Source organism: Bubalus kerabau, chromosome 7, assembly GCF_029407905.1.
Source record: "Bubalus kerabau isolate K-KA32 ecotype Philippines breed swamp buffalo chromosome 7, PCC_UOA_SB_1v2, whole genome shotgun sequence".
NCBI lineage: Eukaryota > Metazoa > Chordata > Mammalia > Artiodactyla > Bovidae > Bubalus > Bubalus kerabau.
Genome location: NC_073630.1, coordinates 22,478,346 through 23,055,061, shown reverse-complemented (window position 1 = coordinate 23,055,061; position 576,716 = coordinate 22,478,346). Strand labels below are relative to the sequence as shown.

The window sequence follows — 576,716 nt, the reverse complement described above, 5'->3', positions numbered from 1 at the left end:
TAAAAAGTGTATTTAAAAAAATAAAAAGGTAAAACCCATATTTTCATGCAAATATGAAATGAAAACATCAAGTATTTTATTCAATTTCATTAATTAATGAGGGGACCAGTAAATTATTATAACCAGGTCAAAGAGTATTTGAGAAGCTAGTCATATGTGCAATTAATAAAGAATTGTTAGGATAAAATAGCTAGGTTAGAAATAAAACCAATTTATGTCTTACAGTGCAGTGAACCATACCCTTTGAGGTTGTCTCTTCCATGGGAAAGAAATGAGTTACATCTCTAGCAGACAAAAATCTCCAAGTTAACCTCAGTCCCACAGAGCTGTACGAGAACCCAGCCTCTAGACGGTCCAGCAGATAGTGGCCTGAGTACACCTAGCAATCTCTCCTGCCTGTTTTCAAATTTTAGAGAATGTTCCTGACAGCAACAATACATCTCTATCTAGCAAGCCTCTCTCCTTTCAATATATTTAATGAGTTCAATGTATATTTTTTCAGGATTGCTTTTAAGCTGAGCTTATTTATTTGGAAGAGGGATAAAAATATAGGATCAGAAAATACTAGAAGCTCCCAATTCCTCTCAATTCCTATACTTTTAAAATATAACTTCTCCTATTGTGAAATATTTAGGTCACACACACATACACACAAGAATGTAAAGTAAAATGTCTAAAAGACCATCTCCTCTGCTCTTATGCACTCAGGCTGTGTTTAGTAACACGTGACTAAACAAGAAAGAAGTAAATGTATTAATAGCATCTGAGGAGTGACTATTATCAACTTTCATCCACATCACTGTGGATAACAACTAGGCATTTCTCGGCCGTAGGGATGCTAAGATTTACACAGGCCACCTAGAGGGTACATGTACGTTAGGACTGGCAAGCTGTCAGGGCAAGACGTTCCTGGAGATGAAGTCAAGTCTCTTCCTCTCTCTCTCCCTTCTTCCCTTTCTTCCTTATTCTCATCTAATCTGTATTTCTTAGCCTCTCCTCCTCCTGTTGAGTATGTGATCTGTCGCCTCAAAAAAAAACCCAAAAAACCAGCTATTAAGCCACCACATTCCAAGTAAATTCCACAGAGAACTACAATGACTGGGATAGCTTATTACCAGGAATCTACTTTAGGAAAAGCCCTTTGTGCTTTGACAAGTTATGGATTCCCACAAGCCTGCACTGAGGACATTTGGATCAGCTGCATTTCCAGTCCAATCAGTGCCTATTCGTGCGCAAGGAAAGAGCGCTGCTTCGCTGAGACCCGGCGGTGAGGTGCACTGTCCGATAGAGAAGGACCAGACATAGCAGCTGCAGGACTGCTGTGCCCAGCGCAAAAATCAGAGAAACAGATTTCACTCCTTGTTACTATCTGCACATTTTAATAGTCTCACAGCAAGTATTTTATATCTTTGTGATTCCTTTCATTACAGACAAAAATACATATTCATTTTTAAAAATATGGAAGTTACAGATGAGTAAAAGCCACAGCTTGTAATTCTATTACATGGATACTGTCAAAAACTTGATAAAAATAAATCCATGGATATGTATATCTGTATATGACATATTACATGCATATGAATATCCACATCTATATATCATATAGATGTATATATCACATCTATATGAATGAGTATATGTATACATCACAAATCTAGTTGCTAACCTGTTCTTTCACTTAATAGTAGAATAAAAACCTTATCTCATTCAGTATTCATCAATAACATAATCTTAATCTCTAATAATATTCCCAATGTATGATTATAATTTGAATAACTTTATCAACCCTGTATTGCTGACAGGTAGTCAGAGTCCAAATTTTTGCTATTATAAAGATAATCTAACAAACAAAGCAACTGGCAGATATTTCTATACATTAATGATTATTTACTTAGGCTTTATTCATAGAATTGCTAAATCAGAAATAAATCCATTTTAAACAACTTATATATTTATATTGCTGAATTATCCTACAAGTTTATGCTGCTCTATATACTCACAGTGTGTAAAAATAGTATTTCTCACAAATGGTAACTTTTAATAGGCTTTACTTTTAAGCCTGAAATCTTTGATTAAAACACTATAAAATAAAAATGTAAAAAATAGAAATAATAAACTTGTGAAAAATACCCAGTTTTTTCTCTTGGATTTTTCTCTTGGATTGCTTAGACATAACAACTTTTTCTTTTTCACTTGTAAAAGGTCTATTTATTATAATGATAATAATCCATTATCTGATATTACAGCAGCATGCACTTTTCACAAATTATAATTTACCCTTTCATATAGTTATTATGAAAAGAATTTTAAACTTTTATGTAGTCAAATAAACCTGTTATGTTATGGGTTTTGTCTTTAGCATGTTAAAGGAACATTCTACTTTACTGAGCTTTTTAGGAATCACTATTAAATTCTATCAACTAATATATTTTTATTGAACCTATTAAAGTAATAAGTTATAATAATACAGATCCTGTTATGTATTAATTTTTGCATATCTTAAAACCAATCTCACTTTGTAATTCCTTATTTTTCTTTATATTGTTAGACTAAATATTTTTAAAATTTATAAAAATGTGTAATACGTGAACTTAAAAGTGCACAGTTCATAAGTGTACAGCTCAGTGAATTTCCATTTGCATCAGCTTTGTAATCAGCACCCAACTCAAGAGAGAGAACATTCTCCACATCAGAGAAGCACCTCCAAGTTCCCCTCCAACCTAGATAAATCAATTTCCTGATTCTAAGACTACAGTTTTGCCTATTTTTGTACTCAGATAAAACATTTTATTCCCCCATCAATAAAAGAAAATTTGTAAAATGATTCAATAATAAATAAGAAATTGGAATTTAAAAACTGAATGAGTAATTGAAATATTTTCACAAAGAAAACAATTGGCTTAGACCTAAGTTTGCAAAACAAACGGTAGTAAATATTGCAGGAACAGATAATCCCAATCTTATTACATTTTCCAGAAACTAGAAAAAGAGCAAAACACCTCAACTTATTTTACTGATACTCCAATTTTGAAAAGCAAAGCACATCAAAAAAAAAAAAGAAAAGAAAAGAAAATTAGAGGCAGTTCACTTTGATGAACAGATACAAAAATTCTGACCAAAATATCCTAAACTGAATCCAAAATTCTATAAAAAAGAAAATATGTCATGATCAATGTAATTTTATCTCAACACTTTAATACTGGCTTGATATCAGAATATCATTAAATTCACTAACAAATTAGAGGAGAAAAACTTAGCAATCTCAACAGTGCAGGAAAAAAGTGTTTGATGAAATTCAACATATATTCATGATAGAAACTTTGCATAAACTGAGAATTCAAAAGAAAATACTAATAAATATAAATGCTAATACTAAGTACTAATACTAATACTAAATACTAATACTAAAATACTTCTAATATAGATGCTAAATTACTTCTAATATAAATGTTAATACTAAGTACTAATACTAATACTAAACACTAATACTAAAATACTTCTAATATAGAAGTAAATTTATAAAACTCCCATAGTGAATATCATAATTGAAAATAAAATTTTTAAATAACAAAGAATCATCTTTAATATTAGGAATACAATTAGCATATCACTGCTCCTTTCATAATTGTCCTGGAAGCCCTGATAGAAATATAGAAACAGAGGAAGAAATAATAGTTGAAAGATTGTTTAAAAAGTTAATATTTTCAGTAGATATAACCAGGGATGTAAAGATTCAAAAGAAACTTGAGAAAATCTTTGAATACAAAAGGATTTATAAGTTTCCTAGACATTAAGGCAACATACAAAACCCACTTACATTTTTATATAACTTTAAAAATCATTTATAAAATGTCCTTTTACAAACATGCCATTTTTAAAATAACACAAAATACAAGGTAATAAAAAATGAATCTACAAAAAAACATGTTCATGCTTGTTATGGAAACAAACCTTACAAACATTATAAAACTTCATTAAAGGACATTTAAAAAGACATTATAAAATGCAGCAACATAACATACGATAAGATAGAAAAACTCTGCAGTTTAAAGATGTCAGTTCTTCCCAAATAGATCTTAAGATGCAGTTAATATTTCAACAGTGTTCAGATAAACTTGAAATTTTTAAATACTAAAATTACTGTAAACGAATTTCTAATAAGAACAAAAATATCATTAAAAGAGAAAGGATAATCTGAGGAGATTTCTCTTTCCAGATATGAGGGTCTATCTTCAAATTATTTTACATTAGACAGTGTAGTATTGGAACATGGCAAATAGAAAGCCAAAAGGCAGAATAAGGAAGAAAGAGTCATGCATACATGTAAACTTGGTTTATGAACAAAGCTGGCACTGTAGATCAATGGAAAATGGATGCACTATTCAATAATAAGGGTAGTAGATGACTATACATTGAATTTTAACATTATTATTAAAATGTTCAAACTTAAAAATTTTTTCAATAGTAAAATGATCACTTTTATCCCTGTATTAGTGATGGTTCTCCAGAGAAACAAAGTGAGTCCAAAATAGGATTGGGGATGCCAGAAGACTGGAAGAGTTGCAGCTTGAGTCCAGGGTCAGTCTGCTGGCAGAAGGCCTTCTTATTCAGGGAAAGTCAGTCTTTATTCTGTTAAGGCTTTCAACTGATTGGATGAGATCCACCCACTTCATGGTGGGTAATTTGCTTTTCTCAGAGTCCACTGATTTAAAGGTTCAGTTCAGTTCAGTTCAGTCGCTCAGTCATGTCCGACTCTTTGCAAGTTAAATGTTAATTGCATCCAAAAAAAAAAAAAAAAAGATCTTCACTGAAATATCCAGGATAATGTTTGACCAAATATCTGTGCAAATTGACATATAAAATTAAACATCCCTGTAGCCATAATCTAAATTTAACAGCTGTTAATATTTTGCCATATTTGCTTTGCTTCTTTGTTGCTTAAGTATTTTAAAGTAAATTTACAGACATCGTGATATTTCACCCTATATAATTCAGTGTGACTTTATAAAAATTAAGGATATTCTCCTCCATAACCACACAAACATTATTATACCTCACAAAATTATCAATAATTCATATTTAACATCTAATTCCAAGTCAAGTTTCAGTTTTCCCCAACTGCCTTAAAATAGTATTTATATTTGGTTTATTCAAATCAAGATCCAATGAAAAGTCACACATTGACTTCAGCTATTATGTCTCTTCAATCTCCTTTAATCTGGAAAGTCACCCAACTCATCTCATGTTATCTCATTGCTTCTATTCCTGTAGGATTTCTCACATTCAAAATTTGACTGATTGAAACATGAATTACTTTAATTTATTCCTCTGTTGTCTTTGTTTTCTGTAAAATGGAAGTTAGATTTAAAGATTAATTCAATTCAGATTAAGCATGTTTGCAAAAATATCTCATAAGTGATGCTTTGAACTTCATTTTGTATCATATAATAATACTCCTAATGTCAGCTTATCTCACTTGATCACAAAGTTAAGGCGGTGATGAATCCTTCCGCTGCAAAATAACTTTTCCTTATGTGTCCAGCTGAAATACATAGGCTGCTACTTTGGAAACATGAAATTATTCAGTTCCCTATCAGTGCTTCACCAAATAGTCTTTGCATCCCCTGATGATTCTTGCCTAAACCATTTAAACATAAGGGTTATAAATGGTGATTGCTTGACTGTCATTTTTTAGCTGACCTTTTTCTGTATAGAAGAACTTACTCTCATAAACTAGGGTTATTTATTTGATAAGTTCAAGATAAAAGTCTTATTAGAAAGGCTGAAGTGATGCTTATTGATTTCCCTCCAATTATAAATTTTTACCACAGAATTAATGTAACAGCAATCTATAATGATTTTTAAAGTCAGTTCAGTTCAGTCCAGTCACTCAGTTGTGTCCAACTCTTTGTGACCCTGTGAACCACAGCACACCAGGCCTCTCTGTCCATCACCAACTCCCAGAGTCCACCCAAACCCATGTCCATCGAGTCAGTGATGCCATCCAACCATCTCATGCTCTGTCATCCCCTTCTCCTCCTGCCCTCAATCTTTCCCAGCATCAGGGTCTTTTCCAATGAGTCAGCTCTTCGCATCAGGTGGCCAAAGTATTGGAGTTTCAGCTTCAACATCAGTCCTTCCAATGAACACCCAGGGCTGATCTCCTTTAGAATGTACTGTTTGGATCTCCTTGCAGTCCAAGGGACTCTCAAGAGTCTTCTCCAACACCACAGTTCAAAAGCATCAATTCTTTGGTGCTCAGATTTCTTTATAGTTCAACTCTCACATCCATACATGACTACTGGGAAAACCATAGCCTTGACTAGATGGCCCTTTGTTGGCAAAGTAATGTCTCTGCTTTTTAATATGCTGTCTAGGTTGGTCATAACTTTCCTTCCAAGGAGTAAGCATCTTTTAATTTCATTGCTGCAATCACCCTCTGTAGATTTTTAAAGTAAATTTTGTTAATTTGAGTTTTGCTGTTTATTTGCTATTGTTTACCAATTTTTCCTTTTCTGAGTATCCTTGTAGACTAATAAGTTACTATATGTCTGTTGTTTTGTCTATATAATTTTCAATATTCAAATCAAACCTCTTCAAAGTTGCTCTGGCATTCTTTCTGATGGAAACCCTTTAATCTTGGAAAGTTTCCTTGTTTTCTAGCCAAAAAGTTGGCTTGTCTATATTTCCTAGTCCAAACTTAAAATTAGTCAATTATCAAAAGGTTCTACTTCCTTTGCAAGGAATGGCATTTAGAAATCAAAATCTGGGCACCTGCAGAATTTACTGATATTGAGATGTCATTTCTCTAAGACTTTTTAGTGTACAGAACTGAATAATCTATACATTTAGAAACATGAGTTTATATTGTTATTTTCAACTCAGTTTTTTGTTTTTATATTTTAAAAAATTTTTATACTAAAAATTTTTGTTTTATTTATTTTGTAATGATATCAGCATAACTACTTTCTTGCATTATCCCACAAAATACATAAAGTAATTTCAAAAAATAATGCTAATATTATTGCTTTCCAGGTGCCACAGTAGTAAAGAATCTGCCTGCCAATGCAGGAGATGTAAGAGACCCTGTCTCAATCCCTGGGGCAGGAAGATACTTGGAGAAGGAAATGGCAACCTGCTTCAGTATTCTTGCCTAGAAAATTCCATGGACAGAGGAACCTGGAAGGCTGCAGTCCATGGGGTCGCAAAGAGTCAGACACAACCGAGCAACTGAGCAAATAATAAACCTGTTTGTAAAAGCTGAAAACTTGTAGAACAGTTTTTGTTCTTAGATTATATCCCACTAAGAATGGATAATGAAAAGTTATTTTTGCAACTATACCTTCATACATTACTCTGAGTTCCATTTTTCTTCACACAATATTTATTAGTTCTCTGCTATGAGCAACAAGTTTTCAGCTTATGAACTTTTTCTATTATCTACCTTCCCTTTGTCCATTATCTAACATCCAACATTCCATTTGAAATAATAATATTGTCTCAGTATTTTATTTTGCATTCTGAAATATGTTTGAGTTTCTTCTATTTGTCAGTTTTAAATAATATCTATTAATTTCCAATTTATACCTATGAGGCAATCAATTATCTTACTTTTCTCTTTCACTTTCTTTCTCTTTACCTTTATAAGTTGTTATTTTTATACAGAGTATATAATCAGATCAGATCACTCGCTCAGTTGTGTCTGACTCTTTGTGACCCCATGAATCGCAGCACGCCAGGCCTCCCTGTCCATCACCAACTCCCAGAGTTCACTCAGACTCACATCCATCAAGTTGGTGATGCCATCCAGCCATCTCATCCTCTATTGTCCCCTTCTCCTCCTGCCCCAAATCCCTCCCAGCATCAGAGTCTTTTCCACTGAGTCAACTCTTCGCATGAGGTGGCCAAAGTACTGGAGTTTCAGCTTTAGCATCATTCCCTACAAAGAAATCCCAGGGCTGATCTCCTTCAGAATGGACTGGTTGGATCTCCTTGCAGTCCAAGGGACTCTCAAGAGTCTTCTCCAACACCACAGTTCAAAAGCATCAATTCTTCGGCGCTCAGCTTTCTTCACAGTCCAACTCTCACATCCATACATGACCACAGGAAAAACCATGGCCTTGACTAGATGAACCTTTGTTGGCAAAGTAATGTCTCTGCTTTTGAATATGCTATCTAGGTTGGTCATAACTTTCCTTCCAAGGAGTAAGCGTCTTTTAATTTCATGGCTGCAGTCACCATCTGCAGTGATTTTGGAGCCCCCAAAAATAAAGTCTGACACTGTTTCCACTGTTTCCCCATCTATTTCCCATGAAGTGGTGGGACCGGATGCCATGATCTTCGTTTTCTGAATGTTGAGCTTTAAGCCAACTTTTTCACTCTCCACTTTCACTTTCATCAAGAGGCATTTGAGTTCCTCTTCACTTTCTGTCATAAGGGTGGTGTCATCTGCATATCTGAGGTGATTGATATTTCTCCCGGCAATCTTGATTCCAGCTTGTGTTTCTTCCAGTCCAGCGTTTCTCATGATGTACTCTGCATATAAGTTAAATAAACAGGTTGACAATATACAGCCTTGACAAACTCCTTTTCCTATTTGGAACCAGTCTGTTGTTCCATGTCCAGTTCTAACTGTTGCTTCCTGACCTGCATACAAATTTCTCAAGAGGCAGATCAGGTGTTCTGGTATTCCCATCTCTTTCAGAATTGTCCACAGTTTATTGTGATCCACACAGTCAAAGGCTTTGGCATAGTCAATAAAGCAGAAATAGATGTTTTTCTGGAACTCTCTTGCTTTTTCAATGATCCAGCGGATGTTGGCAATTTGATCTCTGGTTCCCCTGCCTTTTCTAAAACCAGCTTGAACATCAGGAAGTTCACAGTTCACGTATTGCTGAAGGCTGGCTTGGAGAATTTTGAGCATTACTTTACTAGCGTGTGAGATGAGTGCAATTGTGCGGTAGTTTGAGCATTCTTTGGCATTGCCTTTCTTTGGGATTGGAATGAAAACTGACCTTTTCCAGTCCTGTGGCCACTGCTGAGTTTTCCAAATTTGCTGGCATATTGAGTGCAGCACTTTCACAGCATCATCTTTCAGGATTTGGAATAGCTCAACTGGAATTCCATCACCTCCACTAGCTTTGTTCATAGTGATGCTTTCTAAGGCCCATTTGACTTCACATTCCAGGATGTCTGGCTCTAGGTCAGTGATCACACCATTGTGATTATCTGGGTCGTGAAGATCTTTTTTGTACAGTTCTTCTGTGTATTCTTGCCATCTCTTTTTAGTATCTTCTGCTTCTATTAGGTCCATAGCATTTCTGTCCTTTATCGAGCCCATCTTTGCATGAAATGTTCCTTTGGTAGCTCTAATTTTCTTGAAGAGATCCCTAGTCTTTCCCATTCTGTTGTTTCCTCTAATTCTTTGCATTGATCACTGAAGAAGGCTTTCTTATCTCTTCTTGCTATTCTTTGGAAGTCTGCATTCAGATGTTTATATCTTTCCTTTTCTCCTTTGTTTTTTGCTTCTCTTCTTTTCACAGCTGTTTGTAAGTATATAATACTAACATACTATTCTTCACATTTTATGCCAACACTTGTTTAAACCATTAATTATACATTCAATGTTCAACCAATTCTTTCAAATTTTTCCCAATTATCACTCTGCTACATTTCTCAGGAAAAGCTCAGAAGCATACTATTCCCCTAGAAACCCTGCATGTTTGAAATAGTTTTTCTCTGATCTCAATCCCTGAAGGATAGTTCTGTGTGTGTGTGCATGCTCAGTCATGTCCAATGCTTTGCGACCCCATGGACTGTAGCCTGCCAGTTTCCTCTATCCATGGAATTCTCCAGGCAAGAATTCTGGAGTGGGTTGCCTTCCCTTCTCCAGGGGATCTTCCTGATGCAGGGCTCGAGCCCACATCTCCCGCATTGAAGGTGGATGCTTTATGACCAGTGCCACCTGGGGAGCCTGAAGGATAGCTTAGCTACTGCTGCTGCTAAATCACTTCAGTCATGTCCGACTCTGTGCAACCCCATAGACGGCAGCCCACCAGGCTCCCCCGTCCCTGGGATTCTCCAGGCAAGAACACTGGGTTGGGTTGCCATTTCCTTCTCCAATGCAGGAAAGTGAAAAGTGAAAGTGAAGTCGCTCAGTCGTGTCTGACTCTTTGAGACCCCATGGACTGCAGCCCACCAGGCTCCTCCACCCATGGGATTTTCCAGGCAAGAGTACTGGAGTGGGGTGTCATTGCCTTCTCCATAGCTAGTAGATATTATATTAATATCATTAGCTCATTACTTCTTTGTACATCTTATAGATATTGCTAAACTATTCTGAAAAATAATCTTGTGGCTGAGAGGTCAGATGATAACCTCTTTGATTTCCTTTGAAAGAACTTAGTTGTTTTGTCAGAAGCCCAGAGAAGTTTGTATTTAGTGTCTAATGCCAGAATAAGGTCCAAGTTGACAATTCAGTGTACAGCTTCAGTGTTCTATAATTTCAGGATGATTTCCTTGAATTACATTTTGAAATGTTGGTTCTGTTTCATTTTTTTCTTTTTTAGGGTCTTTATTTATCTATTTATTAGATTTACTGTATGTGAGAGTTATAACCTAAAACCTATAAAAGTTCTTAATTTTCCCCAGATTTTTTGGTTCTCTTTTTCCTTATATCTGCATGATTTTCTTGACCTTCCTCATTTCTATCATCTGTGCCCCTGTATCATAAAGTCATATTCATTAATCCCTGTGTGTCAATAATTCATCCTCATTTCTGAGATGACTGTCCTTTTTGAAAATGTTTTCAGGTTCTCTCAAATATCCTTTCATAGCTTCTTGTGTTTAAATCATTTCTTCTGAGTTTTTGCGATTCTGCTAATGGATGTTTCCATTTTGAATGCTTCATTTTTTCACTTTGTTTTATTTTTGTTACAATGTTCTTACACTTTGTGGCAGCATTTCTCTTATGTACATTTATTTGCAAAACAATTTTGAACTTTATTATCTATTGTTTCCTTATTGTATATCTGGGGAATTTGCATATTAGTTTTGGCTTGTTGTCTTTTATTTTTAAAGCTGTTAAATATGTCTAGTATTTTAGTCAGAAGGGGGATTTATGGACTGAGATGCAGGAGGTGATTGAAGTGGCTTCTCTGATTTCTCACCTCAAGGTTTCCTCCTTTTGTTGTAACAAATAAACCGGCCATTGTTTTATTCTATGGTACCTTTTTGTGGCCAGCCTTTCTCAGGTTCTTCATTCCTATCAGTGATTAAAAGCCTACCTTTTAATCACTGACTGCCGCTTTCAAAGAACATCTCCAATTTCCAGATTTCTTCTCCTTTTCTACCCAAGAATTGATGCCTCCCTAAAACTATCAGTTCCAGTCCATGCTCTCTGAAGCCTGTTCCATTCAACTCCTCCATGTGAGTCCTCTGAACTTCTCACTTTCGCCTTCAGCAGTTCCCTTAGGCTGGGACTCCTTCCTTCACACAGTAGGGTCCTACATGTACTGATGTTATCTGGCCTCTGCCGCTGCCAGCCTGCCTCTGTACTTAACATTTTTCTGTGCAAATTTTTCTGGGTTCTATGCAACACTAGGGGTTCTGGCTACAACTCTGCCCATCTTATGTGTTTTTTCTAATTACATTCAAATTGAAGTTTATAGTCGTCTCAGTCTCCCAGTTATACTATGGAAGTAAGGTAAAAGAGTTTTAGCTTTAGTCCTTTTACTAAATGTGGATTTTAGTAGGAGGTTTCAGGTAATTCCAATGTAGATGGCTACCACAATCCTAGGGAGCCTGAAACTCCTAAATTTCTTCAGCTTCATTTAAATGATAAAATTCAAAATATTTAGAAGGAAATACAGGTGATTCTCTGTATGGATTTAGGATACAGAAGGTTTTTCTCTAACAAGACATCCTTTAGATAATTCTATTATTAGTCTTCTCAGGCTACCATAACCATAGGCCAGTTGGTTTAAATAACAAAAATTAATTTTTTCTGAGTTCTGGAGGCTGTAGGTCTGAGATTAGGGATCATCATGGTGAGATTCTGGTGAGGGTTCTCTTTCTAGCTCGTAAACAAATGCCTTCTCATTTGTGGCCTCACATGACAGAGAACATGAGAGAGAGAGAAACTCTGATGCCTCTTTCTACAGAGGCACTAATCCCATCATGAGGGCCCCATCCTGTGACCCCATGTAAACCTAATTATCTCCCAAAGACCCCCTCTCCAAATATCACATTGGAGATTGGAAACTCAACAAATGAATTTGAGGCTGGGTGAGACAGCCTCCATGGCAAAGTGGAAGTCATATAGGGTGAGACTGAAATTTTCAATCACCTTAGATTTTTGATCATTGAAGTCATCATAATCAAACTAAATAGAAGATAAAAAATTGGAAGAAAATATGTCTAGTACATATAAGTAACAAAAGGTTGGTATCCACAATACATAAAGAATATCAAGGAATCAGTGGGGAAATAGCAAAAAAAATCTGACAGAAAAATGAGCAAAGATATAAGTAAGTATTTCATAAACAAATCCCTTGGTCATTGAATATATGAAACAGATTCTAGAGCTCATTTAATGTAATCCATGTAAACTTCATCCATGTGATCAAGGAAATACTAAGTAAAACTACAATGAATATAAATATATGCCTACAAAAAACAGCAAAAATATTTCATAAGTCAGGCAATGTGCCATGAAAAGAAATGAGTTGTCAAGTCTCAAAAAGACACAGATGTGTCAGAAGTCAGGATAATCATTATGAGGTAAGGGTACACAGCAACAGTATTAAGATACAAGAATATAGTTTCTAGGATAATATTCTATTTTTCAAGCTATGTGTTGATTATACAGCTGTAAGCGGTAATTTACTTTTAAAAAATTTATTGAGTAGTAAAATATGAATGGAGAAGGAAATAGCAACTCACTCCAGTATTCTTGCCTGGAGAATCCCATGGACAAAGGAGCTTGAAGAGCTGAGGTCCATGGGGTTGCAAAGAGTCAGACATGACTGAGCAACTAAGCACACAAAATATGAATTATGCATTTTATATGTATGTTGTACAATTAAAAATGTTGAAAAATTTTAAGTTAATTTTTAAAAAAGAAGCAAAGTAGAAATCTTCAAATCCCCAAGGTTGGAAGGGAAAAAAAAAACACATAAATCCAACAAGAAATAATACAGAAGAGTAAAAAAAAGACAATCAGGTAAAAGTGAATATAAAAAAAATATGACATTAATGATTTTAGGCAAGCCAGTTATCACATGTTAAGCTGGGGGAAATATATTCTTATATGATTTGTAAGAGATTTAATTAAAACAACATGACAAAGAAAATTTTTAAATGAGTATACCACAAAAATGCTAAGATAAAGGAAGCAAGAGTGGCAGTCATGACCCTTTACATTTCAACAAAACAGAATTCAATTCAGTGTATGTTTAACAAAACAGAATTCAATTCATAACAAAATATTAAGTTATATTTTAATAAAACAAAATTTAATTTAAAATGTAAACAAAAACAAGAGAGCAATTGTACACTGGTGGATAAGAAGAGTCTACTAAAATAGTAATGATATTTCATTGTATGGGACAGCTCTATTTTTTTTTTTTTTTTTTTTTGGTGAGAACATAAAAGTTCTGCTGTCTCTGGACCAACTTGTTGAGGCTCAAAAGTGCCCAGTTGATAAAACCTTTCTCCTCTTTACATGTTCTGAACCAGTTCAAAAATAGAAAAGGAGTCAGACAAATGAGACTAAATTGGCAAAGCTGATATTAGGGGAAATGAATTTTTCCTGTGGACACATAGGCTAGTGAATCCTGCTAGAAGACACTCATATTAAATCAATCACTAGCATCAATAAACACCCTAGGCCTCTCCTGCAAGGGTGGGTTCTTCACCACCAAGTTCATCACGTATCTGTGAGCAACTGAGCACACACCATTCCTGCAGAATGGGCAGTAGTGAAAAACGGGAAGAAGAAACAGAACTGTGCATGTCCAGTGGATCCCCAAACCAGCAATTACTGAAGTTGCTCCCAGAGAAGGGAATGAGTTAAGAGAAGTAGAAGAAGGTCAGTGGTGATTTGGTAATGACTGGACCTCCACTTTGCCAACAAAGATCCGTCTAGTCAAGGTTATGGTTTTTCCAGTGGTCATGTATGGATGGGAGAGTTGGACTGTGAAGAATGCTGAGCGCTGAAGAATTGATGCTTTTGAACTGTGGTGTTGGAGAAGACTCTTGAGAGTCCCTTGGACTGCAAGGAGATCCAACCAGTTCATCCTAAAGGAGATCAGCCCTGGGATTTCTTTGGAAGGAATGATGCTAAAGCTGAAACTCCAGTACTTTGGCCACCTCATGCGAAGAGTTGACTCATTGGAAAAGACTCTGATGCTGGGAGGGATTGGGGGCAGGAGGAGAAGGGGACGACAGAGGATGAGATGGCTGGATGGCATCACTGACTCGATGGACATGAGTCTGAGTGAACTCCGGGAGTTGGTGATGGACAGGGAGGCCTGGCGTGCTGTGATTCATGGGGTTGCAAAGAGTCGGACACGACTGAGCGACTGAACTGAAGTGAACTGAATTGGACCTCCACTTGGCAAAACCTGCTAATTGTCACAAATATTCACACTCCTCTTCTTTAATAATAATTTTTAAAAAAATCATAGTTTTTACTGGGTAGATGGATATTCAAGTAGACACTACATTTCCAAAGTCTTCCCTGCAAGTTGATCGGGACATATAACCACATTCTGGCCAATGGAATAAAAATAAAAGAGATTATTATCACATAATGATCAAGCCTTTCAGTATTTGTGTACTCCACTGGCTGGGAGAGGATGAAAACTTTAGACTCAGAGTTGCAGTAGTCCTTAGGTAAGCAGCTCAGCTGTCTTCAGCTCTGCCTCCCTCAAGTCACAGATATAAGCCACTGTATTTCAAGCTGTCTTAGTTATAGCTACTCATCTACTACCCTAAGTAATACATAGTAAGTACTGGAAGTATAGCGATGTCAACATATAAACTGAAGAATATTAGATTAACTATTAACCTAATGATAATAGATAGTGTTGGCAAGATATTAATTAAATGATGGAGAGGTGATAATAATTATTGTGCTATGATAAACTATCATCTTCTATAGACTGAAAGGTGGACTATATGCTCACAGAGTTCTATAATTTTAGCAGAACATATTAGTGTGCATTGGAAGCTGCTTAATACTTTCAACAAATTTCTACTCAGGCTCATTATAAGAGGTGACTCTGGGGAAAAAACAAATGAACAAGCACATCTGGAGGCAACATCTCAGCCTTCAGAGTCTCAGGTTAACTGAGGAGGGGACAAGCTGGTGGGGGTGGGGGGTAGGAGGATTCTGTGCTTGTCTCCTCCCAAAGATATAGAAGGACAGACCCATGCCAGAACATACAATGACACAATGGCAACTATGTCTGAGAATGAAAGAACAGAAAAGATTTTCCACACCCAAAAAGAAAAAGTGGAAAAAAAAAAAAAAACACACTGAGACCAGTAGGAGGGCTGGAGATGCAGTCTGGCTAGTCCCCACTTTACTGCCCACAATATCAAATAAACTAGAATGGAGGGATTAAAAAAAAAAAAAAAAAAAAAGGAGGAAAAAGGGTCAGCTCACAAAGGCAACGGGATAAGGACAGGAGTCTAGCAACAGTGCCTTGAAAGCTGGAGAGCCATGGAGAGTGGCAACAGGCAGAGCATTCCTAAGTAAACTGAATCTTCAATGAGCAATGGGGGGATTGAAGCACATCGCTGTTGTTGCTGCAGACCCTCCCAGAAGGCTTAAGAAAATAGCTGAAGGATGCTCAGGACCTGAGGCTGAAGATGCAGCAAAAATGAAGGGTTGTTTTAAAGTCAGTTTTGGAAACAGCAGTTAGACTGGACAACCTCTTCCTTTGCTCCAGGTGGTGGCCAACTGCTCCCCTACCCAGTAAGCACCCTGGCTTCTCCCTACCTCCCACCTTTCCCTCTCCAATCAGGTCCTCCAGTAAAGACTGAAGGAGAGTGTGGTAGAAGGCCTCTAGACCAAGAAATAGTATTGTTGAGGAAGCAGGAGGGTTGTGTGCATTTACACCGGGAGTGCTGAAAACCACAAACTGCTTTTTACACAAAATCTTAGTCTCATAATGCTGCTACATCTTCTGGTTTATTTTTATTTGAATGTATTTAATAAATATATATGTGGACAGAAGTATATTTGCTTTTGACCCAAATTGAGACTTTTTTCCCATTCACACGCTGGCTTAATTATTTTTTTTTAAATAATTCATCTTACTAAACTTATATGTGACATATTTTATACATGTTTTTAATAATGCCTTGATGTTATTTTTGTGGTCAGTTTTCTTGTACACAAATTTGTATCTTTTTCCTCTATGTTCTGTTTCTATGAGGTGTGTATTCCATTTCCATTCTTTATTAACCTTAAGGCTATGAAAGGATGCATTAAATTTATATTGCAATTAAAATCAGAGTCAAGAGTAAAACAGCATAATCTGTGTATTGCTTCCTTCCTTCTAATGTGCTAAATTTCTGTCTGAACATATGTGCCCAGTTTTCCACTAATGTCCTCTTGATGTGAATTAGACTAAACTAGCATTTCAAATCCAGGTAACTGTTATATTTTTATATCATGTCTTATTTATATTTTGAGAATAATTTTGTCCTCTTCACTTTTTAAAAAGATTCATAACAATCTGAGTTTTGATTTTTATAAACTAATTATCATTCAGAGTTCAACAACAACAAAGAAAAGTAGAAACCACTTTGTCTTAAGACACAAAAAAAGCATCTTAGGATGACCATCTCCAGGTCCATCTGTGTTGCTGAAAATGGCATTATTTCACTCTTTTTAAGGTAATTCTCATTGTTTTAAAGTCATATTCCATTGTATATATGTACCACATCTTCTTTATCCATTTATCCATTCCTCTGTCAATGGACAGCACCATTCTAAGTGAAATGTCAGACAGAGAATGGCAAATATCATATGATATTGCTTATACGTGAAAACAAAAAAAAAATATGGTACAAATAAGCTTATTTACAAAACAGAAAACAAAAAGACTATGTCTTAAGAGAATTGGCTGCACAGATTAAGGCAGGTTGAGAAATCAAGTAAAAGACCATGAAGCAATCCAGAGAGCAGCAAAACCAAGGGGCCATTACTGTTCCTAGGCCAGAGGAACAAAAAGAAGAGGCAGTGACACCGGCCTAAGTCACCTGCAGTAACAATGGTCAGCCTGTCCAGAGAGGGCTGGAGCCACCAAGGAAATGTAGCATCTGCTAGCTATACTGCAGAGGAGCCTACTTTCCTTCATTCATTTAATCTTCCACTAGCACCTATTACTGAGCTTTCCTGGTGGTTCAGACAGTAAAGAAATCTACCTGCAATGCGGGAGACCTGGATTCAATCCCTGAGTTGGGAAGATGCCCTGGAGAAGGGCATGGCAATCTGCTCCAGTATTCTTGCCTGGAGAATCCCCATGGACAGAGGAGCCTGGCAGGCTAAAGTCATGGGATCGCAAAGAGTCAGAGATGACTGAGCAATTATGCACAGCATAGCATGGCACCTATTACTGGCTAAATCTCAGGCAAAAACCCACCAACAAGGGGGTATTGACAAGAGTTAGACCTGTGATATATGGGAGAGTAAAGAGAGGGCAAGGACTGGATTGAAGGGTTTTGAGGAACAAGGAATTCACTGTCCACATCCTCCTATTACTCAGCATCTACTCTCATCATCCATACAAGTTTAAGTACAAGTGGCTTCAGTCGTGTCTGACTCTTTGTGACCTCATGGACTGTAGCCCACCAAGCTCCTCTGTCCATAGGATTCTCCAGGCAAGATTACTGAGGTGGGTTGCCATGCCCTTTTCCCAGGGATCTTCCTGACCCAGGGATCGAACCCATGTCTCCTGTGATCCTGATTGGCAGATGGGTTCTTTACCACTAGCACCACCTGGGGAGGCCTACTCTCATTGTCTAGTCATATTCAATAACTACATGTTTCCACCTAATATCAATGCCTACCCATTGTATAAATATAGATAACATAACCCTCTTCTCCCTAAAAAAGGGAGGCACTAAGAACTGTTCATCCCTGAATCAAATTCAAGTTTAGGATCTCCAAGATAACCAGCTCTTAACCACTCAGATCTACATAGGGGCCTTATAGATGACAATTTAAATAAATTTAAGTGCTAACATCACATCTCAATCAAAATAATAGTGGTCAGAGAAGGGAAGACAGTCGTTGAGTAAAATGTATCTTAAGGTTACATACACAGTTGCTATAATTCTAGAGTTTGTACCTCGTTTCGAGGCTATAATCTTAAGTTTTTCCTTCCTTTTCTTATTTTGCTTCTATTTTCCTTCCTTTTCTTGCTCCAATAGTGCCTCTGATGGTCAGAAATTTTAACAGTGGATAATATAAGTCTTAATTCAGGATGTGTCTGAGTCCTTAGTGTTCCCACCTTTACTGGGCTGATCTATGCTTCCACTGACTATCAGACATGGAATTACTAGATACCAAAGTATCTAGACAGAGGAGTCTGGCAGGCTACAGAACAAAGAATTGCAAAGAGTCAGACACAATTGAGTGACTAAGCACATTGAGAACTCTGATAAAAGTATCTAGTGGCTTCCTCGATGATTCAGTGATAAAGAATCTGCCTGTGATGCAGGAGACTCGAGTTCAATCCCTGGTTCAGGAAGATCCCCTGGAGGAGGAAATGGTAACCCACCCCAGGATTCGTGCTTGGAGAATCCCATGGATAGAGGAGGCTGGTGGGCTACAGTGCATGGGGTCACAAAGAGTCGGACACAACTGAACACACAGAGTGCCGGCTACACTTCTCTCTCAGCACTCCAATATTTATGAGGCCATCAGTGTCGTGCCCCCATAGCATGATGTTCTGAATGGTGAAACGATTTGTGTTGGAGTAGGCTACCATGCGCTGGTTACCAATTCCAGGAAAGGACTCTGCGCATTGCCTCTTGGCATCAAAATCACCAAGAAGAACACAGTACAGTCAAGCCCTGAGTAGAGCAATGCTTTACTTACAGACAACAGAGCAGCATCAGCTTCTGCAGTGGGCATCAGTCATTCCCTGTGGCCAACGCAGGGCAATCTGTGCCATCGTAGAAAGACCCCTGTGCCCTCCTGGTACAGGACAGATATGACAGTTGACCAGAGGTTGACCAGGGGTTGACCAGGTGCCACATGAAGCACAGACTTCAAGAAAAGACAAAAGAGCATTCTTTGAGCCTGAAACAGGAAAGATATTCTTACACAAGGTGAAGAGCCTGACACAGGATATGTGGACTATTTACGTCTTGGTAGGGAAATACTGCAAGCCGAGAGCCCACTTTTGGATGAGTGGCGAGAGTGGAGGTGGGCGGGGAGTAGAAAGACTGGGTGTGTGAGACAGCCTCCCCCAACAATCCACTTCCCAGTAGGCTATATGAGTAAAAGGATTTGAAATGACATAACCTTGAGGTGAAAGAGTGAAGGTGCACTTCATGTCAGGTGAAAATGAAATACTGAAATACTTCGCATTATCCAGCTAATTCCTATGAGGTGGTAGGTTTCTTGCAAACATGGATCCAATAATTTCTCACATCCCTGTATGACACATCTAGGTAAAAGGACTTTGCTGTTATTTTTGTGTGAAAGAATCTTTATTTCTCTACCCTTGGTTCTGAACTGGCCTTGTAACTTGCATTGCCCAATAGAATGCAATAAAGTGATACTGTGAGACTGCCAAATGTTGGCTTCAAGAGGCCTTGAAGTTTCTGCTCTCACAATCTTTCTATCTAGTTGACTTGTGAAGAAGCCATAAAAAATTGTCCCAGGGGCTATAATCACCTTTTGTTTTGCGGTTTTGGAGGAAAGGGGCAGCTCCAGGGCTTTCTCTTGTCCTGCATTCCTATCATAATAGCTCTCATTTCACACACAGGGAGGCAATGTTGAGATTTTTCAGTGGCCAGAAATGCTTAATTCCAACTCTGCATTCGGGGTCTAAGAAGATAACCACAGAGAAGGCCTGCAGACCTACTGGGCGCTTTGGGAGATGAAATCAAGCTCGTAAAATTGTCAACACAGAAGTGACATCTGTCATGTCCACTTGGAGCCCAAATGCATTCCCATACCTAACTACAAGGGGGCTGGGACACACGCAGAAGAACACAGATATTTGTTGAGTAGTAAATTCTCTGTCTCAACTGTTGAGCACCTTTTGTTGGAAGACAAGAAACTGATTTCAGTATTATTCTTCTGTAGGTAACTTTTTTGGTTTTGTTTTATTTTGTTAGACGTTTTATGGTATTTCTTCCTTATCTTTGTTGTTTAAATGTTTCCCAAGGTGAATGTAAGTATAGATTTATTTTCATTGATTTTGCTGGGAACATAAGCTGCTACCATAAGTCTCTGACTATTTCTTACCAGATTGTTTTCTGAAAGTCACTATCTCTGGATGGCGGTGTCAGTAGTGAAAAAGAAGATGGAAAAAACCAAAGGGCAGAGGCGAGAAAGTATTTACTTTGTACAGATCAAAGCAGCAGAACAGAGGAAGAATAATACTTTCTTTTGGTTGGCTCAGACCTAGAATTTCTCAGTCCATTGACACGGTGGGAAAGTTATCATTCTGCTTTTTTAAAGTAGCAAGGCAAAATCTAAGTGTGCTATGACATCAAGCCAGATTGGGGTTTTTTTAATTTTGTTCTACCTGCCTTATAGGAAGGGAAGATTTTCAGAGTTTCCATCTTCACATTATTTGTACTTTTCAGCGCTATAAGGAGCTGTCATGTTTTCTTTCCCCACATTTTCTTCAGTTTTGTGGAAGGCTGGAAGAGACTGCACAGACACATTTCTTTTGATCATAGAGCACAGCATCCTGATTTAATATATTGTTGATCACACTGCATACTCAACACAGTGGGTATGCTGGCACTTACAGAATATGAGTATTAGAGTGGTCGAAGTATCCTGCTCTGTGTTGGTGGAAGTTTCACTAAATCTAAGGATGTACTCCATGTTTGCCGGCTCTCCTAAGCCTTCTGTAATATGCAGGATATCCCAAAGCCTCTTTAGAAATACCAGTTTACAATTGTACTCTCTTTCCTGCCTATATGTTTCCCAGTCCAATCTTGAATCCTACATGTCATGGAAACTCACTGGCACAACATCCAAAAGAAAAAAAATTAAAGAAATGAAAAGAAAACGAGTTCTTCAAACTGCATGTTTCTATTTAAAGAAGTTTGGAGGATATACTTCCTTACTGAGAAAGAAAATGCATATCGAACAAAGCAGTTTCCGACCTGTGTATTTTCTTTTTCTGTCCTCCCTATATCCTATCTATTTTCTCATCTGAGCAATTCACAGAGAATAAAGAGAGCCCAGAGACAGAAGCCACCATAGGCTAAGGCAGAATGAACCATGAAGATGTGTTCTGTTGTACAACTATCAGAATCCAGAGCTGTCCACTGGCTCCTAGCACACCAACATTAACATTTTCATATGAATAACACCTGAATAGACATTGGAAGTAGTCAAACTATCACCTATTGAGAAAGTCTAAGAAATTAGCTAAAATGATTTTTAAATAATTTTGAAGTATGTGCAAATGAAGTGAGATAACAAAAAATAATTGGCTAAAATTATGTATAAATACTTTTACAAGCACCAGTGAATGAAGTAAGATAATTTTTTTGCAAATTTATAAAAGAGAAAAATCATTACCTATCCAGCAAATCCAAGATAATTTGCTAAAAATATTTTTACAAAGAGACTTTAATGAGGTGATATGAAATAAAACAGGTATTTATTTAAACAAAAATACTTTCTGTGCACCTACAATAATTAGTTATTGAATATTATGGCAAAAAAGCCCAGATAAATAACACAGTTAAATATGCTTGTTTACCTCCACCTTCTCTCAAAATGGAAGTAATTTAAAAGTTTAGGGCATTAACTTGTAAGGACAAAAGGTATGAGACTAATGAGAAGTGGAAGCACACAAGAAAAACCACAGAATTTTAGGACTCAAGGAGCAGGTGATTCAGTCAAGGAAAGATTAAAAGCAAAGCGCCTCTATGAAGATAAGCCAAGAAATGAGGCCTGAAACTCCCTAAGATCAGCCAGGAACTGGAGGCCTAGGGGCCTCTAAAGTCGAGGGAAATGATAACAGATCTGACAGAATTTCTATTTTAAAAAATGGTGAAGTCCTGTATGTCTACTCCATCCTCCTATGCACATGAGACAGGCTTTAATATGAAAATGGACCCAGGAAAACAAAGCGGAGGCAGACAGGTAAAGATCTTTTCAAAGGAAATATTAATATCAATATCTTTAGAGAAACTTTTCAGAAACTTCAGTTCAGTTCAGTTCAGTCACTCAGCCGTGTCCGACTCTTTGCGAACCCATGAATCGCAGCACGCCAGGCCTCCCTGTCCATCACCAACTCCTGGAGTTCACCCAGACTCACGTCCATTGAGTCAATGTTGCCATCCAGCCATCTCATCCTCTGTTGTCCCCTTCTCCTCCTGTCCCCAATCCCTCCCAGCATCAGAGTCTTTTCCAATGAGTCAACTCTTCGCATGAGGTGGCCAAAGTACTGGAGTTTCAGCTCTAGCATCATTCCTTCCAAAGACATCCCAGGGCTGATCTCCTTCAGAATGGACTGGTTGGATCTCCTTGCAGTCCAAGGGACTCTCAAGAGTCTTCTCCAACACCACAGTTCAAAAGCATCAATTCTTCGGTGCTCAGCCTTCTTCACAGTCCAACTCTCCCATCCATACATGACCACTGGAAAAACCATAGCCTTGACTAGACAGACCTTTGTTGGCAAAATGGATCCTTTAAAATGAAGAGGATGATGTTCAAAAACACTCATGGAAAGTTAAATTACAATAAATAAAAATCAAATAGAAGAATAGAAAGATAAATTTGAGGAGAGCTCTCATAAAAATAAGGTATAAGGAAAAATAATTTTGGGTAGATTATTTTTTTTAAAGTCTATGACATATACAATACAATTTGAGAAAGGAAGCAGATGAAATAGAAATGGAAGAGAGAAAACTATGAGGAACTACATAAAATTTCCAGGTAGAAAAGACCCACCTAATACGCAGCACAATGAATGAGAAAAATTGTACTGAGGTACGTTATCATACCAGACCCTGATGCTGGGAAAGATTGAAGGCAGGAGGCGAAGGGGATGACAGAGGATGAGATGGTTGGATGGCATTACCAACTCAATGGACATGAGTTTGAGCAAGCTCTGGGAGTTGGTGATGGACAGGGAAGCCTGACATGTTGCAGCCCCTGGGGTCGCAAAGGGTCAAACACAACTGAGCAACTGAACTGAACATTATCAAAAAATTGGGCTTCTTTGGTAGCTCAGGGATTTCCTTGGTAGTTCAGCTGGTAAGGAATCCACCTGCAATGCAGAAGACCTGGTTTGATTCTTGGGTCAGGAAGATCCCCTGGAGAAGGGATAGGCTATCCACTCCAGTATTCTTGGGCTTCATTGGTGGCTCAGACTGTGAAAGAATCAGACTATAAAGGGATCCACCTGCAATGTGGGAGACCTGGGTTCAATCCCTGGGCTGGGAAGATCCTCTGGAGGAGGGCATGGCAACCCACTAGAGTATTCTTGCCTGGAGAATTCCGTGGACACAGGAGCCTGGTGGCCTATAGTCCATGGGGTCGCAAAGAGTCAGACATGACTGAGCCACTAACATTTTCACTTTCACTTTTCAATACACAGCACAATGAATGAGAAAAATTGTACCAAGGTACATATCATAAAATTTCAGAATATCTGAAGGGTGATACCTGTAAATCCAAAAATTTTCAGAAAGGAAACAGTATGTCATTTGCAAAAGAATGAGAGTAAAAATAGCATCACTTAATATTTTACTACAGCTATAATGTTGTTTCCATTGGAATGGATCAACCTCTCGACATTAGGGTTAGCTGGGAGAAGGATACATAAGACTCAACAATCTTCAACTTCTTGTAAGAATAATTATTTCAAAATGAAAAGTTTTAAGAATCCCATCAGACATTTCAACAACAACACTGAAAGCCAGAAGACAATGAACTAACTTAGAAAAGTTTTCACAAGTCTGATGGGAAATAATTTCCAGTCTAGAATTCTACACCCAAGTGTGAGAATAAAGTAAAGCTATTTTCAGATGTGCAAAGTCTCGAACAATTTTACTCCAATGACTGATTTCTTATATTACTGGAAGATGTCCCTCATAAAATCAAGGGAATAAATCCAGAGTAGAAAAGAAATCCAAGAAACATGTGATCCAGATGAAAGTCTTAGGAAATCCTCATACTGAGGTTGATGAAACAGCAGCTCTGGATCACACTACTGCAAAGCCAATGAGCAGAAATCCAAACTGAGAGGCCAGAAGGCTCCCAGAAGTGATAGCTCAATAAATAAGAAAATAGAACTGATATATTGCCTGATAACATTTGGACTTTTTGCAAAGAGACTCCTATTTCTGGTAAGAATCTGGAGATAAATTAATAACAAGTGTGTGAAATAAAATAAAGCAAAAGTAAAATGAATCACTTATCAACTTAAAAATATGACCAAGCCAAGCAATGTACAATGGATGTGTCAGTTATAGATAACATTAATAATGTTATAACAATGTAAAAATTTTTGCAGTGGCTAGCAGATGTAAGGGAGGTAAATACTTATCTTGCACAATAGGAATCAACATACAGTATTTGAAGTTCAAAGATCAAAAACAGCAATCTGAGCATGTCATTTAGAAATGTAGAAGCAAAAATAAAGAGCTAAAATGCTGAAAATGATTTCCAGTATGGTATAAGCATCAGAGTGGCCACTGGTGGGAAAGAATCTACCTGTCAATGCTGGAGACATAAGAGATTCAACTTCAGTCCCTGGCTCAGGAAGATCCCCTGTAGGAGGGCACAGCAACCTACTCCAGTATTCTTGCCTGGAGAATCCCATGGACAGAGGAGCCTGGCGGGATAGTCCAACAGGTCTCAAAGAGTTGGACACAACTGAAGTGACTTAGCACATAATAATCAGATTGTGGCAGAATAAAGCAGAGGGCTCTCATTTCTCATTAAAATCCCTGAAGAACTATTTGACTTTTTAAATTATATAAATGAAATACTTTGAATAAAATTAAATTTGAAATAAAAGATAAAGAAGGCTTAGATTCTCTTGACAGAATCTGAGCAATATCTAATTCATCCACCCTCATCTTCTCATTTAGTTATGAAAGCAGTTTCTTTTAAGATTCAAAATTTCAAAAGCAGTGGGTACAATTTGTAAATGCCACCCAGTTTCCACAAAGTCAGATACTAATGGGATTAGTGAAATCTTGGAAGAATCCTTCCAAGGGCAGGGAGTGGCGAGGGGAGAACACACAGGAGTGGAGAACACAGTGCAGATCATTTACATTCTGGACACAGATACCCTTTGCTTACCAGAAAGAGAGAAGCTTCCAACCTAAGGTGTGGGAGTTGCTTTTTAGTAGAATCACAGCTCTTCTATTAATAATAACCTCCTCTTCATCTTTCCCTTTAATAACTTTTTGGGCACCAATACTGAAAATAATTTTCCCAGTAATGCACTTAGTCTAAAATGTACTTGCATGTGGGTATCTGGTTGACCTAAGAAGATCCATGGAATGAAGGACTTGAGAAATTACAATTTGGTTTGTTTGGAGGGTTAGTTTGTTTTAATTCACCATTTCTAACAAAGAATCATAAAAAGCTTACAAATATTTTTAAACTAAAATTTCTCACTAAAATCAGCTCACAAAATAAAATCATGAATTCCTCCTTCTGTCTCAAATATTCAAATCAATTACTTACAGAATAGCAAAAATCTGGTTAGGGGCCCTAAGGTTAAAATAAAAGGAGGAATCTCTTCTCAGCAGGTCTTTCCTGAAGACCTTGTCAGAAATTACAAGCACCTTCACACCTCTCCCACTCCCTATACCATCACGTTATACTGTTTTTCCTGAACATGTACCATCATCTAACATACTATATAGCCTTCTCAGTGAGGCAGTGGTAAAGAATCTGCCTACAGTGCAGGAGATGTGAGTTCAATTCCTGTGTCAGTAAGATCTCCTGGAGTAAGAAATGGCAACGCATTTGCAGCTTCTCTGGTGGCTCAGATGGTAAAGAATCTGCCTGCAGTGCAGGAGACCTGGGTTTGACCCCTGGGTTGGGAAGATCCCTTGGAGAAGGGAAGGGCTACCCAATACAGTATTCTTGCCTGGAGAATTCCGTGGACAGAGGAGCCTGGCAGGCTACCGTCCATGGGGTTACAAAGAGTTGGACACAACTGAGTGTAGCATAGGAGCAGTAGCAACATAGTAGACAGCTTACTGATGTATATTGATTCTCATTCCCCCTCCTCTGCAACAAGAATATAAATTCCATGAGGATGGGAGATTTGTATTATGTTTTCCGGGATGTAGCCCAATGGCTAGAATGATGCCTGGCACACAACAGAAAATAACTGTTTGGTGAATCAATGAATGAATTATAACAGGAACCAGGTAGAGGAGGAAAGGAGCCAAGGGTAAGCCACACACTCAATCTATAGATCAGGCCTGGAAAGAACTTTCTTCACATCAAAATTTTAAAAAGAAAAAAAAAAAAAGTGAGACCTATAAAAATGGCTTATAATCCAAGGGACCAACTTTGTAACAGGCATTTTAAATTTTATCATATTTTTAATAGATGTATATGCAAATGTTTCAAAATCAAAACCATGTAAAAAGATAGAATCAGGGAAATCTTGTTCTCACCCCTTCCCCACCGTCCCCATTGTTCTCATTTATTCCTATTCATTTCCACTCTCCTTAGTTCCTGTGCTTTCTTCCCGTGTTTCTTTATACAAAGTGCTATTTTTCCTTATTTCAGAAGTACTTTTTTATTTATGTTTTAAAATATTTGTTCTGGTCCATGTTTTGCTTTTCTTCTTCAGGAATTTCAAATATACTCATATTAAATTTCTTTTGTCTATCTCCCAAAGATAAAATTCCCCTCTAATTGTTTAAAATCATTCTTGTTTTCTGCCTCATTGTGTTTGCTTTTACATTAATCCATCTCATTCTTGCCATGCTTTTTAAATGTCTATTCATTCTTATGTCCTGTAATTTATTCTCCATTCCTGAAATGATCTCATTTTCTTCTATTTCTTTCCTGAATTCTGTCACTTCCCATTTTTCCTTCTCCTGTTTTTCTGGTCTTGGTTCCCACCACCTGGCCATATTATCCACCAAATTCTTGTATTATTTCTTTCAGTCTGCCTTCTATAGCTGCAATTACTTCATTACATGTTTCTTATTCAAGTTACAATTAGGTTATTTTCTTCTACCTTGTGGCAATATTTTTCTGTCATTTTTTTCCCCTATGTAAAGTTTTTCTACATACTATTTGTTTATAGTTTCATCATACAGAAACTGGATTTATCCCTTCACATAATTCATTTCCAAAGGAGTTGAATTCTTTTACGCTATTATCAAGAAGTTCTTAGAACAGAGGAGAAAGGCCAAGTGCCTGCCTAGGTTTTTTCACTGGCTGAGGGATCTCTCTTTGGTTTCCTTAAAATATAACACCTCTGGGTCTGTGGGGGGTGGAAAATGGGGACTTGTTTTTTAATGTGTATGGCGCTTCAGTTTTGCAAGATGAAAAGAGTTCTGAGGATTGTTTGTGCAGCAGTGTAAATATGCCTAACGCTACTTACTCAACAGAAATGAATTTGAGCAAACTCCAGGAGACAGTGACAGACAGGGAAGCCTGCAGTCCATGGGGTTGCAAAGAGTTGGACACGACTGAGCAACTGAACTGCACACTAAAAAATGGTTATGACTGCAAATACTATGTGTATTTTACCACGATTAAAAGGTTCTTTCATTTTTAAGCTATATTTATTATACAGTTGAAATATATATTTGCTATATCACATTTTGAACATATGAATACTACATGTTTCCTGTGTAGTCCTGTGCTGCTACTTTTACATCCAAGAACCTAACCTAGTTCACAGGGCTTCTCTCATCACTGGCTTCCCTGACACTCTCCTGGGATGACATTATGAAGGGATACAACTTCTTTTCAAAGGTATTCCTTTTCTTCTAGAAGGAGATGCTCTCTGAGGTCTGCCATTTTAGGAGGTTTCCACGGACTTCCATTTCACTCTTTCTCTGCTTTCCCAAGTACTTATGACCTATGTTATTCCAATTCTGTCCACAGAAATTTCAACTTGGAAAGGGATAACTCTCATTCAGGAAGTAAATATTTGAAAGTCTGAGACCTAGCACTACGGAGTCTTACTTCATATCAGATTCTAGGTGAGGTGAAGTTGGGAGGAGAGTAAGATGATACTAACACTTCACTGGGGCTTCCCCGGCGGCTCAGCAGTGAAGAATCCGCTTGCAGTGCAGGAGCCACGGGTCAATCCCTGGCTCAAGAAGATCCCCTGCAGGAGGACATAGCAACCCACTCCGGTATTCTTGCTTGGACAATCCCAGGGGCAGGGGAGCCTGGTAGACTAGAGTCTAAAAGATCTCAAAGAGTCAGACACGAACTGAAGTGACTTGGCATGCACATAAGCAGCTAACTTCAATAATGCTCTTAGTAGTACACCAATAGGAAAAAAAAAAAAAAAACCCAAGGGGATCAAGGATTTTTAAAAAAAAAATAACAGTATAAAGGTGACTAGTAGAATCAAAGTACAAACTTTTCTAAGTATAAAGTGCAAGTGTACGTAGTAGTGTATGTAGAGAATGATTCAGAGAGAGAGACAGTTAAAGGTATAGGGACAATTAGGAGGTTTTATAGTAGTCACTTGGCATAGCGGTAAAGAAGCTCCATGCCAATGCAGGAGACACAAGAGATGACGGTTTGATCCCTGAGTCAGGAAGATGCCCTGGAGAAGGAAATGGCAGCCCACTTCAGTATTCTTCCTGAAAAATTCCATAGGCAGAGGAGCCTGGAGGGTTGTAGTCCACAGGGTCAAAACATTAGACACAACTGAGAATATACGCATAGCAGCCTAGGCAAGAAATGTTGGTGGGCTTATTTGAGAAGCTGACACAGGAGAGTAGCTGACAGATTTAAGATACACGGAGGAAAAGGAGTTGAAGAAAGCATTGCTGTCTGTTGTGGGGACATGAGTATGATGCCATAGACACCAGAGGAGAGGACAGTGAGACAGGAATGTGGATGCTGTAATGTGGCATTACAGAGTGATAGCAATAAAAACAGTTGCAATTGCATATTGGAGTTGCTTTCTAATGACTTATACTTTCTCTAAAGTTTTCATATTGTATCAGTGGGGAAAATATATATATTATTCATTAGAAACTGTTGAGTCAACTGCAAGCTATCTGGGAGCAAAATATGATTAGAGCCATACCTCAAACTATAGTCCAAAATAAATTTGGGGTATATTAAAATGTTATATATATATATATATATATTATAAAGAACAACAAAAACAAAAAGTTTAAAATGTATATAGTGAATATATTTCATCCTGGTATGGACAGGGAATAGAAGCAAAAGCAGAAGCCATAAAGAATAGTAAATATGACCACATAAAAATGAAATATATATAGTAAGAAAAGAATATTTAAAAAGTAAAAAATAAACCACTCGGAAAATAATTGCATCATATATGAAAAAGAGGTTTAACATCCTTGATTAAAAATTTCTTAGAAACGATTACAAAAAAGATGAGAATGCCTATTTTAAAAATAGGCCAAGAATATAAATGCTGCTGCTGCTAAGTCGCTTCAGTCGTGTCCAACTCTGTGTGACCCCATAGACAGCTGCCCACCAGGCTCCCCTGTCCCTGGGATTCTCCAGGCAAGAACACTGGAGTGGGTTGCCATGTCCTTCTCCAATGCATGAAAGTGAAAAGTGAAAATGAAGTCGCTCAGTCGTGTCCAACTCTTCGCGACCCCATGGACTGCAGCCTACCAGGATCCTCCGTCCATGGGATTTTCTAGGCAAGAGTACTGGAGTGGGGTGCCATCGCCTTCTCCGAAGAATATAAATAAGCAACTTTAAAAAAATAAAGAAAAACAAGGCCATTACCCTGTAGGGACAAATATGCATCTTCAATAGCAATCAAAAAAGTGCAAATTAAATAGTAAGGCACTCTTGTTATCTATCAATTTGTAAAATTTGTTTATTTAAAAGTTCAGTGAGGGTACATGGTAAATGGCATTTTTCAGTTCAGTTCAGACACTAAATCACGTCCTACTCCTTGTGACCCCATGGACTGCAGCATTCTAGGCTTCCCTGTCCATCATTAATTCTCAGAGCTTGCTCAAACTCATGTCCATCGAGTTGGTGATGCCATCCAACTATCTCATCCTCCATCATCCCCTTCTCCTGCCTTCAATCTTTCCCAGCATCAGGATCTTTTCCAATGAGTCAGATCTTCACAGGTGGCCAAATTATTGCAGTTTCACCTTCAGCATCAGTCCTTCCAATGAATATTCAGGACTGATTTCCATTAGGATTGACAGGTTGGATTTCCTTGCAGTCCATGGGACTCTCAAGAGTTTTCTCTAACACCACAGTTCAAAAGCATCAATTCTTCAGCACTCAGCTTTCTTAATGATCCAACTCTCACATCCATACATGACTACTGGAAAAACCATAGCCTTGACTAAATGGACCTTTGTCGGCAAAGTAATGTCTCTGCCTTTTAATATGCTGTCTAGGTTGATCATAGCTTTTCTTCCAAGGAGCAAGTATCTTTTAATTTCATGGCTGCAGTCACCATCTGCAGTGATTTGGGAGCCCAAGAAAATAAAATCTCTCACTGTTTCTATTGTTTCCCCATTTATTTTCCATGAAGTGATAGGACTGGATGCCATGATCTTTTTCACTCTCCTCTTTTACTTTCATCAAGAGGCTCTTATATGCTAAAAAATGGCATTTTATCATTATCTATATATATAAAGGTTACATGCAATGATATTTAGAACAACATTGCTTATAATGTTGAAAATTTTTTAAAAAAAAGGTTCTAAACTAAGGATTGGCCAAATTAATATTCATTAATGTAATGGAATAGAACGTTGCCATTAAAAATCAAGCCACAGAACAATGATCAATGACTTGAAAAACTGATCTCAATAATGCTAAATGGAAAAATGAAATTATATCATAGCTTATATAGTATGATCCCAAATTTACTTTTGTTGATATATTTAGTAGAAAGATATGTACAAAATATTAACAATGGTTACATAATTCATCTTTTTTTGTCTTGTATATATCCTTATGGAGAAGGAATTGGCAACCCACTCCAGTATTCTCATCTGGGAAAACCCATGGATAGAGAAGCTTGGCAAGCTACAGTCCATGAGGTTGCACAAAGTCAGACACAACTTAGCAAGTAAACAACAACATATACCCTTTTCACAGGAAAACTATAGTCTCCTGTCATTAAGAATAAAAATTACTGAATTGATACATAAAGAAAACCAGTTTCCAAATTTCCCCTTCATCATCCCTTTTTATATTCTATCCTTTCTATTGCCTTTCCTTCTCAACTAGTCTTTCCTATTATAAAGACTTCAAAGATCCATTTCTAAGTCTTAAAATGAAGGACTCATTGGAAAAGAGATGACACACGCATGTTATTGTTGTATGTACTTTTAGTTATTTATATTTATAAATTTTCCATATCATTGAAATTTATGAAACATGAACTCCTGAATTTTAAAGCATAATCTTTAATCTTACCTATTTTAGTTATTAATATTTTGTTAATATTTCACATGACTAAGGCAGTTTTTTTCTCTAAAACTGGGTTTTAAGTCTAATTGCACATTAGAATTACTGGAGGAACTTTGTAAATTATAAGCCGTGGGCCTACCCATAGAGGTTCTAAGTCAGCAATTCTGGGGTCTACTTAGAAAACTGCACTTCTAAGAATTCTCAGATGATCCAGATAAGCCAGGACAGGAAAACACAGCTTTGAGCGATTACTAATTCCATTCTTTGAACTTGTTCCACCTTTCACCTATGAATAATAATACTAGTAACTGTAGGCAAATTGTCAAGTGAAGTGTCTTTGAAAATTGACATAAAATAGCCAAGAGCTGACATCTATACTATTCTAAAAGTACATTGTTTCCTTTATTTTGGAAACTTTTATATTGTAAGAAAATTACACTCAACATTTAGTGGAATGAAAGGCCTACGAGAGATCTTAATCACTGAATCAAGAAAATATGATTACTTTTATTGAGTACATAAAATTATGTGGGTTAAAATTAAAAGAAGCATAATGAAATTATTTTCTTGTATACAGCCATAATTTCTAATAGAATTAATTCTAAATTCTTATAGAAAATATGCTGCTTAATATTATGCATTGGTGGGTTTTGTTTCTTTATATAATCTTTTAAAGTGTATCAGCAGAAGAAATGGTAGCAGTGGAGTCATATTTAGTTGATGCTTACTTAAGTAGGAATAATGCAGCAAGGTATTAAGACAGATTTTACCAGCTATTTGAGACTAGACAACTTGCACTCCAGGTCTGGGAGTGCGAGGTCTGGGATTAACAGAAGGTTTGAAGTATATGGAGAGAGATGATGTTAACGTTCAAAAGAAAGCTGCTGCTGCTACTGCTAAGTCGCTTCAGTCGTGTCCGACTCTGTGCGACCCCATAGACGGCAGCCCATTAGGCTCCCCCATCCCTGGGATTCTCCAGGCAAGAACACTGGAATGGGTTGCCATTTAGGGGGTGGAAAAGATTTCAGCTAAGTACTATGTCGCTGCTACACTATTTCGGAGAACTAATTTTTACAAAGAATCTGGAAGCTGAAAGTTGAATTTATCTGTGATGGGTGTCATTCATTTGCAACTGCAGTAACTAGAAAAGTGACTTACAATTTATTGTGTCATCTGGGAAAAAACTGTTAAGAAGAGAAGGAGGATCCTGCTTGGTATTCTGGAAAGAACATTAAAATTAAGTGACCTGAGAGCTTCTTCAACTCTCCCAAAAATCTGCTATTTGAATTTGAGGAAATCACTTACATTCCAGGAGCATTCATTTAGGAATCATGTGCAGAGATAGGACGGTGGTTCAAAGCTTGGATTGGAGAGCAAATGTGAATCTCAGCTACACCACACACAAGATTTGTAATCTTGCACAAGTTACTATTTCTGTGCCTTAATTTCCCTGTGTGCAAAATGGGAATATTAACAGCATTAACTTCATAGGGTTACTGAGAGAGTCAAATGATTTATTATATGGTGGCTCAGATGGTAAAGAATCTACCTGCAATGCAGGAGACCTGGGTTCAATCTCTGGGTCGGGAAGATCCCCTGGAGAAGGAAATGGCAACCCACTCCAGTATTCCTGCCTGGAGAATCCCATGGACAAAGGAGCCTGGTGGGCTATAGTCCCTGGGATCACAAAGAGTCAGACAGACTGAGCAACTAACACTAGACTAGACTAGAACCACTTAGAAGAAGGTCTGAAACACGGTGATTGTTTTAGCAATTATATGACGAGAACTTTGAACTAGAACTCTGCAGTTTCAAATTACTTTAAGCTATGGGACCCCAATACAAATGAAATGCCACATGGATGTCAAAATAATAAAATAGATGAGATTAGAGGTGTTTTCATGGACAGGCGCAGAGAAGTTGAGAATCATGCCTTCCTGCTTTCCAAACCTTCCCAGGTAACCCCTGAACAACATCAAAAAACAACAAAATGAGGGAGCACAGTTTAGAAACACTGATGAGCTTTTCCAAATCTCTCATACGCTGTGTATCAGTGGGAATTGTGACTGGTCATAGAAATATGACAACGGTGATTTAAACATGTATGAATTTACTCTCTCCTCTAGAAGTTCAGTAGTGGGCAGCTAAGACCTGTATGGCAGCTCACCAGAAAACCATGCTCTCTCTGTCTTCTGGAGTTCTGGTCATCAGATGAATGATCCAGACAGGAAACTATTAGAAAGGGCAAGGGAAAAATTGCTTTCTGATAAGCCTCATGCAACATTGTCTGTTAATATCTCAGTATTCAAGTGGCAACACACTCCAATATTCTTGCCTGGAAAATCCCATGGACAGAGGAGCCTGGCGGGTTACAGTCCATGGGGTTGCAAAGAGTCAGACACGATTGAGCTACTTCACTTCACTTATTCATCCTTAGACACAAAAGAGGTTGGGGAATGTAATTTTTTAATTGCATGTGTTTCTACTTGGAATTAAGTAAGAGTTCTGTTACTACTGAAAGAGAGAATAAATTATGCTAGGCAATCACTTTCTGCATAGTAACTTTAAAATGTCATTGAGTTTTATGAGTAAAAAGAATGTTAAAGCTGCCTAGTGTAGATCAAGAAAACTGGGGAAAGAATACTATATCAATCAAAATATGCTCTTAATTGGCTTTTAAACATAATTCATTTTTATGTGATTTCTGAAAAATAAGTATATTAATCCCTCTGGTGATTAAAATAATGTATGATTGTAAGTTTTAAAGTAGCTTCCTCTTGGCTGAGGGGAGCAAAAGGTTAACTAGATGTCCATTTACAAATGAAGGTTAACTTGAAATTCTAAAATAGATAATATATCCATAGGGCAGGGAATAATATCCAGCACATATTTAATTTACAATAGATGATAATTCTCTATTTCTCTTTATTACTCTGTATTTTAATTTCTTCCTCTACATTATGAGGAATTTAAGCCAAGTGATAACTGAGGTTTCATAAAACTGAAACATCCTGTTAAACAAAAGAAAACTCCAGAAAATGAAAAACATTTTAAAGGAGAAGTTCAGATACCTTAAAAAATAAGCATGAAGTACATGACATCATCAGTCTAACCTCTTATGTATAAAGCAGGCCAGAACTACTATCAGGATATGACCAAAGCTAATTAGTCCTCAAAGGTACACATTGGGAAGAGTATATTTTGCCCCACTGCTAAGCTCAATTCAAACAACTGGAAAAGAGAAGGGGCAACTTTTCCCCCTCACGCAATTTATTTTACCTAGATAATTATTATGATTTTTAAATATTTATTGATAAATCAATAAGATTAGAAAATGTTCAAGAAAAGTGGGTGAGAAAAACCATGACACTGGGAGGAGCTAAGATGGCAGAGGAATAGGATGGGGCGACCACTTTCTCCCCCACAAATTCATCAAAAGAACATTTAAACGTAGAGTAAATTCCACAAAACAACTTCTGAATGCCGGCAGAGGACATCAGGCACCCAGAAAAGCAACCCATTGTCTTCAAAAGGAAGTAGGAAAAAATATAAAAGACAAAAAAACAGACAAAAGAGGGAGGGATGGAGCTCTGTCCTGGGAAGGGAGTCTTAGAAAGAGAGGTTTCCAAACACCAGGAAACACTCTCACTGCCGAGTCTGTGCCAAGCCTTGGAAGCACAGAGGGCAACATAACAGGGAGGAAAAATAAATAAACAATTAAAACCCACAGATTACGAGCCCAACGGTAACTCCCTCAGCGGAGAAGCAGCGCAGACGCCTGCACCCTCCACTAGCAAGCGGGGGCTGGGCAGCGAGGCGCGGGCTGCATCGCTTAGAGTAAGGATCTGGCCTGAATGCCCCAAGCGCTATCTGAGCGAACTAATTTGGGCTAGCAAATCAGACTGTGGGATAGCTACCACGCGAAAAGCCAGCCCTAACCTAAGACACTGCCAGGCACCCCCCCACAGAACAAAGGACCGAACAGAGATGGCCGGCTGCAGACCATCCCCCTCCGGTGACAGGCAGCCAGAGCCGGAAGGGGGCATTCGCAGCCCCAGAGAGACATTATCTACAAAACTGTAAGCAGGCTTCTTTGCTAACTAGGACTTCTTGGGGTTCTGGACGGTCAACATCCGCCTGAGAAGGTGCGCCGGTTGTACACCCAGAAAACCAAGTGGCGGGGAGGCGATAAGTCACAGCAACAGCACTCGCCAAACACCTCATCACCTGATCTGCTCGGACCTGGGAAGGGCACAAAATGCAGGACCAACCGAGTCTGCGCCTCTGAGGGCTACCCGAGTGCCTGAACCTAAGCGGCTTAGACCTGGGAGGTGCAAGCAGCCCAGGGCTGGCCTCGGATGGCTCCCAGCAGAGCAACCTAGAGCCTGAGCAGTGTGGGCAGGGAGGCTATACGCGCCATGAGCGAGGACAGGCCCAGTGTGGCTGAGGTGCTGCAAGCACACGCTAGTGTTATTTGTTTGCAGCATCCCTCCCTCCCCACAGCACACCTGAACAAGTGAGCCTTAAAAAAAAAAAAAGTGTCCACTACCGCCCCCTTTGTATCAGGGCGGAAATCAGACACTGAAGAGACCAGCAAACAGAAGAAGCTATAACAGAGGGAACTGCCTTGGAAGCGACAGGCAATAGATTAAAACCCTGTCGTTAGTACCGACTACATAGGAAGGGGCCTATAGATATTGAGAAATATAAGCCAGACCAAGGAACTAGCCAAAAATGAACTGACCACACGATACCCACAATACCACCAGAGAAACTCCTAGATATATTTTTACTATTTTTACGATCCTTCTTTCTTTCTTTTTTTTTAATTTTTTAAAAAATTTTAAGTCCTCTATTATTCCTGTAATTTTCACTTTTATAACCTACTATTACTTTGCAAAAAAAAAAACACCCTATTTTTTTTAAAAGCAAACAATATATATACTTTTTTTTTATAATTTTTGTGACCTTGTTTTTTTTTCTTTTTCTCTTTCTTTCTTTATTTTTTTTTCTTCTTTTCTTTAACAGTGTATTTTTGAGATTCCAAACTCTACTCTAGATTTTTAATTTTAGCTTTTTGGTATTTGTTATCAATTTTGTACCTATATTTTTTAAATAATTTTTGTGACTTTTTTCTCTCTTTCTTTCTCTTCTTCTTTAACACTGTATTTCTGAAATTCCAAACTCTACTCTTGATTTTTAATTTATGCTTTTTGGTATTTGTTATCAATTTTGTACCTATATTTTCTTTATAATTTTTGTGACTTTGTTTGGTTTTTTTCTCTTTCTTTTTCTTCTTCTTTTCTTTAACATTGTACTTTTGAAATTCCAAACTCTACTCTAGATTTTTAATTTTTGCTTTTAGGTATTTGTTACCAATTTTGTACCTTTAAGAACCCAATCTTCAGTACCCTTTTTTTACCTGGGAGTGAGATTACTGGCTTGACTGCTCTCTCCCTCTTTGGACTCTCCTTTTTCTCCACCAGGTCGCCTGTGTCTCCTCCCTAACCCCTCTCTACTCTACCCAACTCTGTGAATTTCTGTGTGTTCCAGATGGTGGAGAACACTTAGGGAACTGATTACTGGCTGGATCTGTCTCCCTCCTTTTCATTCGCCCCTTTTATCCTCCTGGCCACCTCTTTCTCCTTCCTCCCTCTTCTCTTCTCTGTATAACTTCGTGACCATCTCTGAACGGTCCAGTTGTGGAGTGCACATAAGGAAGTGATTACTGGCTAGCCCGCTCTCTCCTCTATTGATTCCACCTCATCACATTCGGGTCACCTCTAACTCCCTCCTCCCTCTTCTCTTCTCCATGTAACACTGTGAACCTCTCTGGGTGACCCTCATGGTGGAGAAACTTTTCATCTTTAACCTAGATATTTTATAAATGATGCTGTATAGAAGGAGAAGTTTTGAGACTACTGTGAAAATAAGACCGATAACTGGAAGCAGGAGGCTTAAGTCCAAACCCTGACTCCAGGGAACATTAATTGACAGGAGCTCATCAAACGCCTCCATACCTACACTGAAACCAAGCATCACACAAGGGCCAACAAGTTCCAGGGCAAGACATACCAAGCAAATTCTCCAGCAACATAGGAACACAGCTCTGAGCTCCAATATACAGGCTGCCCAAAGTTACTACAAAACCATAGACATCTCATAATTCATTACTGGACACTTCATTGCACTCCAGAGAGAAGAAATCCAGCTCTACCCAACAGAATACCGATACAAGCTTCCCTAAACAAGAAACCTTGACAAGCCACCTGTACAAACCCACACACAGCGAGGAAACGCCACAATAAAGAGAACTCCACAAACTGCCAGAATACAGAAAGGACACCCCAAACTCAGCAATATAAACAAAATGAAGAGACAGAGGAATACCCAGCAGGTAAAGGAACAGGATAAATGCCCACCAAACCAAACAAAAGAGGAAGAGATAGGGAATCTATCTGATAAAGAATTCCGAATAATGATAGTGAAATTGATCCAAAATCTTGAAATCAAAATGGAATCACAGATAAATAGCCTGGAGACAAGGATTGAGAAGATGCAAGAAAGGTTTAACAAGGACCTAGAAGAAACAAAAAAGAGCCAATATATAATGAATAATGCAATAAGTGAGGTCAAAAACACTCTGGAGGCAACAAATAGTAGAATAACAGAGGCAGAAGATAGGATTAGTGAATTAGAAGATAGAATGGTAGAAATAAATGAATCAGAGAGGAAAAAAGAAAAACGAATTAAAAGAAATGAGGACAATCTCAGAGACCTCCAAGATAATATTAAACACTACAACATTCGAATCATAGGAGTCCCAGAAGAAGACAAAAACAAAAACCAAGAGAAAATACTTGAGGAGATAATAGTTGAAAAATTCCCTAAAATGGGGAAGGAAATAATCACTCAAGTCCAAGAAACCCAGAGTCCCAAACAGGATAAACCCAAGGCAAAACACCCCAAGACACATATTAATCAAATTAACAAAGATCAAACACAAAGAACAATTATTAAAAGCAGCAAGGGAAAAACAACAAATAACACACAAGGGAATTCCCATAAGGATAACAGCTGATCTTTCAATAGAAACTCTTCAAGCCAGGAGGGAGTGGCAAGACATACTTAAAGTGATGAAAGAAAATAACCTACAGCCCAGATTATTGTACCCAGCAAGGATCCCATTCAAATATGAAGGAGAAATCAAAAGCTTTACAGACAAGCAAAAGCTGAGAGAATTCAGCACCACCAAACCAGCTCTCTAACAACTACTAAAGGATATTCTCTAGACAGGAAACACAAAAATTGTGTATAAATTCGAACCCAAAACAATAAAGTAAATGGCAACAGGATCATACTTATCAATAATTACCTTCAATGTAAATGGGTTGAATGCCCCAACCAAAAGACAAAGACTGGCTGAATGGATACAAAAACAAGACCCCTACATATGTTGTCTACAAGAGACCCACCTCAAAACAGGGGACACATACAGGCTGAAAGTGAAGGGCTGGAAAAAGATTTTCCATGCAAATAGAGACCAAAAGAAAGCAGGAGTAGCAATACTTATATCAGATAAAATAGACTTTAAAACAAAGGCTGTGAAAAGAGACAAAGAAGGTCACTACATAATGATCAAAGGATCAATCCAAGAAGAAGATATAGCAATTATAAATATATATGCACCCAACATAGGAGCACTGCAATATGTAAGACAAATGCTAACAAGTATGAAAGGAGAAATGAATAATAACACAATAATAGTGGGAGACTTTAATACCCCACTCACACCTATGGATAGATCAACTAAACATAAAATTAACAAGGAAACACAAACTTTAAACAATACAATAGACGAGTTAGACCTAATTGATATCTATAGGACATTTCACCCCAAAACAATGAATTTCACCTTTTTCTCAAGCGCACACGGAACCTTCTCCAGGATAGATCACATCCTGGGTCATAAATCTAGCCTTAGTAAATTCAAAAAAAATTGAAATCATTCCAAGCATCTTTTCTGACCACAATGCAGTAAGATTAGATCTCAATTACAGGAGAAAAACTATTAAAAATTCCAACATATGGAGGCTGAACAACATGCTGCTGAATAACCAAGAAATCGAAAAAGAAATCAAAATATGCATATAAATGAATGAAAATGAAAACACAACAACCCAAAACCTGTGGGGCACTGTAAAAGCAGTCCTAAGGGGAAAGTTCATAGCAATACAGGCATACCTCAAGAAACAAGAAAAAAGTCAAATAAATAACCTAACTCTACACCTAAAGCAACTAGAAAAGGAAGAAATGAAGAACACCAGGGTTAGTAGAATTAAAGAAATCTTAAAAATTAGGGCAGAAATAAATGCAAAAGAAACAAAAGAGACCATAGCAAAAATCAACAAAGCCAAAAGCTGGTTCTTTGAAAGGATAAATAAAATTGACAAACCATTAGCCAGACTCATCAAGAAACAAAGGGAGAAAAATCAAATCAATAAAATTAGAAATGAAAATGGAGAGATCACAACAGACAACACAGAAATACAAAGGATCATAAGAGACTACTATCAACAATTATATGCCAATAAAATGGACAACATGGAAGAAATGGACAAATTCTTAGAAAAGTACAACTTTCCAAAACTAGACCAGGAAAAAATAGAAAATCTAAACAGACCCATCACAAGCACGGAAATTGAAACTGTAATCAGAAATCATCCAGCAAACAAAAGCCCAGGTCCAGATGGCTTCACAGCTGAATTCTACCAAAAATTTAGAGAAGAGCTAACACCTATCCTACTCAAACTCTTCCAGAAAATTGCAGAGGAAGGTAAACTTCCAAACTCATTCTACGAGGCTACCATCACCCTAATACCAAAACCTGACAAAAATGCCACAAAAAAAGAAAACTACAGGCTAATATCACTGATTAACATAGATGCAAAAATCTTTAACAAAATTCTAGCAATCAGAATTCAACAACACATTAAAAAGATCATACACCGTGACCAAGTGGGCTTTATCCCAGGGATGCAAGGATTCTTCAATATCCACAAGTCAATCAATGTAATACACCACATTAACAAATTGAAAAATAAAAACCATATGATTATCTCAACAGATGCAGAGAAAGCCTTTGACAAATTCAACATCCATTTATGATCAAAACTCTCCAGAAAGCAGGAATAGAAGGAACATACCCTAACATAATAAAAGCTATATATGACAAACCCACAGCAAACATTATCTTCAATGGTGAAAAACTGAAAGCATTTCCTCTAAAGTCAGGAACAAGCAAGGGTGCCCACTTTCACCGTTACTATTCAACATAGTCTTGGAAGTTTTGGCCACAGCAATCAGAGCAGAAAAAGAAATAAAAGGAATTCAAACTGGAAAAGAAGAAGTAAAACTCTCACTGTTTGTAGATGACATGATCCTCTACATAGAAAACCCTAAAGACTCCACCAGAAAATTACTAGACCTAATCAATGAATATAGTAAAGTTGCAGGATATAAAATCAACACACAGAAATCCCTTGCATTCCTATACACTAATAATGAGAAAATAGAGAAATTGAGGAAACAATTCCATTCACCATTGCAATGAAAAGAATAAAATACTTAGGAATATATCTACCTAAAGAAACTAAAGACCTATATATAGAAAACTATAAAACACTAGTGAAAGAAATCAAAGAGGACACTAATAGATGGAGAAATATACCATGTTCATGGATTGGAAAATCAATATAGTGAAAATGAGTATACTACCCAAAGCAATTTATAGATTCAGTGCAATCCCTATCAAGCTACCAACAGCATTCTACACAGAGCTAGAACAAATAATTTCACAATTTGTATGGAAATACAAAAAACCTCGAATAGCAAAAGCGATCTTGAGAAAGAAGAATGGAACTGGAGGACTCAACCTGCCTGACTTCAGGCTCTACTACAAAGCCACAGTCATCAAGACAGTATGGTACGGGCACAAAGACAGAAATATAGATCAATGGAACAAAATAGAAAGCCCAGAGATAAATCCACGCACATATGGACACCTTATCTTTGACAAAGGAGGCAAGAATATACAATGGATTAAAGACAATCTCTTTAACAAGTGGTGCTGGGAAATCTGGTCAACCCCTTATAAAAGAATGAAACTAGAACACTTTCTAACACCATACACAAAAATAAACTCAAAATGGATTAAAGATCTAAATGTAAGACCAAAACTATAAAACTCCTAGAGGAGAACATAGGCAAAACACTCTCCGACGTACATCATAGCAGGATCCTCTATGACCCACCTCCCAGAATATTGGAAATAAAAGCAAAATAAACAAATGGGACCTAATTAAACTTAAAAGCTTCTGCACAACAAAGGAAACTATAAGCAAGGTGAAAAGACAGCCTTCAGAATGGGAGAAAATAATAGAAAATGAAGCAACTGACAAACAACTAATCTCAAAAATATACAAGCAACTCCTACAGCTCAATTCCAGAAAAATGAATGACCCAATCAAAAAATGGGCCAAAGAACTAAATAGATATTTCTTCAAAGAAGACATACAGATGGCTAACAAACACATGAAAAGATGCTCAACATCACTCATTATCAGAGAAATGCAAATCAAAACCACTATGAGGTACCATTTCACACCAGTCAGAATGGCTGCAATCCAAAAGCCTACAAGCAATAAATACTGGAGAGGGTGTGGAGAAAAGGGAACCCTCTTACACTGTTGGTGGGAATGCAAACTAGTACAGCCAGTATGGAGAACAGTGTGGAGATTCCTTAAAAAACTGGAAATAGAACTGCCTTATGATCCAGCAATCCCACTGCTGGGCATACACACTGAGGAAACCAGAAGGGAAAGAGACACGTGTACCCCAATGTTCATCGCAGCACTGTTTATAATAGCCAGGACATGGAAGCAGCGTAGATGTCCATCAGCAGATGAATGGATAAGAAAGCAGTGGTACATATACACAATGGAGTATTACTCAGCCATTAAAAAGAATACATTTGAATCAGTTCTAATGAGGTGGATGAAACTGGAGCCTATTATACAGATTGAAGTAAGCCAGAAAGAAAAACACCAATACTAATGCTTATATATGAAATTTAGAAAGATGGTAACAATAACCCTGTATGCGAGACAGCAAAAGAGACACTGATGTATAGAACAGTCTTTTGGACTCTGTGGGAGAGGGAGAGGGTGGGATGAGTTGGGAGAATGGCATTGAAACATGTATAATATCATATATTAAATGAGTTGACAGTCCAGGTTCGATGCACGATACTGGATGCTTGGGGTTGGTGCACTGGGATGACCCAGAGGGATGGTATGGGGAGGGAGGAGGGAGGAGGGTTCAGGATGGGGAACATATGTATACCTGTGGTGGATTCATTTTGATATATGGCAAAACCAATATAATATTGCAAAGTTAAAAAATAAAAGAAAAAAAATTTTCCTAAAAAAGAAAAAAAAAGAAAAACCATGACACTAATGTTTTGCTTTTTATTTAAATTAGCATTAAACCACAAGAAGGCCCCAAGTTATTCAAAATTTGACTAAAATTCTGCTTGTAATGGCTGTAGATTATTCCATTGACTATAACTAGCTCTGCTAGTTAGAAATGATCAGTCCTCTCATTAGTCAGATTCTTTGAGCCCATATTATTTATAGGATCCCTGTAATCTATAGGACTTCATGGAAAATACAAATGAAATAGAAGATGAAATACCTGTCCTAGATAATCGTGATGCATGGCAGGCAGAGCATTAGGTCAACAAATATTCACTGAGCTTCTACAGTATGTCAAGTTCCATACAAGGAACTGGGTATTAAATGTTGAATAAGACCCAAGGCTTGATAGGTCTGCCCATCAGATGTTATGTCCAGGGTCACTGTACTCCTTGCACAAATAATGTTACATCATTACTCAAAACATACCCTAAAATATTATGAACCAAATAACATTTACTGTTTTACATGTCTTCTATTCTTGTTCATACTTAAGATGGACTTAATTTCTTTTAGACCAAGGAAACTTCCACCCCTGGGCAGAACAGATCCTTGGAGAGATTTCATAGGATATTGTTCTTACTAATGCTGAAAGCAAAGGACTCTACTGAATAAGGAAATTTCTCTTTCGAGCATTGTAAAAATCAACTTTCAGAATTTGTAGGAAAACCAAACTGGAAAAAAAGTCTGCCTAAATCTTGGAAAAAACTCACTATTTGACTAAATATTCAAGTATTTGACTATTTGACTTTAAAAAGTCAAATCTCAGCTTAAAAAATCAAAATGAGAGTTGAGATATTTGACAAGCTCAATTCTCCAATACAAGAGATGAGAAACAAACAGGTTGTGTGTTATGTTGAGCTTAGCTTTTCTCATTATCTGCTTTCTATAACATCCTCTGTCATTTCCTTTTCTCTTTTTATTTATGCAGTACTCAGCTCATAATTTAATATGCCAAAAGACTGCATTCAATGATTTGAAATATAACCATTTTAGTACTATGCAGAATATATAGATACATTGATAGGTACAGATATATATAAAATTCAATGAGCAGTTAGAGTATTATGACCATTCTAAAAACTACTTTAAATCCCCTTCTCTGTTTTGCCTTGAATTTCTAACTTTGGGTCTCCAGGAAGTGAAAAACTATGGGAGATGCCAGGCTGAGCATGTTATATTAATTAATTAATACATCTTAAGTTATGTACTAAATCTCAGAGGCTTCCCATTACCTACACTACAGTACCTTTGGGAGGCCGGGGATATGTCTTCATCACTTTCCTTTGATTTTTACCATGTATTTTATACTTTAAAATCAATACTTGAAACTCTGAACAAGTTTGAATGTTGTTTGGTTAAAGTACTCTAACGAGGACACAATCTATGTATGGGTAATGGGGAAAAGAGCCAAAGAAAGGAATTCTCCCTATACCAGAATAAACAGATCATCACCAATAAAGTGATCTTCTATTTACTGTTATCATGCACTGGACAAATCTAAATACCTTCCGAGAGCCACTCAGCTACCAAGCTCATGGACTGAGATATTATCTTGCACTTTCTAATCATATACAAAATTTAGGAGACTGAGTATATGGTAGAAATATATGCGTCTGTACTTCTATCCCTAAACAGAATGCCTAAGAGCTCAGTTCAGTTCAATTGCTCAGTCATGTCCAACTCTGCGATCCCATGAACTGCAGCACGCCAGGCCTCCCTGTCCATCACCAACTCCTGGAGTCTACCCAAACCCACGTCCATTGAGTCAGTGATGCCATCTAAATCATCTCATTCTCTGTAGTCCCCTTCTCCTACCACCCTTAATCTTTCCCAGCATCAGGGTCTTTTCCAATGAGTCAGCTCTTCGCATCAGGTGGCCAAAGTATTGGAGTTTCAGCTTCAACATCAGTCCTTCCAATGAACACCCAAGACTGATCTGCTTTAGGATGGACTGGTTGGATCTCCTTGCAGTCCAAGGGACTCTCAAGAGTCTTCTCCAACACCACAGTTCAAAAGCATCAATTCTTCAGTGCCCAACTTTCTTTTTTTTTTTTTTATTTTTTTGTACTTAATGATTTTATTTTATTTTATTTTTTTTAATTTAATTTTATTTTTAGACTTTACATAACTGTATTAGTTTTGCCAAATATCAAAATGAATCCACCACAGGTATACACGTGTTCCCCATTCTGAACCCTCCTCCCTCCTCCCTCCCCATTCTCTCCCTCTGGGTCGTCCCAGTGCACCAGCCCCAAGCATCCAGTATCGTGCATCGAACCTGGACTGGCAACTCATTTCATACATGATATTTTACATGTTTCAATGCCATTCTCCCAAATCTTCCTACCCTCTCCCTCTCCCACAGAGTCCATAAGACTGTTCTATACATCAGTGTCTCTTTTGCTGTCTCGTACACAGGGTTATTGTTACCATCTTTCTAAATTCCATATATATGCGTTAGTATACTGTATTGGTGTTTTTCTTTCTGGCTTACTTCACTCTGTATAATAGGCTCCAGTTTCATCCACCTCATTAGAACTGATTCAAATGTATTCTTTTTAATGGCTGAGTAATACTCCATTGTGTATATGTACCACAGCTTTCTTGTCCATTCATCTGCTGATGGACATCTAGGTTGCTTCCATGTCCTGGCTATTATAAACAGTGCTGCGATGAACATTGGGGTACTCGTGTCTCTTTCCCTTCTGGTTTCCTCAGTGTGTATGCCCAGCAGTGGAATTGCTGGATCATAAGGCAGGTCTATTTCCAGTTTTTTAAGGAATCTCCACACTGTTCTCCATAGTGGCTGTACTAGTTTGCATTCCCACCAACAGTGTAAGAGGGTTCCCTTTTCTCCACACCCTCTCCAGCATTTATTACTTGTAGACTTTTGGATCACAGCCATTCTGACTGGTGTGAAATGGTACCTCATAGTGGTTTTGATTTGCATTTCTCTGATAATGAGTGATGTTGAGCATCTTTTCATGTGTTTGTTAGCCATCTGTATGTCTTCTTTGGAGAAATGTCTATTTAGTTCTTTGGCCCATTTTTTGATTGGGTCATTTATTTTTCTGGAGTTGAGCTGTAGGAGTTGCTTGTATATTTTTGAGATTAGTTGTTTGTCAGTTGCTTCATTTGCTATTATCTTCTCCCATTCTAAAAGGCTGTCTTTTCACCTTGCTAATAGTTTCCTTTGATGTGCAGAAGCTTTTAAGGTTAATTAGGTCCCATTTGTTTATTTTTGCTTTTATTTCCAATATTCTGGGAGGTGGGTCATAGAGGATCCTGCTGTGATGTATGTCAGAGAGTGTTTTGCCTATGTTCTCCTCTAGGAGTTTTATGGTTTCTGGTCTTACGTTTAGATCTTTAATCCATTTTGAGTTTATTTTTGTGTATGGTGTTAGAAAGTGTTCTAGTTTCATTCTTTTACAAGTGGTTGACCAGAGTTCCCAGCACCACTTGTTAAAGAGATTGTCTTTAATCCATTGTATATTCTTGCCTCCTTTGTCAAAGATAAGGTGTCCATATGTGCGTGGATTTATCTCTGGGCTTTCTATTTTGTTCCATTGATCTATATTTCTGTCTTTGTGCCAGTACCATACTGTCTTGATAACTGTGGCTTTGTAGTAGAGCCTGAAGTCAGGTAGGTTGATTCCTCCAGTTCCATTCTTCTTTCTCAAGATCGCTTTTGCTATTCGAGGTTTTTTGTTTTTCCATACAAATTGTGAAATTATTTGTTCTAGCTCTGTGAAGAATGCTGTTGGTAGCTTGATAGGGATTGCATTGAATCTATAGATTGCTTTGGGTAGTATACTCATTTTCACTATATTGATTCTTCCAATCCACGAACATGGTATATTTCTCCATCTGTTAGTGTCCTCTTTGATTTCTTTCACCAGTGTTTTATAGTTTTCTATATATAGGTCTTTAGTTTCTTTAGGTAGATATATTCCTAAGTATTTTATTCTTTCCGTTGCAATGGTGAATGGAATTGTTTCCTTAATTTCTCTTTCTGTTTTCTCATTATTAGTGTATAGGAATGCAAGGGATTTCTGTGTGTTGATTTTATATCCTGCAACTTTACTATAGTCATTGATTAGTTCTAGTAATTTTCTGGTGGAGTCTTTAGGGTTTTCTATGTAGAGGATCATGTCATCTGCAAACAGTGAGAGCTTTACTTCTTCTTTTCCAATTTGGATTCCTTTTATTTCTTTTTCTGCTCTGATTGCTGTGGCCAAAACTTCCAAAACTATGTTGAATAGTAATGGTGAAAGTGGGCACCCTTGTCTTGTTCCTGACTTTAGAGGAAATGCTTTCAATTTTTCACCATTGAGGATAATGTTTGCTGTGGGTTTGTCATATATAGCTTTGATTATGTTGAGGTATGTTCCTTCTATTCCTGCTTTCTGGAGAGTTTTGATCATAAATGGATGTTGAATTTTGTCAAAGGCTTTCTCTGCATCTATTGAGATAATCATATGGTTTTTATTTTTCAATTTGTTAATGTGGTGTATTACATTGATTGATTTGCGGATATTGAAGAATCCTTGCATCCCTGGGATAAAGCCCACTTGGTCATGGTGTATGATCTTTTTAATGTGTTGTTGGATTCTGATTGCTAGAATTTTGTTAAGGATTTTTGCATCTATGTTCATCAGTGATATTGGCCTGTAGTTTTCTTTTTTTGTGGGATCTTTGTCAGGTTTTGGTATTAGGGTGATGGTGGCCTCATAGAATGAGTTTGGAAGTTTACCATCCTCTGCAATTTTCTGGAAGAGTTTGAGCAGGATAGGTGTTAACTCTTCTTTAAATTTTTGGTAGAATTCAGCTGTGAAGCCGTCTGGACCTGGGCTTTTGTTTGCTGGAAGATTTTTGATTACAGTTTCAATTTCTGTGCTTGTGATGGGTCTGTTAAGATTTTCTGTTTCTTCCTGGTCGAGTTTTGGAAAGTTGTACTTTTCTAAGAATTTGTCCATTTCTTCCTCGTTGTCTATTTTATTGGCATATAATTGCTGATAGTAGTCTCTTATGATCCTTTGTATTTCTGTGTTGTCTGTTTTGATCTCTCCATTTTCATTTCTAATTTTATTGATTTGATTTTTCTCCCTTTGTTTCTTGATGAGTCTGGCTAATGGTTTGTCAATTTTATTTATCCTTTCAAAGAACCAGCTTTTGGTTTTGTTGATTTTTGCTATGGTCTCTTTTGTTTCTTTTGCATTTATTTCTGCTCTAATTTTTAAGATTTCTTTCCTTCTACTAACCCTGGGGTTCTTCATTTCTTCCTTTTCTAGTTGCTTTAGGTGTAGAGTTAGGTTATTTATTTGACTTTTTTCTTGTTTCTTGAGGTGTGCCTGTATTGCTATGAACTTTCCCCTTAGGACTGCTTTTACCGTGTCCCACAGGTTTTGGGTTGTTGTGTTTTCATTTTCATTCGTTTCTATGCAAGTTTTTATTTCTTTTTTGATTTCTTCTGTGATTTGTTGGTTATTCAGCAGCGTGTTGTTCAGCCTCCATATGTTGGAATTTTTAATAGTTTTTCTCCTGTAATTGAGATCTAATCTTACTGCATTGTGGTCAGAAAAGATGCTTGGAATGATTTCTATTTTTTTGAATTTACCAAGGCTAGCTTTATGGCCCAGGATGTGATCTATCCTGGAGAAGGTTCCATGTGCGCTTGAGAAGAAGGTGAAATTCATTGTTTTGGGATGAAATGTCCGATAGATATCAATTAGGTCTAACTGGTCTATTGTATCATTTAAAGTTTGTGTTTCCTTGTTAATTTTCTGTTTAGTTGATCTATCCATAGGTGTGAGTGGGGTATTAAAGTCTCCCACTATTATTGTGTTATTGTTAATTTCTCCTTTCATACTTGTTAGCATTTGTCTTACATACTGCGGTGCTCCCGTGTTGGGTGCATATATATCCCAACTTTCTTTATAGTCCAACTCTCACATTCATACATGACCACTGGAAAAACCATAGACTTGACTAGATGGACCTTTGTTGGCAAAGTAGTGTCTCTGCTTTTTAATATGCTGTCTAGGTTGGTCACAACTTTCCTTCCAGAGAATAAGCATCTTTTAATTTCATAGCTGCAGTCACCATCTGCAGTGATTTTGGAGCTCCAAAAAATAAAGTCTGACACTGTTTCCCCAGCTATTTCCCATAAAGTGATGGGACCGGATGCCATGACCTTAGTTTTCTGAATGCTGAGTTTTAAGCCAACTTTTTCACTCTCCTCTTTCACTTTCATGAAGAGGCTCTTTAGTTGTTCTTCACTTTCTGCCATAAGGGTGGTGTCATCTACATATCTAAGGTTACTGATATTTCTCCCAGCAATCTTGATTCCAGCTTGTGCTTCCTCCAGCCCAGCGTTTCTCATGATGTACTCTGCATATAAATTAAATAAGCATAGTGACAATATATAGCCTTGACATACTCCTTTTCCTATTTGGAACCAGTCTGTTGTTCCATGTCCAGTCCTAACTGTTGCTTCCTGACCTGTATACATGTTTCTCAAAAGGCAGGTCAGGTGGTCTGGTATTCCCATCTCTTTAAAAATTTTCCACAGTTTGTTGTGATCCACACAGTCGAAGGCTTTGGCATAGTCAATAGGAGTAAACATCTTTTAATTTCATGGCTGCAATCACCATCTGCAGTGATTTTGGAGCCCCCAAGAAACAAAGTCTGCCACTGTTTCCACTGTTTGCCCATTTATTTTCCATGAAGTGATGGGACCAGATGCCATGATCTTAGTTTTCTGAATGTTGAGTTTTAAGCCAGTGTTTCCACTCTCTTCTTTCACTTTCAACAAGAGGCTCTTTAGTTCTTCTTCACTTTCTTCCATAAGAGCAGAACTAGTTTTTTTGTTTTTTTTTTTTAAAAGAAAAAACTTTTACTGAAGTATACTTGATTTGCAATGTTGTGTTATTTTCAGATATGTAGCAAAGTGATTCAGAAATAGGCAGATAGATAGATTTGTTATAGACAGATATTCTTTTTCAGATTATTTTCCATTGTAGGTTATTACAAGATATTGAATATAGTTCCCTGAACACACAATAGGTCTTTGTTGTTTGCCTATTTTATCTATAGATGTGTGTATCTGTTAATCCTAAACTCCTAATTTATCCCTCCCAACCTTTTCCCTTTGGTAACCATAAGATTGTTTTCTAAGTCTAAGAGTCTGTTTTGTAAAAAAATTCACTTGTATCATTTTTTATAGATTACACATATAAGAGATATTATATATCTGTCTTTCTCTGTCTGACTTACTTTAGTCAGTATGATAGTTCCCAGCTCCATCTGTGTTGCTGCAGATGGTGTTATTTCATTCTCTTTTATGGCTGTATACACACACACACACACACACACCTTCTTTATCCATTCATTTGATTTTGAAATTCTGCTTTTCTCTAGAGTTAGAAGGAAAAGTAAATTCTTAGAGGATAAGAGGTGCCAAAGAAATAAAGCAGTTCGTAATTCAATGACAAGTCATAGGATTAAAATTCTCCATGCAGAAAGTAGAAGATATGATATTACTAAATAAAAATTTAAGGTAGTATTAGTAACCTCAGATATGCAGATGACACCACCCTTATGGCAGAAAGTGAAGAGGAACTCAAAAGCCTCTTGATGAAAGTAAAAGTGGAGAGTGAAAGAGTTGGCTTAAAGCGCAACATTCAGAAAACGAAGATCATGGTATCTGGTCCCACCACTTCATGGGAAATAGATGGGGAAACAGTGGAAACAGTGTCAGACTTTAGTTTTTGGGGCTCCAAAATCACTGCAGATGGTGACTGCAGCCATGAAATTAAAAGACACTTACTCCTTGGAAGGAAAGTTATGACCAACCTAGATAGCATATTCAAAAGCAGAGACATTACTTTGCCAACAAAGGTTCGTCTAGTCAAGGCTATGGTTTTTCCTGTGGTCATGTATGGATGTGAGAGTTGGACTGTGAAGAAGGCTGAGTGCCGAAGAATTGATGCTTTTGCACTGTGATGTTGGAGAAGACTTTTGAGAGTCCCTTGGACTGCAAGGAAATCCAACCAGTCCATTCTGAAGGAGATCAGCCCTGGGATTTCTTTGGAAGGAATGATGCTACAGCTGAAACTCCAGTATTTTGGCCACCTCATGTGAAGAGTTGATTCATTGGAAAAGACCCTGATGCTGGGAGGGATTGGGGGCGGGAGGAGAAGGGGACGACAGAGGATGAGATGGCTGGATGGCATCACTGACTCCATGGACCTGAGTCTCAGTGAACTCTGGGAGTTGGTGATGGACAGGGAGGCCTGGCGTGCTGCGATTCATGGGGTCGCAAAGAGTCGGACATGACTGAACAACTGATCTGATATGATCTGATCTGAAGACCCTACAGAGACTGAGACAGAACTGTGTTTGAGTGTCTCCTGCAGAGATATGGGTCAGCAGTGGACTGTGCAGGGGCAGGGGCTCTGGGTGCAGCAGCCCTGGGTGTGGCATAAGCCTTCTTGGAGGAGGCCACCATTAACCCCACCATAGAGCTGCCAGAACTTACACAGGACTGGAGAAACAGACTCTTGGAGGGCACAAACAAATCCTTGTGTGCACCAAGATCCAGGAAAAAGAGCAGTGACCCCACAAGAGACTGAGCCAGACTTGCCCATGAGTGTCCAGGAGTCTCCTGCTAAGGCATGGGTCGGCAGTGGCCTGCTGCAGGGTTAGGGGCAACAAGTGCCTCAGTGTTCGCATGGGACCTTTGGAAGGAGGTAGCCATTATCTTCATTATCTCCACCATAGTTTGGCCTCAGGTCAAACAACAGTGAGAGAACACAGCTCTGCCCATCAACAGAAAATTTGATTAAAGATTTACTGACCTTGGCCCCACCCATCAGAACAACACCCAGTTTCCCCCTCAGTCAGTCTTTCCCAACAGGAAGCTTCCATAAACCTCTTATCATTCTCCAGAAGAAAGCAGACAGAATGAAAACTGCAATCACAGAAGAAAACTAACCAATCTGATCACATGGATCATAGCCTTGTCTAACTCAATGAGACTATGAGCCATGCCATGTAGGGCCACCCAAGATGGACTGGTCATCGTGGACAGTTCTGATAAAATCTGGTCCACTGGAGAAGGGAATGGCAAACCACTTCAGTATTCTTGCCTTGAGAACCCCATGAACAGTATGAAAAGGCAAAAAGATAGGACACTGAAAGATGAACTCCCCAGGTCAGTAGGTGCCCAGTATGCTACTGGAGATCAGTGAAGAACTAACTCCAGAAAGAATGAAGAGACAGAGCCAAAGCAAAAACAGCACCCAGATGTGGATGTGACTGGTAATGGAAGTAAAGTCCAGTGCTACAAACAGCAATATTGCATAGGAACTTGGAATGTTAGGTCCATGAATCAAGGTAAATTGGAAGTGGTCAAACAGGAGATGGCAAGAGTGAACATCAACATTTTAAGAATCAGTGAGCTAAAATGGACTGGAATGGGTGAATTTAACTCAGATGATAATTATATCTTCTACTGTGGTCAAGAATCCCTTAAAAGAAACAGAGTAGCCATCATAGTCAACAAAAGATCTGAAATTCAGCACCTGGATGCAGTCTCAAAAACAACAGAATGATTTTCAGGGCTAACCATTCAACATCACAGTAATCCAAGTCTATGCCCCAACCAGGAATGCTGAAGAAGCTGAAGTTGAATGGTTCTATGAAGACCTACAGGACCTTCTAGAACTAACACTGAAAAAAGATGTTCTTTTCATTATAGGGCACTGGAATGCAAAAGTAGGAAGTCAAGAGATACCAGGAGTAACAGGCAAATTTGGTCTTAGAGTACAAAATGAAGCAGGTCAAAAGCTAACAGAGTTTTGCCAAGAGAATGCACTGGTCGTAGCAAATACCCTCTTCCAACAACACAACAGAAGACTCTACACATGGACATCACCAGATGGTCAATACCAAAATCAGATTGATTATAATCTTTGTAGCCAAAGATGGAGAAGCTCTATACAGTCAGCAAAAACAACACTGGGAGCTGACTGTAGGTCAGATCACGAAATCCTTATTGCCAAATTCAGACTGAAATTGAAGTAAGTAGGGGAAATCACTAGATCATTCAGGTATGACCTAAATCAAATCCCTTACATTTATACAGCGGAAGGGACAAATAGATTTAAGGGACTAGATCTGATAGACAGAGTGCCTGAAGAACTATGGATGGAGGTTTGTGACACTGTACAGGAGGCAGGGATCAAGACCATAGCCAAGGAAAAGAATGCAAAAAGGCAATATCGTTGTCTGAGGAGAGCTTACAAATAGCTGAGAAAAGAAAAGACACAAAAGGCAAAGAAAAAAAGGCAAGATATACTCATCTAAATGCAGAGTTCCAAAGAATAACTAGGAGAGATAAGAAAGCCTTCCTCAGTGAGCAATGCAAAGAAATAGAGGGAAAAAATATAATGGGAAAGACTAGAGATCTCTTTAGAAAATTACAGATACCAAGTGAACATTTCATGCAAAGACAGGCAGAATAAAGGACAGAAATGGTACAGACCTAACACAAGCAGCAGATATTAAGAAGAGGTGGCAACAATACACAACAATACATGATACAAAAAAGATCTTCATGACCCAGAAAACCACGATGGTGTGATCACCCACCTAGAGCCAGACATCCTGGAATACAAAGTCAAGTGGGCCTTAGGAAGCATCGCTATAAGCAAAGCTAGTGGAGGTGATGGAATTCCAATTGAGCTATTTCAAATTCTAAAAGATGATGTTGTGAAAGTGCTGCACACAGTATGCCAGCAAGTTTGGTAAACTCAGCAGTGGCACAGGACTGGAAAAGGTCAGTTTTCATTCCAATCCCAAAGAAAGGCAATGCCAAAGAATGCTCAAACTACCATACAATTGCATTCATCTCACACACTAGCAAAGTAATGCTGAAAATTCTCCAAGCCAGGCTTCAACATTACGTTAACCATGAACATCCAGATGTTCAAGTTGGTTTTAGAAAAGGCAGAGGAACCAGAGATCAAATTGCCAACATAGGTTGGCTCATTGAAAAAGCAAGAGAGTTCCAGAAAAACATCTGCTTTATTGACTATGCCAAAGCTTTTGACTCTGTGGATCACAACAAACTGTGGAAAATTCTGAAAGAGATGGGAATACCACACCACCTGACCTGCCTAGAGAAATCTGTATGCAGATCAAGAAGCAACAATTAGAACTGGACATGGACAAAAGACTGGTTCCAAATAGGGAAAGGAGTACATCAAGGCTGTGTATTGTCACCCTGCTTATTTAATTATATGCAAAGTACACCATGTGAAATGCCAGGCTGGATGAAGCACAAGCTGGATTCAGGATTGCTGGGAGAAATATCAATAACCTCAGATATGCAGACAACACCACCCTTGAGGCAGAAAGTGAAGAACTAAAGAGCCTCTTGTTGAAAGTGAAAGAGGAAAGTGAAAAAGTTGGCTTAAAACTCAATATTCAGAAAACTAAGTTCACGGCATCTGGTCCCATCACTTCACAGCAAATAGATGGGAAGACAATGGAAACAGTGACAGACTTTATTTGTGGGTTAGGGTTTATAATTTTATTTATAATGAAGTCTGGATTTATAGTCCCCTAGAGTTAATATTAAATGTGAATTTTTCCTGAGATTATGATTAACTATAATGAGACAATTCAGAACTAGTAAAGTAAGAATCAGTAGAAAAGGCTAGATTCAGTGAGACAAAGAAAACTGCTATAAAGAAGTATCAGAAGAAAGAGCCATAATCACTCTTTAGACTGGAGATAATATTTGAACATCTTTCTAGCTCTAAAATACTGATGTTAAGTCTCTTCAGTCGTGTCCAGCTCTGTGCGACCCCATAGACGGCAGCCCACCAGGCTCCCCCGTCCCTGGGATTCTCCAGGCAAGAACACTGGAGTGGGTTGCCATTTCCTTCTCCAATGCATGAAAGTGAAGTCGCTCAGTCGTGCCAACTCTTAGCAGCTCCATGTACTGCAGTCTACCAGGCTCCTCCATCCATGGGATTTTCCAGGCAAGAGTACTGGAGTGGGGTGCCATTGCCTTCTCCAGCTCTAAAATGCAGGCCCATGTAAATAGTAAAGCATAGAAAATACTTAGAAGCAGAAAAAAAAATCAACTTTAGACAATTTTATAACATAAGGCTGTAGTCAAGAAGAAATCAACAAGGTAAAACAAGAATTCCAGGAGTATCACTATGTACCAAAAGCATGACCTGGCAATAAAGCACAAGAAAATCCTATGGCACCCTGATCCTCTAGGAAGAGCCAAAACAATTTGGAAAGAAGGGCACGACTCCCCACCACTAAGTTGAAACCCAGTGCAACAGTCCAGCACCCAGGTTGTTTCTGCTATAAATTACCCTTAATTAGGGAAGTTATTCTCTGGAAAGTAACTTCTGAAAAATGAAAAATTTACAGAAGCAGTCAGTCTTTCTTTACACGTCCACCAGGGTGACCTACAAAGAGCACAGATCTTAGAATCAGTCAACTTGGTTTGGAATGCAGCTTTCAACTGAAGGCAGTAATAGTAACTGCTGTCCAGAGCTATTCCCACAAAGAGCCTTTAAGTGCTGGGTAAAAACACCTGTGAACATCTCTTTTTATATTCTAAATTAAAGTTAGAATACACATTTCATTTGATGAAGGAGAAAGAGGGAGAAGAAGGATATTCTAAGTATGTTAATTAACTTGTTAGTCTTCTGAAACAGGAAAACTATGGACACTATGTTTTTGTCCTGGAATAGTAAAATAGATTTCTTCCACTTGCAAATAGAATAACTCTTCTTCTGGGAATGTTTCTAATGATAAACCTGCTGTGTTAATAGGAGTTTCAAAGATTGAAGAAAATATCAGTTTTAAATCGATCCAAGGCACTTAAATACACGTCCATCACTTCATTACTACATGTTCTCCAGGCAAGAACACTGGAGTGGGTTGCCATTTCCTTCTCCAATGCATGAAAGTGAAAAGTGAAAGTGAAGTCGCTCAGTCGTGTCCAACTCTCAGCAACCCCATGGACTGCAGCCCACCAGGCTCCTCCATCCATGGGATTTTCCAGGCAAGAGTACTGGAGTGGGGTGCCATCGCCTTCTCCGACTACATGTTCTAACTTAGAGTATTTGTGAAAATGATTATTTATAGCAAAAATATTTCTATAATTATAGTGAAATAAGAATCTAATTCTTTATATTTATAAATGACTATTACACAAAGAATTTAGAATACTATAAAGATAGTACATCATCAAATATTCACTATTTCCTCAGGTTATCAAAAATATTTTTTTGTCCTAAGGAGGAAAAAGAATACAAGTCTTACAAATTAATAAAATCAAATAAAATAACTGTGCTAAAGATAAATCAGTTTACATGTAGGAAAAGTATATATGTGTGTGTATGTGTGTGTGTGAAAGTCACTAGGTTGTGTCTGACTCTTTGCGACCCCATGGACTGTACAGTCCCTAGAATTCTCCTGGCCAGAATACTGGAGTGGGTAGCTTTTCCCTTCTCCAGGGGATGTTCCCAACCCAGGGATTGAACCCAGATCTCCCACATTGCAGGTGGAATCTTTTCCAGTGGAGCCATAAGGGAAGCCCAAGAATACTGGAGTGGGTAGCATATCCCTTCTCCAGCAGATCTTCCCGACCCAGGAATCAACCAGGGTCTTCTCCCTTGCAGCAGATTCTTTACCAACTGAGCTATCAGGGAAGCTTGAAAAAAGGGTTAAGTCATTTAAAAAGTAGATAAATAAAAGTAATACTCAGGGAGAACTAGGATTCCATCAAAATTTTACTTTCCTCCGAGAATTCTGTGAATTTCTAAGTTCACAGCCAAAAAAAAAGGAAATCTGGGGTTTCCACTTAATAGATGAGATGGCCCCCAAACTGACCAAGATATAGATAGAGAGATATGCATATCCATAGACAGATTCATAGATATTGAATTTATTATTTTATAAATAGATTAACTGAACTTAAAGATTCTCTTCTATCAATTTCACTGGTGATTATATAGGTTTAAGATACTTGCCAAGCTTCTGCCATGGATGATGCAAGCCATTTAGTAACTTATATAAAATGTATGATAGTATATCCAGTTAAAAGTTGTTACAAGTCCTACACACTGAACTTTGAAAGTAAATAGCAAAGGAATAGAGGCATTGCTTTTTGATAGACATTGGTAACAAGGTCCTTAATATCTGGGAGAAAAGCAAGGGTGAGGAAGTTCTTCAAAAGAGTAAAACAAAGAAAAGTGCAGCCTGACGATAAAACCATGTTAAAACTTTGAGAAAGAAGATGACCTCTAATGTCAACTGAGAAAAAGGGGGGAGGGATAATTCCTCAAACTTGGATTCTAACTACTAAAGTTGCAAAGTTCCTAGACAATTAAAATATACATGACTGATTATAATGCTGAGACTTATGGTATGAGTCTACCGCAGGTCTTACGAATTTTTTAGGAAGAGTGAAAAACCTAAATCTTATCATTTTCTAATCATGCTCATATGAGATCTTCAAAGCTGTGATTGCTTTGAACAACAGGACATCCAGAACCAGGGGGAAATGTAAGTGAAATGATAAAGAAAGAAAATATCAAGCAAGGAAGGAGTAAACATGATTGGCAGGGTGCCATATGGAAATAATAGCTTTGTTAGTAACAGATGAACTAAGTTTAACAGCGGTTTGTTAGAAAAGTAGCATCCTCTGAGTTACAATTATATTGATTTGGAGAGAAGTGAGTTACTGACTTTTAAATATTCACTCTCAGGCATACATGGGCTTCCCTGGTGGCTCAGACATTAAAGAATCTGCCTGCAAAGCAGGAGACCTGGGTTTGATCCTTTGGTAGGGCAGATCCCCTGGAGGAGGGCATGGCAACCCACTCCAGTATTCTTGCCTGGAGAATCTCCACGGAGAGAGGAGCCTGTGGGCTACAGTCCATGGGGTCACAAAGAGTTGAACACAACTGAGGGACTAACGCACAGCACAGCATCAGGCATACGTGGCCAACATCTTACATTAATTTACACAGTATAGCTCTGATAAAATATACAATTCAAAGTTCTCTGTGATCTAAAAATTGAGGATAGCTTATAAATACTTGCAGTTTTAACCCTGAAGATTCCAGGCAGGAAAGAGATAGCACAATAGGAAAGACCATACATAGTTTACTAAAGAAAAAATTTACAAGGCATGTATGTGTGTGTGCTCACTCAGTGGTGTCTCTCTCTTTTCTACACTATGGACTGTAGCCCACCAGGCTCCTCTATTCATGGGGATTCTCCAGGCAAGAATACTGGAGTGGGTTGCCATGCTTCTCCAGGAGATCTTTCAGGCCCAGGGATCGAACCCATGTCTCTTACATCTCCTGCATTGGCAGGCAGTTTCTTTACCACCAATGCCGCCTGGGAAGCCCATAGCATTGACAACCCTCTCCATAAAGTGGAGCCTGGAGGGCTATAGTCCATAGGGTTGCAAAGAATCGGACACAACTGACGCGACTTAGCACAGTTACAGGAGGCTACAGGGCTTGGTGGGGGAAATAAGCACATAGACACGTAATTCTTTTTCCTAAAAATTCCAACTGAAGATGCTTGTCTTAGATGGTGTGTGTGTGCGCTAAGTTGCTTCAGTGGTGTCCAACTCTTTGCAACCCTGTGCACTGTATCCTGCCTGGGAAGCATGTTGTAGATGGGAAGAGGTAGAAAATGGCCACGGCTGAGGATCATGAATATCTAAATCTGATTCAGCCACAGCCACCTTCCTCAAGTTCCCTGAGGGAGACTTATGGACAAAGAACATCTGACAAAACATTATAAAGTAACTCTACTCCCATAATGGAGAAGGAAAAGGCAACCCACTCCAGTGTTCTTGCCTGGAGAATCCCAGGGATAGAGGAGCCTAGTGGGCTGCCATCTATGGGGTCGCACAGAGTCGGACACGATTGAAGTGACTTAGCAAGCAAGCAAGCAAGCATACTCCCATAAAAATTTATTAAAAAATTAAAAAATAAAGCATGTAAAGGAAATAAAAAAAAGAACATCTGATGAGGAAAAAGCTTACTGAAAGCTTTGGCAAGCAAACCCCACTACGGAACCTTGGAAACATACCAGAAAGAATGAGGCATCTTTTGGCTACCCTAGGCAGGCCTAAGACTCATCCTGATACCTACAACTGATTTTCAAGGGGAGTGAGGGAGGCAAGGGAGCTACCAATTCTCAGAAGAAATCAGAGCTCAGTGCTCTCACACTATCAGACTAGACATAACATACCAGATGAGGAGAAGCAAACCTTAGACATGGGAAAAAACATCCAGACAAAGTCTCATAACATAAACCTCCTTTCTCCTCATCTTGACATTTCCAGTCTCTAATACCATATTGGGAACAAATGCTCCCGTTTCTGTCCTCCGTTGCTGTTTAACCAGCCACCCCAAAATCTAATGGCTTAAAACACTATTTATTTTCTCTCCAAATTCTTCAAGCTGACGAGGCTCAGCTAGGTAGTTGTTCCCTTCACCTGATGTTAGCTGGGGCTGCAGGCATTGGAGGGCTCAGCTGGAGCCTCCAAGCTGGCTCTCTCAAGTGGCTGGCAGTGGATGCCAGCTGTGGGCTGGGAGCAGAGCTCGCACTCTCAAACACCTGAATGCATCCTTCCTAGGAGGCTAGTGGCTTCTCCCAGCAGATCAGCTGGTGCCCAGGAGAATGTATCCCAACAGCATTCATTTAGAGAATGCATTTGAAGCTGCCAGGGTTTAAAGGCTAGGTCAAGAACAGACATCAGGTCACTTCTATGTCATTCTATTGGTTAAGCAGTCAGAGGGCTGGCCCAAATTCAGGAGAAAGGAAAATAAACCAAAGTATAATTCTCTACAATGCTCAAACGTAAAATATCCCTCTTAGCACACCCAAGAATGAAGTCAGAGGCAGTGATGAGGTAGGTGGTGGTACAGAGAGCAGCCATGAGTCTCCCTAGAGGCCAGCATCTTTAGTCTAGTGACTTTGAGTGGCAATATACAATGTTAATTGGTCCATACTGTCAACTAGTTAAGTACTGAAGACAGTTGCTCAGCTGCTGACTGATTAAATATAAATCAGAATTTGCAACTGGAAGAGTATAGAATAGAGAGGAGTCAAGGGAAATGGGTGCTCAAAAATGAAGTGAGTTTAGAGAAGGAGGTCAAGGGAACCTGGTTTTAGGCCTGACCTGATACTGGAAGGTAACGTTTCATCAAGAAAGTGGGAATAGGTTGAGAGTAAATGAAAACCCCATAGAATAAAATTCAGCATTGAGCAACATGCCTTTTTAGAGAATATGATATTGAACTATGGCTAATTCACTTTATCATTTAAACTGTTATTCCTGTTGTACTTCTGGGTAGCCTCCAGAAGCCCCCTTTCAACCCTTTTCAACCAGATAAGCATGTTCATTATTTTTAAAAGCAATAATGATAAACTAGGAGTTTTCTTAAACTACCAAGAAGTATAGTCTGTCCAACCAGAGGGAACTATAAACAACATTCTGTTACAGAATGTGAAGGAGTGGAGATGGAAAGAAGCTGAAAAAAATCTTTGAGCCAATTGTTAATTTTTTTTTTCTATCTGAACTGATTGATTTACTTTTCAAATGAAAGCCAACTTAAAAAACACAAAAATAGCTTTCACTGCTTCAAACTCATTTAAATGCTCATCTATACTGCATTAATCATTTTTAGATTTTTTTTTAATTGCTACTTTTAAATGTGTTTCTGTTTTCTTTGTCAGAGATTTTCTGGGGGAGCAAGCCTCCAATTTTATAACGGAAGTCAACAAGAAGATCAGCTTTCACATGGAGAGAACTGCATTCATAGGCAATCTTTATTTCCCAAAGAGAGGGCCATCTGTATTCTCTGGCTGACAGTTCAGAGCTGGTAGCTGTTCTTCGGGACTACTTTTCTGGTATTACCTTAACATCAATTACTTGAGACTAGTTTATTTGGATGGGGGGTGAGGGGGCAGAAAGAGACTGTGAAACAAATAATTTCTAATGGCTGAAACAGGAGTAGTCAGGCAAAGTTCCAGAGAGCAGCCAAGGCTATAACTGCCCCGTTCCCACTGACATCAGTGTGAGTAATAAAACTAAATCCTCTGGAGATACTTTGAAATTTTAGCCTGCAGTATCTTTGGAAATGCTTCACAGTCAAATTGTATTTCCAATTCCACAGCCAATAGTTGTCCCAACCACCTCCTTCCCATTCTCCCAAACATGCAATAGCTTCTACCTCTATTCATCTACAGTGGTCGCTTCAATTTATATCAACAGTGGACAGTGAAGGGTGCGTCCGGCAGCCACTTCTGATTTATTCATTTAAAAACAGTGCGGCAAAAGCTCTTTCCCTTCCAGAGGGAACTGTGCAAAGTCTTCTCCCAGTGTTCTAAACCCTAACCAAAGAATGTTCAAAAAGGATGATTGATAAACCCTGCAGGAGTGGATTTACTCTTAAGACTTAGCTTATGAACCTCACTCTTTTTTCATGGACAAAAGAAAAAGAAACAGGAAAGAACATACATGTGGTCTTTCTCTCTCCATTCCCTCTCTCTTTGGTTTTAAGTTATTTAAATCTTCTTCTTCCTCCAAAGGACCCAAACCACAGCTACAATAAAACAATATGTGCAACATGCTTATTTAACTCTTAGTACCTCCCTGTGTCTCATTTCATGAGGATGTATTCAGGACACACCCTATAGGGTGACTGCAAGGATTAATGAGTGTGAAATGCTTTAAAAAGTGTCAGGCATACAGTAAATATTCAGCACATGTTATAAGTGCTTACAAATCTCTCCACAGAATTTGGCTTAATAGGCTGTGTAGTCCAGCCTTGGTCCTCTTATGAGTTGGTAATTTATACCACACCCTCCCCTCTACTGTTTATCTATACACAAAAAATCATTAAGTCTTATAACCAAAATTCTAAAGTAGTAGGTAAGAATAATGGAGTCAGGGTGGTATAAGAACCTTTGGAAATTAACTACTCCCAGAAATGATGATGATGATGGTGGTGGCGGCGGTGATAGTGGATCACATTTAATGAGCTCTACAGGTTGCCCATGCATGGTGCCCAAGCTACACACCGGCCTTTTGTGTAAGTATTCTTGTATCTATTTCATAGATAAGAATAATAAGACTTAGGTTTTACAAATTTTTCTACTTCCTCTTTCTGGGGCCTTCAGTCCAGTTTTTAAAGTGATCTCTCTTAACTTGACTGTACTTTCTTAATACCATTGACTCATGAAACGAATCAAGCCCCACTTCATCACCAAAATGAAACAATCATCTATGGCCTCCTTATTGCTAAATCAAATTAGCCTTTTTTCATCTTACCTTATTGATCTCACTATGGCAAGTGATATGTTAACCATTTCCTTCTTTTTAAAAATGCTCTCTGTCCTCAGTTTTTATAACATTCTCCTGGTCTTTGCCTCTCTCTACTTATTATAGTCACTATTTAAGAGACCTATCCTTTTGGACCCATTAAGAAATTGGTTTCCAAATATTTTTATTGTAACCATGGGAGGAAATATATTTTTTGAATCACAAATCTGTATTTTAAAACATATTTATATAATTTGTTGAAATAATACTTCCTATGTGCAAACATATTCTGATAATTTTTATATCATTAAAAATAATGTTGGTCATAACTCATCATATTAATTGCCTGGTTTACACAGTTTTCAGCATTCTGTCTCAACATTATGTTTTTTCTTGCATGTGATTCAAACAAATCCTGAAATGACCAGTCTGCTTGGTCACAGCTATCCAAACATCTGTCACATACTAGCACATGGTGTAGGAAAACCCAAGAGACTGAGTAATTGTCTGAAAAGCTTAAAAAGGAATTATAATTAAGTCCTCAGAATATTTTTTTAAATGATTCTGTAAATGTCAGAGGCATTTTGCTAAAAGTTTTCAATTGAATGAATGAATATTACTATGCAGAATGGGTTTTAAATATTATAGGATAGATATCCCCTCTAATTTTGAATTACCAAAAAAAAAAAGACTTCTAAATATTAGACTAAAATAGGGCACTAGGGTTAATTAATTTTAATTTTATATTCTATTGCCCAATTTTAATCCTAATGAGAAAGCAAACAAATCTGTGCCTCCCCTGTCATCACTTCAAGCATCACTTGTCCATTATTAATTCATTTACTCAGCAATAGCCCTTTAGTGTTTTCCATGCACACGGTATTGTGCTTGAGACCACAGGATACAAAGAAAAATCACACATGGATTTGTCTCTCAAAGATGTTATTCATTCATTCATTTAATATTTTAAACATATATTGTTTTTGACTACTTTATTCTTGGAAAGATTGAGGGCAGGAGGAGAAGGGGATAACAGAGAATGAGACACTTGGATAGCATTACCAACTCCATGGACATGAGTTTGAACAAACTCCAGGAGACAGTGAAGGACAGGGAAGCCTGGTGTGCTGCAGTCCCTGGGGCCACAGAGTCAGACACAACTTGGCAACTAAACAACAACTAAACATTCATGAGTATATGACTCATTCACCTCTTAATTAAAGATCAATCATGTTTTCATGTTCAGTTCAACTGTTACTGTAAAATCAAATGCAAGTCTTTTATGTGAGGCTTTTTCTTTGTTTTGTTTTTTTCTGTGCTTTTTTCAAGTACTTCTTTCATTTTGAGAAAGCTTTATTTACTCATAAACAACATTTAGATGCCAATGATGAGATTCACTGATTCACTTGTGCTACATGCAATAAACATTAACCACCAACTAGATTTCAAAACTAGATTTAAAAATTCCAATAAAATGGATTTTGTTTATTTTTAGGATGCACTTTCATGACTTTAGCAAAACTCATTATTTAGATAACAACCTGCTACTCATTGGTCTCTAATCTCAAAGAAAATGACCGATCATGTTTTATCTTCTCAAAGCCTGCTGGGTAATAGTATTCTTAATCTAGTACAATTATTTTCCAGCCAAGATATATAAACCTTTACAAAGCAAATTAATCATGCAGGATGTTAATAATGTCAGGGCACTTTAGAATGACTGCACTGTGGAAATGATGACCCAGGGCAGGGTTCATGCTATGCTGTTGGCCCAGTAAATCATACTAGGTACACCTTACCCCAAATGATTTCTCTTTGTTTGGAATGGTACCAAGCATGGCAGCCTAGATTGGTAGAAAGAAATCTTAAGTTTACATATCATACAACATAGCAATTCTACTTCAGAATATACATTCTTGCATATATGCCAACATATATGTGTGAAGATGTTCCTCCCAGCATTATTTGTAATAAAGAAAAGCTAGAAAGAAGTCAAATGTCCAACACAAACACACACACACACACACACACACACACACACAGGATAAGAAGGTTCTATTGTATGAATACTACAAAATATATATCCTAGACCTCAATATATCCTTAAGTATTAATCTTGCTATTGAAAGACAAAAGTTTGATTCAGAGAGACACATATATCACATATGCAAAACCCAGAGGGATGGTATGGGGAGGGAGGAGGGAGGAGGGTTCAGGATGGGGAGCACAAGTATACCTGTGGCGGATTCATTTTGATATTTGGCAAAACTAATATAATTATGTAAAGTTTAAAAATAAAATAAAATTTAAAATAAAATAAAATAAAATAAAAGCACCGGATAGTATAACTGTGCGGTAAATTATAAAACATAGATAAAATTTAAGAGTTCCTGGTGGTCCAGTGGTTAAGACTCTATGCTTCCATAGTAGGGGGCAGAGGTTCCCTGGTTGGGGAGCTAAGTTCCTACATGTCACACAACACAGCCAAAAAATTTTTAAAAAGATACATACTAACTTTAGAAGCGAAGTTTCTTCTAGGTAAGGAAGGGGAGGAAAGAGTGGAAAAGGAGAAATTTCATTTGTACTTTTAACAATCTTTTTAAGAATTTTAAGTACATGTAGCCAAATCTTGACATTCATTAAATGTAGGTTGTAGATAATTTGTATTTTTTAGTTTTTTCTCTTTTGAACATCTTTATAATTCAAACACTACTGATTTTAAGCCATTTTTTAAAAGAAATATAAAAGCAACATGCAAATGTGGATCGGATCTGAACCTAAGTCAGTATCTTGTGTAAGAAAACTGTGGTCCCAATCAGGCAGTCTTTATCCATATCATCAAGTTGATGGTACAATGATTCTAGGAGGTTTGTCCAATTTGAAGTAGACCCTGGATGAGGGTATTTAATACCAGGGGCTGGGTAGATAGATCAGGGTCCCTGTCAAGAATGCTAGACTTCACCTACGATGAAAAAGAAAGACTAAAGAGGAACCTAGTTGAAAGTTAGGGCACTGCCTGGGCTTCCCTGATAGTCAAAGAACAAAAGGCGATAGGCTTACAAAAAACTAAATTGGGTAGACTGATCCTATCCAGTGTTTTTGACTGCATTCCTCATTTTTTACATAACTTTGTCAAACTACGTAAAGTGAAGTATTTTACCACATAAGCCCTTCCCATGTGTTACTTCATTCTGTACTTGTGCTTAGGTTTGACATTATCTAATTTTATTTGGAAGGGAACTGAGGCAATGTTACCAAGTGTTGAAACTGAAGTTTAAACTTAAATATATAAAGAATAAAAAGGAAAGAAGGAAAGGGGAAAAGAAGGGAGGAATAAGAAATTCCCTATAATATATTTCAGTAAAAGAAACATTTAAAACATTCAGGGAGAAAAAAAACCTTCAAGCAGTATAAGGCCAATAAATGCCTTTTTCCCCCCATAGCTAAATGCATTGTTCCTACAAATGCAAAAGGTGACCAACAATGTTTCTGCCTAAAGTATTGGTAGACACTATCCTGTGCAAACCACACTCTTGATTCTATTTCAGAGATTATTATATAGTCTTTTTTGTGCCTTAAACTGAAAATAGCAGGTGAATAAATAAAATAACCCTGAACCAAAAAGAAAAGGATAAGTGATTCCATACAAATTTAAATCAACATTCAGTTGAGGAAGCAGGAGAAAACTGAATATACACCAATGAGAATATTACTTTTATATTTTATGTTCAACATTGTCTTAAAGTGAAGTCATTTTGACATTTTTAAAAACAAAAGTTTTAAAAGCTATAGTTGGCTTGTGTTTTTGTCATTGTCTGATATTCTCATGAAGCGAAATGCAGTATAGACTTAAGAGTCTGAATAACCAAAGATCCTTTGGGAATACAATTATTCAGACAACTTGAAAAAAAAAATTAGGGCAAGAAACAATCTAGGGAATAGGTTCTAAGAAAAATAGCCAAATTGTAGGTGAATTATATTTAACTCTAAAGGAAATATTTTCTTAACTGGTGACTTTATTTTAATTATGGGGAAACTTTGGCTGTCATTGTATCGGAGAAGTGAGCATGTTTTTGTTCTCAATAGTTGAAAATAAAGTATCTTTGTGGGATATAAATAAAGGGCAACTCCTAAACCCCTTTTCGCTGTGCAACCTCCACCCCCAGCTCAAAGGAGAACCAATGAATTAAGCAAACACAGTTGAGACCTAAATCACTCTCTTGGTAACAGGAAGTGGATCTTTTTTATGATTCTGGCAGGCCCCAAGATAGAATAGAAAAGAAACCTTATAATCTTTGGTGAAATTATGGGGCCCCCTTGGCTCAAAGCTGTGCTAATTGTAAAGTGAGCCTTTTCTCAATTTAGGTTTCAAGTATACTTTTATGAGGGGGAGCATATTATTAAGCTGGGGCACCAAAGGAGGATAAATGTTGTTTTCCAAAGGAAGTGTTAGACAAAATGTCATATTTATAAAGCAGTTAAACTTAAAAAAAAAAGGTTACACGATTCTTGGACTCATCAACCACAATGATGTAATGAAAAAGGCAGGTTACATGAGGTATTTGTGAGAAAATTTTTTGGATAAAATACTTTGATGCTAAAGAGGGAATAAGCAACTAAATAAAAAAGCAAAGTTTGGGGATATTTCAAGTAAGAGACATCCAGAAATAGAGGAGGACTTACAAATAACCTATAAAAATGCTCCACAAAAAAAAAAAAAAAAAGAATCATCTTCAAACATTTGCCGGGAATAGATTGCACTGAGCCATGTTGTGTGAACACAATCAAAATAAGAAATTTTCTGCTCCCCTTTAACTACCTCTGTGTGTGTTCAGTAGCTCAGTCATCTCTTACTCTTTGCGATCCTATGGACTGCAGCCCGTGAGGCTCCTCTGTCCATGTCAAGAATGTCCCAGGCAAGAATACTGGAGCAGGTTGCCATTTCCTTCTCTAGGGGATCTTCCCAACCCAGGGATTGAACCTGCGTCTCCTGCTTGCCAGGCTGATTCTTTACCACTGAAGTGAAGTGAAGTGAAGTCGCTCAGTCGTGTCCGACTCTTTGCAACCCCATGCACTGTGGCCTACAAGGCTCCTCTGTCCGTGGAATTTTCCAGGCAAGAGTACTGGAGTGGATTGCCATTTCCTTCTCCAGGGGATCTTCCCGGCCCAGGGATTGAACCTGGGTCTCCCACATTGCAGGCAGATGCTTTACTTCGTGAGCCACCAGGGAAGCTCTGAACTACCTATTCCACCTCCTTTATGCCCACCCTGCCCTTAAACCCAACTGGGACAGAAGGAGTAGCCAGTAATTGGGATGGAAATAAGAAAAAAAGAGAAGTAACTGAACTTTCTCCCTTCCCAGCAGGCAGAGAATAAGAATAAAGAAGGATCATCAAGCAACAATAAGCAAGCAAAGTCAAATATCTTCTGCTTTCTGTCCCCTCTCCCAAAAAATAATGAGACCTCTTTACAGATCTCCAAATAAGTAGATATATTTTAGCTATCTTCATGCATTTATACAAATGTTTTTCATTTTTTTTCAAGTTATCAAATACAAAACTATTTTATTTAGTCTTTACCAAATCCCTACCTATCAGTTACTGACTCTATTAGGAAATCGACTCTTGTATTACTCTGTGTGTGAATAGTAACATGCTTACAGTAGGGATCAGAAGGTTTTTTGTTTTTATTTTTTGCCTGTGAACAAGAGCTAAAGATGCAAGAATAGAAATCTGAAGAATCTAAACATTGCCCCATTCTTTTACACAGTGCCATCTTTTCATTCCTATTGATCACACACTTGTAGTTGGGAGTAAATGTGAGCTAAAGAATTCAATTTCTTCATTATTCACTACATGGAAAAAGCAAAGGAGTTAAAGACCCAATTGTACATGTGACACTGACAACTCAAACCGAGAATCTGTACCAAAGAGCAATCAAGGGGAGGAGCCGAGATGGCGGAGGAGTAGGACGGGGAGAACACTTTCTCCCCCACAAATTCATCAAAAGAGCATTTAAACGTCGAGTAAATTCCACAAAACAACTTCTGAATGCCGGCAGAGGACATCAGGCACCCAGAAAAGGAGGTAGGAAAAAATATAAAAGACAAAAAAAGAGACAAAAGAGGGAGGGACGGAGTTCCGTCCCGGGAAGGGAGTCTTAAAAAGAGAGAAGTTTCCAAACACCAGGAAACCCTCTCACTGCCGAATCTGTGCCGAGCTTTGGAAGCACAGAGGGCAACATAAAAGGGAGAAAAAGAAATAAATAAACAATTAAAAATCGCGGATTGTGAGCCCTACGGTAACTCCCCCAGCGGAGAAGCAGCGCAGACGCCTGCACACGGCATTAGCAAGCGGGGGCTGGGCAGGGAAGCGCAGCGCGGGCTGTGTTGCTTAGAGTAAGAATCGGCCGGAATGTCCTGAGCGCTATCTGAGCGAAATAATTTGGGCTAGCAAACCAGACTGTGGGATATCTACCACGCGAAAAGCCAGCCCTAACCTAAGACACCGCCAGGCCCGCGCACAGAACAAAGGACTGAACAGAGATAGCCAGCTGCAGACCTTCCCCCTCCGGTGACAGGCAGCCAGAGCCGGAAGGGGGCAATCGCAGCCCAAGAGAGACACTATCTTTAAAACTGTAAGCAGGCTTCTTTGCTAACTAAAACTTCTTGGGGGTCTGGACGGTCAACATCTGCCTGAGAAGGTGCGCAGGTTTTACACCCAGATAACCGAGTGGCGGGGAGGCGATACGTCGCAGCATTGGCGCCCGCCAAACACATCACCTGAGCTGCTCGGATCTGGGAAGAACACAAAATGCAGGCCCAACCGAGTCTGCGCCTCTGAGGACTACCCGAGTGCCTGAACCTGAGCGGCTTGGACCTGGGAGGTACATGCAGCCCAGGGCCGGCCTCTAATTGTTCCCGGTGGAACAACCTAGAGCCCGAGCAGCGTGGGCAGGGAGGCTACACGCGCCGTGAGTGTGGGCAGACCCACTGTGGCTGAGGCACTGCGAGCGCACGCCAGTGTTATCTGTTTGCAGCATCTCTCCCTACCTCCCCACAGCAAGGCTGAACAAGTGAGCCTAAATAAAATAAAAAAAAATAGTGTCCTCCACCATCCCCTTTGTGTCAGGGTGGGAACCAGACACTGAAGAGACCAGCAAACAGAAGAAGCTATAACAGAGGGAAACGCCTTGGAAGCTACAGGCCATAGATTAAAACCCTGTGGTTACTATGAACTACATAGGAAGGGCCCTATAGATCTTGAGAAATATAAGTCAGACCAAGGAACTAGCCAAAAATGAACTGAACCCACAGTACTCACAACAAAACCAGAGAAAGACCTAGATATATTTTTACTATTTTTAGGATCAATCTTTCTTTTTTTTTAATTAAAAAAAAATTTAAGTCCTCTATTGTCCTTTAATTTTCACTTTTATAACTATTACTTTGCAAAAAAAAAAAAAAAAAAGACCCTATTTTTTTTTTCTTCAGCAAACTTCATATATATATTTTATAATTTTTTGACCGTGTTTTGTTTTGTTTTTTTCTTTTTCTTCTTTTCTTTAACATTGTATTTTTGAAATTCCAAACTCTACTCTAGATTTTTAATTTTAGCCTTTTGGTATATGTTATCAATTTTGTACCTATAGTTTTTTTCATAATTTCTGTGACTTTTTTTTTCCTCTGTTTCTTTCTCTTCTTCTTTTGTATAACATCGTATATCTGCAATTCCAAACTCTACTCAAGATTTTTAATTTATGCTTTTTGGTATTTGATATCAATTTTGTACCTGTATTTTCTTTATAATTTTTGCGACATTGTTTTTGTTGGTTTGTTTGTTTTCTCTCTTTATTTTTCTTCTTCTTCTTTTTTTTAAGATTGTATTTTTGAAATTCCAAACTCTACTCTAGATTTTTAATTTTTGCTTTTTGGTATTAGTTATCAATTCTGTACCTGTAGTTTCTTTATAATTTTCATGACCTTGTTTGTTTTTCTTTGTTCGTTTTTTCTCTCTTTCTTTTCCTTCTTCTTTTCATTAACATCGCATTTTTGAAATTCCAAACTCTACTCTAGATTTTTAATTTTTGCTTTTACGTATTTGTTACCAATTTTGTACCTTTAAGAACCCAATCTTCAGGACCCATTTTTCACTAGGGAACGAGAGTACTGGCTTGACTGCTCTCTCTCCCTTTGGAATCTCCGTTTTCTCCACCAGGTCGCCTGTATCTCCTCCCTAACCCCTCTCTACTCTACCCAACTCTGTGAATTTCTGTGTGTTCCAGACGGTGGAGAACACTTAGGGAACTGATTACTGGCTGGATGTGTCTCCCTCCTTTTCATTTCCCCCTTTTATCCTTCTGGCCACCTCTGTCTCCTGCCTCCTTCTTCTCTTCTCTGTATAACTCCGTGAACATCTCTGAGCGGTCCAGTTGTGGAGTGCACATAAGGAAGTGACTACTGGCTAGCCCACTCTCTCTACTATTGATTCTACCTCATCTCATTCGGGTCACCTCTAACTCCCTCCTCCCACTTCTCTTCTCCAGGTAACGCTGTGAACCTCTCTGAGTGACCCTCACAGTAGAGAAAATTTTCATCTTTAACGTAGATGTTTTATCAATGGTGCTGTATAGAAGGAGAAGTTTTGAAACTACTGTAAAAATAAGACCAATAACTGGAAGTAGGAGGCTTAAGTCCAAACCCTGACTCCAGGGAACTCCTGACTCCAAGGAACATTAATTGACAGGAGCTCATCAAACACCTCCATACCGACACTGAAACCAAGCACCACACAAGGGCCAACAAGTTCCAGGGCAAGACATACCAAGCAAATTCTCCAGCAACAAAGGAACACAGCCCTGAGCTTCAAGATACAGGCTGCCCAAAGTCACCCCAAAACCATAGACATCTCATAACACATTACTGGACATTTCATTACACTCCAGAGAGAAGAAATACAGCTCCATCCACCAGAACATCGACACAAGCTTCCCTAACGAGGAAACCGTGACAAGCCACCTGTACAAACCCACACACAGCGAGGAAACGCCACAATAAAGAGAACTCCACAAACTGCCAGAATACAGAAAGGACACCCCAAACTCAGCAATTTAAACAAGATGAAGAGACAGAGGAATACCCAGCAGATAAAGGAACAGGACAAATGCCCACCAAACCAAACAAAAGAGGAAGAGATAGGGACTCTACCTGATAAAGAATTCCGAATAATGATAGTGAAATTGATCCAAAATCTTGAAATTAAAATGGAATCACAGATAAATAGCCTGGAGGCAAGGATTGAGAAGATGCAAGAAAGGTTTAACAAGGACTTAGAAGAAATAAAAAAGAGTCAATATATAATGAATAATGCAATAAGTGAAATTAAAAACACTCTGGAGGCAACAAATAGTAGAATAACAGAGGCAGAAGATAGGATTAGTGAATTAGAAGATAGAATGGTAGAAATAAATGAATCAGAGAGGATAAAAGAAAAACGAATTAAAAGAAGTGAGGACAATCTCAGAGACCTCCAGGACAATATTAAATGCTACAACATTCGAATCATAGGGGTCCCAGAAGAAGAAGACAAAAACAAAGACCAAGAGAAAATACTTGAGATAATAGTTGAAAACTTCCCTAAAATGGGGAAGGAAATAATCACCCAAGTCCAAGAAACCCAGAGTCCCAAACAGGATAAACCCAAGGCAAAACACCCCAAGACACATATTAATCAAATTAACAAAGATCAAACACAAAGAACAAATATTAAAAGCAGCAAGGGAAAAACAACAAATAACACACAAGGGAATTCCCATAAGGATAACAGCTGATCTTTCAATAGAAACTCTTCAAGCCAGGAGGGAATGGCAAGACATACTTAAAGTGATGAAAGAAAATAACCTACAGCCCAGATTATTGTACCCAGCAAGGATCTCATTCAAATATGAAGGAGAAATCAAAAGCTTTTCAGACAAGCAAAAGCTGAGAGAATTCTGCACCACCAAACCAGCTCTCCAATAAATACTAAAGGATATTCTCTAGACAGGAAACACAAAAACGGTATATAAATTCAAACCCAAAACGATAAAGTAAATGGCAACGGGATCATACTTATCAGTAATTACCTTAAACGTAAATGGGTTGAATGCCCCAACCAAAAGACAAAGACTGGCTGAATGGATACAAAAACAAGACCCCTACATATGTTGTCTACAAGAGACCCACCTCAAAACAGGGGACACATACAGACTGAAAGTGAAGGGCTGGAAAAAGATTTTCCATGCAAATAGAGACCAAAAGAAGCAGGAGTAGCAATACTCATATCAGATAAAATAGAATTTAAAACAAAGACTGTGAAAAGAGACAAAGATGGTCACTACATAATGATCAAAGGATCAGTCCAAGAAGAAGATATAACAATTATAAATATATATGCACCCAACACGGGAGCACCGCAGTATGTAAGACAAATGCTAACAAGTATGAAAGGAGAAATTAACAATAACACAATAATAGTGGGAGACTTTAATACCCCACTCACACCTATGGATAGATCAACTAAACAGAAAATTAACAAGGAAACACAAACTTTAAACGATACAATAGACCAGTTAGACCTAATTGATATCTATAGGACATTTCACCCCAAAACAATGAATTTCACCTTTTTCTCAAGCGCACATGGAACCTTCTCCAGGATAGATCACAAATTGGGACATAAAGCTAGCCTTGGTAAATTCAAAAAAATAGAAATCATTCCAAGCATCTTTTCCGACCACAATGCAGTAAGATTAGATCTCAATTACAAGAGAAAAACTATTAAAAATTCCAACATATGGAGGCTGAACAACACGCTGCTGAATAACCAACAAATCACAGAAGAAATCAAAAAAGAAATCAAAATTTGCATAGAAACGAATGAAAATGAAAACACAACAACCCAAAACCTGTGGGACACGGTAAAAGCAGTCCTAAGGGGAAAGTTCATAGCAATACAGGCACACCTCAAGAAACAAGAAAAAAGTCAAATAAATAACCTAACTCTACACCTAAAGCAACTAGAAAAGGAAGAAATGAAGAACCCCAGGATTAGTAGAAGGAAAGAAATCGTAAAACTTAGAGCAGAAATAAATGCAAAAGAAACAAAAGAGACCATAGCAAAAATCAACAAAACCAAAAGCTGGTTTTTTGAAAGGATAAATAAAATTGACAAACCATTAGCCAGACTCATCAAGAAACAAAGGGAGAAAAATCAAATCAATAAAATTAGAAATGAAAATGGAGAGATCACAACAGACAACACAGAAATACAAAGGATCATAAGAGAGTACTATCAACAATTATATGCCAATAAAATGGACAACGAGGAAGAAATGGACAAATTCTTAGAAAAGTACAACTTTCCAAAACTCAATCAGGAAGAAATAGAAAATCTTAACAGACCCATCACAAGCATGGAAATTGAAACTGTAATCAAAAATCTTCCAGCAAACAAAAGCCCAGGTCCAGACAGTTTCACAGCTGAATTCTACCAAAAATTTAGAGAAGACCTAACACCTATCCTGGTCAAACTCTTCCAGAAAATTGCAAAGGATGGTAAACTTCCAAACTCATTCTATGAGGCCACCATCACCCTAATACCAAAACCTGACAAAGATCCCACAAAAAAAGAAAACTACAGGCCAATATCACTGATGAACATAGATGCAAAAATCCTTAACAAAATTCTAGCAATCAGAATCCAACAACAGATTAAAAAGATCATACACCATGACCAAGTGGGCTTTATCCCAGGGATGCAAGGATTCTTCAATATCTGCAAATCAATCAATGTAATACACCACATTAACAAGTTGAAAAATAAAAACCATATGATTATCTCAATAGATGCAGAGAAAGCCTTTGACAAAATTCAACATCCATTTATGATCAAAACTCTCTAGAAAGCAGGAATAGAAGGAACATACCTCAACATAATAAAAGCTATATATGACAAACTCACAGCAAACATTATCTTCAATGGTGAAAAATTGAAAGCATTTCCTCTAAAGTCAGGAACAAGACAAGGGTGCCCACTTTCACCATTACTATTCAACTTAGTTTTGGAAGTTTTGGCCACAGCAATCAGAGCAGAAAAAGAAGTAAAAGGAATCCAAATTGGAAAAGAAGAAGTAAAGCTCTCACTGTTTGCAGATGACATGATCCTCTACATGGAAAACCCTAAAGACTCCACCAGAAAATTACTAGAACTAATCAATGACTATAGTAAAGTTGCAGGATATAAAATCAACACACAGAAATCACTTGCATTCCTATACTCTAATAATGAGAAAACAGAAAGAGAAATTAAGGAAACAATTCCATTCACCATTGCAACGGAAAAAATAAAATACTTAGGAATATATCTACCTAAAGAAACTAAAGACCTATATATAGAAAACTATAAAACACTGGTGAAAGAAATCAAAGAGGACACTAACAGATGGAGAAATATACCATGTTCATGGATTGGAAGAATCAATATAGTGAAAATGAGTATACTACCCAAAGCAATCTAGAGATTCAATGCAATCCCTATCAAGCTACCAACAGCATTCTTCACAGAGCTAGAACAAATAATTTCACAATTTGTATGGAAATACAAAAAACCTCGAATAGCCAAAGCGATCTTGAGAAAGAAGAATGGAACTGGAGGAATCAACCTACCTGACTTCAGGCTCTACTACAAAGCCACAGTTATCAAGACAGTATGGTACTGGCACAAAGACAGAAATATAGATCAATGGAACAAAATAGAAAGCCCAGAGATAAATCCACGCACATATGGACACCTTATCTTCGACAAAGGAGGCAAGAATATACAATGGATTAAAGACAATCTCTTTAACAAGTGGTGCTGGGAACTCTGGTCAACCACTTGTAAAAGAATGAAACTAGAACACTTTCTAACACCATACACAAAAATAAACTCAAAATGGATTAAAGATCTAAATGTAAGACCAGAAACTATAAAACTCCTAGAGGAGAACATAGGCAAAACACTCTCTGACATACATCACAGCAGGATCCTCTATGACCCACCTCCCAGAATATTGGAAATAAAAGCAAAAATAAACAAATGGGACCTAATTAACCTTAAAAGCTTCTGCACATCAAAGGAAACTATTAGCAAGGTGAAAAGACAGCCTTTCAGAATGGGAGAAGATAATAGCAAATGAAGCAACTGACAAACAACTAATCTCAAAAATATACAAGCAACTCCTACAGCTCAACTCCAGAAAAATAAATCACCCAATCAAAAAATGGGCCAAAGAACTAAATAGACATTTCTCCAAAGAAGACATACAGATGGCTAACAAACACATGAAAAGATGCTCAACATCACTCATTATCAGAGAAATGCAAATCAAAACCACTATGAGGTACCATTTCACACCAGTCAGAAGGGCTGCGATCCAAAAGCCTACAAGCAATAAATGCTGGAGAGGGTGTGGAGAAAAGGGAACCCTCTTGCACTGTTGGTGGGAATGCAAACTAGTACAGCCACTATGGAGAACAGTGTGGAGATTCCTTAAAAAACTGGAAATAGACCTGCCTTATGATCCAGCAATCCCACTGCTGGGCATACACACTAAGGAAACCAGAAGGGAAAGAGACACATGTACCCCAGTGTTCATCGCAGCACTGTTTATAATAGCCAGGACATGGAAGCAACCTAGATGTCCATCAGCAGATGAATGGATAAGAAAGCTGTGGTACATATACACAATGGAGTATTACTCAGCCATTAAAAAGAATACATTTGAACCAGTTCTGATGAGATGGATGAAACTGGAGCCTATTATACAGAGTGAAGTAAGCCAGAAAGAAAAACACCAATACAGTATACTAACGCATATATATGGAATTTAGAAAGATGGTAACAATAACCCTGTGTACGAGACAGCAAAACAGACACTGATGTATAGAACAGTCTTATGGACTCTGTGGGAGAGGGAGAGGGTGGGAAGATTTGGGAGAATGGCATTGAAACATGTAAAATATCATGTATGAAACGAGTTGCCAGTCCAGGTTCGATGCACGATACTGGATGCTTGGGGCTGGTGCACTGGGACGACCCAGAGGGATGGAATGGGGAGGGAGGAGGGAGGGGGGTTCAGGATGGGGAACACATGTATACCTGTGGCGGATTCATTTTGATATTTGGCAAAACTAATAGAGTTATGTAAAGTTTAAAAATAAAAAAAAAATTTAAAAAAAAAGCTGTTACTGCAAAAAAAAAAAACAAAAAAAAAAAACAAAAAAAAACAAGAAAAAAAAACAAAGAGCAATCAAGAAGTAAAATTTGTCAACTGTCACTAACACTAAATACCTAATAGTAAAACAATGTTGGCCATGTTCACTTTGTAGAGAACTTTAGCTGAGTATAAATTATTTGGCACTTAACTTTTAGGATGCTAATTTAAGAAAAAATTTATTTATTGAATTAATTTTACTTTGATGTGATTCAATTTACTTTCCATTTCAATTTAAATTATTATTATTTCTAAATACAACATGCAGCACTTGCAGAATCATTCCATTTTTATAAGAAAATGGTATTATCCTGCAAATGTCCCTAGATTCAATTACCAAAATCTAGGTAGTCTATAAAAGGATATTTTGTTCTTTTTTTTTTAATTGATGGATAATTGCTTTACAGAATTTTGTTGTTTTCTGTCACACCTCAACATGAATCAGCCTTAGGTATACATATATCCCCTCCCTTTTGAACCTGCCTCCCATCTCCCTCCCCATCCTACCCCTCTAGATTGATACACAGCCCCTGTTTGAGTTTCCTGAGCCATACTGAAAATTCCTGTTGGATATCTATTTTACATACGGAAGTGTAAGTTTCCATGTTACTCTTTCCATACATCTCACCCTCTCCTCCCTTCTCCCCATGTCCATAAGTCTATTTTCTATGTCTGTTTCTCCATTGCTTCCTTGTAAATAAATGCTTCAGTACCATTTTTCTAGAGTCCATATATATGCGTTAGAATACGGTATTTATCTTTCTCTTTCTGACTTACTTCACTCTGTATAATAGGTTCTAGGTTCATCCACCTCATTAGAACTGACTCAAATGTGTTCTTTTTTATGGCTGAGTAATATTCCATCATGTATATGTACTACATTTCTCTATCCATTCATCTGTCAATGGACACCTACGTTGCTTCCATGTTCTAGCTATTGTAAATAGTGCTGCAATGAACAATGGGATATATGTGTCTCTCAATTTTGGTTTCCTCAGGGTATATGCCTAGGAGTGAGATTGCTGGATCATACGATGGTTTTATTCCTAGTTTTTAAAGGAATCTCCATATTGTCTTCCATAGTGGCTGTATCAATTTACCTTCCCACCAACAATGCAAGAGCATTCCCTTTTCTCCACACCCTCTCCAGCATTTATTGTTTGTAGACTTATTGATGATGGCCATTCTGACAGGTATGAGGTGATATCTCATTGTAGTTTTGATTTGCATTTCTCTAATAATGAGTGATACTGAGCATCTTTTCATGTGTTTGTTAGCCATCTGTATGTCTTCTTTGGAGAAATGTCTGCTTAGGTCTTTTCCCCACTTTTTGACTGGGTTTTTTGTTTTTCTGGTACTGAGTTATATGAGCTGCTTGTATATTTTGGAAATTAATCCTCTGTCAGCTGTTTCATTTGCCATTATTTTCTCCCATTCTGAGGGTTGTCTTTACACCTTGTTTTTAGCTTGCTTTGCTGTGAGAAAGCCTTAAAGTTTAATCAGGTCCCACTTCTTTACTTTTGTTTTTATTTTGGTTACTCTAAGATGTGGGTCATAGAGGATCTTGTTTTGATTTATGTCATCGAGAGTTCTGCCTAGGTTTTCCTCTAAGATTTTTATAGTTTTTGGTCTTACATTTTGATCTTTAATCCATTTTGAGTTTACCTTTGCATATGGTGTTAGGAAGTGTTCTAATTTCATTTTTTTACAAGTAACTGTCCAGTTTTCCCAGCACCATTTATTAAAGAGGCTGTCTTTGCCCCATTGTATATTCTTGCCTCCTTTGTCTAAGATAAGGTACCCATAGGTGCATGGGTTTATTTCTGGGCTTACTATCTTGTTCCACTGGTCTATATTTCTGTTTTTGTGCCAGTACAATATTGTCTTGATGACTATAGCTTTGCAGTATAATCTGAAGTCAGGAAGTTTAATTCCTCCAGCTCCATTCTTCTTTCTCAAGACTGCTTTGGCTATTTGGGATCTTTTGTGTTTCCATATGAACTGTGAAATTTTTTGTTCTAGTGCTGTGAAAAAAGCCATTGGTAATTTTATAGGGATTGCATTGAATCTGTAGATAGTGTTTGATAGTATAGTTATTTTCAAAATATTGATTCTTCTTACCCAGGAACATGGAATATCTCTCCATCTGTTTATGTTGTCTTTGATTCCTTTCATTAGTGTCTTATGGAGAAGGCAATGGCACCCCACTCCAGTCTTCTTGCCTGGAAAATCCCATGGACGGAGGAGCCTGGTGGGCTGCAGTCCATGGGGTCACTAAGAGTTGAACAGGACTGAGCGACTTCACTTTCACTTTTCACTTTCATGCATTGGAGAAGGAAATGGCAGCCCACTCCAGTGTTCTTGCCTGGAGAATCCCAGGGACAGAGGAGCCTGGTAGGAGGCTGTCTATGGGGTCGCACAGAGTCGGACACGACTGAAGCGACTTAGCAGCAGCAGCAGCAGTGTCTTATAATTTTCTCTGTACAGTTCTTTTGTCTCCTTAGGTAAGTTTATTCCTAGATATTTAATTATTTTTGTTACAATGGTGAATGGGATTGATTCCTTAATTTCTCATTCTCATTTTTCATTGTTAGTATATAGAAATGCAAGTGATTTCTGTGTATTTATTTTGTCTCCTGCAACTTTGCTAAATTCAGATTAGCTCTAGTAATTTTCTGATACTATCTTTAGGGTTTTTAATGTACAGTATCATGTCATCTGCAAATAGTGAGAGCTTTACTTCTTCTTTTCCAATATGGATGCCTTTACTTCTTTTTCTTCTCTGATTGCTATAGCTAGGACTTTCAGAACTATATTGAATAATTGTGGCAAAAGTGGACACACTTGTCTTGTTCCTGATCTTAGGGGGAATGCTTTCAGTTTTTCACCATTGAGAATAATGTTTGCTGTAAGCTTATCATATACGGCCTTTACTATGTTGAGGTAGGTTCCTTCTATGCCCATTTAGTGAAGAGTTTTAATCATAAATGGGTGCTGAATTTTGTCAAAGGTGTTTTCTGCATCTATTGAGATTATTATATGGTTTTCATCTTTCAATTTGTTAATATGGTGCATCACATTGATTGATTCACATATATTGAAGAATCCTTGAATTCCTGAAATAAACCTAACTTGATCATGGTGTATGAGCTTTTTGATATGTTGCTGAATTTTGTTTGCTAAAGTTTTGTTGAGGATTTTTGCATCTATGTTCATCAGTGATATTGCCCTGTAGGTTTCTTTTTTGTGTGTTATCTTGGTCTGGTTTCGGTATCAGGGTGATGGTGGCCTCATAGAATAAGTTTGGAAATGTTCCTTCCCCTGCAATTTTTTGAAAGAGTTTTAGAAGGATAGGCATTAGCTCTTCTTTATATGTTTGATAGAATTCTCCTGTGAAGCTATCTGGTCCTGGGCTTTTGTTTTTGGGGAGTTTGTTTTTTTTTTAATCACAGCTTCAATTTCAGTGCTTGTAATTGGATTGTTCATAATTTCTATTTCTTCCTGGTTCAGTCTTGGAAGATTGAACTTTTCTAAGAACCTGTCCATTTCTTCCAGGTTATCCATTTTATTACCATATAGTTGCTCATAATAGTCTCATAATCCTTTGTATTTCTGCATTGTCTGTTGTAACCTCTCCTTTTTCAATTCTAATTTTGTTGATTTGATTCTTGCCTCTTTTTTTTTTCTTGATGAGTCTGGTTAAAGGTTTGTCGATTTTGTATATCTTCTCAAAGAACCAGCTTTTAGTTTTATTTACCTTTACTATTGTATCTTTAATTTCACTTTCAATTGTCCTGCTCTAATCTTTATGATTTCTTTTCTTCTACTAATTTTGAGGGCTTTTTGTTGCTCTTCTTCTTCTTTTCCCGGTTGTTTTAGTTGTAAAGTTAGGTTCTCTATTCGAAGTTTTTCTTGTTTCTTGAGGTAGGACTGTATTGCTATAAACTTCCCTCTTAGAATTGCTTTTGCTGCATCCCACAGGTTTTGAGTTGTCATATTTTCATTGACATTTGTTTCTAGAAAATTTTTTATTTTCCTTGTGATTTCTTCACTAACCTGTTGTTTATTTAGAAACATGTTGTTTAATCTCCATGTGTTTCTGTTTCTTACACATTCTTTCTTGTAATTGATACCTGGTCTCATAGCATTGTGGTGGGAGAAGATGCTTGATACAATTTCAATTTTCTTAAATTTACTGAGGTTTGATTTGTGATCCAAGATGTGGTCTATCCTGGAGAATATTCCATGTGCACTGAAGAAGGTGTATTTTTCTGCATTTGGATGGAATGTCCTGAAGATATCAACGAGATCCAACTCATCCAATATATCATTTAAGACTTGTGCTTCCTTATTAATTTTCTGTTTTTATGATGTGTCCATTGGTGTGAGTGGGGTGTTGAAGTCTCCTACAATTATTGTGTTACTGTCAGTTTCTCCTTTTATGTCTGTTAGTGTTTGTCTTATACATGGAGAAGCTCCTCTGTTGGGTGCAGAGATATTTACAGTTGTTATGTCTTCCTCTTGGATTAATCCCTTTATCATTGTGTAGTGTCCTTCCTTATCTCTTGTAATATTCTTTATTTTAAAGTCTTATTTGTCTGATATGAGGATTGCCACTCCAGCATTCTTTTGCTTCCCATTTGCATGGAATATATTTTTCCATCCTCTCCACTTTCAGTCTATATGTGTTTTTAGGTCTGAAGTAGATTTCTTCTAGACAGCATATTTATAGGTCTTGTTTTGGTATCCATTCAGCCAGTCTGTGTATTTTGGTTGGAGCATTTAATCCATTTACATTTAAAGTAATTATTGATATGTATGTCTGTATTGCCATTTTCTTACCTGTTTGGGGTTGATTTCATAGATCTTTTTTCTTCTCTTGTATTTCTTGACTATGTAAGTTCCTTTAACATTTGTTGTAAAGCTGGTTTGGTGGTACTGAATTCTCTTAACTTTTTTCTTGATTAAAAATATTTTTATTTCTCCATCAATATTGAATGAGATCCTTGCTGGGTACAGTAATCATGGTTGCAGATTTTTCCCTTTCAGTACTTTAAATATATCCTTCATTCCCTTCTGGCCTGCAGAGTTTTTGCTGAAAGATCAGCTGTTAAGCATATGAGGTTTCCGTTGTATGTTGCTTGTTGCTTTTCTCTTGCTGCTTTTAATATTCTTCCTTTGTGTTTAGTCTTTGTTTGATTAGTATGTGTCTTGGTGGGTTTCTCCTTGGGTTTATCCTGTATGGGACTCTTTATGCCTCTTGGACTTGATTGACTATTTCCTTTTCCATGTTGGAGAAATTTTCAACTATAATCTCTTCAAAAAATTTCCTTATCCTTTCCTTTTCTCTTCTTCTTCTGGGACCCCTATAATTTGAATGTTGTTGCATTTGATATTGTCCCAGAGGTCTCTGAGACTATCCTCAGTTCTTTTCATTCTTTTTACTTTATTCTGCTCTTCAGAAATTAGTTCCACCAATTTATCTTTCAGCTCACTGATTCGTCCTTCTGCTTCAGATATTCTGCTACTGATTCCTTCTAGAGTATTTTTAATTTTAGTAATTGTGTTATTTCTGTATGTTTATTCTTTAATTCTTCTGTACCTTTCTTAATTGATTCTTGCATTTTCTCCATTTTGTTTTCAAGGTTTTTGATCATCTTTCCTATCATTATTCTGAATTCTTTTTCAGGTAGTTTGCCTATTTCCTCTTCATTTATTTGAACTTCAGTGTTTCTAGTTTGTTCCTCCACTTCTGTAGTATTTCTCTGCCTTTTCATTAGTACTTTTTTTAACTTATTGTGTTTGAGGTCTCCTTTACCCAGGCTTTAAGGTTGAATTCTTTCTTCTTTTTGTTTTCTGCCCTCCTAAGGTTGGTCCAGTGGTTTGTGTAAGCTTCATATAGGGTGAGATTTGTGCTGAGTTTTTTTGTCTGCCTGTGTTTCCTCTGATGAGCAAGGCTAAGTGAGATGATAATCCTGTCTGCTGATGACTGGGTTCATATTTTTGTTTTGTTTGTTGTTTAGATGAGGCATCCTGCACAGGGTGCTACTAGGGTTTGGGTGATGTCAGGTCTTGTATTCAAGTCTTTTCCTTTGTGTGAGTTCTCACTCTTTGATACTCCCTAGGGCTAATTCTCTGGTAGTCTGTGGTCTTGGAGTCAGTGCTCCCACTCCAAAGGCTCAGGACTTGATCTCTGGTCAAGCATGAAGATTTCACAAGTGGCTTGTTATGGCATTAGTGAGATTAAAACAAATACCCAAAAACGAGGAACCAAAGATGAACCCTATAGAAATGGCAGTGACAAAATCAGGCAAATAATAATTAAAATCATGGAATACACACACACACACACACACACACACACACATATATATATATATATATATATATATATATATACCCAACAGCAAAGTCTAAACAGTCCAACAAAAATAAAGTACAGTGGACTGGCCCAGTGAACAAAGGAAATAAAAAATTATACTTACCAGTTAAGACAAAACTAACTAAAGCACAAACTGGAAAACAAAACTAAAGCAAGGTGCCAAGTGAGGAATAAAGCAATGAAAACGCAAACAAAGGAATAAATGTAGAAAAACTAATAATAGGTTTAAAAAATTAAAAATCAAAATTAAAAAAAGAGAAAAGAAAAAAACGACAGGAAAACTCCACAGAACTGTAAAAACCCAATGTAGAGGCAGAGGTTTATAACAAGAATAAAAAATGTGACTGAGGGAAAAAAAAAAAAAAGCTCAAAGCTTAGTTAGATTTCATAGCGCCAATTATATCAATAACTACAATAAGGGTGGAGGGAGGAAAAAATTCAAAAGAATCTATAGAACAAGTCAAAACATAAGAATAATAAATGTTTTTCTTGAGTCACTGTTGTAAGTCCTTTCCCTTGCTGGGAGTCACAGTCCAGCTCACCTCCCTAGGATCCCCTCCAACACTGTGTGGATTCCTGGACCTGCTGTGGAGGCAGCTCAGATTTTAATCTGGTCCTACCCCTGTGTGTTCTTGCTTCCAATGTCCACAGCTATCAGAACTGGTGTGTTTTCTTTTGTGGGATCTCTCAATGCCCTCGTGTATATTCCACAGACACAGAGTCTGCCTAGTTGATCATGTGGATTTAATCTGCAGCTTGTAGAGCTGGTGGGAAGATTTGGGGTCTTCTTCCTTAGCCACACTGCCCTTGGGTTTAAATTGTGGTTTTCTTTCCACCTCTGTATGTGGGTCATCCACTGGAGTTTGCTCCTGAGGCTGCCCTGGAGGACTTGGGTTTGCCCCTGTAAGGGCCAGGTGTGGAGGTGGTGCAGCTGCTTGGGTCGCAGGGGTTCTGACAGCACCAAGTACTCAGGGGTGTTGGCAGCTAGGGCAGCAGGAAATATAGTGCTCGAGAAGGATATGGCAACCAGTATTGGCCAATACGCTTCAGTATTCTTGCCTGGAGACCCCCTCCTGACAGAGAAGCCTGACAGGCCACAGTCTACAGGATCACAAAGTGTTGGACACGACCGAAGTGACCCTGCACGCGTACACGCAAAAATTTTTTGCCTGTGACAGCTCTGCCCCAGTGAGAGTTGAGTGTGAAGGTGGTGCAGCTGCTTGGCTTGCGGGGACCCTGGTGGTGCCAAGTGTGCAGGGATACGAACTGCCTCCACCACAGGAGTTTTGAACCTAGCAGGGTCCTTTTTCCAGCCTTTTGTAGCTGGTGATTAGAAGGCCTCTTTGGCCAGTCTTTCTCCATAGCTCCACCCGTCTGGGCACTTAGAGGGCTCCCTTGCCTGGGGTCCTTCTTTATTGTTCAGTGCATTAGGCACATAGAGGGCACCCTCTGGCTGGGGCCCTACTCTGTAATTCAGTGCATCAGGTGCATTTGATGGGCCAGCCTCTCTATTGTTCAGCTGCCCATCTCTGCCTGTGGGGAGAGAAAGGCTATAGTAATGGGCCCACCCCTATGTGTGACTCAGCAGTATCGCCTTGCTTCCATGGCTATTCGACTTTCTTCGACAGGCTTTTCCCACCACAATCTCTTCTCCCACATCTCCTTGATCCATCTCTCCACAGTCAACAGCAGCCCTCACTCTGGGATTGCTTCACAATCCCTAAACTCCATATCCCAGCCACTTATGCCTTCCAGGGGACCTGCGTCCCTGTCCGTGGTATGTATGGTCGTGGCAAGGACTGTCTGATTCTCATTCCATTTAGGCTGCCACAGATCAGCTGTTTCACTCTCAGCCTTAAATGTTTCTCCTCTGACTCAGACAATTGCCCCTTTGTGAGGATCAGATCCCTGCTTCAGTTCCCCCACCTGCTGAGGGCAGGTCCAGTCCTACTAACACTCCTGTTTTTCCCCCTAGTTCCTTGGTCCTACTGAGTTTTGTGTGGTTCTATATATTCTTTTCCGCTGGTCAGGTAATCCTGTCCACTCTCAGCTGGTGTTCTGCATGCACTACTGTGTCTGAAGGTGTATTCTTGATGTATCCGTGAAGAGAGATGTACTCCATATCCACCTACTCCTCCAACATCTTGTTCTCCTTTGGATATTCTGTTCTTATAATGGTGCAATACTTAAGCTCATCTACTTGCCACTGAAAAAATTTTAAACATTCCAGCTCAGCCAAAATTCATGGAGAATTTATTCATTCTTGCATTCTCACTTCCTAGACTTTGTGTTAAGTGAAAATTTTATACACAAATTTTATACATAAATATTAGTCATTTACTATGAGCAGGCTCATAAGTCTTCTCTAGCTCCTAAGTTAAAGATTTCCTACAGTAAGACAAAGGAAAGGATATCCTTCTCAAGTAAAAGATAACAGTGTCAGGTTATGTGATGTTAGGTGATGTTGAGTGAGTGGTTTAGGGTTCTACCAGTTCAGTGAGAGATCCTCGTCAGGCTGCAGAAAGCTGAGAAGAGGGAATAAACAGTCTGTACACTCCTAACTATATCAGCTTAAATCTTCATCATAATTATCTGAGATGTTATAAAAACTGCCTTCAACAAGGTGCAATACTAAGCTTTACCATGCAAATTTCAGATAAACTGATGATTCTTGCCAATTACTGTATAATAAGTGGGCATCATGCATGTAACCACATGACAATCATTTAACAATAACCAAATGATAAACTGAAATGATAAACAAAGCTAGTCATTGCAAGGAGAGTCTGAGTGTGGGAAGTCAGTCAGTAATGATAGAAACCACAAAAGTTGTACGTTTAGGAAATAAATAACCTTACCCATGAAATCATTTTAAATAAGAAATGAGGGTTATGGTACCTCTTTGAGTCTCTGAAAGACCCTCAGGATCACAGATAATCAATTGAAGTGAAAGTCACTCAGTCATGTCTGACTCTGCAACCCATGGATACAAAGTCCATGGAAACTTCCTAACCCAGGGACTGAACCCAGGTCTCCCACATTGCAGGTGGATTCTTAACCAGCTGAGCCACAAGGGAAGCCCAAGCACACTGCAGTGGGTAGCCTATCCCTTCTCCAGCAGATCTTCCAGACCCAAGAATCAAACTGGGGTCTCCTGCATGGCAGGTGGATTCTTTACCAACCAAGCTATCAGGGAAACCCTACACATAACCAAAGCACTTTATTATTCCAGTGACCAAGAAGCCCTCGATCAGTAATTCCCAGCAGCAAGTCTACAACACAGGTCAAAAAAGGACAAAGTACAGTATACACAAGGAAACCCAACACCTTGAGAAGTTCTCAGAAGATCCTGCAAACAAAAGAATTTAAACCAACAGAAAATTATGAAATAATCTGAAAGGCATTTTTAAAATATAATTGACCCATGCAAAACATGGTTTTGAACTGTGTGGGTCCACTTATATTGGAACCTTTTTCAAATGTACATACTACAGTACTACATAATCCATGGTTGGTTGAATTCACAGGTTATATGTGGATTAATCCCCATAATTGTTCAAGGGCCAACTATAAATAGACATAGAATACTCAGAGATAATAAGGAAGCAATATCTTTGAAATAAATAGGAAATTATTTTCTTGTTATGAAGATAGTTGTGAAGAGAGTTCAAGCTGGATTTAGAAAAGGCAGAGGAACCAGAGATCAAATTGCCAACATCCATTGGATCATCAAAAAAGCAAGAGAATTCCAGAAAAACATCTGCTTTATTGATTATTCCAAAGCCTTTGACTGTGTAGATCACAACAAACTGTGGGAAATCCTTCAAGAGATGGGAATACCAAACCACCTGACCTGCCTCCTGAGAAATCTGTATGCAGGTCAAGAAGCAACAGTTAGAAGCAGACATGAAACAACAGACTGGTTCCAAATTGGGAAAGGAGTACGTCAAGGCTGTATATTGTCACCCTGCTTATTTAACTTATATGCAGAGTATATCATGAGAAATGCCAGGCTGGATGAAGCACAAACTGGAACCAAGATTGCTGGGAGAAAAATTAATAACCTCAGATACACAGATGACACCACCCTTATGGCAGAAAGCAAAGAAGAACTAAAGAGCCTCTTGATGAAAGCAAAAAAGGAGAGTGGAAAAGTTGGCTTAAAACTCAGCATTCAAAAAACTAAGATCATGGCATCTGGTTCCATCACTTCATGGCAAATAATGGGGAAACAATGGAAACAGTGAGAGACTTGTGCTCCAAAATCACTGCACATGGTGTCTGCAGCCATGAAATTAAAAGATGCTTACTCCTTGGAAGAAAAGCTATGACCAACCTCGACAGCATATTAAAAAGCAGAGACATTACTTTGCTGACAAAGATCTGCCTAGGCAAAGCTATGGTTTTTCCAGTAGTCATATATGGATGTGAAAGAAAGAAAGCTGAGTGCTGAAGAATTGATGCTTTTGAACTGTGGTGTTGGAGAAGACTCTTGAGAGTCCCTTGGACTGCAAGGAGATCCAACCAGTCCATACTAATGTAAATCATTCCTGAATATTCATTGGAAGGACTGATGCTGAAGCTGAAACTCTAATACTTTAGCCACCTGATGCAAAGAAGTGACTCCTTGGAAAAGACCCTGATGCTGGGAGGGATTGGGGGCAGGAGGAGAAGGGGACAATAGAGGATTGAAATGGTTGGATGGCCTCACTGATTCAATGGACATGAGTTTGAGCAAGCTCCAAGAGTTGGTGGTGGACAGGGAAGTCTGGCATGCTGCAGTCCATGGGGTCACAAAGAGTTGGACACGACTGAGCAACTGAATTGAACTATGAAGATGATGACATAGAATTGCTGAAAACTAGCCTTTGGAAATCTTGAAAAGTAAAAATTTACATTCACAAAAATTAAATGAAGAGTTAGCATATTTAAACTAGAATTTAAGAAATTACCTAGAACAGAGCAGAAGATATAAGAGTAGGAACGCCTCCAACTGGTTTCAGAACTCAAATTCCTAGACTCTCTTGAAGTTTGGACTCAGTTATATATATATATATATATATATATATATATATATATATATATATATATGTATATACTTTGCCAGGTGGCTCAGTGGTAAAGAATCCACCTACCAATGCAGGAGCCACAGGAGATATGGGTTCAATATCTAAGTAGGGAAGATCCCCTGGAGAAGGAAATGGCAACGCAATCCAGAATTCTTGCCTGGAGAATCCCATGGACAGAGGAGCCTGGCGGGTTATAGTCCATGGGAAAACAAAGCATCGGACATGACTGAGCACACATACACGCATGCAAGCCAAGAAAGGGAGTAGTCTGTTTATGCATCTTCCACTTGTTCTGGAATGAGTAGTAAGAGGACAACTGGTATTTGAGTGGTGAGAGTCAAAACAAGAGTGGTTTTCAAGCAGTTTCAAGTTGGTCATCGTGGTGCAGAGGGTCCCTGGCAGGCCACCAAGGGCTGCTTTTACCTCCATGTACACTGGAAAGCAGAGAAACGGCACTTTGCTCATTAGGCAAACTCTCTGATGTAGTTTTGGAAATTTTTTTTTTCTGCTTAAGACTGAGAACCATGATTACAAATGGTGAGCCAAAATACTGGAAAACTTCATTCATATCTAAATATTAATAAATGTTGTCAGCAAATCATAATAATATTAGTTTTATGTTTAAAACAGAATCAAATTAAATATCCTAAAAATCTACGCATCTAATTAGCTTAGCAGAATACCACTAAGTTGTTGAGTCTCAAGGTCAAGCCAACAATATTTAACCTGGAACAAAGGCCCTCAAAGACTTTTGAATGAATTTATTCTGCAGGAAGTTCCTTACTTAGGGACAAACTAGATCCTAAAAAGCATTTTAGATCAGATGTACAGAATATATATAATATATAGGACACACATGCATGTATGCTAATTTGCTTTGGACGTGTCCAACTCTTTGTGGCCCTATCTACTGTAGTCCACCAGTGTCCTCTGTCCATAGGATTCTCCAGGTAAGAAGACTAGAATGGGTTGCCATGCCCTCCTCCAGGGGATCTTCCCTACCCAGGGATCAAATACACATTTCTGAAGTTTCCTACATTGGCAGGCAGGTTCTATACCACTAGTACCACCTGGGAAGTCCTATGTAGGATATATATATATATACACATATATATGTGCTAAAAACCATTTTAGGAGAGCAGTTAGTTTCCTATGTTTAACACACAGATGTCTAATATAGTACATATGAAGAATAATATTACCAAGAGTAGAAAAAAACTAGCTGAGAAAAAACTCAGGATATGTGGTACATGATCAAGAAATATATTGAGAAAATGGTCTGAATCATTAGGCCAAAGCAAAATATATCTCTTAAATAAGAATACGTAAACCTTTAGAAGAGAGAAAAATGTAGCTTTATTTTTTCTGATAATTATAAAACATCACTGTAAATCTGAAATAGTTGACTAAAAGTATATTTTTTAAAGTAAAATTCCAATTCACAGAAATAACTCCTATAAAACAGAAATAGCTTCTGATTTATAAATGTCAATAATTTTTCTATGTATACATAAAGATATACATTAAAGAACTAGATCATAGCATTCATGCCACATTTAATTGTTACTAAACTCTTCCAACTATTGATGGTGAACAAAGACATGTGTGTGCGTTCTGCTGCTGCTGCTAAGTTGCTTCAGTCATGTCCGACTCTGTGTGACCCCATAGACGGCAGCCCACCAGGCTCCCCCTTCCCTGGGATTCTCCAGGAAAGAACACTGGAGTGGGTTGCCATTTCCTTCTCCAATGCATGAAAGTGAAAGTGAAGTCACTCAGTCGTGTCTGACTCTTCTTCCTAAAAAGTGAAATTTAATACAAAATGGAAAACGAAGAATAAGGAAACCAGGAGAGACGCAAACAATAAAAGTGCATAATTATATACAGAAAATATGGAAAAAGAAGCCATTTGGATCAGTTAACATAACTGAATAGTTTGACTTTTCCTTTCAAAATATAGAGACTTTCAATTTGCTTCAAATGAAGAAAATTCAGCTATTTACCCCGATAAGAAGCATTCCTAAAGTGAAGTGTCAAAAAAGGATAAGTGAAGTTAAATCAAAAAAGTATTTAATTGGAAATAATATTTTAATGATAAATGATATATCCAATAAGGCAAAACAATCATAAGCCTTTGCACCCCGAGAAAAGGAATGCTTCTAGAATTACAAAGAGAAATTGAGAAAATGATTACTGAGTATATTTCAACAACTCCTTCAGAATTTAAGAAACATCAATAACAAAAAATAAGCTACAACATACAAAATCCAAATACACCATAACAGAGCTTAAATTAATAGATATAATAAATGTTACAACTAAAACACAGAATACATATATATCCCCAGAACATGAGCTGATAAATTCAGGAAAAGCATAGATGAGAAAACCAACGGACAGGAAGACACAATTGGAACTAATATAGGAGGCAATACTCTATAATATGTAATGAGGGACATGCATATCAATAAAATGAAGAAAAACGAAGTAATTTTTGAAGCTTAAAAGGATCAGAGAGGAACTTAAGGTTTCCAGCTCCTTGTAACAAAGCAGCTCCATCCTAACGACAAATGAAAAGCTGAACAGATTGAACTGCTGCCCCAACCCTGGAGAGAGAGCGCGCCAGAGAGAGGCAGTCAGGGCTTACCAGAGAGCAGACTCGCGAGGGAAAACCCCTCGGGAACCTGTAGCAGGAAACCTGAGATGTGACTGGTGAGCTGCTGGAGACTCGGAGGAGACAACTCTCAGAGTTAAGAACTCGGAGGAACCGAGTCATAACGGGGCCTGCAAAGTATAACAGGATTTACCTCTCCTAGTAAAATCAGAGGAAAAAATTCCTTTGGGCTTCCAGGAGAGGGAGGAGGAAAGGTGCTATTTTGAAATACTCCAGAGCAGTGTTTTTTTTTTTTTTTGTTTTGTTTTTTAACAAGGCCTGTTTTAGGGGGAACTAATTAACAAGAGCCTAGCCTGCTGGAGCATTATCAGAGCCTAAATGATCCAGGAAAATACACAACTGGAGTGTATCCGGCCAATCTGTCCCACCTGAGGGGAGAAGAAAAAAAAAGCAGGACTCATGAAGGTCACAGTCCAGAGGCAAAGGCTCAGCTGAGGGAGGTATGGATGCTGAACAAACTGCACATCTATATCCAACACAGCATGTACATTTTCTGGGGGCTGTACTGTTTCTTCTACAGACGCTATGCCAAGGATGTTGTTGAACCACTGTGATTCCACTTATGTGGCAAGGCAGAGGGAGAAAAAAGGAATCATTTAACGGGTAGAGAGTTTCAGTTTTGCAAGATGAAAAAGTTCTGGAAATCTGTGTCACAATGATATGAATATACTTAACAGTACTGAACTGTGACAACTAAGAATGGTCACAATGGTAAATCTTATGTGATTTTAGCATAAGAAAGAAACTTAGTTTTGGATAATGTTCGGTCCCATCACTTCATGGGAAATAGATGGGGAAACAGTGGAAACAGTGTCAGACTTTATTTTTTGGGGCTCCAAAATCACTGCAGATGGTGACTGCAGCCATGAAATTAAAAGACGTTTACTCCTTGGAAGGAAAGTTATGACCAACCTAGATAGTGTATTCAAAAGCAGAGATATTACTTTGCCAACAAAGGTCCATCTAGTCAAGGTTATGGTTTTTCCTGTAGTCATGTATGGATGTGAGATTTGGACTGTGAAGAAGGCTGAGCGCCAAAGAATTAATGCTTTTGAACTGTGGTGTTGGAGAAGACTCTTGAGAGTCCCTTGGACTGCAAGGAGATCCAACCAGTCCATTCTGAAGGAGATCAGCCCTGGGATTTCTTTGGAGGGAATGATGCTGAAGCTGAAACTCCAGTACTTTGGCCATCTCATGAGAAGAGTTGACTCATTGGAAAAGACTCTGATGCTCGGAGGGATTGGGGGCAGGAGGAGAAGGGGACGACAGAGGATGAGATGGCTGGATGGCATCACTGACTCGATGGACGTGGGTCTGGGTGAACTCCGGGAGCTGGTGATGGACAGGGAGGCCTGGCGTGCTGCGATTCATGGGGTCGTGAAGAGTCGGACACGACTGAGCAACTAAACTGAACTGAACCTGATTACCATTCGCAGACTATTCAAAAGTGCAACAGAGGCCAAATCCAGTGTGAGTACACTCTTGGCAATTAATTTGGCCTGATCAAGCCTTATATGTCTACCTCCTTGGTATAACACTTCCACACACATTGCCCAGGCTTTTTCTAATAAAATCAATGATGTCTTTAAATTTTTTTCCTCCTAATTTTGTTTTCTCCTAAAAAAAGATCTTATACCCTCTATTCCAGTCTAGGCTATCTTGGAATCCAACTCTTAGACTCTCTCGTCCTGGAGGCAATGAGCAGATGAAGGTGGGCCAGGGAGAGAGCAGCCATCACCTTGAGAGAATACTGTGCCAGAGAGAGTGGTTGGGAACTTTTTATGTTGAGGAAGTCTGGTTCCCTTAGGTGGCAGAGATGCCCCATCTCTGCCAAAAATGAATTTGAAGGTTCTGGGAGAATACAAAGGTTCCAAGTTCTCAGCCTTACCCATGTCTGCTAAAAAGTTCCCATATCTGGGATCTGTTCCTTCCCCATTCATGCCTTTACTTCACCTTTTAAAACATAGCATTCAATGGTCACTACCATTTTGTCATCCTGATTGTCAGATAGACCCTAAGTGTGATCCTGAGCCATATCTTCCCTGCACCTACAGCAAATGCCAAATAACTTCAGAACTGCAAGGAGACCTGAAAATCTCCACATTTCTTCTCAAATGTGTATTCATAACTTTCAATATCTCTATTTACCCTACTTACATCTCTAGAGACCTAAAAAGGATCCAGTTGACTCCTCAATCTTTATCATTACTACTGTTGCCATAGAAGCTGAGAGCTACAGCCACTTGATCTCCTAATTCCTCCTACTTAATATGTGATATTATTCTGTTGCATCAGCATCACCTGGGAGCTTGTTACAAATGCAGCCTCTTAGACATCATCACAGATCTATTGTATCAGCAACAGATTTTAACAGGAAATTGCAGTGGTTTGTATGTATATTAAAGTTTCAGAATTACTGTCCTAATTTCATGCCTTCCTCAGGCACTACTGCTGATGGCTGTTTGAGTAAGTCTGACTCCACTGCATGTCGAAGATTTATTTGTTGCACGTTTCCCTCACCAGAAAGTTCTCTCTGCAATTTTCAATTTTATGGGCAACCCAATCTCGGATACCATTTTGACAGTTTATTTTCTGGGACCACTTCTGGTACCAACTACTTTATTAATCAGGCTCCTTCAGAAAACAGTTAACACAAAATTTATAAGTTAAGAATTGTTATAAAAGGACTAATCACAAAATATGGATAATAACTGAACAATATATTATGAAGTCATCAAAGCACACACACATGCACATACCAGAGAGTTTCTTTCTATATGAATTTAGCCCTGTTTAAATAACATTACTCTTTAAATGTCATGTAATTTTTATATATCTGTTTATTTCCTTTATCTATGTTCCTGCTTTGTTTCTGAAATTGAAGTAAGGAAAATGCACAAAATGAAGACAAAGTAAATTCACAGGAGAAAACGGACTGGATAAACAAAGACATAACACAAAGTCAAAAATGAGAAAAACGAGACCAGTAGGAAAAAACTGTATCCCATATACTTAGAACCAATAATGGCTATAAACTTCTAGCAATGAACAAAGAAATGTGCACAAGGCTAAATATTCAGGAGTAACAGCTTCTCCTACTTGAACACCAGAAATAAATATCTTTTATTCAAAGAGAGAACACTATGTAACATAATAGTCATGGCTCTTACTAATGACTTTATAAAAATTGCAAGTATCTCAAATTTGTAGATTGAAAGGTTAAATCAATATTGAAACTTTAAAGGCACTGTCTAGCACGTAAATCCTTTTTCCCAGTGTCAAATACTTAGCAAGTCAAAAAACAAACAACAAAAAAGGTATCTACAGATCCATAATCCCTTGCCTTAAATTTTTAGAAGAATATGTGTTTTGCATATAATTTAAATGTTTCCCAATTTTAGAAGTCCAGTACAGGGGACAAAGAATATATGAGAAGACATTCCCAGTAGGTATTCAAAGCAACAGCCCATAATCTAACACATCAATACATCAGTGAAATACATGAATATTCAAATGAAATGAGATAAATGTAGGCCTATAAATATCCTCATTTCAGTCCAAGGTAACTTTTACCACTAAACTTCATAGAACTTAGATTTTTGTTTCTGAAATTTTGGATTTTAGATTTGTAGTTAAGAGGTTATGGCGCCACATCAATATCTTTATTAACCAAAAATAGATTATAGTTGCTGTTTAGTCACTAAGTCATGTCCAATTCTTTTATGACCCCATGGACTGTAGCCAGCCAGGTTCCTCTCTCTGGGATTTCCCAGGCAAGAATACTGGAGTGGGTTGCCATTTCCTTCTCCAAGGTGTCTTCCCCACCCAGGAATCAAACCCACATCTCCTGCAATTGGCAAGTATATTTTTTACCACTGAGCCACTTGAGAAGCCCCGTATTATATTTACTTATATATTATTTGAGGACAGCAATATGAACAAAAAAATTCCAAGTGTTTAGAATGTTTCCAAGAAATAATATCCCCACACTGTGGAAATTAGTCAGTCATCAATATAGTAACCAACAGAGAAAGCCTCCCTAGGTGACATGTCAAAACTCAAGATCTGGAAGAGTTAACTACAGGAAATGTTTATTGACAGTATCCTGTCCCTGTGGATTGTGTGAAGGTGTGGAAGGGGATTAATTCTCTTTTCTATTTCTGGATCTCCAAACACAGAAGAGATAATCTGAACCTGATGCAGTGACTACTATATATCATCTAACAACCTTGTACTCTGAGCTACAAGCATTGACAAGATGAAGTATCTGAACTGAATCCCATAGAGAAGGATTGAGTATTTCTATATGCAGAGGGAATAACAAAAAAACCATTTTATTTTGTATCAGATGAGAAAAGCAAATGTCTCCCAAATCATTACTGGAGTGAGTGCCTCCTTCATTTCTCTCTTCTTCTGTTGCACCAGTGTTAGGAAACCCAAGTTCCAAAATGCTGTCCCTTATATGAAGGAAGGCCATTTCACTTCACAATGAACTTTTAATAAGAGAAAAATAACATATTACCATACATGTCTGGTAGGATTTGAGAGTTTCTATGGACAAGTGACTGCTATATATATATATATATATATATATTATTCTCTTTATAGCCAAAAGAAAACTTCATGGTGGTTAAGCCACTGAGATTTTAGGTCAATCTATTTGTGTTAATTATTATACAAGCAAGATAAGGAAATAAGGAAAAATCTGAGCTGCTAAGTATTTCCTTTAGGAAGACAGTAATATAATAGTAAGGGACATTTATATCCCATTTACATCAATGGACAGATCATCCAGATAGAAAACCAATAAGGAACCAAGGGCTTTAAACAACATATTAGACCAAAAGGACTTACCAGATTAAGTAGAACATTCATCTAACAGCAGAAGAATACACACTCTTTTCAAGTGCCCATGGAACATTCTCTAGCATAGATCAAATGCTGGTCACAAAACAAGCCCAATAAATTTAAAGTGAATTAAAATCATAACAGCATCTCTAGCCAACCAAAAACAGGATGAGACTAGAAATCAACTACAAGGGAAAAAAATGCAAAAGCTACAAACACATCAAGGCTTTAAAAAAAAAAAAAAAAAAAACACTACTAAATAGTCAATGGATCACTGAAGAAATCAAAGGGAAAAATTTTAAAAATACCTGGAGATGAACAAAAGTGGAAACACAATGATCCAAAATATATGGGGCACAACAAAAGCAGTTCTAAGTGGGAGGTTTAAAGCTATACAAGCCTACATCAGGAGACAAGAAAAATCACAAATAAACAACCTAATCTTACATCTAAAAGAATTAGCAAAAGAAAAACAAATAAAACCCAAAGTCAATAGAAGGAAAAAAAAATCAAAAATATCAGAGAAGAAATAAATGAAATAGAGACCAAAAACAAACACAAAGGATCAATTATACTAACATGCAAAAATTCTCAACAGAATATTAGCAAATCAAATTCAACAACGAATTAATAGGATCATACACTATGATTAAGTGGTATTTATCTCATGGATGCAAGGATAATTCACGATTCAATCAATGTGATACACCACATTAAAAAAAAAAACTGGAGGATAAAAATCATATGATCATCTCCTTAGATGTAGAAAAAGACTGACAAAATTCAACATCCATTTATGACAAAAATTCTCAACAAAGTGGGCATAGAGGAAACATACTTCAACATAACAAAGGCCATAAATGAAAAGCCCAAAACTAACATCATACTCAATGGTAAAAACTTGAAAGCTTTTCTTCTAAGTTAGTTCAGTTACTCAGTCGTGTCCGACTCTTTGCGACCCCATGGACTGCAGCATGCCAGGCCTCCCTGTCTATCATCAACACCCAGAGCTTATACAAATTCATGTTGATTGAGTCAGTGATGCCATCCAACCATCTCATCCTCTGTCATCACCTTCTCCTCCCACCCTCAATCTTTCCCAGCATCAGGGTCTTTTCAAATGAGTCACCTCTTCACATCAGGTGGCCAAAGTATTGGAGTTTCAGCTTCAGCATCAGTTCTTCCTATAGGATGGACTGGGTGGATCTCCTTGCTGTCCAAGCGACTCTCAAGAGTCTTCTACAACACCACACTTCAAAAGCATAAATTTTTTGACATTCAGCTTTCTTTATGGTGAAACTCACATCCATGCATGGCTACAGGAAAAAACATAGCTTTGATTAGATAGACCTTTGTCAGCAGAGTAATGTCTCTGCTTTTTAATATGCTGTTTAGGTTGATAATAACTTTTCTTCCAAGGAGCAAGCATCTTTTAATTTTATGGATACAGTCACCATCTGCAGTGATTTTGGAGCCCCCCCCCAAAAAAAAATATCTGTCACTGTTTCCATTGTTTCCCCATCTATTTGCCATGAAGTGATGGAACTGGATGCCATGATCTTAGTATTCTGAATGTTGAGTTTTAAGCCAACTTTTTAATTCTCCTCTTTCACTTCCATCAAGAGGCTCTTTAGTTCTTCTTCACTTTCTGCCATAAGAGTGGTGTTATCTGCATATCTGTTATTGATATTTCTCCTAGCAATCTTGATTCCAGCTTGTGCTTCATCCAGCCCGGCTTTTCATATGATGTACTCTGTATATAAGTTAAATAAGCAGGGTGACAATATACAGCCTTGATGTACTCCTTTCCTGATTTGGAACCAGTCTATTGTTCCATGTCCATTTCTAACTGTTGCTTCTTGACATGCATAAAAATTTCTTAGGAGACAGGTCAGGTGGTCTGATCTCTGGAAGAATTTTCCAGAGTTTGTTGTGATCCACACAGTCAAAGGCTTTAGCGTAGTCAATAGCACAGAAGTAGATGTTTTTCTGGAACTCTCTTGCTTTTACAATGAGCCAACAGATGTTGGCAACTTGATCTCTGGTTCTTCTGCCTTTTCTAAAACCAGCTTGAACATCTGGACGTTCAGGTTCATGTACTGTTGAAGCCTGGCTTGAAGAATTTTGAGCATTACTTTGCTAGTGTGTGAGATGAGTGTAATTGTGCGGTAGTCTGAACATTCTTTGGCATTGCCTTTCTTTGGGATTGGAATGAAAACTGACCTTTTCCAGTCCTGTGGCCACTGCTGAGTTTTCCAGATTTGCTGGCATATTGAATGCAGCACTTTAACAGCATTATTTTTTAGGGTTTGAAATAGCTCAACTGGAATTCCATCACCTCCACTAGTTTTGTTTGTATTGATGCTTCCTAAGGCCCAGCTGACTTTCCATTCCAGGATGTCTGGCTCTAGGTGAGTGATCACACCATTGTAATTATCTGGGTCATGAAAACCTTTTTTGTATAGTTCTTCTGTATATTGTTGCCACATCTTTTTAATATCTTCTGCTTCAGTTAAGTCCATACCATTTCTGTGCTTTATTATGCCCATCATTGCATGAAATGTTCCCTTGGTATCTCTAATTTTCTTGAAGAGATCTCTAGTCTTTCACATTTTACTCTTTTCCCCTATTTCTTCACAATGATCACCGAGGAAGCCTTTCTTATATCTCCTTGCTATTCTTTGGAACTCTGCATTCAAATGGGTATATCTTGCCTTGTCTCCTATCTTTAGCTTCTCTTCTTTTCTCAGCTATTTGGAAGGCCTCCTCAGACAACCATTTTGCCTTTTTGCCTTTCTTTTTCTTGGGGATGGTCTTGATCACCGCCTCTTGTACAATATCACAAACCTATGCCCATAGTTCTTCAGACACTCTATCAGATCTAATACCTTGAATCTGTTTGTCACTTCCACTGTATAGTCTCAAGGGATTTAATTTAGGTCATACCTGAATGGTCTAGTCATTTTCCCTACTTTCTTCAAATCAAGTCTAATTTGGCAATAAGGAGTTCATGTTCTGACCCACAGTCAGCTCTCAGTCTGGTTTTTGCTGACTGTATAGAGCTCCTCCATATATGGCTGCATAGAATATACTCAATCTGATTGCGGTATTGACCATCTGGTGATGTCCATGTGTAGTCTTCTCTTGTGTTGTTGGAAGAGGGTATTTGCTATGACCAGTGTGCTCTCTTGGCAAAACCCTGTTAGCCTTTGACCTGCTTCATTTTGTACTCCAACGCCAAATTTGCCTGTTACTCCTGGTATCTCCTGACTTCCTACTTTTGCATTCCAGTTCCGTATAATGAAAAGGACACCTTTCTTGAGTGTTAGTTCTAGAACGTCATGTAGGTCTTCATAGAACCATTCAACTTCAGCTTCTTCAGCATTCCTGGTTGGGGCATAGACTTGGATTACTGTGATGTTGAATGGTTTGCCTTGGAAATGAACAGAGATCATTCTGTCGTTTTTGAGATTGCATCCAGGTACTGCATTTCAGACTCTTTTATTGACTATGAGGGTTACTCCATTTCTTCTAAGGGATTCTTGCCCACAGTAGTAGATGTAATGGTCATCTGAGTTAAATTCACCCATTCCGGTCCATTTTAGTTCACTGATTCCTAAAATGTCAATGATCACCCTTGCCATCTCCTGTTTGACAACTTCCAATTTACATTTATTCATGGACCTAACATATTGTTCTTTACACATTGGACTTTACTTCCATCACCAGTCACATCTACAAGTGGGTGCTGTTTTTGCTTTGGCTCTCTCTTCATTCTTTCCTGAGTTAGTTCTTCTCTGATCTCCAGTAGCATACTGGGCACCTACTGACCCGGGGAGTTCATCTTTCAGTGTCCTATCTTTTTGCCTTTTCATACTGTTCATGGGGTTCTCAAGGCAAGAATACTGAAGTGGTTTGCCATTCCCTTCTCCAGTGGACCAGGTTTTGTCAGAACTCTCCACCATGACCAGTCCATTTTGGGTGGCCCTACACAGCATGGCTCATAGTTTCATTGAGTTAGATAAGGCTGTGATCCATGTGATCAGATTTTTTAGTTTTCTTCTGTGATTGCAGCTTTCATTCTCCCTGCCTTCTTCTGGAGAAGGATAGGAGGCTTGTGGAAGCTTCCTGATGGGAGAGGCTGACTGAGGGGGAAACTGGGTGTTATTCTGATGGTGGGGCTATGCTCAGTAAATCTTTAATCCAATTTTCTATTGACAGGCAGGGCTGTGTTCTTTCCCTGTTGTTTGACCTGAGGCCAACCTCTGGTGGAGGTAATGAAGATAATGGTAACCTCTTCAAAAGGTCCCTTGTTCCCACTGCCGCACTCAGTGCCCCCAACCCTGCAGCAAGCCACTGCCAACTCACACTTCCACCTGAGACTCCTGATACTCACAGGCAAGTCTGGTTTAGTCTCTTGTGGGGTCACTGATCTTTCTCCTGGGTCCTGGTATGCACAAGGTTTTCTTTGTGCCCTCCAAGAGTCTGTTTCCCCAGTTTTGTGTAAGTTCTGGTGGCTCTACGGTAGGGTTAATTGTGACCTCCTCCAAGAGGGCTTATACCGTACCCAGGTCTGCTGCACCCAGAGCCTCTCCCCCTGTGGAAGGCCACTGCTGACCCATACCTCCACAGGGGACACTCAAACACTCAACGGCAGGTCTGGCTCAGTCTCTGTGGGGTCTCCTGTTGTGCACAAGGTTTTGTTTGAGCTGAGTGTCTCTGGCAGGTAGGGAGTTTGATTCTAAACATGATTTTGCCCCTCCTACCATCTTGCTGGGGCTTCTACTTTGCCCTTGGATGTGGGGTATCTTCTTTTGGTCAGATCCAACATTCTCCTGTTGATGGTTGTTGAGCAGCAAGCTGTAAATTTGGAGAAGTCCATCTACTCTGCCATCTCGTTGTGGTTCCTCTAAGTACGGGAACAAAACAAAGATGCTAGGCATATATCACTTGACATCTGACATTATTGTTTTTCTTATTTTTTGAACTAAGTATAAATGGAATCATGGAATATACATTATTATGTGAGTGGTTACTTTTGAGAAATTTATCAATGTAATGTATATCTTCAGTTTCATTCACTTTAATTGCTGACTATTATCCATCAGTTCAGTTCAGTTGCTCAGTCATGTCTGCCTTCCCCATACTCACCAACTCCCAGAGCTTGCTCAAACTTATGTCCATCGAGTCAGTCATACCATCCAACCATCTCATCCTCAGTTGCCCCCTTCTCCTCCTGCCTTCAATCTTTCCCAACATCAGGGTCTTTTCCAATGAGTCAGTTCTTCACATCAGGTGGCCAAAGTATTGCAGCTTCAGCTTTAGTTTTATCATTTTTATTATTATTTCACTCTTTGTTTTACTATTGATGTATACTAGGTATGTTATCAGTTTGAGACTATTACAATGCTACTATGAATATTATGCATACATCTCCTTTTATATACATGTGTATTCATTTCCCTTCGGTATATATACCCGAGAGTCAATTGTCAATTGTATGGTATGCACATTTGGTATATAACATCAAGTTGTTTTCCAAAGAGGAAAATCCAATTTATGCATAGACCAGTAACATTGCCAATACAGAGTATTATTTGCCTTTTAAATTTTAACACTTAAGAAAATCCATAGAAGTGGAATATATTGTCTGTAACACCTTATATCAAGAAACTTTGCAAAATTCACTTATTAATTCTAGTAATTTACCTGTATTATTTTTGAATTGTTATATACACAAGCATACCATGACTTTAGGGCTACCGTTTGGAGAAGAAAAGAAGTATCAGTCCCAGGAATGGTCAAGGCAGAAGTCCAAATATTTATCCCTACTGTCCACCAGGGAGCAAATAAGAGAAAAATGATCCCTTCCTGGGAATAGCTCACTCCGTGGCCAAAGTCTTTTACTAAGGGATGTAGACCAAGAGGAGGTGAGAATAGTTAGAAAAACTTTTGAAACAAATTTTGAAAGGTCTTTCCAAGACAATAAAACAAGATGCTTGTGTATGGTAGGGAGTATGGAAGACCTATCAGATATTTTGACTATTGGCCCAATGTTGAGTGGCTTCTGCAATAAAAGCATACCACTGTCAAGATGTAAATGGTATAGATTTGTTTCATAGGCCACAATGGCTTGAATGGCAATCTGAAAAAGTGTCAACAGTAGTGAAAAATGAACAATAGTCCAAGAGTGGTCAAAGGTGTGATATAGCCAGTCTGTTAGTAATGCTCATGTTCAAGATCCCATTAACCTTCCTCCCTAAAAAACAAATGAGTCAACTTTGAGCAGATTCTTTAAAGGAAATAAAATAAATGTCAACCTAGAATTCTATAACCAGCAAAGATACCTTTTAAGCTTGTTGACAGAAGCAGAAGATATTAAGAAGAGGTGGCAAGTATACGCAGAAGAACTGTACAAAAAAGATATTCATGACCCAGATAATCACAGTGGTGTGATCACTCCCACTTACCTACAGCCAGACATCCTGGAATGTGAAGTCAGGTGGGCCTTAGGAAGCATCACTATGAACAAAGCTAATGAAGGTGATGGAATTCCAGTTGAGCTATTTCAAATTCTAAAAGATGATGCTGTGTAAGTGCTGCACTCAATATGTCACCAAGTTTGGAAAATCCAGCAGTGGCCACAGGACTGGAAAAGGTCAGTTTTCATTCAAATCCCAAAGAAAGGTAATGCCAAAGAATGCTCAAACTACCACACAATTGCACTCATCTCACACGCTAGTAAAGAAATGCTCAAAATTCTCCAAGCCAGGCTTCAGCAATGTGTGAACCGTAAACTTCCAGATGTTCAAGCTGGTTTTAGAAAAGGCAGAGGAACCAGAGATCAAATTGAACCAGAGATCAATTTCGATGATCCGTTGGATCATGGAAAAAGCAAGAGAGTTCCAGAAAAACATCTATTTCTGATTTATTGACTATGCCAAAGCCTTTGACTGTGTGGATCACAATAAACAGTGGAAAACTCTGAAAGAGATGGGAATACCAGACCACCTGACCTGCCTCTTGAGAAACCTGTATACAAGTTCGGAAGCAACAGTTAAGACTGGACATGGAACAACAGACTGGTTCCAAATAGAAAAAGGAGTACGTCAAGGCTGTATATTGTCACCCTGCTTATTTAACTTATATGCAGAGTACATCATGAGAAACGCTGGGCTGGATGAAGCACATGCTGGAATCAAGATTGCCGGGAGAAATATCAATCACCTCAGATATGCAGATTTCACCACCCTTATGGCAGAAAGTGAAGAAGAACTAAAGAGCCTCTAGATGAAAGTGAAAGAGGAGAGTGAAAAACTTGGCCTAAAGCTCAACATTCAGAAAACTAAGATCATGGCATCCAGTCCCATCACTTCATGGCAAATAGATGGGGAAACAGTGGCTGACTGTTTTTTTCTGGGCTCCAAAATCACTGTGGATGGTGATTGCAGCCATGAAAATAAAAGATGCTTGCTCCTTGGAAGGAAAGTTATGACCAACCTAGATAGCATATTAAAAAGCAGAGACATTACTTTGCCAACAAAGGTCCATCTAGTCAAGGCTATGGTTTTGCCAGTGGTCATGTATGGATGTGAGAGTTGGACTATAAAGAAAGCTGAGCACTGAAGAATTGATGCTTTTGAACTGTGGTGTTGGAGAAGACTCTTGAGAGTCAGTCCTGGGTGTTCATTGGAGGGACTGATGTTGAAGATGAAACTCCAATACTTTGGCCAACTGATGCGGAGAGTTGACTCATTTGAAAAGACCCTGATGCCGGGAAAGATTGAGGGCAGGAGGAGAAGGGTACGACAGAGGATGAGATGGTTGGATGGCATCACCAACTCAATGGACATGGGTTTGGGTGGACTCTGGGAGTTGGTGATGGACAGGGAGGCCTGGTATACTGCGGTTCATGGGGTTGCAAAGAGTCAAATATGACTGAGCGACTGAACTGAACTGTACTGAACTGAAGGTTGCTCATGATGATGTTGATGATGACATGAAAACTCTTTTGAAAGGAAATTCTTAAAGATATACTTCAAACAAAAGGAAAGTATGCCTGAAAAGAAAGTTTGGAATTCAAAAAGAAAAAGAGGAGAGAAGCACAAATATTATTGGATATTCAGGGGAAGATAATAACTACATACTTTACAGACATTAAAATATTATTTTTATAAATAAGTATAAATAAAGAAATATATTATCTTTATTAAAGATAATAAAAGAATATTATGAGCACCTTTATAGTAACAGGTACAATTTAAATAGATAAATTCCTAGACAATTTAAACAAACTAAGTAAAGATCAGAGAAATTCTTTCATTGCCTTATAATATTGATATTGATTAAAGAAATTGAGTCAATTATTGAAAATCTTCCCCCAAAGACATCTCCAAACCTTAGATGAACTCTAGAATCAATGAATTCTACAGACATTCAAGGGAAAACTAACTCTTGCTTTAATTATAGGGGATTCTATGAAATAGTTGGTGAATACCCTACAAAATTATTAATGTCACAAATACAAAGAAAATCTTGAGAAACTCTTCTAGAGTAACAATACAAAAGGGAAAGAACAACTAAATGCAATTTAGGACACTGGAGTAAATCCTTAACAAGAGAGAAAATATATATATATGTATATATATATATTATAAAGGACAATATTGGGGTAATTGGCTAAATTTTATTATGAACTAGTCAGACAATATTTTAAATATGTTAATTTTCCTAATTTTTCTGACTATACTCAAGTGATATAACAAAGCAGTCTTCTCAGTTAGCTCAATGGTTAAGAGTGGTTAAAAATCTGACTGCCAATGCAGGAGACATGAGTTCAATCCCTGAGTTGGAATGATCCCCTGGAGGAGGAAATGGCAACCTGTTCCAGTATTCTTGCCTGGAAAATTCCATGGACAGAGGAGCCTGGTGGGTTACAGTCCAGGGGGATCACAAAGAGTTGGACACAACTGAATGACTAAGTACACAGGCATGATATAACAAAATGATCTTCTTATGTAACATGCGGTGCAATTTTTAGGAATGAAAGTTCATGATATATGCAACCTATTCTCAAGTACTTTAGAAAAAAATAGAGAATGATTATGCTACTGTGGCAATATTTTAACAATGAGTGAAAGTAAACCTAGGTGAAGAGTATATAAGATTTTTTTTTGTTCTATCATCATAATTTTTATGGAAGCCTAGATTTATTTCAAAATAAAATGCTTTTAATAAAGAATTCCAATTTTGTCATCTGAACGACAAACAGGAGTTAACACTCTCCCAGTGTTAGTTAGCATCAATCCATATCTTAATGTGCATAATAACTTCAGTCTCAAAATGTGTGGTCAGTGTGCTCCATTGTTTCAGTCATGTCCAACTCTTTGTGACCCTAAGCCCTGGGGGTCTGTGACCCACAGCCCACCAGCCTCCTCTGTCCATGGATTCTCCAGGCAAGAATACGGAAGTGGGTTGCCATGCCCTTCTCCAGGGGATCTTCCCAACCCAGGGATCGAACCTGTGTCTGTTGTGTCTCCTGCATTGCAGGCAGGTTCTTTACCCATTGAGCCACCTGGGAAGCCCATAGTCGCAAAACAGCAGGAACAAAAAGGAAAATTAAAGGCCAATGTATGAATGTGAAGGGACAAATTTCTAATCAAAATATATAACAAATTGAATGCAGAAACATAGAAATGGATAGTGCATCATGAATAAATTTCACATATCCCATGAATCAGGGGTTAATATTTGAAAATCAATTAATGTAATCCACCATACAAACACAGAGATAGAAAAAAATCAAATGATGATATCATTAAATGACAAAAGAGATAAGGTTAAATATTGTTTTATGAAATAAATTCTAGCTAGCTAAGAATAAAGTACAATTTTCTTAAATCTACAACAATCAATATAGTTAATAATAAAGCATCAAAAGCTTTCTTTTGAGATTAGGAACAAAATCTGGATGCCTCTATCACCACTTCTGTATAATAGGCAAGTAATGTTGGCCTACATATGACTACCACAGACCACCACATAACAAGAGAAATACAGGTTTAAGAATTTGCAAGAAAGACAACACTGTCATTTGCAAATAATATGACTATGCATTTTTAAATCTTCAGAATAATCTGTATTATTATTATTATTATTAGGATTACTAACAGTTTACCAAGTTGTAACATAAAAAATTAATATATATCAATTTGCATTTCTATACCAGCAACAAGCAATTAGAAAATAAGGTTAAAATATAACATTTTCCACTACATTAAAACATATGTAGTATACAGAAAGTATAATATAAAGAATGAATCCTACTGTAAACTATGGAATTCTGGTAATAATGATCTGTCAATGTAGGTTCATCAATTATAAATCTCACTCTGTTGGGGGATGTTGATAATGGGGAAAGTGTTTAGTCAGGAGACAGATAGAAAATTCCTGTACCCTCTGCTCAATTTTCTTGTGAATCTAAAACTGCTCTAAAAATTAAAGTCTATTAATTTTTAAGGGCAGTATTTAAAAATAAATCTAGTAAGAGAAATACAAAACCTCTACAGAGAAAGTTTATTGAGGAATATTAGAAGAGCCCAAATAAGTGGAGATATACCATAAACATAGGTTGGCAGACTTAATATAAAGTTGTTAAATCCATTCAAATTGGTCTATAGATTCAGTGCCACCCAAATCTAAACCCTAAGCCCCAAACCCCACCCTTCATTCCCATGCTAGAATTTAATGAGCAAATTCTAGAATTTACATGAAGTGATATAAAGGACAAGCATAACTAAGGCATCCATGAAGAAGAAACATCTGGGAGAAGTTGCTTTACTAGACATAAATTTATAGAGGTGAAGACAGTTTCAGATTGGAACAAGGGCCATTGAATTGACTGAAAGACCATTAAAGAGAGCCAAGGATAAGGACACAAGTGAACACTTAACTAGGCAGTTCAGCAGGGAAGAATGATAAACAGAATTGTGACAGTTGGGTGCCTGAAAGGACAACTGGAGTCCTACCTTCACTAATACAACTATCCATCCTAAGAGGATGAAAGACAAATATAAAAGAACAAATGAAAAAAAAGTTAATAATAAAATCTAGCTTCATGACTTCAGAGTCGGGAAGGATTTCTTAAACAAGCATAAAGGAAATAATCATAAAAGAGAAAGATTTATAATTTAAATTAAATTAAAATTAAAGAACTTTGTTCTTCAAAGAGACCTAAAAAGATAAAACTCTATCAGACAGAAGTAGGGAGAAAATATGTACAACACATACAATCTACAATTATTTGTATCTGAAAACTCAATAAGGAAAGACAAGCATCTAACAGGAAAATAAGAAAAGAATATGAACCAGAACTCACAAAAAAGAAATTCTAAATTGCTAAAAAATGCAAATATGCTCAATTTCATTGGCAATAGAAAAATGCAAATTAAAACAACATAGTAACATTTCAAATTTCAAAATAACACACACAAATATATAATATTTATCTGAATTTTCAGAATATGTGTGTACATATTACACACTTTATTATTATTATTATACTATTACAGATCTGAGAGTAGCAAAAATTATCCAATCATGCATTATATGTGCTACAAGAAACTCACCAATTATTTGTTCCTTGTTTTGTTGTGATTTATTTGCTTCACTTTGATTTAATATTTATCTCCCCATTGTTTTCCTCACTTATATTTTGTTCTAGAGTTAGTCAAATCATTTTTACCTGACACAGAAGACTATAAACTAAAAGAATCCAGTAATAACAAAGGTTAACTTAGGTAGTCGGCTCCTACTGGATGTCACAAGCAGAGGATGGATTATCATTTTTTACGGTATGGTGAAAAGTCATATGTGTTAAGTGACTTCCCAAGACACTCCAGTGATTTCGTTTCACATAAGTCAAGCAACAGCCGAAGTTCCTTACCATTTCCTTGGGAAAACATATCCCTTGAACATATCCTTCCTTCTGTTTGCCTCCTGTAACTACGCCGGCAGCTACAATGGGATGTTGCCAAAATGGCAGCAGTAGCTTGTTGGGCAGGAACAAGGGGAGCTCTGATGCCCAAAGACCATGATACTTTTTCTAATCAAGGACTTGCCCAATCTTTATACGTATGAAAGAGCAGTTATTCTAAGCCTTAGAGCTGTGCTGTCCAATATGGAGCCACTAGCCACATATGGCTATTAAGCAATTGAATTGTGGCCAGTAAAAAGTGAAATATGCTATATGCATAAAATACATACTAAACCTCAGACTAAACACACAAAAAGAGAGCAAAATAGCTCATTAATAATTTTATAATGATTACACATGAAAAATGACAATAGTGTGGATAACTAGGTTAAATAAAATATAAAAACTAATTGTACATTTCTTTTTATTTTTTAATAGAGCCAGTGGAAAATTTTCAATCACACATATAAACTCATATTTCTATTGGACAGCACAGCCTTAGAGACTAAGGTAGGGCTCAAACCTGATCCTTCATAAGATAAATTCTGTTCACAGAAGTGTTTTGTTTGTCCCTTATGATAGTATTAAAATTTACACTTCATTGCTACCTTTGAAAAGTCATCTCCATGCTCAGAAAACTGAGAATTTTTTTTTTAATTAATTTTACTTTTCTTGAAAATCCAGGCGATCCGACATTTTGGAGGCTAGTTTATTACACGGCAACAATTTTTAGGAGTTGGAGAGCTGCTGACCCCTCTTTAGGCCAGACTTGCCACTTCACCATAGTCGTCCACATTCACTTAATTCCTTTCAACTCCAGTGTTTAAGTCATATTATCCACCTGAGCACTAGATGCTTTTGAGTTTGCAAGCCCTTTTAACATCAATATCCTAGTATTCAACCTAAAAGTGGGGATGGGATTGTTGCCACGTTTGGAGGATAGAAGAAGTGGCTTTCACTGGTGCATTATTCTACTGGCCCAGTTTCTGAATTGAGCGTTGAAAACTAGAAATCTGTATTTGCATGTGTTGAAATCACCTGTGGGAATAACTGTTGCAATGAAATCAGTGGAATGAATGAAGTAGATGAGGGTTCTCATCCACTTGTTGAAATGGAGGATTTTGTTCAAAAGGTGTATGGGGAATCCCACATCCTGAGATCAATAGGGAGTAGTGATGCATGCGTAAGCTAGAAAAGAACTCAATGTTAAGTGGTTTGTTGATTCTTCTTGAAGAGAAACCAAATGGCAGTCACCCAAGCCTTAGAAACAAAACTCAAAGGAAGCTACACAATCAGAACAAACAAGGAAACCCTAGGGAGGTAGAGCCTGAAATGAGAGAAGCCCTTGTTCCTGTAAGATAATCAGTTTACAATATGGCCACCAGGGGAGACCTAAGACTTCCAAACATATTGGTATTTACAATTCCCTTGTAGTCAAGATGGTCTGATAATAGTTCATTACATACGCTGTCCTTCCCAACATTTCAGTTTCTCCCTAATTACCAGTTGGCCTTTTGGAGAGCTGGTTTTCAAAAAAGACACAACTGTACATTGTTTTCTAGCTCAACACTCTTCCTGACAGAATTATTGAGGAAGCATTATGCAAATCTATTGTTTACCAAAGCCATAAAACCATCTGGTCCTAGGGGTTCATTTTTTGTGGCTGACTCCTGGAAACCAGCATGGATTTAACTTCCTCTGTTCTTCCTATTCTAGCTGCCAAGCCACTGTTGACAAAACACAGGTGTTTGGAGTTTCTCATTTTTGACTGCGCCTCCCATCCTGATCCTTGCTGTATTTACCTTTGTTCTATTTTCTGTACACGCACCTTATCTTCAGCATTTACACGTCGCGTCAGTTTCCACACATCATGGAGGTTTCTTTTGAAAACCTTCCGAGTATTTCCAAACTTACTCAAACATTTATATCTCAGAGACACAAAGCACATTTGTAGGAAGTTATGAAAATGACCTTGGAAATCAAACATGAGGGCAGAGACATAACATTCAGATGGCAATGTCTACATGCACAAAACATGAACCATCATCTGAGGAATTTTAGGTTTTCAAAATCAGTCTCTGATCCTACTCATAAATTTATGCATTTTGTATAACAGGAAATCTAAGACCATTGCCATTAAGCAGGCTTAATAAGGATATTTAACACTCAAGTTCACTATATAAAAGTATACTCTTTCTTTCCCATTTTCTATGAGACTTTGGGATATTTCTTTTAGAATTTCACTGTTGTTTAACACCACTGTTCATTCAAATCATAACAGTTCCTGCACCTAGCTAAGGATTCGAACTATATTTCTATCCACGGAATTCCTCCAACATAAAACTATGGAGGCTGAGGCAGATCGTCACATAAAAGCTAAATGATACTTCTTCTTAGTCCCTACATACCCTACTTTCGGGCAGCTGTTAATCTGGAGCAGTTGGGGCTGTCCCCTAATCTTTTTGTTAACTGTGTTAACATGAGCAGGAAGCCAAAAAAAAGTTATCTTGTTCCAGTGATTAGGACAAGTAAGGAGATACTTGCTACAATATTTATTTTCTATGACAGTTAAAATGTTTCCAACACTTAAGAACTTTTAAGACCATTGTAAACAGTGTTAGATCCACTACATTGTCCAAGTACTAGCAGAACAGGTTGAACCTTCTGTGTGCTCAAAGAGCTGTAAATTGAAGTCAACTAGAGAAGAAATTCCTATGGTATTTTGAGATAACAAAGGACAGATAACTTTTAACATAGGAAGATAAATGACTTGATTATCACTTCTGCTTGGTATCACCCTGCTAGAACATTCTGGCTAAATGAGCTTAGTTATTTGAGATTTCCCATGCCTAATATTTCCGTAATTTCTATGCCCTGTGCTCCATACTAAGATTATCGTAAGAACTACTAGTGAAAGAAGAGGGTATGACAGTAATACAAAGACAACATGAGCTTTTGGTAAACGTCAGAATCCTGGGAGTTGCCATCAGCTAAAAAAAGAACAAGTGGGAGGAGGATGTGGCTGTTGCTCAAAGACCTATAGTTCTGCTCTTGCAGCCACATCCTGCCTGTGGCTAGGTCAACCCAAGTACCACATCTTACTGCTTTCCTGACTGATAAAACAGCACCTGCTACTGAAGAAGGGGTCTCTCTTTGCAATAAACCAGTGTCCTTACAAAAGATGAGTAAACATTTAGGATTACGGGAAACTTGGCGTCTTGAGTATTTACATACACATGTGAAAATGTTTGTGGCCAAGATCTTTTATTGATAGTAAAAAATAACATGTCGTCATAGAAGAGAATTTGGAAAAGTACATAAAGATGCAAAGAAGAAGTAATTCAAAGTCATCTCCTCTGGTATACTGAGAATAGCATTTTGATCTGCCAGTATGCATGTTTATGTGAATATACACATATGTGAATGATTTTACTTTTAAGTATATGATATATATATTAATATTTACAAAATAGAAATCATGTTATACATAACTCCTATGATCATACTAAATGTGAACAAATTTTATTCTCCTTTTGGTCCTTTAATATTAGGTTTTACAAATTTTTCCATGCTAAATGTTCTTTGAAAACATTTTGAGTGTCTGTTAATATTCCAATACATTGGTGATTCTCAAGCCTTTGTATGCATCAGAATTATTCTGAAGGCTTTGTGAATGCTTGGTCTACCCTAGTTTCCAAGTCTGCTGCTGCTGCTGCTAAGTCGCTTCAGTCGTGCCCGACTCTGTGCGACCCCATAGAGGGCAGCCTACCAGGCTCCCCCATCCCTGGGGGATGGCAAGAACATTGGAGTGGGTTGCCATTTCCTTCTCCAATGCATGAAAGTGAAAAGTGAAAGTGAAGTCGCTCAGTCGTGTTCGACTCTGTGTGACCCCATAGACGGCAGCCCACCAGGCTCCTCCATCCATGGGATTTTCCAGGCAAGAGTACTGGAGTGGGATGCCATTGCCTCCTCTGAGTTTCCAAGTCAATAGGTGTCAAATAGAGCTAAGAATGTACATTTCTAACAGTTTGCCTGGTGATGCTGGTAGTGCTGGTTTGGGGGTTACACAGTGATTGATTAGATTATGTGAACATTTCTTATAATTGGATATTTGGATTGTTTACCACGAATAATATTAGAATAACAATATGCTTACACAACAGTTTCACTGGAAAGGTTCCTATAATGGGAATAACTGGAAAACTTATGAACTTTTTGGATATCTTCAATATGTATGGCAATTTACACTGTATGTGAATGTTCTTATTCTACAAATCCTAGTTACTTAGAATATCTATGTTTCCCAAATATTTAGTCAAAATAACATCTTATTCACAACAGAATGGTTCCAAATAGGAAAAGGAGTACCTCAAGGCTGTATATTGTCACCCTGCTTATTTAACTTATATGCAGAGTACTTCAAGAGAAACGCTGGGCTGGAAGAAGCACAAGCTGGAATCAAGATTGCCGGGAGAAATATCAATAACCTCAGATATGCAGATGACACCACCCTTATGGCAGAAAGTGAAGAGGAACTCAAAAGCCTCTTGATGAAAGTGAAAGTGGAGAGTGAAAAAGTTGGCTTAAAGCTCAACATTCAGAAAACGAAGATCATGGCATCTGGTCCCATCACTTCATGGGAAATAGATGGGGAAACAGTGGAAACAGTGTCAGACTTTATTTTTGGGGGCTCCAAAATCACTGCAGATGGTGACTGCAGCCATGAAATTAAAAGACGCTTACTCCTTGGAAGAAAAGTTATGACCAACCTAGATAGCATATTGAAAAGCAGAGACATTACTTTGCCCACAAAGGTCTGTTTAGTCAAGACTATGGTTTTTCCAGTGGTCATGTATGGATGTGAGAGTTGGACTGTGAAGAAAGCTGAGCGCTGAAGAACTGATGCTTTTGAACTGTGGTGTTGGAGAAGACTCTTGAGAGTCCCTTGGACTGCAAGGAGATCCAACCAGTCCATTCTGAAGGAGATCAGCCCTGGGATTTCTTTGGAAGGAATGATGCTAAAGCTGAAACTCCAGTACTTTGGCCATCTCATGAGAAGAGTTGACTCATTGGAAAAGACTCTGATGCTGGGAGGGATTGGGGGAAAGAGGAGAAGGGGACGACAGAGGATGAGATGGCTGGATGGCATCACTGACTCGATGGACGTGAGTCTGAGTGAACTCTGGGAGTTGGTGATGGACAGGGAGGCCTGGCGTGCTGCGATTCATGGGGTCGCAAAGAGTCGGACACGACTGAGCGACTGAACTGAACATCTTATTTCAGTTTACATTTCTTTGCTTACCAGTGAAGTGAAATATTACATCCTATTTGCAATATTTATTTGAAAGAACTATGAACAAAACTCTATGGCTATTTTCTTCAAGTTTTGGGGATCTTTTTTCTTACGTATTCTAGTAATCCTTTATATGTTTAGGCCGTGAATCCCTAGTTTGACATAGGTATTTTCTCACTTTGTCATTTGCTTCTTTCTTGACTAACAGTTTCTGACAGTGATTTATTTTTTCAGTTTTTCTGTAGTGAAGTCATTTTTTGTGATGTAGTTTGTTACTTAGAAAACAGGATTCGTAAAGTAAACACTTTCCCCTCTTTCTTGTGGTTTCATGCTTAACATTTGCTTCCCTAACCATTCTGGAATTTCTTACCTTTCTCTTCCTTTCCTTTCTTCTCTCCTTCCTTCCTTCCTTCTTCCCTACCTCTCCCTCTCTCCCTTCTTCCTTTTCTCATTCCTCCTTTCTTCTTTCCTTCCTTCCTTACTTCCCTTCTTTCTTTCTCTATCTCTTTTCCTTCTCTTCCCCCTCTTTCCTTTCTTTCTCTTCCCCACAACGTGAAGTCTAGCCCGAGTAGTTAATTAATTACCCAGCACCATTTATTAAATAACCACTCCTTCTCCTATTACACTGTGATGCACAATCACATTTAAAAGTTAATTTGCAAGCTGGGAGATTAGTTTTCAGTTGGTATTTGTAGGAAATGTGATCTGATATAAGATATTCTTTTTGGTAAGCACAACAGGAAACACATGTATGACATCTAATGAGAAAACCAGAAATCAAGCCATGGTAAGGCAATGGTAGTTCTAATTTCAATATGTGTCTTGGCTTCAGCTTAGATTCCCAATCAGGCATTTAGAGGGTTTCCTTGTTTTGCTCATTGCCTTAAATGTGATGCTTTCAAAGGGACAAAAAAACATTCCAATGCCTTCAGGAAATACTGAGAGTTCAGTGTGTTTTCCAGTTTGAGGCAAATGGGAGCTTTTATTTAAAAATCCCATTGCATCATTGCACAAAACATTTTTATTGTCTGGCCTTACTTTTTCTTTCCTTATCATTTAGTCTGCCAAATACTAAGTTTTCTCTCAGTCTATTACTTTTCCCATTCACCCACAATATATCAGAAATGCATTATATTGTGTAACACAGGTTAAAATACTGTCTTAGTATTTGCTTTGATAAAGGTAATTTTTGTTTACAAATGTAAAAGTCCCTCGTGTGAGTAGCTGTGAACAATTCTTCAATATTACTTACTCTAGCTCTCTCTATCAAAAGTATCTGAATGTAGTGATAGCAAAAAAAAAAAAAAAAGTTGCTACAGAATCCAATCTGAAGCAGTGACAATTATTAATCACTTTTCCAGTTAGCTTGTACAATAAAAATAATTATCTTTAGAACCACTGAGTCTCAGTTACTACAAGGATAAAACTGAGGGTTCTGTTGGAACTTCAAACTGTTTACCAAAGTAATGACCGACTTCCAGATCCTGATGAATAGATGACAAGGTAATATATTATTTTTCCAACTTGATTTTTCTAGGAACTCACATCTTATGAATTTTGAAATGGGGAACATTGCTATTAACAAAGACAAAAAAATGCGTGTCTAAATCAAAGTCAAATATATTTTAAACATTCATTTAGCAGTTATTAAGTATTTATTAATTTTATTTTAATAATTCTGGCACTGTAAAGATTTGTGAAGGCTTAGTTTGGGTTTTGTGGAAATTACATCCAGGAAATGCCATTCCTCTTGTTTAGTTTTTTTCTTTTTCCCACCTTCACACTGATACTAACAACACCATGACTGATATATTTTATTTTTCATTCACCTAGCCACTGTTACTGATATGAATCAAAGGTGGTAAATATACTCATCATGTGCTGCAATTTCCCAATTCTGATCTGATGATAGATATCACTAGTCAACTGCAACATCTTTCTTTTTATATTTGCTATATAAAGTCTTTCACAACTTTCCTAAAAGCGGTGAGACAACTAAGCAGTTCAAAGGTCATCCCTGACACTGGCTGTGGAACGTGACCTTATGACCAACTCTAGGTGGACAGAAGGAAGTAACAATGTCCACAAGGAAGTAACAAAGTCAACAAGGAAAGCAAAATCAAGAATTAGCTGATGAGAACAGAAATAAACCTTTCTGCTGTAGCTTACCTGCTGGTGGTCACTGAAATAATAAGGACTGCAGGACCCCATTATAGGGGACTGGCATGCAAAAGTAGGAAGTCAAGAAACACCTGGAGTAACAGGCAAATTTGGCCTTGGAATACGGAATGAAGCAGGGGAAAGACTAATAGAGTTTTGCCAAGAAAATGCACTGGTCATAACAAACACCCTCTTCCAACAACACAAGAGAAGACTCCATACATGGACATCACCAGATGGTCAACACCAAAATCAGATTGATTATATTCTTTGCAGCCAAAGGTGGAGAAGCTCTATACAGTCAACAAAAACAAGACCAGGAGCTGACTGTGGCTCAGACCATGAACTCCTTATTGCCAAATTCAGACTTAAATTGAAGAAAGTAGGGAAAACCACTAGACCATTCAGGTATGACCTAAGTCAAATCCCTTATGATTATACAGTGGAAGTGAGAAATAGATTTAAGGGCCTAGACCTGATAGATAGAGTGCCTGATGAACTATGGAATGAGGTTTGTGATATTGTACAGGAGACAGGGATCAAGACCATCCCCATGGAAAAGAAATGCAAAAAAGCAAAATGGCTGTCTGGGGAGGCCTTACAAATAGCTGTGAAAAGAAGAGAAGCGAAAAGCAAAGGAGAAAAGGAAAGATATAAACATCTGAATGCAGAGTTCCAAAGAATAGCAAGAAGAGATAAGACAGCCTTCTTCAGCAATCAATGCAAAGAAATAGAGGAAAACAACAGAATGGGAAAGACTAGAGATCTCTTCAAGAAAATCAGAGATACCAAAGGAACATTTCATGCAAAGATGGGCTCGATAAAGGACAGAAATGGTATGGACCTAACAGAAGCAGAAGATATTAAGAAGAGATGGCAAGAATACACAGAAGAACTGTACAAAAAAGATCTTCACGAACCAGATAATCACGATGGTGTGATCACTGACCTAGAGCCAGACATCCTGGAATGTGAAGTCAAGTGGGCCTTGGAAAGCATCACTACAAACAAAGCTAGTGGAGGTGATGGAATTCCAGTTGAGCTATTTCAAATCCTGAAAGATGATGCTGTGAAAGTGCTGCACTCAGTATGCCAGCAAATTTGGAAAACTCAGCGGTGGCCACAGGACTGGAAATGGTCAGTTTTCATTCCAATCCCAAAGAAAGGCAATGCCAAAGAATGCTCAAACTGCCACACAATTGCACTCATCACACATGCTAGTAAAGTAATGCTCAAAATTCTCCAAGTCAGGCTTCAGCAATATGTGAACTGCGAACTTCCTGATGTTCAAGCTGGTTTTAGAAAAGGCAGAGGAACCAGAGATCAAATTGCCAACATCCGCTGGATCATGGAAAAAGCAAGAGAGTTCCAAAAAACCATCTATTTCTGCTTTATTGACTATGCCAAAGCCTTTGACTGTGTGGATCACAAGAAACTCTGGACAATTCTGAAAGAGATGGGAATACCAGACCACCTGATCTGCCTCTTGAGAAATTTGTATGCAGGTCAGGAAGCAACAGTTAGAACTGGACATGGAACAACAGACTGGTTCCAAATAAGAAAAGGAGTGTGTCAAGGCTGTATATTGTCACCCTGTTTATTTAACTTATATGCAGAGTACATCACGAGAAACACTGGACTGGAAGAAACACAAGCTGGAATCAAGATTGCCGGGAGAAATGTCAATCACCTCAGATATGCAGATGACACCACCCTTATGGCAGAAAGTGAAGAAGAACTAAAAAGCCTCTTGATGAAAGTGAAGGTGGAGAGTGAAAAAGTTGGCTTAAGCTCAACATTCAGAAAACGAAGATCATGGCATCCGGTCCCATCACTTCATGGCAAATAGATGGGGAAACAGTGGAAACAGTGTCAGACTTTATTTTTCTGGGCTCCAAAATCACTGCAGATGATGACTGCAGCCGTGAAATTAAAAGACGCTTACTCCTTGGAAGGAAAGTTATGACCAACCTAGATAGCATATTCAAAAGCAGAGACATTACTTTGCCAACAAAGGTTCGTCTAGTTAAGGCTATGCTTTTTCCTGTGGTCATGTATGGATGTGAGAGTTGGACTGTGAAGAAGGCTGAATGCTGAAGAATTGATGCTTTTGAACTGTGGTGTTGGAGAAGACTCTTGAGAGTCCCTTGGACTGCAAGGAGATCCAACCAGTCCATTCTGAAGGAGATCAGCCCTGGGATTTCTTTGGAAGGAATGATGCTAAAGCTGAAACTCCAGTACTTTGGCCATCTCATGAGAAGAGTTGACTCATTGGAAAAGACTCTGATGCTGGGAGGGATTGGGGGCAAGAGGAGAAGGGGACGACAGAGGATGAGATGGCTGGATGGCATCACTGACTCGATGGACGTGAGTCTGAGTGAACTCCGGGAGTTGGTGATGGACAGGGAGGCCTGGCGTGCTGCGATTCATGGGGTCACAAAGAGTCGGACACGACTGGGCGACTGATCTGACTGATCTGCAGGACCCCTGGTTTCTAGTGTTACAGGAAGAAGCTGTGTGCACAGTTCTCCTGGACTAGTCCTAAGAACAGAGTTCTACCTTAAGAAAGGCTATACTGCCACAGATAATTAAACCCTAAAGGAAGCCTTTCTCTATTTACAGGCACAGCTTTATCCTTATCTTTCTATGACTATATCTAAGAAAGGACTGCCATCGTATCCACTTAGGTATGTATTTATCAGACCCAACTTCCAAACTGATTTCTCCAAAAACAATGCAATATATTTGATCATCAAAACTGAATAATAAAATATGAAAAATAAGCACACACAATTCAAAACTATCAAATACATTTGAAACTATAAAATATTTTCTCCTGAAACATTCGAAATAATAAGAAACATTTGCTCCATTGCTGAAATGCATAGGGCCACGTATTCTCCTGCCACAAACATAAGATTGCAACAGAAAGAACATGATCACATGGCCGCTGCTCTCACACAGAGTTCCCAGTACTCCTGGTGCAGGCATTCCAAATGGTACTGGGACAGTGCAGGAACTCAGGATCTTGGAGATTTCAGAGTGTTTTGGCTCACCTCCTTTATTTGGCTGTCTGTAATTTGGTCATCACTAGTATTTTTCCAAGAGCTACATTGAGGTTTCTGATACAGCTGAGAGGGTTCCATAGAGCTGGATAAAATATTTGTATGTTCCCAGACACTTGTTAATCAAAATGTAACTGATATTCTCTACATTCCTTTTTTCCCCCCTCCTCACCCACCTACCAACTGTCACCATCTAGAGCACAGTTGGCTGATATTTGGCAGGAGGATTCTACTCCTTCCATCTGGCCTCATCTCAGCCATCACTAATGGATCACAGAATACTTTCCCATCAGCCTCAGAGCCCTTTCAACACAGGACTCTCTGAGCAGCCTTTTCAAATAATCCCCAGTAAGAGATGAAACCAAATGAACTCCCTGAACCAGTTTGAAGTCATGGGGTATAGAGATGTTCCGAACTTGGCAAAGTAAACGGAATCAATTTGGCATAAAAGAATACCTGAATCTAAGCTAAACCTATCAAGTTAGGATCTTCAGGAGTGAGAGTTCCAGAGTTTACATTTTAAACAATTCACCAGGATGATTATTGTACAGCCAGCGCTGTACCTGTTCACAGATTAGCATCTGGGTGAGACGGGAAGAGAGGGAAAAAATTAATGAATATGTTTAAGATTGCTGAACCTCAGTTTGCTAATCTACAAGAACGGCATCGCCATACTTTCTTCAGTGGGCTGTTTGTAAGACAAAATGAAATCATGTGCTTGGATGCACTCAGTACTCAACATGGGATTGGTGCTCCACACCCATCGTTCCCTCTCTTAGCTGACTCACTAGCAATCTGAGTTCAAGGGAGATTGTCCTGGTGTGATTAACTCCTTAATCTGCTGTCAGGGAAACAAACAAAAAAAAACACATATCCCCTTCTCTCAAAGCCCTCTTATCTGAGTAGCTCCTGATACTTCTGAAATTATCACTTTTCTTACAGGCGGGAAACCAGGGTTCCATCCCTGGGGTGGCAAGATCCCCTGGAGGAGAAAATGGAAACCTACTCCAGTATTCTTGCCTGGAAAATTCTATGGACAGAGGAGCCTAGTGGGCTACCGTCCATGGGGCCGCAAACAATCAGACATGACTGAGCAGCTAACATACTTTGTAGGTATTTGACACCAGTATGTTTTTTTTCCAATAGTTTACACATATGCATATTAAAGTAAGTCTTAAAGTCTTATTACCTTTTGTCACCTTGACACAGAAATGAAGAAGTGACACATATGTCCAATACTGGCTGAACAAGGCCATGAAATCTGAATTGCCTCTAAGACAAGTGGATGAGTACAAATTAACCACACCTCTGAAATAATATTTTAGCAGTTTTCTTCCAGCCAACATCTTCACCAAAAGGCACAACTCACCTGGAAAGAAACAAAGGCATGACTGAATGGGAGATGCACATGTATATTCACTGAGATATGTTTATGATATTCCTAAAATCATGCCAAATTTAATATTTTGCATTTATCACTTGCTTACAGAGCCAACTTTTTCCCTCAAAGATCTTGAAGACTTTGAAGGAACTGTATACAGTAAAATGAAGGAGAGATGGTGTCAGGGCAATATGATTTTTAAAAAGATGTGCATTATACAGTACAATTGGCCATGTCAGAGTTATGTGTTCTGTGTTCATCCCTGTAATCTGGGGAATGGAGGCTGTAGGTGGATGAGGAGCAGGCATGATTGTAAGCATCATCAAGACTACATGAACTGATGGAGGGGTAGTTTCCCCAAGAAACAGCAGCCCCAAACAGAACACAATAGATACTCTCAAGATCTCAACCTTCCCTATTAGATCCAGATTTTTTTCTGATCACTTGTTATCAACATTTCCTGGCTAAAATGCATATTAGTGACAATGAGATACAAGCTTAAGCATCTATTGTTCATTCCTCACGCCACATGTTCTGTGAAGAAGAGCTCAATCTAAAAGTCTAATCAAAACCAGTAAGAAAAGGATCTCTCAAAAGTATCTAAATGGAAGCTGGCTGGCAAAATTAAATGGGAGATAATCCAATCATTGAAAGACTCTATCTGCTTATCATAAAACAATGAAATTCAGCTCAATAAAAAATCTTGTAAGTGCTTCTTAAAATTATATGTACCATGTTGAATATCATTAGTGACTAAGAGAATGTAAATCAAAACTACAGTCACACACCCCACACCTACCAGGATGGCTAAAATGTTAAAAGGCAAACAATAAAACGTTTTGGTGACTTCTGGTTTCCAATCCAGCGGTTTAGGAGATTAGAAGTCACCTCTTTGCCCTCAGTTCAGTTCAGTTGCTCAGTCGTGTCCGACTCTTTGCAACCCCGTGAATCACAGCACGCCAGGCCTCCCTGTCCATCACCAACTCCTGGAGTTCACCCAGACTCACGTCCATCGAGTCAGTGATGCCATCCAGCCATCTCATCTTCTGTCGTCCCCTTCTCCTCCTGCCCCCAATCCCTCCCAGCATCAGAGTCTTTTCCAATGAGTCAATTCTTCGCATGAGGTGACAGACAACAAGTTAAAAACAATGACCAAATGGGAAAATCAGAAGCCCTTCTTACACTCATCAGAGAAGTGAGGACACAGGACAAAGCCCAAATTGAAGAGACAGACAGGTAGGTACAAGAATCACAATAGTTTGGAAACTCGTCAGTAGAACCCTCCGAGGGGAACCAATGGCAGGTGGGAAAACCTGAACTGTAGTTGATGAACTGCTGGAGGCTCACTAGACAAGTCTAAGGGTTAAAAAATGCAAGGGACCCATAGTGAACCAAGAGTGAACACTAGTGTAAACTACAGACTTTGGGTGAGAATGATAGGTCAGTGTAGATGCATCAGTTGTAACAAATGCATCATGCCAGTGGGTAATATTGCTAATAAGGGAAGCCAAGCATGTGTGGGGATAGGGAACATACAACTTCCTCTCCATTTTGCTACAAATCTAAAAGTGCTCTAAAAATCTTTCCCAAAAAATTGCTTTCATCTCTGGAAGAACCCAGTCATAGTAGCTGCCCCCACCCCACTTTTGTGCATTTTATCTCCACAAACCTTACCAGGTCCTCACAGTGAAAATTCCCTGCTGATTCTTCTAGCCGGAAGGGGAAAGTACCATTTTGACACACGCCAGAGTACTCTGTTCTTCCTAACAAGATCTACCCTCAGACACAATTATCCTGCCACAGTCTAATCTGCTGGGTTATGTTAGATCCTAACCTACCTGGGGAAGGGATACCCAAATCTCGCTGGATCTATGTGAGGGGAAAGAAACCTCAACTACAGTTCCCTTTGTCCTTCCATAAGGGAACCGAGTACTCAACTCTAGGCCTCTGTCCCACCATATATGGGTAGGCTGGGGCAAAACTGAGAAGTAATTGTGAAGTTCACAGTCCAGGGACTGAGATATAATTATAAGACTACAGAAATTCCCCTCCTCTAACACCTTACTATCACATTACTAAAGGTTTACTTATCACAGCTCCTTTTACCCAGTATGTCACGTCCATGATGAGCCATCCTCAGTTGCTCAGTTGTGTCTGACTCTTTGTGACCCCATGGATTTCACCCACCAGGTTCCTCTGTCCATGGGGTTTCCCAGGCAAGAACACTGCAGTGGGTTGCCATTTCCTCCTCCAGGGAACCTTCCCCACCCAGGAATCAAATCCGCATTTCTTGAATCTCCTGCATTTGGATTCTTTACCACTGAGCCACTTGGGAAGATCCCTGCTGCTGCTGCTGCAAGTCGCTTCAGTTGTGTCCAACTCTGTGCGACCCCAGAGACGGCAGCCCACCAGGCTCGCCCGTCCCTGGGATTCTCCAGGCAAGAACACTGGAGTGGGTTGCCATTTCCTTCTCCAATGCGTGAAAGTGAAGAGTGAAAGTGAAGTCGCTCAAGTCGTGTCTGACTCTTAGCAACCCCATGGACTGCAGCCTACCAGGCTCCTCCGTCCATGGGATTTTCCAGGCAAGAGGACTAGAGTGGAGTGCCATTGCCTAGCTACTGATAGCTAGATCCATAGCTATCAGTAAATCTCTACACGGCATAACAAAATGTCAAAAAATATAGTTTGAAAAGACAAAACCAAGGGAGTCATATATGGCAAGAATGTTGGAATTATCAAACTAGGAATTTAAAATAACTGATTAGCATGCTAACAACTCTAACACAAAAAGTAGATAATAAGCAAGAACAAAGGAATACTGTAACCAAGAGAGAAATTCTAAGAATCAAAAAGAAATTCTAGAAAAAAAATTCTAGAAAAACACCATAGAAGGAATAAAGAGTGCCTTTGAAGGGCTCATTGGTAGATCTGACACAGCTGAGGAAAGAATCTCTAAGCTTGAGAATATGTCAATAGAAACTCCCAAGACTGAAAAGCAAAGAGAAAAAACGACTTTAAAAATGGAACAGAATATTCAATGACTGAGGAACAACTACAAAAAATGTAAAATATGTGCAACGGGAAGACTAGAAAGGGAGGGAGGGAAGAGAGAGAGGAAGCAAGGAAGGAAAGCAATATTTGAAGCAACAAGATGAAAAATTTCCTCCAAATTAACTCAAACACCAAACTACAGATTCAGGAATCTCAAAAAACACCAAACAGGACAATTGCCAAAAACACAAAATAAAACTACATTTTAGTCAAATTTGGAAAAATCAAAGATAAAAAAGTAATTTTGAAAGAACTAGAGGGGGAAAAATCTTATTTATAGAAGAGCAAAGTTAATGGTTATAGCTTGACTTCTCAGAAATCATGCAAGTAAAAAAAAAGTGTATTAAATATTTAAAGTAATGAGAGGAAAAAAACCCACTAACCTAGAATTCTATATACCTTGTGAACAGACGTGAAGGAGAAATGAAGACTGACTTTCTCTCACAAACAAAAGGTGAGAATTTGATGCCAGTATGCCTGCCCTTTAAAAAATTTTAAAAAGAGTTTTTTCAGAGAGAAAGACAATAATATAAGCAAGAAACTCAGATCTCTATAAAGAATCATAGATCTGCATTCATCAGAGGATAAGTGAAGATAAAATAAAAACTTTAATTTTCTTATTCTTAATCACAAACAAGTTTGCACAAAATAATTGCAACTGTATCTGATTATGCAAAGATCCTTGTGTGTGAATGTATATGTGTGTGTGTGTAATTATATATAAGTGAAATGAATGACAACAGTGATACAAGGAATGAAAGGAAGGATTTAGGAATATGTTGTTATTATAGGGTATTTGCACTAGCTATGAAGAGGTACAGTGTTATTTGAAAGTAGACTTGGATAGTTGTAAATGTTTGCTGCAAACTCTAGAGCAATAAAATGGGGAAAAAAGCATAACTGATACACTAGAAAAGGACAGAAACTGGAATTATAAAGACAGTAATGGAAGACAAAAGTAGGAACAAAAGAACAAGGGCTACAAATAGAAAACTGTAACAAAGTATTAATAGATAATAATTTGAATATATCAATAATCACTTTAAAGGTAAATAGTCAAATAAACCAAATAAAAGACAGAGATCCCAGTATGGATCAAAAAACAAGACCCAAATATAGGTTGTCTACAGAATCCACTTTAAAATAAAGGTATTTATGCCCACAAATTTCATATACTAGAAGAAATGAACCAATCCTTGAAAGATACAATCTGCCAAAACTCATACAATAAGAAATAAACAATTCGAACTAACCTACATCAATTAAAGAAATTAAATCAATAATCAGTTACCTTCTAAAATATAAAGCATCAGGTCCAGATAGATTCTCTGGTGAGTTCTACGAACATTAAAAGGAAGAAATCATTCCAATTTTATATCAATACTTTTTCCAGTATTAGAAGTATTAGAAAATACTTCCTAACTCATTCTCCCAACAAGAAGTCAACTTTAAATGTAAAGATACATATAGATTAAAAGAAAGAGAAGAATACAGATATGCCCTGCTATTGCTAGACAAAAGAAACTAAAATAGCTGTATTAATTTCAGGCAAAGCAGACTTCAGAGCAAGGAAAGTGTTCAAGAATAGAGAGTGTGTTCAGTTCAGTTCAGTCACTCAGTCGTGTCCAACTCTTTGCGACCCCATGAATCTCAGCACGCCAAGCCTTCCTGTTCATCACCAACTCCCGGAGTTCACCCAAACTCATGTGCATCAAGTCAGTGATTCCATCCAGCCATTTCATCCTCTGTTGTCCCCTTCTTCTCCTGCCCCCAATCCCTCCCAGCATCAGGGTCTTTTCTAATGAGTCAACTCTTCGTATGAGGTGGCCAAAGTATTGGAAAGAGCACAAGCTGGAATCAAGATTGCTGGGAGAAATATCAATAACCTCAGATATGCAGAAGACACCACCCTTATGGCAGAAAGTGAAGAGGAACTAAAGAGCCTTTTGATGAAAGTGAAAGAGGAGAGTGAAAAAGTTGGCTTAAAGCTCAACATTAAGAGAGGGTGTTACATAATTATAAAGGGGCCAATACTCCAAGAAGAGAATAATAATCAGTGTGTATAGACCTTAAAACAGAATGTCAAGATACTTGAAGCAAAAACTGATAGAACTGCAAGGAGCCATTACTATAGTGGAGATGTCAACTCTATTAGAAATGGATGGATCCAGTAGGCAGAAAATCACTAAGTACATGGTTCAACTCTATAGCACTACCAATTAACTAGATATAATTTACGTCTATAGACTACTTCACCCAACAACAGCAAAATGCACATTCATCTCAAGCTCACATGGAGCATTCACCAAGACAGAATACATTCTAGGTCATAAAACACACCTTAACATATTTAAATGAATAGAAATCATAAAATGTCTACTCTCAGACCCCAGAGAATTAAGCCAGAACTCAGTAACATTAAGATAGCTTGAAAATCTCAAAACATTAAGATAGCTTGAAAAATTCAAAATCTCAAAATACATAGAGATTAAGGAACACATGTCTAAATAACACATGAGTTAAAGAATACATTTCAAAAGATTTTATAATATTTTGCACTAAATGAAAATGAGAACAAAACTTAAAATTTGTGGGATACAGTGAAAGCAGTGTCTACAGGAAATTTTAGAGCATTGAATGTACATATCAGGAAAAAAGCAGGAATCAAAAACTGATAACCTAAACTTTTACGTTAGGATGCTGGAAAAAGAGCAAATTAAATCCAAAGTAAGTAGACGTAAAGATATAATAAAAACAGAGCAGAAATCAATCCAATTTAAGACAGGAGATCAATACATATAATCAACAGAACCAAAAACTAATTTTTAAAAATATCAATAAAATTGATAAGACTTTAGCCAAGTTAATTAAGAAAAAGATAAGGAAGACACAAATTACTAGTGTCAGAAATGTAGCAGGGCAACTTAGATCTTCAGCTGAGGAAACTTCTGCATCTTTAGTATCAGATATAAAAGTAGGGAAATCACTACAAGCTTAGTAGACAGAAAGGGATAATAGAAGGTTATTATGAACCACTGTATGCTCTCAAATTCGATAACCTAGAGGAAATAAACCAATCCTTGAAAGATACAGGTTAAATCTTTCATATGAGAAAAAGCTCAAAGAAAAAATATACAATGTGAATGCCCTATGTCTATTACAGAAATGTCATCAACAATTAATAACTTTCCAAAACAAAGAGCACCAGGCATAGATGGTTTCATGTGTGAATTATCCAAACATTTAAGGATGAAATTATGGCAACTTTCTACAATCTCTTTCAGAAGATAGAAGCAGAGAAAATACTTCCTAACTTGTGCCATGAGGCCAGGATTGCCTTAGTTCCTTAATAACAAGAAAAAGAATGCAACCAGTACAATATCTTTCATGAACACAGATGCAAAAATTCTCATCAAAACATCAGCAACTTGAAACTTATATAAAAACTATACACCACAACCAAATGGGATTTATTCCAAATAAGCAAAGCTGGTTCAACATTCAGTTAATGTAATCCATCCATCTATAGGCTGCTGCTGCCGCTAAGTCACTTCATTCGTGTCCGATTCTGTGCAACCCCATAGACAGCAGCCCACCAGGCTCCCCCGTCCCTGGGATTCTCCAGGCAAGAACACTGGAGTGGGTTGCCATTTCCTTCTCCAATGCATGAAAGTGAAAAGTGAAAGTGAAGTCGCTCAGTTGTGTCCGACTCTTAGCGACCCCAGGGACTGCAGCCTACCAAGCTCCTCCGTCCATGGGATTTTCCAGGCAAGAGTACTGGAGTGGGGTGCCGTTGCCTTCTCCCATCTATAGGCTAATGAGGAAAAAAAAAAACAAAAAACACAATCATACCAACAGATGAAGAAAAGCATTTGGCAAAATCTAACATCTATTCATCTCAACATTCAAAAAACTAAGATCATGGCATCCAGTCCCACCACTTCATGGCAAATAGATGCAGAAAAAATGGCAACAGTGACAGATTTTATTTTCTTGAGCTCCAAAATCACTGCAGAGGGTGACTGCAGCCATGAAATTAAAAGACACTTGCTCCTTGGAAGAAAAGCTATGACAAACCTAGACAACATATTATAAAGCAGAGACATTACTTTGCCAACAAAGGTCCATAAAGTCAAAGTTATGGTTTTTCCAGTGGTCATGTATGGATGTGAGAGTTGGACTATAAAGAAAGCTGAGCACCAAAGAATTGATGCTTTTTAACTGTGGTGTTGGAGAAGACTCTTGAGAGTCCCTTGGACAGCAAGGAGACCAAACAAGTCAATCCTAAAGGAAATAAAACCTGAATATTCATTGGAAGGACTGATGCTGAAGCTGAAGCTCCAATACTTTGGCCACCTGATGGGAAGAACTGACTCACTGGAAAAGACCCTGATGCTGGGAAAGATTGAGGGCCAGAGGAGGGGATGACAGAGGATGAGATGGTTGGATGGCATCACTGACTCCACTGACATAAGTCTGAGCACGCTTTGGGAGCTGCTGATGGACGGGGAAGCCTAGGGTACTGCCATCCATGGGGTCGCAAAGAGTCGGACACAATTGAGTGACTGAACTGAATGTCTCTTCAAGATCAAAATTCTCAGCAAACTACAAATAGAGGGGAACTTCATCGATAGCATCTACAAAAACCCACAGTTAATACCAAAGAAGATAAATTACTATCAGTTGTGGGCACTCAACAGTGTTTGCTTTTATAATTAATTTGGGAGAAATATTTGATGTTGGGGGTTTTAGAATGGAAAACTGAGTAGAAACGGTCACAAAGGAACTAGTAAACAACTAAATGAGCTAACTTCTAGCCTAAAGGTAGGTCATCAATTGGGCATCAGTAGAGAGGAACTTCATTGAAACACTTAAAGTACTCTGAATGCCTTCTCAATCCAACTAGAGAAAGGGTTTTTTTTTTAAAAAAAAAGCAAAAGAAAGGGCGGGGCGGGGGGAAGGCCTCAAACTACCATAGGGAGTACAGTGAATGTACTCTTATTTGATAAGAGTAGGAGCAGTAGTAGCTGGTCAGGTAATCAAAAAAAAAATAAAATAAAAATAGAAGGTTAAAACAAATAATCATATAAAGTGTATTTAAGTACTTTTAAGAACTGTGAAGGCGCTCAGATCTTCCAGTCTCCTTACAAGCTAATATGTTTGCCTGCCACAGCTTTATCTATCCACAAAACACCCCAAAATTATGGGCAAAACATACTGAAAAAAATTTTAGTGCATTTCTGAGGCTGATGGAAATGAAAAATATGAATCCGGTCATTGAGGCCAGTGACAGTCTAAAGACATTTTACAACCCCTGGTGGCATCTGTCCTGTGCAGCTGGTAGGTGAGGTGTCATGCAATTATGAGACTCAGGAACCAATCAAAAGCCCCATTTTCTGCACTAGAGTGGGACATAAGTAGGTTATCATGGGGAGGAGGAGTAGTCATCACCATTGAGTCGAGCCTGGGGAACTGAAGCTGAGCCTCAGCCTATGGGTAGGTATTAGGGTTGAAGACTTGGAACCAATCTGAATCTGGGGATTTAATAACCATACACTTTAATTCTATTTTCAGTGAATTCCTATCAGCATGGGCCTTTTGACCCCACCTTAAGTGTATAAAATTGGTTGAGTTCTTGATATTCTAGAATGTTGTTATTACTCTAATTAGCACCTTATTTATTTGTAAATTGAAAGTCATCTATATCAGATCTGAACAAATCAATATATAACTCAAAGATCAGTTCTAGGAATAAGGCATATTTGTTTTTTCCCCTATATACTCAGAAGTTCAAACCTTATTTATTAATTACCAAAGGAAAAGAGAAGGTTTACTTGATACCTTCTCTCAGAAAGGGAGAAAGTTTGTCTATTTATCTCCATGAGCAAACTGAAAAAAAAATTTTTTTAAGTGATTTGCAAAAAGGTCAACAGTATAGGAATAGTTTTTGTATGTGTGTGTGTGTGTCTTTGGTTTTTCTCTGTTTTGTTTTGTTGTCATTGGGTTACACTGTCATTGTGTATTTGGAGAATCTCCTGAATACTTTTACTCTTATCAAGAATGATTATTTTGGATAATTGATAATGGGCAGAATTGAGGTTGTAAATTGGTAGAGAAACTAATGATAACTGATCCTGTAAACTGAGGTTAATAGTATTGAAGGGTTTCATTCTTGGGATATTTATTTTTATTATCACCATTTTATTTTTATTATTATTAAATTATTACCATTATTAAATGGAGAGGGAAATGGCAACCCACTCCAGTATTCTTGCCTGGAGAATCCCATGGACAGAGGAGCCTGGTGGGCTACAGTCCATGGGGTCGCAAGGAGTCAGACATGATTGAGCAACTAACACAACAACAGCTTTTTGGTTTTGAGCTTTGTGAGAGCTCTTCTGTTCACACTGCAACATGACTGACAAGGTAGAATCCAGCCTGCTTCACATAGCCAGCTTGCCAAGAGTGTCACAAAAATTCTCTGCTAAATTTGTGGGAACTTTGCACATTAGCTGGATAAATGTGGATCTAACAGAGTAGTCGTCCATCACTGCCTTAATATAAATTCTGAAATACAAAATAATTAATTAATTTAGGATGATCCACTGCATTTGCTGTTGTTGGCTATGTTAGACATTAGTTGATCATAAAATGCTTTCAGGATATTAATTAAATATTGTTAATTTATTGGCACAGACTATATTACTGGGATTTGAGGAGAGTCTGGGTGTTCACTGGAAGGACTGATGCTAAAGCTGAAACTCCAGTACTTTGGCCACCTCATGCGAAGAGTTGACTCATTGGAAAAGACTCTGATGCTGGGAGGGATTGGGGACAGGAGGAGAAGGGGACGACAGAGGATGAGATGGCTGGATGGCATCACTGACTCGATGGACATGAGTTTGAGTGAACTCCGGGAGTTGGTGATGGACAGGGAGGCCTGGTGTGCTGTGATTCATGGGGTTGCAAAGAGTCGGACACGACTGAGCGACTGAACTGAAATGAACTGAATGACAATGTCTAGGACTCAGTAAAAAGAGTACTTAACTTTGTGGCTAAAAGGATATAATACGTTGTAGTCAGGCAGGCTGCTGCTACTGCTGCTAAGTCACTTCAGTTGTGTCCGACTCTGTGAGACCCCATAGAGAAGGCAATGGCACCCCACTCCAGTACCCTTGCCTGGAAAATCCCATGGATGGAGGAGCCTGGTAGGCTGCAGTCCATGGGGTCGCTGAGAGTCGGACACGACTGAGCGACTTCACTTTCACTTTTCACTTTCATGCACTGGAGAAGGAAATGGCAACCCACTCCAGTGTTCTTGCCTGGAGAATCCCAGGGATGGGGGAGCCTGGTGAGCTGCCAGATGTCTATGGGGTCTACAATCTACTAAAGAGGAATATTTATATAATGCAGGGTGTAACTTTTGAGAGGGCCATCTGTTTGTTTTATTGCTACATGGACCATACAAGTTAAATATAGCTGGCTGTTTGAACCACTGGGTAAGACAAAAGTTCTGCTTTGGTAAGAGATTTATGTATATTGTTCTCTCACACTGCTTTCATTGAGGGCTGTGAGGAAATTCTGCCTATTAATGCATCAAACAGGTACTTTTCTTAAAAACATAAGAATATCAATAGATATTGATTTTAAAGACCTATTTTGGGGAAAACTTAGTAACGCCTTAAAAATTCCAACTAATTCATTTTTTTCAAGGATTTAAAAAAATTTTTTTATTGAGGCTTTGAATGTGTAGCATGTTGAAGACACAAAATTTTATGCAAATAAAAATTAATGCTAAGAATCATCAGTAATATATTGTATATGTGTGCATGTTTGTGTGACACAGAGAGCAAGACAGAGACACTAGAGCCATGTGTATGTGCGTTGAGGTATTTTAAATTAGCTTGTCATTTTTAGACTATAAGTGTTTCTGAACAGAAGAAATAAGTTGAGATCAATTAAACAAAGAACAAAAAATCCTATTTTATTTTGTGGTAATAAATCTATGTTTTCAGAAATGAAATCAATCTAATACTAAATATATAATCATGCTGCTGCTGCTGCTAAGTCGTGTCAGTCATGTCCAACTCTGTGCGACCCCGTAGACGGCAGCCCATCAGGCTCCCCCATCCCTGGGATTCTTCAGGCAAGAACACTGGAGTGGGTTGCCATTTCCTTCTCCAATGCATGAAAGTGAAAAGTGAAAGTGAAGTCGCTCAGTCGTGTCCGACTCTTAGTGACCCCATGGACTGCAGCCTACCAGGCTCCTCCATCCATGGGATTTTCCAGGCAAGAGTACTGGAGTGGGGTGCCATTGCCTTCTCCGATATAATCATGAGGACATGTTAAAAGATCAGTATAAAATTTCAGGTAAAACTCTCCTTCTCTGTCTCTTACCTCAGAACTCTTTGGAAGAAAAGCTATGACAAATCTAGACAGCATCTTAAAAAGCAGAAACATCACTTTGCCAGCAAAGGTCCATCTAGTCAAAGCTATGGTTTTTCCAGAGTCATGTACAGATGTGAGAGCTGGACCATAATGAAGGCTGAGCACCCAAGAATTGATGCTTTTGAACTGTGGTGTTGGAAAAGAGTCTTGAGACAGCAAGGAGGTCAAACCAGTCAATCGTAAAGGAAATCAACCCTGAATATTCATTGGAAGGACTGATGCTGAAGCTGAAGCTCCAATACTTTGGCCACGTGATGCAAAGAACAGACTCACTAGAAAAGACCCTGATGCTGGGAAAGATTGAAGGCAGGAGGAGAAGGGGGCAACAGAGGATAAGATGGTTAGATGGCATCACCCGACTCAATGGACATGAGTTTGGGCAAACTCAGGGAGATAGTTAAGGACAGGGAAACCTGGCATGCTACAGTTCATGGGGTCGCAAAGAGTCAGACACAACTTAGCAACTATTCTCATATTTTCAGTGATTATTGCAGAAATTATTTTACCAATTCTTTCCTACAGAAGACCAATATAATGATGACTTTCCCTGAAAGAATCCCAAGAAGAAAGAAAATCCAACAACATGCTCCCCTAAGGAACTCTCCATTTTCTGCAGTAGCTCACCATGTCAAAGATGAATTGGACAGGAACTCTGACCTTTGACTGACCTCAGAAAAGCCAAAAGAAAATGAACTAATGTTAACTTGCTGTTTCTCTCAAATATCATTAAAAAATTACTACTTTTATTTTTCTGAAGGTAAATCTAATAATGATAACTTTTCATTCAGTATATATCCTTTGGGACTAGCCATAAAGAGACTTTCCATTTCTTTTTATAAAAATATTTGACAAAAGGATTTCTCATTTTGGTTAATGTTCCCCTTTCTCAAAGAGCCCTTTCTCAATCACCATAATTTTTTCTCCACCACCTAACTTTATTATCCTGAGTGTGGCAGAGGTAGTAACAATGATGAAAAGTTTAAAGTGAAGACAAAGATACAGAAAATGAAGAAGAAACAGTTTACTGAGTTTTATTTTCTGCCAGTCACTCTGTTGAGTGCCTTGAACATCTTCACTCATTAAACTTTACAAAAATTTTGTAATATAGATTCTATTTTTAATCACATTTTAGATATAAGAAAACTGAAGACATTCAGTAACTTGCCCAAGGTCACACAGCAGTTCCAAACTGTGGGCTTTCTAAGCTCAGTTCCACCAACATGACTTGCCCCTGCTTCCTGTATTTTATAAGTATACTTTTATCCACTTTGTCCACTAGTGGGGCTTCTGGAAAGTTCAAATGTATACCTCTGTCTTCCAAAACTTACTAGAAGAGACTGGACTTCCCAGCTGGCTCAGTGGTAAAGAATCCACCTGCCAATGCAGGAGATGTGGGTTCTAACCCTGGGTGTGGAAGATTCCCTGGACAAGGAAATGGCAACCCACTCCAGTATTCTTGCCTGGAAAATCCCATGGACAGAGGACCCTGGCAGGCTGCAGTCCATGGGGTTGCAAAGAGTGACACAGCTGAGCATCTAAGCATGCACTTTATGCAGTGTCAAACTATACAACCTAATCTGGCTTAAGTCTAAAACTTCATATTCTTTTCTCTTTCCTCCTTATTCACTGACCTTTCATGCCAGATCACCTTTCTTAGAATCCTGGACCAGGATAAGGCCCTCCTTTCTGTTGGCTATCAAGATCCCTAATAAAGCCAAGTCTAGTCAGTCTCCCTCAGTGTTGGGCCAAACTCATCAAGGTCACTCCATTTAGCCTATTTTTCTTGGCATCTCCTAACAAGATCTCACCCTAGATTTTATCAGTGGGTCTTGCAATCAAATCTAGTCTACAGAACAGCAGCAGCAACATTACCTTGGAGCTTCTTAGAAACGTAGATTCTTTAGTCTCACCAGAGACCTATGATTAATTCCCATCCACGTCATGTGGATGGGAATTAGCTGCCTTTTGATAAATAGACCCATGTCTCTAATGCAGAGGTTTTTAAACCCCAATGAGCATTAGAATCACTTGAAGATTAAAACACAGATTTCTGGATTCCCACTTGTAGAGTGTCTGATTCAGTAGATCTGGGGAAGGGGAATAAAAAATTTATTTTTCAACTAGTTCCCCGCTGCTACTGCTGCTGTCCCGTGGACCAGACTTTGAAAACCACTGCTTTAACTCTTTCTGGATTTTGTCCTTTTCTATATTTAAAACTTCTCTAGAAAGTTGTGAGTTCTCCCTACATGGTGTTAGGAAGAACATGGCCCCTGGGTGATTCAGACATAAGAGCTATTGTCTGAGAAGTTGTGGACTAGTGAGAGCCAACACGTATAGGGTGGGAAAGTGGGGATGGATGTCTGCAATCCTGGCCCTGACCCTAATGTCTAAACCATTGTTTCTTCCATCACAGTAATTTCATAGGATAATTTTACTTCCATATTTAACTGAATGGTCACAATTACAAACAAGATGAGACAAAATATATGTTAAAGAGCCTGTTACAGGAGTTTCTAAACTCATAATCATGTAATAAAGAGACATTTCATTAAGAAATCCAACAGCTGGAGGATCATGGTGTATAAGCAGAATTAGGGATTGAAAAAGATAAAACAGTGAAGAATAATAAACTGTTTGGGTCTTTACTGGACACATGTCTAGTGAGCTTCTCACTCCCAAATTATTTTAGAAATTAGTATTTTGGACTTTCTCCATTGTATAAAAGTAAAACTATAGGTTCAGTTCAGTTCAGTTCAGTCACTCAGTCGTGTCCAACTCTTTGCAAGCCCATGAATGGCAGCACACCAGGCCTCCCTGTCCATCACCAACTCCCGGAGTTCACTCAGACTCACGTCCATCGAGTCAGTGATGCCATTCAGCCATCTCATCCTCTGTTGTCCCCTTCTCCTCCTGCGCCCAATCCCTCCCAGCATCAGAGTCTTTTCCAATGAGTCAACTCATTGTATGAGGTGGCCAAAGTATTGGAGTTTCAGCTTTAGCATCAGTCCTTCCAATGGTTATTCTATACCAAATCACTAAGAAAACATAAAAATAAATGTGTTTCTGTTTATCACTGACATATAAAATAGAAAAAATTTAAGGTGTGCAATTGTGGAATATTTCCCAGAATGTTCAAGCTTTATACAAGACAGCCTGTAAAAGGAAATGGCAACCCACTCCAGTATTCCTGCCTGGAGAATCCCATAGACAGAGGAGCCTGACAGGCTACAGTTTATGGGGTCGCAAGAGTCAGACATGACTTAGCAACTAAACCACCACCACCACTAGACAAGACAGCTGGCGATTTTCCAACATGATAATCATTTATAACAGGGTTTCAGGGGGAATAATGGGAATGGCCAATTACTAACTCTTTCTTGCATTTCATGTAGATTGTTAGAATTTAAAATAAAGGATTGGAACATTGAAAACATACAGATATGTGCATATCCAAAAGCTAACATGGCTTCTTCAAGAGAATTAGAACTTATTTGTAATAATGAGAAAAAAGTGGCTTTAAAATCTATTTAGATTTTCAGATATTCTTCTATATCAAACACTTTTCAAATGCATTGAGTCACCAAGCAATAAGTGCAGATTTTGCAACGGACTTGGACAGGAATTACAGAATAAGGATAACTAACTCATCTCTGTAGTCTCCTTTTATACCTTATAGATAATTATGAGAAAGCAGTCCATGTTCAAATCTCCAAGTCTATAAATATAAAGCATAAGGTCTTTATTGGAGTGAAATTCTAAGCTAAAGGAGATAAACAGTGGAAATCTCTTTTGGTATGAGAGGGCATAATAATGGCAAATGAGTTTCCATGTGAGAAAATCCAGAAAGAAAGTGGCTTATGGAAGGTTAATCCAGACTTTACTCATTGAATGGCAAAATGGCAAGCTCAAAGCCAGCAACAATCCAGATAAAGGACTAGGCAATTATTATATACCCTTTTCTAGAGACTTCAGTTCACTGTGCCATCTCAGGGGGAAAAAAATCAAAAGCTGGTTTCTTAAAAGAAAATAAAATAATAAAATAATTGCCTGGATATTACACAAAGTCATAAGTACACAACAGAAATGAAACCCAGCAACCGGAATCTGAGACCATGAAGTGGGTGGTTTAATAAGATAGGGGTGCAAGGATAAAATTTTTTAACCTGCAAACATGATATACTTGGCGTGAGATGGAAATCTTTGAAATGTGAAAAAAGAAAACATATAAAATGAAAGAAAGAGTTATTTTACACAACAGAGAAATAAATTACTATTGTTTCCTGAGACATAGAACAAGCTAAGAGAAAGTGAAAATATTCTGAAAGCTTTCTGATAACACTGTGGGTAGAGGTTACAATGATGTTCTCGCTAAGGAAAAATGGGGAGGGATAGATTTTTACTTACAGGTCCTTAATCTCTGGAGTGAGGATGGTCAAGGATGACCACTACAGTCTTCTGGAGCTTCATGTATGAACAAATGTCTACGAAGACCTACAAGACCTTCTAGAACTAAAAAAAAATAAAGATGCCCTCTTCATCATAGGGGACTGGAATGCAAAAGCAGGAAGCCAAGAGAAACCTGGAGTAACAGACAAGTTTGGCCTTGGAGTACAAAATGAAGCAGGGCGAAGGCTAACAGAGTTTTGCCAAGAGAATGCACTAGTCATAACAAACACCCTCTTCCAACAACACAACAAAAGATTCTACACATGGACATCACCAGATGTCCAATACTGAAATCTGACTGATTATATTCTTTGCAACCAAAGATGGAGAAGCTCTATACCGTCGGCGAAAACAAGACGGGGAGCTCACTGTGGTTCAGGTGATGAACTCCTTATTACAAAATTCAGATGTAAATTGAAGAAAGTAGGGAAAAACCACTAGACCACTCAGGAATGACCTAAATCAAATCCCTCACAATTATACAGTGGAAGTACAAATATATTCAAGGGATTAGCACCGATAGACAGAGTGTCTGAAGAACTATGGACAGAGGTTTGTAACACTGTACAGGAGGCGATGATCAAAACCATCCCCAAGAGAAAGAAATGCAAAAAGGCCAAATGGTTGTCTGAGGAGGCATTACAAATAGCTGAGAAAAGAAGAGAAGGGGAGGCATAGGAGAAAAGCAAAGATATATCCATCTGAATGCAGAATTCCAAAGAAAAGCAAAGAGAGATAAGAAAACCTTCCTCAGTGATCAATGTAAAGAGATAGAGCAAAACAAGAGAATGGGAATGACTAGAGATGTCTTCAAGAAAATTAAAGATATCAAGGGAACATTTCATGCAAAGATGGGCTCAATAAAGGACAGAAACAGTATGGACCTAATTGAAGCAGAAGATATTAAGAAGAGGTGGCAAGAATACACAGAAAAACCACACAAAAAAGATCTTAATGACCTGGATAACTATGATGGTGTGATCACTCACCTAGAGCCAGACATTCTCGAGTGCAAATTCAGTGGGCCTTAGGAAGCATCATCACTACAAACAAAGCTAGTGGAAGTAATGGAATTCTAACTGAGCTATTCCTGATCCTAAAAATGATGCTGTTAAAGTGCTGCACTCAATATGCCAGCAAATTTGGAAAACTCAGTAGTGGCCACAGGACTGGAAAAGGTCAGTATTCATTTCAATCCCAAAGAAAGGCAATGCCAAAGAATGTTCAAACTATTGCACAATTGTACTCATCTCACACGCTAGCAAAGTGATGCTCAAAATTCTCCAAGCTAGGCTTCAACAGTACATGAACTGAGAATTCCAGATGTTCAAGCTGGATTTAGAAAAGATAGAGGAACCAGGGATCAAATTGCCAACATCCGCTGAATCATAGAAAAAGCAAGAGAATTTCAGAAAAACATCTATTTCTACTTCATTGATTATGCTAAAGCCTTTGACTGTGTGGATTACAACAAACTATGCAAAATTTTTAGAGATGGGAATACCAGACCACCTGATCTGCCTCCTGAGAAATCTTATGCAGTTCAAGAAGCAACAGTTGGAACTGGACATGGAACAATGGACTGGATCCACATTGAGAAAGGAGTACATCAAGGCTATATACTGTCACTGTGCTTATTTAATTATATGCAGAATACATCATGCAAAATGCCAGATTGGATGAAGCACAAGCTGGAATCAAGACTGCAGGAGAAATATCAATAACCTCAGATATGCAGATGATACCACTCTTATGGGGGAAAGCAAAGAAGAACTAAGAGCCTCTTGATGAAAGTGAAAGAGGAGAGTGGAAAAGCTGGCTTAAAACTCAACATTCAAAAAACTAAGATCATGGCATCTGGTCCCATCACTTCATGGCAAATAGATGGGGAAACCCTGGAAACAGTGACAGACTTTCTTGGGCTCCAAAATCACTGAAGATGGTGACTGCAGCCATGAAATTAAAAGACACTTGCTTCTTTTAAGAAAGCTATGACAAACTTAGACAACATATTAAAAAACAGAGACATTACTTTGCCAACAAAGGTCCATTTAGTCAAAGCTATCGGAGAAGGCAATGGCAACCCACTCCAGTACTCTTGCCTGGAAAATCCCATGGACGGAAGGGCCTGGTGGGCTGCAGTCCATGGGGTCGCTAGGAGTCAGACATGACTGAGTGACTTCACTCTCACTTTTCACTTTCATGCACTGGAGAAGGAAATGGCAACCCACTCCAGTATTCTTGCCTGGAGAATCCCAGGGACGGGGGAGCCTGGTGGGCTGCCGTCTATGGGGTCGCACAGAGTCGGACACAACTGAAGCAACTTAGTAGCAGCAGCAGCAGTCAAAGCTATGGTTTTTCCAGTAGTCATGTATGGACGTGAGAGTTGGACCATAAAGAGAGCTGAGTGCCAAAGAACAGATGCTTCTGAACTGTGGTGTTGAAAAAGACTCTTCAAAGTCCCTTGGACTGAAAGGAGATCCAACTAGTCAATCCTAAAGGAAATCAGTCCTGAATATTCATTGGAAGAACTGATGCTGAAGCTGAAACTCCAATATTTGGCCAACTGATGCAAATAACTGATTCATTAGAAAAGACCCTGGTTCTGGGAAAGATTGAAGGCAGGAGGAGAAGGGGACAACAGAGGATGAGATGGTTGGATGGCATCACCGACTCAAAGGACATGAGTTTCAACAAGCTTAAGGAACTGGGGATGGACAGGGAAGCCTGACGTGCTGCAGTCCACGGGCTTGCAAAGAGTCAGACACGACTGAGTGACAGAACTGACTGACGTACCACGCTAAATATTTTCTTTTTTTATTGGTCTTATTGTTCTGTAAAAGTAGGTCTGTTTCTGGCCTCCGTCCTCCCCTGTCCTTGGGGTATTTGTGCCTGTGTCACATCTTGTTTCTCTGCTCCCTGCTCCACGCCTTCCTTCCCTGTTGTCTTCCCACTATGCTTTATTTTCTGTTCTGCAGTCTTGCATTGTGGTCTTCTTTCTGTCACTCTGTCATTTCTCCTATCCATAGTTTCTTCCGTTACCAGTGTTCTAGACTCTCTTCTCTAGTTTTCTTTAACTCTCGCCCTTGATGTTTTGGAAATTCTCAGGGGGAGAAAAGTTGGGGAAAGCAGACAAGAAGTTTTAAGGTGAGGGCAGAGCTTTGGAAATATATGTGATACCTGTTGTGTCTATAACCAAAGGACTGTAGGAACACACGGAAAAATGTATTCTATCTCTATTTTCCTCATTCCACACTATTTCAACTATGCAGCCAATGGCTTGCCATGCCCTTTTGAATTTAACAAGCTAGACAGATACTGAACCAAAAAAGAATACCTATGATGATCTGAAGAAGTTACTAAAACTCTCCTCCCTTTTCGAACTCCATGTCTCTCTGAGACTGGATTTTCTTCATATATTTCAACCAAATATTGCAACACATTGAATGCAGAAACATATGAGAAGCCAGCACTTTCACATTATGCCAGACCTTAAGAAGATATGCAAAAATAGAAAACAATGCCTCTGTTCTCATTATTTTTCTGGAAAACATAATTTTCATGAAAATATCTCATGTTAAAATATAATGGATTTATTGTGACTATTCTAAAATAATAAGCAAAAATTTTAAGTTCTTCATTTTGATTGATAACATAGCATATAATGATAGCCATTACTCAGAAAAATTAAATGTCTGAGGTCCTCAATAATTTTGAACAGTGTAATTTCTTCATAAATTGTATTTTGTTATTTTAAAATAACAAAGCAACAGTTTGTTTAGTATAGTTTGATACAGTAAGCCATTTTATTAACTGGGCAGTACTTTATATTTTTCAGGTGTGATCATCAACTGGTGAAAAACCTAGACTAAGGTTCTGCACTGAAGAGTTTTGAGGTTAACTTTTCTTTTCAAAAATTTTGTGAATTGATGGCAATAAAAAATAAAAGCCCACTTGAGGAAAATCTGTTAAAGTCCTGGATAAACTTCTTTAACATAAATGGTTGAGTTCAGAGGTAACTAAAGGAAATCTCTATTGTCTTCTGCTGCTTCTGCTGCTGCTGCTAAGTCATTTCAGTCGTGTCCAACTCTGTGCGACCCCACAGATGGCAGCCCACCAGGCTCCCCCATCCCTGGGATTCTCCAGGCAAGAACACTGGAGTGGGTAGCCATTTCCTTCTCCAATGCATGAAAGTGAAAAGTCAAAGCAAATTTGCTCAGTCGTGTCCAACTCTTAGCGACCTCATGGACTGCAGCTCTCCAGGCTCCTCCATCCATGGGATTTTCCAGGCAAGAGTACTGGAGTGGGGTGCCATTGCCTTCTCCCTACTGTCTTCTAAAGTAGGAGAAATTGAAACCCAGTGTGATAATCAGGCATTGGCAATTTGGCAGCCCTGGAGGTTTTGCTAGGCTGAGTAATCAAGAGGCTTGGCCTTTAAAGGCCACATGAAGCCCTGGGCACCTGTGAGTTGATAAGTTGGAATGAAGATGACTCATGCAACCATGACCCTTGAAGGACATCATCTACTATGAAAGTGTGAACTTTATTAAAATCTCTCCACTTGAAAATGGACATGACAAAGGCATTTTATGTCATCCTTGGCTCTGGGTAAACACCAAACCAAAACAGCTCCCCGAAACATTGTTTGCATAGGCTTGCTTTAATAATTTTAAGGATTTAAAGTCACACAATTTTCATAGTCTGGAAAATTAATGCAAAAGTATTTCCTCAATTATCAGATGCAAATTACTCTATATAGAATGGATAAACTCCTTGTCCAAGAATGGACAAGCTCCTATTGTATATCACAGGGAACTATTTCAATATTTTACAATAAAGCACAGTGGAAAAGAATATACGCATAACTGAATCACTTTGCTGGACACCAGAAACTAACACAATATTGTAAATCAACTATACTTCAATAAAAAAATTTTTTTCAAAGTGTTTCCTAAAGAGGTAGTGGCTAAGACTGGAAGATGTATACCAAAAAATCTACTCTCTAAAGAGAAGATATCAGACCATCCTCCCAGGATTCCAATAGATAAGGTCAACTGAACAGGATTTCCCAATTCAAAGTTACAAAATATGAGGAAAAAAATCCATAAGGAGCCAAAGTCAAAAAAAAACAAACAAATGGTAGATATACAGTCTTAAAACCTTCAAGTGAAAGACATATAAGATATGTCATATAATCTTGTTTAAAATTAGAGAAGAGATAGAGGAAACTAAACACATGGGGAACAAATAAGGTATTTTCAGAAAGACCAAGCAGTTTGGAATAATATACAAAGAGAAATGTGAGAAATGAAAAAGTGTAATGGGTGATTAAAAAAAAAAAAAACCTTAGAGGCAAGAATTAGGTTAAAAAAAAAAAAACAGATTGGAAAGAACCTAATGAAGCTGAGTATATACTGGAGAAATTATTCAGAATATAACACATGAGGAAGAAGAAACAGGGAATGGGAAAGAGAAAAAGGTGCCATGAAGCATAAAATGATAAGAACAGCATATATCTACATGCATTACAGAAGGAGGAAAAAAAGAATGGGGAAAGCCACTGTTCACAGAAAGATAAAGAAAAAAAAGAGAGAGAGAAAAGGCACAAATGAAAAAATACTAAACATTTAAAAGAGACAGAATTATGCATACAGTAGGTTTAGTAATCATATATTTTTATGCTGGTATATTGCAAATTCACACAGAATGGATAAATTGCTAGAAAAAAATGTATGTCACTAGAATTGTTGCAAGAAAACACAGACTAGCAGGAGAACAGACCTATTAATACGAAAGTAATTGAAAGAATAACTAAAATTCTACAAATTAAACACTAGTCACATGATTTTACAGTGGAATTCTTTCAAAAATTACATAACAGGAAATCTTTATTCTATGCACTCCGGTTTCATGTAATAAAAATAAGGGGGGAAATTCCCAATTTTATGAGACTGTGATAATTTTGATACCAAGATCAGAAAAAAAGATAATAAAGCATAAAATTATGTTAGCTCATTATAACATAAATATAAAAATTCTTTTAAAATAGCCACTTGAATCCAGAAATATCATATTACTACACCCCCCACCCCCCAACACACACACACTGCTACACACCCACTTGTATAAGACAAGTCTGGATCTATCCTTAGAATACAAGGTTGCTGGTAAGATTAGATAGTCTATACATTTACTCATACATTATTCATTTACTCTTTGTGATAATAATTGCAGGAAGAAAAATTACATTATCACAATAGATGAATATCACGTATTTAATACAATTAAATATTTTACATATGACAATAAACTCTTAGAAGACTAGTAACTGAAGGAAATTTGCATAACTCAGTAAATAGTATCTATCAAATTTTGCAGCATACCTAATATTTAATGGTGAAAACTGAGAATTTTTTTCAAGATCAGGAGTAAGACAAGAACATGCATTTTTAGTGATGATTTTTACATTTTTTTACAGAGATTCTTGTCAATACAATATAAAAATGAAATTCAAAACTAAGGCATACAGACAGATTAAAGTGGAGAAACTAATATTTGCTTCTCGGACATCATGCTTTGGACATTTTAAATGTTAAATGCATATTAAAAAGTCACTAAGATAACAAGAAAGCTTAGCAAAGTTATTTGATAAAAATCAAGACAAAAATGTAATTGCAAGTTTCTAATAATAATGTAATTGCTTGCATCGGACTAACCCTTTTGCTGAAAACAATTGTAAATTCTGGGGGAAAAGATTTAAACTATCTTTTGAACAGAGATGAAAAACAAAAATTTGGAGTGATCTAAAATTTTGAAGGAAGGAATCTTGCCTGGGACAAGTTAGCATTTAGATGGCTTTCTGCCTGCGGGAACCTCCTAATGGTCGCTATGGAGCTGCTGTCATGCTGGGTTCAATTGCTCTGGTCCTGCCAGACTCTCTGCCACTGCATGGACTGTTGCCCACCAGGCTCCTCTGTCCGTGGGACTTCCCAGGCAAGAATACTGGAGCATCTAGAACTAAATCAGAAAAGCAGCAGTCTCATTGATCTACTGTCTCTCCTTGAAGGATCTGTTCTTCCTCAGATCTCAGGCTACTTGGCTGTCCTAAAACCTCAGCTCTACCATCAGTTCCGTTTAGTTCAGTTCAGTTGCTCAGTCGTGTCCGACTCTTTCCAACCCCATGAACCGCAGCAGGCTAGGCCTCCCTGTCCATCACCAATTCCCGGAGTCCACCCAAACCCATGTCCATCGAGTTGGTGATGCCATCCAACCATCTTATCCTCTGTTGTCCCTTTCTCCTCCTGGCCTCAATCTTTCCCAGAATCAGGGTCTTTTCAAATGAGTCAGCTCTACCCATCAGGTGGCCAAAGTATTGGAGTTTAAGCTTCAACATCAGTCCTTCCAATGAACACCCAAGACTGATCTGCTTTAGGATGGACTGGTTGGATCTCCTTGCAGTCCAAGGGACTCTCAAGAGTCTTCTCCAACACCACAGTTCAAAAGCATCAATTCTTCAGTGCTCAGCTTTCTTCACAGTCCAACTCTCACATCCATACATGACCCCTGGAAAAACCATAACCTTGACTAGATGGACCTTTGTTGGCAAAGTAATGTCTCTGCTTTTCAATATGCTGTCTAGGTTGGTTATAACTTTCCTTCCAAGGAGCCTAATTTCATGGCTGCAATCACCATCTGCAGTGATTTTGGAGCTCAGAAAAATAAAGTCAGCCACTGTTTCTGCTGTTTCCCCATCTATTTGCCATGAAGTGATGGGACCGGATGCCATGATCTTTGTTTTCTGAATGTTGAGTTTTAAGCCAACTTTTTCACTCTCCTCTTTCACTTTCATCGAGAGGCTCTTTAGTTCTTCTTCAGTTTCTGTCATAAGGGTGGTGTCATCTGCATATCTGAGGTTATTGTTGTTTCTCCTGGAAATCTTGATTCCAGCTTGTGCTTCATCCAGCTCAGCGTTTCTCATGATGTACTCTGCATATAAGTTAAATGAGCAGGGTGACAATATACAGCCTTGATGTACTCCTTTTCTTATTTGGAACCAGTCTGTTGTTCCATGTCCAGTTCTAACTGTTGCTTCCTGACCTGCATACAGATTTCTCAGGACGCAGGTCAGGTGGTCTGGTATTCCCATCTCTTTCAGAATTTTCCACAGTTTATTGTGATCCACACAGTCAAAGGCTTTGGCATAGTCAATAAAGCAGAAATAGATATTTTTCTGGAATTCTCTTGCTTTTTCGATGATCCAGTGGATATTGGCAATTTGATCTCTGTTTCCTCTGCCTTTTCTAAGACCAGCTTGAACATCTGGAAGTTCACAGTTCACGTATTGTTGAAGCCTGGCTTGGAGAATTTTAAGTATTACCTTACTAGCGTGTGAGATATGATTTCGTTGTACATGCTTGCTGTCACTTCAGTAGTGTCCAGCTCTTTGCAACCCTATGGACTGAGCCCTGCCAGGGTTCCACTGAACCACTAGGGATGATTCCGTTAGGGTATTATCATTTTGCTAGGGCAAAAGCACCATTCTTTCCCACTTTCTACACCCTTAGAGAGAAGCAGAATTTCGCCACCCCCACCCCATTCTTCAGCAAGGCCCTGCTCACCTTCCAGCAGGGTCAGCTCCCTCTTAAGGCTAGATTTCAGGTGCTGGCAGACAGACTGCCACAAATCTATACTTTTAAAATTTAATATCGCATTTCTTACATTGTCCTCAGTAACGACCTCAAAATGAAGCTTCCTCAGCGCTGCCCTCCGAGCCATGGAGCAGAAGTGGCAGCACTTGTGTCTGGCCACATTGGGTCATGGAAACTGCGAGAAGACCTTAGGAACTTGGGGCGTGCAGGTCCGTGCTTCTGCTCCTTAGAAGCCTCGCCCCCAGCCGCGTTAGAGGAGCCTTGTTTAGATGCTGTTAGTTTCAGGGTGTATTTGAATGGTGCTGCCACATTATGTGGCCTAGCCGAGGGGGACTGTGAGGGCTGGTTGTTTACTCTCCTCCCCTACCTGCTCTGCATGGTGCAGCCATCCTGAGCAGAAGCCCGTAGTTTCTTTTTAACTTATTTAGGCAGGGTTCATTCATGCTCATTGCTGTATATCAAATTTTACCCATTCTGGATAAAGAAGATGTGAGAGAGAGGGCAATACTCTTTGGCTCAGACGGTTTAGTCTGAGTCTGAGCTTTGGCTCCGCCTGCAATGTGGGAGACCTGGGTTGGATCCCTGGACTGGGAAGATCCCCTGGAGGAGGGCATGGCAACCCACTCCAGTGTTCTGGCCTGGAGAATTCCATGAACAGAGGAGCCTGATGGGCTACAGCCCGTGAGGTTGCAAAGAGGACACAACTGAACTGCCAAGCACAGCACACACACAGAAAAATTACATAATGCCATTTGTAGCAATATAGATGGACCTAGAGATTATATTATATTAGCAAAATATAAATAGAGTATGATATCATTTTTATGTGGAATATAAAATATGACACAAATGAACTTATGACAAACAAAATACAGACTTGTAGTTGCCAAGGGGAGGGGGATGAGGGAGGAATAGATGGGGAGTTTGGGATTAGCAGATGCAAACTATTATATATAGAACAGATAAATAACAAGCTCCTCCTGTATAGCACTGGGCAATTGTATTCAATAACCTATGGTAAAGCATACTGGAAAAGAATATAAAAAATATTTCTATGTAAAACTGAATCACTTTGCTGTGCAGCAGAAATTAACAACATCAAACTTGATTCTACTTCAATAAAATAAATTTTAAAAAAATTCTTGTCCATTTTGTGTTTAATAGACATTTGGATTGCTTTATTGACTAATTCAAAATAAAATAGTCAAGAATATCTTTGAAAAAGCCTTTAATGCATTCTACTGAGTAAGAACCTACGTGTGAAACTGCTGGTCTACAGGAATATGTATGTTCAAAGTAAAGAGATTATGCTAAATTATTTTCCAAATTCCTTATACAAATCCTTTTCCAACGATGTATAATAAATCCAGTTAATTCACAACTCGCAATTACAAGGTTTTATGATACTTTATAAATCTGAATATTCTGGTGAGTATAGAAAAATCTCATAATTACAATTTGAATTTCCCTGATAATTAGTGCAATGAGTATTTTCATAAGTGCAATGGCCACTCAGTTATTCTAAATTTTTTAAGTGCCAGTTAATGTTTCATCCATTTTTCATTTGTTCATTTATTTTTCTTACCAGTCATATATGTTAGCAAATATCTTCTTCACTCTTTGTGTCACTCTCTTAAAGACATCTATTTATGAACAGCATTTTGATGCAATGCTACTTATCAATATTTTTTGTATCTTGTTTTCAAAATGTTTTTCCACACTCAAAATCCTCAAGAGATTTTTTCCCCTTCAAGAATGTCTTAGATATTTTTAGTCCTTTGCATTTCTGTGTAAATTTTAGACTCAACTTGTTAAATTATATTTTAAAATATCTTTTGGCATTAGTTGATTTTAAGAATTTTCTTCCCTTTAATTTTCAGGAGGTTTTACTATAATGTTTCCACGTGTGATATTCTTTATATTTATCGTGCTCTGTGTCTGCTGTGATTCTTAAATATGTGGCTATAGCTGTTTCACCAATTTTGCAAAAATTTTAGTCTTTGTCTATTTAAATATTGATTCTTTCTCAATTTTCTCTCTTCTCCTGCTGCTGCTGCTGCTAAGTCGCTTCATTCGTGTCCGACTCTGTGTGACCCCATAGATGGCAGCCCATAGAGCATCAATTGCATATATGTTATAACTTTTCACTATATTTCCATATGTCTCTTTTCTGTGTTTTTCCATCTTTTCCCTCATGCTTCAGTTTATTAATCCTCCTTTCATCTATGCTAATCAGTTTTAAATTCATTTACTGAGGCTTCCCTGATGGCTCAGTATGTAAAGAATCTGCTTGCAATGCAGGAGCCACAGGAGACACAGGTTCCATCCCTGGGTCAGGAAGATCCCCTGGAGGAGAAAATGGCAACCTACTCCAGTATTCTTGCCTGAAAAATCTCATGTACAGAGAAGCCTGGTGGTCTACAGCCCATAGGGTCACAAAGAGTCAGACATGACTGAATATGCAGTATGCATTGAGTCTTCAAATTTGATTATTGTATACTTTACTTCTAAATTTGTCTTAGGTTTCTTTTTATGAATTTTAACTTTCTATTAAAATTCATCTTGTCTTATATTTTCCTAAATATTTCAATCACAGTTATTTTACAATGCCTGTATTTCCCATGTGTTTGTTTCTACTGTTTTTTTTTTTAATCTGTTGGTTCAGCTCATGGTATAAATTTTATTTTTATACAGTATTTTAGTTGGATATATCATGCTTTTATTGAATGCAGGAAATTTTGCATGAACATTTTTAGAAATAACAAGCAGAATGATAACATCTTTATAAAGAATTTAATTTGTGTCTATTGGTTAAGAAATGAGGGACAGGTTACCTTTATACAGTCTAGGTTTCAAATTGAAGCTGGCCCTTAGTTTTGTAAATTCTGTTCTACTATTATTAGCTATCGCTCATCAAGTGTACCCATTCAGTCATCCAGTTAAAAGCCAAAGTTTATACCAAAGATTCTTCTCCTTGGAGACCTTCACACTCTAATTTCTTTCTTTTTTCCTCTCTCTCCACCTGGTCACTGTGAGACTGCCTAAAGCTTTGCTTAGTTTCTCGACCTTTTGGTCACCTTTCACCCAATTTACCTGCTTCTGTTATATTCATCTTCCTGGAATCTAGATAGATGTTTAATACTTGGTAAAACAAGTCATGCCAGATGTTGGGCTAATTTCAGTTTCTATCTTCTCTCTCAGATCTGTTAGCCTGTTAGGCTTTCATGACTTTCTGACTGTTCCCAGTTTTTAAAGTTTTGTTTTGCCTGAGAAACTTATTATATTAATAAGAACCTACAGGGCTGTAGGAGAAACTGGGAAACAAAGTTCCAAAGAAAGAAACTGCAGAATCAGAGACAAGTCACTAACTTGCACCCCTGAAGCCAGCTGCTCCCACCGGCTGAAGAGAGAACAGAAAGGTATGTTAGTGGAGAGACTTCTGAAAAGGCCAGTCCTTCTGGACCTGGTGTGGAGCTTAGGATCACAACTGGTCATCATGAAGAGGATCTAAGTGTAGTGGAGAAAAGAAAGGTCAAGGGGGAAACATGGACAGCCCTGCAAGATGTCAGATCCTTCTCTTCTACCTCTCAAATCTCGTGCAAATTTTGATTTGGCCAACTTTAAACTGGAACCATCCAGAGAAAGGAATTCTGGGAAACATAGATCTAACATAGGCAAGTTGACATGGTACAAAACTGGCAAAGATACAAAAAAAAAAAAAAGTACCCACAGAGAGACCAAATAGCCAGTATACATGCTGAAATAACTAAACTTCACATTTATTCAGAAAAATGCCACTTGAGAACACAAGGAGATACAGTATCACAAGCATGTCATTGGGTAAAATTAGAAGTGTTAATGAAGATCATATAATCCTGGCAGAGTGTAAATTGGTTCAACCGCATTAAGAAGCTCTTTGGAATATGAAATAAAATTAAAGATCTGCATCCATTGTAATCCAGTGATTTTACTACTCAGTTCAGTTCAGTTCAGTTGCTCAGTCATGTCCGACTCTTTGCAACCCCATGAACAGCAGCACGCCAGGCCTCCCTGTCCATCACCAACTCCCAGAGTCCACTCAGACTCACATCCATCGAGTCAGTGATGCCATCCAGCCATCTCATCCTCTGTCGTCCCCTTTTCCTCCTGCCCCCAATCTCTCTCAGCATCAGAGTCTTTTCCAATGAGTCAACTCTTCGCACGAGGTGGCCAAAGTATTGGAGTTTCAGCTTCAACATCAGTCCTTCCAATTAACACCCAGGACTGATCTCCTTTAGAATGGATTGGTTGGATCTCCTTGCAGTCCAAGGGACTCTCAAGAGTCTTCTCCAACACCACAGTTCAAAAGCATCAATTCTTCGGTGCTTAGCTTTCTTCACAGTCCAACTCTCGCATCCATACATGACCACAGGAAAAACCACAGCCTTGACTAGATGGACCTTTGTTGGCAAAGTAATGTCTCTGCTTTTCAATATGCTATCTAGGTTGGTCATAACTTTCCTTCCAAGGAGTAAGCGTCTTTTAATTTCATGGCTGCAGTCACCATCTGCAGTAATTTTGGAGCCCCCCAAAATAAAGTCTGCCACTGTTTCCCCATCTATTTCCCATGAAGTGATGGGACCAGATGCCATGATCTTCGTTTTCTGAATGTTGAGCTTTAAGTCAACTTTTTCACTCTCCACTTTCACTTTCATCAAAAGGCTTTTGAGTTCCTCTTCACTTTCTGCCATAAGGGTAGTGCCATCTGCATATCTGAGGTTACTGATATTTCTCCCGGCAATCTTGATTCCAGCTTATGCTTCATCCAGCTCAGCGTTTCTCATGATGTACTCTGCATATAAGTTAAATAAGCAGGATGACAATATACAGCCTTGACGTACTCCTTTTCCTATTTGGAACCAGTCTGTTGTTCCATGTCCAGTTCTAACTGTTGCTTCCTGACCTGCATATAGATTTCTCAAGAGGCAGGTCAGGTGGTCTGGTATTCCCATCTCTTTCAGAGTTTTCCACAATTTATTGTGATCCACACAGTCAAAGGCTTTGGCATAGTCAATAAAACAGAAATAGATGTTTTTCTGGAACTCTCTTGCTTTTTTCATGATCCAGCGGATATTGGCAATTTGATCTCTGGTTCCTTTGCCTTTTCTAAAACCAGCTTGAACACCAGGAAGTTCACGGTTCACGTATTGCTGAAGCCTGGCTTGGAGAATTTTACACTAGACATTTACTAATCACACAAGTACACAGACAGAAGCTTACCAAAATGTTCACAGCAGTATTGGTTTTAACAGAAGAAAAGGAAAATTAAATGTCCCTTAGTGGGATTCTAATAGATAAACATCTCTTTGTTCACATGCCAAAAAGACTGTCGAGTAGTCAAATTGAAAGAATTAAAACTAAATATATGAACATGAGTGAATCTTAAGAACAGTGTTGAAAAAGCAAGCTGCTGAATAATATACAGAATGTAATAGAATTTCTATATGTTTTTAAATATGCAAAATAATACTAGTACATATATTTATGGAATTCATACATATGCAGGAGAAATATAAAACATTCCAAAGAGTGAGATGGAATTCAGAGGAATGCAATAAAGGAGAGTTCATGAGAGACTTCAATTGTATTTGTAATGATTTATTTCTTGTGCTTGGTGCTGGCTGCATGGATGCTTATTTTATTCCCCCAATGCCTATTTTCTCTCCAAATTTATTTCTTAATCATTGAAAACAGAAACTTGGTCTTGCCAAGTATATTTCATCCCACCTGCCTTTGAAAATTGTCAGTTATTCTTACCTACTCACTTCACAAGCCAGAGCATCTTCCAAACCTAATTTCCCTGTTTATTTAAAGTTTTTTCTCTCTCTTTACATAAAATTAACTGTAGTTGTTAGATATTTTTAAGGCATGGTTAAGGCTGAGCTCTGATTTTTTTTAATTTGATAATACTATCTTTGGGACTTTTACTTTATTAAATAAATGTGGATATGTTTGATATATTTTTCTCTCTACAGGTAGTGTCTTCTTTGGGAATTGATTTAAAATGGGATGGGGCATTTACTGAAAAGTATTTAGAGAATTTATACTTTTTGCTAAAAAATTGAGAATTCTTTTAACTTTTTATTTTGTAATGTAGTATAGCTGATTAACAATGATGTGATAGTTTCAAGGGGACAGCATAGGGACTCAGCCATACATATACGTGTATTCATTCTCTTCCAAACTCCCCATATCATGCCAGATAACATTGAACAGAGTCTCATGTGCTATACAGTAGGTCCTTGTTTGTTATTGATTTTGAATATAGCAGGATGTACATGTCAACTCCAAACTCCCTATCAAAAAATTGAGAATATTTGCTCACCAGACTTCTAGGCGGTGACCTGGAAGGAAGAGCAATCTGGCAGAGCTGCTCCATTGGAGAGAGGAGTCTATGACACAGGAGAAACTAACAGGGGCATCCAGGCTTTGGAAGCTAATAGAATAGAAGGGAAGAAACTAAAAGAAGCAGCAAGACAGGAGAATGTCACAGACTCTGTGAAACCGTCCTCCATCACAGCCTATCAAACATTCAACATGCTCGTGACATCACAGAATGCTGAGACTGAGATTCATTTCCTTTGAGGGAAGAATGAAAGAGTGAATGTTTGCATCCAGGTCTGACACAGCAGAGAACTAGAACAGCACACACGCATGGCAGCTTGTGTGTGTGTGTTAGGCACTCAGTCGTGTCTGACCTTTGCAACCCCGTGGATTGCAGCTTGCCAAGCTCCTCTGTCCATGGGATTCTCCAGGCAAGAATACTGGAGTGGTTGCCAGTTCCTTCTCCAGGGGATCTTCCCGACCCAGGGATCAAACCTGGGTCTCACACATTGCAGGCAGATTCTTTACCATCTGCCACCAGGGAAGCCTGTATAGGAGCTTAGAAGCAGAGAACTTTAGAGAAAACACAGCTAATAAACACAAATTTTCAAGAGAGCTTTGAACAAGTAGACAAGTGGAAAGCAGGCCATGTTTATTCAGTTTTCCAAAGGATAGATGCCCCACTATTGAACTCCCTATTACATGAAAAGATATTTAAAACAGACTGGACAGTTCCCATCCCCCTTAATACAGCTGGTAAATAAAATTGAGGTATACTGCTTGTTTTCAGAAGAGTTTCTTCAGAGCAAACAAATTCAAATAATACATTTAATTGTATATGTTCTGCTTAGGCCTTAGCTGAAGAAAAACTGAAATATTTTCCCAGAGAAAAATGTGAATTAAAGACAAAGTCACATGCTAATTTCATTTTTACATCTAAATATGTAATGAGAATGGCTTATTGCTTTTTGGCAAATAGACATAAACTTTTGCCTCTCTCTCTTCAGGACATGTAGATGTTAATACTGCATAATTCCTAATCAAGGCAAAACTCTGTGAATAAAATATGCAATACTTGAGAAGATTTTTTAAATTCAACATTTTGTACTCATTACAATTATATATTTCAACAATATTAAGCATGTATGTCAATAACTTTCATTGAAACTATTTTTTTCTTATTCTATTTCTTATGAACTATTTAATCAGTAAAATTATTCTACTTTACTTTAAATTTTAAAAGTGCTTATATGTTAGAAAAAGAACTATGCTAGAGAAATAAGATAAGTAAAATTTCTTTGATTAAAAATAGTAAGACCTGTACAATACTAAAAATTTTCTTTTCTTATTACTAAGTGACTAAATTTTAGTGATTTTTGGTTTTACATATAATATTTGTGTCTTTTAATTCTTTGCTGATATGAGAACTGTCTCATATTATGTCTTGATGGTTTTCAATGAGAGGAGAAAGCTGAACCAGACATTTCTTGGTTTTAAGGACTCTTTTGCTAAGAAATAGAAAAGCTTATCTTCTATCAAAAGTTTCATGGATGGTAAAAGTTAGAACAAATCTCCTTAATATTAGAGTGGAAGGCTCTCGAGTCAAAATCGTGATTCAAAATAACTACATGGGTAAAGACAAGCAACCAGGATGGGCAGTACAGCACAGGAGCTTATAGCCATTATCTTTTAATAACCAATAATGAAATATAATCTGCAAAAATACTGAATTGCTGTGCTGTACACCTGAAAGTAACATAACACTGTAGATCAACTACACTTCAACACAAATTAAAAAACAATAAAATACCACTTGAGTGAACTGCTGAACTGCTTTGTGCCTCAATTTCTTCATCTCTAACAAGAAAATACAACCATATGTCTCTTATAGGTCTGTTTGGATGGCTGGATGAGATCAAGTGTGTAGAATTCCCAACATAATGTTGGACATAAACTAAGATTTGATAATTGCTAGTTCTGCATCATTTAAGATGATATAGGTGAAAAACAGCCATCACAGATGACAAAGGTATAAATATAAATATATATGAATGTAAATATGTAGATACACACAAATATATATATATATATATATATATATCCCTGTTTGTATAAAGAGGCAAAGCTGAATGAATAGAATCAGTAGGGCACAAGGCCTAGGCTGACTTGCTGACCAGCTACTTTGTGACTTGGTGAATTTGATTTCCACACATCTCACTTTCCCTGTTTGGGAGTTTAGACAAGAAGATTTTTATGATTCTAATTCAGTCCTAACAGTTACTGATTCTTTCTTTTTTAATAAGCCAATAGTATCAAACAGGAATACGTGAAGTCCAAGTTTAGAGAAGAGTGACTCTCTAAAGAGAAAAACAAAAAGCTAGAGATTTTGCTGTCAAATTCGCTGAGCAACAGAAGCTCAACAATAAATTCAAATATCATTTTTATAAAGAGCTGTTATGAATGCAATGTTTGTGTTCTCCAAAATCTGAACGTTGAAATTCTAAGCCCCAGCATGATGACATTAGAAGGCGGGGCCTTTGGGGGTAATTACGTCAGGATGGTGGAGCCCTCATGAATGAGATTAGTGCCTTTACAAGATGATTCAGTAGAGCTTTCTCCCTGTCTTTGCTCTCTATCACGTGAGGATACAATAAGACAACCATTTGCAAGCCAGAAAGCAGGCCCTCCCCAGACACTGGATCGGCTAGCACCTTCAACTTGGACTTCCAACCTCCAAAACTGTGAGAAATAAATTGTGGTTTAAGCCACCCAGTCTATAGCTTTCTGTTGCAGCAGCCTGAACTAACGCAGAAGTGAATTCTTCTCGAGTGAACCTATTCCTTCTCTCGTCATCATCGTGCCTCTAGGTGAGGTGATGAGGAAGGAGGCCCTTATCTGAAGATGGGGAACTTTATTTTCAGGTTGTATATCTTTTATTTATATATTGTCTACTTCTCAGTTGCCCTCTTTTATAAAGAGGAGAATTTTAATATCTACTTTATAGAATATTACAAAAGTTTAAAGAGTTTAATTATTAATTAAACTGAATTATATTGATAGAAAATTTAATCAATTTGTCAATTTTTCCTTTTAGTGATGTGTATTAATATTTATTTGTGTATTACTCAATATGCTATTTATGTGTTATCCAATACATTTTGTATATCAGTGTGTCTATTCATAGGTAAAAGAGAAAAGGAAAGGAAATGGATATTCTAGAGCATATACACTATGTAAGGCACAATGACAGACGATTAATAAATATTTCAAAAACATTATCTGAATACCATGGTAATTAGTACTGTTCACATTTTTCAGATTAAGAAGTTGAAACTCATAAATGTTAAGTAGCCTTCCTAAGGTCATAATATCTGAAGCTATATATCCAAAGACACAGCTAGTAAATGTTAGAGTCTGACTTCATATCAGATTGGTTAGCTGCATAGATTGTATAACCTGGACATGAAACCATGTGACATGGGAAAGAGCTGAACTTCACTATCTGGCTGTACTGTCAAAAGCCTAAAACTTATGCCCTAACTCCATCACTTGCTACCTGTAGAACTTTGTAACAAGATACTTAACCATTCTGAGCCTCGGTTTCCTTATTTCTAAAATAGAAAACTGGAGATGTTGTTGGTGCTCCCCCCAGATCCTTTTGATCATCCAATCCAGAGCACCCATTTCCTTTCTGCTATCAGTATTGATTCACAATAACCCCCTTCTCCAGAGAACTGCCCCCAGAGTAATGGTCAAACAGGAACTTCCGCGTGTCCCCAGAGATCTTGACCAATGCCTGATGGATACAAAAGGTCAACTTCTGGCAACAATGGGGTACAGATTGTGCTCAGTTTTTCAGTGGGAATAGACTGAAGCTCATGACCTGAAGCTCAGTTGAAACCTTCTTTTTGCTTAGTTTTTATTTCCCATCCTGTCCTGCTTCCTTCATGCCCCTTTCTCCTGTGGGTAGTTTTTTCAACTTTTAGATGACCTCAGACAAAAATATACACTAAAATAATATAAGAAAAAGGTGAAATAAATATATGGGAACGATTTTAACTGTAGAGTACTACAAAAGTTTGATATGAATATTATACAGAATTATAAAACAAGTCAAATATTTTTTATACCTTTCCCTGGAGCATTAATAACTATTACCTTTCAGACCTAGCATACTTGCATTCTCTCTTCTCTCACACATATCAAACCAAATAATTAGTTTATGCTTTAATTCTTTAGTCAAACCGCTGCAATCTTAAGGTCAGGACGCATTCAAGACTATGAAAAGAAAAGATGGATTTGATCAGTCCCTCTTGGTTATACTGGTTTAGTCTAGGTGAATATATTTTGCTAATCTGGAGGCGTTCAGTGCTTTTGTTCAAGTACCTCCTAAAATATATTTTTTAAATTGTATTTTTAGCTGTTAGCTAAAGTTTTATATTTAAGGCTTAATACTTAAACATAATTATAAGTTCCAACAAACTTTGTATTACATTTGTGTCTTAAATATTTTTCATCAAAACATTAGCGCAACAAATTAAACGTATTTAATTTAGAAGAAAAATAGCTACCAAAGAATTAATTGGCAAAGCCAGTTCTTAATTGTGAAACCAATGATCTAAATTAGACTTTTCTATTGAGGGAAAAAAACTTGATTTTTTTTAATCACAGTAAACATGTAAATATCCATTCCCACTATCACTTAACTTCTGAATTCTAAGATCCAGAAGTAATACATGGTTTGGGGGAGATAGAGTACGTTACAGGAGCCTAGCCATCAGTCTTTCCCCTAGATAAGAAAGGGCACTTTCCTCTGTAATATTTTTCCTGATGCCTTTCTAGCTTTACCATCTTGTGATTTTCCCCGTGTCACTTCTCAAATTGTTTCTTTCTTTGGTATCCCAGAAGTGCCTTGGAATAACACACTGTACTGATTTCAGATGAATGAGGGGAAGACAGAGGGTCTGTGAAGAGAGATATGGGAAAGAACTGGCTCATCCCAGGAAATGCTCTAACAGGTCAGTTTTAAGAAAAACTTAAGTATGAAAATCGACCTCTGAAAATATTCCTACCTGGGTAACCTTTGGGAATCCTCCTTATATCTCCAGAGCTATGCATGTCACCACCCCTGCCTCTTGGTCACCCCACACATAGCCAGATGGCTAGAGACAAGGGACGTCTGCTGGATTCCTCTCAGAGGGAGTCCATAGCTAAAAAATGTGTTACTCTTTGTTTCCCTTTGTTATTTATTATTCTTTGGTTGCATGTAACTGAACTTCAACCCAACTTCATACAAATGGGCATGAATTACAGAATACATTGGGGTCTCACGGAGCCCAAGACCCATCGTGAAGGACTTGCAGAACGCGGTGGAATCAGGAAATGGAACACTAGCACTCTCTCTTCTGTCTTTCATCTCTGCTCTTCTCTGTATGTCTGATTCACATTTCTCTCTCTCTTTCTCTGCTTTTCTGATCTATGAGGTAGAGTAACATGGCTACTGAAAATGCTTTGGTATAATTTTGACCTGTCTTCCAGAGAAAGACTGAATATGCTTTTCCAAAGAAAGGAAACTTTAGGGGAAGATGGCATCATATACTCAGTCTTGATCAGTCTTGATGGAACTATGCCCCCTTGATTCATGTAAAATCACAGGGTTGAATCAGGTTTGAAATAAGGCTTCTGAATAGATAAAACATTCAGCATACACCCAATGCCTTCCAAGGTTGGACAGAAGATCTAGCCACAAGCGTTTAGGACAATTCTCAGCTCTGAGTTGAGCCAATGTAATTCCTGTCTTAGGAATATTTTCATATTAGTCTGCCCATAAAGGGACTAAATGCAATATTCTGAGACTTAAGAATGTCATACAATAGAAGGGACATTATTTGAGGATTACAAATGGAACAGGAATGAGACCATCTGCCCATGAAATCATATCATACTTACTTCTAAGATGGTAAGTCCGTTGTGGAGGTGGGAGAGAAGACTAATTTGAAGTGATATGAGAAAAGAGGTAATTTTTAAAAACTGCTTATCCTCAATGAGACATGTGGTTGCTTTCCTTGCTCTACTCCTCTATTCTAGTGGTTTTCAATCCTGAGTAGCAGACGTTCTCAGTGTTCACTCATATCCTCTCCAAACCTTTTCCATTTTTATACAAAACAGCTGTCTGTGTGTTTTTACCTGCATCTCTGTCAGAGTGATGTCCTCAGACTTCCTTAATCTTTGCCTCAGTGTAGAGAGAGCAGAAAGGGCCTAGGAATTTATATCTCCATTACTGACTAAGTAAAATATTCAGCTCTCTGGTCCCTGATGGGGACAGCTTAGAGGTGTGACTTATAAGTGCAGAAGTCACCTGTAGGATTGAGCCGAAGTTATCATCTGGGTGTTTCATTAACATCAGACTGTTGACTTGCTTCCTTCCCTTTCCTGTCACGTGCCATACTTCTCTGTGGTTTTAACAAATCACTTTTATTTGAATCTTTATCTACAGGTCTACATCTGGGGACCCCAATCTTAGATACTGACTGTCCATTAGAATTACCTAGGAAGCTGGTATATTTGGGGGAATAAAATTCTTCATCCAGGCCATGAGTAAGAGAAACAAAGTGAATTTTTACCCTAGAGAATTAAATAAAAAATGTTCAGTTCGGTTAAGTCACTCAGTGGTGTCTGACTCTTTGTGACCCCATGGACTGTAGCATGCCAGGCCTCCCTGTCCATCACTGACTCCCGGAGCTTGCTCAAACTCATGTCCATCAAGCCAGTATGCCATCCAACCATCTCATCCTCCGTTGACCCCTTCTCCTCCTGCCTTTAATCTTTCCCAGCATCAGGGTCTTTTCAAATGAGTCAGTGGCCAAAGTATTGGAGCTTCAGTTTCAGCATCAGTCCTCCCAATGAATATTCAGAACTGATTTCCTTTAGGATTTACTTGTTTGATCCCTTTGCAGTCCAGGGGCTCTCAGGAGTCTTCTCCAACACCATAGTTCAGAAGCATCAATTCTTTGGCGCTCAGCTTTCTTTATGGTCCAACTCTCACATCCATACATGACTATTGGAAAGACCATAGCTTTAACTAGATGACCCTTTGTCAGCAAAGTAATGTCTCTGCTTTTTAAGATGCTGTCTAGGTTGGTCATAGCTTTTCTTCCAAGGAGCAAGTGTCTTTTAATTTCATGGCTGCAATCACCATCTGCAGTGATTTTGGAACCCAAGAAAATAAAGTCTGTCACTGTTTCCATTGTTTCTCCATCTATTTGCTTTTTTACCTTTTAATAAGTATATAATGTTCCTATAAAACATGTGTGTATGTGTATGCATGCACATATATGAGAAAGAGACATCATCAGAGACTGAGAGATACAGATGGATAAAGAGGCATTCTTTTGTGTTATTTAAAATAACTTCTGGGTTTGAATTATGAAAAAAAGTACATATTGTAGGTGTCAGTCAGGATTTGAAGAGAACCATTAGGAGATACATATACATGTATCTTTATCAGTTCAGCTCAGTCACTCAGTCGTGTCTGACTCTTTGCAACCTCATGGACTGCAGCATGCCAGGCCTCCCTGTCCATCACCAACTCCCGGAGTTGATATGTATCTTTATATGTGTGTATATATAAAGAGGTTTGTTTATAAAGGATTGGCTTACACAGTTGTGAGCTGACAACTCTGAAATCTGTAGGGAAAACTGGCTGGTTTGAAACAGGCAGAAGCTGAGCATTGCAGTCATGAGGTAGAATTCTTTCTTCTCCAGGAAACCTGAGTTTTTGCTCATAAGGCCTTCAACTATTAATAATTGGATGAGGCCAATCCATGTTATCAATGGTAATTCCCTTACTTAAAGTCAATCAGTTGTAGATGTTACCATATTCATAAAATACATTCACAGCACAACCTGGCCTAGTGTTTGGTTAACTGGGTATTGTAGCCTAGTGTGGGTGCTAAGTCGCTTCAGTCTTATCAGATTCTTTGTGACTGTGTGGACCACTCAGTCCATGGGATTCTCCAGGCAAGGATAGTGGAGTGGGTTGCCATGTCCTTCTCCAAGGAATCTTTCTGACCAGGGATTGAACCCTGGGTTTCTTACATCTTCTAGCATTCTCAGGCAGGTTCTTTACCATGGCCTAGTTAGATTGACACAAAAGACTACTCATCATACTGCAGGACTAATAAAGTAAGGAAGAAAAAAAATAGTTTTGTTGTGTCAAATTAGCACACAAACATGGCATTCCCAGAAACCGCTTGGCATTTATGCAGTAATAATAAGTTCACATATTATTAAACTGATCATATTCACTTCATGCAAAAGGCAGTGACTCACAAAAATAAACTCTATATATGCTGTATATCTATATATAGATATATTCATATTTCTAAATAAAAATTGGAAAAGAAGTTAATGCTTTTTGTTGCAGCTAAGACACATTCAGAGGACATTTGTTTGTAGTCCAGCCTGTTTAATATTAACAACTGTCAGCAATTGCCCAACAGCACCCATCTATAAAACACTAGAGTGTTGATGGTGTTCGCACTACAGTGTTGAGAGTGAGGGAGAAACCAAGCCTTGGCCTAAGGTATCTAACAAGTTTGCGAGAGTGGTAGTGATAGCAGGATTGGAGTAGAAACGCAGGCCCTAGAGAAGATGTAGTGAGATCAAAGTCAGGCCAAGCGGAGTATAACCAATCCAGTCAAGGAGAGGCCATGCGGCAGACTAGCAAAGCTTCCACAGTAGAAGCAGATCAGGCATGCAGCCACAGGCATGCAGGAGTATCCTGGCATATAAAACACAACGAAGATGCACATTCTAGTTACTGCCTCTCATACGGTAGCAAGGAAACCCCACACGGGTTAGACAAATTACTTAGAACTCCTGATTGGTGTTACTGTCCTTCACAAATATTTGGTCTCCTTTTAATTTTGAATGTGTGGCAGGATCACATACCTGTGCCCACCTTGAAATTATGTGTGGCCACATGAGGAGTTCGGGTCAATGAACTGTGAGGGTAGTCATTCGTGAGTGTCACTTCTGGACAGAAGCACTTGTTTACTGGAGCTCAGCTCTCCAGGGCTCTCCTCTCCTGCTGGGTGACTGTGAAATGCTGATATGGGTGCTTCTGCTTGCCTGATTGAAGCCAGCTGGAATGCTGAGCCAGCACACGAAGAATGACTGCCCTGGAGGGTGGCCCAAGCCTGCAGAGGACTTCAAATTGCGTTAAGTTACTGAGATGGTTCCGTTTTACTGCAGCATAGCTTATAACCCGCCTGAATGTGATGTGGAAACAGGCATAGTGCATATTCAATTAAATAGTTACAGACTTACCAGGACTCTCAAGCAGTCAGTCTCTGTCTCTCTCTCTTATAAACTGTTTTGCTCTTTTGATTTTGGGCACTGAGTATGCTATAGAAACAACGAGGACAGGCAAGGAGGGAATGTATTATACTCATTTTTTGAATGAAGAAAATGAGTGGTCACAATTAGAAGGTGTTAACTTTTGAAAACCCACAGAGGGTATGAAGTAAAAATCTTAGCTGCTCTTTCTGTCCTCTGTATGATTCAGTGAGGAGTTTCTGAGTTTGTAAAAATATAAATCTCAAACTAGCTCTAGAAAACAGGATTTGTGGTCAAGATATTGAGGGGTCTCATAAATCCAGAAAAAGTTGTAAACAACCAGGCCTTTCAAAGGACAAAAAGAAAAACAGATTTAGGAATCTCTCTGTCTCTGTCTTTGTCTCCTCCCTTCACCCCTGTTGACTCTGACCTGTGGTCCCTCTGGCCTGAATAGTTTTATCTGTTTACCTACCTTACACATGAATCATTTGCTAGTAGCCAAATCAGTTCCGGCCGGCAAGCCCTTTCATTCAAACAACCACACCCAACTTTCCTCTGAATTTTTAAGTCATATTCTTCCAAGACGGAGAAGGCAATGGCACCCCACTCCAGTACCCTTGCTTGGAAAATCCCATGGATGGAGGAGCCTGGTGGGCTGCAGTCCATGGGGTTGCTAAGAGTAGGACACGACTGAGTGACGTCACTTTCACTTTTCACTTTCATGCATTGGAGAAGGAAATAGCAACCCACTCCAGTGTTCTTGCCTGGAGAATCCCAGGGATGGGGGAGCCTGGTGGACTGCCGTCTATGGGGTCACACTGAGTCAGACACGACCAAGAAAGTACCTGTTTAGCCTAGCTTAGTTTGTAAATTAGGTTTGAGAAGTTAAGGCCACTGGTCCTTAGATGTTCTCTAGTTAGACATTCACTTACCCTAGTTCAACCCTCTGCAATGACAGCAGCTGAACCTGTGAATTGATGATCACCACAGCAGGTGCTGCGGCTGGGGCATTTTATCCAAAATGGGAGTGGGCAGGGTGGGCACCTGAAAGCACAGGTAGAACAATTTCCCTGAATGTCTATACTGGATGTCTGGACATCAAGGACACCCTGAAAGAGAGGAGGAAACTATTTTGAGGGACTGCTTCTAAACAACCACCACCCAAATTCTGCCCACTTCCTCTTTGAAAATTGCTAATGTCTGGCCTAACTTATCACCAGGGAATAATTTAGATGTTGCAAACAATGGAACCCTTTGTGTATTTGGAGAAAGAGAAACTGTGAGTAACACTGAGCCCTCCCCTGGATTTACACACGTAATTTATGCTTACAGTGGGGACATGTGAGAGACACACCTCATATGAAAAAGGATCTTCTGAATTCCATCCCGTTTCTCATTCTGGAGGCATGAGTCAATTTTTTTTACCCTATGAAAGTTGATTTTGTAATTAAAAAAAAAGTCTAAACATGAATTTTTATTTTTTTCTACAAATGCATTGAAATGCTTCTTTCTCTTTCTTCATTCTATTGAGATATAATTGACATATAACATTGTATAGGTTTAAGGTGTACAACATGATTTGATACATGTATATATGGCAAAATGATTACCACCTTAAGATTAGTTAACATCTAATACCTCACACAGATACAAATTTTTCCTTTGTGATTAAAACTTTCAAGAACTACTGAACTTTTTAAAGCAACTTTCAAATCTATGATCCTGTGTTACTAACTATAGTGACTATATTTTACACTACATCCCCAGGGGTTATTTATTTTATTATTATTATTATTTTTTAATAAATTTAAGGCCCTTTGCCTGGGATGCCATCTCAGCTTTAGGAAAAACCAGGCATAAAAAGTGCTACCTGCCAAGGTAAGAGACTTCTTCGGGGTTATTTATTTTATAAATAAACATCTGTAGCTTTTTTTTTTTTAATTAAGTGTCTATACCATTTGACCACCTCCACTAAATTCTCCCTCCGCAACCTCCTTAAACCGACAGTCAATTCTCAGTTGTCATTTTACTCAAATTTTCAGCATTGTTAACACAATTCACTTCATTTGCTTGACCTCAGAGGCACCACATTTCTCCCCCAGAAGCTACTCCTTTCTGTCAGATTTGCAGGTCCCTCCACTTCTGCCAACTAAAATAAAGGACCACTAAGATGTCATGACTACCAATTTTATACATCAACAGCCTGACCCTGGCCTCTCAAGTCCAGAGTCATATATCCAATTACCTACATGCCATCTCCACATCCATGTCAAATGTTCATCTCAAAGTTAACGTATCTAGAACTAGTTTTAGATCTTCTTCATAATATATGCTATTTCCGATGATCCCTTTCTCAGTAAATGGTAGCTCCATTTTTCCTTTGTTGAGACCCCACCCCAAACTTTGGTGTTCTTGACTCCAAGGAGTCCTTTTGATTTTCCCACACACTCTATCCAATCCATCAACACATCTTTTAGCTCTACCTTTAAAATATATTTGGAACTGGATACCTTTCACTTGTTCCTTCTCAGTAATCCAAACTACCTTATTTCTAGCTTGGATTATGACAATAATTGCATCCAGAGTCAGTTCTTACAAGAGACCGATGGTTTTCTCTAAGCTTGAATCATATCATATCACTTTCCTAATAAAATACTGCTTATTTCACCAGAAAAATGTTTAGAATCTTTTCTATGCTCTATGAGGCCCTGTATAATCTGACTCTATAGCACCTCTGTGATCTAGTCTTGGATCACTCTCTCTGGTTCATTGTGCTTCCACTACACTGGCCTCCTTTGACAGTTCTTTGCAAAGGTCAAACAGGCTCTTACATCAGGGCCTTTGCACATGCTATTTCTTTAACACAGAACACTCTTTTTCCAGATAGCTGCATAGATATTGTCTTTACTTCACTGACTCTCTGTTGAAATATTATCTTCTCAGAGATGTCTTCCCTAAACAATCTGTCTACAACAGAACACTCTTTTTCCAGATAGCTGCATAGATATTGTCTTTACTTCACTGACTCTCTGTTGAAATATTATCTTCTCAGAGATGTCTTCCCTAAACAATCTGTCTACAACAGTGAGCAACTCTGCCAACCACTCCTTTCAGTGCTGTTACCAGTATACATGATTTTTACCACTTAGCTCATCCAACATATTCTGTATGTGTAATTGTTCCTTTTTGTTGTGTGTCTCTCCTCACTGGAATCTAAAGTTTATGAACGGTGAGACTTGATATTTTCATGTCATATTCCCAGTGTCAGATATGTGTAGGTGTTCATTAAATGCTTACTATATATAGGCTTTCCAATAACCATGAATACTAGCAAAATCAAATACGGCTAATCAGAAGTAAATAGAAAGATGGCTAGTCTGACTGATTCTTTTTAAATAAAATATTTACTTGCAAATTCATGAATTTTCCATCAATAATGGGCAAAACTTACTTTGAGTAAGGTTAAATTTCTGCTGGCTTTGAACAGTAAAACCCATTTCTAATTACTATATTGATTTGGTATATGCAAATGTGCTTTTAGAGGGCTTGACAAAGTTTATCCTAAATTGATTTACCAGGTCTTCCACAACGTGTTATCTTTAGTTTGATTACTAAGCTGTTTGTGGTAGTTCTTGAAGATGTTCTCAAAGCACTTCAAGTGTAAACTCCAGCTCATTTCAGGTCAAATATTCTGAAATTCTGAGTTTAGAAAAGCCAGAACACATACAGTTCTACAGCATGAATAGTTCTTGGATGGTCAGTATAATAGCATGCATATAGCTATTTTAAATGTAAACATGTAGGATATGACACCCTTAATCTATTCTTAATTTTAAAATTAATAATGAAGCTAGAATTAAAACTATCTAGGAGAAAGGGCTATAAGATTTCTCTCCAGTGTGTGTGTATAAATAACTAAATATACACATACATAAATAATATATTAATATATATTTCTTATATTAGGAATATTGAAATATTCCTGAGTATGCACTATGGTACTTAACCTGTCATATATTGGATGCCAATATTCTTTTTAAGTTCATTCAGCAAAATTTGTTGAGCACTTACTCTGTGCCCAGAATTGGGATATGAATGATGACACAAATATAAATAAAACAAATATAAAAATATTTATTAAATACAAATTAATGATTGCCCATAGGCTTGCCAAATTTTACATAAAACATATCCTCTCTTTATGAACTTAGCATACAATTCCATAAGTTATAACTTGGTCCCTGACTGAAAAAAAAACCCAAAACAAACAAACATATTTACTCCTGAATATATTCGTTATAACAACTTTCCCAAATGAGTAAAACTAACTTCTGGAAAAAACATGGTTCAATAAAATTTCAAGGGCAATCCAAAAGATAAATAATAAGAAGGCTTTTACTATAAATCTCAAATAAAATCCATTTTGAATATATTTTTCATAGAGCTTCTATAGTGAATAGGGTAGGACATGTTAAAAGTGAGTGTCAGAGGAATTAGCTTTAAGATAATAAATCTAATTCTCATACAGATTCATGGCTCCATCAGGATTGGCTGTATACTCTGCAGGTTCTTCAGCATTTAGCTCCATCAACTCAGGTGGGAATAGGACAGACATACTGCTGTCTGCCATCAGCTACTCAGAATGAAGTGTGTGCTTCAGATGAGTCAAAACCAGAAGCTACTATTCAACTCTTAATGTCAAAATGATAGTACTTTATCAAGAATCAAAAGGAAAGTAAAAAATTTCAAAGAGTTATTCTCAAAACAGGATATAAAATGAAATTTTACTTTTTTTCCCTTTAAAAAGTTTCTAGATTTAGTAGAACACTTAATAGCAAATTAACATTATCCATTTACTATAATTTGTACCAATGGAGGTAAACTGTGACTTGGAGCATTTGAATGCATAGATGACTCCAAATTCTCAATATTTTCTTTTTTTCCATATATATTATTCATAATTACTTTTGATGAAGTAGCACCGTATACCTAAATGTTTGCATAGAGAGTATATGTGCAACTCACATATAACAAGATTTATATTTGAGAGATATTTGAATTAAAAGATTAATAATGAATCCTTTATATATTTATGTACTACCTAGCACAGAACAGGTGTTCAAAATACAACTGGCAAATCAATAATTCATTGATAAAAATCAAAGTTTTATAATCATGTATTAAAAAGTAAACATATTTTTAGTCTCCTGGTAATTCTGTTATATAACAGATGCACAATAATTCTGGGCTTTACTTTTGAACTAACGTAGTAACTTTTGTGTGCTAAAGTGATATTTCTAGTAAATGGGCAGCATTGTTCTATGTGGTAGTTTAGGCACTCAGCTCTTTCCATGTGAGGGTAAACCCTCTCTAGGACTCTAGAAGTCTCTGAATTTAGCTATAGATGGGAGCCCAGAGGCTGGAGAATGCATATCTACTGCTTAACTGCCTAGTCAAAAAGTGATGAAACACTTCAGCCCACAGCTTATTGACCAGAACTAGTCACATGGACCCACTCAGATGCAAGCGGGTGCAGGTGGGAAACGGAGTCCTTACCTAGCTAGACGCTTTGCAGAGAGTATACTAAAGAAGGGGAAATGCAATTTTTGGTAGACAGTAAGGTTTTGGACTGCAAGGAGATCCAACCAGTCCATTCTGAAGAGGATCAGCCCTGGGATTTCTTTGGAAAGAATGGTACTAAAGCTGAAACTCCAGTACTTTGGCCACCTCATGCGAAGAGTTGACTCATTGGAAAAGACTGATGCTGGGGGGGATTGGGGGCAGGAGGAGAAGAGGATGACAGAGGATGAGATGGCTGGATGGCATCACTGACTCGATGGACGTGAGTCTGAGTGAACTCTGGGAGTTGGTGATGGATAGGGAGGCCTGGCGTGCTGCGATTCATGGGGTCGCAAAGAGTCGGACATGACTGAGTGACTGATCTGATCTGATCTGAAGGTTTTTTTGCCAAGTTTTTTTTTTTTTTAATTTTTTCTCTTTTTCTTCACAGAGGATATTGTTGAATTCAGCATCCAGGCATTGCAGTAACTTCTTGAAAATGTAAATTCCATGTCTAAGGTGAGCTGATGCAAACGGTAATATAATCAAAGACAGACTGGGCAGTCTAACAGGATAAAAAGATACATGACAGTAGAAGATAGTAAGACATCTAAAAAAATACCTTTGATTTGGCTCTATCAGTAGGCCTGCTATGTGGACACAATTGGTCTCTAGTTAATAAGCTGCTGTCTAGTGTTCCTCAGTGTAGGGTCCAATTTTCATTAGGAAGATGTGTCTGTGTTGCAACAGTATGGAACCAGACACATGCATTAAAGGCACCTGATGATAATAAGATGTGTTGTAAAGTGATTATGATTCATAACATTTTTTCCCACACATATTTCAGCTAGGAGGTGTTCTAGACTTGTAGCGGACTGAAGGGTGTGCCTGAAAGGTGTGCCTTTATTTCCTATCTGCATCATAAAACTATTCTATGGTGCTGACAGTTTAAGCCTCTGAGCTTGGTACTAAGTTTTTTTTTTTTTTTTTTTCAGTATCTGAAAAGTGAGTCCAAATATCGGTGGGAACTGTATCTCTGCTTGCAGTATGCAGGAAAGAACATTGCAGAGTTAGGAACAAGCATCCCTGGACATGGTTTCCTGATCTTTCCTCAAGCAGGCCCTCTTCTTCACCCAGAGGTCTTGGCATCCTTGCCTTGCTCTGTGCCATCTGGCTAGGGGCCAACTTCCCAAATCTGCCTTAGCAACTAGCTCTGCCTGTGCTCAAGAGGCTGTTTTCAACAACTCCTTGAGGCAATACCCTGTTCTCTCAGAACTCATTTTCATGGCAGTTCTACCGGACTAGGCTTCATTACCCGCAAGGGCCCTTTTCAATCTTTCCCCACCCCACACGAATTACCTATCACAGTGTCTGGCATATAAAAAGAGCAGGATTCATATTGCTTAAATGTATTGTTTGCCTAATTACCGCATAACAATCTTAGAGTTGTGAATTGGGCAGAAGATTTTGGACCTAGTGGCAGTCTCCCTGAGCCAGGGACATATCCTTTGGCTAAAAAGGCCTCCAGGAGGCTCACCTAACCTCCGACTGTGAGCTTCTATTCCTTGCAGACCATACTGCTGAAGCCACACTCATGTCATCAGTCAATTTTCTAAAACTTCTTTTCCAGTTTGAACTTTAATCCCTGTCCCTGACCTCTGCCGGTCCTTGGGGGTGAGGTTGGTTGGGGAGATGGGCTGTGGCGAGGTGACCTTCTTGCTGAGGGAAACCTGCTCCTCATTAGTAGTCCAGAAGGGAACATTTGGGTCACAGTCACTCTTTAGGTTCCCGTTGTCTCCTTCACACTCCTTCCAACCCGAGGACACCAGAATGGGGATCCGCCTTGGGCTGCAGTGCCCTGCAGGTATTAGGAGCACCAAGTGGGTATCGGATGATGGACTGGAGCTGGGAAGGCGGATGTCCTGTCACCAGTCCTGACCAGTCACTGGGTGTGCAGTGTCAACAGTAAAAAAGGCGACCCTCTCCGATGTTTCTCTTCCCTCCCTTCCCCCGCCTAGGGCTAACCTAGGTAACTCAAGAGTTGCCCGGGGTCGCGTGTCCTCCCGTCCCCATCCTCAGTGGGCAGCCCGCTCCCGCGCCCCGCACGCTCCGCCACGTCCCCGGCCGGAGACGCTAGAAGCGGCCCCTCCACCAAAGATGTGGATGCAGGGGTGGGAAACATTAATAATCACGACACTCCTCCCCAGCCCCCCACAAAAGCCCCAGTAGCAAAACAGGCAGTACACCCATCACAGCGGAGCCCGTCTCTCCAAGGTAAGTTGTTGATTCGTCGCCGCTTCGGCGATTCTCTCCGGACAGCTGCGGCAGCAACAGCAGCTGTGAGGCGGCCCCGGAGCTCCTCGCGCTCTTCCTTCCTCCGCCCTTCCTCGGCCGCCTCTCACCCCAACCCCCTTCCCTGCTCTCTTCGCCTCCTCCCTTCTTGCCCTCTCGCGGGCCACGCACGCACACACCCGGAGACACCCTCCGCACTTGGCTACTCACACTGCGGCTTAACCCAAGCCGGCAAGGCACGGTTGCCAAAGCGGCGCGGGGTGTGTGTGCGGGGTCCAGGGAAGGAGGCCAAATGGGGCTGGGGCGGGGGGTGGCATGGCAAAGCCTCTCTCCTCCTAGCCGCGACCCCCTGCCCATTCTCCTTCCCTAATCCCCGGCTGCCAGCAACAGTGACACCTGAGCGGGGAACTGGGCGGTGGAGGCAGCAGGCCCGCCGAACTGGCAGCCCAGAGAAAACAGAGCGAGGGGCGGGGACGACGAGGAGGAGCGGGAGGCGGGGCCAGAGGGGAGGGCGCCGCTGGCAGTGAGTGACGCTCATGCCATCCAATGACCGCCCATAGCTTCAACGTCGGGGGCAGCAGGGGGCGGGCTCCGCGGGGAGGAGGAGGCCGCTCCGGCGCTAGAGGCGGGGGCCGGGAGGAGGAAGGGGAGGAGGCGGAGGCGGGAGCGGTGGCGGCGGCGGCGGCGGCCGAGGCGGCGGTGGCGGCGGAGGGTAGGTTGCGCCGGGGACTGAGTCTGCCGAGCTCCGTGGCTGTGCCTGTGTGAGTGAAGGAGCGGCGCGGGGAGGCAGAGGCAGGCGCGGGCGAGCGAGGCGGCGGGACGTCTCGGGCGGCCGCTGATCAGCAGCGGCGCTCGGAGTGGGGAAGCAGCGGCGGCAGCAGCAGCAGCATCGGCGGCCGCCTCTCCGCCGCCGGGGACGCCGAGGCGCGGCTAGTGGCACTGACATCGGCGGCCCTGCCTCTCCTTCCTCGCCCCCGGCCCTCCCCATGTGATCGGTCTTAATCCCAGCAGTGTGCGCGCTTGGGGCTCCATTCCGCGGTGCCCTATCTCCGTGCCAGGGTGGGTGCTCGTGTGTGCGCTTCCCCACCCCATCCCCCTTCCCCCAAGAATAAAAGAAGAACCGAGAGGCGTGCTTAGAAAATAAATAAATAACCACCACACACGCGCAGCCCGGAGCAGAGTCGGCAGGGCTGGCGGCGGCTGAGGAGGAGTGAAGGCGGCGGCGGCGGCAGCGGAGGAGGAGGAGGAGGGACGCGCGGAGAAGGCAGTAACTTTAAAGCCAGCTCAGAGCCCAGAACCTCCAGCCAAGCGGTTTGCAGCGCGGCGGCAGCGGCGGCGTTGAGTGTCTGGCCCGCCGGTCCGGTCGGGGTGTGCAGTAGGACGGACGAGCAGCGCGTCGCTGTCCCCCGGCGGCTGGAGATGTCCGAGCCCAAGGCAATTGATCCCAAGTTGTCGACGACCGACAGGGTGGTGAAAGGTAAGCGGCGCGCTGCGATCGCCTGGGTGCACCGTGTGCCGCAGGCACCCGGGAGGCTCGCCTCCCCTCCCCCCGCCTGGGGTTCTCTCCTCGCTCCAGCCACGGACCTTCTAGGATATTGTGCAACCCTCAAATCCCCCCTCTCTGGCGTGCCCTTCCCCCACGCTTCCCACCCAGCCCCACTTGGGGCATTTTTATTTACGGGGGCGTCAGTTGGCAAATGGCTGAGCCGAGGGGAGCCTGTGGCGGGGGTGGCGGTGGCGGGAGGGGGCGCCCGGGGGGGGGGGTTGGTTGCTGGCAGGGTGTAGCTGCTGTGACAGAAATAGGAAGTGGGTGGCTGCTCGCGGGCTTGCATGGGATCGGGTTTATGGTTTTCGTTTGCAGAGGGAGGGGTGATTTATGGCTTTTAAAAAATTAATATGGCATTTTTATGTGGCCGTGGCTTTCCACCGCCTGCCTCGCCCGGGCATGGTTCTCTCGGCTCTCTATTGCAGCAATTCCCTCTGCGCCCCCTCCCCCTTCCCCTCCCCCCGAAAAGGGCCTGCACAGGACTCGCGAGAGAGCGGGAGAGCGTGGGGGGAGCCCGGCGCTTCCTTCCGCGCGGGGCGGGAGCGGCCGCACTGAGGGGGCGGCGGAGGGCACGCGCCGGGGCCGCGGGGGTCGTGGGAGGCGGGGGACGACCCGCGAGCCCCGCCGCCGCCGCAGCCCCGGGATTCCCCGCCAGGCCCTGAGAAAGACAGGAAAAGCTGTTCCCCAGCCTCCATCGCCGCCCCCAGCCTTCCCCAGCCGACCTGTCATTGCTCTCGAACGGTGCCCCGCAGAAGCACACCTCCCCGGTGCTGGTAACTTCACCCGGCTCGCCCCTTCCGTGCCCCTGGCACCCGCTCCTGAACGGGCTATTTGATTTCTATCATTGGCTCTTCTCCCCCGCCCCGGGATCACAGACTCCGGGCAGCAGTGGCTCTGGGGTTTTTGGAGGAGAGAAGCAGGGATGCCTCGGGTGTGGAAGGGGACAAGTAGTGGTCTCTCTCGCACCCGGGAATCCGTCGTCTCCGTTGTACTCATGGAGTGGGGAAGGAACCATGCTATACATTCTGGAAGGATGAAGCAACAGAGCAGATATACCAGGTTTAAGTAGTATCCCTACTTAATGTAAGCGTCCCTACACTCCTGGGGTCAGGACTGAGCAGAGCAGGGATGTGCATAGGCTGAGCGGGCCTCTGAAATTGGAAACAGCTCGGGCTGGTATAGAGAGAGTGTGTGTGTATGCCTGTGTGTTGTGTGTAGAACAGAGATTGTATCTAATGTGGCCTGAGCATGCAACTAGAGTGCAAGGCAGTGAAGTCATGTGCACCATGAACACTTAGGTGAAGTAACCCAGCAGTCTAAAAACCGTGCATGATGCCTGAGTCCTTCGGAGACTTCAGAAATGTTCATGGCTCCACTCAGGTTGGCTCAGTTTTTTAGTTTTTGTTTTTAAAGTGATGTGTGTGTGTGTGTGTCTTGTCTTGTTTTGGTTCTATTAGAATCATTCGTGCTTCAGTGCAGTATTCATAGACCCATCAAAATAAGTAGGTAGTATCTCTACCAAAATGACTTGAAATAGGTCTACAGATGCACAACTGTTCTTTCTGCAGGCATGGATTCTCATGTAAACAGTCAATTCAGATTCATTCAGAATTATGTTTTGTGTTAAGGGCCTGTGTTGACATTTAAAAAAAATTAAGACCTTTTGCTGAAATAGCAGAGAATAACTGTCTCCCTTAAGGTGTGAAGTTTAGGTGTAACTCCAGTCTGTATGTTGAGATTACCTTTTTTCAAAACACTTGATATAAAGCTTACAATTCATATGACAGCAGTAAATGTGTCAGCAATGAGGAAACACTCATATGTGCACACAGAATATCAGTTCTCTGTTTTAAGTCACAAAATGTGGCTTCTTAATGTAATTGTAAAATTGTCATCAAGTGAAGATTGTGAAAATAATTGTTCATACATTCTGGCTCAGTGTCTTTAATGGTTTATGTGGAAGTGCATTCAACCATTCCATGGTTATTCTGTCTTGCTTTTTTACAGTAATATATTGTATACATTTTATCATAAATGGCTTTTCATTATACATACACATGACCACCCATAATTCAGAAAATTTAGTTTACATGTTTTTGCAGAACTGAAATGTGAACAAGTATAATAGACTCACAATAGGAAAAGTTAATTTTGCATATGTTTTGATAGGGATCTTGACGTGAAATTTTGTGAAAATTTTGTTTATTGAAAAAGTTTTATTGATGAATCCTGATTTTAAGGTGGAAATACTACTGCTATTCCTCTTATGTTTTCTTATAGACTTTTTACTGTTGGCTTAAGAGGCGTTATTGAAAGTTGGCTTTAACATTTAGTCATACCTATGAGTTTTACAATTAATTGAGATGATAATCTGTTTTGATTATCAGTCTTCTATGATATAGCAGTTCCACATGAATATATATATGTATATACTTAGCAAGTAGAAAGTACATATTTTCAGAATGGAAAGCAGATTACCAAAAGATTTTTCAGAGTTACAAAAATTTGATAAGATACAATTCGTGAAGCCATGAAGCCATGACTTTAAATTTTGTTAGACTTTATCTCCCTGATCTGAGATTGACTCATTTTTTTTAATGTAGGCAAGGGAAATTTTTGTGTTCCATAAGCATTTTTTCATTTTAAGAAGTATGGATAATATTTACTCACACATGGGAATAAGAACTTGGATCGCTATTATTGTGGCAGGCCATGGCATTTGTTTATAGTTATCTTCATTACTGTGATCTGGCTTTTATTGTATATTAGACTACTATTTACAAATAAAGCTGTGCTTGTGGTTTTGTTTGTAGTAATGCGATGATGTGACAGCTTTCTTGATTTGTGTTTCCAAAATACAACTTGAGAAAGGTAGGTAGGCTGAGTTTTAGTCTCAGTTGTGCAATTTTGCAGATATTCAGCATCTTCTTGAAGGTGTTCACACATGCTGGTCAGTCAGTAAACCTAAAAAATGGAAGGGAATGGCAGCATTGGAGAGGGAACGCATTCATTTAGATAACATCAGAAAGAAAGTTACTTCATCTAGCTAAACTGGAGCGGTTTTATTTAGACTGTTCTTGGAATAAAAACAGTGCAAAGTATAAAAATTCAGAGAAGACATCTTGGTAGTGCCATTTGTTGGAAATCAGAATAACTTGATCCATTTACTGTTTGGTATTTTAAAAAAGAAAACATTGTATAATTATAAGGCAAAAGACAAAGGGCAATAAGTAGAAGAATAACTGTTTCCCTGTCCCCCCATTCCACCCCATAGTGTGGTTTTTCTCTTCAGTGCTGCTCCATGGGCCTCTTTCCAAACTCTGCCTTCCATCATGCCTCTGCCTGGTCCTGCCTTTAAATCTTGTCTGTGGCCCTAACATTCCCTATGGTCTGTGGGACTCTGTTAAACACCGGGAGGAAATTGACCTGCATGTGTTGAGTCTGCTGTTTTGGTCCATCTCTTGCCCTTTTCTCTCTTCCCATCTTCAGGTATTTTGTAATGGGCCTTTGCTCTTAATCCAAGTTGCTTGAATGGTAGACATTCCAGATACTGTGGCAAGTTGTTGAGGGGTCAATTCCTGGAAAGCGTTTTGGGGAATTTCTCAAAACCCTTAGATTGGAGACTCTTGTGCTTTCTGCCAGATTGCCTCTGACTCTTGGGAATGCAAACAAACAAACAAACAAACAAACCCCAAAACCAGAGCTGTCTTTCTGTGTATTGTCAACTTATGTAGTATTTGTGCAGACAAAATACAGGTAGAGAAATTCTGGAAAGATATCTAATATCTTGTAAGCAAGATGATTGTCCTAAGTAGAATATTAAGTAAATAGGGATTCATGCCACTAGTGTTTCTAGCTGAGAGAGGCTGCTATATCAGTGATAACTGCCATGTTTGGTTCTTGGAATATTAAATAATGCCTTTTTTTTTTTTTGCTGTGTCAGGAAGAGCTCATTGTGAATTTATTTTACTGATGTTGGTTAAAATCGGTTGAGTTTTTCCATGTATTTGATTTTCCGTTTGAATTTAGTAAAACTGCATTAATTCAGTGTCACTAATTGAAACTTTGACTAAATTTCCTTGTTTGGTGACTGGAGTTTACATCGGCGCTGGATGTGAAAAAAGGGGTCTGCTGATCTAATTAATACTATAAGCAACATGATTTGGTCATAGATAATAAATAGAGAACAAATTCTTATCAGGACTTAGTGAACAGCATGCAAATTAATGCTGTTAATTACAAATTAGATTGATCTATTCATTAATCCTTTCAGGATTTCTACTATAAAGTAAATATAACACAAGTGCATTATTTTCAAAACGTTTTGTCTGCTTAAGGCAACAGTTGCAGCCAGGATTCTGGGAAACTCCAGTGACTCTAAAGTGCCATCAGTTAGAAGAATTAACATTTAAAAAATAATAGTTTTTTGGGAACTGTGGGAAAAGCCTCTGCTTTAAAGAACAATCTATATTAAGACATCCAGCTAAAATGTGAAAAAAAAAAAGCAAACACCTTAGAATCTAGTTTCAGGTTTACTCTAACATTTGTTTATATTAGTTTAGAAATATGTCTTGTAAAATCTATTTATTTATGATGTGTTTTTATTTGTAATTTTAGAGATATGAAATATGACTTTGATATAGTGTGCATTTGTAACTTTTATAATTGGCCTCTTATGCTTTTCCTTATCTTTTTTTGTGGCAGCCATGTGTAAAGTTGAAACTGATTATGAAACCAAATAAAGAATCCATTTAGAGTGACCTCCTTGGAAAACAGCATTTTTCTAGACCTACTTTCCTTTCAGCAAATCCAGTTAAATTACCATTTTGAAACTTTTGTGTAAATATTGGACACTTCTAGAAATGTAAAAAAATGATTCATGATATTGGACTTAGATAAAAACTAGAAAATCATTTTGTTAATTTTCTCGGCAACTTTTTAGAGTCTCATTCTGTTGATGTTTAAGAGAAATTCAGTGAGATTTGGAGTTCCAGCTTCCTATAATTCCACTGTTATGAGTTATAATGTCACAGGATAGTCCTATATGTAAACAGGCAGCAATTGTACGCATCAGTCACTTGTGAGAACAGAGGATCATGAAATGGGAATAGAAAGCTGGGAAGGTTACCCTTGATCCACCCACCTGGGAACCGCAGTTCAGACACTGCTGACACAGAATTACAAATGACAGTGTGTTAATGATGTATTTTCAGGGTCACTCAAGAGTAGTCAGAACCATTAATACTGAAATCCATGAATGCCTTGGGTCTACAGTGGTAGCTCATGTGGCATTTTATAGTTGAAGAAATGGAGACAGAAAAGATAGGATGGTTGGTCACAGGTGGGACTAGAATGGAGGTAAGTGTAAGCAAAGTCTTCCCTTTAATAAAGAGTCTCTTCTCTCTTGAGCATCTGTTTGGAACTGTCCCTTCTTTTAGCAATACCTAGGATGTCACATTTTGTTTCAAAGTTTCCTTTACTGAATTACTGACTGTATAAAATAGTTTTATTACAAGAAGCTTTTGATCTCTATGTTTAGCAGAAATTTAAATTTTGTTGATAAATGTTATAATCTGGTTTGATCTTGGCATGAGGTTAACTAAGGAAAACTGTCAAACATTGTTTCCTGTTCATGTAAATATGTACTCGGAAACAGAAATAACATACTTTCCTGTTAAGGAATTTTTTATACTTTTATTTTGTAAAGTGTTATTGTAAGACTCTTTGTCTGAACTACAGATAACAACCCATGTTGTTATTCTGGTTTTAGGATTTAGTTAATTTCTAGAGAGAGCTCAAGTGAAAATAGGAGCCATTGCTTCTTCGGTGTTCTACTACTTTTTAAAAATACAGTCAAGTGGAAATGATGTATACTGAAACAGCGTTTCAGTTTGTAAGCTGTCTTTAATAGTCTTTGCATTTTCAGCATTTTAAACCCATTTTATTTTATATTTCCATCTCCTGTATTCATACAGGCTGTATTCATTGATAAACTATCAATTATATTTTATATAAGAAATAAAATAAAAAATTTAATATTCCTCCATGGTGAGGGATTCTGAATAATTGCTTAAAACAGATGGACTTGAGGACTTAGACCTATTAGTTCCGTTCAGTTGCTCAGTTGTGTCCGACTTTTTGCGACCCCATGGACTGCAACATGCCAGGCCTTCCTATCCATCACCAACTCCTGGAGTTTACTCAAACTCATTTTGATTGAGTCAGTGATGTCATCCAACCATCTCATCCTCTGTCATCCCCTTCTCCTTAGCCTTCAATCTTTCCCAGCATCAGGGTTTTTTCAAATGAGTCAGTTCTTTGCATCAGATGGCCAGAATTTTGGAGCTTCAACTTTAACATCAATCCTTCCAATGAATACCCAGGACCGATCTCCTCTAGAATGTACTGGTTGGATCTCCTTGCAGTCCAAGGGACTCTCAAGAGTCTTCTCCAACACCACAGTTCAAGAGCATCAATTCTTTGGCGCTCAGCTTTCTTGATAGTCCAGTTCTCACATCCATACATGACTACTGGAAAAACCACAGCCTTGACTAGACAGACCTTTGTCGGCAAAGTAAAGTCTCTGCTTTTTTTATGCTGTCTAGTTTGGTCATAACTTTTCTTCCTAGGAGTAAGCATCTTTTAATTTCATGGCTGCAGTGATTTTGGAGCCTCCCCAAAATAAAGTCTATCACTGTTTCCATTGTTTCCCCATTTATTTGCCATGAAGTGATGGGACCTGATGCCATGATCTTAGTTTTTTGAATGTTGAGCTTTTAGCCCACTTTTTCACTCTCCTCTTTCACTTTCATCAAGAGACTCTTTAGTTCTTCATTTTCTGCCATAAGAGTGGTGTCATCTGCATATCTGAGGTTATTAATATTTCTCCCGGCAATCTTGATTCCAACTTGTGCTTCATCCAGCCCAGCATTTCTCATAATGTACTCTGCATAGAAGTTAAATAAGCAGGGTGACAATATACAGCCTTGACGTACTCCTTTTCCTATTTGGAACCAGTCTGTTGTTCCATGTCCAGTTCTAACTGTTGCTTCCTGGCCTGCATACAGATTTCTCAAGAGGCAGACATATTGCCGAATTTCAAATCCATTTCACAAATGCATATTCAGGTATTTAAAAATATATATATAAACTCTGAGGAAGCAGTTATCAGTTGTTAAAATGTTGTTTATGGAATTGGATGGATTCCTTTTGAGACCATTATAGGAAAGATTGGAACCTTGTGTTTTTATTTCCCTAGTCTGTTCTTTTGCCTGACAGCAAAATATAGTCAACTCTATTTTAAAAGATGGTCTATCTGACTTTCTATGAACATTTATCCCTTGCAGCTGGAAATTCTGCATGTCTCTGCAAAAGAGAAAAATGAGTAGAAATCGAGATTTATGTTAACAGCTGCCTGGAGATTATGACATACTACCTTTCAGCGTTTGTCAATTTCAGATACTTGCTACAGTTGTGAAACCAGAAGAATGATGATTGATATTCAGAGAGAATGTTTTATTCATATGCAGTTAAACTAAAAACAATTCCTGTCAGTTCCAGGATTCTAAGGGTTAAAAACTTTGGTGACTGTATAGCTCCCATTTTTCTTTTTGGGAGGAGCAACTGCTTCTGATTTAAATGTTCAGTTGTCTACATGTAGTATTAGGATGTTTTGGAAATTCTAGTATGTCGGTGTGTAAACTATGTCTCCCAAGTTGTTGCATTTACTTGGAAGTTACATAAAATGACTTGTTAAAATATATATTCAAGGTTTTAGTTTGAAAAATATGGTCATTGAACCGATAGTGCCAAGCTCAATGCCTTGCTCTTCAGGCATTGAATAAATTCTTGTTGAATGATTTGGGCAGTGCAAAATTATCAGGTGCCTCCAGAAGCCATAAACGGAGACACATTATATGTTTATATTGAGTTTATTATATCAATTCTGATTCTCTGTAAATGGTTCTGCTTGGTTGATTAGAATGCTTCCTTCTCCAGCCACATCAGGGAATGGACTAGGAGAAGAAGGCATTACTAAGGTGACACAATTAGATTGAGGGCAGTTTTGTTGTTTGGTCATTTGGACTGGCTTAATGCCAGCTGAGTTTAAAAGGCTCAGTCCTTTTCAACTTAGCATATTAACTTGAAATCTTTCTTTCAGTTTCTGCTGTATTTCTCCTTAGCCTGACTGATTTCTGACAAGTGAGAAAAGATATGTTAATCATTCAGTGTTTGATTTATTGGGTGATTTATATGTTTTAATTATTGTCCAGGCATGGTCATGAAGAGAAAAATGACCTGGCAAATTTCATGACAACAAAAACAAAGCAAAAGCAAGACATAAAAAATCCAAACCAAAACAAAGCAAAATCCTCTTCCTTTGTTTGCATCTCAATTTATCATTTTCTCTAAAGCTTTTGTAATCCAGTAATGCAGCCCTCTTCAGTATAATTTCCTGCCCTGCTTTGGCCCCTGCAGTGTCTGCTATGTAGTGGGAAGATATATGGGCTATGAGATGGTAAAAGGTGACTAATTCTTCTGACTTCTTACATTCTCCTAAGTGGACTTTACGCCATCCTTTGACATTTGTATGTAAACATCTTGTGAGCTATATACCATTTTAACAAATTAAAAGCACAGTCTCTTAAAATAATAGAACCTGAGTCAGGGCTGCACGTTTGTGTTACAGTTTTTTTTTTTTTTTACAAAGAAATTACATTTCTTTTTATTATTAAACCTGGCGTTGTTGGTCTGCTATGTATACTTAATGCTAATAAAGTACATGCATACCTTCTCTGTGTGGGTGTGACTATTGGCATGATAACAGTTCTCATTATTTAATTCTCATGATTACAGCTTTAGTTCATATGTTACCTCCTGGGGGACGCACATCTCCTGATACCTTCAGCTGGAGTAGGGAAGGGACTCAGTCCCTTCATGTTCACAGTGGACAGCTTGACTAGAGCATGTTGCTGTGATGGTTAGTTTGTCTGGCTCTCCTCCCAAGGAAGTGGAGAACCCGGAAGACTGGGGCTTGGTTCCATTTACTTTTGTATCGTTAGCCTACCCTAGATTGTTAAATAAATGAAATGAGAGATTAAGGATAAGAGGGATTTAAAATTTTGAATTATAGGGTTCTTTTCTATTTTGAAAATTTTTTTGTGGATCTTAAGTCATGGGTGGCTCATAAACGTGAGGAGTTTCTTGATTTGTAAGTACCAGTCCTGTAGAAGGGTTTCTTCCACATGAGTTTTGAAATGCTCTGTTTCATAGTGGGGGTCCTATGATTTCTGTGCAGTAGCCAGCTTGCAGAAGCTGCAGGCAGTGGTGGCTTACCCAGGGAGTGCTTGGTGTTCAGTGAGTCAGTGTCAGTCAAAGGGTGTGTAGGTTGGTTTACTCAAAGGCGGGCGATATGTTTTTCGTGGGGAAGATTGGTGATGAAGCCAGGTTGAGGGGTGAACTATTGTGACAGGCATTGGGGAGGCCCAGGGTCCACTTCACAGTTGTATTGCTTACTTAAGAAATGTGCAAATCCAGATGAATAAAAGTTAATACATTTTGGAGTCAAATAGAGATGTAAAACGTACTGCAGGCCCAGATATGAGATGTCTGTGTAATAATAAGAAAGACTCTGTCAGGCCCGGAATGCAGGGCTTGTGAGTCAGCCCTCCTCATGGCACCTCTACATGGTGAAGCCTTTGAGAAAAGTGTGGCTTTGGGATCCATGTCAACAGGGTGGCAGTGTGAAGAGGCGCCTGCTCTCCAGGGGCTCTTGTGGAGGGCCACGGATGGATCTGCACTATCCCAGACTTGGTCATATGGCTCCACATTAAGGCAGGCCAGCCAGGGCTTTCCAGGCTTTGGTTTGTGAGCCAGGACTTAATGTCTGATAGAAATACTTTTCCGTCAAGGAAACTATAGAGAAACTATAGTTTCCTACATAACAATCTCATCATCATCAACCTTTGCCCATTTGCACTTAGCAGCCAGGAGGGAATCACTCTTGTCTTCACCTCTGGGCCACATTCTACAGGGGTGCTGTCTTACTGCACAGACACTTCTAGAAACAAATGTGAAAAATTTGAAATATGTTGGGGGAAAAAAAATAAAAGAGATCCCCTCCCAGTGATTAAAGGATTTAAGTTACGACAGGAACTGGGATTCTTCAGTCTTGAAAAGGTTGAGTGGTGATTTAACTATAGATTTCACATATTAAAAAGTCTCTTTCTACAGTTTCTACATATAACATCACACTCAGATATTATCCACCACCACTTTCAAGTGGATTAGAGAAAATGCTGTTCAGAAGCATTGGGGATTCAGTGATTTTTGTTTTTTTAACCAGTTAAGGACATTTAACACTGGCATGGATTGTGTGGATCGTCTGAATGGAGAGACCACATGATCCTCATTTATTTGAGTGTAAATGAGATCTAAGTCTAAAATTATGGATATTTGGAGTTAGAAGAAACCTTGGAAATCTAACTCCTTTTTGGCCTGGAGCCAGTCCTCTGATTGTGAATGGGGGAGGGGGACGGGAGACCTTTTATCTCTCATACTTGCTCAAGTCTGAACCTAACAAAAATGAACAAATCAGACTCTTAGAATTGAAGGTGCCCCACAAATCTGGCTCAGGCCTTCTCCAGTATGGAACCCCTGTCCAGACTCCCTGTGGGATTGTTTCCCACTGCCTTGTGAACACATCTAGTGAGAAAGAGCTCCCAACTTCCTAAGAGTTCCTGCTCTAACGTTTCTGCTCACCAGAGTGTTTCCTGATGTTTGACGTCGGTCTGATGCTCTTAAGTACATGCTCGTCGTTCCTAGCTTTGCCCTATAGAGTTCGATAAAATGAACCTTTTCTGTCTTTTACAAAAGAGTTTATTTGATATTAAAAACAGCTTTCATGTTCTTAAGTCTTCTAGCTTTTCCCCACATGGCATGATTTCTGGGCTTCTCCCTATCCCAGTAACCTTCTTATAAAACCACGTCAAGTTCTCAGGGCCTCTTGAAACTGGAGAAGTGAGCAAAGATTCATCTTGGCTTACTTCCTCCTGTGGAACCTCCAGAACCATGGGCTGGGTTGCTTCACTTTTCTTGCCCTCTATGCCCCCGTGCTAACCTTTAAACTTCCTGGAGCTCAAGTCCTTTGCTGAAGGGCCCCAGTCTATCATCCATCCCGTGAGGCCCTTGTATGGGTGAGGACCACCATGGTCTGAGTGCTCTTACGTCTCCTGCCCTTTCCTACTGAAATTTCCTTCACTCATATCTTTTCTCAGTCCCTCTGTACCCCAGCATTAAGCTATCAAATACTAAATCTGCTCTGAAGTAGGACCTTTCCAGAAAACCTGGCTAGCAGATGCATTTTAACAGTGATTTTCTGGAGGCGTTGCTTGTATTTTGCTTGCTTTTATTTGGGATACAGGCGGGTACTAAAGTCAGCATGATAGCCTGACACCATGGTGGTTTAGTGGGGTAATTGAGGACAGGCCAAGTTCCTTGTTTACTTTTCATATCACACCATGAAGGCTGCTCAGCACCCCACTTGACCAGAGCCGGAACCTGCGTCTTCTGCCTGCTCTGACTTCTGGCACTCAGTCTTTCAAAGTTGTTGATAAACAGCTCCTAAGGCCATTGAATTTGGCTAACCCAGGGAGTCTGATTGTAATTTGATAACTAGTTTAAGTTTCACTGAGGCCTAAAAGAGGCCAGTGGCTTCCAACTGGGGTGTCACAACACAGGTCTGTGTTACACTCAGCTGTGAGGTATTAACAGCTACTGATAACCTACAGAAGTTTGCAAATGACATACTTTGAAACATCTATATATAAACCAGGGTGGATTCAAGTTCAACCTAAAAATGTTCCTTTCACTTGCATTCTGCTGTGTTTCCTCATGCGGGAGAAGAAGGGATGGAGCTGCAGCTGTCACGGTGGGTATTTGCATAGCTTGCGGTCCTCTTGATCCTGCCGATGTGCCTTTAGTCACAGTGGAGATCAGACATCCTTGTAAGCTGGGGCAATGTTTGCCTTTGTTTCCATGAACATTTTCGAGCCTAGCTTATTAGAACCTGGATTCACTCATGCTAGTGTTTTGTGCAAGTGGTTGTCGTATCATATGACTCTTGGTAGGAAAAAAGTCTGAGACTTGAGGTTAGAGAACAGACCGTTGCTAGACAGATCTGTAGACTGAATAGGTCTTGAAACATAGAGGTAGACACTTGTGGAGTGATTTCAAAGTGCCCTATGAAGCTTTCTCTCTTCGAACATCTCCCATGGGCCACACCTGAAATTCCATGATTAATTATTTAGTTAGGATAAGACTGGCCTTCTTTGATAGAGGTTTGAAAAGTAACTGATCTTTAAAAAATAATTTAGTGAATTGACTTTTTTTTGCCTTTGGGTGATACTGAATCCAGGAAAAAATCTGTATTTCAGGAGCCTTTTTGAGAGTGAACATTCGTTTCTCTTTTTACATCCATATCTCATGCCGCTTGTATCATTCCATTTTCCATACTGCTTCCTTCAAGTATGACTCATTTTAAATCTCCCAGTTGGTAAATAGATTAAATAATGCATTATTGAGTGTAAACTGGCTGTTTTAAAAAATATTATTTCCTTCACTTACCAAACAATTCATCTCCTCATCCATCCTTCCATTCAAACATCAGAGTTTAAGTGCCCCCTGGCCCTGTGTTGTGTTCTCAGGGCTTAAAATAAAGTAGACAATCTTTGAAGGTTACTGTCCGGCAGTGGGTGTGAAAGCAAGTCACAATCTAAGTTATAATTACTTTAATAGTAGAAGATGTGGCATTGCTGTGGAGTGCAGAAAAGGGAGTGACTAACTGTCTTCATAGACTGTACTTTCAGTTTTTGGCAAAAACAAATGAAATTAATATTAATTTTTTCTGTGTAGTATAATGGGAACATTATTAAGATATGGGTTTATTTTAAAATAAAGATAGCATAAAAAGTGTTGAGCATTTAGATCTGGAATTCTGTAGCTATTATAGCTATTATACCTGTGAGCAAAGTATGTGAGAGAATCATGGGCTATTGAAGGTGGATGTGTCTTTAAAAGTCAACCACTTCAACCATCTTCCAAAAAAAAAAAAAAAAGGACCTTCCTGTTAAATGGTTAACACATCCCCTCCCTCCATTTCCAGTGATGGGGAAGCATAATCAAAATGTGGAAAGAGGTTTATGGTTTGACAGAACCTTCATTTCAATTCTCCTTTCTCCATGTGCCAGCTGTGTGTTCATGGGAAATTTCTGCAATCATCCTGAACCCATTTTTTCTTACTAAAAAAGTGGAAACAGTAATACTGATTTTGAAGGTGGTAGTGACTGTGAGAGGAATTGTGTTTAAAATGCCTTCCCCACTGCCTGCTTATAAAGAGCCCTCAGGAGATGTTCGGTATTGTTATTGTTGTTTTATAGTTGGACAGCTCCTGGAAAGCGCAGTGGTATTCTTCTAGAGGTAGCCTGTATTACAGCAAAGACTTCCTCATGTCCTAACCATGGTCAAGTCCATTGTAGGTGGGGGCCTCTGCCGTTCCTCTGAAGCACTCGATAGAGGTCACCAGTGACTGTCCAGTTGCTGGTCTCTGGGATACTTGGCACAGTGGGTCACCTCTTTCTTCCTCAGACATTGTCCTCATTGTCTGTCATGGATTTCCTCCTCTGACTTCTTCGTCAGCTCGTCTTTATTGAGTCCTAAGTGTTGATGTTCTTTTAGCCCTTTAAAAGTTCTTCCAGGCAGTCTTACCCCCTTATACACATAGGATTTACTGTGGCTTCTAGGCTGATGAGTAACACATCTGTATTTGCAACGTAGTCTTTTTTCTGGATCTTTCTCTCAAACCTTATATGCAGCAGTTGCTGTGGATGGGTAAGGATGAAAATAAAGTGGGTTATTTGTTCTCCTGTGTTTTTTACCCTGGGTGGTGTGACCACCATCTCTCCAGTTAATTAAATCTGTTATTCAGTTCAGATCTTTTAAATACTCTAGCCAGTGCTGCTGTATCCTCCCAACATTAGTCTCTTTGCTTTCAAACTTATCCTCTCTCTAATATTATCACTAGAGTGATCAATTAAAAATGAATATCTGATTCTGCTCTGCATATTTGATTGGTGACCTTTTCTTGACTGAATTGTAAGAACTCTTTATATTATGGAATTTGACCCTTATTGCCTGAATATTGAAAATATTTGTAATATAGCATATGCCATATTGTATTGAACTTATTTTAAGTCTCTTCAGTTTATTACAGTGTAAGTTCTTGGGAACAGGGAGAATATTTTGTATTCATATGTGTATTCTGCGTGTGTCAGTGTTTGGTCTGTATAAAGTTGATAGAACTAAACTGAATGACTTAAAACTCCCAGTAATACCTTCCATGGCTTTCTATTTATTCTACTTCGGCACCGAACCCTGTTGCTCATTATTGTGTCCTTCTTTTGTGTAAAACTATTTTTCGGATTCCCTCAGGCATAGCTGTCTATGTTGCCTCTTGTACTTTGTGCTGAAAGGGTGTCACAAATACTCACAACACAACTTTCTGTTTAATTGTGAAATCTTTACAGGCAAGAATTTATTCACTTCGTCTCCCTAGGCTTAGCATGATGCCTGGAACATAATTAATCTTTTTTTTTTCCTCTCCAGCAAACAAATTGACTGGAAAAGCTATACTTGATCATCACTAAAATGTAACGATGTTAGTGACTTCTTTTTTTTAGCCCCTAATCTCATACTTTCAATTAATGTAGACCAAGTTGGGTTACTTTTTCTGGTAGCCTTGACTTATGGAGTCCCTGACTTCCTTATCCCTCTTCTCAGGCATTTTCTTGTAAACATATAAGCCAGGTCTCCTTTACTGTAGATTTTGTGATTATTTTATACAATTCTAAGCACAAAATTTTAAGTAACACACCATAATTTGGTTTGATCTTGCTCATCTTGTTCTCTGGTTCTAACCTTTTCGATCTTTCATTTAAACATATGGATTATTTTACCTCTTCTTTTTAGTTATTTGTTCCAAGTTATGTCCTTAGTAAATTTGCCTGGGCCTCTATCTCATAAGCCTGGCAACCAAATAAATTTTTGGAGCCAGTTTGGTTGATTGAGTTCACAAATTTATTTTAGGTTCTGCATATATAACATGGGAAAAAATCCCACCTGTGTTAATAAGGAAATTGTGGCTTCTATTAAAAAGAAAAAACAAAAGGGAGATTCTTGTGTAATTGTTGTCCTTGACCTTTTTGTTACCTAATTGATGTATTTTTTTTATAACTGTACTTTAGAATGATAAAAAAAATTTTTTTCCAATGCCTTTGCCTACTCTGAGACTTATTTTAATTCTTTGTCATTTGAAGGAGAAGTGAATTTCCCTGGGATAATGATTGGAGAGTTGGTGTGTTTATTAATGGCATATATCTTGTCACGTATTATTTCACGTGATTATATTGGAAGAGAACACCTTGTTAACCTGTTAGCTGCTTTGTTTCCCTGTGGAATCTTGCTCAAAATAGAGAAATAATAGAATGAATTTATATACTTTTGAGCTTCCTATTCTGAAAATGTTAGGAATAATATTGTAAATGCCCCATATGTGCATTAGCTAGCTCTAGCCTTGTAATCCGGAGAAGGCAATGGCACCCCACTCCAGTACTCTTGCCTGGAAAATCCCATGGACGGAGGAGCCTGGTGGGCTGCAGTCCATGGGGTCGCTAGGAGTCAGACACGACTGAGCGACTTCACTTTCACTTTTCACTTTCATGCATTGGAGAAGGAAATGGCAACCCACTCCAGTGTTCTTGCCTGGAGAATCCCAGGGACGGGGGAGCCTGGTAGGCTCCCGTCTATGGGGTCTCACAGGGTCGGACACGACTGAAGCGACTTAGCAGCAGCAGCAGCAGCAGCCTTGTAATCACTCTGAGGCCAGGGGAGCTTCAGTTCTCTTCCAGGGTCATGTAGTGAGTCACAGTGGTTGGAGCAGAGTTTTGGACTTCAGATCCTGGGCTTTTTCCACCAGGACACTAAGTTGACATGCACTCAAGGCCAAATCCATTAGGTGGTATCAATGAGTTGATGAAAAGTGAGGCTTTGTTTTTATATAAAATATTGTTTACTGCTGAAAGTCACTTTAGTGGAACATCATTGGCCTTTCCTGTGGGAGAAAAATGTAGCTGTCTTATGGGGCAAAGATATCTGCTTCCTTTTTAGAAATACGCAGCTGATACTCACAAACAATGGGGATTATTAACCAGGCTTTACTTGGCTATTACGGACCTTACCATGGTGTTGTAAGACAAACATCTAAAACATAAAAGAAAAAGTGCTAACTGTGAATTATATAAAGAAGGTATTTTTATTAGACCTTGAGTTTTTTTTCTCTCGATTAAAACTATGGAAAAAAAAAAGTTTGGTGCTGGTTATTGTATCTACTTGATGGCCCTTGTTGTAGAGTCTTTGCTTCTTTATATTCATTTTCGTATTTTTGTCACTAAAGCAAATAAAGGAAGCCACACATAGCTAAAGTGAAAGCCACTTCAAGGAGACGTCACATGAAACATTTTGAGGAGGGAGTCATGTGGTTTCATCGTAGCATTTTAGATGCAAATGCCAATTGTTTTGAGATCAGAATTTTTCATGTGCTGCTCATTGCCATTCTGTACTATGACGAATGCTTGGGACTAGCCTAGTTACACTTTTAAACTGATGTAATTACTTAAAAGGGTGATGATTCAGATTCAGAATTTTAATGCATCTCTGAGACAAGTGATTAGAGAAATTTATTTCTTTGTTCATATGATTGCTGCACACATTTCTGATCTAGCTGAATCTGGTTGGACCAGATTCAGCTGTGGTAAGTCCTGCAGGTGAAATAGTTCAGGTCATAGGCTCAGCTGGAACCAGAGATGAAGTAGGCTACCTGATGGTCTAAGTGTAAATTCAGGGAGCTCTAATTTCATGCTGGGGCCTCTTCCCTTGCTTCATGGCTAATGCCTTTGTATGTGGGAAAGTTTCTTCCCTGCTGGAATCAACTTGGTTTCATATTTTCTTTCCTCTCTTTTTTTCTCCCTGTGACATTTTTATGAACCTTGGACTTCAAATATGACTTTTTTGGGCGTGGTTGTTTTAAGGTGTTAACACATAGAAGAAAAAAATTAAATAACCTTAATTCTTAGAGAGGAGTACAACAAGGATGTTTCATTGACAGTTCTTGTTATATATATGTGTGTGTATATGTGTATAATATACATGTATATATGCACATATATGTGTGTGTGTATATATATATTTATTTATTTATTTCATGTCCTGAAAAACAGAATGTACATTGCAGTTTTCCTGCAGTGTGTGTTTATTTTAATCCTTGAGCCAGACCATGCCTGAAAAAAGTTTTACCTTTTAAGGAAATGATACTAAGATATGATTATGCCTAGTGTTTATTATTGCACATATAGATAATTTGAATGTTATTAGCATAAGAAAAATATCAGGTAAGTCTCTATCTAGATAGGAATATCTAAGTAAAATAACCAGTGAGTGAGCGTTCCATAGGGGCTATTCCTTATATGAACAATGTGAAAAATATGGAAGAAATGTGCTTGGTTACTTTTTAAAAAAAATGTGGCTTTAACTTGTGTCTTAAGAGTGCAATTGTAAAGTAGAAGATTAATATAGAGTGCGTCTTTTGAGAATTCCCCTATAAAGTATAGCTTCTGAACTCACTTTACTGTTTTGTTCTTTCTTGAACTGAGGAAGGAGGCCAGCATATTTGCAGTATATTCCAGGCTTTAGAATTTTTTCTTATGGAAGAGAGGCATGATCCTTGGAGTCTCATTTAGTGACAACATTTGATTAGAATTCAGTTGGAATGGACATGAATGAGACTTGGCATAGTATTATTTCTATGTATTCTTTTGAAAATGAAAATGTGCATAAGTTGCTTACTATATCTTTATTATTTTAAATAAATTTTCCCTTTCACTCTTATGCTAAACTGTGTATTGTGAAGTTACACTTCTTCATAAGTTTTCTAACTATGAGGTTTTGTGAATGATTTGATTTATTTCTGGAATGATGGAATTGTCTCCAGTAATGTATATTTTTAAATGTTTCTGTAATTATGTTGCAGTTATGTTAGAGATAATAAAGTTACCACCATCTGTTCCTATTTGAACTTCTGTCCTGTGAAGAGACAGAACGAGGAGTGATATTTTGCTTTTGATTATTTGGCATGTGCTCAAGGTACTGCTTTCCTCCTGAACTGCTGTCCCCAGCTGCTGCCCAGAGGTTTCCATAAGTGAGGGTAGTGAGTGGGAGAAAAAGCCACGGTACTTCTAGTCAGAGCAGTAGTGAGCAGTTAGATGTGATGTTTGTCTATAGGTCATCCTTAGTTGATTTATGTCATCTGTAAGAAACCTTTTTATGCATTTATTTCAGGATATGGCATTCTAGAGAATTCATTATATGTTACTTGTTGCTCTTTATGATGGAATTTGGCCCATAATGTTAAGAAAGAGATAATATGAAGGATGGAATGACTAAGTGATGGCACACCATCTCCAGTTGTCATAGACCCACCTATTTCTCTTTTAGAAACACTTTGCCATTCTTTTTGCTTCTCTTTAAATTTGGCCCATTTTGATTAAAATTACATTTGTCTCTATGTGGTTTCCTTTAATCCCTGTGGCAAAGCTTATCAGGTGGTTAATGTGGAAAGCTGTTCTGCTGAAGAGTAGTTTGGGATCAGAGAAGTTAAATAATTTGTTCATGATCACAGAGCTAATGGTGAAGATGAGATTCAAAAGTAGAACACTTAAAAATTATTTTGAAAAATTTCAAATATATGTAGAAGTTGAGAGAAGAGGGCATTTAACCCTCAGGTACTTAACTCAGTTAATCGTGGAGATATTCTGACTTCACTAAATTTGCTTTATATATAAATTCTTTTTTTCTTGACTTTTTCTTTGTTGAAGTGTTACAAAGACATCATTTTATCAAATGTCAAATTTTTACTCTGGGGCAAATGTTTTATCTCTATACCAAATGGTCTAAGTATAAGAGAGAATGTCCTGATGTAAATACTGTGAACAAATGAAAGACATGGGTAATCACCATTGCTATTCATTTGTTAATAAAATGGTGATGAAATAGCTAATGATTATTGAGTACTGATCCTGGACTAGGAACTGCCCCTTGCACTTCATGCATGTTAGCTTGTTTAGTTCACAGTAACCCCATGTTCTAAAATCATTTCATGTGGGTTCACATTGCTTTCTAAAAATGTTTATCTTTATAAAAGTGAAATAGTCGACACCGCCTTCAACTGTAATATCTTTGCCACTTCTTCTCATTTTTAATACTGATTATAATAATATATACTGATGGAGGGAAAGAAGGTTGCTGCCCCAAAGTGTTAAGGCCATAGAGCAGCAGGATCAGCATTAGCTAGAAGCACTGTAGAAATACAGACTCTCAGGCCATACCTCGGAACTTTTGAACCAGTCTGCATTGTGAATAGATCCTCGAGTGATCTAAATGCATGTTAAAGTTCGAGAAGCCCCAGATAGCATGTAAACAGTGTCTCCTGAGCATGGATGTACCTATAATCTCCTGGAAAATGTTTAAAGCAATCCAAGCCTAGTCTTCCTGATGACGAATTAAATTAGATTCTCTAGGTGAGGCCCCAGCATCAGTTTGTTTTTGTGTCTGTTTTTAAGTCTCCTGGTGATTCTTAACTTTGGCCAGGCTTCAGAATGCCCTGGTTTAATAGGGCTACAGTATCTTTCCATTCTGTTTCAGCCACTGAACTCTAAAACATTTCATCTTGTAAATCATATATAGAAAATGATGCTATCAATATAAATGAGAATTGAAAATGAAAGATATTTTTGGCTTACACTCGATCTTTGTGGTGATGGTAATTCATTGATAATTCTATAGAAAATAATTCCCTTTTATGAAACTGAACTTCCTCACTGTTCTTATCCTTCTTTGGCGCTAGGGAATGAAAATGTTGCCAAAATTTATTTTTTTTTTTCTCTTTTTTTTTCCCCCATCCTTTCCTTCAGGTGAAGAATTAGACAGAGGGAGGCAGGCATTGTGGAATACGAAATGAATAAAAACTGGGCTAAGAGTCAGTAAATAAATTTATGAGATTACACTGGATAGGAGTCTGTGTATTTTAATTTGCTCCTAAGTTTGCTGCCTGTGTGTGTATATGGATATGTGTTTTTCTTTAATTCAGTGACTTCAGTTCCAGACGTGTATTCTGTTCGTTCAACTGCAGTTGAACGAGTGCTTAGTAAATGCAGCCAAATGAACAAAGTAGTTGAAGGAAATGTAACAATGCAGAGAACTGCAGTGTTTATGCACTCCTTACCCTGAATTGCAGATGGAGTGGTTTAGAGTGTGGTTCAGTCGCCCAGTCGTGTCCGACTCTTTGTGACCCCATGGACTACAGCATGCCAGGCCTCCCCGTCCCTCACCATCTCCTGTAGTGGGCCCAAGTTCATGTCCATTCCATAGGTGATGCCCTCCAGCCGTCTCATCCCTCTGATGCCCTCTTCTCCTTCTGCCCTCAGTCTTTCTCAGCATCAGGGACTTTTCCAATGAATTGCCTCTTCACATCAGATGACCAAAATACTGGAGCATCTGGAGCCAAACTACTCTCATGAAATCCTAGCTCTGTTGCCTGTTTGCTGTGTGACCAGGGGCAAGTTAATTATGTGCCTCAGGTTTTGTTTTTGAAATCAGTAATTCAGGATAATGCTAGCATCTACCTATAGAATTGTTGTGGTGAGTAGATGAATTAATATATGTATAAACACTTTGAAGTGCTTTGTATTTGCCGATAATATTATGATTATTACATTTTCCATCTCTCAAAGAGAAAAGGTGGCTTATATATTATAGTATAGATCCTTCCAGGATATGGTGAAGGATGGGGAGCCTGGCGTACTACAGTTCATGAGGTCTCAAAGAATCAGACTTGACTTAGCAACTGAATAGCAACAACAGACCCTTACCCTCATGATTTTAGCATTTGAGAGATTCTTCAGATTAAAATGAGATTTTTCTTTGGGGAAATCGGGTCCCTGATTAGATCAGAGACATTGTGTTCAGAAATATATGTATTCTGACTCCATTATTCCTGGTTATGTTGGGTGAGTGGATTAATCAGTCTAACTTTGACTGAAGGGGTGGTGGTTAGTAACACTTGTCACATAGATACAATTAACCTTAGTTTGTTGAAGTACTTTATATTCCTTGAATATGAAGTGAGTGAAATTTGCTCAGTCATGTCTGAGTCTTTGCAACCCCATGGACTGTACAGTCCATGGAATTCCCCAGGCCAGAATACTGGAGTGGGTTAGCCTTTCTCTTCTCCAGGGGATTTTCCCAACCCAGGGATCGAACCCAGGTCTCCAGCATTGCAGGCGGATTCTTTACCAGCTGAGCTTTGAATATGAGGCACTGATGACATTCAGATTTTAGTCTTGAAAGTAATTGATTTTCCAAAAACCCTGTGGTTGTGTGTTTGAATATTTTTTAGCCATTCACTGCATTAGTTGCATTTTATCGTTTGGTCTCATTTGGGAAATGGCTTTGGACATAGAGGAGTGTGGTAGACAGATTAGAAGGCATTCATGGTAGGCCTGTGTTATTGGAGTATTAGAGTATTAGGACCATCAAATATGGATACTTTAAGGGCAGTAGTGAAAGTGAAAGTCACTCAGTCATGTCTGACTCTTTGCGACCCCATGGACTATACAGTCCATGGAATTCTCCAGGCCAGAGTACTGGAGTGGGCAGCCTTTCCCTTCTCCAGGGGATCTTCCCAACCCAGGGGTCCAACCCAGGTTTCCTGCATTGCAGGCAGATTCTTTACCAACTGAGCTATCAGGGAAGCCCTAAGACTGGCAGAGGATGAGATTTTTGGATGGCATCACTGACTCAATGGACATGAATCACAGCAGATTCTGGGAGATAGTGAAGGTCAGAGGAGCCTGGAGGCTGTAGTTCATGGGGTAGCAAAGAGTCGGATACCACCTAGCGACTGAAGAACACTACCAAGGGACCTGAAGGTTATGGTTTAGCCCAGGCCCTTTGTGTTACAGATGACAAAATTGTGGCTGAAATGTGAAGGTTTTAATGCTCTAATGAGAAATGCATATTTTATTTTTACTTATTTTGGATACTTTTCTCATTAATTAAATGCATTTTATGTACGTAAATACATATATATGTCAAGTGTGGCAAAAGTAATGTACTAGGAACACTGAGTATTTTTGTGAACATTTTTATATCTCTTTAAAGTTGTGATATCAGCAAAATAGATTACTTCTTTATCACAGTGATTGCATGCCTTTGGAATAAATATGGCATCTTATTTTCTATGGGCAAATTTAGGCATGTTTTTGTTGGCACAGAAAAAAATCACTATGTGAAGAGAGTGACTATTATTTATTTAACATTTCACCTGAAAGTCAAAATGTGTTCAAAAGAGTTCATTTGACAAGATTCTGGGTCAGAGTATTAAAGGACAAATGAAACAAGAATTCCTTATTCTTAATCAGGCTTGGGGGAAAGTGCCAACCTTCTGCAGGGGAAATGACTATAAATGGTCTTTGCAGTTAAGACACTGTCTGTTGCAACAGCTGCCTTTCTCATTGGCCTGTTTTTTCCCCCTTTCTTCACAGTACTGCTACTAAAAACACCTTTTTATTGGCACTTGAACTCTGCCATTTGACTCTTCAATGTTCTCATTTCCTGAAAGCAGTTAAATTTTCTTGCTCTTATCTTTGCAGTTTTGTGCAGTGTTGGTACCAAGCTGCTCCACTTTGTTTTCATGTTGTTCCCATCTTGCGGGTGGGTGGGGGGGTTGTTCACTGGTACTCAGTATCCTTGGAAGGGTTCCCTTATTTCATGCCAGATGAAAATAACAAATGAATCCTGCTCCTTCATTCTTTCATAGTTAGCTTTTTGCAGAACCAAGTTTAGAGTTAGAAAATTGAAAAAAATCACACTCTTAACACTGAAGATAGAATGACAGTCGTTCTCAGAGAAGGACTCTTTGGTCCTTGTTGAAATTTTAAAGTCTTTAGGATGAGGATTGCTTTTCCTTGCCTTAGTGATGTAAGTAATGTGTGTGTGTGCATGCTAAGTTACTTCAGTCATGTTAACTCTTTGGGACCACGTGGACTGAAGCCCTCCAGGCTCCTCTGTCCATGGGATTCTCCAGCTGAGAATGCTAGAGTGGTTTGCCATCCCCTTCTCCAGGGGATCTTCTCAACCCAGGGATCAAACCCATGTTTCTTATGTCTCCTGCGTTGGCAGGCAGGTTCTTTACCACTAGGGTGACCTGGGAAGCCCTAGTGATATAATAGTGCATGCCAAGTAACACCCAAAACTGTGTATTTACCTATGAAATGCTGTTGTGTTTGTTTTTTCAAATAAATGTGTATGGTTTCTGAACTATGTCTACTTTTTAAAAAAGTTGTGACTCTAAATGATTTGTCCTGAAGGACTTGTGTGTTTGCTTTTTATTTTAGTTAAGGTGTATGAAAAATAAATGTGTCTGGACATGCTTGCTTCTGTAGAGCTGCTGTCCTGGAGTGGCTTATAAGCGTTATCACTGGTAACATATAAGTGAGAAAATGGAATCCCAGTTTGGATCACATAGCTCACTGGGACATGGAAGCACAAGTTATGTCTGTGGTACTGGATAAGAGTCATTTGATAGCAAATAACATTAAAAAGCATCAAAAATAGCTTGTCTTACAACTAGAAGTCCAAGGATAGATTTGGCTTTAAACACACCTGTAAAGAGGTGTAAAGAGGTTTGGTTTTCCTCTTTATCCCTCTGGGATGCTTTCCTCTTAGTTGCTTTATAATCATGCAGGCTTTTTCCATGTTGAAGCAGAGGTACCTACCAGGAAATCCAGACTTAACTTGGTTCTTTCACTAGAGTTCTTAGAGTAGGTCTGACCCAGCATCCATCAGAATCCATATGATCTCTCTCAAAAGATTCTTCTTGGATCATATGCCCACTTTTGGATCAGTCATTGTGAAGGTCTCATAGGCCAAGCAGTTATTTGCAAATTAATTATAGTGTAATTACCAATTAGAACACTGCCTGTTGAACTCTAAAATGAGGGAATCGCTTTGATTGTGTCATGTTTTGGTAAAACTCTTGTAGCTGAAACACTTGTTTTTTTTCTATCAGAAGTGTATTTGTTTCAAGGAACACATTGAAATATTACCTTTAAAAAATATCCCATTGGCTGTGGTGATCTGTTTCTTAAATATTTTTTAAGTACCTCTATTATTTTAATATCCATACGTCAGTGAATAATTTAGTTCAATTGATTATATTTTAGGGTAGCTTGTAGGGAATGCCTCCCTAATGCTAGTGTCTGATTTCAAATGTAAACTATTTTAATCACAATTTGGGATAGATTTTGGGATAGATTACTTCTAGATTATATATATATATTTATATATATGCACATACACATACACACACACACACACACACATAGACACACAGACACACACACATATACTGGAAGAGTTGTGTGTATAAACTCTTAGTAGTTTATATAAGATAAAATATTATTTCCTGATCTTGTTCCTAGATTTAATGATTCTTCATAATTTTTTGGCCTGCTGTTCCTCTATTCACTGACTCCTGTAGAAAATGGGAATTGAGTGGAGGAAATGTGAGATACACACAGTATCTTATATATTCTTCACCATTATTCTAGGGAAGTAGATTTCTCCTTTTGAGGAGAGAAAATTGATATAAAGGGGCTAATTGCACCCAACTCAGTATATTTAATAAATATAATACCATAAAAACTAGTGTACTTAAAAGTTTGGGCTTCCCTTGTGGCTCGGCTGGTAAAGAATCTGATCCCTGGGTTGGGAAGATCCCCTGGGGAAGGGAAAGGCTATCCTATCCACTCCAGTATTCTGGCCTGGAGAATTCCATGAACTGTATAGTCCATGGGGGTTACAAACAGTCAGACATGACTGAGCAACTCACTTAAAAGTTTTTACTGGATCTACTTTGCCACACTTAGTAGGCTATTAATTTTGTATTAACATAAGTTTATTATCTCTTGGATGTTTAAACATATTCAGTAGTTGATACCTTTATAGTTTCATTCTGAACCCTCCTCTTAATATCCCTGAATGAATTCTTAACTCATATGTTTTTCAACTAATTTGAGAGAATTTTTTTCTTTTTTAACCCCATCCTAGCTGAAAGAAACAAAGTGCTATTCCAAAACTACTGTCAATTTTGTGTTATCATCTAATCTACTACCACCCATTCAAAATTGATGATTTAATGTTTGAAGGAGTATACTTAGTTTGTTTCAATTAAGGAACCTGGCTTGTCATGTGAAATTTTCATGGACTCTAGAGTAAGACTCATACAACTTCTAGCTGCTCTAGAAATTTATTGAAACTTAATGAACACTAAACAGATGTTTATGGGTGTGAGTGAACCTTAAATGAGGCATCTCCACTAATTTGTAGCCTTTCCTTGGAGGTATGCCAAACAGCTGAAAATCCGTAGTCAGCTATAATCTTCATCATTTCAAAAATAGCATATCACTAGCTTTTAAAAGTGATCATGCAATTTGTTCCTCATTCTTTTGTGAGGCCACATATTACTGAAGGAATTTCAGATAACTTTCTCATCTGTTCTTCCTTTTGTAAGCCAGGCAGTTTTTTCAATCTGAGAAATCTCTTTGAGAGAGAATGCATTCAAAACCTCAGCAGCTCATAAGAGTGAGTGCCTGCTTTTGAAATAATTTTTTCCTCTTCATTATCATTCTCATTTGCTGTCAAGTTAATTTTTTTTGTTTGTTTAGAAGTTGCTTGTCCAGCAGAAATGAACCTAGTCTACTCTAAGATGCTTGGAAACCTGTGTAGAACAATGTAGGAATTTAGAAGATTTGGAAAAAGAATCTCCAAAGTGGTTATCGTTATGCATTTCTTAGAATTTAGGTCCTTTTGTGCAGTATCACACGCAAGTGGTAGTATGTAGCGGACAGAACTTTGTAGTGTCAGAGTTCTCTTAAATTTATAGTGCATTTTATGTTCATTTGAAAATAGAGAATGCTGCTCTATTACATTAGACCCAAGCATAAGGTTTTAGATCCCAACTTTAAGAAACCTCTTCTGTCCTTAACTACAACAGAATACTTTAATGGTCTGTTGATAGACACCATCTATCATAGTCTGCTCTTAATATACTGTATGTCTTTATGTTACTACTATGTACAGGTCCAGAACGATTATTCCAGTCCTAAAGATATAATTTTAATCAGCCTAATAATTTTAATCAGGCTCCTAGATTAATAGTTTAAGATTGTTCAGGTAAGGGTATGCCTACCTCTTATCAATCTGTCCGAAATCTAATGAATCCTACTTACCTACCACTTCCATGATTTCTTTCAAAACTATTTTATTATTCAAGGAAGAATGTATAATTCTGTTTCCTTTCATGGGAAAATAATTTTTACTTAAAAAAAATATAGTTGAAGGTACAGTTCTAAAGTATGCTGTAAACTTACTTGAAAGGAATAATTTCATAAACAAATGTTAGTAGGTTATTTCAGTAGTAAATTTTTTCATACCATTTGTTTAAATATTTCAGAATCCATTACAAAGTAAAAATCCAATATTTATTCTAAAGCATGTGTGTATGCTATATTTTTAGTGAGTAATTTATATCCTAGAATGCTTTGATGTGTTATTTACTACACTGCAGCTATGTTTTAGAAAGTGAGAAATAATAATAGGCGACACTTGTTGAGTGGTTACATGTATCCAGTACTGTTCCCGCCTATTTTTCATGTGGCAGTTTCCCTGATATTCAGAACAGCTTCAAGAGGTAGGTACTCTGATCATCATCATTTTACAGCTGAGGAAATTGAGTCACAGAATGAATAACTTACCCAAGATCACACAGTTCGTAAGTGATGTTGGAGTCTCAACCCAGTGACTATGATTCCAGAGCCCATTTTTGCTTTTATGCAATATGCCTCCCAAAAGATTATAAGATTGCTGAGACTCTTACCAAGTAGATCATCAGGTTCAAATCTATACATACCCAGTTTATTAAATAGTCTTCTCTGATTAGAAGAAATGACAATATTGTTTAATTCAGATATTAGACATGACAAGTCATGCCATTATGGCACATATATTTTAATATGACATTATGTTTAATTTTGAGCCTTGTTTTAATCATGATCCTTGGAAATTATCTAAATCTAAAGAATAATGAAATGTACTGAAACAGCAAAATAGAACTAGATAAAGAGTTTGAAGTGGCAGGGGGTGCTGAACCGAGCATTTAAGACTGCAGGGCAGTAAGGAAATTCATTTGTGTGATAACTTTTCATAAGTACATAAAATTGAAGGAAAATTTCTACTATCTTGATTATGGATTGAATTAGTGGAAATTACATCATGTTGCCAAGGGGGCAAATTGAAGAGGTTCATCTTTTTGTGTGCGCATGTGGGTATGTGTGTACGTGTTGGGAGTGCTGAGATAAAAGAGCCACAAGGTTGTGTTAAAAAATAACATGTGACTTGGTTTTATTTTTCTGAGGGCTGCTTGTTTAGCTTTGTCTAGCTGAATACAGTCAGGTGGGTTATGGAAAATGATTGTGGGGAATTGGGCAGGTGTTTAATAGAGATGAATGAAACATTGGGGAAAAGTATTTAAAGAGATTTTCAAGGACATTTGCTTTGTTGTATGTGAAATGATTCCCTTCTCTATCCTCCAAGAAAACTTGAAAAAATCAAGTTTTTTGGTTATTGTTTTTGAGATGATGTTTGTATTTTTCTCAAATGCTTCATAAAAGACTGATTTCTAGTAGAAAAGATTGTCATATAGGTGACATCATGGAACAAGAAAATCGACTTACATTCAAGTTACAAGTTTTTAAATACTAATTAAGTATGACATATAAGGAAATACTTGGGCCTAGGTTAATTATTGATGCACCTTTCAGATTTGATTCCTTATCCACATCTGTATTTTCTCCCGTTATTTGTTCATGACCTTGGAATATTAGAAGTTTTAGAAGATAGTGACCACTTGAAGTCTGTGGCACTCCTATTGGTAAAACTTGTCATCTAATCCAGTGCCCTGTATTCTAACCCTGGAAAAGATCACCATTTATAAAACAAATCTCACTTGATTTTTTTCTCATTGACTTAGTGGTTCTTTATAATGCAAATGTTGAAAATAAGTTGCAAAAATGTAAAATCACATTTATTCAGTGGATTGCCTATGATGAGATGAATCCAGTGGGGTAATGTATTTTACCTAAGAAATGACATTGGGTCTGTCATTCTCAATTATCTCTGATCTGCTTAAAGATGTTGATAATGTTACCGGTATATCAGAGATTATATGTAACTTTCTATGATAGTTTCATCTGCTGCTGCTGCTGCTAAGTCGCTTCAGTCGTGTCTGACTCTGTGCGACCCCATTGATGGCAGCCCACCAGGCTCCTCCATCCCTGGGATTCTCCAGGCAAGAACACTGGAGTGGGTTGCCATTTCCTTCTCCAATGCATGAAAGTGAAAAGTGAAAGTGAAGTCGCTCAGTCGTGTCCGACTCTTAGCGACCCCATGGACTGCAGCCTACCAGGCTCCTCCGTCCATGGGATTTTCCAGGCAAGAGTACTGGAGTGGGGTGTCATTGATAGTTTCATCTAGTTGCCTTCAAATATCCATTCTAACCTTCCATTTTAGTAATAATAAAACTCTGCTTTTTTAGCTGAGCACCTTGCTATCCTATCCAGTCAGAAAACCTACATTCCTTAACTTTCTTTGCAGCCAAGTGTGTGCATGTGACTAGTTCTATTTATTGGGAAAAAGTTGAAGTACTGAGTGTTACTTTGAGACACATCCTTAAAAAGGAAGACTAACACATTTCTTTTCCTGATTCCTTCATTCTGCTTCCTGGAATACAGATGTGATAGCTGCAGCTCTGACAGCCATTTTGGATCATGAGGATAAAAACCACACTCTAGCGAGTATGGAGTAGTCAGCTGAAAGGAGTATGAGTCTTTGATGATTTTGTGGGATTGTCATACTAAATCTGGATTGCCTACCTTGATTTATTTTCCATGAGAGGGAATTAAACTCCTATCTTATTTAAGTCAGTGTTAATTTTGGGTTTGTTGTATGTAGCTGAATCAATTCTAGCAGATATAATTCCCTTCAAGTACAAAAAGACTAGTGAATAGGATCTTTCTTGGATGCTTAATTGACTTTATTCTCATGGACATATTTCTGCATCCTGAATGAGAAACTGATTCCCATGTATAAATGTCAGTGAACAATGGGAAGCAGCAAAGTATGTACAGGAAGAAGAATGTGAACTTGACTTCAAATCCTACTGATTATATGTAAGTTATTTAACCCCATTGAATCTCGGTTTTCTTTTCTGTAAAACTAGGATTGTATTGTTGTCCAGGGTTCTTTTTGAATAAAATATAAACGCTTGACTCAAAGTGTAGCACACGGTGGATTCAGAATTTACATTTGTGTCTTCATGTTTTTCCTTTATATTATGGGATCCGAGTCCAGTCAAATGGTATTTTACTCTAATGGTGGAGAGGGAATAAAGCCAGAAAATGGCAACATGTTAAAGCTATTGGCAGAAAAAAAAAAGTTATGAAACTTATGCCAGATAGGAGATAGGAGGACCTTCATCAAAGGGCAGTCATAGAAGGATACAGGCAAAAAGTGATTATAAAAATTCTGTGCGATCTAAAATGAAAATTGGAATTTCAGGACCTAATATTTATGTTTTAAGGCTAGTTTCAGGGCTTTGTACACAGAGAATAGACAGTTAGTGATGTAAGTTAAACTTTCTATAAGTAGGACTGTGACACCTAAATGAGAAATCAAATTAAGAGCTATTTGTTTCTAATTATTTTTTGAAAAAATATGAATAAGATACATTATGCTACCGCAGAACATCTTTTATCAAAGAGGAGAGTAAGTAATGTTTCTTGTAATGAAGGAAGATGGCCATTCAGATAACTCAAAGAAACAGAATGGAGGAATTTTTGATTTTTACTTTAGTCTCCTCTCTCTAGTTCACATAAAAAATATAGAAAGTAGGGATTACTTTTATTCTCTTAAAAATATATCAAGTTAGATATTTTTCATTAATTTATTTAAGGTGATAAATGGCAAGATAATGCCATTATTTGTAGCTTTCACAACAAGCACCTTAAGGATTACTATTTTGAAAATTGACTCTTTTGTTAACTTGGTAGGTTACATCTCCTTAATTAAAATATGATAAATTAGAAGCCTAACTCCAGAACTTATTCTTTAAAATCAACATATGTTGAAATACCTATAGTAATGTTGCCAGTACAAGTGTTGGATAGTGTGGTACAAACATATTTTTACACATATCTGATTTCCTTCAGTTTCTGGATTGTCTCCCAGTTTTAAATGTAGGGTAGGTGATGAAATCACTGGGCATTAAATGCACTTAAATGTTGCACATGCATTCTATTTTGTGTCACAATTACTTGAGAGCCTCTGCTTACTCTTTCCTGTTGTACAGTAAGGACTGTGTTCTCCTAGTGTTTCTCCCTTAAGGGAAATGCTCCTTAGAATAAAGAGCTTTGGGGACCATTTCCCCCATTGTTCATGTGTTTGTTAATCAGCTGGGATTCACATTTGATTATGCCAACACTCATTTTCACAGACATTTAGAAGTTAAGTTTTAAATAATCCAAACAAGGTGTATATTAAATTCCTTTTTTAATGTAAAATTCTGTTCATTTATAATATACCAAAAACCCAGGGTAGCCATTTGTGTATAATAAATCATGCCTGCTTCTAGGAATTTTTAAAGTATGTTTAATGAGAATCCTGAGTACACAGCTGTGCTGTCTAAATTGCCTTAGACTCTGAAAGCATTTTAGATGGAAGTTGCTACCAGCATGGAGTGCTGATCTCTATACAGACTGCTAAAGAGGGTGGTTCAGAAAGGTAAAGCTGGAATGTTTTCTTGCAACTCAGAGCATTAACTATACAAATTAAGAGAAAACTGTAAAAAATCTTCATGTCTACCATGTTTGGAGATATCAGCTAGACAAATAAGAACACTAATTTGAACCTTCAAGAAAATGACCCTTCATTTTATGATAATACATCTTAGAAAAGAAGGTGACTCTTTTCTAAGATGTCAGAACCTCAATGGTATGGCCTAGAGATTAATTCCACATATAAGATTCTGTTAGGACTCATAATATCCTGGTATATTTGTCTTATATTTTGGTTTACATTTCTAAAGCACTTTTTTATGCTCACTTGTGTTTTGATTGTCTTATAAATTCTGTTTGCAATTTACCCCTATATCACTAATCTATACACTTTCTTTTTCAAATTATAGTTAATTACTTGAAATTTCTTCAGAAAATGATTATATATTTTTTCAAAGAACATTTTACTAAAGGAGGAGCTATTTTAACTATTTTGTTTTACACATGATCTTTGAACATTAATAAAGTGAATGGCCAGTCATCCAATCCAACAGCTAAAAATCATTCATGAATGTTCTGTAAGAATGTAAAAATATGATTCTAAATATTTTATTTCATACATTTGTATTTTCTTGTTAGATAAAATTTTTTCTCCAAGGTTCTTTTAACTATTCACAAAATAGTATTTGATAAATTCTACCTTCTTTGGTATGTCTCTTCACATAATTAAAATTATGGTTAATATACTTACAATGAAAATGAAGTTGAATTTGTTGTAAAGATCCATGTTATATAATTGCAGTATTTTGCTTCACACAATAAGTATGCTACATATGCATATCTTCTTTATCAAGTTTTTAGTTCAAGAGAATATAGTTTAAATCAAAAGTATGTGTAATCATTACATATTTTTCTTATTCACTTCTGATTGTCTTTTTCAACTGCTTATAGATTAGATGAGGTATTGGTGTGAGCCACCCAGAACAGCATTTGACAAAGAGTAATCCATGGACGGAGGAGCCTGGTAGGCTGTAGTCCATGGGGTCGCTAAGAGTTGGACACGACTAAGCGACTTCACTTTCAGTTTTCACTTTCATGCATTGGAGAAGGAAATGGCAACCCACTCCAGTGTTCTTGCCTGGAGAATCCCAGGGACGGGGGAGCCTGGTGGGCTGCTGTCTATGGGGTCGCACAGAGTCAGACACGACTGAAGTGACTTAGCAGCAGCAGCAGCAGGCATTCATTAAATGTCAACTAGTCTTATAATTTTGATATTTAAATGTATATTATGATATATAGCAGTGGATGGTAGAGGATTGAGTCTGGAAAACTTATGAATGGATTTTATGCATATCTCCATACCTACTTTGAGTGGAAAGAGATAAATTTAAGAAGAAATAATACATTTGCTGTCTAACACAAGGTGTGAATGCACATGTTTCTTCAGAACATGAGCCTTGCTAACAGAAAAATGGCAGCATTATTCTGAAAGATGGTACACCAGGATTTAGTGCTGTTTTATAGTATAGTAATGGAGCAAGAGTTGGGGACCAGAACACCTAATAAATAGCTGCATGGCTTCAGGTAACATAGTCAATTTTTTAATATTTTCAAATTCTTCATTAGATAAATAGGAGTAATACCACTAAACTGATAGAACTGGTTGTAAAGAGCAAATGAAATAACATGTGTAAAGAATAAGGCACAATACCTTGTCACACACTAGGCTTTTAACAAATTTTAATTCTCTTTCTACTAGGACAGAGAAGAGAAGAATGGCAGGAAGATGCTAGAAGTAGAAAAACAAAATTGAACACGGGGCACTGTGTTTGCATAATTTTTAAAAAAATGTACACTTAATTCCTAGAATTTTAGCTATACTTGAGTTCACTGGCAAGTAAATCCTAAAATGATGGATTATCTATTTCACTGCTATGATTTATTTAATGTGAATGAGAATTGACTCTAATTCTTGATCTTTAAATTAGTCTCTTTTTATTAAGCTTAATTTTTGTGTGATTTTATTCTTTGCTTAAATGAAAAGATTTTGATATTTTTCACTGTTCCATTTAGTATTAACTGAATTTTCTGCCCATGCCTTAGGATGATGAATTTCTAGTAATCTGCTATTTCATCTCAAATATATTAATATAAATGTATCTTGGCAATGAAATCTATTATTTCTATTTAATGTGAAGAAGACCCTTGACTCAGGATCTTATGCATGCATTCTACAGAATTTTGTCATGGATTTAATGTATTATTCCATCATTTTTTTTTTTCTGAATTGAAGTAAATAATATTAATTTATAAAATCAAACAAATTCCTTCTTTCTTTTGAAATGAAGTTTCTGTAGTTTACCTGCATTATTATTCTTGCAGGACAAGTATCACTCTCTTTGAAATAGTTTGAGAGCTTGTGTGATTCCATTATTCCTGTTAACCAAGTTAAAATAGAGCTTAATAATCATTATTATTGGCTACTGAGAATTCATTTTTTTTTTTAATTAAGCCTTATTTTTGTAGCATTATGTTAATTGTGAGAAACTTAAAAAACCTTGGCAATGAAAAACAAAATAACAAAGTAGTGTACGGAAAATCAGGAAGTCAGTCATGGAAAGCTGTTCCTTGTGGAAGTTGCTTGGTCATGTCCAACTCTTCGCGACCCCTTGGACTTTACAGTCTGTGCAATTCAGGCCAGAATACTGGCGTGTGTCTCCTTTCCCTTCTCCAGGGGATCTTCCCAACCCAGGGATTGAACCCACGTCTCCCGCATTGCAGGCGGATTCTTTACCAGCTGAGCCACAACAAACACAAATACAATTATTAGTAATACTTCAATTGAAAAAAGTATAATTGATATATTTTAGTTAAACTTTAGTAGATGTTAGGTAATTTCAAAATTTGTTAAGTTTTTGTAATTGAACTTAAATCTTTATGTGTTAATCTTTTCATATTGAATGTGGGATATAGAATTAGAATCTTTGGGTTTGTTGAATTATTAGGATAAGTTGACAAATACATGTTTTCTTTTAAAATAGAGTAATATGTACCATTTAAAAAGTGTTTTTTTCTTTTTAGATTGGTGTGAGAATATTCTGCAGCAATACTCGATTGTATTATGTAGTTGAGATAGGCTCTCGTTTGATTGATTCTGACTACCACGTATTCTTGTGTAGACTGTAAAGAGAATCAATCAACAGAATAATGTCTGTTCCTATGCGGTATGCCTAGATTTCTATTTAAAAGGTACACAACTGGAATTTTCTCATGGCCCAACCTGAGAGATAATGTACTTTTTCTTTTAGCAGCTTTATTTTGTTTTGGCAGGGCCCTGTTTCTTTCTTTGTAATTAGTGTTTCAGAAAGTTTTTTCTGAGCCCTAGAGCAGGAAGAAGCTTAAGGGACTGTCACGTGTATCTGCCCTCACCCCATGCATGTATAGACACACAAACGCACACACACATTTTGCCTTTGGGTTTCAAGTGTTTATATGACACCCACATCACAACAGAACTACTGCAGAGCCTGGCTCTCCCCACTTCAGAAGGATTATGTTTCTTCTGTTCTATTATTTATGGATTATTGTCAAGTAGAAAGCTTTGTCATTTTATAATATCCCCAGGAATAAAGCCCCTTACAATGGGAAGACACAGGAAGTACCAAGATAACACCTGATGCACAGTATCCTTTTTTTTTTTCCCTTTCGGTTCCCTTCCTTTTATAAATCATAGGTGACAAAGGTCTTGCTCTCAAAGTACAGAAAGGGAATGGCAGAGGAAGATGGGGCTGAGAGAGCTCTTTATATTAAAACCCTGGATTCCCTTTTCTGGGATTATCTTTTTTTCACTAATATAAAACTTTTCATCTCATGTGTATATGTGTATATAGTTTCACATCATGGAAAGTATACTTTAATTGAATAATCAAGTGTTTTGTAAATATTAAATTAATTTTTGACTTAAATTTTGTATAAAAAGTCATTGTGAAAAATGTATATGCCAGGTGTGGTAATAACAAAAATACGAGTATATTGCATATATTGTGCAGTGGTAATAACACAAACTATTAGGCTTTTGTAGAGTAGTTTCTCGTTTCCATCCTTAAAGTCTAGGATTACTTTGTCTCTGATATAGTCATCTTGGAAGAAGGTAATTTTAAAATTTCCATTTGCATAGCATGAAGAATTTCAAATGTGAAAAGTATATGAAAATCTGGATCAATTGTTTTTAATTTCACATTCTAGGCGAGCTCTTCAATGTGTGAATCTTTAAGGCCCCAAAGAGGACTGCTTGTTATATGTGGACATGAGTCATTACAAGACGTGTTTGTTGTTTGGGACACACCCAATAGATGAAAAGGCTAAAAAATGTGTAAGATGTAATTAGGAAATTCTCTCTTGATTACTCAGTTGCCATTGTGCTTTCTTTATCATGAATTATTTGGGGATAGACAGATTCAGTAGATTCATGGTAAGAATTCCTATTGTGAAATGGCAGTGTGTGTCTTTTGCTGAAAACTGACTCAGCATAGAATGGGAGTCCACATAAAATTGTTAACGAAAAGTATATCCTTTAAAAAAGCAGTGAATACTTTTAGCTATAGCCTCACTGGTTACTTTGGTTTGTGAAAAAGCACTGAACACAGTATTTTCTCTGAAGGAAGGCTCCACATACCAAGCACCTAGGGCCCAGCTGTCGGCCACAAGACACAACTGGCCGGTTTAGAAATGTCAGAGAAAAGAGAAAATCCCAACCAGAAAATGTCATGTGGTTGACCATGTTTTAACCTTTTAAGTACTAGACCAGTTGTAACTACATTTTATCATCAAGAGAGTAACCATTTGTCACATAACTGGGACAAGTCATTTGTTAGGAGAGAACTTTTTCAGGGAGTAAGTTTCTCCATCTGCAGACTTTCAGTTCAGTTCAGTTCAGTCACTCACTCGTGCCCGACTCTTTGCGACACCATGAATCGCAGCACTCCAGGCCTGCCTGTCCATTACCAGCTCCTGGAGTTCACTCAGACTCACGTCCATCGAGTCAGTGATGCCATCCAGCCATCTCATCCTCTGTTGTCCCCTTCTCCTCCTGCCCCCAATCCCTCCCAGCATCAGAGTCTTTTCCAATGAGTCAACTCTTTGCATGAGGTGGCCAAAGTACTGGAGTTTCAGCTTTAGCATCATTCCTTCCAAAGAAATCCCAGGGCTGATCTTCTTCAGAATGGACTGGTTGGATCTCCTTGCAGTCCAAGGGACTCTCAAGAATTCAGCAAACTTTAGAATGCAGACTAAAGAACGCAGACTTTAGAATTCGGCAAAGGAAGGTTCATTTTCAGCTGAGAAGTCAGCTAACCGTGGTCACCTATCTGGTTTCCTAGGTTTGTGCTGCCAAACTACATTCTCAGAATTGTTTTGCAGTGTTAAAAGCTCCCAAACACTAAAAATATGGCAGTTATTCATCCTCATCTCAGTGTCCTCTCTTCAAGTTCTCTTGGACCAGGAGAAGTGAGGCTGTAACGACAGCCTTGACTGGGGCAAAAGTGTACAGGGTGGAGTTCTAGCCTCAGACATTCTTGTTTTCCATGGAATGTGGGGTCCTTTGTGTAAGGACACTGTCCCAGTCAAGTCTGGTGTTCTTTGATTTCAAATGAAAGGGAAGTGCTATCTTTTAATTCGACTTCAGATTCCTTGAATGTATACCATGATTTAAGATTAGTGTGTTTTGCTGGGAAACATGATATGCATTTTGGTAGAGCTGTTATACCTACAGTGCCAGCCTCCAGCTTAGGTACTTAAGAGAAGAGAAGAGGTGATGCATCCATGGAGACTATCAACAGGTGCTTGGGGCTCAGAAGTCTTCCTGGAAGAGAAAGAGCTCTGTCCTTGACTCATATACCTGGTCTTGCTTGGAAACCTTGCAACTCACTGTTTTTTTCTATCTGTGCCATAATTCTCACATAGGCTTCAGCAATATGTGAACCGTGAACTTCCAGATGTTCAAGCTGGTTTTAGAAAAGGCAGAGGAACCAGAGATCAAATTGCCAACATCTGCTGGATCATTGAAAAAGCAAGAGAGTTCCAGAAAAACATCTATTTCTGCTTTATTGACTATGCCCACACCTTTGACTGTGTGGATCACATTAAACTGTGGAAAATTCTGAAAGAGATGGAAATACCAGACCACCTGACCTGCCTCTTGAGAAACCTGTATGCAGGTCAGGAAGCAACAGTTAGAACTGGACATGGAACAACAGACTGGTTCCAAATAGGAAAAGGAGTACAACAAGGCTGTATATTGTCACCCTGCTTATTTAACTTATATGCAGAGTACATCATGAGAAATGCTGGGCTGGAAGAAGCACAAGCTGGAATTAAGATTGCCAGGAGAAATATTAGTAGCCTTAGATATGCAGATGACACCACCCTTATGGCAGAAAGTGAAGAGGAACTAAAAAGCGTCTTGATGAAAGTGAAAGTGGAGAGTGAAAAAGTTGACTTAAAGCTCAACATTCAGAAAACTAAGATCATGGCATCCGGTCCCATCACTTCATGGGAAATAGATGGGGAAACAGTGGAAACAGTGTCAGACTTTATTTTTTTGGGCTCCAAAATCACTGCAGATGGTGACTGCAGCCATGAAATCAAAAGACGCTTACTCCTTGGAAGGAAAGTTATGACCAACCTAGATAGCGTATTGAAAAGCAGAGACATTACTCTGCCAACAAAGGTCCATTTAGTCAAGGCTATGGTTTTTCCGGTAGTCATGTATGGATGTGAGAGTTGGACTGTGAAGAAAGCTGAGCACTGAAGAATTGATGCTTTTGAACTGTGGTGTTGGAGAAGACTCTTGAGAGTCCCTTGGACTGCAAGGAGATCCAACCAGTGCATTCTAAAGGAAATCAGTCCTGGGTGTTCTTTGGAAGGACTGATGCTGAAGCTGAAGCTGAAGCTCCAATACTTTGGCCATCTCATGCAAAGAGTTGACTCATTGGAAAAGACTGATGCTGGGAGGGATTGGGGGCAGGAGGAGAAGGGGATGACAGAGGATGAAATGGCTGGATGGCATCACCGACTTGATGGACATGAGTTTGGGTGAACTCTGGGAGTTGGTGATGGACATGGAGGCCTGTTGTGCTGCAATTCATGGGGTCGCAAAGAGTTGGACAGTTAAGCGACTGAACTGAACTGAAACCAAATGAAACAGAGAGAAATGAGAGGACATTTTCACAAAACAAGCAATCTATATGAAATAAGGGAGTTGGATATGGTCCTTAAGTCAATAATTCTGTAATGCCTGATGTGTCAACTTCAGAATTAGTGTAGGAAAAAAGTGAATGAAATCTGTAGCTTTGCTACTACTGAGTATTTTTTCCTTTTGGATCAGAATACGAGATTTTTTGTCTTCATTTATTTTTCTGAGAAGTGAGTATGGTAGTGGGTGTTGGTTGTTCAGTTGCTAAGTTGTGTCTGACTCTTTGCGATCCCATGATCGCATGCCAGCTTTCCCTATATACAGCCCATATTCCTTTACTTTTTGTGTAGCTCACACATCAGTTATTACTGTTGCTTTCTTACTGGAAATTTTCTTTCACCCTCACTTTGGCTTTACCTCCAAATGCCGCCTTCTGTTGGCTGAAATCTAGCACTGTAATTTGTGGCTTTCCGGAGAGGGAACCTCCATGGTCAGGTGGAGAAAGCAGGCTGCATTCCAAACTGGGAGTGAGTGGTATATGTTCCAAACAGAGCTCTGATTCTGGAGTGAGTTGGGGATTGGCGGAGGTGGGGAGTTGGCTACTAATTCAAGCCTCACCTGAGGCAGTATTTTTGAAACAGAAAAGTACCCTCTCTAATTAGCTCCCCCACTATGCAATTAGATTAATGATAGCCAACCAATATAGAAACCTCTTCCAGAATAAGCTAACCAAAGGAAAGATCTTCCAAGGACATGACAAAGCACTAATTTTCCTGCATGAAAGAATTTGTAGCTTTACTTCTTATATTAGTGGTGGCCAGCCTCATCCCCTTATGATGCTAAAGTGCATTCTTCTTTTTGGGAGGCAGAGTTAAAATGTCTTTCTCCTGAATATGACTCTTTATGGGGGAAAAAAAATCTCTTACTTAAGCATATCATCCAAGTAAATCCTGCTTGCAAAACACTGTGTGAAGCTTTGAAATGAACTAGTGTAATTGGTAATAGAGTTCTCAGGTGCTGGAAATGGATGTATTTCCATCATTTCAGATACACTGAATATGTGATCATTTTTGTGAATCAGGAAATACTCTTAGAAAACTATTTAGTTGTTAGGCTAGGTATATTTCAGTGATAACGCAGTGTATGTTATTAAAATACTTTTTATACTCTTAGATGCTAGAAAATGATATGTATAGAAGTTAAAAGCTTTATCATCGATTTTTTTCCCTAAACTCTTTCCTCAACTCCAAAAAAGCCTTTGACAACTGTTTACTGCTTTTGAAGTAGGAAGACTGTGATGAATGATTTCATTCTGAATGTGCACTCAAATAGAAAGTTTTGATATTACTGATCTTATTTTATCCTATTCAAAGAATATGGTTACCTTTTACTTTTTATATAAAAAAGGGATGATCGTTATTGTTTTCCCTTCACACTTGTACTCTGAAAGAAGTGTCATCTAGGCTTTCTCATCAGTTAGCTTAGCCCTAAATTAAATCGTGGAAACAGGTCATTATGATTCACATTTTAAATATTTGTCGGTTTTCTAGAAAACTTCAATTATGATTAAAAATGACCGTTTAATTTCATTTTAACATCTTTTTCGGAAGTGTGAAACACATTTCTGTAAATGGGTTTCCATGAGTCAAGGGTTCGGACTGTTGTACTTCCCAAGTTATGCAGAAAGTATTCTTTATTTCCTTTGATCACTTCTTAAAAATGTGACTAAAAAGTAGTAGAGGATGACAGAAAGAGTAACACCTTTCCTGGTCTCAAATAGTTCCGTTTTCAAAGATTTACAGTTCACATGAGCAGAAGTTACTAACAAAGCAGTTAAGCTGTTTGAAAACCAAGCAGCTTTTCTTGCTGGATGCAGTGAAACCTTTTCGAGCCATTCCAAACCACTGGGATCATTTGCTCTGATTTCAGATAAGCAAAATAAAATAAACAGACTCTTGCCCATGTGGGAACTGGTTCTGCAGACTCTTGTTCTGACTCTTCAAAGCCTGAATATCTCCCCAGTATCTTTGAATGAGTTTCATTGTTTATTTATTGTGCTTTTCACAAGTGCTTGTAACTTCATCCTTGTTTTACTAATAGCTTTCTTCTAAAGTGGATTGACATTTCAGTTAGTTTTCAAAGGCCTCAATGCTTTTCCTTAAATTGGGCCTTACTTGCTGATGGGCCTGTTTAGACTGTCTCATATAAATTGTAGCATATCAAAATAAGGAGCATTTATTAGAGATTTGTGAATTTGTTTTGTTATTATTAAAAATGTAGGGTTAAAAAATTTTTTTTATTAGAATTCTTTAATTACTCATGTAGGTAAATTAAATAAATGGATATCAAGTTTAGAACCTATGGAAGTTGTGGATTTTATGTTAAAACCTACTGGATACAGCAGAAATTAACACAACATTGTAAATCTTATATATTTCAATAAAAATTAACTTATTGGATATGTGAAGATAAGTTTTCATTCATTTTTAAATACAAAACTGTCTAAAATCTTAACATGAAGAATTTAGAAGATTGATCAGTGACTTCCTTAATCTGGATGTGCAAGCTTTAAACTCCACACAACATTCTGTGTTTGATTCTTGCTACAATAACTTTAAAAAACATAAATTAAAACTTTTTCACCTGTAGAAATGATTACAGTAGTTGCCTTATACCAAGAATGAAAACTTACCAACGACAGGGCAGTACTAGCACAGAAAGGAGCATCATCAGGCAAAATTCAGAAACATGTTCTAGTACACAGTGAAAGTTACTAAATGATAAAAATTCAATTAAATAGAAAAAGCATGGATTATTCAAAAAATCATATAGTATAGCATACGGGCTTGTTCAATATCGTACACAAAAATAGATTCTAAATATATGAACAACATAAGATTAAAAGCAATCTAAATAAAAATGTTAAGAGAAAACATAGGAGAATATTAGTAAAATATCCTGATGAAAGTGGTCTTTGGAAGCTTGCTATAAAACTTTGATCTATAAAGGAAATACTGAAAAAAGTAAAAATTCTCACTTGCAAAAGATACCATAAACAAAGGCAGAAAAAAGTTTGCAGAAAATGTGGTAGAAAATTTATGTAATTATGTAAAGGGTTTTAGTTTGTCTCAGTGGTCCTGTCTTTCTAGGAATCCATTGTACAGAAAATACCAATACATATAATACATAAGGATAGAATACAAGGTTTATATTGTTAATAACCTATGTGTTGTTAATGTAAGTTAATTATATATGTTAATTTATATTGTATACATGATATATAAGTTAATTAAAATGTATTTTTATTAATTAAAAAAGCGGTGAAAACTTTTTGAGCCAAATATAGTTCATTCAGGCTATGGAATATTGTGCAGCTTTAAAAATAGATTTGTAGATATCTATACCCCACAAACTGGAATCAAGATTGCCGGGAGAAATACCAATAACCTCAGATATGGAGATGACACCACCCTTATGGCAGAAAATGAAGAGGAACTAAAAAGCCTCTTGATGAAAGTGAAAGAGGAGAGTGAAAAAGTTGGCTTAAAGCTCAGCATTCAGAAAACGAAGATCATGGCATCTGGTCCCATCACTTCATGGGAAATAGATGAGGAAACAGTGGAAATGGTGTCAGACGTTATCTTTTTGGGCTCCAAAATCACTGCAGATGGTGATTGCAGCTATGAAATTAAATGACGTTTACTCCTTGGAAGAAAAGTTATGACCAACCTAGATAGCATATTCAAAAGCAGAGACATTACTTTGCCAACAAAGGTCCATCTAGTCAAGGCTATGGTTTTTCCAGTGGTTGTGTATGGATGCGAGAGTTGGACTGTGAAGAAAGCTGAGCACCGAAGAATCTATGCTTTTGAACTGTGGTGTTGGAGAAGACTCCTGAGAGTCCCTTGGACTGCAAGGAGATCCAACCAGTGCATTCTAAAGGAGATCAGCCCTGGGTGTTCATTGGAAGGAATGATGCTAAAGCTGAAACTCCAGTACTTTGGCCACCTCATGCAAAGAGTTGACTCATTGGAAAAGATTCTGATGCTGGGAGGGATTGGAACAGGAGAAGGGGACAACAGCGGATGAGATGGCTGGATGGTATCACTGACTCGATGGACTTGAGTTTGAGTGAACTCCGGGAGATGGTGATGGACCATCTCCATGGTGATGGTGATGGTGATGGAGATGGTGTGCTGCGATTCATGAGGTTGCAAAGAGTCGGACATGACTGAGCGACTGAACTGGACTGAACTGATACCCTTGGGAAAATGTACACGGTATTTTTTAAGAGAACAAAATAAATTTCAGATACTTGTGTACATAGATACATGAGTTTGTATATCATATCATTTTTATTAATAAACAATTATCCATACAGTGCATACATTTTTATATTTTTATGTGTGGGCATGCGTGCTAAGTTGATTTAGTTGTGTCCAACTTTGCAACTTAGACTCCTCTGTCCAGGGGCTTCTCCAGGCAAGAATACTGGAGTGGGTTCTTAACCACTAGAGCCACCTGGGAAGCCCCTATTTTTGTGTACATATAATGAAAAGATGGAAATTTTCCTTGGGGTGAGTTAATGTGAGATTGTTGGCAAGCTGGAGGTAAAAAAAAAGTGAATACCCATTACATGTGTAATTTTCAAAGTACTGGTAAAATTTTTTAAACAGAAAATTTGACCATTTAACTTTAAGGAGATGTTAATTTTTAGCAAGTCAGAATTAAACATTTGATGAACAAATTATTACTGAATTCAGATGCTAGTAGACTGTATATTCTGCATTATACTTCTTATTTTGACATAGTCATGGGGCAGAGTAAAGCCCTTCTTCATTATGAAACATCTCTCTGGTATTTCTTAATAAAGAGATGAATTTTGAAGTGGGATACAGCTTTGAATGACACTTTGGCTTTATTTAATGGCCACTCCCAATTGTAAAGTGAGACATAACTTTGTCCCTAAACTTTGCACTTCGTTTATAACTCTGCCTTGGAGTGATTCAGGAGGCACTTATTGCATACTCCTAAATGACAGTGGCTGAGAGCCAGGAACTTTTGATTTGTCATGCTAGTCTCCGTCTTGCTGATATTTGGCCAAATGACTCTTCTGACTCTGAGACTCAATTTCTCCTTCTGTCAAAGGGGAATGATAATCTTGAGAATTAACTAGTGAGTACTTTTAGATTGTTTGGAGCGCTGTATAAGAGTGTATGGTAAGGACTGATTTAGACATGACTTGTGTTAATTATCTTTTTATTGGTGGATGCTATAATGAATTGTCATTACAGATCAAGTGTCATTTATTGCTTTGTGGTAGTATACTGATTTTGAAAAGTATTGTCCTTACCCCTGGGTTATATAATTCTATTGGAAGACCTTGATGCTGGGAAAAATTGAAGACAGGAGGAGAGGCGGATAACAGAGGATGAGATGGTTGGATGGCATCACTGACTCAATGGACATGAGTTTGAGCAAATTCCGGGAGATAGTGTAGGACAGGGAGCCTGGTGTGCTGCAGTCCACGAAGTCACAAAGAGTTGGACATGACCTAGCAACTGAACAACAAAGATCCTTATAACAATGTAATATTTCAGCAGATCTTCTCATAGTATTAGAGCCAGAACAGACCTTGAAAATGAGGCTGCAGATACATTTCAAAGATCAAACTGAAGTGAATTCCCCATCCATGGTTACAGAGCTGGGATTTCATTCCAGCAACGTGCTGAGTATTTCTGCCATAAGTGAATTAATAAATCATCTCTTTACTCTTGATATAGCGCTCTTTCTATGGCATTTATACATTTTACTTAATATTTCCCTATTTTCATACTTGGAATAAGTATTATTCAGAAGTCCAGGTAATCTCTACCAGTGAGATTAATTACTGTTTCAAAGCAAAGGTGTACCCTTTTAGAAGCTGGTAGTTTTGCTTTCATTTTTACTTTTTTTCTTTCAAACTGAAATTTCTTTAAGATACCCTGCATTCAATGAACCAGTTGCTGCAAAAGACAGATATGAGTCATATTTACTTGCATGCTTTATTTTAATTAAGTAGTTTCTTTTGAGCTCAAGTGATTTAAAATACATACATACATGTGTGTGTGTTTAAAAATTTAAAAAATAGTATCTTGTTATTTGGAGTAAGCTCTGTCATTAAGTATGTAAAAAAAGTACAAGATAATTTTTAAAATAGGTAAAACACCCTTTAAAAACCTAAGCAAGACTATTTTTCTTAGAAGGAGCATTGTTGTTACATTTCTTGGGTGAAGAATGACAAGAGAATTGGGTGATTCATACACTAATTTCACTGGGAATATTTGAGTAGGGAGGACCTAGTATGTAATAAGCAGTGATGTGTATCAATTTGATTTTGATAGTAAGTAAATACAACTTTGTAGTCTCAATAAGTTTTGGACAATTTGAAGGCATGGATGCTTGCTTTATATGTCATCTGTGTGTGTGTGTAGTTATGTAAATTAAATGTTTTATATGTATGTATATATGTGCATTTGTAGATATAGGTGTATATAAATATGATTACTGTGTTGGTATTTGAGATGATTCTATTTGTGATGAATAATGGTGACTTCTGTTAAGGACTTTTGAAATTATTTCCTAAGTTTGAGTACTTGCAGTGTAATACTATTGAGCCCCCTTTTTTTCTTCTCATTTTTCTGCCTAATTATCTGTGAATAGTAATCAAAACAATGATATTATTGATATGGAGAGAACTCAGCATTGTTCAGAAATACATGATTTTAGGGGAGTGGATTTTCAAAGCAGTCTGGAATAACATCTAAGACCTTATATAAAATGCTGTATTATGTGGCATAAAATGATTTAAAATATTAGCTTAGAAGTAATGACAAAAATTGTAACTCAGTTACGCTTAAAAAAATGGCAATGACTGTGTTTTATCACTATGGTAACACAAATGCCTTTTCTCTAATAAATTGTCATCACAGTTTATGTTTTGATATGATCTTTGTCCTTTATGTGTCAGGAAAACCTAAGCCAAGATATGTGACTTGGCCAATCTTTGATCCAAACAGGTTTTCTGACTAAACATGTTTTATAATATTTCTATGATTCACATCTTCTGGATACAAAGTATTTACATGGGTGGTTTGACTTGAAAGCTTGGAATGTTTAATACATATGTGTATGAACCTTTTTACTTTGTCTCTGTTATGTAAAGTTGGTGATATTTTAGCTTATTTGTTCTTGTGATTTAAGTTATTTGTCTCTCTGAAATAGCAGTCAGCATGTTAGTCTGTTATTTGCCTTTTTACTTTCCTTTTCCCCATTCTTCCTTAGTAGACTGTGTTCCTGAAGGACAAAGACCATTAACTTTATAAGTCAAGTTATAACCATCACAGAGCTGGGATACATATAGATATTGAATAAAAGTTTGTTGAGAGAAAGCCTTTTAAAGTAGCTATAGGGATGTGCAGGATACCAGTCTTTGATGATAAAGGGGGACGGTAGTACAAATGTGTCTTTACCTACTAATGCTTCTGATCTGATGAAATTAAGTTGGATACTTTGTAACAGAACTTATAACTCATTTACTCAGTATCACTTATCCATGCTTACTGTGTGTTTGTTACAAACTTTCTATCCTTTGGCATTTTAGATACATGGAGGATGGAAACTATAAAATTATGATATGTAACATTTATTAAAAAAAAAAAAAGATTCCTGCTAGGTGTGGGTATTGACTGCCAGTTACTAGGTGACCTTGAATGAGCATTCTTTGCCTCAGTCCAGTTTAAAAGGGAGTGTGAAACTCTGGTCCTGAATGACTTTGAGGTGTACCTTAGGCACGCTTGAATCTGACGGGGAACACCTTTCTGTGACGCTGGTGTAGAAGAAGCTGTGTGACCTACTGGCTTATGCTGATTCCAAGATCTACAAGGAAAACACCAGATCCTTAGATCTTCGGACCTGAGAGGAACCTCTAGAATCATTCTTTGCAATTGGCCTGTCACTGCTGAGAAAACCTGGTGGGTATTTGCACAATTCAGGCTGAGCAGAGCCTGTTCCTTTAAGAGCTGGTCCTCTCATTTCTGATCCTGTTGCTTTGTATCAGCAGTGTGCTCTGGCTCCTGAAGTGGTGGCGATAAAAGTAAAAACCGCTGAACTATTCAAACAAAAGGAGCTATAATCAAAACATCATGATAAGGCATGAAAAACCAGTCCCCCAAAAATTACCTTCATGTTTTACTTAAAAATGACTAAAATAGTATGCGTCAGACTTTCAGTACCTGAGATTTAGCAGGGCAGGGGAATCCTCATTGCTCAGACCAGATTTTTGCACAGAACAACAGAGGAAGATGCTTGTGGAAGCTTCTGTTACCATGGATTATGTTCAGAGTTTTCTGCTAATAGCTGGCTATGTGGGGGGTGGGGGTGGGGGGGTGCAGAGTTTGGGGCTACATGTTTGACCCTATCCCAGGGCTGGTCACCCAGTAGATTCTCCTTCCTGGCAATCCAGGTTATTGGCCAATATACCCTCTCTACATTCAAGTTACAGGGTTCCTAAAAGACCTTGGGTCAGCTTCAGTCACCTTATATAGATCTGCTGATGTTATCCTGGTTAAGCAGTGACGTGTATTATGAAATTAATTCATGGTGTCCATACAGTAATCACTTAGGTCATGGTAAATAAGTGTGATGATATTTTTTCTCCATGCTTTGGGTTCTTTATTGTTGAAATGGAAGTTTCTAGTTACTCTTTAACTTACCATATTGTGGCTACTTTGCTAAAATAGGTAGTATGTATCATACAGACTAAATCCCATTGCAGCTCTAAAAGAAATAGAGAAGAGGAGGGAGGCACAGGAAACTTTCACTTGCTAGTATCATTGACAGAAGGCAACCACACTTTATTAAAAAGAACAGATCATAGGAGAAAATGAAGAAGGCAGCAGTATATAAATATTTCCTGCTTTGTCCTTGTTAGCTCAGATGGTAAAGAATCTGCCTGCCAATGCAGAAGATGCAAGAGACACAGATTTGATCCCTGGGTTGGGAAGGTTCCCCCAGAGGAGGGCATGGCAACCCAGTGCAGTTTTCTTGCCTAGAGAATCCCAAGGACAGAGGAACCTGGCGGGCTATAGTCCATCAGGTCCCAAAGAGTCAGACATGACCGAGTGACTAAGCACACACACAGCCGTATTTCATTTGCTGCTGCTGCTAAGTCGCTTCAGCCGTGTCCGACTCTGTGCGACCCCATAGACAGAAGCCCACCAGGCTCCCCCGTCCCTGGGATTCTCCAGGCAAGAACACTGGAGTGGGTTGCCATTTCCTTCTCCAATGCATGAAAGTGAAAAGTGAAAGTGAAGTCACTCAGTCGTGTCCAACTCTTAGCGACCCCATGGACTGCAGCCCACCAGGCTCCTCCGTCCATAGGATTTTCCAGGCAAGAGTACTGGAGTGGGGTGCCATCGCCTTCTCCGATTTCATTTGCTACTACCTCTAAATCAGAGAGATTTTGATAGGAACTTTGTATGTTCCTGGAATAACATTGTGTCCAATTGTGCAGATATTAAAATTTTTCTAAGGAAGTCCTCAGCATTTAAATATATTGTTGTTTCACATGTTTTTATTTAACTTCAAAACATTTCTACAGCAGCTTGACTGCAGACTTGTGTTGTAGAAGGGATTGTTAAGAAGGACACATTCCATGTCTTAGCAGTGTTTAGCTACAAATCATTGACTAATTCAGACATGGTTTTAAGTCTCCTAACTTTGGGTATATGACTGTTTATCAATGGTACATACCTTTGCATAAATGTAAATTTTTGCTCTGTGATAGTAAATAAACTTCAGAAAAGATATCCTTTATTTTTAAAAAAGTTATTGGGAAATAGAAACATAGTAATCTAGTTGAAACTCTTAGGAAAAGAAGCCCATGAGTAAAATGCTTAAATAAAATGATATAATCACCAGAATCCATAAGAATAACACTGAGGTTCCATCTTTAAAGAGAAAATGTACATATTCTCCTAATTACTTCATGATTATTTTTGAGGAGGTTAACCTAAAGCAAAAAAAAAAAAAAAAAGATGAACTGGTTTATCAGAACCTGGAGTGTAATGAAACTAGCTCATCCGTCCTCTTTTTATTCTTCCTTAGCTTTCTCATAGAGCTATTAAGGAATAGTGAAACGGATGAAGAATAGGCACTGGGAGACATACGGACCATGCTAGACTCTAGGTGAACGATGAACTTTAAAATTTGCATAGGTATGTAATGCCTGTGTTTAATCGCAGAAACAAACGTACTAGCCGATATGTAATGGTTAACTCCTATCTTCCGCCGAGAATGAGACACAAATAGAATTTAAAGTGACCTAAAGGTTACTTTGACATTAATTAAATTTTATCTTAGAAAATTACTTTAACAAAGCTTGGTAATTCTTAACAACATTTGGAAATTTCTCTCGGGCTACCATGTAAAAACATCTTTAAATTGCATACTTTTATTTTTTTACGGTTAAATGGTTAGTGTGTCTCTGATCTTGACACATTTTGCTTGACAAACATAATATTCCTTAAGAAATTAAAAAAAAAAAAAATAGCCACAGCTTTGCCTGTTTTCAAATCAGTTACAAAGGACAACGGAGTGAGAAGGAACAATTCTTGAGGCCTTGCAACTGTGGAGAAACTTGTCTAAAGTTCATAAGATGTTGGGTCTGGTTTATCTAAGTGAAAAGATGCCAGTCTCTAGTGTTTGACTTGAATTTGAGTGATTTTCTTTTTACACTTTCCTCTGGGACTTAGAACCAGTTAAGAGGTCTCGTGGAAAAAGATGGAAACATCTTTAAATCATTGTGGTTGGTAATGTCTACATAGCAAAAGTTATTTGTAGACTTGCTAATTATCTGGTTAAATTTATTAGTGTTGACAGCAAAAAGCTATAATTTAGACCCCAAAGAGAAAAGTTTGAAGCAGACTAATCATATCAAAAGAATTGCCAAATTTCCTTTTTGTTTTATTCTGTCTAGACATGGTCTTAAATCACAGTATCCACAATGAGATTTTGAATGAGGGTGTCCAGTTTTTCAAAAGGAAATTTCCAGAAATGTTTAGGAAATGTTATTTAGGATTCTTTAAGTCTTAGACTGTGTGTGTGGGTATGCTCATGTTTGAGGTTTTCCACCTGTGTATGCTTTATGTACACATTAGAAAATTGATGCTTATTTTGATAAAACTCATTTCTCTTATTATTCACAAAAGGATTTAAGGAACTAGCAAATGAGTGAATATCCTTTCAGATAAGTACTTCTTTCCCTTAAGTAATTGCCTATTAGTACTAGATGGTGCAATGATAAAGAATCTGCCTGCCAGTGCAGGGGACACAAGAGACATGGTTCCATCCCTGGGTCAGGAAGATCCCCTGGAGTGGGAAATGGCAACCTGCTCCAGTATTCTTGCCTGAAAAACTCCATGGACAGAGGAGCCTGGAGCGCTATATCCATGAGTTACAAAGAATCAGACGTGACTGAGTGATGAGAACACACACACATACACACACCATAATTAGATAATTAAATCATTTTAATATTATTCCCCTACTGGTTCTCAGTGTGGTCAGAATGGGGGTTTTGGTAATGTTTGGAGACATTTTTTGTTGTCATAACTAGGGGTAGGGGTCAGGTACTGGTGCTAATGAATAGAGGCCAGGGATGCTGCTAAACATTCTTCAATGGACAGGATAGCCCCCCACAGCAGGGAATTGTCCACCCTCAAATTTCAATCATGCCAAGACTAAGAAAACCTATCCTAGATGGGAAAAACTCTCTTTCTTCCTTGCCATATATAGTTTTTGTATCAGTTTTAATTTTTTCATCATTAACATTCACAAAATATAATTTTAAAATGTGGTGGTATTAGAAACTTAAAATTTAGGCCTTAGTGAAATAAACCATTAAATTAGCTATGTATTGGACACAAAGTTTTTTGCATCTAGTTGACATGTACTTAGTATTTAGGAGTACTAAAGTACTCCTGGAAAAAATAATAAATAGAGATTTGATAAAATTTAGTATGTGTTCTAGGATTAAAGCTGGAAGGGCTTTAATCATCTAATTTGGTGATTCCTCATTGAGGTGATATATTGGTAGGCATCAGTGCTTCAGAATTACTTAATGAAATGAATGCCTTCCTCAAAAAAAGAATACTTAGAATCCCACTCTCATATAGTACTTGTTATAAGTGGTTCTGAGGACTATAATCCCATTCCCATTCTGTTTTCTCTTTGTGAACCACTGCTCTCTTCTACCCTATTTGACATAAAGGGTCAAAGATGGTGGCATCCTCTGGGTAACAGAGTCTTAGTTCAGTGACTGGTGAACTGAAAAAGCAGATTCTTCTTCTCTCCCTATTGCTTTAATAGACTTGCTTTAAAGATTTTGAAATATTGATATTTCTATCTATGTATGTTCATTCTTCATAAACATATAGAATGTCTCCTAGACGCCTGCCAGGCCCAATGCTAGCCCCTGAGAACTTGGACATTATCCCTGCCCTCACTGAGCAGAAGAGAGACAGAAGAAACAAATAAGCCAAAAGTAGTAAAAGCAAAGGTGTAGGAATATTTAATAATTGGGAACAAAAATATTGAACTGCAAGCAATCTAGCCATCATTTAGATCATCTGAGACCCAAGGAGTTGAAGTGATTTGCCCAAAGGCATCTGTTTATGTGTCCAGATGGAGGTGAAAGGAGGGCGTGGACCACCCACTCCATGCTAGCAGACATGCAGGTTGGCAAAGAAGCGTCGTCTAGCTCTGGGATGATAGGAGGGAATGTCCTGGAGTAGGAGGAGGTGCTGCAAAGAGAACGTGAGCAGCCACTTCTTCCTTTCTTAAGGGGACACAGCCGTGGCTGTGCAGGTTGGGCTGTCTTGGAGATCTAAAGGATGAAGAAAGAGTTCCTGAGCTTGCCTCATCCCTTGGACTGGGCTCTGGGCAGTCAATCGCTGCCCAGATTGTCATATGGAAAAGAGGAAGTGTGGGAAGGTGAAAAATGGGAATTATAATATTGCCTGGGGTGGAGCCAGGAAGTAAGCAAGGAGAAAACTAAAGGCTAGTGGGATTAGAGTGGAGCAAAGACAAGACCAGTTTCTCTGCTGCTTACACTTTCCTGCCCCAAGCTCCAGAATGCACTTGCCCACCCGCCGCATGCCAAGTGTGAGCTTTGTTTCTAGGCCAGCTTCCTGTAGCCTACTGTACCATAGTACCAAAAGTTCAGTATTCTGAAATAGTGGATGAGATTTGGGCAGTATGGTTAGGAAATTGACTAATCAAACTTCCAAATGATAGCCTATGAATGACCACATAGTCTGGGAAAGGTTTTTTAAAAAATATTCCAAATTTTATAATCTGATACATAAGATCATCATATGGAAAAAAATCTTCAAACACGATTCACTATTCACCATATGAGGAAAACATGTTTTTTTTTTTCCCCCCCTTTGAATCATATCAGCTCTTAAGAATTTATGAAATTTTGTTCAGGAATATGTGTGGCCCACCCCTGGTCCTTGTTTTTTGATTAATTGTTGTTTGTCTATCATAAGAACTAAAAGCTGTAGTTAGTTCCACTTGGTTCATCATTCTAAAAATTTTTATTTAAATTGAAAACAGCCTGATTAAGGAGTATTGTGGCAGTTGTTGTTTAGTTGCTAAGTTGTGTCTGACTCTTGTGTGACTCCATGGACTATAGCTCCCTAGGCTCCTCTGTCCATAGGATTCTCCAGGCAAGAATACTGGAGTAGGTTGCTATGCCTTCCTCCAGGGGATCTTCCTGACCCAGAGGTCAAACCTGTGTCTCCTGCATCTTGTGCATTGCAGGAAGATTCTTTACCACTGAACCACCCGGGAAGGCCTTTGTGGCAGTAGACACTTTCAGATTCATTGCCACAGCATAGTGGCATACCAGATCCCTGTATCTGGTGCCAGAAGCGCAATTCTCTCAAGTAATTATCTCGTTGGCTTCTGAGAGTACTCCAGTTATTCCTGTTAGTGAAAGCAAAGCAGGAAGTTATTTTGACCCACAAAGAAGAGGCTGATTTATAGCCTCATGTGGAGATGCCATGGGAAGAGGAGCCTCTACTGATATCATTTAGGATGAGCAGCTCTGATAAGCTTTCAGCTGTCAAAACAGATAAGGGAAAATTAGTACTCTGTTTAAAAAAACAATGAAATTTAAGTAGGGCTAGAAATAGCATCTGTGGTCCTTTTCAAAAGTTTTAGAACAAAATAAACATATTTAAAGTTAATAAACATTTATGGGAAACATTCTGTGTTATATGGTAGAAAGAATAATGGCTTTATAAAAGAATCTTTTTATAAGAAAGATTGGACCCAATTCCTGTCCTCAAGGACCTTAGGACCTTTTAGGGGAGAAAAGATTCTAAGGTCATTGAGGGCAGGAATTGTGTCCATATTTCTTATTAAAAAGGGATGTTGGGGGCTCTTATAGGACAGTAAATGAGTACCATCAGTGGGCATAGAGGCAGTGAGGGAAGTTGTGGACCATCTGTGTTTAATCGCCCCATCCTTTACTCTGTCATTGTCTTCTGAGAATCATTCTGTTCAAGTAGCCATTGGTCTGCATTTGCTTTTACAGCTATTAATTGGAGTATTCCCCTTCCTTTTTGAAATGTCCTTAGGAACAAGGACTGGCCTTATTTGTTTTTTTCTTCTTAGTGCCTGCTAAACATTTATTTAACAGCTGAATGAATAATGAATGGGTCAATAGTGAAGCTCTATGGAACAGGCAAGAAAGAAGCATGTGAATATTCTATTTAGGACTGGTAGAGAGTTGAGGCTGGTAGTGGAATGCAGAGGAAATATTTCAAAGTCAAACAAGGTCATACTAGTGAGTGTGATCTGTGCTGAGAAGACAGCCTGTGTTATATTTATACAGTAAATTGGGATGCATGTCAGTATAGAATCATTAGATTGCAAGTAATAGGAAACTCGGCTCAGACTGGATGAAACAACATCCTAACAGTGACTCTGACTTTTCCAAATGAGGAAATGCCCCTAAGAGTACTCCTTTTAGTGAGAGCGAAGCAGGAAGTTGTTTTGCTGTACATAGAGGAGCTGATACAGTCGATTTAGAGGCTCTGATTGCCTGAAGCAAATCCATAGCTCGGTCAAGGGGCACATCTTCGGATGTCAGTTGGACCAGACAATCATGATGTAACCAGTGTGTTCTCTTGCTCTGGTTGGCTCTGCCTTTCTACCTATGATGGCTTATTCTCATGATTGCCAGGTGGCTACAATAGCTTCAGATGGAACATGTTCACAGCCCCAAATACAGTGGAGCTTGCTTGCTCCAATCTTGTGCATCTGAATGACTCTGATCTTGTTATCTGCACATCTCAAAACCAATCACTATTTCCAGGGAGTCTCCCTGGAATATGGGATATGCTGTTTGATTTTTGCCAGTCTGGCCCGTTCCATGAGCCAGTATTTATTGAGGGTCTGCATGTTTCCTTTTAGATGCTGGAGATGGTATTTAAATCACATTTACAGACCTCCAGGACCCTGGGCACTCTGTATATTCCTTTCTTCTTTTACTTTTCTTCACAGCACACACTACATTCTAATACACTATAGATTTTACACTCATAGTGGATTGTCTTTCTCTTTTTGTAGGAATGTGAGCTTCACCAGGGAACACTTTTTACCTGTTTTCATTACTCTTCCTCCTTTGTACAGCATATGTAGGTACTCAATAAATATTCATTGGCATGAAGGAAAAAGAAACATGCCCTTACTTTCATGTGGGAGAAGACATATACTAAATAAGTAAATAAGAAAACACCAGTTATAAGTATTGTTATAAATTAAACATCATGATGGGACAACAGATGAAGGAGGGGTGTTTCACTGGGGTGACCATTCCACCTTGAATGGTTGTTAACAGCAGAGGCATGGATCACCAAAGAAAATTCTCCTGACTGTACAGAAAGAGGCAGATTGACAGAGAGATGACAAAAGTGATGTTCCTTACAGTGGGGGCCTTATGGCTTTATCAAATTAGTAATACAAGTTATACCCTTTAGAGAAACCACTGTTTCCACGATTTTGCTGGTTACTTCCTGGCAAGTCTCATGAAGTTTTGTTGACTTTTAACTCGGTGTCACCCATCTCTCTTAAACTGTAGTTTACTCTTTTGTCTTGCTGGGTACAGTGTTGGTATTACACAGTCTTGGTTATCCACACGTGGGTCACACGTTTCTGATGTCAGGCTTACTCCCTTCCTAAACGCTTCCTAGTACCGCAGTAGCAACATGATCTTAAGGCTTGCAAGGCCATTTTATTACAGGTCTTAAGCATAGTTAGGAAGGTGATTCTCATACACACACACTCATCCCAGTGTTTAAAGTTTGGGGATTATCTTCTGTTTTAGGTTATGCAGGAGTGACGGTTCCCTGAGTATTGATATAATTCTTAGTGATGTTGCTAAACTGAGTGTATAACTGGAATTGAGTGATATTTGAATGAGACAGAATCATATTACAGAAGGCATAGAGGGCCTATTATGGGCTCATATTTGAAGATAGGAAGAGATTTAGTATTGTAAAATGAAAGAAATATTAATCCTACATATATGTATATATATATGTATGTATGTGTGTATATATATATATATACACACATACACACACACATACTTATATGTACAAGAAGAAATACACTCCAAATTCTTAACAGTGAGACTGGAGTTTAGGAGTTGAGAGAACATTGATTTTACTTTAGACTTTGGCAAATACATGTTTGAAATTTATCTATGTGCATGTATTATTTATTTAATTCTATAAAGTGAAAAAAGTTAAAAGAATTTAAAAAATTGACACCAAACTGTCTCAATATTGAAGTAATTATTGGATATTTGTTTTAATTTATCACTCTTGGTATTATAAATGGGGACATCTTGGAAAAGCAATGAGGCATTATAGTTACTGAAAAATTGTTTACAACTTTTGATTCATTAGGACGAAATTATTTAACTGAGGAAGGGAGCTATATTACATGAAGTTACTCATTGCAGGTTTAGCTCCAAATGGGAGAAAAAACAATTGGAAACACTCTTTAAGTGTCTAACAATAGAATCACAGAAATCATGATCATGCCCCCAAATGATGATTCCATGTCAAGCCCATTCTGTAAGAGGGCATTGTAGAAATAAGTAAGCAAGGGAATAAATAGCTTATTAAATTTGTGGAATATTTGGAATTCTTAATGAAATTATAACTGCAAATATGTGGGGCATATGGAAAGTATTATAATTTAATGTTAAGTGAAAATGCAGAGTATGAAACTGTAAGGGAACCGTGGTTACATCTATGTGACCAGTATGTATTTTGATATATAAAGATGAAGGAAATAGTAAAGTAAACATGCATACTCTAGATTTGAGCTGTTTTTTGTTGCAGTTGTACTTTATAAAATTTTTTTTTTACTGTAGATATATCTTTTTCATAAAGTTAGATTAGCATTAAATTTATAATGGTAGTTTGTAAAAGATAGCATTCTCATGTCCTTTTTTAAAAATTGAAACCAGCAAGTTAGAGCTTCGTGTTTTTTAGTCTTACTGTGCAGACTGTTGTACTGCCCAAGTTATGCTGAAAGTATTCTTTATTTCCTTTGATCCATCTCTTAAAAATGTGACTAAGAAGTAGTAGAGGATGACAGAAAGAGTAACACCTTTTGTGGTCTCAAATAGTTCCGTTTTCAAAGATTTACAGTTCATATGAGCGGAAAAGTTACGAACAAAGCAGTTAAGCTTTTTGAAAACCAAGGTATTTGTCGTTGACCATCGCTTTCAGGATTTCCTTCTTGCAGTCAAGTTAGGAGGAAATGCCTCAGATCAAAAAGGGGAAGGAGGGAGGGACACGAGGCACTTCACTGTGTGATTGTGAGTGTGTGCGTGTGTGTTCTAATGGGTTAAACATCACCTCAGCTTGGATTATTTCTATCCTCAGAACAGCATATGAACATTTTTTTTCTGGGGGAAAAAAAAAGCTAAAATGTTTAGACAGCTGCTTCCTTTAGTTTTTTAAATACACAAATAATATTTTTTTCTACCTCAGAGACAGCATCATGCCTTTGTCACTAACCTGCTTTTGACTCCTGTAAACCCCTTATCTTTATTTCTGCTTTTGGTGGCACTATTTTAATATCAATCTCTTTCTCCTTTCTAAAAAAAGTATTAGCCATGAATTTATTTGGCCTAGGGTGTCTAAAAATGAGGTGACATAAGAATGATTAATACCATATTTAGTATCATGTATTGATGTTGAATGGTGTTTATTTCACACTTATTTACTTTGTATGGACACCATTGCAATCTTTTTCTTTTTTTTTTGGATGAGAGTAACCATTATTTTACCTCAGTCAAGTAAATGACCTTTGTGTATAAACAAAGACATGTGAAAAAAGTCGATTAATGTTCTTTACCTGTAGCTCTGCAACATTATATAATAAACTCATTGGTTTTTCAGTCTGCCACTTGGCCATTTTAGTGTTTTATTCATTTACCTCACTAAAGTGGGTAGGAGACGTGAATCCTTGAGCTCCTTCAGATATCACCTTAAGCTTCAGTTACCTCTTTTGTGCTTTTGGCCATCTGAACCGGCCGCACAATGTCCTTTGCTTTCCCTGGATTCCTTCGGCTCCTATTTTTGTATCAGATTCTACTTTGGTTGCTGGCATGACTTTCACCTGGCAGGGCAAAGGGCTTTCTCGAAGGTGACTGTCTCCTCAACCTGTCTGACTTCGATAGTCTAGGCAAGGAGGGGAAAATAAAGGTACAAGGAGACAGGAACTGCGCTGTTGGAACTGTTGTTTTCACTTGCATTTTTTTGAGATTGCACAGAACTTAAATTACCAACCATTGATTAGTAAGATAACTTTGAAGTGTGTCTTTGGAAAAATTTACCAAAACATATTTAGGCATTTTCCCCACATTAATTAAAAGAAGTTAAGAGACCTAACTAGCTCTGTTATGTATGCATTTTTTTATATGCCACGTGATCCATATATCTTGGAAAAGCAAAAAGAGTAATAATTCTGTTCCAGTTTCAGTTGAAACTGGTAACTGTTGGCTTGACTTGGATGTAGAGTGTTGGGTCCTTTAAGCAGAGGACTCTGTACACTTGAATAGAAGTAGAAGATGGACTCTCCAGAGCATCTGAACTTCATCCTCCCACGTGGAGGGCTGGACCACATATCCAAGAAAATTAAACTGCTTTGCCACAGTTTTGATCAGAACCTTGTGTTTTCATGATGAGTATTTTCAAAACAAGATCCCTGTCAAGCAGAAAAGGTCATCAGTTCTTTCTAAAGACTCCTTTATTGCTTTTTGGTGCTTCAGCACTAAATATATACATTAAAAGGAGAGTAGAAAAATGAATGTGACTCTTCAGTTGTGTTTCTCATAGTTAAACACATATATTTCAGTATTTTTAAAAGAATCAAAGCCATAAAGCAGATGACTATTCCAAAAATTTTAAACTTTGCTAGAGAAAGATAAATTAGCTTAGGTATTTCTGCTCGTTGTTATTTGCCTCCTCCCGACTCCCCCTGAAGTAGTTGAGCTTGAGAAATGAAATACAGATTGGAGAGTGATCTTTTATTTAATCTTTAAACATTAAATGTTTAGTAAATGTAGTCTTGAAGTGCTTTTCCCCTTATTTTATGAGAAAAGATGTATCACTCTTATATACACATGCACCTTTTTCCTCCTGTGTACAGCCTAACATTGCTGCAGAAAATATATATGTCTTCCACTAGAAAAAATGTTACCAAGGACTTTTTAACAACCTAAAGGTTCAAGTCCCAGCTGTTGAAAACTGACCCTGGGCTGCTCCAGCTAAGGCATTTTCCTTCGAGAGGCCAAACCCTGTCACAGGTGACAGCTGACCCACTTACTCAAACCTTGTTAAAGGACCAGGTTCCTTTTGTAGGTCTCCAGACCCTCTCTTGATGGCTTGTCATAACCAGCTGGGGCTGCTGAAGCTGAATCGCTTATACTGAATTTTTTATAGCTTTAGTGTAACTAATCAGTATTGGAGGGAGGGTTAAAATAAACCTTTGGCAAAATTCTACAGATAGAGTAGCCTGTAATAGTGTTCAGAGTTCCATTTGAAATGAAGAGAGGGCCTGCCCATGCTGTGAGTTTGGTTCAAGAGCCCCTTCAATTGTGTAAGAAAGTTTCTGTTTTTTAATCCGTGGTTTGATTTTTATTAAAATAATCAACTCCATAATTTCCATTCATAAGACACCATGATTTGTCCTCCTTTTTGGTAACTTATTAATGTAGTAAATATTTCCAGGTGCAAAACTTTATCCCTGACTAATTTGTGACCTCGCCCCACCCCCTCCATGGTGTATGCAGTGTTTCAAAGGAGTCAGGTGTTTGAGTGAAGGCCAGCATAATGGTTGGTATTGGCGTTCATTTTCTTTAGGATATACTTATTGGGTTTTGTACATTTTTCTCTACAGAACATATGCACTAGCCATGCAATTGAGGTGTTGAAGTTTATGCTGATTGCTTTTTGGTTTTTCTTGTGTAAGTTACCTGCTAAAACCTTTGCTGAAAGACTGCAAGTTCTTGGCCTGTGCTCCCTAGACTCTTTTTCGATGATTCACACCACCTTTGATTAACGCATGATTCATAGCAGCAGTCACTAAGCGCAGGACTTCCCCTTGTTGACTTTGTGGGTCATGTTCTGTGATCTTGGGAGAACTCTTTTCCTGAGATAGAAATGGCCAACGCCCTACATGTTAGAAAACTTTTTGAAACAAGTGTGTGTGTGTACATACATATATATATGTATATATTTTATATACAAGTATTTATTTATGTACACATATATTGCTTGTGTTTGAAAGGGAAGAGAAAATGTAGTAGCATTGCCTAATTTTTTTGAAATGTGTATCATTGCCTCAGAAAATTTGGAACATTGGCTTATGTGATGTGATATGATCAGAATCCTCATCCATTGCCAATATTCATATGTGTGATTTGAAGTGGTTTTTTGTTGTTGTTGTTGTTATTGTTGTTATAAAGAACACATATGCTTTGTGGAGATGCCGAGAGAACTTGCTTTAGCAAGTTTAAATCTATTGATGTGTAGGTGTGACATTTTAATACACATATTTTAAATAATGTTCAGTTACTGTTTGTTTCAGAGCAACTGAGTAAAAACATTGCCAGCTATCCAGATTTCAGTCTGTACAGATAACTAATTATGTGGCCGATTTGAACATAAATTTTCCAGTGCAAAATGAAAATTACAATAAAAATGTATTTGTCTGCTCTCTGATTTGAAAGTACAGAATGTATTCTGGGCCTTTTAGATATTATGACATTGGAAACTATGGTAACCATTGTGAATGTACCTTACAAAATAAATGAAAAAAAAGAGAGAGTGAGAGATGGGGGTGGGGAGCAGGAAGGAACTGGTGTAGTAATAGCTTGGTGAGTAAATAAATATTTAAACTTCATGCCTGGTTACTTGTTTAATCATGAGATTTGCAGAGTTATGTTGTGTATTACTGTTTAGTTGGTTTCTTATTAATCTTGTCTTAACCTATTAAAATAAATTTAAGTGTTTTCAGAAACAAAAGCAAATCACAAGCTTTCTGGGTCTTCATTTCTTCATGTATGAAAAACAGGAAATCAAATTAGATATTTGCTGAAGTTTTCCCAAGTTCTTAAATTCTATGATTCCGTGACTCAGGAGAAGTCCAGGAATGATGTGAGTAAACTTAAAAGTTTTGAAGTGACATTAACTCTAAGACTTAGGACCTCCAAGAGTACCCAGAAGTCCTTTAAAAAATTTCCATAAAGTTACCAGTTTGCCTCCTATTTCAGACTTTTATGAGTGCAAATATAAAATACATAGACATAAAACAAATTCTGATCCTTAGTGGCTTAAGATAAAAGGAAGTTAATCAGAAGGGTCTGGGGCAGTGTTTTTTAATAGGACTTGCTTTGATGATGAAAACACTCTCTAAATCTGGCCTGTCCAGTATGGTAGCGGGTAGCCATATGTAATCAGTGAGCACTTGAAATGTGCCCAGTTTACCTAAAGACCCGGAGGTTAAATTTTACTTAGTTTTAAATAGTTTAAATTAAAAGTGTTCAGTGCTTAAAGGAATCCTGGGCATAACAGCTATCAGTATTAATGAGGGTAGAAAGGAGCCAAGGATGGCCCTAAGGACTCAGTATTGCTTTGGGGTCTTTAGAAGCAGGAGTGATGGCCTCTATATAGTTGCTGTTATCATGACTTAGATGCTTCCAGGCTGTGTTTATCAGATCAAAATGACAACTTCCAGGGAGGGACATTCTGATTGTTTTAGCCTCAGTCTTGTATGTCTACCCTTGAATCAGTCAGCTTGGGTGAAAAGTCAGGTTGGGTTAAAGAATTACAGTTATGGCTCTGTATATACAGGTATATATACAGGTATAGCTCTGCGGATGGCAGTAGCTCAGGGGAAAGGAAGTGGCAGCGATCTTGAGAATTGTCTGCCACATTACTTAGATCTTTTTCTCTGCAAGCATTGATTTTCTAAATTCAAAATTTTATTAACTCATACTGCACTTGACTACTTACATTTTTTTAAACTTACAAATTATTTCAGTGTATGTTGATAACATTTCCTAAGCTGGGAGACTAATAATGTATAATATTATGTGGAAGGAAGTCATTGAACATCTTACAGGTCAAGGCCACAGTGTGAGTGTATTTGTCTGTGCTTTTGTTACAGGTGAGGAAAGGAAGGCTTAGGTGTTATGCTACCTCAAGGCACAAAGTGAGATGCTCTGTTAGGGGCCAGATACTTTCTTTTATCTGAACCTATGTTGTTGATCAATTCAGTGGTAAAACTGGGTATTTGAAAACCATCCCTTTGAAAGTCAGGTCTTTTCTGAAAATTTGTTTTTTGGTAAAATCATAATGCTGAAAATGTGTGTGAAATCTGAGTGGTGCAGGTTTTAATTTTCAAGCTTTTTTTTTTAATTATTGAAAGCATGAAGGAAGAGTTGATGGCGATTGTGTTATTTGTGTCACATAAAATTATAAAAATCACTTCTTAAGTAATACATTTCAATTGAATAATACTTAACCCAGGTAAGTCAAAAACAAGTAGGAAAGACACCTATGATGACAACTGATTGTGTGAACATCAGAATTTGAGTAGCTATTTATAAGCCCACAATCCGTGTGTTGAGGACTTCCCCGGGAACAGGTTTGTCCTCTCTGTGGACCAGACATGTTTCTTTTTGTTTTGATTGTGAGCCATGCAGTATCTTAGTTCCCCGACCATGGATTGAACACGAGTCCCTGGCAGTGGACATTCGGGCTCTTAACTACTAGACCACCAGGGAAGTCCTAGTGAGGAGAGCGGGAGCCTTGGCTTACTCCCTGCACCTCAGCAGGTTCAGGAAGGGAAACTTGCTAAGGTGCTAAGTACTTACAGCCCATATGCTAAATCACCCTAGTGGCAGTCTATGGACATCCCTTGGCAAGAAAATTATTTGGGGGTACAAAGTCAACCTGATGCCCATCAGGGTAGAAAAAACCCTGATGCTGGGAAAGATTGAAGGCAGGAGGAGAACGGGACGACAGAGGCTGCACATGAGTTTGAGCAACCTTTGGGAGTTGGTGATGGACAGGGAAGCCTGGTGTGCTGCAGTCCATGGGGTTACAAAGAGTTGGACACGACCGAGTGGCTGAACTAAACTGAAATGACAAAGTCCACAATCAGGTCAGAGAGGAAATAAGAGTCAGTGAGAAGCACCCAGAGCAAGTGTGAGTCAGACAGTTATTCCACATGGGAGGACCATGAGGAGCCCAGAAGTCAATCAGATAGCAGAGGACATACCGCATACCCCTCCTCTAAAATAGGCCCCCAGGGGTTTGTCCTGACTTGAAGCAGTCATCTGGGAAGCGCTCTAGACACATAGGTCAGACTTGAGGTCCTCCGCTGCATTCCAGTGAAGTCAGTCCATCACATCCCTCTTGTCCTAATCTTTACCATCTTCTGATTTTCACAGATAGGAGAGAAAAACTGTTGTTTTTCTGTCACACTTAGCTCTGGCTTTGCTGCCACCAGATAGATATGAAGTGGTTACTAGGGCTCAGAAACACCCCGTTTCAAAATAGGTTTTAGCAGTGAAGCCATATTTCAATGATTTTCCTTGTGGAGTTAACCTGCACTCATAGAGAATAATTCCAAGGCTCTTTTAAACTCATCACTGATGGGAAGATGATGAAAAGTTATCTGGACTAGATCTTCCCAAGAAAAGGTATGTGGTAGAGAACTATCAAAGTTAAATTCAATTTTTGTAGATACGGAAAGACTATGAAGCTGTACTTTTGGGTTAAGATCTTAGTGTGTGTTGAATGCAAATTCTGTTCCTCCTGTTTCCCTTCTTGTGCTTTGTCATTTAGGAACCAAGTGCAGGAAGAAACACCCATGATAACTGGCAAGCTGCCTTTGTTAAGTGTTTTCACTGATTGAGTAGAAAATTATTATTTTGTCATATAAAATTGAAACAAAATTTTGGAAGGATGGGAAAAGGAAAAGAAATTTACCAACAGGAGTTTGTTTTCCTGAGATGGATGTTGTATGTTCTACTCCATTCTCGTTATTACATTTGATTCATTTAAAACTAGCTATGCATAGCCCAAATAACTGAAGACTTTCAGCAATAATGGCAAGTTTTTCTGACCCACTGCCATTCCTAGCCAAGACAATTTTATTAAAAAACATAAGCAAACCAAATCATCCTGTAGCCAGTAAACATCAATTTCACTGTGACAGAAAGATGGGGGAAGGGCAGACCCCCTCTTCACTAGATCTCACCCCTTTTTAACTACCTGGGGGCGGGGGCATTGCCCTGGCAAGTTCCTCTCTTCTGCAGCATTATTTTCCCTCCTTACTGGATCTTTCCCATTAGCAGAAAAACATGCTATAATTTTTCTGTCTTGAGATAACAAACTCTTTCCTGAGCCAGCGTTCTTATCCAGCCACTAGCAGAACCCTTGCCTGTCTAAATGAAATTAATTTGTTCTAATGCCTGCTTCCCTTTGCTCCTTCTGACCAGCAGCACTGGCCGTCCTGATGTTCCTTCACCACAGAAAACACTCTCCCAGCTCAAGGCCTTGGCATTCACTGTTACCTCTGCCGACCCTGCTCTTCTCCCAGATACCCAAATGGCTCATCTCCCCATCTCCCTAAGTCTTTGCTCAAATATCACCACTCTCCACTGAACCATTTTCTCATCTTAATATTCACTGCAACACTTTTTTTTTTTTGACATGCTTTATCATTGTCTGTTTATTAACTATCTTTCATTCCAGTGACTTGTCCATTTTATTCACAAATGTATTCCCAGTTCCTACAACAGTACATATAGTAGGTGCTCAATTAGTACATGTTGAGTGGCTGACTTCCTGAATGCGCCTCCCATAATGATGCTACAGTTTAATGCAGTGTCAAGAACTGAAAACCTGAAATAGCTTCCATCATTTTCTCCTTGGAGGCTTTGCTGTAGATTTACATCTCTGGTAGAGACAGCAGCCCCAGTCCTTAAAGGAAAATTTCCATTGTGTTCTTTCTTCTCTGCAGCTGTCTCTGAGTTGATTGCTCACCCTTGCTGCTTCTTGGAATGAGCCTCTCCTCCTCTGAACTTGCCTTGGCTCTTCCCTCTTGCAGCTTGGCTTCTGTGCACTGAGCTTAGTTCTGCTTCCTGACCTCACAGAGCTTGCCCTTTCTATAGTGAAAAGTCTGCGGTGAAGTCATCCGCTCAGCTGGTTTCAATCAAGTTTCAGACCAAGCACATTTGAGCTGGTAAATGACTCTGCAAGTTAATTTTCTGATGGGCCAGGCTAATTCTGACACAAGACAAGTTATATGCACCACTCACCCTTTAGCAGTTACCACACGCAAGTCACAGGAATGCATTTCTTCACTGCTCCCTAATGGAAATTCTGAATGATTGTCGGCTGTATATACAGATGAAGCATGATCAGGTGTCTGATATTGCCGGTCATCTGCTCCCTGCCTCTCTCTGCTCCTACCTCTTCAGTACCTCCTGAAGCATCTTTGTTGCCTTAGTTCATTCTGTTCTCTAAATCCTCAGACCCTTCATTAAACCACTGAAAACTCATTTCCCACTGTATTCTTACTCATCCCTCTGTTGTTCCTGGATCACATTTTTTTTTTTTTTTTGGTCTTGCTATCTGTAAAATGAATTGGGTGTTTTGTGGGCATGATTTCTTTTTTTTAAAACTGACTTGAATTCCAGGTGCTCATTTTTACTATGAATCTTGAATTCCCTACAGTAGTTCCTATTGTGACTTTATAACATTCAACAAACTTTTCTTAGTGAGAAGGTGACTGGCTTGAGATTCTTTTATTCAAGAAGGATGTTACACTCCTAAGTCTGATGCAAGTCATTTTTATGGCACTTTTTAGTTGGGAAAATGCTTTAAGGGAAAACCACTCAGTTTTCAGAAAAAAAAAATTTGTAGAAATTTAAAGTCACTCGTTCATAGAATACAGTGTAAGTGAAAAATAGTGGTTGTGGAACTCCTGTAGTTGGAGTTCTGTAAGTTTGACAGCCGGTGGCTTGAAGGGGCTGGGTATTGGCATGGGTGGCTATTTAAAGGAACAGTAGGGACTATGGAAAGTGAATGAGTGTGACTGGGTGCTTTTGATCAAAGGGACCACATAATTTATTGTCTAAATCAGAAAAACTTTGAAGGTGAAAGTGCCATGGGCAGATATTAGGACTGCCTTACACAAATCCCACTTCTGACACTGCTACCACAGGTCAGAGGTATGGATAGAAGGTTGATCTTCGTTTCTGAGGTCACAAGGAAGCTATGTGGTTTCAGGATTTGCTTTGTAGCAGAAAGACTCAGGAAGCACACAGTTCAGGAGCCCTGAGGTCTGTATGGAGGGGTCTGTTTCTGAGCAGGTGTTATTTCTAAACCACAGCAGACGGGAGATGGAGTGGGTGCCAAGGAGGGCATCACTTTTCCCTCTGGATGGTTCAGTTCAGTTCAGTCACTCAGTCATGTCCGACTCTTTGCGACCCCATGAATCGCAGCATGCCAGGCCTCCCTGTCTGTCACCAACTCCCGGAGTTTACTCAAACTCATGTCCATCAAGTCGGTGATGCCATCCAGCCATCTCATCCTCTGTCATCCCCTTCTTCTCCTGCCCCCAATCCCTCCCAGCATCAGGGTCTTTTCCAAAGAGTCAACTCTTCACATGAGGTGCCCAAAGTATTGGAGTTTCAGCTTTAGCATCAGTCCTTCCAATGAACACCCAGGACTGATCTCCTTCAGAATGGACTGGTTGGATCTCCTTATAGTCCAAGGAACTCTCAGGAGTCTTCTCCAACACCACAGTTCAGATGCATCAATTCTTCGGCTCTCAGTTTTCTTCACATTCCAACTCTCACATCCATCCATGACCACTGGAAAAACCATAGCCTTGACTAGATGGACCTTTGTGGCGAAGTAATGTCTCTGCTTTTGAATATGCTATCTAGGTTGGTCATAAACTTTCCTTCCAAGGAGTAAGTGTCTTTTAATTTCATGGCTGCAGTCACCATCTGCAGTAATTTTGGAGCCCCAAAAAATAAAGTCTGACACCGTTTCCCCATCTATTTCGGTGGAGCTAATTCTGAAAGCTAGTGAGAGGCAGATTTGGAGTAGTGAAGTAATAGTGCAGGGTTGATAAATGACAGGGAGATTAATAACAAGGTAATTGTTAAATAAAATACATTGAAAAATACTGTCCTTATATGTTATATAGTTATAACTTAACTCTGTTATAAGCTTATAGTTCTTTTAAAAGTGTATAGACATATATACTATATAAAATAGATAACCAACGAGGACCTACTTTATGGCAGAGGGAACTATATTCAATATTTTGTAATGACCTATAAAAGAAAAGAATCTAAAAAAAGAACATTCATTTTCATCTAAAAACCTGAATCACTGTGCTGTACGCCTGAAACTAACACAGCATTATAAATCAACTATACTTCAATGAAAAACAGTTGTACAGAAAGAATAAAGTAAATGCAGTGTTAAATTTATTCCAAAACATTGAACTTTAAAGTCACAGTTAAAAAAAACTGTACTTAATTTTTTAGCTTTTATTCCTTTTTGTTTGCTGCCATGTAAGAGTTGAGAAGTGGGTCTGTATTATAAATATGCATTTTTATATATTAGGCAGGCTCAACATTGTGACTAGGGAAAACTATCTGATTTATTTAGGCTTTAAGTTAAGTCAAAGTGGATCCCAGGAGATTAGGAAGAGGACTTATAAAACTAAAATATAGTCACTATCTTAGAGTTATGACTGATTGCTTCAGTTTTTGTGGAAATTTCTGTTTAAGGAGAACATTGTATGTCATTGATATAGAGAGAACTCTCACCACTCAAACCACTGATCAACAGAAAGTAGAGACTCTGTTTGCAGCCAAATACTGACTTATAGTAAATACTTAATAAATATCATTGATTGGCTTTAACTAAGGATTGTCAATGGAAAAAGATGAAGCCTGTATACATGTATGATTTATTTTAATTTTTGGTGAGCATTTTGTAAGGCTGTGTACATCTCTGTAGAAGTGGTGGCTGATTTTTCTAATGGGAATTGTGTGCATGTTTGAATTGAATGTGCACCCCACTTGATCCTGGGTGTGAAAGAATCTCTGGAGAGACAAGAACCATTAGAAACTCTTACATACTTAGTTATATAAATACAGGTAACTAATTGCAAATGAAAGAGTTGGCAGGAGTTAGGAAATTAGAGAAAAAAAAAACAGGTGTTTTGTTAGGGAAAAAACAAACACATTAACTATGCTTTTTCATATTTACAAAAATACCAACTCAACCAGAATAAGTTGGAAACTTATGTCCATGTAAAACCCTGCACATGAATGTTTATGGCAGCTTTATTCAAAATTGACAAAACGTGGAAACAAACAAGATGTTCTTCAATAAGTGAAAGTGTAAACAAACCGGGGCAGAGATAAAAAAGAAATGAGCTATAAAACCATGACAAAAAGGGAAAAACCTCACATCTTTATTGCTGAGTGAAGTAAGTGAAATCTGAAAAGGTTACATGCTGTATGATTCCAGCTGTGTGATTTTCTGGAAAAGGTAGAACTATAGAGCAAGTAAAAACATCAGTGATACCCAGAGGCTCAGGAAGCACAGGAGAGCAAGAGTCAACAATAGGTGAGACATGGAGGGTTTTTAGGGCATTTGAACTATTCTGTATGGTATAAGTGGTGGATATGTGACCCGTATTTGTCACAACTCACATCACTGTACAACATGAAAAGTAACACTAATTGTAACTGTGGATTTAGGTAATAATAATGTATCAATATTGGACTTCCCTTGTGGCTCCGCTGGTAAAGAATCTGCCTGCAATGCAGGAGACCTGGGTTTAATCCCTGGGTTGGGAAGATCCCCTGGAGAAGGGAAAGGCTACCCACTCCAGTACACTGGCCTGGAGAATTCCAGGGACTATATAGTCCATGGGATCGCACAGAGTAGGACATGACTGAGTGACTTTCACTTTTCACTTTCACTTTTCAATATTGGCTTAGTTGTAACAGATGTATCATGCTCACGCAAGATGTTAATAGTAGGGAATACTGTGAGAGGTGGGCTGGAGGGAGGTCTGTAACTTTCCATTCTGTTTCCCTTTAAATCTAAAATTGTTCTAAAAAAATAAAGTCTTTTCATGTGTTCTTAAAAATGGAGAACCCCATTTCCCATTAGACACAGTGGATGTCTAATTAATATGTAGTACATGAATGTAAGATAGGATGGTGAATTTAATGGATGGGAAAGTACCATACATTTTTTCACAAATGGGGGGGAGGACATAAAAAAAAAAAAGACTAATGAAGAAAAATGAAAATGTGTAACTGTGAAAAAAATTCAGTGAAAAAGATTGAGCTGGCATAAGAGGAATTTAAATTTTGATTAAAGACTGAAGCTATTTTAAAAAGATTGATCTTCAGAAAAAAAAAATCAGTATTGTTCCCTTTACATCAAAGTCAACAACTATGCTTCCAGATGTATGAATTAGGTAAAGAATCAGCCTGCAATGCAGGAGACCCCGGTTTGACTCCTGTTTCAGAAAGATCCGCTGGAAAAGGGATCGGCTACCTTCTCTAGTATTCTTGGGCTTCCCTGGTGGCTCAGCTGGTAAAGAATTCGCCTGTAATGTAGGAGACCTGAATTCGATCCCTGGGTTGGGAAGATCCTTTGTAGAAGAGAACAGCTACTCACTACAGTATTCTGGCCTGAAGAATTCCAGGGACTATTCCATGGGGTCACAAAGAGTCGGCCGCCACTGAGAGACTTTTACTTTGATGAATCAAATTACTGCTTAGGTATTTTGTTGTGTTCTAATTTCAGTGTGGGGGTCCTTCTTTGAAGGTTCTTTTTATTTCCTTTGTTGTTTAATGTGGTAGGTTTCCATAACATTGATACAAAACCTTGGTTAAATGTAAATGCAACCTCTTTACACAGAAAGCTTCCAGCAAAGAAAGGCAGTTAAAAGAAATAGGTGGACGTGTGTGTGTGTGTGTGTGTGTGCGTGCGCACGTGCGTGTGTGAGCTCAGTTGCTTCAGTCATGTCTGACTCTTTATGACCCTATGGACTGTAGCTCACCAGGCTCCTCTGTACATGGGATTTTGCAGGCAACAATACTGGAGAGGGTTGCCATGCCCTCCTCCAGTGGATCTTCCCTACCCAGGGATCGAAGTTGCATCTCCTGTGTCTCCTGCATTGCAGGTGGATTCTTTACACTGAGACATTGGGGAAGGCCCAGGTGGACTATTACATACATAATATTTCATAGTTTGGGGTGTTTGGTCTGAAGAAAACATACAAGTTCTTTTGTTAAATTCTGGATGAATTTTGGAATGAGTTTGGTTTTTAGATTTTACTTTCAGTAGTTGTTGTTCAGTCACTAAATTGTGGACTACAGCATGCCAGGCTCCTGTGTCTTCCACTGTCTCCCGGAGTTTGCTCAAGTTCATGTCATTGAGTTGGTGATGCTATCTAACCATCTCATCCTCTGCCACCCCCTTCTCCTCCTGCCCAAAATCTTTCCCAGCACAGGGTCTTTTCCAGTGAATTGGCCCTTCACATCAGGTGGCTAAAGTATTGGAGCTTCAGCTTCAGGATAAGTCCTTCCAATGAATATTCAGGGTTGGTTTCCTTTTGGATTGACTAGTTTGATCGCCATGAAGTCCAAGGGAATCACAAGAGTCTCCTGCAGCACCACAGTTCAAAAGCATCACTTCTTCAGTGCTCAGCCTTCTTTATCATCCAACTCTTGCATGCATATGTGACTACTGGAAAGAACATAGCTTTGACTCTACAGATGTTTGCCAGCAAAGTGATGTCTCTGCTTTTTAATATGCTGTCTAGGTTTGTCATTGCTTTCCTTCCAAGGAGCAGGCAACAGTATTGGAAAGAGTGCCAGAAGAGTCACTGTCTATAGTGATTTTGGAGCCCAGGAAAGTAAAATCTGTTACTATTTCCACTTTTTCCCCTTCTATTTGCCATCAAGTGATAGGCCCGGATTCTGTGATCTTCATTTTTTTAATATTGAGTTTCAAGCCAGCTTTTTCACTCTCCTCTTTCACCCTCATCAAGGGGCCCTTTAGTTCCTTTTCACTTTCTGCCTAGAGTGGTATCATCTGCATATCTGAGGTCATTGATATTTCTACTGGTAATCTTGATTCTAGCTGGTGATTTATCTAGTCCAGCATTTCATATGATGTACTCTGCATAGAAGTTAAATAAACAAGGTGACAATACACAGCCTTGTACTCATTTCCCAATTTTAAACCAATCATTTGTTCTGTGTTCGGTTCTAACTGTTGTTTCTTGACCCACATACAGGTTTTTTAGGGGACAGGCAAGGTAATCCGATATTCTCAACTCTTTAAGAACTTTCTACAATTTGTTGTGATCCACGCAGTCAAAGGCTTTAGCATAGTCAGTGAAGCAGATTGATGTTTTTCTGGAACTTCCTTGCTTTTGAAGAGGCAGAGGAACCAGAGATCAAATTGCCAGCATTCCTTGGATCATGGAGAAAACTTTCAATAATATTAAGTACAAATATCTGGGAAGATGTAGTGCTCTTTTTCTCACATAAGACTTTTGTTGTATTTGAAAATAATGGTGGAGAATAGTTTTGCAGTAATTCCTCTTTGGGAGAACTGTGTTTTTCCCAGTATTATATCTTCTTGACAGTGGTCTGTAGGGATGTGAGTGGTAAAAGGCTGTCATGTATTGCCAGCCACTGTTTTTAGGATTTGTCGTGAAAGAAGGTATAACTTCTGTAGGCTATTATGGAGAACAAGCTGCTGTAGGAGCGAAAGGGGCTGCTTACCCTCAGCTCTAAGGAGTCAGGGAAGGTGTCCTACTGGGAAGTGGCAACTGAACAGGACCAGAGGGATAGGTGGCATTTAGCTACACGAGAAGGTGCCAAGAGAGGAGGAGTGTGCAAGTGAAGACATAGTCTGTGCAGAAGTTTAGAGTCAAGCCTGAAGAGAGTTTGAAGAACAGGGAGATGTTCTTTGTGGCTGGAATATATACCGTTAAGTGAGAGGGTGATGAGGAAATAATGAGGCTAATGAAGAAACAGGATTAGATGAAAGACCTGCAAGCCATGTTATGTAATTAACCTTTGAGGCCATTCACTTTTATTTTTGAAGTTTTGAGCATTTTGTGATTAAGAAATAAAAATGAGATATTGATGATTGATTTTTTTAAAGGCTTTAAATGCTTTTTTCACACATCTTGTTCAGTATAAATTGTCTCATTGCTTAACATGGCTTGAAATACAATAAATTACCTGTTAGATTTGTAGTAATTTAAATGGAACGTCACTTTAGCTTGATTAAAGTGTTTTGTGAAGTGAAACATTGAGTTATATAGACAGGATTTGTGGGAAGGAAGGCTTTCTTTAAGACCAAAAAAAAAAAAAAAAAAAAAAAATCTGAAGGATTTTACTAATACGGAAAATACATTAAGTATCCTTTTTATGTTATCCATGACTTTCATGCCAGAATATAGTAGATGGAAGGAAGGATTAAAAGAAAAAAGAAGAAAGGCATATTTAAACTCCAGAAGAATGTCATTTCTGAAGAAAAAATTGGGAAATCAGAAAGTAATGCTGGTTGAGTATTCCTGCAGAATCAATTATGCCTTAAATTGTTGAATAATTCAACAGATCTTTGATCCGATTAAAGATTTTAGAAGTTGTAGAAAAATAATAGCTGGGATATCTTTCAATACTAATTGAATAAGGACTGCAAAACAGACTGAACTTGAACACATTTTCTCATGTATGGCTCTCTTTTTACTGTTCTATTGAAAGAGTTATTCTGCAGTCTCATTACATGAAGCTTTTTTTTCCCGTCTCTTTCAGGTGCTAATTTACTCAAATAAATTTAAATAGCTTTAAGTTATCATAGCCAACTTCCTATTGTTTCTTGGTCCAAGATGTTTTCAAATTTCATTACTTTTTTTCCCCCTTTTAGTCTACAGTGTTGATTGGTACTATCATTCCTGTAGAGGTGGTAGCATTGTTAGCCATTTTAAAAAAGAATTCTTTCATTCTGCTCCTCATTCATTCTCATCCTAGAGATTTGAAGCTTGTTTTTGAAAAGAGGGGACATAAAGCTACTTATATGTCTTATAATCTCCTATACTTGAGGCTCCATTTCATAAATGTGAGTTATCTTAGTAAAAAGAGTATTTTTAATTGTTTTCTCTATTAAAAATAGAAACGATGAGTGAAGAAGTTAGGTTTATTAATTCTTTAAGAGTAATAGAAACCCTTGTGCAGATGTTGGGGAGTTACAAAATATAATCTTGATTTAGAAAGTAACACATGCCAGTTTGTATTTTCAAAAGATTAATAATACCATACTAAATCAGTTAAGGACTTATGTTAAAGCTGATGTTGAAGGACTGATATTGAAGCTGAAACTCCAATACTTTGGCCACCTGATACAAAGAACTGACTCATTTGAAAAGACCTTGATGCTGGGAAAGATTGAGGGCGGGAGCGGAAGGGGACGACAGAGGATGAGATGGCTGGATGGTGTCACCAACTCAATGGACATGAGTTTGGGTGAACTCTGGGAGTTGGTGATGGACAGGGAGGCCTGGCGTGCTACAGTCCATGGGGTCGCAAAGAGTCAGACACGACTGAGCTACTGAACTGAACTGAAATCAATTAAATCATCAGTTGGAGGATCATAATCAATATTTACAAAATATACTTACTGAAGTAAGTAGAATCTTAACATCTACTATTTTAAATGATCTAAAATCAACTTGGAAAATGCCGTTTTGGAGAAGGTCTGAAACCATTTTAGCTTCTCTTTTGCTTCTTTCTCACAGCTGTTAGGTCTTCATTTGTACCTGGGAACAGTTTGCTCATTGTCCACCCTTTCACCTAGCTCCTTTGCCCTAAGGGCATGCTTAAAAGTATTTGGGTTACAAGGTGTTTCTCTATAAATAGAGTACATGTTGTGCTGTCAACAGAGTTGGCCATTAAGCAGATTTGATACAGTCTCTCCATGAGAGTGTTTTTGCTTAACAAATACCTGGCCCTTCATACTCTGCCAGGTAGCATTTCAGGCAGACAGTGTTACTTAGTTTTATGAAGTAGAGGGTGTTGTTAGCCACACTGTGCAGATAAGGAAACTAAGACACAGAGAAATAAGTGGGGGAATTGGGATTGGAACCCAGATTGTTGAAATGTATAATCTTTGTGTTGTTTTGGCTAAGACAAGGATCAGTACCAAAGAGAAATATGCTAATGGTCCGTGGTGTTGAAAGCATTTTTCATGAATAAGCTTGTGTTGAATAGGTAAATAAATCTTGACATGATTACCTTATTACCCTATGCTTCTTGTATATTATAGGATGAGGCTATCTCTGTGAGGTACTCAGGCTTTGATGCTTAATAGAACTGGGTTTAAATCCTCAATACCACTTAGTTATAATTCTTATAATTACTTATGATTCTAGGTAAATGTCTTCAAAGATAAAATGGAGCTAATAATACTTCACGAGTTAGTTATAGTATTAAATGAGGTAATGAATGTGACATGCCATGTTTATTAAAGGCATTCACTAATCCTGTGTAGTCTTATTAAATGCTTCATTAGAATGATAGAACTAGAAGCTCTGCAGTGGAAGAGATCGATCTAAAAATAGAGTTACAATATTGTCATATTATTGACTAAGGATAGAGAGTGAAATATCCTCAGGCACGTATCAAGATATCTAACCTAACTTGCAGGTACGAAGAGTATGATGTCAGGGAAGTCTTTCTGAAGCAAATTAGGCTTAACTACTAATAAAGAAAATGTCATTCCTAATTATTGAGTTAATAATTATTATGTCATTATATCATTATTAGGAATGACTAAGATAATAGCAGTATGTTGTGTCTTCACTTTTTGTTTTTAGGAAGGTAGATTATGTGAATGAGCAATGTTGACGTTTGTTCAGCAGCAGCGTTTTTGTTGTGTTTCTTATTTTTGTCATGTGTTTACTTTTTCCCACCACATTTTGGGTGCATCTTTTACCCCTGTTTGTGCTGTAGCTACAGTCTATCATTCCATGGGGAGAAGACTTTTCCACTTTATAAACAGCAGGAAGCTGTCCATTTCCAGTGGTGCTGACTCATGCAGTAACAGGAAAACAAATAATGCCTGAAGACGGGAGGGGAAGGGATAAGAACCCCCTTCCCTCTAAGCAGGGCAAATTTAAGGCAGAACTAAAAAGCAGTGTATACAATAGATAAGTAACCACAGGTCAGAAGTTTTTGTCCTTATTTATGGCATTTTTATCTGTGTTTCATTCTTGTTCCATTGGCTTGCCCATGAAAAAACAATTGTCAGTGCTTACTACCTTTTAAATTTATAGTTGCTTTATCCAATTAAAAGGTGAACAGAGAATATCATCTATACACATAAAATATTAACTTCAACATCTAGGTGGTATATGTGGGAAAATAGATAACTTCAACTTACTGTGGTTGTTGGCACCAGGAAATTCTTATTGGTTGAGTGAAACAGAATTGTTGAATGGATTTTATGTATACCAGCGAGAACTGTCTAGTTAAATGTATGAATTGTTATGTTTGTCATGAGTTTATGTTGACTAAATGCTGCTTTGCAGTCATTGAGGTTTAGAAAACACATGGAGTTTTATAAAGAGAAATCTAGAGGACTTGACAAGATGGGTGGAGAGTGCTGATATCTGAAGAAGAGCATCTGTCAGAAATTCGTTCTCTGAGGGCCCTGGAGGAACACATGTATGAAGTGGCAGGTAGATTTGCCAGTGGCTAAAACCAGCTGCCATCACTAATCCTGACAGAATCATCTCTATTTGTGTACCTATCAAGTCCAGAATTCCTTCTTTTTTTCTTGTCTGGTTTTTATAATTGAATGAATATCGTGATTTATAAATTTAGCCACAAGACAGTTTTTACAGGAAAGTGTGGCTTCGTTACAGGTGAAATGAGTACATTTTATAGTAAATTTGATAGGCCCACAGGTCCTTCCTGTTTTGGAAGCCAGTTTTATAATGTAGGGGTCTAACAAAAAAATTTTAGAATAGTTTTTACAGGTAGTTTTTGGAACTATTCTTAAAAGTTCATAGAATCGCTACATTTATCTATATAGGAGAAAAAACTTACAAAAAAGGGCTTTTAAACCATGATTTATTTGAATGCAAATGGAGGAAAGTTATGACCAACCTAGATAGACCATCCAAAAAGCAGAGACATTATTTTGGCAACAAAAGTCCGTCTAGTCAAGGCTATGGTTTTTCCAGTAGTCATGTATGGATGTGAGAGTTGGACTATAAAGAAAGCTGAGCGCCGAAGAATTGATGCTTTTGAACTGTGGTGTTGGAGAAGACTCTTGAGAGTCCCTTGGACTGCAAGGAGATCCAACCAGTCCATTCTAAAGGAGATCAGCCCTGGGATTTCATTGGAAGGACTGATGTTGAAGCTGAAACTCCCAATACTTTGGCCACCTAATGCGAACAGTTAACCCTTTGGAAAAGACCCTGATGCTGGGAGGGATTGGGGGCAGGAGGAGAAGGGGACAACAGAGGATGAGACGGCTGGATGGTATCACCGACTCCATGGACGTGGGTTTGGGTGAACTCTGGGAGTTGGTGATGGACCGTGAGGCCTGGCATTCTGCAATTCATGGGGTTGCAAAGAGTCGGACACGACTGAGCGACTGAAATGAACTGAACTGAAAGTTGTATAGGGAATCAGAGACTGGACCAACCAACTTCTAAGTTAAGAAATAAACACTAAATTAAACAAAGTGAGTAAATTAAAGAAGTTGGACAGGTCCTTTTTGCCAGTATGCCGATGTGCTGTTCCTAAGAGATAAACTTTAGTATGTTCATTTAACTAGATTAAAGTTTACTTGAGAACAGCTTCTGAAACCTCATTTAACATAATGCATCTCGTATGATTGGCAAGCAGTTGCTTTGTATCAGTGAACATACTTTTATAAACTTACAGCATTATGCAGTGAACCTTTCCTTTCATCAGAGTTTGAAGGAAGCTCAGTTTAAACATCCTTACTTAGCATCTGATAGTGGATGCCTCTCTATGCCTTGTGATAGAGAAATAAACAGATATGCGCATTTGTCACAACCAACAAACTTTTTACTTTTAAAATGCGGATTTTTGTATAGGTGCATGTGCCCCTGTATTAATGATCTGAGCCCTTCACAGGTCTTAAAACACTTCTTATTCTGCAGTATCTATTATGCACTTAAAAAGTTACAGAGTTAAATAATAAAAGTATTATAAATTCAGCTCCTTGTCTTTTCATTTTGACCTTTTATTTTGAAAATTGCTGTCTTTGCACAGTATCCTTTAGAGAATTTGATTGCAAAGTCTAGTGTTCCCTGAAGCACATAAAGTATATTTTCCTTCCTGTCTCACATATTATGTGCCCTTAACTCCATTTGTAGCACATTTAATGAAAAACTCAGCAGCTAACTCTCTGCTATGGAGATTACCATGGTAAAATTTAAAAAAATTAAGAAAAATTTTAACAGGTTTTTGGAGAAACCTATGGCCAAGTTACTATAGAGGCTGGCTAAGTAAAGGCCCGCCTTCTACTGACATCACATTCCTGGAGTGCTGCCATATTTAGACACTTATCTTACGAATACTTGTATGTTATCATCCATGATGTTCACATTTAAGTGCTTCATTATGACAGTGGTGTACTTTCCGTGTTTCCCAGCTGTAAAGCAACGTGGGTTAGCACCACAGCATGCCTGCCTTTCCAACAATCCAACCTAACGAGTGCTTGTTAATACCAGGAGGTTTGCTGGGTTCTAGAAAGATAGCAGCTAAAAAAAAAAAAAAAAAAAAGACAGTAAAAATGAATATATACAAAATTCCCCATTTGCATGGAACGTAAACTTTTTTCTTTTGATTAGGTTATTGCTTCTGTGGGTTGCCCATTGAATGATTATTGAACAGGCTTTCTGTTCAATGCCACTTTTGTGTTTGTTAGGAGAAGGGAAAAGTGCATTTTTATCCCTATCTTCATGGATGGGAATAACAATTTAATACTGTTTATTTGAATTATTGAATATAACTTATAAATAGATTTACAAAGATAGTTTGGTGCCATACTGTGCAAAAGCCTTGAATAACAAACTACGAAGACCACTTCATTTACTGGAGAATGTGGAGCTAGTGAAGATTGAAGGCAGGATAGTGACATGATTGCTGCAGGGCTTCTGGGAGATTTTTCTGCCATCAGGGTACAGGGTAAATTGTAAGTAGGGACTGGTCAAGTTTATGTCTAGAAAGATTTATTATAGCATGTTGCAGGCAGTGGATTGAGTAAGGTGGATGGGCTAGTTAGAAGGGTTTCACCATATTTTAGGTGAAAGTTAAAAGTGCCCAAAGCAATGCACTGGCACTGAGAGGGATATTTGAGACAAATAGTAGAAATATCAACTAAATATTAGACCTTAGTAACTGACTGCAGGCATAAGGTGACAGACCTGAATGGTCTTGGATGACTCTAAGTTTCTGACTTGCCAGCAGATAGAGCAGTGGGCATAAGAATGCGAGGTGTAAGAGAACACTTTAAGCAAAGTAGAAATGCCATAACCAGAATACCCAGGGATGAGGTGGGGGTGGGAAGTGAGGAATTAGCAGGCTGAGGCAGTCTTTATTTTTAAGGCATTCATAGGGGGAAGTGGAGGTATTGTGCTGAGAAGGAACAGGATTAGAGAAAAGGTTCTTTCTTGCCTTCCCTTCCTCCTCCCATGGGGATACTTGAGAATTTTTGTAGCAAGCAAAAAGGAGTCAGTTCATTAGGAGACTCTGAAAATGTTTAAAGAACTATTCTGCTTAATTGATTAAAAAAAAAATTAGAGTGAGCAGTGAGGCAGTTTCAAGAAAATGAGTGGAAGAGTCACCTTGGCAAAGAGGAAATATGCTCAAAACTCAGAAAAAGGAGTGGAGAGGGAATTGAGGAAGCAGAGGGATTTTGAGGTGGAGTGGATTGTGGCTAATGGTGGCTATGGCGTGTTACAGCATATAGGCTCCACCTTCTAGGCAGAGTTTTTGAAGACAGGCTATAGCATTGTGACAAGGTAACACTAAAAATGAAAAGTGCTAATTTGGTGATAGTAGACATAATAAATGAATTTGGTGGCTGCCCTCCTATAATTTTTATAACAGTTTGCTCCTGAACAAATAATGTTTATGAACTTAGGGAAGCTACTATTTAGCAGGAAGTCCCATAAGCTGACTCAGTTAAAAGAAACAAGTGCCAAGATTGGGTTCGTGAGCATGACATAGAAATCAAATCATGATATTGCCCTTGGCTTTTGTCCCATAGCTGTTTAAGGAAGATGTCTTAAATACACACACACACACACACACACACACACCTTGAACTTTTGGTTCATAGATATGTTACTGGTATGTGTGATGTTAAGCCTGTTGTCTCAGCACATTAGTATAAATGATCATCTATTAGGATACTATGGGATTTGAATCTTCCTTAGGTTTTTCCAGGAATGGAGTGGAGATAAGGTTGCAGTTTTTTTATTTTTAGCGCATGAACAGACCAGGGACTGCAGTGTTACTCTGTGTTTTGCTGATTCTGTCTCGCAGCACGCTGTAGTGTTGCTGGCGTATCTAGGGCACTGCTGTAGATGAAGATGGTTTAATGCTTTTGAGTGGATGGCAGCCTTGTGATCCCATAGCACTGTGGAGTCAGAGTGAGAATGAGAGTCAGCGTTCTCCCCTCACAGCTGCTGAAGGCTTACTAGTCAGTGTGTACCACCTGAAGGATAGTCACTAAACTGTGACAGTCTTGCCTGATTTTCTAAGATTTCTTTCACTGATAATTCACTGTGCAGATCTTTTTGCAGACAAGGGGTAATGTCTCTTTCTCATTTGCTTTAGTTAAATCTAGACTAACTGATGAGAATTTATAGATTTTTTTTCCCTCCTCCATAGTGATTTAATCCAGAACATTTAGTGTAGCCCTGAAAAGAGGAAATTATTAATTTAAACTGAAAGTGTTAAAAAAAAAAAAAACTCAAATATTTTTGTATGGCTTGGGTTTCTCCTACACTAACTGCGGTTTTTTCATGCATCTTGTGTGAGATGTATTCAGTTTATAGTATTTTAGTTCTTCTCCACTAGCTTCTAAATGAAATTAAAGGCATTTTATCTCCCATTCCATCTTATCACTCTTTGTGTTAAAGAATAATTTTTCTTTCTGAGACTGAATCATTCTGCTGTTAGGAGGAGCCACAGTTTTTGCCAGAGCATGCCCTGTTTTTTCCCGTATCCCCGCTTCTGTGCCCTTGTTCATCTTGACTGTCTGTGACTGTCTAAGATATCTATGATATCTAAGATATCTATGAACCAAAAGTCCAAGGTGTGTGTGTGTGCATTTAAGATATCTCACTGTCCACTCCCACTCCAATTCTCAAGTAGCTTTTTTGAAGGAAAAAAAAATTGTATTTGTTGGTTCAATTAATTGCTTAAATAGAAATGGGAGTAAGACTCTAATGATTAATTGGAATTTGATTTTAGATGTCATGTGGATTTAACTGTTAGTTAACTGAAGCCCTAGTATTCAAGGGCTGCCCTGGTGGCCCAGACGGTCAAGATTCTGCCTTCAATGTGGGAGACCTGGCTTCAGTCCCTGGATGGGGAAGATCCCCTGGAGAAGGTAATGGCTACCCAGTCCAGTATTCTTGAGGCAGTTCAGAATTATTCCTTTGCTTAAAGTCTTTTCATGGTTTCCCTTTACTTAAAGGATTAAGTCCAAGCCCTTTCTATTTCTGCGTTCCTATTTGCTTCTCCCTCAGAACACTGTTGCTTCAGAGTCTTTGAATATGCGCTTTCATCTGCCTGGAGCACACTCCCCTCCACTTCTTTGCCAGATTGCTAGGTTAGATGTCACCTCCTTTAGAAACCAAATGCCCTTACACCTTCGTCCTCCAGTCTTAGCGTAGCATGGGCTTCAAGTACTTCCATGCATGGAGTCGCAGAGTTGGACGCGACTTAGGGACTAAACGTGAATGCCAGCAACATGAATTATCCACTAATATTTCTTTTTCTATAAGGCATCTGAGTTCTATTTTCTAGAACCCTTGTACTCAGTATCTGGGTGTGGAAATCTACATGCATACATATTATTTCATTCCTAGGTAACCAGTGAAGCCCCAGGGCAGAGGCAGATTGGTAAGGAGGTGTTTATCTGACTTCACGTGGTAGTCTGATCAGTAGCCTGGAAAGGCAGCCATGGGTGGTGATGTGGTACATGGTGTCTCCTGTCCTTACAGGGTTTGACTTATCTGAAGGGAAGGGTTAGTTGGTCAGATTCTATAGGTGAAAAAAGACGTCAGTAACCAACAATTATTGAATATTTGCTACGTCTTTTTTCCTTTCAGAATATCTGTTCTCTTACTTTTCTTCTTTGAATGTGTTTGTATTTGATACAAATTACCCCTAATTTTATTCTTTCATTTGGTTGGACTCAGGTTCAATTGGAAGACTTCGTTGTGGACCTACTTATTTCTCATCATATTATCTCTGAGTTTGTTGCTGTAAAGCCATTTTCTTTGTTTTATTGCCAACCTTGACTTTTTGTTGTTATTAGGTAGTTCTTAGTTATAAGTTTATAATTTTGTCCTTAAGCGGTGGTTTGCCTTGACTGAGTTAATAACACATGATTTTAAATGAGAGACATTAGTTAGTCACTCAATTTATAATAGTGAAGCTAATTTTTAAAATATATTAGTAACTATCACATAGCCAGGGCTATATCTGAATTTAATAACTTTATTGGAAAAGTATATTTACCTTATAATTATAGTTGCTTTAAAAATACATTTGCTATTGTATGTAAACCATAAAAGTGTAGGGATGTATGTATGTAACTATTATTATTATTTTCTTCCTTTTAGTTACTAATGATTTTATGTATTTTGACAGTTTAAGGAAAGAAATATGAGTTTGGGGATTTATGAAAGAAAATAAAAGATTTTGCTGCAAAGTACAGTAAATGAAGGGAAGAAATAAGCTTTAAAAACAGTGTGGAATTAGCAGTTTTTATCTGAGGCACTTGGTAAGAAAAATAGACTTGTTGAAGTATAAAATTATTCTACTTTCACTTCGTATATACAAAGGTAATTCATCCACAGGCAGAGGTGACATGTAAATTCCACGTTTCCTCCTGTATGCTGTCACAAATACATTTGTAAAAATATAGGGTTTTTTTCTCCTAGGTAGAACATGCAAATTGTGTCACCATAGGGATACTTATCTATGTCACTTCCCTTGATTTATTCACCTGTATTACATAATTAAGTCTGTCTCTATCTTACAAGCAGTTGACCGATGAAGTTTGTCAGATAGTTGAGTTTTGTTCTTTTGGAATCTTGTTAAGTGGGTTATGTTTGGTTGGAGGCAGTGTTTGTGTAACTGTTGTTAATCTGCTGTGATTGTAGCCTCTTCTTACTTTTCATTCAGCTTCTCCCTCAAAATGTTGATAAAAACAGAGAGCATGAGTGAGCAAAAACTCACTGTTTATATTTATTCATGTTTCCAAGTGATTCATGTTCAGTTATCCATTCTCTGAATCACTACCATTCATTAAAAAAAAAAAAAATGGGGGGAAAACAACAAGGTCTTACTGTATAGTACAGGGAACTATTGATAGAATATATTCAACATCCTGTAATAAGCTGGAATGGAATAATGTGTGTCTGTATCTATATGTGTGTGTGTAAATAACTGAATCACTTTGCTGTGTAGCAGAAATTAACACATAAATCAACTGAACTTCAATAAAATAAAAAAGAAATGTTCAGTCTTCTTTTTGCTTGAGTTCTGTGTTTCCTTGAGAACATTTTCAGGGGTTCAGACCAAATTAGAACAACTCAAGATGAAATCTTGAAGAAAGCAGACACTAAAGCATTATTGCATAGGAGTTGACAGATGCAGACTACAAGAAAGCAAAGTTCAGCAGGAGGCTTATGGAAAACAGAAGTAATGTGAATTTTTCATTCTTCTGTTGAATTATCTTTTTATCCTCTGGATCAGCAGTGAAGGCTGCCTCCTAGATCAGAGAGAATGAAGTAGCCTATGAAGAAATAGAGTTAGTTTGCATTAGTTTCTGACATACAGGATTAATAAGTTTCATATAAAATCTGACTTTTTATAGCTACCTTTTTTTAGTAAGGGCATTATTGCTAGCACCCCACCTTGCCTCCTTCATCTCCTCTTCCCTCCATGTACACATTCAATTACTTTGTCCACCTGCTTCCTATAGGTATTTGAGTTGGCTATTCTTTCTTCGGGGATTAAATGGGGTATTTGTTTAATGATTATTTGAATGTGACAAAAGCATTGTGAGAAATTGAGAGTTATTGGCCTGCTAGCCCGTGGAGCTGGGCATTTAGAATCTAGATTAACTCTGAGATTGAGGCACAAAGGTTAGCACAATAATTGGATTTTATGTGCATTTGTACATTGTGCATTTTTCTATGTGTTAAATAGTAATTGCTTACTGATTTTGAAAAAGTTATTCATGAATAAAGTTCAAGAGGAAACTTTTTCTTCCTTTCATAGTCCTCAGAAGTCATTTCAGTTTTTGTTTTAAATATTAAAAAAAAAGTCCATTACCGTTGACATTAAAAACGCCAAAATTCAAATATAATTGTGAATTGTAATAGCTTCTTATTTATTAATCAAGTATTGGATCATTTATAAAAAAGAGAGATAAATAGAAATAGTACTTCCCTTATAGGAACTTCTTATGGACAAAAAGAAATTAAAAGAGATTTATGCTCTATTTGATTTATTTAATGTAAATGAAATACTTTACATGAAGATATATAACATTTCTGCCTATTTGCCTGTTTTGAAGCCTGCACTTATGGGCAGAATTGCTAGTTAGTAAGAGAATTGGTTCTAAATAGGAAAAGGAGTACGTCAAAGCTGTATATTGTCACCCTGGTGGTTTAACTTATATGCAGAGGACATCATGAGAAACGCTGGACTGGAAGAAGCACAAGCTGGAATCAAGATTGCCGGGAGAAATATCAATAATCTCAGATATGCAGATGATACCACCTTTATGGCAGAAAGTGAAGAAGAACTAAAGAGCCTCTGAAAAAGGATAGTGAAAAGTTGGCTTAAAGCTCAGCATTCAGAAAACTAAGATCATGGCATCCAGTCCTATCACTTCATGGGAAATAAATGGGGAAACAGTGGAAACAGTGGCTGACTTTACTTTTTTGGGCTCCAAAATCACTGCAGATGGTGACCACAGCCATGAAATTAAAAGATGCTTGCTCTTTGGAAGGAAAGTTATGACCAACCTAGACAGCATATTCAAAAGCAGAGACATTACTTTGCCAACAAAGGTCCATCTAGTCAAGGCTATGGTTTTTCCAGTAGTCATGTATGGATGTGAGAGATGAACCATAAATAAGGCTGAGTGCCAAAGACTTGATGCTTTTGAACTGTGGTGTTGGAGAAGACTCTCGAGAGTCCCTTGCACTGCAAGGAGATCCAACCAGTCCATCCTAAAGGAGATCAGTCCTGGGTGTTCATTGGAAGGACTATGTTGAAGCTAAAACTCTAATACCTTGGCCACCTGATATGAAGAGCTGACTCATTGGAAAAGACCTTGATACTGGGAAAGATTGAAGGCAGGAGAAGGGGATGACAGAGGATGAGATGGTTAGATGGCATCACCGACTCAATGGACATGAGTTTGGGTAATTTCCCAGAGTTGGTGATGGACAGGGAGGCCTGGTGTGCTGCGGTCCGTGGGGTTGCAAAGAGTCAGATACGACTGAGTGACTGAACTGAACTGAAGAGAATCGGTGCATTAAGATAATTGTGCAGAAAGATAGCATTGGATGGGGACTCTACCCAGAAATTCTGTTGTGCCATATCAGTTAAAGTCGTCTTTTCTTTATTTTCTGTGTCAGCCCAACTGACCTCACTTAATAATTGGGTCAGGTGAGAAGAGTGATCAAAGATAGTTTGCATAGCATATCTAAATTTCTGCTCCACTTTTTAAAAACCCTTGAATGGTACCTTAATGGACATGCTAAATAGTAAAGCTAATATGGGTTAGATGATGATGTGGTTAAATGGATTTTTCCCTGTTTGAACAAAGGAATTGATATTTTAATTAATCGATCAGTGTCAGTCTGGAGAAGTACTTCTTGTGTTGAGCAAGGGACTCTGACCTTTGTGTATGTATGTATGTGGGGGTGGGGTCAGGGGTGTTGGCATTTTGTCATTAATTGTGGGAAAAACAAACAGCAATAACACCAGCAAAAACCAAAGTACAAATGTAAAGTTTCTACAGTTGAAAATACGAAACCATTATTTTAGAAAGCTCCCCTCCTTGACGGTAAGAAACACGTTATCATATGTATATGTATGTGTGTGTATATACTTGATGCCTATCATACCTGTATAAAGGAGATATTAAAAAAGCATGTATTTGTTGATTTAATCATTGAATGAGAGTTAACATGTATTTTGGAAATACAGGGACAAGAATGGCACTGATGCCTAGACCTTGCTCTTAAAATTCTGATATAATTGATCTGGGATGGAGTCCAGATATTAGCATTTTGTATAAGCTCTTCAGATAATTTGAATGTTCAGTCAGGGTGAAAGGCCACTAATTAAGTCATTTATAAGTCCAAGAGTTTTTGAGATGGACCAAAGATTGCCTATTCCCACATGTTTTGCAATAGCTATTGCTTAGTGATATATACTTGTTCCTGGATTTTTCTTGATAAGATATGAGAGCTGAATAAAATGAAAATATGCCTAAGAATATTGGATATAAGTCTCCAGTTGAAAATGTATTTTCATAGGTACGAACATACACCCCAGTGCCTGTGTGGCCCTTTGTAAGTACATCAGCGTCTGTGCTGTGATTATAGTGGTGTGTTCTCAGCCTGTGTTTCTCCAGTTTCTTGTTTTCCAGCACCACCTCCTCCCCTCAGGGTCCTCTGAGCCCACAGTGCCTAAGGGAGCATACCAGGGCCATTGGGTCAACCCTGAACATAAAGGTCAATGCAAATTTTCTTCTCATCTGGCCCACTAGCTATGGGAGGAAGGTGGTCATGTGGATAGTTAGAGCTAACATCAGCCTGATTTGCATTTTTCAAATTACTTCTAGAAGGCATTATGTATAGTTGAAAGTTATGGAGCATGCTATGGTCTTGGAAAATTAAAACCATGAGAGTCAGGAGACCTGCATCATAGTCTCAGAGGCTTTGGACCCCCTTAACGTTGTGACTTTTAGCAACTTATTTACCTGCCTTTGCCCCCTTCTGTAAGAGGAGGAGCTCCAATAAGGCAGTCACTAAAGTTCCTTCTGGCCTTTAAAATGCAGCATGCTACTTTTAATATTAGCTTAAGAAAACATAAGCATTCATGTGTAGCTAAGCACTGTTTTCTCATCGTTAAAAAAAAAAAAAAAAAAATCCAGCTAAAATGTTCCCCTCTGGTGAATGATGTTGGTAATGGGGCAGGTTATGCGTGTCTGTGTGGGCCATGGTAATGGGAAACCTCTGTCCCTTCTCAATTTTCCTATGAACCTAAAACTGCTCTAAAAAAAGAAAATCTTAAAACCAAAAACACAATAAAAATTAATGACTTCAACAATTTATACAGTATCATGGGTGCATGCCTGCCAAGTCACTTCCATCGTGTCTGACTCTTTGTGACCCTATGGACTGTAACCCGTCAGGCTCCTTCTGTCCAGGGAATTCTCCAGGCAAGAATACTGGAGTGGGTTGCCATGCCCTCCTCCAGGGGATCATCTCAAACCAGGGATCGAAATTGTGTCTCTTACATCTCCTGCATCGGCAGGCAGTTTCTTTACCAATAGCACCACCTAGAAAGCCCATATATGTACCCTTAACATGATATTAAGGAAATCATAATATGATACTATGGAAATGGCAACCCACTCCAATATTCTTGCCTGGAGATTCCCATGGACAGAGGAACCTGGCAGACTATAAAGTCCATGGGGTCACAAAAGTTGGACATGACTTAGGGACTAAACCACCACCACCATACACTTAATATGGGGATATTTTAATTGGAATGTGTCTTAGTCTTATGAATTAAGACTACATCAGTCTAATAGCACAGGGAACTCTACTTAATGCACTGTGATGACCTGAATGGGAAGGAAGCCCCAAAGGGAAGGGTATATATATATATGTACAACTGATTCATTTTGCTGTACAGTAGAAATTAGCAGAACATTGTACAGCTAGTATATCCCGATAAATGATACTTTAAAAATTAACAAACAAAAAAGACTATACCAGTCTAGAAATTTTTATGATCTGTGAGAGTGAAGGCCATGGGTATACTCTTACTATTGACTTCACTTAAAGTACTTTTATAAAATATAGATAATATTGCCTTTGATTGCCTATTTGTAAAGTGAGTATTAGTTAAATGGGGGGTGATCGTTATATTCTTTTTTTGACTAAAGGACAGATAATATAATATAAAAATTGTTATGTTAAGAAATGTCTTTATATTTTACCCTGGCTCATGGTCAATATTCAGTTCACTTAATAATTGTTAGAAAAATCTTTCAAAATCATTTTTTTGTTGTTGCTATGTAGCAAGGTTAATAATCTCCCTGAATATTTTGTTTAATCCTATAGAAATATAAAAGTAGCTAGAGTAGATTAAGTAATTCTGGGGAGAATAAACATTAATGCTTGATTCTTTCTTTTGATAGCTTTTTTTGCAGGGGTCAGCAACACATATAAAGCTTAAGTGTTTTTAAAATATGATCTTTAGAAGACTATGAGAAAATCTGTGATGATTCTATAATTAATTTGGGAATTTGGAGACCTCATAGTTAATTGACTATTTCTGAACCAATATGTAAATCCCTGGCCAGTACTTTGCAATGAGATCATTGACACTTTTGTAGCAAATAAAATTCTGATTTTTTAATTAGAATTTATAAAAGGATAAAGCAGTCTTTTTTTTTTTTTTAAGAACTAAAGATTCTTAGTCATTCTTGAAGGAGTTTTTCCCCATATGCTGTAAGGAAACCCTGACTCTGACCCTTGTACCTGTTCTGATCTTGGTGAAATAACAAGGCTGCCAGACCTCAAGCTTCCTTACTTCTAAATTGGAGATATTAAGGGTACCTAACTCACAGAATTTCATGAAAATTAATTAAAACAATATGTATAAACTGTTTAGCTAGAGACTGTACTATAGTAAATAGTAAAAGTTGGTGATGATTTTGTTCTCTTGTCTGTATTGTAAAATCATTTGATGTTTTCTTTTTGAAAGTGATACCTTTAACATTTTTTTTTTCTTTCTTTTAAGATCTCTTGTATCCTTAGGACAGTGAAAATAATTAAGTGCTTTACTTTAATGGGTCTTCCTTTATAGCTCATTCTAGATAGGAATAATCAGAAAGTAGGTGACAATGTTAATTAGAAACAGAAATTAACATCTTTTATGAGGATAATTTACCTAACGACAGTAATTGAGAAGTGATTCTAAGATTGTCAGAGGGCAATTTATAGAATGATTACTTTAGATGAACAGAGGTAGATAGTTTGGACTTACATTAGGGAAATGTGGAAAGCTACAGTATGTGGCTGGCATTCATGCTTTATTTAATAATTTGGCTGATCAGAGGCATACCTAATGGTTGAAGCAGAGCTTGCTTCTATTGATGAAAGACCATGTGAAAGTTTTAATATAAGAGATTATTTAGATGACATATCTATCATTCTAGAAAGATTTTGGGTAGTCTCAAATGGGCCAGGAAAATCTTTACTAGGAAAGTAAAAGATTTCCAGGAAAATTGAATATGCTGTTTTGAGGAATGAGGTTTATTAGGTCATTTACTTTCTTCCCTAGTGGCTCAGTTGGTAAAGAATCTGCCTGCAATGCAGGAGACCCGGGTTCTATTCCCGGGTCTGGAAGATCCCCTGGAGAAGCAACCCACTCCAGTACTCTTGCCTGGAAAATTTCATGGACAGAAGAGCTGGGTAGGCTACAGCCCATAGGATCTGAAAGAGTTGGACATGACTGTGCAACTAACTTTTACTTTTTGTATTAGACTTTGTATTCTCTCTCTCTGTCTTTTCCTCCTCCTTTGCATTATGAAATACTCTTTTAAGACCAGAAGGGATACCAGCATATTAAGAAAGTTTTAAGTTATAGTATTTCTAATACTACATATACACACCACAATTTCTTTGTTGTCTCAGAATTATTCAAGGGAAAGTTTAAATTAGAGACAGCATGAAATCCCACGATGCTGAGATCTTTATTAGAATAGCAGCTTTGCATCTTTCTCTTTGCCCTGTCTTCAGGAGCCTGTGCAGCTGAAGATGAGTCATTAAGAGAAAGTAGCATCAGTAAACTTGCATTTTTACAGTAATGCTTTCTCAATTGGTCATCTAGCTAAAATTGACTGAGGCTGAAAACAGCAGTTTCTGCCTTGAAAGGAAAGAGTAACTAGTATTAAAATTGGTCAGGAAATTTCTTAGGCATTGGGCCTTGACAGCTCTTAGTATTTTATTAGTGTATACTTTGAAAACAGGTTGTATAGGTTACATAGTAGATCATAAGGACTCCAGGCTAATCGGACAGTAGCCCATAAACAGTGTATTCTAATCTCAGAGACGGGAGCATAGGACTGAGGATACACATACTTCAATTTGCCAGTCATCTACTGCCCTAGTAAAAAGTCAGCATGTTTTAGGATGGGGTGGCTGTTTTTTCATCCAAGGGCTCTAAAATACCTTTCAGAATTTACAAGTTGTTATGAAGCTGATTTCAGTGTAGCACTGCGAATAAATCTGGCAATATAACGAAGTGCTTTATAACCCTAAACAGGTTATTTTTATATCACGTTGGATACACTCAGATGAGTTCATTTGTTAAGCTAGTACTCAGATACTTCATTTTTAGCTGTCGTGAAAAAAAATCCTTACCTAGTATAATGATCCCTCAGCTCGAAGGGCGTGGTCTGCGCTGTGGGGACTGGTCTATGGGAATGGGGAGGAGGGTTAAAATTACTGGAATTTGTTGATATTCCTGCTGATTCTGGTCAGAACAGTGTCCATGCTCATTGTGATTGTTTATCTATCAACTGGGAGAGGAGGGAGAAAACCATTAAATGAAGAAGAAAATGTTCAGCAGTAAGGTTCCTAAAAACTGGGTTCATGACCCATGTTCTGAGTAGTTTCCAAGATTTAATTTATTGCAAGAACACATGAGAGGAAATGGTTGGCATGTCGGGTGGCGGAGAGGATGATACAAAGGAGAAGAAATGTACTGGTAGTGTTATTTTCTCCAGAGTCAAGAGAAGGAAGTGTTCAGAGTAATAAAAATATTTAAATATAAACTGAAGAAAACCTCGGGTTCCTGTTTTTGGTAGAGGGGGAAACCCAGAGCAGAGATTAAGAGGTATAATCTGCTCTCTTTATGGAGTCAGCTGACGACTCAGAAAGCAGGTCTTCTGACTCTGCTGGGCTCTCCCTTTAGCACTGTGAAGTCCTGGGTGAAAATCTCAATTCAGAGTGGTTTATTGGGTTTCCAGAATGAACAGTATGCTTATCTAGTTTGTTCTCAAAGAGGCTTAATTTCCCAGAGATTTAATTTCTTTCAAGAAAGGAAACTGAAGAATTCATTGCTAAGTTCAAGAGAAGAGCTGGGCTCTCTGCTTTCTGAGTTTTATCAAAGGAAGGCTCACAATGACTCTTTGGGGAGAGGAAGGGATAAGAGCAGAAATGAAAATGAGTGGTGACAGAAATGGCTGAGCCCAACAGTAGGTGGATAACAGAGAAGCGTTCAAAACAATGAGCAGTTCCTCAGGGGGAAAGATGATGGTTTTGTGTCAAAATCACACCTTTCTCATCAAAGCAAAGAAGTTTAGATGGTATATGCTGTTTCCACCTGGGAAGTTCGTGTCTAAAACACTGACAGATTTGGGGAAACATACAGTTACTTTCTTGTCCAAGAGGAAGACGTCTGTGTGGACAATGCAGCAGCCTCTGACACGTGTTTCTGTTTCTTTTGCTAGTGGCTCATTGGTTCATCACAAAATTTGGGCAAATTGATTGTAGAGGTATGGATGATAGTTCTTTCACTTCGGTGATAATTCATTTGGATAGTTCCTTAAGTATCCTCTACAATAGGCACTTTCTTTGGTGGAGTTTTGTGAAATAGTCCTTTAGCTACTATATTCTGCAGTTTTTTCCCATCACTATATTTATGAGAATTTAATATTTGTACTTCTTGATTAAAGTTGGGGTTTTGCTTTTCTAGTTGATTTTGTGTTGTTTTGAATGTTTCACTACTGCTGGGATCATGCCTTCTTTTTAAAGAATTATTCATTTATATATCTATCCATTCTTGTTATAAATATTTATATCAGTTATACCAAAATATTGAATACCAGTTGCCTGCAAGCAATTTTTTATGCTTTTCTGCCTTTTGATAAGTAGGACATGATATTAATAAATTTGTTTTGAATGCTGTTTTGTTTGTGTACATAGTTTTAAAAAGAATTATTTCTGGTCGCTATTGAGAAACAATGATAATACATTCTGGGTTTTCTAGATAGAAGATAGAGGAGAAAAGTTGAGAATGTTTCTGAATATATGCTATAAATGAATAATTCATGCCCAGCAATTAAAGTTCTTGGTCTTCCTAGGTGGCTTAGCAGTGGAGGATCTGTCTGCAGTGCAGGGGACGCAGGAAACTCAGGTTCCATCCTTGGGTCGGAAACATCCCCTGAAGAAGGGAATGGCACCCCACTTCAGTATTCTTGCCTGGAGAATCCCATGGACAGAGGAGCCTAGTGGCCTGCAGTCCACAGGGTCGCAGAGTCAGACACAACTAAAGCTACGGAGCACACAGGCATGCAATTAAAGTTCTCAGACCAAAAGTAAGGAGAAGGCAGTGGCACCCCACTTCAGTACTCTTGCCTGGAAAATCCCATGGGCAGAGGAGCCTGGTAGGGTGCAGTCCATGGGGTCTCTAAGAGTCGGACACGACTGAGTGACTTCACTTTCACTTTTCACTTTCATGCATTGGAGAAGGAAATGGCAACCCACTCCAGTGTTCTTGCCTGGAGAATCCCAGGGACGGGGGAGCCTGGTGGGCTGCCGTCTATGGGGTCACAGAGTCAGACACGACTGAAGCGACTTAGCAGCAGCAGCAGCAGCCCAAAAGTAAATAAGAGGTATGTTTGTGGGTTAAGCATGAATCCTTTTACACAGTCATTAATATTGTCTTTTAGGGTTTATGTAGTATTCTATAGTTTTTGTGAGTGAACATAAGAAAAATAAGTAGTACTTCATAGATCCTGTTGCATGCCAGACCCTGTTCCAAGTATTTTACATATGTTGATTTATTTAATTATCAGAATGGTCCTATGTAATAAATACTGCTTCTATATCAATCCAGTAGTCCCTGATTTCCACACTGTAGATGAGGGAGTATAGCCCACAGGCAGTAAATGAAGCAATAAATGTGCTCCACAGCAAACTGTTAGCAGATTCTAAATGTCAAATAAAATGGCTGATGGTTTTCTCATTCATCAGTGAACCTAGAGCACTGACTGAATGTCTCCTGTGTTCACCTTCTCTCCAACTTGGGGTGCAGGCTGCTAACCAACCCATTTCTTTAATGTTTTTCCCTTTGGAGCATTAATACATTTAATCTCTATTAAGCAGCCCTCCACCATGAATTTATACAGGCATAAGAAAGAAGACAGCAAAATTAAAAGAATCAGAAGTAAATAATAACATGGAAGTATCTTTGGAACTTGTTAAGATGTGGAAATTGAGTCTCAGAAAAAATGAAGTGATCAGTGGAAAGACACACAGTGGGGCTCAGATGTGTTCTGAAATCACACGTGTTTAGATTCAAATCCCACCCCTTCCCACTTGAGTGGCCCTGAAAAAATTAATCCTTCATAGCTTCTGTTTTTTCATGTGTGAAAAACATAGCAAGGATAAAACTTAGTTTTAATGAGAATACTAAGCAAATTAACACAGTACTTAAAAATATCTAGTTCAGTGCTTTATTTCTTAGTGGTATTGGTTGGTGGTTTATTCGTTAAGTTGTATCAGACTCTTGCTTCCCCATGGACTATAGCCCACCAGGTTCCTCTGTCCGTGGGATTTTCTAGTCAAGAATACTGGAGTGGATTGCCATTTTCTTCTCCAGGGGATCTTTCTGACCCAGGAATTGAACTTGGGTCTCCTGCATTCCAGTGAGATAATGGCTCACTCTCCATGACTTAATCTGCTATCCTAGGACACAACCCTAAGACTACCATGCAACTCACGCAACCCCAAGACTACCATGCAACTTATGGGGCCAGACAATCCCATTGGCAAGCTTTGCCAACACACACAGCTGTTTCATAACAGGTCTATTGACTTCTTCCATCATTAAAATTCTGCAGCCATCATGTCTCAGTTTAACTTCATCAGACTTCTTAACAACCATTTAAATGGAAATTGCTGTTGTGGATATAGTTTATTTGATATCAGTGAATACTAACACTAGTGAACAGGCAGCCTTTACTAGCCAAATATTTGCCTTTGGAGTCAGCCAGCGATTGTGATTGCTCTTCTTTTATAGCACATATGGTTTCACTTCCAGCAGGTGGACATTTGAAATTTCTAGCAATGTTTATGTGTCATTATATAATTACCAACCTGTTGTAAATCAGCCAGCCAGTGGTGATTCGCCAGAATGAACAATAGCTGAGATTGTGCATTGCTGACTTTTGCATCATAACCTGAAAGATAGCATCCTTTTTCCTGGTTGGTATGAAATTCTTCTGACATAAGATAATTTTTAGAAAGTTAATTCAATTGATTCTGACTCTGGTTTGATAGCAAAATAGTCTAGTGTCCATATTGGACTAGAAACAAATCTCTGTTAAGAATCCATATGTGTACTTTTGTTAAAATTCTTAATACATGCTTTCAGTAAAAATCTTGACATAACAAGAGTGATGAATAGATCAGTGCCAGGTCCAAGGGCAGAAAGGAATATAAATTGTTAGACAGATTGGTAAATCATCAATTATTTTAACCATTCAATGATTATTGTGTAGACAGAAGAGAGAAGAAAATGATTTTATGATTTATTATCCTACTTTTAAAAAAGAAGAAAGAAAAAGATAAGTAAGAGTAGATTTGAAGGTTATTTTACAATTTCCTTACGAAAAAGTAACATTAGCATAGTACCAACAGTGAATGCAGTAACGAGACAAAGGGCAAGCTAACATACTTATTTTTATCTGTGCAGTTTTGGACAAAGTTTCTAAATACATGTGGCACCATACAGAAGTGTAAGAAATAAAAAGCAGGGCAGGAATAAATAAACCTTTAATTTAAATTCTAAAAATTTTGCTTTTACTTTAGGAAGATTAGCATTTAAAGAATAGACTGCTTTTATATTTCCAGATCTCAGTCACTTTTAGTTGATAATAAGACTTACTTTTCTTATTAATTTTCAAATAAAATTGGTATTATAAATCTGACACAGGATGGGGAACACATGTATACCTGTGGCGGATTCATTTTGATATTTGGCAAAACTAATACAGTTATGTAAAGTTTAAAAATAAAATAAAATTAAAAAAAATAAATCTGACACATTTGATAAAATATTGAAGAAGAGAGTTTTTCTTACTTTGTTTTCTGTTTCCATTGTTGCCTTTTTCATGTAGGGCTTAGCATTGCATCAGTGCTAGGTTATATGGAAAAATGTAATAACTGAAAAAAGAAAAATATAGTTTTCACTTAAAGCAGCCAGCATAACATGGGAACATTATATTTTTACCTTTTAAAAAATAACAATGATAATAGAGAACTTTATTCTTGTGAAGTAGGAATCAGCACAATTCACTGAGTTGGGGAGGACAGAGGAAGAGGGAAGGAAAGGTGTCAAATTAGAAATTAAATGGAAGTGCTGATTCTGATTTCTGCGCCAAAGTGCCATCTCTTTAAATTGTTGACATGGCTCTCCCCTCCCTTTTTTGAAAAACAGAGCAAGATGTTCTGCTTCCATGATTTATAGAAATTAGTACAAATACCTGGGATGGCTGTTATTGCTGCTAAGTCGCTTCAGTCGTGTCCGACTCTGTGCGACCCCATAGACGGCCCCCCACGTCCCTGGGATTCTCCAGGCAAGAACACTGGAGTGTGTTGCCATTTCCTTCTCCAATGCATGAAAGTGAAAAGTGAAAGTGAAGTCACTCAGTCGTGTCTGACTCTTCACGACCCCATGGACTGCAGCCTTCCAGGCTCCTCCGTCCATGGGATTCTTCAGGCAAGAGTACTGGAGTGGGGTGCCATTGCCTTCTCCATACCTGGGATTATTGGTTACTGAATATTGTATAAATGGAAGTTTGAATCAAAGATATAAAGGAAGATGAGGGGGCCCTAATCTTAGGGAGATTAGGTGTTGGAGAAGACTCTTGAGAGTCCCTTAGACTGCAAGGAGATCCAACCAGTCCATTCTAAAGGAGATCAGCCCTGTGTGTTCTTTGGAAGGAATGATGCTAAAGCTGAAACTCCAGTACTTTGGCCATCTCATGCGAAGAGTTGACTCATTGAAAAAGACTCTGATGCTGGGAGGGATTGGGGGCAGGAGGAGAAGGGGACGACAGAGGATGAGATGGCTGGATGGCATCACCAACTCGATGGATATGAGTTTGAGTGAGCTCCAGGAGATGGTGACGGACAGCGAGGCCTGACGTGCTGTGATTCATGGGGTCGCAAAGAGTCGGACACGACTGAACGACCGAACTGAACTGAACTGAACTGCATCTTAGGGAATGGTCCTCTGAGGGTGGATTTGCAGTGGATTAGAGCAGAGTCAGTGGGGAATAGGGAGAAACAGAATTAGAAGTCATGAGGGATAGGCTTTTCCATTCAGTGATTTCAAATTTGTAAAATTTGAGGCTTTCTGGTTCTTCAAAGAAAAAAATCAAAGAAACATATTTCTATATAGCTTTACATGTTGATCCTGGGACTCATGCTTTTTTTTTTTTTTAATTTTTTAATTTTTTTTTTTTAATTTCCTCCTGCTTTTAATGTTTATGGCATCATGGAGGGAGAATTTCTTCATTCTCAAATGGCTTATTTCCTGCAATTATGGATAAGGCTCTGTAATCTGCATGATGGAAGATTGAACCTGAGTCTCCTGCATTGGCAGGCAGCTTCTTTACCACTGAGCCACCAGGGAAGCCCATGATGGAAGATACAAAGGTTAACTGGCCACAGAATTTCTTTAAGAATGGTGTAGTTAGAGACAGAAGCAAGGTAAGGTCATTAAATGTTGAGTGACTAAATGAAAAATTTTTTGACAGTCACAGTGGCTATAGGAATGCAATATTTGAAGGGCAAGACTCAATATTTAACATTTATGCTGCTGGCCATTGGGGTTGTTTCCATATCCTGGTTAATATAAACAGTGCTACAATGAACATTGGGGTGCATGTGTCTTTTTAAATTACGGTTTTCTTTGGGTGTATGCCCAGTAGTCTGATTGCTGGGTCACATGGTCAGTTATACTTCAAAAACAAATAAACAAACATAGCAAAAGAGAAAAAAAAAAACATTTAGCCTAACTGAAGGAATGGTTAACTAGTACTTACTGATTTATTAAATTTACTAAATGGGCTTGCCTGGTAGCAAGACTTGCCTGGTAGCCTGGTAGACGATAAAGAATCTGCCTGCAATGCAGACCTGGGTTTGATCCCTGGATTGGGAAGGTCCCCTGGAAGAGGGCATGGCAGCCCACTCCAGTATTTTTGCCCAGAGAATCCCCATAGACAGAGGAGCCTGGTGGGCTGCAGTCCATGGGGTCACAAAGAGTTGGACATGACTGAGCGACTAAGCACAAATGAAGTTAGTCTTCAAAGTCCATTTAGACAGTGTTCTCTCTGATCATTTCTGTGTGAATCATTGAATATTGTTCCCGTTTTTTAGTGGTGTGAGGGCATGCTTTTTCTTTTAAATACAGATTATATTATTTAATCTTTATTTGTAGAGACCTTGCCAAGAGCCAACAACATTAGCTATTATAATAATTAATGTTTGGGAGTTGAAGGAAGTTATAGAGCAATCACTAAATCAATGACTCCTGAATTTTAAGAGTTTAAATGCAAGGGAGTTTTAGTGATTCAGGCAGATATGTAAACTAGTATCTCTAATACAAGTGGCTAAATGGTAACTCGAAGAACAAACCCTACTGGGAGTTGGAGGAGATTTAAATCACACTGAGTATATATCAGTTTGGATACATATCTTGACAGGTAGAATGATTTCTTTTTCTAATTTTATCTGACATGGGTATCATTCAACTCTATATCTCTGAGTTACTATAGAAATTAAGTGGAATGGTTACAGATTAGAGGGGGGATGGAAAAAAATGACAACAGCAATAAGGTGCCTGTCCATAGTTTACCATTTTCTAGAGTATGTTCTTTGCATTATCCTCACCAAGAAAACTGGATTGATTTCTTGTTTTCTAAGGTGGATCCGAAGAGAGGGGTGGTATCTTTTCCTTTATTTTTTTTTATTTTTTCACATTTACACAGTGATATGATACAAGACTGATTCATTCATTGGAAATAGTCTGAGTATGGGGTGGGATTAGGTTCTAGAGCTCTTATTTCAATCAGAATGCTATAATAATTTATTAATATATTAATCAGATAATCTGCAAACTTGTAATTTAAAGTCTATGGAGCAAATCAAGTTTATTCAATACATATTCATTGAACAAATAAATGAACAGATTGGGACGTCGGTGGTTTTTTATTGTTATAAATGATGGTGAAATTAAGAGAAAGGTCTTTTATGATTATACCAGACATTCAGTTTCCTAGAAGATGATGGCCAAGGAGGAATGATGTGTAGAAAAGAGGTGTGAGAGTGCCAGAGAGACTCCATATGGTTGCTGGGGTTCAAATAATGATGGTTGTTCTTGTGTTTCTGAAAATCTTGGAGTCAGGCTTAAAATGGTGTTTTGGGACACAGATACTCATTTAAATATGACTTATCAAATCTTTGAAATACAGGTATCAATATATAAGGCATATATAACTGCTAATGCATATAGTATAGCCCCCCTTCTTCTCTGGAAATAAAATCATCAAATTTCTATATCTAGGTTTTATTTATGTAAAGGAATATGTTTTAGAATTTTTCCAATATATTTGTATGTGATTTTATAAGCAAGTACTTGTATATGTGTCTTCTAGATTTGGATAGAGAAAATAATTGTTTAGAAATAATAGGTTAAATAAATTATTAGAGACTAAAAATATATTTCTTTAAATTTCCTTTTAGTATATAGTGTGTAGAACATGGACCCTACAGTAAGCATTATGTTTAAGTCCTGTCTGAGTTTGAATCCTGACTCTACCTCTTTATTCAGCTGATTGGGGGAATTTAATGATCTCTGTTTCAGTTTCCTCATCTGTAAAATGGAGATGAATAGTATTTCTTTTTCTGGTCAGGGGCAGCTTTATAGGTACTCAGCCAGTGACACAGCTCATGCTCTGGAACTCAGAATTTGGCCCTGTGCTTGTTGTTGAATGCTCCATGGTCATCATCTTGACATTTTTAGCAGGTTTTACTTTGGATTTATGTATGTAATGATGTCAGATGGGGCAGTGTCGCTTGCACTGGGGGCTTGCAGCCTTGCCTTATGTATGGTTCTGTCTGCTCCTGTCTCCCCACTTCTCTGGAGGGGTTCTGCGATGCCCCTTCTTCTGCCCTCTCTGCCTCCCCAGGCCTCCAGTGGGGACTGGCCATGGGCTCTGGAGATGTCAGGTCAGCTAACGGGGCACCTGCTGAGTGTCAGGGACAGGAGGTGGTCCAAGCGCCTGTGAAGATGTGCCTTCACCCTGCAGGCATCTCCTGATCGGTTGAGAGAGAAAGACCATGGAAGAAAGGAAAAAAGCTTTTATCCTTCAATTTTAATGAGGGACCCTGCATTTTTATTTTGCATTGAACCCTGAAAATTGTGTAACTTACCTTGAATAGGGTGTTTTTAGGACTGATGTTAAAACAACTGGAATGATGCCAGTAATACAGTAGACACTATGGAAAGCATTGCTGTTATCTGACATATTCACATATTTGTAAGTGATACTTATATGTGTTATAATGTGTTTATATGACATAATAACTTTATAAAATATATGATTAATATTATTTCCTGGTACATGTTGTCATGAATAGTCTTTATTGTATCTATATGGATATAGATCATTTAACTAATATTATTTCCTTGTACATGTTGTCACGAATAATATTTATTGCAACTTGATGGAAATATATCCTTAAAAAATAATAGATGGCTTCCAATTGGTTTTTAATATATGAAGTCTAGTTAAGTATTGTAGAATTCATTTTTGCATTCTTCAGTACAATAACTGTAAAAATATCTGTAAGATAAAAGTTATATGCCGATGCAAAGTATATCCACTTTTGTACTGCATTTAGATGTGAAGCCAACATGTTGCAGATTTTCCTTCATTAACATACTTTATACTATTTAGTAGCAGATGAGAAACAATCAGCCCGGATATTTATGCTTTGCTGTTTATCTTGTTCTGTATCCTCTTGTGGTATATACAGTCTATTTTCTGTATCCCTGCTTTAGCTATTTAGAACTGTGTTACTCTTTTTCTTTCTTGTCCAGAAAATATCTGTGGGATACTACAGAAATGAATGCTTTTGTTTAGGTTTTATTCAATAGAGTGAGATTAAAACAGATTTTGTATATCATAGATGAATACTTGGTGTATATATTGCAAATGTTGAGAGCTTAAGGAAGAAGGCTGCTCTTGGCTTCAACAATAGTGTTGTCTTTCTTTAATCTTTAAGTAACATTCTGAACTTGACTAGCTATACAAAGAACAGATGGTGAAATGGTGCCAAGTTGACATTCACCATCTGCTTCTTACATATATAATTTTGTATGCTAAAAAACGATATAGCAGGGACCTGCTATTTACTGGTTGTTGGTTAGAGAAACTACCATTTGGGACAGTCGTATTTCAGCTTGAATACCTTCATTACATAATCATAATCAAAGAAACTTGTCATGATAGCGCTCCATATGTGGTTTTGTCTATTATTTGCATGTATGAAATTTCGTTGTTGTTTATGATAAGAACTTGATATAGGACCAGAAATCATAGAAGGGTATATTTGGTGCTTGGTTGAGTTTGACAAATGCCTGGACAGATTCAACAGTGTCTTTGCCCTAAACTGGTAATAAGCATTCCCTGCCCTCTGGTTTAATTTAAACCAGGATGGAAGGAAAGAAGGCTTTTAGCCAAACAGTACTCAGTTCTTACACATAATATGCGAAAGGACAATCGGGATTTCCAAGCTAAGCTATCTCAGAGTTGATCAGGAACAAAGCCAGGCCATCCATCCTATTGTAGGAAAAGTGTGGATGGGTGAAGAGAGCTTAGATTAACCCTTGCGCCTTACTTGCTCAGTCAGGATGGGTTTCCCATCCTTCGGAGGGGTGCCCGTCTCTGTTAGATATCCCAGAGTCCTTTCCTCTTGATGTGAGCTACATTCCTTAGCAAGAGGCAAGCTCCAAAGTCAGCTGCAGATAATAGCCTCATTCCTCCAGGGCTTCTCCTTACCCCAATATTAAGTGTGGGCTTGATGGCAGAGTGAGACTGATGGGAGAGCAATTCTCTGCTAAATTAGAGAGATACATCATTGAGAAGTGCCTCAAAGGAAGAGAAAAGAGACATAAGGAGTTAAGCTTGTGAGCCAGGCTGCTAATGTATAAAGAATAAATTAATAATGACTGTAATTTGCCATGTATTTTCTAGTATCCATAAAGCAGGGTTATACTACACATGGACCTCATATGGAGCCAATATGTAATCTTCAGAGGATCTGAGAATTCCAAATTTCCATGCAGTATTTTCTTTTTTTGTTTAGATGGACACAGTTAAAAATGATTACCATGGAGTTATTGATATGAGTAGAGCATTTTTTCACCAGTACCACAGTGGTGTGTCTTAGTTTTCATGGTTATCACTAGCCAGGGAGAAAAAATAATCACATATAAATCAGAAAAACATAGTGAGTAACTATATTTTGAGTGGATGTATAAAAGCAGAGACATTACTTTTATCAACAAAGGTTCATCTAGTCAAGGCTATGGTTTTTCCAGTGGTCATTTATGAATGTAAGAGTTGGACTATAAAGAAAGCCGAGCGCCGAAGAATTGATGCTTTTGAACTGTGGTGCTGGATAAGACGCTTGAGAGTCCCTTGGACTGCAAGGAGATCCAACCAGTCCATCCTAAAGGAGATCAGTCCTGGGTGTTCATTGGAAGGACTGATGCTGAAGCTGGAATTCCAATATTTTGGCCACCTGATGCAAAGAGCTGACTCATTTGAAAAGACCCTGATGCTGGGAAAGATTGAGGGCAGGAGGAGAAGGGGATGACAGAGGTTGGATGGTTGGACAGAGGTTGACAGAGGTAAGATGGTTGGATGGCATCACTGACTCAGTGGACATGGGTTTGGGTGGACTCTGGGAGTTGGTGATGGACAGGGAGGCCTGGCATGCTGCGATTCATGGGGTCGCAAAGAGTCGGACATGACTGAGTGACTGAACTGAACTGAACTTATGGTCTTTCAATACTTCTCTATTGTATTTACAACCCTGGTAAAGTCTGTGTTTGGTCATATGACAGACAAATGAAGATATAGTTTGTGTTTACTTTATCTCCTTTAAGGCTGAGGTAGAAAAATAAGACATTTAAAATGCAGTATACTGGGAATATGGAGACTGGCTTGGTAATATTGGCTAAGGACATGGATTCCATATCTGGAGTCTGAGACTAGATTCTGCTCCACATTAGTGATTGTCTTTGGATGAATGGACAAGGCTGTTCAAAATGGGGCTTGCAGTTAGTTTGCTTATCTGGAATTAGGGGGAATAATATTTACTCTTCAGAACCGATCTTATCTTGAAACCATAGTTTCAGTGATGAGCAGTGAGGACTATGGGTATACACCTTTTCAGAAGGTATGACCTTTTTGAAATCAGCACTTTTCTTGCAAGAGAATCTGGTTCTGAGTTCTGAAGGGACACATTTAATCTAGGAGATTGACTTAGGACTTAAGGTATTGACTTAAGGTATTGACTTAGGACTATCTTGTAACTCTTGGTATTTACACGCATGCTTGATTATAGACAGAAGTTGAGACTCTAACCAGAGATCAAATTGCCAACATCTGCTGGATCATTGAAAAAGCAAGAGAGTTCCAGAAAAGCATCTATTTCTGCTTTGTTGACTATGCCAAAGCCTTTGACTGTGTGGATCACAATAAACTGTGGAAAATTCTGAAAGAGATGGGAATACCAGACCATCTGCTCTGCCTTTTGAGAAACTGTATGCAGGTCAGGAAGCAACAGTTAGAACTGGACATGGAACAACAGATTGGTTCCAAATAGGGAAAGAAGTACGTCAAGGCTGTATATTGTCATCCTGCTTATTTAACTTCTATGCAGAGTGCATCATGAGAAATGCTGGGCTGGAAGAAACACAAGCTGGAATCAAGATTGCTGGGAGAAATATCAATAACCTCAGATATGCAGATGACACTACCCTTATGGCAGAAAGTGAAGAGGAACTGAAGAGCCTCTTGATGAAAGTGAAAGAGGAGAGTGAAAAAGTTGGCTTAAAGCTCAACATTCAGAAAACTAAGATCATGGCATCTGGTCCTATCAGTTCATGACAAATAGATGGGGAAACAGTGATAGACTTAATTTTGGGGGGCTCCAAACTCACTGTAGATGGTGACTACAACCATGAAATTAAAAGAAGGAAGGAAAGTTATATATAACCAACCTAGACAGCATATTAAAAAGTAGAGACATTAGTTTGTCAACAAAGGTCCATCTAGTCAAGGCTATGGTTTTTCCAGTAGTCATGTATGGATGTGAGAGTTGGACCATAAAGAAAGCTGAGCACCAAAGAATTGATGCTTTTGAACTATGGTGTTGGAGAAGACTCTTGAGAGTCCCTTGGATTGCAAGGAGATCTAACCGTCCATCCTAAGGGAGATCAGTCCTGAGTGTTCATTGTAAAGACTGATGTTGAAGCTGAAACTCCAGTACTTTGGCCATCTGATGCGAAGAACTGACTCACTGGAAAAGACCCTGATGCTGGGAAAGATTGAGGGCAGGAGGAGAAGGGGATGACAGAGGATGAGATGGTTGGATGGCATCACCGACTCAATCAATGGACATGAGTTTGAGTGAACTCTGGGAGTTGATGATGGACGGGGGGCCTGGTATGCTGTGGTTCATGAGATCACAAAGAGTCGGACACGACTGAGCAACTGAATGGAACTGAACGGAACTGAACTGAGACCCTATGTTGCTTTTTGTTTTGGGGTTGTTAAATGGCTCTTACAGCTGGCTAAAAGTGATGTGTACTGCATCTTTGAACCTCTTGGCAAAGGAAGGTGGTATTAGAATTTATTGCAGTGGTAAATTTTATTGTACACCTTTACTTCATCTGGGACTTGAACATTGCTTTCAATCTTTATGACATTTTGTTTTCTATTATTCAGGAAGAACATTAGACAATTCCTGTGGTTGGCAATCATGGGGCATTTAATAAATGGTCTTTGATTCTAGAGGATAAAATGTTGATGTGAGTGCATGCTTAGCCACTCAGTCATGCCCGACTCTTTGCGACCTCATGGTCTGTAGCCCACCAGGCTCCTCTGTTCCTGGGTTTCTCCAGACAGCAATACTGGAGGGTGTTGCCATCCCCTCCTTTGGGGATCTTCCTGACCCAGTGATGAAACCCAGGTCTCCTGCGTTGGCAGGCAGATTCTTTACCTTCCGATCCGCTTGGGAAACCCAAAATGTCAGTGTACTGTATTCCAAAGGAATGATCACTGTTGAATCCAGCGAAATTTTTGTCCTGTGTACCTTATGCACATGTTTCCTTTTATTAATACTTTTAGCAACTGGGGACAACATGTCCATTTTCACATAGTAGAAAAATCTCTGGAATTGAGTTTTGTGGTTAGCAAAAATAAATAAAAATGTCTAAAGCCCTTCATTTGTAGCTACTCTGGTACTATATTGAAAAATAAATGTGTATGTGTATTTTATTATATTATTGTTATATATCTTTTTTCCTCTGGTGAAAAACCTACTGAAGACTTTTTTTCCGCTCACCCCTTTAATTTTCTTCTCACTATTCCATATTTTTCTCCATATATACATCATTTTATGATACTTTGAGAACTAAAAAAGTCATTGCTAGTTCTTTTTTGAAAGTTGATGTTAATGCATAACAATGATAAGTAATATGAGAATTTTCTTTTGATTAAGTGGAAATGTAGTTTCTCTTATAAAATTGAAAGTGTTCTTCTCTTACAGACTGTAGTTAAAGATTATTTGAAAGAAAGAACCTTTTTTTATTAAAACCATTGTATTAAACTAATTGTTCAGGATAAAGGCCACTTGGTAATTACAATTGAGACATTTTGCTGGACTTAAAAATGTTTTATTTCCATTTAGTGTTAAGGTCAGCAGTCCATTGTATTTACAAAGAACATTACACTCACTCTTCAACCGTATTAAAAATTTTACAGTTGGAAAAAATTAACCCAACTCAGGGAAAAAGAGCCGGGGCTAATGAATAGAAAGGAAAAAATTTGTTAAAGTTACTTCAGATTAACAATTATGCTAATTTGTTATGTAGATGGCAAACGTACAGTTTCAAATGAGTTTAAACCTATATGGAAAAATACATATGTTGCGTTTTAAGTAAGTAGCAAGTTAGGCAAAATATCTTGGTGACTTATAGACGTACAAAAAAGTAAGCAATTTAGATTGTATGTGGGTCTTCTTTAATAAGCCTTGAACTTCACATTTGTTTACCATCTTTTATGTACTATGATAATACTCTATTCAATTTATGTTGTCACGACAACATAAATGCTTATTATTATGTCCTTTTTACAGATGCAGAAACTAAGGCCAGGAACGACACAATAATAAGTATAACGTAGCACAAAAAGGGGTGGGCTTGATTAGTATCTGGGTCTGTTTGACTAAATTGTAGGCCTTCTCACTATACCGCACTAACTGTGTGAGCCTGACTGAGGACTTTATTTATTTAGGGAACAGTTTCTTAATCTATAGAGAGAAGATTTAGAAATGTATATCAGAAATCTCATTGCTCTCAGATTCTGATAACTTAGTTTCGTTCCTTGTTTTAATATTTAGACCATAAAGTATTTACAAAGGTTACATAGTATATAATATAGTCAATAAAATAATTACTTTGATACCTTACACAGCACTTCAGAATGATTATGTTCATCCGAAGTTGAATTTTAAAGGGCTATTCAGTTTACCTTAGCACTGAGGAAAGGTAGAGAAACAGTGAACTGCTATATAATTCATGAAAAATTTACTAGAAAATTAGTTGGATTGTATTTTGTGTTATGTTGTAAATGTATGGAGAAGACACTGAAATGTGAAAAAACATACTAAACTTATTTTGCCTTATGATAATTTAGCTTTGTCATATTTAAGCTATGTTTGCTAATATATAAGTAAACAGGGAAAGTTGATAATTTGTCATCTTTGTCCTATTTTAAAGATAAAGCTTAATAAATATAAACTTTTTAAAAGCCTATCTGTATAAAATGAAGTAAAAGCTAATGTCTACTACAAGTTCTTTGTCATGTTCTCAAAACTACAGTAGTTCTGATAACTTTAAGTGAATTTATCTAGATATTGCAAAGTTAACATGTTGTCTTCACAAAATAATAGCTCAATTCTATGTTTACTCTTTTTTTCTGTTTTACTTTGGTGTTTAATGAGGAATAAATGCAGTAAACAAACAAAGAAAATGGAACACTCTCTTTCCTCTTGAAGTGGATAAAAAATTTCTAGCAATCCTATTTCAAAGGAATTTGTCATACTTTTAAATGAATGATTTAATATAAGGATAAATGATAACATGGACATTATTTTATATGACATAAAGTAGAATTTTAAAGCTAAAATTTATGTCTTATTTTTTCTCACAGTGTACTTAAAGTTATATCAAAAGTAGATACATGTCTATAAAACAGGAAATTGAAAGCATCTAATTTTATAGTAATGTTTGCATTTTTTCAAAGTATATTAACACTCCCTTCCACAAAGCAAGGGCTTCCCTGGTGGCTCAGCTGGTAAAGAATTGCCTGCAATGTGGGAGACCTGTGTTTGATCCCTGGGTTGGAAAGATCCCCTGGAAAAGGTAAAGGCTATCCACAGCAATATTCTGGCCTGGAGAATTCCATGGACTATATAGTCCATGGGGTCACAAAGAGTTGGACACAACTGAGCGACTTTCACTTTCATCACAAAGCAGTGATTTGTTTTTTCCTGTTGAGTGTTGCTTAACACTTAAGGGTCACTGACTGATATCTTCAGGATATTTTAATTCACATTTGAATTAAAGAGTACCTGCTAATGAGGTACAGGCAGAAGAAAATAAGCAGAATTTCACTAATTAGAAGTTTGACAGTTTTGTTAGTATGTAACCATTGGACAGCCAGATCATCATTAGTGCCTTTGGAAAAAAGAACAGAGATACTTTGAAATGCAAAACGATAACCCAACACAAATCTTTGTTAAATCAAAAATATTGATTGAGTTGATCTTATATGCCAGTCAGCGTAAATGGTTGACAAAACCCTTTCCCCAGAGCAGTTTGATGTGTAGTGGAATTTGATAGGATGTTTACTATTTACTAAAAGTAAATATGATAAATATGTACTTTTAAACAATTGAGAGATGAGAATCCATCTTATATGGTGTGATATAGGAGACTCTCTCTGAAGAACAGTGTCTCATTGTAACTCAGTAATTGTAATTTCTTCAGCATGTTTTGCATGCTATAAATGCATCATCTCTAATTATAACCAGAATAATTCAAGGAAGAAATTCTAATGTAGTAACTGAATGCACACTTTCTTCTATCTGGCTATAAACTCAATTTCTTTTCACATTGTATTGCCTTCCTGTGACTTCTGCAGTCTGAATTATAAAGTAACAGGATGGAAGAGATAGAAGGAGCCTTCAGTTCAGTTCAGTTCAGTCACTCAGTTGTGTCTGACTCTTTGCGACCCTATGAACTGCAGCATGCCAGGCCTCCCTGTCCATCACCAACTCCCTGAGCCTACCCAAACTCACATCCATTAAGTCGGTGATGCCATCCAGCCATCTCATCCTCTGTCGTCCCCTTCTCCTCCTGCCCTCAATCCTTCCCAGCATCAGGGTCTTTTCAAATGAGTCAGCTCTTTGCATCAGGTGGCTAAAGTATTGGAGCTTCAGCTTCAACATCAGTCCTTCCAATGAACACCTGGACTGGCTGGATCCTTGGCAGCCCAAGGGACTGTCAAGAGTCTTTTCCAATACCACAGAAGGAGGCTTAAGGGCCATCTATTCAAAATCTTCAGTTTTACATCTTTGGAAGGGCCAAAGAGGTTCATGAACTTGCCAGTGATGAACAGAGACTAAAACTTCAGTCTTCTAGTTCCTAGTATTTGTTCTTCCAAAGCCCTTTTCTAATACCATTCAGGAGCAATTAATTGTATACTCTCTTGGGATGTAGCTTGTATTACTCAACTCTTTTTGGTGTGTGTGTGTGTGTGTGTGCTTTCTAAGTGGCTTTAGTCGTGTCCAACTCTTTGTGACGCCCATGAACTATACAGTCCGTGGAATTCTCCAGGCCAGAATACTGGAGTGGGTAGCCATTCCCTTCTCCGGAGGATCTTCCCAACCCAGGGATTAAACCCAGTTCTCCCGCATTGCAGGTGGATTCTTTACCAGCTGAGCCACTAGGGAAGCCCAAGAACACTGGAGTGGGTAGCCTATCCCTTCTCCAGGGGATCTGTCTGATTGAGGGATTGAACTGGGTTCTCCTGCATTGCAGGCGGATTCTTTATCAGCTGATCTACAGGGAAGCCCTAGTTGGTCACAGGTGCTTTTTAATTTAATTTTTAAATTTTTTCTTTTGACAAATAGGCTTTGGGAAATATTATAATAGAATTCAGATGTAACCAGTACAGGTTTTAGGATATACTGAATAGTGTTTTAGGAAGGTAAGTCTTCTAGAGATAAACTAGGTAAATTTATCCTGATCCAGGGAGGCAGCAGTGACTTTGGAGGAAAAAGGTAAACTCAAGACCTTTTCAAACAAACAAACACAAACCCCACAGCATGTGGTAGCAAATTGAATTAAATAAAGTGATGGTAAAGATTTATGGTATATAGATATCGAATGTAACTCTTGTCCCTATTAATGAGAAAAGGTGAAAAATGAGAAGCCAGTCCTCGGTGTTCTCTTTGAGGGGATGGCAGTTATCATGACACCACTACCAAGACTGAGCTGGCAGTGTCGTGGGGCTGGAACCATATGGAAGAAAATGGTGAATTAAACACAAGGGAAGCAAGTGTGGTTGAATGCTGAGACTGGGGCATTGTGGAGCTCAGGGTTGTAAGTTGTCCTGGTCCCTCTGTGAGCCTTCTCTTCTGTGTAATTAGAATCGCATCTCTTAAAGAGATAGACTCTTTAAAAGCCTTGATGGGAATCCATTTTTTAAAAATCCATTCAAACAAGTATAGAGACAGGATTCCCAATCTCATTTTTACTAGATTTCTTTGAAATATATGCAGGCAGATAAGTTGTGATTGTCCAATTTCATGTGCTAGTTGCTCAGTTGTGTCCAGCTCTTTGCAACCCCATGGACTGTGGCCCGCCAGGCTCCTCTGTCTGTGGAGTTTTCCAGGCGAGGATACTGGAATGGGTAGCCATTCCCTTTTCCAGGGGATCGTCCTAACCCAAGGATTGAAGCTGGGTCCCTTGCATTGCAGGCACATTCTTGACCGTCTGAGCCACCAGGGAAGCCATAGGTAGAGTCAGTTTCTCTCCCTTTTTTCTTTTGTCAGTGTCCTGTGTAAAACTATGACCTAGCTTGGATGTGATTTCAAACAGTTTCCTTTAAAGCTGTTTCTCACAGAGCGATGTATTAGGCATGTCTGAACATTTTACCAACAGGTATAGGGTACAGAGTAGAAAGTTTTGACTTGGTGTCTGACTTGAAAGTCTGTAGTAACCAGTTCCATACTTAACTGGATTGTGTGTGGTACACCACACACAAGCTGTTCAAGGAACAGCTACTGAAATATAATTGTAAACTCTTAAAATATAGAAAATATGTGTCACATAAAATAACTCTCTTGTTCTCCTGTGTGACCTTGGTGTGTCCCTGTAGGTGTGCTATTGGGTCTCCTCTGTCTGCCTAGGGACAGTGTGCACTTTGCTTGTGCTCATTAACACTGTGGGGAGAAAGTGACTTCTCACTTCCTCTTACTCCATGGACTTGATGAAAGTCCACAGGTTATGTGCTCTCAGTGACACCTGATTCTTCTGTATGCTGTTTCTGGATTCTTCAACTTGCAGATGGAAGGTTAATTATATAGCCTCCCTGTTTCACTCATTAACATTTCAAAAATGATTAAGCAAGAAAAATAGGAGATCCTGTAGATGTATATAGACTCTAACTTAGTTTTGTTTGGTGTAGAGTAGACTTTGTCTGGTGGAGAATAAAGAAATGCATATTGTTGGAAGTTTACCCTGGTGTGACTTTTCTCCAAAAGGTATTTTAAGAAATAAGCTTGTGTACAGGAAGTATGTTTTAAAGTAACACTTTGGAACTAAAAATCAGATAGTTTAAAGGCAGAGTCACTAATGTATTCCTCTAATGTTTGAAATGTTACCATTATTTGGAAAGTGTTGTAATCTTGCTGTAGGCATTGGAAAGCAAACATATTCCTCAGTAAGAGATTGTGATCTAACCATCACGAGACAGAACATTTTTGATCCTATACAAAAGAATGGAAGCCTTATCCTGCAAATCAAAATTGTTGTCTTCCTTTAAATTTTTTTTTTCTTTCAAGAATTAAGGGTTTTGAGTGGAAAGTGAATCAGTTATTTATTCATCCAAGATTCAGTGCATGAGAAAAGTGAGGGTCAAAAAGATGAAATAACCACCCAAGACCACACAGGCATGAAGGGAGGAGCTGGGATTTGATTCAGGATGTCCAGCTCCTGGCCAAGAATTATTAACCATGCACTTTACTCCCACAGCTGTCTTCTGTAACTCACCGTGCTGTTTCTCAGCCTAGAGTTTCTATGAGTGTTTCAGAATCGATGGTATTTTCTATAGTCTTTGGTCTTTGAATAAGAGCATGTGCTGTGTCTATGCAGATGTGTGTGCTTAGGTGTGTGCACACAGGTGTGCATGTGTATGGTGTAAGGGCATCAGGCTGAGAGTGCCTGAAGCAGTCGGGCAGTGGTGGGACTTGGGCAGTTTTAGGAAAATGAGCAGAAGGAAAAATCAGAAGCTTCTTCTAGTCTGTAGGTTGTAAAGGCTGGGATATAAGAGGAAATGATTGTTTTATGTGTTTTCCAAACTTTTGAACCAGTCTTCATTTAGAACCACCATCTGCTCACTTCAATCCTATAATATTCCATTGCATGAGCTGCTTCTGTTTAGTGGATATGCAATACTGATTCAATGACAGAAGGAGTTGTTCAAGGGATCAGAAACAGATTTCTTTTTTTTTAATTAATTCATTTTTAATTGAAGGATAATTGCTTTACAATGTTGTGTTGGTCTCTGCCATACATCAACATGAATCAGCCATAGGTATACATATGTCCCCTCCCTCTGGAACCTCCCTCCTACCTCCCACCCCTCTAAGTTTTGACAGTGCCCCCGTTTTGAGTTCCCTGAGTCATACAGTGAATTCCCATTGGCTGTCTATTTTGCACATGGTAATGTATGTTTCCAAGAACAGATTTATTAATTTAATTCTGATAATGCCACATATAGATAGCCTAGAAGTCACGTCAATCCATGATGTGAGAAATGGGTGGAGAATTTGGCTTTACTATTTTTTTTTTTTAAACTAAACTTACATTTTTCTTACTGAACAGTCTCAAGCACATGGAGTAGTTAAACTTCATTTCTGTTCTGTGACCCTTGTGTCTGCCAAATTTCACCATTTCTGTTTCCCTTTAGAAGTTCAGCTTTTTAAATTCAACTAGTAACATACCTGTTTTCAATAGTTTTTTTTTTTTTTTTTTTTTTTTAACAAATGGTAGTTTTCAGGCTCTCTCACATAAGTATGTTTTGTGACAATTCAATTTTAAAATAATCGTGATTATGTCTTTTAAGTGCTAGTGTATCCCCATTCAGTGGCTAATATAATGCTAATTGCAGTCAGTAGTAAATAAATTGTTAGTGAATGAAAGTCTATCTGTAGACGTTCATGTAATTTAGGTATTTCTATAATGACTCTTTAAGAATTCCTCACACTGAAGAATTTTCTCATCTAAACAAACCTATTTAATATATGCCATTACAGATACGTCTGGGAATTGGGGAAGGAGATATTTTGAAGCAGAGAGTAGTGAAACAAGGAGACCCCTATAGTTGACATGATACCCCTTTGAGTCAGCTCCAGAATAGGAAGGAATTTTGACTGTACAACCCAGTTAACAATGATCCTGAACTGAATTTATCTGAAACTCCTATCTTAGCCCTATGCTGTAATGTTTGTACAGATAATGCTTACCAATTTGCCATTGAGTATCTGTGTTAATAAATTCATTTTAGTTTAAAAGCATGGTTGGTAGAGCCAGTTTCTGAGATTTGATTTCTTCCATTTATGGACTCTGTGATCTTTGATGAATTATTTAGCCCTGTGTTCTAAATCAGGTCATTTTCTTTATCTGTAAATAAAGGCTTATAGATGAAGTAGGTTCTAATAGTAGATTCTACCTCATGGAGCTGTTGTCAAGTTAATATTTCTAAAGTCCTTTGAACAGGGTTCAGCAAATGGTATACACTGAATTCTTATTGGCAATAAACTGTAGAGAACTAGGACATCCCAGAATCTAATGTTAGATATAATGTTACCCATTGGAGTCATTTGGTGATTTGGTCTTGGGTTTTAGAAATTATTTTAAAAATTTTGTTCTTTCATTTATCAGTTACTTGTTGAGCATTTGCTTTGTACTGTAGATGGTAGCACGGATACTGCCTCTGATATCAGTGCTACCTTTTATCTGTTTCATGTTCTTACCTTTATAAAGCCTTTCCAAATGTTAGCTTATATGGCTTTCCTGTGAAAACTATGAGATAGCAACCTAGATGTCCATTGACAGAGGAATAGATAAAGAGGATGTGGTGTGTGTGTATATATATATACACACACATAATGGAATATATATATATATATAATGGAATATTACACAGCCATTAAATAGAATGAAATAATGCCATTTGCAGCTACATGGATGGATCTAAAGACTGTTATAATGTGTGAGGTAAGTCAGACAGATAAAGATAAATATGATATTTCTTATATGTGGAATATAAAAAAAGATGATGCAAATGAACTTATTTACAAAGTGGAAACAGATTCACAGACTTAGAGAATGAACTTAGGGTTCCTGAGGGGAAGGGTGGGGAGAGACGGGGTAGTTAGGGAGTTTAGGATGGATATGTGCACACTGCTGTATTTAAAATGAATAACCAACAAGGACCTACTGTATAGCAGAAAGGACTCTACTCAATATTATGTAACAACCTAAATGGGAAAAGAATTTGAAAAGAATAGATGCATTTATATGTATGACTGACTCACTTTGCTGCACACCTGAAACTGTCACAACATTGTTAATCAACTACGCTCCAATATAAAATAAAAAGTTAAAAAAAAAACCCCAAACTATGAGGTAGCTAAGAAAAATTATATTGCCAGTTTCTGGATGAAGTAACTTTTCATTGGGATGTAAAGATATCCTTCATTAGAGGAAGTACAATTTAGGTAATTTCTTTTCCTTCAACACACCCATCTCATTGTAGGAAGAGCCTTGCTTATTTACATTCCCTTGGAGCCTGCTGTTTGTTGCTCTGCAGGTTTACACGTGGATCACCTGGACCTGGAACAACCATCCATGTTGATTTGGGTTCTTCTAAGGCTGGACCACAGTAATTCCATCCTTACGTTTTTTGTTTTTTAACTTGTAGAAAAAATTTTCTGAATATTACCAATATTGCATTTTTATAAAACAGTAAATTGAATGTATTTGATTTATTCACAAAACATTTTAATATTTCTGATGTTTCTCTTTATCCTGTTGTGTCTTTGGCTTAACCAAATCCTGGTTTCCTTTTTAATTTTTTTATCATTTTGCGTATCTGACTTCCCACCTTTCCACATTTAAATTCAAAGTCCAGGCTACTTATTTTTCCTTCAACATAGACAGACACCTGAATAGAATGGGCAAAGTAAAACTGCCCATCAGATATGTAATGGGCCTCTCTAATAGATCTGATTGAATTGATTACCTGGTGGAATAAAAAGCATAAGGTACTTACCATTTAATCATAAATTTATTCATTGCAAAGAACCACATCCCATTAATTTTATGTAATTTGGTAATTCCCAGTAGCTGCTGTTGAAGTATGTGTTCCCCCTTGGTTTTGTGTAGTGACATTCTCTGGAGGGAAGAGAACTCTATTGTGTATGTAAACTTTAAAGGGCCGAAAGATTTTCAGAGCATTCCCAGTTTTAACAATTGCTTTGATCCTACTTCTATTCTCATTCTTAAAAATGCTTTCCTCCACTATATTTCTAAACCCAAGTACTTGTAGAACTGTAGAGTAACATGACATTCAAACCGGTTGTTCTTGTGTTCCAGGAGCTACCTAAAGAAGGAGTTGCTATAGCCTCCTGTTACCCTAAACCTCTTTGGTCAAACTGTCGTAGGTTACAGTCACTTAAGATCTAGCTGATCAGTGTACAGGAAAATCTGCTGGAGCCTACCACCACAGGGGAGCTACATTTTAACTGTTATTATGCTTGAAGAGTGAAGTGTTCGTGTGGCTTGCTGTGCAGAGAGAATCCCCATTGTAACTGATTCCCTAAGGGAAGTGAAATTTGCTCCGTCGTGTCTGACTCTTTGCAGTTCCCACATACAGTCCATGGAATTCTCCAGGCCAGAATACTGGAGTGGGTAGCCATTCTGTTCTCCAGACAATCTTCCCAACCCAGGGATTGAACCCAGGTCTCCCGCATTGCAGGCAGATTCTTCACCAGCTGAGCCACCAGGAAAGCCCCAGTTGATTCCCTAAAGGAGTGATAATTTTGACAAGTTAGTTTTAGCCTGTGTTGGAATGTCAACTTTTTGTAGTGAGTGTCTATTCCAACAATTTATCTTAATATATGATTGGAGAAAAATGGGGAAAGCAAGGATGAATCACTAAATGATCATCATTTTCCTCTTTATTCATCAGTTTGTATTTAACTATTACCCTCATGATTACTATCTACTTGCTTTTCTCCATTGCTGCTTCTTGTTTCCAAATCGTGATAACTAAATATCCTAACTTTCTCTAGATCCTCTCCTATATCTGGGTAGAATTATATTCTTCTGGAATTGCTTTTCTTCTTTCTGTAAAGACAGAATTTTAAATTCATTTTTTTTCCCCCTTCGTGGATGTTTGCTTTAAGTTGGGCTATTGAGATTTTGACATTACTGAGAAAGAGAAAGAGAGTAATCAACAGTGACATCAAAGTCCTTTAATGCTTTCAGGAATGATAGTAAACAAAATGTTTAAATTTTGTTGGAAAGTAGAATTTGGTGAGCCTGTGAAATTTTAAGAAAATGATTTATTTGCTTCTGACAAGAGTGAGATGCTTGTATTTGTATACAGTTAGGTGCAACGGAGGACCGAAGAACCTCAGTTACATCTGTAACCTTTCACAGTTATTGGCAGAAATAAACTTTTGTTTAAAGTTCTGCTTATGAGATTCAATAACTCCTCATAATCTGTTTCCTGACCTTTAGTAAACTTTCTTCAAAAAATAGTATTTGTAGATAGAGGAAGTTAAGTTAATTGTTGATGATAGATGGGTATGTTTCAGTTATACTAGGGAGTACCAGCAAACGGGAGGATGGTTACGTTAGAGTTTTAATCCTAAAAATAATTATGAGTCATCAAAGTGCCAGTAAAGTAATAATTGTGTAAGACATTCAAAACATCTTAGGTCAGAGAGAGAATTAAGTCTCAGAAGGCTACTCGAGGGATAGATGATAGGATATATTTGAGAACATAATTCTAGTTTCTGGTGAATAGAGTAGGTTCTCTTTTTACATCCATTAAAATTGAAGGGCTTCCCACCAAAATAAGATTCTAGCCTGTAGTCTGAGATAAATATTTATTTTTGAAGTAGATAAAACTCTAATTTTTGAATCCTAAATCTTTAAGCTATGCACTTTAAGAGTGTAAATAGCCCCAGGAGAGTTAAGTATTTTATATGGAGGAAAGTAAGCTTGAATAATATTCGCTGACCTCCATATTTAGTATATTTTGCTTATTATTTTTTTATTTGAATATAGTTGATTTTCAGTGTTGTGTTAATTTCTTCCATATAGCAAAGAGAATCAGCCCTACATACACATATATCCACTCTTTTCTAGACTCCATTCCCATATAGGTCTTTTCAGAGCACTGACTGGAGTTGGTTGTGCTATAGAGTAGGTTTTTTATTAGCTATCTATTTTATGTTAAGTAGTGTGCATGTGGGGACTTCCCTGGTGGCTCAGACGATAAAGCATCTGCCTACAATGCGGGAGACCCGGGTTTGATCCCTAGGTCAGGAAGATCCCCTGGAGAAGGAAATGGCAACCCACTCCAGTACTCTTGCCTGGAAAATCCCATGGAAGGAGGGTCCTGGTAGGCTACAGTTCATGGGGTCGCAAAGAGTCAGACACAACGGAGCGACTTCACTTTCAGTGTGTATGTACCAATTCGAATCTCCCAATTATTTTTGGTTTTTAAGACTTTTTTTGTTATATATTTAATTTTTATAATTTTATATATAAAATTATAGTTATACTAAGTGTTTGTAAGCTGCTTTTTTAACTTTAAGATATTAACTTTGTTTTAGCAAAACTGAATTCTTTATTTCTTGAATTAAATCATTTTTGAAAGTAAGTAAACATTAGGTCTATTACTAAGAAGAAAGTAGTTGGGTGTGGAGGTCTTAAAGAAATAAACTGGTCCAAGATGTCTATTTTAACCACACATTATTTTGTCTATAAAAATAAGAATAATTTTCTTGAGATACCTATAGAACTAATGTCATCAGCCTTTTAAAGGATTGGGGACTTGGAGTGAAGGACAAGATATTAAACCAGCTTAGGTAGTAATTTTTTTGTTTGACAGCTTAACATGAAGTAAAACAAATAGTGCAATGGAAAGATGACTGTGTTTTTAAAGGTTATTCACATACTTTCTTATCAATTTAACTGTTGGCTTATGTTTTAAAGATGTGTTCTTCTTTTGAAAGAAGGGTATGTATGGCTCTAGTAGCAAACTCATTCATTTATAATACAGTATTTGTTGGGCATTGTTCATATGGTAAGTTGCTGGGGAACAGAGTTTGAAATTTTTGTGCAGGAGGTCTGCTGGTGGATCTACACTCGTGGAGGAGTGAAGGGTGTAAGGATGTGAAATAAGGAGAAGTTGAGTCATGATGCAATTTCGATAGAGGTGTGAGCCGAGCCTATCATGAGCTGTGGAGCTAGATGGTCCTCTAGAGTTGTCCCATATGGAGGCAAGGGGATGGGCGTTTGCAGTCCTGCCTCAACCAGAGAAGTGGTGCAGCCTTGAGTGGTGCAGTTGTAAGTAGTCAACAGCTAGTGCTCTTGGAAGCTGAGGGGGGCAGTGGAGAAGAGTAAATTGAGTCTAGAAGGGAGTCCTTGACTGGGAGATCTGGGCATCTTCTACCATTGCTCACCAAGAAGCTCACTTTTATCTGGTCGCTGGAGACACCATGTTGAGCAGAAGCAGAATGATCACTCTTTCCAGAAGTTGAGGTCTATTAAAAAAACTACGCAAACAAAAGCAAACTTGTGGTTGTTAACATACCTAATACATCTTATTGTGAAGGACTGTATTAAGAAGCTAAGAATCTGTTATGATGCTATGGATAAAATTTTTATGTATTGATGGTAGTCAACCTAATCTTTAGGTACACTCATTACTGGTTTGCCTTCTCTCATGTGAGCTTATCTTGTATTATATTTTTCACGGTATTTTGTGTGGATATCATTTGACTTCTTAATAATTGAATCTCCATATTAATGCCCAAACCTGTCACTCCCCAGAATGCTGGGTAAATCTAATTCAGATGATTCAGCTGACACAATGATAATGCTATATTCATGCACTCACAGGAAAGTGTTATTATATCCATGTTAGATTTTTTTAATTGGAAAGCCGCAATTGCAGTTGTGATATTTTCTGCTGGGCTTGAAGTTTCCAGGAGGACTTGTATTTTCAAACTAATAGAAAAAGGGTAGCCAATGAAGGAAGACTTCTGCTTTTAATAATAGTTATAACTAAAATAATAGCAACTGTGAATTCTGATTATAATGATCTAGTTGCCAAGCGCTTTGTATGGATTATTTTATTTAATTCTTATTAGTCTACTGTTCTAAGAGTTTCACATAGATTATGTGATATAATCATCATAATATCTCTAGGGAATAAGTTCTATTCTTATCCCAACTTTACAGGTGAGAACAGTATAACTACAGTAACTAGAGTCTTTACATAACTGGTAAGCATAAGAGTGAAGATTTTTAGTTCTTTTTTAAAAAATTTATTTATATTAATTTGAGGCTAATTACAGTATTGTAGTGATTTTGCCATACATTGACATGATTCTGCCACGGGTATGTTCCCCATCCTGAACCCTCCTCCCACCTCGCTCCCCATCCCATCCCTCAGGGTCATCCCAGTGCACCAGCCCTGAGCACCCTGTCTCATGCATCGAACCTGGACAGGCAATCTGTTTCACATATGATAATATACATGTTTCAATGCCATTCTCCCAAATCATCCCCCGTCCCTCTCCCACAGAGTCCAAAAGACTGTTCTATACATCAGTGTCTCTTTTGCTGTCTCGCATATAGGGTCATCATTACCGTCTTTCTAAATTCCATATTTATGCGTTAGTATACTGTATTGGTGTTCTTCTTTCTGACTTCTAGAAGAGTGAAGATTTTTAAAATGGACATCCTGGGTCCAGAGCTTTCTTTAGGGACATATTGATTATGGTTATTTGAAGTAATGTGTTGGTAGCAGAAATATCAGGGATGGTTGAAACAAGAAATGTTCAGCAATTCAGAAGAAAAGAAACAACTTTAAAAAATGCTTCCTTCTTATAGAAAACAAGCTAGTGGTTACTAGTGGGAAACGTGAAGAAGTGGAGGCCAATAGAGGAGTGTGGGATTGAGAGATACAAACTACCTGTATAAAATGGGCTTCCCAGGTGGCTCCTGTGGTAAAGAATCCATGTGCCAGTGCAGGAGATGAAAGAGACGTGGGTTTGACCCCTGGGTCAGCAAGATCCCCTGGAGGAAGAAATGACAACCCACTCCAGTATCCTTGCCTGGAGAATCCCATGGACAGAGGAGCCTGGCGGGCTACAGTCCACAGGGTTGCACCAAGTCGAACATAACTGAAGCGACTTAGCATGTGTATAGAATAGATAAGCAACAAGGATATAGTGTTCAAAAACAGGGACATAGAGCCGTTATCTTATAATAACTTTTAATGGAGTATTATCTGTAAAAATACTGAATGACTATGTCATACACCTGAAACTAACATAGTATTGTAAATGAACTAGGGAAAAAAAATACTCCCTTGCCTTATAGAGTTAGTGAGACTTAAATGTATCAAGGCAAGGGTTTGGTCACCATCAGTTTCCATACCTGCTCCCCACTCTTACCCTCCACATGAGGAGGAGAGACACCTTCTGCTGGATCTTAGTAGTCCTCTGCCTAAACCCTTTAATGACTTCCTATCGCACTTGAGTATCTGTTCTTTGCTGCTTACTTGTTTAGCCGTAAATGGTATCCCCACCTCAACCTCCTTAAACTTTGCTCAAGTCACAAAGGTTTCTTTTGGTTCTCAGCTCTTTCCCACCTCAGGCTTTTGCTCTTGCTGTTTTCTGTGTCTAGAATGTGTTTCTTTCTGCTTTTCACATGACCGAGTTTTTCTCATCCTTCAGATCTTGACGGACATGTGATTTCCTCAGCAGAGCCTGCCCAGACCATACTACTGAAAGTCGATTTCCCCTTTTACTCTTCTTTGTATCCCACTTCATTCATTGTTCTTGCTGTCATTTGTGATTATTTGTTCCTTTGGTTGTCTGTTATTCAGGTACTCTACAATACAGACAATGGGTGCAGGGCTGGTATCTGTCTTATCCCCTTTGTCTCTTCAGTGCCCAGTAGAGTCTGAGGCAGGAGATAGATGGGTCCAGGGCTGAGCAGCTAGAGTCTGTTCCCTGTGGACAGTTGCTCTATGACAAAGATAATAGCAAGGGCAGAGAGGAGCTGAGCCCGGCCCAGATAAGAGATTAGGAGACCACATATTTCTCATTCTCAAGGTCAAGGGGAACTTCCCCACTACACATGTGCTCCTGGGGGTCAGAAAGGGAGGGGTGCCACCCCACAGTAGGTGATGTCAACCTACTACTCATAGGCCTCTCTGCTAGAATCCATCTTGGATAAGAGGTGTGTGTGCACACAGGGGAGACCCTGAGATAAGCCATATATGGACTCAGAGTCAAGCAAAGCAAAATGATTGGCTGGAGGAAACCCAGAAGAAATGCCTTATATAAGTGATTCAACCTGCCATGAGGGCAAGACTCTTTCCCTGAGTCCTTCCATGTGGTCTGTTCACATGTACTCTTAATAAACACTTGTTTTGCTTCTGTCTCTTTGTGGGATTCATTTCTACAAAGCTGATGGGCCGGGGCCTTGTCTCTGGCCGCTGTCCCTGGTGGTCTAGTAACTAGGATTCAGCACTGTCACCACAGTGGGTGGACTTCTGTATCTGGCTGGAGAACTGAAATCCTGCTTCAAGCCACTGCAGGCTGAGCCACCCTAGGTCAAGTCCATGTTCTTTCTGTATTGTTTCAGTGAATCCTCAGCTGTGGCTGTATAGTGGTATTTAGAGTCAAGCCATGGTGAATTTTTACTTATTGTCCTTTTTGTAGTTCTTTCAAAGTAGAACATAGATTTAAATTTAAATATAGAAAAATTACCAATTTTATTAGAAAACTGGATCCTACAGAGTGCAAAGGGTACACTGATGTTAAAAGAGTTAATGTTCATTTTAGTTGAGTCTGTCTATTACCTTCAGTAACTATCGGCAGGGAGGTACCTTTCTACATGTAAAGTTAAACCAATTTTAGACAAGTTAATTGTCCAAAAACAGTTGCAATGCAGGAGACCTGGGTTCCATCCCTGGGATGGGAAGATCCCCTGAAGAAGGGACTGGCAACCCGCTCTAGTGTTCTTGCCTGGAAAATTCCATTGAAAGAGGAGTCTGGCTGGCTACGGTTCACGGAGTTGCAAAGAATCAGACATGACTGAGTGACTAATACTTTCTTACTTATTTGGGGATAAATGTTAATTATATGGGGCTTCCCTTGTGGCTCAGCTGGTAAAGAATCCGCCTGCAACGTGGGAGACCTGGGTTCCATCCCTGGCTTGGGAAGATCCCCTGAAGAAGGGAAAGGCTACCCACTACAGTATTCTGGCCTGGAGAATTCCATGAATTGTATAGTCCATGGGGTTGCAAAGAGTCGGAGACGACGAAGTGACTTTCACTATGAGAAATTGTTACCAAAAAAATCTGATTGCTTCAACTAGTTGTTGGATAAATTGATTGTTCCAAAAGCAAGATTTCAAAGACCATAATATACTGTGTTAATTAAGCATGTTTACTGAGCATTCACCATGTGCCCAGGCCCCTTTATAGGCTTCAGGAATTTGGCAGAGAAATAAAAGCAACCCCTATCTTCATGACGCTTATAGTCTAATGAGGGGATAATGTTTTAATTAACAGTCATCTTTCAATGTACTTGATTTTACATTCATGTCCATGCCAACCCCAAATAGTCACAAGTGGTGCTAGTGATAAAGAACCCACTTGCCAATGCAGGAAACATAAGAAACTCATGTTCAATCCCTGAGTTGAGACAATCCCCTGGAGAAGGAAATGACAATCCATTCTAGTATTCTTGCCTGGAGGACCCTATGGACAGAGGAGCCTTGTGTGCTACAGTCCATAGGGTTACAAAGAGTTGGATACAACCCGAAGTTACTTAGCATGCACCAGTATTCTTGCCTGGAAAATTCCATGGGCAGAGGAGCTTGGCAGGCCACAGTCCATGGGGCTGCAAAGAGTCAGACATTTCTGAGCACACACGCATGCCTGTGCAACCCGTTAAAAATTCTGAAGTGACGTAGATTGAAGCTGACTGATAATGGGGAATGGTCAACCTCAGTACTGTTCTTTGAGCCCCAAATGAGATGTGATAAAAAGCTATTTTAATTTAAATTTTCTTTTAAGGCAATTCAACCCCCTACACCAAGTGAGTTAGATAACTTGTAAAAGGGTTTAGTTTTTTGTTGGTTTTTTTTTTTTTTAATGTAGTCGCCAGTCCAGGTTCAGGGTTTAGTTTTTTAAATTGAATAAATTATGTAGAACTTGGGTAGTTTAAATTCAGGTATATACTTTTAAAAGTTTTACTATTTTGATTACAACTCACACAGTATCTTTCATGCATTAATAATTTATATGTTAAAAAGTCAACTATTCCTGTGATTCATTCACTAGTAATATATGTGTGATTGAAAAGTTTGTTGTAAAGAAAACCTCCTTGCAGTAATTATTTGTAAATAACTCCATTGAAAGCTTCATGTCTTTTAAGCAGATTAAGTCTTTGCTTCTTTCGTAATTTTGGAATAATACTTAGACTCTGTGAGTTCATGATTAGAAACAAACCAGAGGAGAATTTGGTTTTTAGGCAAAAAGCTATGACTAAATGAAAGATACTTGTAATATTTATCTTTGTACATTTTTCACTTTGTGTCTGTTTCTTGCTGCCTTAACTATTAATTGCCTTCATACATGTTAAATTAGATAGGCTTTCTATTACTTTTAATAACTTCCCAAGCAGTTTAGCACCACTTCGTGGTACAAAAGTAAAAATTGATTAATGGGAACTTAACCCAAAGTGTTTAATTAAAAAAAAAAACACCTAAAATTTTCTAGATAAAGATTTCCCAAAGTTTTTATCTGAATTAAATACCTAATAATTTAGTTCATTTATTTTTCTTGACCTTGAAACTCAGACATAAATTCCAGCTAACTTGGTAGTAGAAAGTAAAAAAGTAAACATTAAGACTAACTTACAGAATGAATTTTCAAAAGCTTTTTAGAGCTTGTTTATTTATATTTTCCGTAAAATCTACAAACAAAACAAGTATTATTGTAAAACATTACAGAAAATAAAAATGATAAAGGCATGCATTTTCTCTCTAAAATGCTTATGATTTAGTTCCCAGTTTTCTATGTCAAGTAGGGAGACTTTTCTGGTTTTAGCATCTTAGAAAGACTTGCATTAGGGAAATATCCTCCTCAATTCCAGGCAAGCCAGGATGGTTGGCTGCTGCTGCTGCTACTGCTGCTAAGTCGCTTCAGTCGTATCCAACTCTGTGCGACCCCATAGACAGCAGCCCATCAGGCTCCCCCGTCCCTGGGATTCTCCAGGCAAGAACACTGGAGTGGGTTGTCATTTCCTTCTCCAATGCATGAAAGTGAAAAGTGAAAGTGAAGTCGCTCAGTCATGTCCAACTCTTAGCGACCCCATGGACTGCAGCCCACCAGGCTCCTCCGTCCATGGGATTTTCTAGGCAAGAGTACTGGCGTGGGGTGCCATTGTGTTGGCTACTCTAATGTAAAATTTAAAATCCTTCTTGTTTACTGTTCCATTTATGATTTCCTGATAGCCATTGTTTATGTCTGTATATTTTAAAATTCTTTCTAGGTTTTTAAAGATTCGTTTATATTCTAGGTATAGAGTCTGTAAGTTTAATTATTAAGCATGGCCTTTTCTTTGAAAGTAAGCATATATTAAAAAAAAAAAACAGGCTTCATTTTTGTAGTTCATGTTGAGTTTGTTTTGGGAGAGGGCAACATGATGTGTGACAATGACAAATAAATGAATAAATAAGAAATTGAGAGCCAGTGAGTTGGTAAGTAGTAAATTGATTAATGTCATTGTGATGTTTTTTGTTGATGGTGTTGCCTAGAAGTGGAGTATCAGTTTGCATTGAAATCCCTTAAATGAATATGAAGAGAAGAGCCTGATTTTATGTCACTGTTCAGTTTAATGACTTGCACTGTATTGTAGTACACATTAGTAAATGTGTATAGTATTCTTTATATATTACTGAGGATTTCTTTTCTTCTGTTGAAATGCTAGACTATATACTATTAAAAAATAGAATAACATTGTAAATCAACTCTGTGTGTGTGTGTGTGTGTGTGTGTTAGTTGCTCAGTCATATCCAACTCTTTTGTGACCCTATAGACTGTACACCAGACTCCTCTGTCCATGGAATTCTCCAGGCAAGAATACTGGAGTGGATAGCCATATCCTTTTCCAGGGGATCTTCCTGACCCAGGGATCAAGCCTAGGTCTCCTGCATCGCAGGCAGATTACTTTACCATCTGAGCCACCAGAAAAGCCCAAATCAACTATACTTCAGTTGAAAAAATAGAGTAACATCAATTTTGAAAATTGACATTTTCAGAATAAATGAACCAAAAGCAATAGTATTTTTTTATTTAAGGTCATGAAATTAATTTAAACTCAAGAGTGTTGGAAAGGAGGATTTACATAGAAATTGGAAAGCAATGGGTATTTTTTTCTCTATGTAGCTGATCTATAGTAGGGCCAGAAAGTAGTTGAAAGGAAAGCATGTAAAATTCAGCTTGTAAATATTTGGTTTACATGTGGTCAGTCATAAGATAGTGAGACCAGAACTGACTCATGTATGAAGCAATTGGAGATGATCAGAAGGTCGAAAGTCTCCCAACAAGAGATTAAACATTTATGGCTACTGCATACGCTCTTGGTTATTTCATTTTGCTTTCAGTATTGTCACTTTGAGTGAAATAGCTGCATTGTTTTAAAAGTAAAAAAAAATGCCCCCTCCCCACTCAGTGGCAAAAATTATAGCTTAAATCCTGGCAGGCTATATATAAAAAAATGTGTGCCATTGGTCCTAGGAGGAACCAAATGGCTCAGTCAGCAGAATTCATCATTACTACTGGAAAAAATAAGTCAGCATGCCTGCTCTGCTCGTGGTGAGTCAGTGGCATCATATTCATATACTGACAGCACTTTTTTCTTTTTAGGAATCACCCTCTCTGTCCTGGGCCAAAGCACATGGCAGTAAGATTAAGTTAGTATCAGAGTTCCAAAGAGCAAAGGCCAATATCGTCATTTTAAATTAGTAACTCACTCAAAAGTGTTGAAGAAAGTTGACCTTAGGTGCTGAGGTGATGACAGAGGTCAGTCTGATAGGGATCTTCACCTTGGGAAGCTTTTGATCTTATAGAAAATATGAAATATACTAAAGTAATTTTTTTATGATGAACAAAATATAAAGATTATTTTATTTTTTCCTTCTGAACTTTTTACTTTCTCTTGCGATATAGTTGATTAACAATCTTGTGATAGTTTCAGGTGAACAGTGAAGGAACTCAGCCATATATATATATACATGTATCCACTCCAGTGTTCTTGCCTGGAGAATCCCAGGGACGGGGGAGCCTGGTGGGCTGCCATCTATGGGGCCACACAGAGTCGGACACAACTGAAGTGATTTAGCAGCAGCAGCATTCTCCCCCAAAGCCCCTCCCATCCGGGCTGGCATATAATGTTTAGCAGAGTTCCATGTGCTGTACAGTTCAGTTCAGTTCAGTTGCTCAGTCGTGTCCGACTCTTTGTGACCCCATGAGTCGCAGCACGCCAGGCCTCCCTGTCCCTCACCAACTTCCAGAGTTCACTCAGACTCACGTCCATCGAGTCAGTGATGCCATCCAGCCATCTCATCCTCTGTCGTCCCCTTCTCCTCCTGCCCCCAATCCCTCCCAGCATCAGAGTCTTTTCCAATGAGTCAACCCTTCGCATGAGGTGGCCAAAGTATTGGACTTCAGCTTTAGCATCATTCCTTCCAAAGAAATCTCCTTCAGAATGGACTGGTTTGATCCCCTTGCAGTCCAAGGGACTCTCAAGAGTCTTCTCCAACACCACAGTTCAAAAGCATCAATTCTTTGGCACTCAGCCTTCTTCACAGTCCAACTCTTACATCTATACATAACCACTGGAAAAACCATAGCCTTGACTAGCCGGACCTTTGTTGGCAAAGTAATGTCTCTGCTTTTAAATATGCTATCTAGGTTGGTCATAACTTTCCTTCCAAGGAGTAAGCGTCTTTTCATTTCATGGCTGCAGTCACCATCTGCAGTGATTTTGGAGCCCCCAAAAATAAAGTCAGACACTGTTTTCACTGTTTCCATTGTGCTGTACCGTAGGTCCTTTTTGGTTATCCATTTTAAATATAGCCATGTGTACATGACCTTCCTAAACTCCCTAACCATCCTTTCCCCCTGGCAACCATAATTTCGTTCTCTAAGTCTCTGAGTCCCTTTCTGTTTTGTAAGTTCATGTGTATCATTTCTTTTTATATTCCATGTATAACGGATGTCATATGATATTTCTCCTTCTCTGACTTACGAAGTAATTTTTTTAGCATAGTAGGCAGAGTGAGTTACAAGTAATATGAGATGGTAGTCTAAGAGGGAATGAGTAGTTCTGGTTAGGAGGTCTTTTATTTATTCAACAATGTGATTACTATTGTGTTTTAGGAGGAATTTTTAACAAGGAAATTTAATTGTAGCTTTGCTTGATCTAATAATCCATCAAAAATTGATTGAACACCTAGAATAAATGAGATATTTAAGAGAATAAGAGATAGCTACACACAGTTGAAGTTTTTACAGTAAGTCATGGCCCAATGGAGTGAAATAGATATATAACTAGTATTGATATTTAAAGCAAGATGTGGTAAATATTATAATCCATGGGTAAAGGATATAATTTCTTGCTTACAGTGTGTTATTTATATGTGCTTTCAATATCTGTATATATTTTTTGGTCAAAGCCTCTAATACTGGATTTAGTTCAAATTGGAAAATGTTCACCATATTATCTAATAAATAAAGCTAGTTTTCATTTGTCAACCTAATAAGCCAAATCAGACTTAATTTTTTGTAAGAAAAAGGACAACTTCATTTTCAATTTAAGTAAACTGTATGTCCTTCTGAAAGCATCTCATTTCTGCTTGCTAATTCTAAGTTAGGTGAATTGACAGGCAAACAGTTCTACCCTGCAGTAGATAAAGGCATGGAGTCTGACTATGGGTTAGTGGCCAGTGAACTAAGAGTCTGTCTTTCTCATTTCTTACTTGATTCTTCCAGGACCCTTTCTCCAGACTAGGGCTCTTGAGTTGTTTCCAGTTGCTTGGTGATTTGGATGTTTTTAAGCCCTGAGCAATGTATTCTTGTGAGATTTGTAAAGTGGAGAAGAATAATTGTGAAAGAAAGGGGTGGCAGGTGGGGAGCTGGTGGAAAAGAAGAACCAGAGTGTTTTCAAGAAGATGATTTTAAGAAAGAGGAGATGTGAGAATTGAAGATCTGGAAATTGATTCTTATAAAATTACCCACAGTAGTGTGCGCTTTGGGATGACTTTGTGTTTTGAAAATGCTTAGTAAATGACAGGTTAAGAAGTGTGAGTGGAATTTTCCTAGATGAGGAAGGTGGAGAGGAGAGTTAGTTTGTGGAAAGGGAGCATTCATATCATACATAGAAAGTCTTAAAAAGAACCTGCTGTTTATGGAAAGTAGAGATCCTCATTGTGACTTGAGGATGGAGTTATATTGTGAGAGTGACAGGAAGTAAGACTAAAGAGCTGATAGGGTTCAATTTGTGAAAAAATTTGCATGCCATTAATATCTAATTTAGATTTCACTTATGCAGGCAGAAGGGAGACACAGTGACTTTTCATCTGGACAGTGCTAGTATGTACAGATAATTCATATGGCAGAGTGAAGGATGGATGGGAAGTTGGGACATGAGATTGGAGGCAGCCAGCCAGCTGAGAGATTTTACCCATCATAAAATGAACACTTTCTCCCTCCACATTCTGTAATTGATATGCATATTACAATTGATAGAAGTTTTAAATTAACTGGCAGTATTTTTTTTTACTTTTTTGGAGATACATAAAATAATGATAAACTATTTTAAAGTCAGTGAAAACTATAATTCAGGTAGCGGTCCTAAAAGTAGGACCTGAAAGTGGGGGTTAAATAGAATTCAAGATCCATTTCCGGAGAAGAAAAATCTGACTGATAGATTAAATTTGTTCTTTGACTTATGATAAGAAGTTTCTTTCTTTTTTCTTTAAAAGAAGTTTCTAAAAATTGTTAAAATTTAAAGTTTAAGACCTGTCAAGGTACTTTGAATAAAGTCTTTTATAAAAAACTCAGTATGATTTTTATAGGAGCTGGATGATTTTTTGTGACGGAGAAAAGGTTTAATGGAGATAAAATATATATGTGTATGTATATGTGTGTATACATATATATATACATATGTGTGTATTCATATATATATATGTATACATGTGTATATATATATAAGACTAGCGATAAATGGTTTCAAATATAAGCCCTCTCTACTTTTGAACATCTTTCTTTTTCCCATTCCTTGGACTTTTTCTTCCATCCTTTCCCAGGTCTCCATTTATTTTCTTCTTAATTTCCTTTCTTGTCCTATTTACCTGAAAAAAAAACAACTACTGTCACTCCAAAAGCACTGTTTACTTATCTTTTAATTCTCTCCTTTTTTTCCTCTCCCTTTTTCTGCTGCCCTTTTTACCCCTGTTTTGTGGACAGTACTGGGAATAATATATAATACTGAAGGGAGCAATTAACTCAGCATTTGACCCAGGGATAAAGTAGAGACTAAGTAGCTTGTGACTAACTCCTAAGGGCTCAATTTATATTAATGCTGCCTGTAGATTCACTTTCTTCACCTGACTGCACAGGACCGAACTCCCTAGTTGTTTATTCAAGTCAAGATTTACTTTTGCAGTGAATGAACAGATCCAAATAGGAAACAAAGTTCTTGAAAAGTGCCAGTTAGAAGAGGAAATCACAAAATCACACAGTTTTGCTAGAATGCTTATCACTATATATGATAATACTTGTTAACTGAATCCTGAAGAACAGTCAGTTTCTTAGCACTGAGAAATCTTCAGCTCAAAACCCTTAAAAAGATAGTTGGCTTCCTAGAACTAGCGTAGAAATTCAAGCACTCTTGTTTGGGACTGGATATTGGCCATTCTGTTCAAAGCTGTAAGGCATTGTCTCTCATATGTATTCTTTTTGTTTATGTTTAAATAATGTATGTATAATAATAAATTTTAATTGTGAAAATTGTATTCAGTTCAGTTCATTTCAGCCTGAGGAGGCCTTACTAATATCTGTGAAAAGAAGGGAAGCAAAAAGCAAAGGAGAAAAGGAAAGATATATCCATTTGAATGCAGAGTTCCCAAGAATAGCAAGGAGAGATAAGAAAGCCTTCCTCAGTGATCAATGCAAATAAATAGAGGAAAATAGTAGAATGGGAAAGACTAGAGATCTCTTCAAGAAAATTAGAGATACCAAGGGAACATTTCATGCAAAGATGGGCTCAATAAAGGACAGAAATGGTAGGGACCTAATAGAAGCAGAAGATATTAGGAAGAGGTGGCAAGAATACACGGAAGAACTGTACAAAAGAGATCTTCACGAACCAGATAATCACCATCGTGTGATCACTCACCTAGAGCCAGGCATCCTGGAATGTGAAGTCAAGTGGGCCTTAGGAAGCATGGCTACGAACAAAGCTAGTGGAGGTGATGAAATTCCAGTTGAGCTATTTCAAATCCTGAAAATTGTATTACCCTTTTGGTATTATAAGATGTTGCTTTTCTGTTAATTTCTTAGGTTTTTCTTGAATTATTTTTTGTTTGGCCCCTAAAAAAAAAGAATTCTGTTTTATACCATTCTGCAGCACATATTTGGAGAGATAGAATTATTTATTGGATTTAGCATGTAATCTGTTTTATACTTCAGCAATTTGCACGCCAGTAAAGTATTATTGTAAAAATGGCTTATTATTTCAGTGCCATTAAGTGGAGTAGTAGGAGTTACATGCTGGATGTCCCATCAAAAAAAAATTTCCCAGAGAGTCACTCACACCTTAATTGGAAAATCAAAACCAGTATCTTATGGGATAGCACCAACTGCACTTTTGGGCAAAATTATCTTTGTAGTGTTTGTATCTATTTCCAGGTCATTTCTGATTAAATAGATCTCTTTCATAGTAGTTTATTTGCCATTGCCTATTGTTTCCTGGCAATTAATAAATGAGACTATTATACTATGGATAGATTTCACTTCTGTTAGGGTTGCTTGGCCCTGTCCTGATTCTAAAGTTTAAATCTTTAATAATTGGCCCTTTGTGAATTTCAGTAAGCACTTCTAACTCACAAAGTGTCTTTTGAAAGAGAGCCCTTTGGCATGAAGAATTCTTATTTTTAGATATGCATGGAGAAATTTTGTTTTGATATCTCATGAACCAAGAAGGAGTCATAAATTCAAACAATTTAAAGAGATACAATTTAAAACACCTTGTTGTGTAGTGTCTTTAATCAAGGGTCTTTAATGTTAAGTGTTACATTTTTAAGTTCCTGTATCTAAGACTGAAAGGCTTTTCATTTAAATTAAATTCTTTTACTTTGTAAAGGTTTCTGCTGACATTGTGGATGCTGTCCATTCATAATTATGAATTCTGATTTAATTCCTATAAGACTTTCCAAATACTAGTGTTTCAACAATTTTTACTCATTTTGAGATTTTATCGTTCTGTAGCAGGATCTCTGGAGGTACTGCCTGGGAAGAGTGCTCTCATGGTGATTTCAAAGAGAATTTCCTATTTAGGTGACTAGAGAGTTTACATTATGAAAAAGAACTGTGTGTGTTCTGGCTCTCTTGAAACACAAGTATTTTAGATAGTTATTCTTTGTTTTCTTTATATATGTTTCAGGTTTATAACCTTGTAGTTCATCATCTGTAGATACTACAAAATGGTCATTTCACAAGTCTAGTTGCCATCCATCACCATACAGTTGACACCCTTCTCCCTTCCCCTCTGGTAGCAACTAATTTGTTTGCTGTATCTGTGAGCTTGTTTTTATTATATATTTTTTTCTTTCTAGATTTCACATTTCAATGAAATCATGTGGTTTTTATCTTTCTCTATCTGACTTGCTTCACTTAGCATAATACCATCCAGATCCCTTCATGTTGCCGCAAATGGTAGGATTTCATTCTTTTTTATGGCTGAATAATATTTCAGTGGGTGTATGTACCACATCTTATTTATCCATTCATCTAACCGTGGTTACTTAGGTTGTTTCCATATCTTAGCTATTGTAAATAGTGCTTTAGTGAACATAGCAGTGCATATATCTTTTTGAATTAATATGTATTTTTTTGTTGTTCTTTGGATGAATACCCAGAAGAAGAATAGCTGGGGCGTATGGAATTCTATTATTAGTTTTTTCAGTGATCTCCATATTGTTTTCCATAGTGTGTACACCAATGTACAGTCCTGCCAACAGTTCCCTTTCTACACACCCTCTCCAATATTTATGTCTTGTCTTTTTGATAATAGTCATTCTAACAGGTGTGAGGCAATATCTCACTATGGTTTTAAATTGTATTTCCCTGAAAATTAATTATATTGAACATCTTCTAATATGTCTGTTGACCATCTGTATGTCTTTGGGGAAAAGAATGTCTATTTGGATCATCTGTCCATTTTTAAATCAGGTTGGTTTTTATTGTTGTTGTTGAGTTATATGAGTGCTTTTATATTTTGGATATTAACCCCTTATAGGTTATGTGTTTTGCAAATATCTTGTGTTCAGTTGGTTGCCCTTACACTTTGATGGTGGTTTCCTTTGCTGTGCAGAAGCTTTTTAGTTGGTTGTACTCCCACTTGTTTATTTTTGCTTTTCTTTCCACAAAAACATTGCTAACGCCAATGTCAGTGAGGTTACCACCGATGTTTTCTTCTAGGGGTTTTATGATATCAGATCTTACATTCAAGTCTGCAATCCCTTTTGAGTTAATAATTGTGTATGCTATAAGATAGTGGTCTAGTCTCATTCTTTTGCATGTAGCTGTCTTGTTTTCCTAGTGCTGTTTATTGAAGAGTCTGTGCTTTCTGAATTGTATGTTCTTTGCTCCTTTGTTATAGGTTAATTGTCCTTATATGTGTGGATTTATTTCTGGGTTCTCAATTCTGTTCCACTGATGTGTTTCATATATCTGTCTTTGTGCCAGTACCATACTGTTTTGATTACTGTTGCTTTGTAGTATAGTTTTAAATCAGGGATCATGATACCTTCAGCTTTGTTCTTCCTTATTAAGATTGCTTTAGATATTTTGTGTGTGTGTGTGTGTGTTGGGGGGTGTTCTATACAAATTTTAAATTTGTTCTATTTCTGTGAAATGCACCTTTGGCATTTTGAAAGGAATTGCATTGAATCAGTAGATTTCTTCATTTAATGAGGACATTTTAGCAATATTAATTCTCCTAATCCATGAGCATAGAGTATCTTCCCATTTTCCATTTTCTTCAGTTTCCCTCATCAGTGTTTTATAGTTTTCAATGTAGAGGTATTTCACCTCTTTGGTTAAATTTATTCCTAGTATTTCATTATTTTTGATTAAATTCTAAATAGGATTGTTTCTTTTTTTTTTTTAATTTTATTTTGTTTTTAAACTTTACAAAATTGTATTAGTTTTGCCAAATATCAAAATGAATCCGCCACAGGTATACATGTGTTCCCCATCCTGAACCCTCCTCCCCCCTCCCTCCCCATACCATCCCTCTGGGTCGTCCCAGTGCACTAGCCCCAAGCATCCAGTATTGTGCATCGAACCTGGACTGGTGACTCGTTTCATACATGATATTTTACATGTTTCAATGCCATTCTCCCAAATCTTCCCACCCTCTCCCTCTCCCACAGAGTCCATAAGACTGTTCTATACATCAGTGTCTCTTTTGCTGTCTCGTACACAGGGTTATTGTTACCATCTTTCTAAATTCCATATATATGCGTTAGTATACTGTATTGGTGTTTTTCTTTCTGGCTTACTTCACTCTGTATAATAGGCTCCAGTTTCATCCACCTCATTAGAACTGATTCAAATGTATTCTTTTTAATGGCTGAGTAATACTCCATTTTGTATATGTACCACTGCTTTCTTATCCATTCATCTGCTGATGGACATCTAGGTTGCTTCCATGTCCTGGCTATTATAAACAGTGCTGCGATGAACACTGGGGTACACATGTCTCTTTCCCTTCTGGTTTCCTCAGTGTGTATGCCCAGCAGTGGGATTGCTGGGTCATAAGGCAGTTCTATTTCCAGTTTTTTAAGGAATCTCCACACTGTTCTCCATAGTGGCTGTACTAGTTTGCATACCCACCAACAGTGTAAGAGGGTTCCCTTTTCTCCACACCCTCTCCAGCATTTATTACTTGTAGGCTTTTGGATTGCAGCCATTCTGACTGGTGTGAAATGGTACCTCATAGTGGTTTTGATTTGCATTTCTCTGATAATGAGTGATGTTGAGCATCTTTTCATGTGTTTGTTAGCCATCTGTATGTCTTCTTTGGAGAAATGTCTATTTAGTTCTTTGGCCCATTTTTTGATTGGGTCATTTATTTTTCTGGAGTTGAGCTGTAGGAGTTGCTGGTATATTTTTGAGATTAGTTGTTTGTCAGTTGCTTCATTGGCTATTATCTTCTCCCATTCTGAAGGCTGTCTTTTCACCTTGCTAATAGTTTCCTTTGTTGTGCAGAAGCTTTTAAGGTTAATTAGGTCCCATTTATTTATTTTTGCTTTTATTTCCACTATTCTGGGAGGTGGGTCATAGAGGATCCTGCTGTGATGTATGTCAGAGGGTGTTTTGCCTATGTTCTCCTCTAGGAGTTTTATAGTTTCTGGTCTTACGTTGAGATCTTTAATAGGATTGTTTCTTAATTTTCTTTTCAGAAAAATTTTTATTAGTATATAGAAACACAACAGATTTCTGTGTATTGATTTTATAAATCTATGACTTTACTGAATTCACTTATTAGTTCTAAGAATTTTTTGGTGGAGTCTTTTTGGGGCTTTCCTGGTGACTCAGATGGTATAGAATCTGCCTGTAGTACAGGAGACCCAGGTTCAATCCCTGGATAGGGAAGATCCCCTGGAGAAGGGAATGGCTACCCATTCTAGTATTCTTGCCTGGAGAATTCCATGGACAGAAGAGCCTGGCAGGCTATGGTACATGGGGTTGCAAAGACTGGGACGTGACTGAGTGACTAACACTTTCACTTTTTTAGGGTTTGTTTTTATTTTTACATATAATATCATGTCATCTGCAAATAATAACTAGATATGAATACATAAAGTAGTTTTAATTCTTCCTTTCTAATTTAGATCTTTTATTTCTTTTTCTTGCTTAATTGCTGTGGTTAGGACTTTCAGTCTTATATTGCATAAAAGTGATGAGAGTGGGTATTCTTGTCTTAATGAATGGCTTACATTAATTGATTATTGAATGTTGAACCATTCTTACATCCCTAGACTAAATCTCACTTGATTGTGGTATATGATCTTTTTAGTGTATTGTTGAATTTGGTGTGCTAATATTTTGTTGAGGATTTTGCACTGAATTATGTTCAGCAAAGACATTGACCTGTCATTTTCTCTTTTTTTGTGGTGTCTTTGTCTGGTTTTGGTATAAGGATAATCATGACTTAATAAAATATATTTTAAAGATTTCTCTTTTCTTCAATGTTGTGTAAGAGTTTTGAGAAGAATAGATATTAAATATTCTTTCAGTATTTTGTACAATTTGTCAGTACAAATTTAATTTGTACTGGTCCTGGGCTTTTGTTTGTTGGAATGAGATATTTGTTTTTTAGTCAGGAAAAGGAGCTTCCATTTATTTAAAATTGTTTAGCATATTAAGTTTTATCTACTATACTACTTTACCTTATTTGCTCAATAACTGAATAGAGAATCCTTTTGAAAAGGCCTGTTAGATGGTGATAGGAATTTTATTCATTATCTTTGAAGGACTACTACTGAGATTAAAACATGAAGAAAAGTTAGAAGTAAATATTCATTCATTCATTCACTTAGGTAATTCACGAGATACTTTTGAGTAGCTTTCTATCTGCTAGAGGTACTAAGTATTAAATGATCTGTAAAGTATTTCTAACAATTATAATGTAGAATGTGAGTCTTAGAAATTGTGTGAAAAAAAATCTTGCTAACATCTTTTCTTCCTCTAAATATGTGTGTTTATTTCAATACAAAAAAAGATCTAGGTTATAATTACTATTTCATAATAACTCTAGTACAAGAAACATGACTGTGCATTTGGAACTTTAGTGATATTCTACACTGGCAGGTTTACTGAGTTAGAGTCGTTTTGATTTTGACACTTGTTGAAAGGGTCTTTACAGATATTCATTTAGCAAAACTTTTCCCAATATTAGTAGTCTGCAGTCTCTGACTTTGGTCATTCTGCTACAGATGTACACTGTTTATCTCAAGGAAACCTTTGCAATTAAAATGCATGATTATTTCCTACCTATCATATCAGGATATTAGGAGTTCTTAAGTTTTTAATTTTGTCGCTTCTTTTGGGAAATTTTGCTTAGGTGCTGGATGTAATAACAATTAGAATGGAGAAAGGAAGGAGCCCATGTGTGCCTGTGTCACTCTAAGGAGCCTGGATTCTCAGAAAGTTCACAAAAATCTGTTTATCACTTATATTAAAAACCTTCAGAGCTCAGTTTCTATATCTGTATGGGTGTTTTTTTGCATGTAGAAAAAATAATGTTATTTTAATGCTAGAATTTCAGTTTCAGGTATTTCAACATCAATATCATGACAGTATTGTATACAGCACACTTTATATCCGTTAATGTTTTTTATTCAAAGCAGATACATAGTTTGTACTTGTACATCACAATTTCTTCTTATTCCCCACACTCACATACAATGTACCTCTTGATGGAGAAAACTGAAAACTTGAATGTCAATGTTTCTGATGTTGCAATTTGCATTTTTATGTAATTTGACACAAAGTACTTACTCACTGTTAAGTCTACATCCATCTCAGATGTTTTAGAGACCAAAAGTCTTTGTTTTCCTATTAGTATTTTATGTATAATTTCCTATGAGCATTTTGTATATAAAATGCATAAAGGAATACTTTATATAAAATGCATAAAGGAATACTTATTTTTTCTATTTTAAATTCCTCTTAACTGATATAAAATGCGTATGTTTAGTATTGTTTTAAAAATACACTTAAACACATAATAAAAGTCTTATTTGCCATGCCTTTTACTGATAAAAAACAGTCTGGAACAAATAAATTCTTTGAAATCCAAAGAATTTTGTATTTCAGAGACATCTAAAAGGACATTTGCAAAATTGCCAACATTTTATTTGTACACTTAAAATCGTCTTTAGGCAACCTAGGCTTGTAGAAGGATTTGTAACCAGTTGCCAGATTGCCAGGCATTTTTGTGAGCTTAGTCCGTTTCAGCTCACAAGTAAGAGCTACTATTAAGAATTTATTTATTCAACAAATTTGTATTGAGCCTTTTTAAAAGCAGCAGTCCCTTTTCTAGGCACTGGAGTTACAGTAGTGAGCATATTCCACAATATCATCTTTGTCTTTATGGAGCTTGCATTCTGGTGGGAACAGAACAGAAAAGTAGATACATGATATATCAAATAGTGATTTTATAGAGAAAAGATGAAGTTAGGAAGATGGGGAGTGCTGGGGGTGTTCAATTTAAAATAGGGTGGTCAGGAAAGGTCTCGCAGAAATGACCATTTAAGGAAGACCAAAGGAGATCTCGGAGTGACTATGTGCTTACAGGGGGAATGTGTTCCAACCAGAGCGTATTCTCAATCCCTGAGGCAGTAGCTTGGCTGGAGGTCTGGGAGGCTTGGAGAGTTGGGTTGACTGGTACTCAGAGAATGGAGTTGACTGGTACTGAGTGAATGAAATGGGAGAGTAGGAGAGGAAGAGGTGCAAAGAGGTATTGTGTGCAGGGAATGGGGAAATCATATAATACTTTGTGAGGAATTTGGCCTTACTCCAAAGAAGATGGAAAACCATTTGAAAGCTCTAAGCGTGAAGAGTTAATGAAAACATCTTCAGAAACCCTAACTATACGTTGTGTGGTGAAGCCTCTTATTTATAATAACTAGTTCTTCTACGCTTCCCTTCCAAATTTCTTCCTTTATTCTGAATGTTGAATTTAGGAAGACTTTACGTTTCTAATATACACATACCTCAAATAAGCTGTGGGAGGCTTTTTAGAGTCCAGTTTCAGGTGATGCCAGACACAGAGCAGTGTATCAGTTCAGGCAGAAACCAGACTGTAGCTTTCTCTTCAGGGCTCTGGCCATGATATTTTAAAATGGAAACACAGAGGCCATAAAACTGAGACTGTAGAAGTAATAGCTTTTAAAGGAGATTTTCAGACTACTACTCTTTTCTTGCCCTAGTTAATAGAATAGGACATGCAGAGAAGAAGGAGTTAAGTGGCTTGACTAATATTTTCCTGGATTGTAAAAGAGAAGTAGGGGTAGGAGGGAATGAAGGGGGAAAAAAAAAAAATCTGACCTAAAAAAAAAAAAGTTGAGATGCTTGGGAATCCTTGAAAAAATCCAGATGGTGAAGACATAAAATTAGAGTGATCATATGTCCTGTTTATTTCCCAGGAAATCCCAATTTATGCCTCTTGTTCAGTGTAATTATTAATAGCCCCCCCCTTTTCATTCCCAGAGGTGTCCTGATTTTGATAATGAGCTAATGTGGTTATCTAACATAGAGTCCATTACTGTTATGCTTCATTTATATTAATATCATTTATATTATTTGAAATCATTTTAATTTTTGGTGTGTTCATAATTTTAGCTTGATTTGGGCTATTACTAATGTTCATTATTTTAATATTTTGTCTTTTCTTTAACATTTTTTCTCCTATGGGAATAGCTTTATAGATTTGTGTTTAAAGAGATGGGAGATTTTTCCCTTTCTAAGTAATTCAGAAAAATATGCATTTTTAATTTTAGAAGATGCTTATATTTATTTTACTTAACATTTTTTCTATTGAATGAAAGACTATTTTGGAGTCAAAGTTTCTGTAGTGTTGCTTTAAGAGTAATGTTAAATAAATATATTAAAATTGCAATGTTATATTTATGTATAACATAAATTTATATGTTACATAAACATCACAGTGCAGTGATGTTTCCAATTGAGATACTATATTAGCAAAGTGAATGTGGGCACAGATATAAAAGCATTCATTCCAGAAAATTCCATTAAAAATGAAACCTTTATTTTTGTCTTCAGACTCCTTCCATAAACCAAAACTCTTCAAAGCTTTTAAATAATACATAAATAGTGGTGGTGGTTTAATTGCTAAATTGTGTCCGACTCTTGCAATCTCATGGACTGTAGCCCGCCAGGCTCCTCTGTCCATGGGATTTTCCAGGCAGGTATACTGGGGTGGTTTGCCATTTTCTTCTCCAGGGGATCTTCCAGACCCAGGGAATGTTTATTATGATGTATATACATAAATATAACATTCCCTGGTAGCTCAGTTGGTAAAGACTCTGCCTGCAATGCAAGAGACCCGGGTTCAATCTCTGGGTCTGAAAGATCCCCTGGAGAAAGAAATGGCAACCCACTCCAGTATTCTTGCCTTAAAAATCTCATGGACAGAGAAGCCCGGCAGGCTACAGTCCATGAGATTGCAAGAGTCGGACACAACTTAGCAGCTAAACCACCACCGTTTATGTATTATTTAAAAGCATTGAACAGTTTTGGTTTGTGGAAGGAGTCTGAAGACAAAAATAAAGGTTTCATTTTTAATGGAATTTTCTGGAATGAATGCTTTTATATCTGTGCCCCCATTCACTTTGCTACTATAGTATCTCAATTGGAAACATCACTGCACTGTAAATATTCTTGTAACGTTCTTATAGACATGGCATTGTAGTATCAGAGGAAGAAAACTTAATGGAGAGTCTGGAAACTTAAATTCTAATTTTGTTTTATCTAGTAAGTGGCTTTCTGACTTCGCCAATATCATCTATCCAGTCTGTGCCTAAGGCTGTCTCTCTGGCCTAAACCAAGTCATAGGCTATTCTGTGGAGCCATGGACCTAATATATTTGAAAGAATTTTATAAATTATCATTTCTATCTGAATCTGAGATTGCATTAGATCTGTAGAAAAAAAGAAAACTCTTTTAAGTGAGATGGTTAAATTTCTTTCCTAAGGAAGTTCTGAACCACTAAGTTAATTACCTCTTTCCCCTAGGGAATGAATCAGCTAATTATAAAGAGAGAGCCAAGGTCAAATTTAAGCCAATCTTTCCATTAGTCTAGGAGCTACTTAGTTCATCCATTGCATAGTGGGAGTTCTGGAGCTAATGTGAACAGTTTGACAGATTTGGGAGTCTAGGCAAACAGACTTTTCATAATGACTTCATTATTTTATTGAAAATAATGTGTATTAATAGACTGTCAGAGATACTCAAATGTCTGTCTTTCACATACAAATACTTTATGGATTATGTGCACCAATGACCTGCACGATTGGCATAGATAATTAAATTTTAACTCTCTGTTTGCAACTAATCCAGCTTAATATCTGTGTTTCAGTGTAGGACATAGCTTTCACCAGAGATATTGGAGTGAGAATGACTATGTTTAAATAGGCTTAAGCATATTCCTTTTTAATAATGTTCATTCACAGTTTTATTATTTGATTGAGTAGATCCACATTCTGTCCTCCTATAGTTGGCCTATCTTTGACATAAATGGTATTTTTATGAACTACATTTTCATTAGTGCAATGAATCATCCGTTTCTGGATATCTGCCAATAGATCAGTCGTGACCTTGGGATTAAAATAACAATTGGGAAAAATAATCAGATTTCCATATGTGATGCCAGGCAATGTAAAGAGTATAAGGTGTGCCCTTTCCCTAGCACACACTTATTCAAACACACAGAAATGAAGGAAAAATGAAGTTAACCTTTTGTGTGATATTATTTTTAAGGACTGGAAAAACAATGACTAATTAGAGCAGTTATGATGTACCATTGTTATTGAGTGTACTTTTAATGTGTGTTTGGGGTGGGATTGGGGTGGAAAGTTTTAGAAGCTGGGATATCTGATTTAGGGTAGAAATGAGTTCTGGCCATTTACATTTTAATGTTTTTCTCATTGTTGCTGTTGTTCAATTGCTACGTCGTGTCTTACTCTTTGTGACCCCATGGACTATAGCACGCCAGGCTCCTTCGCTCTCCTCTATCACCTGGAGTTTGCTCAGATTCTCATATATATTTTTAAAAGTTAAGTGGCTCTTTCTCCTACAGTAAAAGAAGAAAATGAAAGTAAAGAAAGAAGGAGAAAAGAGAACAGAAAGAAAACAGATGAACAGAAGCTTCTGAATAAGCCCTAGGATTGGTTCTTGACTTATTAATTGCTTGTTCTAGATTTGTTTTTTGTTTTACTGGTTCTGGTGGTGGTGATAGTGATGATTGTGAGAAACATGGGTTTACCTTTAAATATGAAGTATCGGAATAAATACATACAGGTTTTAATAGTGAACATTTCAATAGGTTAAGATTCTTTCATTCTTAACAATTCATCCTTAATATATTGAATCAAGCAGACATGGAATCACATAAATGATTGCATGAAAGCACTGACTGAAAAGTATATTGAACTGAGAAAACCACGGTAAAAAATGTTAAATATTTTACATATTTTAAAATACAGAAATTTTAATAATTTGCAGTGTTATTCTCTCAACTCATGTTCATTTTTACAGAAAGTATTCCAAGGATGTTTCCTTTTTTGCCCGGTGTTATCCAGAAAATGCTCCTCTAAACCTAGACCTCTGTTAAATGTAGAGGTGTATTTCAGGTATCTGCGCTGAGAATTAAAACTGTCATGAGAATGTAGCCAGATAATGCATAGCTGAAGTACCAGCATTGTTCCTAACTGGTGAGCCCAGTAATATTGGCTGTGCCTTTCATTTTTGTTAATGAAAATGCCAAGTAGAATTCCTAGGGTCGTGTAACAGTGTGCTTACTCGAAGGACCAGTGTTGCTTCAAATGACTTCTGATGTCATGTGTATTAACAGGACAATGATTACCAAATAGTCTAAACGTTTACCAAACTTTTTAAAGTATTTTCAGAATCTCCATGTAATACGGGCTCCTTAATTTAAATATAGGTTATTTTATGTCTATGAGGGAGAATGAGAAAAATTCAGTAGGGTAAAGAAAGAAAAGAAGAAATTAAGAAAATTTCTCTAAAGAAAACAAGAAGGAATTAAGGATTCATAGGATACCTCCACCTGGTGGGATATCTTCTATTTTTAAATGTGTTTTGATAGTGTTAAGAACACAATCTAAGAGAGAGCCTGTGTGAACTTTATATCATCTTGGCTATTGGGTAGTGACTAGTACATGCATTTGCTTTCAGAAAGAAGTGTGTTTTGTTCCTTTAAAGCATTTTTGAAAGTTACTAGCTGATAATGTTCTATATTATTTTTATACAATAAGTATGTTTGGAGTTGTAAATGTTACTGTACACTACAATGTGCCTATTCTTATGGAATGCAGTCATCCCTAAAGGTTGATACTTGGGAATCCTGAGTATGCCTTACATTTTTTCTTTTTTTTTCCTTTCTATAAACTCATTTTATTTTTTAAATGTATTTTTAATTGGGAAAAAATTGCTTTACAGTGTTGTGTTGGTTTCTGCCGTACAACGATGCAAATCAGCCATAATTATATGTACATCACCTCCCTCTGGAGCCTCCAACCCCTCATCCCATCCCACCCCTTTTGGTCATCACAGAGCACCAGGCTGAGCTCCCTGTGTTAAATAGCAGCTTCAGCCTTACATCTCTCTATGTGGCTGTTGAGGATGTTGGATTTGATTTTTATGTGGTTTTTCAAAAAGTAGCCTGCTTTAAATAACTTTTTAAACATTCATGCTTTTTAACAACAAAAAAAAAGCATAGAACTTAGAATTTCAGCTTGCAATTGTTGTGGGTTTTTTCGTTTTGTTTTGTTTGCATACCTGTGAAGGGATGCTGACTAGAGTCTCTTTTAATTCTCAAAATATGATTTTTCCTTGAAATGAACTCTTAAGTGGTATGATCTGGAATATATCAGACCTGATAAAATGAAAAATCGTTCACATTGATGTAAAAAGTTTTACTGAATCTGTTTCTATGAACTAACATTTAGTTCTGTTATACATAGCAACTACAGAGGAAGCTGTGTGTTTCATATAATTCCATGTGAATCCTTTATAAAAGACACTATAGTGTGATTTTTTAAAATGACTTTTGGATAATCCAGTATAGCACTTCACATTTTTTACAATGTACAGTTGGAATTAGTGCTTTCTACCACTTAGCAACTAATGAAAAATATATACGAAACCATGAATCTATACAAGAAAGTCATTTTGTAGGAAGATTTGGAAGGTTTTTCTCTTATTGTAATATGGATTGTAATTGTAATATGGATGATTTTAGCTTAGAATGGTTGAATTCTACTTGACATCATTTTTTATAATAAAATTTCCCTCTTCACTGGAATTTCTGGTACAAGACTTGTTTGGAGTGATTTGGAATAGAATACTTGGACTTTCTCAGGGTGTAATTTAAGCAAGACAATCTGAATAAAACTACAGAAGGAATTTAAGACAAAGACGTCCTTTGGGTTTAGCTAACATTTTGCAGTGCAGTCCTAAGGTAAAACAGTAAGTATATCAAGCTTATTGAAGTGACTAGCATACAGGCCATTATTTAATATGAATGGCTAGTTTAACCTTTGAGTGCCTGAGTGTATATGTGAGTTATTGATGGATAATATGTAAGGGGCCATTAGATAACAGACATCATTCTCATGTGAATTGGGAAACTGAAGAGGGAAAATTACCAGTGTTTAATTTCATTTGCATGTAGTAAGGGAAAAAAACTGCTTCCATAGTGCCGATTGCAAACAAGTATGTTTTTCCTTGAGTATCAGAAAAGCTAGATCTTTTTATTCAAAGCTGTTAATCTCCAGCTGAAAAAGAATTAGTAATTCTGGTAAATGAAATTTACTGTCAGTATTGTCTACTTAAAGATTATATTTTAGACTGATTATAAAAAAGGGGATTAAAATAGAAGTGTAAATGTTTCTGGTGAAAAAAGGGATAGGTTAATTTTCCCTCTCTCATTGGACTATTATTTTAGCAACAAAAGAAAGAGAAAAAAAGGAAAATAAAAACCAAACTTGCTGTCAAAACTTGCTGTCAAGTAATTGTGAAAAACAAAGCATTGAATATACACAGTATTATTCAACTGTATTAGGCTGTTATAAAAATTAGGATACTAAATGAGCTGATTTCCTTTATGATGAAAATATGCATATGTATTTGCAATCTTAGTATATAAGTGGCAGTAATACATGTTTTCTTCCTAAGTATGTTCATCTGTTTTATATTTAATTGGGAGAAAATTTCTTTCAGTTTTCTGATTATAATGATAACATGGCATGCAAGAAACCAGAGAATGTTAATCAAACCTCATGATTATAAGTATTTAACTTCATGGAAAATGATCATTACGGATGTTCAGTAACAATCATTTGGCCACGTTTTATGTAAAGTTAGTTCCATCTTTAATACTATAAAGTTATGCATTTGTGTATCTTGCTAATAAAGGGAATTTGTAAATCTTCTGATTTCAAGTTTGAATCTGTCATTTCATTTTGCAGCTTAGAAATTACTTTTAGAAAATCATTATGCATTGTTATATGAAATATAATTTGTTAACTGGCCTCTTCCAAGATTGTAGTGTGTATTGTTATTCATTTTATTCTAGGCGTTGAGTACTTTTAATACTAATTTGTTTAAAGAAAATAAACCTTCTAAGAATAAAAGTTTTATTCTATGCCATGGATGATTCAGAATAACATGATTTACTTTCTCATTGAAGTAACTTATAAATGACATTTCCTTATAGACTCTTGTACTGAAATTTCACTAGATGAAAGAGAAATATATGTTTAACTTAATGGTGAGATTTTATTATTACAGTTATTTTTTTAAGAAGAGATAAATTCTCTTGTCTGTTTTTACCTTCATGTTAGTTTTAAATTTTATTCTTAAGACTTATTCAGAAGCTAAAAATAAATATTATAGCTTTACTTTTAATTATATTTCTACTTATCTGCAATGTTCATTTTCTTATAGACTACTTTTTAAGGAATGGAAATATTTTATTAAAATTTCATGTATATATTATTCATTGCTGGATAGTTTCTTCTATAAGTAGAAAAATATGGATATAAAATATTGATTTCATTAGAACATATGAGTTGGAGATGTCACAGGTATAACTTATGATCATCAATGAGGTAAAATATTAGTTTTTTTTTTTTTAAAGAATTAATGTCAACAATATCCTGTATATTTTTTTAACCACTAATTTTACCTTTAGATTTTCTTTAGTATCTTATTATGGTTTTAGGCATTTCTGTGCCTTTCTAAATACTAAAGCTGGGCTGTGTACATGAATACTTGTCATTAGGTCATATACATTTGGAATATTTCTTACTGTGGCATTTTTCTCAATTTATTTTCTCCTTTATAGTCCATGACTCGACACTATTAATGGATCTTGAAATTATTGTTTAAATGTTATACTTTCCAGATGCAGTAATGAAATATTTCAAAATATGAAAAATATGAGCAGATGACAAAACGTAGCATATCAGGCTTTAGCAGTGAATCTGAGAACCCCAATCTCACCCTTCCATCTTTCCCCTATTCTTATGCCCTACAGTAAGAATATAACAATTGATTTCGCAACACCTAGCTCAGTGTCTGACACATAATAGACATGAACAAAAGCTTTTGAAATGAATGAAGAAACTCAGGTCTTCAACAGAGGTTCTCAAAGGGACCATATGTTTATTTGTGATATAAATGAGTGTCTGGATATCCAGTAAAAACTGTGGAAGATAAATAGTGGTAGAGAACATTCTTCATTTGGTATTGATTGCTTATGCCTCATCTGAGACTTTTTTAAAAAGTATGTTTCTGTTCATTTCAGCCCTCAAAACCGATTACTTTTCCACATCTGTTTAATTCATTAGTTCTCTGTTTCATCTAGGGAGTAGTTGGTTTTGTAGTTTATCCCCACTGCTGAAATATTATTTGTGTCCTTATCTGGATGATGGAAGAACTGCGTTTTCCATTGGTATGTGTGATTTTTTTCCTTTGTTTTCTCTAAATGAATTGTTTCTAGAAAGGAATTTAAACTAGGGTAATTATTATTTAATCTTCCTAGTGTTTGTGAAAACAAAAGTTGACCTCATACAGTGAAGGTCTATGGGAAAACTTGGGTGTAGCAAATATTTTTTTTTTAAAGTAGGGAGGAAAACAATTCAGCAGTGAAGGCAGGAGAGTATGCTTCAGTTTTCCACATTTTACCTCCAAAAAAAAGGTCACTCAAAAAAAAATGCAGTTTTTAAGGGATTTTCCTTAGAGTACTTCCATTATCTGAATAATATTTGATGGCAAAGATCAAACAACTTTGATTCAACTCAGGATATGCTGAGGGTAAAATCTTTTTCTTTTGTGGAAGGCTCCATTCTCCCATGAACACTGAGAAGGAAAACTTGGGTACATTCTACGTAACTCCATTTAATAAATTTTCCTTTTCCTCCTCCCTTTTTCCCCCTCTTTCCTCTTTTCTGTAACACCTGTCACTTTCTCCTTCTCTTTTTTCCCTTTTTCCTTCCATTAGTGTTTATTAAGAGTTTATTTCTTGCTGGGCTCTTCTTCAAGACACACAGTTCATCTTCAGACTCCAGAAAGAGACGAGAAGTAGTAGAATGGTGCCTTTTCTTGTCCCACCTCAACAAACAAATCCTCTCTGGAGATACAGACCCTTTTGGCATCACTCATGGCCTCTGTCTGACCCACTGCTGGGATTAGAAAAAGCATAGGGTTTTGCCTCTTTGGGTTGGGACAGGATTTTGGTCCTCTGTCTGATTCCTCTGAACCCTTTTGTGCAATACACACGCTGCAGTGGAATGCAGCAGCCCCGCCTTATGCCGATTTCTGTTTTTAAATGTGTTCCTTCTAAAAATGTAGCCCTGGGGAATGCCCCTGGGATTTATGATTTTACATTATAGGTGAATACTTGAAACCCCTGTGTGGCTTGTATTTTCAAAATGTAAAGGGATCTGGAGCCTACTGGTATTGTTCCCTCATTTAACAAACAAGGCAGTTGAGCGATTGAAAAGTGAAGTTATGTAGCCGTTCAGTGGCAGAGACCTGCCTGAATCGGTCTGCAAATCCAGAGACCCTTGTGGCTCAGTTAGCATTATGCCCTGCTCTTTCACTCATTCAGCATATAGACAAAATCAGATTTGATAGTCTAAAAATGGAGTATGTTTCTGAAAGTTACTTGGAAGACCGATTTTATTTTATAAATTAGGTAGTTTAGCATGATCTAGGATAGAGAATCGTTACCAGATGTACCTGGGTGTGCATCCAAACTCTGCCACTTAATATTAGAATGAACTTGGACCACGTATTTAACCTCTTTTTCTTAATCTGTCAAATGGGGACAATAAAAACTCATATTATGTGGTTATGGTGAAACCAGGTCTCAAATCCAAGGATTCAAAGCTCCTGACACCAGAATAAAGTGCCCCAGGGAAAATGAAATCCATGTAGAATGTCTGGCCTTAATTTACCCACTAGTATAGCTCATTTCTTCAACAAATTTTAGCAGCATTTCTCAGAGCTAGCACTGTTTAATTGATTTGTACTCCAAATAGCATCCTTTACTTATATAATTTTGGAACATTTTCTTTTCACTGATTGTTGAAGGTATCTTATTTATATTTGGATAACACTTCAGGGAAGTGGTTTTTCAGTAGTTTCGCTTTCAAAATGTTTTGTGATGTAGTTTATCATAGATGTATGTGGCGATTTTATTTAATTCTATGAGGTAGGCTATTATAATAAACAGGACTCTTTGTAGCAAGTGCATAATTCTAGAAAGTTCTGAAGGACTCACTGGTTTTTGGAATGCAGGGCCTCCAATCTGGAGATCAGCTGGTGAAATATAATATACAGCACTGTGACTGGGAACAGTTAAGAAAATTCAGGATTCAAGAAAGTATAATTTCTCTCATTTGTTGTCCCAATTGTTCCTTAATATTGGACAGTGCCTTTTACTCTGCAGATGGGAGGAAAATAGTTCATAAAATTGAAGTGTATTTGAGGACTGTATTACTGTAGTTTTTCCTTACATGGTACAATGGCTAAATAATGTTCCCAACTGAGAAATCATATATAATGTTAGGCATTTTATTGATGGTGAATATCTTTCCTTTGCATTCCTATGTAGGTCAGCCAAAAACTCATCTCAAAGATCATCTCCATTCTTTGATTTTTCAATATATTCATTGTTGGCACAAAGATTCAAGACATAGGGAATTTTCTCCTTTAATTAAGCCAGATAGTTGTTTAATAAAAGAGCCTCTAAATTTGGTGATGCTATAGGCTGTCATCTACTGAATACGTCATACTTCACTATTTAGGTGCTGCTCTTATTGAGCTTTGGTTAGAAAACTTATATCTTAAACTGATCATGTTATTTTTGTAAATAAATAGATTAGCAGTGCTTTTACAGTGTCAGACTTTATTTTTTGGGGCTCCAAAATCACTGCAGATGGTGACTTCAGCCATGAAATTAAAAGAGGCTTACTCCTTGGAAGGAAAGTTATGACCAACCTAGATAGCATATTGAAAAGCAGAGACGTTACTTTGCCAACAAAGGTCTGTCTAGTCAAGGCTATGATTTTTCCAGTGGTCATGTATGGATGTGAGAGTTGGACTGTGAAGAAAGCTGAGCACTGAAGAATTGATGCTTTTGAACTGTGGTGTTGGAGAAGACTCTTGAGAGTCCCTTGGACTTCAAGGAGATCCATCCACTCCATTCTAAAGGAGATCAGTCCTGGGTGTTCTTTGGAAGGAATGATGCTAAAGCCAAAACTCCAGTACTTTGGCCACCTCATGCAAAGAGTTGATGCATTGGAAAAGACTCTGATGCTGAGGGGGATTGGGGGCAGGAGGAAAAGGGGACAACAGAGGATGAAATGGCTGGATGGCATCACGGACTCGATGGACATGAGTCTGAGTGAACTCCGGGAGTTGGTGATGGACAGGGAGGCCTGGCGTGCTGCGATTCATGGGGTCGCAAAGAGTCGGACACGACTGAGTGACTGAACTGAGCTGAACTGAACTGAGGGTGAATCCAGTATATCAGCACTATGAGAATTTTTTCTGGAGTGAATTGCATTAGCAATGTTAAATTAAGTAAACATGCTTAAATGAAAACAACTGAGGTTAGTTTTATTTAGCTAAAAGGGACACTAGAGTTAGCATGGTGAACAAGTCCTTGTTTCTGAAACACATAAATGAACTTTCTTTCCCTTTTACTTTTGTTTCTTATTTTACCAAAGGGATGAAAATGCTTGTGCTGTAACAAAGTAAGAAATTATATTTTGCTTACAAGTAACTGAATGGTTAATAGGTAATTAAATATAGGAGAAAATATCTATAGAAAACTTTTGATTCCTTTTCTAATATTAGAAATGAGGAATTCAAAAGAAATTAATACAATGTGTATTAATTAAAGCATTGTGTATTTTGGTAATACCATTGTTCAGTTACATACAAGTATTCCTTAGAAAGAGAAGTCTATTTTTAGTCTCATATTTTGCTTATTATCTCTGAATAGCTGAAATTTTTTTCTTTTAACTTCATAGTAATTTACATTTATTTTTAAATTTTCAAAATAATTTTCTCTTTTTGGCTTAAAGGCACATATTACACGTAAATGCAGTATTTCTACATATTATTTATTTTGTAAATTATAAATATTATTATTGTAAACATTACAAATGTAAGTTTTTCTTTGGGCAAAATGACATTTATTCAATGCAAACTTTCTTGAGTGTTTCCAAGAAAAAAAGCTCATGAAAGGACATGAGAGGAAAAGGGTACACCGTTACACTATTACACCAGAGGGATGGAAACACTTATTATTGCTATTAGGGTATAGATTGTGTTCTTCTGCTAACATTCTTCTCTGGCATTTTGGCTAAGGAATTATATTAATGTGAACAAAAATAAAGGAAACATCTAGGAGGAAATTTGCTCTGGCTAATTATAGGCATGCACTTAATCATGTGCCAATGAATTGGATTTCTATGTAATCAGGGTTTATCAAAATGAAACTTTCAGAGCACAGTTTGTCTCTTTGCATTTGATCCCTGGTTATTTCAGTGAGCTTTCTCAGGTGATCTTGCTGCCTAGTTACATCAGTCTCTCTTTTCTAAAGCATGAGCACGTATGCTAAGTCGCTTCAGTCATGTCCGACTCTTTACGACTCCTCTGTCCATGGGATTCTCCAGGCAAGAGAACTGGAATGGGTTGCCATGCCCTCCTCCAGAGAATCTTCCTGACCCAGGGATTGAACCCACAGTTTCTTTTGTCTCCTTCATTGGCAAACGGGTTCTTTACCACTAGTGCCACCTGGAAAGTACAGTTACATCAGTATCTTTTCTGAGTGGCGTTATGTACTGTTTTAATGTTTGATACTTTTTGAAAGTTGAAAATCATAAATAAATAGTTCTTTGTTCCAAATTATCACATTAAGAACAGTCAAATTAAGACAGCTAGGGCTTCCTGGCTGGTTCAGTGGTAAAGAATCCGCCTGCCAGTGCAGGAGATACCGGTTAGATCCCTGATCCTGGAAGACCCCATGTGCTGCAGAACAACTAAGCCAGGGCACCACAGCTTTTGAGTCTGTGCTGTAGAGCTGGGTGAAGCTCTTGTGCTCTACAGCTAGTGCTCTGCAACAAGAGATTCTCACAGTGTAGCTAGAGACAGCTCAAGCAGCAACAAAGACCCAGCACAGCCAAAAATAAATAAATGAATAAAATTATAAAAAAGATTGGTTTTGAACTGAAAGTATTAGGAATTTGTTTATATATTCTTGATTTAAGATACCTTATAACATTTAGTATCTTCGACTCATACTGGACTTAAATCATTATTATATGACAGTCGTCCTTACTGTTAAGTAAACACTGTACATTGTAAGCTGCTGCTGCTGCTGCTGCTAAGTTGCTTCAGTCATGTCCAACTCTGTGCAACCCCATAGACGGCAGCCCACCAGGCTCCCCCGTCCCTGGGATTCTCCAGGCAAGAACACTGGAGTGGGTTGCCATTTCCTTCTCCAATGCAGGAAAGTGAAAAGTGCAAGTGTAAGCTAAAAGATATTAACTTTTATTGCATGGTCATACTGTTCAGTATGGTGCATATATCAGTAAGTAGACATTAGAAATAAGCGGATTTTACACTTTTTTTTTTAAATTGTTAGATAAATACAGTATATCTTAAGCTTAAGCTAACATGTTTATGATTTTGATTAAAATTTCTGGCCAGTTTTTACTGATATTCTCTATTATTGAATATTCATGTTTGTGTGAACTGACTCCCTTTGTCAAAATAGTTAAACTGGTTATTTGGTTATAGTAGGTTTTGACAAAGCATATGTATCAAGAAGACAGTTTTATAGGAAAATGCTTAAAAGTTGAAGCATGACTGATCTCCCTGCTAGATAGTTACCAGACACAATAGTGTGTCCAAATCTGTAAGGAAACCTGTCCTGAATAAACCCTTTTAACCATGTTAAGCAGATATTCCAGAGTTTTTTTCTTCTCCAAAAATGCCTTCTTTTACAAAACAGCTATTATCCAAGAACTGTCTTTGGGAAATGATGCTGTTTACATAAAATCTGATGTTCTTGGAAGGCCCAATAGTTCTTGAACCCCATTTCACATAAGGGATTCTTATGTGAATTGCTCCTCTGAACCTTCCACTAAAGTCTCATTAAACTCATAGTAAGAATTTCATATATGCCCAATGATGACTTCAGTTCTTGATGAGACACCCTCTTGGGACCAAATTTGCCAAGATAAGTTTCTTCCTATTAGACCACAAATATGATAGAAACCGGAGAAGGCAGTGGCAACCCACTCCAGTGCTCTTGCCTGGAGAATCCCATGGGCGGAGGAGCCTGGTAGGCTGCAGTCCATGGGGTCACAAAGAGTTGGGCACGACTGAGCGACTTCACTTTCACTTTTCACTTTCATGCATTGGAGAAGGAAATGGCAACCTACTCCAGTGTTCTTGCCTGGAGAATCCCAGGGACAGGGGAGCCTGGTGGGCTGCCGTCTATGGGGTCACACAGAGTCAGACATGACTGAAGCGACTTAGCAGCAGCAGCAGCAGCATGATAGAAACACATTATTTTTTTTTTTTTGAGTTATAAATAAATAAGCCAAGTGTACATTAGAGTTTTCAGGTGACACAACCAAATGCTGATATATGAAGTAAAGAAATTCTGTGGGAATTCACTGAAGCACATAATTAAAAAAATTTTTTTTAATTTGAGTTTATACTTCACACTAAGTGTTGTTCGAAGCACTTTTTCAAGTATGGTCTCATTTAATCCTTTCAACAGCCTCCTGAGTTATATAAATATCTCCATGTTATAGGTAAGGAAACTGGTTTCACGAGGATGTTTTAAGGATGCATAACCGTTAAAGCCAGAATGTGAAGATAGGTAATTAGCAACTTCAGAACTCATCACTACTACATTTTATGGCATTTAGAGCTTGAATTCTACTCCGTATTAATGAAAATTGTCAACGCCAACTATACTAACTAGTCTCTTTAAGGAGTAAAGTTTGGGGAGGCACACCTTTAGCAAAATCACAGGCTGGACTGAGAGGCAGCCAACAGTCATTAATGGAAAACTTTTGGATAGAACCCAAGTTCAGTGCTATGTGGAAACACTGGAGGCACCTCTTGCCTCTTGAACAACCCATCAAGAACCAAATTACAGCTGAGACCTTGTACCTTTCACAATCTAAATACTTAAACAGTTGTTCCTTGCAGTATTTTGGTCTCTATCAAGTTGGGAACAAATAGATAAGAAGACCAAAAGACATATTTAAGATGTTCAGAGAGAATACTGCACATTCAGGATGAATGGTATTGGGGTTTAGAGAGTTATGTTATGAGATGTGAATTGTTTATCAGCATATCATTGGACAGATTTTTTTTTTTTATTGCATATACATTCTGGATAGGGAATAATGAACTCAAAATGAAAGAGCATGTTTCGGGGAATCTAGAGAACTAGCAGTGACTTCAGGCTTTGCCTTTAATTATCTTTGGATTATAGTCACATCTGACTCATTGTGACCCCATAGGCTGTTGCCTGCCAGGCTCCTCTGTCTATGGAATTTTCCAGGCAAGAATACTGGAATGGGTTGCCATTTCCTACTCTAGGGATCTTCCCGACCCAGTGGTAGAACCCGCTTCTCTTGCATCTCCTCTGTTGGCAAGTGAACTCTTTACCACTAGCACCATCTGGAAAGCTCTGGATTATTGGATGACTCATGTCTTATCTACTGAGCGCTGTAGCAAGGATTAAAAGCACAACTCCAGAGTTAGGGGTCTTGGTGTGAGCTCTGGTGTCTCTAGTCTATTAACTTTGTGAACTTGGTAAAGTCATTTAATTTCTTTGTGCCTTGAGTTTTTGCATATGAAAACTAGATTAATAGTCTCCACATCATAGGATTTTTATGAAGTTAATGACATGTAGTATAAAGTGTTTAGAATGGTGTCTAGGATATAGGAAGTACCATGCATTAGTGATTATTTTATTATTATTTTAACTGTTATTCTCACTACTACTCTTATTCTCTTTAAGCCTCAGTTTTTTCAACTAGAAAATTAGGGGGTGAAATTCATCTACTTAAATCATACTTTCAGATTTGTACGCATTTACTGAATTTAGCATAAAGCTCTTCTAATGATTTTGTGAGGTATTTTTTGATTATAAAAGTATGAAAATTAATAAAAGCTGCAAGTGCTTTCTGTTTTTAGGGCAAAAATAAACACAAAGCAAACACAAAGTTAAAAAAAGAAAACCCTGTGATTGGCAATTGAAGAACATCTTATTAAGTATTTATTTCTCAAGGATATGGAGGTTTAGGTAGATAGTAGGCTGTGCATCTTTTCAAAATTGTGACATTTGAATAGAAATGGTTAGGAAGTTGAATGCTTAAGAAGGTGAGCAAGGCATTTGTTAAGCATCAGGAATACTTAGGAAGTATTTGCTGTGCCAATAATGTTCCAAGCATTTTGTAAATGTTAGTCTGTTTAATCCTCAAGAAGCTAAATAACTCACCCAAGATCATACAGTGGTTGGAACTGTGTGTAAACTGAGCTCTTTGGCTTCTGAGTTTGTGCTTTTGTTATATTTTTTGACTGTGCTTTGTGGCACGTGAGATCTTAGTTCTCCGACTAGGAATCACACTTGTGTCCCCTGCATTGGAAACGCAAGGTCTTAACCACTGGACTGCCAGGGAAGTCTGAGTTTGTGCTTTTAGCTCCTTTGCCTCACTCTCTGAAAGGCTTCAAGAAAGGTATGAGATTACATGGAATACTTAGAATATATATTATATAATTAAATATGGCCAGATCATAGGGTTTGAGGATCAGATGTATTAAGGGGAGATAACTGGTGAGTTAAACAAATAGTCTGATCATTATCTTAATAATCTAGGTAAGAATGTAATTGGAATTTGATTAGAATGGTTACCATAGTAATGTTGAGGAAGCTATTATGTTGGAGGAGATCTTAGCCTCTTTTGGTCAGGGATCCTTTTGAGAATCTATTAAACACTGGATTTTCTCTCCAGAAATGTGTGCAATATTCAACATTGCCATAAAATTTCAAGTTTCATAAACCCTTTAATTTATTTGATGCTTTATACAGCTTGGTTTTCCTTCCTTATAATAATTGAATATTTTCATAGACATCTACAGTGTATCTTTATATTTGTTTTGTGTTTTTGTGTTCTGTGTTCTCTTTCAGTAATCACATTTTTAATATTTCACTTTCTTTAGATACCTGCTCTTTGCTTACTAATTTTTACAAAATTATAATTTTGGCATGTTCTTGACCAACTTTTATCAACTTTGTGTCCTTGCTATATGAATAAATATAAATAAATAATTGCAATGAAATTTCTGTAATTTTCTTGCTTTGTTGCTTGAATACAAAAGTGTTAGTAGACCTTGTGGCCAGTAGATAGTTTCTGCTGATCCACAACATTCTGTGTTAATTCACACATAATTTGTTATTTATATAGCTGTATCTGGGGTGGGAGCATTATTTACTTAAAAAAAAAATCAATCCTATTTGCAAAATGCAACTGAAATAACCTTTTGTGGAGAACCAGATCCAAGATTCTGTCTTTGCTTCTAGAACACATTTTAGTCTCTTGAGCATGGAAACCCTTAGGGTAATTAAGAGTGGAGAGGTAAGGGAGTTCAGAAGAGGTTGGGTGACTGATTATCATTTGTTTTGCTTATCATTTGGTGTGAGAGTAATAATTGGGTCCCCCTGGGCTATGTGGGGAGTAAGCATTGCCAGTACCTACGGGAAATTGCTCTAGTAAAATTCACATGCTATTTAGGATTTTAATGTTTTTAAAAAATACAGTCTCACCTGGCAGTTTCGTGAGCTGAACTCAAATTTCACTTTCATCCTGAGTTGAGGAAAATTAGTTCTTCTCTTTCTTTCTCCTTTTCCTTTAACTTCCCCCTAAACTTTTACTCCACTTAGCACTGTTAAAGTCTCCATTTCTTTGTGTAAATATACAAAAATCATGATTTTAACCAGTTAGTTTTGAAGAAGAAAGTTAGAAAACCAACATTAGAGATTTCTGTATTTTCTCAGACTTCAGGCTTATAAAGGAAAGTTGCTTTTAAGTCAGTTTGCATTTATGTAACGGATGAAATCTTTATGACACTTTTCTTTATTCAGTACTTGTGTGTACTCTATATATCATTTTAAAAGTATGTCTATTCTATAGAGTATTAGCAAATCAAAGACTATTTTGACTTTCCTTATGAATGACTAAATGCAGATTTTGGGGAATGAGGACCTTTTATATTCCTAAAAATAATTGACAATACATATATCCCTGCATATGGGACTTCCCTGATGGCTCAGTGGGTAAAGAATCTGCCTACAATGCAAGAGACACAGGAGACAGGGATTCGATCACTGGGTTAGGAAGATCCCCTGGAGAAGGAAATGGCAACCCATTCCAGTATTACCGCCTGGAAGATCCTGTGCATGGACAGAGGAGCCTGGTGGGCTACAGTCCCTGGGGTCACAAAGCTGTGCAAGACTCAGTGACAGGGGTAAACCTTCATGCATGTGCTTTGATTAAGGAAGGAGATATTATACTGCAAGTGAAATTATCGCGTAACGGAGACACGGAAAAGACCCTGATGCTGGGAAAGATTGAAGGCAAGAGGAGAAGGGAACAACAGAGGATGAGATTGTTGGATGGCATCCCTGACTCTGATGGACATGAGTTTGGGTGGACTCCAGGAGTTGGTGATGGACAGGGAAGCCTGGTGTACTGCAGCCCATGGGGTTGCAAAGAGTCGGACGCAACTGAGCAACTGAACTGAACTGAACTGAGACATATCTCTTTTAAACACTTAAATTATTTAAAATTCTATTTAATGCAAGTGTATCAAAATTGTATTATACCTTTTCTCTTCATAATAGTTTATTGTCTGGTAATGTAGAATAAGATATTTATGAAGTGTGGAATGTACATCATTATAAATACCATGGATGTGTCCTGCTATCCTCTAGAGCTGTTGGGAAACTTAGAACTCTGTGCACGAGAGCTTAGTCATGCCCGGCACCATCCTTTTCTATTTAGTATTCTGAGAATGCGTCCATTCCCTTCCTATGGAGTAATGGGCACAGATGTTATGGTGTTCTCAGCCTAGCTCAACTTTTGATTACTCAACTTCTGAGTGTGTAATTGCACTGTGGTTGGTGAAGATGATGGGAACCAGAGCAATGAAAAGTGGAGTGCTATCATGTTTCATGGGATTTTAAAAATCCACACACAACTCAGTTGTTAGAGTAATATACACTGGTGTACCATTTGATGTGTATGTATGTGTATGATTACTTTTCACTGGATGTATCCTTTATTTTACGCTTGTATTAACCTGTGAGTTGTTATACTTTTAATCATGATTATTTCTTGAGTAGGGATATAAGGCAAGCCATGATGTTAAATGATGTGGTAATAAAAAAAAAAAATACTATGCTTCTAAATAAGTCTTCCAGTTGTGAATTCTGCACATGTGACTTTAAGAAAAGCACTAACGGTGCTACTTAAGTGATTCACCATCATGGTCAAATGAGTATCCTTAACTTGGATAGTGAAAAATTTATGAAACTGAAGCTTTTGAGATGTTTTAGGGAACCATGACCCAAAGTCATATATCATGAGAATTGTGTTGCCCTGTTTGTCATTGTATATGTGCTTAGAGTAGTTAGATAACCTAGTTTTTAGCTATTCTTGACAGCTGCATTTCACTATAAATTTTTCATTTGTGTCTACAAGTAAGATTTGAATTCATTCTGACTGGTAGTGATAGCTTGTCAAACAGATACTAAAAAGAGAGGAATAGAAGTCCTGAACTACTTCTGACACTTAGAGATGCTGAGGAAGTGTTAGCCTATTAAGTGTCAGATATCTCAAGTTTAACAATGAAAACAGTCTTTTTTACTGACACATACTTCAGTAAATATATATATATATATATATATATATATATATATATATAATCTTAATAGCATTCTTATAAACTAGAAAATGTTCTTTTTAAAGGAAATGTTTGAATGGCTTCCTGAAATTCCAGAGGATAGTGCTTTATGAGCTTGAAAACACCAAAGGACTATTGTACCAATATGATATTGTCTTTATTATTATTGGGTCAATTTTCCGTCACAGGTAGCAACAGATTTTGTATATGATCCTCACATGTGGTATTAAAACATTCAGTCCTGGGGACTTCCCTGGCAGTCCAGTGGTCAGGACTCTGCACTTTAGCCGCCACTGCTGAAGGTGGGGGTTCAGTCCCTCATTGGGGAATCCTGTGAGCTGGGTGCTGTGGCCAAGAAAATGAAGTTTCAGAGTGAAATGACTTTAAAAAAATTGAGTACTTCAAACTTTTCGTAGTGATTGTTTCCCTTTTCCTTTCCAGTTTTCTTTGCTGCTCCCTTTTGGCTGTGTCTGTGTGTTTCGTCTTGGGAATTGTCCTCTAACTCTCACCCCACCATCTGACATTCTTGGTCATTTTCTTGTAATGACAAGAAATCTTGTAATGACTTTTAAAGACACATTTTATAAAGTTTTCAGTTTGAGTTATTTTGGCCATTGATAATCCTTCTTATAATTATGTACATACTTTTAGGTCTAAACAAAGCCATTTTTTTCTATTTCTTCTTCTTAAACTACAGATCTTCTTCGACTTATGATGGAATAAATCCATCATTTATTTAATAAATCCAATAAATCAATACTAAGTCAAAAATACGGTAAGTTGACTATTTCGTACATACATCTAATCTACTAAATATCATAGCCTAGTCTGCTGCTGCTGCTGCTGCCAAGTTACTTCAGTCGTGTCCGACTCTGTGTAACCCCATAGACGGCAGCCCACCAGGCTCCTCTGTCCTTGGGGATTCTCCAGGCAAGAATACTGGAGTGGGTTGCCATTTCCTTCTCCAATGCATGCATGCATGCTAAGTTGCTTCAGTCGTGTCTGACTCTAGCGACCCCATGGACAGCAGCCCACCAGGCTCCTCTGTCCACAGGATTCTCCAGGCAATGCTAGAGTGGGTTGCCATTTCCTTCTCCTAGCCTAGTCTGCTACTGCTACTGCTACTGCTAAGTCACTTCAGTCGTGTCCGACTCTGCGCGACCCCATAGACGGCGGCCCACCAGGCTCCCCCGTCCCTGGGATGCTCCAGGCAAGAACACTGGAGTGGGTTGCCATTTCCTTCTCCAATGCATGAAAGTGAAAAGTGAAAGTGAAGTCGCTCAGTCGTGTCCGACCCTCAGTGACCCCATGGACTGCAGCCTTCCAGGTTCCTCCATCCATGGAATTTTCCAGGCAAGAGTACTGGAGTGGGGTGCCATTGCCTTCTCCGCTAGCCTAGTCTAGCCTACCTTAAACATGGTCAGAACACTTACTTTAGCCTACATTGGGCAAATCATCTAACATAAAGCCTATTTTTATAATAAAACATTGACTATCTCACATAATTTATTGAATACTGTACTGAAAGAGAAAAACAGAGTGACTGTTAGGGTATCATTAATGCTTGGCTGATTGGGATCCTGGGTCAAAGAGAGTATTATACTGCCTATCACTACCTGGGGAAAGATCAACATTCAAAATTAGAAGTACAATTTCTACCAAATGCATCTTTGGTGTCGTGGTAAAGTTGAAAAATTAAAAATCATATGCTGAACTGCTGTAAATTGGGGACTATCTGTACTTCTAGTGCCACAGAAATTTTATCCAAATTCTGAGTGAGTAAGGAGAAAAGAGGTCATTTTTGCATTCATTCCAAAACATATTGATTGAATATCTATCAAATGCCAGGGCACTGGACTTACACCTTCAGTGGGACTTGATCATTATCTTTCTGCTTAATTATTCTGATTTTTTTTTGAATAGTGATGATTGATTCATTAAAGGTTGAAATTTAGTGTTACCTGTAATTTTGCAATTTGCTTTATAATCCCAGCAATCTATTTGTTTAGTTATTTGAGAATTTTCTTTATGCACCAAATATGCGCTGCTTAAGAGTGGAAAATCTTTCTTAAGAGTACTTCTTGGTTGAGGAAGGGAATGCAGTCTGTTGCAGCTTTATTATGAAATCTATTCTGCATCGGATGGATTAAGAAATGAATTTTGATTTAAAATAAAAACTGACAAGTACATTTTAAGGATAAATGAAATAGATGAAAATGAAGTTTGAGAGGGTACAATTGTGGGTGGTATTCACTAGAGCATTCCAGGTTTTAAATAGATGTGTGAAGATCATGATTTGGGGGGTACATATTTGAGGTACAGAGCATTGGGACCTCCTGTATGCTTCTGTATTATTCATGTGAGTGGGTGGTTCTTAGAAAAGCAGACCAGAGAACGTGGATGAAAGCAGGTCTGGTCCTCAGAGTGAAGCAACCGGTGTAAGCATTACTAGAACACTGGGTGGCCCAGGGGGCCCGATGGTTCACGACTGAGCCCACGGGGAGTAAGGGGCGCAGAGCGAGAAAGCTGGGCAATTAAGGGCAAACCTGGGAATTTAGCTTCTGCCCTTGGCTCTCTGGAGGGTGACTCTGAGGTAAAGTATTTCAATCTTTGCTTCATTGTGGCACACAGATAGAAGGCTACATGCCAAATTCATTATTTTTTAAACACTTATGCAAAAGTGGTAACATGGTAACCTCCTTAAATTGCCACTTAGGATTTACATCATTTGATATCATTAGGCCATAGATTTGCCATTTCATCAAGATCTTTCAAAGAAGAGAGAGTCTATTCATTAAAAAAAAAAAAAGTATTCTGATGTCTGTAGACACTTATAACTGGGAACCATGGGTGGGCACATGGGCATAGAAAATGTGTGCGTATTTACAGCTGAATAATGAACTTGAAAGAATTGTGTGTGGACATAGATTGATTTTCTTTTATATTAACTTACAAGTTTAGGATTGAAGATTAAGAGGCACACATTATGTTTTTCAGGTTTGCTATTTTAAATGCACAGATTTCCAAAGTTTACATTTATTAACAAATTTCTGATCAAGTAGTTCAACTCCAGTTCAAGTTAAATCCTTCCTTATATTTCATGTCTTAGGCCATGGAGTTGAGAATTTCTGAATGATAAAGTATGTCTGGGGTTAAATAAAGTTTTAGAATCCCTGGATACTTTTCATTCCTAAGGGATAATTATTGTGTTCATAGGGATATGCTCAGTTGGGAGATAAATTCATCTTGTCTTAAAGTGTCTTGTTTGTTTCTTGATTTTTATCTCCTCCTGTGACATATATCTCCAGAGAAAAAGAAAATGTTTAAGGCAAAAAATAAATAAGTAAAAAGCCCTCTATGTAAGTGGATCCAAATGAATGGAATTTAATGCATTGCTGTAAATTTACTAGTCCAGAGATTACTATAAATACCCTTTGGTGAAAATATTGCTGTAGCCATTTCATCTAGTTCTGAAATTCAGTATAGCTGGGGTACCTACTGGTGTAAATGATATGGCTGTCTTTATTTAAAATCAAGATCAAACAAAATTAATCAAACAAAAAAAGATCACTATAGAGTAGACCCTTTTAAAACAATGCATCTTCAATTATATATTAAGACATTTAAAAATATATAATTTAATTTAAATATCTAAACTAAAGCATCTAATATTTAATTTAAATTCTTAGTTTAAATATTCAATATCATGTATCAGTACCACTAAATATGATTTTGTTTTTATCTTGTACATGTATAATATAATTTATTATTGGCCTTACCCACAGGTTAATCACAGAACTTGTACACAGAACTTTTAAATTTTAACTAAAAAATCATATTTCATTTTAGTTTTAACATAATGCTGAGATATTTTGAAAGTTAAAATAAGACTGTTAAGTAATCTTTCATGTTGAATCATTATTGCATAATTTATTATGTAAGCCACTTGCAATTTTTCTAGTAATTAAATGAGCTAAACAAAATATCACAACTTCAAAGGAGTTTTGTGACAGAACAGCCCAGGACCTCATGTGGAGCAAGCTGTGGACCATGTCTTTGAGTCCTCCTATTCAAGAATGTGTAGTGACCAGAAAATAAGAAAAGCTGTATGTGGAAAGGATAGGGAGTGGCTATATATTAATGGGTATTTTTAAAGGAAAATTATTTTGAAATTCAGACAGTTAAAAGAGCTTCTGATCATTAAGGTGCACATTTTCATTAATTACTGATCCCTTGTTGTTGGAAAAATAATTATTTGCATTAATTCATATCTGATCTTTATTAAAGAATTGCATTTAGTACATTTCAGATTTAGGTTCAGAAAGTACTGTGTATAATAATATGTTTTGTAAGTCAGAGAAATAAATTGCTTGTTTTAATAAATATCTTCAGTACCAGAGTGCCCTTTTATTGACATTTTGGGGACGTTACATAAAATACCATTGTGTTGTACGTTATATGCATGTAAACATTCAAGAGAACCAAGTGAGATGTTCAGTTTTCTAGTGAAATGATCAGTACACGTGCACTGGATACATTTTAAAGCTCAGGATCTGTGTGGTAGTATTCAGAGAGGATGGGTGAAGAGGATGGGTGAAGAGGATAAACGAGGAAAAAAAAAAAAACCCAACAATAAGTTAAGAAATTGAAGTTTTATTTATAAACTTAAGTGAAGAACTTTTTAGCTTAAGTGGGGCCGCGTGTCTCTCTTTACAAGATTAATAGTCAACTGTACTTGAGATGGACAAGCATGTTTTAATTTGACAACCATTGATATCTATAATGGGCTTCCCTGGTGGCTCATTGGTGAAGAATCTTCCTCCCAAGCAGGAGAAGCAAGTTTGATCCCTGGATCTGAAAGATCCCCTGGAGAAAGAAATGGCAACCAGCTCCAGTAGTCTTGCCTGGGAAATCCCATATGGACGGAGGAGCCTGACGGACTGCAGTCCACTGGGTCTCAAAGAGTCAGACACAATTTAGTGACTAAACAACCACCATCACCATATCTATAATGAAAGCCATAGGCTTTCAAACAAACAAGTGATGAATATCCACAGGAGTAGCATAAGTAGGAACCTAGTAAATACCTTTCTACAGTTTTTCTTAAAGGCCAGCTGTGGTTAATTTTTAAGCTCTCTTTCCCACACAACATGTTCTTTGCATATAGACATTTTGTGCATGGATAATAAATATGTATCCCCGTACTGATAGAATATTTTTAAACCTAGAAGAATGTAGAGCAAACCTAATTGCTCAGTGTTAGAACCCAAAGAAAATTTAGTAAAAAATCACTAGTATTTCCTTTTATGTACCCCATCACTTTGTTTGGGCTTCCCTTGTGGCTCAGCTGGTAAAGAATCTGGCTGCAATGCGGGAGACATGGGTTCGATCCCTGGGTTGAGAATATCCCTTGGAGAAGGGAAAGGCTACCCGCTCCAGTATTCTGGCCTGGAGAATTCCATGGACTGTATAGTCCATGGGGTCTCAAAGAGTCAGACACGACTGAGTGACTTGCACTTCAGTCACTCTGTTCAGAAATAGGATCAGAGTCTATGTATTAAATTCCTGATGATGGAGCTACTTTTGTATACTGCAGCTGGAATACTGTATCTTACAATTAGCATATTCTGTTTTTTATTACTTACTTTCAAGACAGAGTCATCTAAAGAATTAGATATTTATTCAGTACTTGAAAGAAAAGAAATGTATGACTATAGATAAGGTTTCTAGGAACCCAAGCATAAATTTAAGGTACATAAAGACTTTTTTTTTCCTTACTGCTTATATCATCTCTCATTTTCTTTAAATTTTGCTCTTAGGTTTTGTAGTTTAACACTTTGCCATCTATCTAAAGCAAAAGCTAATGATTATACTGTGTAGCAAGCTCTTTAGAGTCTGGCTCTGCTTGTGTTTGTTTTCCTTCGCTCACTTCTCCCCGACTCTTATCACTGCGTAGCATGGAATACAGTGCATGTGCGTGCTAGATTGCTTCAGTTGTGTCTGATTCTTTGGGACCCTGTGGACTGTAGCCTGCCAGGCTTCTCTGTCCATGGGGTTTTCCAGGTAAGAATACTGGAGTGGGTTGCCATTTCCTCCTCCAGGGGATCTTCCTGACCCAGGGATCGAACCCATGTCTCCTGCATTGGCAGGTAGGTTCTTTACCACTAGCGTCACCTGTGAAGCCCAATACCATGCATAGTAGGTGCTTAAAGACTTGATGGCCAATCGATTGCTTGATTGATACGGTTAGATTAGAATAATAGTTTGTGACATATACCAGTGTCCAAGAGGGAATAAATGGAGTACCCGTCTGTGGAGGCCAGGCGAGAGTGTGTTTTAAGTTACGTGTGACGTGTGATCTCCTTAAGCTGTTCTCTTAGCATGTGCTGGCGTAAGTATCTCAGACAGGCCTTGTGCAGACAGTAGCCATGTGAAATATGGGACAGAGTTGCTCTGGACACATTCTTATTACAGAGAGAGATGAAATAGAGGTCTGCACTTGCAGAGAGACATTGTATCTGCTGCTGCTGATTGACATTGTGGAGCATATGTTTAGGTGGGGGAATTAAACTGCCTGGCGTTTTGTTTGTCTTTACTTAGGATATAGATAGGTCAGTGACTCTCAGTCTGGAGTGCACATTAATATTCCTGGGCTTCTGTTAAAAACCTGCCACTGTCCTGACCCTACCCGAGACAAGTTAAATCAGAAGCTCTAGAGGCTGAGCCTGGCACCATTTATTTTTAAAACCAATTCCAACATGCAGTCATTTTTGAGATCGTTTGAAGTTTTGCAGGAACTGAAGTGGAAAGAGGAGAAACAGTGAAGAATATACTTTCCATCACTCACCCTGTTCTCATTTACTTGTTCAGAAGGCTGCATCACTGTTCAATAATAATGGAATATAAACCATTTATGCAATTTAAATATTCTAGTAGTGAAATTGGAGAAGGAAATGGCAACCCACTCCAGTATTCTTGCCTGGAGAATCCCGGGGACAGAGGAACCTGGTGGGCTGCCGTCCACGGGGTCACAGAGTCGGACACGACTGAAGCGACTTAACAGCAACAGCAACAGCTGCTAAGTAGTGAAACTAAGAAGAGGAAGAGTTTGGAATAATTTTAATGGGACCTATTATGTAGCCCAATAGATCTTATTATTAAAACATGTAATCAGAATAGGAATGTTAAAAGAGATATTTTACAGTCTTTTCCCCCTTGTATCAAGTGTTCTAAATTCAGGGTGTCTTGTAGCTTCATAGCACTGCTTGGTTTAAACTGACTACTCTCCAAGTGTTTGGCCATCATGTGGCCAGTCAGTTCTATACCGGTCAGAACAGATCTGGAGCTAAAGTGCTGGAAGATAGACCAGGAGACCTCAATGTGGTGTTGGTTTTGCCACTGACTAATCCTGTGACCTTGGACAGTTCACTGTTCCTCTCTGTTGGGCTTCCTGTCCTTCATGTTTACTGTGGGGGTCAGCAGTTGGTCTAAATTGGGAGTTTTCTGATTTTACTCCAAAGAGCCCCACAATTTTATGAGCACACTTTAACAGCCATCATAGGGAAGAAGGGAAACAAACTATCTGCTTTAGGCTCTTGTTTCTTTTGGATATCCTTACATTTCTGGGTGTCATTTTGTTTGAGGAAACAAACAAAAACTTTAAAGCCAAACCAAGATTTGAAAAATCACTTGGTTCAGTGTTTTCTCATGCCTGTGGTTCTCTCTTGTCAGCATTTGTAAGACTAGTCCAGGAAGAGGTCAGGCAGCAGGTATCCTCCTTTTCCTTCCAGTGAAGGGAGGTGTCACCATGACAGTGATTCATGAATATTTCTTGTCAAATTGTAGGAATTCCTTCAGTAGTGGTCACAGTGGCTCAGAGTTGAGAAACAGAAAGTCAGGTACCTGGGTCTACCACCAAGTGATACGGATCACCTGTGGCTACTGAGGCAACCGCATAGTTGTGTAAAACTGACCTCTAGCCCAACTCTCAGGGGACCGTGACTCTGAGGTGTGGTCCACATAGTCAGCCAGAACCCAGGGCTAGGAATACTCTGGCTACAGGCTTTTTGGACTTAGAATGAGTTTCTCTACTGGTGAATGCCTAATTGACAAGACCTTCAATAATTGTTACATAGATGCCATTATTGATGCATGTGACTTTGGTTCCTAGACTTTTCACCTTCCTCCCTATCAGATAGCACAGCTTCCCAGGTGGCACTAGTGGTAAAGAATCTGCCTGCCAATGCAGGAGACGCGGGTGTGATACCTGGGCTGGGAAGTGGCAACCCACTCCCGTGTTCTTGCCTTTGACAGAGGATCTTGGCAGGCTACAGTCCATGGGGTTCAAAGTGTTGAGCACAACCGAGAGCACACACGGACACACATACTCCATCAGATAGATGAGCACTCTGGTGGCACCAGCTAATAGGAAAGAGACAATATCATGTCCTATCCGTTGGAAATGAGTCTTTGACAGATTTCCACAGTTGGTGACATGGAAACACAATCCTAGTCCAGCATGTTGTGTGCATTTAAAGACTTTGTAATTTGTGGCAGGAATCAGTCAAGGACTTACATGTCCCATATTTTAGCTACTTTGCTTTTATTTGACAACAATAACAAAAAAGACACCGAATGGGAATTATGAAGTAGGGAAAGCTGAGAAGGTTTCTGATTATTTTTAGGATGCTTCTAAGAAGTCTTTGGTGACGCCATATTCTTAATAGGCAATTTTGAGAAAATTGTTTTGGAGTCAGCCCAAACATCAACAGTTATTTCAGAATTTTTATTAGCACGCACAAACTTAATTCTTCCAACCTTGGCCTGCTCATCTATCAGTGAAAGCAGCTTGTGGTCATACTCAAAGAAAAGGAGGGAAGGGGCAATCCCATTTTGTTGTATCAAGTGTTGTTGTTCAGTCTCTAAGTCATGTCTGATTGCTTGCAACCCCATGGACTGCAAAAGCTTCCCTGTCCTTCACCATCTCCCAGATCTTGCTCAAACTCATGTCCATTGAGTCATGGTTGAATGATGCCATCCAACCATCTTATTCTCTGTCATCCCCTTCTCCTCCAGCCCTTGGTCTTTCCCAGCATCAGAGTATTTTCCAATGAGTAGGGTCTCCACATCAGATGGCCAAAGTATTGGAGCTTCAACTTCAGTCCTTCCAATGAATATTCAGGGTTGATTTCCTTTAGGATTCAGTGGTTTGGTCTCCTTGCTGCCCATGGGACTCTCAAGAATTTTCTTCAGCATGACCCTTCAAAAGCATCAATTCTTTGGCACTCAGCCTTATTTATGGTCCATCTCTCACATCCATACATGACCACTGGAAACACCATAGCTTTGACTATAAGGACCTTTGTCAGCAAAGTAATGCCTCTGCTTTTTAATATGCTGTCTAGGTTTGTCATAGCTTTCCTTCCAAGGAGCAAGTGTCTTTAATTTCATGGCTGCAGTCACTGTCTGCAGTGATTTTGGAGCCCAAAGAAAATACAGTGAGTTAATGGAAGAAATTTTCTAAACACGTTGGACTGTTTGGTCCACAAAGTTTTTGTTCAGTATTTGGCACAGGTCAGTTTGTAGGACGCTGGGTGAGAAGAGAAAGCAAATAAATGTGACCTTTGTATGGCCGATATTTTCTTTATGAAGCCAAAAGGTGCACAAAAACACAAATATTAGCCCACTCTTAGTTTTGTCCTAGCAAACTTCTCTCTGGCTGACCGCATCTTGGTTCCCTGCAGGCATTACCATCTGTTTAACTAGTTAAGGAGCCCATCCTATCAGTGTCTGTATCATTTGGTTGGAAATAGAGACCTCTGATTGGCCTTTTCCCTCTTTTTTCTCACTGCTGTGTATTTGGAACCATTTCCAGTATCTCAATGCAGGTGGCTTTACCTTCGCCAGTTACCTTAGGAATAGCAGTTACTGGCAGGTAAGAGATGCAGTGAAAGGTGGGAGCATCTGTTATTGCAGTGATCTTGGCCTTGAGAGAACCTAGCGACTTGGAGAAAGTCTAATTCATGAAGGTCATGCCCTACCTGGGGTGCTCTCCTTTTGCCTCTCACCTTCTTTAAATGCTTCAGCTCTTTTTAACCTTTGATCCCTTTAATAATAAGGCCACTAGTACGTGGTTGTGCTAAAGGTGAAGAATCTGCCTGCAGTGCAGGAGACGCAAGAGACATGGGTTTGATCCCTGGGTCGGGAAGACCCCTGGAGTAGGAAATGGCAAACCGCTCCAGTATTCTTGCCTGGAGAATGCCATCGACAGAGGACCTGGGGGCCTACAGTCCACAGGGCTGCAAAGAGTCAGACACGACTGAGCAGCTGAACACATAGCATAGTGTGTGTGTGACAGAGACCCAGTGCCTAACAATAAATCAGCCTCCTTCCCTCCTATGTTCCTGTGTTTCTTGCCTGACAGTTTTGCAGAGTCACTTAAACCTTGACAGTCATCCAGTTCATACCTTAGAAACTCTAAGGGGGAAAAAAAGTCAACTCATGGTCTTACCCCAAGTGTCCTTTTGAAGTTTCCTCATTTCTACCCCTATGATACCTCTGGGGAATTTTGAGTAGCTACCAGGTAAGGTGTTTTCTAATGTCAAACCTAATATAAAGACCCAGGTAAAGAAATGTGGCCACCGAAATGTTTGCACATTTTGTTAGGCAAGAAAAGAAGGGAGGGCAAAGAAAATGAACAAAATACTCCCCAAATGCCAGAAGTCTAATGACTTCATTTTTTTCTTTTTTCTCCTCTTCATTTAATTCTTGAACTTTGTCTTTATTTTATACTATGCTTTGATGTTATGGTATGTGATTAACAGGTCTTTTATTTGTGGTAAATTAGAGCAAGCAATTAGAATAGTAAATATGCAGTATTCAGTACACACAATAAAAATTAAAGAAATTCAAAACTGGTATAAAACAAAACTGGAGAAAAAAATCTTACAACTTAAGAGATACAGTGGGAAAGCCCTCTGCTCTTTGGATTATGGTTTGTACTCTGTACCTAACAGGACTTACCACACTTACCAAAATAATACAGACATTTTAGTAATGGGTGTATTTAAGAAGGTTATAAATATTGGTTTTTACAGCACTATGACTAGAAGATCCCCTGGAGGAGGGCATGGCAAACCACTCCACTATTCTTGCCTGGGGAATCCACGTGGACAGAGGAGCCTAGAGGGCTACAGTCCATGGGGTTGCAAAGAGTCAGACACAACTGAGCGACTAAGCACAGCACACATAACTATATAGACATTGTTCGCAGCACAGCCAAACAGTATACTAGACTTGTGATTCCTTTTCTGTGTGCATTTTGTCTTTTATTTCACCTTTTGCTTTTGTATTATATACCTGTTCTACTATAAGCTATTCCAAATAATTTTTTGAAAATAAAAGTAGTCTTTATAAGAAATATCTCTCAGGATTCATTGGAATTTCTATTCTAGAAAGTGGTTTACTCATCACTTTTTAATTATGAAGCACTATCTTAAGTACATTCTGGGAAGCAGTGTGGCGAAGCTGTTAACACAAGTATTCTGGCATCAGACTGCCAGAGTTTATGCTCAGTGGATCTACATATAAATCACTAGGTGATTATCTTGGGCAAGGTGCTTAAGATTTTTGTCTCAAGTTTCTCCCCCAGAGTAATGTTATTGGGACCAAATAAGTTTATATATAAACACTTGTACTTATGGCTTACTCATCTTACAGCTTTATTGTTGTGTCTGACTTTATTACCCAAACAATGCCTGGCATAAAATAAAACACTCTATAAATGTTAGCTACTACTGCTACTATTTACTTTAGTTATTATAAAAGTCCTCAGATAGATATAGTCCCCAGTTTACAGGTGAGGTGGTTGTTGCTGTTCAGTTGCTAAGTTGTGTCCAACTTTCTGTGACCCCATGGACTGCAGCACACCAGGCTTCCCTGTCCTTCACTAACTCCCGGAGTTTGCTCAAATTCATGTCCACTGGGTCGGTATGCCTTAACTGAAGCTAAAGGAGGTTATTTAGCTTTCCAGGGTCGCTTAGCTGGTGAGGGCTCTGTGCCAAGGTTTGCACCTGGGTTCATCTGACCATGAAAGCCCTGCACATGCCACTGCCACTTCATCTTGGTAGCACAGTTAATAGATATGCTTGGATTGTTAGGAAAACCAAGCTTGCATCCATTAGTACATGTTCATTTCCTGATTTTTCTTCTCTCTTAAGTAGTTGTAATTTCTCTTGGATAACAAATCTGTGCTGTTAGATTGCACACAATGTCTTGGCATAGGTCTACTATAAATCTTGCTTCTTTGAGAGACACTCTTAGGAGGTAAGTGGCCTACATTTAATCCATAACATTAAGAGAGGAGCTTCATATGGAGTTCTTATGCATATGGCATAATGCACATGGCAGGTGAAAGTTAATATGAAACAGTGTTGGTGCTTCTTCCAGATATTTCTGATAGGTCTGAGTTATCCTGTAAATGAACTCTTGTGTAAAATAAAGAAATAATGAGTTTCCCCCACTGAAGGACTTATTTGCCATTTATTAACCTTTATAATATGATCTCTGATCATGGACCTTTGGATGTCCTGGTACATTGTAGGAATTTAGTGACTATCCTCTGGCTAAATGAGTGAATGAATGTATTCAGAGATGTGAAGAATGAAAGTAGCTGCAAGAGACTGTCTTACTGTTAAAAAGTCAGGTGCATGGTTGGAAGACAGTATGTTTGGCTCTAAATCTGAGCAATAAGTGGGATCTGACATTACATCACGTGGCTTCTCTGGTGGCTCAGACGGTAAAGAATCTGCTGTCAACGTGGAAGACCCAGGTTTGATGCCTGGAGAAGGGAATGGCAATCCACTCCAGTATTCTTGCCTGGAGAATTCTATGGACAGAGAACCCTGGAGGACTATGCCTCTGACACTTTCTTAGGGCTTCTCTGGAGGCTCAGATGGTAAAGAATCTGCCTACAATGCAGAAGACCCGGGTTCAACCTCTGTTCCTAAATGCCAGTGTCTCTTTTCAATGTCATACTGTCCTCCTGCTGTTCAAGAGTTTCCTTTCATACATGCGCATACAAGTCCTGGTTTTCTGTTTGGTATTCGGTGCGTTTCTGCATTTTCAGTCTCAGATTCTTGCTCTCTCCTTAAACAGTGAGTCAGTCAGTTTACTCAGGGATGTGACTCCCACTGGTTGGAAATCTGGTCTGGCAGGCTGTTTCTCATTCCTCTGTCCCAGTGGAGGAGCCTGCTTTTTAGTGGAGAAACATCTATACCTGAGTCAAAATTGAATGGATGCATGGATAGTAAGTCTTTTCTTTTGCTTTTCTTCTGCTGTTCAGCCTAACAAACAAGTACCTCTTGTTTTTGTTATTCACTCAATCAGTGGCTTTTAGATGAATGAGATAGGTACTGGATGAATAAGAACTATACATTTCCTTTCAGCAGTCACATTACATCTTGAATTGAGGAAGGCAGTCTTTAGTTCTTGTTAGCCCTGGATCATATTTTGATATGAACTTTAAAAATGCTCCAATAGGTGGTGAGTGATAGGGATAGATATTTGGTAGCTATTATTGCATCTTCTGTTGTTGAGTTTCAATTAATGTGATCCTTTGATTTCTTCTCTTTCAGCTGTCCCATTTCCTCCAAGTCACCGGCTTACGGCAAAAGAAGTGTTTGATAATGATGGGAAACCTCGTGTGGATATCTTAAAGGCACATCTCATGAAGGAGGGCAGGCTCGAAGAGACTGTCGCATTGAGAATAATAACAGAGGGGGCTTCAATTCTTCGACAGGAAAAAAACTTGCTGGATATTGATGCTCCAGTCACAGGTAAGGCCTGAGGACGAAGGCTGTCCACTTGGAACCCACACTTGCAGTTTATAACTGCAAATCAAAAGTCTTAGATACCACTGAGTCTTCAAAGACCTTCATCGTCTTGCTCGTTTACCACCAAATCTGTACATTAGGAACTAAAGATTTTATACATATGTAAAATGTTTTTATTTTCATGTATTAAATAGCCATATGATGTGATGCTCTATAGAGTAGTGTACAGCTTAGAGGTGATGGAGGTGTTCTGAAGTAAAACCTTAACTAAGTGATATTGTGTTAGTAGAACACTGTCATGAAGAATCCAAGGTATTCATTGGGGAAGATCAGGCAAAGCATAGGAATATTCCCACAGTGGTTACGTGCTAAGTTAGAGCAGTAGTTCGTCTTAGACTAGCATCACTGCCGTCATCGCCTGGAAACTTATTAAACATACCATCTCAGCCCCCACCCCAGAACCATACTGCTCTAGATTTTTAGGGTGAAACCTAACAACCTGTTTCATCAAGTCATGTAGGTGACCTTGATGCACATTAAAGTTGGAGAACCACTGAACTCGAGGAAGAGGACCAGATTTCTCTCCTTCCTGTAGCATTCTGTGCCTAGAAAATACGTCTGTTTTTGAATGGTTTTTGTTCTTTCACTCCTTCAGAGCAGATTCATACTTTGCATAAGTGGAACTTCTCTTAGTCCATAATAATTAAATCTTGTCAAAAAGTTTAGTATGGTATAGAGGGTCAGTTAGTGGAGACTTTTCAGCTACACTTTGTGAAGTTTGCTAAATTTTCAGGTATTTGTTTTTAGAGAAGCTCAAAAGCATGTATTTTCTCCTTAACTATTATCATTCTGGCAAAGGGAAAAATTTAAACATAGGAGTTTATCCTTTTATAAATAAAAAGGATTTTTGAAATATATATACTACTGATTGCTTCTTTCTTCAAAACCTTCATATACTTTTAATATTATTGGCCTTGAAATATATTTTTGAAGGTGACTGCTTGGAGCAAGATAAGCTCTCTTGAATATCAGACTATACCTTCTTTGATCATAATACCTCTGAATGTTCCTATTCCAAAGAAATTGACATATACATTTTATTTTGGGTTAGCCATAATATTTCTCTTATTTGTAATTCAAAAAAATAATGAATGTGTTTGGGGCCAGGTAGCAGGAGAAATTGACTCCAGTGGTAAGTCAGTGTTGGACCAGTGGTGAATAAACCAAGCTATATACTTACCTTGTGTGCATGACAATGATCCCCATTTTCCATGTGTTAAAATGCAGTCATGCCTTATTATCTTTGACTTACAGACACTGTGGACATATAAGAACAAAACAAATATGAATGTGCTTTACTTTCTTAGATACTAAAATATGAAAAAATTTTAACATCTAAATAGTAGCATGGAATCCATCAGCAAAGAAGCTACCTTAAAAAACTGACTGTATATTCCACCAATAAATAGATGGCAGAATAGTAGCATTAAATGATCTCGGTATCATTTGGATTATTTGGTTTTGGCAAGAATGAATGGCTTAATATTTTATTATGATATAATGTATTATGATATATAGTATAGGTTATAATATCATGATTTTTTTCTCCATTTCACATGATAATGTGTGACTTCCAATGAAGAATTCATGTTAGACTCAGTAATGAGCCAGTAGGTGTTAATGAAGGTGATAATTATAACTAAAAGAAAACATGTGAAATAAGCATTTAAGGGAATGTGTTTTCCTGGATGCACTCAGCTCATCTATTTGATGAGGCTGTCTTAAGAGAACACATAGCATTCTGTAAAAGTTAAATTCGTGATGTTTTATCCCTGAACCTTTCTGGGGTCTGTTGACTAACTGCCCTCATGCTCAGTAGAGGCTGGGCGTCATTCTTTTTATCCCTGAACCTTCCTGGGGTCTGTTGACTAACTGCCCTCATGCCCAGTAGAGGCTGGGCGTCATTCTTTCTAGAGAGATAGCAGCTGTCACTTTGGCAAATTTCAGAACATAGATATGAAGAGACTTTAGAAATCAGGACTCAATGATGTATAACTTTCCCTGGGGGAGAAAAAATACAAAGTCTTTTAAATAGTCACAGAAGTAGCTATGGAGACATCGCAAAATATGTATCACTAGTGAAATATAACCCAAGCAGGAAAAACCCTTTCACTAGAGAAGTATTGTATTTCTTGATGAAGGCATGATTCTAAGGTAGAAGATTCCATTGCAGTGATATCTTTCCCCCTTTTCTATAAAGATGTGGAATAAAAGTAGTAGGGGTGATTTATTTTAATATTTCCATTAAAAGGAGGGGAAAAAAAACTTCTTTTGCATATAGTTTACCAGAAAGCTAAATTCATAGCTTTGCAATCCCACCCATGAGCTTGCAAACTGAAACACAGGACTGCAAAGTAAAATCAGGGTATACTGATTGGAGAAAATTACTGTGCCTTTGTATTTCAAGATACTTCTTAGAATTTATTTGTAACATTTTATGATACATGATTTTATTCTGAGATTTTATTTCATCTGGACAGCTGAACATGCAGCTAAATTTTTATTTTTAGAATGTTTATTATTTGAATAACTGAATCAATAAAGCTATACTTTACTGACACTGGGTTATGCAATAAAAGGCATAGTTTATCCTTCCAAATCTTCAGGGTAGTGAATTCTTTATATAGTTCAGAGTTCCACACTTAAGTAAAATGGAGACCTTAAGAAACAATTCAGAGGAGAAAGTAGAAGAAGAGGAAGAAGTAGAAGAGGAGAGGGAGAAAAAAGAAAATATTAGAGTTTATAAATAAGAATCTGTGAAAAAAGATTAAAGGGAAAGAATCAAGGACTTAGCAGAGAAGCAAGGACTTCTAATGTAGGGAGGAAAAGCCTGAAGCCTGACCATGTGGTGGTTTTCAAGTGGTATTAGAAATAATCTCTCACGCATGTCAGATTCCTAAAATATAAGGTGAGTGGTGTGGGTAGGAGCTGACCAGTAACTTTCTTGTTTGGAATTCAACTTGAACTGGAGCAGGTATGTAACATCACAAAACTAAACAACTGGCAAATATTTTAAATTATGCACAAAATCCACTCCCCAGCTTTCCCTCTTCTTTTCTTTTCTCTTACTTTTTATTAATAAAAAACATTTCACTCTTAGATGTTTAAAGACGAGTTGTGCTAACATCCATGCATGGTTTGCTCCTACTTAAAGAAAAATCCAGATAAATCTGGACACTATTTCATTCCTTTAGCATTTTTTTCATGTTTAAATTTACAAAGCTGTCCAACTTCCCTTGTTCCCTCCCCTTCAATTGTTTTTAAAGTGGTAAAAAGTATATGTTCATTTAGGATTTTTTTCCTTTAAAATTCTGTACTTTTGATTTTGGAGAAAGACCAGGAAACTGCCTAGTCCCAACCTGGCTCCTCCCATGTGTCCCCTGGGGAAGGAGATAAAGCTCTGTGTACCTTAACCTCCTGAAGCATAGATTTAGATAAGCCAGGAACCATTGCCATGGAAGTAGAGATGAGGATTAGTTATGGGTCCCCAATCAAAACAAGGGAGGTATGAGTCACATTTTGCTCTTTTCTCTAAACTCACTTGCTTGATTGGAATGATGGCTGTTTCAGAGATTTAATTTGAAGTATGTGTTTCTATATTGGAGGCAATTTTGTGAAGGAAAGTATTTTCCTTCTTTTTGAATCTTTCTTTTTTTTAAAATTGAGTTGAAGTTTTCTGTGTTCCCTTGCAAACGTACAAATGGATCATTAAAAAATGTGGCCAAATATCTGTGTGGCAATTTGTTATGAGCTGAATGTTTGTGTCCCCACAATAGTCATATGTTGAAGCCCTAATCCTCTTTGTGATATTTTTGAAGGTGGCATCTTTGGGAAGTAATTGTGCTTAGATGAGTTCTGGGGTTGGACCCGTATGATGGTGTTAGTGCCCTGATGAGATGTGCATGAGATGAGAGCCTTCTCTCTTTCCTCCATGTGGGGATTCAGTAGAAAGGTGGCCATCTGCAAACCAGCAATAGAGCCCTTACCAAGCACTGAATATGCTAGCACCTTGATCTTGGACTGTCCAGCCTCCAGAACTGTGAGAAATCAGAGTTTGTTGTTTTAGCCACCGAGTCAAACATATTTTGGAATAGTAGCCAAACTAAGATACAACCCATTTGGGAATTTAATTTACCAAACATTTACCTGGTACAGGTTGTGTGTGTTATACACAGGTGAGTAAGACCTGGTTTCTGCTCTCCCAGTGGTCAGAATATAAGAAAACTGAAGCAGGTATTTGCTGAAATATATGTACATCTAACTACTGATTAAATGAAAGGATATGACCAAGATTTTTTAAAGCAAATTTAGAAATATGCGACTGGATAGAGCTAACTTGAAACCAAAAAGTTTTCCTATCTTCACAATGGCTAAGGTTTCTCTGATAGAGTCCATTGATTATTATATTATGTCTTTGAGTTATAGAAACTGTTAAATAGCTTGGACCCTATTTGTCCTGAATATAGACTGAGAACTCTTTCAGAAGGTTAGGAACTGTGAATGATGAAACACATGAGGCGTACATAGTCCTTGACTAGAAGACTCAAGGGTCTATCTGGGGAGTTAGATACATAAATAGATAATTACTATAAAACCTGTTAAGGATTATAATTAAGGAGCCTATAAACTAGTATGGGAACTCAGAACAAGGACTGCAGGGAAGCCGAGAAAGTCTTGACAGATGACATAAAGTTTGAATTGGAGCATGTGTGATAAGTGAAATTTTACTATGTGAAAAAGCTAGCAAAGTCTGTTCTGAGCAGACACAACAAACAGCATATTAAAGACACTGATATTTTTCATAAAGTGGGAAGGCATGATCGTGGAGGTTTGCTGTGGGTAGACAAGGTCTCAGAAGGGTGTGAGGGGAAAGGGTGGGGGGTGAAGCTGAAATTGGATGGTCAGGGTCAGATATTAATCTCTTGTGAGCCGCACTCAAACATCTGGTTACTGTTCTTCAGGCACTGGGGAGTGCAGAGGGTCTTGGAGTAGGGGGGTTACACAGTGAAGTCTGTGGCTAGAATCCTGAATGAGATGAGTAGAGCGAGTGGGGAGGAGCTCTTGGGAGAGTTGTTGATCAAGAACCTTTCATCCTTGATCTGGGTGTCCCAGCAATGATTTTGGCAGGCTAGGAGAATTGGATCTGATTTTGACTACGGGGCCTTTCAAAAATGATAGTTCACATTGATCTTAAAATGTTTGATTAATTTTTACCTAATCAGTATCCATTAAAGACTTCTTGAATATGGTACGATGATTTATGCAGGAATCCAATTTATTACATTTCGCCTTCAAGTTCTCATATTTTCCTGTTTTTCTCTTTGACTTAGCAGAGAACATTTCCCTCATTTATAAAGCAGACGCAGACCAGGAGCTTGGGTCTTTGAAAGAAAATGATTTAGAACTCATTTTTTGCTCTCTGGGCCGAGGGGACCGGCCAGCATCAGCTGGGCAAACTGCTAATCTCTCTGGTCTGTCTGTTTCCTGCAGGGGGGTATTTGTCCCTAGGGCAGCAAAGGATTCCCTCGGTGGCTGTGCCTGCCATTTAGCATGTCAGGCAGTTGCCAGGAGAACCCTCTGGCTTTGTTCCTGGATGTGAGAATGAACCAGTGGCCAAGTTTAAGGTCATGGCATTCCTTCCCTTACAGCAGCTGACGTCAATTAGGAGAATTCCCCATGCCTTTCCTCTGGGGAGAGTGAAGTAGGGGGTAGGAATCCAGTGTCTTTTGAGAACTAAAAGATCAGTGTTTATTCTCTTTATACTATCATTTGTCACTATCAACGCAACATGGCCTTAGTTTATATGAGGATAAATATTACTTCTGGGGCATTTTGCCCACTTGTGATTTCAGTGGCCAAATCTTTAGGGCCTGCCCTGCAGCCAGAGGCCTATTTTGGTACCCCGCCCACTGCTGGCAGGTCAGCACATTTCAGGCTCAGCCTGCGGCAGCAGCACCTCAGTTTTTTGATGTTTGTGTTCCCCTTAATTTGGGCCCTTGACTTTAAAAAAAATTTTTTTTAAAGATGATGTTAAAAGGATAAACGGTCACTGCATGAGTGTGTCCTTTTCCCTGGTTTGTTTTCCTCCCTTGTTTTGCAAGGTTGGTCTTAGGAAACCCATCTTACAAATGAGAGAAGGGAGTCTCAGTTTACATCTGAGTTTCTTAAACTTGAACATGGATCAGAATCTCCTGGAAGGCTTTATGGAACACAGATTGCTGAGTCTCACCTCCAGACTTTCTGATTTAGTATCTGGAGTTGTTATTTGGTCACTAAGTTGTGTCATACTTTTGAGACCCCCATGAGCTCTAAGCCTCCAGGCTCCTCTGTCCATGGGATTTCCCAGGCAAAAAAACTGGAGTGGGTTGCCATTCCCTCCTCCAAGGGATCTTCCCCACCCAGGGATTGAACCTGCATCTCTTGCATTGCAGGCAGATTCTGTACCACTGAGACTCCTGGGAAGCCAGTTCTGGATTAGGGCCTGATAATTTGAATATCTAACAGACTCCCAGATCATGATGACCTCCTTGATCTGGGACCCCTCTGTGGGAAACACTGATTTAAGTATTGACTTGAAGTCTCATAGCTAGTAAGCTGAAGACCTTGTTATGCACAAGCATCTAGCAACATGACTCATGCCAAGCTATTACACTCTATTCTATACACTATTCTACCTCTGTACGAAGTTGAAAAAAATGAAGCATTTCAGTTCATTTGACTGGAATTTGTCCTTGCTCATTACTGCAGAAAACATATTAATTTTAAGCTTGCTGTTCAAGGTTCTCAAGAAATAGGAGGAATACATTATTTTGACTCAATTATAGTTTATTATATTTCAAATTAAAAATTAAATTAACGTAAGGGTCAAGACCAAACAATAGTGTTCGTATGTTTGAGGCACAGTGTTTATATAGTTTTTCCCAGTGAAAAAACTTTGTAGTGCTTATCTTGACATGCTCTTTGAGAGCTGACTGTAGAAAGTGACTGCCGGGTCTGTTTTTAAACGAAAAGGAAGGAAAACTGGAATCAAAAGCATCTGTAAGTGAATTGTGTGCTAATGAATATAGTATTATTTACCATCTGAGCCACCAGAGTATTAAGAATAGTTGAGCCTTAGGAATTCAGCATTTGGGTGCAGTGTACCAGTCAGTGATAATCTGTTCACATCAGTAGGCATATAGCACCATCCAGAAGAAGCATTTGGTAGTTACTACAGTTGCAGCATGATTGCATGTAGAGATACTTTTCTTTAAGGCGCAGTGCACCCTGTTCCTTTTCAGTTTGCTATGAGTCAGTACGTTTCACAAATAGTAAGTAACCTGTGTAAGTACTGTTTGTTAAGGCAGTGCCTGTAGTTGTTTCCATAGGAAGATAAAAAATCCCCAAGCTATTGCACTTAAAATCTGACAGTGATCACTTGCAATGATAATACTCAGATGGTTTTGGAGAAGGTTGAAATATATTATTATCAATACTACTGTGACTTTAAGAGAAGTAGTGAGTTTTTTAAAAATATTTAAAAAAATTTTTTAACTTTTAATTTTATATGGGGGTATATTTGATTAACATTGTTGTGTTTCTTTCAGGTGTACAGCAAAGTGATTCAGTGATACATATACGTGCATCTATTCTTTTTCAATTTCTTTTCCCATTTAGGTTGTTACATAATACTGAGCAGAAATCCCTGTGCTACACAATAGGTCCTTGTTGCTTATCCATTTTTTTTCTTTTTTTTGTAACAGTGTGTACATGTCAATACCAAACTCTAACTGTCCCTCATCCCCTCCCTTCCCCTTTGGTAACCATAAGTTTGTTTTCTTAATTCTGTGAGTCTGTGAGAAGTACTGTTTCAAACAACACTGAAAGACTTCCAGAGAAGGAAAGAGCATTTTGGATACCTTGAAAGAAAACTAGACATACTCCCCTGTGTCTACAGGAAATGCAGATTATATTCGTGTTTCCAGCTTATCTCACATTCCATTTTCTCATTGAAGTATCCCTATTAATTTTAGATTCCAATGATTTTATTTTCTTGTGATCCAGTAATGTTTACAGGCTCTTACTGGACATTCCCACATACTGGCCACAGACTTGTACTGGGCTGTAACAAAGTTTTCTCTGGTCCAGAGTGAAATTGTCTTTTTTCATTTTAGACAGACAAAAAAAAAATGTATGTACCTGAAGCTTTTTTTATGTACCTGAAGCTATGGTGATGATAGGTAGTAATTGTTTTTTATATATTCCATTGGGGTAGGAAGTTAATGAGTTATTTTTACTACAAGGCTGACATTTGTTAGGTTCTTGTTTTTTGCCACTCACTATTATAAACACTGTACTTTTTAACTCTGAGTTTTCACACAATCCTATGAAGGAAGTGCTGTGATCAGCTCAATTTCACAATAAGGAAAACTGGATCTCAGTGAACTTGAGTATGGTATCTAAGGTTATTGATCTAGAAAGTCCTAGAACTGGTATTAAAACCCAGGCAGTTCAATAGCATCTATTCCTATTTTATTTGGGGTTAGAAATTAATTTTATGGGTTCATGAAATGATTAAACTTGGGAGTAACCATATAGCGTGGCATTTAACTAGAGCTGACCCTTGTTTAACTAGGGGTTGAAGGGTGCTGATCCTTTATAGGGTTGAAAATGTGCATATAACTTACAGTTGGCCCCCAATATACATGAGGTTTTGCACCCACAAAGTCAACCAACCTCCAGTACTGTACTATTTCCTATTGAAAAAGAAAGAATCCTCAAGGTTCAAACCTGTTTTGCTCAAGGGTCAACTGTATGTTGTACTGAATTTTTTTTTGTTGTTTCAGGCTATTATCCTATTAAATGTTTACATCTGAGACCATGGGTTTTATGTTACGGTTCTGTGAATATTCTTCTGTTTCACATTGATTTTAATGTAAATACAGTGCTGATTTGCACACGGTGAATTATGTGTGTATAATGGAAATGCACGGGAACCTTTTAAGCAGAGTATGTATGTATTTATGCATATGTATGAATGTGTATGTTTCTATGTTGTCAGTAACATCATTTAAATAGCAGTTTTCTTTTTACTCTGTTCTTTTCTCCTGGCTGAAGTGGAAGATTTTTGATAAATGACATACTGGATAAATACATGAACTGGTCATAAGTAGCTTTTTATGGAAGAATCTGTGGTTTAATTAGTGGATTAATATGAGAAAAATATTCAGTTTTGAGACAACTGCTTTACCATTATTTAAAATGGCTATCTTCATATATAAAATGTGTTCTTTAAAATGTAAGTTAAATATTTTCATGTACACATCTTGCTAATGTTAAAACAGATTCCCTGAGAGAAGGCCGTTAAGTAGTTCAGTCCAGGCGTGGCTTTTGTCTTGGGTGTTGCATAGCTTTTCCTTCTACTATGTCAGGCTCTCCACCAGCATCATGGAGTGAGTGTCACCCCGTGAAGTCATGCAGAATCCACAGACAGGTTTGAGACCTAATTCAGCTGCTGAGTAAGGAAAAAAAGGAAAACTCAAAAAAGTCCAGTGTTCATTCCTCATATTAAAGCCTAGATGGTGTATATAGAATCCATTGTTGTTGTTGTTAAGCAGCTAAGTTGTGTCCAACTCCTTGCCACCCCATGGACTGTAGCCCACTGGGCTTCTCTGTCCATGGAATTTCCCAGACAAGAATACTAGAGTAGGTTGCCGTTTCCTTCTCCAGGGGATCTTCCTGACCCGGGGATCAAACCTGCATCTCCTGCATTGGCAGGTGGGTTCTTTACCACTGAGCCACCAAGGAAACTGATACACACACACTTACACACATTGATATATATATGTAAATACAAAAATACAATCCAAGAATAAATTGCTAACTGTTAACAACAGTTAACAACTTGATGTTGCTTTTATCATATGAAAATGACATTTCTAGTTAAATGTATTTTTTAAAGTAGGATTTTACTGCTTTTGTGATGATACAAAAAAAGCAAGCAACACACCCCACATCCAGGGGATAATCAAGTCTATTTCAGAGGTTTCTATGAAACAATATTGTATTTTAGTACTCTGAATAAGATTTCAGTTCCTGTTATCACATGGTTAGTTTTTGACACCAGTTTGGTGTGTGATATGCTCCTCTGTCATTAATCTGTATTCATATTTGACATTGTGGTCCAGGTAACAGGCAGTTTCAGACATAGCAGCATTGTTTCATTCTGTTCCTGAAGGTATTTAAGGTTTGGAAACCAAGTTTTTAAGCGTCAGATTCATGAGAGTCATATATGAGGGTGAAAGGAAAACATTTTTTTTAATAAGCTTTTCTTAATATTTCTCTTAATGCTCTCTGCTCTGAACTGTCTGTCTTACATTTGCAATGAACAAAGTCCTCTGACAGAGTAAAATTAGGATTCATGGAAAGAAAGATTGTAGGTAATAATGAAGGAAACACAAACTTACCAACCAAAATTGTCTTTTCCTCTTACAGCACCATTTGTAATGATTTATTTAAAAAGATATCTCAAGGTCACCATTTTATTTACAGTGACTTTCTTTTCAGATTCATATGTTTTGGTTGTATTCCATACTACATTGTTGGGTTGTTTGGATTTTACGATTAGTGTCGGATATTTTAATATTAAAAATCTATTTGGAATTCATGAATTTGATTCCATTTCACAAATGTCATTAGCTCATCATCTCTGAATATGCTATCTGATTTTAGATGCCATCTGGTGGTATACATTTGATACATCTAGTGGTAATTTGAACCACCATCAGTCTCATATCCTTTATTGCTCATGAAGGAGAATATTTTTGAAATGACTTGCAAAGACTTTTATTTCCACTTCAAACAAAGGATCCTTTATACCTTGCTTTCTGTTTTCTCAGATAAAAATGCATATTTGCTTTGGTCTTTATTAACATAATCTGAGTCTTTCTTAAGACAGCATTGACTTTGAAAATCAAGTTCCCATTTTAAGAAACTCAATTTAGTTCAGAGAAATATGTAGATATATAGCATCCCCCTTAAAATGCTAATTATGTATGTTTTTTATTTCATTTTTAAATGGTAAAATTTGATTGGCTATTTGGATACCATGTGATGAATAGGAGATTATCTGATAATCATCAACAGAAACAGAAATTGTTCATTGAAAATTCTCTTCCTCATATTTTAAACATTAAAGACCAACTCCTTCAAAGGTGGACCTTAGCTTAATCTTAAGTACTGCTTTTTTCACCTTCTTCAAGAGATAAGCTGGTAATACTTATTAAATATATATCAAAGCTAGGTATAAATTAGAAAGTAAATTGTCTGCATTATTGATATTAAATATCCATTCCACTTAAGAATCTGAATAAAGGAAGTGTTAAAAAGTACATGAGTTTTTTTTTTTTTTTTTTTTTTAGGTCCTTTCAAAATTATTTGTGGCTGGTTAAATTAGTATAGTAAGGTATAGAGACAGTGGGCCAATTTATAGATTCTGTGGTCTGTTCAACATTCTCTGATTATACCCAAAATTCTGGTCTAGCCATTTTAATCTGAAGGAAAAAAAAAGAGAAATGGTGTGAAAAGAGGTGAAAGAAGAGTGGTTTCATCTGTGCTGTCCAGATGACCTGCTGAGGTGTGTCTCCTAATGACAGTGCAACAGCAATTTTATTTTCATCCTATGTAGTGTGGTATCCAGGTTAAAAATCGTGGGCTTCTAGATTAGCATTCAGGATCTTCAAGGTCCTAGCTGTTTACCACTGGGCAAGATATTTCACCTCCATAAAGCTCAACTTTCTCATCTTTGAAGAGATGAAGTGTGAGTCCATGCCTGTCACTCAGGTAAAGTGAATGCTTCAGTGTAGCACTTAGCTAGAGTAAGGGCCCAGCAAACAGTAGCTGCTTTGTTATCATGGCTGTAACCAATTTTGTCACAGCTATTATTGTTGTTATGCAGCTAATATTGCAACTATCAGTTCTGTTCTATTGTTCAGTGATTAGGAGCACAGAGAGCCGTTAACTGTATCAGTGTGGATGTTATAGTAGACTCTGTATATTACCTTTGATGGATTTAAGTGATTACTGAGAGGGCTGTGGAACGAAAGATGAAACAGATAGGTCCTTATGCCTATAACTCTCCACTAATCCTTTGTAAATTGCAAGTGAGTTTTAATTTTAATTAAAGAGAAATACATTTTGTTTTTGTGGTCATGCTGTCAGTATATCAATTAGAAATAGACAATGAAAAAATGTTTTAAAACCTGTGTAATATGCCTGGGATGTCTTTAAAAATTAGAAGTAATTAACCAAAAATTGGAGGATGGCCCTTGCTCAAAAGTCTCACTTCAAAGTAATAATACTATGAATTTGATAGCTTAGAATCATTCAGATGCAAATATATTTTCATTTCAAATTTGAATGATTGAGCTTTTTAAAATATAGGTCCCTGTGCTATACAACAAATCTGGTTGTTCATGTATTTTATATATAGTGGTGTGTATCTGTTGATCCCATATTCCTAATTTATCCTCCCCCTGCTTTTCCCCTTTGGTAACCATAAGTTTTTTTTCCCCCCTATGTCTATGAGCCTGCTTCTGTTTTGTAAATATGTTCATTTGTATTGTTTTTTAAAATTCCACATAGAAGTGATATTATACAATATTTATCTTTGTCTGACTTACTTCACTCACTATGATAACCCCTAGGCCCATCCATGTTGCTGCAAAATGGCATTTTTCCATTCTTTTATATGACTGAGTAGTAATCCATTGCATATATACATATATGTGTGTGTATATATATATTTCATTATAAATACATATATGTATGTGTGTATATATATATAGTTTCTTCTTTATTCATTCATCTGTTGATGGACACTTAAATTGCTTTCATATCTTGACTATTGTAAATAATGCTTCTTTGAACATTTGGTTGTATATATCTTATCAAATTAGTTTTCTTTTTTTCCAGATATGTGTCCGGTTTTGAGATTGTTGGATCTTGTGGTAGCTCTATTTTTATTTTTTTAAGGTAACTCCATACTGTTTTCCCACCGTGATTGTACCAATTTATGTTCCCACCAACAGTGTGGGAAGGTTCCTTTGTCTCTGCACCCTCTCCAGCATTTATTTTTTGTAGACTTTTTGATGGTGGCCATGGGTGATTGGCTTTTTAAATAACATAGAACTTCCAACAAAATGTCCATTATCTGGATTTTTACATTTCCAAATAATGTGCTACTATAGATTACTCAGTGACATTTAAATCAGAAAAATGTGACAGGAAGTTCCATTGATTCCTTCCATCCCCTAACTGGCCACCATAGCGCCAAAAAATCAGTGATGTGTCCTGTGTATAAGATACATAAGATGCATTGACACATTAAGATGATTCAAATATTTTTAAAATTGTCATTGATTGGGTTGAGTCTGAGGAATTAGGTCGGGAGGACTAATGGGGACATTTCCATTCATATGATGGATATCTAGGGAACCTGAAGTAGCTAGGGAGTTTGTTGTTTTTTTTTTTTTTAATTTTTTTTTACTTTACAATATCGTATTGGTTCTGCCACACATCAACATGAATCCGCCACGGGCATACGCAAGTTCCCCATCCTGAACCCCCCTCCCACCTCCCTCCCCGTACCGTCCCTCCGAGTCATCCCGGTGCACCAGCCCCAAGCATCCTGTAGTGATGGCTAGGTAAATATGATGACAGACGCTCATTTCAAGAAGCAGACTGAGGGTAAATTACAACAGAAACAGACATGACTCTTTCGAGGTTAGACTGGAATACATTTGGGGTTTGACTCATGATGGGTTGTCCAGCTTAGAATGGTGGAGGAAAAGAAAAAAGGGATTATAGCAAAATAAGTGTTACGATTGATCAAAGAATCTGGGAACTGTCAGATGAACCCTTAGGAAAGGGAGCAAAGTACCAAAAGCCTGTCTACCGGGGGCTGATGGAGTGTGACTATATTTATCAGATTATTTAAGGGTCAGTGATGGTCATGATTTTAATGAAATCTTTTAAAAGTAAAGACAGTGTTTCTTTTGGAGCAGATTTGGATTTTCTGTTGAAGGCTTAATTCTGAAGCCCATGAGGTATTCACTGTGTCATTGGCAAATAATAAAATGAGTGTCTGTGGAGAAGGTAAGACTGAAATGGAGCGTGGCTGTGTTCCGTCTTGTGTTCTAGACTTTTACACATAGTATCTCCTTTCTGTGTGTCCTGAGAATGTCATCAGGTAAGGTGCTCTCTCCTGGTGAAGGGAACATTGGCTCTCAAATCAAACCGATGTAAGTTTTAATCCTGCTGCTGACAGGTTACTTCACACATCCCTCTCCATTTACTCATCTGTAGAGAGGATTGAAATACTTTCTACCTTACACTGCTGTGAGACAGGAGGCAATGTTCAGAAAATCCTCACACAATTCCTGAGACGTAGTAAGAACTAAGTGAATAAAAATGATCCTTTATTCCCACTGATACTGGTGCTTACGCACTCATACCACTGAGCCTTCAGAAGTACAGGGATGGATAACTATGTAACTATTTAGTAAGAAAAGAAAAATTATAAATCTCCCTCTGTAGTGGCTTACACTAAGTGATGATTAGTCATGGTCATAGGGATTTTGTTATTTTGTCTGCTAAATTTAACAATCGTTTCTTGGTAAGAAACATCAAACACTTGCTGATTTATTCAACAGTTACTTCATATTTGCCCTTTTGGTACAAGTTGAAAATCATTAATTTATGATCACAAATTCAAAAAATGCAACCCATAGGATTTATACAGACTCTCTTCTTGTCTTGCTTGGTTTACTTTCCCATCATCTGAACTCCACCTGTCGTCTGATGCACGTATGAGTTACTTGATATTTGTTTTAGTTTCAAGTGAAGTATAGTTGTTTTAAGGAGGGTCTTCTTGTCATTATTATTCTAAAAGATTATCTTTCTCTGAACGTAACAAAAAAGGGACAATGAAAATAATGATATTGGTGAAAACGACTGTCCAGCAGCGGAGGGAAAGAGTAAAGGAGTATGAATCAGGAATCCAGAGAAGTAGCGCCAGTTCTGACAATATCTTTCATTCAAGGGAAGATTATTCTAGACGATCTCAATGCTCTTTTCAGTTTTGATTCTATAAATGTGTTTCTTACTCAAAGTACCCATTACCTGACTTTAGAATGAATACTTAGATGAGATACTTCATTAACCTTATCAGTATTTTCTCCTGCCACCCTTTAAAAACGCCTCTGTGTCAAAGTAACTGATAACCCCAGTTTTTGTTATTCTGTGAGTTCATTTCTCCCATAGGAGGGTTTCCTGAACATTTCAGAACCACTGGTTCTGAAATAAAATATTTCCATGCATTCTTCGATAACTGGAATGACCTCTGTCATTAACAGCATAACCCTTTTTGTTATAACTGGAGCTTCCCCACCCTTCCCCACATGTGTTTCCTTCTTTTTTTTTTTTTTTTAAATACAGAAGGGCAGTTTTCCCTAAACATTTTTTCTGTAAGTGTATACTCTTTTTAGTCTTCTAATATAAGTAAATTGACTGCTTTTTATTTTGAATAAGTTTATTGTGACTATAGAAAAAGATGCATTATGAAAAGGGGATGGACTTGTGAATTTTAAGTAAAATATCCTGATCTATCACTATAATATAAGAAGAAATATATTTTTGGTCTCTGCCTCAGGTTCCTAAAACTCTTATAACTTCCTGAATGGTGGGGGCAGATAGAAGCATCTTACATAGCACTCCTAAACCCCTTGGAATTTCCTGGGTGATAAGAGTGTCCTTTGTTCTAATGAGGTGACTCTTGGTGGATTCCTGGAGAGTTCCAGGATGTGAGTTGTTCACTAGGAAGACCAAGCCATGAATAGAAGTTTGGAACTTTCAACCTTATCCCTCATCTTCTGGTGGGGGGAGAGGGGCCGGAGACTGAGTTAATAATCTATCACATCTGAGTGATGAAGCCTCCATAAAAATTCCTTAACTACAGAGTTGGGAGAGCATCTAGATTAGTGAACACGTCTCCATGCTGGGAGGCTGGTGTGCCCCAGCTCCACGGGGAAAGAAGCTTGTGTGCTTGTAATCCTTCCTGACTTCGCCATATGTGGTTCTTCATCTGGCTGTTCATCTGTACCCCTTAGAATATCCGTTATAACAAACCGGTAAATAAACATAAATATTTCCCTGAGTTTTGTGAGTCATTCCAGCAAATTTTTGAACCAGGAGCAGGGGTAGGCAGTTGTGGGAACCCTTGACTCTATAACCAAGGCTGATAAAAGTGTCAGTACCCTGGGGACCTGTTATTTGCAGGTTATTTGGTACCTGAAGGGCTCCACTGACTCCGGGTAGTTAGTGTCAGAATTGAATTAAATTACTGGACTTTCAGTTGATGTCTGAAGAGTTGAAATACTGGTTGGTAGGGGGAAAGAAACCCACAAATGTGGCGTCAAAAGTGTTGTGAATAGAGAAGCAATTTTCCTCTTATCATGCAGATGTCATTGACTCCTTTTATCATGATGTCATTGAATCTTTGGATTTTTTTTTTTTTTTGGTATGGTAAGAACCCACCTGCCAATGTAGGAGACATAAAAGATGCAGGTTCGATCCCTGGGTCGGGAAGATCCCCTGGAGGAGGCCACGGCAACCCACTCCAGTATTCTTGCCTGGAGAATCCCATAGAGGAGCTTGACAAGCTACAGTCCATAGGGTCGCAAGGAGTCAGACACGACTGAAGCGATTTAGCATGCACTCACCAGGCAGGGGGAGATTTTGATAATAGTTGTATATTGGTGCTGCTGCTGCTAAGTCACTTCAGTCGTGTCCGACTCTGTGGGACCCCATAGACGGCAGCCTACCAGGCTCCTCCGTCCATGGGATTTTCCAGGCAAGAGTACTGGAGTGGGGTACTAGTTGTGATTTAATGAACACTTTCATTATTCCTCTAAGGGTTCATGATTTCTAATATAGCTGATCACTGGTCATATCATTCCGTGTTATTAAATTCTTGACTTTTTAAAAATATTTGAATTTTTTTCCCTGTGATTATTGCCCTGCTGTAACAGTCACCTGATTTTATTTGTGAAAGAGACTAGAGACTGCTTCCAGCTGTCAGCCTCACAGTGAGAACACTCCTTTGGGGCAGGGCCTGGGCATGGCAGCGTCAGCCAGAGCTGGCTCGTGCTGAGTTAGACCCAGAACGCTGGTCCCCACTGCCATGGCCCACTGCCCTTCTGAGTTCTGTCCTCTATTTTCTTCTCAACAATAACAGAGAACATGGATGCTTTCACTTCTGCAGCATGTCAGTGTTAACTTTCACAACTTAATTTCTGTTGCCCATCTTGGGTTTTGTACACTACAAGTTATTCCCTTAGCAAGAGATTTGAGTGTTTCTACTCTTCCCTAGCCTGTAGTTCACATAAACTCACTTTTCCCCACTAACCTTTAAATAGAGTAAGCCCTCAATGTCCTTCTCATTTTGCCCTCGATCTGGAGCTTTCTTCGGCTTCTAACATCATATCTGGCAGCAGGGCAGAGGTAATGACCTGCGAGGTGTGATGTTTGTCCATTCCATGACCCTCCCTATTTAACTGCCGGGAAAGTTTCCTTCATTTTCCCCCATAATTACCTTTAAATGTCTTGAGACTTGAGAAAGTAGGGTTTTATGGAGACCACAGAATTCTAATGGGAGTCTACCACAGATCTCCATTTTCTGTTTCCTGTGGAAAATGGAATAAAATTGAATGTTTTGAGTTTCTCAAGCATACCCCTCTGGGTGGTAGAGTCAACTCTATTCATGATATTTATGCCTAAAGAGCAAACAACATTCTGCTCCACTCCTTGCTGAGGTTTCTTCCTGGCCATCAAATTTCTCCATTTGAAAACAGAAGGTGTGGGGACTTCCCTGACGGTCCGGTGGTTGGGACTTTGCCTTCAAGTGTCGGTGGGTATGGGTTTGATGCCTGGTTGGGGAGCTGGGATCCCACATGCCTCTTGGCAAAAAAAAAAAAAAAAAAGAAAAAGAAAACAGAGGCAATGTTGTAACAAGTTCAATGAAGACTTTAAAAATGGTCCACATCAAAAAAATCTTGTGAAGAAAAAAAAGGAAACAGAAGGTTTTTCATACATCAAAGACCATGAGTTACCAGTTTCTTATTTCTCATCTAGAACAGATCTAGGTCTACAGATCTTTTCATAGTGTGTTCATATGTAAATTTATCAAAAAATTTTATATGTATGTATCATAGTTTTAACTTCCTATGGCTTTCTGAGATACTTCTTTAGCAAACACTCAAATGGAACCATAAAAAAAGTACTACATCTGGAAGATACATTAAGGAGGAAAGCGGCTTAAGTAGTTGAGTGAAGGGAGTGAGGGACTCTCACTAATCAGCTCAAATAAACTCAGAACAAGTCACTTCAACTGACCAGGCCTGTTTTCTCATTGATAAAAGGAGCCAGACAGCATTGGTACCAGAATGACTCGCTCCCCACATTTCTTTGGTTTCATTCCTGGTGCTTGCCTTGCCCAGGAATCTGCCATGGCTCCTCTCCCGAGTCCCGATTTCAGGTATAATCTTGAACGCTCCCTTTCATTTCTCAGAAGTGTATTTGTTTTGTCACCCCCTGTTGATTTCTGTGGCTTCAAAAACAAGGGTAGTGTTTTTCTAGCTTCTTCTAACAATTCTTTATTTCCTTGCTTTTAGTCTCTGTTTTAGTATTTGCTTCCAAGGGATTCTCATCTCCTTTTCTTCCATCATTATGGATTTCCTAGATCTTTTTCATGTCTCCCAGGATTTTTCAGGACTTTAAATCTTACCCTGATCCTCTGATTTTCCCCTACCACCCCTGTTTTACAAAGCACTCCCCTCCCCAGTGACATGGTGTCTGACTCAAATCCCAGCTCTGTCACCCTCCAGCTCTGTGACTCTTCAAGTTACTTACACTCTCTGTGGTTCAATGTCCATCTCACAAAATTGTTGTGGGGATTAAGTGAATTGGTATCTATAAGCTCTTAAAGCACCATCTGGCACATGGTACATGGAATGTGATTGCTGGCCGTTGTAGAATTACTACCAGCATCCCTCCCCTATCCCCCCTCACTGTTATTCTTGGCCAAGTGAGGGTCTCATCTTCCTCTGACTTAGGTTGCGTATACTTTTATGTTATTTTGGATGAGGAAGCACATAGAAACTGATGCCTACAGATTTCCCTTAAATACTTCAAATTATGCATAATCTTGTATTTAGGGCTGAACACAAATATTTTATATTTCTCTAATCCTAGAACTCATTCTCACAATACTTATGGCCTTCACATGTTGTTGAGAAGAAATGTCATACTTTAAGAAAATGTTTTAGAAAAGATTTAAACCAGACTACAAGAATACATAAATGCAAAGGATTTATTAAGTCTCTTTTAACAAAATAAATCATATCCAAAGACTTGACCATTTCGTGATTTTTTTTTCCCCAACTCCAATTTTGTGATCTCTTAATGGAAAAAGTTACCCGCCAAGTAGTTTGGTGGTTTTGCTTCCTTGAAAAGAAATCTTTTGGGTCCTATTTTAAAAGAGGTAATATTCAACAAGTCATACTAAAGGAGACAATCTAAAGTATTTAGTACAGCCGTAGAATATCAAAAGAGTTTAAAACCCTAGAGCTCATTGAATTCAGTGATTTCCAAACTATTTGTTCACAACCAAGGTCTTTTAATGTAACATTATGTAAAACTTCATTATTATGCCCAACTCCAAACATAAAACAGAGACTGGTTGTGTCTCTGTTTCATATTTGTGATGCTTTCCTTCCTTGTGATCAAAGACCATACAGAGAGTGGGAAACATCTGCCTAAATTTCCCCTTCTACCTCTGAAGAAACTGAGACTCAACAGAGGTTAGTTGCATTACAAGGATATTCAACTAGTTAATGGTTGAGCTGGAGAAGGTATCAGCTGTTTTCACTCCTCTGTGAGCATGATTTCCATAGTCCATTCCACTTTTGTCCCAGGAAATTATTCCTATGGTTATCTGTAATCATTTGGAAAATCATGTGTTTCACAGCTGGAATTATATGGTTAGATTGATCTAGATTCGAATTCTGGCCCTTCCTATTTTGTTGCTTAACTGTACTGCTTCTTATCTTAAGGATAAGATTTTCCTTCCTGTGAAGCAGGTATGATAGTAATAATGGCATGTACCTCAGTGGGTTTTGGTAATGCTATTACATCAATAAATGCTATCTTTTATTAGCATTGATATGGTCATTATTATTATTATTATATCCAGTTAGCTAGTTCTATTAAATCAAATTATTTTGATTAAAAAATTAAAATTAACTTTAAATTGGATGGAAAAAATCTTCCTGCCAAACTGTTATTTAAAACTTATGCTCACAGAAGATTTTCATCATGTATTTATATCTGTGTCTCTATCTATATAAATCCTGACATCACTGCCTTTCCTGGTGCAGAAGAATAAGCCTGTGGTTTAAATATAACAACACTGATATTGAGCTGTTAATAAAAGTGCATATCATTAAAGCTGGATAGGAGTGTGGAAATCACCTAGAGTTTTATTTTACTGTTGCAAAAAATAGGCCCACTAAAGTTTGGATTTTTTTTCCTTCATCATACCAGGTTTGCAAAATCTTGTAGTACATCCAAGCACTAGCTTCTCCCTCCTACCACAGGCTAAATAAACACTCTGCCCACCACCAATCTAAATATTACTACTCATAGCAATGTTGCTAGGCTTAAAGGACATTTTCATGTAACTCTTTAGTTCCCCCCGCCCAAAAAAAAAAGCCACATACATACCCACCCACAAAACAACTAGCCAAACAGAAGCTTTGTTCTATTAATTCTTAAAAGCCATTGTCAATGCCCAGAATCTGTCTTCAACCTCTTAGCCGTGTTGTTTCCCTGATCCTGTGGCTGTGCTCCTACACAAAGAGGTAAAGATGGTGGCGTAGAGGAGTCTGAGGAGGACACAGGCATATGAGGAACAGTGTGTATGTGGGTTGTCACAGATCTGGGGATACCGAATTTAAGGGTCCAGGTAACTGTCTCAGTGCAAGGAAGTCTCATGTGTAGCTATGTAGCAAGTTGATATTTATTAGTCTGAATAGTGGTAAGAAAGCAGTGCTGCAATTTTGTCAACTTTTTTAAAAATAGGATCATTGTAGAATGTGTTAAAGTGATACCATGGTTTTTAGAAAGAAGGACAATTTAGAGATTTATGGTTAATATGTCTTATGGGAGTGAGAAAGCAAATGAATTCCTGGTGTAAGTTAGAGCCTGTCCTGATTTAAAAATTAAATCTGCCCCCCTTTGCATTAGTGAGCCTGGTGATTTCATGGGAATACACAAGTCTATACCTACTAAGACTCATTGTAGAAGAAGCTACATGGCTCAGAGGGAATCTGAAACAGGGAAGGGGTCAGAGAGTCCCATTCAAGATTTTCAAGGGAAGGGGAAGTGGGAATAACATTTTAGAGACATTTAGTCACAAGGGAACACTGACTAACAGTCTGTCTGAGTCACAGTGCTAGGTGCTTGTATACATCTTTTCATATTTAAAGCCTTTAACAGCACTGCAGTTCAGTAATAAATTTAGTGCCAATGGGATGCCAAGCACTATTCTAAGTGCTTGGGATATATCCATGAATAAAAAGCAAGATCAGTATATACCTCTCTTTATAGATGAGGTGGCTGAAACTCAAAGATCCTAAGCAGCTTGCTTAAAGCCCAGGATAGAAATGTCAGAAAAGAGATTTGAAAACAGGTCTCTGATTCCACAGTCCAGGTTTTGGGTCTGTGGCATGAATTGCTAGGCACACTCTTAATGAGTTGCCTACAAAATATGGTTAATGATACCTCTGTTGCCTATGCCATTGGCTCCTCGTGAGAATCAAGAAATGTTTTGGATTTGATAGGTTTTAGTTTCTTTCTTATGTCTCCCACTGATCTCTATGAGCACTATGATAGAGCATTAACCATATGGGCTAAGTCTGTTTACAAATATGACTCCTCTGGTAGAAAATGCATGTCTGCAGTCTGCAAACTTATCACTTGTTCATTCAGTCAGTCAACAAATATTTACTGAATGCTTCCATGCATCAGGCTAAATATAGGGGTGCCAGCGTATTCACTTTTAACTTTTATGCATTGGAGAAGGAAATGGCAACCCACTCCAGTGTTCTTGCCTGGAGAATCCCAGGGACGGGGAGCCTGGTGGGCTGCCGTCTATGCGGTCGCACAGAGTCAGACATGACTGAAGCAACTTAGTAGCAGCAGCAGCAGTGTATACCAGAGATCTGTTTAGTTTCATGAGATTCTTACCTCCTAGCAGACATGGATATTAAATAAATTACACATTGTTTATATTTATAATACATATTACAGAGGAAAATAGACACACACCTGTCTCTCTTACATCTGTACCTATTTTCCAAGTAAATTAGAAAATTAATGAATGATTAGGATAAATTCTTCTGCAAAGTGGCAACAGAGCACGGGGACTTCAGCATCATCATGTCAAGGTTTGGTACTGAGCTCCGCCACTTACTGAGCTTTGGGACTTGATGCAAGGTTCTCAGCCTCCCATGTAGTTTTGCAAAACAAGAATACTGGTTATTGTAATAGTGGAGTGAAAGAATATCAGAAAACAGTTTACAACACTGCAAGAAATATGAGTACAGGAGAAGATTTAGCCATTTTGATACTACTATCACGGGCTTCTCTGGTGGCTCAGGTGGTAAAGAATCAGCCTGCATTACGGGAGACCTAGGTTTGATCCCTGGGTTGGGAAGATCCCCTGAAGAAGGGAATGGCTACCCACTCTGGTATTCTTTCTGGGGAAATTCCATGGACAGAGGAGCCTGGAGGTATGGGGTCATGGGATTGTGAAGAGTCAGATGTGACTGAGTGACTAACACGTTCACTTTTTACTATCCTGTAGTAGAATGTTTTAGGAAATTTTCTTTTATCCATAGCCTTCACCTATGCTATTTACCTTCTTCTAAGGGTTTATTAAAAGGAGTTTTCTTAAACTGGTGCATGCCTCAGGACCGACTATAGGGCTTTAAAGAGTACATGTTTCCAGGCTCCATTGTAGAACATTCTTTTTCAGTAAGTGTGGGTTCAGTAAGTTAGGGAATCATCAATAACCCTAATTTATACCCCAAGGTAAAAACTGATGACTTTAACAATGACACACAGAGAGGTTGCACACATGGCAGAGCAGGAATGTCAACCATTGACAATTATCCCAGGACCTTGCTTTGTGTATCTGCCGCTGAGTAGCTATTAACAGGCACTTGGAAAAATGCAATCAGTAAGCAAACAAATGCATATCTAAGAATTTCTGTAGAGTTTAGATATTTCTTTCAGAATTCCAAAATGATTTATTAATTGACCAAATGAGTTTTACTAGCCTAGAACATGAGCGCTTAGAGAACAGGGCTTTTTTTCAGTGTCATTGATGTATTGCTATATATTAGGTGCTCAGTAAACATGACTTGAAGTGAATCGAGTGAATTTTGAAAGCCTTCAGATCTTTTGGAAGTGATAAGATGGGTGAATTATAACCTGCAGGAATTTTCCGGTGATGGTAGATGAAGCATATTGATTATTTTATTAGGTGTCTGAGTAAAATCCTGATGTAGGTGTATCTAGGAAAGATACAGAGACATCGAGTATATGTATTAAGTGTGAAGATGATTGGAGCATGGTGAACAATGCAAATATGAAAGTCTCATCTTTTCACCACCTTTCCCCTCAGCCCCTTGTCCTTTTTCCCAGCTCTTCGCTCCTTGTCAGCTAGTTAAGTATTATTAATATTTAATCACTTGAGCTAACATATAAAATGTTTATTGCTTTTGTATTTCAAATCTGACTGATGTTTGTGTTTGTAATGTAGTTAACTGTGACTTGAGAATTATTGTGAGGAATTACCTTCTTGAGAATCAGAGGGATTCAAGTCAAATAGCCCAGGTGCTTTGCAGTGTGTTCTGGCCTTTGATTCCTGTGATTTTCAGTAAGACACAGCAGGATATTTCAGTTTTCTATGGAGCTTTGTGTAATTATCGGGAAAATCATGTCTTGAGACTTTAAATAACTAAAATTCTGAGTGATATATATATTTTTAATGCCACTATTCTTTTGAGATTTCAGTAGATATTTCAGAAATTTTAAATTACTGTCTGTGGGACAAAGTCCCTACTGTATCATGTATTATGGTTCTTAATTGTGATGAGGATAATGCAGAGCAGAAACTGCTAGAAAATAAATAGGGGATTTTCCTTGGAAAATTATTGAAATAGGGGCGATGAGGCAAACAGCTTGGACCTCCTGATAGTTCAGTTCACTTCAGTTCAGTTGCTTAGTCGTGTCCAACTCTTTGCAAACCCGTGGACTGCAGCATGCCCGGCTTCCCTGTCCATCAGCAACTCCCGGAGCCTACTCAAACTCATGTCCATCGTGTTGGTGATGCCATCCAACCATCTCATCCTCTATCGTCTCCTTCTCCTCCTATCTTCAATCTTTCCCAGCATCAGGGTGTTTTACAATGAGTTGGTTCTTCGCATCAGGTAGCCAAAGTATTGGCGTTTCAGCTTCAGCATCAGTCCTTCCAATGAATATTCAGGATTGATTTCCTTTAGGATGGACTGGTTGGACCTTGCAGTCCAAGGGACTTTCAAGAGTCTTCTCCAACACCACAGTTCAAAAGCATCAATTCTTCAGTGCTCAGCTTTCTTTGTAGCCTAACTCTCACATCCATACATGACTACTGGAAAAACCATAGCTTTGACTAGACAGACCTTTGTTGGTAAAGTAATGTGTCTGCTTTTTAATATGCTGTCTAGATTGGTCATAGCTTTTCCTCCAAGGAGCAGGCATCTTTTAACTTCATAGCTGCAGTTACCATTTGCAGTGATTTTGAAGCCCCCCAAAATAAAGTCTGTCATTGTTTCCTCACCTATTTGCCATGAAGTGATGGGACTGGATGCCGTCATCTTAGTTTTCTGAATGTTGAGCTTTAAGCCAACTTTTCACTCTCTGCTTTCACTTTCATCAAGAGGCTCTTTCGTTCTTCTTCGCTTTCTGCCATAAGGGTGGTGTCATCTACACATCTGAGGTTATTGATATTTCTCCCGACAGTCTTGATTCCAGCTTGTGCTTCATCCAGCCCTGCGTTTCACATGAGGTACTCTGCATGTAAGTTAAATAATCAGGGTGACAATATACAGCCTTGAGGTACTCCTTTCCCAACTTGTAACCAGTCTGTTGTTCCATGTTCAGTTCCAACTGTTGCTTCTTGACCTGCATACAGATTTCTCAGGAGGCAGGTCAGGTGGTCTGGTATTCCCATCTCTTTCAGAATTTTCCACAATTTATTGTGATCCACACAGTCAAAGGCTATGACGCAGTTCAGTACCTCTACTCAAAATATGTTGCTGTGTGGCACTCACTGTAAACTGAGCAGTCTTTTCAGAATCAACACTGATTCCCCAAACTTAAGAGGATAAAAAAGTCACCAGCATATCTTGAAAAGAGAGCTTTTAAATGATTTCTGAATCAGCGTTGCTTAAAGGTGCTTATCATGGATTGCTTTAATGTTGCAAAGTCATCCATCACATACTAGAGGCAACATTAAGAAGGTGTTTACTGCTTCTGGTCATTAGCATTTGCTTGAGCAATCCCTGCCTTCTAGCAGTTTATCATCAAATGCTGCAAACATATTACGTTCATATATAGTAAGGTAAAATTTGTCAAACCCATCCTTAGGCATTTAGTAACTGTCTTTTCTTGCATGACACATCTTTGTAGGCCTGTTTTCAGTTTATAGCCACCTCTACAGATATTAAGCATATAGCTGCCATTACTGTGATTGCTTTTTAACTTTAGGGTAGAAGTCAGAGGCTGGTAGCTGCTCCCCCGTGCTGCCACCTGTGGCTGGCAGTTTTGCACTACCAGTGTCGTGACGTGGCAATCTAGGTGACCAGCATCTTCTGCACTGTACAGGGTACAACCCTCATGGTCCTTTGCAGCTACCCTGAGCGTGCACACCATTCTTTCTTGTCTCCACTGCTTACTGACCATCTTTACTTGGCATTGTGCCAGATCTGTGTAGCAGGTCCAAGTGATGAATTGCACCCAGCAGCAGCAGCAGCTTCGTTAGGATTTAGGCCAAATTATCAGTTTCCTAAGTTGCCTGCACACTATGATCACACTGGACACTCAGTTTGATCTTCAGTGAACCAGGCAAGCCTGGTGGTTGACTCTTGTCTCTAGATGTAATTGCTTAGCTGCTTATCTGTAGTTCCTTATTGTAATGAATTGCCCTTGTGGAAAAGTGAGTATCTCAATTTCCTGTTTGCAGTTGTTATTAAAGTCTATGAAATAGCTTTATCATCGTTTCATTTAATGCATATTATTGATCACCTGGCAAATAAGTGAAAGGAAAAGATAGAATTATCAAGAATTAGCTCCTAGAGTTGACCACTGCATTATCAGGCTGAGATGGTGGTGTTGGCAGATGGATCACTGTATCTGTATGAGCAGACGTAATGAATACAAAACACCGGGAAGTTTAAATGTCAGAGGGAATATTTTGAGATTTTACTCTGTCTGCATAGGATGATACAGCTCCTAAAAAACAGTTTCCAAAGAATGGTATCTGTGTTTTTAATAGATAAGATTTCGTTTTATAGTATTTTAACTTTTTTTTTTTTTTTTTTTGCCATGGGCCAATTTTTAGTCCTTTCTGTATTGGGGTGCTTGGCAAGTTGACACTCCCTCTTTCTTCCAATACATTCTTCACTTGTTTTTCAAGAAATTAAGGTAAAAGCAGTCCTGTTTGTCCCTTAATTTGCCACTGGATTTTCTTAATCTCCTTCATGGTTCTGTCTTCTCTTAGAGTATCCCAAAGTTTAGTCCTTAGATTGCTTCTCTTCTCTGTCTGCATGTCTTTCCTTTGGTCAGCCTGTCAGTTTTCTTGCTTTCAAAACCATCCTCAGTCTGTTGCTTCCTAAATATCTGTGTTTCCATTCCAGTGTTTTTCTCTAAGTCCAGCCTCATGCTTCTATCTGCTTGTTTATCTCCATTTGCCTGTGTAAGAGACATGTCAAATGTCCCAAACCACACGCCTTTATAAGCCTGCTTCCTTTATAAGCTTGCTCTTCCTACTGTCCTTCTATTTAGTATGCATCAGCTGTATTCTTAACATCTCTTTTCACATCTGGTATAGAATCTGAAGATTCTTATGGCTCTGTCTTTAAAACACACCCAGAGTTTGATCATGACCTGTCCCCTCCCACTCTGCACTGGCCTGGGCTGGATCGTTGCAGTGGCCAGTGTCTAAGGGTTCCCAGCTTCTCCCTAGCTTCACATTGTCGGCCCATCTGCCCATGTTTTCCTGATGAAGTATTAGTGGGATTCTACTTCTCTGCTGCTCAGTCCCTCTCCATTGTGGAAGTGAAGAGCCTGGGTGCTTGCCTTCATCGTGAGGGTTTTGTGGATTCTGACCTCTCTTCCCTTCTGCCCAGTGTATGCGTGCACACCTAGTTGTGTCTGATTGTTTGTAATCCCATGAACTATAGGCTGCCAGGCTCCTCTTTCCATGGAATTTTCCAGACAGGAACACTGGAGCAGGTTGCCATTTTCTACTTCAGGGGATGTTCCTGACCCAGGGTTCGAACCTGTCTCTTGTGTGTCCTGTCTCAACAGGTGGATTCTTTCCCTCTGGCACCGCCTGGGAAGCCCTTTCTGCTCATATTTCTCTTTAATTACATCTTCAGCTCCCCTCACCCTCATTCATTCACCTCAGCCACGCTGGCGTCTTTTCTGTTCCTCGTATAAGCTCTGTCTTTGCTAGAGAACACTTAGTCCATGTATCCATACAGTCCTCACCTTCTTCATGTCTCTGCTCAGAAGTCACGTCCTCAGTGAGGCCTTCCCTGACCGTTCTGTAGAATGTGGTGCCTCCTCTTCCCCCCACACCCACTCACCGCCTCTCAGGAGGTTGCTGTCATGTGCGTCAATCTTATTTTCCTCCACTGTATTTATCATCCAGTGGTATTCTGTGCATCTGTGCTTAGTCGCTCAGTCGTGTCCAACTCTTTGTGACCCTTTGGACTATAGCCCGCCAGGCTCCTCTGTCCATGGGATTCTCCAGGCAAGAATACTGCAGTGGGTTGCTATTTCCTCCTCCAGGGGATCTTCCAGATCCAGGGAATTGAACCTGCCTCTCCTATGTCTCTAGCACTGCAGGCAGATTCTTTACCTGCTGAGCCATCAGGGAAGCCCGGTACTCTTTATAGCTGTTTTATTACGTTTCTTTCTCGCTAAAATGTAACCTGAAGGAAAGTAAGAATATTTATTTTTTTCCGTGACTCTGTTTCCAGTGTCTAGAATAGTATCTGGACTATATGTGGTACTTGTAAATACTTGTATAGTCAGTGATGATTTGCATATTTACTAAGCTCCTTTTTGATGCTTTATACTAGAGCTGTCCAGCTGAACAAAATTGACTGGTAACCATATGACTGGGATTTACCCCCAGTGACTTCCTTGTCCCTGAGAATCTGAAAGCAGTTTGGTCTTAAGTAACCTTAACCAAGAGGCCCTGCTGTGCTGGCAGGAATCATCATCTCTGTTACCCAGTAGAGACTGTGGCTCCCCAGGCTATTAAAATAATAACCATCCACAGAGCCTGACAAATGATCTCTCCTACATAAATGTGCTTTAGTTTTGTCCCACTTCCTTCAGTTAATGATACTCTAAATAACATATTGAGTTGAAAGCATGGAAGTCTGAGTTTGACTTCAGGCAAATAATTTTTCACTTAATTTTCTCCTGAATTCAGGTTAAAATGTTCGGTTGCAGGCATAATTAACAAGGAGAGGCAGGAAAAAGTGAGACTGTCCGTGGGTTATTATTTCGGTTTTTAAAGTTGTCTTATTGTTCTCTAATAATCTAGCTTTTATTAACATCAACAGTACAGGGTAAATAAGTCAAGTGAGCAATCTGGCTTCGGGACAGTGTAGCAGTCACTCAAAGGTATTAATGAAGCCTAAGGAAATATAAAATGTAGCACTGTCAATAAATGTGTTTGTATTATTAAGATTGCTTAGGAAACTTAGAGGTAAGATCTTTTTATCCATCTTCGGTTGGCTGGGTACTTTTGGATTATTGACTAAGTAGAAAGGGACTAAGGATGATTGAACTTGGTAGAAAGGATATGAAAATCCAAAATAATGGAAGATAGTCTCTACAGAAATGAGCTGCGTGATGTGGACTCATGGTGTTAGGCTGTAATACATGGCGTGCCATGCAGCGCATCACTTGCAGATATGACTTAGGCAATGAAAAGCTGAATTTGGAAAATCTCTTTTTTTTCTTTTCTTTTTCCTTTTTTCTTTTTTTTTTTTTTCTTTTTTGCTCTTTCCTGGAGAAAGAATAGTCAGGAAAAAAATATCCTTAGGGAGCAAAATAAATTGGCTGAAATAAACATGGAATGTCTGTATTGTGACTGAATTTCTCATTGAGACTGATGAAAATGTGTTGGGTCATGTTTGGAAAGCAATTTCAAGTGTTTAAGGATTTTTCCTCTTATTTGGGGATAAAGCAATAGGAGAAAAGGGTTTAATATCGAATTTTATAAAGTTAAGAATTAAACCTGACTGGGTAGAAGGATCAGGCACTGCATGGACATGACAGGGTTGATACTGGGTTCATGTTTCTGTGGCTGTCTGAAAGATGATATGGGCCAAGAGTGACACAACAAATATTTTACTGTTTTTATAGAGTGAATTATCTATTCTGTATTGACATTATTTCAAATGACATTATTTCATGTGGTTGAATCCAAAACCTGAAATATTTGGGAGAAGGACTTTGCCCTGATGCAGAGAGGAATATGGAATGAGAAAAGGGGGTGTGACAGTAAACCATATAAAGTTCCTGTCTTCTTCAGTTCAGTTCAGTCGCTCAGTCGTGTCCGACTCTTTGCCACCCCATGAATCGCAGCACGCCGGGCCTCCCTGTCCATCACCAACTCCCGGAGTTCACTCAGACTCAACGTCCATCGAGTTGGTGATGCCATCCAGCCATCTCATCCTCTGTCGTCCCCTTTTCCTGCTGCCCCCCAATCCCTCCCAGCATCAGGGTGTTTTCCAGTGAGTCAACTCTTTGCATGAGGTGGCCCAAGTACTGGAGTTTCAGCTTCAGCATCAGTCCTTCCAATGAACACCCAGGACTGATCTCCTTCACAATGGACTGGTTGGATCTCCTTGCAGTCCAAGGGACTCTCAAGAGTCTTCTCCAACACCACAGTTCAAAAGCATCAATTCTTCGGCGCTCAGCCTTCTTCACAGTCCAACTCTCACATGCATACATGACCACAGGAAAAACCATAGCCTTGACTAGACAGACCTTTGTTGGCAGAGTAATGTCTCTGCTTTTGAATATGCTATCTAGGTTGGTCATAACTTTCCTTCCAAGGAGTAAGTGTCTTTTAATTTCATGGCTGCAATCACCATCTGCAGTGATTTTGGAGCCCAAAAAATAAAGTCTGACACTGTTTCCACTGTTTCCCCATCTATCTGCCATGAAATGATGGGACCAGATGCCATGATCTTAGTTTAGTGGGAGACAAAACATAAACAGTAAATACACTAAAGTATAAATAAGCAAGTTATAATGGAAGTTAGAAGGTGATAAGCAGCACAGAAATAGAGACAGTAAAGTGGGATAAAGGAGTGTCAGGGTGAGAGCTGGAGGCACTGTTTAAAAGGGTGGTCAGAAGAGGCCTCATGGAGAAGTTGGGATTTGAGCAGATTTGAAATCAGAGAGGAGGTCATCCAGGAGATCCATGGAAAAGGGGCTCTTCCTCCAGTGAACAGCTAGAGCATGGCTCTAAGACAGGACTGAGCCTGAGTGCCCATGGAGCAGCGTGGAGGCAAGTGTGGCTTCCACAGAGTGAGCAAACTGGAGGCTAGTGTATCTGAGCACTGATTCTCCTAGTACTGTCCTTAGGAATTTGCTACCCTAAAGAAATCCTGAGTTACTTTGCTTTTATTTAATTTGTTTTGATAAAATGGAAACTTGAGTATGCATTAACCCTGGTTTAAATTATTTAATGTTCTACATGTAAACAAACAGCATTTTTATCAATATTTTCTGAAAGTGAGTTTTAGTGGACATTCCATCGGCAGAGAGAATGCTGGCCTGGATGTGGAATTGTAAATACCAATCTTCTGTCATCTACCAGCTCTCACCTGAGATCATGAGAGAAGTCTGTCCATTTATGATCAGTAGCTGCTAGCTGAGCCTTTGGCCCTAAACCTCAGGGTAGTGCTTGAAGAGCTAGGCTGAGCCACATGGAAGTCTTTTCTGGTCCCATGAAGTGGACCAAAACAAGAGCTGCTTTACCTATTTCCACCCCAAATTCAACCAGAACCTCTGCACTGTGATAAACCCATTCAGAGACAAAAATGGAAGAGAATGGGGAAGAAAATGTGTATTCCAACCCCTAGAGCTGTGCTTCTGTAACTCAGCCCAGGCCTGTCACAAGTGTGAGGGGTCACAAGAGAGAAGGAGGGCGAATAAGAGTGAGAGTGAACATGCCCCATTCAGAAGTCCCTGCGAGCCTTGGAGAAAGGGCGGAATAAGAAAGGCCAAGAGAGTAGTGACCTGCCCTCTTTGAAGCCTCCACCAGATAATTTTGAGACCACCTAAACTTACGCTACATCTTGGTGTGGGATCTCTTTGAAAATTCCACAGCCTTGACTCATGAACAAATAAACATCTTGAAGTTTGATAGATCTAAATCACTGTTTTTTCTTGGGAGAAAGGGTTCAAGACAGGAAGTGGAAATACTAGGTATTTCAAATTGAAACAGAATTAAAAACAGTGAATTAAGTACCTACAAAAAGGGTTGGAAAAAGAGTATCAGAGTTCTTTGTTGTTGTTTAAATTGTTGTCATTGTTCATTGCACTGCAAACTATGAACAAGTGTCCACGAAACCACTGCTGCCATCCACAAATGAAGGAAAATCCTGACCAAGCTATAATTGCTCCTAAACTAGTGAATGTGGACTTGCCAGTCACTAAAAGCTGTTAACCAAAACCCACAGGCAGCAACCCTGTCAGATGCTGGGGTAAGGGTAACTTCTACATTCCTTCATTTTTGACTATCACATGAGTACATCTCATCTGCAAAGCCTAAGTTTATCCTGACCCTAACATCACGGAGATCTGGGAAATGTAGTTCTGAAGTTTCCAGCCCTGTTGTGTATGGGAGAGTACAGAAGGGATTGTCTTCCCTCGTGGCTCAGATGGTAAAGAATCTGCCTGCAGTGCAGGAGACCTGGGTTTGATCCCTGGGTCGGGAAGATCCCCTGGAGAAAAGAATGGCAACCCACTCCAGTATTCTTGCCTAGAGAATCCCATGGACAGAGGAGCCTCGTGGGCTATAGTTCACGGGGTCACAAAGCGCTGGACGTGACTGAAGTGACTTAGCACACACAGAAGGGATTAGTAATGAGTGCTGACATTAAAATTTTGTCAAGAGTGTGTTCATTTTAAAGGAAGAAGTGAAAGCTAAGTGGAAATTCTTAAAGGGAAGAGATGAATCAGATTTGCTACCGAGAAATTTTAATTCCAGGAACAAGACATTGTGAACTGTATGTATATAATTGTGAGCATGCATCTATGCTTTGGAACGCTACTCATTTGAGTGGATCAACTAAGAAATTAATTTTTGAGTGTTATGGGGGGAAGTCCCATTTATCTTTCTTTCTTTCTTAGCTCAAAGCAACCTGTTTATTTATGAAACCATTATGTTGGGGAGCTAGATCCCTAACACTGGATGTTTGACAAAGACAAGGATCTTGTTGATTTTACTCACTTGTTGTAGTTCTAGTGTTTTCCACCATGCCTGGCCTATAGTTTGCATTCACATGATTTTTGTTGAATGAATAAAAGTGGGTTTCAAGGATCACTTGCTTCAGAACTACCCAGAGTCCAGTAGAGTGCAGAATCCTTGGGCACCTTGCGTGTGGACCTGAAATCCCTGGGATATCAGAACCCACACAGATCTGCACCTAGTGTTTCTTTCACAGGCTGCATATAGTCTCAGAAGTACTGAAATTCAGTCTCTTCACTTTGTCAGCAAGAAAATTGAGACTAAATGGTTTGCTCAAGGTCACGTGGCTAATGACTGAGCAAAAAGTAGGACCTTAATGGTCAGGCCCTGAGAAGTTCATAAGTTTATCAGCTTCCTCTAGTTTCAATATATAGAAAGCAGAGAAATCATCTAGCTTCCAGTTTTTTGTTTTATGTTGTTTTTTCCCTGGTAGGTACTTAATTTGGAGTCCATTTCTCATTGTCAGTTCTGTATCACTTCTTCTACCAGCATTATTTCATACTTTGCATGTAAAAACATGGTAATCCCTAACTGACATTTGTAATTAAAATCAATTATTGAAATGCTTGTCAATATCCATGGACTTCTAAGTTTTCCTTATATCATGGAGTAGAGCTATGGGAAAGAACTCACTGTGCCTAATAGGGAAATTTCTGAAACTCCTTTGATGTATTTTTCTCAGACTGTTTTCCCATGTTGCTTATGGTGACAGCCATTCTCATATGCCATTGTGTCTGCTTTGCAAATACCAGATTCTTAGACTTCCCATTTATGTATTTTCTTCAGTGTTAAAAGAATAGACTTTCATTGTTGAGCTCACTGATATATTTCACTTTTTCTTTTTAAGGAAATGTGGACTGTAAAGGTAGATTCTTCCTGCAGAATGCGTGTACAGCCAAGTCGGGTACAGACTTGTGCCTATGAGAAAGAAACCAGCTTGCCTGCTTCAGAGCAGCTCCTATTATGGTGTACTGGTGAGACACCAGCTTCCCTGTTCTTTTGGGAGCAAATGAGTTTTCTCTTACATCTCAAGTCCATCTGTTCCTTTTCCTAGTTTCTTCAGAAATTTGCCGCTGTAGTTGAATCTGTTCAGATTTCTTTACCAAGTATCGCAGGATCCCCGTATCTCTCCCCTTTATGTGTTAAAAGAGATTTTAGAACTGGGTAACCCAATTGTCCACGGAGCATTTTTCCCTAATGTCTATATTTAAATAATTCTTTGGAATGCAGGTCTTCTAGAGCTAATGAATCCTTTCCCATATGGCATCAGATAGCTACCATCCCCTTTCCATCTGATAATTGTTCCCATAGCAACACTAAAGCAATCTGTTTTAGTTTCATTAACTACTAAAGTATACCTTTAGAAAGTATGTAATATTATGCCATATCATAGCACCTAGTGAAAGCACTCGTGGGTGATTGAATTCATTGTGGTGGTGCTGTTAGGCAGTTTGTTCAAATAATCAAGAAAAAATATTACAATTTCTTTTTGTAAGGGAGTAAAACAAACCCTTGGAATTGGAGTCGTTATTTTGAACTTTGACAAAGATTTAGATTTACTCTTGATGGTAGCAGATCTAAATTTCCAGAATTTATTTTCTCTATATTCCTAAAACCTGTTCCTTTATTATCTATTTAGAAACTTTCACTGACATACATTCTAGAGGACACCTTCATTTCTCTGATTTAAAAGAAGGTTTTACAGAACAAATACATTCTGGATATATAAAAACAGAAATGTCTGTTGATTTATGAAAATCAAAAGTGTACCACCATCTCTCTCTGCAGCAGCACCATGTAAAGGTCTGTACCACTTCAGAGGGTGGATGTGCCTATTTTAAGCAAACCAATAAAAATCTGTTTTCATAGAAACTAGCAAGGAGGATCAGTAATCATCTTGCAAGATATACTTTGCTTCCCAATAATTTATCATTATTAACTTACAGTAAGCTTTTCTTTTTTCCATTTAACATGACTAGACTTCCCCATATTTTATTTACACAGAAATTTGGAGATACTATTTTTGACGTAGTTAATGAATATTACAGTTTGAACAGAATAAATATATCATGTTGTCCATCCCCCTGTTTCTTAAGATGTAAGACTTGGGGTAACATCATCTTGTACATCTTAAGCTGGACAATTTTTATTTGGCAACTACACCTCAATAAAACTGGGGGGGAAAACCTCAAAAGTCAGAAAGCTTGGGGCAGAAGGAGTAAGTTATTTGCCTAACTTATTTTACAGTGAGCCAAACCTTATTTTAAAAATTGGAAGTATTTTTCTTTGCCAGTGGGCTTTCCATGCAGAAGTGCAGGTACTTTAGAATTTGGTAAGCTACTTAATCACTGCAGTTGCTGTGTAGGTTTATGGTTACCATACTGTTAAATTAAATGGCACATAGCAGTTCAAATAGAGTGAAGAATATGGCAGGCATACACCAATCATACTTTTCTCTTTTTTTTTTTTAATTACTTTTTATTGGCATATAGTTGCTTTATGATGTTGTCATACTTTTCTACTTTCTGTATTACTTTTTCCTTTGCTACTTTCCAAGGGTAGCTGTTACCTTAGCCTATCTTGATTATTTTATAAAGATGCATACATGCATTTTTTTTTTTTCTATTGGGCTGTCTTCAATAAGAACCGGACTGTTTGATAGACAGCTACAATTTTTGTAACTCTAAGAAGATTACTGCCTCTAGCAGTGGCCCCATTTCTGTGTACAGATGGTTTTGATGTATGTATTTCAGGTATCTGGAGCAATGCAGAAAAGAGGCAGTCCTGGTTGATACCTATTTTAGAATTAGTCCTACATCCCAAAATGTATATTTTTGAAAGATTTATTTCTGGAGTTATGCAGTCCTGCAGTAAGACTAAATTTTGTTCTATGACTTTTTACAACAGTGACAGTATCACCTAGTGTAGGATCATTTTAAGTCTGGAGGCATTGTGGGGTTTCCTGAATCTATTTTACACAATAAAAATACAGGTGTCCATTTAGACCATTATCGACCATTACTAAACGAAACTGTCTTTTTATTGACATTAGAAAGAAAGCCAGTCCTCTGCGTGGAAAACAAGCAAACAGACAAAACTTCTGGTTAAAATCCTATCAGAAGACTAGATCTGTTTGGGAGTAGAAGGGTTAGATTACTGTAAAGTCCCTGATCTCTTCCTCTGAGATCATGTGAATCCAGATGAAATCTGCGGCGGCCATTGTTCTTATCCTAGATCAGGAGAGGCAGGTCAGTGGGCAAGAGAGGGAGGAAAACTTGGAGTACCTGCTTAGGTCAGCTTGGTGTCTGGAAGAACGTGAAAAAGTGAAGTGTTCGTCACTCAGTCATGTCCGACTCTACAACCCCATGGGCTGTAGCCTACCAGGCTCCTCTGTCTGTGGAATTCTCCAAACAAGCGTACTGGAGTGGGTAGCCATTCCCTTCTCCAGGGGATAGTCCCAACCCAGGAGTTGAACATGGGTCTCCCTCATTGCAGGCAGATTCTTTACCATTTGAGTCATAGACTTCCAAATCTGGATGCCTGTTTTCTAGTTCCAGTGTTCCCCTCCTCATGAACTCTCTGTGGACCGTGAGGCCAGATAGCTAGGATTGGTCCACATTTTGGTGACTGTTGGGCTTGTCAGTCTTTTGAATGTGAACCAGTTAACTGATACTCTGAGCCTTAGTTTCCTTATCAGCACAGGGAGATAATAAAGTACCTTCCTTAAGCATTTGTGAGGATTAACTGAGCCAGTCCTTAGAGTAAACTAAACAAGATAAGACTGTCCTGGTTTAAATTTCTTAACCATGTTTGTACTTTATTTTTCTCCATAAAATGAAGTATCATGGGCAATGTGAAGATGAAAGGAAATGGACAATACTGGTAAAAATTACTTAGCAAATATTACTGAGCTGTGAATTAACTTTTAGCTGATTAAATGGCTTTAACTAACTTACATTCTCAGGCGCATCAAACATTAGAATAACAAAGCTTTTACTGTGTTTAGTAAACTGCAGTGTATTTATAAGGCAGACAGATTTGGGTGTTTAGTTATTGAGCATTACAGGTGCCTGGTTTGCTTCAGCATAATTTATTGAGCACTTACTCTGGGAAATCATAACTACTCTCACAATTTGTCCTCGGGCATCTTGTTTAAAGATCCTATTGCACGGCGGCTCCAAAGCCCCAAGTACTGATATGAAGAGTAGAGCTCCCCCCTTTAAAGCACAGTTGATCTCAATATCCGTTCTGTGTCTGAACCTCCAGCATTATCTTAAAACTGAAAAAAATCCCTGTCGTCTTATGTTTTGCTTTGTAAACCTGCTGCAGAATGTTCCCCCCTTTCTCTCCTACTGGGCTTCCATTTGTGATCCATCTGAAATAACTATTTGCACATAATAACACACTCTCTGTTCACTGCTGATCTTCCCTGGAGCTGCTGCTACTTCCCCTAGGGAATACAGATGAGGCGAGTGTTCCACAGGAGCTGGCCAGAGGACAGGGGGATAAAGATTCTTTGTCATTGTGACTACTTCTCTCTGCTTGAATTCTCAGCAATTACCGTTTTGTTTTTGGTTTTTTACCTTCTTGGTTTATATCTAGCTTTAATTATTCCATAGGATGTTTGTCACCCTGAAGCTTTTTCTGGAAAACAAAGGTGAAAAATTAACACAGGAAAGGTATTTCACCCCTGGCTTTTCTCTCTCCATTATGATGGATATCAGTATCATTATTCAGATGCACAAAAGTTAATCACTTGTCCCTCTCAGATACTGACCGATAATAGAGCTCTCTGGAAACTAGAAAACTGGGAGTTTGGTCCCCATCAGGCACAGTTTGAGATTTAGACCGTGTTTTCTAAAAGAAGGGACAAAACTGTACAATTTTGACTTGGAAAATCAAGAAATGAGAGTGCCCCAAATCTGCATTGTTAAAAGAGCAGAAGAAAAGAGTGGTAGGTAAACTCCACATCCTGTAGGATGTATTTCAGAGAACCCTAAAGTTACCCTATTTGAGTCTCTTTCTCCAGACAAGAGTTCGCTTAAATCAGCCTTTGAGATCTTTATTTAGTATGCAGACACCTGTCGTGTTTGCTAAGGTGCTTTGCACCCTCCAGGTTTTATTTCTATTCTAGGCGCTAACATGCTCCCTGCCTCGTAGGCCTGAAAACTTGACAGCCCATCTGGATTTCTTTGCTCTCATCTGCTGTCGCTAGTCAGCCAGTATGTCCTGCCATCCCTTTCTGATGTCTTCTTGTTTCCCTTTTCTCCTTAACTTCTGTTGCCTTCCCCATGACAGGACACCTGGAATGTGGCAAGTACAAAATGCCTGGATATTCCCAAGGGATGAATGTGTCGGACTTTTACAATTCCATCACCAACCTCATTGCTGTGTCATGGTGCATTTGCGTGCATGCTAAGTCGCTTCAGTCGTGTCCTATGCTTTGCCACCCTATGGACCTTAGCCCACCAGGCTCCTCTGTCCATGGCATTCTCCAGGCAAGAATTCCGGAGTAGGTTGCCATGCCCTCCTCCAGGGGATCTTCCTGACCCAGGGACCAAATCTGCGTCTCTTATGTCTCCTGCATTTTAGGCAGACTCCTTACCATCTGAGCCATCAAGAAAGCCACTGTAGCTGAAGTTTGCTGCTACTGCTAAGTCACTTCAGTCGTGTCCGACTCTGTGCGACCCGTAGACGGCAGCCCACCAGGCTCCCCCATCCCTGGGATTCTCCAGGCAAGAACACTGGAGTGGGTTGCCATTTCCTTCTCCAATGCATGAAAGTGAAAAGTGAAAGTGAAGTCGCTCAGTCATATCCGACTCTTAGCTGAAGTTTACCTGGAAGCATTTTGCATAAAGGAACATCCATCTCCACTTAATGAAACAGACTGAGTATGGGACCCTGCTGCAGCCAGTGGGGAGATAAAACCCCACTGGGAAGCAGAAAGTTCTTGTTAGCTAGTGCTTGCTAGCTAACTCTTGCTTTCAAAATTTGGCCTCATAACTCTGTGCCCTAGAAAAATTAGAAATGAGAACATTTGGAGATCACTTGGGACAAGTTGAAATTATGAATGTTCAATCTCTGATTGCTAAGGGGCTGTGGTATTTCCTGCGTATTTTGCCTGCAGTTCGTCTCTCTCTTCCAATTCTTTTTTTTTTAAATTTGCTAGATTAATTTTTCTGAAATACCATTTGGCATTCTTCATCTCCTGTTTAAAAACCTGAAGTGACTCACCTAATATTAGTTTTAGAAATCAACTCAAAGGCCTTTGTAGAGATGCCTGTTCCAGGCCTCCCACCATTTGGCCCATACCCACGCGTCTCCTATTTTTCCTTCATAAACCTGCAAATCTAGCCAAATTGGTTTGGGCTTTTTTTTTTTTTTTTTTGGCTCTGGAGTATACATTTTACTATCTCTCCCTTTTTATGAATTATGAATTTTCTTTAAAAACAGCTTTCCAGTCTGATTCCCTCTCTTTAATCTCTGCTGTTTCTGTGTTCAGGCCATCTTAGGACCTGTGTGGTAGAAAAGGCCACACTAGTTGAAATATAGAAGTCTGTGACATAAGTGAATGTCATTACATCAATTATTAATGTTTATTGATGCAAAAAGTTAATTGAATTACGACTGAGGGTTGACCACACACTAAAAGAACCATTCAATATTCCATAGTTGGGACCATTCCATAACTGCTTATTTTGATAGTTTCACTTGCTTTAGTAAAGTAGCCTTCATACATTCATAAGAAAAGCTAGTTGAAGCTTAGAGCGGGTACTGGAAGCAGACTGAGTACAAAACCTCATTCTGACTCCTTGCTGTTTGATATGGGGGCTAATTTCCATGTCTCTAAATGAGTATAATAGTGGTACCTATCTGCCTTGTATTGTAGTTGTGAGAATAAGAACAGTGCCCAGCACATAAGAGCTTGGTAAATATTAGCTATTGCCATTAGTATTAATAACAGTATGAATATGATTATAGCTATTATCTGATGAATTTGGTATTTTTTCTTTGAGCATTTACTTCGCCACATTTAATTTTGAGTGAAAAGATATTTCCTGTTTGAGAACAAAGTCTATTTCCAGTTAGGATAAAAATTCACCTAATATACCTTTAAGTAATAATGAGGCATCTAGCACAGTGAAGTGATTCTGTGTTTCCCAAAGTGGGAACTTACAACAAAGGAGTCATTTAAGCTTAACAATTCCTTATATTAGTCATGTAATTATCCCTTCTCTTGGAAGCCTGGGGCCAAATGGGCTGTTCCCAGGAGAAAGAAACTCTCTCTCCTGGCTGAACAAAGATTGGAGTATAAAGGCTATCTGCTGTCTGATCCATTGCTACCTCCCTGATCTCAGAATGCCTTACTCTCCCTTGAGAAAGGAGAGTAGATGAGGCAGCAAGAGCAGGAAGGACCTTTTTATCCTTCTTAAAGTCAGTCTGGTGCTTCCCTGTTGGCTCAGCAGTAAAGAATTCCCCTCCAATACAGGAAACACAGGAGATTCATGTTCGATCCCTGAGTCAGGAGGATCCCCTGGAGGAGGACATGGCAACCTACTCCAGTATTCTTGCCTGGAGAATCCCATAGACAGAGGAGCCTGGTGGGTTACAGTCCATAGGGTCTCAAAGACTTAGGCACGACTGAAGTGACTTAGCACACACACATGCAAAGCCACTGTGAGGCCTAAGACACAGGAAGAAATGCCTATCTGAGCTCTTCAAGCAAAGGGCCCAGGGAGGGTGCTCTAAGTGTGTGAATCTGCTCATTCATTCATCCATTCTTTTATTATCTTTTCCATTGACCAACTATTTGATATTAGACATTCAGTGGAAGAGAATAAGAGTTAGTTTTCTACCTTGAAGTTAGGGAGATGTTTTTTGTTGTTGTTTGTGCGCATTTTAATATAGCAAGTCAATTTAAATATTAAAACATTTCTCCTAGGAATAAAAACCTTTGAAACAGCTTTATGTTTGCTAAACTCAATGCCAAGAGGAACAAATGTGCTGCTGCTGCTGCTAAGTCGCGGCAGTCGTGTCCGACTCTGTGCAACCCCATAGACGGAAGCCCACCAGGCTCCTCTGTCCCTGGGATTCTCCAGGCAAGAACACTGGAGTGGGTTGCCAAACTCAATGCCAAGAGGAACAAATGTAATGCTTATCGAAGATCATGGCATCCGGTCCCATCACTTCATGGAAAATAGATGGGGAAACAGTGGAAACAGTGTCAGACTTTATTTTTCTGGGCTCCAGAATCACTGCAGATGGTGACTGCAGCCATGAAATTAAAAGACACTTACTCCTTGGAAGGAAAGTTATGACCAACCTAGACAGCGTATTCAAAAGCAGAGACATTACTTTGCCAGCAAAGGTTCGTCTAATCAAGGCTATGGTTTTTCCTTGGTCATGTATGGATGTGAGAGTTGGACTGTGAAGAAGGCTGAGCGCCGAAGAATTGATGCTTTTGAACTGTAGTGTTGGAGAAGACTCTTGAGAGTCCCTTGGACTGCAAGGAGATCCAACCAGTCCATTGTGAAGGAGATCAGCCCTGGGATTTCTTTGGAAGGAATGATGCTAAAGCTGAAACTCCAGTATGTCCGCCATCTCATGCGAAGAGTTTACTCATTGGAAAAGACTCTGATGCTGGGAGGGATTGGGGGCAGGAGGAGAAGGGGACGACAGAGGATGAGATGGCTGGATGGCATCACCGACTCTATGGATGTGAGTCTGAGTGAACTCTGGGAGTTGGTGATGGACAGGGAGGCCTGGCGTGCTGCAATTCATGGGGTCACAAAGAGTTGGACACAACTGAGTGGCTGATCTGATCTGATCTGATTTAAAAATCATAAAATCAGAGCAGTCAAGCAATTGGAGAATCTCTTGTTGAAATATCTTGAGATTCTTGTTGAGATCTCTTGAAGAAAACCAGAGTTGTACCCATGATGACCAGGTAACTCTGGAACATCAATTCCCAGAAATCTAACCAGCGATTTCTAAAATACAGTCACTCTATATTTCTGTGATAAGATGTTGGAGTTTCAAAATTACTACTAGGCCATATGATTTTTAGATGTATAGGAAATATTTTTATTGTCCCATAGTGTAGCTTTAGAGTATCTTTACCAGCATTTCACCAGCCTGAGAAAAGAACTATTTCCAAATTCCTGTACATTATAAGCCACATATGTTGCTTGATTGTTGGGACTCATTTAAGTTTTGATCCTGTTTGTAAGTTTTCTGGTCAGAATTATGTTACTCAGTATATTACTTTGAATTGAAATTTTTCTTTTAAATTTACTTATTGCTAGGGTTGCTGAAGTTCATACAGGATTGCAAACAGTGTTTCAGTAATGTGAACTTTTCCTTACTAACTAGTAGGAAAGGACTGTTTACACTTTCTAAAGCACTCTGGCTTCAAAATAATTTGGAGAGGTGAAAAGAACTGTTTCTTCCAAAACTGGGAGGCAGGCAACCCAATTTTTTGTCTTAAGAGGAGTAGCCATGGTCTTTATGTAATAATTTGTATCAAAGAGCAGCAGACAAGGCCATGCATTGTCCAAACTGTTCCAGTGTTTTTTAAAAAGTGAGTTGTACTGGTAACTTGGAGAACTGCAGAAAGTGTGTCCTGTGCTTCTGAGACTCTTGCGCTGCTTGTCTTTGTCTTAAGCCCATCAGGAGGTCCTCATAAAGGTAAAAAATCCTTTCTGTTAGCTCAGTTAGATGTGGGTGATGCTTGGCTCTTCCAAATCAAGGAGAATGCCTGGTTGAGTGCTAATAGGATCCTTAGTTTGGTTTTCTAATTGGAAGCCCTAATTAAGCTCCGACAAGATCTCTCTCTGTTGATGTTTTGATACCTTCTCTGTTGACCTGCCTCTTTGTTCAAGAGATCTTTTAGCAGCTAAACAAACAAATGTGGGGTAATGACTAGAATTTTATATTTCGTGTGCCCAAGGTACAATTAATTCCCTTCTGCCACTAATGTATGATATCTTCAGAAATCTTTTGCTGTATGTGTACTACTGACATGAAAGTTATTAAAAAGAAAGAAACATAGTCTTTATTTTATGTCTTGCTCATAGTTGAACTTATGAGGGGATGCTCCTTTATTTGGTACAGTATCACACTTTGTTTAGATTCCATGTTGAGAAGCCTGAGTTCTCTCTTTCCTGTCACGCCTGCCTCATTCAGACCCACGCAGAGTTCTGCACACACACGTCAGTCCCTGCTCCTACACAAATCCTTCAATAGCTTCCCTTCACCCTTTGGAGAGAATCCAGATTTCTTATAGCCCCACAGGACTTCTTTCTTCTCCGGCTCCTCTGAGCCCTTTTCACTTTACTCTTTATGCCCTAGCTTTTACTGGATACTTGATATTTCATGGAGTTTGTTAAACACCCCCTTTAACCTCTGCAAGTCTTATTTTCCCTTTAGGTCTCATCTTAAATGTCATTCCTCTGGGACATCTTCTCTTATCCACAGAAACATGCGATCTTCTGACTTCACACTCTTCCTTGTGATGAGAATAGCGCACTTAAATTTACTTTACATCAGACTTTCCATGGCCTGTTGTCTGAGTTCCCTTCTAAACTTTGTTTATTTCTTGCAAGGAAAAGACTGTATTAATTTCTCTGGGTCTCTCTCCACAATGTGTAACACTGTGCTTGCCCCATGGTCACTTACCTTAAATATCTGTTAACTGATTAAGAGAAAAAAGTACACAGATACTTACTATGTGCTTGAGAAACCTGTTTTTCAAACAAAATCAATGCATTTTATTTTCTGCTACATAATCTGTGTTAACAGTTACTGCTTTCTAACTTTAAATGATAAATAGATAGCCTTATAACAGTTTGTGATATTATAAAATATCTTCATCCAAGCACTTACTACATAAGAATATGGTGTTAAGACAGTCTGAATTAGCAATTTTTAGATATAACTCATGATATTTTTCATGCTACTAAGAGCATTATAAATGTTATTTACTTCTGAACAATTGTGCTGATAATCCTCAATTATTATCTATTTCTCATAAAGCCCCATAAAGACCTCCACTTATACATCTCATTTATGTACTATATGTATTTTCCAAGTATTTACTTGTAGTTTTACACCTATTTAGTTCTGTTCCATATGTCTGCTTAGTCGCTCAGTAGTGTCTGACTCTTTGCAACCCTATGGACTGTAGCCCCCCAGGCTCCTCTGCCCGTGGGGATTCTCCAGACAAGAATACTAGGGTGAAAAAAAAAAAAAAGAATACTAGGGTGGATTGCCATGCCCTCCTATTCCTAATTCAAGTTCATCTATTTTTTGCCTTAAATAGCTTATTTAGAATTTAACAATTTCTCTAATATGTGCTCATGGTTTCAAAGATATAAAATTACAGCATTCTCAATAGGAATATTTTTAAACTGCCAAATTCTGAAAATCCACTTTTCCATCCCTTTTAAAAATATAATAGGAAACCTCAACAAGAGACATTTTGAAAATGTATCTTTATCTGTAATGCATTGTATTAGCGAAACAAAATTAGAATCATTACTTTGATAGGTTTTTTTTTCTTTTTAAAAGCCTAATGCTATTGTGCTTAAAAAAAGTTTTTTTTCTAATTTGGAATTTGATATCCTGAGAGAGTCACCAGCTTTATTACACTTTTTAACAATGAAATATACAAAGTTTAAATAGTTATAGTCAACCTTTGGGAGAACCTTCCACCCTTGCCTGTCAAAGAGACTTTTCATCCTCATCCTTTCATGGGTCTGATGATGGATACTCTTACCATCTGAGATAAAAGACAGGCCCAGGCACCAGGCTCCTTGGGACCATATAAAGTACCATCAAGATCCAAATAGTTTACGTGTTATCTTTAAAATGTGTGTGCTAATTTGATTGGGAATTCAGTCAACATAACTAAATGACTAATTCTGCTGTATGAAGAGGTTATCAAGAGATTACTATTTCTAAGAAATCCATTATTTGTAAATATAAAAAATAACTTATGGGAGTATCTTTTTCCATGATATTAGAAATTCTTGTGTTTAGAAAGACAAATTAGCTTTCATGATCAAGACATTTAGTAAATAATAGACAGCCTAACCAGGATGTCTATTAATTGAGCAAACTCTGGGAAATAATGAAGGACAGAAAATCCTAGTGTGCTGCAGTCCATGGGATTGCAAAAAAATCAGATATAGCGACTGAACAACAACAACTAACCAGGATGAGTTAAGTATTTAGAAATAATTCTACATGAAAAAAAATATCGTGTTGAGGAACATAGTGTTACAAATTATGTTGTAGAATGAGTGTTTATGTCCCATGTCCCCTTCCCCTAATTTATACATTGAAGTCCTAATGCCCAAGATGATGTTTTTGGATTGGCAAAAAAGTCCATTTGGGATTTTCCGTACGATGATATGGAAACTTTTTGGCCAACCCAGTATTTGGAGATGGTACCTTTGGAGAATAATTAGGGTTAGAGGAGTTAAGGAGGATGAGACCCTTGTGATGAGATTAGTGACTTTACAAGAAGAGGAGACAGGTACACATTAGCTGGTACTATATGATCTTAGGCTTCTAGCCACTGAAACTGAGAAATAAATGTGTTGTTTAAGACACTCAGTCTATGGTATTTGTTATGGAAACCCGTGACAACTAAGTCAAATTGTATGTGGGAATACTTACTTTGATATAGTTATTTAAAAACTATGCATTTAATTTGTAGAGTTAGATAATTCAGAAAACATTCTTTCTTCCTAGCCTTTTTTTTTTGTCATATATAGCTCAAAGGGAATATTTTTTTCCAGTTAAATCTTAAAAACTCTTTAAGACCTGCTTGCTTGTTTAATATCATGGTGAGATTTAACTAAGTAATAATACTGCCTATGATGCATCCTAGGGAAAAAAGTTGCTCTTTCATTTATATTTTGGATGAGGGAGTTGAGATAAACATTTTAAGAAGGGATTGTTATTGCCTGCAATATGCCCCAAAGCAGTGAAATTACTTGCTTGTGTCCATTTCAGGCAGAAACATAGGCCTTAGTAAAATAGTAGAAGACACCAAGTTGTTTAATTGACTAGATTTTGAAAATATCCCTCTGCCCTCACAGTGACAACTAGAGACCTGTCACAACTTGAAGAGATAATTCATTAGGTTTTAATCTTACAGTTTTTAAATGGATAAATACTAGCTATTTAATGGCATTGACTTTTATTAACCACTGTGGAAAAACAGCATAATAAATGGATATGCGATCTGAACCCGTAAATTGCTTTGTGTGTATATATGTGTGTTTATGGAGGGTATGCATGAAATGTAGGAGAGCTGAGGGGAAAAATGTGGCAATTGTTAACAAATGAATTGAGTGTATTACACTTTTAAAAGAATAGCTCTTGGAAAGAATCCAGATTGGTCCAATTTCAAGTAGCAAAGGTAATAATATCTGTGAATTACCTGTATGCCAACATTCTTGTATTATATTTCAATGGACTCAGCTTTTTCTTCTCAGTGTAATAGGAACTCTGTGTCTTTTTTTAGTTAGTGGCCTTTGATATTCTCAGATAAAAGGCATCCTTCTGAATTCTTTGATCATACACTGCAGCATGCCAGCAAACTCTAACTCATGGTTATCTTTGAAAAGTACTTGTATTCTTCCAATTCATTTTAAATTATAATAATACTGTGACATTTTTATAGGCTATAAATTAAGCCAGAATTTAATTGCATGCTCTGATGAAGAATTAAGGAAATGGGAAATTATTGGCCAGAAAAACCCTAAACTCTAAATCCAGCAGCGTGTCAATTTTTGACTATTTACTGCATTTATTAAAAGGAAGAGAATCCCATGGGAATAGCCTCAACTTTGGGAGAAATCTGGGTTCAATCGCAGCTCTATTACTTAGGAACTCTGTGACCTGCACCAATTACTTAACCTTTCTCTGCTTTAGTCTCCTAACCTGAAAGGTGGGCATAAAAAAATAGTACTCAATGATAAGCAACAGTGCCTGGCAGATAGTAAATCCATTGTAAACTGTGGGCTCTCCTCTGATTTTGATTCCTATACTTCCTAACTATATGTTTGGAATCATGCTACTTAGGTCATCCTTTGTAAACCAAGGGTAACACTGACCTTCAGGATTTCTGTGAGAATTATGAATGATATGAAAATCACCCAGCAGATTGTCTGACATGCAGAAACACATGCTCACAGGCAGCTCTACTGCAGAGCTCCTACCCAATTTCAGTTACTCTTATGCAGTGATTTTGGATACATCACAGAAAACAGATTTTATGCCCTTAGGAAGTTTGTAGAGTGGTAGTGCCTAAAAGGACTTCCCAGGTGGCTTCATGGTAAAGAGTCTGCCTGCAATGCAAGAGACGTGGATTCGATCCCTGGGTCAGGAAGATCCTCTGGAGATGGAAATTGCAACCCACTCCAGTATTCTTGCCTGGAGAATCCCATGGACAGAGAAGCCTGGCGGGCTGCAGTCCATGGGGTCCCAGAAGACATGACTTAGTGACTAAACAAGTGCCTAAAAACACAGGAAATAGATACAGGTAGTTGAGAACGTTCCAGCTTTAAACATGAAGGAAGAAAAACGTCATGAATTTGAATTCTCCTAAATTTAGGTCCTTGACACTTAGATCTGGACTATGCTGAAATTTACCTTGAAAACATCTGTGAATGAAGTGTTTATTCAACTAAATAAAATGTGAGATAGTTCAAAAGGAGATGATTGACATATTTAACACAATAGCTTGCAAACAAATTGTTTTTGTATAGTCATTAGAGCCAGGACCTTCACAGGTTTTTTATAGTTTGCAGCAATGTGTGAATTTCAGAGAAGTAGCATGATATTTCTTTTTAAATACTCTATGATTTTTCCACTTATCTACATTGACATTTCTAAAGTATGTATAAATGATACATGTTTTCTGATAACATTTATTGTTAAATTTACAGTTAAGGTAAGAGAAATAGTTAACTAATTCAGAAATTTGAATTCCTTAAGTAAGATTTTTTTTCTAAGATACTACATATATAGCAGTGTTTTTCAAAATATGTATCACAATCCATAAGACATGAAAGCAGTTTATTGTTACCAATACAGTAGTTTTAAAGTTTAATGCAAAAACCTAGAATAAGAAAGAGCATATCAGAGTTTGTCATGCTAAATAAGAAGTATCTATAAATTGTTATTTATTTGTGTATATGTATATTTATAATGCCTCATTATGTAAATTTTCTAACTTTGGCTTGTGATCAAATAATTTTTGAAAACACTTCCTACAGCACAAAACCTTGTACAGACTTTCCATTGTTCAGAGAAACATATCATAGGCAATACCATGAAAGAGTTTCCTTAAGCATGATAGTAAACCTGAGAAGTAGATTAAAGTGGACTAAATAGGATATGCATTCTTCTATTCAGTTGGGAAATATTTATTGAACATTTAAATTTCTAGGATCAACAGTCACAGAATTGATAAATATATGGCCTCTGCCCTAAGATCCACAGACACAGAACTGATAAATATATAGCCTCTGCCCTAAATAGTATCATAGTCTACTAGATGTTACAGATACTGAAATAAATCTATTATGAAAAATAGTGTAAAATAAAAACTATTTGCAAAGGTTAGAGGCTGCCAAGTGAGTAACTCTGGGTATAGTTCAAGAGACATTGATTGTGATGTATGTTTTAAAAGGCAAATAGCTTATCTGGCACATAGGTTTAGAGAGGGCATTCTATACATAGCAATATGTGGTCCAAGGAGCAGAGACATGTTTTACCTTGGAATGTTTGGAAAAATACTAGAGCTGAAGGCAGATATCAAGAGAGACTAAAGAGTTTGGAAGGGAGACATCTCATACACTACAGATAAGTAGTTCAAACTTCATTGTGTACAGACACTCCAAAGCATATTTTGTAAGGAAAATATTTGCTCCTATGTGGTGTTACTATTATGTTTTATTCATCTGGACATCACTCTGAAGCTAGCACTGGAGGGAGAAATGTTGAAGGCAGAAAGACCAACTAAAATGTCATTAACATGGTCCAGACAAGAAACTAAGTCAAGACAGAGGGAGCAACAGCAGCAGTAGAAAGGATGAGATATAATTCAATATTTAAGACTCGATATCAAGAAAGAAGTGATTGAGGGGACCTTCCTGGTGGCCCAGTGGTTAAGAATCTGCCTTCCAATGCGGGGGACAAGGGTTTGATCCCTGATCAAGGAACTAACATCCCACATGCTGCAGGGCAGCTAAGCCCGTGCACCACAGCTAGAGAGAAGCCCACACGTGGCCTGGAAGGATGACTTGTGCCACAACTAAGACCCAATGCAGCCAAAAATAAATGAAGACTAAAATATTTTTTAACAAGTAGGAAGTTATGGGTAGAAAGAGAAATCTAGGATGATTTTCAGCTTTCTGGTTTATGTGACTGGATAGATGGTGATGTCACCATCCAAGACTGAATCTCTCTGTAGAACAGGTTTCAGTGAGAAGATAGTAGATTCATTTTAGACAAGTTGAATGTGAGTATCTTCTGAAAGACCTAAGCAGACTCACCCAGTAAGCTGCTCTGTATGCATTTCTCAAGAGTTCAGCTGAGAGACCCAGATTAGAGTTGCTGCTCTGGAGTTATCATTATGTTGTTGTTGTTGTTTAGTCGTTAAGTCACGTCCAGCTCTTTTGTGATCCAGTGGACTGCAGCACACTAGCCTCCTCTGTCCATGGAATTTTCCAGGCAAGAATACTGGAGTGGGTTGCCATGTCCATCTCCAGAGGATCTCCCCTATCCAGGAATAGAACCTGTGTCTCCTACACTGGCAGGTGGATCTTTACCACTGAGTCGCCTGGGAAGCCCTGGCATTGGTAAAATGAGAATTAATGCTAGTAGAGAGGTAATGACAAAGCTGGGGAAAATGCATCCATTTTAGGAACAATGAAAGGAAAAAGGACCACAGAGAAGACTGAGAAGTTATAGCCAGAAGATTAAGTGGAAAATTACTACAGTCTGAATGTTTGGGTCCCTCACTCCTGGCCCAAATTTCATAAGTTGAAACCTAATCCTCAGTGTGATGGTAGTTGGAGGTGGAGCTGTTGGGAGGTACGGGCCTCATGAATGCAATTAGTGTCTTTATAAGAGATGTCAGAGAGCTCACTTGCTGCCACTGCTGTGTGAGGAAACAGCAGGAAGATGCAAGGAGCCTATCAGATTTATCCCTCACAAGACACCAAATCTGCCAGTGACTTGAGTCTTCCAGTGCCTTGACTTTGGACTTGCAAGCCTCCAGAACTGTGAGAAATAAAGTGCTGTCGGATAAGTTAGCCTGATTTTGGTATTCTGTTGTAGCATCCCAAGTGAACTAAGACAAACCGCAAAGAAGGGATAGTGTTAGTGGAAGCTGAGGAAAAAGGAACTGGAGAATGCCTGCAGGGCTTGAGAGCTAGGGAGTAACTGGTGCTTTCTGTCCATAGAAAGGGAGCAGAGTGGCTGGGACAAAGACATTCCTGATAATGTGAGTGGAGATTGAATAGGGGGTGGAGGAAGAAAAGGCACCCAGGGTCGATCATTCTTGCAGGTAGCTTGACTGAGAAGAAAAGCATGTCAGGAGCATGCAAAGATTACAGAGTCAAGCAAAGAGTTTTTCACCATGGAAGATACTCAGGTGTTTCTAAGTAAAGGGGAAGAAACCAGTAGAAAAGTCAGAAATATATGTCCTTGTTGTTGTAGTTGCTAAGTCACGTCCTACTCTTTTGTGACCCCATGGACTGTAGCCCATCAGGCCCGTCTGTCCATGGGATTTCCCAGGCAAGAATATTGAAGTGGGTTGTTGTTTCCTTCTCCAGGGGGTCTTTTCAACCCGGGAATCAAATCCGTATCTGCTGCATTGGCAGGCAGATTCTTTTCCACGGATATGAGACAGAGTAAGTAACTGATGATAGAACATGATCCTTGAGACATTAGGCCTCAAGGATGGTATGGCAGCCTCCTGAAGGAGTAGCTGTGAAACAGAAGTGACCAGAGGCAACGTAGAAAGGACAGCAAGATCAGCGCTGGGGTCGAGACATGCAGCCAAAGGACTCTTGCACAGCCCAGTTCCAGGGGTTTCCATGCCTCCTCAGTCGTGTATCATGGCCACCCTGACTGAAGCTTTTTCTAGTGTAAATTCCCTTATCTGACTGTGTTATAAAAGTTCTTCTTAAAGATATTTTCCTTTTTTTTGTTGTTTTTTCATCAAAAGTCCACAAAAAGTAAACACTAAGAGGCTGTGGAGAAAAGGGGACCCTCCTACACTGTTGGTGGAAATATAAATTGGCACAGCCACTATGGAGAACAGTGTGGAGGTTCCTTAAAAAGCTAAAAATAGAGTTGCCATATGATCCAGCAACTCCACTCCTGGGCTTATATCCAGAAAAAAATGAAAACACTAATTTGCAAAGATACATACATCCCAGTGTTCATAGCAACACTGTTTACAATAAGCCTAGGCATGGAAGTGTCCATAAACAGATGAATGTATAAAAAATATGTAGTATATTTGTATTGATACAATGAACTATTACCCATTCATAAAAAGGAATAAAATAATGCCATTTGCAGCAACATTGTTGGACCTAGAGATTATCGTATTGAGTGAAGTAAGTCAGACAAGGACAAATACCATATGATATCACTTATCTGTGGAATCTAAAAAATGATACAAATGAACTTATCTACAAAAGATAAACAGACTCACAGACATAGAACACAAATCTATGTCTACCAAAGAGGAAAGGGGTGGGGAGGTGTAAACCAAAGAAGAATGGGGTGGGGAGGTGTAAATGAGAAGTTTGGGATTAGCAGGTACACTCTACTATATATAAAATAGATAAATAGCAAGGATATACTGTATAGCACAGGGAGCTATATTCAATATCTTGTAACAACCTATAATGGAAACAATCTGAAATATATATCTATTTAACTGAATAAATTTTCTGTCTACTTGAAACATTGTAAATCACCTGTACTTCAGTTCTTTAAAGATATTGTACTTAGTTTTTTTAAAAGTAGGGGCTAAAAGGAGGGATTGTGAAGCTTAAAGGAAGTTATGAATGTGCACGGCTCTGTACACTGCTGGCTCTGTGATGGACACCCAATGAGTGACAGGTATCATTACCATTATTGCTATTGTTACTCATTATAAAAGTCTATAGTATGTGTTCAAACTATTCTTAGTTTTCTCCTTTCTCATTGTCTTAAATATTCAGATGACATCACGCTTCCCTATCATTTCTAATTCACTGGCCACCTCCATACTGTAAGTGCAAATCAGCTGCTGCTGCTGCTAAGTCTGCTAAGTCGCTTCAGTCGTGTCCGACTCTGTGTGACCCCATAGATGGCCTTCCACCAGGCTCCCCCGTCCCTGGGATTCTCCAGGCAAGAACACTAGAATGGGTTGCCATTTCCTTCTCCAGTGCATGAAAGTGAAAGTGAAGTCCCTCAGTCGTGTCCGACTCTTAGCGACCTCATGGACTACAGCCCACCAGGCTCCTCCGTCCATGGGATTTTCCAGGCAAGAGTACTGGAGTGGGGTGCCATTGCCTTCTCCGAAAATCAGCTAGAGAGTAATATTCTAACTATTTGCTCAAATTCTCTGCAGTGAAATTTATAGCAAGTCAAACTTAGGCCCGTACATCAGGTAGATGAAGCCTCGCATTTCTGGTACATTTTGCTTCTCTGTTAATTTTGTGATTTGTGTCTTGAATGTAATATCCATTTTCTTTACCTTCCCAGATAATTTATAGCTAACTCCAATAATTTCTATTTTTAAAAATTTTTGGTTCTCCCACCCCTACCCCTACACACCCCCACCATCTAAAATGATGAACATTTATTGCTCTTTCATATCATCTTCCATTGGCATGCTAACATTAAGTATCATTGTACCACAGTTTATGAAGTCTATGAGATTATATTTGCTACTTTGTATTATAACTGCAAATCCAGCCTTTGTATTGCTCATCTCCTACATTCCTTTGTTCATTCAAGAACATTTTGAGCAACATATTGAAATACAGCGGTAAACAGAACCAAGGGTCTGTTCCCTGGGAACTGTTTTCTAGTCAAACCAATTTAAAGAATATATAACATATAAGGTTGTGACAAGTGCTATGCAGGAGACTAAAGAAGGAATGTGTCCAGTAGGGAATGCAAGGGAAAGGTTTCTGTGGAAAGGTGACCCATCGGCAGGATATAAATAAAGAGAAGAGAGAAGAGCATCTGTTTAGGAAAGAATTCTCCAGGTAGAAGAACAGCAAGGGCTGAGGTCCTATGGTGGGAGTTGGCTTGCTGTGTTTAGGAAAGCAAGGCCGGAATAGCTGAAGCAGCTTGGTCCCCAGGAGAAAGGGAAGCTGAGGTTAGGGGAGCTGGGAGACCAGAACATTCAGGGCCTTGGCTTTTGTTCAGTTCAGATAGGACGCCACAGGGTTTCCAGCAGAGAAGTAAAATATTGGTTATAAGACATCTTGAGATTTTCTGTCCCCACTATGTTTTAGCCTCTTTTCTGAATCATGAGAAACTAATCAAAATTGCTCACTGTTCTATGAAAATGTTGTACTAGGAAACGGTATGTCACACATAGATAGGTTAAGGTCAAATCCCTGTCTACCCACTTCCGTTCATTTCATGAGACTAGAATGCTAGAAACGGGTGATATTATTTCTGTTAAATTTAATCACGTGTTTTATGAAATATGTTTGTTAATAGAGAGCCAGACCCATAACTCCAGTGCTCTTGACTCTTAACTGGGACACCCTGGGAATTGCAGACTATCTACATAATAATTCTGGCATCATGTCTTTTTTTGTCCATAATAAAGTGTTTATGTGCTGGTCACAGGTACATCTTTTACTCAAAGTAACTTTAAAAGAAAAGTGACTTGAATTTTTTTCTTCCCAAATAAAAGCACAAATTAGAGCACATTTTTCCATGTTATTCTGAAGCACAGAGTTAATGCATCTTATCCAGAGAAGATTGTGCTGAAAAGGGGAAGAAGAGTGAAAAGAAAGGTGTTCTCAGTGTCTAATAGTACATGATTAATGTCCTAAGAACCAGCAAGGAGACTTGTCCCAGCTGCCAACATGTACCTATCATTAACGTGACTGGGTATCTGCGTGGAGCATGGTATTTGTCTGCTCAGATCTATGTCTTAAAAGTGTAGTATTTTGCAAATGAGAATATTATCAAGTCATTAGTACTGAATTTTGTACTTAGTACTCAGCATGGCTATACACTACAATCAAAGTTAGCTAGTTTGAAAGCTAAATTGCAAAGAAGAAATATGCACTGAGTACCACATCACTGAAGATAAATGAACATTTTTATAAGTAATCTCCTTCAGCAAACTGATATAGAATGTATTGAATAATTATTACCTTTTTAAAAACTGTTACGTAGATAAATAAATGAACAGCTTGAAATGGTGAATTCTTCCTTTCACCTTTCAGTTTTAGTCAGAAAGCTGTTAGTAAAATATGAAAGTACTATACAAAATTCATTGGAAAAGCAAGGCAGAAGACATTAACTTGTAACAAAAGCCTAGGACTATGTAGTAGTGTCATTTTTGCCAGAAGGCTTAAAAATACCAAAAGAGAATTAAAGACTACAGAATTAATTGCGATGTCCTATTTATGTTAGTATATCTTTTCAAGTAGTAGGAGTTGAAACAAAGGTTAATTCAAAGCCAGTAGAAAACAGAAATTTCTCAAAGTCCCTTATTTTATTTGTTCAGTATTTATAAGACAAATACAAGCAAAACTCCAAAGCTCTGCTTTGGCTAAGAATCCATTTCACTTTGCATCAGGACTGTATTCAGGTTCACTTCTTTTTGGTTTATACCTAAAGCAGTTATACATTTGCCATGTTCTTTGTAGGGTTCAAGCAAAATATTATTGAGCTCTCACAGTGGGCAAATACCAGACATAATATTGGATTCCGTAGAGAACTCAGACAGGCTGTCTTTGTCCTCTAATTGCCTTATCAAATTTGGGATATATGAACGTTACTGTACTAGGAGTTTAGAGTCCTGGACCTGACTCTGTCATTAACCAGCCAGGTCACCTTTAGCTAGTCGTTTAAACCAAAGAGTTACTTTCCACTTTTATAAAATACTTATATTTACTGTTCTTTGAAAATGTCTTTTATGCCAGATTTTCATATTATTTTCATATCATTCATATTATCATTTCTTTTAATTTTATTTTTATGTCATAATATGAAATTATTAACCATATAAAGTTATATATGTAACCTTATTAGATATACAACCTTATAACTATGTATAAAGTTTTATATATATATATAAAACCTTCTGTGTAGCTATATATAAACACATATGTATTTATTACAAATACAGAATGAGTAGTAGAAAGCCTGATAAGGCTCAAGACAAGTGAGAATGCAAAGTAGAATGCTTTTGTTATAATAATAGTTACCATTTATATACATTCTGGAGACGGCAATGGCACCCCACTCCAGTACTCTTGCCTGGAAGATCCTGTGGACGGAGGAGCCTGGAAGGCTGCAGTCCATGGGGTCGCTGAGGGTCATATGTCAGATAGGCTCAGGGTGATTAAATATAGTATTATCCAATAAGCTAATGAGTAGATGTCTCATCCCCATTTTAGAGATGAGAACTCTGAAATCCATTGGGGTTTGGTTACTTGTCCAAAAGTTATGAATGTAATGGCAGTAAAGACAAGATTCCAATCGTGTAATCAGTGCTAAAGCTCACATGCTTGACTATAATGCCAACTTCCTCTCAATGCAGTTGACTGGAGGCGAGGCTGGAGAGGAGAGATAGAACCAGATTGTATTGAGAAGCAAGGATATGGTGGTGCCATGATAGGGAATTTGGATTTTGTCATTTAGGCAAAAAGCAACCATTGATTATTTCTGCCCAGAGAAGTGACACGGTGAAAGCAATGCTGTTAAGATCTCAACTTTACAGAAGTGGAAATATAATCTCTCATTTATTAATGATCTGTTTTACATAACACAGAGTAATGAAGCCAAAGTCCTTGCTGGTTTGAGTTTTTTATTTTATTTTTTTTCTTTGAGGACTGACAGCTGTGAGTTATAATGAGCTTCCCAAATTTATCCATGCCTCCTCTCAGTCCATGGAGAGTAGTAAATTGCTCTCATTCTCATGACACATTTAGATCAGGAGAAGCAGTAGGGAGAGGGGTGTGGAGCTGCATCAACGAATTAAAACTAATGTGGGATGATGAGCCTCCAAAAGGAAGATCAGCAATGGTGAAAAGAAAAAATAGCACCCAGGCAGGCATCTCAACCAGAGATGGTGTGACTCAGCTCTTCCCCTGGGCTTCTGCCTACCCAGCTCTGGGGAGCCCTAGTCTCTGCTTTGGCAGAGGGGAAGGGAGTGGGGGAAGGGAGGCTGGCATTGAGGGAGTCAGTCAGTCCATGAAGAGCTGTGGAGATGACACACTCGGAAGATCGCAACACGTCTCAGTGTGTCTCACATCGTCTGGATGATGCCGTGGAACTGCAAACTGTTCCTCAGACTCAGGGCCACTCTGCTCTGTGATTCCTTATTTAAGGTGTTCTTTTGGTTGGATTTCAAGGCATGATAGTCACATCTGCACCCCTTCTCACATCTTGCCTTTTTAATTGCTATGGGAAGTTCAAAAAGTAATTTAGCAGTAGTCTGCCCTAGATAATACTAGAAAATTCCTTCTGTAATGTGCCTGCCAGCCTCTATTCCATTAAACATTCATTGAGTCCTTCTTTTATGTAGATACAGAGGTACCTGTTAAGACATACACTCCCTGACCATTGAGGAAGACTACAATACAGTAATCAAACAATACCATATTTCACCAATTCTAAAATGCAGTCTTTTCATATTCTTACTTATCTGAAATTTACCTCCCATCTCTCAGTCGCTAGGCAAACAGTATTATGATAGAGTTGTCATTACCTGTTCAGGTATGGACTTGGTCAAAACTGTTCATACTGTTTTCTCTGAGTTACCATGTACATTGTTGGAACCACATCTGTTGAGTCGAATTGATGTTTATACCGTCTTCAAAAATATTATTTGACATCGAAACTAAATGCTATCATGTAGAAAGGCACAGAAATAGGACATTGAGGTCCATTAATTGGATGGCATCACTGATTCAATGGACATGAAACTTCAGTGAACTCCGGGAGATGGTGAGGGACAGGGAGGCCTGGTGTGCTGCAATCCATGGGGTCGCAAAGAGTCAGACATGACTTAGCAACTGAACAGCAACAACAAATAGAGAAGAAAATATTCGCTATTGGAGGACTGTCTGCAGTTTTCACACAAAGCCAAATCATATGATTTATAAGACCTGAGAAATAAAGCTTACCGTAACATGCTGAAGCCCAGTTTTCTTACCAGCCCTGGAGACAAGGATTGCCCATCACACACCCAGCAAGACAGTCCAGAAACCAAATCCTGGTTTTAATACTGGAGCACTTCATTAGAGACAAGGTATTATGAACACTTTTGATAAACACAGATGATGATATTTGGTGAATAAACATCAATGACTCTGACGTGAAAAAGGTTTCTGATGAGTCAGTCTAAATGGGAGAAAGATTTAGGAATATATTAATCACTATTTCTCTTATAAAGTATGGAACAAAGAGTTTAAGTGGCAAGGAAACATTTTATTTTTTAATTGTTTCATTTAGTAATACACAAAATACTGGTATTTCTTAGAATCAGTGGTATCTTAAGGTCATTGAAGTATCATAGTATCTGACAATCACAGTGCAATATGCTTTTTAATCTTCAGACAGCTCTGCGAGGTGAGATTTTATTCTTTCCATTTTAGAGATGAGAGAGTATTGAGGTGACTAGCTCAACATCTTAGAAAACTAATACAGACGATTCTCAACTCACAATGATTATTTTTTTGTTTACAATGAAAGTGATACATGTTTGGTAGAAACCATACTTCCGACTTTGAAATTTGGTCTTTTCCTGAGTTATTGATGTTTATGATACTCTTCTCCTGATGCTGGGCAGTGAACCACAATTCCCAGTCAGCCACCTGATCACATGAGTGGACAGTTGATCTAGTAACAACCATCCTGCAGCAATATAGCCATTCTTTTTTTCGCTTTCATACAGTATTCAGTAAATTACATGAGATACTTAGCACTTTATTGCATAACAGACTTTGTGTTAGGTGATTTCCCCAACTCTAGGCTATTGTTATTGTTCTGAGCACATTTAAGGTAGGTGAGGCTAAGCTCTGATGTTTGGCAGATTAGGTGTATTAAATGCATTTTCAGCTGACATTACTTTCAGCTTGTGATGGGTTTATCAGGATGTAACCCAGGCAGAAGTTGAGGAGGATTTGTAGTGATTGAAAAACTAATAGTTGGTTAATGGTAGCTGCCACTTGAACCAGGGTTTAAGCTCTTTACCCAAAGTAAGTTACCTTAAATGAAGAGAATCATTAATCAAAAATGAAGAAAATTAAGGACTTCCCTTGGGGTCCAGTGGTTGAGACTCCTCACTTAAAATGCAGGGGACATGGGTTTGGTCTTTTGTTGAGGAACTAAGGTCTTACATGCTGCACAGAGTGGCCAAAAAGAAGAAGAGAATAAAGGCAGGACACAGGGATATGAAGAATTAACAATAGCAACTTGGGGACATCCCTGGTGGTCCAGTGGCTAAGACTCTGCACTCCCATTGCAGGGGGCCCAAGTTTAATCCCTGGTCAGGGTACCAGATCCCACTTGCTACAACTAAGAGTTCCCATGCCTCAGCTAAAGATCCTGCATGGCACAACTAAGACCCAACATAGCCAAAATTAATTAATTGAAAAGTAAATAAAATCTAGTGTTCAAAGTCAGATCTCAGAGGTTTGTTAGGAAATAATAATAAAAAATAGAGTATGTAAAAAAATAGCCACTTGTTGCTTCACTCATGGCTTAAATATTTCTAGAGTGGGTGAGCACATTATACCACAATACCAGCAACTCCATTCTGAATGGTTTTCTTATTAGAAGTGAATCTTTTCTTTTTTTAATTGGACAAATGGATTTCCTTTTAACTTTTACTCAACCACCTTTATTTTGCCCTCCAAAAAAGAGAAAAAATAAACCAGGCGTCTCATTTACAAAAACACTCATCATGTTGCTATCTGTTTTGCTTCCTGAACCAAATTACCCCTGTTTCTTATAAAACATGTTTTCAAGGCCCAAAGTAAATGTTTATCATATTCCCTTTGGATATTCTATTTTGTGTGTGTTTTTTAACATACAGAGTTCAGAGTAACCTGTTTCATTAGGAGTTTCAGCACAGACATGACACACATTGAGTCTGCAATCAACTAACACTTCCAGGACCTTTTCAAGATAATGGATATAAACCAAGGCTCCCCTTTTCCTGAGCTTCTTTAAGAAGGATTTTCATGTCATCTCTGAGGGCACATAGCCCACCTCTTACTAGGAAAAGTCTGTGACATCTGTGTGTGGAAGGTGGTTCATCATAAAGATTCAGATGCTTGTGGTGGTGGAAGTCCTGTTGACACAGCAGAGAGGTGGCAGCCAGCGTGAAGAGCCATCCTCAGTAACTCAGGTCCCACAGTGAGACTGCCTGGGTGTAAATTTCAGCTCTGCTGCGTATTAGCTTGGGCAGGTTGCTTAACCTTTCTCCAATCCCTATCTGGAAAATGGTGATTAATAATTGAACCCACCTCCTGTGATAATTTGAAGATTAACTGAACTTAAGCATATAAGATACTTTTGACATATTTTAAGAACTTTTCAGGTGGCTCAGTGGTAAAGAATCTGCCTGCCAATGCAGGATTTGATCCCTTGGTCAGGAAGATCCCCTGGAATAGGAAATGGCAACCCACTCCAGTATTCTTGTCTGGAGAATTCCATGGACAGAGGAGCCTGGAGGCTACAGTTCATGGGGTCACAAAGAGTTGGACACGACTTAGCAACTGAACAACAACAACCAGATTTTCCTCTTCTTATAAGGACACCAGTCATACTGGATTAGTGCTCACCCTAATGGAGTGTGGTATCACATTAACCTGACATCTGCCAAAACCCTATTTCCAAAGAAAGTCGCATTCCTAGGTACCAAGGGTGAGAACATCAACATACTTTTGGGGGACACGATTCACCTTATTATATCTAGTAGCAGAGGAGTTCAAAACAGAAAACCTGGGTGTCCCAGAAGCAAGTAGAAGATAGCAATAGGAGAGGAGTGTGATGGGTGATCTAAGAACAGGTGATGTTTTGAGATTTAAGCAGTGAATAGGTACTAGAGGTTTCAATAAATAAATAATGCAGTCCAGATTAAACCTCTGGGCTAAGATAAGGGAAAATAAGATTTTAGGTCCTCCTGGGGGCAAATTTGGACCCACATCCTAGAGGGCCTGCAGTACTGAACTGATTGCCAAGAGATTAGCTGTAAACCCAAAGCTAGCACTGAGGATCCAGATCACTCATGGAAGTGCCTTTCCTCAAATGTGGAATAAATAACTTCTTGACAACTTGGTGGTGTTGATATAGTTTTAATAGCCATCATAAAAGCAACATTGTGGATTTTGATTGCCTGGCCAAATTCCAACCTACACAGTTAGATTTTGTTTATTTAAGATGCTTTTGAAGTCTCCTGGAAGGAGATCTGGTTTGTTTTCTGATTGAGACACTTAACTAAGAATTTACTCTATATGACCATTAGGTATTGTCTGCTCTTGAGAGCTTTACTGGTGGATAAATATGAGTTTGTTAGATTCGTAAAATGTTTAATGATACTGTGAATAAAAGGTGCATCATATAGAGGCTTATTATGATTGTCTGTGTCTGTACCATCATTATTTCCAGAATAACCAGTCTTGATTTTCCAAATAGAAAATATGTTTGCAAGTAAGAAGCAGTATGGCTGAAATATTAAGAAACTCATCTCTTTCTGTATCTTCGTCTAAAAGTCTTTTGTAAATATCATATTAATGACTGTGGAAAGAGAAACATGGAAAGTCTACTTAACATAGAATTTTCTAATCCTTACAGGAATTTGAATCAACGAAGATTAGATCATCCCCTAAGTGGGATTTTATATAGTTGTTTCGTTTCCAGTTTTCCATGCCTTTCTCACACTTGATCTTTGTATGAAGCCTGCTGCCATCTTCAGAGACATGAGTCATGGTACTTAAGATGTTTTCACCATATTTTGGACATCACAAGATACAGTAGGAGAAGAGGAGAATCTTGGCATGCACAGTTTTTACATTCTAAGACTTGACCTTTTGCAGTGGTTCGTTACATGTTTTAATTTAGCTTATGCACTAGGCTGACAGACCTCTCAGTATCTGATTTCATTTTGGCATTTTCCTTTCATTAAATATCCTGTATGTGTTTACCTGTGTATCTGTATATGTGTGTCTAATATGTGTGTATATTTTCTATGAAAAATAATGTCCATAAAAAGATAGCCAATCCCTTTGGAAGTAAGAAGTGGTGAGGTGATGACTTATAGCCAGAAAGAAAAAGAAAGAAAAGCTTTAGATAAACTAAAGAATAAAATGCCATGTTTTTTTAGGGATTTCTGTCTATACTATAAATGAATCCATCAAAAGTTCTTTACAGATACTAGTTAAAGTGAACATTAAATTATTTCAATGAATTTTCAGATCTTGCCAACAAATGCTTAAATGAGAACTTAAAACTCTAGCAATAGCAGTAGAATGCCTACAGAAATGATCTTTGAGTTAAACAAAAGTAGAAGAAATTCAATCTTTTTTTTTTCTTTCTTTCTTTCTTTCTTTTTAGCGCACAAACCCTTGTTTGTGGTTGCCTGGAATATTTATCCCATTGTCATTCCTTTTGATGATAGACTTTGCCCCCCTCCCATCGATAAGAGAGAAGGGTCACACATGTGAGCCAAGAATGGCCAGTCAGCGTTCCCTGCACACAGCACTTGATTCAGGAGTGAGCAGTGCCAGTCAGTTAATCCAGGGCTCAGTTTTGCTGGAGTGGCTCTGCCTCTTAAGTCAGCATGCTGGCTGGACCCGATTTGGAAGATACTTTGAGGGAATCCTAACTTCAGTAACAGAAATTAATGTTTAGAGAGAAACTGATACGAGAGTGAAAGGACAGCTTTGTTTAAGCCCAGATTCATTTGTGCCTGAAGTCAGTGATTATATTTTACTGTATTTTATGGGAGAGTAATATGCTTAGTAATATTTGTGAATTGCAGAATTTTCCAAGAACTTGGGAGCAGATCTTTCATGTGGCTTAAAGGTTCTGTGGTTCCTGTGCCCTCCCACCTGTGTGCTGACAAGCATTGAGACTTCATTGTTGTCCTCGAAGCTTTGGTGTAGTCTAATTTTCTGTGTTTTTAAGAAATGTAGAAACTCTTTGTTTCAAATACATTGTATTTACAAACTGTGGAAAACACTGTGTGCATCAGTTAATAATTCAGAAACCTGTGACTGTTTACTTGCTTGAATAATGAATGCCAGTTAATGGGCTTTATAAATGATGGAAACTCAAAAGCATATAAATGAAAACATGCTACTCAACTCCAATGTAGTCATTTCTGTAGAACTTATATATATGTAATTTCTGTTTTAAATATTTCTGCAGTTATTTTTTTCTGATTCAGTCATGTTGTGGGAAAAAAAGATGAATAAGAAAGCAATGTTCCCGTGCTTGCACTTTTTAAAAACTTTTTATTTTGTATTGGGATAGTTTCAGGTGAACAGCAAAGGGAATCAGCCATACATAAACAGTATCCATTCTACCCCAAACTCCCCTTCTTGCGATTTGCATCTATATATGTAAAGTTGGGACCATCAGCGACTCATTGTGCATGCGTGCAAAGTCGCTTCAGTTGTGTTCGACTCCTTGCAACTCCATAGGCTGTAGCCCGCCAGGCTCCTCTGTCTATGGGATTCTCCAGGCAAGAATACTGGAGTGGGTTGTCATGCCCTCCTCCAGGGGATCTTCCCAACCCAAGGATTGAACCCGAGTCTCTTATGTCTGCTGCACTGGCATGCGGGTTCTTTACCACTAGTGCCACCGGGGAAGCCCAGCTACTCATTACCTACCCTTAAATAAAAGGTAAATTTTAGTATATGATATCCAGAACTCTTTATCCAGGCTGATGATAGTGATACCTTACCTTTGAAATATCATTGTAGTCATTTACTGGGGCCATGGGGTTGCTGAGGGTCGGACACGACTGATGGACTTCACTTTCACTTTTCACTTTCATGCCTTGGAGAAGGAAATGGCAACCCACTCTCCAACGTTCTTGCCTGGAGAATCCCAGGGACGGGGGAGCCTGGTGGGCTGTCGTCTGTGGGGTCGCACACTCCAGTATTCTTGCCTGGAGAATCCCAGGGACGGGGGAGCCTGGTGGGCTGCCGTCTGTGGGGTTGCACGGAGTCAGACGCGACTGAAGCGACTTAGCAGCAGCAGCAGCAGCAGAGGAATAGAGGCAGCTTCAATCAAATGGAGCTAAAAATAGCTATCATAGAGAAAAAGAACTTACCTTTCTTTGAGTTACTAATTGTATCAATTGCTACATTATCAGATCTCATCTTCCCAACCACAGTGCAAGGTAGCTGCTATTGTCCTTATTCTGCATATTAGGAACTTGAGGCTTAGAGAGGTAGCGTGACTTACCAGAGATAAGGTAGAATATCTCTTGCCCAGATTCCTTCGGTGACTTCTCTTAGAATGAAGTTCAAGCTTTTTGACTTGGATGACAAAACCTTTATTCTCTGAACCTTCATCTTGAAAGCTTCATCTCTTCATTCCTTACCTAGACTCCAGGTTTACAGGCCACCTTTTACTTTGTAAAATTTGCCACAAGTTGTTTCTTCTTCTGTGAGTCCTATTCCCTCTTCCTGTTCTTACAATTCTGTGTCTAAGTCCTCCTCCCTCTTAAGGTTTCAGCTAACATAGCACATCCTCCAGGAAACTTCCCCAAGTCTACTGTGCCCACTGTGTGTTGTTCATAAATTCATTCAGCAGATATTTTTTGAGGATCCCCTTTGTACCAGGCACTGTCTAGGGCACTAGGAATATAACAGGGAACAAAGAAGGAAAAGATCTCTTCCTTTATGGCTTTTACTCTAGTGTTATTATTAATAACCTGTTTAGTTCGGTATCCTTCATTAGCTGCATGAGAGCTTTGATTATATCTAAGTTGTTTTGTTGCATTCTTAGGGTCTAACACAATGGAATATTGTTGAAATGTTGCCGGCTTGAATATTTATCAAATCAGGCCACAGATGAGTGACTTGACTTATTATGTCATTTATAATGGTTCTGATAGAAGTACAAGAATGTTCTATTTGGCCTCTTTTATCTTTTCACACTGTCACCATAACCATAGCAGACCTCATTGTCTTGTGACTGTATTATTGCAGTGAACCTCTAATTGGAATCAACCTTCTTTGAGTTTTTCTACACCATTGAATTTTCCATACATCTGCCAGAGTTATCTTCTTATATTACTGAAATTGTTCTGTAGAACACAGAGAGTACCATAGGATTTTTAGCCCCATCTAGTCCCTACTCATGTGTGTAAGTCTTATATCCTAAGTACATTTTATATTTCTTAAGGGAATTAATTGTATTTATGTTCCTTTATTATAAAGTTATATTTTATATTTATATAAGCTTGTCTTCCTACCAGTGTGAAAGGATTGTGATTGTTTTTTAATTCACGATTAACAACCTATCACAAAGAAGGTACTTACTAAGTCCCTGTTATTTAGTCCTGAATAAAATATCCTCATTTCTGAAGTTAGCTGTTGTTTAGGATTATAAACACTTTGTCCTATCTGACATGTGAACTCTCAGTATAAAGTATCAAAACACCCTAGGTGAAATCAAGTGTTCTTTTGTTAAATGTAGTTGAATTTGTGATGTGACTAATAACAGACATTTCATATTTTAAAAGATAGCCTTAAGTATTAACAACCTTAAAGATTTTGTTTAAAATGTGTTAAACAGGTATATAAAAGGTAGAAGGAGTTCTGGAAATTTAATGAGATAGATCTATAAGGAAGTGCAACGTGAAATTATGTGATTTTATAAAGCAAACTTTTCCCTAGTTAAAATCACCTAGTTTAGTAACTCACCAAACACATTATGAACATGTTCTTAATTTTTTTTTTTTTTATATTTTGTTAAAGGAAAGAAAGAGTTGATTGATAATTCTGACTGGTCTTTTAGCCATTCAAATATATAACAAACATTCATCATTTCTAATTGATGAAAATTAAACTAAATTTTAAAGTATAGTTACTAATAAATCACAAGCTATGATGAGTTATCAGCAGCTATTTTTTGTTTTCCAAACACCTGCATTAGTTTGTGGTAATTGCTCGGTTTATATGCCATATATAGCATGTTAGGAAAACATGATTTTTGCATAATTTAATTAGATACGTGTCATATGCTGAAGGAACGAGAAATATGAGGCATGATTCATGCTCAGATTGGAGACAGTCACATGTTTAAAGATACAAAACAATGCAAAGGCTCTGTGGATTCTATGATTTCCATCAATTTAGGTAACTGTGACCCCTAGTTATATTCATGAAGATTTACAAAATAGACAGCTTTTATCTTTGGAATATAATCAACCCTATAAGAGGAGTCTTCAGTGTGAGGGAAGATTAGGTCTGACAGAAATGTGAAATAACCTAGTACAGGTTTTCAAAAATCTCAATTGATACCCTTTTTGAAAATAAATAAAGCAATCTCATACCCTTTCTTAATGAATTTGAAATTTCAAAATAAAAAAAAATCATTAATAAAAGTAAATGGAAAGTATTTGTAATTGGCTATTTATTTTTAGAAAAACTGCATGTGTTCCTCCCTCTGTTAAGAAATTTGACATGATAAACAGGTAATGAAATGATTTGCCCAGATGGGAGACCTAAGTGTTAAACCCATATTTCTTGATCATGAGTCAGTGCTCAGAAGTTTCAGGATGGAGAGAGAAATACTCTGATGTCAGGAAGACAATGCTTTTTCATACCATTTGTATATGCGTGCCTCCTCAAGTGTACTCTAAATTTCTTGAGACCATTCCTTGCATGCCTTCCATTTCTTCATTTTTCCAGTATAATCAGCACAAATAAAAAGTACTCAGCCTTTAATGTTGTTTATTTAGCATTTTAATACAGCACTTTAAGGAAATGTTTGATGTTTTAATGTTTTATTCATTTTTCCCCCAGATATTATAGAATATTTGCTTAATGAATGATAAACAAGGAAATGATCAATAGATTAAGGAAAACTAGGTAGAATTAAGATAGGCTTATTGCCTTTGTCAGAATTACTTTCCCAGAAATGTTTTTTCTTCACTAATTTTCAAATGAATGTGTTCTAACATGTCTGTGTGGTTCATATATTTTTAATAATTGCTGAATTAAGAATTAAAAGTTCCATTTCCAAATATGCCTCAGATAACAAATAAACATGTTTTTACTGACAAAATGGTATAATCAATAGAATATAATCAATCCTTCTTTCCATCAGGTCATTTAAGTATTATCTGTTAGAAAGAGCACTTACTAGCTTTGTTTACTTACTGCTTCTGCTGCTGCTAAGTCACTTCAGTCATGTCCAACTCTGTGTGACCCCATAGACGGCAGCCCACCAGGCTCCCCCATCCCTGGGATTCTCCAGGCAAGAACACTGGAGTGGGTTGCCATTTCCTTCTCCAGTGCACGAAAGTGAAAAATGAAAGTGAAGTCACTCAGTCGTGTCCGACTCTTAGTGACCCCATGGACTGCAGCCTACCAGACTCCTCCGCCCATGGGATTTTTCCAGGCAAGAGTATTGGAGTGGGGTGCCATTGCCTTCTCTGAGTAGACATAAATAAAGTTGACCACTTCAAAGTCTGTGATAGGTCAAAACCCTTATATGAATATCCCCACTGCCTAAATTGCCAAATTAGTGATGAAAATATGGACTTTAGAATTAAATATCATTAGTTTGCTTTCCCTGAGTTTTAAAAATATTAAAAACAAAGTAATCTTTTACATTGTCAAAATTTGACAGATATCATAACTCAGAAGATTTTTCTTAACTGAGTTTTCCAGAAACCAAAGAAAAGTAGTTTAAAAAAAATCCATTTGGTGAAATACCTTACATTTTTTCTGTTTACTGTGTCACTTTCAGCTTTTAAAACATTACTGCCATTACACAGCCAAGGAACAGAGTGGTCTTGTAAATGAGCTCTGCTAACAAAAGAACTTGAGACTAACTGGAAGCATGGCGCTGTTGCTGGCTGAAAGATGGGTAATATCACTAAAGCCATTTGGAAATATTCCCACTCTTAGAAAATGGAAATTGTGGAACATGAGACCTAGTCTATTTGATTTCAGCCTTAACATCTTTCAACATATGATAGCATACATTTGGATAAAAAGTGAAAGAAAATAGAACAGTTTTGTGTATGTTTTATTTATGGCTACATTGACTACAGGTACTTCTACATCAGTCTATATCTGGCAGAGATGTTTCTTAGTAGACGACCCCTGTAATACTGGCTGCATCTACCATTCACCTCGCATCAGTGCATTGCATGTGCTACGGCATGTTGAGCTTTTTTATTCATTTATATTGGTTCATTTAATTGAAAAAAAAACTTATTAAAAAAAAAAAAGTCTATTATGAATCCTCTTACAGGTGTGGCATTGGAGAAGGAAATGGCAACTCACTCCAGGATTCTTGCCTGGGATATCCCATGGACAGTGGAGACAATGGAGTGAGCCACAGTTCATGGGGTCGCAAAAGAGTTGGACACGACTTGGCAATTAAACACCAACAACAACATAGATGAGGCATCTGAGGCCTCCTACAAATAGTTACACCAGTAGCAGTTTACAGGGGAAAATAGTCAAAAGCTTAAAGAATTGTAGTAAAAAAGAATAGAGTGCAACTGCATAAGAAGATTTGGAAAAGCCCATGCTTTCTTGAGATGATAAAGCTGATTCAGAGAGAGTTAATAAGAAAGTGATTAACAAAAAAGTTACAGCTTATTGATTAAGGTTAATCAGAAGGAATATACACACAAAACCAAAACTCATGAACAGCAATTATGAAACTGAGCCTCACAGACTGTGTTTTCAACCATTGCACGCTACTGCTTCTCACCCAGGAAAAAATAATATGTCCAAGAAAAAGCCAGAATTCAAAGTATAATGTGGCCACAGCTCCCAGAAAATTTTAAAAAGCAAATAACCTTCCAGATATACCACTTTGAAAGAGCCAGGATGGGTATGCTAAGGCATAGACCTCTAACCCTAGGTCTGGTTACTATGATGGGAGCCCATATTTCAGGATCCTGGAGGGAGTTCATGGAATCTTAAACCTGGTATCAGTATTTCAGAAAGTGAAGAGAACAATCTTTCATTTATTAATAAATATATAAATATATGTTATCAAGTTTAATTATTTTTGGATGAAATTACATCATCTCACAGATGATCCAGTACCTTTGATCATCTGGTAATGACAATCAAGGGTTTACTGAACTACATAATGTGGATAAATCCACATATCAAATAAGCTATAGTTTTCAGGACTGATCAAACTTGGACACATGAACAGAGTCATGACCAAATTTAATTAAATAACCCTGCAAGTATTGTACATATTACTTATTGTTTCTATTTACTAGTATCACAGCCATGACTGTGACTTAAAATAATTCAATAATGTTATTGATCTGTAACAGGCGTGTTGTTAAAATATGAATTTATGCTGAAATAGAAAAATAGTGATAACAGATGGAACAAATTCATTCTTATTCAATAGATTAGGTTATTCCAGTAAATAAAATTTGAAAAAAATCACAATAGTGAGAAGACTCATCTTTAAGGTAAAAAAAAAAAAAAAAAATACATTTCAGTAATCAACTTTTCTGCTGATTAGAATACATGGTGAATATACCATGATGCTTAGTTCTTCTGTAAAACAGTTTAAAAATATAGACTCTTCTAATTTTTTTTCCATCTAATTATAGTTATAACCTGAAATTGAGAGAATTCTTGAAGTATTAATATTTTCTAATTATAGTTATAACCTGAGATTGAGAGAATTCTTGAAGTATTCATATTTAGTACTGTATTATTTTTATTGTATTATCTACTGTAATCTAGAGTATACCCCACTCTTGTTTTTTCAGTTGTCCTGTTACATTTCTCATTAACACTGGCTAACAGTTTATCTTTGTAAAACGGTGTCAAAAATATAAAGAAAATGTTTGAAATTATTGCTGCTAATTTACACTATGGTTATTATTGTTTTATATTTAGCTTCATAACTTTTTTTTTAATCCTTGAAATGTCACTACTTTGTGAATTTTAATTTGATTTAGAGGCTTTTCATTATTGTTTTATACTATCAAGCCCTGATTAAGAATTCATATTTTGTGCTTTATAAAGTACCTGATAAATGTGTAACATTTGAAAAATAGTATTCATTATGGCAAAAATATTATTTTGAAGTGTACCTCACTGATGAATTAAAACCTTGTTATTTTTTCTTATTCAGTTTATTTTATAGTTAATGAAGATTCCTAGATGTATAGTGAATGCCCTAATGAAACTCACTTTTATCTCAGTAATTGCTTCATTTCAGAAGTTTACACATTCTGCTAATGAACCACACATATTCAGGCTAGCTGGTGTGGATCTGAATTTACCATCCACTAAAGTTACATAAGCCTGGATTGTCAACAGGGGGATGCAGATATGTGCTTGTGGTACCCGCTGTGTTTAATATCTAACAAAACCTCTAAATGTAAGATCATTCTCTCCGAAACTGCAGATTTTGGAAAAGAAGAAGTTGTAGCAGATAGAGGATTCAGAAACCAAACCAGTAAATTCAATAGGATAATCTCCTCATGCTGAGAATTATACATAATGTTAGTTCCTTAACATTAGAAAGGGTATTGTCTTGGAAAAATGTGCCTATTATGGAAAAAATATTGGGTTGGATTAAATGAAGCTGAAAGTAGAGTGGACTTCTAATGGTGAAAATTGTTCAGCAACTCAGTAATGTCTTCTCTAAAAGAAAAATTACAATCTGTTAAGTTTTGTGAAAACTGGAAAAACTTGTAGAGGAAGTTATTCTACTTTATACAATCTTCCAAGATTATAAAAGCCAGTATTTTGGAGGAACTAAATGATCTTTGTAGAAAAATAAATGGTGAGTCAAGAATTAAAAACACTTGACTTCTAAATCATAATACTGATGCCATGTTGAAATGCCAGTCCATGAAAAAAGATTTTCACCTGCACTGTATTATTTGACTGTTTTTGTTGTTTTTAAAAACTCCTCTGTCTCTAGACATCCTAATTTCTATAGGCATTCTTTAACATAGAATTCTATGACATTATAAAATTTTTGCTTAGCATCAGTAAAAAGTTGACCTATTGATGTTCCTTGAAGGATTTCCTTGGATATAGACAAGTAAACAGGGCCAAATGTGGATATAGACAAGTAAACAGGGCCAAATGTGTGGATCAGAGCATAAATTCAAAGCTTTTCAAAGTAGTTTTATGAGAAAGTATGTATTTTATTTTATCTTACACTTGTTAATGTGTCTCCCACTCAGGATGGAATCTGTAGCAGAGTTCTTTACAAACTCTCACTTGTATAGCAAGTATACTGGGACTTCATCCTCATATGTTCAGTATGATCTACTTTTTACATTTTTTCCAAGATAGCAATTTAGTTGCCAGTGTGAATTTAGAAACAATAGAATTCGTTGAAAAATAGTTCAATTAAAATATGGGTATACTTTCTTGCAGAATCATTAATCTAGGCATGCATTCTTCATTACACATATCATATACGCATAGTTGTTTTGAGCAACTATCCCTTTTCGACAGAGAGCGGCATTTCTCCTAGGAGATGCAAAGCATAGGCCTGATCTTCATATTGGTTATCTTTCCAACTTGTCCTCCATACTCTGAGCTTATTTTCTCAAGAGGCCATTTGTCCTCCATATGCTGGCCATTATCTTCTCTCCTTAGCAGAGTGCTAGTTCTAGGGACTCTTAGACTTGCCCTGTGACTGATGCATTGTCCAGTTTGGATCCCAAGAGCTTTCTCAGATAACTACAAAGAGCCTCTTGTTCCTACCCCAGCTGTCTATTGCTGTTTCTCTTTAGCACTGCTTTGCTGTAATCTACACTGAGAAATGTCTTGACCTTGTTTAATGACTTCCTAACTGGTGCACTGACCACGAATCTCCAAATAACTTCTCCTTTATGGTGGGTGGCTTTATGCACACACATACACATTTATATTTGTGTTTACATGTACATTAACCTCCTACATTTGTGATTTCAAGGTTTAATAACTAGCTCTTTAGCAATGATATGAGAAATAAAAGCTATTTCCTTTCCCAAGAAACAAAGACAGATTTTTTCTGTATGTTATTTTGTTTCCCCCTTCAAAATTCCATGCTCTTCTTCAGAAGACTTAGGTCAAAAATTATTGAGACCACTCGTGTGAGGGTCATTTTCAATAAACTTTTATTTACTGTGGGCTAAGAATCACTAGGGGATGGAAATAGTATTAAAAGGCAATTACTCAAAAGTGATTGTTTGCTTTGGTATTACTTATTAGTTGGTTATTTAGGCATAATTTATGTATTTTCTAATAGTAGATGAGAGAAAAGTAAAAAAAAAAAAAAACATGTAAGCATCACAGGATGTTAGTCCCTCTTGTACTGTTTGGTTTACTGAGGATGTTAAGACAGCCATTCAAAACCACTTCGTCACCTGACTTAGAAAAAGAACCAAGAAGAAGGTAATGACAACCTTCTCAATAACTCAATTCTACTGCTCAGTGTTCATGGTAGTTCTTACTTGTCCAATATAAAAACAAGCGGAGGACTTATTGCATCTCACAGGAAAAGTAACCATCATGATGTAGCACATCAGGAATGGATTAGGGTACTAGTGGTCCAGAAAAAACTCATGTTTCTTTTCATTGATGTGTTCATTTCATTAACTGTTGTAACTACACATTTCTTATAGAAACATGGATAAGTCTGGTCATAATCTATTGAAGACATAATATGTATTTTTGTACATTAATTCAGATGGATGGATAATTTCATAGAGATGAGGTGTGCTTTCATCACATGTCCTGTGTTCCTATATTTTTGGTGCTTTTTCAATATAGTAGGGCTTTCAAGCCTGGCCCCTAGTCAAGTTCCTGCCTGCCAGCAGTGTTCCATTGGAAACGAGAAGCAAATAATGGGAAGCTGGGGGAATATGGGAAGCAGGAGTATTTGGTGAAGAAGGAGCTTGCCTTGAAGGTATAATGGAACTTGTCAAAGCCTGTTTGTTCTAGAAGTGCTGTTAAAACCAATGACATTGAAGATGAAAGGACCTGGCCTCATAGGGAATTACAGGCTGTGAGCAACCAAGCACATGGTTTGCCTCATTAGCTAAAATGTGTTGGACTTTATTTCTCTCAATGTTTTAGGTACCCAAGAGGATGGAAGGTGGGGTCTATAGCATTGCATAGACGGAAGGTTACTGGGCTGTACTTTTCACTTAACCTGACATGGTACCCTTCCCTCTGTGTGATGTCCTGACCCCACCCTGCATCCTTTGGGTACTGAAGCATGGATACCTCAGTATGGTGGTCACTCTCTTCTTGATTTTTGAAATCAAAATAGTGAATGTTCCCAAATATTAGGACTTCAGGATGAATTCTTTATCTGAAAGCTGAAATGCACAAGGCCTGAGCAATAGCCACATTCAAATGCACGAATAAGTGTGCTCTTTTTTATCACTTGTCTTAGATTCATCCCTCTGTCCTAGACTCCATCAAACAATCACTTCAATAGCATCCTTTCAGGTAATAAGAGTTTCTGATCTCACACCAACCTGGGATTAGCATTGAACAAAATCGCCTTTCCAATATGTGTCTCTCCCACCTGTTCATACTGTGAGGGGAACCACACAAGCATGCAGAATAAGGGCTCAGTCTGCTAAGACAGAGGGTGGAAAGCATTGGTCTTTCATCTTACTAGCTAGATAATTGCCACTGAAGAGCTTGTTATCAGTCTGCATCTCTTGAGATTCTGATTCAGGACCCGGGAATCTGTAGTTTCAAAGCTCTACAAGTGTCTCTGGTGTAGAACCAGGGAAAGAAACCACCATAACCTGCATGGAGGTCCCTCATTCTCCCCCAGTCTTGCCACAATACTGTTTTGAAAGCTGTGACTTGAAAGGCTTAAAACAAGTACCATCTCAGACAAGTTGAGGACCTTCAGCTTCCACCAGAGCAAACTCCCACTGTGGTCCATCTCTCTCGGCTGAGGGGCCCCTCAAAAGCTTGACTTCTGTAATGAATGGGTTTCCAAATTCAGCACAGCACAGGCCCAGTGAAGAATTCTAGGGTAGCACATTTCTCTACCACTGGGTGGTAGGCACTGTTCTCCATGTCTGGGTTACAGTGAACAAGAGCTGACAGCTTCTCACAGGTTATAGTTTTATACAGCTTATAGTCCAGTGGGAAGAATCAGGGAAGAAACAGACATGCAAATTAATCAGCTAGATTATTCCTGAGAGTAATAAGTACTATGAAGAAAGTAAAACAAGTTAATGGAAAGAATAATGCTTTTGGAAAGAAGTATACTCACAAATAGCTGAGACTTACTGGATGGAAAAGGGTCAGCCTGTGGATGTACAAGAAGGAAACATGGCCTATTTGAGACAGAGAAGACTGGCATCTACTGAATAAGAAAAGCAATAGGATGGTGACCTAATAGACATAAAAATGATTTTGAAAAACAAAGAAGATACATAGTTTTCACTTAAACTGATCTGGGAAATCCTTAAACCTTAGTCAAAATATCTCAGTTATTCAGGTATATTTTATTTGAGCTACTGTTTTCTTTCATATGGCTTTGAGAATTTTTTATGATTGTATATGCAAGTTGCTTTTCTTTGCTGAAGATTATCATAAGTGGTCCTTACTGAAAAAGCATGATTTGAATTGCGTGGCTGGTGTAAGGTAAAGTCAGTGATAATGTGACCATCCTACTAGTAACTGAATTTCAGGGTATCTTGTTTTCCATGCCAGCTTTACAGCAGTTGCTCCCTGCTCTTTTATATCATCAAGCCAAGATCCAGTAATTGTGCTGATCTTATATTGATATCTCTTATCACAAAGTTACTATAAGCCAAAAAGAAGAGCTTACTTTCCAGTTTTTATAAAATTGAATTCACAATGATGTAATTCTGTACTCCAATGAAAGAAAAGTTGTCCTTAATGTCTACATCATCTAAAGCCCATGTATTTATAAAATTGTGTGATTCTGGTTGCCGGATTATGCTGCAATTGTATGTCAGTAATTCCAAGTTCATGGTCCACAACCTGCATTAGTGTCTTGGTATTTGTCATTGACATGATGATATAAAAAATAATGATGCATGAATTTCCAGCCATGGCCAGGAATTGAAATGGAGGCATGGAAAGGGAAAGAGAGGATAGGAGGGGAGGGAAAAGTGAAGACGATGCTCCAGAGTGGTTTTCATTCCTCCTTCCTCCTTTACCCCGAGCACCAAAATCCCATCCTTTCTGATACCTTGCTATTTTTGATACAACTATTTTGAAATGCCACTTTGATCTCACAGTTTTCAAGTTCATATCAGGTTTCAGGAATTCTTCTAATTCCATTACATTATTGATGCCTTTAATTCTCACAATAGCCAAGTAAGTTAAAGTACCAATATCATCCCATTTTATACATGAATACATTGAGGCTCAGAGAAGTTGAATAACTTACTCAGAATCTCTCAGGATTGAAGCCTGAGGGTCTTTTACATGGCAAAAATGGGAATTTATATGGCATTTTTATTCATCCATTGTTTAACAGTATTTAAATCAGTGAATCCCTTTGATTCATATTTCCTTCTGTCAGCTTTCATCAGATAAAGGGATAAAGTTTAAGATATTTCAGCTTGCTTTCGACTGCAGCATAGAATTTATTAAGATAGCAAGCATCCTTTGACCTCTTGATTTCCTATTCACTGATACATTCATTCTGTGAACCTCTTAGCATGAAAGAAATAACCAAATCATGTTCATCATTCAAGCATAAAATTGTCTTAAAATATTAAATATATACACATATGTAAACCCTATAAAATGTCAAAGATATTATAACATGATAGTTGACAGCAAAAGCTTTGAATTAGACAAATCTGAATTGAAACTCTGTATCATTCATTTTTAACAGTGATCTTGCCCAGCCACATAACCATAGTGGAGATAAGATTTATTTTTTAGAGATTTAAAAGTAGCAGATGAAATTGTAAGTACTGAATTAGTGACTTTTAAAATGAGAGACTACATAGCTTTTAAGAACTTTTGTTTTAAAGAGAAAGTGAGAAAGTTAAGAAATTGCAATACCCAGCAATTTTTTTTTTTTTTTTACTGTTTTATAGGATTTCATTTCAAAATTTGAAGAAAGTTTGACATCTGATACTAGGCTCGATCTTATAAAAGTGCTCATTTATGATATCAATTTAAATTTAATTGGTTTTTTTCTTTCTCAATGATACCTAAAATAATGATGTGTTTTATAATTGATGACATTTTAGAGTCAAATACAATTTTTATAATGCATATCAACTTTTCTTCAGGAGGCTGCTGCTACTGCTGCTAAGTCGCTTCAGTCGTGTCCTGTAATAGACATATATTTAGACATCAGTATATAGATTATGCCTAATTCTTTGACTCTCTTTGACACATCTGCAAGAGGAAAACCTATTCCATGACATTGTTAGTATTAAATTACAAAATGTGTATAAAACTGTCAGCATAGTGTCTGGTGCAGAATTGTTAAACATACAACAATAATAGCTATTATTATTATTATTGTTATATTTCCATTTACTGTGAAGTGGTAAAGACCTGGACACAAAGCAAGGTTTGCCACAAATTAACTTTGGAAACTCTGTCTTACTTTCCTGTTTTGCAAAAGAATGTTTGGCTAAGATGGCCTCTGAATTCCTTCTGGCTCTAAAATTTTGTAATTTTATTATCTAATTCAAAATTGGAACATAATATAACCATAAAATGAATTTTCTTTGTTTCTTTCAGTTTGTGGGGACATCCATGGACAATTCTTTGACTTGATGAAACTCTTTGAAGTGGGGGGATCTCCTGCCAACACTCGCTACCTCTTCTTAGGGGACTATGTTGACAGAGGGTACTTCAGTATCGAAGTAAGTCTGCATGATTCCTTTTAGCTGTTCAGTAATGGATTAACACTATTTTAGCAAAATAAAAGTGGTGAATATTATTGTGTTAAATAAATCCCTAGTCTTTAACAATAAGCTTTAAGAGATATTATATATTCCTATTTTTCATTGATTCCTATATGCTTTTTATTGCATAGAAATGTCAAGGCATTGGCTAATAGTAAGATTTTGCCTTTTGTACTTTTTACAAATTTGCAACTTTGCAAAAATTGCATCATATTTTACATTAGATAATTCTGTTTCCTCTTGAGAGAACTAATCAAAGTCGATTAAATAAACAGATTTGTGTAGTTATATCTTATGAGGCACTAAGTTATTTTTGCAAATGGATAATCAAGTGCATGTCTGTCTGTCTGCATTTGTGTGTGAGTGTGTGTGAGTACACTTACAGCTGCTGTGTTTTGTCTTGTATGGCACCTGTCATCTAATTAGGGTTATTTGTCAAAATCATTTATTAAAACAAAACAGATAACCTTTGAGTAGAGGTTCATCCTCAGCCTCCCAACTGCTTCTGTTTCAGGTAAGTAGAAGTTACATTCAAAATAAAGTCAAGGGTCTTGTTTTATTCACACCTTTGCTCTTCTTCCTGGTGCTTACTGTGGTGTTTCATACATAGAAATATCTTATAAATACTTATTAAAAGAAATAATTATAAGTAAGAATAAGTTTTAAAGAGCTCATGCTATAGCAGATGACATCATATGTACTCTTGGAAATAATACTTTAAAAACGAAAACAATTATTCTTAAGTAAAGAGAGAAATCAAATTTCCTGAAGACCCACACCAATGTAGTACATTCATAGTAATCATTTATAAAAGAAATTCTAGGTTTTTAAATTTTATCATAATATTTTATTACAGGAATATTTAATGTTTAAAAACATCTCTCTTAGACAGCTTTTACTTTTAAACTGTTATACTAACTTTTGAGGGGGGTGGTATTCCAATTCAGTTCACCTCCAGTCATTGACCATATGTATGTGTGTCTGTAGTGTGTATATATATTATATATATATATATACACTGTATATAGTCATCGATATATTAATCACATTTAAAGATCACATGTTTCTTAATGATTCATGGTGATAAGGGAGGGAGGGTTGTATAAGTTCAAAAAAAGGAAATACATTTAGGTATTTCTACCATTTAGTAAGTAAGTTTTATCAAGCACATAAAATGTATAGGCACGGTAATTGGGAGAATTTAAAGAAATATACATCCTTGATCTCTAGAAGCCTAAATCAATACAGGAAAATGTAATTACAAAAAGCTCTATAGAATCAGAAGTCTAAAACAGATAGTCATCCAGGATTCAATTGTTATTTGAACTAGTTATTAAAATCTTGGGATAAAAGGGGTACAGAAGATAATTATCACTGGAATATAGAAATTTGGGAGAATTTTGAGACCATATATGGCTGGGATAAGAAACAAAGAACAAGTAAGATTTAGCTCAGAGGAAAACTGAAGTGAGAAAAGCACAGAAGAATTAATTAAGAAACCTTGTAAAACCTCATTCATGGGCTAACTTCACCAACATGGCAGAGAAGTGTGATGGAGTACAAATTTTGTAAGACCTTTGTATCACTTTAGGGCTAGTATCTGCCAAAAGTAAAGAAAAAAATAATGGTGGTTTTGAACAGAAGTTTATTTCTCTCTCAAGTAGAAACCCATAGATGGGTGGACCGTGGCTGGTGTGACTCAGCCTGGCCCCAGGGCCCAGGCTCTCTGCCTTATTGATCTGATGAGTGTGACCTCCTTCCAAAGTCAACCTCATGACCCAAGAGGTTGGGTCACACCAGCTTCAGCCCTCATGTTCTCACATTACATGCAGCTCAAAGGAAAAGAAGACAGAAAGAGTATGCCTTCTCATTTGAGGACATCTTCCAGAAGGGACATAGTTATTTCCTGTGGGCCAGAGTTTGTTGACATGGCTAAATGTGATTTCCATGTGTAGACAGATTTGGGAAAGACTGCAGTATACAGAAAACAGCAATGAGAGGGAAAGAGTTTCTGTTACTTCCCTTAAATTAAGGTTATGTGGAATCTAAGTAAATATTTTTAAAAATTATTTTAGTAACTCAAATTGACATATTCATTTGACATTTATGTGTTCCTATGAAAGGTTCTAAGAATAAATGCAATCGGTATACTATATACTTCCTTTGAATCTCATCTTCTAAGCAAAGAATGGCGAAGACTCTCCTGTAGGGACTGATTATTTTTATCAGCCAAATGATGGAGTGTTGTGTTAGAATTTTTTCTCTTAACCTTACAAGTCTATTTACCTCTTGAAACTTCATAAACTCTCTCTAATTAGAGCTTTTTTAGAACTGTTTCTTTAAAATAAAGAAGTTGAGAAGCAATAATCACTAACTGGTTCCTCAGTAGATTTTAATTTTAGTCTACAATTAATCTATATACTTGAACTATGATAGTTTATATAATATATATTAGTATCTTCTGTAATTTAAGCAAAGAATAAAAATCTGAAAACAAATGTTGGGGAAATACCAAATGTGGTTATCAGAGGACATTTAAAAGTTCTGAGATGCATGTACCATATTTCCCATCTTTAAAAACAGCTCTTTAATTAAACTTTACAAGTCTGAGAGTACAGCCCCAGGGACTTGCCACATGCACACAAAAGGACAAAAATGTGATGGCCTTATAAGTAAAAATGATCCATTTTGATTAGACTATGATCTTTGAGGGGTTTGAGGATGGCCCAGTGATATCATCCTATTTAAAACAGAACAGTCATTTATATAAAATATACTTACTGAAAATACTGTGAGGTTTTTCATTGTGGATTAAGGAAACTGACATTGTTTGCAAGTTAGAAATGGTATTGTTTGCCTAGTATAAATGATCTCATTTATTCCTCATAGCTCTGCAAAGAGCTTGTGAATGTCTTCCTTTCCAGCCTGCAGAAACCAAGGCTCAGAGAGACTTGCACACACAGTAAATGGCAGTGCCAAGATTCAAAGTCTGTGCTCTTTCCAATATCCCATGCCTTGGCCATATATTCGCTAAATGAGCCATAAAAAAATGTACACGTAGGTGATGCGGACACTTTTACATACTGTTTTATTAATTTACAGGTGTGCAAACACGCACACATAGTCCACTCCCTCACCAATATAATCTAAAGGGCAAACCTGCTGGTTTAAGACAAATCCTAAAATGAGAGCTCAGTTTTCCAGAGTGTAATATCTCCTAACAGACGTCCTGATTCATCTTAATAATTCCGAGTTCCACTGCAAGTCTTCTCCTTCGTCTGTTCTCTGGGCAAAGAAGAACACTTAAGTTTAATTTTTACCAAATTAGCTTTGAAAAGTAGGTTCAGATTTCATATAGTCTCAGCTGGGCAGTATTTACAGGCACTGGGTAGTGTGTTCTGGGCAGTACATGAAGCCCATTTTATGAACTCCCTCCTCGCCTCTCCTCCACTCTTCTTCTGCCAAAATTAGAAATTGTTCCCCACAAAGTTAGCCCAAATAAAACAAGCAAACTTTTGAGTAGTGATAAGAGAGGTAATTTTGCCTGGGGGTCGTAATTTGTCTCACATCGAATACCATCCTCTTTCTGATGCTGGCATTATGCTGTCTAATCTCTTTGTGTCTGTGTCTGTGTCTGTGTGTGTGCACATACATATAACCTTATGTATATATAGGTTCATGGCTGAATGTATTTCTCTGAGAATGCAGGGAAAACTCAGAATTGGAAGAAGAGGCACACACAGCTGTTTCCGTCTAGTCACTTCATCGGGTTCTCTTTTTAGCCATTCTGCACTGCAAGACATTGCCTTGAGCCCCTCCCACAGCACTAATAACTGGAGCTCAGCCCAGGCCTCAGACTCCTTTAAGTAGGAAGAATTGTATTTACTAGCTGTGAACCCATAGACTAGAATGAACCACGGTACGTCAGGCAATGTTCTGTGCTTCTGCCTGAGGATAGCAAGCGAACAGTACAGCAGGTGATGTTAGGTGACAGAGTGATGCCACAGACATGAGGAAGGAATTGTTTGGCTGTCTCCTTGAATCTGTGGGTCTTTATAGTGCATTGCTAGTCCCAGTGCTGCTTTTCTGTGTGCTTGTCAGGCCAGGCAAATAATGGCTTAGAGGAGCAGCATTTGACATTTCAGAAATCTGGATCTTTTCCCAGCCGATACACATCCCTCACTTGATCATCCTGTGACAGAGACAGCATTTTTGATTGGAATGTTTCATAGCATGTATGGTTATTTTAGGGAGTTGCTTGATATATATCTGAAGCTGAATATATATATATACACATATAGATGTTTACTTTCTTGCTTCTTCTTCTACATCCTTCTTGACTCCCCTATACAAGTTTTTAAGAATAAATAACAAAGTAAATCATAGCACTGCTATAGTCGAGCCAATTAAACTAATGAAGAAAATTATATCCTTAGTGCTGCTTCACTGAAGAAGATAGATACATAAGAGAAAACTATGTCTATGATAATAATTAATAAAAAGATGAGAGGATGCTCAAACCTTTTGTATTTACAAAACCAAGCTAATTTTAAATTATAAAGTGAAAGTGAAGTTTGTCCGTCATGTTTGACTGTTTGCAACCCCGTGGACTGTAGCCTACCAGGCTCCTCAGTCCTTGGGATTTTCCAGGCAAGAGTACTGGAGTGGGCTGCCATTTCCTTCTCCAGGGGATCTTCCCAGCCCAGGGATCAAACCCTGGTCTCCTGCATTGTAGGCAGATGCTTTACCATCTCAGCCACCAGGGAAGTCCAAGTTAAATTGTAAATAACTGTTTAATTACTTAGACTGAAAAAAATAGTCAGTGTTGTTGAAAGTGATTAGTGCAACTGATTTACATATCACCATGCAAAAAAAGCCAGTTGAACTTGCCTCTCTGTTCCTACCTTACTCAGTAAATCCAATGAAAATTTTATTCATATTAGCCATCTGATACCACATGGACCAAAAAAACAGCTATTTAACTAATTTTTATTTCATTGTTTATTAATTGTGATAATGTTTTACATGGGGTTTCTTTCTTTCTTTTTTTTTTTTCTTTTAAAGAATATCAAGTTGTAATTTTAAGCTCTTCAGATCTCCAGAATGTTAGAACTTTGGATGACAAAATAGTTGCGAGCAAGGCAGAGTTGTGCTTGGCAGCTCTCTCCCACCAGATGTTGAGGGCGAAGGCTGGCGGGGCTCCACTCTCCAATCCACCCTTGCCCTGTCATTTACCATGCCACTTATTCCATATTGGCTGCATTTGTGGTTTTGTTCAGTGTTTGGGAAGATATTTTATTCTTGCCACAGGGGAGAGGGAAATAAAATGTGAAAAGAGGACTCTTATTTTTAGGGTCTTCTGAGCCAAGAATTTGGAAATTGAGTTTTCTTTAGTGTTTTCTTTCCTCCTCTCCTCCTCCTCCCTCCCTTCCTTTTTCTCTCTGTCATCTCTCTTTTCTCTCCCCCATTCTCTCTCTGCTCCTCTCCTTTCTGGCTGTCTTCCTTCTCATTTATAGGAAAGGAGTCACTATTTCCTAAATTTCTACTACATGCAGGGAGCTTTATGTCCATTACATAATAAGGGATATGAAATGTGTATTGAATCGTTGAAAAGGTAAATAGATATGATAAGGAAACCATAGAACCTTTGAGTTTTCAGTTATAAAAGAGCTACAGTAATTAAGACTAGAGGTGATAAAGCCATGTGCTGATGTCAAAACATGATCTTTAACAGATGGCAGAAAAAGAGTATGTGGGCTCTAGATTGTGATTCCTCTGGTAGCATCTGAGTGGGGTTAACAAATGGCAGAAAAAGAATATATGGGCTCTAGAATGTGATTCCTTTGGTAGTATCTGAGTGGGGTTAAGTTGCAGTTTAGATTTTTGTTGGAGAGATTATAGCTTTGCTTTAAAATAAATTGTTATAGGTAAAACTAATCTAAAGAGTTCGGAACTGTGGTAACGTTTTCCAAAGGGTATTGACTGGAGGGGGCACAAAAGAGCCATCTGGATGCTGAAATGTAACTGAATCTGGGTGGTGGTTTCATGGGAATATACATATGGAAAAATTCATTGACTGGTACATTTAAGATATATACATTTCACTGGATATAAATTATACTTTAGTGAAAACAAAAAACAAAATCTTTTTAAAAAGTAACTACAATATAGCCAAAGCACATAGTCTCTCCCCCACTATATGCCTTAAATACAATTTCAACAAGTGAATGTAATTTTTAAAGGATTTCACATGCCCATTCCTATTCCAAATCAAACATCCAGTGTTAGCAATCTATTTGGGAAAAATATAACATATATAATTTAATTTATATTTTTAATTTATAATTTTAAATTACACTATTTATACATAATATATAAACAAAATATACATATGATACAATCATATAAATTTAAAATGAGAATAGCTCTCACATTGATGTTAATAACAGTGTATATCTTCTCTGAAATGTGAGACAAGCTTGATAATACACGTTCCTTTTGCTAGAACATTGTAAGTGCACCTCTAAACCTGATACATAAGAGAGACTCATTGAGCCACCTACTACCCACTGAGATAATAGGGGATTTTTACACTTATCAAAAGATCATAATCCTTCCATTTGGCCAATTGGTCAACTTCTCAGAAATAGTAATATCATCTTTCACATGAACTTTAGGTAATAATTATAAGCACAAACTAGTCATTGTAAAATTATTTAATGTAACATATATATTTAAAATTTGATGTTAGCTCATCATTTTTGTTTATTCAATTATAATTACATAGTTGGGGACAGTATCTGGCTTGAACAACTCAATAATACATATTTTTTCTTTCTTTAAAACTAGGGCTATGTATTCAAACATTTACTTCCATTGACTTAATGAGTAATCATATAGGCTGACAGAAATGATGACTGTTCGCAGGTAGCACCACAGATGAATTGCCAATGGCTTGACCCTCATTCCTGCCATATGTTAGAAAGCTCATTATTAAGTGTAAATATTGCTTTATTTGGGGTTTTAGATTTTAGTAACCAGAATCAGACTTGTCTCAATATTCTTCTGGTTCTTTAGCTTCACTTTCTGAATAAAGTTCATGAGAATAAAAAAGCACACTTGTTTTCAGTGTGATTTTCTCTTCCCTGTGGATTTTTAATTAATGCTATTTGAGGATAATGAAATTGATATTAATACTTGAGTATCCCAGTTATCTTTATTCACCCTTCTGGAAGACTATGTCAATGTAGGTTGATTCCAAGCCTCATTTTTACACAAACGGCAATACACAACTACTTATTTTGTGAGTTTTAAGGTATATGAAAAGTTTCCCCTAGCTGTCAACAGTGTGTGTAGTGAGATTCCCTGACCTTCATTTTGATTACAATTATATATGAAATGAAAAGCTCAAGGCTTTACATACCAAAAGCACTGAAATAAGAGACAAGCTAATGGGAGAGAAGACTAGTGAAGGAGAGAAGAACATAACAGAAAATAGAGACACAATCCAGGTTAGCCTGAGCTTGTCAGTGTTTGCTTCCAAATTTTGTCAGACCTTTCCTTGATAATTTTTCCATTTCTATTCAAAATAATTAGCTTTACAAAGAGAAGTGGCTTTATTTTATTTATTAGCTGTTCATCACATTTCTTCTCATACTTTTACACTAGTATATTTTCATTTTTAATATATTTTCATTTTGGTTTTATCCAGTAGACTGTATGTACTCCATTGTTTGTTTGCGTGTGTTGTCTAGATCCCCAATGCGATGTTTATATTTTAGTATAGGTGAACATTTGGAGAAGGAAATGGCAACCCACTCCAGTGTTCCTGCCTGGAGAATCCTGTGGACAGAGGAGCCTGGCAGGCTACAGTCCATGGGTTGGCGAAAGATTTGGACACAGTTGAGCGACTGAGCACACACGGATGAACCTGGCTTGGTACCGAAAGAATGTTTCTGTTTGATTTTCAGTATCTTCCTTAAAAAAGACATAGTCTTTTGGAGACTTTTGGCCATACTAGCACATTTTGTTCATGTCTTCCTGGTGTGTGAGCCAAAGTATGTGTAACTATAATGGAAAATATTTATTTTTATATTATTCTTTTTTTTCTCAGTGTGTGCTGTATTTGTGGGCTTTGAAAATTCTTTACCCCAAAACACTGTTTTTACTTCGTGGAAATCATGAATGTAGACATCTAACAGAGTATTTCACATTTAAACAAGAATGTAAGTATACTTCTGGTTTCTCTTTTAACATCGTGTATACTAAATAGTAATTTTAATCCATACAGAGTTTTACATTATGATCCATTGGTTAAAAGTAAAAAGCTCAAAAATGAGACCATATCATTTCATATTACTTTCTGAGCATGGCGAGTTAAAAGAATTAAGAATTTCTTTTAAAATTATAAGTTCTTTATAAATGATATAAAATTGGAATTAATATTTGATATGATTTAGCCTAAGGTTTAGAAAAGGCACAGGAACCAGAGATCAAATTGTCAGCATTCATTGGATCATAGAAAAAGCAAGGGGTTTCCAGAAAATCATCTAAGCCAAAGCTTTTGGCTGTGTGGATCACAGCAGACTGTGGAAAATTCTTAAACAGATGGGAATACCAGTTCAGATTACCTGCTTCCTGAGAAATCTGTATGCAGGTCAGGAAGCAGTAGCTAGAACTGGACATGGAACAACTGACTGGTTCCAAATTGGTAAAGGGATACATCAAGACTGTGTATGTCACCCTGCTTATTTAACTTATATGCAGAGTATATCATATGAAATGCTGGGCTACATGAATCACAAGCTGGAATCAAGATTGCCAGGAGAAATATCAACAATCTCAGATATGAAGATGACACCACCCTTATGGCAGAAAGTGAAGAGGCACTAAAGAGCCTCTTGATGAGGGTGAAAGAGGAAAGTGAAAGAGCTGGCTTAAAACTCAGCCCTCAAAAAATGAAGATAATGGCATCTGGTCCCATCACTTCATGGCAAATAGAAGGGGGAAAAGTAGAAGCAGTTACAGATTTTATTTTCTTGGTCTCCAAAATCACTGCAGGTGGTGACTGCAGCTATGAAATTGAAAGATGCTTGCTGCTAGAAAGAAAAGCATTTTAATCTGCTGTCTAGGTTGTGACAAACCTAGACAGCAGATTAAAAGATGCTTGTTCCTAGGAAGAAAAACTGAAAAACCTAGACTGCATATTAAAAAGCAGAGACATCATTTGGATGACAAAGGTCCATATGGTAAAAGCTATGTTTTTCCAGTAGTCATGTATGGATATGAGTTGGACCATAAAGAAAGCTGAGTGCTAAAGAATTGATGCTTTTGAACTGTGGTGTTGGAGAAGACCCTTGAGAGTCCCTTGGACAGCAAGGAGATCAAACCAGTCAATCCTAAAGGAAATCAATCCTGAATATTCATTGGAAGGAAAACTCCAATACTTTGGCCACCTGATGCAAAGAGCCAACTCATGGGAAAAGACTCTGATGCTGGGAAAAATTGAAGGCAGGAGGAGAAGGGGGTGACAGAGATGAGATGGTTGGATGGCATCACTGACTCAATGAACATGAGTTTGAGCAAATCCAGGAGATAATGAAGGACAGGGAAGCCTGGCATGCTGCAGTCCATGGGGTTCCAAAGAGTTGTTGGAAATGACTTACCAACTTAACAACAACAACAAGCCTAAGCAACAAGCGAGTAAGTTAGTAGTCAGAATATTGCTGTTCAGGATAATCCTACTTTTTAATCTCAGATCACTCAATAAAATCAAATGGAGGACAGATTCAACCTTGTGCTTCTCTTTCTGGATGCAAAGGATTTACCAGCCTCAAGTGGATTTTACAGAATTAAAGACAACTTCTTCTTATAGAAATAAACTAGGGGTGAGGAGTACCTCATATAAATGTCATTTTCCTCTCTCTTAATTTTCCTCATTGTCTTTGGAAACTTAAATTTCTTTCTGTCATTCATTTAGCCCTATTTCAATGGAACACAAAACTTCTCTAAAAACATTCACTCTAAGTTAATAAAGGAAAAGCAATGTGCAGTGATTTAGAAGCAACATTGGAAACTTTCTTGCTATCTGCTTTTCTATAAGAAAGTTCCGGAGAATCATCCAGTTTTGTATCTTCTTCCATTGATCTCCTAGTTTTTGTGTTCTGTTCTGTTTTTAATATACATTTGTAGATAAATAGGACTTCTCTGATGGCTCACATGGTAAAGAATCTCCCTGCAATGCAGGAGATCCGGGTTCAATTCCTGGGTCACGAAGATCCCCTGGAGAAGGGAATGGCTACCCACTCCAGTATTCTTGCCTGGAGAATTCCATGGATAAGGGAGCCTGGCAGGCCACAGTCCATGGGGTCACATGGAGTGGACATGACTGAGCAACTAACAATGTAGATAAATAGCAGAAATGTATGTATGCAAAAGTTCTCTCTTCCATTATAGAAAAAATTACTAAAAAGGTCAAATATGGATGAACCACAAAAGTAAAAAACAGTAGATGTAAATGTTAATATATAACGTTAAAAAGTCTTTAATCATATTTGGAGCTTTGCATGTGTACTTATATGCTAATATGATTCCAGCAAAAAAACAAAAAAATTAATTTTTATGAGCCAGTCCTACTTCTGAAATCATAAGAGTAAGTAATTGGTTTTTGATAATGTTTTAAAGGTAAAATAAAGTATTCAGAACGCGTATATGATGCCTGCATGGATGCCTTTGACTGCCTGCCCTTGGCTGCCCTGATGAACCAGCAGTTCCTGTGTGTACACGGCGGTTTGTCTCCAGAGATAAATACTTTAGATGATATCAGAAAAGTAAGTTCTGTTATTTTCCAGGTCTACCCATTTTTTACTCCTTCAGTAATAAATGCATAACATCAATTTCCCTGCCTTTAACAATAACTTTTTGAATTAAAATGATCTAAAGTAGTCATGGGAGAAGGCAATGGCAACCCACTCCAGTACTCTTGCCTGGAAAATCCCATGAACGGAGGAGCCTGGTAGGCTGTAGTCCATGGGGTTGCTGAGGGTCGGACATGGCTGAGCGACTTCACTTTCACTTTTCACTTTCATGCATTGGAGAAGGAAATGGCAACCCACTCCAGTGTTCTTGCCTGGAGAATCCCAGGGATGGCAGAGTCTATGGAGTCACACCGAGTCGGACACGACTGAAGCGACTTAGCAGTAGCAGCAAAGTAGTCGTGAATGTCTTCTTTGTATTCATTTTTTATCTAGAAAGAAGGATATATTTATACTTTAAAACCTCAGGGTTCATTTTGCCATGTGAAATGACATTAGAAATGTAAAATATTTGATCACAAAAAAGATATATGCCTTTTCATTTCCTTTTGACTTGTTTCAAACAACCCATTGTATATTCATGATATATTACAGTTAAAAGACATTGTTTTTGTCATGGGGAAATATCACAACAGGACTTTTAAAATGTGTCCATATTATTATTCTTTAAAAAATCTACTTTTACAGCTTAAACTTTTAATGTAACAATCTAACAAAGGCGGTGATGCTATTCTATTGATTGTATTGAGTGGCGAGGTGAAAAGCAGTTCATTTTTTGCAACAGATATTTTTCTACTTAATTTAACACTAGCTATTAGTGTTGTTTTAGCCAGCAGGAAAGATGAGTTAGGTTGAGTATGGAAATACCTCTTTCATGAGAAAATGTAGCATAGGATATTTTTATTTAGTGGAAGAGACATCTTTTATTTCTTTGATTATGCTCAGTATCCTTTTAAAATGTCATTGCTTTTTAAAGGAAAATTATATTTAGGTAAGTAAAACATTTGAATTCTACCTGAATGCTCTATCATTAAAGTTCAGGTCTTCAAATGTAAAAAATAAGATTGTATTTACTTTCCTGTTAGAAAGGAAATGCATGGGTTTTATTTTTAAGATGAAATGAAAGTACATTAAATAAGCCTGCTTTGTGTGCTCGTGCCCTTTTTTATAAGATGCCATTACACATCTGCTTCTGGTGTTTTGTAACACACAAAGCATTGGTATTTGCTTTACATTTAAAGTTCTGTGGAGACAGGACACTGAATGTAGTCACTGAGTTCAAGTACAGTGCGGTTCACTTTATGCATGAATGAAACCAGTTTATTCTGCAAGCTGATGGACTCCTGAAATCAGTAACTACACTTCTTATCACAAATTATGTAGATTTTTAAAATATCCTTTGCTAACCCTAGGACTTTGTTTCTAGCATGTTTCAGATATTATGTTCAATTCTCTTGTATCATTATGCCTTAGACTTTGATGTAGAGTGATTTTTGGTTTGCAGTTTCCATATGTCAGTTAGCGTTTCTACCACACTTATTTTATTTAATTAATTTCATAGTTGTTTAACTGTAGATGATATTAATTTTAGAATGCATTTTATAACTTTTCCAGAGTAAATTCTGTACTCTGGTTGCTTTACCAAAGCTCTAGCTGGGAATCCACTTTTGTCAGAAAGTGTCTCCTCCTTTATGGCTCTAGCCCTAATAATAAGTTCTTGTTTCTTAGAAAGAAATTCTGTATTTTTATGGACAAGCATTATTTTTCTTGTATGAATTGTTCCAAAGCATAAATTACTTAAGTCTCTTAAGCAAGTCTAAGTTTGCAATGAATATTTTATGGATAGCAGAATGGTTGAAATATAGAGGGTCTTGTCTTATTGAAGGTTTTCATTGGGTGTTGAAAATGTGAAATATTACTTTGTACTTTTTAGATATTAGTAAAAAAAAAAAAAAGCTATGTAGCAAGACCATTATTTACATTACCTTGTATGTCTCAGAAAAAGAATTTCATGGGCTGTCAGACTTATATATTCATCTGTCCCATGGGTTTTTTTTTTTTTTAATATTACAGTATTGAATATGCAGAATTTTGGTTCTTACTGAGTTTTCATAGCTGTGTTATGCTTTTCTTCAAGAGACTGCATAGTATCTGCTAACTTCACCCCAAATCCTTTCATTGCAGTTAAATCAGGATAAACTATGGGAAAGTGACAATGTTATAAAATTGTTGGTGAAATGTCATTTCCAGTTATTATAGTGCTCATAGATTCTAAATGCACCATTTTAAATTGAAATATGGCTTTGCTAAACATATATAGCTAGAAAATTGGAAAATTGATTTCGTATGAGGACTTCAGGTAAGCTAGGAAAATTAGGACTGTGCACTGAAAAATGACCTGCTAAATTGGGGTTTATTTTACTGCTTATTGTTAGGATTGGTATGTAAGGTAACTAATCAGCTTGGTTTTAATTAGAAACCTAACCCCTAATGAGTGAATACCCAAAATGTCATACAGCAAGTACTTACTCTCAAAATGAAAGCTATCTGTTCTCAAAATTATATTGTTAAATATAAACACCATAAGTTGTTCCCTATCCTGATTTCTAAATCACATTTCAATGGGAGGCAGTAACAAAAATTTCCCCAAAAATCAAGTAAAATAAAAGCTTCTCAAGAAATGAAACACAGGTGGAACATCAGTTGGTAATAACTAAAACACTTGGCTAGATTTTAAAAAAAAACTAAGAAGGAGAGAAAGACAAAGAGGAAATCAGGAGAAAGGAAAAACAGAGTGGGAATTAAAGAAGCAAGAGGGAGGTATAAGGTGAAATGAAGGCAGATAATAAATGAGCATCAGGAAGAAGAAGGAAGGAAAATGGAAGAGGTGAGGAGTAGAAGAATGGGGAGGAAAGACCTCAGAACAGGAGAGAGGTTGGGGAGTTCACTCTGTACAGTGACTGGGAAGCAAAGATGGTTTTTGTGAAATGCTGGTTTCTTCTAAGTTCCAACTTTCCAAAGATTAGTATTTTGCTCTCTGTCTTCTATTTTTCTTAGTTAGACCGATTCAAAGAACCACCTGCTTATGGACCTATGTGTGATATCCTGTGGTCAGACCCGCTGGAAGATTTTGGAAACGAGAAGACTCAGGAACATTTCACTCACAACACAGTCAGGGGGTGTTCATACTTCTACAGGTGAGGTCGGAGAGCTCCACCTCCTGGAGCCTGTGGCGTTCGGAACTGTTGTCATTGATCAGTCCATGTATTTGATTTATTTGTTATGTGTGTAACTTTTCTAGGAAACAAATATAAATGAAGGTTCTCTTTGAAAGCCTGGTTCAAATAGATTCTTAGCCCCTGGAAAATAGAAATATAAATAAATTGATAGATAAATAAATGGATGTGTCGATATAGATGTATAGATACATTATCTGTGAAGAATAGAAAAGGCATAAAAGAGGCCAGTAGTTTCATGATGTCCAGGCAGCTGAAGAAGATAGTAGGGTTTAGCAGAATGTTGGTTCTGTTTCAAGAACCATAGGGAAAAAAATCCAGTGCCAGCCTTTTTTTTTTTTTCATTCAATTATGTAATCACTTAACAATGTTTTTACCAGTTTTCATATCTTAAATCAGAAAAATAATTTTAAATTGGTTAACTAAATTATTTTCAAGTTATTCTTAAATTTTCCTAAGTTCATCACACTTCCTGAATAATTAATTAAAATTAGTAGCAACCCAGTATATAAGTACCACCGTAAATTTATTTTTAGCACTTGACAAGCCAAATTGACAAAATTTTTATAGTAATGTTTCTGTTTGCAAATGTATGGAGATTTCCCCATACCCGTAACACTTCAGAGCACTTCAGAAAGAAGTCAACAACTCAGTTGGGATTTTTGCATGTCCTCATGATCTTCCTGGTATCTTATTTTCCCTCAATTTTAGCCTACTGCATTTTATTACCGCAGTTTCACTAGGTTCCCTTATCAGAGGTACAGTTTGATGTGAAAGTGGCCAGAATGAAAATGCAAAAGAGATTATGGAGAAGTTGAGAATTTAAGTTCTAGAATACAGTATGGGTTTTGTTTTTTGTTTTTTTCTCTTAACTGAAAAATCATACTCGGTAGTCATTGAAGTTTACACTCAGTTCCTGCCCTGGCAGCTAAGCTAATGATCAGACTGGAAGAACTCTGTGAACTTCATCCAACTCCATATCTTTCATCTCTTGAGTAAGCAGATATCATCCTCCTGCATAACACTGATCAGAGTTTATTCTGGAATATTTTGTTCCATACGTTGTTTCCCTGATGGGGCAAAAAAGTTTCCTTTTGCTTATCTGTTGATGTGATTGAGAAATTGAAGTTTGTGAACAGAAAGTCTTGTTCACTGTGAGCCATCATTCAAAGAATAGTCTTTGTTTTAAATATTAAGAGGTTTGTTCCAAGCCTCTTTATCAGAAAGTTTGCAGTTCATTTCCAAGTTTTGGAAACTTTGGCTAAAATAAAGGCATGGTATAGTATTTCCGAAAAGCCTGAAGATTTCTTTTCAGTAATTAGTTAATTGGGGAGTAATCTTATTAAAGACTTCTAACTTTTAGGGAAAAGTTGTTTTGTTGAAATACAACTGTATTTGCCAAGTGTTCAATTTTTTAGATCTAGTGTTAAATCCTTAATTATACCAAGAGTGTTTAAATTACCTACTTGATACCACTGAGTTGCGCTTCAATAATACAATATCAAACAAAATATAAACCTCTTGATTTTGATATTAACACATATAGTATTAATCGTTTTTTAATTCACAGTATAACATTCTTCTGTTAGCTGAGTTAGCTGTTCAAATATGTCATCTTCTAAATAAAGTCCTGTACTGAACTTGTATAAAGTTATGATATTTTTGTTTTGTGGCTGTAGACTTAGATGTGTTTACATCAGAGATAAAGTCCATCAACTAGATAATTAGAGGATTATGTGCTTTCACACCTTTGTTCTCAACAAAATGATTGTTAAACTCATCTCATTAGAGGTTCTTAAGAGATAGTGATCTTTAGCCATGACAAATGCTGACTGTCAAAATCCACAGCCTGTGTCCTCTGACTAATGGTAAAGCAGTGTGAATTATGTCTTATCTGAAGAAGAGAAAAATGGCTCACGCATTCCTCTAGACCTTTTGGATTCTTTTTTCTTTTGTGCCATCTTGAAGGTGTCAAGGCATCTTCTATGGCCATGGTTTATAAAGCTGGTCTAGAGCAGGTACAAAGGAACAAGAAAATTGGTAGAGGAACAGGAAAAACAGAGTTATTGGCAGTTACTTTCATCCACAACTCCCAGTTTTATTTCACATGTGTCTGTAGTTTGTGTATTTAATTTGCTCTGCCACTCTGTCCATGATCTAATGTATCATCTGGGCAATGGTTTAAATAAAATGAAGTTGCATGGAGAAATGCATCTAGAAGGATTTGCTGATGCTGCTCATGAGTTATAGAAGACAGTGCATGTGACAGAGGAAGGAATCCCTTTTTGCTCCAGTGCTACTGTTACCTTTAGAACCTTAGACCAGAGTTTGCATGCTCAATGACTATAATGTTGAAGTAACTGAGATGCTTGAACCAGCCATGAGTTAGATTGTAAAGATTTGTGAAGATCGTGACAAATCAGAGGTAAAAATTTCATCTTCATTAGAGCAAATGAAACTGTTGGCCAGACTCGGTGCTTTGGGTTGTTGGCCTTGGGTGTGTCCTGTGAGCTTTGTGTTCTAGATTTAGCTTGCTCCAGGAGTAAGTTTGACTAACCATTCTCACATTCCTCTAAGCACTGAGATTTGAAAACATCTTGAGGGTCACTTAAAATGTGTTTTTGAAGCTGCAAATGGCAGCTCACTCCAGTCACTGTTGGTTTCTCAATCACAGATCAGCAGCCTTTCTTCTGTTCCCAAGCTGCCCCACTGCTCTTTTGCAGTTGGCGCTCTTGTCGGCCCTTTCCACCTTGAAATCCTGCGGTTCCTCCTTTTTCACAGATCCTGCTTGCCCTCCAACTTATCAGGCAGATCCGTCTGTTCCACTGCATCTTTCTTTGTCTTCCTCCTGTTCTTGACAGTTTTTTCTGCACACTTTACCCAAGAACCTCATCTGTGTCCTTAGCTTCACTGTAATCTATGAACTCTGGTTAGATTACCAGATCTGTGCCTGGTCCATTTATCTCTTTATCTTTCCTGAGCTTGCATTCTCTATTTCTAGTTTTCTGCTGGAATTTTTCATCTTAGATGTTCCTTTGTCATCTTCTCTTGAACGCACCTTGCTTGAAGAGGTTTATTATTTACCTTTCCACTGGGGATTTCTCCTCTTTTTTCTGTTTCTATTAATGGTTTATTTTCCCAGTTATACAGAATAGAAAATATTTTTTCTTTTTCTTCTTGCATTGAAATCACCACTAACCAGTCATCATATTTTAATGGCCCTCTCTTTAAAATATAACCAGCATCTAGACCATCCTGCCTTCCCTCCTTCCCACTCTGAGTTCAAGACCATTTTTAGTCTGTTGAAATCATACCTGCTTTCACAGCATCCTTCCCCTCCCCTCACCTCAATTCAACTATTCCAGATTCACGGGTATTCTTTGGAGAATTCATTCACTCATTCAATTATTTAACAAATATTAGCCGAACACGTACTATATATGCCTTCTGTGAGGTTTTATAGATGCTCGAAGTCCCTGCCTTTGAGGGAATGACAGTCTGGTGTCAGAGACCGAAAAATAAACTGATAAATAAATTGCAAGGTGAGTAGTTTTGCGATAAATGTGGATGTTGTCTCTCTCTCTTTCACACACACACACAGCCCCAAACAAGGATGGATGGTGTTTAAGAGACTCCTCATGGTGGAAATATTGTTAGTCCTGAGCTTTAAAGGATAAGTAGAATATATCCAACCAGAATCAGTGGTGAAGGCTCTTGCAGGCAGGAAAAGTGGTGAAAAATATGAGGAAAATAATGCTCTGGGAATTCTTGGAAGATGACTACCCAAATGGTCTCATTGGACCTCCAGTCCCAAATTATAGGTAGCTGCCTTGGTATACACTAAAGCTGGACTCTCATAACTAAGCTATTCTACTCCTGTTTTTTTTATCAGCTAGAAACGCTTACACATGTGTGCCAAAAGACATATACAAGATTGTTCATAGCAGCAGTATTCAATAGCCAAGTAATGGAAACAGCCCAAATGTCTATTTAGTAGAATGAATCATAAATTATAGAGTATTTATACAGCTAAATACAGCAGATGAGAATGAGTTAACCCAAACTGCACAGAACAACGTGGATGAGTGTCACAAGTACAATGACGAGCTGAAGGAACCAGATACTAAAGCGGGTATACTTGGTGATTTCACTGAAATAGGAATTCAGCAGTAGAGAAAGCAGATCTGTAACATTAAAAACCAGGATGGTAGTTACCCTTAGTGAGGAGGTAATGGTGACTCAAAGAAGATGTGAAAAGTTGCTGGGGTTCAGGTCATGTTCTTTGTCTCGATACGAATGCTAGTTACAAGGGCATCCAGTTGTAATTGTCGGATTTGTGCAGTTTTGTGTATCAATTTGTCATCTTCTCATTTGTGCAGTTTTCTGCTACATTGTTGCACTTCAATAAAAGTTTGCCTTAAATAAAATTCGCTCACTGCTCCTGAGGCACCTGGCAGCCAGGAGCAAGTAAGGGCTAATTAAGCTCTGGTGAAGTTCTGGCAGGAAGAGCTGGAACCCTACCAGACATGATCCTTAGTGGGCAAAATGAAATTAGTTAGCGCACCCTTGGGCAGAGAGAAAACACAGCACGTCCTAGGAAACAATAGTCTTGCGTCATCCAGGCAGCACCCGGACAGCCCGGGGCTAGTAATCCATTGGCAGGTCCCAGGGAGCCGAGCGGGAGCTGGGCAGGGAGCGAGCCCTCCGTCCCACCGGGCTGAGAGCTACCGAGGCACCAAGGAGGCGAGCGGAGGCTTTCTCTTGGCCCACTGGCGAGGGATTGCCAATGAGGGAGAAGCCAATGAGGGAGAGAAACCCTTTGCATCTCTCACTTATATAACCGCCCACGTTGAGGCTAGTACAACAATTGCGTATGAGCACCAGTAAGCTGAAAAACTGCTGCTGAGCATTTAGGATATGAAGACAAATAAACGTGTCTGTCTCTTAAGGCATTCATTCACTGTTACTGGAGAGCAGATGTAGAAACATAAATTACACTACAGCATGACAAGTGATATATTAGATTCATGTGTTACGGGAACATGGTGGATGCAGCAATTTTGTACACCTCAGGGTGAGGTAGGTTTGAAGGGAAGGTTTCCCAAGTGATAATTTAGCTCAGGCTTGGCAGAAAAGTGGTCCTTCATGAAGAAACGAACAAACAAGCACAGGGAAAAGATATGCAAAGGCATAGAAGGATAAAATAGCCATTTTAATAATGCTTGCTGGGTGTTAGCATGGTTAAAGCATCTTAAATCTACAAGATTTATTTCAGGGTCTAAAATATATTTTAACATAACCAGAAACAAAAATAAGAGCATCAGCAGAATGAGTCTAGTCTAGTAAGAGCTATTTGCTCTGATGCCAAAACAGTTTTTTCTATCATTTCTTGTGATTTTGTCTTTTCTGCTTCACCTTTGCTCATGCTCAGTCTCCTTCCTATTCCTCTTTGTGTGTGTGTGTGTGGAATTCTAGCACCTTACCTGTCTACTAATCCCCATAAGTCATTGCCCCTGAGATCTAACACAAGTCACAACCACTAAATGGAACAGCTTCTGCTGGAATCTGGAGTTGCTGCCTCACCATTCATTCTGTGTTGTATTTTTCCCACCACACCATGGTGGTGGGGAGACAAATAGGAGACATTGCTGAATGTCTACTGCTATGGGCCAGGCTCTGGGCCAGAACATCTACATATATTGCTACCTCATTTAATCTTCATCTCAGTTCTATGAAATAAATAACACTCTCTGCCATTCCCTAGCTCAGTCCTTTCTGTCAAGCTCCCAAGCAGGCACCCAAATACATATAGGGCAGTATTTGAGAAAATGGGGGTTTATATTTTAAATTCCACTCTCATGTTATATTTATACTTCTGTTCACTTTATGGTTAGATATAGACTTGATAATATTGATTTTGTCTATGATGCTATGATAATAGTCTCAGTATTCCATGGAAATTTCTACCTTGTTTTCTACTCAGAGAAGACACAGTTTCTAGTGCTTAAGGAATACTCATATTCCAATAGAAAAAAAAAATAAGCATCAAAGAATACAATAACTTCTTCCCCCAAATACAGCTACACATTGTGGTAAATATCACATAGCTGAAAGCATCCCTGGCCTTTACCAACCCCTGAGGCAAGTGTTGTTACCAGACCTGCTCACGACACAGGGTTAGATGAAACCTTTCCAGCAAAATCACTCTTGCAGATAAGTTGTTCCTGAAAATGTGCCCCTGTGGAGGCGCATGGTGGGGGGCTGAGATCCAGCCCACCTTTTGCTAAGAAGGCTCAGCCATGGCCCCTTTTTGGACTGATCAGCCTGGAGGAAGAGACTCTTTCTTCTTGGTGAGCTCAGAAGCATCACCTTAGTAATGAACAGAGAAAGACAGACAAGAAAAAAGATCTAGTACAAGAGAAAGATTTTTTTAAAAAGATTTCTTGAGACCCACATGCTTTGTTTCTTGCTTTATAATGTCTCTATGAAACTTTACTGTTTTATCTTTAATGTAGCTTTTTAATTTAAATTATGTGTTTTTCTTTTCCTACCTAGTGCATTATATCTTCAGAACAGAAACCATTCCTTGCACTTACCATGCCACCCTCCTTGTGTCTCATAACAAACGGGAAAAAAAATCACCAATAAGTCTTTGATAAATTATTCATGAATTAATGATTTTCCAACTCTCTGTGTTGTTAACGTGTTCTGAACTGTGCTTTTCCTACCACTCTACATGTATGTTTTTAAATGCTTTTCAGCTAAACACTTTGTGGTTTATTCTCATTTATATTTCCATAAAAATAACAGTAGAAGGTTTTTATCTCTAATTAAAGAAATTATTATTTAGAAAAATGTTTGTAATTCTTAGGAAGTTCAAGTATGAGATTATACATGCTTTTACATTTGAAATATCTTCTTCAAAATGAGTTTGTTCCAAGTAATAATGCAAGTGTTCCTCACTTAAATTACTGCTATGTTAATTTTATCTTCTTCAGATTTTCATTAAAAATGACATATATTTCCATGGGAGGAAACTTAGATTAAACATGTAAGGTTTAGCATGAGGAAAATATATTAAAATTAAATTTTCATAAGACTAGGTAAGTTCTTCCAAAAGGAAAAAATAGATAAAAAAGAGCAGCCAAGCCATGTGCCCAAAGGAAATAAGTAACAAACCTAGACAGACAACCTTTGTCTTACAGTGGGACAAGGCAATAAAGTGTCTTCTAAAGAACCATTGTGAGGGCACATGAAATGTAAGTACACTGCTTAAAGAGATAGGGAAGGAGCATTTACTGAGTGCCCTTGGCTGGGCATTTTATAGCTGAATATGTAACAAGCAAATGTACTGTATTTTGAAGACCAACCAGTGTCTCTGAAATTTAGGTTTCTTTTGTTGACTCACTGGTCTGGAAAGGTGGTATGCTCACCTTCTCCCAAAGTAGAACTGTCTTTGAAGACACTTGTTGGTCAACTCGTAATCTAGGTACCCTGTGGACATATTCCCATGTAGTCACTTGGGGAACCATCTCCTCCAGTTAGTAGGTCATGCTAATGTTCATCAATTAGATGGTTTATTCATTTATTGGAATGACCTGGAACACTGGGAAGTGAAGGCCTCATGGATGTCTCCTCTTTATCTCTCCCTTAGTGAATTGCTACAATATTGTAGAACACACATATATGCACACTCAGACACATGCACACAAATATGTGTGCACAGGCGCAAAGACTGTTTTTGATTTCAGGTCTAAAAACAGAATCCTGTTTATCATTAGTATCTCTGCAATGGTATGCCATTGGTATTTTTTTCCTATTCATCAGAGAATTCTTAGAAAATCTGTAGCATAGAAGCTATTTTCATCTTTTTTTTTTATAATTGGGAATTGTTTAGTGTATGTTGTGTTTCAGTTGCTCAGTCGTGTCCGACTATTTGAGACCCCATAGACAGCAGCACACCCTGGCTTCCCTGTCCTTCACCATGTCCCAGAGCTTGCTCAAGTTCATAACCGTGGAGTCAGTGATGCCATCCAGCCATCTCGTCCTCTGTCTTCTGAGAAAGGTTCTAGTAGTTTAGATTCTAGTGAATATCTATAATTGTTTATATTTAAACAAGCATCAGTTTGCTATCCCTTGATTTGAATTACTAAAATGTATTTCTTTTTATGATATACATTTTCTCATTAAAAATTCTTGGAACAGAGATAAAGTGAATGCAAAAGATTTTCCATGTTTAATTTATAATTTCAATCTCATTTTTAATTACATTTCCATCTTTGGTTTTGAGACTTTCTTAATAGACAAAATCATCTTTATTGTATATTTGATATTTTTAATGAGTCACAATCAAGAATAAGCCTTAAGGTAAAATTCTGTTGGTCATATTTAAAGTACACATTTTTAAATCTTGTGAATTTCATAATTTTGTTTAGATTTTGAATGACATATTCAGTTGACTTACCCATAAAGATGTTGACAATTTGACTTCTCAGAAGGCTTATTCTCTGCCATTCCCTGGCTCAGTCATTTCTGTCAAGCTCCCAAGCAGGCACCCAAATACATATAGGGCAGTATTTGAGAAAATGGGGGTTTATATTTGAAATCCCACTCTCATGTTATATTTATACTTCTGTTCACTCTATGGTTAGATATAGACTTGATAATATTGATTTTGTCTATGAGTGGATACTTTTTCCAATTTATACACCTCCAGCCCTTCAGAAGTATGGACTTCCCTGGCTGTCCAAGTGGTTAGGACTCCATGCCTCAGCTGCTGGGGGCCCGGGTTTGATCGTTGGTCTGGTAACTAAGATCCTGCAAGCCTCCTGGAACAGCCTAAATAAACAAATAAGTAAATAGAAATAATTCTATAGGAAGATGTAAACTACTATATACAGAATGGATAAGCAGCAAGGTCTCAGTGTATGGCTTAGGATACTATATTTAATATACTGTTATAAACCATAATGGAAAAGAAAATTAAAAAGTATATATATATAATTGAATCACTTTGCTGTACAGCAGAAATTAACACATCAACTGTACTTCAATTAAAAAAAAAAAAAAGAAAAAGAAAGAAAGTTTGGCTATAGGTATTTTTTCTGCCACAGGGAAACACCTGTCCTTAGAACCAAGAAGTTTGTCTCATAAATGTTGCATGTTTGATTACACTTGATCAGATCACATAGATCTGGATGTTATAGGAAATATGCTCTTGATGATTTTTTAACAGATGCTTCTCTTTTCTTTCTCTCTCTCTGGCAGTTACCCGGCTGTATGTGAATTCTTGCAGCACAATAACTTGTTATCTATCCTCCGAGCTCATGAAGCCCAAGATGCAGGGTGAGCAGTCGTGGGTTTATGAAAACCAAGCATTACTTTGTCAGTCCTTCATGTGTTTGGCTGTGGAGGTTCCCTTTGCCAAACTCTCCCCCTGAAGGATTAGATCTAAAAATTGCCTTCTGGTGTCATAGATATGGTGGGATCCAGAGGAATAAGTGGTTGCGGATGTGCTGTAAAGTCTGCTTTTAAGTGCTCTGCTAGCTGTTTAGGAGCCCCTGGTGGCTCAGACAGAAAAGAGTCTGCCTGCAGTGTGGGAGACCTGGGTTTGATCCCTGTGTCGGGAAGATCCTCAAGAAGGAAATGGCAACCCACTCCAGTATTCTTGCCTGGAGAATCCCATGGACATGGGAGTTGCAACACAACTGAGAGACTTCACTTTCACTTTATGAACAGGTAGAATTTTCAACTGGCTGTTTTAAGCACAGTGAGGCCACCTCTTCCTATTTCTTTCAGTTCCTGCTCTTACCTTTGTCCTGTAAGTGAGTAAATTACCAGCTACTTTTCAGTCTCTGTCAGCCACATTGGTCTGAATTACACATTAGTATTTAACAGAGATTGCATTGTTGTGCTCTTGTTTAAAGAATATCATTCCTGATCCTTGTAAAGTTTTAAAGGGCAAAAACAGAGACTTCAAATGATGGGGAAACTCCTATATTCTAACTCACAAATACATAACATGATTTTGCAATGACTGGTAAATTTTTAAAATGTAAACAGATTGTAAGGACATAAAAATTTAAAAAATAACAGATATGCAGTCTGAAGGTACATTAAATCTACATTTGGGATATAGGCATGGGGGAAATAAGCATAATTAACTTTTTAGGATTTGAAGTCCAATACCCTTCCCAATAAGCTCCACTGAAAGGCCCTGTTTTGCTTTAAATGCTTAAATTCATTCCTTCATATTCTAAATTTTCTGAAAAGGAGGAACATTTATTTTTATAACCTGTGTACTGAAATCAGAAATGTAGATGCCAGCATTCTGAAGTAAACCCAAACCTATGAAGGTTCTGAACCAAGGCAGATCCTAAATTTTTTTCAAAATTAGCTTTTCTCAAGCATCAATCAACAAGTATGAAATGATCCAATATTGTACACTCAGTGCTCTTGTAGCTGATATTTGCAGTAATAATGCAAAAAAGCAAAATGGATGTCTGGGGAGGCCTTACAAATAGCTGTGAAAAGAAGAGAAGCGAAAAGCAAAGGAGAAAAGGAAAGATATAAACATCTGAATGCAGAGTTCCAAAGAATAGCAAGAAGAGATAAGAAAGCCTTCTTCAGCGATCAATGCAAAGAAATAGAGGAAAACAACAGAATGGGAAAGACTAGGGATCTCTTCAAGAAAATCAGAGATACCAAGGGAATATTTCATGCAAAGATGAGCTCGATAAAGGACAGAAATGGTATGGACCTAACAGAAGCAGAAGATATTAAGAAGAGATGGCAAGAATACACAGAAGAACTGTACAAAAAAGATCTTCATGACCCAGATAATTACGATGGTGTGATCACTGACCTAGAGCCAGACATCCTGGAATGTGAAGTCAAGTGGGCCTTAGAAAGCATCACTACGAACAAAGCTAGTGGAGGTGATGGAATTCCAGTTAAGCTATTCCAAATCCTGAAAGATGATGCTGTAAAAGTGCTGCACTCAATATGCCAGCAAATTTGGAAAACTCAGCAGTGGCCACAGGACTGGAAATGGTCAGTTTTCATTCCAATCCCAAAGAAAGGCAATGCCAAAGAATGCTCAAACTACCGCACAATTGCACTCATCTCACACGCTAGTAAAGTAATGCTCAAAATTCTCCAAGCCAGGCTTCAGCAATATGTGAGCCATGAACTTCCTGATGTTCAAGCTGGTTTTAGAAAAGGCAGAGGAACCAGAGATCAAATTGCCAACATCCGCTGGATCATCAAAAAAGCAAGAGAGTTCCAGAAAAGCATCTATTTCTGCTTTATTGACTATGCCAAAGCCTTTGACTGTGTGGATCACAATAAACTGTGGAAAATTCTGAAAGAAATGGGAATACCAGACCACTTGATCTGCCTCTTGAGAAATTTGTATGCAGGTCAGGAAGTAACAGTTAGAACTGGACATGGAACAACAGACTGATTCCAAATAGGAAAAGGAGTTCGTCAAGGCTGAATATTGTCACCCTGCTTATTTAACTTATATGCAGAGTACATCATGAGAAATGCTGGACTGGAAGAAGCACAAACTGGAATCAAGATTGCTGGGAGAAATATCTATCACCTCAGATATGCAGATGACACCACCCTTATGGCAGAAAGTGAAGAGGAACTCAAAAGCCTCTTGATGAAAGTGGAAGTGGAGAGTGAAAAAGTTGGCTTAAAGCTCAACATTCAGAAAACGAAGATCATGGCATCCGGTCCCACCACTTCATGGGAAATAGATGGGGAAACAGTGGAAACAGTGTCAGACTTTATTTTTCTGGGCTCCGAAATCACTGCAGATGGTGACTGCAGCCATGAAATTAAAAGAGGCTTACTCCTTGGAAGGAAAGTTATGACCAACCTAGATAGCATATTCAAAAGCAGAGACATTACTTTGCCAACAAAGGTTCGTCTAGTCAAGGCTATGGTTTTTCCTGTGGTCATGTATGGATGTGAGAGTTGGACTGTGAAGAAGGCTGAGCGCCGAAGAATTGATGCTTTTGAACTGTGGTGTTGGAGAAGACTCTTGAGAGTCCCTTGGACTGCAAGGAGATCCAACCAGTCCATTCTGAAGGCCATCAGCCCTAGGATTTCTTTGGAAGGAATGATGCTAAAGCTAAAACTCCAGTACTTTGGCCACCTCATGCAAACATTGGAAAAGACTCTGATGCTGGGAGGGATTGGGGGCAGGAGGAGAAGGGGACGACAGAGGATGAGATAGCTGGATGGCATCATTGACTCAATGGATGTGAGTCTGAGTGAACTCCGGGAGTTAGTGATGGACAGGGAGGCCTGGTGTGCTGTAATTCATGGGGTCGCAAACAGTCGGACAAGACTGAGCGACTGATCTGATCTGATCTGATACCCAGCCAATCACGTCCTCAAATAATCTTTTTCACTTTGGGGGCAATGGTGTCACTGTTGTTTTTTGGCTGACTGTTCCAACTGAACATGTTCATAGCATGTTTATCTTAATCCCACAATAGACCTGAAATCCATCTGCTTATTTGAAAATAGGTTAAGTGCATCAGTTAAAATCAACAAATATATATGTTTAAAATGAGCAGTTGATTGATTCATTAGGAAAAATTGAGGTTTCATCATCCCGATTCTTTGTTTTTATTTGTTGTTAAGTAAGCACAGTCAGCCACACTTTATAAAGTCAGGACACTAGGGTTAAGAGTGCCACCATCCTTTACATTCTGATTTTCTGCCAACACAGCTCAGTTCCATAAGCAGAATAAATACTTTGAGGCCATTCCGAAAGACTTTTAAGAGGGTGTTGTCTCCTGGGAAAAGTAGTATCAAAGTATTTGTAAAATTAGAAATTTTAAGGGGATTATTTATCTATCCAAAGGTACTGTTTGATGCCCATTTAGAACTCAGCTAAATTAGGCATGATTAGGCTGCCAGAAATTACTGACACAAAATAACCAAAGAATGATAAAATTTTGTTTTGCACTTTAGGAATTTTTCTAAATTGATATTCCTGAAATCTGTCACATAGAAGTCATGAGATACCTTTTCACCTTGATGGAAAAGAACCAAATCTCCTGTATTTTTTGATTATTTGAGGACTAGAGTCTTATTTTTGTCTCAGTGGGAGAAAAACAACTGGATTGTTGATTTATTTCCAAAGATCTTGAAGATGTTTCATTACTGATTGATTAAATGTTTATATGCTGAGATTATAGTCTTTGACCTACAGATACCAGAAGAGACTGGTAATAAATAAAATTCTAAAACAGAAGCAATTTCAGCTTGTAAAACCCATATATTTAACCAGATGTTCTTTAAAAAGCAGATCAGCCTAGGCATAATGGATTTATATAGCCATAATAGAATATTATAGATAAATAGAATAATCAGCTTGGTAATTAGTGGTGAAGTTTCTATATTACTCTGCTTGTTTAGTCTTTTTATGTTAAAAATATTGGCATGGAAAACATGGTAGGTCAGATATCTATGTGCAAAAAGTGTGGCCTCTGTCCTGTCTATTGAACATATAGAAATGAATTATGATTTTTCACTGAATTCCACCCTCCCTGGGTATACTAACCTTAGAAAAGACCTATTTGGAAATTGTACATGTGACTCTGTGTTTTCATTGTCACCCTGAAATGAATTGAAATCTCTGTGTAACAGACTTTAGTGAGAAAATTTTAATGTTACATAATTGAATTCTCTTTGAATGCTAAAAATTTAATTTTGTATTTCTAAATCTATAATGTGATATATTTTTCATACTTAGCCTTGTTTTAACTTGCATTTAATTGTTTTTAGGTACCGCATGTACAGGAAAAGCCAAACAACAGGCTTCCCTTCTCTCATTACAATTTTTTCAGCACCAAATTACTTAGATGTATACAATAACAAAGGTGAGTGTTTTCAAATCCCTCTGTATAGTATGTGCTGTCTTTTGGTTTGGTTTTATTTAAGCATTTTTAGTCATTCTTTTTCTCCCTACCTTTTCGTTTATTGTCTGATACAAAGGTTGTGATTATCTTCAGAGTTCCAAGTTCAGTTGGTCAGAAGTGAGGCCCAGGCACTGTTACTTTTTAATTGTTCTCTAGGGGACATTGGAAAAGACTCTGATGCTGGGAGGGATTGGGGGCAGGAGGAGAAGGGGACGACAGAGGATGAGATGGCTTGATGGCATCATTGACTCGATGGATGTGAGTCTGAGTGAACTCCGGGAGTTGGTGATGGACAGGGAGGCCTGGCGTGCTGCGATTCATGGGGTCGCAAGGAGTCGGACACGGCTGAGGGACTAAACTGAACTTAACTGAGGAGAGACTCTAAGGTACAGGAGGGTAGACAGCTACTGCTCTGATAGGTGTAGGCTTTCAAAGAAAGAACAACTGAAGAGTAATCCAAAATCATGCTTCTTAAGAAGGATAGGGATTTAAATAAGAACGGTGGGAATGCCACAGGTAAAGGATTGAGAAAAATAAGAAAAAGAAACTATCGCTTGAAATCCAAATTCAAATTTCATCTATTGAGACCCTACCACTAATCAGATCTTGTGCTAGGTAAGTATATTACTTTTGAATACTTACTTAAATGTCATTTCTTTTTAAAAATTTGAATTAAATTTTAAATATCATTTCCCCCGCAGAGTAAGTCTCTATGGTAATTGCCTTGCCCAAGATCACTCAGTCAGGTAGTGATGGACCTGAACAGGATAACAGAGGAGCCTGGAGGGCTACAGTCCATGGAATTGCAAGAGTCAGACAGGACTGAACGACTGAACAACAGCAGCAGAGTCAAACACTTCAGTCCACTCAACAAGGGATGATTTTTCTAGAATGGTCAGGGAGGGCCTTGTTTAAGATAAAATACAATCTGAACGTGGGAGAATGGTTAGCGTTTGATTAGAAAGAGGAAAAAATAAAGTCAAAGCCACTGTTTTTGCAACTTGTTTCTTTTTCAGCAGCAAACACTTTGTTTTCCAGACAAAATCTCAATCTTGAAGCCTCTTATGTAAAATCAGTAAGAAGTAGTTCCCTTTGATTGCAAAAGCCTTCTTCATCTTCTACCAGAAATTCCCCTGTGGTACATATAAGAAATGCAAGAACTCATTAGGTTGTCTTCATGACCCACTGTGATCGTGTTATTTACCAAAAGTATATAAAATATGAACATGTATGTTTGTACTGTTTTATAGCATTAAGCATTTTTTTTTCTGTTACATCTACTGAAGACAGTGCCCACATGAATAATTTTCTTGACAGAGTTTGATTACTAAGTAGCATGTACTATACTTACAAGCTTTTTAAAAATTAAGAAAAAAAAAAAAAACTCAAAACAGGAGAAGGGGGGAAAGGAGAGAGAGAACTGGGATTTTACTCCATGGAAACAGACCTAGCCTTTATCCATTCATCAGAATGCTAAGCAGTGCAGTTTTGCTTGAGACCAATAGCGATTTCTCGAAAAAGATATGCATTGCTTCTTTGTCTATGGTTCTGATTTAACAAGGTAGAAACTTAAAAAACAATAGACATCAGGGCATTGCTGTCTTTGAGGTTCTGTGGTTCTTTCGCTTTTGCCTTTAGGGCAGACCACAATCTCCCAGGGAGGGGAGAGAAGCATTTCATTTTGGGAACCTTTTCATAAAAGAAAAGTCTCCTGAGAGAAAAAGATAAACTGATAGGAAGAAGAAAGATATATTCTCCAGTTTGAGCACAGTTTCAAAAGACCTTTGTGTAAAATCTCTAAAGTACTTTCAAGCTATTATGCTAACACTGTGTACAGTATGTGGGAGTGGGAGTTAGCTATTCACTGTTGAAGGGAGGATTTGAATAAAATAAATGTTAACGAGAATTTTAAAAGGCAGTGCAGTCAAACTGGGCTGCAAGCACCTTCAGAACACAATCAGTGGAAAGAAATAATGGTAAAGAATTTCTGAGTTAACCATTTGATTCTTAGAAACAGATGATCATAAAGGCCTCTGGAATTATAACCTCGTAGTTTTGATTTGATTTTTAAAACTCTTGCGAATTAAGGCAGCAGTAATAGCTCTGGAAAAATGAAAGAATAAGAAAAAATAAGTTTATTCTGCTGTCTGTTTTTTTGATTGAAGTATAGTTGATTTACAGTGTCATGTTAAAGTATACAGCAAAATGATTCAGTTATACATATATATATTTTTTTCTTTTTAAGACTCTTTGCCCTTATAGGTTATTATAATATACTGAATAGAGTTCCCTGTGCTAGGTCCTTGTTGGTTATCCTATATATGGTAGTGTGTATCTGTTAATCCCATTCTCCTAATTTATCCCTCCCCTCCTGCCCTCTTTGGTAACCATACGTTTGTTTTCTATCTCTGTGAGTCTGTTCTGTCTAAAAACTGATAATAATCCTATGATCAGCCTTCTGTTTAAATGTCCAGTAGTTCTGATTAGTAGTTCACACTTGCCTGCGATTAAAAACGGCTTTCAGAACTCAGTGAGGACTGTACGTGTCCCGTCCCGTACTCCATTCCACGGCCCACTTCAATCCATTCCACTCTTATCTTTTCCAGTCTGCACTAACGCAGGCGAACAGCTAGCCCATCTTCCTGCTTCGGTTTCCTCATTCTGACAAGCCCTGCTTACTCCTGCAAGATGCCAGGGCCAAAGATGTAGCTCTGAACCACAGCTTTGCCATCAAACAACTAACTTATCTAAATTTATTGACAAATGGTGACATCTCTGTAAAAGGAGAAAAAAATTTCTCTTGTGAATAATAGATGAAATTATTTTGAAACAGAATGTTGTGCGCTATTAAGATATTATCATCACTGAATATTTTATGTTGCTCTAACAATGCCACGTGTCTGTGTGGGGTTTCCCCGTGGCTGGCAGCATACTCCTCTTCAGCTTCATAGTTATGATTTTATTTTATGGGTCAGTCTACCTTGGTGACCTATCTCTCTGCTTCCCTCTGTGTGAACCATTTACTTTAGCCAAATTATTCTGCTCATTGTCCTGAACAACTTTCAGCTTTCCTGTTCACATTTTTTTCCTACCCACTTCTTTCCATATCTATCTAGAATACTTGTCTTGCTCTTCTCTTTCCATCAAAATGGACTAGACCCCCTCCAGTCTTTGTGCTGGTTGATCTTAACACCGGCAGTACCAATCATTTGCCCTTGTATTTAGCATTTACTTTTGTTTCTTGTTAGCTTTTCCATGCATTCCTGTAAAATTCCCAATCATATTATAATTAGTTTGAATCAGAGGCTTTTTGATACACATTATAAAGTCAAATAGCATGCCTTATGTACAGTACACAGCCAATATGTGCAATGATCAAAACATTTTCTTTCTGGGAACTAATAGCAAGATAGTGCCCAAAAGTATCCTATCAGTATTGACCCTCAGAGCTTTATGTCTCTTTAAATTACTGCTGTAACCAGTGCTGATATCCTTTCTCAGTTGGAGTTAAATATACGCAGAGCACTTAGCACCTTTGGATTGTTTTTCTCCTGTGAAGATGTTGCTCTAAGGGAAAAGCGATTTCACAATTATCCAGGTACACTCCACAGAAGAAAAATGCAGTAATGGCATGTAGCTACTTCTCCTCCCCCTCTTTCTCCTCCTCATTCTTTTTCTTCTTTTTCAAACTAATTTTCCACCACATGAAAATTACTTCAACCTCATCCACATGCAACAAACCTTTATTGAGAATTAACTGTATACCCACTACTATGCCTGGTACTAGGAATATAAAATAAACAACACAGACATGGTCCTTTCTCTAGTGGGGTTTATAATCTAGTAGTGTGATAGATTGGAGAAGGCAGTGGCACCCCACTCCAGTACTCTTGCCTGGAAAATCCCATGGACAGAGGAGCCTGGTAGGCTGCAGTCCATGGGGTCGCTAAGAGTCAGACATGACTGAGTGACTTCACTTTCACTTTTCACTTTCATGCATTGGAGAAGGAAATGGCAACCCATTCCAGTGTTCTTGCCTGGAGAATCCCAGGGGCGGGGGAGGCTGGTGGGCTGCCTGCCATCTATGGGCTCGCATAGAGTCGGACACGACTAAAGTGACTTAGCATAGCATAGCATAGCATAGTGTGATAGATGTTTAATAAAGAATTTCACCAGTAATTATGTAAGTATATTTACAAAATCCTACAAAGAAAAGAGTGGTATACAAGGAGAGTGGAAATTAGCTGGTGGCAACCAAAAAAAGCTTAACTGAGAAAGTGACACATAAGCAATCTTAGAGTGAAATCTCTCAGTGTTAAAAAGTACCATGGCAGATGTGAATTCTGCTTTAAACAATTCAGTTTAGCTGAAAACTGTAATAAACCTCTTTTAAAAAGTGTTTTTTAAACCTTTATGTCTCTGGTGATTATACCTGTGCTTCAAAAATACCAAATTGTAGTAGATTCCTATATAGTGCCAGTTCTCTGTAGTTCAGATGACTTTTCATATGGGTGAGTAAGTTGCTCGATGGGTGGATATATGCCATGAAAGTGTTAGTCGCTCAGTCATGTCTGGCTTTTTGTGACCCCATGGACTGTAGCCCACCAGGCTCCTCTGTCCATGAAATTCTTCAGGCAAGAATACTTGAATGGGTAGCCATTCTCTTCTCCAGGGGAACTTCCTAACCCAGGTATCAAACCTTGGACTCAAGCATAGCAGGCTGATTCTTTCCCATCGGAGCCACCAGGGAAGCCCTGGATGTATACTATAGACATATAGATATATAGACCAGGGGCACACAGCTCAGTTCTAAGAAAAACTACTGACAGTAAAATGAGCTAGTTAAGTAAGATTTATTAAATGTATTTTGGATTTGAGAGGAAAATCTAAACGGTTACATAACTAATGTAGTATCAAGACCAAAGATTAAAATGACAACCAGAAAAAAAGTCAATTCAGTGTTAAAGTAGCTGAAGGAAGAGGAGGGACAAGAAAAGCATTGTTCACTAGAATTTTGAGAGGTTTTTTTTTTTTTTTTTTTTTTTTGCAGAAGTCTACCCTTTTTGATAGAAAAAAAACGTATTATAATGTTTGAAACTTGACAGCTTGATAAAATTGCTTAACGAAAAGTATTGTAGTCTTACCAAAGCTTGCAGTTCAACATCCTTGAATATTTTCCAATCAAAAAGTAGACAGGGGCTTCAGGAAGACAAGCATTTATAAATTAAAAGATAATGTATACTTGGCAGGAAGATATCATTGTACGAGAGGCTCGAATTGTTAATGTAATGAACCCAGGTAGGCATCTGATTGGCAGTCGTGATTTGAATTCCAGGAGCAAAGGCAGCATTTCTGACGCCTCCTTGCCTTGCGGCTCTCCCAGCAGGGGCTCTCGGTCCTCAGGGACCCACCAGCATCACACAGTGGCCTTGCCAGGCCTGAGAAGCCCTTCCCCGCTGCACCACAGTCCTTTCACACTGGGAACTTTTTTCACCATTCAGGAGTAACTTCCACAAGCAGAGATAGCTGGTACCCACCTGGTTCAGGAGTCAAATAAGAACCAGCTAGATTCGATCCTTACCCTGAGTGGAAGAGGGAGATGGGCAGGGGCGTTTTTGGAAGGCAGCAGTCATTGTCCAGGAAACCTGAATAGCACCTTTGCTCTCTCTCTGTACCGTGTTTAAAAGCTTAGTTCCCTGCAAAGACCCCCCCACATTTTATAACAAGGGACTGTTTCTGTAGAGTCTGAGGCCTTCCTTAAGCATGGGCATGACCTTTAGCCTTGACTAAACATTTGGAAACACTTTGAAGCGTTTGCAACCACAGCCATAACTGTGATCCCTAGTTGCCTTACAAGTTGGATAAAATTAATCTAGAGACTTTGTCCAATGGCAGTAGTTTTCACAGCCTTTACTTTATTCCTGCAGTCATCTCACATCTAAAGGTTTTCTTAATTGGCCTTGAGCAACTGTTTGGCCAGTTCACTTATTTCAGTATAGAAAATGTAAATACGTATTTATGGTAGCATTTTCTTATTTGGTACTTGCTAACAAATGCTAGAGCAAAACAATAAGATACACTCCCTCCAAAAATATTCATTTCTTTGTTTATTTGATAAACATGAGTATTTGCAGAATTATACACCCCAAGAAGATAACTTCTTAATAATGGTTATTAAACCTAGCACAGTCCACAAGATATAGTATGGAATATAAGAGTCTATGAAGGAGCAAAGCAGAAACCATGAAAAAACTGTTAGTATTAGCTTCCTTTACTATCAGTATGAGATGGTAAAAAAGAAATTTAGGTAGACATTTAAAGGTCAAGAGAACTTGAAGTTAGAAGATTTTGATTGGGGTTTTCAGAGAAATCACTTCTCTGAGATAAATGGATAAAACTAACCACAGAAAGATTTCAATAGAATGGCCCCTTTACACTGCGTTATATAACCAAGACTTCAGTATGTGGAACTGATCTGTATTGTGATTTCCTATACCTATAGCAATAGTAATAACTAATAATATTGGACATATACCACTGCCAGACAGTGATCTACGTTTCCATGAATAAACTCATTTAATCTTTCAATGATTCTATGAACTACATTATAATTTTGAGTTCATTGATGAGAAACTGGGACACAGAGGAGTTACATACTTTTGCCAGGGTCCTTACAGCTAGTCAGGGATTAGCACTGAGACTGAAATTCAGCAGTCTGACCCCAGGGCCCACAAGTTAACCTCCTCCTGTGCCCTTGTGCATCAGCTTTGTTATGTGAAAGCTTTCCGGGCAGTGTTTGCCCTGATCCTCTATTCAGCTTTCAGCTTATTGTTTAGGTGACTGACTATTCTTCAATAAGAAAGGAAAAGCTTTTGAAATGAAGAGTCATTTGTTACCACTTTAAAATTGACTGAGTGTTATATATCCAAGTATATACATTATTAAAAGAATAAAGTTAGAGTATCTTTTATACTATTCTGAAATACATAATTTCTCCCTTGAAAAGATACCCTCCCCACCCCCACCCCACCCCCTACAAAAGCACTCACGCTTTTGCTTTTGTTTGACTCTGCTGTGAAAGTGTCATTGCCGGAGGCCACTTTCTAAATAGATTAGTTTTAGTCCAGCAGTCACCTTGCTTACATTTAAACATTTAATTAATGGGAAGTGAAAGTGAAGGTGTTCGTGTGTCTCACTCTTTGCGACCCCATGGGCTGTAGCCCGCCTGGCTCCTCTGTCCATGTGGTGAAATAGAAAATCAAGACTTAAAACTTAGGAACTACTCTCACTATATATTTTAATTAAATTAAGCTACATATAATCTATATATCTTTGCTTTAACAAATGACCTGGATTTCTTAACCAACACCACTACAGGATTGTTCATTTCAGCAGTTTTCAACAAAATAAGTATAGGCTTCCCTGGTGGCTCAGGTGGTAAAAAACCTGCCTGCAATATGGGAGACCTGGGTTCGATCCCTGGGTCAGGAAGATCCTTGGAGAAGGAACTGGCAACCCCCTCCAGTATTCTTGCCTGAAGAATCCCATGGACAGAGGAGCCTGACAGTCCATGGGGCCACAAAGAGTCAGACACGACTGAGCAACTAACACACACACAGCAAGTATTATACGGCAGTGGGTGAGGTAATCCTCACTTTTGGCCACCTGACGAGAAGAGCTGACTCATTGGAAAAGACCTTGGAAAGCTGGGAAATATTGAAGGCAAAAGGAGGAGAGGGGTGCAGAGGATAAGATGGTTAGATAGCATCACCAATGGACTCAATGGACATGCACTTGAGAAAACTCTGGGAGGAAGTCGTGAAGGACAGGGGAGCGTGGCGTGTTGCAGTTCATGGGAGGTCACAAAGAGTTGGACGTGACTTAGTGACTGGATAACAATCCTCACTTTTCACAAAGTTCCACCCGTAGAACCAGTGCTCTGTGAACCCTCATCTGGGGATGCAGACAAGACCTCCAGCGAAGCTGAGTCCTCGCTCCAGATACAGTCAGTGCTGTGCTATCACTTGGACAGGACCCATTAAGCCTCGCATCTTGAGGGGTTAGGTTTCATTTTCTCACAGATGGTGTGAAGATTCTTAACCTGAACTAAAACCAACTTCTCTAGAAGTCTAATTGTCAGTAAGGCATTTAACAGAAGTACAAACAGGAACCATATGTATGTAACAAGTTAAAGACATGAGTCAATGGATTATCCCTTCCTTTTCATTATCTAGAGATTCTAGACCTTCAAGAGACTCAGTGACTTACTTCCACGAATAAAGTAGATGACCCAAAAAATATAGTAGATATCAAGTATATGAGCTTAATATTAACTCAGTTCCAAGGAGTTAATATTAACTAGTTGCCAAGCAACCGAGAACCATTGCAAGCTACAGCTTATGGCTTGACACCAAGTACAAGGTGGAAGAGTGTTCTATAATCGCATGCAGATACAGAAACAGATACAGATAAGATACAGGTACTAGTTTTCAAAGTGCATCCCACCAAAGTGAAAGTGAAGTCGCTCAGTCGTGTCCGGGCTCTTTGCGACCCCATGGATTGTAGCCTTCCGTCCATGGGATTTTCCAGGCAAGAGTACTGGAGTGGGTTGCCATTTCCTTCTCCAAGGTACACTTAAACCCTTGTTATATATTTGGAGTGGGTATCAACAATAAGAGCAAGGAGAAGGGGGTGACAGAGGATGAGATGGTTGGATAGCATCATCTATTCAATGGACATGTGTTTGAGCAAAATCCGGGAGATAGTGAAGGACAGGGAAGGCTGGTGTGCTGCAGTCCATGGGGTTGCAAAGAGTCAGACACAGCTGAGCGACTGAAAAATAACAACAACAGACACAGTGTTTCCTATGTCCATGCCATCTCCTTCAATAGTTTAAAGCTTTAGCTAAATCTCTCTCATTTAGTCAGGGTTGATTAAGTCATATTTTAGCATTGTAATAGTATAGATTAGAACTTAAAGGAATGTTATCAGTTCAAACTGATAGGGAAATCAAAACTGCCAATGACTCCTTCTTATTGACTTAGCAAAAAATATTTAACAGTAGCAATTCAAATTCTCTTGGTGAAATTGTAATGGTAGAAAAGATTCACAGTGTTTGACTGGACTTGAGCTAATTCCAAGGATCAATTTTTGGCTCAAATTCTCTGGATCCTAATATAATGATGTGACACATGAGGTAAGAATTGTAAAATGGCAAAATTATTAAAAATAGATAGCCATTCTCTCCTCCAGGAATTTAAAACTGAGTCATGATACTTTGCATTTTTCAGGGGCCAAAGATTTTATCTGATTGTATATATTATGAATATTAACATATATGTTGTTAATACTTTATTTGATTTTCATACTCTAAATATGACAGAACAGCTCATAATTATGGGCTTTCCTGGTGGCTCAGGTGGTAAAAACATCTGCCTGCAATGAAGAAGACTTGGGTTTGATCCCTGATTTGGGATGATTCCCTGGAGAAGGACATGGCAACCCACTCCAGTATTCTTGCCTGGAGAATCCCATGGACAGAGGAGCCTGGTGGGCGACAGGCCATGAGGTCGCAGAGGGTTGGACAGGACTGAGTAACTAAGCACGCAGCACAGTGCAACTCAAATAAATAATGAGAAACATTTCTCACGTTCGCATAGTTACTGTGTGATAGAGACAGTATGATTTCTACTCTTATCTATTTTAGACTCTTACAGTTTTGAAACAGAATCCAGCCTCTGAAGTGGCATGTTACTTTTTCCCAAAATTCTTTCAAGCATCCTTGAGACTTCCATTCATGTGTGGTTGGTTATATTTTTAATATCCTCACAAGTTACATGTTTTGTGTTTTAAATTTTTTCTTTATTTTTTCTTTCTTCACCTATCTTCCTTCTTTTGTTCCTTCTTCTTTTTTTCCATCTTGTAATTCTTTTCTGTCTTCCCTTAAACTTTTACTTCAACCAACTATTGACCATTAACCATGTGCAAGGTATGGTACAAAGCACAATAAAAGAAAACAAGAAAGATCTGTGCCCTCTTCATCCCTTCTATCATCTACCTTCCACTTACTTTACTCAAAACTTTGTGTTTGAATAATACTTGATTCACAGTTTACCAATGCAGTGTTAAGAAGGAAAACCCATAACACACATCCAGTCATTCAATGACACACAGACATAATCATAAGATTGGCTCAGACAGCTTCACAGATACATCTAGTACAGTCACCTGCCTTTGTGTAAGATAATGTCATCTGCATTTTATGTAGGAGACTGTGACAAAGCTAAAGAAGGTGTTATAGGTGCCATGAAAGAGGCATGTACAGGGTGAGAGGAAGAATAAGGGTATAGGCATAAAAGAGTTATATATACAGAAACACGTATGTGTATTTCGATAAGTACACAGTCATTAGCTCTTAGCTTCAAGATAATTACATATACCTACTATTTGTATCCAGGCATACTAAAATATTTCAAGTTGGTGAAATTCAGTCACTATGTGGAAGTCACTAAGCATTGCCTGTGAGATACGCTATCTTAAGTATTGAGTGATTTGAGCATTAAATTAAAAAACACACACTAAAGATTATTATTATGACAAAATTACCTACAAATTGAAGACTTGAAGTCCCTCCTAATAAATGACTTGCATACTTACTTTTACCTGAACTTGTGAGCCATAGAGTAAGAGTGAGTTATAAGAATAGCCCTTGCTCACCAAATATAACAACCCTCATGAACTAGTAAATTTCCTTTGACCTAAGTCATGCCTTTTTTTTTTTTTTTTTTAAGTCATGCCTTTTACCTGGGTTACTAATAATAAAAAAGGAATCATTTTAAAACAAAGTCCATCAGGCAAGTACAGGACATGGAGAAGGAAAAAAAAAAGGAGAACAAGAGTTAGAAATCAGATTTCTAAATGGAAGGAATCAGAGAGATTGTGTTCCTGGATGCTATAACATGTAGTGTGATAACTATGCATTTATGTAAATGTACATATATGTCTTCCCAAATTTTTAAATTAAAATTGTCCCCCACCCAAAAGTAATCTTTATGGGAAAATATATATTTGAAAAAGCATACCACATAATCTTAAAACACCACCAAAGGACATTTTGAGTACATAGTCCTACCTCAAGAATTTTATCCATCAAGCTGTCATGTCTCCTTCTGTGATAGTAGGACTTTGCCAAAAGAACACACTGATGCTAGTTTTTCTACTAGGGCGTCTGCGGGTAGAAGAGTTGAAAGGAAAAAACATCCTGGGACTATTATGCCTGTTTTTTTCTTGCTATTTCTGGTTCTGGATGTCTTACAGTGATTCTGAAGAGCCCTCCTTTGCTTTCCTCTCATCTTTGTTTCTTTTCTGTCCTTCTGTCCTGTCTTTTGAACGGGGCAGTACACGGTCAATTAAAGTTAAAGAGATGAAAAATGTTAGCAGAAGGGTCTAAAGAATAAACTTCATCATTCCTCTTCTGGTAGGCTCTTCTCTTCTCTGCTATTGAACAACCCTACTAGTAGTGTTGAGAATGCCTGAGGTATGTTGGGAGTATTATAGTTACTAATCTGAAGGCTTTCAGAAAAGGAGCTCTGTGTTTCTCTTGAAATCCACTTGGAATGTGTTGGGCCCATGATTTGGTGAGCTAGTCAAATGCATCTTGTCAGCAATATTTTGCTTGTGGTCTTCAGTTGCCCACTTGTGTCCCACTCTTTGAGACCGCATGGACTGCAGCACTCTCCTGGAGCAAACTCACGTCCACTGAGTCGGTGATGCCATCCAACCATCTCATCCTCTGTTGCCCCCTTCTCCTCCTACCTTCAATCTTTCCCATCATCAGGGTCTTTTCCGATGAGTCGGCTTTTCACCTCTAGTGGCTAAAGTATTGGAGCTTCAGCATCAGTCCTTCCAATGAATATTCAGGGTTGATATCCTTTAGGATTGACTACTTTGATCTTGAAGTCCAAGGGACTCTCAAGAGTCTTCTTTATCACCACAGTCGAATATTTAGATAACTTCTCTTAAACTAGAAGCTCTCTTTTGACCTTGTGTCTTTGTCATTTACTGCCCTGTCATCAGCCTCCCTGGTGATGGCAATGGTAAAGAAGATGCTGAGATGTGTTACCAAGTTTTTGTGAAATACTAGATTTTGTGTCTCATCAAAATTTCAATTTTCGAGTAAGAGAGACCCCTTTAATTTACAGATTTGGATTTGGTCTAGCAAGTTAGCGCATGGTTTGATAGAGGAAATTCTGAATTAAAACCTAGATGCTGTTCCTCAGGTTTCACTATATTAGAGGGCCTTGTTATATCACTAGATATGATAGAGGTCCAGTGCCCCTTCCTATTCCCAACTGGGAGCAGTCTCTTTATTGCTGATTTTATATCTATCTTCTGCATAAGCAAGATGGGACCAGTTAATTGGATAGCTTTCCTGCCATAATTTTGGTATCAGAAAAAGAACTGGCAGTCGGGTCTCCAGATCCAAACAGATTAATACTCTTTGTCTTATACCAGATTTCTTCTGACTGTTCTTCACACCTGTATGTGCAATGGAAGAGCATTTGTTGCCGTGCTGTCTGGTCTGTTCTGAATTATGGTCAGTAACCTAAGGCCTGTATATGTGTCATCTTCTGTCCCCTGGCCTCTAATACAGTTGTTAAAGGACACAAGGTCATGTATAATTGCCAGCGGAATAAAAGAGGCCCTTGATGATAGACTTCATTCTTTTCTCCTCTCTCTATTTCTCAGACAAGATCTCAGGAGGTGGTCTCAAGTGATTCTTGAAGTACAACCGTTTGTATTATTTATGTGGCCGGTGGAGATAAGTGTCTTTCAAGTACTTCACAGGAGAGCATCCTGTTAGGGCTCCAGTTGAGCTTCGTAATTCCAGTGACAGAGGCAGGCGGCAGGGGCGGAGGATGTGGGAGGTGGAAGATGAAACGTTAACTGTGAATTTCGTGACTGGATATTTGGGACTGTTCTGGTTTAAATTTTTTAATATATTTTTGTGATATATATTATGCAAAAAAATCAAAAGTCATGTTATTAATGTAAGATTATTCAAGAAGTGTATTTGCATGAGTATTTTATATGGCTGAAGAAGAGAATGCATATTGCTGCATTTGCATTTTTAAATGAAAGCTATTTTTTTTAATATATTGAAAATTAAGGGAAAAGGTTCTATTAACGGCTTTTAGAATTACTGAGAACATTCATCAATCTTTGCATTAATGATGAGAGCTTCATTCCAGAAGTCGGTTAACATTATTCAGATCTGAAAGAGGTTGTGTAAATTATCTGAATAAACCCAAGTAGTAAAAAGTGAGGTAACTGAGACACAGAGACATTAAGTGTTCTTGGGTCTTGTGAGTAATTCATGACAGCATTCATCTTTCAGTCTGGGCGCCTGGGCTTCCCGTCCAGTGCTCCCTTTTTTAAAAAAGGAATGAACGTAGAAGGAGAATCTGTGTCCAGCACTTGGTAGACCTGGAGTGATTTATGCAGTTAGGATGAGAATATTGTGGAATACTGAAAAGATGAGGGACTTCAGATTCAAAACCAAACTGAGGTTTGCTGCTTCTCATCTGTGACCTTGGGCAAATAACCTCTCTGCTTATTTTGAAAATGTAAATAAGAACCACTTTTTTGAGAGATATTGTGAAGGTATTTGCTTATTAAACACCAAATACAGTGCCTGGTATAGAGCAGATGGGCTTCCCAGGTGGCACTAGTGATAAAGAACCCACTAGCCAATGCAGGAGACATAAGAGACACGGGTTCAATCCCTGGGTCAGGAAGATCCCCTGGAGGAGGGCATGGCAACCCACTCCAGTATTCTTGCCTGGAGAATCCCATGGACAGTGGAGCCTAGTGGGCTACAGTCCGTGGGGTTACAGAGAGTCAGACAAGACTGAAATGACCAAGCCCGAGCACAGGAACACATAGAGCAGATGCTTAGAAAATGTAGCCTCTATTAAATGGTATTATTTCTGTTGCTAATAAACTAAAATAAAATCTGTAAACAGTATCTGCATTATCAGTAGGCACGCAGATAAATTGTGTTGAGCCAGTGTCAAATGAATAAATGCTTTGTGTCACCAGTGACAAAACAGAACTTCTGCTTTATCTATTGGACAAGTTTTATCCACACTAGTGAATGTGCATCCTATTTCATTTTTCTCAAACATGGATTTTGGCAAAAAGCTAAAACGTCTTTAATTGTGAACATCATATTCAAAGTTAAATTAGTATAATAGCTCAGACTGGAATTCAAATATTGATCACTTAGGAGAGACAGAGGGATGTTAGAAAGAGGATGGATTTGGTGTCAGTAAAAGCTGAGTTTGAATTGGGAGTGAAATCTTCTAGTTCCTTGTTGCATGATCCTGAGACAGTTATTTTACTTCTCAGCCTCAGATCCTTAGTCTATAGCATGAGGGCAGTCACATCTGTTTTTCAGATTCATAATAAGGACTAAATGACATATTATCGAAAGCCTCCCTTTTCCCCTGGGTACTCTGTTATAACATTTATTTATTTCTTCCTGCTGTACCATCCTAAGCTAATAAAAAGTGGGGAAAACTTAGAGAAGAAATTACTCTTCAAAAAGACAACTTAGAACCTTAAAAGATTCTTTTGAAGACAGGAAGATCCATTCCTACTAAGAATATGCAGTATTTAAAAATAGTATAAATACCATTTCCATGAAGCTGGTGCTCAGAGACCAGGCAGCTAAGCTGAAAGGACTTCACCTTTCTCATCTCGCAAAGGTGATGTTGTCATTTGCCCTGATTTTTTCGTTTTGCATGTTTTTAATACTGTGTGAATGTATCCTTAGGCTGAATGACATATCGAATCAATGATAGGATAATGAAAGAAGAATGCAAAGAAGAATGAGTTTACACAAGTGTATGGAGGATTCAGTATTCTATAGGAAGACAGTAACTCAGTGTTGAATGTATCATCTGTAATACTTGTCCCCAAACCATCTGTGATTCTGTTCTCTGGAATTGGGTTGGTCAGCCTGAAATATGATTCAAAGAAAAAAACCTCAGTGTTATCAAGGATGATTTTTGTTAATGGTAAGCTACTGAAAACATCCACTTATTGTTCAGCTGCAGTATGATGTATGTAGTATGCAAATCACAGAAAACTATACATTCTTCCCATACTCTGCACTGATCATCCCCCCCAAGATTATATTAGTTCTGAGCCACACTTTAACAGTTGCATTGCTGATGTGACAGACATCCAGAATAGGATGTGCAGGTTGAGAAAAAGGTCAAAGGATTAGGAGGAATTTTCTTGAAAAAGATTATGGGGGAAATATGAAGATAGGTCCTTAGCTTTTGAGCATCTATACCAAGAAGATGGTATGTGAAACAAGCATTGTTATTGTTCATTCACTGAGTCATGTCTGACCCTTTGTGACTCCAAGGACTGCAGCACGCCAGGCTCCTCTGTCCTCCACTATCTCCCAGAGTTTGTTTTAGATTCATGTCCATTGAGTTGGTGATGCTATCTAACCATCTCACACTCTGCTGCCTTCTTCTCCTGTTGCCCTCAATCTTTCCCAGCATCAGGGTCTTTTCCAATGAATAGACTTTTCTCATCAGGTGGCCAAAATACCGGAGCTTCAGCTTCAGCATCAGTCCTTCTCATGAATATTCAGGGTTGATTTCCTTTAGGATTGACTGGTTTGATCTCCTTGCAGTCCAAGGGACTCTGAAGAATCTTCTCCAGTAACACAATTCAAAAGTATCAATTCTTCAGCACTCAAACATAAACACTATTAAGTCTGCTGAAGGATACTTTTCCTTACAGACATAGGAATACATTGGGCATATAAATATATAGAGAGAATACCTGTATTTAAATAATAAATGCAAATAGAGGTATAAGTCAAGGGCTTTGGGAATTCAAAGGAAAGACACTCTTCAGAAGAAATCAGAAAAGATTTCAAAGAGGGGATAGTGTTTGAGCTGGGCACCAAGGTATGGGAAGAATTTGGAAATTCAGAGGTTCTGAGAAAACATTCGAAGTAAAAGAAAAATGTGGAGCTATGAAAGCAATGTTATGTTAAAGATATCATCAAGTAAGAAGAAAAGATGTTAGTGCAGACATTGATGCAAAAGCTCAAACCTAGTAAACTTCCAGTAATTTAAAAAAAAAAAGATTTTTAAGGCCTATGTTTATGCATAGGAATCACATGCTATAACTAATCTTTCACTTATAAAGGCAGCCTAAAAATTTAAAAGTAGTGAAATGATTAATTTTTCTATATTTTAAACCCCCAGACAAAGCCATAAAAAAACTCATTTGACATCATCTTAGGATGGCAACCTACTCCAGTGTTCTTGCCTGGAGAATCCCAAGGACGGCAGAGCCTGGTGGGCTGCCATCTATGGGGTCGCACAGAGTCGGACACGACTGAAGTGACTTAGCAGTAGCATCAGGATCTGTTCAGTAATTTCTGCTAAGATAATGCTAATCATGGGCTTCCTAAATGGCTCTATGGTAAAGAATCCGCCCACAGTGTAGGAGCCGCAGAAGATGCTAGTTCAAATCCTGGGTCAGGAAGATCCCCTGGAGGAGGGAATGGCAACCCACTCCAGAATTCATGCCTAGAGAATCCCAGGAACAGAGAAGCCTAGCGGGCTACAGTCCATAGCGTTGCAAAGATTTGGACACAACTGAAGTGACCTCGCACGCACACACAGATGCTAATCATGCCATCATAGAAAGTCTGCAATATGAGAGTTTTGTTCTTAATGTTTAAAGAAACAGAAGTGTACTTGTTCTGTATTTTTTCAGAAGGGAGAACTAAGATCAGTAAGGAGTAAAGCTTTTGCTTCATTGAAAGTATTCACAGAGACCTGCTCACACTGTGTCCTGATTGCTATAGATGAAATTCTGAACCTGGTTAGAAGGGAGATCAGCTGTGCTCTTAGCATCTCTTCAACCATAACATTCCATATGAGTATCAATCAAGCCTACAGACACCAGACAAACCAGAGTAAAGCAAGCAGATTTATTTTCCTATTCTTTGCGGATGGTGCATCCTTTTCAGAAGTCAAGGGTGGAGTCAAATACCAGCATATTATTTAAGGCAGAATTCAATCCAAACATTTTACTTTATTAAGTCAAGATTGCAGTCTATTTTAAACTGTTTGTACAACTGTTGTGAGTTCTACTGGGAAAAAAAAGTGTGGTTTAAAAGCAGTAGAAATAAATTCTGTTCAGATATTTGAGATTATTATATTGTACTAACTTACCTATGCCACTTTTATTTGTCTCATCAAATTTTAAATAAGACTAAAATATTCTTGGCTGCAAAAAAGCTTAATCCAATTCCTGGTGTTTGATTAACTTTTTTTTAATATATATTTGCCAAATTATAATGAGTTTTCATATATGGCATTCATATATTTTGCAGTTACATATCACACTGAGTGAAGATTAAATCCATAACTAGTATAAACATTCATGACAGATGAAGCTATTTGCCTTGATATTTTGGAGCTTAAGTCAATTAGTTGAATTCTCTTGATCAACTCAAGCCATGTGTAGAAGCAGAAATACATGCTTGTGAATCTAATTTCCTTCTTTTTGTTTTTTTCAGCTGCAGTATTGAAGTATGAGAACAATGTCATGAATATCAGGCAATTCAACTGTTCTCCTCATCCATACTGGCTTCCAAATTTCATGGATGTGTTCACCTGGTCCCTGCCGTTTGTTGGGGAAAAAGGTGTGTTGTGGAATCCTGGGATGTTCTTTTTTTCTCTTTTTCTTTAGATATATTTAAAACAAATTTTTGTACAATGTTGCATTGGTTTCTGTTACAACGGTGCAAATCAGCCATTATTATACATACCTCCCCTCGCTTCCTAGCCTCCCTCCTCTCCCCTCATCCCATCCCTCCAGGTCATCACAGGGCACTGGACGGGGCTGTCTCGGCTTCACGGCAACTTCACACCAGCTATCCGTCTCACACCTGGCAGTGTATATAAGTTGATGTTACATGAAATGATATGAGAAGGAAGGAGAAAACTTGTGGCTTTTACCATGAACTGTTGAGAAAGAGAAACCCTTTGGTCTATAACCAGTAAAACTCACAAGCTGCACCATAGGAGCAGTGATTTGCAAGCGTGTCACTGTACATACTATTAACACGTAATGGATGGAATTAAGGGGGAAATAAAAGAAATGAGAACTATGAGGATAATTTACATAATCTTATTAGAATAATCCAACTTAAAGTAACAGATTCATAGTTTTGACTGGCTTCAAGCGATGATAATGGCTACCTTCTCTTCTTACCCCTTTGTATTATAATTCAAAAGTTCTATTTTATTTTACAAACTACCAGTCAAATTAAAAGGTTGAGATAACCATGCTTTCCTCACATTTCTGATGTTAATAATAATCATTGAATAAAAGTGATTCATGTTTACAATATTTTGAAACACAGCATGTACAATAACAACAACAAAAAATAGTTCATTATAATGATGGCTTGACAGCAAAGAATCCACCTGCAATGTAGGAGACAGGGGTTGGATCCCTGGGTTGGGAAGATCCCCTGGAGGAGGAAATGGTGACCCACTCCAGTATTCTTGCCTGAAAAATCCTATGGACAGAGGAGCCTGCCACGATAGGTGGCAAAGAGTTGGACACAACTGAGCAACTGAGTGATGATAAATATTGTGACCATTAAATGAGAAAGATTTATATTTTAAAGGTTATTAGCATGCTCCAGTTTTTCAGAAGAATTGGTCTTTTCTTTCTTTCCTTCAGTCCCCCTTTATTTGTTTTTTGTATTTTGACCTAAACTGCAACAAAAATTTTGAGGAAAAGCCTGCACCCACTGAACTTGAGTTTTCCATTCAGGAGGCATGATGGTGATAGTCTGGATCATTCCTCAAGCCAAGTCTTGAGCGTCACAGAGAAAGGGAATAGACATTGTAATAAACATAAGAGCTGGCACTTGTTTTAGAAAAATAATGGCCTATGGGGGAATTTTAGAGAAAAGCTGTGCATTTTTCTGAAATACTGTGTATTTACATTCATACATATATGTAATATTAATATGTATAATATTTTCCTACAATCCTTGTTTTTTTCTTTAAATATCCTTTAATGATTAAACCCAAGAAGTTATGAATTGTCATCAAAGAAGTCTTCCCCTTCAACACCAAAACAAGTCCAAAGTAAATTTTAAGAGTCAGTAAATTTTAATTTTAATAGGTAAATGTTCCCGGTACTACTCCATGTCACCACTTCCTTGCACCCATCAGATCACAGCATGGACAGAAAAGCACCGAGAATCCTGACAACTATCCTTGAACACCCTTCATATGGGTTGTTTCCATTAATTATTCAGATTTTTTGAACATCTGTAACAAAAGAATATAGTAATATATATGTGTACATAACTTACTTTTGATAATGAAACTGAAGCTCTGGGTTAATGTTGGCCCCACTGAAGTTTCACCTTTTCACATATATCTTTAATGCTAGAAGAACATTGATTTTAAAACTGAACTCTTGAAGAAATACTGGACAAGCTTCTTTTCACACTCATGATAGAACCCAACCTAACTTTTAAAAATGTTTAACGCAAATAACATGTAACTTAGTATAAAGTGTTGCAGTACTAATTTCTGTGTATAATGCTTTTATACAACCCTCTTTTAATCTATTTACTCAAGTAAATTTCTTATCAGACTTATCTAAGCTTCATTTGTAAAACCTTTTTGAAAATGAAATTTAATGATTATATATATATATATCAACACATTAATTTTTTAAATCAATATTCTCAAAGCTATCTCAAATATATTAGTTCATCAATTATCAGTTTTTCATAAACACAAGCCACATTTCTATCACTAAACTGAGTTCTCTGGGGGACTAAAAATTAAAAAGAGATCCAGCATTCACTTGATCCCTATGGACCTAATGTTTGTAACCTTGTCTAAATCTAACAGCATTGTTGCACAAATAAATAAAAATTAAAAAGCATTTTCTCCTTCATAGATGTATACTATATTCACATCCACATTTTTCTTTGGTCCACTGTCCATTGACTGATACCTGGTCAATGTTTCCATTAGATTTCGTAGGCATGAGCTGATAATTTTAATAATATAAAGTCTACATAGAAACACAAAGCTCAATATCTTTTATGATCTGAATTTTATAAAAACTATTATGCAGGAAATTCCATCTTCAATATAGGTAAGAATGTTACTGCCAAGCCTGCTCATTAAGAGTGCCAGAGTAATAATTAATATTACAGTAAATATTTTAGACTATTTTTTCTTTCTTTCCTTTGTCTCCTCAGTGACTGAGATGCTGGTAAATGTCCTCAACATCTGCTCAGACGATGAACTAGGGTCAGAAGAAGATGGATTTGATGGTAAGAGCCTTGAGCCTTTGAGCTAATTCAGTTTACTAGGTAGTTACTTGGCATCTTACAGATAACCCTAAGAATAAATTTCTAAGATTCAGATTATGTGTAAATAATATACTGTTGAGAATGAACAATGTTATGATATTTTATAGTTGCTTTGAAGAAATATAAGAAACAAAATCCATGAGAGAATTTTCCCATCACCTTGAAAACATAGTTGAAGCAGTAAAGTACTTTAATAACCATCTTTCAGTAGCTCACATTGCTAAGTCACTTTTTTGGCTCTTTTAGTGTAATTGTTCCTGTCAGTTATTCAAATTTTGATGTCTATAATAAAACATAACTTACACATTGACATATTGATATTTATGTCAACTTAATATCTGTTCATGTCTGTAATAATTAAATAAGTTATTAGGTTTTTTATTATTGTTTTTTAAAAATACTATTTTGTATTCAGTTACCTTCAGGGAGTACACTTTCTATAAAAGACAAAGATTCCTGATGTGGATAGAGAGAAAAATTACTCTGGCTCTTACAAAAGGGCCCTAAAAGGGATGGTAATATGCAAAAATGTAGTTGGAAGAGGAAAGTGCAAGAGCAAAATTCATTTCCATAAATGTTTAACATGTGCCTACTCTGCACAGGGCACTCAGGATTCCAAAATGCATTAAAGACTTAAGAAGAAGTTTCAATCTGATTGGAGAGACTGATGTGTAAACATAAAATATCAATAAAGTAAGACATAATCAAATAAAAGGGAATGGTAGCAGTGGAAACTAGATATTGTGGAAAGTTTAAATTGATACAATTTTTTACCTTTTGGAACTGTACATGTGTAAAATGAAGCAAGAATGTAGCCTTTTCTGAAAGTTACTGTCTGAACAGCATGATTTAATATTTATTTGAGCTTAATACAAATCACATCTAATTTGTATTTGAATACCTAACTAACTCTTAGCAGAATACCTAACTCTTTAGGCAAAAATAAAATGAAAGTGTCCATTCACTCACATACATACAGTCTATATACTTAGGTAAATTTAAAGTGTACAATTATTTCTACTATCTCAAGGTTTTTCTCCTTCCTGTGACTTCTCTTGTCTTCCTTACTTGTCTCCATGTTACTATTCTTTAGTCATATATCACACTGCAAGGGAATGTACAATACAGGGAAGAAAAGAATTTTTTTAAACTTTTACTAGATTAGAATGAGCTAAAAAAAATAGTTTGTAAGAACTTTCTTAAGTAAACATATTGATATATTTTAAAATATTCAGAAAACCAGTGGATGTTCTGTGCTTTATCCAGATTCTAGCTGTTTCATATGTTAAAGCCACAGTTTGCCATTGTTAACTTTTCCAGGTATAGTTAGATGGTTATATATCATATATAACTATCTATATATAGTTAGATAGTTATAATACCATCTAAGAGATATTAAATCTTCCTAATGGAAGGTTAGAAAGATATTCTTTTTCCCTCAAGAAAGAATACTAACCTGATGAAATTTAAATCTTAAAAGTCAACAAGCATTTTGTAATAGATACCTTTCACTATGTTTCTATAACTCCTCAAAAAAGAAGATTAAGTAGCATTAATACAGAGGTGTTCCTCTGTTAACAAATCTCTGTTTTAGCGAGGTTTATTGACCAATAATTATTAAATATACAGCACATGGTATGAAATAAGTAGCTGCATATGATTGTAATTATATGTTAATTCACTCATTCAGTAAATATATATTGAGCACCTACTGTGTGCTGCCAGATCCTAAAGCCAAAAGCACCTGCACATTTCAACAGTGCTGGTGTTTCCTGCGCAGTTGAGTATCACCAACACTGGCTCAGGTTTACTTCACTTTAGTGAGTTCCTTTACCCACTTGCTTAGTCACTAACATGAAAGGATGCATTTTGGAGCTTCCTCTGCTTTAAAATAATTAGTTCTAATCAATGTGCTGTGCTCATCAGCAGTTGCTTTTAAACCTGTTCATGCCAATGATAGAAGTGCGTGTCCTTTTCAGGGCACTTGGAAGAATTCTTTTCTTTCTAAGCAGACCAGTGCTCTTACTCAGTTCAGTTCAGTCGCTCAGTCGTGTCCGACTCTTTGCGACCCCATGAATCGCAGCACGCCAGGCCTCCCTGTCCATCACCAACTCCCGGAGTTCACTCAGACTCACGTCCATCGAGTCAGTGATGCCATCCAGCCATCTCATCCTCTGTCGTCCCCTTCTCCTCCTGCCCCCAACTCCTCCCAGCATCGGAGTCTTTTCCAATGAGTCAGCTCTTCGCATGAAGTGGCCAAAGTACTGGAGTTTCAGCTTTAGCATCATTCCTTCCAAAGAAATCCCAGGGCTGATCTCCTTCAGAATGCGCTGGTTGGATCTCCTTGCAGTCCAAGGGACCCTCAAGAGTCTTCTCCAACACCACAGTTCAAAAGCATCAATTCTTTGGTGCTCAACCTTCTTCACAGTCCAACTCTCACATCCATACATGATCACAGGAAAAACCATAGTCTGGACTGGATGGACCTTTTTTGGCAAAGTAATGTCTCTGCTTTTGAATATGCTATCTAGGTTGGTCATAACTTTCCTTCCAAGGAGTAAGCGTCTTTTTTTATGGCTGCAATCACCATCTGCAATGATTTTGGAGCCCCCAAAAATAAAGTCTGACACTGTTTCCACTATTATCCCCATCTATTTCCCATGAAGTGATGGGACCGGATGCCATGATCTTCATTTTCTGAATGTTGAGCTTTAAGCCAACTTTTTCACTCTCCACTTTGATTTTCATCAAGAGGCTTTTTAGTTCCTCTTCAATTTCTGCCATAGGGGTGGTGTCATCTACTACCATGTTTGAATCTTAGATCATTTCTGCAGAGAAACAGCTCCAACTTCTAAATGCTCATATCTCATAAATTTGAGAATTTATGAGAAATAAAAAGGAAAACACAAGTAAAGTTTTCGTTAAAAATGTGTTTAACTTAGGGTGGTATATATTTCAGAGTAAATCATCAGAAATGTTCTTTAGTGCTTTATTTACCACGACACAGAAATTATGGATTTCCTCAAAGCTACTCAGAGAACAACTTCAGAATCTTCCCAGAACTATTTAACTCTTTTGGGGACAAGAGTTTATTGAGAACATATCTTGTAGGTTTTTTTGTTTTTTTTTTTTGCTCTTTTTGTATGATGTTATTTTCAACCTGAGGATCAAGGTTCCATTCTCCCACCCTGTTCCTCCTTTAGGCAGCCTGCAGTGTCTGTGTCTCTCTGGGGGCTGGCCCTATGTTCTATCAGTCCAGAGGTGAAAGCAGGAATCAGAAGACATCAAAGGACCTAATTAAAGCTCTTCCTTAACTTGCTGCTTATTCTAAAGAGAAAACATCTCTTGATGAGTCTTTATCAAACCTTTCTCCATATTTTGCTTGATATCCAACATCAGCTATAAAATCCAGGGTGGTAATGGTGCCTTCGCCTGGTGGCTCAGTGGTAATGAATCTGCCTGTTGCAGTGCAGGAGAGCAGGTTTGATTTCTGGGTCGGGAAGATCCCCGGAGAAGAAAATGGCAACCCACTTCAGTATTCTTGCCTGGGAAACCCCATGGACGGAGGAGCCTGGCGGGCTACAGCCCATGGACTTGCAGAGTCAGACATGACCTAGTGAATAAACAACAGTGGTGCCTTTACAGACCGTGCCTCTCAGAGTACCTTATCAAGGGGACTTGTTAGTGTTTATAAAGTCTGTCACGGATAGGAATTCTCCTCGTGTCCTTGAGGAGTGCTAGGTGTGGGATTCGTTTTGCTTCTTTTCCTGTGGGTTCTGTCAGCAATCCTTCACCACTTGACAATGAAGGTGGCCACAGCTAACGCTTAGATGTTAAGTATCATTCCACTTAACTCTTACCCTTTTGACCAGCAAAAACTTATAATTAACTATGAATTATCTTATGGAAATTTCCTAGGTGATTTATATTGTCCCTAATCCTCAAGACAACTTTTTCATATAGGTGCTATGATTATCCCGGTTTTCCATACAGAGCTCAGGGCAGTGAGGTTAAAACCTAAGGTCAAAGAGCTAATGAACTCATGGAGCCTGGATTCATGCCAATGTCTGCCTGTTTCTCAGACTCTTGAACTTTCCACAAGCTATTGTTATAGTGCTTGAATTTTTAACAGCATGATGAGCTTTTTTTTTGCAAAACAACACTATTAGCGAAACATAATATACCTTAGTTTGTTCTGTTAAATAGCCATAAAATAAAGAAATAGATTTTTTGCACAATCATTTGACCATGAAAGTCAGAGCAAATAAAATAGTTTTGTTTTACTCCTTTAACCTTAATTCACTCCAAGAAGTTATGTGTTTGATAATGAGAAAAATTTTATTGCATCTGAATAGACAAAAAGTCTCCTGGCTTGCCTAGGCTTCTGCTGGGTAGAAATCATGTCATGAATTTCTGCTCCTCAGCTTCTGCCTTACAAATAAAGGAATTTGATAGCCTGTCTAGAAAAAGATCACTGTTTTAAATTGGTCTGTGGTTCTTTTCTGTTGAAAATAAAATACAAAACTTCTGTTATCTTGTAAAGTTTTGAGGCAGTTTAATGCCAACTGAATGTCTTTTGAGGATCTGGTTTATATGTATCGGGGTCTTTGATTCCTGTTTCCACTTCTGATTTTGGATGATAAAAGGGTAGTCTGGTTTTAATTTGGGTTTGTTATTCCCCAGTATATGTCAGCGAAGAACGAAATCCAAGTAGATGTATCTCATTTAGTAGTTAATTCTCATTAATGAAGAAGACTAATTTCAGAGCACGGATTAGTAAGTGATCCCAAAGTGTGTGGAGTGGGGGGCAGAAAAGCTGACAGAAATCAAGCAATCTCCATCACAAAGCTTTCTTTACTGTTCAGTATTATAATAAGGAAGTCTGGAATAGCCTTAAAAGCCTAATGACAGTTTCATGAGTTAGAAATATTTATTTGGAACTTTCTTTTTGTCTAAAATCTTAGACTCTGAGATCATTATCTTATATATATGTATATGTACATATATGTAAGCAAATTATGTTTGAGACGGTGCTATGTGATAAGTCTGGCTAACAGGAAAGAACTGTGGAGGTAAAACTGAAATCCTGTAGAATAAGAAAGAAAAAATAATAAAAACGAATACATTTCAAGCCAAGTATAGTTTCAAGCTGCCCTGGAAAGACTTAGGACTAAATTAGAATTTATGTCTCTGCTTTCATCTAAAGGAGCAAACCACATGGCGGAACTCTTGTCCTTTATCCACATTTTTGCCTTATCCTAATGTTAACCACAGGCAAGTCACCGAATATGGAATCAGAGCAGTTTTTTGCATGCCTCTACGAAACCATCTAAATTGTATACAAGAAAATTATCTTCCATCATCTGCTTTGGATTATTAGATAATTCTTCAAATCTAATATCACAGGTTCCAGAGTGTCTCCCCACTGCTTTCTGTCTAACTTTAAAAAATTATGCAGAACGTTTTAAAGTGCGAAGTTGGAAATTAGTAGGACTTATGTGACATCTTACTGGTCCTTGAGGAATACCTCTTTAAGGACTCGGGTAAATCATTTTCTACCGAAGCTGTATTTGTTTGCCGTGATGAGTGTCTGAGATGAATGTTATCTTAAAAACTCCCTTCTGCTTTGTGCATCTGGCAGCGCATATACAGAGAACCATTAGCTTAGAGCTCTTCCTATGGCTGTAATCACTGTCATTTCTGAGCAGCTCATTTCAGCATCTCACATTTCAGGTTCCCAATCTGAAGGAAAAAAAAAAATTATGTCCTATAATAATTGGCAGTTTGGGAGCAAAAGTATTACATTTAATATGAAAAAATTCAAAGAAATGTTTAGACATATTACCAAAGAAGAGCTCTGAGGGCACAGTGGCCATATGATTCTTGTTCTATCAACTCTTAGCATAACCTGCCGTCATCTTAAAAGCTGTGTTTGAGAAAAAGCAAATACTTTTTCCAAGCTTGGAAAAATGCTTGGAGAAAGAACAAAGGATGAGTTGGGTTATAATTTAGAAACTGAATACAGTATTTCAAGGTTGAGGTGACTAGATTGGAACAATGATAGTTTTAATAATAAAAGGAAGAGGGAGCTATTCCAAAGAGCAGCCAAGGACTTACAACTATGGAATCAGTGGGCAAAGAAAACCAAAGCAGGTTTGGATGGTTCAAACCTTGGTACCTAGGAGGAGGAGGACAGTTATGGAAAAACTTCATCCGTTTCAGGAGAAAGATGAGTTTAGTGTCACAATCCCCAACCTTTTTGGCACCAGAAACCTGTTTCATGGAAGACAGTTTTTCCACAGGCCAGGGATGTGTGTGGGGGGTGTGTGGTGGGGGGGGTGTGTCGGGGGGTGTTGGCGGGGGCGGGGGGTGGGGGAACGAGGGGAGAGGCTGGTTTAAGGATGGTTCAAGCGCATTACGTTTATTCTGCACTTTATTTCCATTGTTATTATATCAGCTCCACCTCAGGTCATCAGGCATTAGATCTCGAAAGTTGGGAACCCCTGGTTTAGTGACAGACATGAGTTTGAGTAAAAGTGACAGGGCTCTGGAAATATCCAAACAGGATTTGGAAATGGAGCCCTGGAAATTGGGAATGAAACTGGAGCAGGTGACTGAGGCTTTGTGTTAAAATTCACAATTGAATCTACTAAGAGTCAAATGTGCCTCCAAAGTTACTGATGTGGAAGGAAACATCAGAAAATTGAGCACTGGTCAGGAAAATTATCCCTTCTTTATGAAGCTGAAGAAAGACAAACAAATGAAATAGAGAAAAGAGTGATGAGGGAAAGACAGTGAGAACCAGGACTGTGGAGCAGTTCAAGCAGCAGCTGTTTAAAAATATTTGCACCAAATGCATAAAAATTACTATGAGATATAAATCTTAACAGAAAACCAGAAAATGAAATATTAGGCTGTCATTTGGTCAGATAAAAGATTATTGGAAAGACGCAAATAGCAAAATTTGTTTAATGTTTATAATAGCTAAAACAGAAAATTGGAATTATTTTCTAAAAAGCCAAATACTAAAATAAAACTCAAAGCACCTCAATTTTTATATCATGGTATATTTCTATTTTATTTTCTATATTATTTTTAAGTTTCTATATAAAATATTCATAGAATACCCTTTTCTGTATATTCAGTGGTAAATAAACACATGGTCTCTGCCTTCATTGAGCTGAGAGTCTAGTACAATAAGAAACCAATTTTAAATAGGTTGCTTTCACAGAAGATTTAGATGGTTGGAGGAAGGAGTGTAAATTGGAATAAAATATTTGATAGTTGGAGGAAACGTAAGGAAATCTTTCTTGTTCTCTTCTGACAAAGACAAGAAAAACACTTTGTGTATTTTACTATTTTAAGAAGTATGACCATGTGAGAAATCCATGTAATTTTTCCAAAAACTGACATGTCAAAGATGGGTATCAGCTTATCAGTTTTAAGCTCTCGTATCTTTTTAAAGATACCTGAATTTGCATTATGTAATTGGAGAAAGGAAAGGAAGACATCTATAAAAAGAAAGACTAGTCAATATGTTGTAAAAGTCTGTGTGGTTGCTTGTTATACTTTTGTTCATTACTTTCCAGTTTATTGTTAATTTTTTAAAATTAATATTTCAGTGTGTGATTTAGAGGCTAAATCAGTTTGGTCACATAAATGTATCCTTTGTACTTTGTTCCCTTCATAGAACAGGTAACTGCCTTTTTTCATCATGATTATGCTATAAAAAGGAAACAAATTTTATATCCAGTATATTATTAAAACTGAAACGTGTCTAAAAATGTACACAGATATTTACTAGATACTAGGGTATAAATCCCCATCTGTATATAGGGCTATTAATATTTGGGGGCCTGGACTACCAAACGAGATGCCTGGGTAGCCATCATAGTGTAGCCAGTATTATCAAGTCTGACTTTTATGTGATTACAATAATGAAAATCTTTTTAAGTTGCCAACTTAAATGATATAATAACACAGATATTAAAGGTACTTTTTTCTCTTCTTAGTACTACATGATTTTGCACAAATGAGTTTCTTAGCTGGCATAATTTTACATTACAGAAAATGCAGACTTTGCAGAATGAACTAAATGTTATATACAGCTCTCTCCCTATTAATAAGTAAGTGTGTTAGTTGCTCAATCATGTCCAACTCTTTGCAGCCCCATAGACCATAGCTTGCCAGGCTCCTCTGTCCATGGGATTCTATAGGCAAGAATACTGGAGTGGGTTGCCATTTCCTTCTCCAGGGGATTTTCCTGACCCAGGGATTGAACCTGGGTCTCCTACACTGCAGGCAGATGCTTTAACCTCTGAGACACCAGGGAAGCACCACTTTCTTTGTACTAAAGCATGTTGTGGGTCCAACTTCTTAATCTGAAGATTGTACTTAGAATAATTACTAATTGATTGAACAATGGCAGAGTTGTTATAAGTCCAAGGTTTGTAAAACATTCTCTTTATAGTTGTTTGATCTCAAGTGGCATGTTTAAAGGCTATATGAAAAGGTTTAATAAATGCTCAGAAAATCTAAAGTTTAAAAATATTTTTCTATCAGGGTAGTCTATTCTTGCTCTCCTAAAAATCAATTTTTCCCCTTTGTTTTTACTCTTAGCTTATGAGAAGCTATGACATTTCATCCAGTTTTTCTCAGAATTTTAAAGAAACAGAAATCTTGATTTTATTTGGTTGCCCATCTTTGTGGAATGGTCTTTTTTTTTTTTTTTTTTTTTTTTTTTGGCTCAAAACAAGATCATTAGCATCCTGGCTTCTATTCTTCCCTAGTGAACTAACATCATCTGCAGTCCGGCCTTTAGCCAGTGTTTAGCACAAAACACAAGTGAGGCCACCAACTAGGCAATTTGATATTAATGAAGATCACACAATCGGCCTTTTAATTTACAGTGAGAAATGTAACTGTTAGAAGAACTGGACTGTTCACCTCTGCACAAGCATTTGCTTCTTAATATAAAGAAAAGACATTTTTTAGTATCATGTATCAAAGATCTGTGCTAAGTGCTTCAGCAGGTAGCATGGTACCTGGCACTGGTCTAAATGCATTCTTCAGCATTTAGTATGTATGCCCAATTAGGTTCTTAATAAGTATATTGTTCAACTGTTATATCCTCATCTATATTCAGAATAATCCTTGATAGGTTAAACATCCAGGCATTATGAGTGTTTCTTCTGTAGACAATACATCTCCATTATTAGCTTGACACTTATTATTTCATCTTATTTTGCTTTTATTTTCATTGTCAGTTCATAAAACTGATGCATGTCTGTTATGATAACGAATTCAATCCAAAATGGCATTTCACATGCTACTAGTTTCCACTTTGGCGAATATAGATAAACTGAAATGTCCTCTGTAAGGCATAGGCTGAATATGTGAGAGTATCTCAAAAAATAACCAAGCTTCCTAATCTACTCTAAAGTCTAATTTTTACCCAAGGTATAATTATGCTTATAGCCAATTTCTGCAGCTATACCAGGGAATCATTGAACAGATGGAACACAGTGTCTCAGAGAACAAAAGTCCGTGGAATCAAATTAACACTTGGAAATGAAAGTAGCTTTTAACTATGTATTTAAGATAACCAAATAATGACAGTTATTTGACATTTAGGAGTAGTCTGTACATTTTTAAGACTTCCTATCCAAAGAATCCAGTTATGTTTTATGACAAGAGAAATTAGAATAAATAGTCTAGGCTGTGCTAGCCTTTTAAAAAATCCGCTACACAGGAGAGTCTTTTTATTTAAAAAATATATATATTTTCAAGGATCCTCTGGCGCTTTCAAAATGATATGTAAGACAGGCTAGCCCTATGCCAAATATCACACCATTGTAGGGCCTATTACATGCTGAGATTTTAGTTGAGCTAAAAAGCATATGGAAGAAATTCAGAATATGTGGTTTGGAGTGGTTTGGGACGAGTAGTCATTATGTCTCAATTTTATCACCTATAGATACGTGATATAGTATTGTTAGAATCAAAATTAGAAAGGTATTCCACACATTTTACGTTGTAGTCCTCAAAAAAGATCAATTTTTACAGAGATTTTTTAATTTGTTATTTTGAAGGTGTTTTTCTCCAATAGAATAACCTACATAAGCACACACACAACTATTATGGGAGGGGCAACACCTCCAATCTCACTGAACTAGGTTAAACCAGCACTGCCCCTACCTGGATCAACAATGCAGGATTCTCCAGTTATGGCTGGTCAAGGAGATCTTCCAACAGCTCTCGCCTGTAGAAATTGGGTGACATAATTCTTGATAGAGCAGTTATCTTCATGCCAGAGTATTTGGACTACTGGGATTTCCCAAAGGGATTTCAAGAGGAGTAAGGGAATCCATTTTTACATCCTCAGCCTACATGTGTCTTCATTCCTAAAGACGATCAGCCTGGGACCTCATCAGATGCACGCTCACTGCAGTCTTTCCTTTCCCACCTCCTCATTCATTCTCAGTTGCTTTTCTCATATTTTAGCAGAAAGGCGTGGGCCTCCCTAGATAGTCACTGTGAACACTGCCCAGAGCACTAAAACTAAGACACAGTGGAAAAACTCAGTGCCTAGGAAGTCTCCTTAATCAAGGCAGTGTAACTGCCCTTTCATCCTTATCATTAAGGGATAATTTCAATCAAATTATATTTCTGTGTTTTTTTTTAATATTCATGAACATTGACCATATACTTGTGCTACTGGGTTCAGTTATGTACTACTAATAATCGTGATTTTGATTACAAAAGAAGTTGTAAGACGTAAGGCCTCATTGTCTCAGGAAATTTTTTAAAATAAATTAAAAATTTTAAACATATCTTTTGGAAGAAAAGTATAATGTGATAAAATAGTGTGTATAATATACTAAAGTAAAATCAGGAAAATTGAAATGGAAATGCAATTTCAAAGAAAAAAGGACCAACATGAGAATTTTTTCTTTGAAAGGATGATGATAGGATGAAATTGCTGTGTTATTTATATACCACTGATTTTTTTTTTTAAAGTAGTATTGTCAGTTCATTTTAAAATGGCAATGTTTACAACATTATATATTCCACATAATTATTTAAACTTGGAGGTGAGAATAATATTCTTTGGGGGATAGTCTTTTGTAGATGCATAAGTAAAAAAAAAGGTAAACATTGCATCATTATAGCCAGTCCATCAGAGTGGACACAGTTTCTCAGAGCTTATGATACTGTCCCTAATTCCCAGGACTCAAGTGCCTAGTGGTATAGAAAAATGGAGTGAAGCGCTTGTCAAGCTCGCCACAGCCAAGGGCAAAACTGAGTAAATGTTTAAGTAATTTCTGTACAATGTCACTTTGTTGAATATAGAAGCTCAAGACTTGTTATTGTTAAACTAGGTCAGAGAAAGAAACGACAAGAAAATCAGTTTTAGGCACATGGTTTGGCTCCAAGCCTTATGGGGCCAATTCGGAAAATGTGTCTTCCCATAAATGATCATAAATGATGATCTCATCATCATTTGTCCAGAGCTATAAAGACAAATTATGCAAAGTTTTTAGAGGCTTCTGAAGACTGCTCTGTCTTTGCATGGTATCCTATTTCTAAAGTGCTGATTTTGGATGGAAACCTTTTGTCTTAAATGTATGCAACAAAAGATCTTATTATCTCAACACCTTAGGCTTTGTTCCATCAATAACCTTTATTCAAATTCAGTAATTGCCCTATGTGTCGAAAAATAAAACCTGGAGACGTGTCTAAACTCTGCTTAAAACTAATGAATCATAATAAAATTTTACTTTACAGTGACATAAGTTTCTTACAAAGAGGGACTTCATTTCCCTTAACAAATTTGAAAAAGTGAGTTTTCTATATTATTTTCTGATTTTGAATTAAAAGATTTAAGATATTTGAAGCCTATCAGTAAGAATATAGTTCTTAAACTATATCTTTCTTCTGAAAAAGTATGAGATGTTAATATATATACACTCCTTTTAATATAATGTATTTGATTTAAAGACATGTGCTATGGATACACTTGTTAAAAGTCATTTAAAGAAAGAAGCCTAAATAATAAAACATTTGAGGCCAGTGTAAAAATGAAGTTGAACTGTCCCAGTACTTTCTCCATCAAATATTAAGCACTCAATTTTTTGAAAACAGCTTTTTTACCTTCTAATAATACGAAAATATTCCTATTTTATAAGATATTTAAGTGTAAAACTTTTATGTAGCTCATCATTTTCACTTCTTACAGTTTCAAAAAGGTATCAGAAGCAATTAGATTCTGTTGAATTGGGCTTATACAACAAAATCTTAGCAGTCCAAATTCCCCCGGCAGCTGGTTGGAGAAGAGCAGGGATGGAGGTCACTGCACTGAGGACTTTTCTTCCTGACCTCCTTTGTTGAGTTCATGCATCCTTCATATAACACAAAGAAAGGGAGGGATGGAGAGACTCCTGTTCTTAAAACTGCTATCTCGCTTTTCTCTTAAAAGCAAGCTTCTTGCAGATAAAATGGTGTGTTTGTTTTTTCTTTTTTTTTTTTCACGTTTTATTATGAAATGTTTCAGACATAAAGGAATGTTGAAAGAATTGTATAGTCCTGCCCCCATCACTTACTTTTTACAATTAACATTTTAGTATATTTGTTTTGTCACATCTCTGTCTCTCTACCCAGCCATCAGTCTGTCTTTTTCTTTCTTTCTTTCTTTGGAAAAGGGGTGGGTAAGTGCAAAGTATGTTCTCTATACTTCTATGATGAGTACGAAAAGTGAAATGAAAGTGTTTGTTCCTTAGTCATGTCCAACTCTTTGGAACACCTTGAACTGTAGCCCACCAGGCTCCTCGGTCCGTGGAATTCTTCAGGCAAGAATACTGGAGTGGGTTGCCATGCCCTTCTCCAGGGGATCTTCCTGACCAAGGGACTGAACCCAGGTCTCCTGCATTGCAGCAGATTCTTTACCTTCTGAGCCACTGGGGCTTATATCTAAATGTTTTCTTTGTTCCTAGCACTATGCTAAAGCCTTTACAGTTTAGCCCCAGGCATGCCCTGCTTCTCTTCCCACCCTACCCACACCCCAGTGTACCCAAACTCGATGTGTGCCAGACATCTCACCCATCATCTGAATATTTCATGGATTCTTGCAGCTTCCACGTGTTTCAAAATTCTCGTCCTTCTGTGGAGACTTTTCCCTCCTCCTTAACTCTTACTTATCCTTCAGGATCCTTCAGCTGTCACCATTTGGGTGAACATTTTTCTCCAGACAATTAACACCTACTTCCAGTGGTAAATGTTTAACAACCCATCACTGCAGAAAGAAAATGGCCCTCGTTTGTAGGACTTGCAGATTTTGTTGGTATAAATTCTCTACCGCTGGTTTTAAGCTACGATTTCGTTACTGAACAGGGAGTTTAAGAAGAGATGCGCTCAGTGCACTCTCCCCAGCTGACTGCAGCGCTCCCCACTCCACGGCCTCCTCCTCTCTCACCCTTGTCACTGTGTGCTGTTGGTGATCCAGTGATCTCCTAAAGCAGAAACCGTGCTTCACTCCTATTTCTGTTGCTAGCTGTTAGCTCACGGCAGGCTATAGAATAACAAAGGATTCACAAGAACACTTAATGAATAATACATGATTTGGGCACTAAATTGTATTCTATAGAGTACCTTCCAGACACTGCTGATTCAGTTAAAACAGGAATTACAGTAGTCACTCAATGGGTGGATGGGAACAGTGAGCCATAGGGAGCTAGGGTCTGTAATGTGTGGCCGGTAGCCCATGTGTTAGAACCCGTCTTTGCCCTGGCACTTGACCGCTCTTCGCTGTGAAGCTGCTGCAAGTCTCCAGTTCGCTTCAGAGCCTGTCAGCATTCACTCAGCAGGCCATTTGGCATAGGTACCTTCCAAACTTCACGAGGAGTCAGCAGGGCACTGAGTTAAGGTCAGGAAGGACACATGGTAAAAGCTGATCTTTAAAGATTCCGTTGGTCTGTACATTAACCTCTGAGGAAAATGGAGTGTGCCAGAGTGCCTAGCTTTTGAAAATAGTAGCATAATACCCCAGGCATAAAAGAAGATTAGAGCTTCAAAGGTAAAGCAAGAGACAGGCCCAAAAAAGAAGTGATAATTATTTGAATGGAAACACAAAATGTAATTTTACTTAAAATTGCTCATTGTTTTTAACCTTATGAAAGACTGCCTCTCAGTTTTGGACTTTCGAGTTAAAATAAGTGATTATATTCTTCTCTGAAAATTTGTTAACAGTAGTTTCCTATTAAAAATTAATGCTTGGGCTTCTTGGGCTTCCGTGCTGGCTTAGACTGATAAAGAATCTGCCTGCAGTGCAGGAGACAGTGATCCACTGGTTGAGACTCTGCGCTCCCAATACAGGGAGCACAGGTTCAATCCCTGGCTGGGGAACTAAGATCTGGCATGCCATATGTTTAACATAAAAAGTATTTTTTGTGCCCTCATTTTTCAATATTCTGAATTTTAAGCTGAGCTACTGTGATACATTTCCACAACCTAAATAGAGTTAAGTTCCAAGAATGTTAAACGTGACATTGTATTTGCATGGCACAGCTAGTAAAAGTCTGAAAAATGTGCATTTTTCCTTGACCTTTCTATAGAATTACAGACTGTTGAGGGTTTGCAATTGAGCCTAAGTATTTAAATAAGAGTTGTCATGAATAACAATACTAAATATGCAAGAACCTTTATATCTGAACTTAGTTCTATCCTGCTGTTGTTCAGCTTCTCTAAGTTTAATTACATATTAATTAAGATATTTTATTTGAATATTTTACATTTTCGTGGGTTGTAAATGTGTGGTATTCGTTTTGATTTTGATTATGTGGAAAATAGTGAAGGTAATTGCCCAGGATAAAGTTTTGAGATATTCACTTTTAAGGTGTCTTCTTACTGTTCTTTGCTTAAGTTCACTGACTTTTTGAGTAAATACATTTGAATTTTATAAAGGATGTACTAAAACCTCTTACTTACCAGGGTTACTGAGAAATCTAGAGAGATAGCATCTCTTCATTAAGATGAATTACTTACCATTACCATATGCTGTGAATTACTGTTTGTTGGGAGCACGGCCATGAATACATAAAGTATACCTGCTCTGTACCCTCTATAGTACTCTCCAGTAAGTCCCTAGGTCTGAAAAATAAGGAATCCTAAACTGGCTCTGACTGTCAGAATGTTCTTTTACATTTAAAATTCCACAGTTATTTGAGCATTTTTCTGAGTTCCCTGGCTCATACTGAACTGAAAAGGATGGCTCTGCGTAATTTGTTTCTCTTCCTTTCCTGTTAGTTTCTTTGTTTTCGTTGCTCTGGTTATGGTTTTTACAAGTCCTTTAATGAAAATTTTCTAAGAGATTAGCCTTCTTAGATATTTTTCACTTACTTGACTTGACTTTTCTCCCCTTCTCATTCCTCTTAAATATATCCAATTACACTTCTAGACTACTCCTTGCTGCTTTTCTTGTTGTGCTTCTAAATATAGTCACCAGTTTTGGAGTCCTCCCACATGTTCCATTCCTTGTGTCTGTTGGATTGATTTTATGATCTGGCCATACTGTTTTTGGAGAGGGTCAGACTCTTTCCCCTTACTTAGCACATCATGACTTCTGACAGACTGGGTCAGTCAGACTGGGGAATATTAAGCCTAGGGTTGTAGTAACACACCAGTTAGTCAGACTGACGCAGGATTTAACTGAACAACTAAAAAAAATATGTAGGAAAACCACTGTAAGGCGACTAATTGCTACCCCACATTTTTTCCCCCTTAACAAATGTCCTTTGGTAGTCTTAAATGTCCTTTAGTAGATCATAAATCATCTAAAATTCAAGCACAGAAACTTTAAACTTTCAAATGGCCTCTAGGACAGGTTTTATATAAAGAATCACAATTGCACATCATAGATAATAACTAAATATTATTAGAAACTCAGAATAAAGTTTTAGGGAGGGCCAATAAAGTTTTAGGCACACTCCATTTTCTCCTCCAAAATTCTGACCAATTAACAGACTTAATTAACAGAACCAGTTATAAATGAGAATCCATGTTTGGTTATCAGAAAGACAGGATTGTAGCTTAGTATTGCAAGCTATTCTACCTGCAAATGAGTGAAATAAATTTAAGTCATATGGGAGAAAGCCATAAGTTCTGGTTTGAGAGATCAGTATTTTTTAACACCAAATAAAAATCCCATTATCTGGATGGACCACAGTAGATTCACCTACTAAAGGAAATCTTTCTTGCTTCCATTTTAGCAATTATGAACAAAATTAGTATAGACATCTGTGTACAGGAGTTTGTGTGGACAAAAGTTTTCAACTCTCTTGGAAAAGTACCAAGGAGCAAGAGACAGAACAAGCCTGTGTGCATTTCAAGATCCTGCTAGCATCACTTTCGCTAATGTTCCTTTACCCAAAGCAAGACACGTGGCCACGCCCAGATTGGGAGTGGGGAAGTGATGGGGAAAAATAGATGCAAACCAGTTAGATGTGTTGGGGGTACCTTCTATGGTGTCATTGTCACTAGAGAAAAAGAAATAGACAAAAATAGGGGCTGCGTGAGGGCTTTTAAGTCAGAGAAAAGAGGAAACCAGCTCCCAGGTACACAGCTTCTAAGGTAGCATCACCTGTGACAAATTAACCCACCCAGAAGAAAAAAGTGACCCATTATATTTTCACTTCCTTGGGATGAATAGAAAATTAGAGGCCTTTTTCTAGCCATTTCCAAATTGTGTGACTGCTGCTGTAAGTTTTCTTTCTTATAGAAGTGTTAGGTCAGTGATTAATTGTTTGGCCCTTATCAAACAATGAAAAAGATTTCAAATCCAATTCTTAGAAGTCATAAGAAACAGCAAAAATATTTCCTTCAAAAAAAGGTCATAAAGCTTGTACTTACCATGAATTAAGAGATCAAAATGTATACCAGTTATCACCTTTAGACCAGTCTCTGAACAAACTGTGTGATAACTGTTGAATTACAAACATTTCTGATATTATCTGATATGGTCTGCTAAGAATATTTTGTTATATTCCTATTAGTGGCAGTAGAATTAGAAAGAAAATCTGCTTGTATTAACACTTTCTACAAAGTCCCATATGTTTAAAAAGGATATCTTATCCCTTTTGGCTTCCCCAGTGGCTCAGCAGTAAAGAGCCTGCCTGCAATGCAGGAGACACAGGAGATTCGAGTTTGATCCCTAGGTTGGGAAGATTGCCTGGAAGAGGAAATGGCAACCTACTCCAGTATTCTTGCCTGGGAAATTCCATGGACAGAGGAGCCTGATAGGCTACAACAGTCCATAGGGTCCCAAACAGTCAGACATGACTGAGTGATTAAGCATGCATGCCATCCCTTTTACTTTGACATATAAAAATCTTAAAAAGAGAACTTTTTTTTCTGTTTTGCACTTCTTCAAACATTACCTTGAAAATTTAAAAAGAAATAAAATAGATTCACTAAAGATCATAGAGCATTATTCTAAAACTACATAAATAAAAATATTTAAAAAGCAAAAATGCTTATAATAACAACAACCTATGTAGATTGACTTTTTTAAATTTGGAAAATGCAGTCAGTGGTAAAACTTAGACTTATGTGTAACTTTTCTACATAAGTGCTAAAATATGAAATATGTGCCACCGTCTCTCACTGAATCCAGTTCAATAGTTTTCTGGTTTTTTTTCTACAATTTGTGCAGTAACCAGTAGATGAAAGAGTATCAAGTGCTAAAACAAATGTTTTAGGGCCATTGGTACTATAAATATTGTAAATACTATAAATACCCCCAGGGAACATAAGGGGTTAAGAGACTCCCTAGTTTGATCACTTCAAAGGACAACTTTTGCAAAAGAAGTTTCCTAAAGTAGTCTCCAAGCATGGAGACCGGAAATGAGTAGAAGATCCTGGTTACTCACTTCCTCTTCCTGCCAGTACACGTTCTCTTTGTATAAATAGAAGAGGACAGGAACCTGCCTCATTGGAAATCTCAAAAGTTGCTCTTTGGCATTTTGAGAACCTCTAAAGTATCACAGGCAAGCGTTTATGCCTGGAAGCATAAGCTTTTGAACTTGATTCACAGATAAATCCTTGGTTTAGTCACTAAGTCATATCTGACTCTTGCAACCCCATGGACTGTAGCCTGCCAGGCTCCTTTGTCCATGGGATTACCCAGGCAAGAATACTGGAGTGGGTTGCCGTTTCCTTCTCCAGGACATTTTCCCAACCCAGGGGTCAACCTGGGTCTCGTGCATTGCAGGTGGATTCTTTACTGACTGAGCCATCAGGGAAGCCCAAGGGGAACAGAAAACAAACCTGATTTGGCTTACAGCAGTTTGTTATATATGTAAACTAGTCAACTAGTTAGAGTTCAATAAAAAGTCACCTGACTTCTCAACTATGTTTTTAAAATGCAGGAGCAACGGCTGCAGCCAGGAAGGAGGTGATAAGAAACAAGATCCGAGCCATCGGCAAGATGGCCAGAGTGTTCTCGGTTCTCAGGTGAGATCATGGTCCTCTGCTCTGTTTTGCCTTTGATTATATGTCGCTGAATAGTGTCTTAATGCTTTAGTCTGGTCATTTAAATATATTACTAGAAACTATTTTCTTCTCTTTAATTATATTTTAAATGGGTTTGTTAGTTCCTCACTATTTTAGTCAAATTGAAATCTACTAAATTATTTTTGTAGAGAAAGCCTGTAAGTGGACTGCCTCACATTTTATGCCCTCTATGTGCTGCAGCACTTTAAAACATTTATTTCACAATATATTCAGCATATTATGAAATAGAACAGCTATTATAATCCTATTTTTCATTCACTCCCTGGAGTAAAAGACGAATCTACCAGGTGTATTTCACTAGATTTCTAGGAAATGAACATGAACCATAAAGCTTGTTTATGAGAATCTATATTATTCAAATAAATCATTGAGAATGAAAAGATTATTTAGAGTTTCATTTCCCATATGTTAGTTATTTTTTACATGGATCATGCATCATGTTATTATTATGCATGGACTTTAGAAAACAAATATTTTCTTAAAAAGGATTAACCAGTCTTTACTTAAATTCGGTTATCTATTCTTGGATAACGCAAAGTATATTTCTCCTCAAATGATTACTTTAATCTACAGTATGATTATATGTGAGGAGTATAAAATCAATTCACAATTACATTATTAACAAGGGTAAATAGGACCATCTTGGGGAAAAGTCCATCTCCACATTGTATAATATCATATTCTAATTTTTGCCAGATTTTTTCCAACTCTTTTTCATGGAGTAGCTACTTGTGGCTCTTTTGATTTCTGCTTCTTGCTATCTCTATCTCACTCCTGGTAGAGTCACTAAAGAGTAATTTAGTGATTTGATACCTAAAGCAGGGAGCCGTGAGCAGGATGAAAAGCACCATCATCCTTTCCCAGAGACACCAGATCAAAGTCAGTAATAACTGTGCAGGAGCAGCCAAATCTTGAAAAGTCATGTTAAAGCTGAAAATAGAGCATAGTTGCTCCCTGCGGCCTGATGAATGAGGCTCTAATGCTTTACATTCCTAACTGAACTCGCAGGACTCATTCACTCCTTCTGAACAAATGTAATAAAACTTGAAGCAGCAATTATGTATTATGAAGAAAAAATTTAAAACAATGTAATAAAACTTGAAGCAGCAATTATATATCATGAAGAAAAAAAATTCAAGTATAGCAACTAAGAGGATAATCCATAGGTCAGATTTTTTTAAAATCTCCCTTTTTCTGTCTGGTTTTCTCTCCCAAGTCAAATCAGCCCTACTTATTTTGTTGAGCCTTAGCAGTAAAACTTATAACAGCTCTTTCCCTGGCTCATTTTTTTTTTTTTTAACATATTTATGGTGTCAAAGAAGATACCCAGCAACACTTCGTTTTGTGACACCTGGTTACAAAAGCAGAATTGTTTTCCATATCTTCAGGATTCAGAAGCATGTGAACCCCTGACAGTTTTATAATTCCCAACTTTATCTTAGCAGTCATGTCATTTACATAATGTGACTTCTATATGAATGTGTGAAAATACAGTGTGTTCCAAGTAAAAAAGGGAAACAACAACAACAACAACAAGGGAGCCAAGGAAGAGGTCAATGTGCGTTCTTATATACATTTTTTCCCTATAAGTCTGATCTTTTTCTTGAAAGAAAATAAAAGGTAATGTCCCCTCTGCCCCCATTGTGCCTTTGCAGAGAAGAGAGTGAGAGTGTGCTGACGCTGAAAGGCCTGACGCCCACAGGCATGCTCCCCAGCGGCGTGCTTTCTGGAGGGAAACAAACCCTGCAAAGCGGTAAGCAGGCCCACTGGTGCACCCCGCGCTGGCACCTCAGTCGCTCCGTCAGTAGAGCCCTGGCCTACTCACCCATTTAAGTCTTGGTCTTCAGTTCTTCTCAGCTGAAAGAAGGGCTGAAACCGCCCCCCATCAGTTTGACCAGTCATGCCCCAAGTGGTAGCTCCTTCATTGGCTGGAATGTGGTCCTTACCCCACCCCCATGTCCTTATTTGCACACTAATCACGCTTTCAGGCCTCACTGTAAGACAGCTCCTTTAGCTCACCTACATGCCCTACAGGTTTGACCACTTGGAACCAAGCAGTTGCTAAAAACAACTTGCTAATTACATGTTTATTAAATGTGCTGGTTATCTACTGGAGTGAGGAAATAAACACATGCACACGTAAAAATACATATGTAAGTGTAGGATTCAGTGGAGAATGGAAGAAGAATATACAAGGATGATCTTGTTTTGAATAGAAGTTGAAGTCAAAGGTGTCTTTCCTCTGACTTATTCATCAAAACTTGAGAGTGATTAGAATCATATTTCATTTTTTAAAAAGGATGAAAACATTTCCTTGAAGATAGCTCTTGTATTAAAATCTATAGTTTTTTGGATAAATAAGTGCTATCCAATAGAACTTTTTGTGATGGTGGAAATATCTCTATCTGTACAGGAGCCACTGACAACATATGGCTATTGAGTGTTTGAAATATAACTTGTAAAACTGGAAATATTTTGTATAACTTGAAATATATTTGAAATATAACTTGTACAACTGAGAAACTGTATTTTACCTAGCTGTCGTTACTTTGATTTAAATAACCATATGTGGTTAGTGGCTACTGTATTAAGACAGCCCAGTCAATGTGCTCTTTTACTTTTGTTACTTTTGTTATCTATTTTTACCAATATTCTCATTAATTAAAGTACCATTTCAGCATACTTTATGGAAATTTTGCTTTTAGATTAGACCCTAACAGAAAAAAAATGAAAACAAAAATACGCTCTAAGGTTTTAAAACAGTCTCAGCCTCTTGCTTATTTTCCTGTATCTTTCCCTGAATCTTTTTTTTGTGTGTGTGTGTTTTCTTTTCTATTCCTGTCCCTCAGTTTGGAAGATCCTGGTATTCCTATGGTTATGTTATTTAGGTACAGCTCTTCTACACAGAGTGATGCCCAGCTTCATGGATGCGGTACTGCTAAACGGTCACCTCCTAGCAGCATCACTAAAATTTTCTTTATTTTCATGTGAATTTATTCCAACATCAATGTATTTGAGTTTCCACCAAAAGAAAAAAAATTTCTAAATGAGAGTAGGAAAATATCACAGTAAATAAATAAATAAATCCCCTATTTAATGTATCGCTAAAAAAATTATTTTAGTAACTTTGAAGGAAAAAATCAAAAATTTTCCCACCAAAGTAAACATGCTCTAAGAACACTGGCATATTTATTTATCATATGCATCATAATTTATATGCACGAAATGCACAGCTACCTAATTAACTAAAACCTGCATAGTTTCTGAGAAGCACAGTTTTACAGTACAGCGAGTGTATTATCAGAAACTATGGATCACAGTTGCTTTAGAAGAGTACACTCAATAATGGACAGTACACACGTCTAATATGTGTTGGTGCTGGTGCAACTCCAGATTCTTTTGCTTTACTTTTAAATTTAAGTGACTTGAGTTCTTACAATTCTTTGTTTTGTTTTCAGATTTTCACCTGTATTTTAACCTGGAATTTTTAGTTGTTCTGTTGTTTTATTTTAGATCCATTTGTTTGCCATTTGGTGTTGAACTTACACACACTCAAGCACATACCCACAGCAGACATAAGGTTTTACAACCTTGTTAGTCCTGAGAATTTGAAAAGTCAGTGTATATTTTAAATGATGTACACTAATACAGTTTCAGAACTCATTGTCTGATTCGCTTAAATTTGTCTAAAAGGGGGAAACTACTAAAAGTTTTACTGTTTGGTTTTTCTCCATAGTGGTAACCATCATACATTTTTATCATAAGGAATTTAGAATGCACTGTAAGTAAATTATAGTGCACATTTGGCAGTTGCTCTAGTCTTAAAACCGTAAATTAGAAGAAACATGCAAATTAAAGTCAAGGGGTAGGATTTTAATATTAAACATTGTGGTATTACAGAGTTTTGCATTTTAGCACTTAATTAGGGAAATATCCCCTAACCTTGATAACATAGAAAAACTCATGCACCTGTATAGCAAGAATATAGACCCTAAGCTTATTTTAAAAATTGCTGATAAAGCAATGGGCTTTTAAAGTTTTGCCTCTGAAATATGCTGAGGTTTCAGTATTTAGACTGACTTTTCTTTAAAATGCTAATAGAATTATTGCTGCTACTGGCATGCTACCACTTGATGGTAACATTTCAAGAGTTTTGTTTCTAAAAATAATATTCCAGTGAGGAAAACTGGTTGTAAACTGGGTTACCTGGCAGAAGACATCCAGACTATCCCATCCCCTTCCTCTTCCTTGCTCCTTTTTCCCTCACACCTGAAACATGTTCAGTGTTTGTCTTTAGAGTCACACGTGTCATCAACTCGGAGGCAGCTCTTAATTTGCATGCCCCCTGCTTTTCCATTCCACTAGGAAATTGTGCTATTTAATATTAAATAGTGTGAATTATTCCACTGACAATATGGCAGTGCTTCAAGTTTTGCCATTTGGAGGGACATTTTAAAACTGTAAATCACCAGTCATAGCAGTGGATTTTTTCATACTTCGCGTGAGTCAGATGCACATTTTCGATTGACCTAGTCCCTTGTAGATTCAATCTAAGTCAAAGAAACCTTTCCTGAGTGTTTTCCTAAAGGGTTAATCATGTGGTCATTTATTTAGTGAGCAAAATCCAAAGCGGTTCACTCAGATATGTGTATCCAGCTCATTAAAAAAAAAACAAAACATCATTTTCGTGGTTTTTTTTTTTCTTTCTTTTTAGCATTTCTGTTTTGTTGTCTGTGCCAGAATCCAGCACTTACAGGAACACTAATCATCTTAGCTCCCTTGATCGTCACTGATTTGTTCTTAGAGTTAAAAATCCTCTGCTCATTTTTCTCATTCATTTTGCACCCCCTTTCTTCTCTTCAGCTACTGTTGAGGCTATTGAGGCTGATGAAGGTAAATTGGCCAGTCCCCTTTCTGTTGTACCTGCAACAGATAAGGGCTCTGCTGGGTGTATTCATTTCTTTCTTTCTTTCTTTTTTTTCTTTTTTCCTTTTTTTTTTTTTTTTTTTTTTGCTGTAGCTTGTAAAGAGTGTGTGGGTGTTGGGCTAACAGTTGTGGCTCAGTATTAACCAAAATGTTCTTGCTTTAAAGGGGAAAATGTCCTTTTCTGGTTTGTTTGTTTGTTTTTTTCCCTTAAAGCTATGTTTGACTTTGTATATAATGATCCTAGTATAATCACAGAAAACAAAAGGATAACAGATCTTGAACATGTGGGGTGGGGGTTATGGCAGCCGTTCTGACAAACAATGGATAAAACAATATTCTTTGAGCTGAACCATGTCCCTCCCTCAAATCACTTTCAGTCAGTACTGAAAAGGAGAGGATAAAAATAGCTTTATGAAATCTAGTCTCCAGAAATTTCTAGCAAAAAACAAAAGTTCACTTGAATAGTGCTTTGTTGTAGTTCAACGTTAATTTTTGTCTCTAAAAAATATCCCAAGAGACAGCTGTATTCAAGATAAACAGTTCTGCTAGTCTTATGAAATTTTAACCTACTGGTATTTGTAGGACAGCTAGCACCACCAAGATATTTTAAACAGTTCAAAAATATCTAGTGGCCGTGCAAGTGACCGGTAACAAGCATAGTGAATATTGTTGTCACTCAGCTGGTTAATGTCCACTGAGTGTCTGCTTTGCACCATGCACTGTGCTGCGAGCCTCAGGAAAATCGAGATACGCACAGCACTGACTGCGCCCCAGCCCTGCTCAGTGACACCAGAGTGGACCTCGCGCAATTTCTTTTGTGCTCTTTAAATGTCAAGTTACATTTTAAATGTCAAGTTACTGCTTATCCAAATAGTTTTGAATATGATACATACCATATCCCCTGAAAATTTTAAAAAGAATAATTTGAAGTTCCCCTTTAAAACAAAATTCTTCAGTTGTATTTTGTTCTTGCAAGATAATGTTTCATTGTTCCCAAAATTGTGTGATATGTTCCTTTGATATGATGTAAAATGTGCCACTTCAGACTCTCTCATTTGTATGTGATTTGGATACAGTAGGGGAAATGATAGCACTGTAAGAGAAAATACAACTGTTTCCTAAATAGCAGTGAATAAACTGCTATTTATGTGGGAATTCTCTATTCCTCTTGGCAAATTCTAATCTGCAGTGTGCATTCTCGTTGATAGTTTGGCTGTTTTCTGTGGTTTCTGTGACTCTGTGTTGTGTTAAGTATACTACCAATGTAAATTGCTAATACCCATTGTCTGACCAGCAACTACAGCAGAGCACACATTCTTCCAGACCAGCGTAGACAGAATGATTAGAAACGGAGCCCTATTCCAGACATAGCCCTTGTTCTCGCTAGATTTTGAAATTCTGTGCTCCCACTCTATTGGCTTTTCAAACCTTACACAACCTAAAAAAGAGATTGCACTTTTACCATTTCAATTCATAAAATCACATCATCAATTATGATGACTAACTTTTTATATTTATTCATTATGATGAAATGATATTCATAGTAGTTTAGCAAAACAGTAGATACTGCTTTTGTCCCTGAAAATAACTGAGTTCATTTTCAGGGTGGGTGCTCATTAGACAGCTCTGTTATTTTTGTGATTTCTGACTGAATTCGAGAAGAATTAAAAAGCTTTGCTTTGGGCCTTGGTCTTTCCCCATTTCCCTATCTTCTTCCTCTCATAGTTGACTAATCACCATGATGCTAACCTTTAAAATGCAGAGGGGGAACGAACTGTTTCTCATCGTTTAACGAGTTTGGAAGCAACTGTGTCCATCTTTTAAGAATCTCATCCATACTAATGAAAAGCACTGTACATTTGTGTGGGAGTGGCTAGCAAAGTTTCGGCTTGAAACTGCTTTCCTTTTTTTCTCAAATAGGGTAGGAAGGATAAAGGTACAATGAAATTGTCCTTCATCAGCCATGGAGATGCGGCCCAATTCAACACTGGTGATTGGCCCTTCAGTGTCTGGCTTGCGTTTTCACAGGGAGTAAAGCAATCTGGTGTTCCCCATTTATGTATGGTTCCCCATTTATGTACTTTATTTTCAGCTCACTGGTTGGTGCACCTATTGAAGAAAACCTTAAGTCTCTTGTGCAAATGCTTTATCTATCTCTGGAGCATAGTAGGATAACTGGAAAAAAAAATAAAATATCAGTGCTCCCCTTTTGAAAATACCATGTTTTCATTGGGTAAGGCCCAAACCATTCCCATTCATTTTTGCAAAGTGTTTTCCCTTTGTGATTTGTGAACCATCACTTAACATCTACGTTGATCTACTAAGAAAAAGTTGTTCTTTAATTTATGCAATAGACCAGATGAACATCAGTTTGGCCTGTTTGCTGCCGACGGAAAGACCAAATTTTTCTGCTTAGTGATCTGATCTTGATTTTTCTCAATTTCTTTTACCTTGTCATCCACTCCACATATTTCCTAAGTTGAGTGGAGAAGCAGGTGTTTATAATTTCTTTTTTTTTTTTTTTCCATGCAACCGTTGAATTGTTTGCCAAGAAAATCTCTCTGGGATGCTGAGAGGGCATGGAAATGCCCCAAGTTCATTCCTTTTGTAGCTGCTTTTAGTTTCTGCTGTAAGCTCTTTACTAGATTTCTAGGTCTAGCTGCTTCAGTGAGTCTACTGAATTTGCCATCACTGGCACAATGGAATAGTCAAAGTAGGGCCGTGTCCTGCCTTTCTGGGTTAGGGCATTTAAAACAGTACTTGTGCCAAGGATGTGGCCAGTGGATGCTGGGCCTAGAGACCTATTACTGGTAGCAACCTTCCTTTTTATATACCACTTTGTGGATCTAACCATTCATGAAGACAAGAAAAACCTTTACATCTTACTAACTTGAAGAGGACATTTTGGTTGGCAAGAGACATTGGCTGTTACCAAACCTCTCGGTTATCTTCGGGTATGGTAAGGAGTCTGTTGTGTTGTGTTCAGGTCCCGTCACTTTGTTCTCTACTAAAGGATTCCCTCTCTCACTGCGAAATTTCTAACATCACCTGATGCAACAGCTGTGCCCTTTGTGTTCCTCTGGCTAACCCCGATTTTTCTTTTCTTAATGATTTTCCGTTTAGCTATCAAAGGATTTTCACCACAACATAAGATCACTAGCTTCGAGGAGGCCAAGGGCTTAGACCGAATTAACGAGAGGATGCCACCTCGCAGAGATGCCATGCCCTCTGACGCCAACCTTAACTCCATCAACAAGGCTCTCGCCTCAGAGACTAACGGCACGGACAGCAATGGCAGTAATAGCAGCAATATCCAGTGACCACTTCCTGTTCACCTTTTTTTTTTTTTTTTTTTTTTGAGCTGCAGGGCCTGATGGGGATGGCTGCGTATCAGCAGTTGGATGTTCTTGCCTCTGATGGTAGCTTATTTGCTCTGGGGCCAGGAGTTGGATTCAGTTTACACTATCATTAAAAAAGAGAGAGAGAGAATTATAAACTATATTTTGGTGGGGGTGGTGATTAAACACCTCTTTTGGGTATGCCTTTTAAAAAATGCTTATAGGGAAAAAAAATTTTAAAAGAAAGCTAATGCTAGTATATACTGCAATGTTAGGGGAATGTACATGTTTTCCTACTGCATTGGGGGACTTCTAGCTAGGTTAACGAGAGGTCTTTTATTATGTTACTGGACACGAAAACTTTGTCTAATTTCTTACTCTATTGTACGTTTACAGTTGCAGCACTAAAAATGGATGACATCAACCATTTTTAACAAAATGATGTACAAACTAAATAAGGACTATTTATTGATAATGTTTTGCTACTCTTGTCAGACAATGGCTATAAAATGAATTAGGCAGTCTTAAAAAAAAAAAAAAAAAAAAAAAACAGAAAAAGAAAAAAAAAAAAGAATGTTGCAAATTTGTTAAAATGCCAAAAAGGACAGTTTAATTTTGTACAGATTATGCTTACCTCAGGTTTCTTTAGTGTGCTTTGAATGCCTTTCTTTCCATATAACACATATTACTTTAGCAATGAATACCTTTCCTTTCCTTTTCTTTAAGTTTTAAAAAACTGGAATAATTACTTCTATCTTTTTCTTTTTTTTTTTTTGCTGTTTATATTTAGGGGTTTTTGTTGATAAATCAAGTCTTGGTTGTGGCTTGCTGAATTAAATATTTATGAGTGGTGCATTTTTAAGTATAGTAAACAAGACACCATATTAAGTACAGTGATAAAGCATCTATATTCTGTAAAAAAAAAAAAATCTGCCTATGCATGTTTTTTAAGAAACAAAATGGCTGTATCGGCCTGTATGAGACTGTAATGCGCTTAGTGGTCTGACATATACTGGAAATGTATGTATACTGGCGTACTTTATATTCTCTAAAATGCTTCATGCCTTTGAAATTTTGTAATCAAAAAAAAGCTTTGAAAAAAATCTAAAGGGGAGAGTGTTCTTAAAAGTTTTTAACATAAGCTTGTCAGTGCACATATAGATGGTTAGCATGTTTAGCAAACCTTGTGAAATTTAAATAAGTTTGTAGTTACATGTGGAACTCTAAATGCATGGTAACTGTTAACGTCATAACGGTTTAGTTATTTTGTTCTGTTCTGTCATGTGCCACAAAATATGTACTTTTTTCACTTTTTTCCCTTTGTATATCAGTTACGGGTTACAACTGGTTCATTCTGAAAACAACCACCACCACAAAAGTCCATTCATATTTTTTAAAAATTGTATAAGTGCCCAAGTAATTCACTACAGCCTAAAGCCTTGCCTTTGTAATTTGACTTCTGAGATGTTGGCAATCAAAGCATGCACTTGTAACAATGAAAAAGAAAAAAGCATTTTATATTACTACTCAATAAAATGTGCATGAACTTAAAGAACTCTCCTCCTTTCCCTGAGTCTGCTGAAAGGATTTACATGCACAACCACCATGCTGTCTCTAGGTGCTGGGCCCACCGCAGGCATCATAGACTGACTCTAACTGGCTTGTCTGAGAGCCTCGTGCTCTCAGGTGTGGTGCCTACTTCCACTGTAAGAATCTTGGTGGCTCTGTGTGTCAAATCAGACAAGAGAAAAATCTTGAAAGAGCAAATGCTGTCTTCTGGCTCCCTTGAAGATGGGAGCCAGTTAAGAACCAGAGCATTCCTTTTTATTGAGAAAAAAAAAAATTGTTATCAGGTTGTTTCAGTTGTATTGGATGCCCTGTCTGCTAAATCAAAAAGAACTCAGCTACTAAGTGCATTTTCACCGCAGAAGAGAATTGCATTTGTATCAATAGTGAAATTTGTATCCTGGCGCTTCAGCTAATATCTAATCACCTGAAGATTTAAGATACACCAAATATTAGTTTGTTTCTAACATTGTTCATTTTCACTGCACTTTGTTTTATGTAATAAAGTATGCCTGTTATATTAAATAATAAGAATATGGCAATTAGTGATATAGTGTACCAAAACAAAGATGTTCTAGATATATTCTCTGGCAAAGACTATCCCAAATTTATTTTGATGAATTCAAGCCTTTTTCCCCCTGTGGGTATTTTTCCATCCTTTAAAAAAATGACACCCAAGGAAAATATTTAGATGCGATATTTATTAGAATGATATGAAAAATGGTAATTCTGATACCAAGGTGTTTATTTTCTTTCTTATAACTGCAGAGAAAATATCCCAACCAAAAAAAAAAAAAATCTTTTCTTTGGATTCCTTTCTTTTACAAATTGTGCTGAGGCAACTATGGCATAGAAATAAACATTTGACATTAAAATAAGCGTTTGATGTGAGTATTGCCTGGTCTTTCTGCTCAGTAGTTAGGAAAGTTATAGCGTATATTTTTGCATAATAATTCAGTCTATCAGAGAAATCAATGTAGAGCTGAAGTTTTTTCTCTAAAAGAGATAACATGCCTGATCATCAGGTATTAGCTCTATCTCCTTCGCCTTTGGGGATGCTGTTGGTTTCTTAAGTTGCTTGTTCCAGTGACTCTTTGGCTAAACACACACACACAGCCTTCTGTCTTCTGCCCTTCTTCACCCTCCCCCAAGGTGACTTACATCTCATGGGGTTCAAACCCAGTGCAGAATTTTTATCTAGCTTTTCAAGGATTAAGAGCTAGATTTGACTGACCCCAAGTCAGCAAGTTTTCTTACCTAAAATATCCTCTACTTATAGTCTTTTAAAAGGCTTCCCTGATAGCTCAGTTGGTAAAGAATCCACCTACAAGGCAGGAGACCCCAGTTTGATTCCTGGGTAGGGAATATCTGCTGGAGAAGGGTAGGCTACCCACTCCAATTTTCTTGGGCTTCCCTTGTGGCTCAGCTGGTAAAGAATCCGCCTGCAATGTGGGAGATCTGGGTTCGGTCACTGGGTTGGGAAGATCCCCTGGAGAAGGGAAAGGCTACCCACTCCAGTATTCTGGCCTGGAGAATTCCATGGACTGTATAGCCCATGGGGTCGCAAAGAGTCAGACTGAGCAACTTTCACTTCTTTCACTTCACTTTTGTAGTCTTTTAAAATATTTTTTGAAGAAAAGAAAGAAAAATCTTCAGACACTGAACTTGTACAAGGAGCAAAGTGACGAAGGGAGGAACCTCTCCAGGTGTCGACTGTGGGGTTCCCAAGGACAGCATGTCAGAGGGGAAACATCGCGTGCTAACAGCCTAGAGAGTGTCGTGCTGATACCGAATCCCCCAGAAGGATCTTTTCCCGATACATTTCTTCCCTTCTCTCCCCACCGCATTTATGTGAAATTATAAACCTGAGGACACATCCATCTTCTGCCTAGAAACTAGGGCCCCACCTTGAAGCCAGTGCCACAGGGGGGACTGTACCATGGGGATGACTTGGAAGTCTCACACTTGTCCTTGACTAGTTCAATGTCTCCCATGTGCTGGATCCCTCTTGTCATACTCCGCTGAGAAGCAGGGACCTTGAAGCTTGTCCTGCCTGCCTGCATTTGTTTCAAGACTGGAAGCCCGTTGAGCTGGGCAAATCTGCGATACCCAGACTAACGTTTGTCCTTTTCCTATTGTAGGTAGCCTTCGACTTTATTCATGCCACAGAAGACAGCCTCTGCTGTGTTCCTTGGATTGTTCTAAGCTAGTATTTTTTCCACACGCAGACACACACACACACAAATGCCTGGCAGTTTTGCTATTTAGCCGCTAAGTCGTGTCCAGCTTTTTGCAGCCCCATGGATTATTTTCCCAAGCAAAAACACTGGAGTGGGTTGCCATTCCCTTTTCCAAGGAATCTTCCTAACCCAGGGATTGAGCCCCACGTCTCCTGCATTGGCAGGTGGATTCTGTACCACTGAGCCACCAGGGAAGCCCGACAATCTTGACAGCCTATCAATTTTCATTACAATGTTAAATGTTAGCATTCTGTCTTACTAAAATAGTAAGACAGTGTCTGGCTTAAGGCTGAGCTGCTTTGTAATGCCATTTTTACTTGCTATTTCATCTTAATTCCTTTTATATAAATCTTGAGGTAATGCCAACCACAGAAGCCCCTAGGAGGCAAAAGTGAAAAGTGAAAGTCACTCAGTCATATCCAACTCTGCAACGTATGAACTGTAGCTAGGCAGGCTCCTCTATCCAAGGAATTCTCCAGGCAAGAATACTGGAGTGGGTTGCCATTTCTTTCTCCAGTGGGAGACAAGAAGTGGCCAAAGAAATGGTCATATTCCTGGTGATGGCATTTTCAAGAGGCAATACTGGCAAATTGGTATCATGTGGGAAAATGGGGACCCAGCAAGGAAGAGGGGCTATTTTAAGGAACAATTAAAGAAGCTTAAAAGGTAAAGGGAAAGAGATATAATAGCCTTAACATTGAGTTGATTATTCCAGAAGACCGTGCTCAAATCAGAATGATGCCTGCTGACCATAGATGTTGCTAGTGAATGAGGCAGCTTAACTAGAGAGTAAACTTTAGAAGAAAGTGGAGGCCTCCCCTTCACAGGAAGGAGTAAAACCTAGGCAAACTCAATTCAGTGCCACAAGCATCTTCTGAACAATGCTTCATGAAAAGAGCCATCCATGCTAGATACAGCAGAAGGTGCTCCCTTCAGAGATAATATTGAAGCTGCCTTCCAACAGGAAGAGTCCAATTCCATCTAATTATCCAGTCTCTGGGGAGCACAGAACTTTGGTTTGCAGACTGTTCCTTGGAACCTCATGTTTACAGGAATGTCACGGGGCTGAGCTTTCTGCATAGCCAAAACAGCCTGTTAATCTGTTTTGTACGCTGTGTTCTATATAAGATGTCTGCTGAGAAGAGTCTCCACTAGATTAGAAAGCTCAAAGACTATTATATAAGGTTAGCGCAAAGCAAGTTGTCTTAAACTCCAGTTTTAAGAGGTTCTTATCGTTATATTCTGAAATCAGTTTATATTAAGTGCAAGGGGCATGTAGGTTTCTTCCCAAACAGTTCAACTTTACCAACAGCGCTAAGTCCAACATCTTCAAGGCAGCACGTGAGGCAGTTCACAATCTGACTCTTCCTGTTCTACCCCCACTTTCCCCAACCGGAACTTGAGCTTCAGCCATGCCAGACATTTAACAGTGTTCAGAAAACACCAGGTTTCCTTAAGCCTCTAGGTCTTTATTCATACATCTTTCTATGTGGAATGACCTCTCCTTTATGGATGTCAAATTTACCTTAAATACTCGGACCAGGCATTTCCTCCTCTCTTAAATGCATAGTGTCCTTTACTGCCTCTATTTTAGCATTTAATACACTGTTTAATTGTCCATTGTCTTTGTCTGACACTTCAGCAAGAATTGCTGCTTATCTTTGTTTTCTCAGCATGTAACAGTGCCTGGCATAACATTTCTTGGAAGAATAGCAGGGAGGGAAAGAGAATGAAAATGTTTTCAGCGTGATCTCAAGATATGGGTTACCCCAGAGTCCAAGTGGCAAACCCTTATTAGACAGTGAAAAAACTTACCCTACCTCAGTTTTCCCACTCTTTCTCATAAGTCTCTCCTTGGACCTGAAGGTCTGGAATGGAATCTATATTTTAATGAGCATCACCAAAATTCTTACAATCAGACAAGTTGAGAAACGATGTCCTACTTTATTTCTATAGAAAATTTAAAGTTCAGTCCTCTCTAATTCAACAGAGTATCTGGCGTGGACAAATATTTTACTGTTCACAATGTCAATAGCCTCCCAGGTGGTGCTTGTGGTAAAGAACCTGCCTGCCAATGCAGGAGATGTAAAAGATGTGGGTTTACTCCCTGGGCTGGGAAGATCCCCTGGAGAAGGAAATGGCAGCGCACTCCAGTATTCTTACCTGTAGTACCCCATGGACAGAGGAGCTTGGCAGGGCACAGTCCATAGAGTTGCAAAAAGTTGGACACAAATAAAGCAACTTAGCATGCATGTATTGCTGTTTTGCTTACAGTTTAATGAATATTAATTTAGATGAAAATATGGAAACTTAAAGTATTTATGTAAACCTCAACATCCACTACTAGACAGGTTATGGGGAGGATGTGGTGGCCTTTTCAAGTTTATAAGACTTACCAAAAAACAGACAAGGTGGTAACTCCGGATACTCTTCTGTGAAGAATCAATAAAAAAACCTCATGTGTCTCAAAGTGAAGGAAATGCTTTCATATTGAAATGACTGTTTCTTCCACATCACTCCTCCTTTGATAACAATTGCACTCCCTATCACCACCAGCTGGTTTATCTTTAAGAATCTCATAGTGTACCTAAAGTTTTACTATGAGAAAGTCATTCCTTTGACTTCAACAATACTTTCTCCAGAAGTCCTTTATTAAAAGATTCACAGTAGGGAAGAACACTACAAGCCACTGTCAGCTGCTAACGCCTTAGAGAGAATTAACTTACCCCAGTTCTGACAGGACTGACCAAAGCTAACATAGATAGATGTTTTTATAGAAAGGGTCAGGCTGCAACTGGAGCCTGGCATGTCACTTGGATAAGCGGGCAGGAACTCTGGCTCTCAGAGAAAAGGACTCTGATATGATCAGCCCATCCATTTATTGTGTAGCTCTTTGTGCTCGGCAGGTGTGAGCAGAGAGGAACAGGCAATGAAATTCAAGTCACAATCTCTCCTCTCACAAGATACAGTAGCAGTGAAAAGAAATCAGTATTTTGTGCGACACATGTTCACTTCTGTGCAATGTGCTCTATATGACTCCCAGCCTGGAGTTAGGACTGAGTTGGAATTTTTATAGCTCTGCTTACTAGTTACCTGTGTGACCTTGATAAACTTCCTAAGCTTCTTTAAACCTCACTGTGTTCTTGGTAAAATGAAGGCAATATGAGTAATTAATTCATAAACTTTCCTTGAAGATTAAAAAGCATAGTGCAAATAAAGTACTTGCATGGTAACTGGCACAAAATAATCACTCAGTAAACTTTAGCTGTGGATGTAGTATTTAGCAGCATACTGAGTCATATGGGTCCTTAAAATAAATATTCTATAGATGAAGATTGTGTGTATGTGTGTGTGTATGAATGTACTTGGAGGTATGTGTGAGTGTGGTGGGAGTTGGGGAGGTTCATGTAGTCAGAAAACCCTTCTAGAAGAAATGGTATTTGGTTGGGACTTTTACTATAAGGGTGGGTTGGTAGGTGAGGGATGATCAGGGAGGGGATCAGAAGGCTTTCCAGCCTGGAAGAAAAAGTAAGAGCAAATAAGAAGCTCCAGAAAAATAGTGATATGTCGACCCCTATGGTTAGGGTTCCCTAGTGGCTCAGATGGCAAAGAATCTGCCTGCAACGCAGGAGACCTGAGTTCAATTCCTGGGTCTGGAAGACACCCTGGAGAAGGGAATGGCTATCCACTCCAGAATTCTCGCCTGGAGAATTCCATGGATAGAAGAGCCTTGGCAGGCTGCAATCCATGGGGTCTCAAAGAGTCTGACATGACTGAGTGACTAAGCACACACGCAACCTCTATGGTTAAAGCATAAGAGTGGTGGGCACAAAAGGAGAGAGAGGGGTGAAAGGGGAACCAAATCAGTTATTTGTATCAGGAGGTTTTTCAGTTACAAATGACCAAATACCTGATTCAGTTCAGTTCAGTTCAGTTCAGTCGCTCAGTCGTGTCCGACTCTTTGCGACTTCATGAATCACAGCACACCAGGCCTCCTTGTCCATCACCAACTCCCGGAGTTCACTCAGACTCATGTCCATCGAGTCAGTGATGCCATCCAGCCATCTCATCCTCTGTCGTTGCCTTCTCCTCCTGCCCCCAATCCCTCCCAGCATCAGAGTCTTTTCCAATACCTGATTAACTGTGCTCAAATCGTTAAGACATTTACAGTCTGTGACATGGACAGAAGGGACTGTATGGCTCCGGGGTTAGTTTGGTGGCTCAATATTATCAAGGACCTAGGCTCTTTCCATGCTTTTTCTCACACTTTCTCTTGGCTTCTGTCTTCACAGTTGCAAAAGATTATCACATATATGAATTGGATGGCAGACATCAACACAGCATTGTAAAGTAATTATCCTCCAATTAAGAATAAGTTAAAAATAAATCTAGAATCCTGAAAATGTTAAAAAGTTGATTCTCATGAAATATTTTCAATTAATTAAAAGTAAACATTGATAAGCTATAAAAAATTCTATTGCAGCTCCTGGTGTTACTTCCTTTCACCATGAAAATAAATTGAAAATAAATCAAAGTTTATACTATTTCTTAATTTATTTCTTACCATGGTCATGTAAATACCACCCTGGCAGGGTCATAGTAAATCTAGAAGGAGCAAACAAAAGCATAATATGTAAGAGGGCTTTGTGGGCTGAGGTGAATCTTTGCATGGAGGAACCTGATAAGAATTAGACAAAATTTAACAAAATAGTTTGATTGGTAGAAGCAAGAAAGGAAGAGTTTCTAAGTGAATTTTGAAGAGTTAGCAATAAATAATTAAGGTAAATTTTTTTTGTCTCTTAAGTAACTTTTTTCCAAATGGTTTATCTATTTTAAAAACTTGTTTAATTGAAGTATAGCTGACTTACACTGTTTTGCTAATTTCTGCCGTACAGCAAAGTGATTTAGTTATACATAATATACATTTTTTTCATATTCTTTTCTATTATGGCTTATCATCAGGTATTGAGCATAGTTCCCTGTGCTATACACTAGGGCCTTGCTATTTATCCACCGTATGTATAATAGTTTGCATCCATGACTACAAACTTACAAGCTTGTGAACAGAATAAAGTCCAGAAATAGACACACACAAATGGTCAAATGAGAAATGTGAAAAGCAGTTCAATGGAGAAAGGATAATTTTTTCAGCAAGTGATACTGGAACAACAAGTTTCATTGATGAAAAAAAAAAGAAACCAGTGAATTCAACCTCACATCTTATACAAAAATTAACTTGAAATGGATCATAGACTCAAATTTTAAAACATGAAGCATAAAATCTTTAGATGAAAGCATAGGAGAATACTTCTGTGACTTTGGATTAGGCAAAGATTTCACATGTACGATATAAAAAACACAAGTCATATAAGAAAAAAATTAATAAATTGAACTGCATAATACTTAAAAATGTCTTTGCTTTGTAAATGGGCATTGTTAAGAAAATGAAAGAACAAAAAATAGTCTGGGAAAAATGTATTCAAATTACATCTCTATCAAGAGATGTACATATAAAAAATATACACAAATTTTTCCTAATAAAGCAACAACAAACATACTAACCAATTTAAAGATGAGCAAAAGATTTGAACAAACATATCAAACAATTATACAGGTGGCAAATAAACATATGAAAAGATGCTCAATATTATTAGTCACTGGGAAATATAAAATTACAACGAGAAAGCACTATACATCTATGTGAAATGGCAAAACAAAACACAGAGAAAAAATTTTTAATTACAATATCAAGTGCTTGCAAGGATGCAGAGCAGCTGGACCTCTCGTACGTTGCTGGTGGAAATCCAAACTGATACAGCCACTCGGAAAACAGTTTCTTACAAAGTTAAACAGGTTCAGATAAAGTTAACATATGACCCAACAGTCCCACCCCTAGGTATTTACTTTAGAGAAATGAACATTACTGTTCACACAAAACTCTATACACAGATGTTTATAGCAGCATCATACATAAGCACCCAAATTATACAACCCAAATGCCCTTCAACAGATACATGGATAAACAAACTGTGGTACATCCAGTTCAATGAAATGAAAGCAAAAGGGTGTGTTAGTGGCTCAGTCACGTCCAACTTTGCGATCCCGTGTACTGTAGCCCACCAGGCTCCTCTGGCCGAAGTATTTTCCAGGCAAGAATACTAGAGTGGATATCCATTCTCTTCTCCAGAAGATCTTCCCCATATAGGGATCGAACCCATGCCTCCTTCACTGCAGGCAGATTCTTCTATGACTGAGCCACTAGGATGGAAGCCCCAATGGAATACTACTTAACAGTAAAAGGAAACAAACTATTTGTTATGGGGTTGAATTATGTACCCCCCAAAATATATATTGACATTCCCATCCTCAGTACCTAAGAATGTGACCCTATTTGGGAATAGAATTGTTGCAGATGTAATTAATTAAGATGAGGTCGAGTTGAAATAAGATGAACCGTTAATCCAATATGATTGGTGACCCTATAACAGGATAGCCATGTAAAGACAGAGAAACCCAAGGAAAATGCCACGTGACAACCAAGGCAGAGATTGCAATAATAAAGCTGCAAGCCAGAAACACTAAAGATGATTGGCAAACTACCAGAAGCTAGGAAGGAATGAGGAAGAATTCCCCTACAAGTTTCAGAGGGAGAAATGATGCCTTGATTTCAGACTTCTAGCCTGGAGAACTGGAAGACCATAGATTTCTACTGTTTTAAATCAATACTTTGTTGCTGCAGCCCCAATAAATGAATACATTGCTGATACACACAATAACATAATGAATTAAAATGCATTTTGCTAAATGGAGGGAGCATAAAGAATCATGAAGGGTCTGAGGACTTACTCAATTTGCAAGCTAACAATCTATCAGTTTCATAGTTGGAGACAGAAAATAGGAATCAGAGAGGAAGGACTTTACTTCTCACAGTGTAGCAGCCAGCATGAGTTTCATGTTGGAAAACGTTCCCCTAGCTCCTAACCCATGGGCAAAATGCAAGACAAATGTAGGTTTAAACAAAAACAGTGGATTTTTGTCATAGTTGAGGAATGACACCTTAGAAAACCCCAATCTTATAAAGGGGGCTCCAAGTAATCCTGCTCAACTTTTGCTTATAGAGAGACCTAATCCTTAAAATAGTGGTCTGAAATAAATCTTCCCCCTGTCTCTATCTTACCAAACAAACTTGAAATTATCATAACAGAGTCTCACAATGATAGTCAGGAATAAAGTTTGTCACGAGACCCATGGAAAAGCAAGGGAGAATTGAGCCTCAACAGAATCCAGTCTATAAAGATTGCATGCTATATGATCCCATATCCCATTCATATGACATTCTGGAAAAGGCAGAACTGTTGTGACAAGTTACAGATAGGTCAATGGTTAGGGTGGGGGCTAAGGTCTGATCAGGACAAGGGAACTCTCTGGTGTGATGGAACTTCTATTTGACTTCATTGTGATGTGTTTCTGTGAATCAATACATGTATTACAAGTCAGAACTGTACACAAAAACAGAAGCTATTAATAATTTTGCTGTATGGGAATTAAAATATTTAAAAATAAAATATTCATCTTTTTATTGACATGGATGAAGTTGACATGTAACACTGTATTCATTTTAGGTATAAAGCAAAATAATTTGGTGTGTGCCTGTATCACAAAACGATCACCACAGTAAGTTTAATGAACATCCATTATCACACAATTTTTTTTATAAATAAGGTTTTAAGATGAATAAGTTCTGAAAATCGAATATATAATATGATGACTAGAGTTACATAACTATAATACAGTGTTGTACAATAGAAATGCACTATGAGTATAGAACCTAAATGTTCTCACACACACACAAAAGTAATTGTGTGAAGGGCACATGTGTGCTCAGTCACTCAGTCGTGGCCAACTCTCTGTGAACCCATGGACTGTAGCCCACCAGGCTCCTCTGTCCACAGGATTTTCCAGGCAAGAATACTGGAATAGGTTGCTATTTCCTTCTCCAATGGGAGGGGAAGGATGTGTTAATTAACTAGATGGGGGAACCCTTTCACAATATATATGCATATCAATTCATTATGATGTATGCTTTAAATCTATTATAATGTTATTATCAACTATATCTCAATAAAGCTTAAGAAAAGAAACAGCAGTGCAAACCTGTTATTTAAAACTATAGAGGCTAAGAGTTGAAGAGAGTTCTCTCTAAGAAGCAGGTATTGAGGGCTGGAAGATACAGTATGGCAATGCCGCTTACCACCAGATGACACCTACCTCCCTTATGGCTGAAAGCAAAGAGGAACTAAAGAGTCTCTTGATGAAAGTGAAAGAGGAGAGTGGAAAAGTTGGCTTAAAACTCAACATTCAAAAAACTAAGATCATGGCATCCAGTCCTATCACTTCATGGCAAATAGATGGGGAAACAGTGGAAACAGTGATAGACTTTATTTTCTTGGGCTCCAAAATCACTGCAGATGGTGACTGCAGCCGTGAAATTAAAAGATACTTGCTCCTTGGAAGAAAAGCTGTGACCAACCTAGACAGCATATTAAAAAGCTGAGACATTAGTTTGCCAACAAAGGTCCGATTAGTCAATGCTATGGTTTTTCCAGTAGTCATGTATGGATGTGAGAGTTGGACTATAAAGAAAGCTGGGTGTCAAAGAATTGATGCTTTTGAACTGTGGTGTTGGAGAAGACAACACACTTATTGAGAGTCCCTTGGACAGCAAGGAGATTCAACCAGTCCATTCTAAAGGAAATCAGTCCTGAATATTCATTGGAAGGACTGATGTTGAAGCTGAAACTCCAATATTTGGCCACCTGATGTGAAGAACCAACTCATTGGAAAAGACCTTGATGCTGGGAAAGATGAAAGCAGAAGAAGGGGACGATAGAGGATGAGATGGTTGGATGGTATCACCCACTCAATGGACATGAGTTTGAGTAAGCTCCAGGAGTTGGTGATGGACAGGGAGGCCTGGTGTGCTGCAGTCCATGAGGTCGCAAACAGTCTGACACGACTGAGCGACTGAACTGATTTTTGCTTATGTGGAAAGCCTTTTAGCAATACTTGAATGTTTAAAACCCTGCACATGTTTTAATTGGATTTTTAACTTTTTTAAATGTTTCTATTTATTTACTCTCCTGGGCCAAGTCTTAGTTTCCGCACCCAGGATTGTCAATCTTCGTGTTAGCATGCCAACTATTTGTTAAGGCAAATGAAATCTAGTTCCTGGACCAAGGATCAAACCAGGCCCCTGCATTGGAAGCGCAGAGTCTTAGCCACTGGACCATCAGAGAAGTCTCTGATTGAATATTTTAAAAAGAAAATCCAGAAGCTAAAAATCACCAAACAATCCTTTTATCCTTCCCCAAAACATTGTTAAGTCATAGTGGTGTTTTTCTAGAAAGCTCAAAATTCTATCAATGCAAATATTATTGTTAAAAAAGAACTGTGATGGATAACTTCAGCCACCTATAGATGGATATAATTTTCTTACACAAAGAAAAAGGGAGGCTTAAAGCAATTAAGTTCTTTGTGTTATATTTCATGTTTCTGCTTTTAAAAAATTAATGAAAATCCAACACTAATAAACAAACATGCTTGTTATGAAAAGAGGGCATTGGGTCTGAAAGAGTTACGAATCACTGTTCTAACCATTCCTTCTATTTCAAGTCAACTAATCATTTCTGAAATGCTGCTTCCATTTAAGGGATCAGTGGTCAGAGGCAGCCTGGTATGAACCGTTTACACAAGCCTAGGAAAGTTCATGTACACAAGTCCACAGGAAACACACACAATAAAGTCTTTGAGAATTAGAAGACAAACATTACCCTTTTAATGTCTGCTTCTGACATTTGCTCAATTTAAGAGGAGCAAGTCTTCAGGGGAAATGGCTCTCCAATTGTGCCAACTTTCAATTACTCTCAAGCAACCAATTACATGATCTGTTTCCTTAAAAGATAAAGTTTGACATGACCTCCTTGGCTGAATCAGAACACCAGACTTTCTTGCCAATATGTAGGCATTTTTCATTTTAGAAATGTAATGAAATGCTATATTACACCTGACCTCTTTTCCCATCACAAACCAGGCCATCTGTGCCGAAACTCTTTCCACTCCCCCTTGGTTTTAATTTCTTTTCCAATATTCTTTTTCTCTTGTAAAGAACATTTCCACTTCAAACCTTCTCAGACCCTATCCTAAGGCAAAACTGATGCTTTGGGAAACTTGCTTAGAAGGTAGTTAATTAATTTCATACCAAATGCTTTTGACCTCCTATTACACCAAGGCTTTTTGCAAGGAGTGGATATTGCATGCAAATTAAGCCACTTAGGTCAAAAGAAACAGTAGCTTAAAACAAAAATGATGGAATGTTGCGGTGTTTAATTTAGCACATAAGTCTGACTTCTCACCTATCCCTTGTTTTACATCCACAGTGATTAATTTCCTCAAGTTTGCTGATTCTCAAAAGAAGGAATAGAAAACAAAAATTTTCTACTGCATTTAGGAAGTCACTGAAAATACTGAGTTAATTTTTCTTGCTCCAGGTGGCACAGTGGTGAAGAATCTGCCTGCCAATACAGGAGATTCAGGTTCGATCCCTGGGTTTGGAAGATCCCCTCGAGGAGGGCATGGCAACCCGCTCCAGTATGCTTGCCTGGAGAATATGGACAGAAGAGCCTGGAGGCTACAGTCCTGGGGTCGCAGAGTTGGATGCAACTGAACACACGTGCACCCTCCTAGCTGCTTCTTCCAAATCAAACAGTTTCATGGTTTTTTGGGTTCTCTGCGGAGGTCACCTTCCTTGAGTTGCTTCGAGTTCATCCTTCTCTGTTCTATCCAGTTCCTACAGGTCACTCACACTATGGACTCCGGCTTTCTGTGGTCACCTATTTATAGCACTAAGTTGAAACAATATTCTGTCCTTTTGTCATTCCTGTTTTTCTGTTCTTAATATTTACATGTTGATTCCCACATTTTTATTATTAAACATAGCACAACATTTTGGGTAAAACTGCAAATATAAATAACTTAGAAGACAGAATTGCTCACACGTCCAAGTATGAGCAGAGCCCATTCTAATTATGAGAAAAGCTTGGTACCTCGGGTATCTGGAGACACTCAGAGCAATACGAAAATGGGACTCTGGGTTGAAGACATTGCCTTTTAACTTCACTTCTCGAGTGGAAAAACTGGAGCAAGCAAATTTTGGCAAGGAAATAGAATATCTCCTCGGAAATAAAGACCGAAAGAGTGGTGAATTCTTAGCATATTTCTAGTAAAAAAATCTATGATTAGAAGCTACAGTCCCTTTTCTTGGATAAATGCTATTTAACCTGCACCTTGAATGAACAAGTCATTGCAGTTTCCAAACACACTTTGTAGCATTTGTCGTGGCTTCCTCTTCAACACGTATCCAAGGCATCACAGTTCTATCCTGCTCACAAGCTCTCAACCATCGCTACAGAAGCACTGCTCCATCTTGCCTCACCCTGACCTACATCATCAGCCTTCCCCTGGCTTCTCATGATTTCTCAATATCATTCTTTCAAAGCACCTTTTTCCAATAGACACCGAGTATTTCTTAAAGTGATTTTAAAAATCTAGCCACTAAGAGTTTTCAAATTGAACCCTTGTGCTACCAAGTCAAATTTTCCTTTAATCAAGCTGATGTCATACAAAATTGAGGTGACTGCCAGAGTTCAATATGCACATTAATTTCCAAGCTATTTAAAGAATATCTGACTGCTCCCGCAATGAGGCACTCAATACATCCTGGTTGAATAAATGAAAGAATGAATGAATGGCAAGTAATCACTACTACCACATGGGAGACACGTCACGTACTAAAACAATTCATAATTTATTCTTTAGAAATCTGAGTTTGGATACTGTCTGGAATGAGTGACAGGACCCATCTGTAATACATAAAAGAGACTTTTCTAGATGAAGAGAATCATCTTGGAAAGAAGGCAGTGGTGTTGTCTCGTGTCCTATTTATCAAGCAGTATAAGAAAAAAATACAATGAGAAAAATACTGGACAAGATTAACCACAGACTGGTATGAATATGAAATATGATTTAAAAATAAGGCATAAAAATATATAATAAGCTCAAAACACAGAGTGTACCTGAAGATCAGAATTGTAACCAGTTGTCTGAGCAGCTAAAAAGTCCAGATCACCAGGAGTTTCTACAACTAACTGTAAAACTCAGAAGGCAATTGTTGGATTCTGGGCATCCCTGAAGGGAATCCGAAGCAGGGTGAGAGACACTAGGTAGAGTGTTTTAGAGATTCTAAACGATGTCCTTAACTTGGAGGCTAGGGTTGCTGTAACCACACATGCCCTGACTCAAACATATACATGCACACACACACACATACATGGGCACACAATCACCAATAGAGCAGGAGGAAGAGACTGAACTAAAATTACTAATCTTTGTTGAGATTTCATCTGGTTAGGAAGGTCCCCATCATTTTACAGGAAAAGTTACACAAAGGTTTTAACTTCTAAGATCAATGAAAAGTAAATAGGTCTGAATCTCTAGCCTCCTGACACTTGAGAAAAGAATCTGTAGGATTTCTATGATTCTCAGACCAAACCGGAAGCAATAAAGGACACAAAAGACATTTTAAATGAAAGAGAGCAAGAGAAAGGTTGGAGGAAATAATGCCTTCATCGGAGTTTAGGGGGAAGCTAGGTTAGACATGGAAAAATGATGTAGTCTGGGCATTAACTAGCTCACAGTTATTTTCATGTTAGGTTTGAAAAGTGCCTAATGAACCAGCCACCTAATTGGTTTAGCAAAATTATCTTGTCTTGACCAAAGTGGAAACATATTATTTTATATTTTTATGGTGTGAAAAGGAGACAGAACAAACTACATCCCTATAGATATATTTATAAATATATGTGCGATGTCTGTGTAAACATGCTAACTCTACATGCTAAATATTCAGGCAGTAGGGAAAGTAAGGAGGCAATTAAGGGTCCATTAAGATGTCTTTACAAATATAGTCACCTACCCTTAAAGATACTACTTGGTTCAGTTTAAAGAACCATTTCTACCACTAAAATTTTTTCTGTTTCATGATCATATTCAACAGCAAAGCAGAAGCTGGATTCTTGACTGACATTTATGCCATTCTAATGACCAACCTAGATAGCATATTGAAAAGCAGAGATATTACTTTGCCAACAAAGGTCTGTTTAGTCAAGGCTATGGTTTTTCCTGTGGTCATGTATGGATGGGAGAGTTGGACTGTGAAGAAGGCTGAGTGCTGAAGAATTGATGCTTTTGAACTGTGGTGTTGGAGAAGACTCTTGAGAGTCCCTTGGACTGCAAGGAGATCCAACCAGTCCATTCTGATGGAGATCAGCCCTGGGATTTCTTTGGAAGGAATGATGCTAAAGCTGAAACTCCAGTACTTTGGCCACCTCATGGGAAGAGTTGACTCATTGGAAAAGACTCTGATGCTGGGAGAGATTGGGGGCAGGAGGAAAAGGGGACGACAGAGGATGAGATGGCTGGATGGCATCACTGATTTGATGGACATGAGTTTGAGTGAACTCCGGGAGATAGTGATGGACAGGGAAGCCTGGCATGCTGCGATTCATGGGGTCACAAAGAATCAGACATGACTGAGTGACTGAACTGACTAAAGAGGGGTTAGTGTTATCTTTAAAAATTATGAATAAAAATAAATTTTCTTTTGCTTCATGTTAACTAATTTAATTTTTTACCCAGGGATTTCTTTGCTCAAGTGATTATGCTGGGCTCTGGGGGTAAAATGGTAGATGAAATAGCCATCACCCTTGCTCTTGTGGGCATTTGGTAAAACAAGCAGAATTAAATCCAATTGCCTCTAGTAAATTAGGCATTAACTATATCAAAGGAGTGAATGGTGTTTTAATTTAGGTTTCTGAAAGCAGAGTGAGACACAAAGTTAGGATGCTGGTAGTTTATCTCAGGAAGCAGGAATGAGGGAACAGAGATGAGCCAGAAAGATTGCTGACGTGGGTCAGGCTCACTTGACATGCACAATGCCTCCTTGAAAGCCGAGACATGGGAGTGTTAATCCACCCAGTCCCACAGAGGGTTGTTCCCTGGAAACATGAACTCTCCCAGGTTCTTGCTCCATGTTTTCATGTTGGCATGTCCTGTTTCATGGTGTTTTCATGTCCTGCCATGTCCAAGAAGGATACAGGTCAGAATGCAGGAAGACGTCTGGTTGTTTGGGGACTGACACGAGGTGAGTCGCTGAGCAAAGAGGACTGTCTCCCGTGGCTGCACTGAAGCAGAAGAGCAGGGCTGAGGGGATGTGGCAGAGGCCCCAGGCATCAGCTCCGAAAGACATTCTGAGACTGCCTTTCCTGATGCTGAACAAGAGCTTCAGGATTCAAGGCTCCCAGAAAAAAATGTCGGAAGACTCCAAATCTGCTCAGCTGTTCTTATGAAATTAGACTGGAGAGGAGTTCCAACCCCCACATGTTTTCCCTCCATTAGTCATTTCCAACTGGGGAAATACCCTGATGACATCCAGTTTAAATATTTTGGTCTTTATGGACCCTTTGGTCCTTTACTCCCTGTCTTAACCCCACATTCCCAAGGCCGTATGTTGTTTGAAGAAGAATTGACAATATGATAAAGGAAACACATGAAGTTACAGATGGAAGCAAACAGATTGATCGCATAGACCTTGCCAAAGGAACAAACAGAGACTATTTTTATCTACAAGAGTTATGCTCTCATTTGTATTTGAATAGTGTGCTCTAACTTATCCCGTCACAGTTTAATGCTGTTTTTCCCTGAATAATGGTGATGAGGTTACTTTCATCACTCCACATCTCACCTTAGATATTTTTTGGTCAGTAGCAAGAATTTGTAGTATTAATAAGGGTATAGATGAGGGCAATAGTCCATGCTTTGGAAGCCATGTTCATAGACATTTGATATATTATTCTTTTTATACATGCCAGTATGATTAAAATAGGTTCACAATTACATTTGCAACTTACTTTCTGTGGAAAATTTTAAGGATTGGAAATTAAGGTGAAGGCTATTTTGGAGTATATTGTATTATTTTTATGACTTCTCCATAAGTTTAAGACATTTTTTTCAAAATTAAATTTTAACAGATATTGCATGATATATAACTACATAGGAAATATGTGACTGATGAAATAAGGGTAGAAAGTATAAACAAATGAGATTAAGAAATGTGACTGCTCAAAAGAGAGAAATAGATTTTGCTATACAAACTTACAGATTTTTTTTATGACCTACAAAGAGGAAATGGATTAATCATTCAATCAGTCAATTAAAACAGACACAGAGCTGAGACAAATAGGAGAATCCACAGATAAGGACATTAAAATAATTATTATGATGGTATTCCAAATAGAGTGAGTTTAGCCCTTGCATATCCTTGAGGGTGAGTGCCTTCCTAAAATTGTGTCCCAGACATATCTTATGTCTCACCCTAGTCCTGGGCCTAATTCCAGACATCCAAAATTAAATCAAGACTTAGAAGATGTTAAAAAAAAAAAAAAAAAAAAAAGACTGAAAGCTCTGCAATGGAAACTACAATGCATAAGATAAAAAAATACACTGAATACTGAATAAGATTAATGAGAGATTACACACCATAGAAGAAAAGATTAGTTACCTTGAAGTCATAATAATAGAAATTGGCCAAAATAAAATAATTTGAAAAAGAAAAATGGAAAGAGAAGCTATGAGCTGTGGGTTAACTCTAGAGAATTAATATATACATAGTTCAGTTCAGTTCAGTTCAGTCGCTCAGTTGTGTCCAACTCTTTGCAACCCCATGGACTGCAGCACACCAGGCCTCCCTGTCCATCACCAGCTGCTAGTTTACTCAAACTCATGTCCATTGAGTCGGTGATGCTATCCAACCATCTCATCCTCTGTCATCCCCTTCTCCTCTCACTTTCAATCTTTCCCAGCATCAGGGTCTTTTCAGTTGAGTCAGTTCTTCCCATCAGGTGGCCAAAGTATTGGAGTTTCAGCTTCAACATCAGTCCTTCCAATGAACACTCAGGACTGATCTCCTTTAGGATGGACTGGTTGGATCTCCTTGCAGTCCAAGGGACTCTCAAGAGTCTTCTCCAACACCACAGTTCAAAAGCATCAATTCTTTGATGCTCAGCTTTCTTTATAGTCCAACTCTCACATCTGTACATGGCTACTGGAAAAACAACAGCATTGACTAGACGGACCTTTGTTGGCAAAGTAATGTCTCTGCTTTTTAATATGTTGTCTAGGTTGGTCATAACTTTCCTTCAAAGAAGTAAGCATCTTTTAATTTCATGGCTGCAGTCACCATCTGCAGTGATTTTGGAGCCCAAGAAAATAAAGTCTTCCACTGTTCCCCATCTATTTCCCATGAACCGATGGGACTGGATGCCATGATCTTAGTTTTCTGAATGTTGAGCTTTAAGCCAAATTTTCACTCTCCTCTTTCACTTTCATCAAGAGGCTCTTTAGTTCTTCTTCACTTTCTGCCATGAGGGTGGTGACATCTGCGCATCTGAGGTTATTAATACATAGTTGAGTCCACATAGGAAAGGGAAAGAGGAGTGAAGGAAAGTAAAAATAAATGAAAAATAATGATTCAAAAATTCCCAATTTGATGGAAATTATAAACCTGTATATGCAAGAAGCTGGGCTTCCCCAGTGGCTTAGTGGGTAAAGAACCCACCTGCCAATGCAGGAAATGTGGGTTGAATCTCTGGGTTGAGAAGATCCCCTGGAGGAGGGCATGGCAACTCACTCCAGTATTCTTGCCTGGAGAATCCCATGGACAAGCAGATTACAGTCCGTAGAGTCACAGAGTCGAAGACTACTGAAGTGACTGATCACACATGCATGCATGCAAGAAGCTTAATCCATAGCACAAAAATCATAATTAAAAGAACATTAGGATGTATCATAATCAAATTGCTCATAACCAATTACAAAAAGAAAAATCTTAAAAGCAGCCACATTACACATAGAAAAAATACTGTAACAGATGCCTCATAGGAATCACTACAGATAAGAGGACAGTGGAATAATGCTTTTAAAGTACTGAAATTAAAAAAAAAATAAAGAAAATTGCATCCCTAGAATCTATACTCAGCAAACATAACCTTCAGAAAGGAAGGCAGAAAAAAATTATTTCCCAAACATGCAGAGACTGGAAGAATCTATCACATACAGTCCCACACTCCAAGAAATCTTAAAGGAAGTCCTTCAGACAGAAGGAAAATGATGCCAGATGAAAATCTGGATCAACATAAAGGAAAGAAGAGCCTCAGAAATAGTTATCAAGAATTAGGAATGGTTGAGCTTTTACTCTATTTGCAAGTTAATAAGCTAGACTTCTACAGTTTAATGGCTGCTGGCAGAAGATACAAGATTCCTCAGAGACAAAGAATTTTATTCCTCATAATACAGCAAGCTGCATGAGCCATTCTATGTTTATGGGGAGAAGATTCAGTATTGATAAGATGCCAATTATCCCCATATTACTACATATAGATTCAATGTAATTCCACTCAAACTTCTGCTGACTCTCTATAGATATTGAAAAACTGATTCATTTGAAATTCATATGGAAATGCAAAGTACCTAGAAGAGCTAAAACAATTTTGAAGAGGAAGGACAAAATGGGAGTATTAACACCACCTGATTTCAAGACTCATACAGCTACAGAAATCAAAATGATGAAACAGAAGAGAGAGTACTCAAATAGACCCACACAGACATGGCTATATGAACAACTGTTTTTCTCAACGTAATTCAGTGGTAAAAAAATATTTTCACAGATTACCCTAGTATAATGGTTATTATAATAAGTGAACTTGACCCATACCTTGAAACGCACATACACACACTTAAAATGGACTGTAGACTTCAATGTGTACCTAAAACTTTAAAATTTATTTCTTTGATAAGATACCAAAAAGAATGATTCATAAAAGAACAATTTGATTAAATGGACTTCATAAAAATTAAAAGCTTCTACTCTTTGTAAGATATTATTAGGTGTGAAAGACATGCTACAGATTGTGAGAAAATATTTGCAAATCATATTTGGACTTATACCAAGATACCAAATCTTGGACTTATACCCAGAATATATAAAAATCTGTAAAAACTTAATGATTAAAAAATCCAAAAATTTTTAAAAAGAGGACAAAATATTTGAATTGTCTATTTACCAGTAAAAGATATAAAGATAGCAAATGAAAGGAAAGAGGCTCAAAATCACAAATATTTAAAGAAATGCAAACTAAAACCACAAGATACCACTATACATCCACCAGGATGGCAAAAAATAAAAAGACTGTTAAAACCAAGTTATGACCAGGGTGTTGAAGAATTAGAATTCTCATACATAGTTGGTGGGAATGTAAACAGTACAATTACCATGGAAAAGTTTGGCAATGTTACTTAAAATGTTCTTTCTGTCATATCATCCAGCCTAGGTATTTGCCCAAGGGGAAAAAAAAGCATATGTCCACACAAAGACTAGTACATGCACATTCATAGAGCTGTGTTTGTAATAGCCAAATACCTGAAACTACCCAAATTTCTATTTACGGGCACGTAGATAAACTGCGTCATGTCCATACTGTGGAATCCTAATGTCTTCGTTAGGGCTGCTGTAAGAGGATACCATAGACTGGAGGGTGGGGAAGGGGGCTTTAACAAATGTTTATTTTACACAGATCTGGAGGCTGCTAGTGCACCCACATAGCTGTGTTCTTGTTGAAGATACAATCCCTGGTTTTCAGACAACCATCTTCTCATTGTATCCTCTCTGGGTGGAGAGAGAGGGTTGGGTTTCTTCCTCTTCTTGCAAGGCTGCTAATCCCATCATGATGGCTCCTCTATCAGGGTGCAGTTACCTCCCAAATGCCTCGCCTCCAAATACCGTCACAGGCACATTAGGACTTCAACATGTGAATTGGTAGACAGGGGAGCCACAAATGTTTAGCCCATAGCAGCTAGTCATCATCCAAACACAAAGAACTATGGACACGCGCTACAACATAGATAAATATTAAAGTAGTTATTCTAAATGAAAGAGGCCAGGCAGAAGAATATATTCTGTATGATTTCATTCCAGTCATGTACTACGTCATGCTTGTGGACACAGGGAGTGTCAGGGATGATCATCAAAGTGAGGTTACTAAGGGGTATGAGGGACTTTGAGGCATGCTGAATATGCTTATTATTTTGATAAGGATGGTGGTTTCAGTGGTATCAGTATAAACATATGTTAAATGATACATGAAAGTTGCTCAGTCATGTCTGATTCTTTGCGACCCCATGGACTATACAGTCCGTGGAATTCTCCAGGCCAGAATACTGGAGTGGGTAACCTTTCCCTTCTCCAGGGGATCTTCCCAGCCCCGGGATCAAACCCAGGTCTCCCTCATTGCAGGCAGATTCTTTACCAGCTGAGCCACAAATGGTATATTTAAAATATGAGCAATTTATTTTATGTTAGTTACACTTCGATAAATCTGTTTTTCTTTAAAGGCTTGATTATTGTTGTTGTTCAGCCACTAAGTCGGGTCTGACTCTTTACAACCCTCATGGAATGTAGCAAGCCAGGCTCCTCGGTCCTCCACTATCACCTGGAGTTTCCTCAAATTCATGTCCATTGAGTTGGTGATGCTATCTAACCATCTCATCCTCTGTCTTCCCTTTCTCTTTCTGCCTTCACTCTTTCCCAGTATCAGGGTCTTTTCCAATGAGCTGGCTCTTTGCATCAGGTGGCCAAAGTATTGGAGCTTCAGCTTCAGCATCAGTCCTTCCAGTGAATATTCAGGGTTGATTTCCTTTAGGATTGACTGACTTGATGTCCTTGCAGTTCAAGGGACTCTCAAGAGTCTTCCCCAGCACCACAGTTTGAAAGCATGAATTCTTATACTAGTACTACTACTGATCCATAATGCTAATTTTTGTCTAGTAAGATTCCCCATTACTCTCTTAACAGAACCACTGGAGTGTGTTGGCTTTTCCTCATCCGTGTGTTCAGTTCAGTTCAGTCGCTCAGTCATGTCCAACTCTTTGCGACCCCATGAATCGCAGCACGCCAGGCCTCCCTATCCATCACCAACTCCCGGAGTGTACCCAAACTCATGTCCATCGAGTCAGTGATGGCATCCAACCATCTCATCCTCTGTCGTTCCCTTCTCCTCCTACCCCCAATCCCTCCCAGCATCAGGGTCTTTTCCAATAAGTCAACTCTTCGCATGAGGTGGCCAAAGTATTGGAGTTTCAGCTTCAGCATCAGTCCTTCCAATGAACACCCAGGACTGATCTCCTTTAAGATGGACTGGTCGGCGTAGCACTCATCAGTCTAGAGGTGAAGGTGACATATTATTATTTTCTTTTGCACATACTTGATTACTACTAAAATTTACTTTGTTCCAAAGATTTAAAAGAACACTATTGCTGTTTTCAAGTACATAATAGAATTCGTCTAAGTGCTTTAGTTATAAAATTTTGGGGCAAAGTGATTCCCAAGAGACCTTTCATTCTGAATTACTTGGAAATTATTTGTATAAGTTAGAAAAAAAATAAAAGGAGACTGAAAATGAGTTGGGTCAATGTAAAAATGGAGTAAGTTGTGTAGGTTTTTTTAAACCAAGGTGAAAATGCATGTGTGTGTTAAAAGAACCTTGCCTAGAAGAAGAGGGAAACCACAGACAAAATGATTGTTTCCTAAGCTCTCCTCTAGTCCAGCTGATTTCCCAAATCTCACTCTTGTTTTGTAGTTGACCAACAGAAAATGCAACACTCCATTCATGTGTTCAGAGTTCTTCCTTCTCCACTCCCCTTTGTTGCTTTCATAATGGTACTAAAATATTTTTGAAAACCACCGAAGAAATAACATAATCTTTGTAACAAGTGCAACTGGGCCATGGCAAGGAACCAGTTGGAAAACTTCACTCTCCTCATGAGTTGTACCAATCATACCTGGCAGAGGGCACTACCACCCGCTCAGCTCCCCTGGAGAGCCTCAAATGCAGTCTACAGAGAAGCAATTTGGGGTCTGGAAGTAGAGAAAGCTTTCCTCCTGTGAGGACTTATCTGTGAATGCTGGGGTTTAGTATCTGGAACTCAATAGAAATTGCTCTGAACTTCACAGTGTTTGAAGCGTGCCCCATGAGGACACCTCAAGGCCAGTCAGGGAATATGGTCTGGGCCAGCCAGGGAGCTAAGAGGGAAAGTGAGGTGACAAGGGATACAGAAGGTCTACTTTTGAGCTATTGGCACTCTTATCACCCTTCTGTCTCATTTGCTTTTTTTCCCTCCAGAATACATTTTATAACATATATACATTTCAATTACATACAAATACATAGAGGATAGTATTTAAAGGTAGTGCTTCCCCATCTTAAACAACAATTAGCTGTTCTTCTTGCAACTTGAGCTTCTCAAAATACAATGAGCATAAGAATCAACCTGCACATTCGAACGTATTTTTTTAAAATATTTATGCTTGGGTCTGAGATTTTCCATTTCTAATAAATTCCTAGAAGATATAGGCAGGTGAATTATTCTTGAAATAGTTGAGTTCTATACCCCTAGCTACCTTTATCCTCGCACACTCATTCAATCTGAGGCTTCCCAGATGGCTCAGTGGGTAAAGAATCACCTGCAATGCAGGAGACACAGAAGACCTGGGTTCAATCCCTGAGTCAGAAAGATCCTTTGGAGTAGGAAATGACAGCCCATTCCAGTGTTCTTGCCTGGAAAATTCCATGGACAGAAGAGCATGGTGGGCTACATTCCAAAGGGTTGAAAAGAGTAGGACATGACTGAGTGATTAAGCACAGATTTGTTATATTGAAACAACCTCCAGATACGTCATTTTATCCATAAATATTTCAGCAAGTATCCCTAAAATAGGAGTTCATTTTGAAAACATAGCCGTGATGACATTATTTTACGTGCTAAGTTGCTTCAGTTACATCCGACTCTTTGCGACCCTATGGACTGTAGCCCTCCAGGCTCCTCTGTCCTTGGGATTCTCCAGGCAAGAATACCAGAGTGGGTTGCCATGCTTTCCTGCAGGGGATCTTCCCTAGCCAGGGATCAAACTCGTGTCTCCATGTCTTCTGTACTGGCAGGCATGTTACCACTAGCACCACCTGGAAAGCCTTTATTCTACTTTAAAATTTAACAGTTGCTCATCCCAGGGACAGCGGGGCCTGGTGGGCTGCCGTCTATGGGGTCGCACAGAGTTGGACACAACTGAAGCGACTTAGCAGCAGCAGCAGCAGCAGCAATAACGTTAAACGTTTAGTCATTGTTCAAATTTCCTTGATTGTCGACTTGAAGATGTTTTATTTTTCTCCCTCAGAGTTTGCTGGACTCAAGATTGAAGTAAATTTCATACATTGCAATTGACTGATTTTTCATAAGTTTCTTCATGTATATATATATTCTTTCTCTCTGTCCTTTTTCCTATCTTTTTATATTTCTTTGCAATTTTTTGAAGAAATTGCAGATGTGTCCTGCAGTTTCCAATAGTATTAATTTTGCTGATTGCATGGCTTTCATTAACTTGTTTCTTTTTTCCTTGTATTTCTTTTAAATGGTAATTAGCTATAGAGGTTTATTTTGGGGGTGGAGCAGTCAGGAGTGAGAAAGGCAAGATTATTTCATGGATGGTGTTTTGCAGGTAAGCAAAGATCTAATTCTCTTCCATTTGGTCATGTTAGCAGATATTATTGTTCTTTGGTAAGATTCACTCATTAGGGATTATAACTTGTGATAATCTGTCATTCTTTTATCATTTATCTTCTGGCATAGATTTAGAAAAAGAAGCCTTCCCTATCAACTCTGTTTCCCTTGACATTTTGTATAGAAAAGATGAGATGAATGCTTGATCCCTTTCCCTTCTCTACCAGTTTTTATTTTTTTTTTTATTTTTGAGAACTACTGTTTCATTTTATTTTTAATTTTATTTTATTTTTAAACTTTACAATATTGTATTGGTTTTGCCAAATATCGAAATGAATCTGCCACAGGCATACCTGTGTTCCCCATCCTGAACCCTCCTCCCTCCTCCCTCCCCATTCCATCCCTCTGGGTCGTCCCAGTGCACCAGCCCCAAGCATCCAGTATTGTGCATTAAACCTGGACTGGCGACTCATTTCATATGTGATATTATATGTATTTCAATGCCATTCTCCCAAATCATCCCACCCTCTCCCTCTCCCACAGAGTCCAAAAGACTGTTCTATACATCAGTGTCTCTATCGCTGTCTCGTATACAGGGTTATTGTTACCATCTTTCTAAATTCCATATATATGCATTAGTATACTGTATTGGTGTTTTTCTTTCTGGCTTACTTCACTCTGTATAATAGGCTCCCGTTTCATCCACCTCATTAGAACTGATTCAAATGTATTCTTTTTAATGGCTGAGTAATACTCCATTGTGTATATGTACCACTGCTTTCTTATCCATTCATCTGCTGATGGACATCTAGGTTGCTTCCATGTCCTGGCTATTATAAACAGTGCTGCGATGAACATTGGGGTACACGTGTCTCTTTCCCTTCTGGTTTCCTCAGTGTGTATGCCCAGCAGTGGGATTGCTGGATCATAAGGCAGTTCTAGTTCCAGTTTTTTAAGGAATCTCCACACTGTTCTCCATACTGGCTGTACTAGTCTGCATTCTCACCAACAGTGTAAGAGGGTTCCCTTTTCTCCACACCCTCTCCAGCATTTATTGCTTGTAGACTGTTGGATCGCAGCCATTCTGACTGGTGTGAAATGGTACCTCATAGTGGTTTTGATTTGCATTTCTCTGATAATGAGTGATGTTGAACATCTTTTCATGTGTTTGTTAGCCATCTGTATGTCTTCTTTGGAGAAATGTCTATTTAGTTCTTTGGCCCATTTTTTGATTGGGTCATTTATTTTTCTGGAATTGAGCTTTAGGAATTGCTTGTATATTTTTGAGATTAGTTGTTTGTCAGTTGCTTCATTGGCTATTATTTTCTCCCATTCTGAAGGCTGCCTTTTCACCTTGCTTATAGTTTCTTTTGTTGTGCAGAAGCTTTTAAGTTTAATTAGGTCCCATTTGTTTATTTTTGCTTTTATTTCCAATATTCTGGGAGGTGGGTTATAGAGGATCCTGCTGTGATATATGTCGGAGAGTTTTTTGCCTATGTTCTCCTCTAGGAGTTTTATAGTTTCTGGTCTTACGTTTAGATCTTTAATCCATTTTGAGTTTATTTTTGTGTATGGTGTTTGGAAGTGCTCTAGTTTCATTCTTTTACAAGTGGTTGACCAGTTTTCCCAGCACCACTTGTTAAAGAGATTGTCTTTAATCCATTGTATATTCTTGCTTCCTTTGTCAAAGATAAGGTGTCCATAGGAGCGTGGATTTATCTCTGGGCTTTCTATTTTGTTCCATTGATCTATATTTCTGTCTTTGTGCCAGTACCATACTGTCTTGATGACTGTGGCTTTGTAGTAGAGCCTGAAGTCAGGTAGGTTGATTCCTCCAGTTCCATTCTTCTTTCTCAAGATCGCTTTGGCTATTTGAGGTTTTTTGTATTTCCATACAAATTGTGAAATTATTTGTTCTAGCTCTGTGAAGAATACCATTGGTAGCTTGATAAGGATTGCATTGAATCTATAGATTGCTTTGGGTAGTATACTCATTTTCACGATATTGATTCTTCCAATCCATGAACATGGTATATTTCTCCATCTATTAGTGTCCTCTTTGATTTCTTTCACCAGTGTTTTATAGTTTTCTATATACAGGTCTTTAGTTTCTTTAGGTAGATATATTCCTAAGTATTTTATTCTTTCCGTTGCAATGGTGAATGGAATTGTTTCCTTAATTTCTCTTTCTGTTTTCTCATTATTAGTGTATAGGAATGCAAGTGATTTCTGTGTGTTGATTTTATATCCTGCAACTTTACTATAATCATTGATTAGTACTAGTAATTTTCTGGTGGAGTCTTTAGGGTTTTCTATGTAGAGGATCATGTCATCTGCAAACAGTGAGAGTTTTACTTCTTCTTTTCCAATCTGGATTCCTTTTATTTCTTTTTATGCTCTGATTGCTGTGTACAAAACTTCCAAAACTATGTTGAATAGTAATGGTGAAAGTGGGCACCCTTGTCTTGTTCCTGACTTTAGAGGAAATGCTTTCAATTTTTCACCATTGAGGATAATGTTTGCTGTGGGTTTGTCATATATAGCTTTGATTATGTTGAGGTATGTTCCTTCTATTCCTGCTTTCTGGAGAATTTTTATCATAAATGGATGTTGAATTTTGTCAAAGGCTTTCTCTGCATCTATTGAGATAATCATATGGTTTTTATTTTTCAATTTGTTAATGTGGTGTATTACATTGATTGATTTGCAGATATTGAAGAATCTTTGCATCCCTGGGATAAAGCCCACTTGGTCATGGTGTATGATCTTTTTAATGTGTTGTTGGATTCTGATTGCTAGAATTTTGTTAAGGATTTTTGCATCTATGTTCATCAGTGATATTGGCCTGTAGTTTTCTTTTTTTGTGGCATCTTTGTCAGGTTTTGGTATTAGGGTGATGGTGGCCTCATAGAATGAGTTTGGAAGTTTACCTTCCTCTGCAATTTTCTGGAAGAGTTTGAGCAGGATAGGTGTTAGCTCTTCTCTAAATTTTTGGTAGAATTCAGCTGTGAAGCCATCTGGACCTGATGGCTTTTGTTTGCTGAAAGATTTTTGATTACAGTTTCAATTTCCGTGCTTGTGATGGGTCTGTTAAGATTTTCTATTTCTTCCTGGTCCAGTTTTGGAAAGTTGTACTTTTCTAAGAATTTGTCCATTTCTTCCACGTTGTCTATTTTATTGGCATATAATTGTTGATAGTAGTCTCTTATGATCCTTTATATTTGTGTGTTGTCTGTTGTGATCTCTCCATTTTCATTTCTAATTTTATTGATTTGATTTTTCTCCCTTTGTTTCTTGATGAGTCTGGCTAATGGTTTGTCAATTTTATTTATCCTTTCAAAGAACCAGCTTTTGGCTTTGTTGATTTTTGCTATGGTCTCTCTTGTTTCTTTTTCATTTATTTCTGCCCTAATTTTTAAGATTTCTTTCCTTCTACTAACCCTGGGGTTCTTCATTTCTTCCTTTTCTAGTTGCTTTAGGTGTAGAGTTAGGTTATTTATTTGACTTTTTTCTTGTTTCTTGAAGTATGCCTGTATTGCTATGAACTTTCCCCTTAGGACTGCTTTTACAGTGTCCCACAGATTTTGGGTTGTTGTGTTTTCATTTTCATTCGTTTCTATGCAAATTTTGATTTCTTTTTTGATTTCTTCTGTGATTTGTTGGTTATTCAGCAGCGTGTTGTTCAGCCTCCATATGTTGAAATTTTTAATAGTTTTTCTCCTGTAATTGAGATCTAATCTTACTGCATTGTGGTCAGAAAAGATGCTTGGAATGATTTCTATTTTTTTGAATTTACCAAGGCTAGATTTATGGCCCAGGATGTGATCTAACCTGGAGAAGGTTCCATGTGCACTTGAGAAAAAGGTGAAATTCATTGTTTTGGGATGAAATGTCCTATAGATATCAATTAGATCTAACTGGTCTATTGTATCGTTTAAAGTTTGTGTTTCTTTGTTAATTTTCTGTTTAGTTGAGCTATCCATAGGTGTGAGTGGGGGTATTAAGGTCTCCCACTATTATTGGGTTATTGTTAATTTCTCTTTTCATACTTGTTAGCATTTGTCTTACATATTGCAGTGCTCCCGTGTTGGGTGCATATATATTTATAATTGTTATATCTTCTTCTTGGATTGATCCTTTGATCATTATGTAGTGACTGTCTTTGTCTCTTTTCACAGCCTTTGTTTTAAAGTCTATTTTATCTGATATGAGTATTGCTACTCCTGCTTTCTTTTGGTCCCTATTTGCATGGAAAATCTTTTTCCAGCCCTTCACTTTCAGTCTGTATGTGTCCACTGTTTTGAGGTGGGTCTCTTGTAGACAGCATATGTAGGGGTCTTGTTTTTGTATCCATTCAGCCAGTCTTTGTCTTTTGGTTGGGGCATTCAACCCATTTACATTTAAGGTAATTATTGATAAGTATGATCCCATTGCCATTTACTTTATTGTTTTGGGTTCGAATTTATACACCGTTTTTGTGTTTCCTGTCTAGAGAATATCCTTTAGTATTTGTTGGAGAGCTGGTTTGGTGGTGCTGAATTCTCTCAGCTTTTGCTTGTCTGTAAAGCTTTTGATTTCTCCTTCATATTTGAATGAGATCCTTGCTGGGTACAATAATCTGGGCTGTAGGTTATTTTCTTTTATCACTTTAAGTATGTCTTGCCATTCCCTCCTGGCTTGAAGAGTTTCTATTGAAAGATCAGCTGTTATCCTTATGGGAATTCCCTTGTGTGTTATTTGTTGTTTTTCCCTTGCTGCTTTTAATATTTGTTCTTTGTGTTTGATCTTTGTTAATTTGATTAATATGTGTCTTGGGGCGTTTTGCCTTGGGTTTATCCTGTTAGGGACTCTCTGGGTTTCTTGGACTTGGGTGATTATTTCCTTCCCCATTTTAGGGAAGTTTTCAACTATTATCTCCTCAAGTATTTTCTCATGGTCTTTCTTTTTGTCTTCTTCTTCTGGGACCCCTATGATTCGAATGTTGTAGCATTTAATATTGTCCTGGAGGTCTCTGAGATTGTCCTCATTTCTTTTAATTCGTTTTTCTTTTTTCCTCTCTGATTCATTTATTTCTACCAGTCTATCTTCTAATTCACTAATCCTATCTTCTGCCTCTGTTATTCTACTATTTGTTGCCTCCAGAGTGTTTTTGATTTCATTTATTGCATTATTCATTATATATTGACTTTTTTATTTCTTCTAGGTCCTTGTTAAACCTTTCTTGCATCTTCTCAATCCTTGTCTCCAGGCTATTTATCTGTGATTCCATTTTGATTTCAAGATTTTGGATCAATTTCACTATCATTATTCGGAATTCTTTATCAGGTAGATTCCCTATCTCTTCCTCTTTTGTTTGGTTTGGTGGGCATTTATCCTGTTCCTTTATCTGCTGGGTATTCCTCTGTCTCTTCATCTTGTTTAAATTGCTGAGTTTGGGGTGTCCTTTCTGTATTCTGGCAGTTTGTGGAGTTCTCTTTATTGTGGCATTTCCTCGCTGTGTGTGGGTTTGTACAGGTGGCTTGTCAAGGTTTCTTGGTTAGGGAAGCTTGTGTCGGTGTTCTGGTGGGTAGAGCTGGATTTCTTCTCTCTGGAGTGCAATAAAGTGTCCAGTAATGAATTATGAGATGTCTATGGTTTTGGGGTGACTTTGAGCAGCCTGTATCTTGGAGCTCAGGGCTGTGTTCCTGTGTTGCTGGAGAATTTGCTTGGTATGTCTTGCCCTGGAACTTGTTGGCTTTTGTGTGGTGCTTGGTTTCAGTGTATGTATGGAGGAGTTTGATGAAATCCTGTCAATTAATGATCCCTGGAGTCAGGAGTTCCCTGGAGTCAGGGTTTGGACTTAAGCCTCCTGCTTCCAGTTATCGGTCTTATTTTTACAGTAGTTTCAAAACTTCTCCTTCTATACAGCACCATTGATAAATCTTCTATGTTAAAGATGAAAAGTTTCTCCACCGTGAGGGTGACCCAGAGAGGTTCACAGCGTTACATGGAGAAGAGAAGAGGGAGGAGGGAGTTAGAGGTGACCCAAATGAGATGAGGTGGAATCAATAGAGGAGAGAGTGGGCTAGCCAGTAATCACTTCCTTATGTGCACTCCACAACTGGACCGCTCAGAGATGTTCACAGAGTTATACAGAGAAGAGAAGAAGGAGGAAGGAGACAGGGGTGGCCAGGAGGATAAAAGGGGGAAATGAAAAGGAGGGAGACAGATCCAGCCAGTAATCAGTTCTGTAAGTGTTCTCCACCGTCTGGAACACACAGAAATTCACAGAGTTGGGTAGAGTAGAGAGGGGTTAGGGAGGAGACACAGGCGACCCGGTGGAGAAAAAGGAGAGTCCAAAGGGAGAGACAGCAGTCAAGCCAGTAATCTCGCTTCCTAGTGAAAAATGGGTCCTGAAGATTGGGTTCTTAAAGGTACAAAATTGGTAACAAATACATAAAAGCAAAAATTAAAAATCTAGAGTAGAGTTTGGAATTTCAAAAATACAATGTTAAAGAAAAGAGGAAGGAGAAGAAAGAGAGAAAAAACAAACAAACAAAAACAAAGAAAGCCGCAAAAATTATAAAGAAAATATAGGTACAAAATTGATAACAAATACCAAAAAGCAAAAGTTAAACATCTAGAGTAGAGCTTGGAATTTCAAAAATACAATGTTAAAAAAAAAAGGAGAAGAAAAAGAAAGAGAGAAAAAAAACAAAGTCGCAAAAATTATAAAGAAAATATAGGTACAAAATTGATAACAAATACCAAAAAGCATAAATTAAAAATCTCCTTTCAAAGACTTGGGTTGCTTTTCTGGGTGCCTAATGTCCTCTGCTGGCATTCAGATGTTGTTTTGTGGAATTTACTTGGCGTTTAAATGTTCTTTTGATGAATTTGTGGGGGAGAAAGTGTTCTCCTGGTCCTACTCCTCCGCCATCTTATCTCCTCCTCCCCTTCTCTACCAGTTTTTAAATTAGAAGTTTGATGACCTTATATGTGACCAATGAAATTATATGTGTATGGGGGGGGTGATAGCTTTATGAACACATAGATTTAATTGTATTAGATCTATTTCAGCCCATTGCACTAATTCTTCTCAAAATGTCTTCCCTTTGTCCATCATGGCCTTCTCAAACTGACTTCCATATAGTACTTTGCTGGTAAAGAGGCTCTCAAGGAAAGGGGGGAAAAAAGGGTTGTAATATGTAACATTTGCCAATTTCCTTGGTGTAAATTCTCCCTACATGGCTGATCTCAAACAACTAACACTTTAACAACAGAGTCAGAAAATTCTGGATATTTAACAATCAGTTCTAATGAGCCTATACATCCTGGTTCTAACCCATCATTGTGCCTGAGACCTGTTAGTACAATCATTGAAGACTTTGAGTGCTTCTTTGCTGTCCTATATGACAAGATATTCCAGGCTTTTCAGTACTTTTCCTGCCGTAGGCCTGTAATATGCCTTTTCTCTAGGAAGCCCTGTTTTACTTCAGTGAGATTTTGAGAATATGGGCAATATGGGAGCACACTGATTTGGGATAAGCTCTTTCCAGACCTATTCAATGTACGTGGTTGGGAAAGTTGCTTCTTTTCCAAAGATAACCTATTTGTAAGTTTCTGCTGGTAATTTTCATTTAAATTCAGGATTACACTGTTTTCACTTAGCTTTATCTTCCATCTGTTTCTTTTTTCTCCCACACAGAAAATCCTGGTTCCCAATGAACCCATGTAATTACTTGTTTGATTTATCCCACAACTCATGTGCAAAAAATCTTAGAATAAAAATACCAATACTCTCTCCAACAACGTGGTTACTGAAAATATTTTAAGATTTATTATTTTGTTTCATGTAATTCTTTTTGTCTTATGACATATTTTGTTAGGAACTTACAATCAATTTACTCTGTTGTGAAGCTGATTGAAATAACTCCTTCCGTGCAGTTATGCTATTAACTTGAAAAATGCTTAAATTTGTTTGTTTCAATATTGCTTTTGATTTTTAGACCAAAATTTTGTTTGTAATTATGCAAAAATTCAAAAGTCAAATTTACAAAGTACATTCAAAGAAATCTATGACTATACCTGATCCTTCACCCCATTCCCTCCCTTCCCCTACAAGTGATTTTTTTTTTTTTTTGGTTTATCTTTCCATTTATTCATTCCCAATATTCATTCCTTTCTTATGTGAACTACATTATGCTCCATGGTAAATCAACTTTTTTCCATGAAAGTAATAGAAAATATTTTTGTAGGTAAACAGACGTATATTGGAGTAGAAACAAGTGTAATAATGGCATTTTTAATGATCAAATCTAGAACATTCCAAACCTTTCCAGCTTGCAGCATCCCACATAGTATGTGACACTCCTGGACTTCTGGGTGCCAGTTCATTCTCTGTCTGAGAGCACATGGTCCATTACTGTATGGTTTTCTCCTTGGAGCTGGTGGGGACCCTTTCTACCAGACTAATAGCATTTTCACATCCTACCTTCATTGGGCCAGGTACATAAATGCAGAGGAGAAAGAAAATGAGGAAGCTGCTAGCCAGTCCTGTCCCTGGAGATCATTTGGCTTTACTTTGATCCACATTTAGTTAAAAGATAAAAGGAAGAGCAACTCGGCCTCCTTACCCAAGACAGACTGAGAAGTCTTAGGAGCCTTCTCTGCTGCCTGCCATGTAAAAGGCTATCACAAAATGAGAGGGAGTTGGGGTGAGTAGGAGTTGCTATAAAAAAAGAATTTCCCTCACTGTATTCAAGAGGAACAAATAGTCTAAATGGCTGTCACATAAATATCTGGAGGCAGAACATCACATTCTAAACAAAGACTAATTATGAAGAAAAGTTGCTTATGGCATAGCACTGTGGTTCAGACTGAATGCTTTTTAATTCCTTTGAGGATCCATTAGCTCCTCTCTTCAAAGGAATCATGGGGATTAATCTCTAAAATCAACACAGAAAGTGAAAACAAAGTATGGAAATAGTTACCATTGTAACCCCCTAAATCAACCAATACAGAGTTTATGGAGTTCTATGCACATGGCCCTATACAGTGATTTCTTTGCAAATGCAGGAGTTGAACAAAGGAAGAAACCAAAGGAAGAGCTGTGTGCAGATGCCTGGGCATTCAATCCATTTTGTTTTGAAGTTACCCCTCAAATCTCTAGGAGTTAATAACAGATGAAAAGAAAACTCTAAACTTGTCTTGCTTATGGGTTTATAACTTTCTGCTTAAATAAATCAACCTTAAATATCAAGGCACATATTCCAATGGTACAAAGAGGTAGGCAGAAGCCAGTTATTACAAAGTCTGTTCTGATCGGTTGGTGCTCATGTGTGGTTGTTGTATTTGTTAAAGACATGGGGATAAGAATCTAATGAAATGTAAGATTTGGAGCTTACCAGGTAAGGCACACTGGACATTTCAAGTTATAGGTCACAAGAAATGATGTCTATATGCTCTAGTATTATTTTTCCTGATAAAATATCTTTGCATATCTTTGTCATCTTCTTAAGTTAATATTATGATCCAAACTGTGTACCAAATGGGAAAAATGTGACTAAGTCAAATTAACCGAGCTGGCACTGCCAATAAAGCCCTAGGAGCTTGTTTAGCTAATTAAGATCAAAGGTTCTGAGGCTTGTTCATAATGGACAGTTTTGGAGACAAGCCTGCCTCTTGCTGCAACTTCCTGTTAAAAGTCTGGATGTTTGTGCTTTGGGAAGCCATGGTAGTTTCTGAGTTGGAAAGTTACTTAAATCCTCACGCAACCAAGAGGCAGAGTTAGTGGCTTACAAGTGGTGGAAAAATAAAACTGGCTGAGAAGTGTTTCGGGATGTTTTTAATGCTTTTGGATCTTTTGCCACAATATGCTTTTAGTTATTTGATCACCAAATGTGCCCCCTTCCAAAATGTGCCTTTTTTTTTTTCCCACTGAAGTATTTGTATAAAGTACGTGACTCGACCAACTATTTGAAGAGCGTGCAGTATAAAAAGAGCACGAAACAATGAACTGTATACACACCGACCAGGGGATTGACAAGGCCATTTGTCACGCCCCAAGGTTTAATATTGGTTCAAACAAAGGCCTTTGGTGAGTCATGGAACTGAGGAATCCATTTGGAGAAACTTGTGAAAACTTGAGAATGGAGGACATAATAACCCAGTGATAACTCACTTCAGACCTTAGGAAGCAGTAACCACGGTGACAAACACACCCTGCCCTGGTACCATCACACTGCATGAGGGACTGCTCTCTTGTGAGCACTCACATCTCCTGGGGGCTGTCGCCTGTTACCACCACTTCTCTCCCAAACCATGCAGCCGATCAAAGTGTTTCTCTCAAACCCACAGCACTCATCCCAGGGTGAACTATCGTAAGTTTATTTCATTTCCTTACCTCTTTGTCCTCCTTCTGAATAGATCCTTGGAAATGGCCCAGTTGGCTCCTGCATAGGGTTTGAAGGAGGAGCTGGGTGTCAGTCAGAACTGTTTTAAGCCCCAGCTTAAATCTTGCGATTTACAAGATAGGTGCCCTTGGACAATTACATTCTATAAGCCTCATTTTTTAATCTGTAAATTGGGGGTAATCATAATACTAACCTAACAGAATGGTTCTAAGCATGAAATGAAACTTCATTCAAGTCATTTAATACAGCGCTGAACCCATAAGAAGTACTCTCTAAAGGTTAACTGCCTATAGCTTTTTAATGTTAATAAGGAGGTTGAAATTCAAAGAGGTGCCATCTCTCTAATTAGATGCCCCGTCTCTCAGATTACTTTGGATCAGAATCAGTTTAGTATTAGAGTGAACTATATGTAATTGCTGGTATCTAACAGGTTTTAACCAATAGAAATGACAGCTTTATGTCAGCTGATATAAATGACAGCTTCATGATCTAACATCACCATATCCAAAGAATTTGTAGAGACAAAGGATTAACTTAATGATTAATAATTTTATAAGATGCCGATTCTGTGCCAAACATTTACTACACTAACCCATATTCACTCAATTTTCTTCTCTGTCTTGAGATCTAGGTGATTACTGAAAGCTAGCTGCATTAGAATACAAGTTCTTTAAAAACAAATCTTGTGCCTTGCTGTATTTGCTCCTGAAAAATATGGCCTCCTGGACTGTAGCCCACCAGGCTCCTCTATCCGTGGAATGCTCCAGGCAGGAACACAGGAGTGGGTTGCCATTCCTTTCTCTAGGGGGTCTTCCCAACCCAGGGATAGAACCTGGGTCTCCTGCATTGTAGGCAAATTCTTTACTGTCTGAGCCACCAGGGAAGCCATCTAACATTAAAAAGCTCAATATCATAAAAAATGTAAAAATTCTCTCAAAAGAATCATTAGGAGAATTCCAAAAAGAACAAAGAAAAGAGAAAGGAAAAATATTGCTCTGTAATGGCTTTTTGTACCTCAAGCTTGGTCTTTATATATCCCTGTGGCTTTCTTAAGCAAAAACGATCAAGTCACCACCTATGTTGGAAAATAACCTCGATTTTCAACATATTGTTCAAAGAAGCCTATTTTCTAAAACTCTTTCCACTGGAAAGAGAGGGAAAAAAGTGAGTTGGGTCTTGCACACTAGCCTCAGAAGGCAAGAGCTTTGGAATCCACACCAAGCATCCCGTTTAGAGACTTCAGGCAAGAATCACAAAGCGATTGTACTAGTGGCAAAAGCCAAAGGGAAAGTCAGTTGTTTCTTCTTCTTTTGCCAATTCCAGTGGCAGGCCCTGGCCTGCAGATCTCGGGGTTTTAAAATGTCTTTCCAGCAAAGAATTACTTTCATGTTTGTATCCTTATTGCTAACACTGGATCTCTTCTCACAACGTCCTTCTTGCGCCGTGTCCAGGAGCCCTTTTTTGTTTGGAAGAGTTCTGAATCTCCTCTTAATGGAAACCAAAGCCTCAGTTGGCACTTATCTAAATGTCCTTCCTGCCTCATGCATTGTGGAGCATACCTTGCCAAAATGCATTAAAAAGCAAAATCCAATTGAGTAAAGGCCATGAAATCAAACTGCTTATGAGCCTACAAGTTCTGGATCAAATCCTTCAGAATACCGTTTTGAAATCTTTCAACAAGGAAGTTCTAAAAATTCCATTTTGAAATCTTTCAACAAGGAAGTTATCAAAACAACAGAGAGTAAACCACCCTAAGTGCCACCAGCGTCCTGATGGAGCTGTGACCCCTTACTTTCCAGATGTCTTCCTTCCCTGTTCACATTATTACTTCCTAAAATTTAGAACTCTGTGTGCTTTTGGTAAGCTTTCTAGAAGCAGGAAAAAGAGTTTGAAGGACCAAGTTCGTGCTTGGTTTAGATGAGCATCTGTTCTCCTTATTCAACAGACACTGTAGATCCAAAGACCCAGGAAACACAATTCCTGTCTGGAAGAATTTCCATTTCTAGTTCGCAAGGAAAAGAGAGAATTCCAGAACCAGGATGAAGGCATGCATATGCTGCCATGGGAAAACTAAAGGAGGTTATTATAGGGCTACAGGAGAAGATCAGTTACCTATGCCCTACCAGAGGAGCAGGGAAAAAAAAGAACAAAGATGTAAAATAGCATATTTTCCCCCTAAGAAAAAGCATATGCAAAAGCATAATTGGTGGTTGTTTTAGTTGGGACTGCTATGTCACAAATCCCATAGGAGAGTACCTTATAGAAGAGGCTAGAAGTCTCAGACGAGGGTGCCAGCAGGGTTGGAGTCTGGTGAGAGCACTAACCCAGTTTGCAGACTGCTGATGTCTTGATGTGTCCTTACTTTACACAAAGAGCTGGTGATCCCTCTGGGGTCTCTTTTATAAGGTACTAAACCCATCCATGAGGACTCTGCCCTTCCTCATGACATAATCACCTCCCAAAGGCCGACCTCCTAAAAACCATCATATTGGGAGTTAGGATTTCAACATATGAATTTGGGGGAAGATAGATGCAAACATTCAGTCTATAACAGTGGTGTAATGCACAGGTTCTCAAACTTGTAATGGCAGGAAAAAATATTAATGATGTTTGAGTTTCATTCTTACAGATTTCATTGGTATGGTATTCTATCAATATCTGGGCACTGGGGTTTTTAGAAGCTCCCTTTGGCATTAGAATGTGCTGCTCATGATGAGAACCACTGTCACTGATTACCTTCTATCTGGACTATAAAGTTTGTGGTGATGAATGGCGATAAAACTTATAAAGGGCTTCCCCGGAGATGCAGTGGTAAATAACCCACCTGCAATGCAAGGGCCACAGGAGACATGGGTTGGATCCCTGGGTTGGGAAGATCCCCTGGAGGAGGGCATGGAAACCCACTTCAGGATTCTTGCCTGGAGAATCCCATGGACAGAGGAGCCTGGCAGGCTACAGTCCATAGAGTTGCAAAGAGTCAGACATGACTGAGGCGACAGAGGACACACGCAAGGTTTATAAAATAGATGGAGTTCACTGTATCCAGCTCAGATTTCACACAAAGGTAACAGAGTGGTCCTCAAGAATTTTGGACAGGTGAATGGCAAGACTGAATTTGTAAACTAGAAGAACTTAGACAGGTGGCTGTTGAATAGCTTATGGATGCAACATTGTGCGAGTATGTGTGGGGGTGGGGGTGGAGGGGAAGGCAGTGATCCTGGGGAAAGGAAATAGATTCCTTAGAGGGAGCCTGTGGCTGGGAATCAGGAAGGAAAAGAGGAGAGCACCAAAGTGGTGTCAAGGCTCCATAAATATTACTGCTGGATTGAGCAGTGACAGGTGATGAGCACAGGAGTTCTCACTTGGGTAATTATATCCATACATCCATATTTTCCAGGGCTTCACTATAAAGGAAAGGCCTTTTTTGATTTACCTGGATGATGCTTTTTTTCATTTTGCTTATGGAGGAGAGTCCTCAGGGAACCACAGCTAAGCTCACAGCTAATCGGAGTAGTAAGCATCTTTAAATAAAGAAAATGAGGTAATTTGATGGGCCTTTCTTTCCTTCCTTTCTTTTTTGCAAGCCAAGGCACATTTCTTTGCTTTTACTACTCTTGCTCTTCTGAAAAACCTGCAGCAATTTTTAAAAGGTCATTTGCCTGAGTTCTCTGAGATTTTCTTACTTTCTTGCTGAAACTATTATACTATCAACTGATGTGCCCATTCACCATCCCAAGAAGCTAACCCCATAATTTTCTTTGGCCTGGAGGTGAGTTCTCTTCTCCCACAGAAGAAATTACTTCTTCTGGTACAGTCCTTAAACAGCTAAAGAGTTTACAAATACCCTATCAGATGAAGTATGGCCAGAAGAGATGTGGTCATGGCTTCTGGCTAATTGGCTGGGCGAGCTCTGGCTTATGTAATGGTTACCTCTGGCAGTTGCTCCCAACATCCCATTTTGGCAGCTGTGCTGTGGTATTTTTAACGGTAACCATTTGGCCGGCATTCAGCCAATCAGCTTCTTCATTTCGCTGGCTGCAATTAGAGTTACTGTTTCTTTCACCTTGTTTCCAGCCAGACCTGGTTCTGTAAATGTGTCACCAGGGATTTCAATGGAGCTGTGCTCTGCATCAGTCCCTTATATCCATTATTTCAGTTCAAGGAGTCATTTTATCTTGAGGCCCCATGGTAGAGCTGACCTTAATCCCAGGTGTCAGGTGGACCTGTAGAGAGGGAGTTAGATGTCCCACATTGTGAAGACACTTTACAATTTGGAAAGAGGATTGTCAGCAGGGAGGAAGGCACCTGGGCTTCTGGGGTTGGGATTCATTAGAAGCTGCCTTATATCCTCATGCCACTCATCACCTGGTCATAGGGAGCTGCTGTAAAAGAGGTGCCCAGACAGAGTGTGGAAAGGGGAAAGGAGAGTCGATTTTCTGGAATTCAGTGTCTCTTCTTTACCTGCATCACCCCTGCCAGTACTGACTGTGGACAAAGAGTAGAGCTTCCTTACTTACCTTTAGCAGACCCTGGAGTTTTCTTTAAAAATGCACTTTATATTGAAGGGCAAAATGCTAGGCATGTTGTGTAAGAAGTATACTTATAAAAGGAGCTTCCCTGGTGGCTTAGTGGTAAAGAATCTGCCTGCAATGTAGGGAACACGGGTTCAATTCCTGAATGGGGAAGATCTCTTGGAGAAGGGAATGGCTACCACTCCAGTATTCTTGTCTGGAGAATTCCATGGACAGAGGAACCTGGCAGATTACAATCCATGTGGTTGCAAAAGAGTCAGATGTGACTGAGTGACTAAACAACAACAACAACACTTATAAAAATCACAAGCACCAGGGAATTCCTTGGCAGTCTAGTAGTTAGGACTTTGTGCTTCCACTGCAGGGGACACGGGTTCGATGCCTCATTGGGAAGCTAAGATCCCACAAGCAGCCTGGCAAGGCAAGAACGAAAAAGACATAAAAACAAAACAAAACACGAATACTGTTCTCCCCAGAAAGAAAATTAAGCCTTCTTTCATCTTAATTTCTCTGTGAAATTGAGAGAAAGGCAATGGGGAGAGCTCTTAGGAGAAGTGTGAGAAGAGGAACTCACCAAGGAGAGTCAGGAATGTCTGCTCCGGGCTTGTCCTCATTTCCCTAAGTAAGTTTATTGCTGAGGGAAATGTTTGGGGAAGAAAAAAATTTATATATATATATATATATATATATATATATATATATATGAGCACACATGCTCAGTCATGTTAACTCTATGACCCCATGGACGGTAGCCCGCCAGATTCCAATGTCCATGGAATCTTTCCAGCAAGAATACTGAAATGGCTTGCCACTTCCTTTTCCAGGAGATCATCCAGATCCAGGGATGAACCTACTTCTCTTGCATGCCCTGCACTGGCAGGCTGAATCTGTACCACTGTGCCACCTGGGAAGCCTCTGTGTGTGTGTGCTGCTGCTGCTGCTGCATCACTTCAGTCACGTCCGATTCTGTGTGACCCCATAGACGGCAGCCCACCAGGCTCCGCCGTCCCTGGGATTCTCCAGGCAAGAACACTGGAGTGGGTTGCCATTTCCTTCTTCAGTGCATGAAAGTGAAAAGTGAAAGTGAAGTCGCTCAGTCCAGTCCGACTCTTAGCGACCCCATGGACTGCAGCCCACCAGGCTCCTCCGTCCATGGGATTTTCCAGGCAAGAGTACTGGAGTGGGGTGCCATTGTGTGTGTATAAATTACTATGGATAATTTGGGCCACATGAACAGAACAGTGTCAAGAATAAACTTTGAATATATTTTGAAGTATTTTTAACCCCAAATAATGATAAGCAGTATCTTATCATTATCTTATCTGCCAGATACTGCTTATCATTATTTGGGGTTAAAAATACTTCAAAATATATTCAAAGTTTATTCTTGACACTGTTCTGTTCATGTGGCCCAAATTATCCATAGTAATTTATACACACACAATGGCACCCCACTCCAGTACTCTTGCCTGGAAAATCCCATGGACGGAGGAGCCTGGTGGGCTGCAGTCCATGGGGTCGCTAAGAGTTGGACACGACTAAAGCAACTTAGCAGCAGCAGCAGCTCATCTCCAGTGGAGAATGCGCTGGCAACCCACTCCAGTGTTCTTGCCTGGAGAATCCCAGGGACGGGGGAGCCTGGTGGGCTGCCGTCTATGGGGTGGCACAGAGTCAGACACAACTGAAATGACTTAGCAGTAGACCAGGTTAAGGGACTAGTCAGCAGGACCACTCAAATTACTTGCCAAGTAAATTGATCCAAATCCTGCTGAAGTAGTCCACTCTCAAGTGAGAATTGGAAAAAAAGGAATCTAGCCGGCATCAGCCTAAATGGGTATTTTTTTCTGGCACACATATGCAGGCAAAGGAAGCTGAAATTATAAAACTAAATAACTCATGAGCATGCCTGATCCTTCCTCTAGAAGCAATGATTATATTATTATCCAAAGTTTAACCCATTAAAGTACATCTCAAGACATAGAGTGGCTAGGGAAATCTCAAAGGAAAATCAAATGTAGTATGAAAACCAAAGAACTAAGGAAACATGATGCTGAACTGTTTCATAATGCTGAGTTTTCTTTGGCTTCTAGAAAAAAACTAATTAGTGACTCCACACCAAGCTTTCTGCTTGGTGAATTACTACAAAATGAAGATACAAGGGCATGACACCAGATAAATATATAAATACAACATTTCCAGAACCTCAGAAGTCTGAGTTAGAGGTCCCAAATCTGCAATAAAGGAAGAATATGAAATTAAAGGTAAACACATTTGGAAAGAAAGAAATAAAACTGTCATTTTTCATACTGTTGAATGATACTATTGAATATGTAGAAGAAAGTCCAAGATTATCTATAAGTATTAAGATTATTAAGTAAATTTAGCAAAATTACAGAATAAAAATCAATATGCACAAATCAATTACATTTTTATATATAAGTAGAAAACAAAGAATGAAATTTTATAAAGAATACTATTTGTAATAGCATAAAGAATTAAATATCTAAAGTAGTAGTTTTCAAAGAGTGATCCAAAGAGCCCTGAGATCCTAAAATCTAAAATTCCATTCAGATGACCCTCTTTTACCCATTCTTTCATGAGTGAATGGTGGAGTTTTCCAGACATGCTTGATGTGTGACAGTATACCAAATGGAATGCAAAAGTAGATCTTCAAATCCAGCTGTTTTCTACCATACAAAGTTTTGAAGAGATTTAAAGCTTTAAAGGAACTTGCAAAAATATAAAACAATGCCAGTATTTTTTTTTTTGCCTGATTAGACTATTAGTTAATAAGACATGTATGTCAAACATTTCCACAGAGTTGTAAATATGTATATTTCTATAGAAAACTTGTATATATAATTTTGATAGATTCCTCCTTTAAACTTCAGATTTACTTTATATATTTTAATTTAGAATTCCGTTATCGTATGGTGAAGTTCTTCCTGGGTGGCTCAGATGGTAAAGCGTCTGCTTACAATGCGGAAAACCTGGGTTCGATCCCTGGGTCGGGAAGACCTTTTGGAGAAGGAAATGGCAACCCAGTCCAGTACTCTTGCCTGGAAAATCCCATGGACGGAGGAGCCTGATAGGCTACAGTCTATGGCATCGCAAAGAGTCCAACATGACTGAGTGACTTCACTTTCACTTTCATAGTGAAGTGAATATTTGATCATTATGAAATATCCTTCTTTACTTTTGTTGCAGATTTTTGCCTTCAAGAGTACTTCATTTGGTATTTGTGGTTATAACTGGTTACATTTTGTTAATGGGTTTTTTTGACACATTTTTTTAAATCCTTTTGCCTTCAGTATTTCTGTGTCCTAATACAGAAATGTTTCTTTTATTAATAATGTAAATTTTGATTTTATTTTTTACCACCAGTTTGAAAACTTTTACTTTAAATTTGAATGTGTAGTGCCTTTATGCTTAGTGTAATTACTGATGTATTTCTATTTACTCCATAATATTACTATTTTTAAAATTTTTCAATGTTTTCAATATTCCTTTACCTCTCATTTCTTATTTCTTTTGGTCAGTTGATTTTTTTTTATTATTTCACTTTTTCCCTCTACATTACTTCATTGCTACTTCAGATATTACAGCATTTACCTGTTTGAAATGTATTTTGTCTTTGTTTTTGAAAGATATTTTTCTTGGGCATGGAATTCTGGGTTGGCAGTTATTTTCTTTCAGCATTTTGAAGAATATTCTACTATCATCTGGCTTCTACAGTTTCTGGCTTTCTGTAGTGGAGAAGTCAGCTCTCAGTCATATTTTTGTTTACTATGAATGTGATAAACCTTTGTTTTCTTATTGCTCTGAAGCTTTTTTTCTTTATCTGGGATCTAAGCAGCTTTATTTTGATTGCTCTCAATACCTTTTTATCTGTATTTGTTAAGCTTGGGATTCAGAACTTTTTGAATCTGTAGTTTAATGTATCTTATCACTTTGGGGGAATTTTCAGGATTATTTCTTCAACTGTTACTTCTGCCCTGTTCTGTGCTTCTCATTTTGAGACTCTAACTACACATGTTTCACCATGTCCTATGTGTTTATTATCGTCATTTCTGTATTTGCTATGAATTTTTCTCCGTTTTATTTGTGAACTTTTTTACTAACACAATTTAAAATTTACTAATCTTCTTCTCAGTTTTGTCTAATATATTATTTAAACTAGGTACTGAACACTTATTTTAGTTATTTTCTTTTATAGTTCTTAAATTTTTATTTGAATTTTACTGACTCAGGTTCTTTTTATCTGAAAAAGTTCTAACATATCAGTCATAGTTATTTAAAGTTTATGTTTGGTAAAGCAAATGTCTCTATCACCTATGGATCTATTTTAATTGTCTGTTTTTCATTTTTGATAAATTGGTTCTTTAGGCATGGCAATATTTTATGAACTTCCAGATATTATGTATAAACAATTGGAAAGATTTTCCCTTCAAATAGTTTAATTTTGCTTTTGACAGGTAGTTGATCAGAGGTGCGTGTGTGTGTGCATGCTAGATCTCTTCAGTTCTGTCCTATTTTTTGATACCCTGTGGACTGTGCAGCTTGCCAGGCTCCTCTGTCCATGAAGTTCTCCAGACAAGAATCCTGGAGTGGGTTGCTATGCCCTCCTCCGGGGATCTTCCTGACCCAGGGATCTAACTCTCGTCTCCTGGGGCTCCTGCTAGCAGGCAGATTCTTTACTGATGAGCCACTGGGGAAGCCCTTGATAAGGGTATATTTTGTCAGTCAGTCTGGGATTAAACTGAATAAGATAAATTTTATTCTATAGGCTTTTATCTATTACTAGTTCATCTTTACTTTTATTGCATAGTCTTTTAGGAGTCCCAGTAGAAAATTTATGATGTTTACTAGTTCTGCTTCTCCTTGGTGGGTCTTGAACTCTTTGTTTCTCCAGTATTTATAAGAGTGTCATTCACTTTGTTTAGCTTCTCTATCTCTTTCTGTTTGGCTTCTGAGATTTTGGGCTCCAGTCTACTGGCAAATGTATCTAGAGGGAAATTAACCAGAATACTTGACTCACTTTGATGCATTTTCTTTTCCTCTGGGACCTTGATCACCTCAAGTCCTGGGTGCTTTGATAGCTCTTAATGCTTTCAAATGAATATTTTCATTTTTTTTTACATCTATCTTTTCTTATTTTTGATGTGAATTTGTTTTGATGCTGGCTAATCTTTTTAATTAAAGGTAAAGTCCCCAGAGGGCACCATTTTTTTTTTTATCCCAACCTGTATATCTATTCAGTTACCAAGTTTTGAAACTTACATATCTCTTAAATGTCCCCTTTCCTTTCCATTCAGAGTGGCAAAACTTTTAGTTCAGGCCCTAATCTTTTACTACAGGATTATTACCAAAGGCCAGCTAATAAATATCTCTGTCTCAATCTTTGTTTTCACTCTCCCTAAACTATACTTCCAGAATGAATCATAACTCTGCATAATTAAACCTATCCTGAAATTTTATATCACCTATAAAATAATAATACAAGCTTTATAGGAGATGTACAGTCATTGTAATATTAATAGATAGATGCTAGTACACAACTAAAAATTATAATACTTCTGTGATGGACAGAGAATTAAAACTGAATGAAATGATTGCAGAAATAGGAGATAAACCAGTATGCTCCTAGAGGTTGGTTCAGGCTTTTAAGGTCTACCAAAGTGCCTTGTGGAACTTTGATGCTGATGAGTGAAGTCTCAATCTCTGGTGAAAAAACCTCCTAAGTTTTTCTCAGTTATTTTTCAGTCACAATATATGTGAATATATAAATAAGTGAGGGAGAAAGGCAAGTACTTTGGTGAAGCAGAGCATAGGATATATACTTTGAACTGATTTGTAGTAAGACGTACTCTCAACCTCTGACTCACAGGTACACCAGCTCTGGACCTGCCAGTTCATCAGCTGCAAATAAGAAATACAAAAAAATTACTACAAATCAATTCTAAGTACTTACTCTGAGAATAAGGATAGTATCCTTAGCAGATCCAGATTTCTAGACTATCTTCACATTTTACTGCTCCCCAATATATATCCTATGCTCTGCTTCACCAAAATACTTGCCTTTCTTCCTCACTTTTTCATATGCTCACATACATTGTGACTTTTGTCAGGAGTACATTTCTCTCTGGAAAATCCCTAGCTACCGTTTTGAATCTGCTCAAGTGTTGCCTCTTCTAGGAAGACTTCCTGAACCATTTATACCTCACATTAAAATTAGATACTTTCTCTTCTCTATTTTCATAATAATTTTCACAACAGCTCTATTGGGACATTTATCTCTTTGTAATTATTTGTTTATTTCTGTCTTCTTGGTAAGAACGTGTTCTTTTCAAAGGCAGGATTTTAAAATCGTTTCTTTGTGAGCCCATGACCAACATGGTGCTTAGGATGTAAGAAAAATTCAGTCACTATTAGCTAAATGAGTTGGGTTTTCAATATTATCAAACCAATGGCTCAGCAACAAGTGAATTTCTTTATCTGGGTGAGATATCTGGCAAAAAATAGGTATTCAGGTATAGTGAAATTGAAAGTGTTAGTCGCTCAGTCATGTCTAACTCTTTGCAACCACATGGACTGTAGCCCACCAGGCATCACTGTCCATGGAATTTTCCAGGCAAGAATACTGGAGTGGGTTGCCAGTCTCTGCTCCAGGGAATCCTCCCAACCTGGGCATCAAACCCTGGTCTCCTGCATTGCAGGCAGAGTCCTTACCATCTGAGCCACCAGGGAGGCGAAGTAAAGAATAGGTATTCAGGTGAAATTTGTTCAGTTGATGGATTATATTAACTACTGAGTAAAAATTTACCTGAAATGGGCTTCCAAGGTGGCACCAGGAGTAAAAAATCTGCCTGCCAATGCAGGAAATGCAAAAGGAGGCAAGTTCAATCCCTGGGTCAGGAAGATCCCCTAGAGGATGGCAACCCACTCTAGTATTCTTGCCTGGAAAATTCTATGAACAGTGGAGGCTGGAGGGTTAGAGTCTCTGGGGTCACAGAGAGTTGGACACAACTGAGCATGCACATGAAGATATAGTTTTTTTTTTTTTTTTTAATAAACAGCTTCTAAAGAATAACTGAAATTTGGAAGAAAGAGTTTAGCGACTTGAAGTTGGAGGAAATCATTTCAGAATTATTTATCTGGAATTTAAGCCTAAATTCTTCTTTGTATAACAGTATTAATTAAGAATGAAATCACTGGTGTATAGATAATTGGAGGAAACTCAGTTTGCTATAAAGCCATAAAAAAACTATGTTGATGTCCAAATACACAATTTATTTAAATTTTTGACTGATAAGCCATAAAAACTACATTCTGAAAATGTTTAAAATGAAAGAACACCCTGTCTACTTCATACTGTTCCTAAACTCTGTGAAACCGTCACACTGTGCAGGCAAAGCTCAGTTGCTGTGGGGCTATATACGGACACTTAATCCCTAGGGATTTAAAGGAGCAAGCTCGGCTCAGTCAATGAAAAAAATCACTGGCAGAACTTCTGGGACATATTTTTATGCACATAAAAATTAGCTTCCAAGATATGTAATTGTAGATTCTCATTACAAAATCTCTGGGTCAAATTGTATTTTACCAGAAGGTACTGTAAGATTTTTAAACTCAGTCAAATGAAAGGATTGCCTTTTCTGTTAACAAAGCTTACAGTGGTTTCTTTTCAGGTACTGAAATCAGGACAGTTGGCTGCTTTGAATTCTATTAGAACTCTGCGTGTTCAAGAAAGTTGGTACATATAGGTTAGCTTGATTGGACCCCACGCACACTCTCAACTTGACTTTCTGTGCTATACTAATTTCTGAGTTCATAGCATTTTTTATTGTTTCCACAACTGACATAAGAAAAGAGGAAACTTGGCAAGTTTGGATTACATTAAGAAATTTTGACATATAGATGGTTATGTATTCTGCAAATATCTGTTTAGGCACAACTAGTTTAAAATATAAGGTTTGAAAAGTCTTTTTGACATTAGTTATATATAATATTCTTTTTATATGTATAATACATATAGCTTGGTCCATATCAGCGCTCAAAACCTGTTTAATTCATAATATGACTGAAAGTTTACAGTCATTTATGAAAGATAGTACACAAAATATAACCACTGCTTTTATACAGAGTGAATTAAGCCAGAAAGAAAAACACCAATACAGTATACTAATGCATATATATGCAATTTAGAAAGATGGTGACAATAACCCTGTGTACGAGACAGCAAAAGAGACACTGATGTATAGAACAGTCTTATGGACTCTGTGGGAGAGGGAGAGAGTGGGATGATTTGGGAGAATGGCATTGAAACATGTACAATATCATATATGAAACGAGTCACCAGTCCAGGTTTGATGCACCATACTGGATGCTTGGGGCTGGTGCACTGGGACGACCCAGAGGGATGGTATGGGGAGGGAGGGGGGAGGAGGGTTCAGGATGGGGAACACATGTATACCTGTGGCGGATTCATTTTGATATTTGGCAAAACCAATACAATATTGTAAAGTTAAAAAATAAAATTAAAAAAATTTAATTCATTTTTATTATTAAAATAGATCCTTGAGAAAAATAAAAAGCAATAACAGTAATGCAATATTTGTGGGAATTTATTAAGGAACTTCTAGAACTGTTACAGTTATTTATATTTTGAGAGAATCAATTCTTTACTATTTCCAATTTTGTGGGAAAATTATTGGGTCTTTTTCTTTTTCTAGGTTGAGATCTAACTCTGCCTCATGTTTACCAGCCAAGGTTAAGTTGATATTTGGCTCCCTAATGCGAAAGAAATAAAAGGAAAAATAAGTAATTTTTCCAAAAGTCGCCAGCATAACAAATGAGTATAGATTTTGAAAAGAGATTACTGAAGGATTGTCAGGGAATGTTTAACAGGAGGATTCCTACGTGCTGTTTCTCATAAATCCTCTGTTCCTTATCAGTTTCTGGCAACAGAAATGAGTGGAACGGCACGCCACTCCCAGGACTGAGGTCATAGGATGGGACATGTATGAATCTCCTTCAGTAAACATTCTCTTTACGACAAAACTGCTTAGTCTCTATCCTTTCTTGAGATATGGATTGTCTCCTGACCTTATGACCATTGTCAATCCCTTGTTCCCTTGGTAACGGTTGCTGTACCTTTGGTTTTCTGATCTTTATCATTTTCAAAAGAAATTCCTTGTACAACAGCCTACGTATACTCACAGAAAGTTCATTAAAGCACCTTTGCTTCATCAGAGCTTGGGTCCCTGTGTCTTTCTTTCTCTCTCTCTCTCTCTCTCCTTTTCTTATTGTCGACTCTGGACCACCAGGTTCCGGTCCATTAAATGACCACAACAAAGGATAACTGAAAGAGAGAATGTACATAGATAGGGCCAAGAGTCCAGAAAGTGAAAAATCGTACCAGAAAAGGAGACAGAATAGAAGGAGCTCTTCATGTGAACATTTCATGCTTATAATCCAGAAAGCCCATGGTCGTCTATATAAAATTCTCTTTATTAGTCTCAAAGAGATTATCTATATTTTAGTCAATTCTTGGAAAACCTTGCTTTCAAATGTATAGCCCTTACCTTCTCTTCCAAGTGCTTGATAATAGATGTCTTTATTGATGTTGCTCGTATTTTTTCCTTCTTCACTGACACTTTAAGATTTTGTCTACTTGTTACACAAGAGAAAATCTTTGAAACTACTTCCCCTAGTCAGGACTGTTTTTTAAAGTAAAGATGTAAAACTTTAGTAGCTCAAAATTAATTATTAACTTGAGTCAGGCCCTCTAAAAAGGGCTCTCCAAAAGACAAAATCAGGAAATGGAACAGCTTTCCAGCTCCTCTGATGTAGGTATATCATGTCAATGATATATCCATAGAGACAGGGGTAGGGGTGGGCAAAGTTGACTCTCTGTTACAGATAAGAGTGTATATGGTCACGTGGTTGGAGCCAAGAGAGAGCACCCAGCAATATGAAACACTAGTGGAAACTGGTTAATGGCTAGGATTATGGATTTGAGTTGGGATATTGTTAGGGATTGCTTGTCCCTGAAGTTCTACATCAAGGACTTATTCAACCATTTCTGCTGCCCATTCTAAGGGTTCATCTCTCACACCCACTACCTACCTGTCCCAGTTCTTGAATCTCTTTTTTTTTTTTTTTCATGTATTTGGCTGAGTCAGGTCTTAGTTGGATCTTGCGGGATGGGATCTTTCATTGTGGCTTGAGGGCTCGGTAATTGCTCTTCTCCGGCTTAGTTGCTTAGCTGGTATGTGGGATCTTAGTTTCTTGACCAGGGATTGAACCTGTGTCCCCTGCATTGAAAAGTGGATTTTCAACCACTGGACCACCAGGGAAGTTCCAAATTCTTGAATCTTGATTAGATTCTGCTGTAATTGTCTGCAGTAGCATGCAAAAATAGAGTATGGATGATGGGGTTTCACACCACACATGCATTTTCCTATGGAAGGAGGTAAAGGAAGGTGCTGGCATAGAGATTCATTCCTCCTTTCTTGCCAGCAGCTCTGGGAAGTGGCAGTTTCAATGTCCATGTGATCTTGATGTGAGAACCTTCCAGGACTCATATAAATGCTACATAAAATCCTTTTTTCTGCAGGACTTCCCTGCTGGTCCAGTGGTTAACTCTCTCAGCTCCCAATGCAGGGGGCCCAGGTTCATTCCCTGGGCAGGGAACTAGATCCCACATGCTGCAACTAAGACCTGGTACAGCCAAATAAATGAATAAATATTTTTTAAAAAAAATCCTTTCTTCTAAATGACCTCAACCAGTACCCTCTTGACTCCCTTATTTGCTTTGATTTGAATACAAGATTATTAAACACACCCGTATTCAAATAGAAATCTTTGCATGAAAATGTATTTCAAGCCAACAATAAAGAAGTTTTGAATGGCCAAACCATTTGGAATTATTGATAGTATATTCCCTTTCCTAGCATAGATAGCAGATACTTGGATATGTGTCTTATATACATGCTTCCATTTTTGTGTACCTTTTTTTTCTCTGCTGCTGGCAAAAAACTCAAAATATTGCTTTGGAGTTGTTCTTTTGATTCCATACCCAGAGAATTTATTCAGGAGAATAAATTTGGCCACTTTCAAGCTGTGAGAATATGGAATGCATAAATTTTCCTGCTACAAAATACGTTTCTGGTGTATTTATATAACACAAAACAGATGCATCTACAAAGTTTACACATAGAAACACAGATTACTGAGGGAAAAGAGTCAGGTCTGGCTTGGAGAAGATTTTGGTATTTTTACCCTCCAAACATTTCCAGTGTTTAAAATTGGTATGAGTGAGGGACTTAAATCCAATGGTTGGGTTTTGGGTAGATTCCTATAAAATGGTACAAGATGAGCATCTGACTACAGACCATGTCATGTTTAGGTATACAATCTTAGGTGTAGCCATGTTTATTTTTAAATTGAATTGGACAAAAGTCAAAGTTTGCTTTTGTAAGATTTTCTGAATAATGGTAGCATGGTCTAATTTGAAATTACATCAAGCTTAAAAGTTAAATTTTTCTGGCAGTTGATGAAATCAACAATATAGTAATTTGAATTGGTTGCTAAAATGGAAATTAACTTGAAAGAAAAAAAGGTTTCTGGAGTCTAGCATTTATTAAGCAGGCCACAGTTTCTCTCTTTGTTGCAGAGAAATGTGATCTGAGTGTTGGCTCATGCGTTGAGGTTATCCAGGTGGTTAAGCAGCTTCCTCAGAGTAGGTATATGACTGCTATAACGTTTTTACCTATTTGCCTTCTTAGAGGAGGGAAGTCTAGCAAACACATGGGAAGGTGAGGAGAGATGTGGATGTTTTGGCTTTAGCAATATCAGGTAGGAATTATCAACATGAATAATGGTTGTTGTTAAGGTTAATAAAGGCTTCCTCAGTGGCTCAGCGGCAAAGAATCCGCCTGCAATGCAGGAGTGCTGAGACGCACTCAATTCTGGGTCTGGAAGATCCCGTGGAGGAGGGCATGGCAGCCCACTCCAGTATTCTTGCCTGGAGAATCCCATGGGCAGAGGAGACTTGCAGGCTATTGTCCTTGGCGTCTCCAAAGAGCCAGATATGGCTGACAGTTGAACACACAGGTTAATAAAGTACATCAAATTGTGGATGATTTTTTGGCCTTAGTTTTCCAAATTTTCCATACTACAGTTGTCAAGTCCTAATATACTGATTTGTCATAAAACTGACTCGTACTGTTTAAAAAAACATGCTTATAAAATTGATTTAATTTTTCAAATAGAGATTAAATTTAAGCTATTTGTGAGACAGTTTTCAAAAGAACTACTAATGGAAGTCATTAGTTCTATTAAATTTAGAAATCTTTCAAAAATATAAATAAAATATAAAGTACATCAGATCCTTGATACTTACTCCCCAAAAGCTTTTTCCTGTTTTCAATAAATAAATTGTCTATTGTGTTCTTATAACTCCAGGGATTATACACTTAAGATTGATTTGGTCTCATTCTTTCATTCAGTAGATATTTGTTGCAAATTACTTTGTGGCAAGCACATATCATTATTGCCCAAGGGTTTATATATTTATTTTTTGTGTCCTCTTTAAATTAATAGGATTGAAAATAATAACCTTTTTTAAATTAAAATTTCATTTTTTCTATTCAAAATCTGATAAATTGAAGCAAGAATTTTTAAGTCTTTAATATTTTAAATTTAATTTCCACATTTAACATATTTAATTCTTTTAACAATTTCAATTATATGACTAACTAAAACTTACAAAGTCCTTGAGAAGTTGTTTATTAAAATTCTAATATTGTAGACTCATAAATACAGTGTATTATAAGTTGTGATAAAATGTTTTTATACTATTCATTTTAAAATCACGAACATAAACTAGAATCCCTTGGACTGCAAGGAGATCAAACCAGTCAATCCTAAAGGAAATCAGTCCTGAATATACATTGGAAGGACTTATGATGAAGCTGAAGATCCAATACTTTGGCTACCTGATGCGAAGAGCTGACTCATTAGAAAAGACTCTGATGATGGGAAAGATTGAAGGCAGGAGGAGATGGGGACGACAGAGGATGAGATAGTTGGATGGTATCACTGACCCAAAGGACATGAGTTTGAGCAAGCTCCGGGAGATGGTGAAGGACAGGCAAGACTGGCATTCTGCAGTACATGGGGTTGCAAAGAGTCGAACACTTATTGAGCGACTGAAAAACAACAACAACAATTTTACGTTGTACTCACAATTTCTCATATGCCAAATTATCTGAAATGTGACAAACATATGAAATAAAAAATATATGAAGGTTATTTGTTAGTTTAATGCAAAAGTATTAATTCTATGGATTTAATTTACTTTCTCACTTCTAACCTTAAAAAAATTCTCAATTGTCCCAAGGTTAAAGACATTTTTACTCACTAATTAGATGATTTTTCCTTCCCCCAAGCAATTTGTTATTCATCTCAAGCAAACTGGTGTTACCTTTTGAAAGGGCAAAGAATTTGCCTAGGAAATGAGATTTGCAGCAGCTGACATTCAGGGTGATTTTCCTCATAATCACAAGAGACAAACCCAAGCCCTCCAAACTGTGGATTGGATTTGGGAGTGGGCACCTATAATAAATATAAAGTTTTTGGTTTGAGCAGCTGGGTGGAGAGAGGTGCCATTTAGAGAACTAAGAAATATGAGAGAAAAAAAAAAAAAACCGATTTCAGAGAGAATAATCCAAAACTGTGTTTTAAACTTCCTGGTTTTGTATGGCTAGTGGACACTAAAATGGATTTATTAAAAGGATGAAGGTAAGTCTTTGGGAAAGAGGGCTGAACTAGAAGTTTAGGTCTGGACATCACAGGAATATAGATGTTCTTTGCTGAAGAAAAGAATAATAGGAAGAGAAAATAAAATCCAGAAGACTAAATGGGTAAGATTTAGAGCTCAGGGAGAAAAGGAAGAGCTAGAAAAGAACTCTGAGCAGGAACAATGATGCAGCAAGAAAAAAATAAACAGTGAGCAATAACATGAGAGTCAAGAGAAGAGCATGCTTCAAGGATGAAGAATTTCAAGAAGAAAACTGAGGAGAAAAGAAGTCACAGAGATGAAAGCCATATTTAAGTGATTAGAATAAAAGCAACTGTAGGTGGGAAGATCTGCAGTAGGCTTACAGACATTAATTGTACAAATTGAAAGTGAAAAATCCACAAAGATAACAACAATAATCTCAGAAAAAGAAATAGATGTAGATGATAAAGGGGGACAGAAGATACAGAGAGTAGAGGAGCTCAGCACATATGGAATAACAGCAAAAATGCCTAAAATATGAATAATGCAGGCATTTCCTGAAATAAAGAACAACTTGAGTCACAGAGGTAAATTGATACAGAGCTGGTAATGAAATTTTAAACTCTAGTCAAATTATTGAAATTATTGAAATAAGAACTGTGGAGAAAAAAAAAAACTCTGATAGAGTTGTTGTGAAGATTAATACATGCAAGGCATGAAGATCTGTGCCTGAAATATAATAAGCACTTGATAAAAGTTGCTACAGCTTTGGGTTTTCCTCCTTCTCTTCCTACGTCTATCATTTTATTCCTGTTACCCTGATTATATCTGCCTCTGTTCCACCATAGAATGTTGATATTGTTCAGGACTGGTCTTAGGCCCTCTGTCTTCTCAGTGGCTTCTCCTTAAGCAATCTATTCTACACACACATTTTCAATTATGCTCTGTTCACTCAGTTCAGTTGCTCAGCCGTGTCTGACTCTTTGTGAGTCTATGGACTGCAGCACACCAGGCTTTCCTGTCCATCACCAACTCCCGGAGCTTGCTCAAACACATGTCCAACTCTGTTCACTTTTCACTTCCAAGCTTGTATCTCTATTTGAATGTCACAAAGCACCTTAACCTCAAATGTCCACAATTCGTCCACTCTCTCCTCCCCTTTAGAGATTCCTCTGCTATCTGTTCAGGAAGTTTGGTCCTCTTCCAGTATTGCTGATCTGCAGGAGCACCTCTGCTTCCCAGGCGATGGGTCAGATGCTTAGGAGTCATCCTTAACCTCTCCCTCTATGTAAGCCAATGACTGTATCCACTTCTGCCCTCACAGTAGGTTCCTCACCCAACAGCATTTTAAATATATAAACCAGATTATGAAATTCTTCAGAAAAAGTCTTCTTATACTTTTCAGTTGCACACAGAAAAGTAGTCTATGTCCTCTACTATTTGTCGGGCCTCATTTCCAGTGTTCTGCCCTCTTCCTCACTCCATAGCAGCTAGAGTGATATCTTTCCTTTTCCTGGAATATCCCAGCAGCCTCTCATTTCAGGTAATTAGTTGAGTCTTTTGCTTGGAAAGCTCTTTGCCCAGCTATCTACATGTCTCCTCCTGTCAGGGCTCAGCTTAAATGTTACCTTATTGTCTGGTCGCTTTCTCTTCCTCTTATTCTTTATTGTTCTTCCAAATACTTCACCACCACCTGAAGTTTCATGTGCATTATCTGTTTTCTGTCCTTTCATTTCCTAAGCCAGCTATACTTTCTTACTTTAATCACTTGCTGTTGCCACAGGGCCCTTGCAACATGATGTTTGCACTACTTGAAATAGTTTTTTCAACCTCTTTTCTATACCCATTCCCTGCCATTTTACCTATTTAATTTCTTCAATCACTTTTATTTTGGCTTGAATGTCACTTTATCAGAGATGCTTTGCCTGATTCATAAGTCTTGTCGTAACTATTTCTCTGCTGCTGCTGCTGCTAAGTTGCTTCAGTCATGTCTGACTCTGTGCAACCCCATAGACGGCAGCCCACCAGGCTCTACCGCCCCTAGGATTCTCCAGGCAAGAACACTGGAGTGGGTTGCCATTTCCTTCTCCAATGCGTGAAAGTGAAAAGTGAAAGTGAAGTCGCTCAGTTGTGTCCAACTTTTAGTGACCCCATGGACTGCAGCCTACCAGGCTCCTCCATCCATGGGATTTTCCAAGCAAGAGTACTGGAGTGGGTTGCCATTGCCTTCTCTGAACTATTTCTCTATGACTTTCTAAAAACATTTTTCCCTCACATTTATAGAACTCATCTATATCTATTACTATACACTGAATTATATATCTGATTATTTGACCATCACCCTGCTATGTCAAAGCCTTTGACTATATGGATCACAACAAACTGTAGAAAATTCTTAAAGAGATGGGAATACCAGACCACCTTACCTGTCTCCTGTGGAATCTGTATGCAGCTCAAGAAGCAACAGTGAGAACTGGACATGGAACAACAGACTGGTTCCAAATCAGGAAAGGAGTACATCAAGGCTGCATATTGTCACCCTGCTTATTTAACTTATATGCAGAGTACATCATGAGAAATGCTGGACTGGGTGAAGCACAAGCTGGAATCAAGATTGCTGGGAAAAATATCAATAACATCAGATATGCAGATGACACCACCCTTATGGCAGAAAGTGAAGAAGAACTAAAGAGTCTCATGATGAAAGTGAAAGAGGAGAGTGAAAAAGTTGGCTTAAAACTCAACATTCAGAAAACTAAGATTACGGCATCTGGTCCCATCACTTCACGGCAAATAGATGCGGAAACAATGACAACAGTGACAGATTTTATTTTTTTGAGCTCTAAAACACTGCAGATGGTGAGTGCAGCCATGAAATTAAAAGATGCTTGCTCCTTGGAAGAAAAGTTTATGACCAACCTAGACAGGATATTAAAAAGCAGAGACATTACTTTGCCAACAAAGTTCCATCTAGTCAAAGCTTTGGTTTTTCCAGTAGCCATGTATGGATGTGAGAGTTGGACTGTAAAGAAAGCTGAGTGCCAAAGAATTGGTGCTTTTGAACTGTGGTGTTGGAGAAGACTCTTGAGAGTCCCTTAGACAGCAAGGATTTCCAATCAGTCCATCCTAAAGGAAATCAGTCCTGAATATTCGTTGGAAGGACTGATGCTGAAGCTGAAACTCCAGTACTTTGGCCACCTGATGTGAGGAACTGACTCCTTTGAAAAGCCCCTGATGCTGGCAATGATTGAAAGTGGGAGGAGAAGGGGATGACAGAGGATGAAGTGGTTGGATGGCATCACTGACTCAAGTTTTTAAGTTTTGAGTTTTTAAGCCCCGGGAGTTGGTGATGGACAGGGAAGCCTGGCATGCTGCAGTCCATGGGGTCACAAAGAGTTGGACATGACTGAGCAACTGAAATGAACTGAACTGCTAGTTTTTGCTCAACAGTATGTGTCTAGCTCATAACTGGCATGTTTCAGGAACTCAAAATATTTGACAAATGAATAGATGAGCCTTGGACCATTGTAGGCTTCCCTGATAGCTCAGTTGGTAAAGAATCTGCCTGCAATGCAGGAGACCCTGGTTCGATTCCTGGGTTGGGAAGATCCCCTGGAAAAGGAAAAGACTAATGACTCCAGTATTTGAAGTGTATAATTCATTGAGTCACAAAGAGTTGGACACAACAGAGCAACTTTCACTTTCACTTTCTTTCACTTTGGACCATTGTAATAATACTTTTTGTTTATTGACTTTCTATCCCATCAATATGTTACTTTGTGATAATTAACTGTCTCCAACTTCTCTTTCTTCAGTCTCCTTTACACACGATTTCCAATGAAATCCTCTTAAAGCTACCGCAAATCACATCCCGTGGATGGCTTTTCATTACTTTGAAAAGAAAATGAGAACTTCTCATGTTTGAAATCCTCCCTCTCTTAATTTGTGGTGTTACCTTCTTAGTATGGATAGCTTAAGATCAAATGTAAATTGTATTAATAAAAAATGTGTTTCATTATACAGGTGACAAACATCTGTCTAAAACAAACAAAAGTGAGGTTGCAGGGGGATGCTACAGCTTGTGTTATTTAGGAAAGACACTCAGGATTGGAATTGTTTATATGTGGCATTTCTTAGAACATATTATTACTAGTGAAATACATAGCATGAAATAATAGAGTTATTGCAAACAGTCACAGTTGAGCATCCTTACTTTGTTGGAATGTGATGTTTTTTGAGAACTTTTTTCCTATTTCAATTCTTGCTTTCACGATAGCCTATGGTTAAGGAAAATATTCTTTTCTCATTCTATGAATTTAACATATTTTCCTTTGTTTTGTAGTTTAGTTTTTGGTTTTCTAGATTCGAACTCAATGGATCTCACTTTGGAATGACCTGATATCCTGCACATATTTTAACTGAATCGTCCTAAGAAACAGAAAGCAAGCCGTTTTTGTCTGCTGAAGTCAGCGGGAGACAGTGCCTCTCACTGCAGGGTCATCTGATGATAACAAATTTGAAAACAGTTTGTACTATTTAAAAGTTGTCACTTATTTGAAATAAAATAAAGATTAAAAATGTTAACATAGCATAAAGATATGTTATAGTTTATATGATATATGATGTATATCACACTCCTTTATATTTTTAGAAAACTACATGGGCTCCCTGGTGGTATAGTGGTTAAGAATATGCCTTGCATTGCAAGGGACACGGGTTCAATCCCTGGTCTGAAAGATTCCGCATGCTGTGGGGCAATAAAGCCCATGGGCCACGACTACTGAGCCAGTGCTTTGGAGTCCACGAGCCACAACTACTGAGGCCATAAGTGGCAGCTGCTGAAGCCTGCGTGCCAAGAGCCTGTGCTCTGCAGAAGAGAAGCCACTACAATGACGACAATGAGGAGCCTGCACGTCACAACTAGAGAGTAGCCCCTGCTGCTGCTAAGTCGCTTCAGTCGTGTCCGACTCTGCGACCCCATGGACAGCAGCCCACCAGGCTCCCCCGTCCCTGGGATTCTCCAGGCAAGAACACTGGAGTGGGTTGCCATTTCCTTCTCCAATGCATGAAAGGGAAAGTGAAGTCGCTCAGTCGTGCCTGACTCTTAGTGACCCCATGGACTGCAGCCTACCAGGCTCCTCTGTCCATGGGATTCGCCAGACAAGAGCACCGGAGTGGGTTGCCATTGCCTTCTCCGGAGAGTAGCCCCTACTTGCCACAATTAGAGAAAGCCCATGTGCAGCAATGAAGACCCACCCCAACCAAAAAGCAAAACAAAACACCAAAAACTACAATGTATGAAACGTTGATACACAAATGTTATTTAAAGATATCTCTTAAAGTATGTACAGCAGGCTCTATTTTAATGTTTTGTAGGTAAAGACACTGAAGCTCAGAGAACTTAATAGGTAGCAGAGTGGAATGCTGGCCCAGGTTTTTTGTCCTAAGTTGGTTTTGCTTTGTACCACAATAGCTCTTAACAAAGCATAACCTTACAAATAGTACTTTAAATTCAGACTTTTTTTGTCACTCTGAAGGACTCTGATATAAGCACTGGAAATGTAGAAATACAAGGTTTTTCAAATACTATCTAATTTTTCACTTCATCTCCCTTTTATTTCTGAAGTGGTGAAGCAATACTGTACAAAATCTAGGGTTGTTGATCTGGCTTGGGGTCTGCTCACAAGATATTTACTACAACGAGGATTCACAGAACTGATGACTTACTTAAGCTGCCTCTAGTCTCAATGGCACTTTTCTTGTTCTTTTGGGCCAGTGCAGATTTAGGTTGAAAACAGGGCTTGGTGAGTAAGGTCTGAGATGCCATTCAGCCCGAACCCACTCTCTCTCCCAGTGCTGTTGTACAGGATACGCCCAACTCAGAAATACTGAGCCTGCCTTGGCAGCAGCAAAGTGGAGGAAGGGCACCTATTATTAGGCTAGGTTGCTTCCCGAGACCCTGGTGTCATTAGATCCCAAAGGGTCAGTCAAGAGTAGACAGTATTTTCTTCATCCTACACAACACTGAAGAAGTGCTGGCATCATCTTATCCATGTAGTCATATGAACTAGAAATTACCCAAGCCCATTTCTAGGTCTCTTCAAGGATGTTAAGGAAATTGCTTGGGTGAGTTCCCTGGTGGCCTTGTGGTTAGGATTCTAGGCTTTTACTGTTGTGGTCCTGGTTTAATCCCTGGCCAGGGAACCAAGATCCTGGCCATAAAACAAAACAGAACAACAACAAAAAGGGAAGTTGGTTGGAAGTCACCTGGTTAATATAATAATGCTACTATTTTCTGGATGACTATGGGACTAACAGATAGCCAACTGATTATGCATTCGGAGCCTCGCCCAGTTGATTATGGAAATTCTGGCCCAGGATCCCAGTACAGGTCTAAATGGTAGTAATACCTGAATGAACGATTCATGAGAAACCTGTTCATGAGGACAGAGGAGCTTCTGAGGAAAATTCATTCTGAGGGGGACAATATCTTAGGCAAGAGCTTAGAACCGTTTTTAAAAAAAATAAATTAGAAAGAACTTATCACTGGATGGTGGTGGTGATCTGAGTTTGATTTGCTGGGTATCAGCTGAACCTATCTTGGGCTGGCCCCTGGAAAAATGTCTGATTCCCAGGCAAAAATAGAGTGATAAATAAAATTAAAAGAATATTCTGCTAAGAACCTTATAAATTTGGGATGGTGGTTCAAGCAATTTAAAAATGGGTCTCTTGTGATGAAACATGATATGGAAAAGACAAGACATTGGGCCTGCCACATGTTTTAATACCCAAGTGGTGCTACTGGTAAAGAATCTGCCTGCCAATGCAAAAGATACAAGAGACACAGGTTCAATCCCTGGGTCAGGGAGTTCCCCTGGAGTAGGAAATGGCAACCCACTCCAGTATTCTTGCCTGAAGAATCCCATGGACAGAGGAGCCTGGCAGACTGCGGTCCATGGGGTCGCAGAGAGTTGAACACAACTCACCTACTGAGCATATAGATATACATAAGGTAAGATTGTATACGGTTTGAGGATTGCTGTGGTTCTTTCACAACTCTGAGCACATGTGCAATTAAGTGCTTAACGAGTCCATCTGGATGGAGATAGGAACTTAATAGGGAGAAGCAGCCCTGCTCCTCTGTTTAGCAAGTGTCCTGGTCAATTAGTTTGAAGCTGTCTTTGCTAGGTATAAATACAGGAACCTGAAGCTCATCCCAGGAACCTGAAGCTGATTCTCAGTCTCAAGAGGTCAGTTTATGCTTATAATACAGACATATTAAATACAAGTTGTGTGTGTCTTTCTTGCCAAATATGGAACCATGGGAAACATGGCTGATCCATCATCAAACTGTTCCCAGAGCCTGAATATAATCTAAGTGATCTCCTCAACTCAGTGCTCCAGGAAGTGACTGGGAACTAATTCACAACCCTGTTCTAATATATTTTGGAACAAAAATATGATAAGCTCCTGCCATCTGGGAACATAAGGTTCTTTGTTGGAAAGAAAAGTTATGTCCCAAGTCAAGCTCTATTTAGGCAGATGATCTGTTTAAGGTAGTTGCTATCTACAAATGGGGATTCCTAGCAGGAGGAAGAGTCTTTCCAGAGCCCAAGGCCCCATTTAAAATAACTTGTGCAGATTATATTTTGAAGCACTTAAGGCACTGCAAGTTTCTTTCAGCCTGTAGTTGCTAAATAGATATATTTTATATTAACACAGAGCAGGGCTCCCCTGGTGGCTCAGAGGTAAAGAATCTGCCTGCCAATGATTCAATCCCTGTGGGTTCAATCCCTGGGTTGAGAAGATCCCCTTCTTCTTTGAGAAGGAAATGACAACCCACTCCAGTGTTCCTGCCTGGAAAATCCCATAGGCAGAGGTGCCTGGCAGGCTATAGTCCATGAGGTCATGAAAGAGTTGCACATAACTCAGTAACTTAACAACAACAGAAACACAGGTCAGCACACCATTGGTTTTCACAAAGATTTAATTAAAGGAATTCAGAATAACAAAGACTGTGTCAAATACAGCAGAGATACAGATAGGGGACTTTTCTGGTCCAGCCTTCTTAGAAGAGGTTCCATTGCAGGTCTAATGAGTGCATGTATCTCAGAATGCAACCAGATGAAAAGAAGTGGGTCCCTGTTTATTGAGGGGCATATAAACTTATCTAAGTGGATGACTTCAAAAGAGTGACATTATTTTAATACTCTTTTTAGTGTGAAGCATTGCTTTTCTTGGTTCATTCAAAAAGACCATAAACCAAAAGGCTCTGTGGTGACCTAAAAATGGGAAGGAAATCCATAAAAGAGGGGATATATATGTACATATACTGATTCACTTTGTTGCACAGCAGAAACTAACGCAACATTGTTTTGCTTCCCTTGTGGCTCAGCTGGTAAAGTAATTATACTCCAATAAAAATTTAATCGATAAAAAGGTTACAACCAGTAGCCGGTCAGGACAAGCTCATCTGTCCATCAGTTATTGAAAAGGATAGGTAGAATATTCTGTTATTAGCAGCAGGACCATCTTTGGATAGCACACAGTAAATGGGAAGAAAGAGCAGGCAGCCAAGAGATAGACAGAAATAACAGTTGAGGTGCTTTCTTGGATAGGCAATTTCCCAGTCGAGTGAGACAGTGTGTTAAGAGTATGGTGCTGGGCTGTAGAATTTGTGGCACATTGACCAAAGCAGTAAGGGATAGAAGTTCCAAAATGGTGCATATTAAAAAAATAATTAGGTCTTATTACATTTTTTGATACTCAAGTAAGCTGGTTTCCCTGGCAATTAAAGCCTTCCTCACTTAGACATGCAATCTACACCAATATAGATTACTTTTGGATTGACATACCAAGGTTTGGCACTCTTTTTTTTGGTTTGGCACTCTTAATTGAAAATTCCACTCATATATCTGCTGGACAATGTGGATGGAACTATATACAGCAGAAACATGATAAATGCAGCAGTACAGAAAGACTGAACATCAGAGACAGTATTTAAGAATGTGCAACTGAAATCAGACGCCCCTGGCAATGGAGTACATGCATGCGTGCTGAGTCACTTCAGTTGTGTCCTACTCTTTGCAACCCCATGGACTGTAACCCACCAGGCTCCTCTGTCCACTGGATTTCCCAGGCAAGAATACTGGAGTGGGTTGCCATTTCCTTCTCCAGGGGATCTTCCCAATGCAGGGATCAAACATGCGGTTCCTTCAATGGCAGGCGGATTCTTTACCACTGAGCCACCAGGGAAGCCCCATACTAACAGACTGACATTAAACTAATTAGAAAACCTTGCTAAGCTTCAGTTTCTTCTTCAATAAAATGGGGACACTAGCAACAGCAGCAATAATAATAACCAGTTTACAATACTGTCGTGAGGATGAGACAGGTTACATCTCCTAGATAGGGTTGCCAGATATAACACAGAACACTCAGTTAAAATTGCATTTCAGATAAACCGCAAATTATTCTTTTAGTATAAGTATATGCATGAAATATTTAGGATGCACTTACATGAAACATTTATTGGTTGCTTATGTGTGATTTTATTTGCTAAGTCTGAGAGCCCTGGTCTTAGAGGATGAGTGGGCACAAGGGCTTCCGCTCCTAGCGCTGCCGGCGCGGCATGGCTCAGGTGTGACACCTGCAGGTAGTGCCCGGGCCAGCGGGTGAGCTCTCTTCATGGGCCCTTCAAGATTGTAATAGCCTTGGCAGCCGATACGTAGATAGGCATCTAAGAGCAGAGTGGAAGAGTAGAAAAATGGTGCATTCTGTCTGATACCTAAAAATATTTATGACACACCGATTAGACATTTGCTGGGGCTGCAAAGACTGAGAGACGAGAAAGGGGATGGAGGTTTCACAACCGACTCAGGAGCCCAGGATAATACAAAAGTTTATAAATTTTTAACAAATCTCCAGACAAAACAATGTAAACTGGAGAAACACAGCTACAGAGAAAATAGGTTTCCTCTGTGCGGTTTCATGGACAAACGAACCCTAACTCTATAGAACACGGCAAAATAGGAGTGCTGGGGGAGTATTTATGACAGAAGTGCAAAGCAGCCCTGAGCTTTCAACATGATGTAAAATGGCTCTTCCATTCCTTCTCCCAGAGAAGAGGTAAGATTTAATAATTAGTCTGTCGGTTGCTATTTTCCCTGGTGCTGTCCTTGTGGAAAGCGGTCAGCGACATGACTCCCTCCGGGGTAATGTTTGAATTTAATTACATTCAGGGACTACACAGAATGCATCAATTCATTAACCTTGTTTACTTCAAGATACTAAATTGATGCACTCATTCAAATGGGTGGTTTCACATACTCATCTTAGGCCACTTACTTGCAAAGGAAAAACATCATCTTTAGCAAACAATTATTGTTGAAAAGGCAACACCTAGGAAGTGAAGCTTTAGAACAGAACCATCAAAGACTCCATTAGCAGCCCATCCTGGAAGAACCTGAGGGCCCGGCTGGCACATTTTGAACAAGAGGACCAACTATACCTACCATCAGTCTATGTGGGCCAACTGCCAGCCCATGCCAACTCATGGTCTCAGTACAGCCCCCGTGAAAACTGTAATTTTCCCCCATGAGAAACGGATGACCAGCTTGATAGATTTCAAACATGGGGGAGGGAGCAACAAAGCTTTTTTTTTTTTTTCAAAATTCTCAACAGAAAAAAATTGCATCCATGCTAGGTCTCTTTTTCTGTATTTCGCCCATTACTCTAGAAAAACCTCAAAGTGTGCAAAGCCTCTAATTCCATGCTCTCATGATCCCGATCACTTCAGGGAAGCTTTTCCAAACCATGTCCCTTTCCATCCTTCTTTCCAAAAGAGCCTGCCTTGTAATTGGCTTCTATGACTGAGCAATATTTCTCGAGCATCTGAACCTTGTGGCTTCTTGCCGCCCTAAATCCACTGACTCCAGACCTCTGGGGTTTCTTGAGAAAAGTGGGCCCCTCATGTTCTTCTGGATAGCTTAATTTCAAATCGACTTTTGTCCCAACACTTTGGTTATTCCAGGAGTTCTCAAGGGCACCAAAAAACCCTCCACCTGTGAAATGAAATCTTCACAGCTGACTAAGCGGAAGGGATGGCAGGAGGCATGTGTCAAGACACACAGAATACATCCAGCCCACAGTGTTCCTTCCCCAATACTTCCCTGAACTTTCTCTGCTGCTCTTTCTTCCTCCCAACTGACACCTTCTGCTTCATCCCATGAGCTACTGAGACTCTGCGAACAGCCAGTTCTGTGTCCAGTAAAACATGTGCAGGGAAAGAAGGGGACCGTATATTTCTCCACTCTCCCCCATCTGCGATGGCGAAGACATTGGGCACAAAGTTGGGAGTCAGGCCTGAGTTTTCTTTTCCTAAACCTCCCTGGCCTAGAGCAGAGCCAGTCTATACCTGACATCTGTGCTGCTCTAGTCGTATCTGCATTCCTATACTTGTGATATGTTTTTCCCACTGAGAAGCTTCGGAATTCTTCCCACAGCACTCTAGACATCCACGTAGAGTTTTCCTGTGAAATGAAACTGGTTGTAGGAGTAGAATAGTATCCCTATTATGGAAAAATCACTCCAGTCAGCTCACTCTCTGAGTCTTCATTTTCAAGTCCAATCACAATGGAAACAACACTGCACAATCATAATATAATAGTAATAGTGATGCTAGTCTCATGCCAGATGCATTCCACACATCTCATAGTCCTGCTGACATTTACAAAGAGGAACATGAGGCCCTTGACGGATGAACAGTGTGGTCAAGGGCATAATACCAGGGATGAGCAGAGCTGGATTTACATTCAGGAACGTCTGGGTCCAAAGCTAGTGCTCTTTCTTCCAAACTATTCTGTCATTCCAAATTCTACAGAATGTTTTTAGGAAAACTTTGCATCTCAATTTGCAAAAGAGAGGTTATCTTTATTCCCTGTCCATATAAAGAACCACAAGATTGGTTAAAGCCTCAGTCAAGTATCTTTTCAATCCCCAGGCTGAATTAAGTCTTCCTGCTTTGAGTTAATGGGCTTCTCTGGTGGCTCAGATGGTAAAGAATCTGCCTGCAATGCAGGAGATCAGAGTTCAATCCCTGGGTCGGGAAGATCCCCTGGAGAAGGGAATGGCAACCCACTCCAGTATTCTTGCTTGAAGAATCCCATGGACAGAGGAGCCTGGTGGGCAACAGCCCAAGGGGTTGTAAAGAGTCAGACACAACTGAAGGACTAACACTCACTCACTTTGAGTTAATAGTATAAAGAATTACTCTCTGTAATGTATAGTTTTGTTTCTGTGAGCCCTAATCCCTTGCCCCTTTATTCACAGAGCACTCAGCTGACTCTGCCCTTTGAATCTGTTTCCTGTGAAGGAGGCTGATGTTGCAGTTTTTATTTGAAAGAAGAAATAAAGCCAGACTTTTTGTCATTGATTTGTCTCAAGGCACATGACAGCTGGATGCTGATGGGACTAGGGAACAGACCTTGGGCTACTGCTTTGATAGTTGTCTCCTCTGATGTCCATTCCTCTGAGCAGGTTTTCAAAGCTGGGACGTGATACTGCAAAACATCATGGGCATAAATACTTGTACTATCGCAAGGGAATATGTTCCAACAATTTGCTTGTTGCTGAAGACAGAGATATAAAAGATTGCCTCTTAAGTCTCAGTTTCTTCATGTATACAGCAGTTTTGAACTTTTAAAAACTGTAGGTCTCTTTTATAAAAATAAAATCTTGTGCAGAAACTCCAAAATGTAAACTGATAAAAATGGAAATGCTGTGGTTGAAAAACAGGGTTGGGATGAGAACCAGAAGCCTGCCTGGGAATCTCTGCTGGTCCACCTGCTTCATTGCCTTTGGGGCACCTGCTTAAAAAGTTCTCCAAGACACAGCATGACAACAACTGGATGAAACTTTCTTGAATATCCTCTCCAGCTCTGTCATTCAAGGACCCTGAATCTCCCTCCCTATGCTACATCACTTTCATGAAAGGAGGTTATTGCCTCTTTCTCAGTGGGAAACAGACTCTAGATCTGTCTGCATCTCTCCCAGCACATTCATGTGATGATCCTACCATCCAGGAATGGCTGATGACAGCTTCTTCCCCACTCCCATCGCTGTACCAGGGAGCTCAGGGCCTGGCCTGTCCTACTGCCTCTATTTCCCTAGGCACTGCTGTTACTGACTTGCTCTAAGACACTTCCACTGAACCACTCTCTTCTTTCTTCTCATCAAGTATGAAAGCCAGGGCACTGCATGTCATTAGACAGTTTCCGGGAAATATTTAAGCACAATCTAGTCTTGATCATTTGGGGAAGAAAGAAAGTGTTACACATTCACTTCCTGGTAGAGATGGAGACCCCAGCTCAAAGCAAGCTATGATGATGGCTTGAAGGTCTGGTGTTGGGTTCAGAGTTCTACTGCCTCCCAGTGGTCCTCCAGGCAGATCACAGTGATAATCACCAACAGAAGGATGAGCGTTCTAATGTAAAAATACACGCAATGCCTCCCAGTGGTCCTCCAGGCAGATCACAGTGATAATCACCAACAGAGGGATGAGCGTTCTAATGTAAAAATACACGCAATGCAGCTGTGTCCCACGTGGATGAGCAGCTATCTGCTGGGACTTAGACACCACTAGAAATGGGCTGAGCATCCTCTGAGCAAGTGTATTTCGGGATCTGCATTGTAGCTCAGCTTTACCAAGTTGTAAGCTGTCTGAAATAGAGGAAATACAATTCTTCTGAGAATTAATTTCTTTTTTTGAAGTGGAAAACACTTCCCTTGCAAGATTCTGTGAGAATTAAATGACACAGCATGCTAAATTTCCCATCAAGTGTGTAGCACATATTTGGGGCTCAGTTAAATGGTAGCTCTTTTTCCTTGAATAGAAGGGACACAGCTACAGACAGAGGACAAACTTTATAAATACATCCTGCTGTCAAAAGCAGAAAGATAATTTCACTGGTTCTTAGTAGGGAAAGTATCATGATTACTTTTTCTTCTTTTCAGACAAATATTCACTAAGGATATTATGCCATTTTAGTACAAAAATCAATGCGGTCCTAAAAACTGTAAAACAGCCAATGATGTAATTTCCCCCAAAGTGTATCATATTTAATTCTCTTCTCAGAAAAAAAAAAAAAAACTAGAAAGAAATAGAGGCTTGACAAGCACAAAGAATCACATACCTTAAACACTGTCATGCGATGGAGTTCTATTCATAAATTATTTTTCTTTTCTTTTAGATAAATCTTCAACTAAAAGTTACCAGGAGAATGCTGGGGATATTTCTTGGCTTGGACACCATGTTGTGGCAACTTCCTTTCTTTTCAAAAGGTCTTTCAATTTGCTTAAGTTGTTTTCTTGGCAAGTTTATCATAAGGAGGAGTCAGTGGGGGTGGAATGCTATTTGGGGATAATCTTTCCGAAAAATGATCCAAAATAGTCCACATGGATGAGCCAAATAAAAGAGCATTTGAAAGGTAAGAAGCAAAAGGGGTCAGGTTTGCCATTTCTATTCCAAGTACTGAGAACTGATTGACAAAAGCCAGAACAGACAAATTATTCATTTCCCATGTTGATTATCAGCTGAAATTTGATCTGTAATATTGCTTCCAGGATCATGACAATCAAATGATCAGAACACACTATCTAGGGAGGGAAGTTTTGAAGAAAGAGTGTTTACAAATGTGAACTCAAATACCCCATTTCAGAAAAATGTAACATACAGGCAGATTTATATAAGCTCCGGGAATATTGTGTGTGTATGTCTCTTCTCTGTGGCTAATTTGGACTGTATGTACATGCAGAGCTATGTTTAAGCAAAACCAGTTACCATGGTGACACAGAACCACTTCTAAATGCAGGATGTGATATCTAATTTTGTTTGTGTGTTAACTATTTAGCTGAAAAATGGGGGTCTTAGAAGGCACAGAGAGACTGATCAAAAGTCTCTCTCTAGGCTTCTTCATTTTCACTCGACCTCTGTCCTGATCAGTCTCTTCTCTCTTTAGACCAAATATTAATTTTTCTTCAGTACCTGATTAAGTAAATGAATATTGCTTTTTTTCTGAATCTGACTGTACATCTTCAAAAATAATACAGAAAGGCCAGCTATTTATCCTATTAGGATAGGATAAAATTCCAACATGCTAAACAAGTAAATTCATTTTTAGAAAATTTCCTTGTTAGTTCTCATTAGAAGTGGCATTTTCAAAATAAATCCCTAATATTAGAGCTTGTTGATCCCTTTAATTTTAGTCTTTTTCCTCCCACACCCAGTCACGAGTTTTTCATTTTAGAGTCATGCTCTCCTGGTGAAGTATGGAGAGGGTGGTTCATAGAAAAAAAAATGGAGCATAAATACATGCCAAAATGAACAGGAATGTGTACATTTCAATTCATTAAAAGTTATTTATTTATTTTTTTATTTGCCACACACCGCAGTGTAAAGGATCTTAATTCCCTGACCAGGGATTGAACCTGTGCCCACAGCAGAGGAAGCACTGGGTCTGAACCAATGGACAGCCAGGGAAGTCCCTAGAAGTATTGTAAAAACTAAATATCTGATAAAAGCTTTTTCAAAAGTTATAAGAACAGATGATAATAAGCTGCTCTTTCTGTGATTTTGGTGGCTGGGCCCTTGTTTGTTCGGTTATCATCAGGGGCATTTTCAGATGAAACAGGAAAGAGGACTGAAGGGGGCTAGCAAGAGCCTGACTACAACTGAATCTTGTTTATCCTTGGTCAACTGCTGCTAAGTCGCTTCAGTCGTGTCCGACTCTGTGCGACCCCATAGACGGCAGCCCACCAGGCTTCCCCGACCCTGGGATTCTCCAGGCAAGAACACTGGAGTGGGTTGCCATTTCCTTCTCCAATGCATGAAAGTGAAAAGTGAAAGTGAAGTCGCTCAGTCGTGTCCGACTTTAGCGACCCCATGGACTGCAGCCTACCAGGCTCCTCCATCCATGGGATTTTCCAGGCAAGAGTACTGGAGTGGGGTGCCATTGCCTTCTCTGATCCTTGGTCTAATGCGCAGCAATCATATGAGTCATGAATTAAACACATAATCGCCAGCCAAGCTTCCTTTATAGTTTACAACCAAATCTATTGGCTGAGATTTTACGTCTTTTCCTTTTTCTCATATTGCAGTAGGTGCCCTAATAAATTAGGCTTCCAAAAAGCAGGTGCTGGGTAAACAGAAGAACTGCACATTCTACTTCATCAGTGGACAAACTAAAAAATTATGGCCAGAAAGCCCAAGGAAGAGCAGTTGCCTGTGACTTCTGTGTGATGAATTTTGTCTTCACCAATTGAACCAAAGGTCTGTTTATGGAAACACTCTTCTTAGTACTATAGTAAGTTACAAAACCAAACCAAACCTCTATCTGGGGACTTCCCAGTGATTACGATTCTGTGCTTCCTCTGCAGGGGGAACCCTGGATGGAGAACTAAGATCCTGCATGCCACCTGGCACTGCCAAAACAAACAAATAAACAAAAAAGCAAACACACTCTATCTGGCCTTCTATGAACTTTCAATCTAGGGTAGAAATAGGAATATATAGTCTTGTAGCTAGTTACATGTTGATCTTTGTGACTTTAAGGTCGAAATCCTTGGGAGATCATTTATGTAAAATGAGTAATTTGTTCACTATCTAGCTGGAGGTCTTCTTCTCATTTTGCAAGATCTCGAGCTGTCCGAATTAGATGGAAGTAGAAAGTATAAATTCTAGTGCTGTGTCAGTATCCAACTAGAGACTGTTGGATATGGGAAGTATATTTTATGTGATCTCCTTTTTCTCTTTGTATAAGTAATTATGAAAAAAAATCTATTTTACCTGTTTGCACAGCTAAATGATCACTTCCAAGAAAACTGAACAATTGCTTTTGTGATAAGATTTCAGAACAATTTCACTCCAGATTTGGGGGTGACTCTAAATGGTAGATGTATCCTCCTCAGAAACTTAAACTGACATTAGGGCTTCTTTCTCCTGCTCAGGGCTAGTAAATGTATAAGCAAGGTAAAGTCTGACTGAGCTCTTTTAAAAATTCTCTCTTCATTTTGAAGTTATGGAATATGATTGCTGTAAACTATGCATCAATGCAGAGGTTTATAAATTTCCCTCTTTTTCTATCATCATTTCTTTGAAATCTGTATCCCATGATTCCCCTTTCCAAACACAATGAAACCCCACAAAAATGATCACTGCTAACAGCTTGGTTTGTACTTCTAAAATTTTTTGGCATATGCACTTATATATGTAAACATATAGATCTTATCACTTTGTTGCATCAGGAGTACCTGGAAGTGTGGAACACTATTGAAACATTTACCTCTGGAGTCCTCAGGAGGTGTAAATCATGTCTTCACTTTTTCTTCATATCACCTATCAGTTCATAAAGATCCCACTTTGCATGTAGCCACAGAGATCCTGTCACTCTCATCTGATATACTCCTCTTCCATTAGCCTCTGGTCATTTCTATTATATATATATAATATGTATTGTACATGTGTGTGTATATATATATATATATATATATATATATATATAATATGAACACACATATATGTTCTTTATAAGATTCTTTTCCCTTATAGGGTTCTTTTTCAGATTCTTCTCCCTTATAGGGTTATTACAAAATATTGAGTATAGCTCCCTGTACTAACTGTAGGTCCTTGTTGGTTATTTTATATATACTAATGTGTATTTAATAATACCAAACTTCTAACTTATTCCTTCCCTTGTCTTTCCCCTTTGGTATCCATAATTTTGGTCTCTATGTTTCTTGGTCTAGTTCTGTTTTATGAATAAGTTCACCTGTATCTTTTTTCTTTTTTTTCCAGATTCCACATTTAAACAATGTCATGACATTTGTCTTTTCCTGGCTGACTTACTTCAGTTAGTATGATAATCTCTAGGTCTGTCCATTTTGCTGTGAATGGCATTGCTTCATTCTTTTTTATGGATGAGTAATATTTCACTGTATATCTCAATATATACAATATCTTCTTTATCCATTTATCTGTCAATGGATGTTTAGTCTTTTTCTGTATTGTATCTCACCAAAGACCACTCCATCTTAGTAAAACACAACAAGAGCAGGAAGAAAGAGAGAAGATAAAAAGAAAGGGAGGAAAAACACTTGCTAAGTGCTATCCAGAACTTTTGGCTCCTGTAACACATTTGTATACCTAAAAAATGTGGCCATATGTAGATTACTCCATATTTTCTACATATTTTAAATTTAATACTACATTATGGATGTATTTCAAGTCAGGTATCTTTAATGATGCATAAAATTCAATCATTTGAAGGCGTCATTTATTTAACAAATCTATTTTTGAACATGTAATGTCATTCTTGTTTTTAGTGTCATAAGCAATGTTACAAAAAAACACCCTTTGTGTGCATATTATACATACTAGAATGAGTATTTCTGCAGGATGAACTTCAAGACATAGAATTGTTTCCTCAAGGTCACACGGAATTTTAAATTCTTATCCATATTGCCAATATGTTATATTGCCTTATCTAGGATCACTGCAGATGGCGATTGCAGCCATGAAATTAAAAGATGCTTACTCCTTGGAGGGAAAGTTATGACCAACCTAGATAGCATATTCAAAAGCAGAGACATTACTTTGCCAACAAAGGTCCGTCTAGTCAAGGCTATGATTTTTCCAGTAGTCATGTATGGATGTGAGAGTTGGACTGTGAAGAAAGCTGAGCACAGAAGAATTGATGCCTTTGAAGTGTGGTGTTGGAGAAGACTCTTGAGAGTCCCTTGGACTGCAAGGAGATCCAACCAGTGCATTCTGAAGGAGATCAGCCCTGGGATTTCTTTGGAAGGAATGATGCTAAAGCTGAAACTCCAGTACTTTGGCCACCTCATGCGAAGAGTTGACTCATTGGAAAAGACTCTGATGCTGGGAGGGATTGGGGACAGGAGGAGAAGGGGACGACAGAGGATGAGATGGCTGGATGGCATCACCGACTTGATGGAAGTGAGTCTGAGTGAACTCCGGGAGTTGGTGATGGACAGGGAGGCCTGGCGTGCTGCAATTCATTGTGTTGCAAAGAGTTGGACACGACTGAGCGTCTGAACTGAACTCAACTGAACTGAAGTCCCTCAGTAGAAATGCAGTTATTCAGATACTGCCCAAGCCTACTGAATTAGAAACTCTAGGGGTGGGGTCTAGCAATTAGCATTTAAAAAAACCCTCCAGGGTGTCCTAGAAGGGTGAGTTGTACAGGCTAAAGTATGAACCCAGCAGCCCAGCAGAAGGACTAACTGGCTTGTCTGGGCATCTGCGTCCAGCGTTATGGCGCGTGCGCCGCAGCACCCACACCCGCTCCAGTTGAGGCAAAGCAGCGGAGGCGGCGGCGGTCTCGGAAATAAGAGGGAGCAATGGGGGCCGACAGCCCAGAGGAGAAAGGTTAGTGTGGGGAAAAAATTTAAAAGGTAAAAAAAGCCCTCCAGGTGATTCAGGTGCACGGAAAATTTGAGAACTACTACTCCAGGCCTACAGGCCCCTGTTGTCTGCATACATTGGGAGGATGGGGACAAGGACTACCTTCTTAAAAATCTGGACCCAAAATGTCACACACGAATGATTTCCTTTGCATTTTGTTCTCTAGAAATCAGTAACATGGTCATCGAGTCTTTTCCGTAGAAGTTTTAAGTGCAAATTCACGTAATATTTAGAATTGTGTTTTGGGGGTGAGGTGTTGCTGTGGTGAAAATTTCTGGAATAAGATTGGGTTGTAGAAGAGCTGTTGTGCTTCGTGGTGGCCCTGATACAATTTAATAGATACTGGCAAGACTTTTGGGTAGACAAAACTTTTCCTGTATTTAATGATCTCTAGTCGGGGAGTATATTCTGTTTGAATAAGGTTGTTTAAAGCGGCCAGTGGGAAATACGACTCCACCATGAAGAATAATTAGCTAAAAAAATAATGAAGCAGGAAGAGAAACACAGCGGCTAGTCAAAACACCTTGGCCAGATATTATTTTTTTGGAGGGGTGGAACCAAGGAGAAACAGATTAAACTTGAGCATGTGTCAGCCTCATGCAGAGTGCTTATTGAAGACGGAGATGACCTCCCCTCGAGTTTCTGATTCAGTGCATCTGGGTAAGGTGGCAGGATTTGCATTTCTAACAACTTCTCCCGGATGCTGATGTCACTGCTCAGGGACCACACTTTGAGCATCACTGATTAGGGATTGGAAAAAAAGTTTTTCAGATAAAACCTGGATTTGGAGAACATCTTTCTTGCCCTGGGGCTTTTTGACAGGTGTTAGGTGTTCCTCTGAAGTGCAGGCCAGTTTTTTTGTTCTTTTTTTTCCTTTCTTTTCCTGGCAAAGTTACCTGTGTGCTCCTTTCTTGAGGGCTGGAGTGTAGATGTTGGCTGCTCTCCAAAGGGAAAAAAAAACTACAACTTTGCATCTTTAGGGAGTGTTTGTTAATCCTTCTTTTACCAGCAGTTCTTCCTGTAGGGAAACTAAGGAGCTAAAGGTGTAATTCATTTAATTAATTAGACAAATATCTTTTTTTACTCACATAAGTATTTTGTTACTGTTTTTTCCATTCTCACCCTACGCACCATTTTTGAACATTGTCAAATATAGACAAAGAGATGCACATATAGATGTACACACACACAATTCCTTTTATCTTCAGAAAGAGTTTTGGGTTCATGTTACTGCTAAGACATCAGTCTTCACTATGGTCAAGTACATGCAGTAGGAAATTATCTTGCTTAATTTAGTTGTTTCCTATAGGAGACCTTGCCTAAAAGTATTGTTTTTCCTGCAGTTTAGAGTAATTTCACAAATTCATTGAATCCCATTATTCTTGCTGCCTTCTGATCTTTATTTTTGTTGTTGATGCTGAATTAAAATTCTGTGTTAGCTGCAGCCCCACGGTTGTTGCAAACTACAGGACCTTTGTATTTTCTTTTGTGTGTTACTGTTATTATGATATTAATTATAATATACACTATCAACTGAATGTCAGCAGTGTCCCAGGAATTGTACTGAGCAAAGATTTTGACAAGGTTCCTGCCTGGGGATTATGTAAAAGTCATTCAAGTAGAATTGAATTAACATATGACTTGGTTTATTGTGGCTGAGCCTGAATATTGATAGATTTTTTTGGATGTGAACTGAGTTTGTGGGAGAGACAAAGAAATCAACTACAGATTTTAGGATCTGTTTTTTTTAAAGAGTTCATGATTTCAACTAAGAACTCAGTGGCTCTGCAGAAGACAATCCTTATTTTTCATCTTATTTCTTGACGTTGACATAGTAGGATTTGTGGACTCAAATGAGCGGTAGCGAAATGCTAATGATGTTTCCTGTTTTAATCACCTCTTTTTCATGTCCAACTACATGTTTTTGCTCCAGCTACTTAGCGTTAGTCTTTGTTCTGTCTTTGTGTTAAAGGTGGATGAGCTATAGCTCTTTGTTTCATGTTGAAAAGGTTTGAAAATTCGCCTGTTATCCTGGGGTCACTTTCCCCCACCTTGTTTAAAATTTTTAAGTGAAAGTTTATCAGACCTATGAGTAAAATGCAAAAGGTGCACTAACTGTAAATGTATGGATTGATTTATTTTTATTATGTATACACCTATATAGTCGCACCCAGCTCACGACATAGACTATTCCCATACCACGAAAGTTTCTCATTTTCTAGTCACTGTTTACCCCAAAAGGAATTGACTTTTGGGTTTCTAATATCTTGGATTAGTTTTATATGCTCTTGAATTTCAGGTGTATAGTATCATAGAGTGTGTATTTTGTGTGTGTGTCTAGTTTCTTTGCACACAGAAATGTCTGGGAGAGTGTATGGTTGCATGTCTGGGATTATGATCTCTTTATTGCTGTTTAGTATTTTCATTTTATGGTCACAGACAATTTGTTTTCTGTTGGACACGTGGGTTGTTTCCAGTTTGAGCCATTATGGCTAAAGTTGCTGTCAACATTTTTGTACATTTCTTGGTTATCACATTACTAATTATTCTTGAGCCATGGAATAGGCATATAGTTAGCTCTAATTTATAATTCCAGTATTCCAAATTGTCAGGCGAGTGTATGCTTCTCGGTTCTTGTCTCATCACAACAATGATTTGGAAAAATGGACATTAAAGCCCTTGGTGCGTCACAGCTCTCAGATCTTGAACAAACCATGTCATAGCTCTTAGACAAATCTGTGTTACAGCTCTATTTTATTTAGAAGATAGCAGGAGAATCCATCCTCAAAGAAGAGAAGAGAGTGGAGGAGTGTGCCAGTGCATGCATGGGCTGGGGGGTGGGGGGAGAGAGAGAGAGAGAGAGAGAGAAAGAGTGTACGCATGCAGGAGAGAGAGCAGGAGAGGGAGAGGGAGAGAGAAAGAGCACACACACGCAGTAGGGGGCGGGGAGAGAGAAAGAGCGTAGGCACTCGGGAGAGAGAGAGTGATAGAGTGCTTGGTTCCTCCTTTTATATGTTTTCTTCCCCCTGGGTCTGCCCTATGCAAATTGGGCTCAACCAGGAGTGTTGTTCTACCTGAAGTCCTCACTCTGGTCCTCGGACCTTTCTTTGATCTTTCTTTGTTCTATTTTCACGGGCTTTTCCTTTCCTTGTCTTTTAGCCACTGCCATTTTGGACTCCTTTTCCCTATTCTAACTACCTAGCATTCCCCCCTCAAGAGATAGGAGGCCCAATTCTTTGGAAATAGGGGTGTGGAGGTCTTTCTGGCTACTTTTTGCTGAATTGGGATGGCAAACGGTATTGGGCCTCCCCCTCTTGCTAGTCTCAAGCCTCAGAGTCCTTATAGCAGGGTGCATCTAAGGGTGAGTGATATTTTCCATGGTTGGCAGTAGTTTTGTATCTTTGTTGAACTGGCACCGCATGTTGTAGCTTGTTGACCTGGTGGCAGAGGCTTAGGCTCTATGGTCTCAAAATCAAAGACTACTGCATATCTGGCTCTTCTTTTTCCATCTAAGACAAAGCTGCTTCCATCAGTGTACCAGATTTCCTCAAGATTGGTCAGAGGATCTTCTGACAATTCCTCTTGGGGTTTTGTGCAGTGGTCCAAGGTTTGTAGACAAGAGTGAAAGGAGAGAGAGCCCTCGGGGGTAGGCAGGAGGGTGGCTGGGTTAAGAACCTCACAAGGGGATATAGTGAGGCCTGGATTTTCCATCAGCATTACTTGATATCTGAGGAGTCTTTGATCAGACATCCATAAATGGCCTCTCCCATTTAGGAGTTGTTTTACTTGGTGGCTGGTAAAAATATTCAGTTTGTCTCCAAAGGAGAATTTTAAAGCATCTTCTATCATGATTGCAATAGCTGCAAGATTTCGAAGGCAGAGGGGCCAGCCTCAGGCCATTGGATCGAGTCTCTTGGATAAGTAAGCTACAGGCTGGGGCTCAGATCCCAACCTTTAAGTTAACACTCCCAAGGCTATTTCCTCTCTTTCATGGACATAAAGTTGGAATGTTTTCTCTGGGTCTGGCAACCACAAGGCAGGTGCCTGAGTTAAGGCCTGTTTTAGTGTAGCCTCTACTTTCTTTTGAGGAGTTCTCCACATCAGTGGGATTCAATCATCCCGTCCCTTTAAGCTTTCATATAGATCAGATCAGATCAATCGCTCAGTTGTGTCCGACTCTTTGTGACCCCATGAATCGCAGCACGCCAGACCTCCCTGTCCATCACCAACTCCCTAAGTTCACTCAGACTCATGTCCATCGAGTCCGTGATACCATCCAGCCATCTCATCCTCTGTCATCCCCTTCTCCTCTTGCCCCCAATCCCTCCCAGCATCAGAGTCTTTTCCAATGAGTCAACTCTTCGCATGAGGTGACCAAAGTACTGGAGTTTCAGCTTTAGCATCATTCCTTCCAAAGAAATCCCAGGGCTGATCTCCTTCAGAATGCACTGGTTGGATCTCCTTGCAGTCCAAGGGACTCTCAAGAGTCTTCTCCAACACCACACTTCAAATGCATCAATTCTTTGGTGCTCAGCCTTCTTCACAGTCCAACTCTCACATCAGTACATGACCACAGGAAAAACCATAGCCTTGACTAGACAAACCTTTGTTGGCAAAGTAATGTCTCTGCTTTTGAATATGCTATCTAGGTTGGTCATAACTTTCCCTCCAAGGAGTAAGTGTCTTTTAATTTCATGGCTGCAATCACCATCTGCAGTGATTTTGGAGCCCCGAAAAATAAAGTCTGACACTGTTTCCACTGTTTCCCCATCTATTTCCCATGAAGTGATGGGACCGGATGCCATGATCTTCGTTTTCTTAATGTTGAGCTATAAGCCAACTTTTTCACTCTCCACTTTCACCTTCATCAAGAGGCTTTTTAGTTCCTCTTCACTTTCTGCCATAAGCGTGGTGTCATCTGCATATCTGAGGTGATTGATATTTCTCCTGGCAATCTTGATTCCAGTTTGTGTTTCTTCCAGTCCAGCGTTTCTCATGATGTACTCTGCATATAAGTTAAATAAACAGGGTGACAATATGCAGCCTTGATGTACTCTTTTTCCTATTTGGAACCAGTCTGTTGTTCCATGTCCAGTTCTAACTGTTACTTCCTGACCTGCATACAAATTTCTCAAGAGGCAGATCAGGTGGTCTGGTATTCCCATCTCTTTCAGAATTTTCCACAGTTTATTGTGATCCACACAGTCAAAGGCCTTGGCATAGTCAATAAAGCAGAAATAGATGCTTTTCTGGAACTCTCTTGCTTTTTTGATGATCCAGAGGATGTTGGCAATTTGATCTCTGGTTCCTCTGCCTTTTCTAAAACCAGCTTGAACATCAGGAAGTTCACGGTTCACGTATTGCTGAAGCCTGGCTTGGAGAATTTTGAGCATTACTTTACTAGCGTGTGAGATGAATACAATTGTGCGGTAGTTTGAGCATTCTTTGGCATTGCCTTTCTTTGGGATTGGAATGAAAACTGACCTTTTCCAGGTCTGTGGCCACTGCTGAGTTTTTCAAATTTGCTGGCATATTGAATGCCGTGCTTTCGCAGCATCATCTTTCAGGATTTGGAATAGCTCAACTGGAATTCCATCACCTCCACTAGCTTTGTTCGTAGTGATGCTTTCTAAGGCCCACTTGACTTCACATTCCAGGATGTCTGGCTCTAGGTCAGTGATCACACCATTGTGATTATCTGGGTCCTGAAGATCTTTTTTGCACAGTTCTTCTGTGTATTCTTGCCATCTCTTCTTAATATCTTCTGCTTCTCTCAGGTCCATACCATATCTGTCCTTTATCGAGCCCATGTTTGCATGAAATGTTCCTTTGGTATCTCTGATTTTCTTGAAGAGATCCGTAGCTTTCATATAAGGGCTGGGCAATTAGACCATAGTTGGGTATCCAGATTCTATAATACCCAGTTAGCCCCAGGAAAGCTTGCAATTGTTTTCTAGTCGCGAGCGAGGGCAACTGGAGGATTCCTTGTACCCGATCAGAAGACAGCCTCCTAGACCCATGTGTAATCTGAACTCTCGGGTAAGTGACCTTTGTCTTGACCATCTGTGCCTTAGCACGGGAGACTATATCCCCTTTCTGCCAAAAAGTTTAGAACCTGAATTGCATGTTGTAGGGCATTTCCCTCATCTGGAGAGCAGATTAGTAGGTCATCTACATATTGTAATATTTTCCCATTAGGTCCCAGGTCCAGATCTCCTAGATCCCAGCTAAGGGCCTGTCCAAACAGGTTGGGGCTATCTCTGAACCCCTGAGGTAATACTGTCCAAGTCATCTGTTGGTGTTTTTCTCCTGGGGCCTCCCACTCAAAGGCAAAAAGATACTGGGATTCTTTAGCCAGTGCTATGCAAAATAAAAAATGCATCTTTGAGATCCAAGTCTATAAACCACTTGGCCCTGGGTGGGATTTCTCCCAAGATTACATAGGGATTGGGTACTATGGGATGGAGGGGGACTACAGCTTCATTTATGATCCAGAGATCTTGAACCATTTGCCAGGTTCCATCCTTTTTCTTTACTGAGAGGATTGGGGTGTTACATGGCAAACTGGTGGGGACCAATAGCCTACAAGCAAGGAATTTATTTATTAAAGGCTGTAGTCCCTCCTGAGCCTCTCTTTTGAGGTGATATTGTTTTTGGTTAGGAAACTGGGATCTCGGAGGACAATGATGACTGGTTCAGCTTGGTGGGCTCGTCAAGGAATTCCCTGGTCCCATACCTGGGGGTTAATTTTGTCCTCCCATAGTTTTTGGTCCCTCCCTATATGGAGAAGGTATAATGGGTTCTTCAGTAGTAACCAGGAGCTGTAGAGCTCTAGGGGCTGAAAAACTTCCCATCACAAGGGTGGTCCCCAATTTAGTGAGTATATCTCTTCCCAATAAGGGACCACCAGAAACTGGTGGGAAAATATTTGTCAATCCCAGAAACAAAGAAGTGCTCGGGTGGATCTTTCAGTAGTTGCTTTTCCTGTAGCACCCAAAATGGTACAGGTTTGGGAGGAGAAGGCTTCGGAGTAGGAGATCAAGACAGAGTAGGTAGCCCCTGTGTCGACCAAGAAGCTCTTGGACCTACCTACCACATCCAGTTGCACCCTTGGCTCCATCCCCGTGATGCTTATCTGTGACAGGCGGGCTGGTTGGAACAGGCCACTTCAGTCCTCTTGAACCATCGTGAGGGAAGGCTTGGCGCTTGACCTTGAGGCTCTTGGGTCCCGAGGGCAGAGTGCCACCCAATGTCCCAGCTGATGGCTTTTGTGGCAAGCCATTTGAGGAGACTTGTCATGGTTTGGACACTCTTTGGCCAAATGCCCCGCCTGTCTACAGATTAGGCATTTGCCTTGTGCTTTGTCCTTCAAGGAATCGGGATGTGCCATAGGGCTTCTCTGGAGGGCAGCCAACATCCGGGCATGCCTTGTCTCTTTCCTTCTCTCCCTCTCCTGGGCCTTGGCCTCCTTCTCCTGTTCTCTATTATAAAAGATATTAGTGGCTGCCTGGATCATCTCATCTAAAGAGGCAGCAGGGTCCTGCTGCTGTAGCCATTGTAACTTAATTCTGATATCTGATGCACATTGGGACAGGAATTTGTCCTTTAATCCCCAGTCTTTAAGCCAAAAGACACACCCAGAGGTGGCAGGACAGCTCCAAGGTACTGTAAAAAGATGGAGGAGTGGGTGGTTCCCCAATGGTTGGGATGATCCTCCCACTCATTAGCATATGAATTCACCTAGCCAGGCTGCATGCCATGGCCCCAGCCCTTGCCCTCAGCAATGGTTCACACCCTGAAGCATAGCTTCTCTCTGAATCCTAAAAAAATCACCTCTTACTTTTTGCCCTGGCTCCAGTCCCTGGATAGAGCTGAAAGACAGGAAGAAAAAACAGTGGGAAAAATGTGCCAAGGAATCCCCTTCATCAGTTCAGTTCACTTGCTCAGTCGTGTCTGACTCTTTGTGACCCCATGAATCGCAGCACGCCAGGCCTCCCTGTCCATCACCAACTCCCAGAGTTCACTCAAACTCATGTCCATTGACTCAGTAATGCCATCCAGCCATCTCATCCTCTGTCGTCTCCTTCTCCTCCTGCCCCAAATCCCTGCCAGCATCAAGGTCTTTTCCAATGAGTCACATCTTTGCATGAGGTGGCCAAAGTATTGGAGTTTCAGCTTCAGCATCAGTCCTTCCAATGAACACCCAGGACTGATCTCCTTTAGAATGGACTGGTTGGATCTCCTTGCAGTCCAAGGGACTCTCAAGAGTCTTCTCCAACACCACAGTTCAAAAGCATCACTGGAAAAACCATACCCTTGACTAGACGGACCTTTGTTGGCAAAGTAATGTCTCTGCTTTTCAATATGCTGTCTAGGTTGGTCATAACTTTCCTTCCAAGGAGTAAACGTCTTTTAATTTCATGGCTGCAATCACCATCTGCAGTGATTTTGGAGCCCCCAAAAATAAAAAGTCTGACACTGTTTCCACTGTTTCCCCATCTATTTCCCATGAAGTGATGGGACCAGATGCCATGATCTTCGTTTTCTGAATGTTGAGCTTTAAGCCAACTTTTTCACTCTCCTCTTTCACTTTCATCAAGAGGCTTTTTAGTTCCTCTTCACTTTCTGCCATAAGCGTGGTGTCATCTGCATATCTGAGGTGATTGATATTTCTCCTGGCAATCTTGATTCCAGCTTGTGCTTCTTCCAGCCCAATGTTTCTCATGATGTACTCTGCACATGAGTTACATAAGCAGGGTGACAATATACAGCCTTGACGTACTCTTTTTCCTATTTGGAACCAGTCTGTTGTTCCATGTCCAGTTCTAACTGTTGCTTCCTGACCTGCATATAGGTTTCGCAAGAGGCAGGTCAGATGGTCTGGTATTCCCATCTCTTTCACAATTTTCCACAGTTTATTGTGATCCACACAGTCAAAGGCTTTGGCTTAGTCAATAAAGCAGAAATAGATGTTCTTCTGAAACTTCTTGCTTTTTCGATGATCCAGAGGATGTTGGCAATTTGATCTCTGGTTCCTCTGTTTTTTCTAAAACCAGCTTGAACATCTGGAAGTTCGCAGTTCACATATTACTGAAGCTTGGCTTGGAGAATTTTGAGCATTACTTTACTAGCGTGTGAGATGAGTGCAATTGTGCAGTAGTTTGAGCATTCTTTGGCATTACCTTTCTTTGGGATTGGAATGAAAACTGACCTTTTCCAGGTCTGTGGCCACTGCTGAGTTTTCCAAATTTGCTGGCATATTGAGTGCCGCACTTTCACAGCATCATCTTTCAGGATTTTAAATAGCTCAACTGGAATTCCATCACCTCCACTAGCTTTGTTCGTAGTGATGCTTTCTAAGGCCCACTTGACTTCACATTCTAGGATGTCTGGCTCTAGGTGAGTGATCACACCATCGTGATTATCTTGGTCATGAAGATCTTTTTTGTGCAGTTCTTCTGTGTATTCTTGCCACCTCTTCTTAATATCTTCTGCTTCTGTTAGGTCCATACCATTTCTGTCCTTTATCGAGTCCATCTTTGCATGGAATGTTCCCTTGGTATCTCAAATTTTCTTGAAGAGCTCTCCAGTCTTTCTCATTCTGTTGTTTTCCTCTATTGGTTTGCATTGATTGCTGAGGAAGGCTTTCTTATCTCTCCTTGCTATTCTTTGGAACTCTGCATTCAGATGCTTATATCTTTCCTTTTCTCCTTTGCTTTTCACTTCTCTTCTTTTCACAGCTATTTGTAAGGCCTCCCCAGACAGCCATTTTGTTTTTTGCATTTCTTTTCCATGGGGATGGTCTTGATCCCTGTCTCCTGTACAATGTCGCGAACCTCCGTCCATAGTTCATCAGGCACTCTATCTATCAGATGTAGTCCCTTAAATCTATTTCTCACTTCCACTGTATAATCATAAGGGATTTGATTTAGGTCATACCTGAATGGTATAGTGGTTTTCCCTACTTTATTGCAGTAATCCAAGCTTATGCCCCCACCAGTAACGCTGAAGAAGCTGAAGTTGAATGGTTCTATGAAGACCTATAAGACCTTTTAGAACTAACACCCCCAAAAGATGTCCTTTTCATTATAGAGGACTGGAATGCAAAAGTAGGAAGTCAAGAAACACCTGGGGTAACAGGCAAATTTGGCCTTGGAATACGGAATGAAGCAGGGCAAAGGCTAATAGAGTTTTGCCAAGAGAACGCACTCATCATAGCAAATACCCTCTTCCAACAACACAAGAGAAGACTATACAGATAGACATCACCAGATGGTCAACACCGAAATCAGATTGATTATATTCTTTGCAGCCAAAGATGGAGAAGCTCTATACAGTCAGCCAAAACAAGACCGGGAGCTGACTGTGGCTCATATCATGAACTCCTTATTGCTAAATTCAGACTTAAATTGAAGAAAGTAGGGAAAACCACTAGACCTTTCAGGTATGACCTAAATCCCTTTCATAGCCTGCTGGAAAATCTGCTAAATTCCTGACCTGTGTTCACAGTTTTCATTGGCCTGATTTTTGGCACAGAGAAGAGTAAGGAGAAACGAACCCCCACCACCTTGTGTAACAGCTACTGGGGCCCAGCAGATAGTGCCTTTGGGACATACCGAAGAGTAGCCTCTCCAGAGTCCCTCAATTGCACCCACTGCTGCCTGCCTGTTCAAGGGGGGGGGTTCAAGGAAGTAAAAAACAAGAGTTTGTAAAGGAGTTAAGATTTTGTTAGGCATGTCTCTCCAGCCATAAGAGCTAGGACCTCCTACCTTGACCGGAGGTCATCTGGAATCTGAGACTGAGCCACATGAGCTTTCTGCTGAGTTCACTTTTCAGTGTCCTGGTTTACAGCACGCTGGGCCTTCCCCTGTGCTGGGTTTTCTTCATGTTCTGCTTCTACTGTGGGAGCTTTCACTGAGTTGGGCTCCTGCCCTGCTTGGCCTCTTCTGCGTGGAGGTTGTTTCAGCCAGGTTAATCCCGAGTCACGGCACCATAGATGTCAGGCAAGTGTATGCGTCTCGGTTCTTGTCACAACAATGATTTGGAGCAATGGACATTAAAGCCCCCAGCACGTCACAGCTCTTGAATCTTGAACAAACCGTGTCATAGCTCTTAGACAAATCAGTGTTATAGCTCTATTTTATTTAGAAGGTAGCAGGAGAATCCATCCTCAAAGAAGAGAAGAGAGTGGAAGAGTGCACCAGCGTGCGCATGTGCATGCAAGGGTGGGGTGTAGGGGTAGAGAGAGAGAGAGAGAAAGAGCGTACTGTACGCACGCAGGAGAGAGAGAGGGAGAGGGAGAGAAAGAAAAAGAGCACACACACGTGGTGCAGGGGTGGGGGAGAGGTCAGGGGGGAGAGAAAAAGCCTTTGCACATGGGAGAGAGAAGGAGAGGGAGAGGGAGAGAAAGAGCACATGCTCGTGGTGGTGGGGGGGGTGGGGGAGAGAAAGAGCGTGCGCACGTGGGAGAGAGAGCGAGAGAGCGCTTGGCTCCTCCTTTTGTATGTTTTCTCCCCCTGGGCCTGCCCTATGCAAATTGGGCTCAGCCAGGAGTGCTATTCTACCTGAAGTCCTCACTCTGGTCCTCAGACCTTTCTTTGACCTTCCTTTGTTCTATTTTTGTGGTCTTTTCCCTTCCTTGTCTTTTAGCCACCTCCATTTTGGACTCCTTTTCCCTACTCTAACTACCTAACAAAACGATTATACAACTTAAACTCTTGTTTCTTTGCACCAAAATGGAAAAGTTGAAGTTAAAAACCTTTTTTTTCCCTCCGGTTTTAATTCTTTTAGGAAAAGGCTATTGCTTATTCTTCAGAGGTTCTTTAAGATTTTTC

General features: G+C 38.2%; 1 protein-coding gene and 1 long non-coding RNA gene across 3 annotated transcripts; both read left to right on the top strand.

Moving 5' to 3' along the window:
• Positions 1 to 168,679: 168,679 nt before the first annotated feature.
• On the top strand, positions 168,680 to 492,609 carry PPP3CA (protein phosphatase 3 catalytic subunit alpha). 2 transcript variants are annotated; one of them, XM_055587811.1, is made up of 14 exons: positions 168,680 to 169,510; positions 338,349 to 338,549; positions 414,720 to 414,844; positions 423,000 to 423,111; positions 425,570 to 425,715; positions 428,758 to 428,897; positions 438,204 to 438,281; positions 442,746 to 442,840; positions 460,500 to 460,625; positions 463,224 to 463,298; positions 481,757 to 481,841; positions 483,557 to 483,654; positions 486,765 to 486,794; positions 489,951 to 492,609. In XM_055587811.1, exons 1-14 carry the CDS (start codon positions 169,453 to 169,455, stop codon positions 490,145 to 490,147), a joined length of 1,566 nt encoding a protein of 521 aa, XP_055443786.1. In that variant the 5' UTR covers positions 168,680 to 169,452; the 3' UTR covers positions 490,148 to 492,609. The 2 variants fall into 2 exon arrangements, with proteins under 2 accessions (XP_055443786.1, XP_055443787.1); XM_055587812.1 differs by lacking the exon at positions 486,765 to 486,794 and having other exon boundaries at positions 168,681 to 169,510.
• On the top strand, positions 169,877 to 196,894 carry LOC129657532 (uncharacterized). Its single transcript, XR_008716785.1, has 2 exons — positions 169,877 to 170,959; positions 174,793 to 196,894. It is a non-coding gene; the product is annotated as an uncharacterized LOC129657532 (long non-coding RNA).
• Positions 492,610 to 576,716: the final 84,107 nt, after the last annotated feature.

Coding starts and splice junctions, on each gene's coding strand:
- PPP3CA (XM_055587811.1), top strand. CDS start 169,453: ATGTCCGAGCCCAAGGCAATTGATCCCAAGTTGTCGACGACCGACAGG. Junction 428,898..438,203: donor GGGTGTTCATACTTCTACAG/GTGAGGTCGGAG, acceptor TCTCTCTGGCAG/TTACCCGGCTGTATGTGAAT. Junction 483,655..486,764: donor GAAACAAACCCTGCAAAGCG/GTAAGCAGGCCC, acceptor TCTTCTCTTCAG/CTACTGTTGAGGCTATTGAG.